This window comes from Bos indicus x Bos taurus, chromosome 13 (genome assembly GCF_003369695.1).
Source record: "Bos indicus x Bos taurus breed Angus x Brahman F1 hybrid chromosome 13, Bos_hybrid_MaternalHap_v2.0, whole genome shotgun sequence".
In the NCBI taxonomy this organism is placed as follows: Eukaryota; Metazoa; Chordata; class Mammalia; order Artiodactyla; family Bovidae; genus Bos; species Bos indicus x Bos taurus.
In genome coordinates this window covers 7,559,161-8,089,256 of record NC_040088.1, presented here as the reverse complement: position 1 = coordinate 8,089,256, position 530,096 = coordinate 7,559,161, and the positions used below count along the sequence as shown (strand labels likewise).

The following is a 530,096-nucleotide window of genomic DNA, read 5'->3' as shown; positions in this document are numbered from 1 at the left end:
TGGGCAGTTTTCACACTTGCACTCTGAAGTCTAGCCAGCAGGTGGCAAAGGGTAGCAGCCATTCTCTGCAGATGTGGCTTTTAACCCACAGTTGGCTGCGGAGCCACCTAGCATTTCATCCCTGGTATAGTTTTATGGTAACAACCTTAAAGGAAGGAAGGTGGGCAGGGACGAAGGGAAGGAAGGAGACAAAATTTTAACAGTTGTTATCTCACGGATGTGGGGCCTGGGAGTGTTGGAAAGATCAGCTACTCTCTGATTTGAGCCTTTTAAGCTCCATGTCTTCAATATATTCATGTAAGTTCAGGTACGCATGTCTTGTTTCAATAATAAAGGGACTGCTGCTGCTGCTGCTGCTAAGTCACTTCAGTTGTGTCCGACTCTGTGTGACCCCATAAATGGCAGCCCACCAGGCTCCCCCGTCCCTGGGATTCTCCAGTCAAGAATTCTGGAGTGGGTTGCCATTTCCTTCTGCAATGCATGAAAATGAAAAGTGAAAATGAAGTCGCTCAGTCGTGTCCGACTCTTTGCGACCCCATGGACTGCAGCCCACCAGGCTCCTCTGTCCGTGGGATTTTTCCAGGCAAGAGTACTGGAGTGGGGTGCCATTGCCTCCTCCAATGAAGGGACTAGTTAGGTTTAAAAAAAAATCATTGAAAAATAAATTTTTACATTAGGAAAATCTCAAAGCACTGAAAAATCTAAAGTTCAAAAATAAAACTGCCCAGGCCCTGCCAGTTACTAACCACATGTTGGTGTATGGTCACTGAACCTGTTACTTATGACGATAGCTAGTTTAAAATGGAGACAGACAACACTCTGATAGACACCTCCACATCACTTAGACTGTACTCTATCTAAAACAAGCTGGCATATACCTTTGTAGACCATCGGGCATTGACATGAGGCTGAGTTCATGTACGTATTGCCTTCACCGGTGTTAAAAACTGTATCAGCAGTTTCACTGTCTGGCTTTTCCTTTACATCGGAACGTATAGAAAATCAAATTATGTGCATACCAAGTCAGCATTCCAGTTTTCCTGGCAAAGACTGATTTCTGCCAGTGGAAACAGAGTGTTCTCATTTTTCTTCTTCCCCCCACCATCCTCTGCTTTTCTGGTTTCTCTGTGAGCATATTTTCCCCCTGGATCTGGCACTGTGAAGTTGCTAAGTTCTTCCAGATTTGGGATCCGACGCCATCCTACATCTCCAGGTTTGACAGGCGAGGTCGGTGGTCACTGAGATACGATCCAGAAAGCTCGCTCTGAGGTCATCGCTCAATCAGATGTCAACTCCCGAGGTGGGGGGAATTGGGCAGCCGTCCTGCCTTTGGGCGCCAGCTTTCCCTGCCTTCTCCCTGAAATACATCTGGCACAACGCTGGGCACAAAATAAGTGCTCACTACATCCTTGACACTTGGAACCAGTTCAGGTAGCTCTTGGCAGGAGGTAGAATTTTTGCTCCAAATCAACTCTTCACTGCCCTCCTTACCAATATCTCCAGATCTGAACAGCATTTAAAGCACCAGTGTGCATGCTCAGTCGTGTCCAATTCTTTGCGACCCTATGGACTGTAGCCCGCCAGCCTCCTCTGTCCATGGAATTTCCCAGGCAAGAGTACTGGAGTGGGCTGCTGTTGCCTTCTCCAGGGGATCTTCCCCATCCAGGAGTCAAACCTACATCTCCAGCTTTGGCAGGCAGGCGGATTCATTACCACTGACCGCCTGGGAAGCCCATAAAAGTACCAACGGCCATTCTAAATTCTCGAATGCCATTGTGGCTCCATTTCTGAAGATATTTACAATGTGACCCCCATGTTAGCACCTGCGACTTCCAGCCTTCCAGAGTCACCCTCTCTCACACCTGATCTGAAGCTCCATTCCATATAGTGATCCTGCCTGCCATCACTGTCTCTTTGAACTTGCTCCTGGGGCAGACACGTTCTCGTACATTGAAAGCGAGGAAGCCAGCAGGTGCAATCACCAACCCTATTTCCTCTCCCGCCAGGCACTCAAACACAATGAGTGGGAAGGTTCTTTACCTGGCCTCGCGTGATCTATCCCACAGACTCCACAGCTTTTCCGCTCACCCTTAGATAATGATAAATAACAATATAAGAACAATAAAACACCTTCCAGTTATTTCCAAGTGTAATGGTCTGTGTGTGCTCAGTCATTCAGTCATGTCCGACTCTTTGCCACCTCATGGACCGTAGCCTGCCAGGCTCCTCTACCCATGGAATTTTCCAGGCAAGAATACTGAAGTGGGTTCCCATTTCCTACTCCAGGGGACCTTTCTGACCCAGGAATCAGACCCGCGTCTCTTGTGTCTCTCTCCTGCATTAGCAGGCGGATTCCTAACCACTCTAGTGCCACCTGGGATGCTAAGTGACAGTGTAAAATCAGTAATTAACATGTCATGTCAAAATTCCCAATTTCATTCATGTTACATCTTCCCCTTCCCCACCTCCACCAGACACCCAAGATGCGAGAGGCAAAAAAGGCCTTACCTGGCTGGCACTCTTAGGACACGGTGTTGTGCCTTCTGGACTCAGCGGGTGTTGGCAGTGGTTTGCAGTGGGGTGTGCGTGTGTGCGTGCGTGGGGTTTCTTGGCCATTCCCCCGCCTGTGAATGCACTTCCTTGGAGGCAGATCCTTGGCGTTCCGTGGTCCAGTCCCTGCCCTTGGATCTCTCACCTTTCCAGGTGGTCCTGCCACTGAGAACCCAAGTGATCTCAGGCTTCTGTGGGGTTCAGAACCAGTCCTCGGGAAAATCCACACCTTTGACCCACTTGAGCCACTTCCTGCTGTTGCTCGCAGTAATCCATTTCTATGAAGGCTGAGCAGCCACTATCTGAAATTTGTAAACTGTTGGAGGCCTGGGTGTGTCCAGGAGACTCAGGGCAAACTTCCAGGTGGTTCCCCCACATCGCTCTGACTTTTCTGTAGGTAAGGAGCCGCCAGCAAGGAGAGCCTGGTTGAGGATGAGGCCAAGACGTAACGTGGCAGGGTGACGATAAGGAGAGAAATAGATTTCTAATGACATTGTTTGAGCATCTCACATCCAAATTCAGACCCACTCATGAATCTCCTTTTGTTCTTTTAAACCCGTTCACCTTATTTTTTTTTCTTCCCTTGCAATCAAGAGACCTGACTGATACAGAAGGAGGAGCAACTGTCTCCCAGGAGGGGAAAGGATTAAGCATTTAATCTGAGACATGCCCAATCTTAAATGTCTCCTTAGCATAACTCACAGCAAGAATTTCATCAATTCATTCATTCAGCGAGTATTTCTGGGCTTCCCTGGTGGCTCAAGTGGTAAAGAATTCACCTGCCAATGCAGGAGACATGGTTCGATCCCTGGTTAGGAAGATCCCACATGCCATGGAGCAACTGAGCCCGTGTGCCACAACTACTGAACCTGTGTTCCAGAACCCGGGAGCCGCTACTACTGAGCCTGTGGCCAGAACTGTTGAAGTCCATGCACCCCACAGCCAATGCTCTGCAACGAGAAGCCACCACAATGAGAAGCCCACACAGGTAAAAATAGATAAATAAAATTATTTTTTTTTAAAAAACAAGTATTTCTGAAGCACGTGGATTTCCCTGACAACCGCCCCCCTACCCTGAACCAAGTTAAGTATTATTATCCATATTTTATCAGTAAGGAAATGCAAGTGTCAGCAAGGACATGAAGCTTGCCTGATGTTGCACACTGGGATGTCAGAGCTGGGTCTGGACCCCATGAACTTTCCCATAAGGTTTCACTGACTGCTCTGTGAGGCTGCTTATTGGATCACATTTCAGGAGGGAGCTTCTGGAGGTGCAGGGCACAGGTTGTGCCATCCCCAGGCAGTTGACCAAGGCCATTGATCGAGGCGGGTTAGGCAGCAGGCTCTCTGCCCTGGGAGAGCCTTCAGATTATGTCCATGTGACTCAGTGAGTCCGAGTCAGCCTGGAGTTTTTCACGGGACTTAATACAAAGCCATTGGAGAAGGCCATGGCACCCCACTCCAGTACTCTTGCCTGGAAAATCCCATGGAAGGAGGAGCCTGGGAGGCTGTAGTCCATGGGGTTGCGAAGAGTCAGACACGACTGAGCGACTTCCCTTTCACGTTTCACTCTCATGCATTGGAGAAGGAAATGGCAACCCACTTCAGTGTTCTTGCCTGGAGAATCCCAGGGGCGGGGGAGCCTGGTGGGCTGCTGTCTGTGGCGTTGCACAGAGTTGGACATGACTGAAGTGACTTAGCAGCAGCAGCAACACAAAGCCATACATCCAGTAGGTGCTCAGGAGTAGTTTGTCAAGTGAAGGAAATAATAGGGAAAATGCCTGTCTCCGCACCTGGTGCCAGTGCCAATTCAAAGCGGTGCAAATCGCCCCGGGAAGGACCACGAGTGTGTCTGCGTGCTAGGTTGCTTCAGTCGTGTCCGACTCTTTGTGACCCCATGGACTGTAGCCTACCAGGCTCCTCTGTTCATGGGATTCTCCAGGCAAGAACACTGGAGTGGTTTGCCATGCCCTCCTGCAGGGGATCTTCCAGACCCAGGGATCAAAGCTGCGTATCCTGCAGCTCCTGCATCGCAGGTGGATTCTTTACTCTTGAGCCATCAGGGAAGCCCGAGAAGGACCACATACACACGCAATTGTATGTCTAAGAATTTTCCCACAGGTACATTTGCACATCAGGGCTCCAGTGCAAGGCTGGGCAGACTGCACTGTCACACAACATGAGGGGAGCACTTTTTTACATCATGGAGGATGGGAGTGAGAGGCAGATAACTTTTCACTGTCTACCTTTTTGTATCGAACAAATTTTTTTCCTTTTACCATAGTCATGTAAAACTTATGGTGCATTTAAATCACTGGTACACTGCTCGGCACAGCAGTCATTATAACTATTGTTGCAATTTTTAAAGATGTACTGTTTGAACCTCCTACAGTGTTATTACACCATAGAGACACACGAGGGCGCGCCAAGCACCTAATAAAGAAGAGTTTTCATAGCTGTGACCCTTGGAGGCTCTAACTTTAAGAACACAGTGGTTGGGGGGAAAACACCCTAGGGGTCTCCTGTAAGTGAGGAGGGCGATTCTTGGCACCATCTTGGTCCTGTCGGCCAACCCTGTCAGGGTGAGGGTCCACTCCCTGAGAGGGTGGGGAGGAGAGCTGGTCTAGAAGCCAGACTGAGCAAGGGAGTCTTTGTGCTCTTGGGTCTCAGTGTTCTCATCTATGTGATGGGGACGGTAAATCCCACCTTGCAGGGCTGTTGCGAGGATCAAGCAGGGACTCCTAGAGATCAAAAGAAGCCTGAACTAGTTCTCTCTGTAGTGAAAAGTTGTAAAGAAAAAAAGAGAGAGAGAAAGAAAAGATAAAGCCCCAAATGGAGTTACCAAAATCGAAGTCACTTTTACGAGGTTAGATTTTAAAACACACACACACACACACACACGCAGGGCAACCTAACAGGACTAGGCAGAGACAGAGATGGTGGGATGCATTTTAAATAAGTAATTCACGTGGTCTGATAGTGGGACCCAAGTTTAATGATTTTCTATGGTCTCTTCTGCCTTCAGGTCTGGTGGTATCGCTCTGTGACTTGGGTACAATTTTATTTGAAGATCACATGTAAAAGCTGATGCTAGGACCTGCAACAGAGAGACTGCTGTCCTCCCTTCCTCCTGACTGAGCGAACTCCCACTTTGTTCCAGCACAGAGCAGATGGCAGTGAGCTCAAGGGAGAGATGCTCCGTCCCCAGTCCCAGGAGGACAACTGTTATTGATGTAAATCATTCCCCTTTGCCAGTGATTGGTTTCCAGGTGGACTGATGCCCTGACTCCGGCCAATGAGAAGTAAGTGCATGTCTCCTGGAGGCTTCTGGGAGAGATTTTCCTGTTTAATAAGAGACAGACAGACCCTTGAGAAACTTCTCCTTCTGCCTCTCCTCCCACCTTTGAACATAGTCAGAATGTCTAGACTTGCAGCAGCCATCTTGCAACCACAAAGCAAAGCCCAGGGGGATGCAGGGATCCCCACCCTTCTGTTTGACATAATTGAGGCTGAGTGAACCAAACTTGGAACCATTTAATTCGATGCACTTTCTAGAAAATACAGTTCAAACCTCTTCTAGATGATCGGTTACTTGCAGCCAAAAGCACATCTGATGATACAGGGCTTATGTGAACTCCGTGAGGCACCTGCCAAATGCTTCTTTGGCAGAACCTGAGAACTGCGTATCTAACAAGCTCAGAGTGGATTGCCGTGCTCTCTTCCAAGGGATCTTCCCAACCAGGGATTGAACCTGCTTCTCTTATGTCTCCTGAATTGGCAGGCGGGTTCTTTACCACTAGCACCACCTGGGGAGCCCCAAATGGAGGATAATCGCTTTGCACTGTTGTGGGTTTCTGCCATACAACTACGCGACTCAGCCATAAGTGTATAATGTATATCCCCTCCCTCTTGAGCCTTCCTCACATCCCCCTTCCCACCCTCCATATCTGTTTTCTTCTCACTGTTGTATCTCTGCTTCCAAGCATGGAACCTGGCACACAGTAGGTGCCCAACAAATACTGATATTTGCTGAATAGAATAAATGGATGACTAGCGGCTTATTGATATTTGCTGAGTACAATAAATGGATGACTAGCAGCAGTTACACACACTGCATAGTTGTCAGGATTTAATGGGATAACTTTGTAAGGCATTTGGCACAGTGCGTGGCCCTTAAATGTTAGTTGCTTAGCGGTGTCTGACTGTTTGTGACCCCATGGACTGGGGCTTGCCCGGCTCTTCTGTCCCTGGGATTCTCCAGGCAAGAATACTGGAGCGGGTTGCCATTTCCTTCTCCAGGAGATCTTCCTGACCCAGGGATCGAAACCGGTTTCCTGCATTGCAGGCAGACTCTTTATCATGTGAGCCATCAGGGAAGCTGGCCCAGCCCTTAATCCGCACTCAACATGAGAAGGTCACTAATCGAGACCACCCTCCCCGGGGGCAGGGTGGAGCGGAGCAGGCAGTGAGAACCTTCCTCTACTCTAATTTCTGATTTTCTGAGGTTCAGGCTTTGGGGATAGGAAGAGCTTCTCTCCCCAGGAAGTGAGGAGGTAAAGAATCCCCCGCCTTGACCCCTAACTGGACTCCCCAACCTTTGAGCACTTTCTGAGCCAATCTTGTGGCTCTCTCTGCTCCAGCCCGGGAGGAACCCAGGGACACTTGGATCCCACTGTATTTTTCTTGCCCCCACACTGGAGAATGGGAGGCCCACGGGCCAGGGAACAGAGCGAGTTTTTGTTTTGCTAGCTGTCCCCGGCCCCTGTAGGGGGGGGACACGGACGCCTCCACACCTCTGGGGATTCTCCCAGCTCAGCCAGCCTCTTTGGCCTCCCTCATTCACCCACACCCACTGGGGACCTGTTTGCCAGATTCTTTTCACCACTTTTCTTTCTCCACAATAACTCTGACCCTTTCTGCTATTGTTTTTCTAGGTTAATTGGATATGTGCTCTTTGCCGTGGAGGCCTGCAGACCACGCCAAGCACAACAGGCCCAGCACGAAGTGGGCCTGGGAGGCCCGGCCCACCTCGGCAGCCTGGGGCCCGCTCAGGCAGGGGCAGGGGATGTCTCTAGGGGACCAGGGATGTGAGCTCACCTCTCATGGGCAGCAGCCAACTGGGGTGGGAGGCAGGAGGGAGGAGGGCGTCTTATCTGCTTTTCAACTTCTTTTTCTTAACAGAGCAGATAATCCCCAAATTGTTCTTTTTTAAACAATTAATAAAAAAATCTTTTGGCTGCACCATACAGCATGTGGGGGTCTTGTTCCCTGACCAGGGATCGAACCCACGCCCCCAGCACTGGCAGCATGGAGCCTTAACCACTGGACCACCAGGGTTTTTGTTCTTGTTGTTTAGTTGCTCAGTCATGTCCAGCTCTTTATGATCCCATGGACTGTAGCCTGCCAGGCTCCTCTGTCCACGCAAGTCCTCCCCGGTTATTCTTTAGGAACTCATGTTGATATTTTCTGAGCCCCTTTCAACAGAAGAAAACTGTAGCAAGGTGTTGGGGGTAATAATAGAAACCAAGAGTGCAGTGGTTCTCAACTGGGGGGCATCCATGCCCCCAGGAGGCATTGGTCACTGTCCAGAAACCTTTGGGTTGCTGTGATCTTTGGGTGGAGTGTTGCTGGCATCTACTGAGTAGAAGCCAGGGATGCTGCTAAACTTCTTACAGTGCACAGGACAGCTCTCTCAGAGAGAATTACCCAGCCCAGAATGTCAACAGGGCTGAGACCAAACAACCCAGATTTCTCACTATCCCATCGTATGGATGAGCTGGCTGAGGTCCAGAGCAGTTATGTAATATGTTCAGTGACACACAGGAAGGAAGGGTCGGGACAAGGTTTCGGCCAGAAAGCCTGCCCTGCTACCCTCCTGTCCCTCCCACTATTAGATCACATGATGCTTGCTCCTTGGAAGAAAAGCTATGACCAACCTAGACAGTATATTGAAAAGCAGAGACATTACTTTGCCAACAAAGGTCCATCTAGTCAAAGCTATGGTTTTTCTAGTAGTCATGTATGGTTGTGAAAGCTGGACCATAAAGAAAGCTGAGTGCCAAAAAATTGATGCTTTTAAACTGTGGTGTTGGAGAAGACTCTTGAGAGTCCCTTGGACTGCAAGGAGATCCAACCAGTTCATCCTAAAGGAAATCAGTCCTGAATATTCATTGGAAGGACTGATGCTGAAGCTGAAACTCTAATACTTTGGCCACCTGATGTGAAGAACAGACTCATTGGAAAAGACCCTGATGCTGGGAAAGATTGAAGGTGGGAGGAGAAGGGGACGACAGTGGATGAGATGGTTGGATGGCATCACTAACTCAATGGACATGACTTTGAGTAAACTCTGGGAGTTGGTGATGGACAGGGAGGCCTGGTGTGCTGCAGTTCCTGGGGTGGCAACGAGTCAGACACGACTGAGCAACTGAACTGAACTGAACTGGGGTGATGGCATGTGAAGGAGCTTGGAGGAGGGGCTCATTCCAGTCGAGGTGGGAGGTGGGAGAGGGGTGAGAAGTGGAGGGTGGAGTCCAGGGACCTAGCACAGACGGGGGAGGCACTGGGAAATTTGGAAGGATTCTCAGAGGATGGCCAAGTCTGTCATGATCCCTCTTCTCATTCACTTTTACCTGCTTCCAAACTTCCATGGGGCACCTCCAAACGCGCCACTTGGGGCAGATCTTGGGAGCTGCGCTGAAGTATCCAATAGTGAGCAGCAGAGGGCGCAAGAGGTCCTTTGCTGCCTTTCCCGCTTAAAAAGCTTTTTCATTATAAAGGAATAGGTGTGCCTTAAAGAGAACGCGGCCAAAACAAAAAAAAAGTAGAACAAAGAAATTTAAACTGCCCCTAGTCCCACCTCCAGGGGCAGCTAAAATTTAAATCCTAGTTTCTTCTTTTTCTTAAGCCAAGTTGTTTATGATTTCTCTTTCGTTAGTTTTTCAACACAGGTGTGATCACCCCCAGAGGCTTGATTCTGTGGCCTGGATTTTCACCCAAGGTCACATCTGAGGTTTTTTCCCAACTGTCTAACAATCTCTCCGTGCCATGTGTAGTCTCTGAGTGGCGGCATTGGAGGGGGAGGGGTGTAGGCGTCCACCCGATAATTGGGTTTTAAGTGCCAACTGCGTGCCAGGCTGTGTTTGTGCCCAGTGAGGGGTGGAGGCCAAGGTCTATGGAGACAGGAGATACCCGGGATCCCTTCATATCTGGAGCAGTGCAGGGGGGTGGGGTAGGAGGGGACCCCCATGGTGATGTGATGGGGACTCTAGGGTGGTGGTCCAGGAACTGCCACTCCGAGGATGGGACCTTCAAGCCGGGACCTGGAAGATGACAAGCAGTCAGCTGGCAAGGAAGGAGGGATGAGACAAGTGCTTCCGCCAGGAGCATGCCGGGCACATTCGGAGACCAGGCTGGGAAGGGGGCGACCGGCTGGGGGCTGGGCGGAGAGAGGAGAGCGGGCAGCCGCCAGACCAGGGGAGTCCCCCGGAGGAGCACGGAGGGGAGGTCCAGCAGGATGTCTCGGGGGTTTCTGCACAGTGGGTGACAGGCTCTTTACACTTTTTTTCCTTGGAGATGGGGGAGCAGCAGGAGGAGAGGAGCCAGGAGGCTACCGCAGACACCCAGCAAGAAAGGAGCTTGGTCGGGAGAGTGGACAGAGAGCAGCTTCATCCAGAGCAGGACTTTCCTTTCCCAGTGGCGCTAGTGCTGAAGAATCCGCCTGCCAATGCAGGAGATCCAAGGACATGCGCCATCCCTGGGTCAGGAAGAGCCCCTGGAGGAGGGAATGGTTAACCAGTAAGCTTGCCTGGAAAATTCCATGGACAGAGGAGACTTGCCGGCTATAGTCCGTAGGATCGCACGATTGAATGCACACACACACAAACATTTTCTTAAAAATCTAAACGAAAGTAGAGAAAATGGTAAGATCGACCCCAAGACCACCCCTCTGACTCCCAACTCCCGGTCCATCTGCCCTCATTGATGGACCCACCCCACCCCACCGCACTGGGTGATTTTGAAGCAAACCACAGATGCCGCGTCATTTTACCTGTGGACATTTCGTAAATATCACCAGAATGAGAATTTTAAAAAATGTCACCTTGAGACCATTAACATGACTTCAAAAATTACCCATGATTCCATGCTGCTGTTGCTAAGTCGCTTCAGTCGTGTCCGACTCTGTGCGACCCCGTGGACAGCAGCCACCAGGCTCCTCTGTCCACAGGATTCTCCAGGCAAGAACACTGGAGTGGGTTGCCATTTCCTTCTCCACCATGATTCCACAGTGTCAGCCTAAATCTAGTGTTCAAATATTCCTGATAGTCTAAATTAGCTTTACAGTTTATTTGTTCAAACAAGCATCCAAAGAAGGTACAGATACTGTGAATGGCTAATCTGCCATGGGCTTCCCAGGTGGTGTAGTGGTAAAGAATCTGTCCGCCGATGCAGAAGACTCAAGAGACACAGGTTCAATTCTTGGATCAGGAAGATCCCCCAGAGTAGGAAATGGCAACCTGTTCCAGTATTCTTGCCTGGAACATTCCATGGACAGAGAAGCCTGGTGGCCGGTCCATGGAGTTGCAAAGAGTCAGACATGACTGAGCACACGCATGTACAACCTGCCCCTTAAATCTTTTAATCTACAGGTTCCGCCTTTTTCTTTGTGTGGTTTTTTGGGGGTCGGGGGAAAGCTGGCATTCAAAGACTCAGAAGGAGCTGGACGTGGGAAGAATCAGGTTTAACTCTTTTACTTAAAACCGCAGTCATTCCCCTTTCCATGCTTGCTTCCTTTCTCACCTTCTAACGTAGATTTTGATTTCTGAAATTAAATTGTTCACTTGTGTCTGACTCTTTGCAGCCCCATGGACTGCAGGCTGCCAGGCTCCTCTGTCCGTGGAATTTTCCAGGCAAGAATACTGGAGTGGATTGCCATTTCCTTCTCCAGGGGATCTTCCCGACCCAGGGATCGAACCCATGTCTCTTGTGTCTCCTGCATTGGCAGGCAGAATTCTTTACCACGGCGCCACCTGGGAAGGGCATTAATTGGATTTATTGCTTATGTCTTTTCATTGGAATGCCAGCTCCGTGAGGACTGTTCTGTTTGCCAGGGATCCCTCAATGCTTAAAACAGGGTCTGGCACACAATAGGGGCCTAATAAATTTTTCTTGAGTGAATGAACGTTGCACTCAGAGGCAGCTTCAGATTTCTTGTCAACAGTGAGTTCCCAGCAACCACGAGGAATCAATCAGAACAGGCAAAGGAGATAAACCCAAAGCTACGGGGATTCAGCAAGAGGAGACTAGGGATTTGTCAAAGAGGTTCCAGCTGAAAACCCCTTCAGTGGACTTCTAAATCGGACCGAATTGGCTTCAACCCCAGGTCCACCACTATATAAACTGTATGATCTTGGGCAAATCCAACGTCGTCTCTGAGCCTCAGTTTCTACATCTGAAAAATAGGGAAAAACAATAGACGCCTCCCAGGGTCACTGAAAGAATTAACAAGATAACATATGCTAAGAGTTTCAAGGGCCACGGGAAGGAGAGGGATCGGGGCCATTACATTTCATCTTTAAATTGACTTACCATGGGTCTCGTCTACACTGGAAGGTGCATGAGGTCATCACAAAGCTACTGGGAAATCGGGGAGCCAGGTAGGAGGAGTAGGGGTCACTTTGGGGCCCGGGCACTCTCTGTCCCCTCTCCCTGCCGCACTGTCCCCCTCCCCTGACTCTTTCTGGTCATTCGAGTTTCAGGTCCAACATCAGCTCCCTAAATGGGTCTTCCCTGGTCACTGTGTTAGAAGCAGCCTCTCTTCCCCTCTCCTCGCCTCCGCCCGTCACCCTCGCCTCCATCACGGAGTTGATTTCTATCATAGTGCCCATCACCACCCGTAAGTCATCATTGCTTCGCTGTCTTCTTTGTCTTGCCCTCCACCAGCCATGCCTCCCCACCAAACGTGACCATAAATTCCTTTTTTGTGGGGAGGGGCAGGGCTGTGCTGGGTCTTCACTGTGGCGTGCAGCTTTCTCTAGTCGCAGCTCGTGAGCTTCCCTAGTTGCGGCACACGGGCTTAGTTGCCTTGCAGCACGTGGGATCTGAGACCCCGGACCAGGGATCGAACCCTCATCCCCTGCATTGGAAGGTGGATTCTTAACCACCGGACCACCAGGGAAGTCCCTCGATCACAAACTCCTTGAGAATGGGCTCTCACCGGTTTTTTCTTCACCACCTGAATCCCCAGCACCTAAAATGGTGTTCGTCCCATAGCAGCACTCAAGACACAGGTGCTGAACGGCCGAATCAATGAGGGAGTGACTTAGGACGATGGGAAGAACTCATGGAGGGAAAGCAGGGGAGGAAGGGAGGCTGAGAGGCTGTCCCCCCAGGAGAGGGATTTTGGAGTTTCAGACCACGGTGGGTGGAAGTGTAGAAACAGATCCCCAGGAAATACCAAGCCTCCTGCAATATTACTGGTTTTTAAACATGGCCTTAATGTGATTTTGGCATATTGGGAGTAATAAAAGTGTAGGCGATGTCTGCTCAGAACACACTCCCCGATTCAATTTCCACTCTGCTCGTGAGCATGTTGCTAAATTGTCTGGTCCCCTGGGTTAAGAACTCAGATTCCTAGTCTGCTAGAATCGAAAGGCCCTGGGAAGTGATCTAGTGCAGAGCTTTCCACTTCCTTCAACGGCAGCCCATGATAAAGAGCTACATGGTAACCCAGTACCTGCTCCAGCTCACAGGAACCTGAAAGTCAGAGGAAACTCACTCACCCTTCCTCATGCTCAGCTATTCACATTCTGCTATTTTCTATTTTTGAAATAATGGTCCCAACCCCCAACTTGATTGTGTGACTCATTTAATAGGTTTCAGCTCACAGTTTGAAAATCAGCAGACCTAATGCCTTCAACTTACAGATAGGAAACTGAGGGATCGGTGGATCAGTGACCTTCCTAAAACAACGGGAAGTTAGTGGTAGAGCTCAGGGCTTCCCAGGTGGCACTGGTGGTAAGTAACCTGCCTGCCAACGCACGAGATGTAAGAGACATAGGTTCGATCCCTGGGTCTGGAAGATCCCCTGGAGGAGGGCATGGCAACCCACTCCAGTGTTCTTGCCTAGAGAATCCCGTACACGGAGGATTACACGGAGGCAGGTTACTGTCCATGGGGTCGCACAGAGTTGGACACGACTGAAATAACTTAGCACACATGCATTTCAGGGTAAAGGAACTTCCACTTTCCTTCCAGAGTGGATGTCTGGGAGCCTGGGAGTCCAGGGGAGAGCAGAGAGCCTGGAAACGGAGGAAATCCAGCGTGGAGAAGAGCAATTTTGCTGTGATGCTCTATGTGCCCCACTAAATACCCTCTCCACACCTGCCCTGCCAAGCCAGCGTGTACAGCATCACGCTGTCGGATTGTCCTCAAGATGTTATTGCCAGCCAGCAAGATGGTGTTCATTTGTAGGTTTCCTTGTTGTCTATTCCACCCCACACAGTACCCAAAATATAATCCGCACGAGAGGAAGGACTTAACTGTGATTCTCTGCTGTGCCTCCAGCACCCAGAAAGGTGTCTGGCACATAGTAGGTGTTCAATAAATCTTTATCAACTGACTATGAGAATAAATGGAACAGCTGACAGTGGGCATCCTGGTTTTGATGAAAGCAAATCTCAGACCACATCCATTTTACACAAATTGTTACTTATCAACAGGCAGCAGAAAATAGCCTCACAGGCCGACCTGGAAGCTTAATGGACTGCTGGATCCTTGTCCTCTCTGAGGCTCAGAAAACACTTTGCACAAAAGGTTCACAGTGGGGCAAAGGCAGCAATATTCCAGCAGCAGGATTTGTCTGACATCCACAGGGGTCAGAACCAAAGTCACTCAGGGATCTGACCTACGATAGCCAAGGGTACCACTCCCTAGATCAGCTCTGTCCAATAGCACTTACAACAAATGAATCGGTTCTGTCCAGGACATCAGCCCCCAGGCACATGGCTATTGAGCACTTGAAATTCAAGCTGATGTGACTGAATTGAACTGAATTTTCGATTTTATTTAAACTTGGGTTAGTTTACAATGAAGTTGAAATTGTAGCTATTGTATCAGACAGCACAGCCCTAGATCATTAAACCCTGTTCGTGCAAGTGCAGGGAGCTGCTGTAAAATATTTTCTGCCACCTCCTTCCCTTGAGTAGCACTGAAGTCACTGAAGAGAACACATTCTAACATCCACTTTGTTAATCATCAGCCACGACTTTCACCACTGCCATTTATGTCTAACGTTCATTGTATCAATTAGTGAAGTCTCTGGTATTGACCAAACATCAAAGTCATTGCCTCTGGAGTGTGGTCTCTCTGATGCCTTGCTAGGGGATCACCCACAGAGAGTGAATTATTGATTAGAACAACTGACCACCATGAAAACGGTGGTTGAAATGAACACTGTCAGCCCTCCATATCCCACGGGTTCCGCGTCTGCAAGTTCAGCCAAACGCAGGGAGCAAACCTAATCTACCGTCCAAAGGTGGTTGAACCCGTGGATGCGGAACTGTGGATATGGAGAACTGACTCTGGGACTTAAGCATCTGGGGATTTTGGTATCCACAGCGAGTCCTGGAACCAGTCCCCCAAGGATACCCAAGGATGACCGCCCATCTATGTGCCCCATCTCTGCAGAAGAAAAAGAAACACTAAATGCATTTTAATGTAATTATCTTTGATGACAAGTTATGAAGGACCTGAGAGGGGGGATAATGGGAGAAGGCTGTGGTTAAGCCCAGCTTCCCAAGCAGGTGATTTTTGAAGTTCAGGACTGAGAAGGAGAAAGCCAGAGGAGGACAATGGGAGAAAGCCTTGCAGAGGCAACTGTAAGCCCTCAGGACCGGGGGCTGTCCTCGGTCAGTTTGAGGAACAGAACAAAGACCAGTGTGGAAAACTAGTGAGCAGCCAGAACTTAACAATAACAAGGATTCCGGATTTTGTTTTCTCATCCTTCACTTGAGACACTAACAGATACTGGGTTAAGCAAAGCTCAGAAGAAGCCGGAGACTTCCAGTTGAAATGAAATCCTCTGTATAGACTTTCTGCTATGGGATCCAATTCAGTATCGATATTCTCATTTAAAAAATACTAATTTCCATTAGATTGAGGCCAGAATGCCCCGGGAAGCCTAGTGTGGTTTGCCAATTGATTCACAGAATGAAATCTTATCTAAAATCTTTTTATTTTATGCTATTAAGGACACAGGAGGGAGCCACGAGTAAAAAATTTCCCCGCCAGGTTAATGCATGGGGTCAACTGAAAGTGGCCCCAGGGCTGTCTTAAAAAGATTGTCATTTGTGATTTCTCACTATTTTGTTTCCCGCTACCAGTAATTGAAAAAAATTTTTCTTCCCTTTGGGGGAGGTTAATGCATTGACACCTCCTTATCAGCACCTCAGATCTTTATTGGCAATTTCTTCCCGGGGCTGGCATCACTCCCAGGTGCCCTTGGGGGGAGTGAGGCGGTCAGCGTGGTTTGCTCACACTGGTCTCTGCTTCTCCTCCTGCCGATGGGAAGCGGGGCAGAGGGCATTGAGGGAAGGAGGGGGTGCTTCCCACAGTTCTTAGACCACAGGCATCTTCGGTGCTGGCCACGTGATAACCCAGGGAAGGACAGACTTGAAGGGATGCTCAGGTCTCACGGGAAGTCATCCACTGCGCCGATGCAGAACTGATCAGGAGGAGAAAACCATCAGCTTTCCAGGGCCAGAAAAGAGGAGATGGCTTCCCTCCTTCTCTTTTGCTCTTCCTTTAATGATAATAAAGGGTTTTTATTTCCATGATGAGACTTCCCTGGTGGCTTAGCAATAAAGAATCCACCTGCAATGCAGGAAACATGGGTTCAATCCTTGGGTCTAGAAAATTGACCCAGTCCAGTATTCTTGCCTGGAAAGTCCCACGGACAGAGGAGCCTGGTGGGCTATAGTCCATGGGGTCACAAAAGTTGGACATGATTTAGTAACTAAACCACCACCATTTCCATCATACAAGTTCTGTGCTCTCATTAGAAAGAACACAGAAAGCACAGCAAACATCCACCCCTTTTTCTCTCTGCTCCAGCCTCACTAACCCCCAAGTTTTTATGCACTTGCTGTTCCCTCCACTTGGAACCTTCTTCCTCCAAACATCCTCAGTCCCTCCTCTCCTCCCCATCTTTGTTCAGCTGTCACCTTTTCTCACTGAGGCTTTCCATCACCCTGCTTGAACTCAAAACCCCCATCCCCAACCTAGCACTTCTCGTCCCCCTGTCCAGTTCTGTTCGGTTCTCCCAGGTACGTGCCAAGCCCCAGCCTGCTCTGTATTTTACTTACTCAGGTGTTTACTGTCTGTCTCTATCCATTAAGAATTTTTGCAACTTGTTAAGCACTGTTTTCTTTTTCAGTGCGTGTAATAGTATCTGGCACCTAGTAGATGCTCAATAAACATTTGTCAATGAATGAAGCAGAGAGGTTGGAAAAAAATCACCCACACTTCTCTTTCATAGTCAACCACTGGCAGTATTTTGGTGCATTTGCTTCCTAATTTTGTGGCATATATTGGCTTTTGTTTTCATCTCTACAGTGGAGTCATTGTGTACACCAGGGTTAGAGTATCAAGAAAAACGCCTCTGGAGAGAAACCAGAAATGCTCATGAAAGCTGCTGCTAAGCCGCATCAGTCGTGTCCAACTCTGTGCAATCCCATAGATGGCAGCCCACCAGGCTCCCCCATCCCTGGGATTCTCCAGGCAAGAACACTGGAGTGGGTTGCCATTTCCTTCTCCAATGCATGAAAGTGAAAAGTGAAAGTGAAGTCGCTCAGTCGTGTCCAACTCTTCGCGACCCCATGGACTGCGGCCCACCAGGCTCCTCTGTCCATGGGATTTTCCAGGCAAGAGTACTGGAGTGGATTGCCATTGCCTTCTCCTATGAAAGCTGCTAATTGCTCCCAAATGATTTTGTCTACACACGAAGTAGCTGGTTTGCTTTTGAAAGGTTTGTTGCATGGAAATTACACATCCTGAGTTGCCAGAGAGTGACGCTAAGGGGGAGATGCTCTCAGGGGTATTGGACCCAGAGTCTCTGTCCCCCCAGCATCTCACCCCCCATTTCACACTCAATACACGGCAAATTGTCCTTAAATTAGAGGAACTGCCTGTACTGTGTAAATAAATTTTTCTTACCTATTTATTTATTGCAGTACAGTTGACTTACAATATCATGTTAGTACAACATAATATATGTATGTTCTTTTTCACATTCTTTACAAGTCACTAGAGAATATTGAGTCAGTTCCCTGTGCGTACAGAGGTCCTCGCTGGTCATCTGCTTTGTATAGTGCGTATATGTGCATCTCAACCTCCTCGCGCCCTCCCCCTTTTCCCTTGGTGACCGTAAGTTTGTTTTCTGTGTCTGTGAGTCTCTTTCTGTTACGTGCACCCCAACATTCACAGCAGCACTATTTACACTAGCTAAGACGTGGAAGCACCCGAAATGCCTGTCGACAGATGAACGGATAAACCTATGGCATGTTTATACAACGGAATACTACTCAGCCATAAAAAGGAATGAAATAATGTCATTTGCAGTAACATGGAAGGCATACTAAGTGAAATAACATACTAAGTGAAACAACACAGACAAAGACATGCAAAGTGAAATAACTTAGCCAAATATCACGTTATTATATGTGGAATCTAAAAAAAACACAAGATACTAACGAGCTTATTTGCAAACCAGAAAAGTCTCTTTCCTTTTTAAATGTTTTCGAACAAGAAACTATACAGGTGACTTTACTTGCAATTGATGGACATGCATGCAGCTCCCCTATGTACAACTCTAATTTCAAATTGTGCTTTTTCACTTCATTATACTGTATTCGTTTCCTATGTTCTTGCAAACTTGTCATGCCTATCATCTGTAAAGGCTACGTAATCTTCCATCAGGATATGCCCTCATCTATGTCTTGTTCAGCCCATCCTGTATTCTTGCACATTTTTTCCCTGTACCCTGCCCAGCTTTGTAAATAGAAACCTCCCTTCAAAGGGCCCTCTTTAATTCTGTCCCCATTTCTTCCTCAGACCCCGGCTGATACGGATCTCTGTTAGTCTACATACCCTCAGCGTCACAAGCCAAGACTGCAAACTAGTGGCCCTCGAGGGCTGAACTGGGTGTCATTCTTGCTCAACTGATCTTTGCCACCGTTAGTCATCGGGAGAGCTCGCGTAACTGGATGTCCACATGGAAGTTCAGATCTGGCCACACACGGCTGCCCCTCACAACATCTCTCAGCCATCAGGGAGGAGCTGTGACATCTGCTGCCTTTTTAGAAGCTTGACCCCAAGTTCTCCACGAACTACCCTCCCATCTAAACCCACCTTTCCTATTGACATTACCTGCCTGGCTCCGCTAGCCATTGAGTTTATGATCTCTCAAGTCTTCCAGACTTCACCTGCCTTTAACCACGGGCCTGCTTGCGAGAGAAACCAGAACTAGGATCCCACTTTCGGGTTTGGGGGAAGAGCTCAGATGGCAGTCGATGTTGGAGGAAATGGACCACAGTGATGGCCCAGGAGCTCTGCGGCTGCGGTGGGTGTGGGTGTGGAGGCAGCAGGCAGGCTACGTATAGATCGGCCCAAGCTGGAGAGACTGTGCTCCAGCGAAGCTAGTTAGATTTGGGAACAGCGGCCTTGGTAATTAGCCAGTGGTAAGAGCTGAGAGGCAACGTGAGAGCTTCTCACTGAAAAGTCTCTCTCTGCGATATGAGTTCAGTTGGAACCAAAGAATTAGAAGGCTCTGCACGAGGCCACCTTTGCCTTCCTCTCTGGGGTTTCTGATGGAGCTCTGGGACCCAGTAAGAGCGAGATCAAGGCCCTTGACCTTCTAATGAGATGATGCTGTAAATTTCCCTCCAATTTGCTTATCAAGTTTACCAGCTCACACTTAACCAAATGCAAGGTTAGGCCTGGAGAGAGCTCCCTTCATGATCAATGAGCTGAGAAAGCTCTCTGGAAGATTCCCAACACACACACACACACACACACACACACACACACACACGAAGATCCCAAAACCCAGCATAAGAAAGAGCGTATAGAGAGCAGGGAGAGTTAAGGCAAAGAATCCCAATTCAGAGGCTTCCCAGGTGGCAGCAGTGGTAAAGAACCTGCCTGCCTGCCAATGCAGGAGATGCAAGACATGTGGGTTCGATCCCTGGGTCGGGAAGATCCTCTGGAGGAGGGCATGGCAACCCACTCCAGTGTTCTTACCTGAAGAATCCCATAGACAGAGGAGCCTGGCAGGCTACAGTCCATAGGGTCACACAGGGTCAGACACAACTGAAGCGAACTTAGCCTGCACACAAGCACCCCAGCTCAGTCTGGAGGTTACACCACCTAACAGGTCTCACTGTGCTGGTTCCGAGTTGGCACCCATGATATTCTCACTTGGACAGTTTGGGAAAGTTCAGTTTTGCAAGCACCTGAGGGACAATTTTCAGACTTGGGGTCTGCAATATGATCGGGTGATCCATTAACATCTGGGAGTTGGACAGACTTCAAATCCAGCCCATCTTGAAGCTTGGTGCCTTTAGCAATGAGAGTAACCTCTCTGCGCTGGCTTTACTCATCTGGAACATAGATACCGGCCGTCGCCGATGAGTTCTTGCTGCACAAAGCAGAGGGCCAGCAGCACAGCATCACCTGGGAGCTCGTAGAAATGCAGGACCTGGGACCCCACCCCAGGTGGGGGTTTCCACCCCAGAAACTGTTTTCACAAGATCTCCAAGTGATTCGTGTGCATCATACATCTTGAGAGGTACTGACTGAGCTTTTATGAGAAGGACATGTAATTAATTCATTGATTCGACACATTTCTTCAGCACTTAGTCTGAGCCAGGCTCTATGGCAAACACTGGGAATACACCAGGGAATGTGATCCACAAATCCTGACTCTTCTGGAATTTAATTGCTATGATAAATATGTAAATATGTAAAGTGAAGCGGTGCTCCTGGATGGGGCTTGGTGAGAAAGATTATGATGGTGGAGAGAATGACAAGGTGGCAGCTGAGCATCAGCCTGATGGAGGTGAGGAAAGGGGCGTATCACAGCTGACCTGAAAAAGGACCTGCAGAGACGCCTCAGCAGAAGCCATGCTTCCTGCGTTTGAAAGAGCAGAGTGGCTGAAAAGAAGAGAAGGTGCCAGAAGATGAGTTGGGAGAGACGAGAGGACAGAGGTAGGTAATGGGTGACTTTAGGAGTCGCCAAAGACGGTGGCTTCTCCTTCAGCAAGCAGGGAACCCCCACCACTGGCAGGTGGAGAAAGAAGGGGTAGCAGATGGTAAGTAGGCAACCAGGGGTGCCATTGTTGGAACTGTCCCCGTTATGCGGACAGTGTGGAAGCAAGCTGGAGGTTTCAGCTTGGACATCCCTTCTCTAGAATTCCTTCTTGGACTGCCCACGCTGGAGGGGAGGGATTGTAGCCGTCTGAGCACCCACAGGCTTCTGAAAGCTCTTGGGTGTGGCTGGGGTGGGGAGTTGGCCAGTCTTATTCACGATCATATCTCAGAGCTGAGCACAGTGCTTGGCACCTACGAGATGCTTAACAAATGCTTTGCCAGCTAAAGGAATGAGTGTACACAAAAACCCAGGGGTGTGGACAGGCAGGTGTGCTCAGAAAGGGTGAGAAAGTGGCTGGGGAGGAGTGGTGGGGTGTTGTTAGATGGGAACACCTGAGCTTTGTCCCTTCAAGGCGCCCTGGAGCCTGACACCCAGGAACAAGGCAAGGGCCCAGGCCGGCTTTGGTCACACAGCTGGGACATGTGACCCAGCGGCCGCAGGGACTCGGGGCTGAGAAATCACGGCTTTTTGTGCTGAACTTGGTGAGGCTTCTGTCCTCTGGCCACCTTACGCTTGGGCCCAGGCTCCTCCACGCGGTTTTTTTCCCAGCAGCCGTGCTTGGCCCTGGGAGCTGGAGCAGAGCCCCTTGGAGAGCCACGTGGCAGCACTCCAAGAAAGTAACAGTGCGCATGCTCTCAGACAGGGCATCCTGCCCCATGGCAAAAGCCCGGAGCAGGGATTCTCAACCAGGACAACCCTGCGCCCGGGGGACACCTTGGCAACGCCTGGAGACATTATTTAAAGTCTTCACTTATTTATGCGGCTGTGTCAGGCAGTTAGATTGCAGCGGTACGCGGGATCCTTTCCCTGCAGGCACAGACTCTCTAGTTGTGCCACGTGGGCTCCAGATCATGTGGGCTTCAGTGGTGGCCAGAGGAGGGCTTAGTTGCTCTGAGGCATGTGGAATCTTGGTTCCCCCACCGGGGATCGAACCCCTGTCCCCTGCATTAGAAGGCGGGTGCTTAACCATTGGACCACCAGGGAAGTCCCTGGAGACATATTTGATTACCACACCTAGGGGTGTGCTACTGGCATCCTACGGGTAGAGGACAAGGAGGCTGCTAAGCGCCCTACGCTGCACAGGACAGTCGTCCGCATCAGAGAATTATCTGGTCCAAATGTCAATAGTTATTATCGTTTCCTAAGGAGCTTTTGAGGAGGGCATGGCAACCCACTCCAGTATTCGTGCCTGGAGAATCTCCATGGACAGAGGAGCCTGGTGGGCTACAGTCCATGGGGTCGCAAAGAGTCAGACATGACTGAACGACTAAGCACAGCACAGCACAAAGGAGCCTTTAGGGACATTTTTCCTAAATGCCCACCCCCAGGAAATTTTAATACCACGGGGACACTGTGAGTACTGTATGTGTTTATGTGCTGTAGGTGTAGCTGTGCTTTATACATAAGCAGAGTTAAGGGTTTTAAGTGTCCATCGACAGATTAACAGATAAACAAAATGTGGTCTAGACCTACGATGGAATACTGCTCAGCCTTAAAGAGGAAGGGAATTTGGACACAGGTTACAACATGGATGAACCTGGAAGATGTTATGCGAAATGAAAGAAGCCAGTCACAAAAAGACAAACGCTTTATGATTCCACTTATAGGAAGTGCCTGTGTGCATGCGTGCTAAGTGGTCAGTCGTGTCTGACTCTTTGTGATCCTACGGATTGTAGCTTGCCAGGCTCCTCTGTCCATGGGATTCTCCAGGCAAGAATACTGGAGTGGGTTGACGTGCCCTCCTCCTGGGGATCTTCCCCACCCAGGGATCGAACCTGTGTCTCCTGCAACTGCTGCATTGCAGGTGGATTCTCTATTTCTGAGCCACCAAGGAAGCCCATAGGAGGTACCTAGAGCTGTCAGATTCATAGAGACAGAAAGTAGAAGGGTGCTTGGTAGGGGCTGAGGGGAGGGCGAATGGGGAGTTACTGTTTAATGGGTATAGAGTTTCAGTTTCACCAGATGAAAAGGGTTCTGGGAGATGGATGGTGATGGTGGTAGCACAATAATGTGATGGACTTAATACTACTGAACCATATGCTGCAAAATGGTTGAAATGGTAAATTGATGCCATGTGTATTTTAGCACAAACTTTTAAGAGTTCTGTATTGCCAGCCCCACAGCAATCGATTCTTATCCCCTGGGACAGTAGGACACCTGTTAAGAATGTATAGTCGAGCAAGTCCCTGCATAGGACACGCATGTGCATGCGCATGGGAGCGCAGCTCACCCAGGACACACGTATCTGCATGTGCATGGCAGCACAGCTCGCCCAGGACACACGTGTCTGCATGTGCATGGCAGCGCAGCTCACCCAGGACACACATGTTTGCATGCACATGGCAGCGCAGCTCACACAGGACACACATGTCTGCATGTGCATGGCAGCACAGCTCACACAGGACACACGCGTTTGCATGTGCTTGGCAGCACAGCTGGAGAAGATGGGACCTGGGTGTTCCTCCCTGGTGACTGGGGGAGGATGGTGACTGCCCGGCCATGGAAGGCGGAGGTGCTCTGATGGAAAGATGCTTGTGTTCAGAGACCGCCTGTCACAGGTGCTCCACAATCATCCTCTCCAGGTTTTCAGAAAATCCATTTACAGCCAAAATGTCTCTTTGCTCTCTCAAGTTGACGACTCAATGACCATTTCAAGCCAACTGTTTCCCTGGATGCTAGAACTTTCAGAGGAAGGATTAAAGGAGAAGAGGTCACAAACCAAGTGAGTTCTGCCGGCTGCCTGGGAATTAGCCAGGTGAATGAGGCAGGGAGAGCACGGGGCACATGGAACAGGAACCATCAGGGATCTTTCAGAAATTCTCGGTGACTGAGTGGGAGGCCAAAACAACGAGCCATAAGATGAGAGCAGAGACGTAGGCAGGGGCCAGACCACGAAGGACCCTGGTCACCCTGGCAAGTGAGGAGGTCGGTGGGTTTATGGGATGGATCGTATAATTTCTGGCATACCGTTGTAAGGACTAAAATTTTCCCGGAAGGAGATGGAAGCCACTGCTGGGTTTGAGCAGAGGTAGCACATAGTCTGGGCTCTCCAGGTGGCACTAGTGGTAAAGAATCTGCCTGCCAGTGCAGGAGACATAAGAGACGTGGGTTTGATCCCTGGGTTGGGAAGATCCCCTGGAGGAGGACGTGGCAAGCCACTCCAGTATTCTTGCCTGGAGAATCCCATGGACAGAGGAGCCTGGTGGGCTATGGTCCATAGGGTTGCAAACAGTTGGACACGACTGAAGCGACTTAGCACGCACGCACAGCACGTCGTCTGACTTCGGTTTTAACGGAAAGGAGGTGCCACTGATACTTGCCCCTGAAACTCAGCCAGACCATACAACAGATTGAGGTCTGTTACTTCTTCTCCGGAGTAGTTTCTAAGATGAGGATTCAGCCTGTCACCCCCAAATACAGCAGGCCATTAGCCCCCCATCTTAATCAGATCTCGCCTATCTTATTAAGCAATTTGGGGCCGTTTCTAGAGAAGATTTTGTTATTTCCCTAAATCTCTGGCTGCTTCATTTAGACCTGGTGTTTAGGTGGAATGCAATTAACACGTTCCAAACCTGGTTTCCCCTGAAATCCAATCAATTGTAACTCGTTTTTAAATCACGCCGCTTTCTCTAATTGGGAGCTGCAGCCTCCACAGAATAGCGATTTAAGTCAATTATTGCATCGCCTGCATGAAAATTGCGCGATTTATGTTGGCAGCTCCCCCACATTACTGATGAGCTTCCTCCAGCTAATGGAATAATGAAAACACAAAACAGATTTACTGTTCTTAATAAGAGAGAGAGATAATGAAGGCAAATTAAAATGGAAGCTCAGATCTGCGTGGAGAACAGGTAATGCAGTTTCTTCTTTTAAATTAACATTTGAATTCTCAAATGCTGATGGCAGGCGGTGGAGAGGAACTCAAAATTCTATTAGACACAAGTGTGCCCCTTGGGTTTGGTTTGGGAGATGGTGGTCTTCTTTTGCACTTCCTGGACTTCAGTTACAGGATGCTGTTAGGAGATGAGCCCCCGGTGCCCTGTTCCCCCATCCTCACCCCACAGCCCCATTTATTAGAGAAAACTCACTACCGCCAACCACCCGGCTTTCTTGTTACATGCATTCAGTCATCTGCTGCTGCTGCTGCTGCCAAGTCGCTGCAGTCGTGTCCCACTCCGTGCGACCCCAGAGACGGCAGCCCACCAGGCTCCCCCGTCCCTGGGACTCTCCAGGCAAGAACACTGGAGTGGGTTGCCATTTCCTTCTCCAATGCATCCCCCTCAAAATTCTACAAGCTTGGTGGTGTTATTATCACCATTTTACATTAGAGAAACAGGGAGTTAAATCATGGATCTACGTTTAAAGCTGCACGTGAATCCATATCAGAGTTTCTCAGCTTTGGGGCCCAAATTGTCATCTGGGGCCAGATAACTCTTTGTAGGGGGTGGATGATTGTTCTGCACATTGTAGGACGTTCTGTGCATTGTAGCATTCCTGGTCTGCACCCACTAGATGCCAGTGGTACCCCTGTCCCCCCGTTGTGACAACCAGAACGTCTCCAGACATAGCCAGATGTTCTCTGGAGGGTGATACCATCCCCGGCTGAGACTCACCGGTCTAGAATCTGGGTATTCACCCACCACCCAGGCAGCCTCTCTTGCCAGGAAGGGGAAGGAACACGGGGTTAGAATTTGGGAGACTGATCCTGCTTCACAGTGGGATCCACAAGAAATCATGACCCCCTCACTGGCCTGGTTCCCTGACTTGTCAAATGGGGGTAACAACACCAGGACCTGGAATCTGGCTTGGCTGAAGAGGTTTGGCCAAGGTCTTAGACGGTCTGGTCAAATGAGAAGCAGCAAGCCAAGGGGAGGATAGAGAGAAAAGGACCAGATAGATGCCAGGGGCAAGGAAAGCTAGTTGGAGGGTCCAGACTGGCAGGAGGTAAGGCCAGGGACTTCCCTGGTGGTCCTGTGGCTAAGACTCCGAGCTTCCAATGCAGGGCACCTGGGTGGGTTCCACCTCTGATCAGGGACCTAGATCTCCCAGGCTGCAACAAAGATCGTGCCACAACTGCAACCCAGTGTGGCCAAATAAATAAATAAATGTTTTTTAAAAAGAGGTAAGGCCAGAAGGGGGTGGCCAGCAGCCAGCACAGGCAGGGCCCAACTCTGGAAGGCCAGGAGAGTTGGAGCCTCCGCCATCCTTCTTCCCTGCCGCCCACCCCACCCTGCCTCCCTCTTGCACCTCCTCTGTACCAGGCACTCAGCGTCATAGACTCAGTTGTTGTCGTTTAGTCGCTAAGTTGTGTCTGATTCTTTTGCGACCCCAAGAACTGTAGCCCGCCAGGCTCCTCTGTCCATGAAATTTCCCAGGCAAGAATACTGGATTGGGTTGCCATTTCCTTCTCCAGGGCATCTCCTCAACCCAGAGATCAAACCCGCATCTCCTGCACTGGCAGGTAGATTCTTTACCACTGAGCCACCAGGGAAGCCCATAGACTCAGTTACTCCTGGACTTTCATTGTGTGCTTTCTCATCTCCTAGGGCAGGTGGGTCTGAGTGACAGCCCAGAGGTTATCAGAATCACAACAGTGATCCCAGTAAGTATGAAAATGGTAGCAATGTGCGTGAAGCGCCATGCTAAACCCTTCACGTGCATCATGCCAATGTCACAAGGTTCTCCCAATGGCTCTTGTTTTTTTTCAAAGTTCACTCATTCCTTTTTTCTTTCTTTTTTCCTTTTCTGGCTGTGCTGCATGGCATATAGGATCTTGGTTCCCTGACCAGGAATTGAACCCTCGCTCTCTGCCGTGGAAGCTCCGAGTCTTAGCCACTAGACTGCCAGAAAAGTCCCTGGATCTGTATTCTTATCACTACTAGCCCAGTGGGATGGCCTACTGCTAAGTGTCCCGGAAGATAAGGAGAGGCAAGAGGGTCCTTTGAGGCCAAAGAAAAAGAAAAGAGAAGGGGTGGGGGACGTTTGCTGGTACCAGCTGTCATTTACTGAGTGCATCCTCTACACCAGGCCTTATCCTAAGGCCTTAAATGGTTTCACCTGTTTACTCCTCACCATAACTTTTTATCTCCATTCCATAGCTAGAGCTTAAGCCAGTTGCCAAGTTTGCACAGCTAGTAAGTGGCGGAGCTACGATCTGAACCCACGTGGCCTGGCTCCAGATTCTGTGCCCCAACATCTGCCCATTAGAGCTGTTGGCTGCAAAGTGCACCTGGGAAGTTCGGGCTAATCTTACCAAAGGTCTTGTGTCCTGATCATGGCATGAGTGACCAGGGCTTCCTGCCTGGGTGGGAATTGGATGTCTCATCAAAAGGGGACTGTGGACCAGTAAGAACCGCCTCCCATGACTTGAGCCATCCACGGCCACCGGACATTGGTACAAGACTTGGATGGGGGCACCCAAAAGGACTAAATCTGGTTTTCCCTACAGTTCACTGACATGCATGTGGCTAGGAGACCAAAAGGAAGTGCTTAGCAAAACGCAGCAAAAATTTACCTGAGTTTGTGGACCAAGAATAATCCAAGGACAATATTCAGTCAGTAAGAAAGAGGCCCAGCATGGGGGGTGGCAAGGAGCAGATACTTAGTAATCATTAGCTTCTTCCCAGGTCCTTACTGCCCCACCCACACTCAGCTTGGCTGACCCTGTGGCTGGGGTTAGTTTTGGGGTAGCTTTGCAGACTTCTGACTGCCCCCACCCCTCACTTGCTGCAGACCACTCTCCCTTAGTGACTTCTCTTTCTTTTCAGAGGCCCGTGCTTAGCTGTGTGAACTTGGGCAGGTTGCTTGGCCTCTCTGAGCCTCCACTTCCTGGGGGGTTGGTCAGGATCTGTGGACTCCCCCTCTAAAGCTCTAGGAATCTGCACTCTGCTCCCCTGGCCACGCTCTCCTCTCCTCTTTTCCTCCCCACTCCTCCTCCTACGCTGTTTTCCTTGCACCTCTGCACACAACTCTGAGACTCTGTCTAGATCACGATTTCCCAGGGATGAGGGGCAGAGTAGCATAGAGAAGACCCCCTGTTTTTCTAAGAGGTTCAGGCTAGATACGGGGGCGCTCAGTTTGCCTTTTCCAGAACTTACTAGCACAGGTAGAGCTCAGCTGACATCTGGTCGACAAGCTAAATATTTACGGAGCTCCTAAGATTTCCCGCCATGTTAAGCCCATTGCTTTATCTCCCGTCTGCACAGAGCCCTTCTCTGTTCACCTTGGGTCAGGCATTTCCCAGAATCCTCTGGGTTTCAGGCAGCATCTCTCAGGAGGGTGATGAAACCACGTCCGCCTCTAATCACTTCCAGTAATAATAATAGTTCCCGACATTGTATAAGATTTCTCAAAGCCCCTTTGCACACGTTATCTCACTTGCTTCTCACAATAACCCTGAGACTTGGACATTCTTTTGAGTCCTATTTTAGAGAGCACTGTTAAGCCACCTGCCTCCGAGCTCCCGGCCAGCGTGGTGCAGAGCCATCTCAGCCCCTCGTGGGCCATCCGCAGTGGCCAAAGGCCGCTCATCCAGGTTCAGCTCATCTGTTGGACCTGGAACAAAAGTATAAATGGAGGCCCAGGGACTTCCCTGGCAGTCCAGTGGTCAAGACCCGGCATTTCCAATGCCAGGGACACAGGTTCAATCCCTGGCCAGGGAACTAAGATCCTACGTGCCACTTGTCACAGCCGAAAAATAAACAATACAGTAAAGTTAAAAGTTTTAAAAAATGACTGGAGACCCTAAGCTTCATGTGCAAAAGGTATGAATAAAGCTAAGAATGTGTTTTTGTTTTGTTTTTTTTCTCCTCCTACCTTGACAAACATATCTGGAAGGCCAGGTTTGAATTTAGCAATCTCATACTCTTTGGCGTTTCACACTGGAATGTGCTAGAAGCTATAGTATACATGGCCTTTTCAGTTGCATGAGCCAATAATTTTTCTTTATGCTTAAGCCACTTACATTTTTGTCACTTATGACTAGAAGACCCGCTAATACATCACTGTGGAAGACAGACTGGGAGGCAGGAAGGTGGCTCAGTTGTACCCTTTCAATTGTGAAGGTCAGAGGCCCACAGTAATTTATAACCAGACCTTTTAGATAAAGAAATAGTGATAGCTGAATCGAAGAATTTATACCAGAAGATGCATAAATCTCTGAATAACACACATATACACTACACCCTTTTTTAAAAAAAAATCTTTTTAGGTTTTATATTTAGGTCTATGATCCATTTTGAGTTAACCTGCTGTATATGGTGCAAAGTATGACCAGTTGCTATTTTTTTGCACAGAAGTATTCAAATTTTCTAGAGTTATTTTTCATTCCGCACCTCTCAGCATGTAGGATCCTCGTTCTCCAACCAGGGATCAAACCTGTGCCGCCTGCATTGGAAGGTGAAGTCTTAAGCACTGGATGGCCAGGCTACTCCCATCACGCCTTTTTAAGATAAGCAAATCATTCAGAAATAGTGTGGGCACCTTGAAATTCTCAGCCACCACTTACTCTCACAATCACAGCTCATCTGATTCAATCCCTTTATTATACAAATGAGGAAATGAAGGCTCAGAGAGAGGAAGTGATTTGCTCAAATTCTCACAGCTCCTGAACTGCAAGAATCACTCATCAAATCAGCAAATATTTATTGATCACATACCACATCCAAGATCTTATGGGAAGCATTGGGATACCACAGGGCAGAGGTGACAGAAGATACCACTGTGGCCCACCGTCTGTTTTTGCAAATAAAGCTTTATTGACACACAACACTGTTCATTGGTTATGTATTGTCTGTTGCTGTTTGTGTTTTGCAGGGGGGCTGTTCAATAGCTACAACAGAGACTGCGTATCATGAGAGGGTTGGGCTTACCTTGGGTTCTGACCACCTACAAGTTGATACCCCATGCTCGAAGCTTCCACCATCCTTATTGGAAGACAAAGACCCTTGGGTCAGCAGGGCAGGCATTCTGGCTCCTCTCTCCCCTTAGAAGAGGCCAGGGCAGCAATCTTGACTTCAGAATCTTTATTGGAAAATAAACACCGTTAATGTACAAGAAATCCATCCAAGGGTCCAGTCAAAACATCCCCGTGTGGGATTGATGCCATTCTAATGGACTCCAGATGTCCTCTGGCCCCGGTGTCCCGGTGACCTGAAGGAGGGAGGAAGGCCCTGGGAAGGAGACATGTAGCAGGTTCGGAACCCAAAGAGGCATCTTTATCACCCCAATTTCTTCCTAGTGGGGAAGTTTGGGGGGACTCCCTCACCCCGCTCTGCTCACCAGACCCGGTTGATCTCTGCTCTCGGTGGTCTCGACAGCCCCCTTCTCTTGCGTTTATTCACCTGACCAAAGGAGATACCCAGGGTTAGGATTCTACTTGGAATGGGAGCTGGGGATGCTTTCCCAAGCTAGAATCTCTGCCAAAGCCAGCCAGTGCAGGAGAGAGAATTGTGGAAGGAGCCCGCTGTAAGGGGTGGGGAGTGAGTTATGGATGGAGGAGGCCAGAGATATGTATCAGAGCCCAGAAAGGAAGACACTGAGTTGGGGGTGGGGGCAGGGGCTGCGGTGGAAAGGCAACCGCAGAAATGGCTCAATGTATTATGATTTTAAAGATAACCATTCAAAATCATCACTTAAATACCTCTTCACTCACTTTTCCATTTAAATACCTGAGCTGGCCCCAACTCTCTCCCTCTCAGGCCTCACTTCCTGCTACCCCGCCCATCAGTCATAGGGCTCCAGCCGCACTTAGTCTGCTTACTATTCCTCCAATAAGACCAGGATCATCCTGACTCCAGGCCTTTGCAGCTCCAGGCCTTAACTGTATTTGAGGATGGCTTGCTTTATTCAGATGTCCTTCTCCAGCAATGCTTTCCCTGTCCTACTAAAACACTTGCCTCCTTCCCATCTGATTCTTCTATCTCTTAAATTGTTTCACTTTTTTTCCAAAGCACTTCTCTAGCTGCTATCAGATTCAGATGGTGTATTTCATTTTCTGTTTATTCATTTATTTTTCCACATCTCTCTCTGCTAGTTTCTATGTGCCACCTGGGGACTGTGTCTCACTCATTGCCTTGTCTCCAGCGCTTAGATCAGGGCCTGCACTCTCAAGGCGCTCAGTCAATATTTCTTGAACAGGACTTCCTGGGGGTCCAGTCGTTAAGAATCTGCCTGCCAGCAATGGAGAAACAGACATAGAGAACAGACTTATGGACACGGGGAGAGGGGAGGAGAGGGTGAGAGGTATGGAGAGAATAACATGGAAGCTTACATTACCATATGTAAACTAGATAGCCAATGGGAATTTGCTGTATGTCCCAGGGAACTCAAACAGGGGCTCTGTATCAACCTAGAGGGGTGGGATGGGGAGACAGACAGGAGGGAAGTTCAAGAAGGAGAGGACATAGGTATACCTACTGCTGATTTGTATTGATGTTCGGCAGAAAACAACAAGATTCTGTAAAGCAGTTATCCTTCAATTAAATAATAATAAGAATAAGAATCTACCCGCCAAGGCAGGAGATACAGGTTCGATCCCTGGTCCAGGAAGATCCCATGTGGTGCGGGGCAACTAAGCCCCCATGGCCACAACTACTGAAGCCCGTGCACCTAGAGCCCAGGCTCTGCAGCAAGAGAAGCCCCTGAGTGAGAAGCCCGTGGACTACAACTGGAGGGGAAGCCTGGCTCGCTGCAACTCGAGAAAGCTCGCGTGCAGCAACAAAGACCAAGCACAGCCAAAAATAAAAAATACATAAAACGATAAAAATTATTTCTTGAGCAACTACTGTGCTCATAACATCCTTTTTGTGTAAAAAAAAAAAAAAAAGATTTTTTTTTTTGGGTGTGTGTGGACCATTTTTTAAGTCTTTATTGAGTGTGTGACAATACTGCTTCCATTTCATGTTTTAGTTTTTTGGTCCTGAGGCATGTGGGATCTCAGCTCCTTGACCAGGGATTGAACCCTTACCCCCTGCACTGGAATTGTGGAGTCTCAACCACAGGATGTCCCTGTGCTAATGCATTAATGATGTAAAAATAGTTAAATAACCCACCAGATGAGACTTGTGCCCTTGGGAGAGTTGAGCCACCCCCAACCTGGCTCCTGGACTGCCGCAGTGCCCCACGCCCCTGGAGTCAGGAGCAGACAGCCACGCCTCTCTGTGATGCAGTCATGTCTGATCCCAAGGGCTGAGAGCTGGGAGCCTGTCTCATGCACTCTGGTTGGCCTTCCTCTCACCCCTTGGCTGCCAGAGGATGACCACTGGAGAGGGCTGAATAGCAACCAAGGCAGTAACAGTAATTCAGGCTGATAGCTCAGAGACCTCGTTAAGCCTCACAATAACCCTGGACAGGAGGTTGCAACCATCACTACCCCGTTAGCAGAAGAGAAAACAGAGGCCCAGAGAAGTTAAATGCTTGCCCAGGGTCCTGTGCCCAGCAAGCAGAGGAGCTGAAGGTGGAAAACCATAGTCATCCTGGTTAGGAATTTGGTCTAGGTCTGCTTGGGGCCAAAGCTGGCATCCTTGTCTTTACAACAAGGAGCTCTAGTGTGCTCTGGAGTCCAGGAGAGTTAAGTAGTTTTCATCATCAGTGTGGTTCTGAAGGGGAAAGAAGCCGGAGAGGAGAATTACCTTTGGGCATAGGAGAGGATCCCGCTAATGGGATGACCCAGTATCCAGGGTCCTGCTCCACCAGTCGCCTCTTAGGGTGGCCTTCCATCCTCCCCTCCCATTATTGCCAAGATACTGGAATCAAGGTTTGTGGGGGCTGCAAGAAAGAGCCCTGTGCACTCTCACCAGGCCTCCCTCCCTGAGAGAACACAAACTTAACAAATGCCCAGTGATTGGTGTGAATTTCTCATGATGTACACAATCCAGGATTGGCTCTATCAGCCAGAGGGAAGCAGAGACTTTTAGAAATCTAGCACTAAAAGGGAAGTTAAAAACCATCTATCCATTCTCCCTTTCTTTCACTCTGTCCCACCCTCACTGCTGTTCTTGGAGCACACAGGGCTCCCTCCTTCCCCAGGGCCTTTGCATTTGCTGGGCCTTCTGTATGGAACAACAGTCTATCTCTTTCCTATCAGAAAAACAAGTCGGCATCTCAGTAAGGCCTTTCTTTAGTGTTTGTTCTTCTTCTTCTTTTTTTTTTAATGTGGACCACTTTCAAAGTCTACATTGAATTTGTTACAGTACTGTCTCTGTTCCGAGTCTTGGCTTCTTGGCTGCTGGGCATAAAGGATTCTAACTCCCTGACCAGGGATTGAACTCGAACCCCCTGCCCTGGAAGGCGAAGTCTCAACCACTGGACCATCAGTGGAGTCCCACCAGTAACACCGTCTTTACCATTACAAACTCACACCTCCCACTGGTCCTTCTACTCCTCTTCCTCACTTAATGTTTTCTCAGAGGACTTTCACATCCTCTGTGTGTGTGTGTGTGTGTGTGTGTGTGAAGTCACTTCAATTGTGTCCAACTCTTTGCAACCCTATGGACTGTAGCCTGCCAGGCTTGTCTATCCATGGGATTCTCCAGGCAAGAACACTGGAGTGGGTTGCCGTGCCCTCCTCCAGGGGATCTTTCCGACCCAGGGATCGAACCTGAGTCTCTTATATCTCCTGCATTGGCAGGTGGGTTCTTTACCATTAGCGCCACCTGGGAAGCCCATTCACATCCTGATATACATGCTATTTACTTATTTTCGTGTGTATTACCTTCCTCCTATTCTCTGGGATGTCAGCTTCATGGGAGTAGTGGTTCCTGTCTGTTTATCCAATGCCAGGTACATAAGAGGTGCCCAATATACATTCATCGAATAAATCTATGTTCAAGAGCATCCCATTTTACAGGTGAGGAAGTTGAGGACCAGCAGAGTGACAGACTTGATCAAGCCATGAGATAAAGTCTATGTAGGTGTCCTCAGGTTGTTGGAAAAAATTACCACAAACTTGGTGGCATAAAACAAAGCCATTTATTGTCACAGTTCTGGAGGCCAGAAATATGAAGTTGAGGTGTTGGTAGGGGCTGTGCTCCCTCTGAAGGCTCTCAGTGGAGGGTCCTTCTTGTCACTTCAGCTTCTGGGGGCCTCAGCATCCTTGGCTCGTAGCTGCCTACCCCGCTCCAGTCTCTGCCTCTGTCTTCTCACAGCTCTCTGTCCTGGGTCTCTGGGTCCATCTCTTCCTTCTTGTAAGGACACCAGTCATTGGATTTAGGGTTCCCCCCACCAGCTCTGGGATGAGCTCACCTCGAGACCCTTAACAATTACAAATCTGCAAAGAGCCTATTCCAAATAGGGTCACATTCTGAAGTTGCGGGTGGACGTGAATTTGGGAGGATGCTGTTCAACGACTACACTGGTAGAGCTGACAAGGACCCGGGTCTCCCCCCAACCATGTTCCTTAGGGGCTTCACCAGCGGCTCGGCTAAGAGAGGCTGGGTTGGCAGCCGGCGGCTGTGGCTGTCAGTCTCCCGTGAACTTGTCAAGACGGAGAGGGAAAAAATAAACTCTGGGGTTAATGAAAGCAGCGAGATGATCTAGGCTGATCCCCGTAATCCCCTGCTCTGAGCTCAGCTTTCCATCATCAGTCGAGGGTTCTTTTTTTTCCCCCCTTCTTTTTCAGAGTTTCCCCAGAGAAGCAAACCTTCCAAATTTAATAAACTTCCTCTGCCCCCAGCCTTCCCTGAAATAATGTAATAGCAGGATGATTTTCAAATGTCTGTCCTGACCCCATGATTGATGAATCCCAACGAGCAAAAAATGAAGGGAAGGGGGACATGGTGATGAGGGGATGAGAATGCACCAGTGTGGTTTTTTTAAAAAAATAATTTTAGTTACTTATTTGGCTGTGCTGGGTCTTTGCTGCCGTGTGCAGGCTTTCTCTAGGTGCGGGGAGTGGGGGCTGCTCTCCAGTTGCGGTGCGCAGGCTTCTCACTGCGACGGCTTCTCTGGTTGCAGAGCACAGGCTCTAGGGTGTGCAGTCAGTCAGTTCAGTCGCTCAGTCGTGTCTGACGCTTTGTAATCCCATGGGCTGCTGCACATCAGGCTTCCCTGTCCATCACCAACTCCTGGAGCCTACTCAAACTCATATCCATCACATCAGTGATGCCATCCAACAATCTCATCCTCTGTCATCCCCTTCTCCTTCTGCCTTTAGTCTTTCCCAGCATCAGGGTCTTTTCCAATGAGACAGCTCTTTGCATCAGGTGGCCAAAGTATTGGAGTTTCAGCTTCAGCATCAGTCCTTCCAATGAATATTCAGGACTAATTTCCTTTAGGATGGACTAGTCAGATTTCCTTGCAGTCCAAGGGACTCTCAAGAGTCTTCTCCAACTCCACAGTTCAAAAGCATCAATTCATCGGCACTCAGCTTTTTTTATAGTGCAACTCTCACATCCATACACGACTACTGGAAAAATCATAGCTTCAACTAGACAGATCTTTGTTGGCAAAGTAAGTTCAGTTCAGTTCAAGTAATGTCTCTGCTTTTTAATATGCTGTCTAGGTTGGTCGTAGCTTTTCTTCCAAGGAGTAAACGTCTTTTAATTTCATGGCTGCAGTCACCATCTGCAGTGATCTTATTTCCCAAAATAAAGTCAAACACTGTTTCCACTGTTTCCCCATCTATTTGCCATGAAGTGATGGGACCAGATGCCATGATCTTCGTTTTCTGAATGTTGAGCTTTAAGCCAACTTGTTCACTCTCCTCTTTCACTTTCATCAAGAGGCTCTTTAGTTCTTCTTTGCTTTCTTCCATAAGGGTGGTATCATCTGCATATCTGAGGTTATTGATATTTCTCCCGGCAATCTTGATTCCAGCTTGTGCTTCATCCAGCCCAGCGTTTCTCATGATGTACTCTGTATATAAGTTAAATAAGCAGGGTGACAATATACAGCCTTGACGTACTCCTTTCCCTATTTGGAACCAGTCTGTGGTTCCATGTCCAGTTCTAACTGTTGCTTCTTGACCTGCATAATTTCTTAGGAGGTAAGTCAGGTAGTCTGGTACAGTCAAAGGCTTTGGCATAGTCGATAAAGAAAAAGTAGATGTTTTTTTGGAACTCTCTTGCTTTTTCAGCGATCCAACGGATGTTGGCAATTTGATCTCTGGTTCCTCTGCCTTTTCTAAATCCAGCTTGAACATCTGGAATTTTACAGTTCACACACTGTTGAAGCCTGGCTTGGAGAATTTTGAGCATTTCTTTGCTAGCATGTGAGATGAATGCAATTGTGCAGTAGTTTGAACATTCTTTGGCATTGCCGTTCTTTGGGAGTGGAATGAAAACTGACCTTTTCCAGTCCTGTGGCCACTGCTGAGTTTTCCAAATTTCTAGGGTGTGCAGGCTTCAGTAAATGCGGCTCCCAGGCTCTAGAGCACAGGCTCAGTAATTGTCACACACAGGCTTAGTTGCTTCATGGCACGTGGGATCTTCCCAGATCAGGGATTGAATCCGTGTCTCTGACACTGGCAGGCAGATTCTTTAGCCACCAGGGAAGCCCTGTTTGTGTGTTTGCGTCTCTGCACGACTGCTGTGAGTGACAGTGGGTGCGGTCAGCAGAGAGGTGTGTGTGTACGAGAGTGTCAGGTGGCGTGAGGGGGGTCAAGGCTGAGTGTGAGTGAGCCATGTGTGGGCAGATGATGCAGGTAAGCCTGTAGATGTAACTGAGTAGAAATGAGCACACGTGAGTGCACATGCATGCTTGTGATTGTGTGTGCATGCTTGTGTGCGTGAGTGCATGTCGGAGAGAATGTGGGCAAGTATGTCAGTATGTGTGTCCAGGCAAAGGATGTACATGTGCATGCGTGAGTGTGTGTGCTTACGTGTCCATAGGCTAACATAAGTGCGGGTCTGAAGGGTGTATGTGGGCCTGTGGGACTGTGGGTGTGAGTGTGTGATGGAGAAGGTGTGAAAGGCTGACAATATAGTGACCATGGTCAACACCACCATATTGCATCCTTGAGAGCTGCTAGGAGAGTAACGCTTGAATGTTCTCACCATAAAAACAACAACAACAAATTGGAATTGTAGGATGAGAGCTATGTTAATTAACCTTATTGTGGTAAGCATGTCACAGTGCATGTGTGATGAAATCATCACACAGTGCGTTCTAAATGTACACAGTGTCATATACAAATTATATCCCAACAAAGCTACAAAAAATGTGTGGGACCAAAAAAAGGATTTATGTACCCTGAACATCATGCTAATATTAAAAAATAACACCCAGCTCCCCATACAGTCTGCCCCCTCCCACATTTCCTCTCTGAACTTGCCCCGTACCACTCCACTCCCCCATTCCCTCTCCTCCAGCCACACCAAGCTCCTTGAACACAGCAGGCTCATGTTTGCCTCAGGATCTTTGCACTTGCTGTTTTTCCTGCCTGGAATACTCACGTTCCAGAAACCTACATGACTTCCTCCCTCACCTTTTCCTGGCTCTGCTCTAATGTCATCTGATCAGAGTCTCCAGCTGTGACCACCATTGGCATCCGCCAGCCATCCCAACCCCCAGTCCCTGGGGTGGAGCAGAAGGACAGAAGGACAGACTGGGAGGAGGGAGTGAAAGGGCGGCCAGAGGTGAGCGATGAGTTGGTAACTATTAGAAAAACTTCGCTGGCTTGACAAGCAATCCCAGGTCGCATAAAATTCTTTGTTGTCAAATCTTGGAAGGGAAGTTTTTTAGACTGGCTGGAGAGGAATTTAGAAACCATCTAGCTTCATGCTTCTTAAATGATTTGTGGTTGTGAACTAGTATTAAGCCTCTCTGGATAAAGAGTGACAAAAATATAAAACTTCAAACCGGCTTAAACCAAAAAGCAAATCTGTTGGCTCATGTAACTATAACATCCAGAAGTAAAATTGGCTTTCAGCTTGGCTGGATCCGGGGACTTACTTGTGTAGTCAGGAATGGTCCCCCTCCATCCCTCAGCTCTGCTTTCCTTTGTGTTGGATTCAGACCCAGGGGGCTGTCTTGGCCTGGGTGTCTTGAGTGATTTTGGGCTTTCATTTAGCTTAGCAACCCGAGTTCATATCCTTGCAGAAACAATTCTAGGATGACACCCACTGCCCTGACTTGAACCCTCCGCTCAGGCCAGAAAGATGGCTTGACACACAGGATGTAGAAAGCACTTATTATTTTTGCTGACCAGCACGTGCTATGCTGTGCTGTTCTTAGTTGCTCAGTCGTATCCGATTCTTTCTGACCCTGTGGGGTGTAGTCCACCAGGCTCCTCTGTCCATAGAATTCTCTAGGCAAGGATACAGGAGTGGGTTGCCATTACTTCTTTAGGGGATCTTCCCCATGCAAGGATTGAACCTGTGTTTCCTGAATCTCCTGCATCGGCAGGTGGATTCTTTACCACTGAGTCACTTGGCAAGGCCAGATACTGTGCAGTGTTGCGTGTACTCTACACAATGGTAGGTTTTATTTTCTTGGACTCCAAAATCACTGCAAACAGTGACTGCAGCCATGAAATTAAGAGATGTTTGCTCCTTGGAAGGAAAGCTATAACAAACCTTGACAGTATATTAAAGAGCAGAGCCGTCACTTTTCTGACAAAGGTCTGTCTAGTCAACGCTATGGTTTCTCTAGCAGTCGTGTATAGATGTGAGAGTAGGATTAAGTGCTGAGGACCTCATGCTTTTGAATTATGGTGGAGAAGCTCTTGAGAGTCCCTTGGATCGCATGGAGATCAAACCAATAAATCCTAAAGGAAATCAACCCTGAGTATTCATTGGAAGGACTGATGCTGAAGCTGAAGTTCCAATACTTTGGCCACTTGATGCAGAGAGCCAACTCACTGGAAAAGACACTAATGCTGGGAAAGATTGAAGGCAAAAGGAGAAGGGGGCAGCAGAGGATGAGGTGGTTGGATGGCATCACTGACTCAATGCACATGAATTTGAGCAAACTCGGGGAGATAGTGAAGGACAGGGGAGCCTGGTGCGCTGTAATCCATGGGGTCACAAAGAGTTGGACAGAACTTAGCGGCTGAAAGACAACAACCACAATAAAACAAAATACCTCCAAATGCCGATGCATTCCTTATTTGTTTACATTCTTAAAACTACAGCTTCATGGTACCGCTAGTTATCTGCCTTTGACGTATATCTGTCCTGTGTCCCCTCCCCTCATGGGCTCCACTGGCACCTGACCAAGCATCTGGATGAAGGTTTTAGCAGGTGCCAACGAGCTTAGCACTTCTGGATGTCACGGTGTGAGTTCACCCGGGCTCTTGGTAGAGAGTTCAAGTCCAAAGGCAGGCTCCAGGGGTGGAACAACCTGAGAGTGAGCTGGCTTCCCCACAAATCCATAATAGCTTCATTCAACAAGCAGCACTTCTTGAGGTCCACCTCCTGCCCCTGGGAGTGGCGAGCCCAGGCACACTGGACTGCAGAAGCCCCCGGGGGGCCCCATTCCAGGGGAGTGGCCCCACCTCCCCTACAAGGAAGCAGACTGCGGCAGGCCAGACAGACATCCCACTCACCCCTCTGCTCGGCCCTAAATGCTTCCCCACCCGGATTTTTATCCCTGGGGGTAATTACATGTGATTTCCTGGTGACAGATGCTGTCAGATTCTGAGACCCTGGTGGGACAGGCCGTTGGGCCTCCCCACTCCCTCCCTCCTCACCTTGTCTGGCTCCCTTCCTTCACCTCTCGACCTCCAAGTGGTTATTAAAGTAATAAGCGGCATTTCTGATCCAGCTGCAACATTTCTGACGGTTCTTGTCGCCATCCTAGACAGGGGACTTCCCCTCTCCCTCCAGGAGCTGGAGAGATCTACCCCAGATGGCCTCCTCTCCGATTTCTCTAGGTCGTCTGCTCGGTGGTTCATGCAGTCGTGCATTCATTCTGGCCGCTGCAATCTCGCTGGCCTCATTTCCTATCTCTTTTACTTGATGGTGGGCCCCATCACACTCACTCCTTTCTGCTCCTCTGACGTGCCCATCTTTCCGCTCCTTCCCCTTCCCATGCCAGCCCCTCAGCCCTTGAGTTGGCCTTGCTCTCTGCCCGGAACTTTTTTCCTTCAGAGCTTCCCGCGGCTGCCTTGTCTTCATCCTCCAGATCTACCTTATCTCAGAGAAACCTTGCTGGACCACCCTGACTAAGACAGTCTTCGCCCACCAGACACTTTCTGAATCATGGTACTGTTTAACTCTTTGGGGCATCAGCATTTTCTGTTGATTTTCTTGGTGATCTACTGATGGGCTTGTTTCTGGTCTGTGATCCATTCCAATCAGAGGAAATAAGGGTCAGAGGAAGCCTGGTTAGTTTGTTCCTGGAGACCAAAGTCACTTCTGGCCCCAAGCGGCTCCTCAAAATCTTTGAGTGTCTGATTTGGTCTCCGCAGGAACAGACACCGTGACAGGAATTCAAGTGCAAGAAGTGTATTTGGGAAGAATGGGAAACAGCACTAACTGAGTGGGGAAGTGACGTGGGAAGGAAGACGGCGCCCACAGCAGGTGGCATCAGGCAAGTTTCCACCTAGGGCAACTGGAGCCTGATCCCACTGGGATGCTCGGGGTAACCATGGAGAACACGCACCTCAGTTACCCTCCCCTGGGGAGTGAGCAAGCTGGAGTAATCTCCAAACTCTAATCAGTCATTAGCTGAGGGTTGCTCTTGGGAGGGGAGGGAGTGTTAATTCCTTGGTACCTCCTACCTGCCACATGCAGGGCAGAACTCATCACAATGGCTCATGGAAGCCCTCAGGCAAAGAAATACAGATGTTGGCACCTGCAAAGTCAGTCTGGGGTATACTGAATAAAGACCAAATGGACCCAGGCAGAGGGTGGGGGGCCGATGGTGTCTGCTTGGTGAATAAGTGAATGAATAGAAAAATACCATCATTCATTAATTTCATAAGCCTGAATACTTACAGAATATACAAAGCCCTGGCAACACAGTGATGATTTAAACAGACACAGTTCTTGACCTGATGGAGCTGGTGTCTGGGAAAGGAAATGAGATAGACTAGCAAAAAGCAGATCATCACAGACTTCACTGTTCAATTTCAACTATGACACAGGCACTAAGGAGACAGGGAAGGGAGAGTGGGGCTCTGAATGTTTGTAAAGTGGAGACCTGGGGAGGGGGCTGTGGCATGATGGAGGGATCTTCCTGAGCAGATCATATTGAACTGGAAATATTAACTTGAAGGAACAGCATTTGCACAGAGGGAACAGCATTATGAATGCTCTGAGACAAAAGGGTGATTTGTTTGAGAATTACATCATTCTGCAAATTCTATCTTCAGTGGCCTGTCTTGAATCTCTACTAGATATTAGCAGCTAATGAACATCTCAGATTAATGTGTTCCCCTAAAAAATGTTTTTCGGATCCCAAACTTGCTTCTCCCAAAAAAGTTTTCCCATCCTTGTCAATGGTTCTTGCACTCTCCTCAGTTACTCAAATGTCACCTTGACACAGAAGAGCCCTTTGATCACTAATGTGAACATGAAGCAGTATTCCACCCCATTTGGTGTCTTCATCACTGGTATCACCACTTGACTATTGTTTGTGCCTTGTTTATCGTCTGCCTCACTGAAATGTCAGATTCTCTAGAGGACAAATGTTTCTCTGTTTCCTGAAATATCTCTGCCCCTAGAATAGTACATGGCTCAGCTAATATCTGTTTAAATAAATGAATATCTGAACAAAAAATGAGTGAATGATTCTGTCTCCACTACCAGACTATGTGCTACATGAAAACTAGGACTGTGTCTGACTTTTAGCTTAGGCTGCAAGAACCAAAATTCCCAGCCAGCAGTGGCTTAAGTACTCAAGACATGAAATTGTATCATTTAATAAGATTTCAGGAGAAGTCATGCTCAACCAGGGGTGATTTTGCCCATCATGGGACATTTGATAATATCTATAGAGATTTTTCTTTTTTTTTTATTGTCACGACTGGGATGTGAAATCTACTGAATGGAGACCAGGAATGCTGCTAAACATTCTGTAGTACACAGGACAGCTCCCCACAATAAAGAATTATCTGCTCCATGTGAGGTTGAGAAACTGACCTAAATGAAAATTTCAGGGTCTAAATGGTTTCAGAATTTGTTCAATAGTTCAGCAATGGCAGGACTTTGTGTTTCTGTGATTTTCTAGAGTTTTCCCTCCTGGTTATAATATGGTTGCCATTGCTCTGAGCATCACACTCATCATCCCAATCATTCCAAAGAGAAACAAATATCTCTCTTGCTCTCTCTCCCTCTCCATCTCTTTCTGAAAAATCTTTCATTATATGTCCAGTGACACACCTTGGGTCACATGTCCACTCCTAGTCCAACTGTCCAATGAAGACTGAGTTACTGTGATTGGCTTGGATCAATTGACTCATCCTCTGGGACAGGACCCTGTGCCTGGGATCAAAATCAGGGTTATATGAGTAATAAAGAAGGGGAATGGCTGTTGGATAGTCAAGTCAAAGGGAAATGTCCATCACTGAAAATAATTTCATTTTTTACTTTTTATTGCTGCTGCTGCTGCTAAGTCATGTCAGTCACGTCCGATTCTTTGCAACCCCATGGACTGCAGCCCACCAGACTCCTCTGTCCATGGGATTCTCCAGGCAAGAATACTGGAGTGGGTTGCCATTTCCTCTTCCATTCTGATTGCTCCTACCACCCAAACCAAAACCAACAAACAAGTAGAACATGCCTTGCTCTTCCAGTTACTGCCCACCCAGAGTTCTACTTTTGCCAACCTAACCCCACTTCCTCAGTTTGCTAGAGAAAAGAAGGCAACTCTTTCCACTGTTCCCCACAAGATCATGATGGGTCCTAGTTTGCCTTTGAACCCAGATCAATCTGACACCCCTTCCAATATCCCCTCAGGGAAATGCCCCTTCTTCTTCCTGCCAGAAGTCTCTTGCTGGCTGGACAGATCTAAGCTGCTGGTAGCAGTGGAACAAACATCCAAGTTCACCAAAGAGGCCTGACCTCAGGAAGGCAGGTGGGTGTTAAGCAGCCTGAGCCCATCCGTCCGCAAATGCCAGACAGCTGTGCACATCTTTGGGGTGGAGATGAAAAACAGATACTTAATGTATCTGGTTAGAAATGAGGATTTTCTGGTTTGGTTATGCCTGTCATTTCGAATGTGTCTCTTCTATTATTTACAGCATTTGTGCACCTGACCTTGTCAATTTCATCCCCAGAAGCAATTTGGCAAACCATCTTCACAATCCAACCAGAGGTGTGGGGGAGCTCTCCACCCAGACTCAACCTCTCAAGCCTTTGTTGGGAGACAAGTCTGGGTAAAGATGCGCCTGTAGGAAAAGATTTGGGAAGCTGTAGACAACGCTCCTGAACTAGGGGCAGAGCCAAAGCAAACTGGTTTCTTGATTTCATCCTCCTTTACCTTCACCTCCAAATCTGTGGATGGCCCCAACACCCAACCCATTCCAAGTCCCTCAGTCTCAAGGTTATCCTTTCCTTCTCTCATACTGTACATTCTTCCCATCCGTAAATCCTATTGGTTCTTAATAAAGTTGATTCCCCAAACTCATCTACTTGCCGGTACTTCCCTAGCCATCACTCTGGTCCAAACCACCATCATCTCTAAAGTACTGCAATTGCCATCTCATTGGTGTTCTTGTTTCTATTCTTGCCCTTCTTTAAAGTCAGTCTCTATAGAGCAGCCAGAAAGATCTTTCAAAAAAGAAATCAAGTCAGGGGACTTCCCTGGTGGTCCAGTGGTTAAGGCTTTGCTTTCTAAAGCAGGGATTCTGGGTTCAATCCCAGGTCAGGGAGCTAAAATCCCACATTCCTGGGGCTGAAAAACCAAAACGTAAAACAGAAGCAATATTTTAACAGATTCGATAAAGCTTTTTAAAATGGTTCACATCAAAAAGAAAAAAATCTTTAAAAAAAAAAGAAGAAATCACATCAGGTCCCTACCTTGCCTGAAATCCACCAATGACTAATTATTACACTTAGAATAAAATCAAATTCCTGGCAATGACTTCTAAGCCCTGCGTGGTTGGCTCCCCAGAGACCTCTGTTCCAGCCATGTGAGCTCCTTTCTGCTCCCTGATCACTGCAAACTGAGTCCCACCTCCCAGCCACAGAGGATGCCTTCCTCACACAGGAAAGACACAGTTCTCAGACCAATCCTCAGACTTCTCTTGCCATGGCTCACTCCTTGTCATTCACATCTTCACTTCAATGCCATATCCTGAAAGCCTTCCTGAGCATCTAGTCTATGCGGCCAACTCACTTCATCAGTCACCATGACACCATCCCATTCTGTTTGTTGATTACTTGGTGAGTACTTTCCTCCCTTCATTAGACTGTCACCTCTGTGAGAACAGGAGCCGTTTCTAACTCTTTTGACACTATTTTCTGAGTCTAGAATGGTACCTGGAACATAGTAGAGGCCCAGTAAATTGTTGTTGCTGTTCGGTCACTCCATCATGTCCGACTCTTTGCAGCCCCATGAACGGCAGCGTCCCAGGCTTGATTACTAGTGGCCTTTTTGCCAGAGAGTTATCCTGATATACTGGGCCCCCAGGACCCCTGCCCTCTCTGAGTCTCCCCGAGCCTTGGCTGTCTAGGAACCTTCAGAAGGGAAGCAAACACCCTGGGAATGCCCTACTCTCAACTAGACTCTGAGCTCATCGGGACAAAGCCTGGACTAGATCTAGCTCTGTCTACCCCCGGATAAGTGCTGGATACATGGTGGATGGAGAATTCCGTCTCTACCTCAGAACAGTACTGAGTACCAAGAAAAGCTTGATTCTTTATTCTTGGCAAACTCAAAACAGCATAGCATCTGCCCCAGAGTGCAACCTCTCTGACGTGGCACTTCCACTGCTAGGACACAGGTGTGAGGCACACACAGGTGAGGCAAACCGCATTGGGAGGGTGTTTCCTGCGGCAAGGGCAGTCCTGGGGGAGACCTGGAACTTAACCCAAAAGCTCCTTTTTACAGGAATGGCTGCATGTACCATAGTTCTGCCAGTATTAGGAAATACTCTAAGTTGACTTCTTTTTTTAAGATTTTTTATTTTGATGTGGGCCATTTTTAAAGTCTTTACTGAGATAGTTACAATACTACTTCTGTTTTAGATTTTGATTTTTTGGCTGCAAGGCATGTGGGATCGCAGCTCCTTGACCAGGGATCGAACCTGCATCCTCTACACTGGAAGATGAAGTCTTAACCATCAGACCATGAGAGAAATGCCTCTGAGCTGATTTAAAAGACACAAAAGTGCTTGGATGCTGTGTTCTTTCTTGAGCACCTAGCACATGCCAGATACTGTGCTAAATATATGGGGAGCAATGAGGACAGAAATCTGTGCTCAAGTTGAAGAAGACAAGCAGAAAAACTAAGTCAAAGGAAGAATAGGGCAGATGGGAAAAGGGCGATGGAGGAAAATTAAAAATTAAACAGGCCAGGGTTAGGGGATTGCCTAGCTGTCTCTGAAGTCTCGTGGAGATAAGGGTCCTGGGAAAAGAGGGTGATGAGGGTCTGGGCTTCTTGGGGTGTCTGATGGAGCCAAGGGGTCAAAGACAGATTAGTTCTGATGGTTTTGAGGCAGATAAAGGTGAACAGTGGGTGTGGAGGGGAGGTGAGGAAGGGGTCATGCTGAGAAAGTGCGCGCCTCCAGCACCCCCGCCAGGCAAGCTGACAGAAGGAGGTCCGGGGCGGCAGGTCACGTGGGCCTCCTTCGCTGCCCCTCCAAGTCCATCCTGAAGGATAAGCCAGGGGGCAAATCTGAGCTCTCCCCTCCCCCAGTTTCCTGTGGGTTCAACCAGTGAGAAGCCCCAGCAGGAGATGGATGCATAGAAGCAGAGTGAGCGCAGGGTCTCTATCCCCCTGCTCCCTGCCGGGCACAGTCTCTCTCCATGCATCTCTCTCTGGGTTCAGGGGCTCCTCCCTTCCTGAATCCCTTCTAGCCTGGAGAGGTGAAGGCTCCCACGGCTGGTACCCCAAGTGCAGAGCACCGTCTGCAGGGTTCTCCCTGCCTCCCCCCACGCTTTCGTAAATATTTCATTCACTGAACTCTCCTCTATGACCTAGACTGACTGCTCCATCTGTTTCCCACAGGATCCTGATGGACACACGGTGGAGTCTCTTAGTTATAAGAGGTAAAATTACCCGTAGGCAGGCACAGAGACTTCCAGACTGGAAACAAAGCCTCACCAGGCCCAATGGACCCCCGGGAGCCTGGACACAGCCCGCACTCTCCAGACTGGCAGAGCTGATCAAGGTCCCTCTTGGAGAATCCGAGCAAACTTCAGGGATGGTCTGACTTGAGACAGGCCCAGGACGCATTGAAACACCAAGTTCTAGAACCTTCTTGGGAAAGGAGCACGTGAGAAGCGTCCTCCTCTGCCAGGCTGCCTGTCCTTCCCAACACCTGGTGCACCATTGGAAGCAGACAAGATGGGGGAAACCAGCCATGCACCAAAAGCTTCAGAGCTCTCTTTTTCCCAATTTTCCGATAACCTCTGTGCAAGAAAGCTAGCATTTCATAAAATCACAGCTATTTGCCATTCATTTTCTAAAATTCCATATGTCCATTTTTCTGATTAAAGTTCATTCACCTTTGTACAGTCGGCAACCATTCTAGTGTGTTCAAGATGTATTTTGGGGGAATTCCCTGGGGGGTTCCAGTGGTTAAGAATCTGCCTTGCAATGCAGGGGATGTGGGTTCAATCCCTGGTCAGGGGACTAAGATCCCACATGCTGCAGGGCAATTAAGCCTGTGGGCCACAACTAGAGTCCATGTGCTACAAGGAGAGATTCCGCATGATGAAGGAAAATCCCTTGTTCCAAAAGTAAGACCTTATCCACCCCCCCAAAAAAAAGATGCATTTTGGGTTTGCATGTGCCCATATGGACATGGAACAACAGACTAGTTCCAAATAGGAAAAGGAGTTCGTCAAGGCTGTATATTGTCACTCTGTTTATTTAACTTATATGCAGAGTACATCATGAGAAACGCTGGACTGGAAGAAACACAAACTGGAATCAAGATGCCGGGAGAAACATCAATAACCTCAGATATGCAGATGACACCACCCTTATGACAGAAAGTGAAGAGGAACTCAAAAGCCTCTTGATGATGAAAGTGAAAGTGGAGAGTGAAAAAGTTGGCTTAAAGCTCAACATTCAGAAAACGAAGATCATGGCATCTGGTCCCACCACTTCATGGGAAATAGATGGGGAAACAGTGGAAACAGTGGCAGACTTTATTTTTCTGGGCTCCAAAATCACTACAGATGGTGACTGCAGCCATGAAATTAAAAGACACTTACTCCTTGGAAGGAAAGTTATGACCAACCTAGATAGCATATTCAAAAGCAGAGACATTACTTTGCCAACAAAGGTCCATCTAGTCAAGGCTATGGTTTTTCCTGTGGTCATGTATGGATGTGAGAGTTGGACTGTGAAGAAGGCTGAGCGCCGAAGAATTGATGCTTTTGAACTGTGGTGTTGGAGAAGACTCTTGAGAGTCCCTTGGACTGCAAGGAGATCCAACCAGTCCATTCTGAAGGAGATCAGCCCTGGGATTTCTTTGGAAGGAATGATGCTAAAGCTGAAACTCCAGTACTTTGGCCACCTCATGCGAAGGGTTGACTCATTGGAAAAGACTCTGATGCTGGGAGGGATTGGGTCAGGAGGAGAAGGGGACGACATAGGATGAGATGGCTGGATGGCATCACTGACTCGATGGACGTGAGTCTGGGTGAACTCCGGGAGTTGGTGATGGACAGGGAGGCCTGGCGTGCTGCGATTCATGGGGTCGCAAAGAGTCGGACACGACTGAGCGACTGATCTGATCTGATATACAAATTGTAGTATTTGGGGATACATATATGCTTTTACCTTCTGTAAATGGTAAAGAGCTGTCTACTAGGACTAGGTTCTCAGGATGCATTCATGTTGTAGTGTGTATGCCTCATCCATTGCTCAGAACTGCAAGAGAGCCTCCATATTTTATCCATCTACTCCCTCAGTAATGAACGCCCTGGTAAACTCTTCTTGCCACCTCCACTGATGCTGGAATGATGTCCTTTGGGAGGTCCTTTTATGATCTTCATGAGAGTTTGTCTTGAATTAATACCTGGGAGAGGATTACCTCTACTAATTCAGCAGTGCCTGCCTGTCTGCTCTTTAGAAAGACTGCATCAGATTACCCTCCTGCAGAATATTTTTGCTTTACCCAGTTTTTATTACTTTTTACATTTTGAGTTTCCACAGTTAGGTATACCCATGTCCAAGGTCCTTTTTGGTGGCTTTTTCCTTCTTGTTCACACACAATTTCCCTCTTTGTCCTTTTCAAAGCTCTTCATCTCAAATTCTGTTTTGTTGGGTCCCAGGACCTTAGTGCTTTCTAATTTTACATGCTGCCTTTCTGACTCAAAACTTGTGCCTGCTAATCCCACTGATCAGATTTATGTCAATGCCCATGGCTCATGCATGTCCATTGTCAAGATGGGATAATTCCTGTTGATGGATTCTTCAAAACAACAGCCTTTTCAGCAGAGAAAAAAAACAACTAACTGTCTAAGAAATGTAATTAAACTTGGTTGTTTATGCCTGCTCAGAATCCATTCCTTTTTCTGGCCTTAGAAGCCCAGTTTTCATCTGGGAAATCCATCCCTCTCCTATTCCTAGTCTGTGAGGATCCATCTCTCCCCGGATCCAAGTCCTGGCCAATCAGAGTATCCCACACTCCTGGCCACTGTGATTGGTTGAGCAAGGGCAACTGACCCACACCATTTCACAACATTTAAACCCAAGATATTACATGGAACTTTTTAGGAAAAGGTACTCTATTCCTGCAGAATGAAACATGGGACCACTGGAAGCCACCTTAGCCATAATATGTAGAAAGCCTGCTCGAAAAGGGAAACAGCTGACAGAGAGAGAGAGAGACAGACACGAAGAATTGAAAATTCATCATGACATCATCGTCTTCTGAGCTACTAGATTCAGCCACGCCTGAAGCCTGCATGCCTCTGTTGTTTTATTTTTTCCAGATACATGATCTAATAAAGTCCCGTTTCGAAGAAGATAACTTGAGTTGGATTTCTATCACGTACAGCTGAAAAGTGCCTAATACGGTGAGTGACAGGCAGTTTACCCCAGCACCTATTGGAAAAAAACCAAACTACCCATCAATTATCTATTAGCCTTAGCCCCTGCCCACCTCCTGAAGCTCGTGGTTTACCTGGCTTTCTCACACACACTCTGCCTCCTGGCTCTTCCCGGAGCACCGCAGCTGGTCCTCCGTCAGACCTTTGCGTTTTCTGTTCTCTCTGACGCGCGTGCTCCACTGCCCGAGTGTCACCTCCCCATTTCCTTGTCAGGCTTCAGGACTCAGCTAGGATGGGGACTCCTCAAGAGGGACCTCCTTGACAAGCCCATCAAGATGCTCTCCCATCACCCTGCTTTTCAGCCCGGCGCAGCCGTCCCACATATGTGATGCCTTCCTGTGTACTGAGTCCTTTACTTTGTTCCTACTTGTTTCCCTTGATACCATGATTCTGTTTTTTCATCACCACAACCTGGTGTTTAGAACAATGGTTCCTGGAAGATGCTCCATAAACTAATAAAAGAAGGGAATTTGGCAGGGAAGGAGGAGGTAGGAAAAAAAAGGAAGGAAGGAAGAGAGGAAGAAAAAAGAAAGGAAGAGAGGAAATGAGGGTGGTGGAGGATGGATTCAAACAAATGTTCTAGGTCTAAGAAAGAGCCATTCCTTTCTTCTTCACACACTCAGACTTGGTCCAGAACCAAACTCAGAAAATATCAGAGCCTTTGAAATCCCATCTCGGAATGTCCCTCTGGCCCGTCACTTAATTAAATGACCCCATAATGAAATTTCTCCCCATTGAGTCTATATTTAATAATTAATTGACCTCTTCAGCCCAGCCATGCTTGGAGTCTCATCAATTATGCATCTTTCCCTCCTGCACTCAACATTCACCTCCTGGGAAAGTAGGGCCCAGACAGGAGAGGCTCGGAGTGGCTGGAGCCTGAAAGGGCCCCTCTGAGGCCTGGAGGTCCCCAAAATGCTGATCTGCTGGAGAGATACGGGGTGGAGGTTTGGGGGCAAAGACAGTCTTGGGCCTGAAACTTATTCTGAGGGGCCCTCTTTATTAAGAAGAAGACAAAATTACTGATACAAAATCTCATACAAACTCAATATTTAGAAAAAAATAAAAAACAATTACTTTTTAAAAAGCTGGCATAAGCCACAAAATTCAGAAATAAAAAGCAATATCATTAATTAACTTCCTGGTATGCTTTGAGAGGGCTTGCCAGGTGGCTCAGTGGTAAAGAATCCACCTGCCAAGCAGGAGACATGGGTTCAATCCCAGGGTCGGGAAGATCCCCTGGAGAAGGAAATGACAACCCACTCCAGTACTCTTGCCTGGGGAATCCCATGGACAGAGGCGCCTGGCAGGCTACAGTCATGGGGTCGCAAGAGTTCAGACACAACTTGGCAACTAAACCACCACTGCCACCACAAAAGAGAAAAGGAAGGTAACTCAACCTTTCCTCTAGAAAATTTGATCAGGAAAAAAAAAAAAAAACCAACTGACAGTTTTTAGAAAAGTTTCTCTTGGCCTGGTAATCCATAATCGGTAATGTCATACCCAGTGTTAGTTTGCTACAGCTGTCATAACGATGTACCACAGACTAGGTGATTTAAACAATAGAAATTCATGTTCTCGCAGTTCTAGAGGGTGGAAGTCTGAGATCAAGGTGTCAACAGGGGTGGCTTCTACCGAGGTCTCTCTCCTTGGCTCAGAGATGGCTGTCTCCTCCCTGGGTCTTCTCTTTGTGTCCGCGTCCTCATCTCCACCCCGTCTAAGGACATCAGTCATATTGGATTAGAACCCGCCCTGAGGACCTCATTTTGACTTAATGACCTTTTAAAGACCTATCTCCAAATACAGACACATTCTGAGGTCCTGGGGGCTAGGACTTCAACACAGGAACTTTGGCAAGGATGCAATTCAGCCATGACGCATACCTTTGCAGGACGGTTGTCAGATTTGGGGAAACCACTCTCAAGTTTCTTTCCTATGATCTAAAACATTTCAAGGCATTTCAAGTTTTCTAAGCCCAGTGTCTCAGCTCCAATACCTTCTAACTGTTGACTCTCATCAACCAGTCTGTCAATGCCATCCATCCTCGTGTTGTGATGACGTCCCTGGGGCCACCGTGAGCAAGAGGAATTTTCTGGGAAGCCATTCTCACATCTGGAGGTCAAGCAATGACTTAACTATGCAGAGATGTCTGTGAGCCACACAAAACATCTCATGGGGCCAACTGAATGCGATCCCAACAAAACTTCCCTTTGGCCAGCCCCCTAGGGCTGTCCCAACACAGTGGTCTTGAGAAATAGTAGTTAAAATAGCACACTTTTGCAGATTTCACAAACATATGGTTCCATGGACATGGTGTTAGGGCTCTTCCCAGAGTTTTAGAAGATGCCCGGGTGAGTGACTCGGGCCCTGAAATTTAAGCTTCATTAACTTCACAGGAAATCTGCCTCGGAGCGGTGGGGCGGTCTGTGTTCTGAGCATCCCCTCTCCAGCCCCTCAGAGTCCTGGCCAGGCCAGAGTTCCAAAGAGAAAAGCAAATGGGGCTTTTGTGTGTGTGATGAGGCGTGTATTTGTTTCCTAACATCACTGTAACAAATTACCACAAAGTCGGTGACTTAAACAATATGAACTTATTCAGCCAGTTTTGAAAACAAGAAATCTGCAATCAAGGTGTTGGCAGGTCCGCACTTGCTCTGAAGATTCCAGGTGAGAAGCTGCCGTGTCTCTTCCAGCCTCCAGTGGCCCCTGGCAGGCTCCGGCTCGGGCTAGCGTCACCCCAGTCCCTGCCTCCGTCTTTGCCTGCCCTTCTTGATGTCTTTTCTGTCTCTTATAAGGATATCTGTCATTGGATTGGGCCAACTCAAACCCAGGAAGACCTTATCTTGAGATCTTTACTGTAATTACATCTGCAAAGACCTTTATTTCAAATAAGGACACATTCATAGCGTCAGGATTTGGACATATCATTTGAGGAGGGGAACACTATTCAATCCACTACAGGGGGTCACCAACGCCCTCACCAGGCATGGCCTTTAAGGAACAGGCCTAGGCTCCAGGGATTTCATTGGAAAGACCACCTACACAAGACTGAAATCCCACTATAATCACTCTACTTCAGGCTCAGCTTGATTTCAGCACATCCATCCATCACCCACAGGTGAAGCCTCTGAAAGCAAATGCTTGGGAGACAGGTTTCTCTCCAACACAGCAGAGTTGCCCAAACTTCAATCATTTTCTCAACTTCTGGGATGAATTTCATGTCCACAAACCACTTAATGTTCTACTATTCATTTAATGTTTTTTCCTCAAATGGATCTATTTTAAAAAATTCACACCCATGAAGGGGTTTGACATGCTTCTTCTGGTTTTGTCTCACATCATATACATTCACATCATTAGAACTCACAGGTAGGGATCTCTAGCTTTGTGCCAGGGGGTCTCCAAGCCCTGGTTAATTAATCCTCACAGCAACTCTGAAGGGAAGGAATTTTTTAAATTATCATCCCATTTTACAGTTGAGAAACTGAGGTATAGAAAGGGTAGGTAACTTGAACCAGGTAATACATGAAAAAATGGGGTGCAGCTTTTTTTCATTCACCGCTGTTTCCCAAGAGCCTTGAGCAGTGCCTGACACAGTAGGCACACAGTAGGCATTTTATTGTGGAATGCTGTCCCAGTGTAGCAGGATCAGTACATATAGGGAAACAGAGAAAGAAATGAGGGCAGAAAAGTGTCCTGGAGCAAGACCGGTGGGGGCCACAGACCTTGGTAGGGATCAGAATTGTGTTCTTGTGCAATAGGAAATTAATGGAGGACTCTGGGTCACAAGAAACAAGTTCTGGGTTTTGTTTTTTTTTTTTCTATTTTGATTGACTATGATTTCTTAAAAAATTTTTTTTAAGTAGAGGGTAATTACAATATTCCGGAGAAGGCAATGGCACCCCACTCCAGTACTTTTGCCTGGAAAATCCCATGGACAGAGGAGCCTGGTAGGCTGCAGTCCATGGGGTCGCGAAGAGCCGGACACAACTGAAATGACTTAGCAGCAGCAGCAGCAATTACAATATTCAGTTCAGTCGCTCAGTTGTGTCTGACTTTTTGTGACCCCATGAACCGCAGCACGCCAGGCCTCCCTGTCCATCGCCATATTATTAGAGGATAATTACAATCTTCCCTCATAGCTCAGTCAGTAAAGAATCTGCCTGCTATGCAGGAGACCCTGGTTCGATTCCTGGGTTGGGAAGATCCCCTGGAGAAGGAAATGGCAATCCACTCCAGTGTTCTTGATTGGAGAATCCCATGGACAGAGGAGCCCGGCAGGCTATACCATGGGGTCGCAGGAGTCGGACATGACTTAGTGACTAAACCACCACCACACTATTATGATGGTTTCTGCCATAGGTATACATGTGTCCCCTCCCTCTTGAATCCCCCCCCCACCTCCCTCCTCATTCCACCCCTCTAGGTTGTCACAGAGCACCTGTGTTGGGTTCCCTGATTCACACACCATCTCCCACTGGCTATCTATTTTACTTACGTAATGTACAAGCTCTGATTTTGAAAAGATCGCTCTGGCTGCCGCAGAGTGATGCTGCTGCAGGTGAAAATTTGGCAAAGTATCTGACACTGAGAATGTGTGTTCTAATCAACTGGCCTGAGAGCAGCTGAGTGAGGAGGTATTTGGAGAGGCGGGGATGGGACCAAGAGGTCCTCCTTATCCACCAGGCCAGTGGCCCTGCTGAGGAGGGCCTGGCACTAGGCCTTCCGAAATTACATCTAAGTGAGCTCTCCACTTAGTCCCAGGGCTTCCTTGATAGCTCAGTTGGTAAAGAATCCGCCTGCCTTGCAGGAGAACCCAGTTTGATTCCTGGGTCGGGAAGATCCCCAGGAGAAGGAAAAGGCTACCCACTCCAGTATTCTGGCCTGGAGAATTTAGTCTATGGACTATACAGTCCATGGGTTCACAAAGAGTCAGATATGACTGAATGACTTTTACTTCACTTCACTTCGTCCCATGGACGGAGGAGCAAGTGGCTGATAGGAAGCAGAGGTTCACCTCCTACAGAGAAGCCCCTCATCATCCAACCAGACCCTTGACCGCATTACTGGCCACCCTGTCTGCAGGGCTCTAAGGAACTATCATTGTACAGCTCAGTCCTATAAGCGTCTTTAGGAAAAGCACAATTTGATTGCACTTTTGATTGGTAATGGGCTGGGGGGCGGGGTCAGGTACGGGTGGTATTGGGGTGTGGGGTTTGGGTGTGAAGAGGTTCAAAAGCGTTGATGCAGTCAATGTCTATTTAAAACGGGATAGAATTTCAAAACCCTGCTTCCGCATTTCGTGTGCATACCTGGTGTAGCAATAAAAATGAAGCGGAGGGGGTCACTCAACGTCACTGAGGGTCCCCTGGGGACAGTCCTGGACTCGGAGTCCCTGGGGAGCTCCGACTTGCTGGGCGTCCTTGGCTGCGAGGTTGGTCTCACCTGGCTTCAGTCTCCTGCACTAAGCGAGGTCACAGAACTAAGGAGGAGGCCCTGGGTGCGACAGAGGGGTTGCGGCTCCCCGCCCCGCCCCCAGCGCACGCCTTTTACCCCTGCGCGCGCTCTCTCCATCCCCCCTCTCCCCCAGGCTGGAACACCCCTAAGAGACGGCTGCGGTAATGACCCGCGACAGCTGCGCTCCCACTAAGCAGCCGCCCCTCCCCGGGCCCCCGCCCTCCACCCTGCCGCCTCCGGAGACAGGTTCGCACCTGCTCGGGGCCATTTCTCATCAATTAGGCCTTGGCAGCGCTTGAATGGGGCCCGGCGAGGGCGCGTCCCGGCGGCCCCTCCGCGCGCCGCCCCCGGCCGCCCCTGGCGGCCCGGCGCACACAGATGGCAGCCCGGGCGCAGCTGCCCGCCGGGCTCGCGGGGGCCACAATCGGCCCAGTGTTCGCTGCCCCCAGGTTGGGCAGGGGGCCGGGCACACCTGCGCGGCGCAGATGGTGCCGCCCGCGGCAGCAGGCACCGAGGACCCTCCAGGGAGCAGGAGGCGGGACGAAAGCTGGACGGGGGCGTGGGAGGAGGAGAGGAGGTATTGGGGGGGGGGGGCGGTGGTCCTTCCCTCCCTCCCCGCCCGGTGATTCCTTTCAAAGTCTGGAATCTGGAGAAGGGGCAACTGAGAAAATGGCACTGGGCTGTGGGACCAAGCCAAGCCCCCGTCCGTCCCTTCCCCATACCATTCCCTGCGCCCCTGGCCCGGTGGACTCCCGAGCCCCCCTCGCTGCAAAAAAGAGTGAGTCCCTTTTGGTAACCTAAATACTCAACAATAGGGGAAAGACTAAAAAATGTGCTGTGGTTTCTGCAAAGCCCTGACATGCAGCCGTGAAAAAAACATACTACAGAAGGGACGCAGGTCTTGAAGCAGTATGTTCAGTGTACTGGATCCAAGATTGGATTCTGGCTTGCTTCATTGCTTTGGAGCTCTGCAAAACTACTGAGATCACCTCTTCCAACATCAGTTTTCTCATCTGTAGAATGGAATAGTAATAGGACTGTTGCAAGAGTTAAATGAGACTGTGGGTTCAAAGTGCCCAGCGTAAGACACAGTTAAGTACTTAGTATTTTTTATTTCTTATAAAAATAACACATACTCATTGTTAGGAATTCACACTCTATCAACCTATGTAAGATTCCAAGTTAAAGTATCATCCTTTCACCTCTACCTGAAATATCCATTAGTAATGGTTTACTGTTTGGCTCCAGGATTTTTTCTGGCATTATATCTACATTATATGTATAATATACATATGTGCTGTGTGCTCAGTCATGTCTGACTCTTTGCAACTCCATGGACTGTAGCCCACCAGGCTCCTCTGTCCATGGAATTTTCCAGGCAAGAACAGTAGTTTGCCATTCTCTTCCCCAGGGGATCGTCCAATCTGAGTCTCCTGCATTGGCAGGCAGATTCTTTATCACCAGCGCCACCTGGGAAGCCCCCTATATATGTACATAGACTCCCAAATCAAAAGAGAAGCAGTTTGCTGCTGCTGCTGCTAAGTCGCTTCAGTTGTGTCTGACTCTGTGCGACCCCATAGACGGCAGCCCACCAGGCTCTGCTGTCCCTGGGATTCTCCAGGCAAGAACACTGGAGTGGGTTGCCATTTCCTTCTTCAATGCATGAAAGTGAAAAGTGAAAGTGAAGTCGCTCAGTTGCAACCCCATGGACTGCAGCCCACCAGGCTCCTCTATCCACGGGATTTTCCAGGCAAGCAATCGAATTCTTTAAACAGCTGTAGAATATGCCATCCTATGATGGACCATCACGGACTTAAGCGGTCCTCTTTGTGGCTAGCTGGTAAAAAATCTGCCTGCAATGCAGGAGACTCTGGTTCAATTCCTGGGTCAGGAAGACCCACTGGAGAAGGGAAAGGCTACCCACTCCAGTATTCTGGCTTGGAGAATTTCATGGACTACAGTCCATGGGGTCACAAAGAGTCGGACACGACTGAGCAACTTTCACTTTCACTGGAAGGGACTTGGGGTTTGGTTCCCTAGTGTTGGAGCAAACACCACTGAATGCACATCTTCATGCCCTGCAGTGAGATTTTCTGTAGTTTCAGGTCCTAAAGGTGGTTTTGCAGAGTTAGACTCTCCCGGGCTGGGACTAGGGAGAGGCAATCAAGCCACTCCACTCAGGCACAAAATTTAAGAGGACACCAAAAAGAACCGTAACCAAGATACATCAGATGTTAATGCAACAGTTCTTTAAAAATGAATGCTAAAAACACGTCACAATGAACAAAATATCACAGTTTTACAGATAGGATCTGGCAGTGCCATACTGAACTACACTGAAGGCTGTGGCCAAAGAAAATGCATGCCTCTATGTACAGAATTTTGTATATTCTTTAATGGTAATTTTTTCCAGAATATTTTTAAAATTTATTTTATTGAGGTATAGTTGATATACAGTGCTATGTTAATTTATACTGTACAACAATGTGATTCAGTTATACATATAAATGCATTCTTTTTTCATATTCTTTGCCATTATGGTTTATCCCAAGATATTGCATATAGTTCCCTGTGCTACACATCCACTCTATATAAAATAGTTTGCATCTGCTCATCCCAGACTTCAAATCCATCCCGCCTTTACCCCTCTCCCCGCTTGGCCACCTAAAGTCTGTTCTCTGAGTCCATTTTCTGTTTCATTGGTAAGTTCGTTTTTGTAATATTTTAGATTCCACACATAGGTCATATCATATGATGTTTATCTTTCTGACTTCGTGTGATAATCTCTGGGTCCATATGTATTGCTACAAATGGCATTATTTCATTCTTTGTAGCTGAGTAGTGTTTATTGTATATGTGTACCACATCTTTATCCATTCATCTGTTGATGGACATTCAAGTTGATTTCATGTCTTGGCTATTGAGGATAGTGCTGTTATGAACACAGAGGTGTATGTATCTTTTCTAATTAGAGTTTTTTTTCCCCAGATATATGCCCAGGAGTGGGCTTGCTTTTTTTCCAGAATACTAAAGTAGTTGGAAAAAAATATTGTAAAGTTGAAAAGTAGGCATATTAAACAAAGCAGCATTATTTTATGTTTAAATATTTTACTCATATCAGACAGAATTTGTATCAGTTTTACTTTCCTGGCTTTAACGGAAGTAAACTCATCACTAGTGTTTTCAAAATCTACTTCTACAAAGAAATTAACCATGAAAAAATTACATAAAAATGTGTTTATCAGGGATGTACATTTTTTCTCTTGCCTCAGGCTCTAAAATGACTCAAGAAGGTTCTAGATGCTTTAAATTTGTCATCCCAAAGGGTTATAACAATTATCATTCCCACTGACAAGGGACTTCGTTTTTCAGGCATCTTTGGGCATTAAGCTGCTTCCAGCAGACAGTCATTATCTCCACATTAGGCCCTTGTCTGAGAGGACCCCGGAGCTGGCTTGCCTACCGGGGCTGGCTTTCTTTCCTCATTCACTGCCGAGGAAAACCCAGACAGCCCTACCAGTGCCTGGGCGGGCTCAGGTTACGTCAGGCTCCGAGAGCGGCCTTATCACAGATCTGCAAAGGCCCCGCGCGGCACTGCGCTCTCAGGAAGACCTTTCAACTCCGGGGCAAACTCTAAAAACCCTGCAGCTGCCTCGGGGGCAATGAATGCAGCTCCGAATTGACTAGATCTGGGACCCTCGCTGAAATAATCTCATGAATGTTCCCTCACCTGTGGCCAGCAACAGGGGCTCTGCTCCTTTGCCTCTTCACTCCCTCTACGGACACCCCGGGCCTCTCTGCTCTCGGTGGCCCTGAGTCAAGCCCTAGGACCAGGGCGAGTTAGTCACGGTCTCTGGAGCGCAGAGGGGCAGACGCAGGGGTGAACAAAGAGTTTCTAAAACATTTTCATGTCTGTTATTATCTCACCGTTTTGTTCTGGGAGAGCTGGGAGCACTTGGGTCAGATGTAACTGGATGTCAGCGGGCATCTCAATCTTATGTCCAAAGCAGTAACAGTAGTAGTTGTAATAGTAATAATGATGATGGTGATGATGATGACAGAGTATTTACCGCAACCAGGACTGTTCCAAGTGCTTTATACACATTAACTCATTTAGTCCTCATCACAATCCAATACTTTCCTGTACTGTCCAGTTCCATTTTACAGATGAAGAAACTGAGGCATAGTGGGGCTTAGTCACTTGCCTGAGTTTCTGAAGATGCTAAGTGGCAAAGCTGCAAAATGAACCCACGGGTCTGGCCCCAGAGTCTGCTACACTGTGATCTTCTATTCCTCTTTTTTCTCCCTTAGTTTTCCACATCTTGGAAAAACAGCAGCACTCAAAAGAAGAAAAAAAGAGAGAAAGAAAAGAAGGAAGGAGGGGAGGGAGGGAGAGACAGAAAGAGGAAGGAAAGAGATTCAGCCACCACTTTTATTCCACTCTTTGCCAATCTTTTTCAAAACCGACTTCTCATCACTCAGGTATCAGAGACACCTGACATCTGAGTTTCCCCAGAAGTGTCACAGGCATGTAGTTTATTTGAGAAGCGTGAGGCAAAGGGAAGCAGGGAAGGAGACAGGGGTGTGAGCAGCCAATACCGTATCCCTTATTAAACCAGCGGCCACATGGGTGACCACGGTTTCATTCCTCAGACAAACCCTGGGAAATGGTGCAGATTACATGCCCCACAGTTATTCTGCCCAAGGTGAGGGAGCTAGAGTGTTTATACATTAATTCCTGAGTCACTGGTTGAGAATTGTCACAGTGTTAGATCCTGGGTACTTCTTCCCATTGGCAGCAAAGCTTTCTAGTTTCAGGGAAAGAAGCTCCCAGGCCCAGATGTCCATACTGGCAGTTACAAGTTATTAGAGCCTCCAGGGACCATTTTCCTTGTCTATCCCCTACTCCTCCTTCTCCTTTCTCTCCATACAATGTTATGGACTGAATGTTTGCAACCCCCACCCAAACTAATATGCTGAAATATAACACCCAATGTGATGATATTTGGAGGTGGAACATTTGGGAGGTGATTAGATCATGAGGCTGGAGCCCTCATGAATGGGATTAGTGCCCTTATAAAAGGGGACCCAGAGAACTTGAATAGAATTTGCATGCTGCTGTTGTATGAACATAGTATAAATCTTGATTATGTTGAATTGGTTCACAGTGCTCTTCTGGTCTTCTGTATCCTTCTACTTCTTTGTATATTCATCCTATTAATTTGCGAGAGTTGGATATTGAAACTCCAACTAAAAATCTTATTTATCTACTAAAAAATAATTGTAATATATAGTGGAGCTATATGTAACTTTGTTCTATATTTTTTAAGTCTCCTGTAAATGTGTTATCATACTTTCATAATTTAAAAAAAGAAAATTACTGACCAAAAAAATAAGTAAATAAAAGGGGACCCAGAGAGCTCTCTTGCTTGCTGTCTCTGACAAGTGAGGATCCAACAAGAAGTTGGCAATGTGCCACTTGGCTTCCCAGAGTCTGGTCATGCTGATCCCCTGATCTCAGGCTTCCAGCCTCCAGGACTGTGAGAAATCAATTTTTAAAAAATAGTTTCTGTTTATTTTTTTGCTCGCACTGGGTCTTTGTTGCTGCATGGTGGCTTTCTCTAGTTGCAGCAAGCGGGGGAGGGAAGCTGCATCTCATTGCAGTACACAGGCTTCTCGTTGAAGTAGGTTCTCTTGTCGTAGTTCACGACCTCTAGAACGTGGGCTCAGAAGTTGGGGGACATGGGTTTAGTTGCTCTGCAGCATATGGAATCTTCCCGGACCAGGGACCAAACTCATGACCCCTGCATTGGCAGATGGATTCTTCACCACTGCACCACCGGAAAAGTCCAGAAATCAATTTCTGTTGTTTTTAAGCCACCCAGTCTGTGGAACTTTCAGACTGAGACAGAAGACAGAGAAGAGAAGGAAGCCAATATAGAGTGTGTAACCAAGGAGGTGATCACGGCAGGCAGCCAGAGTTTCATCTCACTGGGGCTGTCCAGATGTGGCGGGTGGGGGGCAGCACAGAACAGGTGCCTCCTGCCGGGAGAGGGAGCACAGATATTTATCCTCCAGTCCCCACCTGTCATTGGGCGAGGGCTGCTTCTTCGAGCATTAACTCCTCCGTCCTCTGGCTTGCCCTGAACGCAGGCCAAGCATGCTCCTGGGGCCAGAAAAAGAGCCTCGGGCTGGAGGTTGGCAGGTGTTTGCAGTGAGCATTCTCTGGTGAAAGGAGGGCAGTTCGAGAGGATGTAGATGAGGCACCGCTGTGGCTGCTCCAAGTCACTAACTTAGAGGGAGAAGCGGGTGGTGGCCCTGCTATTTGCCTAGCATCATGCTGAGTGCTTTCCTTGTACAATTTCACTGCAAAACATTCTCGTGTAGCCTCATAGGTGGATGAGAAAGGCAAACTTTAGGGAATGTAGGGCTTTGCCTAAAACCACATACCCAGTTAAACATGGCAGATTCATGACTCAAACCAGGTCTGTTTGATTTACCAGACCCAATATTTCCCCCCTCAGTCCATTTCTCTGGCTTTCTCTGCATCTCTGAGATTCGTGAGCCTCAGCATTCAGGCCCATCAGGGTAATATGTACCAAAGCTCTTATGAGTGCCGAAGTGAATAAAATGCTAATCCTCATCAATAGATTAAACTGAGAAATGCTTAAACCAGAGATCTGTCTGCAATAAAAGCAATTGGGTTGTTTCTTTGTAATTTGACTGCTCACATGAGCCCAGGAACCTGCCTTATAGCTTTACAAATCTGTGATAATTTCCTTCAACTTTTCCATTTTATTGCTGCCATTAAAATCCCGTTGTGTTCTTAAAACAGGAAAAAAAATGATTAAAACAGATGTGGCTCTTAAAGTTACAATATGAATTTTACAACCCAGGGTTTTATGGTACTGAGAGAAATTTCAGCCACCAGGGTCAGAGGCAAGAAAAATGGGACCGGATTTCTGAAATGGGTTTGGGGAGGGGGAAAGAGTAAGGGCACGGGGGTTCAGAATGACAAAGACAGCCAACAGAGCTAATTTCCTGACGTTTACTTCTCTCTCCAAACTCTTGGGACCAACTACAGGATGTCACATTTGCAGCTTGCACCCCAAGTTTAGTCTCTGCAGCTACCAAGGTTTGATTAAACCACTTTCCCTCACTCCAGCCTTCCTGCCAAGCATCTCTCTTCAAATCATACTTTCCACGTAAATAGTCTGCACGGATCTTTGTTTTGTTTATGGAGGCAGCATTTTGTCATAAAAAGAGCATTGAGACACAAGTTCTAGACCCAAATCTTCAACAAATTCACTGTGTGACTTGGGCAAATCACTGAATTCTTGTGCTTCAGTTTCTTTGTCCACAAAACCAAGGACTGTACGAGGTCTCCAGTTTCTCTCCCAACTCCGCAATTTCCTGACCTCGTCCACAGGATCATGGTTTCCAACACAAAGAACACTCTGAATATTTGTTGCCTGGAGAAATAAGTGAATTCCTAATTCTTCTTTGTTTCTCTTTTTAGAAAAATGAAGGGGTTATTGACTTCTACTAACAATCAAAAAGAGAATTAAAACCACCATGAGATTGATTTTCCTTTTTTTAAAAAAATAAGTTATCAGCCTGGCAAAGAAAGACAGAGAAATGGGGATTCTTCTATACAGCTGAGTCAGATTGTATAATGGTATGTGTGTGCTTAGTCGCTCAGTCATTCTGATGCTTTGTGACCTTATGGACTGTAGCTCACTAGGCTCCTCTGTCCATGCGGATTCTCCAGGCAAGAATACTGGAGTGGGTTGCTATACCCTCCTCCAGGGGATCTTACTGACCCAGGGATTGAACCCAGGTCTCCCACATTGAAATTAAAAGATGCTTACTCCTTGGAAGGAAAGTTATGATCAACCTAGACAGCATATTAAAAAGCAGAGACATTACTTTGTCAACAAACATCTGTCTAGTCAAGGCTATGGTTTTTCCAGTGGTCATGTATGGATGTGAGAGTTGGACTATAAAGAAAGCTGAGCACCGAAGAACTGATGCTTTTGAACTATGGTGTTGGAGAAGACTCTTGAGAGTCCCTTGGACTGCAAGGACATCCAACCAGTCCATCCTTAAGGAGATCTGTCCCAGGTGTTCGTTGGAAGGACTGATGCTAAAGCTGAAACTCCAATACTTTGGCCACCTGATGCAAAGAGCTGACTCATTTGAAAAGACCCTGATGCTGGGAAAGATTGAGGGCAGGAGGAGAAGGGGATGACAGAGGATGAGATGGTTGGATGGCATCACTGACACAATGGACATGGGTTTGGGCAGACGCCGGGAGTTGGTGATGGACAGGGAGGCCTGGCGTGCTGCAGTTCATGGAGTTGCAAAGAGTCAGACACAACTGAGTGACTGAACTGAACTAAACTGAACTCCCGCATTGTAGGCAGATTCTTTACCATCTGAGCCACTAGGGAAGCCAAAAGTGGTATAATGCTTATTATCAAAATGTTAAATGGGCATATCCTTTGATCAGCAATTTCATTCTCAGGAGTTTATCCTAAGGAAATGATCAGAAAAATATAGCATGAAGAAATGCCCACAGTAACAAGTCTAGGTAAAGAGAAAAAAAGAATATAAACAACTTATGTGCTGTAAAAACCTGAAAAGATTTCTGTACTGGAAAAATAATCTGAATTCTTTTCAGATTATATATATATATAATACATACATGTATATATATACATGTATACATACAGGGGCTTCCCAGGTGACACTAGTGGTAAAGAGTCCACCTGCCAATACAAGAGATGCAAGAAACATGAATTTGATCCCTGGGTCAGGATGATCCCCTGGAGAAGGGAATGGCAGCCCACGCCAATATTCTTGCTTGGAAAATCCCATTGACAGAGGAGCCTGGCAGGCTACAGCCCATGGGGTCACAAAGAGTCAGATATGACTGAGCATTCATTTCCTAGTATTTATATATACATCTGATATATACATGTATATATGTATAGATGTACATATATATATATATATCAGACTCACCTTGCTGTACACTTGAAACATTGTAAATCAACTATATATCAACAGATTATTTTATAAAACCTTGTATTTCACATGTGTTTAATTACATATTCAAGTTTCATTCAAGTTGCCCCACAACCTGAGTGTCAAGTCCATGAAGGCTATTTCCTTAGTACCTAAACCAAGCCTGGTGTATAGAAGGTGCAGAAAACATGAATGGTGACTTGAGTGGATGAATAAAATATGCAGATATGTATATACAAGAGTAATCTGTCGCAGTGTGGTTTATAATAGTGAAAGTTTGTTTAGAGGTAATGCAGTATATTTTTATGTATATTTGTCATTCTGTAAATACTCCATTTTGCTATTGAAATGTTTTACCTTTTTCTTGTCAATTTCTAGGAGCTCTTTGTAGGTTAGGACTATTGTATCTTTGCCTGTCATTTTGTTGTAAATGTCTCCTCGTGCTCTCCTGAGTGTATATAAACATTCTCTCAAGTGTTATCCAAATGTCATGTTATTTTCTTACATTTAGATACTTGATCTACCTAGAATTGATTTGTGTATAGTATAAAGTAGGGTCTAACCTACCTCCTTATAAATAGATAGCAGTAAGCCTATCTGAAACCTTACAGCAGTACTACTGTAAAATAAAACATCCTGTTTCTACTGAATTGAAATGCCACCAAAATATTTTTTTCCATATATACTTTTTAGATTCTCTTCTGGAATTTACAATTTCCTACAAATCTTTTTGTTTATTCTTAACATTTTTCTTTCACTAATTTTCTCATAATATAGCAGCCAGGGTCTCAAGAGGAAATAAATGTCCCACTCAAGCAAGAGGACACAGAAGGGTTTAATACACAACTTGCCAAGGGAGGGACAGGGTCTATGGAAGCCAACAAGGGATAAAGCAGTACAGGGCTACTCAGGGAGCTGCCACGATCTCGAGACCTTAAAGGAGGCAGAGAAATGCTGGAACTGGCTTGCACTGGCTAGCAGGAACCAGTTGTCAGCATCTCTTTTGGGCTACGCATGACTTCACGTGGGTAACTTGAAATCAGCCACGGTGGGAATATTTTACACCAAGGAAATTGGCAAATGCTATAAATCAGAGCTCCTCATCCCCAGAGTCGACTGTTCAATGCTTAGCAGCACACCTCCGGGAGAAGTATTGCCTGGAACTGGGAGAGTAGACTTGTCTGGAGCAGCCTGTCTGTGAGGAACTTTGATCTCCACTAGGACACAGCCCAGTCACCACAGCCCAGCAGGGAAGGAGGTGGGGAAAGTATGCTGACCTCCACCTTCCATCCCTTCATACCTCTCTACCCTTGCAGCGCCTCCCGCTCCGGAAACCCCAGCAGATGTCAGGGGACACGGGAGCTGGAGACACAGTCCGAGAGATCAACTTCCAGGGGCATGGAGCAAAGGGTGGAAATGGAAATATCCAGATGGAAATGTCCTCCCAAGACAATCTGGTAGGACAGCTTGTCTAATCCACCCACACCCTGATCCTCATTTTCAAAAACATCTTGGAGATTCTTATCCATGTCCCTAAAGACCTTGTTGAGATAAGGATTGGAATTTTATACAACTTAATGATTAATTTGGGAAGGATTGAAGCTTTGTGAAATTAAATCTTCTCATGCAGGGACATGGAATGTCTTTCTTTGGATGCCATTTATTTAGGATTTTATTTCTTATTTTTTAATTAAATCTTAAAGTCCTTTCGATATGGGTCTTGTATTGTATTTTTATTGCTAAATTTCATCATATTTTATAGTTTTGATCACTGATATGAGTGAAATCATTTACCTTCCTTGTTCACTAAATTCATACTTAATGAAAAGAAAAGCTATGGATTTACTCATCTTTAAAACATATCAGAGCAATTTATAAATTACCATTTACAAATACCAAATACTCAAGTGAATACTATTTTTTAAAATAACCTCTTTTGAATTTTCTACACTTACAATGATATGATCTGCCCCCTAAAAGAGACAATTTTGCCTCCTTATTTTGAATATTTACACTACTTATTCCATTTTTATATAATTACATTAGCTAATTATATAACTAGCTAAAACTCTTAAATAACAGTAGAGACAATGACCTTCCTGCCATATGTCTCATTTTACTGGGCCTGATTCATGTTTCATGGTATCTTAATAAGTCACTGTTAGGTTATCATAATTATTTTTATTCTATTTATGTAGCTTCTTTTTATCCTTGGTTTTACTTAGAGTTTTTCCTAGGAACAGCTGTGGAATTTTATCAAATGCCAATCCAGCATTTTTTTAAATATAAAAATGGTTTTCCTCGCTTAATTTGCTAATGTAATGATGTAATAAATTATATTGTCAGCTCTTCTAATGAGCTATTCCTGCTTCTGAAAAGGATGTTATTTTCCCATGATATATTATTCTTTTTAATATGCCACTAAATTCTATTTGCTGACATTGTATTCAGATTTTTAGTATCTCTATTCACAAGTGAATACGATCTAGGGTTTTCCTAATTATACTAAGAATGAGAAATCTTGGCATTAAGGTTGTTCTTTGCTTTGATAAATGACTTAGGATCTTTGCATCAATTTCTACTGAAACGCTTTGAATAACATTTTGGTAAATTTTTAACAACTTCATTTTTTCCTATGGTTTGCCTTTTAACATTTCTGACCTCTTCTTGAGTCAGTTTTGGTCATTTATATTTTGATTTAAAAAATCACTTATTTCCTCTAGATTTTCCATGTTTTTGCCCATGGTGTTTCCAAGCCATTTTCTTAAAATAATTTTACTTTCTTCTTTATCTGTAATTACATTCCTCTCTCATACTCGATGCATATTATTTTCTTTATTTTTCTTCCAGAAGGCTCACAAAGGCTTTATCTAGTTCTCCCCTTCCTCTTGACCCTCTCTTTCTCTAAAGAACTTTGTTTGGCTTTGTGTTCTGACTGTAATGGCCTGTGGGGCGATGGGAAGGGTTTTGGGGGCCAATACGCATTCCGCCACTTGCAGGTGGGGGACTTCGACAAATCATTTCACTTTTGTGAGCCTCAGGCTCCTTATGTTCCCATGTCCCAGCCTTGCTCCCTATAGTTATCCATTGTATGAACTGATACATTTTGATTGAGTTTCTGTCACTTGCAACTCAGAGACCTGAGTAACTCTAAGGGGTACCCTATGAATTAAATTGCAGTTGATTTTTTTGACCCAAAGGACCCCCTCTGTCTGCTTGCACAGCCTCCAATCCCTCTACCCTTGTGTCCCTAATCCCAGGATATGGTAATTGCCTCTCCTCTTGTCTGTCTCTCCCCAAAGACTGCAGCTACTAGAGACCAGAAAACTTTTTCATTTCTGTGTTCTCCTCGTCCAGCCTAGAGTCCAGAACCAATCTCTCTGACGTAAGCCCATCCCTAACAGTAGAGTCCAGAACCAATCTCTCTGATGTAAGCCCATCCCTAACAGTAATGTGCAGGTTCCTTACTCATTGCGCAGGTAGCTGACCACATCCACCTCTATGGGGAACTCCTCGTGCCCTTCATACTTCAGAGTCCCCATTTTACCTGCCCTTAATGCTCTGTATGTTTCCTTAACACCATCCAACACACCTGTTAATCACACACCTGTCTAGTGTCACATGGGAGCAAGGACACCGTCCTGATGGTTCTCGGCTGTGTCCCCACCCCTGGAACAGGACCCGATCCACCCTGTATGCGTACTCAGTCACTGAGTCATGTTCAACTCTTCGAGACTCCCTGGACTATAGCATATCAGGCTCTTCTGTCCGTGGAATTGAACCAGCAAGAATACTGGAGTGGGTTGCCATTTCCTTCTCCAGGGGGGTCTCCCTGACCCAGGGATCGAAGACATGTCTCCTGTGTCTCCTACATTGCAGGCTGATTCTTTACCACTGAACCACCAGGGAAGCCCCACTAGGAAATCCATAAATATTTACTGACTGGATGAATGAATGAGATCAACCAATTTGTGCTCAAATCTGGAGGATTCTGGTGGGTTAATGATCAATTCCCCTCAGATTGCAAACTTATTTATATGTCATCAAAGTGTTAGTTGCTCAGTCATGTCTGACTCTTTTGAGCCCACAAAGCTCCTCTGCCCATGGGATTCTCCAGGCAAGAATACTGGAGTGGGTAACCATTCCCTTCTCCAGAGGATCTTCCCAACCTAGGGATCAAACCCGTGTCTCCTGCATTGCAGGCAGATTTTTTACTGTCTGAGTCACCAGGGAAGCTCCAGACACCTCCCAAACCTTCACCTGGAGCTGGAATACTGAGCACGAGAGCGGGGTGACCTCTCACCTGGTCTGGATTAACATGAGGACACTTCCACACCCATCCCACTCTGGGCTGCCTGCCCTCCTAAAGCTGAGGTTATGTTTCCTATTTGTATAAAAATCTCTCTCTAGCCTCTGCTCTTAACTCCCCTGAAAAATGTCACCCCCATCTGCCTTTAAAGGAGTAATAAGTGAAGTTGCTCAGTGGTGTCCGACTCTTTGTGATCCCATAGACAGTAGCAGGCTCCGCCGTCCATGGGATTTTCCAGGCAAGAATATTGGAGTGGGCTGTCATTTCCTTCTCCAAAAGGAGTAATAAAGATAATATAAACAAGAATGATAGGAATTCTCTGGTGATCAAGTCCCTACTTGGGGAACTAAGATCCCACAAGCCACATGGCATGGCCAAAATAATTAAAAAAAGGATGATAATAACAAGTGTTTATCATGTGCCAAGCACTTAGCACACTTCAGATCATCTAATCTTCTCCCACAAATCCTATAAGGTGGAGGTACAATTATTGCCCCCATTTCAAAGACAAGGAAACTGAGGCCCAGATGGATTAAATCAGTTATTCACGGTCACACAGCTGGTAAGTGATGGAGCCAGACAGTCTGACCCCAGAAAAAACTCACGTAACCACTAAACTATATAATAATGACTTCCCTACATTTTTTACGATGACTCACAGCAAAAAATACTCTTTCTCTCATGACCCAGTTCACACATATGCATTCACCCACAAGAAAGACTGAGACAGAAGTTTCGCAAAGCAATACTTCCTTTCATTATGTGTCATGCATTCTCTCTCCTAAAGAGAACAGATGATGGGAATGATCTGGGGCAGCTAACAGGCGGTACATATTCAGTAGGTTAAAAACTAGGTAGATGTCACGTTTGAATGAGCAACACTGCTTTTTGTTGTTGTTTTACATCAGAATTCGACAGCCCCATTTTAGCCAATAAGACCTGTGTCAGACTTCCAACCTACAGAACTAAAACGATAATAAATCCATGTTGTTTCTAGTCACTAAGTGTGTGACAATTTGTTACAGAAGCAACAGGACACTAACACAACTAATAAGAAACCTTCCGTTCTTAGTTGCCTCTGGGAATGATCAGTTGAAGGACAGGAATGAAAAAGTATACATTGTTTGAATTTTGAACTATGTGAATGTATGGTTTTAGCATAAACAAAATGTTTTGACTATTTGGGAATTCCTTTTAAGTCTCCCCTAAACCCAGACTAGAAAGCCATTGATCCATTCCAGTCCCCCTGGTAAACATCAGGTAATGTTACCTTCATATAGCATGAATCCCCTTTACTGCAGCTCTTTCAGTCTGATTTTGCTCTGAGAAAAACTTTCCCACTCTTGGGCTTCCCTCATAGCTCAATTGGTAAAGAATCCACCTGCAATGCGGAGAGCAGGAGACCCTGGGTTGATTTCTGGGTTGGGAAGACCTGCTGGAGAAGGGATAGGCTACCCACTCCAGTATTCTTGGGCTTCCCTTTTGGCTCAGCTGGTAAAGAATCTGCCCACAATGCAGGAGACCAGGGTTCAATCCCTGGGTTGGGAAGATCCCCTGGAGAAGGGAATGGCAGCCCACTCCAGTGTTCTGGCCTGGAGAATTCCATGGGGTTGCAAAGAGTTGGACACAACTGAGTGACTTTCACTTCCCACTTACTCTCTGTCTACGTGATTTTTGTAGGTCCAGTCCCTAGTGTTGGGCTTCCCTGGTGGCTCAGATGGTAAAGAATCCACCTGCAATGCAGGAGACCTGGGTTTGATCCTGGGTTGGGAAGATCCCCTGGAGAAGGAAATGGCAATCCACTCCAGTATTCTTGCTTGGAGAATCCCCATGGAGAGGAGCCTAGTGGGCTACAGTCCATGGGATCGCAAAGAGTCAGACATGATTGAGTGACTAAGCACAGCACACCACAATCCCTAGTGCTGGGGTGAGCACGTGACTCAGGCTGAGCCCATCCAGCCTTGTTCATCCGGGCACAGTGACTGTTCGGGCGTGGGAGGTGGCTCCAGAGCTATTACTCTTCCCCACGACACTATACCTTGCTAGGTGGTGTGCTGTGCTTAGTTGCCCAGTCATGCCCATGGACTGTAGCCTGCCAGGCTCTTTGTGACCCCATGGTGGCAAATGTCTCCCTCATTGCAGGTGTATTCCTTCTGAGCCACCAGGGAAGCTAGGTGGTAGTGAGAATTAAATGAGAGAAAACTTGCCAGGTGCTTGGTACAGGGCATGGCACAATAAATTCCAAGCTCCATAAATGATGCTTTTCTGACTTTACACACTCTCTTCTGCCGCCTCTATGTCCATGCCTTACTTTACCTGTGACACACCCAGCTACATGCTTCTGGAGGCCTGGCATCCACTGATCTAACTCTGGAGAAAGACTGAAGTCAGTCTATTCCTCACAACAGCTCTGGAGGAGAAATTCCCACAGGTCTCACCCAGAGGTGGCTAAACCATGTCTCTGAAAACCTTGGCAGGGCCAGAAAACTGTGCCCTAGTCCCAGGCAGACAACCCAGAGAACTCAAGTTCAGAGTTGAAGAGTTCAGATCCCGGGCAGTTCATGAATGTTCCTGGACCCCAAAGAGTAATCTGAGAAATTGTTTGTATCAGCAAAGAATGACTTAACTCTTGGCAAATTCTAGAAGACAGCCTCTTTTTCGATTTCTAGAGGCCTTCCAAAGAAAAGAAACAGTTTAGGTTTTGCTCTGCTCTGTGGTTGACTGGAGACTCCCACCCTCTGTGGTGTAGGGGACCCGTGGGTGAGGTCTCAGCTCCCAGGAACAGCGGGAGGGAACATTCATGGAGTGCAAGCCAGACAGTTTGGTTTCTCTGGCCACGGGGGCCTCTGAGTCGACTTCAGAGACCACCAAAGGGTGGAAGGGTCTTCAACACTGATCCCAGGATCTCGACTCTGAACTGCACCTACCAGTCGACAAGGCTGGTCTCCTCACCACTCCAATCCAACCTGCTCCCTCTCCCACCATCTTGCCTTCCCACACATGGAGCCAGCTGCCTGGGATGCCCAACCTGCCATGACTAAACAAATCTATTTCAGTTTTCAATACCCAGGTAAAGTGCTACATCCATCCCGTGGAGACTGCCCTGAACACCACAGTTTAACACAAACTTAAAAAGAAATTTTTTTTAAGATTTATTTGTTTGGCTATGGTGGGTCTTCTCTAGTTGCATGTGGGCTTCCTCTAGTTGCAGAGAATGGGAGCTACTTTTTGTTCCCACGTGTAGGCTTCTCACTGCGGCGCTTTCCCTTGCTGCAGGCACAGGCTCTAGGTGACCAGCGTCCGAGGCTGCCGCACGCGGGCTCAGTAGCTGTGGCGCATGGGCTTGGTTGCTCCGCAGCAGGTGGGATCTTCCCAGACGAGGGATCGAACTGGTGTCCTTCGCGCTGCAAGGCTGATTCTTAACCACTGGACTGCCAGGGAAGCCCCCAACACAAACTTTTATTTCTTTCCCTCAGCCCGCTATACTACTTCTTCATTCATTAATCCAGCAAATCATTTTAAAGCAAGCAGTTCTCAAGGCTGCTGGTCTCATGAACCCTGTAGACTCGAGAATGAGAGAGGACTCCAAAGAACACATTGATTTTTACTGTATTAGAAATCAAAATCAGGAAATGTTTAGAATACACATTAATGTATGTGCAAAGAACAATAACAAGCCCAGTCTATGTTAATATCAGGCAATGACATCATCATACATCATGTGACCTCTGAAAAACTCCACTCGACACTTGTGAGACAATGAGAGGGAAAAAGGCAAATAGCATCTTATTATCATTATATCAAAACAAAAATAAGTTTTGATCTTATGGAATTGCTGAAGGTTCTGGGGGAGCCCAGGGCCCCGGAAGCACAGTTTAAGCATTAGAACACTTAGAGGCACTGAGATCTCCCTCTCCTTCCGGAAGCCTTCTTATCTTTTATCTATCATTGCCTTTTTGGTGTAACTTTAGTATTTATATTACGGGTTCTGGTTAGCATTTTTAAAAAATCAAATAGGATCAGATCAGATCAGATCAGATCAGTCACTCAGTCGTGTCCAACTCTTTGCGACCCCATGAATCGCAGCACACAAAGCCTCCCTGTCCATCACCAACTCCCGGAGTTCACCCAGACTCATGTCCATCGAGTCAGTGATGCCATCCAGCCATCTCATCCTCTGTCATCCCCTTCTCCTCCTGCCCCCAATCCCTCTAAGCATCAGAGTCTTTTCCAATGAGTCAACTCTTCGCATGAGGTAGCCAAAGTACTGGAGTTTCAGCTTTAGCATCATTCCTTCCAAAGAAATCCCAGGGCTGATCTCCTTCAGAATGGACTGGTTGCATCTCCTTGCAGTCCAAGGGACTCTCAAGAGTCTTCTCCAACACCACAGTTCAAAAGCATCAGTTCTTCAGCGCTCAGCTTTCTTCACAGTCCAACTCTCACATCCATACATGACCACAGGAAAAACCATAGCCTTGACTAGACAAACCTTTGTTGGCAAAGTAATGTCTCTGCTTTTGAATATGCTATCTAGGTTGGTCCTAACTTTCCTTCCAAGGAGTAAGTGTCTTTTAATTTCATGGCTGCAGTCACCATCTGTAGTGATTTTGGAGCCCCCCAAAATAAAGTCTGCCACTGTTTCCACTGTTTCCCCATCTATTTCCCATAAAGTGGTGGGACCGGATGCCATGATCTTTGTTTTCTGAATGTTGAGCTTTAAGCCAGCTTTTTCACTCTCCACTTTCACTTTCATCAAGAGGCTTTTTAGTTCCTCTTCACTTTCTGCCATAAGGGTGGTGTCATCTGCATATCTGAGGTTATTGATATTTCTCCTGGCAATCTTGATTCCAGCTTGTGTTTCTTCCAGTCCAGCGTTTCTCATGAGGTACTCTGCATATAAGTTAAATAAACAGGGTGACAATATAGGATAGGAAAGGGGAAAAAAGGGACAGGAAGGAAATATTAGCATGTAAAAATGGATAAAAGTGACAGTTTTCATTACTTCCCATGAGGCTGTGTATCTGAAATGAACAAGAACCATAAAATCAACCAAGAGTAGGATACATGTGTGTATATTCTAGGTACTTTGTTATGCATTGTTCTAGATACAGCCAAGACTGCATTCAGATATCGATATATCTATACAGATTGAGATATGAACGGGAATACAGATATGGTGATGAATGTGGGTTTATACTTGTTACCATCAGTGGGTGATTGTAAAACCTTGAAAACTAGTCTACAACAAGACCTCTTGTTCCTCAGTGTAAGGCAGTGTTTAGCAAAGTGTGGGGGCCTTTAACCGTGGTGGTGTGGGAAATGATGTTTTGGTTGCAAACTGCATGTGAGTATGCCATGGAACACTTTATCACATAGTGGGATTTGCCGGGCAAGAGTGCTGGAGTGGGTTGCCATTGCCTTCTCCGAGTGATAGTGTTAATAATCCCTGTCCAATTATCTTTCAACTATTCTATTACATTCAGGAGAAAGTCTCACTTGAAGGTGAGGATACATCTAACACAGATGCTCTCGTGCATGTATGTTCAGTTGGGTCCAAGTATAATCCTACGGAGAGAGGAGCCTGATGGGCTACAGTCCATGGGGTCACAAAGAGTTGGACAAGACTGACCACATCCACACCTATTTTCAGGTAAGGACTTCGGCTTTACTCTGCATAGGATGGGAAGCGATTGAAGGGTTCTGTGCAGAGAAACAGGATGTTCTGTTTTAGGTTTCAATAGGACCACTCAGGAAATCGTAATGATACTAGGTCTTGGGAGGACTAGCTGAGGATTCTATACAATAAGCCGCGCAAGGGATGATGTTGGCCTGGGTGTGACCAGGAGTTTGTTGCGGCCACGAAGTTTGAAATGCCCACTACACATACAATAGCAGATGTTGATGAGACAGCAGGGGACTGAGTCTAGAATGCAAGGGAAAGGCTGGGCTGGAGGTAAAACAGAGGGAGCTGTCACCACGAAGACTCTGTTTGAAGCCCAAAAGTGTTTACCTAATGACTGAAGGCTGTCGAGGAAAGAAGTTTCCATTGAAAAGGAAATTTGAGTGCTAAAAAGCTAGAGCATCCCAAGAAATTGGGGAGTGTTCTCTGCCCAGACAGAGAAAGTAGAACCCACAAAATATCACCCAGCTGGGACCCCAGCCTGAGGGTAGAGCCTGCACAGAGGCATGGCTATGGACTGAGTGCTTCTGTCCCCCCAAAATTCTTAGGTTGACATCCTAGTCCCCGTGGTGATGGTATTAGGATGTGGGCCTTTGAGGGTGGGTTGGGATTAGTGCCCTCATAAACAAGGCCCCACAAAGCTCCCTTGCCCCTTCTGCCACGTGAGGTCACGTCAAAAGGGCACCGGCTGTGAACCAGGAAGCCGGTCATCACCAGACATGGCATCTGCTGGCCTCCTCCAGGACTGCCCACCTCCAGGACTGTGAGAAATAAATTTCTGTTGTTTATAAGCTGCTGGGTTCCTGGTATTTTGTTAGAGCCGCCCGAACAGACTAACACAGATACCCAAGCCAGGGCAAACCACGAGGCCTGGTTACAAAATGACAGCAGACGTGTTGTAACTGAATCACAGGCCACTGTCTCTCCTCTGAAGTATTTTCCCTGAGACTCTGCCTGCTTCTGGCTTTCCCATCCCTCTCGTGGTTCATTGTTAAATAGCTACAGATTCCTCCATTCCGGTTCGCACAGCCCTTGACAATGTGACTGCTGCTTCTCCCATCGTGTCCGGCTCTTGCGACCCCATGGACTATAGCCCTCCAGGCTCCTCTGTCCAGGGGATTTTCCAGCAAGAATACTGGAGTGGGTCATCATTTCCTTCTCCAGGGACTCTGGACCAGGGATCAAACCCCAGAATCCTGCCTTGCAGGTGGTCTCCTGTACTGCAGGTGGATTCCTTACCAAATGAGCCACCAGGGAGGTGAGGTCTATTTCTCCACCCCTTTGAATCTGAGCTTGACTTTGTGACTTGGTTTAACCAACATGATGTGGGGTTCCAGAACATGTTCTTAAGAGACCTTGACGCTTCTGCCTTCACCTTCTTGGAACCTTGAGACCACCACGTAAGGTGGTGTGTCTAAACCTCCTGGGGGATGAGACCCTCTGTGGAAGAGGAGCAAGGTGTCCCAGACAACAGCCAGCAAGACAGAGGAGGGCGTCTATTTACAGCCCTTTCGGCCTCAACCTATCTCCCAGCTCTGCAGACACATTGGTGAGCCCTGGCCAATCAGGAGAGAGACTGCTCATCCAAGCAGAACCACAAGATGTCACATCCAGAGTCACCCAGCCTATCAGCAGCAAAATCTGTGTTCCCAATGACTTTGCCTGCGTTTTCTCCTTCTATGAGTACACACAGCCCCGAGCTACAGTGAAACAGGCTAAGAAGAACGTATCTGAAAAATGCTTTTTAAGCGGCCTCACCATCCCCGTCTCTCTTCCTGACTCGCGGCCCTGCTCCCAGATTATCCTTGGAAAACTCAAAATGTCTAAGACGATAAAAGTTTCCAAACTTCCCCAGCCGACAGGACTTTGATCTCAGTGTTTCCCACATTTTGCAATGATTTGCCTTTTGAGACGCCCCGAATTCTCTCGCCTGACCCGTTAGCAAGAGCCAGACCATCTCTCAGGAGGGCTGATGTTAGCCCGAGAAAAGAAAACATCACTGTGTATTTCGCAAATACCATTCAAATTCAAATGTCCCAATTTTTGTTTCAGTTATTTAAATAATGCAATCAATTAACTTCTTAATTTGAATTTTTAATTTATTACTAGAGCAAATTTAAGCCTCTCCACCCCTCAGAGAGAGAAAAAAAAAAAAAAACCCACATCTTTAATCCATTTGCTTCCATCACCCATGTATTGCATTTGTAGGGGAACAATATAGTTACAGTTCCACGATTCCCTTTTTTTGTTATTGTTTAGTTGCTAAGGGACCCAGGGAAGCCCGGTTTCCTTTTTTTACACTTGATAGAATATTGTATGGGCTTTCCTGGTTGCTCAGACAGTAAAGAATCTGCCTGCAATGGAGGAGACCTGGGTTCAATCCCTGGGTTGGGAAGATCCCCTGGAGAAGGGAATACCCGCTCCAGTATTCTTGCCTGGAGAATTTCATGGACCGAGGAGCTTGGTGGGCTACAGTCCCTGGAGTTGCAAAGAGCTGGACACAACTGAGTGACTAAGACTCACTTCCCAGGGATCAGCAAACTTTCCTCTGTAAAGGGCCTAATAAATCTTTTAGGCTTCGCAGACCAGATGGTCTCTGTTGCAATGACTTGAGTCTGCCACTGTGATCACAAAAACAGTCACAAGCAATCCATCAGGGAATGGGTGTGGCCGTGTTCCAATGAAAACGATTCGCAAAAACAGGTGGCCCGCGGGCCACAGTGTGCAGACTTCCTGTATATGCTTTTAAGTATGTGATGCAGCGGCATGGTAAGGAGCTGAGGCTGAGAGTTTAGTACCAAACCTGTGTTTCAGTTTGATCTGTTCCAATACAAGTTATAGAAATCTGATTGCACAAATCATATAACCGCTCTCTGCCCCAATTTCTTCATCTGTATAATGGGAGCAGTATGACTAGATCCCATGTCAACAGTATTAAATGGGCTAAAGTGTGTCGCTAGCTCAGGCCCTTCACTGGACGTGGCAGCACCAGCAGAAACAGTAGCTGCCATGACGACTTGTTACCTTGAGCCAGGCTTTTTGTTTGTCTTCCATCCGTCTGCACGTTAGTCCATTGAGTAAATATACTCTAATCTTTTTCATTATTTCTCCCAGACTGTCTACTTTAAAAATCATTCAACGCCTTTGAAGAGTGAAGGATGAAGGGGAGAAACTGATTTGAATTTGGGACCACATGTCTGAGTAACTCTGTGTGTTTGACGGGTGGTGGTGTTTAAAGACATCATCAACAGTGAAACATTAGTGCCCAGGAAGACTTTTCTTCCCCTCCCCCTATCAAGGACATGTCTACTAAAAAACGTGACTGCATTACAGAATTCATTGAGTGTGAGTTGGGTTAGATAGGCTCTTCATTGAAAGTAAGAGAAACTTAAATTCCTGATGGTCCAGGGAAGTCCGTCAGTGGGGTGCTTCTAAACCAAACAAAGGAATTTGTTATAAGGAATCAGGGATGTTCTATGGATTCCAAAGCCCAAACATGCAGGCCACATCAGCAATCCAAGATGAGAATGGAAAGATATTGGGGCCAAGATAAGGGCATCTCTTCCTCTGGGGCAATATGGTATCTCCTCCCTGCAATGACTGCCGAAAAAGGTACACCTGGATAGTGTCCTTTAAATCTCGTTCTGTGTGCAGCCTCCTTCACTGGATCCAAGACTACAGAGTTATTATTATCAGGTGGGGGCAAGGAATGACAGCGAGAATAAGAGAAAAGAAGGTGTCTGTGTCTTAACTTCCCACCATGGTTTTGGGCCAGGAGACCTACATCAAACAGGTTAGGGGGAGCCTGAGATAAGAGGGGCTCCTGCCTCAATTTTTCATGTAAGACTGAAAATGGATCCTCTCTCTGGCTTCCTCTGGCTGACTTGTCTACACCCAGGGATGTCACATTGGAAGTGAACTTGGAGCAGCAAGTTGGTGAGGCCAAGGACAACCTTGGCTTTCTGCTTTGCCCTGTTATTCTTGGTTCCCAACATAAGTAAGGGTGAGACCTGGCGTTCCCTGTGGCTTAGAAGTTGGGACTCAGAAGGCAGCTAAGTCAAAATTTAGCACATGGATCACGGTACCTAGGGTGGTGAAGGCAGCATGGCTCGCTGCAGAGGCTGGGATGGAAGGTGGACTGCCTGGGCATGATAAAATTATGGGGGCGCAGTTCACGGTGGGAGATGGGGGTAAAGGGAGGCACTGCGGCCATGTGCAGGGGGAGAGCATTGGCTCAAAGAATCCCAAAGTGAAGGAGAAAACAAGTTAATAGTGAGGTTCTGGCCGAGTTGAGGAAGAACAGATATCCTGTTCCATCAGCCATCAGCTTTCACTGTGGAGGCCCCAGGACCTCCAGGGAGTCACAACAGCAGGCTGTGGATGCAAGGACATCTCCCTTTGGACCACCCACACTCACACTGCCTCTGAGCACCTGGAGATCATCTCAGCAGGATAGACACAGAAATAGGGGACCTGGGACTAAAATAGTACAATTTAAATACATGTAATAGGAAAACAAAATTTGTTAATGCCCCTCACACCTCAACAGTAGAGGTCTTCCTCTATTTGAAGATCAGTTTTCAGGGACTTGGAAGAGCCAAATGGTTGATGGGAACATAAAGATTTACCTAGCATGTCCATGTTTGTATTGAACGTTGATAGAACTGGGTGGAGGCAGACGGAGGTGGGAGTGAGGATTGGGTGTGAGCAGAAAGGGGAGTCCGTTGCACTGTTGACAGAAATATGGAAATTCATAAGAATCGTTCATTGTACAAATTACAAGGTGTATCCCATCCATGATGCGTGCTGAGCTTAGTCTCTTAGTCATGTCTGACTCTTTGAGGCCCCATGGACTGTAGCCCGCCAGGCTGCTCTGTCCTTGGGGATTCTCCAGGCAAGAATGCTGGAGTGGGTTGCCATGACTTCCTCCAGGGGATCTTCCCCACCCAGGGATAGAACCCAGGTCTCCCATATTGCAGGTGGATTCTTGACTGTCTGAGCCATCACGGAAGCCCATCCTTGATAGTAGTTCTTATTACAAGCATAATGTTCTTGTTACTAAGTCATGTCCAACTCTCTCGGAACCCCATGAACTGTAGCCTACCAGGCTCCTCTGTGTATGGGATTTCCCAGGCAAGAATACTGGAGTGGGTTGTCACTTCCTTCTCCAGGTAATCTTCCCGACCCAGGGATGGAACCCATGTCTCCTGCATTGCAGGCAGGTTCTTTACCACTGAGCCACCAGGGAAGCCCCATCTCAAGCATACGACTAGGTAATAAAGAAAACAAAATATAAAAAAAAGAAAAAAGGGACCTGAGTAGCTCAACAGCTGAGCATTACCTAGATAAAGTATTTGAATCACTAGATTAGACTCTTTTTTATAGGATAGCTTCTAAAAATTTTTTTCTTTAATGTAATATTTAAGAGGTCAGCAAAGTTTTTCTACAAAGGGCTAGAGTATAAATATTTCATTTTCCAAGTTATACAGTCTCCACCATGAATACTCTATTCTGCTGTTGTACTCAGCAAACAGCCTTAGGCAGTTGTAAACAAATGGACATGGCCACATTCCAACAAGACTTTATGGACACTGAAATTTAAATTTCATATAATTTTCAAGGGTCATGAAATAGTCTTTTCATTTTTTTTAACCATTTCAAAACCACAAAAACCATACCTAGCTTGAAAGTCTTACAGAAACCACAAAAAGTTATATATAAAATATGTTATAAAATACAAGAATAAATGAAAAACCTGTGAACTCGGCATCCAACTCAACTCTCAAAATATTACTCACACCATCGACTCTCTACTCCCTTCTCCCATCACCCTGCCTCCCTCTACCCTGCCCCAAGGGGACCACATTCTCAGTTTTGTGCTTACCTTCCAGTTTTTTCTTTCACAGTTTTATCAAATATGTATGTTTCCCTAAGCAACATGTGTAAAAACTTCGCTTGGGGGGAGCTTTCTAAAAATAGTATTATATTGTCTATAATTTAAAGGGACTGGCTTTTCAGATGTGACATTTTATTGCTAAGATTTATCCATGTTGTTCCATGCAGCTGTGGTTCCCTCATTCTCACTACACCAGGGGTCCCCAACCTCTGCGCTCCATTGCCTGATGACCTGAGGTGGAGTTGATGTAATAATAATAGAAATCAAGTGCACACTAAATGGAATGCGCTTGAATCATCCTAAAAACATCTCGTCCGCGGAAAAATTGTCTTCCACAAAAGCGGTCCCTGGTGCCAAAAAGATTGGGGACCACTGCACTAAATAACATTTTAACCAAATAGAGATGAGAGTAAGTTTCTTTCCATGCAAGAGGGCTCATGAGAAACCAATCAGAAAATAAAATCGCCCTGTATATCCACCACCTAGACGTGTCAGCGTTGTTTCCTCCTTCACTCACTGCTATTTTTTTCTTTCCAGCAGGCATATGAGCAAACATGGCCACCTCCAAACCTTCAGCTCCTATATCCTCACTCCTGACCTTCGTGGAGGAGGCTGCCCTGTACGTTGAGGGATGTTTAGCAGCATCCCTGGCCTCCACCCGCTAGATGGCAGTAGCACCCCCAAGTTGTGGCAACCAAAAAATGCGTCCAGGCAATACCATAGAGGACAGTGTCAACCCAGGTGAGACCTGCTGCACAGCGCACGCACAAGGACTTGTTTTAAACTTGAGTAATAGCAGAGACCCACTCAGGGTTTGAGTGTCACATGTTCTAACTCTCCGGAGGACAAATCTGACTGTTCAGCCTGAAACTGGAGAGGCAACAGTGGCCAAAGATGGCACGGGGGTTGGGGGAAGTCACGTGGTAAACACTTGGCCTGGGGGACTTGGCCACAGGTCACTGGGGGCTGTTCTCCATGAATAGGATCGTGGGCTAGGTTAGATAACCTCTAAGGTGTGGATTACACCAGTTCATTTTATCAGTAAGTATTCAATCTCGTATTTCGCCGACGGAATTTAATGCAGGGAATTGATTATGAAGGTGTTGGAAGGGCTGGAGGAATGAGATGGAGGATGTGAGGTTACTGGAGTCCACAGGCGTGGTGCCGCTGAGTCTGCTGTTGATGGGAACGAGCTGCCTGGGTAGGGTCAGAAGCTGCGTGTCACTCTGCCGCCTCTGTCACCGGTCAAAGGAATCACCAGGAGCAGGGGAAATGGCCTCTTCCCTCTCCCACCTTCCATTAACTCCACGGTGCCGCCAGAACCACAGGAAGCCAGCTAACGAGGTGGGAAGTGTAGTTTGCAGCTTTCTAGTCCCTGCAGTGGAGGAGAAAGGGGAGTGTGGGCACATGGAGCTGGGAGTCAACCTACTTTGCCTGCTCACACTGCCCAGCCTGCGGCATGCTAGTTCCCCAACTGGGGATCAAACCCACGCCTCCTGCACTGGAAGTGTGGAGTCTTAACCGCTGGACCTCCAGGGAGGTCCCGAATTCCTAGGAATTCTTGAAGCTGTTGTTTATTTCATTTTTAGGAATTACTGCAAATCTTTGATGTGCTCAGTTCAGTTCAGTTCAGTCGCTCAGTCGTGTCCAACTCTTTGCGACCCCATGATGTGCTCACGTGCTCATAAATGCTGCAAAATAGAAGTCTCTTGGGCTCCCCGGTGGCTCAGTGGTGAAAAATCCGCCTGCAATGCAGGAGCCACAGGAGATGTGGATTCTATTCCTGGGTCAGGGATAGAACCCCTGGAGGAGGGCATGGCAACCCATGGTTCTATCCCTGGGTCAGGGATAGATCCCCTGGAGGATGGCATGGAAACCCATTCCAGTATTCTTGCTTGGAGAATCTCATGGACAGAGGAGCCTGGAGGAGCCTGGAGTCCATGGGGTCGCAACAAGTCAGACATGACTGAAATGACTTAGCAGGCACACGGGAAGCTCTTGGGGTTCCATATATATATATATATATATATATATATATATGTATATGTATATATCTGGCCAGGCACAGGTGCTGTTCCATCTTCATAGTGTGATCACATCTACCCTAATTAAGTGGACAGATTTGGAGATGAGTGGATAGGTTCCCAAGGAGGCTGAAATGCTATTACCAGAAGAGGGAATTATGCTGGGTCAGCCAAAAAATAAAAAAATAAATTACATTCTGAGGGAAGGAGGAAGCAAAGGAGAGTTCCAGGCAGAGGCTGTGAAGATCAAAGAAAACCTGTGATGCTTCAGAGGACCCCAAGGAATGCTCAGGACTCAAGGTCCTACATCAGAGCTGGCAACGTGAGAGATGAGTCTGGGAGGCCAGGCCACAGGGCGTCTCAGCCACCTGAGGGTTTCGCCTTGATCCCAGAGGCAGTGAGAAGCCACTGCACGACTGAAGAAGGAGACTGAAGATTCTGAATTGCCTTCACATTTGATGAGTTAACAGTTTTGCAGAGAGCGGGGTGAGAGGGAAGAAGCACTGCTCTCAATATCAGATCTTGAAAACAACCCTATTAAAGCAATTGGGCAATCACGTTTTCCAGCGGAACCCATGTGGGTGACATGTGTTCCTCCAATGGGTATGACAACCCGGAGATGCTTTTGAAGGGCACGATGGCCCTCTGACCCTCATGCTGTTTGCTGTGATTCACTCAAGTGATTTCATTCCTCAGCTGAAAGAAGAGGGTGCTTGTACAGGGGCTACAGCACGCACTGCCCTGCAACTTTTAAAAAGGTGCTTCTTGTATCAAACAGCACAGGCGCTTCCAGAAAATGGTTAGAGTTAACCCTTCAGAAGCCTCAGTCATCGCCCTGCAGGTGGGCCATGACCATCCTCCACGGGAGGACAAATCCCACCTTTGAAACAACCATATGGGGCAAGTTCCGCTCCTAAGACAGTGTCTGCATGTCTGTTTCTACGCGTAGTTAAATTGCATGGAAAGTACAACTGGGTTTGTCCCCGGTTTTCCCATTAGGGATAATATAAAGTGGAGGCGGAAGTTAATTGAGTTCCGAGTTGACTGTGTAATGTCGGGGAATTGGGACTCTGGCAAGCTGGTCGTGTGTAACATGTGTTCTTGGGGGTAGCATGTTCACACGACCTCCCTAGGGGAGGAGAAGTTTTCTTTCACCAGGAGTGCAACCTTCAGAAAACAGGCTTCTGGAGTTCCAAAGGGGCTTTCACCTACATTACAGGATAAAGGTCTCATTTTGCTTAGAGAGACTTTCTTGCAATGGGGCATGTTCATGATATTCAAGAAAAGGTAATAAAAACCCCCTGCCTTTCAACAAGAGCCATAAAGTCCAAGTGGTTAAGAGCTGGGACCCTGGAGCCAGACTGCCAGAACACTCACAAGTTGAGAGACGTGGCACTGATCACTTAACCTTTGGGGCCTCGATTTTCTTATCTGTAAAATGGAGTAGTCAATTGCACCTCCCCTATAAAACCACAATGAGGATTAAACAAGTTAATCTCTGTTAAGTGCTTAGAGCATTGGCTGGCTATTTAATTGTTTGCTGTTAGTAATGAGCACTTCTGTGCTAGGACATGGCACTGAGTTCTTTTAAGTGTCTTGTTTCATTATAAAAAAGAGAGAGAGAGAAAGTCTTCATGAAAGCAAAAGTGGGTTTGCGTGCAAGTTAGGTTGCTTCAGTCATGTCCGACTCTTTGTGACCCAGTGAACTGTAGCCCACCAGGCTCCTCTGTCCGTGGAATTCTCCAGTCAAGAACACTGGCGTAGGTTGCTGTGCCCTCCTCCAGGGGATCTTAAGAACCTAGGGACTGAATCCCGTGTCTCTTGCATCTCCTGAATGGCAGGTGGGTTCCTTACCACTAGTGCCACCTGGGAAGCCCCGAAATGGGTTTACCTTGAGGCTATTAAAGTTAAAAGAAGACCTCTGGGAAAGCTCATAACAGCATGTATGGTAACACTGGCAAAAGTCAGACCTGCTTATGCCCTTAAGTTATATAATCTTCAGGCTCCAGAACACCACTTCCTTCCCTGGAGGTAGGGAGTCTTATTCCCATTTCACAGAGGAGAAAACAGGTTCAGAGAAGTAAGATGACTTGTCCAAAGTCGCCAGAGAGGAGTGGAGCTGAGATGCCAGCCCAAGTCTGTCCGGTGTCTACGGGACCCCACTGCCTGCTCTGGGAGCGGACAGACAATTGCAGGTTCCCGCCAGCCAGAACCTACTTCTCATCTCTCCTACCTGAGTCCTGCCCAAGTGGCCATCTAGAGCTTAGCCCCCATAAGCACAATTTAAACAAAAACATTTTCTGGATGAATGAATGAGTGATTTTCTAACCTCCCCTCCCAGATCCAGTCCAAGGACCATGACTTCTCTTCCCCCACTGCGTATGTCTTAGGGGCCCCAGCACTGTTGTTAATCAGGTGGGACCCTATCCCTGGCCTAGGACAGGACACAGGAGTAACCCAAGCTAGGGCAACAGGGGGCTTCCTCTCTGGAATGTGAGCTCAGAGTGACTAAAAGACACAGAGGAATTAACTCCTGCCTCCTACAGCGTCCTTGGTCCTGTCCGTTCCTTTCCCCTCTTCTGAAGCCTTTCCAAAAATTCCATGACCTCCTGATAGCCTCACCGTAAAGTCTCTTTTACTCAAGGTTGCTGACAGCAGGGTGCCAAGATTCACAATCAAGAGCTGCAGTCAAAATTAATTAATTAATTATGAATTTAGGGGAGGGGGAACAAAATTTGCCCTGTAACAATTGGTTTTATAATTTAATTTTTGTATTAAGTTTTAGCTATACATCTTCGCATTATTTTTTAAATTGCTTTACAGGGTATATTCTCAACTTTTTATAGTCCACCTACAATTACCTTATATCACTTCATGTAAAAGGTAGAAATACTATAACTTCATAGATCCACATTCTCCCATCTTTTATATTATAGTTGTTATCTGTATTAAGTCAACATACATTATAAACCCGAGATAGTGCTATAGTATTTGTTTAAACATAGGTATGTATTATAAAGAAATTAGAATGGAAAAAGCGAAAACATAGAATTTGGTATTCATCCAACTATTTAACATTTGTAATGGTCTTCATTCTTTTCTGAAGCATGAGATTTCCATTTGGTAGCATTTCCCTTCCACCTGAAGAAATTCCATTAACACTTCTTGCAGGCAGAACCACTGGCAAAGCAAATTCGTTTAGTTTTCTTTCATCTGATAATATCCTTCATTCTTTTTTTTTTTTTTTTGGTAAAAGAATTTTATTATGTGGCTTAGGTAGGTCTTTGCATTCTACTAACAGAAAAGCATTTTTCCACATCTTAGTCAACCTAACGATATATTTGTGGTTTTATCTACATGGCTGCAGTATTACCCTATCGAAGAAACCTTCCTTTCATTTGTACTTTGGTGCAATTATACAGTAGATACCTCTTTCTCCAGAAAATAAAAATATTCTTGATCTAAGCTTGAAATGGAAAAAGACAATAACACCAAGTTTCTCACGCCACTTCGTAAAAGATTGTAATAGAAATCCAAACAGTGTACTGCTTAACATACAAAGATGATACGTGTGCCACTGTTGTAGGCACTCAAAACTCTGTAGGAATGCTTCGGCACGTGGGTTTATTTTTCTGGGGTTTTCACATGTAATAGGTGGAATTGTACCATAATGAAGAATAGTCACCTTTTGCTCAAGAGACTCAAATATTAGACTCTAGCACGGGAAATATCTCTTGCGGTCATAGTAATGTACGAATGGATAGGGAAAAAAATTGCCTTAGCAAAAATTTCACCACTGACCAAACACCTGAAATGTTTTTATCACAGCTTTCATATGTTAAAAAAAAGTTTCCTGCAGAGATGAAGCATATTCATGAAATGAAGCCTAGTCGCTATCATCTGAACCACGTTCTGAGCCCCTATCCGAGGCCTCGTTGTTGGATCCCTCGGGTTCAGATTCATTTCCGGAACCTGGGCCGGAGCCCTCATTCTTGATGAATGTAGAATATTCATACTGGATACAGAATTCTGGGTTGACAATTTTTTTTCTTTCTTTCATCATTTTAATCATATGGCTTCACCCTTCTATGCTCTGTGTTTTCCCACGGAGTGTCAAACATAAATCAAATCTTTGCCCATATTTGTAATATGTTGTTTTTCTCTTGCTGTTTTCATGACTTGCTCTTCAGGTTGACTTCAGCATTCCCTTTCTCATCTCTGTTCTTCTTGGTGTTCATTGAGCATCTTGAATGGGTGAGTTTATGTCTCTCATCAAACTTGTGACATTTTCAGCATTGTATGCTTAGGTGTCCGACTCTTTGTGACCCCAAGGACTGCAGCCCACCAGGCTCCTCTGTCCATGGGATTCTCCAGGCATGGATACTGGAGTGGGTTGCCATGTCCTCCCCCGGGGGATCTTCCCAACCCAGGGATCAAACCCGGGTTTCTCACATTGCAGGCAGATTTTTTACTGTCTGAGCCACCAGCGAAGCCCATTTTCAGCATTATTTCTTCAGTATTTTTTCTTATCTCATTCTTGTTCTTCTCTCCTTTTCTCTGTCTCTCCTACTCAATCAGTTTCAAAGTGGGGTCTGAATCGCCTGCAGGATGAGAGGTGGGGAAGGCTTGTACAAAATGCAGATTGTTGGTTCCTACCCCAGGCCTATTGAATCAGTCTCTGAGACTGAGACCCAGAGAAATAAGGATAAATGCCCCAGATGATATTTATTTATGCACAAAGTCTAAGAATGGCTGCACAGCATTTTCTAGGCTTCAAGGGCTGGACCATGTCTCATTCATCTTTAAGATGTTCCTTACTTGTCCTGCTGTGCTTAATTCCATGCCTTGTACCTCGAAGGTACTCAGTATACAGGTTGACTTACATGTGATATTTGTAGAGATATGTGTGATGGCTTATTCTTCAAAATTCAAAAGACATTTCTTATGCCACTGTTTACCTCATCTTAAAGTTGAGGTGGTCGTAGTTCTACTGAGTTGATCAGAACTCTTCTGGTTTCCAGTTATAGAAACACAACCCTAACTGACTTAAACAGAACAAAGGAATTTGTTAGCCCAGGCAACTGAAAGTCCAGTGGTTGCATCAGCATCAGTCATGGCTGAACCCAGGGCACTAACAACACATCATTAGTCCCTTTTCTCTCCTTTAGGTTGGTTTGTTTATAGGCAGGTCTTTTCCCACTTTAAGACAAACACTGTTGTCAAGTTCTGGGCTCCTATGATCCTCACTTGTGAAAGTAAATGGAGCAACATTTCCCAGATATCTCCAAACAAAGGACTAGGTCTGTGGCCTGACTCAAGTCAGGTACCCATTCTTGAACCAATCACAGTAGCCAGGAGATGGATGACTCTAATTGGCGCTTCTGAGTCACATGGTCAGCCCTAAAGTAGGAGAGGCAGGGCCATGAAATTGATGGCTCTCGGATGGGAAGAAGGAAAGGATGATGAGCACACAAAGGAACAGATGTCCCCTACGACTGCTGCCGCTGCTGCTGCTACTAAGTCACTTCAGTCGTGTCTGACTCTGTGTGACCCCATAGACAGCAGCCCACCAGGCTCCTCCGTCCCTGGGATTTTCCAGGCAAGAGTACTGGAGTGGGGTGTCATTGCACAGTCTCCAAATAATGGATGTGAATTCCTGTCAGTGCCTTTCACCTGAGAAACTTTAGAATCACATTTGTGAAATGGGCCCCTTCTTATTCCAGGGAGGTTACAGCAAATTCCATAAACCAGTCATTCCCAAACTTGGCTGTAAATCAACATCCCCTTGGTATGCTTCCTAAAAATACAAATGCTTAGACCCCTCTCCAAACCTAAAGAAGCAGAATCCCAGGGGGTGTGACCAGGGAGGGCATATAGTAATTGACATATAGAGGGGTAATGTTTTTTCCCAGCCAGCATATATTCCCCTTTCCTCTAGAAACTCCAGGTCTCCTTCTGAAACCACATTCTCCGAGTTTCAATCTATGCAGCTGTTGGAGGGGATGACACAAACCCAGTACTGAGAGTGACCATAAACCTGGACCTGGTCAACCAGAGAACTTGCTCCCTCTGTCCACAGAGATTGGTTCAAGGGTAGGCACTGAATGCAACCTGAGCTTGTGAACCCCAGTCCCAGAATTCTATTGGAAATCTTGTAAAACAGAAGTCCTCTCTTTCCATTGGGAGCACTAATGTGAGGGTGATGGAAACCTGCAGGGGTCAGGGTCTACCACCTGGTGAAGACCCACTGGAGAGTGAAGATTTCAGTAGGCAAAATGGAGCTGGAAAGGGAAAAAGAGGCGTCTATAGATTCTTTTCTTAAATATTTATTTAATTTATTAGGCTGTGACAAGTCTTAGTTGCAGCATGCAACTCTTTAGTTGGGGCATGCCAACTCTTAGTTGCAGCATGGGAGATCTAGTTCCCTACCCAGGGATTGAACCCAGGCCCCCTGCATTGGGAGTGCAGAGTTGTAGCCACTGGACACCAGGGAAGTCCTGATTCTAGAGGTTCTTAAGGGAACAGCCCAAGAATGAACCCATATGCAGAAGACCCAGAGGGCTGAGAAAATCAAAGAGAAATGAGGCCATAGTCCTGAAGCATGCTTCTGTAGCCTGCCCTATCCCTGATTTGCAGTTAGGAGAACCTCTGACCTCCCTTTAGAGCAAAGACAGTTCGAGTTGTGGTTTTTTGTTACCTGGTGGTTCAGAGCGTAAAGTGTCTCCCTGTAATGCAGGAGACCCAGGTTTGATCCCTGGATCAGGAAGATCCCCTGGAGAAGGAAATGGCAACCCACTCCAGTATTCTTGCCTGGAGAATCCCATGGACAGAGTAGCCTGGTAGGCTACAGTTCACTGGGTCGCAAAGAGTCGGACACGACTGAGCGACCTCACTCACTCAAACGGAATATGCACTAAGTCCTTCATTCATGTTCCAAAGCTTGATCATTCATTCAACAGTCATTCATTGAGTGTCTACTGTGTGCTTAGCACTAACGTAGATGCTGGGGACACAGCAGTAATCCAGTCACACAAACTCGCTGGCCTCATGGAGATTCCAGCTAGGAGGGTTGACAGGCCATCGATAACACCTATTTGCACATATACATAAAGTATCACTAAAAATAGCAAATAAGAGGGAGAGAAAGAAAGCAGGGAAGGAGGATAAACCATGGCAGGTTTCTGAGCAGAGGAGGGTCATGGGTTTTGTGGCCTTAGGCAAGTGGTTTCAGCTCTGTGAGCTTCATTTGCTTACGGTATAAAATCAGAGTGAATCCCATTAGGTAAACATCATAGTAATAATTGTTTCAGGCAAGATCCACCCACAAATGCTAAAATCAGTGGGCAAAAGTTTACAGAGAGACAGGATTCTCACAGAGCATGAAAGTATCACCTCCAGGATATTTATTAATTACCAAAGGAAATCTTAGAACTTTACAGCAGAGAAACTCAACAGGCACAACCCTGACCAAGTGATCAAGGTTAGTTAGCATCAATAAGACATAGGGAAATCCTGTAACCCCCGATAAGATGCCATGAGAATGCAACAACACTTTTGCACTGTTCTTGCCAAAGATTCATAAGCTCAACCTAATCCGAGAAAACACCAGACTAACCCAAATGAAAAGACATAACTCACCACTACTCATCAATCAGAGGCCGTGAAAAATCAAAGAAGGTGGAGAAATTGTCACAGACCGGAGGAGACTAAGAGACAATACATCTAAATGCTATGTGGGTTCTTAGAGTGGATTTGGGAACAGAAAAAGGATGTGAGTGGGAAAAACTGGTGAAACTTGAATAAGGTCTGCAATTGAGTTAACAGAATTGCTCCAGTGTGAATTTCCTGGGGTTGGAGATTGATACTTGTGCAACAGTAGGTAACTTGCTAACAGTGGGGGCAGCCAGATGAAGGGTATACGGGAACTCTCTGTACTATTTCTGCAGTTTTTCTGAAAGTCCCAAATTACTGCGAAACTGAAAATTAGGGCGAGTAATAGTTCTTATCATAGAGATGCGATGTGGATTGAACACACATAAAGCCCGTAGTGCAGCCCTGGATAAGCACCCTATAAGTGATGGTGGCTGTGACTGCTAGCCCCTTTCCATCTGTTATCCAACCCTTGCTCACATAGCACCAGCGTGCTCATCGCTGCTTGGTGGCTTTTGCTGTCTCTTGCCCTCAGCAGTGACTTCTCTGTTTGGGATTGAGTAAACAGGACTCCTCAGATCAGTCCTAAAAACCAAGAGTTTAACCAAAAGCAAACTGTGACTCTGGCTGCCTGTATCACTCCAATTATGAAATAGAAACCAGAAGCTCCCGAGTGCTGGATGCAATACATTAACAAACAGTCCCGGCCCTGCCTCCCCCAGAAGCAGATGGTATAATTTATTTGCACAGGTCTACGAGGAGTAAGAAGAAAGCATCCACTCTCAGACAGACCTGCCAAAGTCTCCAAGGCAAAGGAGCCACTTGCGGCTTCACCCTGGATCACATTCTACCCTAAACCAGTGTTTTCCAAACTTCTGATCAGGCAAACCATTTTGAAACATCTCCCCCAGTATTGATATATTTACTCACAAATCATATACATATTCTACTCTATTAGCATATTCTCTGAATGGTGAAGCAGATGCAAGAAAAAGGGTAAGAAGAAGTGATAAATAAAGAATATTTTGGAAACAATGATTCAATGACATTAGAAAATCGTTTTACTCTCATTAAACCATTATTACTGTTTGAATATTGAAAACAATGTGATTCAATAGCCTTTGTTCTTTTTAAATTCTTGGCTTATAATCATATGGTAGATTTTCTAATCAATTATTGATTTTAATGGCTGTCATAAATGGAAAAATAACTTCATAAAGATATGTCTTCCAACTGGAAGAAGGATTTCACTTGCTGTAGTTGCTTTCTAAAATGCTTTCCAGCCTTTTCATCCCATACACCAGTTTTGCAAAAGTTTTGGTTGAAATCTGTCTGCTTCCTTCTATCTTCCCTGAGGTTAAACTATTGTTCTTGAAAATGGATTCAAGAGCGTTGAATGTTTATGCTTTTAACCCATGAGTTTAAAATCCCCTGACATGTTAGGTTGAGATGATTTTTTTCACAATTTATTCAACATTTATTTATTTATTTATGGCTGTGCTGGATCTTCATTGCTGCATGCAGGCTTCCTCGAGTTGTGGCAAGTGGAGGCTACTCCCGAGTTGTGGTGCATGGGCTTCTCATTGCAATGGCTCTCTTGTGGAGTATGGGCTCCAGGCATGAGGGCTTTGGTAAATGTAGCACACAGGCTCAGCTGTTGCAGCTCAGGGGCTTAGTAGTTGCAGCTGGAGGGTTCTAGAGCAAGGGCTGGGTAGTTGTGGCATGCGGGCCCACGGGATCCTCCCAGACCAGGGATCAAACCTGAGACCCCTGCCCTGGCAGGTGGACTCCCAACCACTGCACCACCAGAGAAGCCCTAGGTTGTTTTGCTTCATTATACACAATGGGATGATTTTAAGTTATATTAGAAAATGCCATTTCCAAGTTTTTACATTGTGTACAGTTTTGAGCATTTATATAGGTAATTTACATAATGTTGAACCATGTGAAAATATCAACAGTAATCCCTGAACAAGAATCTTTCCAAGCATTTGTTTTCAAAATAATCTCTCTGTAGTCCAGTTTTCTTTTGAAAAGCAATCCTTTTGTCTCTCATTTTTAAGTGCCACCATCACCCTGAAGGCCCTGAATAAGTGTGTGGCTGACCCAGTGCCTGGAGTAGGAGGAACATGAACTCTGCCCTCTTCCTCTGCTTGCGTGAGTCTCGCCATCTTCTCCCCAAGGCATCTCTTCAGCCACTTGGTGGCTGCATGCCTTTTGGGAAAGGTTGGTTCAGGTACAACTAGAGTGGCCACAGAGCCCCCATCTGGTCCTCCTCCAGCTGTGTCCTCTCCCTGGGGGAGGAGTCAGTGAGGTGAAGGGGATGCGCCCACCCAGAATCCACACACCATCTCCCAGACCACCCACTCTGGACCCTAGAATTTTCTTCCAGGGCTGTTTGAGCTTCCTCCCCAGGGCAATCCTCCCACGAGCAGATGGCATCAGCAAGGTCCACATGTTGCAGCCCCAGAGAAAGCCAAGCACAGGGGTCAGGTCAGAGCTGGCACATAGGCACTGGCATGTGCCAACGTGTGCCTGGAGCTCCTCATAGTAGAAGGAGTTAGAGGTAGAAGGAAAAGGGAGGTGGCTATAGGCTGGGTGAAATTCCAGCCAGAACATGGAGAAGTCCAAGAATTCTAAATCTGAACCTGGCAATCCAAGTCATCATGGCAGTGTATTTGTAAAAGTAGGAGACTTGATAAAGCTTTATTTAACATTTGAATATTTAGACATACGGTAAGTGGGCCTCCATTTGTACAATTGCCCTGGGTCCCACAGATTGATAAGGGCAGTTGATCAGGGCAGATTGGTATCATTCAGCTGCCTCTTCCACAGGGGCAGCCACTTCAGAAGGCCATTCAGTGAGATTCTTCATCAAATGCCACCCATTATCGGGTGCTCTCTCTTGAGCTCTTATTGCCAGAGGGCCCTAGAAGGCTGCCAGCCTGCAATAGGACAGTGCATCAGGTTGCTCTCCCAGCTTGAGACCACAGTGTCCACCATTAATGGCAGACTGGCATGAATCTGAAAGTCCGAACCTACCAATAGGAGAGGATTCACCGTGGGGGACTGGGAAAGAGAAAAGTTTTCAGTTCCACCCCAGACCTAAAAACCCATTTCAAGGGCTGCTGTAATCAACTCCACTGTCAACGTGAAAGATATTCCAAAAAATATAGAGTGAAAAGAACAGTTGTCCAAGAATGGAGAGAGCACACAAATAATTTCCAAGTAGCGTTTATTATATTTCTAAGTGAAAGTGAAAGTTGCTGAGTCCTGTCTGACTCTTTGCAACCCCATGGACTGTATATATAGCCCATGGAATTTTCCGGGCCAGAATACTGGAGTGGGTAGCCTTTCCCTTCTCCAGGGGATCTTCCCAACCCTGGGATCGAACCCAGGTTTCTCTGCATACCAGCTGAGCCACAAGGGAAGCCCCTAATGTCTAAGTAGTGTTAGTTAATCGACTTACCTTCAACACATGACAGAGGTAAGTGAATGAATGAAAGTGTGTTGCTTCCAGCCTCTCAACTTCAGAAAACTCCAGTTCTTCCCTCTGCAGTTCTCAAATCCCTAAGGGACCCAAGACTATCTAACCTACAGTCTGAGAGGGCATCACTGCCAACTGGAATGTTCAGTATTAGTAGAGCTGAATGCCTTTCTTATTATTTTAGATAAAAATTATACTTAGAAATAGTTCCTCTGTTGTCCTCTTCAATTCCAATGGTTAATCTGACCTACTTCACATTGGAGACCCTGCCATAGATGATGAATTCCAATTAGAGGAGTTAAAAGCCTTAGAGCAGGTTATCTGCTGAAACAGATGCCAAGCAACCAAGGCTTCTCCAAATTAAAAGGAGAAAATTCAGTTAGACATTTTAGTTACCTCATTGGAGAGAAAGTTCAAGAATTTCACCTCCTGCTAATGAATATGGAGAAAGGGAACAGGGCCACAGCAGAAAGAGGAATTACTGAGAAGTCAGAAGACCAGCACCTAGTTCAGCCTCTACCCAACCATGTGATTGCCTCAGTTTCCCCATTTGTAAAATCAGAGGGTCAGCCTTGATGCTTGCAAGTTGAAAAGCTTAGATATGCATCAAATTAAGGGCTGCAAGTTCAAATGATTGTAGGGGCCAAGGAGAAAAGATACATGAATGAAGAAGCCCAGGAGAGACAGCACAGGGCGTGGTGGAAACCATGGTGAACGGAAGAGAAAAACCACTAGTCAGCTCCATCAGCTGCCACCGTTTAGGCAGGAATAGAAGCCGATTATTGACAGATGTTCCAATTATTTGGGGAGGAACAGAAATCCAGATGTTAGAGAAGTTTTTCGTCTCATTCATGATGCCATCCAATTTTTAAAAACAATTTTTGGTAACACTGGGCAAACAAAATCCACCCTGTTTTAGACACGGTCACACGGAACTACAATTCAACTTCACTGGCAGCATTGACTGGAAAGGCTTTATGTTGCCCTGTCCTCATGGCCTTAATGTTTACTTCTGCAAAACATGTTTATTCGCCTGGGAAGTGGCTCCCTAACAGAAACATTTGTTTTAACTGTTGTGGCAAATCATCCATTTGCTAGGAGACCAAGAGGAACAGCCAAACTTTTTTCCCCTACAAGAGAGGCCAGCTTATAAAAGCATTTGCAGATTTGTTTGTTTGTCTCTGTAAGAGAGGCCAAAGTTGCCTTGGCATACAGTGATGCCCTCTTGTACAGTTGGGATGCAAGTTTATAACCCGGCACTGCAAATTCAGCACCTGATAAGGGAGACCTTGATAATCTTGGTAGAATTTACACTCAGTCTTACACACAACTGTCCATGTGAAGACCCATTCTTCTTCCTTCCTCATTCACTTGTCCATTCATTTATCTGAGCTTGCTTTGTGGCTGATATTGACCTATTTTTTATAATAAATATCAAGTTAATTTCTATCCTTGCTTCACACCATTTCATGCAAATGATCCCTGCCTAAATGCACATTTCAAAGGGGACTCGTTTTATTTGATCCTTCAATCTTAACTTTGCCCTCTAAGCATGCCAGAGATACCTAGAGCCTCAATTTTTAATATAACTGTACAAAAAATTATGGGAAAATAGAATCCAAATGATGGACTAGATTTTTTTATATAATCAGGCAGGAATTAATTTTTCAAAATAATTGTCTAGAGGTGATTCAGTTTCACATCCTCTTTAAATATGTATTTTTCAGTGTTCTATGGCTTGAAGGAACGATTTTAAATTAGTGTATAGAGTAGGCTCTGAATCATAAAATAAAAATGCTAGCAGTGAAGCTCTGTCATCTTGGTTGCAAAACTATTTTGTCTAAATGATATTCTGCCTTCCTGTTAAATCCACTTTCTTCCGCTCTCTTTCACTGTCTAAATAATTTTATCAGTGGAAAGACAGAGGATTGGGACTTCCCTGGTGGTCCAATGGTTAAGACTCTGCACTTCCACTGCAGGGGGCGTGGGTTCAATCCCTGGTTGGGGAACTAGGATCTCGCATGCTGTGCGGCTTGGGGGAAAAAAGAAAGATAAGAGGATTGTTTGAATAATTGCCACTTAGAGATGTCCTGGCTGGAGAAATTCTAAGATGGCTCCCATGATCTCTGCCCTGGTGTTAATGCCCTGTAGAATTCCATCCCCTGCAGGGGCGGGGGCCCTGTGACTTCCTCCGAGCCAGTAGAATTTGGCAAAGGTGATGGAACGTCTCTCCCTTAATTAGGTTACATTAAATGGCAAAGGTGAAGGGAGTTACTCCTATGATTTTATATATACACATATAATTTATATAAATGTAAATAGTATATTTTATATACATATATAAAACTTCACAGGAATTTTTATATAAAATATGTATATAAAGGTTTTACATGTGTGTGTGAGAGAGAACCCTGTTGCTAGCATGATCTAGAGGAGGGAGAGATTCTGGCCTTGAAGCAAACAGCTCTACCTCTGTGAGCTCTCCATGGTGAGTATGAACTCCCCAGAGTGAGTGCAAATGGTACTGACACAGGTCCTTGCACTCTTTCCTCTATAGAAACTGTTAAGAGGCTGGGGCTTCCCTGGTGGCTCAGACGGTAAAGAATCTGCCTGCAGTGCAGGAGACCCGGGTTCGATCCCTGGGTGGGGAAGATTCCCTGGAGAAGGGAATGGATACCCACTCCCTTGCCTGGAGAATTCCATGGACAGAGAAGCCTGCTGGGCTCCAGCCCACGGGGTCGCAAAGAGTCAGACACAACTGAAGCGACTTAGCATGTGCAAGAGGCCAGATGAGAAATTCAGGAAGGCCTTATGCTGTAGCATGAGACAGGGAGAACTAGTAACAGGTACCCCTGCTGGGCCTGGCAGAAGGCTGGCTGGTCCCTTAAATAGGGTTAAGAGGGTGGAGCAGGTCAGTGGGTGGGGCCAGAGGCGTGGCTTAGGTGGCCCGCCCCTTGCTGGCAGTGTGTGCAGGCACGGGTAGAACCCTGCTTTTGCTTCTGCCATCTCAGGAGTGGGGGTTCGTTGGTGGCCTTTTTTATCTTGTACATAATTTGCCCCAGTGGACAGAGGTATGGTTATTTTTAGCCCCTTTCAGTTCAGTTCAGTTCAGTTGCTCAGTCGTGTCCAACTCTTTGCGACCCCATGAATCGCAGCACGCCAGGCCTCCCTGTCCATCACCATCTCCCGAGTTCACTCAAACTCATGTCCATCGAGTCGGTGATGCCATCCAGCCATCTCATCCTCTGTCATCCCCCTTCTCCTCCTGCCCCCAATCCCTCCCAGTATCAGAGTCTTTTCCAATGAGTCAACTCTTCACATGAGGTGGCCAAAGTACTGGAGTTTCAGCTTTAGCATCGTTCCTTCCAAAGAACACCCAGGACTGATCTCCTTTAGAATGGACTGGTTGGATCTCCTTGCAGTCCAAGGGACTCTCAAGAGTCTTCTCCAACACCACAGTTCAAAAGCATCAATTTTTCAGTGCTCAGCTTTCTTCACAGTCCAACTCTCACATCCATACATGACTACTGGAAAAACCATAGCCTTGACTAGACGGACTTTTGTTGGCAAAGTAATGTCTCTGCTTTTCAATATGCTATCTAGGTTGGTCATAACTTTCCTTCCAAGGAGTAAGCGCCTTTTAATTTCATGGCTGCGGTCACCATCTGTGGTGATTTTGGAGCCCCAAAAATAAAGTCTGTCACTATTTCCACTGTTTCTCATCTATTTGCCATGAAGTGATGGGACCAGATGCCCTGATCTTAGTTTTCTGAATGTTGAGCTTTAAGCCAACATTTTCACTCTCCTCTTTCACTTTCATCAAGAGGCTTTTTAGTTCCTCTTCACTTTCTGCCATAAGGGTGGTGTCATCTGCATATCTGAGGTTATTGATATTTCTCCCTGCAATCTTGATTCCAGCTTGTGCTTCTTCCAGCCCAGTGTTTCTCATGATGTACTCTGCATATAAGTTAAATAAGCAGGGTGACAATATACAGCCTTGATGTATTCCTTTTCCTATTTGGAACCAGTCTGTTGTTCCATGTCCAGTTCTAACTGTTGCTTCCTGACCTGCAGATAGGTTTCTCAAGAGGCAGGTCAGGTGGTCTGGTATTCCCATCTGTTTCAGAATTTCCCACAGTTTATTGTGATCCACACAGTCAAAGGCTTTGGCATAGTCAATAAAGCAGAAATCGATGTTTTTCTGGAACTCTCTTGCTTTTTCAATGACCCAGCAGATGTTGGCAATTTGATCTCTGGTTCCTCTGCCTTTTCTAAAACCAGCTTGAACATCTGGAAGTTCACGGTTCACGTATTGCTGAAGCCTGGCTTGGAGAATTTTGAGCATTACTTTACTAGCGTGTGAAATGAATGCAATTGTGCGGTAGTTTGAGCATTCTTTGGCATTGCTTTTCTTTGGGATTGGAATGAAAACTGACCTTTTCCAGTCCTATGGCCACTGCTGAGTTTTCCAAATTTGCTGGCATATTGAGTTCAGCACTTTCACAGCATCATCTTTCAGGATTTGAAAGAGCTCAACTGGAATTCCATCACCTCCACTAGCTTTGTTCGTAGTGATGCTTTCTAAGGCCCACTTGACTTCACATTCCAGGATGTCTGGCTCTAGGTCAGTGATCACAGCATCGTGATTATCTGGGTGGTGAAGATCTTTTTTGTACAGTTCTTCTGTGTATTCTTGCCACCTCTTCTTAATATCTTCTGCTTCTGTTAGGTCCATACCATTTCTGTCCTTTATCGAGCCCATCTTTGCATGAAATGTTCCCTTGGTATCTCTAATTTTCTTGAAGAGATCGCTAGTCTTTTCCATTCTGTTGTTTTCCTCTATTTCTTTGCATTGATCGCTGAGGAAGGCTTTCTTATCTCTTCTTGCTAGTCTTTGGAACTCTGCATTCAGATGCTTATATCTTTCCTTTTCTCCTTTGCTTTTCGCTTCTCTTCTTTTCACAGCTATTTGTAAGGCCTCCCCAGACAGCCGTTTTGCTTTTTGCATTTCTTTTCCATGGGGATGGTCTTGATCCCTGTCTCCTGAACAATGGACAAACCTCCGTCCATAGTTCATCAGGCACTCTATCTATCAGATCTAGGCCCTTAAATCTATTTCTCACTTCCACTGTATAATCATAAGGGATTGATTTAGCCCCTTTAGTTTCTTTGTATTCTGTTGCTAGAGGAGAGGTTTGTCCAGGTGCTAGCACTGCAGCAAAGAGTCCCAGGTCCTTGGTCTCAGCCTGTCTCATGAACTCTGTAGGATGGATGTGATCTCTCCATGGTGAACTGAACCCCTTATGATGAGGACAATGTGGCAGGGAACTGCAGGTGGCCTCTGGGATCTGATAGTGGCCTCCAGTTGGTGGCCTTTAAAGAGCTGGGGCCTCAGTCATGCAACCACAGGGAAATGAATTGTGCCACAAACCTGAAGGAGGTTGGGAGTAAGTCCTTTCCCCAGTTGTTAAGCCTGTGGGTGAAAACGCTGCCTGGCTAGACCCTGACTGTGGCCCAGTGAGATGTGTAGAGGACTCAGTGAAACTGAGCCCGGACTCCTGACCCACAGAAACGGAGCTAGTAAGTGTGTGTTGTTTTAAGCCACGTAGTTTGTGATAACTGGGGCTGTACAGCAATAGAAAACTAATAGAATTGATTTGCGAGCACTTTTGCAAATATTTCAAGTCAAAAAAACTTTAATGCTGAGAAAGACTAGTCCAACCCCTTCATTTTAGAGGAGCCCTGGAAATCAGAAATGGGGGCAGACACACAGCACGCAGTGATAAAACCAGGAATCCTACCTCCTGGGAAGTGGATTTTATCCGAAAATCTCATACCTAAAAATAGAACAAGGATAGCTAGCACTGTGTTATGTACCAAGTCTGTGCTATGTGATTTACATAGATCATTTTACCCTAAAATAATTCCTTTTTTTAAAATGACCATTTTACAATTTGTTTTTAATTAATTGCTGGATCATATGGTAGTTCTATTTTTTTTTAAATTTTTTAAGGACCCAACATACTGTTTTCCATAGTGCTTGCACCAATTTACATCATTTCCACTAAGAGTGCACAAGTGCACAATTTACTCACATCCTCGCCAACACTTGTTATTGCTTGTCTTTTTGATAATAGCCTTTCTGAAAAGTGTGAGGTGACAGCCCATTTGGTTTTGATTTGCGTCTCCCCGATGATGAGTGATGTTGAGCATTCTTTCGTGTGCCTTCTGGCCATCTGATATCTTCTTTGGAAAAATGTCTATTCCAATCTTCTGCCCATTTTTTAACCAAATTGTTTGATTTTTTGCTGTTGAGTTGTATGTATATGTGTGTTCTTTATATATTTTGGTTATTAGCACCTTATCGGACACATGATTTACAATCATGTTTCTTGCATCCGGTATGTTGCCATTTCAGTAGGGGTTCCAGTTTCATTCTTTTACATGTGGCTCTCCAGTTTTCCCAACACTATTTTATTAAAGAGAATAGCCTTTCCCCATTGTATATTCTTGGCTTCTTTGTTGTAAATCAATTGATCATATACCCATGGATTTATTTCTGGGCTTTCTATCTGTTCTATTGATCTATGCCTAATTGCTTTGGCTATGACTCCAATGGGCTTCTCTGATGGCTCTGTGGTAAAGAATCTGCCAGCTAACAGGAGACGCAGGTTTGATCCTTGGGTGGGGAAAAACTCCTGGAGAAGGAAATGGCAAGCCACTCCAGTATTCTTACCTGGGAAATTCCATGGATTAGAGGACCCTGGCAGGCTGCAGTCCATGAGGTCATAAAATTGTCAGACATGATTTAGTGATTCAACAACAACAGCAATGACTTCTAGTACTGTTGGATAAAACTGGCAATAGTGGGCATCCTTGTCTTGTTCCTGATTTTAGAGAGATAGCTTTCACCTTTCACCATTGAGTTTGATGCTAGCTGTGAGCTTATCATATATAGCCTTTATCATATCATATCATTACATTTCCTCTATATCCACATTGTTGAGAGTTTTCTTTTGACCATAAATGGATGTTGAATTTTGAAAATGCTTTTTCTGCATCTACTGAGTGATCATATGATTTTTATCCTTGATTTTGTTAATGTGGTGTATCACATTGATTTGTGGATGTTAAACCATCTTTGGATCCTTGGAGTAAATCCCACTTGATCATGGTGTATGATGCTTTTAATTTATTGTTGAATTCAATTTGCCAATATTTTGTTAAAGATTTTGCAACTAAGTTTATCAGGAATATTGGCCTGTAATTTTCTTTTTCTTTTTTTGTACCATCCTTGTCTGGTTTTGTTATCAGGGTAATTCTGGACTCTTAAAATGTATTTAGGGGAGTTCTCTCCTCTTCTGTTTTTGGAAGAGTTTGAAAAGGATTGGTATTAATTCTTCTTTGACTGTTTAGTAGAATTCACCATCTGGTCCTCGACTTTTGTTTGTTCAGAGGTTTTTGATTACTGATCCAGTCTCCTTGCTAGTAATCAGTCTGTTCAGATTTTCCATTTCATCATGATTAAGTCTTGGTAGGTTGTATGTTTCTAGGAATTTATCCATTTCTTTTAGGTTGTCCAATGCGTTGGCATGTAATTGTTCATAGTCGTCTCCTATGATCTTTTGTGTTTCTGTGGTATCAGTTGTAACATTTTTCATTACTGATTTTATTTATTTGAGCCTTTTCTACCCATTCCAGTATTCTTGCCTGGAGAATTCCATGCACAGAGGAGGCTGGTGCTCTTTCTTGGTAATTCTACCTAAAGCTTTGTCAGTTTATCTTTTGTTTATTCTTTTTATCATACATAAATACTGTCACTCATATTATTTGTGACATCCCATAAATTACATTTCTCATACATATAGATTTACCTTCTTCTTAAATGCTGTCAAATATGGATACACCAGGGCACTTAGCCATTTCTCTTCAGTTGCCTTTTGCTTCCTTCTGCTTATTCTTATAAACAAGGTTTGATTAAATTTTTTTTGTACATGCTCACTGTAGACTACCTTAACCTGGGTCTCTAGTGAGGAGACAGATTATAGAATTCTTGGGTTATTCTTTACATTTTAATTAATATCTCCAAATTTTTCTCTTAAGTGGTCACACCAATTTGAACTTACAAGGGATATTACACAAGAGAAATCATGCACACGAAACTCAATAACCTATAGTCAAGCGTTGAATGTGGCAGAGACTGCTGTCACTCAGTATGTCTTCCTACCTTAGTAATAGAATACAACTGATCCTTGAACAACATGGGTTTGAACTGCAATGGGTCCCCTTATACACGGATTTTTTCCAATAAATAGCATATTACAGTACCATGCAATCCGGTTGGTTGAATCTACAGATACGGACAACCCACTGTAAAGTTATACTTGGATTTTTGACTAGGTCAGCATGCCTAACCCTCACATTATTCAAAGGCCAACTGTATTTAGTTCGGCACTATCTATCTGCCTAAATAAAAATAAAATCCACATTTTCCAAACTCCCATGGAGCTAGACATAGTAATATCATTAAATTCTGGTCAATAGAATGTGAAGGAGGTGATGTGTTCAACTTCTGCGCAGATCCTTTAGGAGAAAAGAATGAGCCCTACGGCGCTTTCCCCTCTTCCTGCTGACTGGAATGCAGATGTGATTACTGGCACTAGAGCAGCCATCTTGGACTGTAAAATGGAAGCCACCTGTCAATGGCAGAGCAGAAAAAACAGAAGGACCCTGGGTCCCATGACGGTGGAGCTATCAAACCAGCCATCCACTGCCTACCCAGACTTTTAAGCAAGAGAAAGAGAAGCGTATTGAATAAAAGCCACTTTGGGGGAATGTCTTTCTGTCACAACAGCCAAAACAATGCAATTATTAAATTCTAAAAGAAAATTATCTGGTAAAAGAAGATTCCAACTGGGGGGATTATAAAAATATTATTTTACTTGATCTTCCCAGTAATTCTACAAGGAGGAAATTTTGTATATGGGTATTTAATTGCCATTACTGTTGTAGATTGTTAAGAACGTTTATAGTACAACTATTTTATTCCCCTTGAGACTTTTCTACACTGTTGGAGAGGGAAGGCCAAGAGATTCAGCTCCGTTGAAGGAACCAGGAAGAAATGTTGTCCAAACCAACTGGGGTTTTGGCAATGAATCTGCATTTGTTCACCAGTATAGCTTTTGTTTAGATTCCACTGTTTTGAAAAATTAAGTGGTTGAGTATTTTAAATTTTTTCCTAATCCGAGTGTAACGAATGACCTTTCCTCTCCTTAGGTCACTAAAAAGAATTTTCTTGTGTTTGTGGCTAATTCCTTCATGGCAGAGGCCCAAATAAGGGGACAGGGGGACACTTAGGTCAAAACTAAACATGAGATGAGAGCAGGATCCTGGATTTCCTGCGGCTCATTCCATTTTCAGTCATCCATACTGCTATACATGTGTTTGAGTGGTTTTTTGTGTACTGAATAAGCTGTACACAAATTCTAGGAAATAATTTTGAATTACTAAAGTTACAACTTACCAAACCTAGTTTCTCCCCCTTGGGTTTTTAAGTTTCCTTTTTCAAATCTATTGCTCTAAGAACAAAATAACAAAATTCAGCCAGTGTTTTTAAGGAAGTCATGGATTAATATTTGGTCCCACTTAAAACGTAACTAATTAAATGCCTTAAAACACTTGAAATTGCATTTCTAAATTTGATATCCTGGATTTTCTTTGCAAGTACTTTAACTGTTCAATATTTCTACTTCTCAGTCCATTCTTTTTTTTTTTTTTTTCTTTAAAGAGAGAGTGACTCTATTTTATTCTTTATTTATTTATGGCCATGCCTGGTCTTCGTTGCTGTACGCAGGTTTTCCCTAGTTTCGGGGAGCAGGGGCTATTCTTCACTGCTGTGTGCAGACTTCTCATTGCAGTGGCTTCTCTTGTTGCAGAGCAAGGGCTCTCGAGCCCGGGCTCAGCAGCTGTGGCACACGGGCTTTGTTGTACCGTGGCATGTGGGATCGTCCCAGATCAGAGATCAAACCTCCCCAGCACTGGCAGGCAGATTCTTAAACACTGGACCACCAGAGAAGTTCTCAATCAGTTTTTATAAATCTAATAGATAACACTTATATAGAAAACCTTAAATTCTCTTATGTGTTCTAAATGATTACAGATAAACTTAGTGCAACTTTGACTTACAAATTTCACATTTAAGCAGTGCTTCAATAACATTAAACATGATAATTAACAAGTCTGACCAACATCCTACTCTGATGGGTCCAAGTCACTTAAACATGAGTCTCTTAAAGTATGTAAACTGTTAAATATGAACAATTTCCTTCTTAACAAAAAATATTAATATGATGATTTTGACTTTGTTGAGTATTTCCACATTTATTTATGAACCTTAGTTAAAATATGCTTCCTGATAAAACTGCTTTCCCGTTTCAGCTATTTCTATAATTCACTCTAAATGTTCCTGGAGTTTGAAGATGAAGAACTAAAGAGCCTCTTGATGAAAGTGAAACAGGAGAATGACAAAGTTGGCTTAAAGCTCAACATTCAAAAAACTAAGATCATGGCATCTGGTCCCATCGGTTCATGGCAAATAGATGGGGAAACAATGGAAATAGTGACAGACTTTACTTTGGGGGTTCCAAAATCACTGCAGATGGTGACTGCAGCCATGAAATTAAAAGACGCTTATTCCTTGGAATAAAGTTATGACCAACCTAGACAGCATATTAAAAAGCAGAGACATCACTTTGCCAACAAAGGTCCATCTAGTCAAAGCTATGGTAGTAGTCATGTATGGATGTGAGAGTTGGACTATAAAGAAAGCTGAGCACTGAAGAATCGATGCTTTTGAACTGTGGTGTTGGAGAAGACTCTTGAGAGTCACTTGGACAGCAAGGAGAACCAACCAGTCCATTCTAAAGGAAATCAGTCCTGAATATTCATTGGAAGGTCTGATGCTGAAGCCGAAACTCCAATACTTTGGCCACCTGATGTGAAGAACTGACTCATTTGAAAAGACCCTGATGCTGGGAAAGATTGAGGACAGGAGGAGAAGGGGATGACAGAAGATGAGATGGCAGGATGGCATCACCGACTCAATGGACATGAGTCTGAGTAAACTCTGGGAGCTGGTGATGGACACGGAGGCCTGGCGTGCTGCAGTCCATGGGGTCACCAAAAGTCAGACATGACTGAGCAACTGAACTGAACTGAACTGTTCTGGAGTTTAAAGATGCTTACCTTCTAGGGCAATTATTCCCCTCAAGTAGCTGAGATTGTTTCCAACTAGACTTCTTAACTTGGGGTGCATGGCAGAATTCAGGGGGGTCTGTAAACTTGGATGTTAAAAAAGTATCTTTATATTCACCAACCTCTAACTGAAAATTAACACTCCCTTCAAATGTGAATGTGGCAACAAACCATAACAGATGAACAGGACCTCAACTCTGTTACCAGCAGGAAGTATGGGCATTTTCATATCATATTATGGTTGTTAACAAACATCTTGAAATATCTTCTATATTCAGCATTACTTCAAAATTATGAAAATTAAAGGCCTTCTCCTTTATTAATGTATTAGTAAAGGAACTCACATGACTATGTCACAATATTTTAATATTTTTATGGAGGTATGTGCTCAGTGGCTCAGTACTGTCCAACTCTTTGTGACCCCATGGGACTGTAGCCCGCCAGGCTCCTCTGTTCATGGAATTTTCCAGGCAAGAATACTGGAGTGGGTTGCCATTTCCTCCAGACCCAGGGATTGAACCCAAGTCTCATGCATCTCCTGCATGGGCAGATGGATACTTTACCGCTTTACCATGTCACCTCTTTGGGAACATTTTAAGGGTTTAATTGTATCATTTTTGATGTATAGATATATAGATAGAGATATACAGTGAAGTCATCAATACAATCCACAAACTGGACTTTTCTTTTATTGTTTGTTTGCCACATGGCATGCAGGGTCTTAGATCCCTGACTAGGGATTGATCTCATCCCCCTGCATTGCGAGTGCAGAATCTTAACCACTGGGCTGCCAAGGAACTCCCCCCACACTGGACTTTCTCATCATATCCTCGACAGTTTCTTTGAGCTCTTGTGTAATCCATCCTTCCTGCCACACCCATCCACAGGTGACCATTGCTTTGCTTTTTGTCACTGTATATTAGTTTGCCTTTTTGAGAATTTTATATAATTGGAATCATGCATTGAGTCCTTATGGAGTGAATGAGGGTCTGGCAGTTTCCTTCAGCATAATGATATTGATATTCATCTATGTTCTGTGTGTACATTTCTTTTATTGCTGAGTAGTAGTCCACTCGGAGAAGGCAATGGCACCCCACTCCAGTACTCTTGCCTGGAAAATCCCACGGATGGAGGAGCCTGGTGGGCTGCAGTCCATGGGGTCGCTAAGAGTCGGACACGACTGAGCGACTTCACTTTCACTTTTCACTTTCATGCATTGGAGAAGGAAATGGCAACCCGCTCCAGTGTTCTTGCCTGGAGAATCCCAGGGACGGGGGAGCCTGGTGGGCTGCCATCTATGGGGTCGCACAGAGTCGGACACGACTGAAGCGACTTAGCAGCAGCAGCAGCAGCAGTCCACTGCATGGATATACCACAATCTGTTTATTCATTTACCTGCTAATGAATAGTTTCACTGTTTCCAATTCTTAGCAATTACAAATAAACTTGCTATCAACATTCACATACAAATCTTTGTGTGGATTTGTGTTTTCCTTTCCCTTGGGTGTTAGATGGCTGGGTCACATGACTGGGAGATGTTTTACATTTTGAGAAACTGCAAAACAGTTTTCCAGAGTGGTTGTACCATTTTACATTCCTACTAGCCATGGATAAGAGTTTAGCTGCTCCATATCCTTGTCAGCACTTGGTATAGTCAGTCTTTTCAATTTTAGCCAACCTAATGACTACATAGTGGTATTTCATTATATTTTTTATGTTTCCATGATGATTGATGATGTTGAGCATCTATTTTTGTGCCTATTGGCTATTCATGTATCTTCTCTGAAGTGTTTGTTCAGAAGTTGTACCCATTTTTTAAATTGTTTTGGAAAAGTTATTGAGTTGTTCAAGTTCTTCATATATTGTTATATTTCCCTTATATTTTTATGTCTGTCTGATAGAAGTATTATATTTTTTCCATTCTGTAGCTTGCTCTTCATTTTCTCAGTTTTGTCTTTTGAAGAACAAAAGGTTTTATACTTTGATGTAGCTCAGTTTACTGATGTTCATGGTTGGTACTTTCAGTGCTCTAAGAAATGTTAGCCGACCTCAGAGTTGCAATGATTTTCTCCCTGTGTTGTCTTCTGGAAGATTTACGGTTCTAAGCTTTCCTTTTAGGGCTCTAATCCACTTTGGGTTACTTTTTTTTTTCCATTTTGGGTTAATTTTTGTGAACAATGTGAGGTAATCTTTTTCTTATCAGTAAGAAATAAGAAATTGTTTCTTATCATTATTCAGTTTTCTAGCACCCCATGTGCATTATATGCATTTCTGTATATATACAAGCATTTTTCTGAGTAAATGTCCTTGGACTTCAGCAGACTGCCAAAGAGGTCCCTGGCAGATATTCTAGAGATTCCAGCAGAGTGAGAGATAAGGAACTGCAGACTTTCAGGGAAAATACTCTTGATGTGCTTGTAGGAATCCATCAAGTCAGCCCACCCAGTACGGGACACCCTTTTTCAGCACAGTGATATTGCATAATAACCATAGATCTGACCCAGAGTGCTGACTGGGGTCTTGTCAGAGATGTGGATGGAATGCCCCAACCCACATCAGGAAGTGTTAGGTTGATGATTTTGTAATTTCAAGGAGGATTGCTCACAGCCCCTGGTCTACTCATGGAAGCTGTCACCGCCTCTTGTGTGATCACTTGACGGAGCTTCACGTCTTTGTCCTCAGGACATATCCAAGTCGTTCTGTTTAGGCAGGGTGGCCATCTGTCCCAGTCTGCCTGGAGCAGTCCTGGTTTATGCTATAGTTGATTTGATTTTTAAAAATCTTTTGGCCATGCTGCACAGTATGGGGGATCTTAGTTCTCCAGCCAGGGATCAAACCTGTGCCCCCTACATTGGCAGGTTGGAGTCTTAACCACTGGACCTACCAGGGAAGTCCTGATGTTTGCTTCTGTTTTTTTTTAATTGAAACATAGTTGATTTACAATGTTGTGCTAGCTTCTGGTGTACAGCAGAGTGATTCAGTTATATATATTCTTTTTCATATTCTTTTCCACTGTGGTTTATTACAGGACATTGAATGTAGCTCCTCGTGCTACACAGTAGGACCTTGTCTATCCATCTTGCATATACTAGTTTGCATGTGCTAATCCCAAACATGCTTTATTACAAATAGTGCCCATTCCACTCTCTCCTGTCCCAGTATCAGAAAGCATTCTGATTTGTTCAAGTAGTTCTGTTAGTTTCTGTCTTACAGGCTCTGAGGATCATGAACCCAGCGAAGCACTTTGAAATCCATGGCTTCCGATCTTGACTCTGCAGAGCTCTGGATGCTTCTTCAAGACCCTTTACAAGTACCCACAGGAGAAAGGTGCAAGGCAGGCGGCTGGGATTTTTCAACTCTGATTTCCATATGGAGATTCTATGTACGCTTGTGTGGCTTGTGGGAACCTAGATCCCCAATCAGGGACTGAACCCCGGGCCCTCAGCAGCAAAAGCAAGGAGTCCTAACCACCGATTGCCATGCTTGCTTTTTTTTTTTCTTTTAAATTCATGTTAAAAACATGAAATGCTTCAAAGATTTGCACATCATCTTTGTCCAGGGGCCATGCTAATCTCTGTATCATTCCAATTTTAGAATACGTGCTACCAAAGCAAGCACAATATGCTTACTTTTGAGTTCAATAAAGTTTGAAAGCCACTCATATAATCGATTGCATTTTCCCCTTTGCATTGACTGCCAGGAAGCTCAGCATCTAATTCTCAGTCCGCCAACAAGAAGTGCTCAGAACCTCCTACCCTACATATTTATGCAAATCTCACCCTTGAGTGCCTTTTCTTTCCCTCTCCATGTTTCCCCTTCACCTGCTTTTCTTGTTTTCTCATTCTGCTGCCACATATATGTTTTTGCATGCAACCTCAAGTCCTTTTTGGAAAAAGTCAAGGTTTAAACGAATGCATTAAAACAAAAAAACGATGCTTTTTCTGTAGAGGAGATTTTTACAGATGGGAAAGGAATGTGATTAGAATAAGGCATGATTTGGCATGGTGAGTGCGTATGTGTTTGTAGGATATGTATATACACGTTGAAAGCCTTGTGAAGTTTTTGTTTTCAAAGTTAAGCTGGTCTTCTGGCTTCAGAGGACATTTATACTTGGAAGATTTTAGGGGAAAAAATACTTTACTCCAGGTTAGGCATGCCTGTGGTCTACACTCCAAAGAATCTGTGTTATGGTTAGCATTTTCAGATTTTGTCTGGGATTATTTTTCTGGTCATTATAAAATGAGGACAAATAGTTATCAAGAAGAAATCAAGGGAAAGAGGGACAGGAAAGAAGTGCTCCTGCATAGGAAGGGGGCTGGATTTTAAGTGATCTTGAGTAAGAAATGGGTGCCTTAAATCTTATCTGAGTTTCCATCTCATCTGCTGTGAATCTGTGATCAAGTCCTTTTTCTCCCAAACATGGGGATTCTCACCCTCCGCTGCACACTAGAATCACTGGGAACCTTAAAAAAATATGCTGATGCCTCAGTCCCTCCTCCAGAGAATCTGGTTTAATTGGTCTGGGGTGAGGCCTCAACATGGGGATTTCTAAAAGCTCCCCTGGAGATTCTAATGTGCAAGCCAGGGTTGAGAACCACTGCCCTAAGAGAAGGAAAAAAATAAAATTAATAAGCACCTGCCTCCTGTTTCTGTCTCTGGGGGCCATAGGGTGTGGCTTCGATTTATGAGATAATGGGCCAGATTCTAGTGAAAGAGGTGAGAAGGCGAAGGCGGGTAGGAATAGATTAACCCTTTGTATTCCATTGAGTACTCTTGGTTAATAAGTGTTCATCACCATTTTGCCCACCATTTGCAAGAAGGAACACATTTCACATTCTGACCCAGTATACACACACACACACACACACACAGTCTTACTCTGCATGCAGTTCACTTGATATTTTCTATTCCAGTCTACTCCATTCTTTTACTTTAGAAAAAAAAAAAGGCTGCTTACTGCCACTATTTAAACAACATTCTAGGACTTCCCTGGCGGTCCAGTGATCAAGATTCTGCCTTGCAATGCAGGGGACGTGGGTCTGATCCCGGGTCAGGAACTAAGATCCCACGTGCAACTACAGAGCCCAAGCACCACAACTAGAGAATCCACAAAGAAAGCTCCCACATAATGCAACTAAGACCCAATGCAGCCAAATAAATAAATATCTTTTAAAAATAAATTAAACAACATTCTATGAAGGCTTGTGGACCCAGATAAATTAAACACCTCTGGAGAGCATTAAGATGCTCAGTCTATAATGACTTAGAACTTTTTGCAAAGATGCTATGGGAAGCAAAGTTTGTACAGTAATATCAATATATATAGAACAATGCTCGTGCCCAACTACAGTCACAGGTTCAGGAACATGATCTCAGTGAATCATCCCAATAATAATGTAAGATGGGTACTGTTTTCTCCAGGGCTTCCCTGATGGCTAATTTGGTAAAGAATCTACCTGCAATGTAGGAGACCCAGGTTTGATCTCTGGGTGGGGAAGATCCCCTGGAGAAGGAAATGGCAACCCACTCCAGTATTCTTGCCTGAAAAATCCCCTGGACAGAGCAGCCTGATGGGCTACAGTCCATGGCATCGCAAAGAGTAGGACACATGTAAGTCACCATCTCCATTTTAGACATGAGAAAGTCAAGGCCAAATACACATATACATCCTGCAGCTAGAAAGCAGGAGAGTTAACTTCATCCAGAAACAGGAAATCTAACCTCAGCCATGTCACTGGAGGAGAATAACCGTGTTCACTGAATATTAATAGATTCGCATGCCTGAATTTTGGGGAGCAGAAAAGGGATGGAGTAAGTTTTGACCAGAGGTGGCTCCTGGTAGAGCAGGGCCCGCTGCTTATACAACTTGAGGGCCTTTTACTTAAGAAAAAGAATACGAAATTATGAGTCTGAAATTAGGTACGAAATTTCTTTGAATTAAGAAATCACAACAGGGGCTTCCCTGGTGACTCAGTGGTAAAGAATCCACCTGCAAATGAAGGAGACATGGGTTCGATCCCGGATCTGGAAGGATCCCACATGCTGCAGAGGAACTAAACCTGTGTGTCACAACTATTGAGCCTGTGCTCTAGAGCCTGGGAGCCACAACCACGGAAGTCTGCATGGCCTAAAGCTCGTGGTCTGCAACAGGAGAAGCCACCGCAATGAGAAGCCTGCACACCTCAGCTAGAGAGTAACCCCTGCTCGCCACAACTAGAGAAAAGTCTGTGCAGCAGCAAAGGCCCAGCAGAGCCAAAAATAAAATAAATAAAATTATTAAAAAAAAAAAAGAAATCACGACAGGCATATTTTAAGAAGCTGAAGAATTCCACCAACACCACAAATTCCCAACTCCTCTTCCCTTCCGCTGGATCTCTGAGATGCCAGTGGCCACTCCCATACACCCTACTCAAGGTCAAGTGCTCCAGGGGGAATCAGAGTGGAGAGAGATGGTGGGCTCTGCCGCTTGCCACTAACAAAAGCAAACAACTTTCGTAAATTTCACAGGAACAGGTGACCCATGAATAGATTTCTAGGTCCCTGTCAGGGCCTTACAAAGAGGCATAGCAAGTAAGGGACCCAAGGGTTAAGTTTCACTGTCTTCCCAGTAACCCCACAGGTGGAGTTACAGGCTTTATATCTTGAGAGCAAGCGCTTTGAAGTCAGCTTGATCTGAACTTCAACCCTGACTCAGACATTTTCTGCCTTCTCTTTGAGCTTAGATGATCATTTGTAAAACAGGCATGCTAGGGGCTTCCTTGGTGGGTTCAGTGGTTAAGTCTCCAAGTTCCCAATGCAGGGGGCCGCAGTACCATCCCTGATCAGGGAACTAGATCCCACATGCTGCAACGAAGATTGAAGATCCTTTGTGCCACAACTAAGACCCAGGGAAGCCAAATTAAAAATTTTTTTTAAAAATTAAAGAATAGGCATGCTAGCAGCATCTACCTTCTGGTCTCTTTGGGGGAATCAGAGGAGACAAGGAAATGTCCTGCAAACTGGATGGATGTAGGGAGGCCAGATATAGCAAATAAAAATATGGACATCCAGTTAAATTGAAATTTCAGAGAAAAGTGAATACATTTTTAGTAAAAGTATGTGTCACCTATTGCAGAGGACATACTTATACTAAAAGTTAGTTCTGTTTTTCTATAATTCACATTTATCTGGGCATCCTGATCCCAGAAAAATATGATTGCTTGAGCTTAACAAATGGCAGTGGTTGACATTGCTTTCAGATTGAAGCAGCCTGGGTGCTTATAAAGGGCTTCCTGAACATTAGAAAGTGGGTGAGAGGAAAAAAAAAATGCTGTACAGGCTCTGTTCATGACAGTTTATTATGGGGAAGATTGAAAGAGGAGAGGATGAAGTGGGGTGCCTTCATTTAAGGGTATGTGTGGAGGGCATTATACCAGACTTTAGGTAAGCCAGTTAAGTTCTTGGGACCTCGGTTCCTCCTACATGTAAAACAGGTCAAAGGAGATCCTCCAACTCTCCTCCCACAGATACCTTCAGAAATGACACTTTCTCATCATACGGACGTCACCTCCTCAGGGAGGTCTTCCCTGACTACTCCAGCCAAGATTCCTGTTCCCTTGCCCCAACACATACTTCCCCTCCGCCATAATAATTATAATTTTCTGAAATTGACTTGATTCTTTACTTGATTGTTTGTTTACGGTCTCCCAGTTAAGTTCCGGGAAGGAACAAAACTAGTCTGACTTGTTCTAGCTGAATCTCCCAAGAGCTGTACCTGGCACATAGATGGTCCACAGATGTGGAATGAATGAAGAGGTGGCTGAATGAGTGAATGCAGTGTCACCCTTGAGGTCCCTTCCAAGCAGTCTTTCTCTTCTGGGGGGGCCGCGCCTGGGTTGCCGAAGGAGGAGGTGTGGGTGTCGGTGGGTGGGGAGGAGGCTGAGACCTCGCCTCCTCTAGGACCGGCTGGAGCGAGCGCGTCCGGCTGGGCGGCAGGCGCCGAGGGCTGCGCCGAGGCAGCTGCAGGGCCGGAGCCCCGCGCCCCGCGTTCAGCCGCCGGGGGTGTGCGCGCCCGCGGAGCCCGGCGCCGCGCCTCGGCGCCCCCACGCGCCCACGTCGCGGCGCGGGGACCCGGGCGGGGGCAGAGGGAGGGCCCGGCCGAGGGAGGGGAAGGGGCCGGTCCTCCCCGCGCAGGCAGCGGCCGCGGCAGCCCAGGAGGCGGAGGCAGTGGCGGCAGCAGAGGCAGCAACGTGCCCGCCGCAGTCAGCCCGGCCGCGTCCGACCCGCGCCCGCCTGGTCGCCTGCACCGCGCCGCGCCCGGGCGCCCTCTCCACTGCGCGCGGTGAGTACCGCCCGCGGCGCCCAGCCCGGGCCTGCCTGCGGGGATTCGCTGGTGTTGACCCGGACCCCCTGGCCTGGAGCCTCTCTCTCGCACTCGGCCAGCCGGGGCCTCCGCAGCTGTCGGGGCCCTCGAGGGCGCACCGGCAGGGTCGCGGCGTCCGGGGCTCCCAGGGTGTCTCAGGCACAAGGGCAGCGGGGAGAGCGCGCAGATCTAGGGAAAGCCGGTCCCGGGGCCTCAGTTTCCCCTTTCGCCCGGAAGGCCACGACCCTGAAGTGTGCGCTCCAGCGCGGGACAAGTGCATGACGCTCAGACTCGCCCGGGTCCTCCGCGTTTGGTTCGTTTTATGGCCCGGGTGGTTAGCGATGAGCGGCGATCCGCTTATCGGACCCAGAGACGCCTGGAGCCAGGAGCCAAGCTCACGCCCTCGGGCGCTGGTAATGGGGTAACGGAGCAAACGGCTGGAATCCCAGGGATGGGGCTGGAATGGCCCCCTGAACCTTTTTCTAGCTGTATCTCTTAAAAAAAAAAAAAAAAAAAATCCATCTGCGCTCGGCCAGCTATGGTCCAGCTCTCCGGGCTTTGTACCGGAACGGGCGTCCGGGCGCTAGCTGAAGTTGGAGCTGAAACTTAGAAAACTTTACATCAGAAGGATGTTTAGAAGGAAGCGAGAGTTTGCTGTAATGGGACAAAGCGGAGAATGGAATGGGGTTGTTGCTTTTTTTTTTTTTTTTAAGGAGAGCAGCCTGGGGTTTAAACGGCCGTGATGGCTCTTAAATCTATCTCCTGTCCCCAAACAAATAGGTTATACAATTAAGAAATGTTAGGAAAGCTTGACCGGGAAAAACTTTCGCATCCCCAAATCCTCAATACGCGAAATTCTCAGCTGCGTGAAAGGGAAGCGCTTTGACGGTTTAAGGTTCCTACTTTCCTTTAGCGAAGCTTCGAAGCTTCACTGGGGCTAAGAGTTGACAGCATGCACGCTTGCTCTTTAAAAAGCAAGACTGATGCTGCGACTTTATGGATAACTTTTTTCTTTTCTTCCCCCGAAATGCAACGTAATCTTTCGAATTACTTTTTTAAAAATAACCTTGAGGTATATATAAATCACCCCTGGTGGAGGTACCTTTTAATTACGGGGCGCAGTGGAATGAGTGAGCATCGGAGCTGGGTGTTGTGGGCAAGGCAGAGGCAAGGTAGAATGATTTACAAACATCAAGTGAGAATCTGAGTGCTGAATTAGGTTTGAGTTAGGGCGCTCCCTTCCAAAGGAAATTATAACCAGCCGACAATTGTATTTCAAGCCGAATCTGTTCATTTCGCGAGCCCTTTCCTGCTTGAGTGAAATTTCTACTTCTAGTCTGAGCTGGTAGCCGCCTTACCAGCCTATGGTCCTTTGGGGGGCGGCGGGGTGGAGGAGGGGAGTTGGAGGCGGAGAGGAGAACCTCCTTTTTAAAATAATGATTGTGAAAAAATCTTCAGCAAGATTTTTTTTTTTTTTTTTTGCCCAAGAAAGTTTCATTTTTTTCCCCCACCTTTCTCTCCCCATCACTTTAAGCCCCTTAAACTTTATACTTCCTTGCATTTAGACATACTCAGACTAGGAAAACTTAATTCGTAATTTATGTAACAAATGCCGACAGTATGAATCTTACTTTAGACTAAGCATAAACTCCTGTTTGTATCCCAAATCTCCTTGCCTTTTGAGGAAATTCTAAATTTTGCAGTTTCGACCTATGTGGCTAGATCTGAAGGGACCTGACCTTTTAAAAAAGCACTTCATGTGTCCCATACCTAGTTAGTCGCTCCAGTCTTGTACCTGTAGGTTCACAATATGATAAACTATTTTACCTTAAAGGTCTCAGCATTTTTCCTGTCTTGAAAATAGCTCATCTATTGAGTATAGTGACTGTATGTATGAGAATATTCTATAAACACATACATCTTTCCTAATATGAAATAGCTAAAGACAATACAACAAAATGTTATTATCCCAATACTTTGAGATTTAGAAAAACAGATGTTTTCAGCCCTGGTGTTTTAGAATCTTCTTTTCATGCCTTTTGTGTTGTATTAAACACATCATAAAGAAATATGATTTGTTGACTTGTTATAGGATTACCATTTGGCAAAAACACCCAAGACACGCTGTTTCAAATACGCGGTATTACTTCTGCTTTAAATTGCATGTAAAAGATCGCAAGCCTTGTTCCAGACGGATAAATTGATAAAACGCTAGCTGCTGTTGGGAGAGCAAAAGAGTCCTCCACACACACACTCACACAAAAGACCAAAAACAAAATAAATGCTTTGTGGTGCAGCTGAGTACATTTTGAATTAGGTTGAGCGAGCTACTGAGATCCTGGGCAGCTTGGGGAAAAGTATCCACAATTCAGGCACGTCCACTTTAAGACGTTTTTGGTTCCCCCAGGACAAGATGACTCCTTTCCCACAAAGAAGAAACCGTTTCCTTATTTTTTCAGTTACTTTTCCAAAGATAACTTGTGTCAGGCGCAGGAGACCAGAGTTATGCAGAAAGCCAACCGTAACCAGCTCCAAAAAACGAGGACTCATTCTTACTCCTTCCACCAGATGTTTTTTAGGTGTCCTCAGCTGGAATGCCCAGTTTGAAACTAATTAGGCCAGCAATAAACTCCTTGTATAATAAAATCTCAGGCCGTTATGCTGCATAAGTGGGGTTCCCGGCAGCTCATGACAGATGCCTCTCTCTGCAGAAAGAGCCCATGGCTGTCAAGAAAAAATGAAGGAAGTGGGAATATCTTGTTTGGATTTTTTTTTTTTTGCCTGGCCCTCAATATCCAAGCACACCACACACGGTGCCTTCTTTTCTCCAAGGAGGTGGGTTGTATCAGGGGTTGAGTTTTGTCTTTGAGGACAGGCCTCCTTAGCATAAAAATGCTCAGGGAAGAAGGAAAACCATAAGTATTAGGCAGTGGCCACAGGTCTGAGGTGTAGTGATGAGTGTTGGAGTGTGTGTGTGTGTGTGTGTGTGTGTGTGTGTGTGTACGTGCATGCGCATGGAGACTGGGTCAGAAGGCTTTCTCTCCACTAGGCACAGATAAAATGCAGGGTTCTTTGGCCTGACGTCAATTCCTTCCAGGAGAGGATAACTTTTTCCCCTTAAAGATTTTTTTACCTCTTTCTCCTGATGTAGTTTCTCCTTATCTGCAGGGTGGGGTTGTGGCGGGGGAGAGTTGGTTTGCGGAGATGAAGTGGCTGGTTATTCAGTTACCTCCGAAGGCTGAACCTTCTGCCTCTTGCCAAGATTGAGTTTTGTTGGTGGAAGGAAACTTTTTTTCCAAGCTAGCTGCTCTGAAAAAGGAGTCGGTGGACTCGGCTCAAAAGGAATCCCTTTACAGAGAATTAACCCCAGAGCTGAGAAGACACGGCCTGTTGACAGAAAACACACATATCCACTCACTCCCCGCCCCACAACGCCTCCCTCACTCCCCACCTTCCTCTCTGACCCCCAACCCCCTATATCATAACAGCTTTCCGAAGGGCCCACTTTTTGTCCCCCTGCCGTTTGTGGCTGTTCAAAAGTCCCAAACATACAAAACAAAAAGAAGGCTCTGGTAGGGAAGCAATTAGCGAGAATTCGCCAGAGACAATGCTTCATTTTCCTATTTGAAGATCGTAACTGGCCTAATGGTGTTTAACTAACACCTCTTCTAATCCGAGGATAAACCCCCTCAGTCAGGTGACAAATACTTGAAATGACTGTCTTAGTTAGACCCACTGTCTTGCTGGAAATGAATCAGAGGGGCCAGAACTAGTTCTTTGTTGCGTGTGATTTAGAATCAATTCCAAGATACGAGAGTGCCGGCCAGGTGGATGGAGGGGAAAAGGACGAAGAAAGCCATAGGCTTTACATTTTATTTTTTTGGCTGCTTTTTTCTTTCTTTTGCTCACTTGGTATCGATCGCTTTGTCATTTCTCTCTGCTTAATTTCTGTCCTTGTATTAATAGTGATGATGAAAATAACCGAGCGTTTGTATGCCAGGCCTGAAGTCAACTCTTGACATGTATTTTTCAGGATGGCTCTGACAACATTTTGAGTTAGGTATGGTTACTATTATTAATTTTCCCAACTTCGTTAACAAAGAAACGGAGTCACAAGTCAAATGTCTGACAAAGCTGAAGGGCGCGTAGGCCAGAATCTAGGCCTTTAGCCTTCTACTGACGGGGCTGTGAAAACCTTGCCTCCGAGAATATTTCTGCTCTCGTTTCCCTTTGAAAAGAGATGCTGAATTTGGATCATTTTAAATGCCCTGAGCACAATGATTTTCTGATTGTACCCTGATGTTTTTTTGCCACTGTCCTAAATGATAGAAAAAGCCACTAAGTGTTTGGAAAACACAAATCTGGGCCTTGGTGAACCATGATATTTAGCAGGTTGTATATGGTCTATAAAGGAAAAAAAAAGTTTATTTACAAGGACTAATTTGATTTGTTCCTTCAATACTATAACGCTATGCATTTCAGTTCCTAAAAAGAGTCAATAAATTTACCGGCAGTGGCAAGGCCCGAAAACATTACGGTAGGCTGTCCAAATCCAGTTTACTGGAAGGTGCTGGATCGCTATGGGTGGGTTGTTGTTTGGAGGTTGAAATACAAACATTTGGAGTTCGAAGAATAATTTGGAACAGGTGGTCCCAAGAGTCAGGTAACCAGAGCGATTTATCTTTGCCACTTTGAAGGTTAAGGGAGGCTTGGCGGTTGCCTGAATCTGGGACAGGCAGCCTGAGGGTCAGGCAAGGGCTGAGAGGGCCCCCACTTTGGGATGGAGCCTGGAGGGATGGATGAAGGGGTCTCTGCACATAGACCCAGGTCTGTAGAAAGCAGGACTTTGTCTTGCCCATCTGGTGATACTAGTTAGGGTGCAGCAGTGACTGCTTATATGTTTTTGCAAAGGCTGCCTCTGCTCTCAGATATACATACACAGAAATTTACAACAGGAGCTCAGAGGAACAGGCAGTCAAGGAAGCAGGTTTACTTCTCACCAGTTTTGAGAATGTGCACATGCCAATTGTCTTTGCCTAATAATGCCTATTTAAACTTGAACCAAAGATTTGAAAGAGGCTAGAAATTATTTTCTCTCTTAGTATCCGTAGTATTGTGTCAATAACATGAAAACAGATGTGGTTTCAATGGTTTGGGTTTTTCCCCTTTAGTTTCCTTTTGAAGATCTAGTAAAGTTAGATTTTTAGATCCATGCATTCCCAGCTTTAACATATCTGCACCCATGTACTTATAATCATTTGGAGGAAAATTGTCGGCTCTCTGTGAATTTAACTAAAGGAAAAAATGTTAAAATCGACATTTTTTTTCTCCGAAAGAATGAGGAACTGGAGGGTTAGACTACTGTTTTACTTTTGTCTCGCATCAGCTGAATCTGTCAATTCCCCTTTCTTTTCTGTTCATCTCCCAAGAATGGTCTTTCATAACTGAAATGTACAGTATATTAGCCAAAAGACGTTTTAATTTTGTTAAGAAAAATCATGCCAGAGACGGCCGAGTCTGTTTCAACCATTATTGTTTCTGTAGCGTGCATACTTTGGGTTTCATGGTTAAGATGTGGATTTGCCAAGAAAGAAAATTACAGCAAGAAACTATGCTGAAAACATATACACTTCTGTTTGAGAAATGGGAAAAACACAGAAAAATTCCACACGGTAATTGCTTTAACGTGAGTTTTAAATGTCATTGTTTGACTTATGTCAAAAAGTCCCTCTTAGCTAATTCTCACAGATGCTGTTACCAAATACCTCACCTTAAAAATGGCAAATGTGGGTCTTACTCTGATGATCTTGAGGCTTTCAGAGATATCTGCAGTCCCGGTGGAAACATTCCAAATTTTTAGATTGTGCAGGCTGAGTTTTTTTTTTTTTTAAGGTTACTTAGATATCGATTTTATTTTCTTGACCCAAAATAAGAAAACACGGGGAATTCTCAAAAGCTTTTTACAGGCTGCTATTATGAGAAAAGAAGCCAAACCAACATGTATTAGGTCATGAGCTTGAAGTGCATAAATAAGCCCTTGAAGGTCACCAAAACAGGGCGAAAACCACCAGTTCTCTTCACCTCGGCCAAGTCTAAATTCCTGCCTGTTAGACGTGTTTGGTTCAAGTGGACACAGAGTGGGGGGTTCTGAGTCTACGGTTGAAAGATCTTCATTTGGATTCTGAAGACGTTCTTGCAGGGAGAAGCTAGAGCGGAGAGCTGGAATTCCCATCTCCTTTGGATCTCTCCCTCCCACGGCTCCACCAAAAAAGCAGGTTCCGGGGCCACCCCTTCCTTCAAAGCTGAGGTTTCATTCCTGGTGTTTGGCGATGTGGAAGCCAGAGGTCGAAAATGGCTTGTGTTCCTTCTGGTCAACTGCTTCGCCTCCCATCCCCTTCCTGTAGTAACTTTGCGGTTAAGGTATTAGTAGTTTCCAAAACAATTTTTTGTTGTTGTTGTTGTTCTAAGAACACGTATGTGTTTTTTGGCCGGTGGGGTACAAGATGTAAGTACAGACCTTTCGGTCTTCGTTGATGGGCAGCTCCTGAAAATTCAGAGAGGTGGAGAGGATTCTGCCGCATCCCTGAATTTGGTACCAACACTGGGGCTGATGGAAATTCCACGCAGGGAGAAAATCTCTTCACAGGAGACACAGAAAGGGTTTCGCTGCAAAGAAGATTGTTTTCTTTTGTGGGTGTGTATTATTTGCAAGGATGGGAACTTTAGTTTCACAGCGTTCTGGAAACACTTGTCTCCCAGCAAAGGTCTGAATGCCCTTCCTAGTTGGGAAGGGGGAGGAGGAGAGAAGCCGAGCGGGCAGATTCCTGCCTCTCTGGCCTTTTGTGTGGCTAGTACAGTAGAGGGAAGCGGTGGCTCACTGCTTAGAGGGTGTCATGTGGCATAACAAGTTGTGACTTGCCGCTTGTGTTGTAAACAAAGTTTTGTCCCCATCCAGCCGTGGAAAAGAATGGAGCTGAGATTATTCACCTCCGGGTCTGTGATGGGGCTTTCTGGCGGTCTCCCCTTGCTAAAGAGCCCGGGCTCCCTGGAGACTTTAATTTTGGAGTGTGGAGTGAAGGGGGGAGGGTGGGAGGGGAGAAAGAATGTCTTAAACTCAGCAAATGTCTGAAACGCTCCGAATTTCTCCAGCATTGCTGTGACACCCACGAGAAAGACAATGATAAGAGGACACAGAAGCTGGCTTTTGGGCGGATGGGGCTAAGCAGGGAGATTGGGGGCTTGCTAGTTTGATGTAGAGGAGAGAGTTTTCGGACACCTTGGGACCCCTAGAATGCCTTGCTAAGTGTCTGTGGGAAACTAATTTGGAAATGTCTTCCCTGCAGTTTTGCTGTCCTTTCTTCATGCTTGTTTTTAGAGAATTAGGTTTTAGTTTTGTTTTTAAAAAAGACACAAGATTTGTTTGGGAATAACAAGTGGCTCATGGTTACTGAATACTTACTATGTGCCAGCGTGCTAAGCAAACACTTATATTTCTGACTCCAAATAGCCTTAGATGGAAGGGTCTATTATTATTACCCCTATGTTACAGATGCGAAATTGAATCTCGTGGAGAAGTAATTCATCCACGGTTACATGGCTCATATCAGAGCCAGAATTGTTGATTCCTAACCACTAGTATACCCAGCTCTCCCACCTCCAACCCCCCGACCCTGGTGTAATGAGAGCTACATTTCCTGTACATGTCTGCCTTGGAGAGCTAGATTTCAAAGTCAGTCTCCAGTTGTTTTGCCTGGAGGATATTATTCAGTGATGATCAGGTATAAAAGTTGGGTTCAGAAATAAGCGACATTACCTGATTCTCACAGAATCTTGAGCCTGTTCTTATAGAATAACTAAAGTTTAGAATTGAAATCTGTTGAAATGGTGGCTGCATCACTGCAGTTAGCTGGTCTAAGCTATTGCCTATGGCCACTTCTGTGCTAGCAGAGTTGAGTAATTACTGTAGAGACTGCATGGCCTTTTGTAGAATGTTTGCTGACCCCTGAGCTATTGCAATATGACAAGACAAATTTTGTTGACAAAGAATAACATTTACTTGGGACATGACATATACCATTTTGCTGATTTTATTAACACTATTTACTGAGTCCTACATGCCTTGTGTGTTGCATGGTGATGGGGAAAGTTACAAATGCATTCATTCACTCATTTATTCAGCTTTATTTATTGAGCTGTGTTCTAGGCATTGGGCTAATTAATGGTGACCCAAAGGTAAGAAGGACCCGCCCAACCTGGCACCTCTGATAGCAGGATTGGTATTCACATGGATCTCTAAGATGCATAAGCCAGGAGCCAGGCTGCTTGGGTTCAGATCCTTGCTCAGCATTAACCAACTACGTAATGTTGGGCAAGTTACCTAACATTTACATGCCTTGGTTTCTTCACCTATGGTTTAGGGTGGTTATCATGGAAATATGGGCTTCCAGTGTGGCACAGTGGTACAGAATCCACCTGCCAGTGCAGGAGATGCAAGAGACACAGGTTCGATCCCTGGATCAGGAAGATCCCCTGGAGTTTGAAATGGCAACCCACTCCAGTATTCTTACCTGGGAAATTCCATGGACAGAGGAGCCTGGCGGGTCCTTGGGGTCACAAAGATTTGGACATGACTGAGCATACGCACACACATCATGGAGTTCAAGCTAATAAATATAAAGTGCTTGCAGTAGTACATGGCAACTAGAGTGAGCTATATCAAAGTCAGCTACTGTATTATTGTCATTATTATTAACATTATTTCAGCTTAAATGCATTATTTACATACTTGCATGACCCTAATCTCAGTCTCCCCTCTGTAAAATGGAGATGATGATAATAATGATAATAGTAAGTGCTTCAAAAGGCCATTGTGAGAATTTAAATGAGGCAGTACATGTAAAACACTTTGCTTTGCTACAGTGCCTGCCTACATTGAATGCTCAATAAGCCAGCTATTATGCTCAAGCCAGCTGTCATTACGCTTGAGGTTATAGGGAATTACATACCGGGCCAGTGATGTGCCTCTAAGCTATTGGTCAATGGAGTCCTTTTTCAGTATCAAGCGAGTGTAGGGCAGTGGTTAACAACACAGACCCTGAACTCAGACAGATCTGACTTGAATCTTAAGTCCACCACTCACTAACTATGCCAGCTCAGGTTGGGGGATGACCCCCTCAACTTCCCAAACAGCGGAGGCAAGGGTCGCTGTGCATTAGGAGGTCCTGAGGGTTAAAAGGGGTAGCAGGGTGTTTGGCACATAGTAAGCACTCAATAAATGCAAGCTTGCATTATTATCACCCCGACTCCTTGCCCTACTCCCACCCCCCAGAAAGCACTGAACATTAGTAAATTTTAATTTGAAAATAAAAGAACACATTTTAAAACTGCCAAACAGATTTAAAATAATATTCATTAAACAAAATTAAAATATTCTATTAAAGCCAGACTTTGGGCTCAGACCAAATTTTTATAACCCAAGCTTAAAGGCCAAGGAGTCCCTCAGCCACAATGGGGACATTGTGATTGAACTTGAGACTTCAACGCTGCTATTGAGCGGTCTTTGAAATGCACGCACATTTCCCGTTAAAATGAAAGGGAAGTCATAGGAAGAAAAAAAAAGTGAGGTTCTTGCTCACCCCAACAAACCTTAATGAATTGAAAAAGAAAAACAAAAGATTTCTCATTTTTCTCCTGCTGCCTTATCCTGCCAAAGAAGCCTGGCCCCCTTCTAACCCCAGCTTTGAATGGTACCCGAGACCATTTCAGATCTGATATGCTCCACCAGCTAAGCTAGTATCAATTCTGGTCTTTGTCAGGTTTTATAGGTGGTGGTCGTGTATCAGTGGGAGCTGGGACCTGAGAGCCCAGCTGCTAGGGTCCCATCCCAGCGCTGCCTCACCGAACTCTGCCTCACTCGCCATAACCAAAGATAACCTCCTCTTACCTTTCGATAGCATCCTTCATCCTCACTGAGCCTTTCACAACACATGGGAAAAGTAACAGCAGTGGACTGTGACATCTTTCTCTAGGTGGGGTTTCTTGCCAACCAGTGGGTGGCATGACCTCCTTCTCAGACCTTGGCTGTGATGTGGGGCCATGAGATTAGGGGGAGGGAGGCTGGGCAGCCGTTGGGGAGGGCATGGGGTGGACTCCCAGATCCACCCCCGACCTGCTGTGTGATATTGGGCAGAGGACTTGGGCTCTCTGAGCCCCTCACCCATTCATGGGTCATTTGCCATCTCCTCAGCTACCCACTCCAGTGTTCTTGCCTGGAGAATTCCATGGACTGTAGTCCATGGGGTCGCAAAGAGTCAGACATGACTGAGCGACTTTCACTCACTCCTCCATGCTGGGTTTGTTAAACAGCTTCAATACAGTGATGGATGGGAACATGGTCTGCAGGTTCAGAGAGTGGTGGTTCTTACGGTGGACCCCTAGAAGTACTAAGAAAAGACAGAAAGTGACCACTACTTGCCTAGGGAATATTCCTTCTTATTCTTCAAGTAGCTTCAGTCTTGGGATTTCAACATTCTGGAAGAATCTACTGGTCTCTGAAGAGCAATCTTCTTCTTAATGGGGGGTGGGTGGGTAGGGAGGGTATACCGTTTCCACGTTAAAACATGGATGAATATTTTTTTTAGAGTTCTGTCTTTATGTTATTATACATTTGAAAAATAGCAGGCACTTCAGAAAAATGGTTTTGTATGTTTTTAACCGTGCAAGACAAAAGTATTTTAAAAATCAAGTCCACCAGGTAATTCTAGCAAAAGTGGCATCCAGGTATTTACAGCAAATAAGTCAAATAACAGAATTTTCTACTAACCAGAATTGGAATTTTGCACTCAGTTTTCAGGGGAATACAGTGAAACAAACGAGTTTTCTCATTTGTAAAGTCATCTCAGAGCACGTGTCTGGACATATTCAGTTTGTATCTTGTATCTTCAGAAGAAGAATGGCTGTCCTTTGGATGAATATGATGCTAATTAAAATCACCTCAGTTCCAGGATCTGTTCTGATCGACTATAAGGATCAACTCACTTATTCCTCACAACAATTCTATGACGGAAGTCTATTACTATTCACATTTTAGAGGAGGACAGTAGGCACAGAGAGGTTAAGTGGCTTGTTCACGGTCACACAGCAAGTAAGGAGTAGAGCCAGGCTTTGTCTGCAGATGGTTCTAGAGACAATCTTCATATCCCCTGCACTCCCTGCCTCTTTAACCACCATAGAAAAAATTAAATTTTCCTTCTCTTTGACCTTCACGTTACTGGACACTTAATTAGTTAGGGACAGGCATGTGAGGGAAACAAAGGGACTGTCAGTCCTGACTGTAGTTTTTCAGTATTTTACAAGGATGTGTTGGTGTATTAGCCTCCGCTGCAGCATAATGCAGGGGTCAAGAGCCAGCCTGTCCAAGTCTACGACTTACTAATACTATCTTTGTGACCTTGGGTTTACTTCTTCCAGCGACAGTTTCCTCACTTAGGAAGTGAGGATCATGAATCTACAACATCAGAGTTAGCAAATATTAATCTACATCGTCAGCGTTAACAACTGTGCTCTGAGTAGCAGAGGGCATCTGATACACAGTGACTGGTTGTCTGGTGCTGTTTATTACCTGTTGGGGAGAAAGTAACTGTAGAAATTGTCTCTCCCAGTGAGGCACAGTTGCAGTGGGGTACAGTCTGGAGTGAAGGAGAAGGGAAAGAGCCTGGGATGCGGGGCTCGAGCTGGAAAACAGCCCAGGATTTTCCATATGAGATCAGAGACACTGGCTTTCCTCGTCCCCACGTGAGAAGTTGCAGAGACGACTCCTCAGCAGGCAGCCTGGAACTCTTGAGCCCGCCGGGATTAGAATCTGCGCTTGAGGACCCCATGCCCCCTCCTCCTGGGATGGGGGCGGGGGGGCGAGGCTTGACTGTCACGTGACCAGTACCTGGCAGCGGGGAGACACTCCTCACCACCCCAGGAAGAGCTGGACTTTGGGCGTGAGCTCAACTCAGAGGCAGAGAAGAACTCTTCCAAAAACCCTTCCCCGCTTGCCTGTGCAAACTCAAACACAACTGTAGGCTGTGATTCCATTTTTCTTCTTCTTCCCTTTCTTCTGTCTTGGAAAACGTCCTTCTCTCCAGAAGCCTCGGCCGAGTTTCCAGTGACCAGGTGTGCAGACCGTCTGGGTTTGCTGCTTTCCGCCTTCCTCCTCTGCTTCAGCTCCCCTCCATTTCCTCTTGAATATAGAAAATGGAATTTCATTCATTCATTCAAAAATATGTATTGAGCACCAGCTGTGTACCAGGACCTACCCTGGACATGGAATACAGTAGAGAACAGAAACAACCAAAGTCTACTCCCTCGTGGAGCTACACTTAAGAGGGGGAAAGACCACAGATAAAAACCTGTATGTGTGCAGTACACTGGATGTCAGACGCTCATGCCTCTGTGGGGAAAATAAACAAGAGAAGGTTGATGGAAACTGTAGGGGGGCGAGGTGGGAATGAGAGGGCTCCCTGCGCAGACAGCCTCTGAGCACACCACCGCTGGAGTGAGGGAGCCCTGCCCATATCTGGGGAAGAGTATTCTAGAGAGAAGAAACCAGCAAAGGCAAAAATCTTGAGATGGCCATGACCTGGAGCCCAGTGGGCTAGGCCCACTGAATAGGGGGAAGGAGGAGGTGAAATTGTGAAGGAGGGGCCCCATCCGGGAGGGCCATTCTGTATCAGTTAGATGTGTCTGAAGTCAACAGTATTATAATTTTTAAATGACTTTTTAGAAGTACATAGGACCTAAATCTGAGGTCAGTCATCGCAAGTTCAGATAGCCAGAGTGGCCAGCCAGGTAAGAAGTGAATGAAATGAGCAGGGTAATTAACCAGGAGAAATGAGGACTCCATATTGCCATGTGTTCTGATTTTTCAAAAGACACCGAAACCTGGACCTTTGTGAGAAATGTTCTGATTTTTAAATCAGCGTGAGGAACCACGGGCATGCAATTGCATGCTCACAGTTTGAGCCCACTCTTCCAAACATCCCTGTCGACCTTGGGAGTCTGACTTCAGTGAAAAGGCATCAAGCTTTTCTCAAACACTCTCTTTTCTTTTTTACCAATTCCCGACCAGAAGGATGCCAAGAGATGCTAAAAATTGTTTCCAGGAAAAAGTAGGACTTGAATCTCCTGGGGATGGGGGCTGAGATATCTTCCAAGGAGCAATCAGTTTGCTTCATTTTTTATGTCTTTCTCAGGACTTTTTCCTGATCACCCCTCATCATGGGTAATGGCAAACATGGTCCAAATCTGTCCTCCTTCGGGTTTCCATTAGTTTCATGATGATTATTATTTTGTCATCTGGGGTTGATTTATGAGCGGTGAAATGTTTGCAGGTTTCGTAAATGGTTGTCAGCCACTGTTTAGAATGGCAAGGAACTTCTTGTGTTTTTCACATTGTAAGGACTGTTGTGATAGTTTCCAGTGGCTACAGACATGAAATGGGATAAAAGGAGGGGGCCTTGAAGGATTCCACATAGAGTGATTGGAAAATTGAGTAATTAGTTGGAGGTGGGGGGCTCTGAGGGTGGGAGGTGGGGGCTCAGAGCCCTAAAGATCTGGGATGCTGAGACTGACAACACCGACTTTATAGTCTGCCTTCTCAGCCCCAAAGCTGGAGTTAAGCAAAACCCCAGCCAAGGGTCCACATAGCTATCAAGATTCTTCCGGATGAAAGTAACAGAGAACTTACTTCCAAGCTGGTTTAAATAAAAAGGAAATGTATTGACTTGGGAAAATGTAAAATTCTGGGGTGTGCTGGCTTCAGGTGTGGCTGGTTCCAGAGCTCAGATATAGGTGATGCACCCATCTTTTAATTCATCCCTGTTCAGGAGGATTCCGTCCTTTGTCACATGCCACTTCTGGAACTCAGGATGGAGTGGGTGAGAAGTAGATTCCCAAACTGAACGCAGCAACATTTTCTGGAAGTGAGGAGTGGACTGGTTCCCTGTGGACCCCCAAATTGCAGTGTCATGCTGCTCTAGATTTGCCTTGACTGCCCCTCTTCTGCTGAGCTACAGTGCCATTTGTGAAATGTGATTTCACTCTTTCTGTACATCATCTCCTCAAATATTCCTGTGAGGATGGCACTTTTAAGGTGTGCTACTATTCTGCCTCCCACGTGTTCTTTCCCACATACCTAGAGGATGATCTTTTATTTCAAGTAAAGGTGTTTCCGGGGCTTCCCTGGTGGCTCAGCGGTAAAGAATCCGCCTGCATTGCAAGAAACGCAGGAGACTCGGGTTCAATCCCTGGGTCAGAAAGGTCCCAGGGGGAAGGGCATAGCAACACACTCCAATATTCTTGCCTGGAGAATCCCATGGACAGAGGAGCCTGGTGGGCTGCAGCCCATAGGGTCGCAAAGAGTCGGACACGACTGAAGCGACTTAGCGTGTGCATGCACAAGGGTGTTTCAGAGAGGGTCATCTCTTTTCATGGTGTCTTGTACAAAATTAATGCTCAATCTTGGGGTGCTCCAGCCAAGCATGGGAGCTGCAGAAGACTTCTGAGGAAAAAATGAAATGTCTCAGCGTCACCTGGAGTGGCTGGAGCGACCTTGGGGAGGCTGTGCTTATGTTGCTGGGCTTCTGACGATCAACCTGTGTTTCTTATCCTCCTCTGAGCCTTGCCCTTCACTGTTGCCTCCACTCCATTATTGCCTTTTTCCTGTTGCCTTTAGTGACCCTACAGTAATATCTGATGCAACACAGAGGTTGCAAGCCAGCAGCCAAAAGGCATTTTGTTTTGTCTGCAGAACATTTAAAGTAGAAAATGGAGCCAACATTTGAAAATCTGGACATAGTACACAACAATGCAGATTTCTGGCTTCCATTTAAAAATCAGAAGATCTGTTGACACTTTGCCCACATCTTCACATGACCTCAATTGACTGGAACTGGGACATGATTGCCTCTTTTAGGTGGATGAGTTCTCAGTTCCCCACGGTCCCCACCTTTCTCTGTTGTCTCCCCAAAGCAGGGGTCCAGGGTTAATTACCGTTGGCCATTGGGATGGTGCTGTTGGTTGTCCTCCTGTCCTACAGTAGGTTTCAAAGGGAAGAGAAGTCGTTCCTATATCCAGGTCTTCATCAAAAGTATGAAAATGAAGTGTAAATCGAGTTGGTCGTTAGTATTAAGAAAAATAAGGAAAAGATGTTTCTCAACGTTGGCCCCGTGAAGATTTGAGGTTGGACAGTTCTGTTTGTGGAGATGGGTCCTTGCATTATAGGATGGCATTTAATATGTCCACATATGGACCATACTCCTTTCGGAAATAAATAGTTCCCTGTGCTCCAGGCATCCACCACCAGTTTGGTAAGAAGAGTTACCGTAAGAAAAAAAAGAACAAAACTGTTTTTGCCCTGAATTGCTCACTGGCAGGCCCTGCATTGGCAGTAGAGGTTCTGAGTTGGCTGATTTGGGTTTAATCATAGGTGAACTTGCCAACTATTGAGGCCACTTATGACAGCCTGTCTAAGATGTTATAGAAGGGATTCAGCATTGGAAGAGAGGTTGAAGCATCTTAGAGTCTTTGGAGAATTTCTTGACTTTCAGCTGTGAAAGGACATCGTGGCCACTACTTGCAAAAGGCTTGCAAACAGTCGGTTCTGCCACTGAGAGCGGACCGGCATCGAGGCTTGCTGCAGAGCAGATAGAGGGACCAGATGGTCTCCAGGTGTCTCTTCCAGCTCTGATTCTGTGAGCTGCTCCTCAAAGAGTGAATTTCCCCAAGACTGGTTTGGTTTGTTGCCTCCTGCATCACAGCAGCTCCTAACAGTGGTCTGTGATGGAAACCCAGAGGAACATGGTTGTCCAGGGAGGGAAATGAGGCTTCCCTAGGCCAGTACTGTGTACTGCTGGCTTGGTTTTTTTGTTTATTTGTTTTGGCCTTTGACCCATGCTCCAAATCTGGTCAAGTGTCTGAAATAGTGTCCATGTTTCAATTTCACATAATGACAATAATGGGTGCCAATCATCTATTCAACACATGTTAATTGAACACCTGCTATGAGGCAGCCGCTGTTCCAGGCACTTGGCAGGAAGCTGAGAGCAAAACTGACCAAATTGGCCCAGTAGCTAAGACTCTGCACTCCCAATGCAGGGGGCCTGGGTTCAGTCCCTGGTCAGGGAACTAGATCCCACATGCCGCAGCTAAGAGTTCACAGGCTGTAACCAAAAGATCCCGTGTGCTGCAAGGAAGATCAAAGACCCTGCATGCCACAACTAAGACCCAGTGCAGCCAAAGAAATGGAAAAAACAAACAAAAACAAGTGACCAAGTCCTTGCTCTCATGGAGCTGTGTTGTTGGTGGAAGAGAGATGGGCAATATCAGGAAGACAAGGAAAAATACATGTAGTATTTAGTGTTATACTATATGTACATATACATATAGTGTTAACTGCTATGGAGAAAAATTAAGTGGGAGGGGGGAAGCAAGGAGGGTTGTAATGCAGCAAGGAAAGGTGGTATTTTTAATTTAGTTTTAATTTAAAATAAAGTGCTCAGTGCAGTGGTGTTCTAGTAAGTTGGCTGTCTGGAAATTAAGATCCTTATTTGTAGCATTTGCCACTTCCCATGGTGTAAATATTCCCACCATGCTGATTCAAGCTCCTGATGGTGTAAAAACCAGTTCACAATATTCACAGCAATTTACCAGTAATTTCTTGCAGGTTGGTGCTGGCTGGCTCTAGCACACCACCAGTGGGGAGGGCCTCACCATAAACTATCTGGCCGATGAGCACGTGCAGAAGCCCTGAGTGAGATTGTGCTTGATGTATTCAGGCATAGCCCAGAGTCCATTGTGGCTGAAACAGAGAGAGGGGAGAGGGACAAGAGATGTGGTCAGAGAGCCAGAGGCAGATGACCTAAGCATTTTAAGCCACGGTTGGATTTTTGGCTTCTCCTGCGACTGAGGTGGGAGCCCCTGGAGGGACCAAGCAGAAGAGAAACAGGATCCGATTTACATTGAGCAGAACCCCTCTGATTGCCCTGAGAGCAGGCAGCAAAGACAGAGCAGGTAATTCTGTTGTGAGACTGCTAATGGCAAGAGATAATGACTTGGAGTCAATACTGTGGCCCCTGATGCAAAGAACTGACTCAATGGTAAAGACCCTGATGCTGGGAAAGATTGAAGGCAGGAGGAGAAGGGGACAACAGAGGATGAGATGGTTGGATGGCATCACCAACTCGATGGACACGAGTCTGATCAAGCTCCGGGAGTTGGTGATGGACAGGGAAGCCTGGCATGCTGCAGAGCATGGGGTCACAGAGAGTCAGACACGCCTGAGCAACTGAATTGAATGGAATGACTTGGAGTAGGCGAGTAGCAGCAAGGGTGGGGAGAAGTAGTTAGATTCTGGATGTATAAGCGGAACCAATGGAACTTGCCAACAGAATGGGTCTGGGAAGTGCTATGGAGAGTCCAAGGTGACTCCAAGGTTTTTGGTCTGAGTATCTGGGAAGATGGAGCTGACATTTCCTAACATAGGGAGGCAAGTTGAGGAGCAGGTTGAGAAGGAAGGTTAGGCGTTCTTCCTATGAGCCTGTGAGTGCTTACGTGCAGCCTCTTCTCCTTCCATGCTCATGAGGAGGTTCTTTTATTACCCCATTTTCTAGAGGCTGTGACAGGGACTCAACGTGGTTAAACAGCAAGCCCCAAATGGCCCCGCTAGGACTGGACCAGGCCAGAATTGCCCCCTTCCACCGCTCAGCTGTCTTGCCATGTTTCCTTGGCTCTCCAGCCACATTCCTCCTTTTTATTTTGAGGAAATGGAGGCAGAAAATTTCTGCGATGGAACCAACCAAGGAACAAAAAGCAAAGGAGCTCTGCAGGGCTCACCACTGCAGGCACGGGTGGGTCCGCTCAGCCGGTCCACTGCAAAGGAGCTCTGCAGGGCTCACCACTGCAGGCACGGGTGGGTCCGCTCAGCCGGTCCACTGCAAAGAAGCTCTGCAGGGGTCACCACTGCAGGCACAGGTGGGTCCGCTCAGTCGGTCCACTGCATGCCTCTTTCTGTGACAAGCATGTTGGATTGACTCAAGAAGATGAATATTTCACAGGAGAACTCACACTTGGCAGAATCTGCCCGCCAATGCATGAGATGAGGGTTCGATTCTTGGGTCAGGAAAGATCCCCTGGAGAAGGAAATGGCAACCCACTCCAGTACTCTTGCCCAGGAAATCCCATGGACAGAGGAGCCTGGCGGGCTACAGTCCATGCAGTGCAGAGTCGGACACGACTGAGCACACCGGCCCCTGCACGCCCCTGATGCTCTTGCTAGCGGCTTAGGGATCTTAGGGAACTCATACTTACAAAACATTAGTCAACAGCCTAGAAGGCTTTGGTTTTGGATGGACGTAGGTTTAAATCCAGATCCCACCGCTCAGTAACTTTACCTGCCTGAACCTCAGTTTATCCATCTGTGCCGTGGACACACTAAGAGTTCCACTCGAATTAAATGAGATAATTCATAAGGTGTTTGGCACTGTGCGTAGCCCAGAGGCCACACAGGGCAAATGCAGAGTCCCAGGACCGTTATGGTTTGAGTGAAGGAATGAGAAGCTTGGGTTTAATCGTAGACAAAGGCTGACTGGCCTTCTGAAGCTGGGGTGGGGACAAGGAGTTGTGAAGTGTGTCCTGCCTGAGAGCTTTGTAGTTTGGCCATTTTTTTTTTCTTTTTGTCCAATCCTGGAGGTTGGCGGCCTCTATCTGCGTCTCTGCTGTGCTCACAGGCAGCCAGTCCTTGGCCATTAACTGCTGTCGGAGCCCCCAGAGGGGCCGACCTCGGCCCCACGGAGAAGGCTGCCTTGAGATGTCATTTGCCAAAGGCAGAACAGCCTGTTCTCTCAACAAGCAAATCCCCAGATGGGAGCCCATTCAGGGCTGCCACGTTTTTCCTGATGAAATTCCTGACTTGGTGTGTTGTGTTTTTTTAAAAACACGCCCACTGCCTCCCAAAACCTCAGCCGAAGAGAAACATTTCTCGTTGAATTACTGGGTTTTGAAAGGGTGTCAAGTTATGCCCCACTTTCATGGCCTACATACGCCACTCTTTCCACTCACTGCTTTGGAAGAGAGTCCCAGATGGCAGAGCCTGGCTGTTATCTCAGCCGCCCTTGCGTTTCGCGGATGGGAAAACTGAGGCTCGGAGAGGCCAAGGAGGAGAGCCACACGCTGAGTTGGTCTCCGGGCCTCGGCCAGACCCAGATCTCTGGATTTCAGGCCCATTATTCTTCCTCCTTCATCAGAGGTCACCAACGGGCAGCCTGTGGCCACCTCTACCCCACAGATGTGCTTTCTTTGGCCCAGGAGTGTTTTAATTTGCATCAGTTGCCAGCATTTAGAAATCAGGAGATTCCATATAAAAACCCACATTTCTGGCTGCTCTTAGACCATTGGGAGATCTGCCAAGTGAGGTCTGCATTCCTGCCTGGTGACCATTGAGGATCTCAGTAATGTCCACTCCCTTTAGCCAGAGCATGTCTTCATTTTGCCGCAGTCCCCAACCTGCCCTCTAGTCTCCCTGGATGCTTGGGGCTGAATGTCAGTTACCATCATAGAACTTCTCCCTTCCTGGTTCTCTGATGGCGATGTGTGTGTGTGTGTGCTCGCACACACTTAGTCCGTCAGTCGTGTCTGACTGTTTGTGACCTCATGGACTGTAGCCCACCAGGCTCCTCTGTCCAGGGGATTCTCCAGGCAAGAATACTGGAGTGGGTAGCCATTCCGTCCTCCGGGGGATCTTCCTGACCCAGGGGTCACACCTGGGTCTCCTGCATCGCATGCCGATTCTTTACCGTATGAGCCACCAGGGAAGCCTGATGGTGTAGTTAAGAGGAAAGTAAACGATATCTTGAAGCTGCGTCTTTATATCAAAAGCAAAGAAACAAAAGATGAACTGAAATGGCTGCTTATTTTAAAACGAATGGTACAGAATATTATTTCTTTGTAGCAGGGAAGGAATTTTCTGTGAATTTAATGTGCAAGCAGAATACATCGGTGTCAGAACAGCCAGCCGTCTTCACTCCCTGATATTCCCTCTGCCTCCCCTTTTCCGCCAGCATCCCATTTGTGACCCCCTCCATGCCAGGGCTGAGGTTTCCACTTACTTTTTTTAAGACAGAATTAAACTTCCTTGACCGAAGTCTGCCCCACTTCTCTGAAACTTGAAATGCTATTAAATGAAATTAAGAAGTTAAAAAAAAAGTCTAAATAATCTTTTCATTACTCAAGAAAGACCGTGTGTGTGCATCTGAGTGAGTCTGCGTGTGTGTCCACGTGCGTGCATGCTGTGTGACTTTGTGATGTGTTCTTGATTTATGGGATTTCCCCTGAATAGAACTGGATGAAAGTGTTTTTTCCCTGGCTCTGGGACTGGCACTTCTGGACTTTGGTGTAAATTTAAGCCAGGGTGCAAAGCCAAGTGGTTTTAACTCTCTTTTAATGGTATAGCAGGGAGCTGGGTTAAGGTTGGGTTAAGAGTGACGTTTCTTCTTTCTGGGCCATATTGGGAGGGCTCGTCGAGAGAAGAGTTGTGGATTCCAAGTTTTTAAAATGATCATCACGCTCCTTCCAGGAGAGCTGACCAAGAGAAAAGAGACTCACGTTTTCAGAATACCTGCTGTGTGTCAGAACTCAGTGTAAAGATTCTCTCAGTCTGCTTTCCGAAGTGAGCTATGGAAGTTTCTTTGAATACTGACCTGTTCTTGTTCATCTGTATTAGGAAAAAATAGAGAAAGATAGCTGTAAAGCACATAATGAGTAGTATTTCCTAGAACGAGGTGCAATTTGTTTAAGGGAGAAGAGTGCATTTAGAGGAAAAATATGTAAATAGCACAGGTGGCTTTGTGGATGTGACAAGATCATGAGTGATGGGTTTGGTTTTGCCCTCACAATACTCAGGAGTGGTCAGGTGGTCAGCCTGCCCCTAAGCTTGGAAACCCTTCTAACATCGTGTACTTCCTCAAAGCACTTAAACTTGTCATTAAATACTTAGTTGTGTAACCTTCTGCATAGTTCTAGCCAACTTCTTTGAACCAAGGCTCTGTAGTCATTTCATTGTTGCTGTGTTCCTAGCCTCCGGGAGAGTGCCAGGTATGTGGTAGGTGCTCAGGGAATGGCAACACAGGACGGCATGGACACCCTGCGAGGCGGGAATTGTCCCCATTTTACAGACGGGGAAACAGAGATTCAGAGGGGCTAAGTGACTTGCTTTAAGGTGTCACAGCTAGGATAGGGCAGAGCCATGGTTCAAACCATTATGTCCTCTGATCATAGGAACACTCCCTTTCATTTATTTTTGCAAAGTTTTTTGAATGCTTTCCTGAACTTCAAAAAAATTATTTATGTATTTATTTTTGGTTGCGCTGAGTCTTTGTTGCTGCACAAGGGCTTTCTCTAGTTGCGACAACGGGGGGCACTCTGCTAAGGTGGCTTCTCTTACTGCGGAGCCCAGCATCTGGAGTGCACAGGCTTCAGTCAGTAGCTGGGCTTCGTTGTTCCGAGGCGTGTGCTATCTTCTCTGACCGGGGGTTGAACCTCTGTTCCCTGCGTTGGCAGGCAGATTCTTATCCACTGTACCACCAGGGAAGTCCTCCCTTTCATTTATAAAGCCCTCTTGAAAGCTTTTTCATAGCGATTGGACTCACTTCTACAAAATGACATTGGCCTATTTTTGTTGATGACTGATCTAAGGCACAGAAGGGGAAGGAAGCAAGTTAACTTTCCCACCCCTCTGCCTTTAGACCATCCTCACCAACTTTCAGTTTGGATAATAAAAGCAATTTTTAATACCCAGGACACCTCCACCTCAGGGGAGGGGAATGCAAAGTGATTTGATGAACTGCCAGAGTAAGCAAGGTCAGGGAAGACCCTAAACTGTATCATGGAGTCACAGTAAGGGTAAAACTAATAGTAAGTTGAGATGCCTAGAAAAATTCTAGCACGTGGGATAGGAAATAGTTAACTGCAGTTAACTATGGGATGTAGAATGGGGAGAGAAGAGATTTTTGTTTTTCACTTTATATACTCTCTGCACGTTCTGAAAACTTTTACTAAGGACATGGATTGTTTTATATTCAAATAAACAGTGAATTTTGAAATGTAACAGTAGCTGACTTTCACCTGGGACACTTAAGAGTATCAAATAGTGAATTACAAACCTTTGAAAAAATAGGGATCCAGGAGTTTAAGCCAATAATAAATAGATAAGTAAATAAACAGCGGAGAGGGAGGTTTCTTGTTTACAGTAGAATGACAAGGGCTGACGGGAAGTGTGGAGGGAGGGCTGGATTGGAGACATACCATGTTGTAACCATTATGGTAAAAGATTTGGTGCCATCAGGAATCATTCATGAATACCAAGTCTGGGGTAGGGATGTTGATGAGAGCCAGGAACTTTGTGTGATGTTTAAGGATCTCCCCATGGATGGCTTGTTAATTTCAAGGGGGAAAAAGTGGTCACTGTGCAGTGGAGAAATCAGATGACACGTTGCCTGGGTGATCAGTATTAACATCATCAGTGAGAGGAGGGTGGGTACAGGGTACCCTTAGAAGGACACACCATCAGCCGTGCAGTGGGCTGGCCAAGAATGCAGAACCTGAGTCTAATCATGAAGAAACAGCAGAGGAACCCAGAATGTGGAACACTCTGTTTTTTAAAAAACCCCACCTTATTCTTTAAAAACGCCAGTGTTGTGAAAGACAGAGAAAGGCCAGATTCAAGAAGTCTAAAGAGATATGACAACTAACTTCAGAGACTATATCTAGATTGGGTCCTATGTAGGAGGGGAAATGCTATGCGGGACAGGGTTAGTCAGTTGACAAATCGTAATATGGAGAGTGGATTAGGTAAAATAGGATATTGGCATTCAATGAACTGATGGTAACTGTCCTGAGATTATGTACGAGAATATTCTCAGGAAATACACCCCGAATGAATGAATTCTTTAACAGTAAAGGGCCATGTATCTGTAACTTAGTGTTAAATGGTTCAGAAAAAAATTAGATGAGTGTGTGTGTGTGTGTATTGTGTGTGTGTGCACGCATGCACATGTGTATGGAGAGAAAGAACAGTTTGTAAATCAAATGGGATAAGACGCTTTCAGCAAGTGCATCTGGATAAAAGGTACACGTGTGTTCTTTGTACTAGTAAGTCTGAACACTCCAGTATTCATGGGCTTCCCTGGTGGCTCATATGGTAAAGAATCTGTCTGCAGTGCAGGAGACCTGGATTGGATCCCCTGGAGGAGGACATGGCAACCCACTTCAGTATTCTTGCCTAGAGAATCCCCAGGGACAGAGGAGCCTGGCAGGTCCATGGGGTCGCGAAGAGTTGGACACAACTGAGCAACTAAGAACAGCACAGCACAGCCCTGTTATATCCTTTACTCCTCAGAAAGACCCCTGACATCAGGCATGGTTATGCTTATTTTCACAGATGAAAAAACTGAAGGTCACGGAGGTAAAGTTGCGTCAAGACCCAGAGCGAGTCAGTGCTAGAGCAGTACCCCCACATTTCTGCCCAGAACCCACACTCTTATCTATTAAACTGGTAATGAAATGCCTCTTCCAGTGATGGTTTTTCAGTGTTATGCCAGCGGAGCCCTGCATAACATTAAGTCACTGAGTCATTTTTTTTTAATCTCATTTCCATTCACTTTCAATTCTTTTAAGTTCAGAAAAAGAAGTCTCAAGTTGGTGTGAGAAGGTTAACAGCCTATATCTGATGATTCTTACTGAATAAGAGAGCATCACTGGGCAGGTGACTGTTGCAGGTCCTCCACATATATTTGCTCTAAACTGTATCTCTATGAAGATAGTTTTATTATCCTCACTTTACAGATAAGGAAACTGAGGCATAGAGGTTAAGGATCTGGACAAGGGAGGAGGTGGCTTTTGAAATCTGGGAGTTTGGCTCAGACACTGTGCTTACTTGGGTTCACCATTCTGTTCAACAAGCTCAGGGGTGTGCATTTGAATGAATGAGAAAATAAAAACCCCCAAACCTTCAGTCAAAGTCCCCTCTAGGCATCAGTCTCTGATCTTTCAAGTGCTGCCTGGACCATTCTTAGTTCCATGAATTTCCTTTTTGTTATATATGTATAAATGGGGATGTGGACAGTAATAAGATCTGCTGTTTACTGAGCACCTCCTAAGTGCCAGGTGCTGGGACAAGTACCTACACATCTTGTTTTTGTCTCACTTGAATCCTATGCAGTAAGTACTATTGTCCCCATTTTACAGATGAGAAGACTGAGGTTCAGAGTGTCTCAAAATCTTCAGTTCAGTTGTTCAGTCGTGTCCAACCCTTTGTGACCCCATGGACTCAAAATCTTAGGCAACCCATAAGTGGCAGAGATGGAGTTTGAAGCCACATTTCTCAGATTCCAGAGTCTGGATCCATCACCACCCTGCTTGGCCTGGGCCCTTGGGGAGCTGGCTTGAGGATTCAAGCTGTTTTCTGTGCTCTCTGGCACAGGGCACTGGACAGGTAAAACCACCAAGGCCTGGAGTGGTGGTGTTACATCTGCTCGTGGAAAACTGACCTCAGCTGTCGTTGGGGTCTCCCTTTCCTCCTCTGGTGGGTCAGGGTGCAGATGGCGGTGCGGGGAGGGGAGGTCGGGAGGCAGCTTTCAGGGACTGCTTTATGGAAAGGCTTCTAGAAGGTTGTGTGGCCCGGAAGCGGCACCGCGCTGATGTCGGGGGCCTCTACCTCGGAACTACAAGCAAATTCTTCCCTCCAACAAGAGCACATTGTGTTCTGGCCCTGCTCTCCCACCCAAGCTACTTAAAATGCGGATCCTGCTGCCAACAGCTACTTTTAGCAAGGGCAGACTATCCTAAGGAGAGAAACTTGTGAGAAAATAGCAAAATGGAAGCATTGTTCCTGAGGGCTTGGAGCAGGCTCCGGGAACTGTGGGGTGGGAGAGGCCTGCAGACGTGCTTTGCCATCACAAATAAGTTGTACAATAATAATAATAATAAAGTCCCAAAGCTTTTTCTGAAAACTGAAAGGAAGAGAGGGCTGGAGAAATGAGTTCTCAAAAGGTCAGAGTCCTGTGGTCCTGTGGAACCTCAGCTGGAGGAGCTGGGGGATGTTTGGAAGAAGAGAATCATATCTAGAGGCTGGAAGGAACCGTGAAATTGATGGAGTGATCGTTTGTGAAGAATGTGGGGCATGAGGGTAAGCTTGTGGGTCAAGAGGGTAATGGAGAAAAGGCCCCTTTTTTTGAGGAGTTAGAGTTCCTAGGGACAAACAGGTATCATGGGATGAAAGGTTGCAAGGGCAGTTCCAACTCCACACCAGTTAGACCTTCTGATGCTGCCAGGAGGCTGCCTCATGCAGTAGTGAGTAGACCGTCCCCAGAAGCATTTAAGCAGAGCCTGTGTGATAATACAGGGATTTCATCTTTGAGCTAGGACACAAGACTTGAGCAGAGGCTCACAACACTGGTGTGTTTCAGGACCAAGAGGATTGAGTAGTGACATTTTAATCCGAAAGATGAAATTAATGTTTTTTTAAAAGACTGCCCTTTGAGACTATGACTGAGTGGGTGTTACTCACTCAGTTGTGTTTGACTCTTTGCGACACCATGGACTGTAACCCTCCAGGCTCCTCTGTCCACAGGATTCTCCAGGCAAGAATACTGGAGTGGGTTACCCTTTCCTTCTCCAGGGGATCTTCCCCACCCAGGGATCAAACCTGGATCTCCTGCTTTGCATGCAGACTCTTTACCGTCAGAGCCACCAGGAAGCCCCTTTGAGGCTATGCCCTTCCTGTGTTTGGGTGTTTCAGTGTCCTTTATAAAATTACCAGTTTGTGGAATGTAGAAGCCTGGAAATATCAGGATTAGATAATGTCCCAGTCTGTTCCATTGCTAAGATTCTGTGATTTTAGGAAAATATGCTTCTGATTTGGATGAAACAGGATAGGGGGAATGCATGTAAAATCAAGCCTAAAACTGACACATCGAGAAATGGTCGTGTCAGCATATTATTTAGAAATGTGGAGTTAATTACCAGAAGGAACAGCTAAAAAAGTTGACAGTGGTTGCCCCCTGAGAACTGGGCTGGAGGTGCGTTTTCCTCTAGTATCTATTCTGTGTTATATGAATTTTGAATTTACATGTAGCTATATGAACTTTGATTAAAAATTTCAAAAACTTTAAGAAATAAAACACGATAGTAGCTGCCATTTTTTGGATTCTGTGCTAAGAGCTTTTCAGATATTGTCATATTTAATTAGTTGTATCTTAGAAATGAGGAAATGTGCTCAGGGAGGTGAAGTGATTTGTTTTGCTCTACAAAGAGGGCTCCCTGGTGGCTCAGTGCTAAAGAATCTGCCTGCCAATGCAGGAGTTTCAGGTCTGATCCTTGGGTGGGGAAGATCCCCTGGAGAGGGTAATGGCAACCCACTCCAGTATTCTTGCCTGGAAAATCCTATGGACAGAGGAGGCTGGTGGGCTACAGTCCATGGGGTGGCAAAGAGTCAGGCACAATTTAGCAACTGAGTGCACACGCACAAAGAGGGAACTGCCAAGGCTTTTTTTGACTTGAGAACCCAAGTCAAACTCATATACACAATTCTCTGTTGTCCTCTGCCCAAGGTGAGACTTCTGTGAGGTTTGAGAAGAGGGAGAGGATGAGGAGGTGGATGGTGCTGCAGAATGGACCAGAAGATAACTGGAAGAGAAGTGATGACAAAAAGAGGAGGTTGTGGTTTGGTTTCTAGATTGTGCGTTCTGAGAAATTCTGCAGAGAAGGCACAGATGCACATTAAAAGAGAAATTAATGAACAGTTTCTTGTTTCATTTTGGCCTTGATGGGAGGGAGGCAGAGAGGGAGAAAGCAAGCTGTTTTTGAAGACTCCACTCTGTGCCAGGCACTGTGCTAGGAACCTTATGTAAATGTCAGCCAGTTTAGTGCTCACCATGACCCTGAGGAATAATCATAGTCACTATAGAGGTCACTTTGGAATGCCTACTGCAGGGTTTCTCAGCTCACAGTTGGGGGCTGGATGGTTCTGTTGCGGAGGTGCTGAGCACCGTAGAATTTAGCCGCACCCCTGGCCTGTATCCTGTAGATGCCAGGAGCATCCCCCACCCTCTCAAGCTGTGACAATCAAAAATGTTTCCAAGAAATAGAGACACAAACATAGACAACAAATATATCGACGCCAAGTGGGGAAAGCGGAGCGAGGGATAAGTTGGGACTGACACACACATATATTTACTGTGCTGTGCTGTGCTTAGTTGCTCAGTTGTGTCCGACTCTTTATGACCCCATGGACTGTCCATGGGGATTCTCCAGGCAAGAATACTGCAGTGGGTTGCCATGCCCTCCTCCAGGGGATCTTCCCAACCCAAGGATTGAACCCACATCTCCCACATTTCAGGTGGATTCTTTACCCTCTGAGCCACCAGGGAAGCCCATGAACACTGGAATGGGTAGCCTATCCCTTCTCCAGGGGATCTTCCCAAAGGAATTGAACCAGGGTCTCCTGCATTGCAGGTGGATTCTTTACCGGCTGAGCTACCAGGGAAGCCCCATATATGTACTACTATGTATAAAATAGGTAACTAATGAGAATCTACTGTGTCGCTCAGGGAACTCTACTCAAGTGCTCTGTGGTGACCTAAAATGGGGAGTCTGAAAGGGGAGGGATACAGGTATTCATCTGACTGATTCACTTTGCTGTATGGTAGAAGCTAACACGACATTGTGAAGCAACTATATTCCAAGAAAAAATAATTTAAAGATAAATAAATTTAAAAATGTTTACAGACATTACCAAATGCCTCCTGGGAGGCAAGACCACCCCAAGTTGAGGATCACCAGTCTCCTGTGACTGGGCATGCCATATGGATTGTCTTCAGTCACCTCTATAGCTACTGGTTGGGATGTCCACCTTATAGATGAGAAAACTGAGGCTGAGAACAGGGGAGGGATTCACCTGGGGACATGTAGTTAGTAGTAGTAGAGCCGAAAATCAAAGTATTTCAATAAAGACCTGGATCTGGGCTTGACCTCGATTTTCCCCAGGCTAGCATTAAAATGCAGAATTGAATCATACTAGTATTTCATTAATGTTTTAAAAGCAGGCGGGACAGCACCGAATGCTGGCAAGGGTGTGGAGCAACACAGCCTCACATTCATTGCCAGTGCGAATGCAAAATGGTACAGCCACTTGGAAGAGAGTTCGGCAGTTTCTTATGAAACTAAATATACTCTTACTACTATCCAGCAGTCATTCTCCCTGGTATCTACCCAAAGGAGCTGAAAACTTATGTCCACACAAAAACGTGCACATGAATGTTTATAGCAGCTTTATTCATAACTGCCAAAACCGAGAAGCAACCAAGATGTCTTTGAGCAGCTGAATGAATAAACCGGCTGTGGAAAACTATTTAGCACTGAAGAGAAATGAGCAATCAAGCCATGAAAAGATATGGAGGAAACGTAAATGCACATTACTAAGGGAAAGAAGCCAATTATATGCTGTGTGGTTCCAACATCTTATAAAAGGCAAAACTAAGGAGACAGTTGAAAGATCTGTAGTTGCCAGGGGTTAGGAGGAAGGAGGGGTGAATAGGTCGAGCACATGGGATCTTCAGGGCACTGAACTCCTACATGTGGTACTTTAATGGTGGATATATGTCGTCACACATTTGTCCAAACATAGGTTGTATACCACCAAGATGAACCCTGATGTAAAGTATGGACTTTGGGTGATAATATTGCATCAGTGCATGTTCTTTGATGGTGGTAACAATGTACCACTCCTGTAGGAGATGTTTTTCTTTTGGCCATGTAGGATCTTAGTTCCTGACCAGGAATTGAACCCATGCCCCCTGCATTGGAAGTGCAGACTCTTAACCACTAGACCAATGGTAGGGGAGGTTGATAGGTTTAGGGTATGTTGATAGCACTATGCATGCTTAGGGGCAGAGTATATTTAAGAAATCCTGTACCTTCTGCTCAGTTTTGCTGTGAACCTAAAACTGTTCTTTAAAAAAGTCTTAAAAAAAAAAAAGGCTGGTAGCATTGTAGCCAAGAGAACAGGCTCTGGAGCCAGAAGCCTTTATTCACTCTACTTACCCATTTGGAAACCCTGTCATGTTATTTAACATCTTTGGGCCTTAGTTTTCTTCTCTGTAAAATGGAGTTAATGATAATACCTCTTCACAGAGTTATTCTGAGGATTAAATGACACAGAGTAAAACAGTGCTTGGCAGATCAATATTCAGCATTGATGAATATGAGCTGTTATTCTTATTTGCGAGCTTTTAAATCCATTTCACGTACTCAGGCCTGGAACTCAGACCCCAGTGACGTACATCAGAACCTCATTGCCTAAGTGGCTGACTCTGCTTCTCTGCAGTCAAGTCCTGGAGTTGCAATTTGGGTCGATTTTTCACTGACCACTGAGCAATCATTTCCGGGCTGCAGAAGTAGCCAGATTTGGCTTGAATGTCCCAAGAAGAAGCCATCCAAGCTGATCAAGCATTCGCCTTCCCCACCAACGGGAGTCTCAGGAGAACTATGGAAATATCTCTGCACATGGAAGAGATTAATTCATGCGGCCACAAATAGCTCGAACACTGTGTCCTCAGCGCTGTGATCTCCTATCCCCTGAAATTTACTCAGGGTGCCAGCTCGGCAGCCGAAAAAGCCACAGGGCTGCCTTAGCTACCCAGCCTGTTTAGCTGGGGGACCTCTCAGGAACTGAAGGGGACAGAATGAGATTAAGTAGTTTGTTTTTAATTTCACCCTCCCACTACCATCCCCATCATAGCTTACTTCTGCCCTCCCACACATCAGCCAAATGAACTTGTTGTATGGCCAGAGTTCCCACCTCCCAGGCCTTTGCCTCCCTCATTCCCCTACCTAAAAAACCCTCTTTTGTCCCCATGACCACCTTTCCTACAAGGCTAAACACTAACATCTTTCAAGTTTAGTGCCACCACCACCACATCCTTCTAGCAGTTCACAGATGTGCGACCTGGAATGGGGTTTAAAACCTCAGCTCTGCTAAGAAGGGGCAAAGGGCTTACTCTCTCTGAGCCTCAGTTACTGGCCCTGTAGAATGGGAAGACTGATTGGTGTCTTCCTCAAAGGATCATATCAGATTTAAAAGAGAGAAGTGTGCTAGGAGCTTGACACTGATGAGCATGTGATAATGACTCAGTTAGGTTAGCTCTGGGTGGGTGAGGCAGAGAGACCCCTTTGTATAGCTGGGGACGGCAGGAGAACATGCAGAGAGGCAAAAGGGAACGCCGAGTGGTCAGAGTCCTTAAGCAACAGATGATGGCAGCTGCCATTTGACTGGCCACACCTCCATTAATATGGCAGATAAGGAGACAAGGCATCCTTACGGACTTAGGCAGCAACATCAGTAAGAAGAGCTTGGCATCAGCTTCCGCATCCCCATAGTCCCAGAGGGCTCTAACCAAAATCTCTACTGGAGCCACAGGATTGACTCTCACTGTCCAAGTTGGGTCCCATATCCATTCCTGAACCAATCACGATGGCCAGCAATGAGTCAAAGCTCTGATTGGCCAGGCTTGGAACATGTGTCCATCCCTCAACCAATCACATTGGTCGAGGACAGGCCAAAGCTCTGATTGGCTAGGCTTGGGACCTATGCCCATCCCTTTGAAAGACAATGTGAGACTGTCAATTTGTATAGACTGAGAGTGAAGGAGGAGTGTTTCTCTAGAGGAAAGTCGAGATGCTGTTAGAGAAGGCGAGGTAAACACTGGGCAGTTAGGGATAACAGGTATCAGTTTGACCCTTGAAGAAGATGGTTGCATGGTTAGAATGAGAGTTCAAAATGTGGGACAGGAGATCTGGACTGAAGGAAAGGGAACCTCAGAGAGAGGAAACAGCATGAGCAAAGGCCCCAAAGCGTTAAATGACATGTTTAGGAAGCAGATACCAAGCTCACATGCGTGGATCATAGGGAATTGGATGGGAGTAGGTGGACAAAGTTGGAGAATTGAGAAGGGGCCAGGTGACCAGGGGTCTTGAATGTCAGATGGTTCAAAGAGGAAAGGGCTATGGTCCACCTCGTGTTTTAGAATTTATTCCTTCATCCAACACAAATTTGCTGAGCACCTACTATGTGAAGACGCAAACTCCTTGGTTATATTTTCACGATACCCAAGGACACGATAGGGGACGCTGCGTCCGAGGCAGGGTGGCCAGTGGGGAGGCCAGTGCACCGGTGCAGACAAAAGAGGATCAGACTTAGTGGGGATGTGGAGCATATTTCCCCCGAATCACAGCTCTGCTCAAAGCTAAACCCGGACTATGTAGAGAATGCTTGAGGCAGATTGCCAGGCTCTCATTTGATGCCGCTTCAGGGCAGCCTGCTGGGAACAATTTTGTAGCATCTGCTTGCATAGACTGCCACCCACCGAATTAGCCTAGATTTGAATCCTTGCTGCTGCATACACTACTGGCTCTATGACCTGCCCCGCCTCTCTGGGCCTCGGTCTCCTTCTCTAAATGGCTTAGTGATAGTACCTGTCTCCTGGGCTGATCGTGAGGATTAAATGGAACTGTGCCAGCCAAGCGCTTGGCACATAAGAAATGCTCAGTAAATGGCAATGTTACTAATTACTCTTATTACCATTTTCAAGGCACGTCACCTCTGGTACTCATCTGACTCTCTTGGAAAATGAGTTTTGATCCCATGTATCTTGGTGGAGAGGTAAAGCACTTAGCAGCTCTGTGACCTTGGGCAAATGATGTCACCTCTCTGTGCCTCAGATTCCTCGTCTAAAAAATAAAAAAACAGAGCTAATCTTAGTACCTGCTTACAGGGCTGCTGTGCGAATTAAGTGAATTATGTTAGGTGCTTGGAAGAGTTCCTGGTACGTAATATGCTCTTGATATACATCAGATAAATAAATATCAGTAGTCATATGCTTTTAATGAGTAGGAGTAATAGTGATAATTAAGTGAGGTTATGACATAATAAGAGCTTATTAAATAGTGGCTATTACTCTTATCATCATCTTCCCATCAAACACTTTGAGGGGAAATGACAGCATTTGGTTTTGCGGACAAAAGGGACACCATTTCCTCCACAAAGGCAGATGCCTTTCTTCCCAGATCACACGGATATTAAATATTGCTCCTTGGGTGGGGTGAAAAGACATCCATTGAGGAAAATTTGCCCCCAGCCCTCCTCAAACAGGACAGGAAAAGAAGGCTGGTGCCTCTCCCTGACTCACTTCTCCCAGGATAACAGGAGGGGTGCCCCCAGCTCCTGTGACAGTCCTGTCATTCCCAGGATTTGACTGTAGCTAGCGTTTTGGTGCTCTGACTTGGAGATTTTTTTCCCCTTTCTTGTGCCTGGAATAATTTGTGGCTCCATTTACAAGAGTAAAGTTCTTGTGATCAACCCCACTCAGGTCCCGGAAGGAGTAATGCCTGGAAAGTGGTTTGGAAAGGTCAGTTGAGGGCAAAGTCCAAAGTGATTTTAAGTGGCCCAGCTAAGTGCCAGGCCGAATGGGGAGCCCTTTTAATTTATGACAGCCTTGCCCTGAGAAGAAAGAAAGACAACACTGCTCTGGAGCCGTTTGACTGCAAAGTAATAAATCCCTCTGTGTATGTACAAAGTACACACAAATCTAGCTCACGTTTCAGGAGAAAAAATCTCAGTTGGGGGGGATTAGAGTTGAATTCATGGACATGAACCTACAGGAGGAACTTCATGGAGAATAAGGGTTTTATAATCATCGTACTTTTGTATTTATATGGATTTGATCTGAGATTGTTTGAAATCACAACTGAGATCCAAAGTTGTGTGACTTTGAGCAAGTTACTTCACCTCACTGTGCCTCATCTGTCCAATGGAAAGGATAATAGTACTAGTTTCTAGTTGTAAGGATTGAAGGGATTATTAGGCATAAGGAAAAACAGTGCCTGGGATACTGAAGACACTTGGTACAAGGCTTACTTAGTATTACCTTATACAGACTTTCTCTTTGGAGGTTGGTGGTAATTTTCTGCCTGGCACACAGGAAAGTCAGTCTAGAGAATGGCCTTGTTGTTTGCAAGAGAAACCTGTAATTGTCTATTTCTCCTTGGTTTTCTAGCTTGGAGTCCAATGCAGGCATTTCATCATGTCTTGATTTTTTTTCTTTTTTAATCCAACCTTTCAGGATATGCCTCCTAGCAAGGCATTTTAGAATTCTTGAATCCCAGAGAGATTTTTCTGGCCACATTAACTCACAGGGGAGTTCTTCAAAACCAAGAGGAGACTGCAAACCACTGGGTAGAAAACTGACTCATTCATTCATTCTACAAATATTTCTTGTGGGCTTACTATTCACCAGATTTCTGCACCAGGCTCAGGGTACTGCATGACACAGTACAACTGACTCTTTGGGGGAACCAGACCCTGATTTTAGAGCTGTACCTCCACCAGTACACTTACTCATCACCACAGTCCTACGATAGATGCCATTTGCAAGTACAACAGATGTGAAAACTGAGGCCCAGAGAGTTAAGTAACCCAAAGGGCTACTTAAGTAGAGTCCAGATTCAAACAGAAGCAGCCCACCTCCAAAGTCTATTCTCTTCTCTTTTTCTCCCCAGTTTCTTAATTTGGAAACTATCAAACCCACAAAATTTACCAGTGTGGTCCAGTGAATATCAGATCCTTATCACATGGCACCAGTTGTTAAAAGTTTGCCACGTTCACTTTATTACTCTCTTTCTCTATAAATTTTTGCTCGACCATTTGAGAGTTTCTTGCAGACATCCTAATTCTTCATCCTTAAATACTTCAGTGTGTATAGTAGTTATCTATTGCTGTGTTACAAATTACCCACCCCCAGAACATCATGACTTGATAAAACAAATACTTATTATATCACAGTGTGGAGGGCAGGAATCTGGATGAAGCTTGTTAGCTGGGTCCTCTGCTTCAGGATCCATCACTAAACTGGAATCAAGGCCAAAGCTGGGGCTGTATTTATGTGAGGTATCATTATACTAGGGCTTCCCTGGTGGCTCAGATGGTAAAGAGTCCACCTGCAATGCAGGAGATGGGGGTTTGATCCCTGAGTTGGGAAGATCCCCTGGAGAAGGGAATGGCTACCCACTCCAGCTGCCTGGAGAATTCCATGGACAGAGGAGTCAGGCGGGCTACAGTCCATGGGGTTGCATAGAGTCAGGCAGGACTCAGCAACTAGCACACGTCACGTGGCTGTTGGCAGGAGGCCGAAGCTCCTCTTCACATGGACCTCTTTATAGGGCTGCTCGTGGTGTGTTGGTTGGCTTCTCACAAAGTAAGCAGTGAGAGAGCAAAGAGAGAGATGGAGAGAAATGGAGAGAAGGAGAGAGAGAAAAGGAGAAAGGGGAGGGTGAGCTGCCAAGAAGCCAAGATGAAAGCCACAAAGGAGGGACCGAGGGGCAGTCAGAGGCTGTGGGTCATCCCAGAAAGACATGAAGGTGAATCCTGAACTGGTCTTGGGATGGAGAGGATGGCTGGGAGAGCAGTTGGGAAGATAGAGTCTCCTTCTGATGGTGGAGGTGAAGCGGAGTTAGGGAAAGGGAGGTGGTCAGATTTAGGGATGAGAGAGCTCTGCAAAGTCAGCATGTCTTTAAGAAGTGGGGGTTGTCTGGAATTTGGTGCATCAGCTTGTGATGCTTAAGGCAATACTGAGGATGGGAAGTTCTCCTTGGTAGCCAAGTTGAATCACATGATTCAGAATCTGCCTCTTTTAGGAGGGGCAGTCAGCCTTGCGATTAAGACTCCGACTGCTGGGGACTTCCCTGGTGGTCCAGCCGTTAAGAATCCACCTTCTAGTGCAGGGGATGACGGTTTGATCCCTGGTCAGGAGACTAGGATCCCACCTATCTCGGGGCAGCTAAAGCTTCACCCTTCAACTAGAGAGAAGCCTGAAAACCACAACTAAGACCCAACACAGCCAAAAAATAAATAAATATTTTTTTAAAAAAAGACTCAGCCTGTTGCCTGGGTTTCGGTTCCAGTGCTACTCAGCTGGGCAAGTGGTTTAAATGCCCTATTTCCCTATCTTTAGAATGGAAATTCTACCAGTATCTACTTCATAGGGTTGTTGTGAAAAGAAACCAGTTAACTGGTATTTTCCAGACCTGCCATTCCAGACCCAGAGAGACCTCTGAGTTTTGGGGCTAGCTAACATTCCTTCCTCTTCTTTGGGTAACTTGCCTTGATTTTCCTTGAGGAGTCCCTCACCCACTCTCAGGTTGCAGAGATTTCCCTCTGCTCTAGTTCTGTGCTGTGGCGTTTCACTGTTTTATCTATTACCCCAAAGTTTCATGATGAACTTACGTGTCTCTCTCTCTCTCGGCTACTGGACTGGGAGTTGCCAGTCCAGATCCGTTCCACTTTCTTGATGTAAAATCATCTTGATTGTCCTTTTGGGAAGCACTCCTTCCCCACTCTCAGTTCAGGAGGGTCTGACTCCCCTTCCCACATGCCTGGTGAGCATATGACACAGGTTTGACCAATGAGTACTATATAGCATCACCTTGGTGATGGTGATTGGTTCAGGGATGGGCACATGGTCCAAACTTGGCCAATCAGAATAATTCCTGAGTGTTAGCTGGTACTATTAAGAAAAAATATAACCTTATTATAGGGATTGAAGAGCTGGCAGGGGATCAAGCTGGACACACCAAGGACTATCTTTGCCAACAACTTGGGGGAAAGAATGCTGAGAATGAAGCCAACATGGAGGAGAGTGAAACAGAGCAAGAGGGATGGTAATGACTTTACTGTTTCTAAATCCCTTGATCAAGCTATATCTGAAGTTAGCTAATCCTAAGGTTTCTAGTTATGTGAGTCAATAAATTCCCCTTCTTACTTAAACCAATTTGAGCTAAATTTCCTGTCATTTGCACTGAAAATGGTCCCAATATGCACATCTTCCAGGGAAAGAGGATGATTTACTGTAAATCCTTACCACAGAAGCTAATTTGTTTGCAGCAGAACTTTGCTGTAAGAGAGCAGGGCTGATATTCTTAGAAATCAGAGCTCTTGGCTTTCTGCCCTCTATTTGTAAAAGATGGTGCAGCAAACCCTCTAACCTTCCTGCCTTATGTAATGGGTTTGCCCATCCCCCAGGAAGTTCATCAAGGTCTAGTTGTTCCCGATATTACTGCTAGGATCTTGAGTAAGTCACTTACCCTCTCTAAGCCTCAACTTCCTTATCTGTAAAATGGATATATTAATAGTACCTAAAGTTTTAGGAAAGAGTAAAATAATATATGTTAAGTATTAGGACAGAGCTGGGTATATAGTAAGTACCCAATAAAACTATAGCCATTTATAATTATTGTTAGATGAATGATCTTCTGTGGGCCCATTATTATTCAAAGATCTGTGAGAAGATATACCCGGAGTATGATATGCCTGCCTGATATCTCAGGAATCTTCATGGAGGAAAATGGCTTGATCTGGCCTTTCAAGGATTCACCCCAATTTAAAAATATAAATAAATAGATGGGCTTCTTAGACAGAGTGGACAGAAACACAAACCAATGAACTATTATTATATAAACAAGAATGCAGAAGCATGAAGAGGTTAATCATTGGCCCAAGACCACTTTGGTCCTAAGTGGGGACACAGGATTGGTGTGTCTGTATCCAGAGCCCACATTCCTAATCACTCTGCGAGTAACCCAAGTGTTACTTGCTAAATCATGTCCGCCTCTTTGTGACCCCAAGGACGTGTAGCCCACCAGGCTCCTCTGTCCATGAGATTCTCCAGGCAAGAATAGTGGAGTGGGTTGCCATTCCCTTTTCCAGGGGATCTTCCTGACCCAGGGATCAATCGTGGGTCTCCTGCATAGCAGGCAGTTTACCATCTGAGCCACCAGGGAAGCCTAACCACTCTGCAAATACTATTACTGATTTTAAAAACAAACGAGAAGAACAACAGCAGTTATTGAGGTCACATGGCTGAAAACTCAAATGATGACAAAGATGTAAAAGAAAAGGCATGGAGATCACCCATGTAGCCAGGGCTAGAGCCCAGCTCTCTGGGCTCTGGTCCTCAAGGAGTTAAACCCTTTGTTCTGTGATCGTGGTCAGGCCCAGGCAAGGGAATCTGGGAGAGGAAGGCGACAGGCCAGCTGAGGGAGGGGTAGACAGCTCCAGGCAGCTGGTGCCACTGGGGGCTGTGGCCAGCTGTCTCCCACTGACCAGGCCAGGCACCCCCAGGCCTCTCACAGGCAAGGCCCAACAGCTGTGGGAGGGGAAGGGTGCCTGTCGCTTCAGTGGACCCGCAGAGCTGGCCAGTGACCCCGAGGTGAAAGCTTTGCCCGCCGGCTCCTCAGCCTCCTGACTCGCCATCTGTCTCGTGGCCTGGAAGTGCCATTTCAGATCGTTCCCTTCGGTGTAAATGGGGAAACAACTCTGAAATAGACAGTGGGCACTGTGCAAGACACAGCATCTTTCAAAAGCCCTGGTCCCACAGGCTGCCAAAGGGTATTTGGTGGAGAAGGCTGGTTGGGGGTATCATCAAAGAGATGGTGCGGTGAGAAGACTGTGCCTTGGGACCCCAGGGGCCCGGGTTTGAATCCTGAGTCTGGGCAAGCCCCCTCACTGGATCACATGTCATGTATGTCTTTCTTGAAGTGGCACTGGAAGGATTTAGTGAGATGATGTTGATTACACACAATGTCTAAAACCAAACTCCTAGGTTCATATCCTTAGCTGTGGCTTTGGCAGGCGTCAGTAATGCCTAACACGGCTCCCGAGCCGTGTTAGGCACTACTGACAGGCAGGCTCTGTAATCTTTCTGGGGCTTAGTTTCTAAAATTTCTAGAATAGGGTGACAATTTTGTTGCTGTTTAGTAATTAAGTTGTGCCTGACTTCTTTGCAACCCCAAGGACTGTAGCCCTGCCAGGCTCCTCTGTCCATGGGATTTCATCTATCAGGCTAAGAAAATAAAGACACTTCCCCTAGGGTAAGGAAATAGATGCACTCTTTTTAAAAAAGATTTTTTATTTGGCTGCACCAAGCTCTTAGTTGTGGCATGGGAGGTCTTAGTTGTAGCATGTGAATCTAGTTCCCTGACCACGGGTCAAACCCGGGCCCCCTTCATTGGGAATGCAGAGTCTTAGCCACTGGACCACCAGGGAAGCCCCAGTGCACTCTGTGTAGAACTTTAGTAAGCACTGTTAAGAGAGGCCGTTTGTCCTGGTGAGTAATTCCACTACCTGCCAGCTGTGACCCGAAGCAAGTGACTTCTCCTCTGTGCCTCTGTTTTCCTCATTTGTAATGTGGAGCTCCTCATAGCCCCTTCCTCAAAGGCTTGTTGTAAGGACTAGAGGAAATATGGTAAAAGCCCCTGGAGAATAGTGGTGAGCACACTGTAGACGTCAGCCCTTAATGTTATGAAAGTGCTTGTCGATCGTGAAGTTGATTGTGACTAGAGTTCTTGTGTTACTGACATTCTTTCTAGAAAATTCCTCACCAAAGAGGGCACAATAGACAAGCCAAGGAAAGGCACCATGTTATAACAGAAAGACCTCCTTAAAAGATGAGGAGTAGGGCAAGGGGCCCACTGATTTCAGGGGACATTTTCTGTGTCCTTGAGAGAACCTAAGAGTTGAGTTCATGCAGCTCCAGAATGGAACCTCTTGAAGGCCTCCAACAACCAGCTGTGCAGCCTTGAAGATGTACTTAAAGCCGAATTAAGTGTGCGCAGGTCTCTGGGGAGAGAGACCTGCTAGGCTGAGGCCCCTCTCTGTTGCTAGCTCTGTGACCTTGGGCAGGAGCAGATGATTTAACCTCCCTCTCATCTGTGAGAGGAAGACCCCAGCAGACTTGCCTCACAGAGAGGATTCTGTGAGTGAGTCCTCGTGGGGCGGTGGTTCCTAACCAGGGGTGACTTTTTCCCCCTACCTGCAGTCGACATTTAATAGTGTCTGCAGGCATCTTCGTCAAGCTGAGAAGAGTTTAGAGTGAGTATATGCTATAGAGTGAGTATATGTTATAGAGGTTCCAGTGAGTAAAGGCCAGGGATGCTGCTAAACATCCTACAGTACCCAGGACAGCCCCCAGCAGAGAATTATCCAGCCCCAAATGTCAAAAGAAATCCTGACCGAGTGTACGGTTTCAGCACAGTGCTGTTAAATGGTAAAGGCTCATATTTGTTGAAGGACTTAAAAAAACTTGCTCTCTCCATCTCAGCTTTATTCTAGCGTGGAGAGGATGTATATGTGTGTGTGTGTGTGTGTGTGTGTGTGTATACACCTCACAGATTTGTCATGAAATTTAAGGGAAAAAAAATCTATGGAAGTTCCCAGCCCAAGGCATGACCCCTTCTGGACCGGGTCACAGTTGTCAGCTGTTGAATGAACGTGGCAATCAGGGGGCACAGAGTCCCAGATCTGAAATTGGGGAGTCAGCATGAATTTCTCCCAGTTCAAACTGTTTTCTCCCTGAAGGATTTCAAGGGTGACATGTACCCAGAGAAAGAAGGCTGGCAGCAGAGTGAACAGAAGGAATCTAGGATCAATTTGACCTCTGGGGTTCCCCCGCTTCCCAGATTTCTAAAGCTGTAAGAATTTTAAGGGGAGCTTAATCCACGTGTTGTTGCCTGTTTGTGATTCCTCAAGTCACCTCTCTGTTAATAGAACCTCTGAGGATCAAAGCCATTTTTTTTTTCTTTTACTTTTCTCTCTCTCTCTCTCCTCTTTTCTTTGTCTTTAAAAGGATGTCTTTCCTCTCAAGTACAGGAAGTTGGCTCGGGCCAAAAACAAAACAGGGTGGTTGCTGAAAGCTCTCAGGGTCAGCGTGGAGCCTCCCAATGCTCCCTGAGCAGGTTTCTAACCAGAAACCCCCTCCCTGTTCTGTCTTCTTCTCTGGCTGGGTCCCAGTAGTAGTAGTAGTAGTAGTAGTAGTAGTAGTAGTAGTTTAGTCGCTCAGTCGTGTCCAGCTCTTTGCGACCTCATGAATTGCAGCACGCCAGGCCTCCCTGTCTATCACCAACTCCCGGAGTTCACTCAAACTCACATCTGTCGAGTCGGTGATGCCATCCAGCCATCTCATCCTCTGTCATCCCCTTCTCCTCCTGCCCCCAATCCCTCCCAGCATCAGGGTCTAATGAGTCAGCTCTTCGCATGAGGTAGCCAAAGTATTGGAGTTTCAGCTTTAGCATCATTCCTTCCAATGAACACTCAGGACTGATCTCCTTTAGGATGGACTGGTTGGATCCCCTTGCAGTCCAAGGGACTCTCAAGAGTCTTCTCCAACACCACAGCTTAAAAGCATCAATTCTTCAGCTTTCTTCACAGTCCAACTCTCACATCCATACATGACCACAGGAAAAACCATAGCCTTGACTAGACAGACCTTTGTTGGCAAAGTAATGTCTCTGCTTTTGAATATGCTATCTAGGTTGGTCATAACTTTCCTTCCAAGGGTCCCAGTAGGACCTGTCAAATAATTAGTGCTCAGAAAAGTTTGTTATGTCGGTGACTTGTATTAGTCTGTTTGGGCGGCTGTCACAAGTTACCATAGGCTGGGTGGCTTAAACAATAAATGTTTACTTCTCCCAGTTCTAGGGGCTAGAAGTCCAAGGTCAAGGCAGATTTGAAGTCAAGTAAGAGTTCGTTTCTTGAGTGACCATTTTCTCATTGTGTTCCCACCTGTCAGAAGGGGCCTGGGAGCTCTCTTGGATTTCTCTTAAAGGGGAGCCAGTCCCATTTAGCAGGGCTTCACCCTCATGACCTAATCACCTTCCAAAGGCCCCACCTCTGGATATGACCACACTGGGGGTCATGTTTCAACATATGGATTTTGGGAGAGGCAGAAACTTTCATATTATAGCATGTCTCAGATCTTACCTAATTGATGCCAACTGTGCACTGAGAAGAGGCATCAGGTAGGAAGGGAGGGGAGCATGAAGGGTAATGATGCAGGCTTTACCATCTCTTAGCAATTCTTTTGAAAAAAATATAGTTCTTTGAAAATGTATGCCCCTGCGATAGCCATGGGAAAATTCCTCCTTTATCTAGATGGCCTTCACTTCCCTGGGCCTCAGTTTCCTCATCTGTAAAATCGAGCCAATTATAGAATTTGCATAATATTGTGGATTCAGTGAGATCGCCTATGTAAAGTGCCTACAATAATGTCTGCTGTTTCCTAAATGCCGTGTAAGAATTGGCCAGGGTGGCCGGACTCTGAGTGCCGATCTGGGGGATTTTTAGAAAGCTCAATCTTCTTGTTTTGTTCTGTTTTTTAACCAACCCCAAGGCATCTCAGAGAGTTCAGCAGCCTGTCTTACACCTCAGCGCTTGATGATTTTGAACAGGGTCTGCCTTTCACCCCTGCGGCTGGCTGGGCCCCACTGGGCGTGTTCCCGGAAGGGTGCCTCATCGTTCCTATCTGCCTGGTCACTGGTTGTCGCAAGCTCTTGATGTAATGATTGGGTGTTTTGCTTTAGATTTCCAGACCTTAGGCAGGCTCCACTGCGGAGGGTGGAGGCGCTGGGACCGTCAGATCAAACCAGCAGCTGTTGAGTCTCACAGCATGGAAGATGCTAAGCTGCCCTTCTCTGGGCTGAGGTCCGGCACGCAGGCTCTTGTGTACCTGCAGTGAGGGCTGACTTGGAACCCAGGTGGTCGGGGCACAGAACACCCTGAGCGCTGAGGACCTCAAGAATAAGTGTTGACCTTCGGATCTGGGTACCTTTCCCCAGTGCAAGTTAGAGTCTTATGGTCAGGGTTGGCTTTTCTCCAGTGCCTGCTTATGTTTGAACTTGTTCCTCCCCTGGACTCACCCATTGGTTCCCTGTAAGACCATCCGACCCTCTACCAAGACGGGCCATTGGTGAAGAAAACTCCTCTCTCCTTACTTCTAAGCTCAGAACCCTGGGTGTTCTTGCCTGTGGAGATGGGGTGCGTGGCTCTGTGTTTTATTACTATTTATTGTTCTTGTTATTTTAACATTTACGGAGCACGTCTTAGCTGTGAACTCATTTCTTGGGCGTCACTGCGGTCGAAATCTCTCCAGGGTGCAGGGCCAGAGGTTACTTTGATTCGTTTTTGGCTTTTGCCCTATTTAATTTATTAAAAATATTGTTCTGCTTGGGGCTCCCTTTGTTCTAAGGACTTTTCTGGAGATGGCTCTGAGTCCACCCTAAGCCTCCAAACACCATTGTTTGAACGTAAGCCTGGGCATACTTGCAGCCAAGAATCGGCAAACATTTTTTGTAAAGAGCCAGATGATAAATGTTTTGGGCTTTGCGGTCCAATGGTCTCTTTTGCAACTATTCAGTTTTAACTGCCATCACATGACAGCAACCATAGACAACACCTAAACTAACAAAATTTTATGAAAACAGAAGGCAGCTAGAATTTGGCCCAGGGGTAGGAGCTTACTGAATCCTAATGTAGATGATGCAGTTCTTGTTCTTCTAATAGAAACTCATCTTTAGTTCTTCTGTGGATCTCAAATATAAGTCCTTCCATTTCAACCTGTTTCTACTTCTTTGTTTGATCCCCTGGAGCAGGGGCCAGAAAACTGCAGCCCATAGGCCAAATCTGGCCAGATAACTATTTTGTCAATAAAGTTTTACTGGAACATACAGTCATGCCCATTCACTTCTGTATGGTCTGTGACTGCCTTCGCCCTATTCAACAGGCAGTGTTGAATAGTTGTGACAGAGACCTCTGGGCCTCCAAAGCCTGAAATATTTAATATCTAGCCCTTCACAGAAAATGTTTGCTGACCCCTGCTCTAGAAAGATGGAGAAGAGCTGGAAAACACCATTTCTTTTCATGGGGCTTCCCCAGTGGTCCAGCGGTTAAGACTCTACCTTCTAATGCAGAGGGTGTGACTTCAGTCTTTGGTCAGGGAATTAAGGTCCCATGACTCAGGTCCCACATGAGGGTATGGTCAAAATATTTTAAAATAAATAAACTTAACTTCTTAGACCTTTCCCTCCAAGTTCTCCTTTTTAGTCCTCCAAATTGTTTCAGTTCAGTTCAATCCAGTTCAGTCACTCAGTCGTGTCCAACTCTTTGCGACCCTATGGTAAATCCATAGTTAGTATTAATTTTATTCCCTCCCTTCCTTTCTTCCTTCCATCATAGTAAGTTCAGTTCCGTTCAGTTCAGTCGCTCAGTTGTATCTGACTCTTTGCATCCCCATGAATCGCAGCATGCCAGGCCTCCCTGTCCATCACCAACTCCTGGAGTTCACTCAGACTCACGTCCATCAAGTCAGTGATGCCATCCAGCCATCTCATCTTTTAGATGTTCTTTTTTGGACCTGAAGTTTTTTCCAAAGTTCCATAGTATTGGCTCTAAAAACTTTTGACCATGATTCTCAGTAAGAAATGTATGTATTATGATCTTGTAATGACATAAGAAAGAAAAACCACATGTGTACAGAGAAGACACAGCTCCCACCAGTACCACCACCACACAGAATTTTGTTCAGTCACTTAAGTCATGTCCGACTTTTTGTGACCCCATGGACTGCAGCATGCCAGGCTTCCCTGTCCTCCACTGTCTCCCAGAGCTTGCTCAAACTCTTGTCCATTGAGTTGATGATGCCATCCAACCATCTCATCCTCTGTCGTCCCCTTCTCCTCCTGCCTTCAATCTTTCCCAGCATCAGGGTCTTTTCAAATGAGTCAGATCTTTGCATCAGGTGGCCAAAGTGTTGGAGCTTCAGCTTCAGCATGAATACACAAGGTACATATATAAATAAAAGTCTCAGTAAGCAATACTGACTCTTACTGCATGCAGTACATGCTCGTATTTTCTATTAATATCAGTCAAGATAGGCTTGACTCTGCTGTAGTAATAAATAGCCCCAAATCTGAGTGACTATAAGTCAACAGATACTTGTTTGCTGTTTTTGTTCTGCATCCCTCCTGGGTTTCTGGTGACTCTGAAGCTATAGAACATCATACACTGGTTCTCTAAGCCTCTGTCCAGAAGGGTCCATCGTCATTTCCTTTAACATTTCTTTGGCCAAAGTAACTCATGTTTCTATAACTTTAAACAGGATAAAGAGGCATGGTACTAGCCAAAAGACAAACCTGACCTATTTGATGAATAGCACATTACCTTATTAGTTATCTCAAAGACAGGGTTTTAAATTGCAGTTGGCATTTGAGACTCTGTTTTTAAGGGGTTAAGGGACAGGGAGGCCTGGTGTGCTGCAATTCATGGGGTCGCAAAGAGTCGGACACGACTGACTGGCTGAACTGAACTGAAGCGTTTAGTGTGGAAATGTACCATAATGTACTCCACAAGGCATTACCAAAAACATAGATGGCCAATTTCTTTTTATGGAAAGATCTGAAATAAAGAAAGAAACTAGAGGAGTAGGATGGGTTTAATGCTTTAGAAACTGTCCCAAATATAAGTGGGACTAAACCTACTCTCATAGTCAAGACAAGTTACATGTGACAGAAAACCCAATTAAGACTGACTTAGCGAGTAAAGGGACTTCATAGGCTCAAGGAACTGAGAGTTCAGATTTAGATCTACATTCAGGTATAGCTGGTTCAGGGTTCAGGTGAGCCAATCAGGATTCCAGGTGCTTTCTGCCTCTTGATTTTATTTTCCATTTTGGGGGCTTAATCTTCAGACTGCATGTAGAGCTAGATGGTAGAGGTATCTCCATCCCCACATCTTCTCAGGCACATAGTAGCTGCTCAGTAAATATTTACTTATTTTTGTCCGTGCTGGGTCTTCATTGCTGCATGGGCTCTTCACTAGTTTCGGTGAGTGAAAACTACTCTCTGGCTGTGGTTCATGGGCTTCTCGTTGCAGTGGCTTCTCTTGCCGTGGAGCACAGGATCTGCCGGGGTCCAGCCCCGGTGGATCCAGGGGTTTCGAAGGGGAGACGGCTTCGGGGATCAGGAAACAACAGCTTATTTAAATGTTTATTAAAGATATAAAGAGTGGTTAAATAAGGATAGCTCAGTGAAGAAATTCAGTGGAGAAAAGAGGCTGAATAATTCAGCCAGAAGGTGAGAGAAAGAACGACATGGGGAGACCAAGCTTCGGTGAACAAGGCCCGCACTTTATTTTTCAAAGTAGTTTTTATACCTTAAGTTATGCATAGAGGATAATGGGGGAAGGGGTAGAGTCATGCAGTAAGCCAGGCTTTCTTCCTGCAAACTTATCATATGCAAAAGTTTAGGTGATTTGCATCATCTTCTGGCCCGGAGGACTGTTAACATTTTAAGACTCTTTCTTCAGAAAACTTATTTTTCTCTAAAGGTGATTAGTCAGGCGCCAGCCTCCAAAAGCATTAGATAAAGTTGCATTCCTATAGGGCAAAGGTGTGGTGGGCTATAACAAGAAAAAGAATTAACTCAAGGGTCCCAGGTTACAAACATTAAAGCTACTACTTACACCAATCATATTAATCAATACACTGCCAGGGACACAGCAGGTAAGGGATATGGAGACTTAGCAGCAAACATTGGCCCAACAAGTGAAAAACCCTTCACCAATACAATTTCTAATCAATCTTTTAACTGCTCAAAGGAATCCGTATTTAGACAGTTTAGAACATCTCATGCCTCTCACAGTTGGGAGGCTCTGAGCAAATCACATGTGGCCGGAAAAACCTATTCAGGCAGGCTAGAGGACTTCCAAAGGAGTTTGTAGGTTGAAACACAATCACACCCAGGAACTTTATTAACTGGAGCTGTAAGTTAACTCTTTTTTTCAGAGAGAGGTAGTGGGGAACAACCTCCCGTAAAGTCAGAGGTGTAGGTGAAAGCACAAAGCAGAAAGTAGGCAGACTCTGGTTTTGGGGGTAGATGCTTGAGAATTTCCAGGGGGACTCCTGAGGCTCAATCCCACCTTTGCGTGTGCCGAGCCTCCTTCCTCATGACCTTTGCCACGAGTGGAGCTCCTCACCGCCGGCTCCTGGCAAGGACCTAGGATGCTGGTTCCAGTCGTTGTATCTCCCTGCCGTAGAGCACAGGAGTTGGGGCACACGGGCTTAGTTGCTCCACAGCATGCGGGATCTTCCTGGATCAAGGATCAAAGCCGTGTCTCCTGCATCGGCAGGAGGATTCTTATCCCCTGAGCCACCAGGGAAGCCTGTAAATATTTACTGAATGAACAGACTACTAAGATTGGTTCGAACGGTTGGTACTTTTGTTCAAGTGTTAAGCTGATACCTATTTTAAGACTTGTGTGCATTGGTCAGTGGATGGCACAGAGGGAAATGGTGAGACAAGTTGCTCTGTTTTTGGATGCACTGGGTCTTCCTTGCAGTGCGTGGGCTTCTCTAGTTGTGACGCTTGGGCTCCAGAGCACGTGGGCTCAGTAGTTGTGGTGTGCTGGCGTAGTTGCCCCACAGCAGGTGGAATCTTAGTTCCCTGACCAGGGATTGAACCCGTGTCCCCTGCTTTGGAAGACAGATTATTCATCACTGGACCACCAGGGAAGTCCCAAAGCAAATTGCTTTGATTGCAGTCTTGACTGCATCACTTATTCACCATGTGGCTTTGGGCAAGGGTCTCAGCCTCTGCGCCCCTTAGTTCTACATCTGCAGAATGGAAGCTAAGAGTTGCCCAGAAGTTCAAATGAGGTCGTAGTAATATTTACTACTTCCTGACAGCTCCCCAAGGGTCACACACTGTCCTCGGGTGTTTACACGAATTACTGAACCTTTACAACATTCCCTATGAAGTAGCTACTACAGTAACATGCATACACCACACAGGGAAAGCATAACACAGAGAAGCTGAGTGGCCTGTGCTCAGTGAGTGCTGGATCGGGTGTGCACCCAGTAGTCTGGTCCCAGAGCACGTGTTTTTATCAACTCTGAGTGCGTCGTGCCTGGTACAAAGCAAGCACTCAATAATTGAGATGACTATCAATGCTTGCTTGTTTGAAGGTGATGGTGGATCATGGAGAGGCTGTGCACCAAGAAAAAGCGAAGCCCAGCCTCCACTACAGCTGCCGCCTGCCCCAAGCTGCTCCCTGGAGCTCATCTTCCACACAGTGTGTGACTGAGTCCTGCCAGTCCAGCCTGCTTATCCCTTGGGGCCCGTGGTATCCGCACTCACTGTCTAAGACCCTCACTCCAGGTCAGCCCCACTGGCATAGAAGCAGGGAATCCTAAGATATATATAGAAGTTACACCCCTAGTTAGTTTAAGATGCAGAGCCCAAGGCGTTTCCCCAGAGGAGTGAGGGTAAAGGAGTCACGCTGTATCTAAACACACAGAAAATGGAACTTCATCTGTATTTCCATTTTGTTCTATTTCAGTTTTGTACAACTCATGTAACTCATGTAACTCGATTTTCAGGTATCATCCTACTCTGTGAGACCTGATGTTTGAAGTTACGGAACTCTATTTTTTGAAACGTTTTCACATTAAATAAAGTTTTACCATTATTTCTAATATTACAACTTGGGGGAACTTTTCTGGCGGTCCAGTGGTTGAGATGCCATGCTCCAAGGCAGGGGACATGGGTTTGATCCCTGGTCAGGGAACTAACATCCCACGTGCCACATGGTGTGGCCAAAAAGTAAAAATTAAAACAAAACAAAACAAAAGCTTGGCAGATGTGAAAGAGAGATAGTTGAGTAATCTTAATAGCTTAATGTTTCTCTGTGACTTAGTAATGTGCCACTGTTTGATGCTTTACATATACTAATTCACTTCATCTTCGTGATGATCCTCTGGGACAGGTTTCACGTTAAGCTCATGTTACAGATGGAAAAACTGAGGTCCCAGGGCTCAGTAACTCCCCAAGCTCACCTAGCGGGTAGGAGAGCCCACAGGCCGTGTCCATAACCTCCACACTAGGTTAACCCAGTTATGACATCCGACCCTAAGGAATTTGGTACGGTCACAGGTAGTGTTTGTGAAAAAAAGATCTTGGGGAACAGTTTTGTTTTCATGGTTGATAGAAAGAGCAGCAGCATAGAAGGAGCTCAACTATATTAAAAATAAATGAATATGTGAACAAGTGGACTTGGGAGCAGGGGAAATGTCCCAAAACATTGACTTGGAACAGGACTTTTCAGCCTTGGACGTAGGGACACGTGATTGTGGTGGGGATGGCCCCATGCCTTGTAGGATGTTTTTTAGCATCCCTGGCCTCTATCCGCTAGTGCAGCCAGCACAACCACCTCCCAGTTGTAACAACCGAAAGTGGCTCTAGTTGTTGCCAAGTCTCCCATGGGATGTGCCATCATCCTGGTTGAGAACCATGTGGTTATAGATGCTAAGATCTCAAGTGGCATCACAGTGCCATTTCTCCTTCTTTTTTCTTTTCTATGGCTTCCAAAGTTACTTAGAGAGGTAAGCTTGGATTACATAAATAAGTTGGAATAAAGAATCTCCTATTAGGAAAGATCATGTCTTGCTTGTTTAGAACCTTCCAGTGAATTCTGAGTATACTCAGCCTCACCAAGACTGACAAGACCCTGGTGTGGTCTGGCCTCTGGCTGCTTCTTGGCTGTGTTCTGTCCCCATTACTCTCACTCACCACATTCCAGCTGCTCTGTTATTCTTTCTGTTTTTCAGACACACCTGGCTCATTTCCACCTCAGGACCTTTGCATATGCTGCTCTGCCCAGTTGCTCATCCCTATCTCCTCTCCGCATCGCTTGTTAAGCCACATCAGGTGTCTGTTCAAATGTCACCTCCTCCGAGAAGCCTCCCCTGGTCACCCTGTCTGGAACAGTCATGTATCCTCCCTTGACTGTCTGTCTCTCCCACTAGAATGTCAAGTCCTGGAGGGCTGGGACTGTGTTTCATTTACTGTTCCATCTCCAATCCCTGGAACAATGCTTGGCACATAGTCGAAGTTCAATAAATATTTGTGGAAGGAGGGAAGGAGAGAGATGGCAGGAAGGAGACTTGGAGGAGAAAGGAAGGAACAAAGGGAGGGAGGAAGGAGAATAATTAAGAAAAATAAAATCAGTAAACTCAGGAGCTTATGGTAAAAGCACAACCTCACAACCCACACAGCTGTGTTTCTCTCTAAATTCCAACTCATTTTGAACTTGTGGTTTATGGACAAAAGATTTGCATAGCAAACAGGCTCCAGGCAGCTAGCTCCCTTGGAGAGAACACATTAATATGATTTTTATGCTGCCTCTTTCCAGAAATACCATGCTGATGAGTGACCTGTGTTAAAGCAGCAATAACATAAGTAGAGGCTCCTTCCTTGAGCTGGTGAGTGACGGAAGGACTCTTAAAATGTGTTGTCCCTCAAACACCAGGAAGCACCCAGAGCCACCGAGTCCTCCTCAAGGTCTCCTGCTCAGCCTTGAGCAGAGCTGCAGTTCACATCGCTCTTGACCTTGACCCAAAGGGAAACAAGCTCTGATGACAGTTCCTACAATGAGGCGTGTGTGATGCTGAACTGGTGTGATCTGCAGGCCGAACATTTTTAATAGACCGCTTATTCTGGGGTTTTTGTTTACTTGTTTGCCTTGCTTTTGGGTGGGGGGGAGGAAGCAATGCCATACCTTCGGTTATTCCAAAGGTCAGAATGAGACGTCAGCATGTCCTAGTCCTGGGTTGATTCCCAGGCTCTGCTGAGTGAGCAGAAGGAGGTGGGGTTTTCTCTTCTCTTTTCATCCTTTTGTTATATTGCTCACTTTCTCCAACGCTTGGCTCATGCTGTCAGTATACATGGTTTTGTTTGTTTTGTTTTGGCCAAGCCACGAGGGGTGTGGGATCTAGTGCCCTGACCAGGGAGCAAGCCTGCCCCCCTGCATTGGAAACACAGAGTCTTAACTACAGGACCTTCAGGAAAGTCCTGAGTAAGCATACTTTTAATGAGCATCTACAGTGAGAGATGGTTGGATAGCATCACCGACTCAATGGACATGAATTTGAGCAAACCCCAGGAGATAGTGACGGACAGGGGAGCCTGGTGTGCTGCGGTCCGTGGGATCTCAAAGAGTCAGACACGACTTAGCAACTGAACAACAGCTGTGTTGCTAGCCAGCCCCAGCCTGGCATTTAGAGAGTCTGAGGAGGTTTAAGAACTGTCCTCCACAATTTCTGCTTCACCAACAACCTTTATGCTCTTTGAGGCTCAAGTTTCTTGTGATTTTTTTCTTGTATTGGTTTTGTTTTGAATCACAGAAGTAATTAACAGGCTCATCATCAATTCCCAGGTTTCCTCGTAACAGGGCCACTTCTAATTGTTGGGTGTGTACACTTGCAGATGTGTTTTAATGTGTATGCAAACCATCATATGAAGTCATATAGTTTTCTTTTTTACAAAAATGAGATTGGACTTTGCACACCACAACTTCCTGCCTTCGACTTTTATATGGTGGACAAGTTTTCCATGTCAGACACTATCAGCTGGTTCACTGGCAGATACAGCATAATCTTTTTCCTTCCTCTGTTGGCTAACCAGTACAAGGATCAGCAAACTTTCTGTATATCCAGATAGTAAATATTTACACAGTCTTCACTGCAGCCGTTCAACCCTGTCAGCAACGTAGCATGAAAACAACCACGCTGCTGCTGCTGCTGCTAAGTCGCTTCAGTCGTGTCCGACTCTGTGCGACCCCATAGACGGCAGCCCACCAGGCTCCCGCGTCCCTGGGATTCTCCAGGCAAGAACACTGGAGTGGGTTGCCATTTGCTTCCCCAGTGCATGAAAGTGAAAAGTCAAAGTGAAGTCGCTCAGTCGTGTCCGACTCTTTGCAACCCCATGGACTGCAGCCCACCAGGCTCCTCCATCCATGGGATTCTCCAGGCAAGAGGACTGGAGTGGGGTGCCACTGCCTTCTCCGGAAAACAACCGTAGAGAGGTGTAAGTCAAGGGGCATGGTTGTGTTGCAGTAAGACTGTTTGCACACCAGGTAGTGGTGATCAGATTTGGCCTCCAGACCACAGTTTGCCAATCCCTGACTTTGTAGTCTTCTACATTTTTCTTCATACTCTTGTGTTCCTCAACACATGGATTTAGCTTTGGGTTTACTTGGGTTTTTAATTTTTTTCAATTTTGAGGGTTGAGAAGAAACAGGAGGAATTGCTGATTATGTTTAAATAATGTATTACATATGTTTAGCATCTTATTTTTTTTTTTGGTCAGTGATATTCATGGGATTGCCTTTAAGGCAGTTGATATCACTCTTATTTTCAATGGCTGTATAAAATTTCATGTAGTAGATAGACTGTCTGTATTGGTCTAGGTAATGCTAGCTGCTGTAACAAATAAATCATGTAGTCTGTGGCCTTAACACAATCACCATGCATTTCTGGCTCACTTAAAGACCAGTAACAGTAGTGGTGACCAGATTTGGTGGTAGACCATTTCCTGGTAGACTGGTATTCTGCCTGTGGTCTACTAGAGACCCAGGCTCCTTCTGTTGTGTAGCTCTGCCTCCTTTAGTGCCTCAGAGGCTAGTCCAATCAGCAGACGGATAAAGAAGGAGAGGGAATGATCGAGTGTTAAAGACTTCACCAGCCAGGCCTATACATCACACACAACGTTTCTGCTCATGGTTTATCGGCCAGAGCTCAGTCGTTGGCTGCATGTAATGGCAGGGGCTTCCGTGGTGGCTCAGCAGGAAAGAACCCACCTGCCAATGCAGGTGGATATAGGTTTGATGTCTGGGTCAGGAAGATTCTCTGGAGAAGGAAATGGCAACCCGCTCTAGTATTCTTTCCTGGAAAACCCCATGGACCCTCCTGGTGGACTAGAGTCCACGGGGTCACAGAGAGGTGGACAAGATCTAGCGACTAAACAACAACCACCACAGTAACTGCACGGGAGGCTTGGAAATAGTCCAGATCTGTTTAGAAGGAAGAAAAGCTGGACTTCGGTAACCATGTAAGTATCTCTGCCTTAAGAACTCAGTGACTTGATTAAGCAGTTACAGTCTGGCTCAGTATAGAGCAAGCACTCAGCAGGTGCTACCTTGATGACTGTAAACGTGTGGCTTGGTACTGGTCTGACAGTCTAATGCTCTCAAGACTTAGTACATGAAAGTAATACACTGAGAAGTTTTCTAAGGATCTTTTAGGAATAAAGTGCATAAGTACCTCAGTTTGTAGCGTGTTCCAAACCAAAGCCCCTGCTCTCTCCTACCAGATTTCCTCCTATTGGCTGTGAACTCCACTGTCCACTCATGGTTCATGCTGAAGACTCCAAATTCTCACTGGCCTTCTTCCAGTCCCTCCCTTCTTGTATCCAGTTTCATCCATCGCTAAACATTTGTCCAAGTGGCTCAGAAATAGCTCTGGATCCACCCTAACATTTTATTCTCATCATCACACCCTTAGTTGTAACTTTGGTGTCTTTTGCCTAAGCTAGAACTTCTGTTAACAAAACCAGTCTACCTGTCCCTACCTGTCCCTACACCTCCCTCCACGCCACCCATCAAGATGCTGCCTGGGTAAGGTTTTCCAAAATTGTTTCTTTGCCCAACATTCTCCATGGGCTCTCCTGTCCCCAGAAGAGAAAGATTCAAGTGTGCAGCCAAGTCAACTGCATTTCTAGCCAATTTCCAATCATTGTTTAGGAGATGAGTTAGGCTGGGAGCCAAAACATGCCTGGTTGCAATAAAACTTCATGATATTTGGTGAATCTAAGCCCATGTTTTCTATAAGTATGAGAAAACCATGAACATACAGTTTTCCACTGACAGTTAATGTGAAGGTAGTAGCATTATGGGAATAAAAGATAATATTCCTATGCTTGGTCAATCACTCAGTCTTGTCTGACTCTTTGTGACATGGACTGTAGCATACCAGGCTTCCCTGTCCTTCACTCTCTCCCAGAGTTTGCCCAAACTCTTGTCCACTGAGTCAATGATGCCGTCCAACCATCTCATCCTCTGTCACCCACTGTTCCTCCTGCCCTCAATCTTACCCAGCATCAGGGTCTTTTCCAGTGAATTGGCACCTTGCATCAGGTGGCCTTGATCAGAGCTTCAGCTTCAGCCTCAGTCCTTCCAATTAATATTCACAGTGATTTCCATTAGGATTGACTGGTTTGATCTCCTTGCAGTCCAAGGAACTCTTAAGAGTCTGCTCCAGTACCACAGTTCAAAAGCATCAATTCTTCGGTGCTCAGCCTTCTTTATGGTCCAACTCTCACATCCATACATGACTACTGGAAAAACCATAGCTTTGACTAGACAGACCTTTGTTGGCAAAGTAATGTATCTCCTTTTTAATATGCTGTCTAGGTTTGCCATAGCTTTTCTTCCAAGGAGCTAGCATCTTTTAATTTCATGGCTGCAGTCACCATCCACAGTGATTTTGAAGCCCAAGAAAATAAAGTCTGTCACTGTTTCCATTTGTTGCCTGTCTGTTTGCCATGAAGTGATGGGACCAGATGCCATGATCTTAGTTTTCTAAATGTTGAGTTTTAAACCAGCTTTTTAACTCTCCTCTTTTACCTTCTTCAAGAGGCCTTTTAATTCCTCCGTGCTTTCTGCCGTTAGAGTGGTGTCATCTACATATCTGAGATTTTTGTTATTTCTCCCAGCAATTTTGATTCCAGTTTGTAATTCTTCCAGTATGGCATTTCAAGTGATGTATTCTGCGTATCAGTTAAATAAGCAGGGTGACAATATACAGCCTTGACGTACTCCTTTCCTAATTTTGAGCCATTCTGTTGTTCCATGTGTGGTTCTATTTTTGATTCTTGACCTGCATACAACAGTTGGAGAGTTCTGAAAAAACATGGTCCACTGGAGAAGGGAATGGCAAACCACTTCGTCATTCTTGCCTTCAACTCCATGAACAGTATGAAAAGGGGAAAAAAAGGCATTCCCACGAGGTGACCCATTTATTCCTTGACATCCAACACGTAGTAGATGCTTAGGAAATAAGTGTTGAATGAGCACATACGTGAAAATGGATCCAGCTGAGTCACAAAGACCTTTTTTTAAATGGACTATAGTTGATTTACAGGTCTTCCCTGGTGACTCAGTGGTTAAGAATCGCCTGCCAATGCAGAAGACTTGGGTTCAATCCCTGGGTCAGGAAGATCCCCTGGAGGAGGAAATGACAACCCACTCCAGTGTTCTTGCCTGGGAGATACCATGGAAAGAGGAGCCTGGCGGGCTACAGTCCATGGGGTCACAAAAGAATAGGACACGACTTAGTGACTAAACAACAGCGTTGATTTACAATGCTATGTTAATTTCTACTCTACAGCCAAGTGACTCAGTTATATATGTATGTGTACATTCTTTTTTATATTCTTTTCCATTATGGTTTATCCCAGGATATTGGATATTGTTGCCTGTGCTATACAGTCAAACACAACTGAGCGACTGAACAGCAGTAGAGTGGGGTTATGTTGTTGATCCACTCTACAGTAGTTTGCATCTACCACCCCCAAATCCCCAGCCCATCCGTCCCCCACGTCCTCCCCCTTGGCAACCACAAGCCTGTTCTCTGTGCCCGCGAGTCCATTTCTGTTTCATAGATAGGTTTGTGCTATATTTTAGGTTCTAAAGACCTTTCTAATTGCATTTGCATCCATCACTGTAGACAGTAAAATCCTCTTCCTCAGCTCAGAGTTTCTCGACCTTGGCGTTATCCACATTTTGAGCCAGATAATTCGTTGTTGTGGAGAACTGTCCTGTGCATTGTAGGATGTTTAGTAGCATCCCTGGCTGCTACCCACCGAATGCCAATAGCACTTCTTCCCCAGTTGTGACGGCCAAAAATGTCCAGACATTGCCCAAGTTCTCCTGGAGGCAAAACAGCCCCCGCCGCTGCTTAGCTGGTCCTGGGGAGGCCCTGTAGCTCTGGAGAACTTCACTGCCTCCCCCGACAGAGCGTCTCCCTCCTGCAGCACTCTGCTGCGTGTACGCCCAAGACACGCATGTGTGTGCACACGTATACACATCTCCCTTCAGCTGCCCCCACTTTGGCATATAGACCTGTCAGAGAATGAAGACTGTCTTACCCTCCCTCTCTGACTGTCCACTTACTGAATCCAGAACCCGGCTGCCATCAGGGGTGCCTCCTTTCTGAAAGGCTCCAAGCACCCCATCCCATTGAAGTCAGCAGGAGCTCCGGCAGAGGGATGGTGCCGGAGAATGTGGGAACTGCCTGCCCTGTGTTCTTCTGTGCCTTTGAAACCTCAGGAAGGAGTTGTGCGGAAAGGGTTGCAAGAAAACATTTAAAGGGGCCCCTCTGGCCACACTTACCAGATACAGGCCAGGTCAGCAGCCTGCACTCATAGCCAAGGTTGTAATGTGCCCAAAGTTTGCTCTGATTTGTTAAATGTTTCTGTGCGTATCATTCTGGGAAGTGCTACTATTGACTTTGGCTGTTGAGCACTTACTATGCACTCGGCAAAGTACCAGGCATGTATACGCTCATTTCATATCACAGCAACCCTGGAGATGGACACTATTATTACCCCATTTTACAGCTGAGAAAATGAAGGTTGAGAGTCTCCGTGGCCCCAGGGACAAACCTTGTAAGAGAAGTCGCTGGGATTTAATCTCAGGACCTTCCTCTTCCAGATAATAGCTAGGATTTACTGATGTGTTTACCAAGTACTGCCCGGAGCACTTCCTGTGCCTTCATTTATTTAATGCTCCCAACCACCCTATGAACTCGATTCCTTTATGATTCCCATAGAGAACTGAGGCATGTAGAGGTCAAATGACTTGTCCAAGGTCCCGCAGCTGGGCTCCAGTGGTCTAGCTCTTAAGCCCTATGCTCTGGTGCAGAGGTGGCAAACAGTGTCTCAAAGACCAGATCTGACTCACAGCCTGTTTTTGTAAATAAAGTTTTATTGAGACACAGCCATGCCCATTCATTGACATGGAGCTGCTTTCCGATTACAGTGGTAGAGTGGACCAGTTGTAGCAAAGATGATGTGACCCACACAGCCTAAAAGGTTTACTGTCTGGCCCTTTAGAGAAACATTTGCTAACCCTTGCTCTCAGGCCTTCTCTGATCACCATCCAAACATCTGAGCTGTGGGACCCCCACAGCCTGCTAGATTTGGGGCATGTGTTGTAGTTTTAAACAAGTTGATCTTTTTGGCAGCTACTGGAAAGAAAACCCACATCCTAGAAGGTGTTGTGGAGGTGCCCTCAGAGCTGAGTTCTCATCTCCATCACATTTCTTACTTTAAGATTAGGCCAGCAGCACGGTGTGCAGGCACCTCCTCGGCCCCCAGGGAAGGGAGAGGTATGTGAAGAAATCTGAGACTCTTTTCCCTTGCTTCATTTAATCCCAGACAAGCAAATAAATAAGCAAATACATAAGCTACTAGTTCAGGTCATCCCAAGTCCTCTGGAGGAAATAAAACAAGGTGACTTCTACACCCAGGCCTTCTCCATACTCACTGGGGAATTTTTTTAAATCCTGATATTCAGGCTTTACCCCGCAGAAATGCCTGACTCAGTTGATGTGAAGTCAGGACTGCTGCTGCTAAGTCACTTCAGTCGTGTCCGACTCCATGCGACCCCATAGACGACAGCCCACCAGGCTCTGCTGTCCATGGGATTCTCCAGACAAGAACACTGGAGTGGGTTGCCATTTCCTTCTCCAATGCATGAAAGTGAAAAGTGAAAGTGAAGTCGCTCAGTCATTTCCGACTCTTTGCGACCCCATGGACTGCAGCCTACCAGGCTCCTCCGTCCATGGGATTTTCCAGGCAAGAGTACTGGAGTGGGGTGCCATCGCTTTCTCCTGAAGTCAGGACTAGGCATTCATTAAAAAAACAAAAAGCACTCAAGGTGGTTCTGAGGTTCAGGAGAGTCTGCAGGTGGGTCACAGGCAATGGTGAGACAACATTCATGGGGTGGGCAGGCAGCTTCCCTAAGGAGGTGGCCTTTGGCTAAGCCAGATGAACAATCAGAAAGAGGGAACAGCATGTTCGAAGGCCCGGTGGGGAGAGGGCGTATGATGCAGGGGGTTCAGCCTGACCAGAGCTCGGGCTGCCAGGAGAGGGTGGGGAGGGATGAGTCTGAAGGGCTGCCAGGGCCTGGGCCTGAGAGTTCTGAAACCAGCATTGTTCAGACTGCAAGTCTGAATGCCTCAGTGGGTCATGAAATCAGTTTAGTGGGTCACAGCTGGCACTGGGCTGGGGGAGGCAAAGAATAGAATAGAAAATATTCATGTGTGTTGCCCATGAGGTCAGTGTGGTTTCTCGAGACTTTTATTTCAAGTTTTATAAAGGTGTACCCTGCACGGCATTGAAAAATGTGTTTCTTACTGTGCGTCTCAAAGATTTTGAAAGCTGCTGTTTTTCATCCCTGTGAAAGTCTGGAACTGAGCCCAAGGGCAGTGGGGAGTCATTAAAGAGGTTTTAGTAGGAGCACGACAAGGTCAGATTTATGTTAAAATCTTACCTGAGGAGCATGGAGAAGGGATTCAGGGAGGTGGGTCATGGAGGCTGGGAGGTGCCCCCAGGGGCTGCTGGGCTGGGCCATCAAGAAGCGAAAATGAAACCCGAGGGGTGTTCAGGGCGTGGAGGGCCTGCAGGTAGTTGTCGAAGAGCTGCATGTACCCCCAAGAAGTGCCAGGGGAGTGGAGGGGCGGGAGAGTTGGAAGGTTGAGTTTGAGATTCTGCCTCCCAGCCTTCCCTCGGGAGCCTTGGCCCCATCTTGTCACCTTTCCTATGGCCCAGGTATCACTTGCATGACGGACACCTCTTTGCCAGACACTCTGCTAAATACTTTCAAGTATTAGCTCATTTATTACCCTCACAACAACCCATTGGTAGGTACTATTATTATTCATTCCCATTTTATAAATGAAGAAACTGAGGCCCCGAGAGGATAAGGTCACAGCTATGATCAAGTTGCATAGCTGGGATTCCAGCCAGGCAGTGCGACGCCAGCATCAGCAGAGGGTCCATGGGAGCCGACATGCCTGAGTTTGAGTAATAGCTAAGGGCTGTCGTGAGGATTCAATCAGCGATACATTCAGTGAGTAATACCCGTAGAGCAGTGACTGCTAGAGTTTGGTGAGTGATCGCTAAATAGCTGTTGTGCTATTGCAAAGTGGTAGAGCAAATCAACAGTAGAGCCAGGGTTCAAACCCACATAACTAGTGAACAGAATGGCAGCTCCAACTGCCAGGGCTCGGATCCCACCTCTGCGGCTGACCCTCTGGGTTGCTGACACGTGGGACCAGCGTTAGCTCTCATTTGGGCCCTCATTGCTGAGGACTTAGAACTGAGTCTGGCCTGTAGCGGTGACCCCTTTCCAAGTATGAGCTGTCAGTGCTACTATTCAAACAGGAATACAAGCATCAAGGCCAGGGTCAGGGTTCAAGCTCATTGCAGCCAGCTTGCTCCGAAGTGCATAAAACCCAGTTTAAAAGAAGTCAAGACACCAAGGCTTATTTCTCTTCTGCTCCCTCAAACCCTTAATCCCTTCTCTCCACCCAACAGTGGACCTAAATTAGAGCGTCAGGCCCAGGAGGGACTCGGGAAGGAGCAGCTTCAGACAGCGCTACAGACTCACAGCCCCCAGGGGCCACGTGGTCTGGGCTGCTCCCAAGTCTGACCTGGTCAGCTGCCTCCTTCCTGTCTCATCTCAAAGAACTGTTTTCCTTGGTGTAGGACGGAGACAGGTGACCCCACCTGGCTGGTTCAGGCCCAGGCTTGTTCAGCCTCTCAGACACTTGGTCATGGCCTCTTGGCTTCCCCGCAGTTGGCACAGCCTTGCCCGCCTTGGCTCCTGTCCACCGTGCCGTCCCCTGCAAGTTCAAGTGGCCCTTTCTAGAATGTGTTTGTCCGGTCAAGGTTGACAGACTCCCCAAGCCACCATCTCTTGGCTTTTGTGGGAGACTGTGGCTGCCAGGCTGCCATGGATGTTTCACTCAAGCCTTGTCTTTTCTTGGGCTGTGAAGTCGGCTAAAGAAGCAGGGGAACCGGCTGAAAGCTGATGCCCGTGTTATCCAAGACTAGGCAAGTGAACGAACTGTAATTTTGTGTATATAGCACCTGGTAAACATTTGGAGAACTTTAAAATGCAATATACAAGCTCTTCTTGACAACCAGGATATGAACCTGGCAACCTCCTATAGGCTCTTAAATTTGTTCACTCATTCATTCACTCATTTGTTTATTCAGCAGATATTTATTCAGCACATATTCCGTGCCAGCTGTCCTAAGCACTTGGGATAAGTAAGAAACAATCTAGTTACAGTATCTATTCTCATGGAACTTATTAGGTCTCAAGCCACACCATCCAATAGAAATGTAAGTTAAGTGAAAAACACAAACCACATGTGTAATTTGAAGTTCCCTAGTAGCCACATTAAAAGATAAGAAATAAGTGAAATTAATAGTATATTTTTATTTTACCTAATGTATCAAAACCCAATCAAACCAGTCAATCCCAAAGGAAATCAACCCTCAATATTCTTTAGGAGGACTGACACTGAAGCTGAAGCTCCAATACCTTGGCCACCGGATGCAAAGAGCCGACTTGTTGGAAAAGACTTTGATGCTTGGAAAGATTGAGGGCAGGAGGAGAAGGGGGGGAACTACAGAGGATGAGGTGGTTGGATGGCATCATCAACTCAATGGACAGGAGTTTGGGCAAGCTCCAGGAGATGGTGAAAGACAAGGGAGCCTGGTATACTGCAGTCCATGGGGTTGCAAAGAGTTGAACGTGAGTGAGCGACTGAACAACAACTATATATAAAAACTAGTATCATTTCAATATATAAGCAATACTTCTACAATTATTGATGCATTTTTACATTTTTTTGGTATTAAGTCTTGGAGATCAGCGTGTGTTTGACATAGCCACATTTCAAGTGCCGAAGAGTCACACGTGGCTCATGGCTGCTATGTAGGACATAACAGGAAAGGGAAGCATCATACAATTAAATTTTCAGCTAACTGTTTGTTACAATGATAATAAACTCCATGATCAAAAAGTGCACGGTTCAGTGAAAACTAATCCAGTAAGGATGGGTGGTGGTGGTCAGGGAAGGCTTCCTGGAGGCAGTGACATTGTGACATTCATGCAAAATCCTAAAGGTGGGGGTGGGTGGGGCCAGCATCCAGGGCAGAGGTAATAGCTGCCCATAGAACCCGAGGTAGCAAGGAACTTGCTGCTTTTAAGGGGCAACGGGTGAAATACCAGTGTTGCTAGAGGATAGAGTGGTGAGGGACGTGATGGGAGAGAGTGACAGGGTCCCCTGAAGCGGCCAGCATTTGTCTGGTGCAGGGTGAGGCTGCACTACTAAATGGCAACAGGTGCTTGGAGGGGCAGCCACATCTTCTAGTTATACCACGTGCCTAAAAGTTTGGTTTGGCTGGTGTATTGGATTCCTCCAGGACAGCCTGTGTGGATGGCTCAGCAGTAGCCATTGCTCCTCTTCTGGACCAACAGACCCCCAGTCTTGTTGGCCTGTGCTTGGGCCAAAGGGATGAAGGATGACTAGACTAAGCCCCTTTACCATGAGCCAGTTCTGACTGATGAGACATGGCGCCATGTATGCTGGACAATGCTGCTATAGATGGTCCTCCGAGATAAAATGAAGGGCTGAATGCCCCTTTCCCATGCTTCCTCCTCTGGAGAGGCCACCCTAAGTTGTGTTGCTGGGACCTGTGGCTTGTGGCATCTTCTGCCCATGGGAGAAGCCAAGAGAATGCCCTGACCTAGTGTGCGTGTCTCAGTCCTTGATATTCTTGACCCTTCTGGGCCCCATTGACAGACATCGCATGAATTGTGATAACAAATTCATATGTAGTTTCCTGTGAGGTGCCCTGTGTGGAGTGAGCAAACATTTACCTGCCACTTACTACATGCCAGGCATTCTTCACAGCACTTTATCTCACTTCATCTTCTCAGCATCTCTCTTATCCAGGGCGTACAGGTAAAGCCAGAATTCACACTCAGGTTTTGGGGCTGTTTAAACCACCATTCTCTACTGCCTCTCCGTTTTTCTAATGTGTTCATTTGCAAAGTTTATTTTTCCCCACAGAACAGCATCGTTCTAAAACAGGGTTTCTCGTTGGCACTTGGGACATTTGATTCTTTGTTGTGGGGGTGTCCTGTGCCTTGTAGATATTTAACAGCCTCCCTGACCTCTACCACTAGATCCCAGTAGTATCCTCCCACAGTTGTAACAACCAAGAATGTGTCCAGACATTGCCGAGTGGCCCCTGCAGGACAAAATTACCCCCTCCCCACTGAGAACCTCTCCTCTAAAAAATGTTTCACTGGACTTCCTTGGTGGGTCAGTGGTTAAAACTCCACCTTCCCAATGCAAGAGGTATGGGTTCGATCCTCGGTTGGAAAACTAAGATCCCGCATGTCACTGGGCATGGCCAGGGGGAAAAAAAGAAAGAATAAAAGATGTTTTAGTGCCAGTCACCTAGGTGGCTCTTTGTGCAGGCTGTTTAATCTTTCTGGTCCTCAGTTTCCTCTTCTGCAAAACGATGGCCGGGGCGGGGGCAGGGGGGTACAATATTGATCTTATTTACTTTGAGGATTAAATGAGCCAGTATATGGGAAGCAACTAACGTAGCACATGGTGTACAATGAGCTCTTTCTCAGTGTGAAGATTTGGCTTAGATGTCCCTCTGTCCTGTCTATCTTTAGCTAACAGGAACTGCTAGCTGGATTTTACTAGTAAGAGTGAACTCCATGGTCCAGAGTGAAATCTACCAGGATGTTGATTCTGGGAGTCAGGGCTGCCGTCTGTCTTGCCCCTGCCCCCAGTAGACTCCTGGTGCTTCGATCTGTGCCATAGCAGGTGCTCACAGCATTTATTGAATGAATAAGTGACTTAAACCCTTGTGAATATCTACAAAACTGTTCTTTTAAATGCCCCTTAAGGCTTCTCTTGTCTTTCTATTTGTTTTTCCTTTGTTTTTTTTTTAAACTTCTTTTTTTTTTTTTAATTTTAGTTTGTTTTTGCTATGGTCATTCAGTCCCTAAGTTGTGGTCAGCTCTCTGCGACCCGATGGACTGCAGCACGCCAGGCTTCCCTGTCCATCACCATCTCCCGGAGCTTGCTCAAACTCATGTCCATAAGTCATTGATGCCATCCAACCATCTCTTCCTCTCTCTCCCCCTTCTCCTCCTGCCCTCAATCTTTCCCAGCTATCAGGGTCTTTTCCAGTGATTTGGGTCTTCGCATAAGGAAGCCAAAGTATTAAAGCTTCAGCTTCTTATTGGAGTTTCAGCATCAGTCCTTCCAGTGAATATGTAGGATTGGTTTCCTTTAGGACTGTTTTTGCTATAGCTGTTTTAACCATCCTAGGAATTATAGATCCTGAGGATTCTTTGGTACTGCTATGAGCTGAAGAATCACCAGCTGGACCAGCCTAACTCCAGAGCCTCGAACCTGCTTTAGTTACTTCCTTGGCTTATTTTGGGCTTCCCTGGTAGGTCAGCTGGTAAAGAATCCACCTGCAAAACAGGCGACCCCAGTTCGATTCCTGGGTTGGGAAGATCCACTGGAGAAGGGATAGGCTACAGACTCCAGTACTCTTGTGCTTCCCTGGTAGCTCAACTGGTACTGCCTGCAATTTGGGAGACCTGGGTTCCATCCCTGAGGTGGGAAGATCCCCTGGAGAAGGGAAAGGCTACCCACTCCAGTATTCTGGCCTGGAGAATTCCATGGACTGTATAGTCCATGGGATTGCAAAGAGTAGGACACGACTGAGCGACTTTCACTCACTATTTCAGCCCCACGAGGCACCCTTTGGCCCTTTGATTTTTCCCCAGCAGCTTGTGGCTGCATATTAAATCTTGCCAGGGGCAAATCTCGGCAGAGGGGGTGTGCTTCAAGCTGTTGGGTTTAGGATCTGTGTAGAATTAGGAAGTCCTTTCCTCTTTTATGTACAAACACCACTATAATACAACTCCTTATTACATGTAAGGAAAAAAAGGATGCAGAGGGTCACACCTGTCCCTGAAACCTAATCCAACCACTGGAAGAAAACAGGACTGTGAGTTAGGGTGGCGTTCCCATCCCTACATCCTTTTTATAAAATGTATCTCGTGTTCTTCCATTGGATCCTGACGGTAGTAAGTACAATCCAGCGTGAGTATGAACTGATATTTTTCTCAAGTGGCCACCATTTTGCAAACTCCTGTTTCCATTTCTCCGCTGGCCTCCACTGTGGAAATGAAGGCTGTCTACTTGCTTAAGTGTATATGTAAATGTTTAGAGTCATGGTTTGTGACCAGGGCCCCAGGGGACCTTTGGCAGTGCCTGGAGGCAGCTCTGGTTGGTACGACTTGGAGAGGGAAGTGCTGCTATTATCAAGTAAGGATGAGGACCAGGGATGCTGTGAAAGAGCCTACAATCCACAGGTCAACTCCACACAGAAAAGAGTCATCCAGCCCCAAATCTTAAAAGTGCCCAAGCTGAGAAATCCGAGATCAGTAAAGGTCCATTGCTTCATTGATTAAAATGGCAAAAAAAAAAAAAAGATAACATGAGAGTCCATAGATTGGGGAATGACTAAATAAACTTCTTTACATCATTTCTATGGAATACTGGGCATTCCATATTAAGAATTAGGTGGTTCTGTGTGCATGTATATGCTGCGTGTAGTGATGTTGAAAATTGCCCACGGTATATTTTTTAAATAGTATTTTTGGTTAAAATAAATTAAAATCTGCTTTAGTAATATTAAGGAATTTTCTAGGCATAATGGTATTATGTCTGTGTTTTCGAAAAAAGATTTTGGGTTTTTTCAGGGATTCACTTACAGATAATATTTATAGATGAAATTTTCCCAGATCAAAGTATATTTTGGCTGGGATTTGCTTCCAGGTACTATGAAAGAGGAAGGAGATGGATGAAAACAAAGCTAGATTGGCCATGAGTTGGTTGTTGAGGCTGGGTGCTGGGCAGAGGGAGGCTCATTAGCTGAGTCTGGGTATTTTTGTGTATGTTGGGATTCCACATAATAAAAATGCTACGCATAAACACACACACATGCACACATAAATGCATTGAAAGAAATCTGGTAGGAGATACATAATAAATAGGTGTAGACAGGCTTCCCAGGTGGCGCTAGTGGTAAAGAATCTGCCAGTTCAGGAGACACCAGAGACACAGGTTCAATCCCTGGGTCGGGAAGAGCCTTTCCTGAAGGAAATAGCAACCCGCTCCAGTATTCTTGCCTGGGAAATTCCATGGGCAGAGGAGCGTGCAGTCCATGGGATCACAAAGAGTTGGACATGACTTAGCACAGCACACAACACAGACAGACAGGACAGACATAGATTTGGTTCTGTGTAACAGAGAACTGAAATCATGGTGGCATAAATATCGTAGAAGTTTATCTGTCTTTTATGTAAAACTCTGAGCTGATATATATATATATATATATATATATATATATATACACACACATATACATATACATATATTTATATAAGATAAATATATTGTTTTTCAATAAGGTCATCAGAGGCCCAGACTCCTTTCATCTTTTTATGTCATCCTTAACATGCTGCCCTTTTCCTTGTGGCCCGAGATGACTCTATCACATTGAAACCTAGCAAGGAAGAATGGCATAAAAGGGGAGCTTCACCCCACTTTTTAAAGGACCTTTAAAGTGTTGCATGCATCACTTTTGATTCCATCCCGACCATAGTTTAGTCTCAACCACAGCCTCACCACAAGGAAAGCTGTGATATTCATTCTGGTGCCTGTATGCCGTGCCTGGAATCACAGATTCCTTGATTGTAAACGAAAGGGAGAGAGGAAGAATTCTGGGGATCACCTAACAAACTCTACCGTGGCTTACCTCAAACTGTGAAGGATGATCAGTACAGACCAGTGAAACTATAGAGGACCTCATCTTTTTCCATTATATGTTGCTTTAGTCAACTCTTTTATCATACACAATTTGTTTTTATTTTGTAAAAAAGCTATTGATAAATGGTGCATACCTGATTCTTGCGCATAACGCTGTGAGGCTGTAGGGTGAACAGATATTTTGGCTGGGATTTGCTTCCAAGTACCATGAAAGGGGTAGGAGATGGATGAAAACAAAGCTAGATTGGCCATGAGCTGGGTGGTGGGGTTGGAAGATGGGCAGAGGGAGGTATTCAATATTCAACGCCCACTGACTGTGTAGTGCCAATTTCAGTGACTTATTCTAGATGCTAGGGCTTCCCCGATGACTCAGTGGTAAGAAATTCGCCTGCAATGCAGGAGTTGCGAGTTTGATCCCTGGGTCAGGAAGATCCCCTGGAGGAGGAAACGGCAACCCACTCCGGTATTCTGGCCTGGAAAATCCCAAGAACAGAGGAGCTTGGCAGGCTACAGTCCTTGGGTTCGCAAAGTCAGATACAACTCAGCGACCGAACACGCATGCACACTAGATGGTAAGGATGCCACAGTGAACAAGACAAAGCACCTCGGACAGTGAACCAATGAATACGCAACGTGTGTTAAGATCCTGATCAGACTTGGAAAGACAGCAGGGCCCGGGGATAGAAAGTGGGGAGTGGTTGGCGTGAGGGGAAATGGGTTTGATACTCTGATCAGGGAAGGCATCTCTGAGGTGGTGACATTTGAGACAGCACCTGAAGTCGGGGAAAGCTCTGGGAAAGAGAATGTGTGGCGGAAGGAACCAGTGCAAGGCCATGAGATGGTTTGAGTGAAGCAAAACAGTGTCCCTGCATTTGAGGAAGGACAGACCTTCTGTTACTGATCCAGGTTCTCAGACTCTTCAATCAATAGGAGTTGTTAAGAGGCCAGACGAGAAACTCAGGCAGGGCTTTCCTGGGGCTCGTGCGGCACGAGGGAGGGGAGACAAGTACCAGTGGGCGCACTTGCTCGCTCCCCGGGGAGCTGGTCCCTTAAATGGGGGGAAGGTGGGGTGGGTCCAGGGATCGGGCCACAGGTGTGGCTTGGATGGCCTGCCCACCCGCTGGTGGTGCACCTGCTCCTACTCCTGGCACCTAAGAAGTGGCAGTTGGGTGTTTGGTGTGTTTGTATCTTGTTGTTCATAATTTGCCCCAACTGCGCACGCAGTTACTTGCAGTTACTTTTCCTCCCTTTAGTTTCTTTGTATTCTGTTGCTCAGAGGAAGCGTTTGTCCAGGTGCAAGCACTGCAGTCAAAGGTCCCAGGCCCGCCTGTCTCACTCCTAGGAGACGAGATTGGAGGGTGCTTAGCACCCACATCATGTGGGACCTTGGATCTGGTGTTATATTAAGCCATTTAGGTATTACTCTTAAGTCATTATGGACAAAGATGGTTTTTCCTAATTATTTGCAGTTATTTTCAAAATGTGGAAGAACATTCCACTGACACAGTATCATGCAGTAGAAGGAGGTCCTGTTCAGCACCCCGTCAGCTCTGGGACCTGAGGACATGTATTCGGCTTATTGGCCTCTAGATTTCTTTACCTGAAAGGGTGGAAAAAAGAGGAGTTTGTGTCCTTTTCCGTCCTACGAGCTGTGCAAGCAGTAAGTCAGCTCACACTAGCCCAGGTACTGCCATTTATCCCCATTTGACAGGTGAAGAAGTTGAGGCTGAGACGTCAAGCAAGATCCCATACCCCTGGTAAGTGGCAGAGCTGGGATTTGAACCCAGACTCCCAGGCCCCCGAGGGGGTCCTGCTCAAGTCAACCCACTGTTCTGGGCTCCTGTTGGCTTGGCCCAGTTCACAGGCTGGTTGGGAGGAGCAGTGAAGAAAGATTTGTGGCAACAGTTTGGCAGCTTGTAGATGCTGCACGGATGTATTCATACGATTGCAATTCTCTCAGATAACTCTCCTCATTCAAAATACATTTTTGAAAACTTCCAAACCCCTAATGAAATAATTGATTCAGACCATGAGCATGAGTGGATGAAAACGTTAGATGAAAGGTATAGGGGGAGCTTCATACTGGAGGAGGCAGGGTGTTGCCACCTGGTCTCGCTGTCACTGGAAGGGCAGGGGGGACATGTGGACATCATGCCCCTCCTGATGCGAGGCGATGGGAAGAACTCAGCACTGCTCCGAAGCTTTGCTCCCCCACCAGATTAATCCAAACCTAATCTCATTTTAAAGTGAAATCGTGGGAAATGAAGTAGAAAGAGAAATTAACAACACCATGAGGAAGCCAACGGATAAGTCCAGAACATGAGATGGTCTACAAGACAACTAACCTACTTTGCCAACATGTCAATAGTCTGTTTAAAAAAAAAAAAAAAAAAAAGGAAGGGGGAGGCTATGCTAGTTTAAATAAATGTAAGAGATACAATAGGCAAATGTGGTGTGTGGTCTTTGTTTAGACCTTATAAACAGGTATCTTATAAACCTGTTGAGGGCATGTGGAGACAAGGTTTGAAGATGAACAGTGTTCAGGATGGCACCAGGACGCACTGTGACTTTTGTTACGCGTGATGATAGAAAGTGTTCAGATTTTTATTATACAAATGAATTTACAAAACAGAAACAGACTCAGACTGAGAGAAGGAACTTAATTGTTGCTCGGTAAAAGGATGGGAGGAAGGGAGTTTGGGATGGACATGTACAAATTGTTATGTTTTAAATGGATAACGGACAAGGTCCTACTGTATATATAGCACAGGGACCTCTGCCCAATGTTACGCGGCAGCCTGGATGGGAAGGGGGTCTGGGGGAGAATGGATACATGTATAAGTAGGGCTGAGTCCCCTTGCTGTTCCTCTGAAACTATTGCAACATTGTTAATCCGCTATACCCCATTACAAAACAAAAATTTTTTTTAAAGTGTTCAGATTTTTAAATGATGTTCAGTGGAGAGAGGAGACTTCAAGAATTTTTTAAAAACACTTTACCAAAGAGAGAAAAAAAAATAAGAGACACATGTGGTAAGATCTTGAAAACGGCTGAATCTGAATGGTACACAGCAATTCATTTTACCATTGTGTCTGCTGTTGCGTATGATTCAGATTTTTCATTAAAAAAAAAAAACTTATAGCCCTCACTGCAAAATCATCTTACCGAAAAAGGAGGGGAAAAAAACCCCTCAGTCTATGAAATTGCATAAAATTGAGCTAACCTCAACACAAGAAGAAAAACATTTTAACAAACTCATGAATCACGGCATGGCCCATTCAGTTTGAGCGTAACGATGTAACTAAAAGAGATCCATCATTAGGGAAGATAAATTTTAAGACATCTGCTGCCAACGTGGCAGATGGCAGGAGAGTAGAGCTTTCAGCATCAGACATCCTGGCTTTAAATCCACCTCTGCTACTTGTAGTTGATTCTAGACAAGCAACTTCTACTTCTGTCCTTGCCTTCCTTATCTGTAAAATGGGATCTAAGTTCTGCCAATCTCATGGAGGCTATTGGGAAGATAGAAAGAAAGAAGAAAGTGAAGTCACTCAGTCGTGTCCGACTCTTTGTGACTGTGACCCCGTGGACTACAGTCCGCCAGGCTCCTTCCTCCATGCGATTCTCCAGGCAAGAATACTGGAGTGGGTTGCCATTTCCTTCTCCAGTAGAACATCCCAACCCAGGGATCGAACCAGGGTCTCCCACATTGCAGGCAGACTCGTTACCCTCTGAGCCACCAGGGAATCCCATTTGGGAAGATAACATGAGTTCGAATCTGAAAAAGCCCTTCAAACAGGGTCTGGTTCCTGGACAGCGTTCACTGCCTGAGAATTACTGTTTTTCAGTTTCACAGTGGTCGGTGCTTCACGGAGACCCAACTAAGGATTTGATAGGATGAAGATATTCTAATATTTATTTTTAGAAGTATTTTTTTGGCTGTATCGGGTCTTAGTTGCAGCTCTCGGGCTGTTCCTTGCGGCGTGTGGCCTTCTCTAGTTGCGGCTCTGTAGTTGCAGTGCTTGGACTTAGTTGCTCTGTGAGAGCTTAGTTCCCCGACCAGGGAAGGAACCCACGCCCCCTGCACTGGAGGGCAGGTTCTTATCCACTGGACCACCAGGGAAGTCCCTCTAATATTTTGTGTTTAGTACAGTTTCTTTTTGCATTTCTCCACTATCTTTCTCCCACCCCTCCCTCTTCATTCACATTAAAGCGTTCTGGCTCTGTGACCTCAGAAGCAGTTTCTCCGTGGTTTAAAATGGGTCCAGGCCATTGCGGTGGACTGTGGTTGGGTGAGTAAGAGGGAGAGGGGCAGTGATGGGCAGCAGGGCTGGTGTGGTGTCTACCGAATGCAGGGACTGGACTCAGCAAAAGGTCTTTGCCATCCAAGGAACGCTGCCTGCCGCCGGCTGCTGCTTGCCTGCCTGCTGGGGAGGTCCCCGGGCTCCTGGTGGCCTCCGAGTCCTTGATGTTCCCCAGCCACCACTGGTGCGGGCAAGCCTTCCCTTACAGTAAAAGTCCGTGGTGTTTTGCTTTGTACCTTGTTTTGTTGGTTGTGGGTTGGAATCTTTTTTTTAATGGCTCTGCATGAGAAATATTCTATAAAGTTCTGCATTTTGCTCCAGGGCTGTGCTGAACCCAACCTGAAATCAGCGGAGTGTGTGTGGTCCCACCTCGGTCGTCACCACACGTTGGGCACTTTTGTGAAGTTTGTCTCTTGTGGGTCTACTGAATATGGGAAAGCGCACTGTAAAATGCAGGCATCTGACCTTGAGTCATTTTTTAAGCCAATCTCCAGTGGTCATGTACTGTATGATTCTATTTATGTAATATTCTGAAAGTGACATTTTAGAGATGAAGAAAGGATTAGTGATTGCCAAGGGTTAAGGGTGTTGGGAATGAGGATGGCTGTGTTTCTGAATGGGGTAGCACAAGGGGGATCTTTGTGGTGATGGGATAGTTGTCTGTCTTTTTTTAGGAGGGTTCTTTTTTAAAATATTTATTTATTTGACTACACCGGGTCTTAGTTGCGCATGCAGGATCTTCGATATTCGTTGTGGAATGTGGGATGCTTTTTAGTTGCAGCAGGCAGCATCTTTAGTTGGGGTGTATGGGATCTAGTTCCCTGACCAGGGATCGAACCTAGGCCCCCTGCACTGAGAGCATGGAGTCTCAGCCTCTGGACCACCAGGGGAGTCCTGAAATCACCACTCTTGATTGCAGTGGTGGTTACATAAATTTGCAGATGAGATAAGATGACACAGAGATACAAACATACTGTCCCAATGTCAGTGTTCTGGTTTTGATCTTGTACTATGATTATGGAAGTTATAATTGTGGGGGAGGAGGGAGGGATTTGAATCAAGGGTACCCAGGACCTCTTTGTACTTTCTTTTTTTACGACTTCTTGTGACTCTGCAATATTCTCAAAATAAAAAACAAAACTGGATTCTCCTAAACAATGGGCCCTTGTTTTACATGGTATCAGGGCTGAGAGAAGCGTAGTAAAATTCTTCCATTGATGTTTTTATTCTGCACCAAGTTCACAAAGAAGAGAATTTATCAGACCTGAATGAGAGAGCTCAGTCTGGGGCTAAGATTCAAGACTCAGGCTGGTTTTCCTTTCTGACATAATTCACAAGATTTTCCTTTCGAAGAATTTCATCTGCTTGGCTGAAGGATGGTATGAGGAGTAGACTGCTGCTATGGGGCAGATGCAGATAATTGCTGCGTCTTCCTAGGAGAGTTTTGGATAAAGGCTTTCCGATCAGGGAATGGAAACAATGCAAGGTGTGAAGACAGGACATGGCCACTGGGAATATAAATTTCGATCAGCCACTCCGAGGCAATTTGCCAACGTCCCTTACAATTTTAAAGGCAGACCCAGCCTTTGCTCTCTTGGGGTATCACCCCTAGAGAACTGCATGCTTGTGCTCCCAAGAGGACCCATCCCAGGCAATGTGGCATTAAGTTATATCAGCCAGCCTTGGAAGATCTGAGGGCTGGCCCAAAGCTCTGGGAATCCTATGCAACAGTTAAAAAGAATAAGCTAGATCTCTGTGTCATGACATGGAATGAACATCAAGGCATTTTCTTATTAGAGCCAAAAATGTCATAGAATAGGATATTCAGGGAAATGACATTGATAAAAATGTATTCATGAAATACATTTATAAAACAATACTGTGTGTATTTAAGGATATATGTGGGTGTTTTGTGTGTTTATGACTAGAAAAAGGTCTGCAAAGCTCTTCATTTTATTAATCATTGTGGATATAGCTAATAGGAGATAGTGACCAGAAGTGTCCTTGCATGCGTGCTAAGTCACTTCAGTCGTGTCCGACTCTGCAACCCCATAGACTGTAGCCTGCCAGGCTCCTCTGTCCATGGGATTCTTCAGGCAAGAATACTGGAGTGTGTTGCCATGCCCTCCTCCAGGGGATCTTCCCAACTCAGAGATCAAACCCACATCTAAGATGGCCTTAAAAAAGTGAAGTCGCTCAGTCGTATCCGACTCTTTGCAACCCCGTGGACTGTAGCCTACCAGGCTTCTCCATCCATGGGATTCTCCAGGCAAAAATACTGGAGTGGGTTACCATTTCCTTCTCCAGGGGATCTTCCCAACCCAGGAATCAAACCCAGGTCTCCCGCATTGGAGGCAGACGCTTTAACCTCTGAGCCACCAGCCTTAATTTTATCTAAAATTCTAAAATTTATTGAAAAGTTTTGAGATATTAGCTGGGTCATTAAAACTGTATCATAAAAAAGTAGAGTAATACAGATAATAGAGCTGTGATAATAGATAATAGAGATAATAGAGCAGGAGGAGATCCATCTGTATGGCTGGAAGATCTAACCCAGCTATCTGGGGTCACCGACTGATGAATGCCACCTAAGACTGAAGAGCAACTCAATCTAGAATGTCAACTCTGTGAGAGCAGGGAACTTGTCTGACCAATTTGACACTGTATCCCCAGTGCCTAGAACAGTCCTTGGTCTTCCTAAAAAAAAAGGGTGGGTGGGAGTAAATTAGTAAATGAGGAACAGTTTTGATTTTTGGTGTATGATATGAATAGAGTCATTCAAAAAACTAAGATCACAGTATCTGGTCCCATCACTTCATGGCAAATACGCTATGCTATGCTAGGTCACTTCAGTCGTGTCCAACTCTGTGTGACCCCATAGACGGCAGCCCACCAGGCTCCCCCATCCCTGGGATTCTCCAGGCAAGAACACTGGAGTGGGTTGCCATTTCCTTCTCCAGTGCATGAAAGGGAAAAGTGAAAGGGAAGTCGCTCAGTCGTGTCCGACTCCAGCGTCCCCATGGACTGCAGCCCACCAGGCTCCTCCATCCATGGGATTCTCCAGGCAAGAGTACTGGAGTGGGGTGCCATTGCCTTCTCTCCAACATGGCAAATAGATGGGAAAAAGTGGAAGCAGTGACAGACTATTTTCTTGGGCTCCAAAGTCACTGCAAAAGCTGACTGCAGCCATAAAATGAAAAGATGCTTGCTCCTTGGAAGGAAAGCTATGACAAACCTAGACAGTGTATTAAAAAGCAAAGATCACTTTGTCAACAAAGGTCTGAATAGTCAAGGCTGCGGTTTTTCCAGTAGTCATGTATGGGTGTGAGAGTTGGACCATAAAGAAGGATGAGCACCGAACAATTGATGCTTTTGAACTGTGATGCTGGAGAAGACTTTTGAGAATCCCTTGAACTGCAAGGAGATCAAACCAGTCAATCCTAAAGGAAATCAAAGCTGAATAGTCACTGAAAGGGCTCATTCTGAAGCTGAAGCTCCAATCCTTTGGCCACCTGATGTGAAGAGCCGACTCACTGGAAAAGACTCTGATGCTAGGAAAGATTGAAGGCAAAAGTAGAAGAAGACAGCAGAGGATAAGATGATTAGATGACATCATTGACTCAATGGACATGAGTTTGAGCAAACTCCAGGAGAGAGTGAAGGACAGGGAAGCCTGGCATGCTGCAGTTCATGGGGTCACAAAGAGTCAGGCACAACTTAGCAACTGAACAACAGCAACATGAATAGAGTCAGCGATTCTAAATGATTGACAGCTTGACTCAGTGAATGAATCAGTGAATGAATTTAGTGTCAACTGGTTCCTACTTTACCAGCCTTCTTCCTAGCATTTGGAGAGGAGACAGAAAGTACCTCATGCATCTGGGGTGTTGGTTCCCTTTGTATCCCAGCCCTGTCTCAACTTCTGTTAAGTGACATCTTCCCCACTGAAAAGGGGGAGACAGGGTGGAGATGGAGATGTGGACAGGAGGAGGGGCTTGTGGCCGTACCAGTCAGCAGGTGGCATCCTTCCCCCTAGATGTGGAAGTCGTTTGTGGTGACAGCAACCCCTGAATTTCACTGTATTTACAGTTTATTCCTACACTGAACACCAAAGATGTGACATGCATGTATCAGAATGGGAGTCACAGTCTTCTAAGACTGTGCCACTCAAAGGTAGTCTGTGGACTTGCACTGCCAGTGAAATAGATACCTTCCAAGGTTTGTGTTCTGTGGGAGAAATATCTTCTACATCGGGTAACCCCAGACCTCTCATTGGCCTCCACTGACTCATGTGACCATCACCCTTGAGCCAATCACTAGACAGAGGGATGAAGGATGCAAATGGCCAATCTCCAGGCCTGTCAGACAACCCCACTCAAGCCACATGCACAGAAAGTGGGGGGAAAGCAGTTCCCCTGAAGAAAAGAAAGATGCTATTGCCGCAAGAACCACCAGGACCAAGTGCCAGGCACGCGCTGCTCCCACCATGTTCTTTAAGTGATAACTTTCTCCTCCATGCTGTTACACTGGACATTTCTGCTTTCTAAGCTCCAAGTGGGACTACCAGAATCCCTGTGCAATATATACATGTATCAAATCATCTCATCATATGCCTTAAACTTATGTAATATGTCAGTTATATCTCAATAAGCTGGAAAAAATAAAACAAATGGGATGGGGGAGCAGGAACACCAAGGACATGACAGCCAGGCAGAACTTAATAGTGTGATAACCATAATTAACAAACACCTGTATCATTTGACCAGGAGCTATTGGACTACTTCTCTCTTCTGGGATGGCCTGGGGACAGTAGCATCCAACATCTATGTACTTTTAAATTTTTATTTATTTTTGGCTGTGCTGGGCCTTTGCTGCTGCATGTGGGCTTTCTCTAGTTGGGGCGGTCGGGGACTACTCCTGAGCTTCTCATTGTGGTGCGCAGGCTCTAGGCTCGTGGGCTCAGTAATTGTGGCACACAGGCTTCATTGATCCACAGCCAATATCCACGTACTTCTGATCATGTCTACACACAGTACCAACCCTGGCAGAACAGTAAACCAGGGGCCTCAAAATCCTTTCCTAGAAGGGCCAGGCAGCAAATGTAAATAAGCGTCCTGTGCAGAGCAGTGACAATGACAGTGACCAGCACAGTGTTTGGAACATATAACAGGCGGTTAATATTGATTGAATAAGTAACGTTTATTCATACAGCACATTCATCCATCTTACAACAAATATTTATTAAGTAGTCATCAAGAACCAGGCCCTGCAGGAGATCTGGGGACTGTAGTGGTGGACAAAATAAAATCCCTCAGGTAGGTTGTAATCTGGTTGGGAAGACAGATGGAAATTAAATAGCCTAAAAATTGTTAGAGTGACTGGCATATGAAAGAGAGGGGCATGGGTCCCAGGAATGCGCCGGGGGAAGGGTCTGTACTCAGGGAGGGGTTAGTACCCCAGATCCCTGGGGAAATACTGCTCAAGTTGAGACCCCCCAAAGGGCAAGCGGAGGGGAGTCGTGTTCCAGGCAGACGGAACAGCATGTGCAAAGGCCCCGTGACAGAGAGCGTGGGGTGAGAGGAAGGCCAGCACCCTGGAATGAGACAGCGAGCGAAGGGAAGCTGGATCAAGGCTGCTCTCAGAAGTTTTTGCTTTGTTCTAAGAACAATCAGAGGTTTTAAGCAAGGATGACGTGAAGGCGGCAGGTTCGGATTTATGCTGTCAGAAGTCCCTCCGGCTGGCGCACAGAGAACAAGCAGGAGGGAGGCCAGAGTGGCCCCAGGGAGGTGGTTCGGAGGGCAGTGGTAGTTGTCCAGGGCAGAGAGGGTGGCGGCTTGGCCCTAGGCGATGGGAGTGGGGGCCGGTGGGGAGAAGTTCACAGGTTCTGTGGATGTTAGCAGATACACTTGACAACCCCGAGTGATGGATTGGATGTGAGAGCTGAAGGGAGAGGGAAGCGGGGGGAAGATCCTGGGCTTTTAGTGTAAGCAGTGCCGTCCCCACCCTGCCTAGGCCCGGGGAGACGGAGGTGGAGGGGCAGAGACATTTCACAATAAGCAGATGTATTTTGAATGAAATCAAATGGGGTGGAGGCAGCCAGGAAGGTCCAGGTTTGAGCCACAGCTGTTGCCCCTCCAGAAGCCGGTGATCGCTGTCGGCAGATTTGGATTTCTAAGCCCCTGAAGGCTTCTAGGAGTTGGCCCTCTCTAAGGGCCCTTTGGCTGACTGGCCATCTGTCCTCTGCATCCAGCAGGCAGGGCCCCTGTTCTCAGCCAAGGTAGCAGTGCGCTCGGCGGGGGGTGCAGAAAGGTGAGCTGCCCGCCCGCCTGGGACCCTCCATCTGCTTTTGATGCTTCCCAGCCTTTGAAGTCACCCCCGCCCCCACCCTCCAGCTGTCATCTCTTGGGCTCCTCCACACTCCCCCAGAGCTTCTCTGTCCCCAGGGACACTGGTGGTGACAAGGATAACAAATGATGGCAAGCCGCTGGCAGCCGCAGGAGGAGGAGAGGGCAGAGGGCGGGGACTTAGGCCTCTTTCTCCTTTCTCGTTCCTCCTGTCCCGGTTCTGAAGCTGCTGGTGTATCGGGGTTTTGCAACAGTGCAACGCAGGACAAAATTTTATTTGGTAAATGAATCCCGCGCTTTCACTTCCTTTCCCTGCCTTCATGAAAAGGAAGCTGAGTCTTTCTCCTCCCCTCAGACTCTGTTATGACAAGCCTGACTTCTCTCTAAGCTTCCCTGCAAAGAGAATAAACCAGTCTCCTCTTTCAGGTAATTGTAAGGGGTGGGGGAGAAAGTGAAGGAAGTGTCCCCCAAAACTGTGAGAGAACTAACTCTGCCTGTCAGACCATGATAGGAACCAGTGGTTTCCAGACAGTCCTCAAGGCGGTTCCCAGCGTCAACCACTTCGTGTTTCAAGCTTTTGTCTGTGTGAATGCCAATAATGTCAGTAATTACTCTTAATTGAATATCCACTCGCTCATGCCTTCTCGGACATAATGCAGAACAGCCTCCCTGAGAGGGTATTATTATTTTCTCCATTCTGTTGGATGAGGCTCAGAGAAGTTAAATAACCCGCCCAAGGTAACAAGGCTCATAAGACCCAAAGCTAGGATTTGAACCGTAGCAGGTGACAGAGCCGGCTCATTGGGTGTTGGAGCTGGATGGACCCTGGGTTTACATTCTGACCCAGTTTCAGTCGCAAGCTGTGGTTAAGAGCACGCTTCCCAGATGGCTCAGTGGGAAATACAAGAGACGTGGGTTCGATCCCTGGGTTGGGAAGATCCCCTGGAGAAGGAGATGGCAATATTCTTGCCTGGGAAATCCCATGGACAGAAGAGCCTTGATGGGCTACAGTCCATGGAGTCACAAAAGAGTCAGACGTGAATTAGTAACTAAACAACAAGTACGTGATTGAGAGTACAGACCCTGGAGCCAGACCACCTGGTTGCGAGTCCTGGCTCCCCAACTCACTAGCAGGTCACTCTCTTAGTCTCCTCATCTCTACCCACATCACTGCATTAAGATGAGCTGATACATACAAAGAGCTCCTAGCCCCAGAGTCAATGCTGTCTAAGTGTTAGCTGTTTTTATTTCGGTTGTCTATAAAATGAGCACTCTAATGGGGCCAGGTTAGGACCTTCAGAGCCCTCAAAACACCAGAGAGATTAGTGCCACTTCCTCTGATGCCTCAGGTAATTCAATAATAAAACAATATGACCCATAAAACATGAACACAACATTCACCCTGTGCTGAAATTCACAAAGCTTTTTTTTTTTTTTAAAGGTCCTCAGGGCAGAATAGGAAATGTTCACCAAACACGAATGATTCTCATTTCCTTGGTCCTCGTGCTATGCTTAGCCCTAAATCTGTGTTTAGTCATCCTGTTGGGAAATATTGCGTGAGCCAAAAAATTCGTTCCCTGAATGAACTTTTTTGGTCAACCCAATAGACGTGGATAATCCTATTTCCCCAGGCGGTTGAGAGAATTAAAGGAGATAATTAAGGTAAAAATTATTGAGAGGAAAGTGCCTGGCACATAATAGGTGCTTGGGACATAGGAGCTGTGGTTAGAAATTTTGGAAGGATTTTTCTCACTTTGTGTTGCCTTGAACTATTCATGTTGCTATAGTTTGTGGTTAATGGTTTGCTTCTATGAGATAGCAGTGCCCATAAGCTCTAGGTGGCAGCAGGAAAGAACAATAATTGGGTTCTTAATTTAGGGTCCTGTTTAGTGTGTGAGGACTAACATTTTTTTAATATATTGTATTTATTTTAAGGACTACTTTTTTTTTTGGCCATGCTGGGCAACCTGTGGGATCTTAGTTCCCTAACCAGGAATTGAACCCAGATCCTCAGCACTGAGAGCTCAGAATCCTAACCCCTGGTGTGCCAGGGGAGTCCTGGGACTAACATTTCTATTGCTTTGACTTCGTTCGTGATATTTATTTATTTGCCTCCGAAGGATGGTGTGTTTGTACTGCTCTAGGCATGTTTGAATTTCAGATCTTGCATTACCTAACAAAGACCCTAGTGCAGTACATTGAATGTGCTGCTGCTGCTGCGTCGCTTCAGTCGTGTCCAACTCTGTGCGAGCCCATAGACGGCAGCCCACCAGGCTCCCCCGTCCCTGGGATTCTCTAGGCAAGAACACTGGAGTGGGTTGCCATTTCCTTCTCCAATGCATGAAAATGAAAAGTGAAAGTGAAGTCGCTCAGTCATGTCCGACCCTCAGCGACCCCATGGACTGCAGCCTAGCAGGCTCCTCCATCCATGGGATTTTCCAGGCAAGAGTACTGGAGTGGGTTGCCATTTCCTTCTCCAATGCATGAAAGTGAAAAGTGAAAGTGAAGTCGCTCAGTCGTGTCCAACCCTCAGCGACCCCATGGACTACAGCCTACCAGGCTCCTCCGTCCATGGGATTTTCTAGGCAAAAGTACTGGAGTGAGGTGCCATTGCCTTCTCCGAGATTAAATGTAGTTATTGATAAATTGAAGTTTAAATCTATCATTTTTTTCTACGTGTTCCATCTCTTCTTTGTTTCTTTTCTTTCTTGCTTTCTTTGGATTAATCAAGTATTTTTATTATTCCACTTTCTCCTGGACTAGCTTGTTGGCATACATTTATTATTTTTATTCTCTAAGCAGTTACCCTAAAGATTATAGAATGCACCCATGATAAATCTTTACCAGTTTACTATAAATTAGTACTTGTCAGAGAAGGCAATGGCACCCCACTCCAGTACTCTTGCCTGGAAAATCCCATGGGCGGAGGAGCCTGGTGGGCTGCAGTCCATGGGGTCGCTAAGAGTCGGACACAACTGAGCGACTTCACTTTCACTTTTCACTTTCATGCATTGAAGAAGGAAATGGTAATCCACTCCAGTGTTCTTGCCTGGAGAATCCCAGGGACGGTGAAGCCTGGTGGGCTGTCGTCTATGGGGTCGCACAGAGTCGGACACGACTGAAGTGACTTAGCAGCAGTACTTGTACTACTTCAAGGAGGATGCACAGTCCTTAGAATGTGTTTAGTTTATTTGTTCCTCTCTGCTCTTGAATTTACCCTTTTATGTTGCTCTTTCAGTTCAGTTCAGTTCAGTTGCTCAGTCGTGTCTGACTCTTTGCGACCCCATGAATGGCAGCACACGAGGCCTCCCTGTCCATCACAAACTCCCGGAGTTCACTCAGACTCACATCCATCGAGTCAGTGATGCCATCCAGCCATCTCATCCTCTGTCGTCCCCTTCTCCTCCTGCCCCCAATCCCTCCCAGCATCAGAGTCTTTTCCAATGAGTCAACTCTTCGCATGAGGTGGCCAAAGTACTGGAGTTTCAGCTTCAGCATCATTCCCTCCAAAGAAATCCCAGGGCTGATCCCCTTCAGAATGGACTGGTTGGATCTCCTTGCAGTCCAAGGGACTCTCAAGAGTCTTCTCCAACACCACAGTTCAAAAGCATCAGTTCTTCAGCACTCAGCCTTCTTCACAGTCCAACTCTCACATCCATACATGACCACAGGAAAAACCATAGCCTTGACTAGATGAACCTTTGTTGGCAAAGTAATGTCTCTGCTTTTGAATATGCTATCTAGGTTGGTCCTAACTTTCCTTCCAAGGAGTAAGCGTCTTTTAATTTCATGGCTGCAGTCACCATCTTCAGTGATTTTGGAGCCCCCAAAAAATAAAGTCTGACACTGTTTCCACTGTTTCCCCATGTATTTCCCATGAAGTGATGGGACCGGATGCCATGATCTTCATTTTCTGATTTTCATCCTCCTTGAATTTTTATGCTTCCAGAGTATTATTTTGTACTGCAAGTCTATTTGCTATAGTAATCTAAATTTTGTAGCAAAATTAAGTGGCAAGTGATCTTAATTTGTTTCATTTTGTCTTCATATTAGAAGGATTTTTGTTGGCATAGTATTCACATTGGCAGATAAAATTCCATTGTTTTCTGGTTTCCATCATTTCTGTTGAGAAGTCTTATTAGACCTTCTTTAAAAATAATTTGCCTTATTCCCCCTCTGACTGCTTTTGAAATTAGTATATTCTTACATGTGTGTAGTTTGACTGTGATATGCCCTGGAGTATTTTTCTCTGTGTTTATCCTGCTTCTGATTCACAGAGCTTCTTCATTGCTTTGGCTTGATGTCATTCATCAATCTTGAAGGGTTTTCAGTGAGTTTATCACTAAATATTGTTTCTAAGTTGTTCTCTCTCTCCTCTCCTCTGTGGTCCTATTACATGTATGTTAGACTTTACTTGATGTCCGATGTTTACTTTATGCTTTTTTAAAAACTTGTTTTCCAACCTTCTTTCTGAAATTTGTCTAGTGACTTACATCTCAGTTCATTCTTTTCTTCTGTTATATCCAATCTGTGCTTCAAAGGCTCTGCTGAGTTCTGAATTTCAGTTATAGTACTTTTCGGGTTTAGAATTTCCATTTGATTTTTTTTTTTTAAGGAATTCTAGTTCTCTAGTAGCATTTTCCATTGTAAATCTCTTTTCTTGATCACATTATCAAGGTTGTTGAGAAGTCCTTGCTTAGTTACTCTGATATCCGAATCTTATATATGAGTTTGGTTTTTTTGTCTTGGTTTTTGACTATTTGGTTTTGTCTCTTGCATGCCTGTGTTTTTGTGACATGCTAAGCATTGTGCAGGAAAAATTTTTGGAAACTTTGGAAGATGACATCTTCCCCAAAAGAAAAGTTGCTCTTTGGCAAGTGGTGACAGTTGAGGCAAATCACTTTGATCTAATAAGAGATTTAAATGATTCAAAACAGGATCTATTTGGTTGGTCGTTACTCCAAGGGAGTGACTTTTCAGAGGTCTCATGAAAAGGCCGATTTGTTTACCAAGGAGTCTCATCTTGATGGACCGTGAACTCCAATTTTGTCTCCCTGGTACTGGGAGATTGCCAAATCTCTGCTTCATTCCTTGCCTTCTTAGCCACCACCTTTCTGCTTTGCTTCTCTGACTCTTACCCCACCCAGGTTAGGTTTCAGCAAACGTCTCAAAGGTAATGACTGTCAACGACATCAGGCTGACTTCTCTGTGGTTCTCACATCTCTAAGATCTTAGCTCCTTGGGTCCTAGCTGCCTTAGTAACCTGAACTCCAGTTTTTGTCTCCCCAGCTCATTGAGACTGGAAAACTCTAAGCTGCTTCTTTTTTCTTCTGTGCTTATAAATTGGCAAATGTCGTAACGGGAACAGTAGTTGAGGCCAGACTTAGCTCAGTCCACGTCTCACCTCTGGGACCCTGGGCCTTTGAGTCCTGCCTTAGTTGCCCTGCAATGTCTTCTTCTTGTTGTTCAGTCGCTCAGTCATGTCTGACTCTTTGCAGCCCCATGGACTGCAGCACGCCAGGCTTCCCTGCCCTTCACCAGCTCCCGGAGTTTGCCCAGGCTCTTGTCCATCGAGTCGGTGATGCCATCCAACCATCTCATCCTCTGTCACCCCTTCTCCTCCTACCTTCAATCTTTCCCAGCATCAGGGTCTTTTCAAATGAGTCAGCTCTTCGCATCAGGTGGCCAAAGTATTGGAGTTTCAGCTTCAACATCAGTCCTTCCAATGAACACCCAGGACTGATCTCCTTTAGGATGGACTGGCTGGATCTCCTTGCAGTCCAAGGGACTCTCAAGAGTCTTCTCCAACACTACAGTTCAAAAGCATCAATTTCTCTGTGCTCAGCTTTCTTTACAGTCCAACTCTCACATCCATACATGACTACTGGAAAAACCATAGCCTTGACTAGACAGACCTTTGTTGACAAAGTAATGTCTCTGCTTTTTAATATGCTATCTAGGTCGGTCATAACTTTCCTTCCAAGGAGTAAGCGTCTTTTAATTTCATGGCTGCAGTCACCATCTGCAGTGATTTTGGAGCCCAGAAAATAAAGTCAGCCACTGTTTCTACTGTTTCCCCGTCTCTTTGCATGAAGTGATGGGACTGGATGCCATGATCTTAGTTTTCTGAATGTTGCGCTTTAAGCCAACTTTTTCATTCTCCTCTTTCACTTTCATCAAGAGGCTTTTGAGTTCCTCTTCACTTTCTGCCATAAGGGTAGTGTCATCTGCATATCTGACAGTAATACTCAGTAAAAAAAAAAAAAAAACCATAAGCTATGGGACTGAGGCCAAAAGTGTCACATTGCTGTCTCTTTCCTCATCAGGCTTGTCTGATGGCACATAATCCATGGAGCTCAAACACAAAAGCCTGTAAGACCACGGGGAAATACAAGGAGATGGAAAAAGAAAGGTCAAATATAAGACACTAGGGAGTGGTGGGGACTGTGGCAAACGAGCTCATATGCCTTGGCCAAAGTGGGCAGCCAACTGATAGTTGCAATACAGAAACGGTCAGTATTCCTCTAATTCTTCAAGAGAAGCTGAAACTCTAGATTCTTATGTGAAATCACCTCATTTTTAAATATTGGCAACTACTTCAATATTTTTAAACCCTAAGAAGATGTAAAACAGTTCCTTACGTTTTTCACTGGGTTTGGTCATTTAGCTAACAATTTGCTGCTTTCCATACCCACACTCAGAGCATTTGTATGTCTAGAGACCAATGCAGTTTTTTACAACATTGTCTATTTTTTAACCTTCAATTATTTGCATATATCAAAAAGAATGAAGGGAATGAGTTTGGATAAAATGCAAATTTCTGACACCTACAGTCAGACAATAAGTTCACTGTCTGCTATTTGCCACTCTCCACGCAATATGTTTTGATATATTAAAGAGATACAGAGGCCTCTTTCTGGAATGCCTTGTGGCATTTGAGGAACAAGAAAACCGGATCTCAGGACCCATGTATACATGGGAACACTTAGGACCCAAATGTTTATCAGCTAACAGAGAGACATAAACACTAGGAGCTAGTTTGTGTGGAATTTTCTCTTTTTATATGTGGTAGCACATATAAAGTACTTCCTATATGCAAGTCCTGGGATAAGTGATTTCTTTCTTTGTTATAAATTATTAAGTATTTTGGGCATGCAGAGATGTAGAGTAACCCTATGAGAGCTTCCCTGGTGGCTCAGTCAGTAAAGAATCCACCTGCAATTTGTGGGGAAGATCCCCTGGGAAATCCCATGGATGGAGGAGCCTGACAGGCCATAGTCCATGGGGTCACAAGAGTCGGACATAACACAGCGACTAAGCCACCACTTGTTGCTCAGTCGCTAAGTCATGTCTGACTCTTTTCGACCCTGTGCACTGCAGCATGCCAGGCTTCCCTGTCCTGCACTGTCTCCCGGAGCTTGCTCAAACTCATGTCCATTGAGTCGGTGATGCCATTCACACCTCATCCTCTGTCACCCCCTTCTCCTGCCCTCCACCACTTGCTTGTTAGAGGAAGCAACAAGCTTCCTTGTTTTTAGGGGGGTGGCAAACTTTTACTGCCAGATATGAAATATTTTCAGCTTTGTGGGTCTCTATGGCAACTACTCTATACAGAAATTGCAGCATAAAAGTAGCCGTGAAGGATACAGTAACCTGCCAAGCAGGGCTATGCTCCAAGAAAACTTTACTAATGGACACTGAAATTTGAATTTCACATCATTCTCACAGGTCATGAAATGCTATCCTTCTTAGGATTATTTTCAACCATTTAAAAATATGAAAGACATTCTTAGTTCATGGGTCACATAAAAACAGATAAGCTGGATTTGGATGGGTCAGAGTTTGTGTCAACCTCTGAACTACATTGTTGCAAACACAGTTGAAGCCCCAGGGTACCTCTTTCTAAATTTCATCCCCTGATGACCCCTAGCTAACCATTCTCCTGAAACAGGTGTCTATCCTTCCTATACATACGATTATCTTTTTTATTGATTGTACCTCTCCCTGAACAGTGTGTCATATTGATTTGTATACTTTTGAACTTCATAAGAATGGTATCGTATGTTGGGTACCCTCTGTCTCATTGCCCATGGCTTTGTCTGGCAAACTGTTCATCGTGCTGAGTGGGGCTCCAGGGCAATCTTCTTCATTGCTGTATTGTATTCCACTGTGAGACCTTTCTACCTGTATTCTTCATTCCTGTGGTAGAGAATGGGCATTTAGGTTGCTGCCTGGTAGGTCCTTTATTTGTGTCTCATCTCTTTGCATCTTCACCATGACCTTGTAATGGAGATACTGATAACCCCCATTGTTCAAATGAGAACACCTTTGACTTAGAGCCCTTTGGTTAACTCGTTCAAGGTACTGAGTAGTGAAGTGGAATTTGAATCCACAGTCTTTTCAGGATGGAATGTGAGTTCATAACCATGTTGCCATTGGTACACTGTGTTCTATTAACACAGTAACGATGGATCCTGCCAAGGATGACCTTGGATACTAATGTGCAGTGACTACCATAGCCTTTCTCTGAGGACGACTTGAATCAGTGTCACGTGTTATTGGTTGTAGTTCAGTCCTTTGAAAATTGCTGTGTTTGACGTTGTATACATTAATAAAAAACCTTACTCCCCGTATACATGATATCGTATGGTATTTGTCTTTCTCTTTCTGCCTTAGCTCACTTAGTATGATAATCTCTAGATCCATCCATGTTGTTGCAAATGACACATTTTTTATGGTTGAGCAGTATTCCATTGTGTGTGTGTGTGAACCACATCTTCTTCATCTGTTCATCTGTCGATGGACAGTTAGGTTGTCTCCGTGTCTTGGCTGCTGTAAACAGTGCTGCCGTGAACACAGACGATGCATGTATCTTTGAGAAGCAGACTCAGAGACAGGACAGACTTGTGGTTGTGGAAGGAGAATTGGGGGAGGGCTGGTTTGGGCGTTTAGGATTAGCAGATGTAAACTATTATGCATAGAATGGATAAACAATAAGTTCCTACTGTATACACAGGGAAACTATCTTCAATATCCTGTGATAACCATTATGGAAAATAATATGCCAAAGGATGTATATACGCCATACATATATATGTATATATATATATATAACTGAATCACTTTGCTGTACAGCAGAAATTGACACAAATTGTAAATCAACACAGAGAGCCCAGGCTGGTGCTCTGTGATGACCTAGAGGGGTGGGATAGGCAGGGGTGGGGAGCAGAGGGAGGTGCAAGAGGGAAGGGGTGTGTATATAATTATAACTGATTCCCATTGATGCATGGCAGAGACCACCACCACATTATAAAGCAATTATCCTGCAATAGAAAAAGTCAACCATACTTCAGTAAAATAAATTTTTTAAAAAAGAAACCGAATGAGGTTTGGGTTAGGGAATGACCTAACCAAAGTGGGGCTAGAAATTTAAGAATAAGTACTGACCTAGTGCAAGAGTTGGAGAAGGCAATGGCACCCCACTCCAGCACTCTTGCCTGGAACATCCCATGGACGGAGGAGCCTGGCGGGCTGCAGCCCATGGGGTCGAGAAGAGTCGGACATGACTGAGCGACTTCACTTTCACTTTTCACTTTCCTGCATTGGAGAAGGAAATGGCAACCCACGCCAGTGTTCTTGCCTGGAGAATCCCAGGGACGGGGGAGCCTGGTGGGCTGCCGTCTATGGGGTCACACAGAGTCGGACACGCCTGAAGCGACTTAGCAGCAGCAGCAGCAGTGCAAGAGTTATAAAATTTTTCATTAAAAAATGAGAATGACCCCGAGAGATTTGTCCCTTTTCTTTGCTGCCCTCTCCAACCCTCCCTGCGTAGCGTTTATCAAAATCCTGGGTAATTCAGGAGCTAGTGTATTCTTTCTTGATGGGGACTACAGTGCTGGGCTGAGTGCTCTGCTGCCAGAGGGACGTTTACATATCCATGACATCTTTTGAGCCTTCCTCCGTTTGCATAAGTGACATGTAACACCACATTCAGTCTCTCTTAACTGCAGTCAACGCCACTTTCTCTCCATGCCTCTGGCTTGTAGGAATCCAAATTCAATCCTACCTCGCCACCTGTTTCTCTCTGCCTCTACTGGAAAGTCTCCCTGGCTCACTCCAGCTTAGTTAGATGACATTTAAAAGGCCCAAATATAATTTTTCTAATGGCAAAATACAGGAGGAAGGAGGGGAAAGTTTTAATCAAGTGGGTGTATTCTCTGGAGGGGAGCAAGTACTTCATTTCAATTCCTCATTTCCCTCTGATGAAAAGTTCAGTGAATTTTTATGATGTAGAATTTATAAGATGGCTGAGTTTAGGTAATCAGCTTTAATATTTATACTCTTAGGGAAAGAAATGGGAATCATTAGTAGGCATGCATAATTAATGAATAAATTATATTTCCCTTTGTTTTCTTGCAGGTACAAGGAAATGCTAGAACTACTGGTCTCAGCCAGCCTTACTGTAAACAGTGATCGTCCGGGTAAACTGAAGCCTAGCCGTGCTGATGCTGATGTCTGGACTCTGAGTGACAGAGAAGGTAGGCCTCCTGCTGTGTGCTTTAGCGGCCCTGGTGGTGGTTCCGTTCAGCCCACGGAACACGGTAAGGGACTGACGGCCTTAGACACGCATCCTCTCCCAAGTACCGTCATTACGACAGTTTCTCTTCCCATCCAATTAGATTATTGACTCTGGACCAAAACTTTGTACTTTGCTAACAATTTTGTCTAGTCATTAAAGGTAAAAGTATGCTGGTTCGTGTTCTGAACTTCCTGTCTTGGTCTCCAGTTCCAAGAAATGCTGACACCTCCACAGGCACTAGTCAGTTTCAGGTTCCAGGCCCGGCCCCGGGTGTGTCCTGCAGGCTCTGGGGCTGGACCTCTCCTACCACCGCCCCATCCAAGCAGGCATCCTGTTTACGGGGGGGTTGACGTTGGGACAACAAGTCATCTGGCTTTTGCTTTCAGGTCGGGTTGGAGTCAAGGAAGCAGAGGAGAGTTAAGCTGTTTAAAAAATTATTGGCAAATGATGCAGTCGGACGAGTTTTCACTAGAACAATTCCAGCTATTGTTTGCACTGTTTGGGATCTGTCAGCCTTCCTGGTAAAGCTCAGAGTTACTTAGCAAAAGGCATTAAGCTATTATGTTTAACCATTGAGCTTAACCCTTTGTTTGAGCAGCTTTGAGATTTGCTGCTGGTTTTCCAAGACCCCTGGCTGTCTCTCCTTCATTGTTTGTGTTTGAGGCCAGTTCGTGGGGACACAGTGCTATGTAATTGTCATGGAAAACCAAAGAGACAGGGTTCTAGTTGAATATAACATCAGAAGGAATTTGCTTTTAAGCAACTCCAGGCTTTGGGGAGTGATTACTGCTGTCACCAAGACAGCAGTCAGTAATGTCTTACATGCTGGTTGTGAAGCTGAAACAGCCTTGCTGAAAGTACCATCAAGAGAGTCTGGGCTCCTGTGCCAAAGCTACATAGTAGACCAACACAGCCTCATTCCTCCCAGGCCTGTGGAGCATCTGGATAAGCCACCCTGAGCTCTTTGAGAGTTTGAGATAATTTCCGGAACCCTGTTCAAAGACCGTCTTCCTTTTCCTTCAGCCTGAAGGCACCAGTCAACTAAAGACTCTTCATTTCAGAGCCAGTAGCAACAGAAAAGGACATAGACTGCTGAGAGGGGAGGATCCCAGACTGACTCCCAGCCAAGTGACCTTGGGCAAATGGCTCAACCTTCCTGGGCCTCAGCTGTCTCACCTGTCAAATGGAGAGCTGGGAAACATGACCACTTCATAGGGTGCTTACTGCAGGGATCAAATGAGGTGATGTTGTGTAAAAGGTTAGTCCTTCAGTCGTGTCTGACTCTTTGCTAGCCCATAGACTTTAGCCCGCTGGGCTCCTCAGTCCATGGGATTCTCCAGGCATGGATACTGGAGTGGGTAGCCATTCCCTTCTCCAGGGGATCTCGCCAACCCAGAGGTCAAACCTCAGTCTCATGTATTACAAGCAGATTCTTTACCGTCTGAGCCACCCGATTGGAAGTGTGATAAATAAACTTACGTCCATTGAATTAAATAGCCACAACGGGGACTTCCCCGGAAGTCCAGTGGGTTAAGACTCTGCACTTCCAATGCAGAGGACTCGGGTTTGATCCCTGGTCAGGGAACTATCACGTCCCACATACCACACAACATGGCCAAAGAGAAAAGAACAGATAGTCACAGTGGACTCAAACCCGTGCTTGCAAACTTGGCAGCTCACAGCCAAGCCTGGCCCTCAGGTACGTCTTTGTCTGATTTATACTGTGTTTTAAATAAAGGTAACTTGTAAAAATTGAGAGAGTGTGCATAAAAATCTAGATTTCTAGTTTCTCTGGAGATGCCGAATGCTCTAGAAGTGCTGGGCCTCTGTCCCCACCAGGGAACCTGGCTGCCACCACTGGGGACTGAGGGGCAGCTGTGGCGAATGTGACTGCCACCCCCTCTTGCCCTTTGTTTTTGTGAGCATCTATTCCGTCTCAGGCCCTGTTCAAAACAATAGAAATCTAAATGAATCCTCCTTCTCCTCCATCACTGTCAGAGCAAACCCTTGGCACCTGCTATGTGTCAGGCATTAATGTGTATTAACACTTTAGTGTCTGTAACTCTAAGAAGTGGACACTTGTTTTACAGGTGAGACACAGGTTGCTGCTGCTAAGTCGCTTCAGTCGTGTCCGACTCTGTGCAACCCCATAGACGGCAGCCCACCAGGCCCCCGTCCCTGGGATTCTCCAGGCAAGAACACTGGAGTGGGGTGCCATGTCCTTCTCCACAGGTTAAGTGGCTTGATTGAGATGACAGTTTAGTGATTGCCAAATTTGAACCTACGTAAACAGAATGGGCGGAGAAGGCAATGGCACCCCACTCCAGTACTCTTGCCTGGAAAATCCCATGGACGGAGGAGCCTGGTAGGCTGCAGTCCATGGGGTCACTAAGAGTCGGACACGACTGAGTGACTTCACTTTCACTTTTCACTTTCCTGCATTGGAAGGAAATGGAACCCACTCCAGTGTTCTTGCCTGGAGAATCCCAGGGACGGGGGAGCCTGGTGGGCTTCCGTCTATGGGGTCGCACAGAGTCGGACACAACTGAAGTGACTCAGCAGCAGCAGCAGCAAACAGAATGGGAAAGACTAGAGATCTCTTCAAGAAAATTAGAGATACCAAGGGAACATTTCATGCAAAGATGGGCTCGATAAAGGACAGAAATGGTATCGACCTAACAGAAGCAGAAGATATCAAGAAGAAGTAGCAAGAATACACAGAAGAACTGTACAAAAAAGATCTTCATGACCCAGATAATCACGATGCTGTGATCACTGACCTAGAGCCAGACATCCTGGAGTGTGAGGTCAAGTGGGCCTTAGAAAGCATCACTACAAACAAAGCTAGTGGAGGTGATGGAATTCCAGTTGAGCTATTTCAAGTCCTGAAAGATGATGCTGTGAAAGTGCTGCACTCAATATGCCAGCAAATTTGGAAAACTCAGCAGTGGCCATAGGACTGGAAAAGGTCAGTTTTCATTCCAATCCCAAAGAAAGGCAATGCCAAATAATGCTCAAACTACTGCACAGTCTCACTCATCTCACACGCTAGTAAAGTAATGCTCAAAATTCTCCAAGCCAGGCTTCAGCAATATGTGGACCATGAACTTCCTGATGTTCAAGCTGGTTTTAGAAAAGGCAGAGGAACCAGCGATCAAATTGCCAACATCGGCTGGATCATGGAAAAAGCAAGAGAGTTCCCGAAGAACATCTATTTCTGCTTTATTGACTATGCCAAAGCCTTTGACTGTGTGGATCACAATAAACTGTGGAAAATTCTGAAAGAGATGGGAATACCAGACCACCTGATCTGCCTCTTGATAAATCTGTTTGCAGGTCAGGAAGCAACAGTTAGAACTGGACATGGAACAACAGACTGGTTCCAAATAGGAAAAGGAGTATGTCAAGGCTGTATCTTGTTACCCTGCTTATTTAACTTATATGCAGAGTACCTCATGAGAAACGCTGGACTGGAAGAAACACAAGCTGGAATCAAGATTGCAGGGAGAAATATCAATAACCTCAGATATGCAGGTGACAACACCCTTATGGCAGAAAGTGAAGAGGAACTAAAAAGCCTCTTGATGAAAGTGAAAGTGGAGAGTGAAAAAGTTTATTTAAAGCTCAACAGTCAGAAAACGAAGATTATAGCATCCGGTCCCATCACTTCATGGGAAATAGATGGGGAAACAGTGGAAACAGTGTCAGACTTTATTTTTCTGGGCTCCAAAATCACTGCAGATGGTGACTGCAGCCATGAAATTAAAAGACGCGTACTCCTTGGAAGGAAAGTTATGACCAACCTAGATAGCACATTGAAAAGCAGAGACATTACTTTGCCAACAAAGGTTCATCTAGTCAAGGCTATGGTTTTTCCTGTGGTCATGTATGGATGTGAGAGTTGGACTGTGAAGAAGGCTGAGTGCTGAAGAATTGATGCTTTTGAATGTGGTGTTGGAGAAGACTCTTGAGAGTTCCTTGGACTGCAAGGACATCCAACCAGTCCATTCTGAAGAAGATCAGCCCTGGGATTTCTTTGGAGGGAATGATGCTGAAGCTGAAACTCCAGTACTTTGGCCACCTCATGCGAAGAGTTGACTCATTGGAAAAGACTCTGATGCTGGGAGGGATTGGGGGCAGAAGGAGAAGGGGACGACAGAGGATGAGATGGCTGGATGGCATCACTGACTCGTTGGACATGAGTCTGGGTGAACTCTGGGAGTTGGTGATGGACAGGAAGGCCTTGCGTGCTGCCATTCATGGGGTCGCAAAGAGTCGGACACGACTGAGTGACTGAACTGAACTGAACTGAATCAGACTCCAGGGCGTCCCGGATGGCAGAGTGGTAAAGAATATGCCTGCCAGTGCAGGAGACACAGGTTCAACCCCTGGGTCAGGAGGATCCCCTGGAGAAGGAAATGGCCGCGCACGGCAGTATTCTTGGTTATGAACCCGTTTTAGAGATGTGGAACTTGAGGCTTGGGGAGTTGAGTAACTGGCTTAAAGTCACACAGCTCGTGGTAGGGCCAGGAATTAAACCCAGTCCCCTGGCTCCAGTCTCTGCTTCTAAACTCAAGATCTTAAGGGTCTTCAGACCCCAGATGTTCACCCCTCACCCCCAGTGGTAGTACCCACAAACACCTCGTCTCTCTCCTTTTTTGGGACTTGGAGCTGTCTGCACCCTTTCCAATGCCGGGGGGAGCGGGCGGGGTAGGGTCAGCGGGGGCCAAGAGAAAGACTTTGGGAGTCAGCAAAGGGGCAGAGAGAGGTTGCTTCCAAATTCAGACCAGGCAGGGCTGGCAGGGTCAGTTTACACACACACACACCCACACACACACACCCACACACACACACACACACGCACACAGACAATGTACACATGTTTCTTTCTCTTGATTATTGGCGTGGGCAGCGAGCTCTGGGACTCAGCAGGGGACATTCCACTCTAGCTATGGCCTCAAGTGTCAGACTCAGCTACTCTTCCTGCCCGACCTCTGGTCTCCCTCCTCCTGGGCCCACCCCTTCTGTTACAGAGTGACCACAAAGATCCGCCCCAAAGGAGGACCCCAGGAGACATGGGCCACAAGGCCTACACTCCAGGAGGTCTGGAGGGGAAACTCGAACCCAAGAAACCCCCCAAGGCTCCCATTGTGTTTCCTACTTTTAAGTCCTACCTTTTTAAAGTCCCTGGTCTAGTGGCCTAATCTCTTGGGGACTCATTTGCCTCTTCTGTTAAGTAGAATAATTAGTCCACCAAGCTCATGGTTGATGTGAGGTTGAAATGACTTAAAACATGGAGAGGGCTTGGTGTTTTTAAAAAGTATAGAATCAGATCTAAATTCCTTACTCTTGGCCGGGGGCTCTGCTTTGTGACCCTGGCAGCCTCTCAGGCTGGACTCCACCCCATTGCCCCTGCCATGGCGCCCAGCCCCTGGCCTTGTTTCTTTTGCTGTAACTGACAAGTCTGATTCTGCCCTCAGGGCCTTCACATGTGCTGTTCCTCTGCTTGGACCAGGTTTCCTCCCATCCCAGGACCATCACTTCATCCTTCAGTTCTTAGCAGAGAGGTCTTTCCTTTCAGAAGTAATCATTTGTTTATTCATTCATTTATTCATTCAAGAAGTGTTTTCCTCAAGCACATGCCCAGCATTGTGTAAGTTCTAGGAAGGAAATACAAAATCTTTGCCTCCTGGAGCCTAACCCGGGGTGCTGGTAGGGCGAGGGTCTGATGGTAACAGTAGATAAGAAAGATATATAGCATGTGGATGGTGCCACACACTGTGCTGGGGGGGCAGAAAGCAAGGTGGGATAAGAAATGCAGGGACATGGGATTGCAGTTCTTGTTAGGGGCACTAGAAATAATGTCACTGGGAAGGGAACACTTGAAGAAGGACCTGGAAGAGCAAGTTCCCTGGCCATCCAGCGGTTAAGAATCCTCCTTGTAACACAGGGGACTTGGGTTTGATCCTGGTCAAAGAAGTGAGATTCCACATGTCTTGGAGCAACTAAGCCTGTGCACTGCAATGAAAGGTCCCACATGATGCGATGAAGATCCCGTGTGCCATAACTAAGGCCCAACACAGCCAAATAAATAGATTAATTTAAGGACGAAAAAAAAAAAAAGACCTGAAGGAGGTGTGCGAGAGCACTTCATGGTGACAGAGAGGAAGAGCCTTAGGAGCAGAGGAAATAGCATGTGCAAAGGTCCTGAGGCAGCAACTGTCCCAGAGCACGTGAGGAGCAATAAGGAGGTTGGTGTGGCTGGAGCCCAGTGAGCAAGGGACCGGTGGCAGGGAGACGAGGTCAGAGAGGCACCCAGGATCAGACTCCGTGAACCCTTGGAAGGACTTGGCTTCTACCCTGAGTGAGATGGGAGCTATGGGAGGGCTGAGAGCAGATGAGAGATGATCTAGTCTACGTTGACAGGATCCTTCAGGCTGCATGTGAGACAGGACCGGGGATGCACACAATGGGAGTCCAGGAGCTAAAGAAGAAACGTTACAGCAACCCAAGTGAGAGGCCACGGTGGCTTCGATGCGGTGGTGGTGGTGGAGGGGAGAACAGGTCAGGTTCTGCAGCAGGTTGAGGGGGAAGTCAGCAGAACATCCGGCCATGCTGTTCTGTTTATTTTGTTTGTATTCCTGCTCCCTGCCTGGCGTGTTGTGTTTGCTCCCTTGCTTTTTGTTTGCCCTTCCACCAGAATGTAAGTTCTCTGAAGGCAGATCTTACCTACTTATTTGCTTACATATCTGCTGAGAACAAGGTATGATGCATAGTAAGTGCTTTAAAAATACTTGTCAATAGAAAACAAACTTACAGTTACCAAAGCGGGGCAGGGCAGGGATAAATTAGGAGTTTGGGATTAATACATACTACTATACATAAATTACTCCTTGGAAGGAAAGTTATGACCAACCTAGATAGCATATTGAAAAGCAGAGACAATACTTTGCCAACAAAGGTCCATCTAGTCAAGGCTATGGTTTTGCCAGTGGTCATGTATGGATGTGAGTTGGACTGTGAAGAAAGCTGAGCGCCAAAGAATTGATGCTTTTGAACTGTGGTGTTGGAGAAGACTCTTGAGAGTCCCTTGGACTGCAAGGAGATGCAACCAGTCCATTCTAAAGGAGATCAGTCTTGGGTGTTCTTTGGAAGGAATGATGCTAAAGCTGAAACTCCAGTACTTTGGCCACCTCACGTGAAGAGTTGACTCATTGGAAAAGACTCTGATGCTGGGAGGGATTGGGGGCAGGAGGAAAAGGGGATGACGGAGGATGAGATGGCTGGATGGCATCACCAACTTGATGGACGTGAGTCTGAGTGAACTCCGGGAGTTGGTGATGGACAGGGAGGCCTGGAGCGCTGCAATTCATGGGGTCACAAAGAGTCGGACACAACTGAGCGACTGAACTGAACTGAACTATATATAAAGCAGATAAATAACAAGCACCTACTGTATAGCACAGAGAACTATACTCAATATCTTGGGTTTTTAAATTAATTAATTAATTTCAATGCTCCATGTCTTAGTTGCAACACATAGGATCTAGTTCCCTGACCAGGGATCAAACCTCGAACTCCTGCATTGGGCGTGTGGAGTCTTAACCACTGGACCACCAGGGAAGTCCCAGTAGGCTTTTTTTTTTTGGCTGTGCTGCATGGCCTGCGGGATCTTAGTTCCCTGACTAGGGATCGAACCCACATATGCTGCAGTGAAAGAGCAGTCTTAACCTCTGGACCACCAGGGAAGTCCCAGTAGGCTTTTTTTTTTTTGGCTGTGCTGCATGGCCTGCGGGATCTTAGTTCCCTGACTAGGGATCGAACCCACATATGCTGCGGTAAAGAGCAGTCTTAACCTCTGGACCACCAGGGAAGTGCCTATAGCCAATATCTTGCAATAACCTATAACGAAAGAAAATCTGGATCACTTTGCTGTACACTTGAAACATTGCAAACCAACTATACCTCAGTTCTTTAAAATGATACTCACCATGTTTAAAAAGAAGAAGAAATAGTTGTAAAAGGAATCAAGACAGGAGACACAGCATTCTGCAAGACTATAGGATGTGGGGATTAAATGAGCTCCACCCTCCATGATCTCACAGCCTTAGCACAAGCTGTGTCGCCTGTCTGCAGCGCCCTCCCTTGCTGCTGCTGCTTTTTTTTTTAAAGACAATTCAGTTTCTGATCACCAGGTAACACAGTCCTTATAAAAAAACTTGAATGCTAGGCCAAATTCCCCTTTGCTGCATTTACCCAATCTTAGTGGTTTCCTCCCCTCCCCAGAAGTAACTACTGTTATCAGTGTTTTGTGTTCCTGTTATTGAAGATTTCTTCTATGTCTAACATGTGCATAAATGTATATTTCTGTAATTTAAGGAGATACGTTTATGTTCTCACATTCTCCAGTGCATCTAAGTCACCTTGGAAGTTCTGTTGGCACACCGGTTGCAGGGCCCCATTCCCACATTTCTGCTTCTGTCATGGTTTGGGGCTGGGGCCCAAGAATTTGCATTTCTAGCAATTCCCAGACAATGCTGATGTTACCAGTCAAAGGACCATGCTTTGGGAACCAGGCTCCAGGACATTGGGGCCTGGTTGCGCATTGGACTCTCCTGGGAAGTCTTTTGGTAAAAATTTAATGCAAATGTCCAGATCTTACCCCCAAGGAGTCTGATTTAGTTGTTCAGAAATGTGACCCAGGTGGTGAGGTTGTTTTTTTTTTTTTTGGCTGCCCCACGAGGCATGTGGGATCTAAGTTCTCCTGACCAAGGATCGAACCCCACCCGCTGCATTAGAAGCATAATAGTGTCTTAATCACTGGACTGCCAGAGAAGTCCTGAGATGTTTTTAAAGCTCTCCAAATGCAGCCAGTTTTATGCACCCAAGGTTAATAACCCCTGCTCTAGATGTCTACTTCAGGACAAAGACAATTTTTTATTCCTACATATGTATTTAAATTTCTGTTCCTAATTAGCACACAGCTCAGTGCCTGACTTATGGTAGATCCTTAAAAATTACTTATGGTTGGGTGAGTGAGTGAGTGAATGGAGGTGAAGTGGATGCTTGGTTAGGTGGATGGGTGGGTGGTGGATAAATAGAGTAGCCTACGGGCTTCCCAGGTGAGGCTAGTGGTAAAGAACCTGCCTGTCAATTCAGGAGACATAAGAGATGCAAGTTTGACCCCTGGGTGGGGAAGATTCCCTGGAGGAGGGCATGGCAGTCCACTCTACTGTTTCTTGCGGAATATCCCGTGGACAGAGGAGCCTGGCAGCCTTCAGTCCGTGGGGTCACACAGAGTTAGACAGGACTGAAGTGACTTAGCACGAGGAACCATGGATAACTTCAGGTTGATATTGGTTTTGAGAATAAGATGTTCTGGGGAATAAAAGAGATAAGGCCCATGCAGTCCTTAGCAGCATGCCTGGCTTGTAGGAACCACTTGAGAAATAGAAGCTATCGTTCGTTACAATTTAAGGCAAAATTGGATTTGAATTTTATCCCGTCTTCTGGAAGGAGGAGGGAAAAAGTTATGGAACTAAGGAAGCAAAGCTGAATCAAGAAAAAAGAAAAAACTTTTTTTCTTCTAAAATGCAGACACATTTTGCAAAAGCTGAGACTATAATCTCATTAAGTGTTTCCTTGGAGAGGTGAAGTCACCGCCCTGTGAAACAAGCAGCTGTCAGATGCACTCAGGCCGCCTGCGCCGCCTCTGCCCCGGGGTGATGTGGTTTCATTTCCAGTTTCAGTCACCGGTTCTAGCCAGGGGCTGGCAGGTTTTCCTTCATTTCCCCCAAGCCAGGTTGAGCTGCCCAGAGCTTTGCCTGGGTCTGGCCGGGGGAGGCACAGATCAACCTGACCTTTGGCATTTTGAAGCCTTTTTCAGCGGGCTTCCTGGGGGGGCCTGTGCCCCCAGAACGACCTCCTCTACCTGCGTGGTGCACACGCTGGCCTCCTCATACAGTGCTCCCTCCTGCTGTCTCTGCCCCTGGTCTCAGTGCCGCTTAAAGCACCCACAGGAGGGAGATGAGCTGATGAAATTTACAGGCACGCACCTTCGGCAGCACAGACCGGCCTCAAGACATCTCGCATTATCTCATCTCATGGGGATCAGTTGGAAGTGGCCCCTGGGGCCCAATTAGGCAACATAATAGTGGTGGCTGCCTTCAGAATCATTAGTTTCTTAATCCTCCCAGTGAAAGGAGAGGTAAAAAAAAAAAATGTGGGGACACTCAAATTGGGCTTACAATGGAAGTCGATTAAGCGAGAGCCTCAGGAGAATAGAAAGCTAATAATAGCTCCTCTGTGTTGATCAGTTACCATTTGGTAGGTACCTGCTTTGCAGCAGCCCTACAGGGATGAGATGGTGCCCCATTTTGTGGATGTGGAAACTGAGGTTTAGGGAAAGGAAGCGATGGACCCAGGGCCATACAGTTACAGTGCAGCAGAGTCAGGATTTGAATTTGACCCCTTAGCCCATGTACTTTCTTTGGAAGGAACAATAAGACAACAAATTATGAGACTTGAGTTGTAAATCTGGTCCACAGTGGGTGCATGGTAAGCACTGTTGAATGAATGAACCCACCGGTCTGTCCGTGGGTAAGTTACATCACACAGTCACACACACACAGTCACACACTACCTGTGTGTCCACACACACAGACTCCAGCTCTAGTTTCCTCATATTCCATTAGATCATTTCTATTCCCTTCTTGGCCCCGGTATGCATTTGCTTTGTGACTTCTGGAATGAAGATTTATTTTTATGAAGCCAGAGCTGGGACTTCCTAGTAATTTGCAATTCCTTATGAGCCTGTGGTCTAAACTCTCACTACTCGGAGTGGGGTTTCCGGGCCTGCCGTGTCAGCGTCACCTGGGAGCTTCCTTGACCTACAGACTCGCAATCTGCATTTTAATAAGATCCCCGGGCGAATCCTATGCATAGTCACGGTCCAGGTGATCTTCTCTGTATCCGTGCCTTCTTCTGCACCTTGGTACAATTATAATTAAGTTCTTTACCTGTGTATTTGTTTACCATCAGTCTCCCCTGCTAAGTGGAGGGTGGCTCAGACAGTAAAGTATCCACCTGCAATGCAGGAGACCCAAGTTCAGTCCCTGGGTTGGGAAGATCCCCTGGAGAAGGGAATGGCTACCCGCTCCAGTATCCTTGCTTGGAGAATCCCGTGGACAGAGGAGCCTGGTGGGCTGCAGTCCATGGAGTCACAAAAAGTCGGACACGACTGAGTGACAGACACTTCCACTCTCACTCCCCTGCTAAACTGGAGTGTCCATGAGTACAGGAACCCTGACTGGTTTTGTTGATTCTTGTAACCCATTACCTACCACATGCCTGGCATGTGGAAGGTGGTGAATGAATGAATGAGATCACCCTGAGGCTCTGGCTATCTGTTTAGCTAATCCTTCTCCCTTCACCCGTAGGAAGAAGGGACTTAGAGCTTTCAATTCACAAATGAAGGAGGCTCTCCACCCCTCCCTTGAGAGCCAGCTGCCCCAGTTTCTGTGTTAACCACATCCCTCGGAGACACGTCATGAAGCTTGGCGTAAATAGATTTGGCTACGGTGAGTCAGGTCACCAGGGCTGTTTTTACCACTGGCAGCCTGGATTTAGTGCTAGTGCTAAGTCACGTCCCACTCTTTGCAACACTATGGACCATAACCTGCCAGGCTCCTCTGTCCCTGGGATTCTCCAGGCAAGAGTACTGGAGTGGGTTGCCATTTCCTCCTCTAGGGGATCTCCTCAACCCAGGGATCGGACCCACATCTCAGGCGTCTCCTGCATTGGCAGGCAACTTCTTTACCACTAGTGCCACCTGGGAATACCCAACGTGGATATAAGTCACCATCAACATGGATATAAGTTGCCATCAGTGATTCTGCCATTGCCCCCAGTCTTGTCCACCATGCCATGTTCAGCGGCATGGCCAAGTCTGAGAGCAGAACACTGTAGTCAGTAGGAAGGGCATCTCCACCTTCCAGACTCTGGATCCCACCAGCATCAAAGGGCTGATGCTGCGACAGCCTGTGAGGTCTTCACCACCCTTGGGTCTCACTTGAGAACAAGAGTTAACACATCTTCTGCCCCTGTGCTAAGGGTCCCATGTTTGTGATGGGGCAACCAGGAGCAGTATGACCACTCCCCCTCGATTGCCAGCATGCCCTCTGGGCCTGGGACACTGGCCTCATGGAGAGACTCGTGACCGAAGTCCACATTCTCTATCCCTCTGGCAAGCTTGGGTGCAATGGGCGTGCTGCTGTCCAGAGGGTCATGCCTGCACCCAGGGGCATTGCCAAGTCTGTGGGCCAGACCATTCCTAAGCTGCATGGAATGCCGTCTGGCATGGTCTCCACCCCATGTAAGTCTAGCTCTGACTTACCATTTGGAGAAAGTTGTCACATACAACAGGAGCCAGAGAGTGGTGACTCGGGGGGTCCCTGAAAGGTGTCCAGGGCTACCCCGAGAACCAGGCTGTTCCTACGACATGAACAATAATGCCTCTTCCACCTTTCATGCTGGGGTTGGCGTTGCCCCACGACCACTCCATCAGGCCCTTTCCTGATACACAGAGGATGTATGGCTCCAACTGCAGCTGGGCCTCCTGGTCCACAGGACTAATATCCCTGGACCCCAGCAGAGGAAGAGAGAGGCTCTCTGCTTTCGGGGATTCCCTACCCCACCTCTGCACCCAAAGAGTTGAGCATGGCCATCCTTGACACAGTCCCACTCCAGGGCCCACAGGAAGGGAAGGAACTTGAGGACCCAGTGTCGTCACATCCCGTCAGGATTCTCGAGGAGGTCCGTGCCAGCCTTACCAGGGAAAAAAGGAAGAAGAAAGGGAAAGAGATTATTCTCTATAGAATACATTCATTTTCCAGGTTCTCAATTCTCCCAGGCATCTTGGATTCAAAAAAGTTAAATGTGATACCAGTTTAAAAAAAAAAAAAATAGGAGAAAGCTTATGCTTTTCAAAAAGCACATCATCTGCAGAAGGAAAATCTCATAGCACTGACTGAAGGCCTGTTCCTGGCTTGTGCAGTCTTCCTGGGGGTTGTTGGGGCGGAAGAGGGAGAGGATAGGAGGTTTGCACGGCCGGAGAAGGAGACGGGCCCGCGTGGGGAGGGCAGAGCATGCAGCGGTTCAGAGGAAAGGAGGAGGCGATTGGTGCCGCGTGAACCCGCAAACCAGGGCGCAGAGGTTGCAGGCATGGGAAGATGCTTTCTTCACATTCCTAGAATGCCGAGTTCATCTGAGCCCACGGGACTATTTCCATAGATTGCGATTTTTATGAATATTTACATGTTTATTAAAACGCACCACAAAATGTTTAATTCAGTATCTTATGTAGTATTATTACTAAACATAAATCACACGCTTCTTACCAGTAATGAAACTGAGGCTGTTTCAGAAGGAGACGGTCCTCGGGGAAGCGGAGGAAGGGGGATATGGGAGGCTCCACCTGGGGCAAAAACCCAGAGCAGGGACATTAGCGGTGAGGAAGCGGAGCCAGGGCCTTTCCGCGGCTTTGGACCCCTGTTGGCCCGACTTTGTATAAAGACAGCACATAGGAAGATACGTTATATTACACAGTCCTCCAGCACACACACACACACACACACACACACACCACATTCTCACATGTATAGCTAGAATAAAAGTTTTCCACGATTCCTTCTCGTGTGCTATGTGGCCAGTATATGCTGATGCTGTCCGTCCTATTTTATTTTTAAATTCCAGCTATAGCTTTCTAAGTGGACTTCAGGACTTGCCTCCTCACCCTAGTAGCTTGGGACTCAAACAGAATTTGACTCAACCAAGGAGATGATTAAGGAAATGGGCTTGGGACTCCCCTGGCAGTCTAGCGGTTAAGACTCCACACTTCCAATGCAGGGGCACGAGTTCCATCCTGATCAGGGAACTAAGATCCCACAGGCCACAAGGCACAAACCCCCCCCCCCGACCCCGCCACACACACACACACACAAAAAGCAAATAGACTTGGGACTAAACAGCCTTAGGTTCGAGTCCCAGTTTCCACGTCCACAGGCTTGAGCAAGGCACCTCATTAGCCTTTGGAGCCTTGGTTTCGGCATGACTGCAATGAGGATGTCCTTGTTGCATTGGGAGTGAAGTGAGTTCAGGCAGTTAACGCAGAGCCTGGCACGTGTGAGCTTGTTGGTGGGGGCTGGTTGTTGTTAATGATGATGACTGCACTCGTGGGCTGCTGTGCCCTGTTTGGGAAGCCAAATTCCGGAGCCAGACCACCTGAGCTCAGACCACGGATCTGCCCCTTAGGACCCGTGCGTTCTTGAGTGTGTGATGTCAACTGCATCTCCCTTCATCTGTAACACAGGGACGGGAACAGAACCTTCCTCAAGGTGGGAGGGGGGAGGATTATGAGGATTAAAATAATGAATCCAGATAACGGGTTTAGAAGAGTTTGGCTCGTAGCCGGCACAGGGTAAATGATGGATAGAATCATCACTGTTACCATCATCATAATCTCATTTCATCCTCACGCACCGCTGTGAGACAAATGTTTTCCCCCATTTCACAGGAGGGTGCCCTGAGCCCTGGAGACTATAGGCAATCTGCCCAAAGTCTCAGTGCTGACTCAGAGGTACAGTTGGGATTGCAGGTTGGTTTACAGAGCGGCCCAGAGCTCTGGAGGGCGTGGAGTATTTCTCGGGAGGCACAGGGACACCCCTGCCCCTGCCCTGCAAACCAGGGAGTGTGAATTGGCAGGTTGGTACAATCAGTCGACACGTCATCTAGAACTTGCCGGGGCTCCACACTGCGGGCATTGCATTGTCTTTGTTCAAGATGACACAGCACAAAATCCTCCCCAGTGAACTGATGGTGTTTGAAATGATCCTCTTGGCAAAATCTCTCCCAGCAAAATTGTATCACCTCTTCATCATCTCCTGATCATTGCCTTCCAACCATGGTTGGAGGCTGAGTGCCCAGGGACACAGTCCTTGTACCAGGACTTCAGGCGTCTCCCATCTCCCTCCCCACACTCTAGTTGGAGCCTTGGAGACAATCCAAGATGTGTCTCCCCTAAGTGCTGGAGCCAGCCCCACCTGAACCCCACGGACTGAAACTGGGAAGGGAGAGGAGGAATATTAATGTGATGTCCTCAGAAGGAAGGAAAATGGGTGTCGGATAGCCAGAGCCAACCAGTATCTGCCTTTCTGGGTTTCTGGGGTTGCCTTTAAAGCAAAGAAAAGAGTGGGTCTCCATCCAGCAGTAGAAATGGTGCCAGCTGACATCTAGTCATGGGCCTAGCTCAAGCACATTCTTTCTGTCTCTTTAGTCTCCATTTCTCCATCTGTACAATGGGTGGGGGGATGGATTCCACCCTGATGTTTCAAGATGCTATAGATTGTATATACATAGTCCTTCACTTAGTACCTGGAGACAAAGCACACCCAGAGAAGGCTTTTCAAGAAGGAAAAAGTGCTACATTGATGTGGCTTGGATAAGCTTGTGTGCTTGAGAAAGTCCCTGACAGCAACTCCATGAGTTTCTTCCCCCTCAGCCTGGCATCTGAAGTCACAGCTTCTGGGGACCATCTCGCTGACAGCTCAAGTCCTTGAAATCTTTTTTTCCTCTCCAGGCATCACCACATCGGCTCGGAGTGTGTCCCAGCTCTTTGCAAGGTGAGTACCCTTACCTTAGCTTCCTCTCACTCTCTCTCCCTTTTCTCCTTGGAGGCAGAGGCTCTGGAGCCAGATTCCCTGGAGAGGAATCCCAGTGATGCTCTTAACTGGTTGAGCGACCTTGAACAAATGACCCCCACTTCCCCAGGCCTCAGTCTCCCCATCTGGAAAAAGGGAACAATCCTGATGTCTATTTCACATAAAAGACACTTAGAATGGGGTCTGGAATAGACTGTTCCGGGAGTGTTGGCTATTGTTTTCTTCTCCTTTTTTCAATCCTTTCTTTCATTCCTTCCTGTCCTTTCCTAACATAGATTTTCTCCGTTCCTGTCTCCCTCTTGCTTGTCTATCTCTCCCTCTCTGTTTTTCCTTCCTTCCTTTCCTTTCTCTTATCTCTCTCTCCTCCTTCTTCCCTTCTTCCTACTCCACTATTCACCCAACACTGCTCAATAACCAAATCTCCTAGGAGCTCTGGAGACTTGCAGGATCAATGAGACACAGCCCCTACCCTCAGAGAGCTTCCAGTCTAGTGGGAAATGGACCAGTAGATCAGAGAGCTCAATATGGTGAACCGTACAGATGCTCCACTAGAGCTGCGTCCAGGGGTCGGTGGGAGCCTGGTGATGGACAGGGTTACCCAAGGCAACCGGGGAGCTGCCTTGTCTGCACCCCGCAGTGTGAGAAGCCCCAGCCTTGGCAGGATGGTCAGCATGGCCCTCCTCTGAATACTCACCTCCTCCATAGCTGGATATTCTCTTCCCCAGACGACCCCGGAGAAGCTGTTTGTAAGGAACACACTTTCTCAGCACTCCTTTCCCTCCAGAAGATATTTTGGGGGTTGTCAGTAGCAACTGAGGTCTATTAAATCTACCTAACTTGTTTTGTGGCCTTGGGGTTAGAGAGCTTCCTTGTCCTCTCTCTGGCTTTTCATTTGAGCCCCAGTTTATTCCATGAAATTCACATCAGTTTTGATGGGAAGCAGGAATTGATCATCTCGGATTTCCACCTTCTACTTCCAGACAGGTGTAAATTGGGAACATTTTCAAATAAAATTCTCTGCTCAGTGCTAAGTCCCATGCTCTGGATGTGTTTCCAGGCACCTCATAGGGTGGGAGTCTTGACTGATGAAACACCTTCCAATACTGGATCTGGTGTCTCCAGTTCAAGCGACTTTCTTATGCATCTTCGAACAAATTCCCTGACCCTTTGGCACAGAAGTTGTCAAAAGGAAAGGGGGCCTGAGAACATCTTTTATAATTCTGTGAATTTTTACATCTGTCTCATACATGCCATTAGGCTTCATATGTAGGAGAAACTCTGGAAATGAGAAGGTTTTACTGTATTAATGTGATCAAAATGGAATCAGATACTGGTTTGGGAATCTCATTACCATCTACTGATAAACTCTGGTCAGAATGATTAGATACAGTTTGTCAAGTTGCACAGAACTTTAGAGTCTGGGTTTTTGACCTAAAGGGTCTGGGTGTCCTAGTGGAGTGGTTAAGGACGTGGCCTCTGGAACCAGGGTTCAAATTGTGGATCAGCTGTGTGCATTCTCTCTGCCTCAGTTTTCTTATCTGTAAAATGGGGATGGGAATAGTAAGTGCCTCCAAGGGTTGTCACAGTTGCTATGAGATTTAAATGAGCCAGTCCACATACAGTAACCAGGACAGTGCCTGGCGCATCATAGACCCAAGAATTGTCAGTGTTTTTTATCACAGGAAGGACTGCTGAGGACAATGTGAGAGTCAGAAGAAATTCTCAAATCCAGCTGAATACAGTGTCCAGGAGAGCAGACGCAGGCTTTCCAAAGCATCTGTTGTGCAAGAGAAGGGGAAAATAAGGAGTGTGTATGTTCATGTGTGAATCTCTCCTGGTTTTAAAATATTGGCGACTCCAAATTAAGAAAAAGACTGCACTGGCCAAAGAAATTGCATCTGTAGATTCACCGTTTTGTCCCCATCCGGTTAGAATGAGCTAACCTTGACTTTATTTATTGCTGCCTGCAGGACTGAGTCAGTCCCAGGCCTGTCCCTGAGCAGCAGCAAAGCTCCATGGTTACAAGTGTGGGCTCAGGAGTCACACTTCCAAGTTCAGATTCTGGATTTCCCGCTTTCTAGCCGTGACTTCTGGTCTCTGAGCTTCAGTTTTCTCTTCTCTAAAATGGGAGTTAGCAGAGCCTCTACCCCAGGAAGTTGATATCAGTATTGATGTGATGTAGACCACATCAGGCCTGTGAGACACGATGCCTAGCCTGTGGTCAGAGCTCAGGGGTTACTAGCAGTCATTGTGTTACGGACGTCGTAGGTCAGCAGCCCTTTATTTACTTTTCTAGGATTTTTTCCTAGTATTATTTATTTTTGGTTATACTGGGTCTTCATCGCCACTCACAGCCGTTCTCTGGTTGGGGCAAGCAGGGGCTAATCTCTAGTTGCGGTGTGTGGGCTTCTCTTTGCAGGGAACGTGGGCTCAGTAGTTGTGGCACGCAGGCTTTGTTGCCCCATGGCGTGTGGGATCGTCCCAGACCAGAGATCAAACCCATGTCTCCCACATTTGCAGGCAGATTCTTAACCACTAGACTGCCAGGGAAGTCCCTCAGTGGCCCTTAAGTCCTAGCCCTTATGGAACCGATTATTCATCTTGGAGTAAGGAATTCATTTGTGTTCTTTGGTTGCAAGTAAGACAAATAGACCCCAGCTGTGTTCAGATGCTCAGTTGTGTCCAACTCTTTGTGACCCAAAGGACCTAGTCTCCTCTGTCCATAGGTATTTCCAGGCAATAATACTGGGGCGGATTGCCATTTCCTCCTCCAGGGCATCTTCCCAACCCAGGGATTGAACCCGCATCTCTTACGTCCCCTGCATCAGCAGGCAGATTCTTTCCGCTAGCACCATCTGGGAAGCCCAGACACCAGCTGATATAAGCCCGAAAGGAGCTGTTTTTTTTTTTTTTTCTTCTCTTTTTTTTTTTTTTGAAGCATCTGGAGTAGCTCACAGTGAAATTGAAACTGGAATGATCAGGTCTTGAGAAAGACCCAGAATAGGACCACTTCTGGGATCCAAGCAATAGGAAAGGAATAAAAACAGTCTTTTCAGAATGTGGTTGTTGGAATGAATTATTCAGCTCAGGATTTCAGTTCCCAGAATAGAATCTGATTGGATAATCTTGCACCCTATGCCCACCCTGTAGCCTAGAGCAGGGCATCTTGACTGGCAACCCTGTCAAAGCTGTATCAGTTGGGAATGTGTCTAAATAAGGGTAGAAAGTCACAGCGGAATGGGCTCTACTGTAGTAATCAATAAACCCTGGTCCCAGTGGATTAACACAACAACGGTCTCTTTCTTACATAAAGCCCAGGAATCGCATGGATCTCTCCAAGGCAGCGCTCCTCCACAGGCTGACTCGGGGTTCCAGGGTGCAACCCTGTTGGCTCCGCCCTCTCAACTGGCACCCTCCACATTTGCTGCTGAAAGAGGAGAGAGGGCAGCAGGTCTCCAGGAGACGGTTTTATTGGCTAAACTGCTGTGTTGAGCAGAATCCAGTCACGTGGTTGAATCTGACTACAAGGGACCCAGGAAGTGTCATTTTCCTGGTGCCCAGGAAAGGAAACTGAAATAGGACCTGATGAACATGTAGGTTGTCTCTTTCCTGGAAAGAGTACATGGTGGTCCAGGGACTAGGACTAGTACTTTCATTGCTGGGACTGGAGTTCCTGATCAGGGAGGAAAGATCCCAAAAGTCGCAAGGCCAAAAAAATAAAAAATACCCTAAGGGAAATAGTGGTAGTGGTGATACCAGGAGGGAGGGATGTGCTAGGTTGGGCTTGGAGATTTAATCTTCTTTCTTCCACGCAGACCTTGCCCGCGTGTCCCACCTGGTCAGCCTCCCTCGGCCATGGCAGCCTACAGCCAGACACAGTACAGTGCAGGGATCCAGCAAGCTACCCCCTACACGGCTTACCCGCCTCCAGCACAAGCCTATGGAATCCCTTCTTACAGTGAGTACCTGACCAAGCCCTTGCTTTCCCCAGGATCCCTAACATCATGGTCTTCATTCTGCCCAGACGCTTCAGTTAAATGCAGAAAGAGGCATGCAGCCAGCCTGATTTTGGATTAGAGATAGAGAAGAAGGACAGACACTTTCAATACAGTTCAAGTTCTAGAGACTATGTCAAGGCCTCTTTTGATTGCAAGGGTAAGAAACTTAACCCAAGCTGGCTTAGAGAAAATGGAAATTTAATGATTCACATACTGGTAAGCTTGGGGACATCGCTGATATCAGGTATGGCTGGATCCAGGTGCTCAGAAGATATCAGGAGGAAAATGTCTCTCCATTTTCCGATGTTTTCCTCTGAGTTATCTTTACTTCTACCTGGGTTCTGCCAAGATAATCTAGAACTGAGATAAGGTGGCCCTTGGATATTTTTTAACCTATAATATATACTTGACATTTGCAAAATTAATTGCCAGTTTTTAAATCGAAAGTGTTTACATAGAAATTCGTATTTCTAATGTCTTTGAAAAAAAAAACAAACAACAGATGACTGGGCAGCACTGGGCCCACATTTTTGCATCAAAAGTAGGTAACTGTGTAGGGCTGACCCTGTTAGCCTTTGTTGGCCACAGTCCTCTCCTAGCCCTCATTACTCACTTAAATTAGCTGCCTGAAGACGTTTAAGCTTACAACCCCTGGCCTAGAGGGAGAAAAAACAAATGAACTTTTAAAAATCGTAGCTTAAAGCATAAATTCAAATTATGATTCATGGGATGAAGGAAGACAAGATCGTGAAATGGAACAGAACAAGGAAGATTTAACTTGGGTTCCAGCTCCAAGAAAGGTCTTTTACACAAGGAGCTGTCATCTGAGAACTGAGAGATGACCGTTAGTGAGCACGGGAAGAGAGGCATCCAGGCAGAGGATGCCTGGGAATCCTGGGGAGATGGGTTTGGCAAACCCTAGAAGCCCCGTGGCTGGAACACAGGACCTAGATGAGACAGGCGAGATGGGCAGTCTTAGCACCTGGGGAGGACTTTATTCCAGTGAAACAGGAACTTAAACATAGGTCTATAAACAGGTCTATAAACATAGGGCTATCTGATGCAATCTGGGGTTTTTAAAGATCACTTTGGGGCTTCCCTGGTGGTCCAGTGATTAAGAATCCACCTTGCAATCAAGGGACACTGGTTCAATCCCTGATCCGGCAAGATCCCTCATGCCTCAGAGCAACTAAGCCCGTGCGCCACAACTACTAAGCCAGCGCTCTAGAGCCCACTCGCTGCAACCGCCAAAGCCCGCCTGCCTAGAGCCTGTGCTCTGCAACAAGAGAAGCCACTGCAGCGAGAAGCCCCACACGACAATGAAGAGTAGCCCCTGCTTTCTGTCATTTGAGAAAGCCTGCGTGCAGCAACAGAGACCCACCACAGCCAAAAAGTAAATAAATGTATCTTTAAAAAAAAAAAAGATCACTTTGGCTGCTGTGGGGAGATTGGATTGGAGAGAAGCAAGAGGAGAAACAGGAAGGCAGGTTGAGAGACTGATGAAGCCTGGAGTGGAGTGATGGTAGAAGCCTGCTGGGGGCAGTAGACAGACAGAGATAGACATATTCAAGAACAGTTGTGGCGTTAGGAGTGACAAGTTGTGGGACACTGGGTCGCGCATCCATCAGAGACGCCATCACTGAGATGCTGTGTCTTTGAGATGCTGTATCACTGAGATGCTGCCACCCACAGTCCTCAGGGCTCTGTATCCACTCATTCTTTTAAGGCCCCACTCAACTCTTGAAGGAAGGACCAATCATTATCCTCTTTGAAGAGATAAATAAATAGAGGCTCAGAGAGGATAAATAACTCGCCCAGGGTCCCCCAGTTGGTCAGTGGTAGAGGTGGAATTACACTCAGCAGCCTGGGCTCTGGAGTCCAAGCCCCTCACCGCTGAGCTCTGCTGCCTGAGCACACATTTCAGAAATCCTGGGGGATTACCTGTGATGGACCTTGGCCAACTGGTGTGGGCATCTTTTCTAACTTCTGTCCCTCCTGTGCCAGAAGACAGGTGATAAAATCACAGGTGAGTCACCTGCCTGGCTGACAGTCAAGACACATGAAACCAGATTATTTTTCAGCATAAAAGAGAACCCTAGCCCTGCTTCCAGACAAAACATGGCATCCGGTGGAAACTAATTTGGTCAAAAGTCATTTTTCAGTCCCAGTTACTTTCAGAGGCTCTCTGCCCTCAGAATACAACATAAGGGGCAAGGCCACATATCCTGGGTTCACACCCCACCTCTGCCCCTTAGCTGGTCCTAAGACCCAGGGCGAGTCACCTCCTTCATACAATGGGAGTGATACTAAGTCTGGCTTCCTAACCATTGTTGTTGCTGTAAATGGGATCATCTACATCCAGTATCAGCTACTTTTTTCTTTAAGGGGCCAGTTCCTAAGTATTTTCAGCTTTCTGGGCCATGCAGTCTCTATCACAGCCACTCAGCACTGCCGTTGGAGCATGAAACCAGCCAGACAATATGTGAACTAATGAATGTGTCTGTGTTCTAATAAAGCTTTATTTACACAAAAAAACAGTGGGCCACAGTGGGTCCACGGACCACAATGTGTCAGCCTTTGATCTATATTAAGGGCTTAGCTCACGGGGCCTGGCCCAAGGGAAACGTTCAGTCAGTACAGTAGCAGCCAGGCTGCCATACACCTGGTATGTCCACATCACTGAGTAATGACAGGTGGGCTGAAAAGCCCTTTCCTTTCACACATGCCTGTGCCAGAGCAGGCGGTGTTTGCTCACCGTCTGGACAAACCTTGTTGAATCTTGTTAGGAAACTTTTCTCCTTGCTCCTTGGCAAATTGTGTTATTACCTTTGTTTAAATAGCTGCAGGGAAATAATAACACAGTTGAGCAAACCAGAGGCAAGGAGGTCAGGAGTGTGGAGTACTTTTTTCTCAATTTGTTATGCAAACACAATGTTATGCAACTTTTAAGACATATGTAAAAGAGTAGCACTATAAATAACCGTGAGCTGACCATCCAACATGAAAAATAAAGGGAGGTTATCTCCCTTTCTTGTCAAATACCCACATCCCTGGATTTGCTGGTTACTGCCCCTTTCCCTTTATTAATATCATTGCTCTGCCTTTCTTTGGACTGCTATGTGTGCTCGGGCGTGTCCAGCTCTTTGCGACCCCATGGACTGTAGCCCTCCAGGCTCCTCTATCCATGGGATTTTCCAAACAAGAGTACTGGAGCCGGTTGCTGTTTCCTTCTCCAGGGGACCTTCCCGACCCAGGGGTCAAAACTGTGTCTCCTGCATTGGCAGGTGAATTCTTTACCAGTGTGCCACCTGGGAAGGCCTTATGTAGGGTAGAGCTTGGCAAACTTTTTCTGTAAAGAGCCTGATAATAAGTATTTTGCGCTTTGTAGGCCATACAGTGTCTATCAAAGCTACTCAAGTCTACCCTGTATTTTGATAACAGCCATAGATAATACAGAATTGAATGGGTGTACAGGCATGCCTTGTTTTACAGCATTTTGCTCTCTTATGATTCACAGATACTGTGGGGTTTCTTTTTTTGTTTTGTTTTGTTTTTTAACAAATTGAAGGGCCGTGCTTTGAGCTAGTCTGTCATGGCCGTTTTTACATTTGCTCACTTCATCTCTCTGTGTTACATATTGGCAATATTTTGGACTTTTGCATCATTTCTATATTTGTTATGGTAATCTGTCATCAGCGACCTTTGGCGTTACTGTTGGATTGTTTGGGGGCTCCATGAAATGGGCCACATACGATGGCACATTCAATCAACCAGAGTTGCGTTCTGACTGCCCACCAGCTGGCCGTTCCCTCATTTCTTTCCCTCTCCTCAGACTTCCCTGTTCCCTGACACACAACAATATGGAATTAGGTCAACTAATAACCCTTCGGTGGCCTCAAAGTGTTCAAGTGAAAAAAAAAAGTCACACATCTCTCACTTTAAATTGTAAAAATGCTAAATTTTTTTTTAAATTAAACAGGAAACCAGAGGCAAGGAGGTCAGGAGTGTGGAGTACTTTTTTCAACAGGAAGTCCTGTTGAAAGCCTAGACAGAGGACAGCGAGGCTCCGGCACCAAGTTAGCCAAGTTGCTGTCATAAGTGTCGGTGAAGTCGTGTACCATCTAGTGCATAAAACCCCTTCACACCCATTACTGAGAGGCACCAAGAGAAAGCAAAGAAAACCCAGACTTCAGAGTTACCTGCTAATCGCAAGACTCTGATTAAGTGGCCTGGTTTTCTGAACCTCAGTTTCCACATCTTTAAAATGGGGAGAAACTTCCCTGATGGTTCAGTGGTTAAGATACCATGCTTGCACTGCAGGTGGTGCAGGTTCGATACCTGGTCCGGGAACTAAGCTCCCATATGCCTGCCTCTCAGTTTGGCAAAAAAAAAAAAAACCATAAAATAAAATGGGGAAAGTCATATTGCCTAGTTCATGGGATTGTTGTGAGTACCTCATTCACAGCTTTAGATATTCATTCATTCCCTTTCTTTTCATCTCCCAGCAATCCTGCCAGTGGGAATCAGCATCTTATTTCATAAGGGAGGGGGTTGGAGGAGAAACTGTCCAGGTCACCAAGTAATGAAGCAAACCGTCAGTCCTGGGCTCCTGCCCAGACCACTTGAGTCAGAATCCATTGTTTTTTACCACATTAAGCATTCTCTTTATTTATGGGGGTGAATGGGTGAGAAGGAGGGAAATCATAACTACAAAACCATCCCCAGAACTAGCAGTGTCCTTTTAAAAAAAATGCAAATTTAAATAGTACTGAAATACTGTTTTACACCTATAAGATAAAGATAAGCAATGTAAGAGTAAATAAGCAAATAAGAATGTAGAGTCAGGCAGGAAGCTGACCACATGTGCAAAAGATGAGATCCACTTAGCCTGCCTTTCCCTTTATCACTCTTGAACACGTCCTAGGATGTAAAAACAAACAAAAACACCCAAAAAAACTGTGGTGAAAAATAGCACCTTAAAAACCAACCTCCATGTCTCAGAGACAGTTATGGGAACCATGGTGACCTGGAAACTCACAAATTGGGGAGCTTCTGGAGACAGTGTATTGTCATGTGGGAACATGGTCATGAGGTTTCTAGATCATCCTGTTGCTCAAGAGAGGCCATAAGTCTAGATTTTGGGGGTGAAATCTCCTGATTTTTAAACAAAAGCAACCAATTTCAGGTTTTCCTTTAACATACACAGGCCAAGAAGGACATGTGGGACTGAGATAGAGCTGAAATCATGCTGTCTTGATTCCGCAGCTCTTCTGCGGGTGACAAGGAAGCATCCTAATTGTGTGTGCCTGGTGCTTCTCTTTCCCCTTCCAAGGCATCAAGACAGAAGACAGCTTGAACCATTCCCCCGGCCAGAGTGGCTTCCTCAGCTATGGCTCCAGCTTCAGCACCCCAGCCTCTGGACAGAGCCCGTACACCTACCAGATGCATGGTGAGTGCAGTCCTGCGCCCCTCCCTGCCGTCTCGAAGGTACTGCCTGAGTCGGGTGTCCAGTCGTTCGTTCATTTATTCAACAGCTTTATTGAGTACCTACTATGTGCCAGGACCTATCTCAAGTAGCGGAGTTGCAGTGGTGGGCAGAGGAGATAACGACTTCTGCCCTCAGGGCAATTACAAGGGCAGGAGGGAGAGACTCACAATTAAACAAGGCAGCAAATAGCAAATGGCTAATTTCAGAAGGGGTTGAATGCAATGAAGCCAATAAACGGACAGAGAGTGATGAATAGTTGAGGGGTCCGGAGAGGTGGGAGAGGTAACTTGAATAGTCATCAAGAAGGCTCTTGGAAGATGTGACATAGGACAGAGGCCTAAGTATGAGGCAGAACCAGCCCTGCGCAGACCAGGGGGAAGAACATGCCTGGCAGAAGGAACAGCCTGTGCCAAAGCTCTGTGGGGGGGGTGGCGCGGGAGTGTCTTAATGTGTTTAGGGCACAAAATAGGGGCCAGTGGGGCTGGAGCAGGATTAGGAGGATATAAGAGGAGAGAGTCTGGGGGAGAGCAGGGCTAAAGCATGCAAGGCCTTGAGGGCAGAGGGGAGGTGTTGGCTTTGATTTGAAGTGTGATGGGACAGGCAAGTCCATTGTAGACTCAGAGAAGTGACAGGTGTTGGGAATACTGGACAGCAGGTAAAAGCGTTGTTATTCCAGGCAGGAGGTTCCAGGCTCCGCATCCCCATTGGGCAGCCTTAGAAAGGGAAGAAACTCCAGTGTGACTCCCACCAACCCCACATACCCTAAGGAACTGGCCTGCTGCATTCTCCTGTTCCCACCTGTCACCATCCAAAGGCCCCTTCCCTTCTCCGGTGCCCCGTGGGGAGTGTGTTGGAGCTGATACATGGAGTAGAAGGCTGATGGCAGTAATTCGGGGCATCCTCACCCTGGTATTCTTTTTTTTCCTTCTTGAACGCTGGTACGAATGACCACCAAGAGTCTGAAAAGTAATGTGCAAAATTAAAAGAGTAATGACAAGGTGGTGGGCTAATGCATGATGCTACATTTCTCTGAAAAAAAAAATCTTTGCAAGTTTTGCTGCTTTGTCTTTTTAATTAAGGAAACAATTTAAATTGATGTTAAGGGCATCCTTTCAGGAAAAGGCATTATGAAGAGACAGCAAATGATCTTGGGGGTATGTAAGAGAAAGGAGGTGATGAGCATTAATGCCCAGACGTTGGAAGACCATCCATGTAAAGATTTGCAATAGAGTTTGTTGATGACACCATCAGCTAACGTTAACCTAGCATTCACCACATGCCACACAAACTGGCTTATGATCTCATACAACCTTCATGACACTCCACAAAGTGTTGGTTCTAGTATTATTTGCAGGAGACAGAACTGAGTCATAGAGGGATTGCCTGACCCACCCAGCATCACTGCAAGGAGCTTAGATTTTACTGCAAGTGCAGTGAGAAACAGGCTGCAAGAAGTGTCTTGGGGGCCTGGTGGATTCCCAGCCCCAAACCAGACTCAAAGCCTGCTCTTCGCTGTGGTACCTCCTGCCTCCTTTGCTTCTGTTGGCACCTCTGTCTCCCTGGGGGTCTTTTCTGAGTCCCACTGAAGGGGATAAGGTGCTGGGACCCATCTTCAGGTAGGGAGTAAACAGTAGCACAATCCTGATCATAAAGGCTTGTGAAGACCCTGAACTTTAACTTATCTTTGGATTGATCTTAACCGTGGTGTTGGAGAAGACTCCTGAGAGTCCCTTGGACTGCAAGGAGATCCAACCAGTCCATTCTAAAGGAGATCAGCCCTGGGTGTTCTTTGGAAGGAATGATGCTAAAGCTGAAACTCCAGTACTTTGGCCACCTCATGCGAAGAGTTAACTCATTGGAAAAGACTCTGATGCTGGGAGGGATTAGGGGCAGGAGGAAAAGGGGATGACAGAGGATGAGATGGCTGGATGGCATCACTGACTCAATGGACATGAGTCTGAGTGAACTCCGGGAGTTGGTGATGGACAGGGAGGCCTGGCGTGCTGCGATTCATGGGGTCGCAGAGTCGGACACGATTGAGCGACTGAACTGAACTGAACTGAACTAACCATCTTAACCAGTTCTTTTTTCAGCTTTTCCAATAGAAATGTATGTGACTGTCTCAGGGCTTCTAAGGAGACAGACAGTGAACAATTAAATAAGTCGATCATAACAGATTGTGCTAAATCGCGTGAAGAACCAAACAGGGCGCTGTGATGGGCCTTGATGAAGGGAGTGGTGATGGACGTTGCCCAGATGGTCAGGAGACCTGAGTGGTGGAAAGGAACCAGCCTGTGAATAGCTGGAGACTGGACAGCCCAGGCAGAGGGACCGGCGGGAGCAAAGGTCTGGAGGCAGGAAAAGGCTTGCAGTGCTGAAAGACTCCAATGGAGACTTGAATCTGGGGGTAGTGAGAAAGGGATATGAGACTGGAAAGTGAAGCAGGAGGCACCCCTGGACTGGGACGTAGAGAATATGTTATTTCTTCTCTGGTCCGTATTACAGAAGTTACAGGAGGTGGGCTCCATCAACGCTGCTTCAAACACAGTGAACATGAGGAAGTGGCTTGCCCAAGGGCCAGGAAGTGATGAGAGCTGGGATTCAGAGTAGAGTTCCTGAGCCTGTGCTGTTCCCTTGCAAGTGCTGTTTCCCAGACTCCTTCAGACTCCAGACGCTGCCCTTGTTCTGCAATTACACATTCCCCTTGATCTTCCCAGCAGCTCTGTGACCTAGGTTCTGTTGTATCCCCATCTTACAGGTGGAAAAACTGAGGCACACCGTGGTAAAGTGGCTTGCCTAAGGTCACCTGGCTGTGGCAGTGGGATTTCAAACCAGGCAGTTCCCATCCAGAGCCCAGGCACATAACCCCAACACTAGTCCACTTCCACACTCTCATAGATCCTTCTAGAAGACCAACCTCCATGGATGAGCCCTGGCCCAGACCCCACCCCCATCAGCCCTCACAAATAGAAAAACATCTCCTGATCCACTCCCACTGGACCATGGGAATAGTCCAGGTTATTTTCTTATCGTCTTCATGGCCCAGATGCCAGCTGGACTTTGTCCCAATTAACTGCCTTCAGTCTAATGCTAATGGCCATAAACTGCTCTTGAGACAGCCCAGGCATTTTGCAAGCCTGACATATTCCTCCTTAAGTATTTTTTTTTTCAAATGCAAACACACAGAAGGCTCACACACCATGCCCATGTGCTTCCTATTAACTTTTTTTTCAAGTTGTTCCAGAGGAGAAATAAACTCTCCAACTACTCTGTGTGCCTTTCAGAATGGAAGATGTGGGTTAAGCATAGGGTTTTTGAAAGAAGAAGGGAATCAAGAGAGACTGAGATTGAGTTTGGGGCCTGAAAGCACCAATTTGGAGTCAGATTGGTCCATATTCAGAAGCTGAGCTGAGTCCTTTTCTTTAAGAATTTAAAATCATCATTTTACAGAAGTAAAAATAAGTCCCTGAGTGGGGACCACGCCATCATTTACAGATGGGTAAACTGAGGCACAACAGCAGCAGCGTGACTTGTGTAGGGTAAGGACTGGAAAGCATTAAAAATGCCTCCTGCTGGGTCTTCTACCCGATCTCAGTAACTTCCAGAAACTTCAGCAGAGCCATTTCCCCTGCCCCCCACAGCCCTGGTTGGAGATCTGTATCTGCTAATATAGCATTGCCCCACTGCCAAATGTACAGTAAATGTAGAAAAGAAAAGTTCACAGCCCCTGTGGCCTTTTCATGGCTGTTTATTTTCTTTTTTAAGTTCACCCAGGGGTTTTCGTAGCTGAAATGTATTTCTTATGAGTTTGATTTTTTTGTTGTTGTTCCATTTCGGCTTTTCCTGCTAAAACACTGCTGTTCATGGAAACGGCCACAAAGATTAAAAAGAGAAGAAAAAAACAAACAAACAAAAAGTCTTGAGAGTGTGTTGTAAGAACTTACCGGTGCCCCCGAGGGGTTAAGAGCCCTGGACCCGGCTGCAGTCAGCACTGTGTCCTGCGGCAGGACCTGGGTGAGGTGCTTGGCTTCTCCAGGCATCCCTTTCCTCACCTGTGGGACCAGCATCATAGCAAGAGCGGTGAGCCCATGGGGCTATTGGGGGACTGCACAGAATGGCCATGAGCAATCAGATGAAGTCCTTCAAGACCGGGTGTACTTTTTTATTATTTCTCTCGTTGCTTCTGAACATGAGAGTTAAAGGCAGTAACCCTGAAGTCAGGCTGAGCTAACTTCCCAGCTGTTCCCTATGTGCCAGCGTGGGACTTTGAGCCTTGTGACTTCTTGGTACCTCAGTTTCTTTCCCTGTAAAATGGGGATACGAACTGTACCCACGCGTGGGGTGCTGCAATAATTAAATGAGTTAATGTGTGTGAAATATTCAGAACAGCACCGGCACAAACTAAGTGCACTACAAATGTTAAATATTATTTTCATCCTAATGTCTGATTTGATGGTATTATGTTTTCCCCAAATTCATTTCTCTTTCCTGAACTCTCCTTTTTAGGAAGTAGTTTTGGTAAGAGAAAAGAGAAATACCAATTTGACATTGTTGAGCCACCCACATTAGCATCAGATTCCCTGCTGGTGAAATATGGTGAATGGGGCGGGGGTGTGCAGGGGCGGGCCTTACAAACAGTGGGAGAGCCTTCTTCTGGGGGAATTCCTCTTTACTATTATTTACCAAAGTCAGGGATTGTTTGGCTGCCCTGGTGGCTCAGTGGGAAAGAATCCACCTGCAAATGCAGGAGATGTGGGTTCAGTCCCTGGGTGGGGAAGATCCCCTGGAGGAGGAAATGGCAACGCACTGTGCTTGCCTGGGAAATCCCATGGACAGAGGAGCCTCGGTGGGCTGCAGTCCATGAGATTACAGGAGTCGGACACGACTTAGTGACTAAACAACATCAATAACAGGGATTGTTAACAGTGAGCTCCGAACCCAACATAAGCCTTTCGAGAGCAACATGGATATGTGTGATTTGAGGATGCATAGGGAAATTAAAAGTCCAGAGGAAGAGTCTGAGCCAATGATTTCACCCAGAGACCTCTGAGGTTGGTTTGTGCTGGATTCATGAAACCTAGCACCTTCTCTGGCTCCAGCCAGATGTGTGACTTTGGACGAGTCACTGAACTCTAATGATCTGTGTTTCACAGCTCTGGCACTCACAAATACTCACTGAAAAATAAAGAAGTTGGGAAAGGTCATTGTCAAATACATCAAATACACTTGGTAAATAGTGTGCAGTGTGAACCTAGATGTCTTCACTGCAGCACTTTTTGCTCAGTCATGTCCAACTCTTTGGAGTTCTCCAGGCCAGAATACTGGAGTGGGTAGCCGTTCCCTTCTCCGGGGATCTTCCCAGCCCAGGAATTGAACCCAGGTCTCCTGCGTTGCAGATTCTGTACCAGCTGAGCCAGCTTGCCAGGTGCCGCTAGTAGTAAAGAACCCTCCAGCCAATGCAGGTAGACTTAGGAGACTCGAGTTTGATCCCAGGGTGGGGTAGATCCCCTGGAGAAGGGAATGGCAACCGACTCCAGTATTCCTGCCTGGAGAATCCCACTGACAGAGAAGCCTGGAAGTTTAGTTCAGTTCAGTCGCTCAGTCATGTCCAACTACTTGTGATCGACCCCATGGACTGCGGCACACCAGGCCTCCCTGTCCATCACCAACTCCCAGAGCTTACTCAAATTCATGTTCATCGCGTCAGTGATGCCATCCAACCATCTCATCCTCTGTCTTCCCCTTCTCCTCCCTCCTTCAGTCTTTCCTAGCATCAGGCTTTTTTCCCATGAGTTGGTTCTTCACCTCAGGTGGCCAAAGTATTGGAGTTTCAGCTTCAGCATCAGTCCTTCCAATGAATATTCAGGACTGATCTCCTTTAGGATGGACTGGTTGGATCTCCTTGCAGTCCAAGGGACTCTCAGGAGTCTTCTCCAACACCACAGTTCAAAAGCATCAATTCTTCGGCGCTCAGCTTTCTTTATAGTCCAACTCTCACATCCATACATGACCACTGGAAAAACCATAGCTTTGACTAGATGGACCTTTGTTGGTAAAGTAATATATCTGCTTTTGAATATGCTGTCCAGGTTGGTCATAACTTTTCTTCCAAGGAGCAAGCAGTCCATGGGGTCGTACAGAGTCGGACATGACTGAAACACACACACACACACGCATAGGCCTTTTCAGAGCCTTTGCAGACTAATGTGCCTTGTGACTCTCCAGGAGTGAAATTCAGTAGTCAGTTTTCCCAGGTAGTTTTGAACAGGGACCCTCTCCCTAAACTAATGTTCTCTGCTCACTGGGAAGCCCTGGTTGTAACGACTCTTAGTCCCCATGCTCAGCTGTTTCAGTCGTGTCTGGCTCTTTGCAACCCTATGGGCTGTAGCCCACCAGGTTCCTCTGTCCATAGGATTCTCCAGGCAAGAATACTGGAGTGAGTTGCCATGCCCTCCTCCAGGGGATCTTCCCCACCCAGGGATCGAACCCCAGTCTCCTATATCTCCTGCACTGGCAGGGTTGTTCTTTACCACTAACACCACCTGGGAAGCTGTTAGGCCCCTTCCTGTGTTAAAATTCTTTCTCTAAATTTTTTTCATGATGATCACGCATGTGTTCCTTTTTTCCTGTATTTTCATTTATTTTTTGATGAGATTAATTAATATACCATAAAATTCACCATTTTTAAAGTGTAGATTCAGTGATTTTACTGTATTCACAGAGTTGTGCAACCATCACCCTATCTAATCCCACAATATTTTCATCATTGCAAAAGAAACTCCACACCCGTTAGCCATCATTCCTTAATTCCCCTCCTGCCAATTTATTTCCTTTTTTTAAATTTTAATTTAATTTATTTTTGACTGCACTGGGCTTCCCTGGTGGCTCAGCTGGTAAAGAATCCACCTGCAATGCAGGAGACCTGGGTTGGGGAGATACCCCGGCAAAGGGAACAGCTACCCACTCCAGTATTCTGGCCTGGAGAATTCCATGGACTATATGGTCCATGGGGTCGCAAAGAGTCAGACACGGCTTCGAGACTTTCACTTCACTTTTCATTTTTGACTGCACCGAATCTTCATTGCTGCGCTCAGACTTTCTCTAGTTGCAGCAAGCAGGGTCCACTCTAGATTGCAGTACACAGGCTTCCCATTGCAGTGGCTTCTCTTGTTGCAGAGCACAGGCTCTAGGGCATGTGGGCTTCGGTAGTTGTGACATACGGGTTTAACTGCCCTGAGGCAGGTAGGATCTTCCTGGACCAGGAATCAAACCCGTGTTCCCTGCGCTGGCAGGTGGACTCCCCCACTCTGGACCACCGGGAAAGTTCCCAGTGTATTTCCTTTTATAATAACAAAAAAAGATATATTTAAAGTTACTCCTTTATATTAATTTTTTAAGCAGGTTATGCATTTATCTACTTTAAACATCTACAGAAATCTCTATCCCACCCTCATCCAACATCCACTCAGCTTCTAAATCCCCGGTACTTAGCCCCTGTTCTTGTGAACCCAACCGGAATTTCCTCTTGCAAATATAAGCAAACATGAGCGCAGTCTATTCCCTTGCATATTTCTATGCCAGGAATCAACTCATTTGTGATTCATAAACAAGGAAATGATGTCAGGGAACGCCAAAGGTGTATTGGTTCATTTAAGATTTTCTCCTTATCATTGGTTTGAAGCAATTTAATTTTGATGGGCCTTGATGTAGTACTTTGTGTTCATTGAGCTTCTTAGATCTGTGAGTTTATAGTTTTCATCAAATTTGGAAAATTTGGGGGTATTATTCAAATATCCTCCCCATGTCTTCAAGTCAATTAATCTTTTCTTCTGCAGTATCTGATTTGCTTGTTAATTACTCTCCAGTGATTTCTTTTTCATCTTGTACATATTTTTCATTTCTAAAAGTTTTATATGGGTCTTTTTTTTTTTTCTTCCATGTCCCTATTTAACACGCCCAAGCTTTCCTCTGGCCCCTTGAACAGACAGTACTGTTTTAATGTGCTTATCTACTAATTCTGTCACCTGTGTCATTTTGACATTTTCATTGATTTCTCTCATTTTGTTATATTTTCCTGCTTCTTTGCATGCTTGGTAAGTTCTTTTAATGTTTATTTTTATTTATTTGGCTGTGCTGGGTCTTCAGTGCGGCACGAGAGATCTTCTAGTTTGAAGCATGCAGGATCTTTGGTTGTGTCTTGCAAACGCTTAGTTGCAGCACGTGCGATCTAGTTTGAACCCATCCCCCCTGCACTGAGGGCGCAGAGTCCTATCCATTGAACCACCAGGGACACTTGCTTGATAAGTTTTGATTGGATATCAGGGACTGTGAGTTTTGCCTGGTTAACTGCTGGATATTTTTCTATTTGTGTGAATATTCTTGAGCTTTGCTCTAGGATGCTGTTGTTGCATGGAAATAGATTGAGTCTTTCGAGTCTTGCCTCAAGCTTTGTTGAGGGGGACAGGACAGCATCTGGTCTAGGGCTCTCTCTACCTAACAGGCTTTCCCAGGACTGAGGCAAGCCTCTCTTGAGTATTCCTCTCAGTGCCCCAGAAATAAGAGGTTTTCCAGTCATGTTGGTGGGAACAGGAACTATTCTCAATTCTATTATGAGCTCTGAGGATTGTTCCTTTTGATCATTTCAAGTGGTTCTCTCCTGGCCTTGAGTAATTTCTTCACAAGCATATGCTAGTCATTACTCAAGGGAGCTCTCACGGGGAGCTCGGCAAGTCTCCAGCTCACTTTCTCCGTGCAGCCCTCTTTTCTGGTACCCTGCCCTGTGAAGTCTAACCACCTTGGCCTCCCTGGACTTGCAGCTCCATCTCCTCAATTCAGAGAGAACGCTGGGGGCCGCCTGGGTCCCCCTCCCTGGACGATCCCCACACGGGAGAGAATCTTACAGATCACCACCTGTTTCCTCTCTTTCAAGCATTATGGTCTTTCTTTCCTTGGGTTTTTGGTTGTTTTTTTTTACCTTTCTAATCACTGACCTATTTATTTATTTTTTGAACTCTTTATTGTTGGAGTATAGCCAATTAACAATGTTGTGAAAGTATCAGGTGGACGGCAAAGGGACTCAACCATACATATACATGTAGCCATTCTCCCCCAGACTCCCCTCCCATCCAGGCTGGCACATAACATTGAGCAGAGTTCCCTACTACAGTAGGAGGTCCTTGTTGGTTATCCATTTTAAATAGAGCAGTGTGTATTAGTCGAAGGCATCATTGTCTTTCATTATCTCATGCCCAATGTCTTGGCAATCTAGTTTTTAAACCGTTTCCTGTGAGAGGGAGACCAGGCCCTGGGTCTCAGTCTTGACCAGAACTGGAGGTACTGCTGCCCTGATTCGTCGGCACTTTTTCCCATCACACGTAACAGCAGCTGAACGCGAAATACTTAACCCGGGTAAAGACAACAAACCTTGTAGGAATAATTCTGCCTCTGCTGCTGCTGCTAAGTCGCTTCAGTCGTGTGCAACTCTGTGCGACCCCATGGACGGCAGCCCACCAGGCTCCCCCGTCCCTGGGATTCTCCAGGCAAGAACACTGGAGTGGGTTGGCATTTCCTTCTCCAAGGCATGAAAGTGAAAAGTGAAAGTGAAGTCACTCAGTCGTGTCCGACTCTTAGCGACCCCATGGACTGCAGCCTACCAGGCTGCTCCATCCATGGGATTTTCCAGGCAAGAGTACTGGAGTGGGGTGCCATTGCCTTCTCCAAATTCTGCCTCTAGTGACCCGTATTCTTCTTCTGACCTCAATTTGGCCATGTGCTCTGTTTTTGAAGAATCTTTGTTGCAGCTTCCCCCAATCTTTGTGTATTTTGCCCTTGTTTCCATGATTCGACACCTCTGTTATCCTTCACCACGCACCCCCTCATCAAGATACCTTTATCTCCTTTTTAAGGGGAAGTCCTGTATTTAACATGGCACCTCTCTGTGGAGTACTTATTTATTTTTTCACTGTGCTATTATTTTTATTGGGATTATTATTGCTTTCATTAATGCTGCGGTTACTAAGTTGCATGGCTTTTTAGCAATCTGCTTGAATCCTGCTTTTTCCCATAAGCCCCATTATTTTAGCGCACAATTTTACACAACTCCAGGCCTCTCAGATTATAGCAAAACCTTTGTGTATATTGTTTTCCTAGGAAACATAGTGTGCATACTCTCTGTACTTTGCTTTCTTAACTTAGCTGTATACATTGGGGAACTTTCTCAGTCAGTCTGTAGAAAGTGCTTCCTCATTCTTTCTACAGATGCCTATTATTCCACTGAATGATATTCTGTAAATGATTTAACCAGTTCCTTATGGGGGGTTCCCAGTCTTTTGCAATTACCACCAATAGGCTATAAATATACTCCTATATGTATATCATTTTGTTTTTCTGCAAGTATATCTGATAGACAAATTCCCAGAAGGGTCAAGGGGAAAGTCCGTATTTAAATTTTCTAGATATCTCTACCTTACTCTCCATAGGGAGCCTATCCTATACTCCTACCAGCAGTGTATGAGAGTGCCTGTTCTGCCAACCCAGTATAATCTTACTATTGGAGTTTTTGCATGAAAAAATAGTATCTCAGTGTGCTACTAATTTCTAATTGTGTCTTACAGGGGTAAGCATCCTTTCAGATCTTTGATCAATTTATGTTTTCTTATCTGTGAACTAGGAGACTAGACTTGAAAAACTGTACCAGAGAAGAGTGCTAAGGTACTAGGCATACCAGTATTGAAACATAAAGCTGGAGGGACTTCCCTGGGGGTCCAGTGGTTAAGACTCTGTGCTCCCATTGCAAGGAGTGCGGGTTCAATCCTGGTTGGGGAATTAAGATCCCACATGCTGCATGATGCAGCCCCCAAAAAATTAACAATAATAAAAAAAAAGAAATATAAAGCTTTACTAATCAAAATAGTGTGATTCTAATATTGGAAGAGACTGATTGACTAGTAGAGGAGACCGTATAGTCCACAATGAGACTAAACATGTCAGGAAATTTAACCCATGGGGTGAATGGCATCTTAAGCCAATGGGAGAAGAGAGAATATTCAGAGAATGGTGTTGGAACAACTGGTTAGCCATCTCGGGGTGGAGGGTGGAGATCCATTCCTATTACTGTATACCAGAAAAAAATCCAAATGGATCAAAAATTTAAGTGTCAAAAGTAAAACTATAAGGTTATAGAACAAGGGACTTTCCTGGTGGCCCAGGGGCTAAGACTGTGCTATGCCAGTGTAGGGGGCCCGGGCTCAGTCCCTGCTCGGTGGTGTAGATGCCTCCCTGAGAAGCAGCAAAATAAATAAAGTTTTAAATGCTTACCATTTAAAAAACTGGTAAGGCTGGATGGCGTCATTGACAGAATGGACATGAGTTTGAGCAAACTTCGGGAGATGGTGAAGGACAGGGAAGCCTGGTGGGCTGCAGTTCCTGGGGTCACAAAGAGTCAGACATGACTGAACAGCAACTTAGAGCAGCAACAACAAAGTTTTTTAAGGTTCTAGAGCAAGAATGAATCAAACTTTCCATACCCTTGACGTCAGTGGACGTCATGACTAAGAAATCCAGAGGCCATCCATGGAAAGACACAAATCTGACAGTCTTTGAGTGGTTTTGTTGCTGTCTTTGTCTTGGTTCTGGTGTGGCAAAGAGCCCCGGAAGTAATGTTGGAACAACAAAAACAAAACAAAAACAAGCGGTGCACTGGAGGAAAGGTTCACATGTCACATCGGAAACACACGCTCTTTTTCAAGTGATTCTACAGTTCTATGAATTAAGCTGCTCTAGGATATGATTCTTCTAATTAAAAGAGACATGAGCCAGGTGTACAGTTATAGGGAGTGGTAGGGTCCGTGGCAGTTGGAGAGCACAGACCCATCAGAGTTAAGGGGTGGGTGTTACTCAGCTTCAGCTCCTTGCTGCTGCACTAGAATGGGACCCTGGAGAGGCCAGATCTTTCGTTTTTCAAGAAAATTCTCAAAACTATATATTTTTAATAATTTTTACGTTGATATATTGTATTTTCATTTTTATTCAGTTCACAAAGTTTTGGGGTTTTTTTTGTTGGCTGAGTGACGTGTTAGTTCCCTAACCAAGGATCAGACCCGCAGCCTACAGGGGAAGCGTGGCGTCTTCCCCACTGGACTGCCAGGGAATTCCCTCAAAACTGTGCAGTTGTCTTTTAGTCGCTGAGTCGTGTCTGACTCTTTTGCGACCCCGTGGACTGTAGCCCACCAGGCTCCTCTGTCCCCGGGATTTCCCAGGCAAGAATACTGGAGTGGGTTTCCATTTCCTCCTTCTCTCATTCTTTTTTAGTATTGGCAATGGATTTAAACACTCTTTAAAATACCTGTGAAGCAGACACACATGTATAAAGCTGCTGTTTATGCCTCTGTCTTGCAATCTGGTTCTGTATTTTCATAATTGAACCACAGATTACGAGACCAGGAATGGAAGGAGAAAATTCCAAGCCAAGTGATGACCTGGGGAGCCAGAAATATCACCTCCTTTGGCCCCCATCTCTGATTTATTTCACCACCAAGGCACGTCCCAAAAGACTGGAGTTGTGGGTATGGGTATAGCTGAGTTGGAGCCCAGTGGCCTCCTGGTGAAATCAAGTATTTCCCTATTTCTGCTTGGCAGCAGCAACTTTCAAGCCATCCTGGCTCAGCTAGTTTTGAGCAGTCTGAGTCTGCCTGGTCTCACTGTGTCGGTCAAGACAGGAGCCAGGCTTGGCATTCCTCGGGTTCCTGGCTGGTGGTCAGGTTTCCTGGAGTGAATCAGCAACTCTCTGCGCACGATGAAGTGGGTGAAGTTTTCCGATACCTGTCAGCACTCTTATGCCACGCAGCGCCTCCACCCTGGTGGCTGCTTTCTAGAGACCTTCATGTGTGTTGGCAGGCTTGCTGCCTCCTGCTTGAGCTGAAGTCTTCTGGATTTAGGACATATCAAGATTAAATGGATGGTCTTTTCCTCTGGTTGTGTAGCAAGTTTGATTTGGTCACCCCCAGCTCCAGAAGCTGCTGGAGGTCACAGATAAAAAAAGTTGGAGAGATTGAGAGTTAGTTTGGGGACCAGCAGGGATTTTGATAAACGACAGTGCACTAAAGCCAGCATTGGCCTGTAGACCTTTTGGTGATGATGATGGAAACGTTCTTTATCTGTGCTGTCCAACATGGTGGCTACTAAGTCCGTGGGGTCACAAAGAGTTGGATTCAACTGAGCGACTGAACTGAACTGAACCACGTGTGGTTGTTGAGCATTGAAATGTGGCTGACGTCCATGGCCATACCACTCTGGACACGCCTGGTCTCGTCTGAAATGTGGCCAAGGCAAATGAGGAGCTGAAATTTCTATTTTGTTTTATTTTAATTAATTATATCAAACATAAATGTGGCTAGTGGCTGCCATATTAGGTAGTGCAACTCTTAAGAGATGATTAAAACCCATCTCTAAACCTGGTTACTTCTGGAGTTTAATGAGGATGACTAGTAGGCATTATGGACTGAATGCTTTTGTCCCCCTGAAATCCATGTGTTGAAGTCTTAACCCCCAGCATGATGGTATTTGGAGATAGGGCCTTTCGGAGGTGATTAGGGTTAGGTTAGGTCTTGAGGGTGGGGCCCTCTTGATGGGATTGGCGTCCTTACAAGAAGAGGAAGAGAGAGATCTCTTTCTCTCTCATCTTACACCCTGAGGAAAGGCCGCATGAGGACACAGCGAGACCATGGCCATCTGAAGCCAGGAAGAGAGCTCTCATCCGGAACCAGATCAGGCAGCGCCCTGATCTCAGACTTCCAGCTTCCAGAACTGTGAAAAATAAATTTCTGCTGTTTAAACCACTCTGTGGTATTTTGTTGTGACAGCCCCATCTAACTAAGCTGTAGATTTTTCTGAGACATTTAAAAGCAAAGGAACAGGACTTCCCTGGTAGTCTAGTGGTTAAGAATCCACCTGCCAATACATGGGACATGGGTTCAATGCCTGGTCCAGAAAGATCCCACGTGCCACAGAGAAACTGAGCCCATGAGCCATCACTACTGAAGCCCTCGCACCCTGGAGCCCATGCTCTGCAGCAAGAGAAACCGCCACAATGAGAGGCCCACGTGCTGCAACTGGAGAAAACCCACAGGTAACAACAGAGACCCAGCGCAGCCAGAAATACATAAATAAATAATTTTTTTTTTTAAGCAGAGGAACGTTTTTTAAAATTTCATCTTTGCAGATGCTTCATCTCCTTCTGTTCTTGCCTCCTACTATGAGAGATATTTTCAAGGCAAAGGTCCATTCAGTCAGTTCAGTTCAGTCGCTCAGTTGTGTCCGACTCTTTGTGACCCCATGAACCACAGCGCACCAGGCCTCCCTGTCCATCACCAACTCCCAGAGTCTACCCAAACCCATGTCCAAAGGTCCATTACTGAGGGCTTAATAAGTGTAAGTTCCCTGAATGTGGAACTGAGAAGGAGGGGCAAGGCTGCCACCTTCTTACGACCATTATTGCAGCAAATATTAATAGAGCATCTTCTCTGTGCCAGGTGCTAAGAGCACAAAGGTGAGCAAGACAGAGAAGGTCGCTACCTGCATGGAGCTCACAGCCCAGAGTAGGGAGGCAAACAATAATCAAATGATGGCAAAACACATGTAAAATTGCATCAGTAAAGCACCGGGAAGTAGAGCCAAGGTGGACTCTGCGGATGTCCGTTCCACGCCTGATCTCTTCATCTGGTCCAAGACACACCCACCAGCCCAAGCGATGCCGGCAATAAATGGAGGAGCCCCAACCCTACATAAGCGGGCAGCTCCTTTTGTTGTATGCATGGGTCAGTTATCTCAAATTTTCAAAACGAAAAACAGAGATCTGGAATTTTCTCAGATATTTCCCAATTTGAAAAACAAAACAAAACTTAAATTGGTGGCAGCAAATTAAAAGAACTACTGTGCAGGTCAAAACAAAGCACAGCTACAGACTGGATTCTGCACCCCCCAGGCCACCATTTTGCTAACGCTGTTCTCCATGGTGACCATGGAAAGGACTGACATCTGGACAAGAGACTCCGTGCTTATTTTAGAGGCCTCACCCTCAAAGAGCTGACACCCAGCACCAGCAAACAGCTCCCCGTTACTTTGTCTCTGAGCCTGACTCCAAGGCACTGGTGGAACATGTTCCGCTATTCATTCAACAAACATGTAGAGATGAAAACAGACAAAAAGCCTGCTGTCCTCAAGCTGAGGTTCTGTGGCAGGAGACAGATACTAAATACGAAAGACAAAGCGTATAGGATGTGAGATGGCAAGAATAAGAACTAAGGTAAAAACTATAGAAGGAAGCACTGGAGGTTGCATATTTTTCTTTAGAGTGGGAAGACTCCACGGAGGAAGAGTTGAGCAAAGGCCTTCAGCGGAGGGATCCACGTGGTAGGTGAGCAGTCCAGGTGTCTTGTGCCTGAGGAGAGTCAGGATGACCCATGCAGCTGGAATAGAGTGAGCAGGTTGAGAGGGACAGTGGAGATGAGGGCTTCGCGCCATGGAGAGAACTCCAGCTTCTGCTTTAGGGTGGGAGACTTGGAGGAGTGGAGGGCTTTGAGCAGGGGAGTGATGTGATACAGCTTAGTTTTAACAAGCTCCCTCTGGCCACCATGTAGAGAACAGACTGCAGGGACAAGAATGAAACAGGACACCAGTGCAGAAGTGACTGAGTAGGTCAGGCAAGAGACAGTGGGGGCTGGACTCGCAGGGGAGGTGGAGGTGGGAGAAGCGGCCAGATTCTGGGTGCGTTTTAAATGCGGAATTGCTGATTGTAGGGTGCGGATGAGATGTATTTGGACCATGAGAAGGGGAAAGCTTCTTGATCTGTGGGTCTCTAGGGTCCAGAAAAGGAGGTGCATCTTCAAGCTCGGTTTCCCTAGGAAGACACTTGGGAGCCTGTGACGTGGACAGCAGCCTGGACACCAGGGCTGTTTATATCCCAGTTTCTAACCCTGTCGGGCTTCCCAGGTGATAAAGAATCCTCCTGCCAACGCAAGAGACGAGGGTTTGATCCCTGGCTCGGGTAGGTAGATCTCCTGGAGGAAGAAATGGCAACCCACTAGAGCATTGTTGCCTGGGAAATCCCACGGACAGAGGAGCCTGGCGGGCTACAGTGCATGGAGTCACTAAGAGTCAGACATGACTTAGCGACTAAACAACAAACCCCATCAGACCCAGTGCCCCCTGCTTTTTTTTTTTATTACAAATGTCCTAGAAAACCCCTTCACGCTCCTGAAATTTAATTCATATATAATTTAACCTACTTGCATGTATCTTTTAAAGTCAAGCAGAATGCCCTTGCTATAAAATAATTTATAAACTATGTTTTTGAACAAATAAACTGCCCAGGCATGACCCCACCAGATAACCTAATGAAACAGTCAGACTCACCCGTGGGAAGACTCATGCGATCGCGGCTGATGAGCTGGGCTGTGTGGCCAACCAGACATCACCAGCACGTGGCTGTCAGTGGCATGTACTTCCATAATGGCAGGCCAGTCTTGGTAAAATCCAACCAAAGCAAAGGACAGCCGTCCTTCTACTGACAGTGGTGGCATCCTTGGGAAATTGTCCTGAAGCAGTGACAACCTCCAGGGAGGCTGTTCTCCGAGAGGTCGCAGGTATAAGGCTCACAGAACAAATTAAGATGTCCAGATAACATGGTTTATTAAATCGACTTAAACTGAGGAATCCGGGGAGAGAGATGGAGTTGGTACCTTTAGGACAGGGTACAAGGAGGTGGAAGAGCCATACGGCCTGGGGCCTGGGTTCTGTGTGTGTCCTGTCTTTCTCTCTCTCTCTCTCAATCCCATCAGCCTTCTTGGTCAGTCGGACTGGAGTTCAAGCTGAATAAGGGGCTCAGCAGGTAAAAGGTACCTGGCCTTAGAAAGCTGGCTCACCTCTGCTGTGCGGGAGACGCACGGGAGCAACACCACCTGCTTCCACGGTGGCCCTCCACTTGCCCTGCTGGGCAGCCATGATTTTAGCCATGTTTCTAGGGCACTTGGGGCCAGAATGCCACAGACTGGTTGTCCCTATCAGATCGGATCAGATCGGATCAGTCTCTCAGTCGTGTCCGACTCTTTGCGACCCCATGAATCACAGCACTCCAGGCCTCCCTGTCCATCACCAACTCCCGTCCATCGAGACTCACGTCCATTGAGTCGGTGATGCCATCCAGCCATCTCATCCTCTGTCGTCCCCTTCTCCTCCTGCCCCCAATCCCTCCCAGCATCAAAGTCTTTTCCAATGAGTCAACTCTTCGCATGAGGTGGCCAAAGTACTGGAGTTTCAGCTTCAGCATCATTCCCTCCAAAGAAATCCCAGGGCTGATCTCCTTCAGAATGGACTGGTTGGATCTCCTTGCAGTCCAAGGGACTCTCAAGAGTCTTCTCCAACACCACAGTTCAAAAGCATCAATTCTTCGGTGCTCAGCCTTCTTCACAGTCCAACTCTCACATCTATACATGACCACAGGAAAAACCATAGCCTTGACTAGACGAACCTTTGTTGGCAAAGTAATGTCTCTGCTTTTGAATATGCTATCTAGGTTGGTCATAACTTTCCTTCCAAGGAGTATGGAATTAATTTCATGGCTGCAATCACCATCTGTAGTGATTTTGGAGCCCAGAAAAATAAAGTCTGACACTGTTTCCACTTCCATGAAGTGATGGGACCGGATGCCATGATCTTCTTTTTCTGAATGTTGAGCTTTAAGCCAACTTTTTCACTCTCCACTTTCACTTTCATCAGGAGGCTTTTGAGTTCCTCTTCACTTTCTGCCATAAGGGTGGTGTCATCTGCATATCTGAGGTTATTGATATTTCTCCCGGCAATCTTGATTCCAGCTTGTGTTTCTTCCAGTCCAGCGTTTCTCATGATGTACTCTGCATATAAGTTAAATAAGCAGGGTGACAATATACAGCCTTGACGAACTCCTTTTCCTATTTGGAACCAGTCTGTTGTTCCATGTGGATGGCCAATTTGGGGTTGATATCAACATCAGTAGAGAGCCTAAATGGGGAAATTAAGTGTCTGTGGGTCATGAGTGTTCCGGACAGACAGGAAGCCCAGTGGCTGGAGGAGGGTAGACGGGGGAAGATAAGGTTGGAAGGTGGTGAAGCCAGACCTTGAATAGCCTAGTGGCCACGTGGAGGTGTTTAGATTTCATCTTGAGAGGATCGAGCAGCCATCAGAGGTTTTCAAACAGGGAGGGTTAGTCTGGTTTGCATCTTCAAAAAAAAACCAGGTAGCCGCCGTGGGGTGAGTGGACTGTAGGGAGGTTACGGAAGATACAACCAGGAGGAAGGTCTTTCTGACCACCAGCCCATCCCTGGACCTCCCTTCCATCCAGGGCTTTAAGGCAGGCACAGTTGAAGCCCATATTCACGAAACTTGGCTTGTAACAATACCCACCAGGTCCCAGAGGCTCAATTCAGAACATTCTAGATTCATCCCAGTTTATCCTTTCATTCTTGAAGGAGCAAAGACCCAAAGAAGGGCTTTGACGTTGCCCCTCTTGTGTATTTGTTTTCATTTTTAGTTCTAATGTGTCAATGAAACAGGAACTGATCCCACAGCAAGGTCTGTGTCCGCAAAATGTGTTGAAAACCTGGAAGAATAAATCTGATAAGTACGGTCAGAGAGTAGGAGGTGATGGGGAGTGAGGAAAGGAAAACAAAAAGGAACCAAATAACAAAACAAACAAACAAACAAAAACCTACAGACACACAGAAACGAAAGGGCTTATACAAGTTCCTGCGAGGCAACTCCTCACAGATAAAAGGAGGGCGCCGTCTGCTCCCAACCCCGGGGCCGGCTGCCTTCTGCTAAGGACTGAAATGGATAATGAAGGGTGGACAGCGAGGGGAGGGAGGAAACACAGCCTCAGGCAGGGAACCATTGATTAGCCTAGAGACACAGACAGACAGACACTGCAGATCCATCTTCACTCAGAGAGAAGTCGAGGTCAGGACGGAACCAGGCTAGGGACACAGAATTTGTACCTTAGAACAAATCAGACTTTTCTGCTCCTAAAAGTTGTTAGGAAAGGGGGACCAGGGCCCAGATCCCACCCTGGAGACCTCTTGCCCTGATCCAAGGGAACTCGTAGCGTTTTTCTGATGTCTCAACGTTTCTCTCTGTTGTCTCTGAGTTCTCTCTCTCAGTGTCATTTCACGTTCAGCAGTGTCCGCGTGCCCCAGGCAGGCAGCATCATCCTTCAGACCCTAATCCACTTGCCTTTTTATAGTTAGTTTTAGTTTTTCATGTATTTGTTTTAAATCACATAATAATATTAGTGTTGTATCTTTCTGGAACATCTCTCCGTGTGTGTGTGTGTGTGTAAGTGTGTGTATGTGTATTTCTCCTCCCACAACTGAAAAATTCCTTAAAAAAATAAAATACCTTGCTGTTCATCTTGTTTTATAAACTGCCTTTTATATTTGTCACTAAATGGCGTGTTTTGTAGATCTCTTAAAGTTAGTCCAGATACACCCAGATTATTCTCTGGTTTCTGGCCTCCTTCTGCGCCCTCGGAAAAACCAACCACCTGGGTTTGAGTCCCAGCATCACCACTTACTGGCTGTGTGACTTCACACAAATAACCTCTCTGGGACCTGATTTTCCCATCTGTGAAATGGGGTCTCTAGGAGTAGCTGATCTGTTGTGGATCTGGATGCTAAATAGTACATGCACAGGGCCTAGGGCAGTACTTGAAACAGTCAAGGCACTTTGTTAGTGTCGGCTATTATTATTCTTAGGGTTTCCCTGGTGGCTCAGACGGTAAAGAATCTGCCTGCAATGCAGGAGATACGGGTTCAATCCCTGGGTCAGAAAGATCCCCACTTTCTGTAGGGAATGCCTACCCACTCCAGTATTCTTTCCTGGGAAATGCCATGGACAGAGGAGCCTGGTGGACTACAGTCCATGAGGTTGCAAAGAGTCGGACACGACTGAGCAACTAACACAGCAGTAACAATTATTCTTACAGGTAAATCGTGGCATTTAGCCATTCCTCTTTAGAGGGGCAGTTAGATGGTTCCCAACATCTCACTGTATTTGCCTTCTGTGTAGCCCATAATCTCTGTATCTCTTCTGCCCCCAGAATATGGGTTGCTCTCTGGAGTGTTAGTTGTTGGGCTGGAACCTTGATTGTTGGGCCATCTGCTGCCCTTTACTTCGTCCTGGGATCCCCATCTCTGTGTGTGTTTGTCCCTCTTTGGGGCAACCAGGGCACCTTCTGATGTGTTCGGCAACCTCTCCGGGTCTCACCAGACCTTGAGTCTCTTCTGCGCCAGCCCTAGATCGTGGTCTCCAAGACCTGGCTGCTCAAAAGATTGGGCAAACCTCCAAGCCACAGCCTGGAGCCGTCACAGCTGCTGCTGCATTTGGGCCCCAGTCAGCTGCCTGACCTTTACATTCTCCAGGCTTCTCTGAATGACCTCCTTAGAGACCCCTGGGACCAAAGTAGGGATGTGGCCAAAAGGGTGAACAGGAGGACCCCACCATGGGGAGGGAGTGGGACCTGTGACCTCGGAGGCCCAGATTCTTAGCATCTGCTCCTGCTGGGGCTTTAACCTTTCTCATGGCGTGTCACCTGCCATAGGGTCGTTCACCACGTGGCCATCCGATATTGCGCCTTGGGATGGTGGGCCGATTGCCCTGGCCTGGAAGGGTGGGGCAGGTTATTAAAAGGGACAGGTGGACTCAACTTCCAGTGTTTGCCCAGAGTGGGAGTGTCAGGGATAACATAGCCTTCTCTCTGGAACTCACTTTTCCCACCTGTAAAATGAGAGAGTTGAACGAGATATCACTGGCTTTCAACCTTGGCTGATCACAGTCCACACTAAAAAAGACCTTCTACGTCACAGCCCAGTACACGCTAAATGTACAGATATTTGCTTTTTGCACGACCAAGTTTCTGCAAACACTTAAACAACCACTCTTACCTGTGTTTCACCCTGTGATCTTTTCAAGGTCTAGATTCAGCTCCCGCCCCTTTGAAGCTGTGTGACCTTGGCTGGATTACTTAACCTTTCTGTGCCTCAGCTTCTTCAGCCCAAAGTACAACAGTCGCCCTATTCATTTGCTGTTGTTGTTCAGTAGCTAAGTCGTCTCCGACTCTGCAACCCCATGAAATGTAGCCCCTCCATGCTGCTCTGTCCATGGCATTTTCCAGGCAAGAATACTGGAGTGGTTTGCCATTTCCCGGGGATCGAACCTGCATCTCCTACATTGGCAGGTGGATTCTCTACCCCTGAGCCACCTAGGAAGCCCATGGCTTACTTATAGGATTGTTGTAAAGATGAAGGGAGGTAGTATTTATGAACTACACAGAAGAGCACCTAGAACACAGTATGTAGTTGATAAATATAAGTCATTGTGCTTTACAGATATTGTGATTTTTTTTGGAGGAGTTATCTATGATGTTGGTTGAGGACTGAAGTCCATGGAGTATTTATGGTTGCTCAAGGACACAGGAATAGAGACGAGCCTGGCTTTAAGGCCTTTGGCAGGCAATTGTATTTAGCTACAACTAAAACCATTTGTTTTCTGTGTATTTTCTATTTTTACATTTTCATTACAGATGGCAAGTGGTATTGATTTTCTCATATGGTAGTGATGTAAAGTCTTTTTCTCAGACAAATTTATTTAAGAAAAACAATGGATGATTTTGTAGACATTATGACTTAGGACAAAGCAAAGTTTTCTAAACGTGAGTCAATCTGAAGTTGACTTAATAGAAATAGTAAGTAAAATATGTAAGAGTGGCTTGGAGACGTGGTGAAAAGCATAAAGAGGTAGGGAGGTCAAGTCTGGATACATGGATCTAGCTTGAGATCTTTCTTGTACCAACGTGGAAATGGAGGCTCTGACTGGTGACATGCTTGATCTGGGGGACCTGCTCCTCAGTGATAAGGCCCAGAGGCGTCCCTGGATTTTGCAGTTCGGAGGCCAGGCTGTCCTTGTGCCCACAGCCCTGTCCCTGCAAAAGGGGGAATGAAAAATAATGAAGGCCAGCAAGGAAACAAAATCAGCTGGACTAGTTCCCTAAGGCTGCCATAACGAGGTTCCAGAAACTGGTGATGCCTTTAAGAATAAAAATTTCTTGCGGCACAGTTCTGGAGGCTAGAGTTTGAAATCAAAGTGTTATTCACTAGGTCAGTTCCTTCTGGAGGAGGCACCAAGGGACCGTGTGTTCCATGCCTGTGTCCTAGCTTCCGACGGCTGCTGGCTCCCTCCGCGTCCGCTCTTTGCCTTACTCTTCCCAGCACGTTCTCCCTGGGTGTCTGTGTCCAAATGTCCCTCTTCTTGCAGTGACGCCAAGTCATTGGATTGGGTGCTACCCTAATCCAAGATGACCTCATCTTAACCTGCATTACATCTGCGGACACCCTATCTCCACCTAAGGTCACAGTCACAAGGACCGGGGGTTAGGAGTTGAACAGGTCTTGTCCGGGGACACAGTTCAACCCACAGCATTGCCCACCCGGGGTCCCTGCCTGAGCAGCAAGAGGCAGCTGGGGCAGGGGCGGGGGGGCGCATGGCAGGACCGAGAGCTTGCTCTGCCCCTGAGATGTCTGGGCTGTGCAAAAAAATTGAAACCACCCAAGAGAGAGGGGTCGGTCAAGGCCCCTGCTGCTCAGCTGGCTTGCATTAGTCTCAGTCGAACTCTGTGGCGGCAGAGGCGGTCCAGGCCCCAGCACGTTCGACAAGGACCGGCCGCCGCCAGCAAAGGTCAGGGCCCCCTCTTTACAGTATAAATATCACCCGCTTCCCGGCCACCCCCCTCCCGCAGCCACACAATATCTCTTTCAAAGATCTCAAAACACCAAAGCAGACCGTACCAAATTGACTTTATTATTTTAAAACCGGCCCCTTCTGTCCACCACCACCCGCCACCGCCTTCCCAGGGGGAAAAAAATTCATAATAGATGTCTCTCCAGCGTGTGCCTCTGTTCTCTGCTCTCTGATGGTTCTCGGAACCCTGGGGCAGTAACTCTTATAGTGTGTCCTAATATCCAGCCTTTTATTTGACAAATATTTAGGGACCGCCAACCTCACCATGGCCACCAGGAGTCAGCGGCCTGTGTAGTGACAGGTGCTGAATCCTGGTGAAAATAGCTTACCCTGGGCAGCAGTGTGGTGGGGTCGGAAGGGCTTCTGGGGGCCGGGGGGTGGGGGCCAGGCTGAAGGCTTCAGCTGCGTTCACTCCCTTGGTCCTCACTTGAGCGCTTGTGGCAAGTTCGTTACCGTTTGACAGATGAGAAAACGGAGGCTCCAAGGAAGGAAGTCACAAAGCCAGGACATGCCATAACCAGGCTTCAGTTCAGTTCAGTTGCTCAGTCGTGTCTGACTCTTTGCGACCCCATGGACTGCAGCATGCCAGGCTTCCCTGTCCATCACCAACTCCCAGAGCTTGCTCAAACTCATGTCCATCGAGTCGGTGATGCCATCCAACCATCTCAGCCCCTGTCATCCCCTTCTCCCTCTTTCAATCTTTCCCAGCATCAGGGTCTTTTCAAATGAGTCAGGTCTTCGCATCAGGTGGCCAAAGTATTGGAGTTTCAGCTTCAGCATCAGTCCTTGGGGCTGAGACTAAAGTAAAGTAAAAAAAAAAGGCATTCTCCCGGGTGCAGAATTTAAGAGGATGTCCAAAACTCAGTAATCATGATCAATGTTTTAATACAGTATTTAAAAGAGTCAGAGTCAATGCCAAAAAACCCTGATGCGGAAAGTGTCAAAAAACTTTTATGCCTCTTTTTTATTTTTTTAATCTTTTCTGGCCACACTGAATGGCATATGAGATCTTGGTCCCCTGACCAGGGACCCCTGCATTGGCAGCGAGGATGTCTTAACCAATGGACCTCCAGGCAAGTCCCTTGTATTTTTAAATAAAGACAGACTGCTGACGTTTCTCTGTTTTTCAGCCTTGCCTTATTGGGCAAGGGGCTTCGTAGGTGGCTCGGTGGTAAAGAATCTGCCTGCCCATACAGGAGATGCAGGAGACACCCCTGGAGGAGGAAATGGTAACACACTCCAGTTTTCTTGCCTGGGAAATCCCATGGACAGAGGAGCTTAGTGGGCTACAGTTCATGGGGTCACAAAGAGTTGGACATGACTGAGCACACACTCACTTACTGTGCAAGGGGAACAGTTGTTTCCAATTGTCCCGTGATTTGGGCACCCACAGTCATGGGGTCCTGCCAGGCTGGTCTATGAGGGTGTGCAAACAGATTCAGCAACTTTATATATAGTTTTGCTTTTTGAACGTAGAGTGTTTAATAACTTTTTCCGCTCGGTTCAGAACGTGAGAGGATATTTTGGTAAAGACACAGAGAACTGGGTGTTTTTCCTTTCCCGTAGGCTCGGCACCAGCCAGGATGGTCTTCCAGGCAGCCTGGATGAAAAGTCCTTGTCTTGTATTACTCCCTTCTGGTGGGTCTTAACAGTGTCGTCATACACACGCCCTCACGTAATCTTCATAACCAAGTGTGGGGTGCAGACCGTGGCCTCTGCATCCAGACCCTGACTTCCTATTCCAGCTCGACCACCTAGCAGCCGTGTGACAGGCAAGCAGCTTCGCTTTTCTGGACCTCCGTTTCCACATTTGTAAGATTCAGATCACAGACATCTCCGTTGTGTTGCTAAGATTGTTGTAAGGGTTAAATGAGTCAGTGTAAAACCCTGAGAATAGAGCATGACACAGAAGAAACACCACACATTCAGGAGTAGTACTATTATTTTATTTTCATTTTAAAACTTTTTGGCTGCGCTGGGCCTTCATTGCTGCGCGAGGTCTTTCTCTAGTTGCAGAGATCAGGGGCTCCTCTCTAGTTCCAGTTTCTCACTAACGTTGGCTCCTCTGGTGGCAGAGCACAGGCTGTAGGTGCACGGGCTTCAGTAGCTGTGACCCAAGGGCTCTAGGGCGCCAGCTCAGTATTAAGGTACACGGGCTTAGTTGCTCCACGGCATGTGGCATCTTCCCGGCCCAGGGATCAAACCCGTGTGCCCTGCATTGTCAGGCGGATTCTTCTCCACTGCACCACCAGGGAAGTTCTATGAGTAGTAGTATTATTATTTATGAGTATTATTATATTGTTTTCTATTGTTGCTGTAACAAATGACTGCAAAATTGGCGGCTTAAAACAGCACACATTTGTTATCTTACAGTTCTGGAGTTCAAAAGTCTGAGGTCAGAAGGTCTCGCTGAGCTAAAATCAAGGTGTCAGCAGGACTGCTTTCCTTATGGAAGCTCCAGGGGAGAATCCATTTCCTTGCCTTTTGCACCTTCTGGAGGCTGCCCACATTCCTCGGCTTGTGGCCCCTCTCCCATCTTCAGAGTCAGCAGCGGTGGGTCAGGTCCTGTTCACATAGCATCGCTCTGATCTTCCGTGGTTACATCTCTCTCCTGCCTCCCTCTTCCACTTTCAAGGACTATGTGGTAACACTGCATTCACCTGGGTAATCCAGGCTCCTCTTCCCATTTTACAGTCAGCTGATTAGCAACCTTTATTCCATCTACAGCTTTAATCCCCTTTTGCCATGTAACCTCATACAGTCCCAGACTCCAGGGATTATGATGGATAATGGGCCAGGGAGGCATTATTCTGCTCAGTCACTCACTCATTCACTCATCAGTAACAAACAAATATTTATTCAGGAGTGTGCTGTGCTTAGTCACTCAGTCATGTCCAACTCTTTGCGACTCCTAGCCCACCAGGCTCCTCTGTCCATGGGATTTCCCAGGCAGGAATACTAGAGTGTGTTGCCATTTCCTCCTCCAGGGGATCTTCCCGACCCAGGGATCAAACCTGAGTCTCTTGGTCCCCTGTGTCTCCTGCCTTGGCAGGTGGATTCTTTGCCCACTGAGCCATTGGGGAAGCCCCCTGTTTATTCACAGAATGCACCGTGTAGCAGGTTTGAGGTCCCAGCTGTGACAATACAGACAGAAATTCCACACTCAGCCCCAGCTGTCCTCACTGTGAAGCCGAGCAGCCTCTCCTCCTTTGTGACACTCCCTCCTGGGCTTTGCAAGGTGCCAGCAAAGAAAAAAACTGAACCGCGCCTGCCCCTTCAGATGCGCCTCGTGTAGGAACCCCTTCAATGTCAGAGCAGCTGGCAGTGTCTGAAGAAGTGGAAATGCTGTCCTGGCTCATGTGGCATCAATGCTTGGATCCTGTCAACCCATCGAAGCCAGTGCAAGTCGACCCTGGGACACGTCCAATGGTCACTGGCCAGTGTAAGATGCCCAACCCCGACTGCCTGAATGACAGCCACTGCCTGAACGGCTCGAGGGCTCCAGGGGCCGTGTGTCACTAGAAGTGGGGGCAGAGAGAGGGAAGGAAATCCAGAAGATTATCACTGAATAGCACATGTTTGGTTAACCCTTGGAGTGCTGAACTATGTCCTCAGAGATACAGGTGATTCAGAAGCACCCTGGGGCTCCTGCAGGTAAGCAGCTTAGGCCTGGGCGGAGGCACACGCCACCACCACCACCAGCACCACCGCAGCAGCGAAGTTAGATAACCAGCCAGTGGGCATCGCGCACTGGGCCAGGAGCTCAGCTGTCCCCTCTACCACTGGAAGTTAAACTACAGACAAACCTGCTTTTGCTTCTCCAGGGTTTAAAGGACTCCGCTCTTCAAGACATGCAGAAACTTTGTCAGCTCTAACCCACCAGAAAATCCCCCCCGTGCTCTTTCCTTTCATGATATGTTACTTAGGTTGTGCATATAGTTACTACACACACAGAGTGCGGAGGGAGCAGGTCCGTCTCTCTCACAGCCCCCCGTGACTCCTCCCCAGAAGCAGCTCCTGGCCCCAGTTCTCGAGTGTCCTTCCAGAGATAGTGCGTGTCACATCTGACACTTTCTATACAAATGATAAAAACCCGACCCGAAACGTACCAGGACTTACAACCTTTCTGCTGCTGCCTGTGGCTCACTCTGGTGTGTTCTTAGCAGCAGCAGCTTGCAGTGGCAGGTTCTGGATTTTGTCAGAAGGGGAGAAATCAAGGAAGCCCTTGGTGAATTTCACTGAATAAACGTCTGAGGCCTGTGGGGCCTCAGTGGAAAAGCGTGTGGGGATCAGTTAGTGATGTCTGCCTTGATCGTGGTAGGGGAGGTTACAGGGTAGATGCTGCAGTTTTCTCTCTTGGTCCAGAAAGTGTTTCCCAAACGTCAGGCACTCCAGTTCTTGCTCATGATTTTTGTCACATATAAGTCCAACCTGTGACACGACTGTGCAGCTGAGCACACACACAAGTACTACTTGTATTGTTATTTGATTTTTTTTTTTAATTTATAGACTTCTTTGGGCTTAAAATAAATTCATTTTAAAAGGGAAATTTGCGGCATTACCTTAAGTGGAAAGCCAGCATTATTTGCTATAAATGGAGAGAAGTGTGTAAAAATAAGTTCACTGAAAATAAAATAGTATTATTAAATTCTGGCCAAGGCTCCAAATCTCTTAGCTAAAAAAGAGATTAGTAAGTATCAGTAAGTATTTTCTCTTGAACCTATTAATAATGAATATTTATTTAAAATTATGTTCCAAGTGGTACCTCATTAACTACTCACAACTACTATATAAAATAGAAATTGTTATCATTTCTGTTCTATAGAAGAGGAGGAGGAAACGAGGCACAGAAAAAGTCGATAACATGTTCAGAGTCACTCAGCTAATGAATAGTGAAGCCAGGATTTGAACCCAGGCAGTCTAGTTCGAGTCCAAGCTCTTAACCTCTGAGCTAGGCTGCCTATGAGACAGATTAAAAGAGAATTAAAAAGGGATTCATCTAAAATTATCTTCTGTACACCCATCAGGGATTTCTGCTACACTCTGAGACCCATAGACTAGTAGAAGCGGCAAAGCTGGTCTTAGGACATAAGTCCAGGTTCTAATCCCATTTCTGTTAATAATTCATCTGTGACCCTGGTCAGTCTCTATCTTCTAATTCCCCACTGTAAAGTACAGGAGTTGGTCTGTATTTGAGCTTCTAGATGGCAGGAACCTTCCCTTAATCTCACAGGACCCATGGCATCTGGCACACATTTTCAGTTAGGGTTCATCCAGCCAGAAACCACAGAAAACCCAATATCCCAGCTTTCCTTGGTGTACCTCCCTTATTGTCCTTAACCTCTAGCTTTCACCCTCATTCTTGTCGCCTAATAGTCACCAAATGGCTGCTTCACCTCCAGCCCTCACCTCCACATTTCAGGCAAGCAGAAGAAGAATCAAGAAGGAGCAAAGCCATAATCACGAAAGCTAACGTTTTCAAGTCTTGTCTTGTCTGGATTTGTATCATATGGCCACCCTTGGCTGCAGGCCAGGCTAGAGAAAGGATTATTTTTACCTGGATGCATTGCTACTCTGGGTGGCTTCTCTTAACAAGAATGAGGAGGAAATGGACATTGTGGTAGGCAACCATTAGGTGACTGTAAACGCTCAAAGAAGGAAAGGAAGGAGGGGAGGGTTAATTCCTTAGACCCCCGCTTCCAGCTCTACAGGGCTGTGATAAAAGAATGTTCATCCTGCTCCCTCTTAAGGCGCTCAGTGCCCAGCAGCATAAACACTATATTTTTCCATAAATGGGCTTTTCTGTGAACTTCTACATGTTGAGGCCACTTCTGTTTTTACTGGCAAACTTACTCCAGGGGAATGAAAGTTCACCATGGTGCAGATGTATATTTAAGTACGACAGGAGGCATAGGCAGGGGACCCATGGAAAGAGAATGTTTTAAAAGAGGGAGGCAAACATTCAGCCTGGGAAGGTCAGGTAGAAGTCTCCGGAAGAATGTGTCAGGTGCCTCCCTGCGACGGCGGGGACAGGAAGTGGCCTTGGAGCCAGGCTTGCTCTTTCCAGATGCCCGTGGTCATGAGCGTGGACCACATTTTTCACGTGACCTGCCAGCACCCTTTCCACAGTGCTGCACTCATAAGGCAGTTTCTCTGTTACTTTACGACCTGGCCCACCTTAGCATTTCCCCATCCACTTTCTAGCTGGGTGGCCTCGCAAAAGTTTCTTAACCTCTCTGTTCCACAGTATGCTCACCTGAAAAATGGGCTGTTGATGATATCACTTCATAGAATTATTATGAGAGTTAAGTGAGTTGATACATACAATGCTCACAGTGACTTTCCTGGCACATTATAAGCTCCATATTAAGGTTATTGTATCGGCATCATCGTCCCACATGAGAGGGTCCACAGAGGTTGATCCATTCCCAAACAATGTTTGGGCAGCTTTGGCATATTCATCTCATTTTCACAATGGTCAAGAGGGAGAGTTCAACAATGCTGTGAGATTCTAGATCCCAGTGACATTGTCCAGAGACAGAAGATCCTTTTCGCCACAAACCTATTAATAAATCCATATTCTTGGAGAGAAGGCTTTGAGAAAGTGTTCATGAGCTTGGTTGATGTTGAATAGAGCGGGGCACTGTTTGCCAGCATTCCCCTTCCCATCAGGTACATGACCCTAGGCAGTACCCTTCACATTCGAGTCATCACAGACGTACATCGTTGTCAGGACTGCTTTGAATGTGCGGGGCCTCCTTCTAATGGGTCTGCTTTCCACATGTTTGTGTCCACACGTCCCCAGAAGTCATGGATGCCCATGAACACTTCTTACATTTATTCATTCATTCATAAAATGTTTGTTGACACCTACTGTGTACTGGGCATGGTTCCAGGCACTTGAGATGCTTCGGGGAACAAAACAGCTAAAAATTCTATTTTTGTGGTGGGAAAGACAGGTAAAAACCAACATAGGAGATAGAACAAATAAGTCAGTTGTATTGTAGGGCGATAAATACTGTGAATGAAGAACAGAGTTGGGGAACTTCCTGGGCAGTCCAGTGGTTAAGACTCTGCACTTCCATTGCAGGGGGCCTGGGTTCGATCCCTGGTTGGGGAACTAAGATCCCACATGCCACCCGGTGCAGCCAAAAAGAAAAGAAAAGAACAGAGTGGCAGGAGGATTGGGGTGTGGCAGTGGGGACAAGCTGTATCTTTCCATCAGGTGAGGTCTCACCAAGAAAGTGACATTGAGTAGTTGGTTCGTTCAGACAACGAGTATTTGTAGAACTGTTGTGTGTGCGCTTAGTCGCTCAGTTGGGTCTGACTATTTGTGACCTCATGGACGTAGCCCACCAGGCTCTTCTGTCCATGGAATCCTCCAGGTAAGAACACTCGAGTGGGTTACCATTTCCTCCTCCAGGGGATCTTCCCAACCCAAGGATCAAACCTGGGTCTCCTACACTGCAGGTGGATTCTTCACCATCTGAGCCACCAGGGTAGCCCTTGTAGAACTGTTACATCAACTGTTTCATTGCTTCACTCGATAAATATTAATCAAGAGCATGCTGTATACCAGATCCCATGCTGGAAGTTTAACAAACACCCTCTCATTTCATCTCACAAAAATCTCATTAAATAAGTACTAATATTTCTTAAATGAGCAAATTGAGTCCCAGAGAGGCAAAGTGAGCTCCCCAAGGTCACACAGTCAGAGAGCAACAGAACATAATTCTGAATTCGGGTCTGAGACCCTCTTGAGTACACGCTTCCTACCTCTTAAATATACTTAACAAATAGTCACACTAATCAAACGATGGTGACATGATTGGTGCTGTGAAAGAAGAGTACACAGGGCTTTGAGGAGCTGTAACTGCACCTGAGCAGATACAGAGAAAAGCCAGACGGCTCCTGTGTGTGGACTGGCCACTGCTGTGCAACAAACCACCCCCAAGCTTAGTGGCTTGAAACAGCAACAGTGTGTTACTCCTCACGATTTCTGGGGTTGATTGGGCTCAGCTAGGGGGTTTTTCTGCTCTTTCTGGTGATGCCTGGGGTCACCATGCTGCCACATTCAGCAGAGATGCCCAGGAGGGCCGTACTCACTCGTCTGGCAGCGGGTGCTACTCTAGGCTGGGCGCTTTGATTCTCCTGCACGTGGGCCTCTCTTCCTCCAGCTGTCTGGTCAGCTTCCTGACAGCATGGCGGCTGGGTTCCAAGAAGGCAAAGGCCAGAACTGCCAGCTCTGGAAGTTCCAGAGCATCAGTCTGCTGCGTGTTATTATTGGTCAAAGCAATCACAAGGCCAGCCAAGATTCAAGGGGGAGGGAAAGAGGGCCCAGCACCAGATAGAGGAATCAGCACCTACATACAGTATTCAAGGGATTCTTATGAGCCATATTCAAAGGCAACCTACCACATTCTGTCTTAAAAATTTCTCACGAGTTTCTGGAGTAGCTAGAATGCAGTGTTCCCATGGCTTTGTTATCAGAAGGAACTTTTGTCTGGGGCTGCCCCTGTCCTTTTCCTCAACTTTTCTCTTGGACATCTACATAAGTAATGGAATTGCTTTTGGGCCAAGACAATTTCTATCAGAAAACTGCCAGGACCCCTGTCTTGGAGAGTTTCGTTTGGCATCAGTGGTGTATGAGGGTTTGGGAGTAGCGTTGGAGTGTATGCAGCTCAGCTGCTGTAACAAGTGAAAGTCGCTCAGTCGTGTCCAACTCTTTGGGACCCTGGGACTATACATTCCATGGATTTCTCCAGGCTAGAAAACTGGACTGGGTAGCCTTCCCCTTCTCCAGCAGCTCTTCCCAACCCAGGAATCAAACCAGGGTCTCCTGCATTGCAGGTGGATTCTTTACCAACTGAGCTGTGAGGGAAGCCTTCATAGCTGTAACAAAGACCAGAATTTAAAACGGTTCCACCACTTCTATGGTGGTCCAGGGGATAAGACTGTGCACTTCCAATGCTGGGGGCCTGGGTTTGAACTGTGGTTGGGGAACTAGAACCCATATGCTGCAACTAAGAGTTCACAGACCTCAACTAAAGACCCCACATGCCACAGCTAAAACCCGGTACAGTCAAATACATGAATTAAATATGTTTTAAAAGCTATTTTTTTAAAAAAGCAGTTCAGCAGGATAGCAGTGTGTTTCTCTCTGATGTAACAGTCTGGGTGGAAGCCGCTCTGCAGAGTTGAACGCTCAGACCCCTTCCCTCGCGCTGCTCCTCGGTCCCCAGTTGCCGCCCTCCACCTCATGACCCAGGGTGGGTCACACCAAGCTTAGCCCAGCCAGAGGGAAGGCGGTGGGGAGAGGAGCAATGGGGCCACGCCTTCCTTTTAAGAGCACAACCTCGGGATTGCACATCACACATACACTCATGTGACACTGGTCAACTCCTAGGCAGTTGGCCGAACCTAGCTGCAAGGGATGTTGGGAGATGTCAGGGTGGCCATGGCCCCAGCTCAGACTTGCAGAGAGAAGGAAGGGACAAACATCTGGGGGCTGTTATCAGGCTCTGAGTGATAGTAGAAATAGTGACAGATTTTCTTTTCTTGGCCTCCAAAATCGCTATGCATGGTGACTGCAGCCATGAAATTCGAGGATGCGTATTTCTTGGAAGAAAAGCTATGACAAACCTAGACAGCGTATTAAAAAGCAAAGACATCACTTTGCTGACAAAGGTCTGTATAGTCAAAGCTGTGGTTTTTCCAAAAGTCATGTACAGATGTGAGAGTTGGACCATAAAGAAGGCTAAGCACTGAAGAATTGATGCTTTCGAACTGTGGTGTTGGAGAAGACTCTTGAGAGTCTGTTGGACTGCAAGGAGATCAAACCAGTCAATCCTAAAGGAAATCAGTCCTGAATATTCATTGGAAGGACTGATGCTAAGAGCTGACTCATTGGACAAGACCCTGATCTTGGGAAAGATTGAAGACAAAAGGAGAAGGGGGTGACAGAGGATGAGATTGTTAGACAGCATCACTGACTCAGTGGACGTGAACTTAAGCAAACTCTGGGAATTAGTGGAGGACAGGGAAGCCTGGCGTGGGACATGACTTAGCAACTGAACAGCAATGAGGCTCTGACACCCGTGGCTGATTAGGGGGAGAAATATGTGGGTATGCCCAAGGATGACAGTGACCAAGTTATCTCTGCACAGAGCAGTTGACTCCAGCTACCTACTGGCATTCACAACCCTCTTTTTTTTTTTTTTTTTCTACTTTAAGAATTTATTTATTTTGGCTGGGCTAGGTCTTCATTGCTGCATGGCCTTTTCTCTAGATAAGAGAGCAGAGGCTAGTCTCTAGTTGCAGTACATGGGCTTCTCATTGCAGTGGCTTTTCATGTTGCAAAGCCCGGGCTCTAAGGACCACAGACTTCAGTAGTTGCAGTTCCTGGGCCCTAGTACACAGGCTCAATAACGGTGGTGCACGGGGTTAGTAGTTCCCCAGCCTGTGGGATCCTCCTGGACCAGGGATGGAGCCCACATCCCTGGCATCTCCTGCATTGGCAGGCAGATTCTTTGCCTCTGAGCCACCAGGGAAGCCCTCAGCCCCCTCGTGGTGTAAACATCCAGAGTAGGAGCTTTGACGGCAGGCTGGTGTTTCGAGTGGCTAGGAGCCAAATCCTCCCAGCCAAGTGTGGAGTTAGTGCTGATCTGCTTTTTCTGGATCAGTCGTTTCATCTGCTCTGAATGTGTCACCAAGTGGCTGCAACCACAAACAGCCCAGTCCAGGGCCAGCTCCGGGCCAGGTTAATCACCGTAACATGTGCCACTGCTTAAGAGCAGGCCGGTAAGATTTGAGTTCAAGAGTTCAACAGCTTGGTGTGCTCCTCGGGGGAAGCTCTGACAGATTTGAGCACCTCTTGGAAACATAGAACAAAGACAGGCTCCTCTTGGAGATAGCTAGCCACTTACCAGCTGTGCAACTTTCAATCTGTTACTTAACTTCCCTGAGCTTCACTTTCCTTCCTTTTGAGATGGTCACCATGGGTATGATATCTGTTTCCTCCGGGTTATTGTGAGGACAGAACTTAGATGACATTGAGGCAACTTGTCCGATTTTCTAAAATTTTGTGTATTTTCATACTTTTTTTTTTTTTGGCTGTGAGCAGTCTTCGTTGCAGCCCCTGAGATCTTCAGTCTTCGTTTCAGTATGCAAACTCTTAGTTGTGGCCTGTGGGATCTAGTTCCCTGACCAGGGATCAAACCCAGGGCCCCTGCATTGAGAGCATAGAGCCTTAGCCCACTGGAACAACAGGGAAGTCCTTTGTTGTTTTTTTTTTTTTCTTTTTTGCACATTTCTCATACGATTTTTCGCTTTTTGAAGCTTAAATGTTGTGTTTAATCCCCTCAAATATTCACTTAGACTGTAAGATTCTTAAGGGCCGAGTCTGTGTCTTATTCTCCATTGTGTCTTCAGTGAATAATTACAAGACGTGCATGCACGCTTGCATGAATGAATGAATAAGGCTCCCGGGTCCCGGGGCAGCAAACACGAATGGCCACAGGAACAGGGCGGGTCACACGAGTGAGTAAAGTGGACAGAGCCTAAGAGAAATTGGCCTCTGCCGCATTTTTCGCTCTTATTTTTGTTGGAGACAGGAGTACTATTAGTGTTCTATTGGTGCTACAAAAAATTGCCCAAATTTAGTGTCTTAAAATGGAGAAGGCGATGGCACCCCACTCCAGTACTTTTGCCTGGAAAATCCCATGGATAGAGAAGCCTGGTAGCCTGCAGTCCATGGGGTCTCGAAGAGTCGGACACAACTGAGCACCTTCACTTTCACTTTTCACTTTCATGCATTGGAGAAGGAAATGGCAACCCACTCCAGTGTTCTTGCCTGCAGAATCCCAGGGACTGGGGAGCCTGGTGGGCTGCCGTCTATGGGATTGCACAGAGCCGGACTGAAGCGACTTAGCAGCAGTAGCAGCAGTGTCTTAAAATAACACAATCGTTCTCTTGGGACTTCCCTGCCGGTCCAGTGGTTAAGACTCTGTGCTTCCAATGCAGGAGGCGTGGGTTTGATCCTTGGTCAGGGAAATAAGAGCCTGCATACTGTGTGACACGGCCAAAAATATATATTTTTTAATTCGTTATCTTTTTGTCTTCAAGGTCAGAATTCTGAAAGCAAAGGTGTCAGCAGGGCTCCATTCCTTCTGGAGGCTCCAGGGGAGAATCCATCCTGTCGGCCTTTCTAGCCTCTAGAGGCTGCCCGCATTCATTTCTTGCAGCCCCTTCCTCCACCTTCACATTGCATCATTCCAACATTGGTTTCCATTGTTTTATCTCCTCTCTTAGCAGACCTTCTTGCCTCCCTCTTATTAGACCCTTGTGATTACATTGGGCTCGCTTGGCTAATTAAGAATAATCTGTCCATCTTAAGATCCGACATCACATCAGAAAAGTCCGTTTTGCCATTTAAAGTAACATATTCACAGGTTCTGGGGGTTAGGACATTGGTATTTTTGGTATTGTTTACTCAGCCAACCACAGATACACACAAAAAAAAACATTTTAACTGTAGAAAAGTTATCAAGTCAAGGATGGTAGGATTTATCCTTAGTGGTGGGAAGGCAATAGGGAGGGGAGGGGAGTGTGGGCACATGGAGAGCACATTCTCATCTAAAAGCAGCAGACGCTCCTCATTTGGAATGTGTGATGGCATGGCAGAAAGTGAGCCCAATTTTCCAGAGCTCCCATCCCTTTTTTGAAAAAAAAAAAAAAGCAAAATCTGGGTTATATGAAATTAATAACTTCTGTCAGTTTTATTTTTTAATTTTTTGGCTGTGCCATGCAGCATATGGGATTTTAGTTCCCCAACCAGGGGTTGAACCCGCTTCCCCTGCATTGGAGGAAGCATGGAGTCTTAACTACTGGATCTCCAGGAAAGTCCTGTGTGCGTTTTTAAATCCTCATGCCACAGTTACGTGGCAGATACTATGAAATGTCCAGGTTGATAAGCTGACAGAGAACACTGAATTGCTATATTTGTTTCACCCCATTCTCTCCCAACAAAAGAGAAATAGCAGAAATGAGAGTGATGAGATTAATGATACTAACAGCAGATGACAATGGTTACGGCATTTCAGAACCAGATCCCATTTGCAACACAGTACGCATGTTTATTCATTTAATTTTTACAGTAACCTTGTCAGGTGGCTACTATCTCAATACCCATTTTACAGATGGAGAAGTTGAGGCACAGAGGGGTTACTTAATTTGCACTGGGTCACCTAGCCAGTAAGTATCCAATTCAAACTCAATCAGAATTTGTCCTTTTTCTTTTTTTAACTTTTTATTTCAAAGTGAGTTAAGACTTCTAGGAGGAGAGTTGCACAGGTGGGACAGAGTGTCCCTATGCACCCTTCACTCAGCTGCCCCCAGTGTGAGTTTTCTGGAACCGTAGTACAGTGATTGAAACCAGGAAATTAACTGGGGCACGGTGCTTCCAGCTGCACTACAGACCTAACACGAAATTTACCAGTTTCCCCACAAATTTCCATTTTCTGTTCCAGTATCCCAGGTCACATTTAGTTATTTGGTCCTTCCTGGTCCCCTATCTCTGACAAACCTTCAGCCTTTCAAGGCCTGACACTTTGATGAATACTCGTCAAGCATTTTTGTCAGAAGTCCCTCAGTTGGGTTTGTCTCATGTTTTCTCAAGGTTAGATTGAGGTTGTGCATTTGGGACAAGGAGACCACACACGTGATGCTGTGCCCTCCTTGCCTCTTATCAGGGCTACATGATATCAGTCTTATTACCCGTGATGTTAACCTTGATCAGCAGAGTCCATGCCCTATAACCCCTTGGTTTAAATGCTTTCCTTCTGCAGAGAGAAGGGAAAATACAAAATAAACAGAAAATATGCAGAGCAACTCGTCAGTAGACCTCATCCAGCCTGCACACTGACCTAGTACGTAGGATTTGCTTTGTGTGTGTGAACGCCCCTCTGAGTTTTAAGACAGACTTAAAAACACCCACGAGTGATGGCAGGAGTGGGGAAGGACGACACCCAAGTTCTGGGACTTTGGAAACCATTGAAGGTACAGAGATTGGAAGAGCTGACCAGAGAAGGGGAAATAAATCCAGCAGAGATGAAAGCCAAGGTCTGCAGCTGCTTGGACCATCAGATCTTTAAAAGCCACGTGAGGTTTTAGGGCAGGGAGTGAATTATGGCTCTTAGGACCCAGGACAGTCGGCTTTGATCTAGAAGTGGGAGACATCTTAAGGGAAACTGTGGCCTTTACGTAAGGTATTGCCACATCCTCCTGGGGTGCATTAGATGGACCCACTTGGAATTTACAGGTCTGCGGAAGCAACCTTAGTCCTAATGGTAAACACTTGAAAGAGGCAGCTTTGTAAGCAGAGGAACGACGCATTCAGGGAGACCCAGCCCCATACTCCAATAAAGGGTACCTGAGAGGGATGCACCGTTTTACGAGGCTCTCTGCACCCCCTCAAGTTGGACAGATGTAGGATTTGTGAGCTTATGAGGCATTCGAGGATGGCTGTGGGCGGTCATTTTGGTGAGCACTTGACCTCTCTATTTGAAAAAGTATCAATTTGGAGAAGGTTGTCTTTACTGCCAAGAAACTTTAGACCGGAGGCTGTTCTTTGGTTTTTGGATGGCCACCCTGTCACGAACCAGATGTTGGCCTCTGTCTGCCCCAGGGTGAGCCCCTGGCCCCTCCAGTAGAATTTCCCCTGGTTGCTGAGCGCTGGCTGCCGGGAGATTATAAAAACACGTTCTGCAGGGCTTCCCCACGGCAGACTGGCCTTGGGGCCTGTGGCTGGCATCGCAGAGCATGATCAAAACAGCTCTGCAGGCAGCTGTGTACTGTTGGGGCATCAGAACCCCATGGAACAGATCCAGCAGCTAGGGGCACCCTAGAAGGAAGAAATTTTCACTAGGTTCAATCAGTCATACACTGAAACTATTAATGAACCTTCCAGGGTCGGGGGTGGAAATTCCAGCAGCTTGGAGGTTGTTGAGATGGAGAACAGCAGGGCCCAGAGTCGGGCAGTCCTGGGTTCCAATCCCTAGCCCTGCCACTTATAATCTCTGAGTTATAAATGGCAAGTGGTGTAACCCCTGTGGGTGTGTCTCTCTCACCTTCTGCGAGGCTTTACTAAAATGCAGAGCCTTCCCTGACCACCCACCCTGTATCCCAGTGTTCCCTAGCTCCCGTCCTCGCTTTGGCTGGCTCCAGCACCTGTCACCATCTAACACGTTATTTGACATGTTTATTCACTTCCGGCCCCTCCCCACTAGGAGGTCAGCGCCACGGAGACAGCGGTTTCTTTCCGTTATCTTATTCACTGCTGGGTCCTTTGTGCTTAGGACAGACTGGCACACAGTGGGTGCTCAGTAAACACGGGTGGAATGATTGAAAAGAGATCACCCCGAGCCCCCTTTGTTCCGTTCTCCTTGTCCGAGGTGGGATAAACTAGGAAAATTAAAATGAGGGACTTAATGTAGTTCCTGGTACATAGTACTAATATGTGCTCAATAATAAGTTATCCCAGTCAATTCCTTCATTTTTTTAATTCATTCAACAAATAGCTGTTGAATGTAATGTGCCGCATATGGTGCTAGGAGCTGAAAATGGTGCCCAAAACAAAGCCTACCTTCTTTTGTTTTTTTTTTCCAAAAATTATTTCCAGAGAGCCCATCATGTACCACCTACTCTTCTAGAAACCAAGCATAATACAGTGAATAAAAGACCAAGTACCCGCACTCAGGGAGCCTACATCCAAGTGAGAATGAGATAGACAATACGTGTGTATCCAAAGATGTAAAGATGATTTCAGAGGCTGCAAGTGCTACCAAAAGAAAAAATCGAAACCAGGGTAGTGTGCGAGGAGTGGCTGGAGTGGCTGGGGCAGTGGGGACTGCTTTAGCCGGCAGGGTCAGAATGTCCCATCGAAGTTGGGGCTGACGAAGGAGGCAGCCCCATGGAGAGGGGGCAGGACCTCCGGGCGGGACCGCCAGGCCTGCAGCCCCAGCATCACCTGGGAGAGGGTTAGAAACCTCAGGGCTCACCCAGAACCTACAGAGTCTACTTTTTCACAGGATCTCTGGATGATTCGTGTGCACACTAACATTTGGGCTATAAGCAGGTATTCCAGGCGGAGGGAGGGGCAAACATAGACGTCTCAAAATGATGTTCTAAACAGCGAGGAAACTGGAAGGAGGCCAAGCGGAGGTGTCCTGGTTTGCTAGGACTGCAGTAACCAAGTCCTACAATTCTGGAGGCCAGAAGTCCAATATCAAGGTGTGTGCAGGGTTGGATCCGTCTGCAGCTTCTGAGAGAGAATCTGTCTCTTGCCCCGCCCCCAGCTTCTGGTGGTCGCCGGCCATCCTTGGCCTTCCTGGGCTTGGAAACACAGCACTCCGGTCTCTGCCTCTGTCCTCATAGGGCCTTCTTCCCTCTGCCTGCCTGTGTCGAGTCCTCTCTTCTCGTGAGGACACGAGTCACTGGATCATGTGTTGTGTACGCAGTCTCTCAGCCCTACTGGATGCTTTGCAGCTCCGTGGACTGTAGTCCACCAGGCTCCTCTGTCCATGGAATTTCCGGGGCAAGAGTACTGGAGCGGGTTGCCATTTGCTTCTCCAGGAGATCTTCTTGATCCAGGGATCGAACCCACGTCTCCTGCATTGGCAGGCAGATTCTTTACCACTGCACCACGTAGGGAGCCCGTCATTGGATCAGGGCCCGCCTAATCCAGAATGACCTCATCTTAACTTGATTATATCTGCCAAGACCCTATTTCCAGATAAGGTCATGTTCATAGGTCCTGGAGCTAGGACTTGAATAGATCTTTTCAGGGGGCACAGTTCATCCCACAGCAGGGCAGAAAGGTGGAGCTCCGTGAGGTTAGAGAAGACGCAGGTCACAGCAGGCCTGTGGACGTAGTGAAGGGTTGTAAATACAACGGGAACCCAGGGAGGCCGTACTGATCTGGAGCAGAGTGGGCCTTGAGGATAAGGAACTGAACCAGGACCTGGGTGGGTATAGGAAAATCCATGAAGAGACTATGCATTCTTGGGCAAAGAGATGATAGAGGTGTGGAGGTGGTGGTGGTGGAGATGAAGAAAAATGGATAGACTTGCAGGGTATTTAAGAGGCCGTATTCATAGAAATCAGTGATGGCATTTAAATCTATGAGGTGGGGAGAGCATCAAAGATGATGATTCAATCATTTCATCTGATCTTCCAGCAGACTTTTTGCATATCTACTCAGTGAAAAATGGGTATGTTATTTCTTTTTGGAGGAGGGCAGTCATGTAAATGCCAAGGGCCCTCATGGTCACCAAGTGGCTGCACCAGCTCAGCTGGTTTACGATCTAATACCTTGAGATTCCCTGTCATTTGGACCTGCGTGGTTCAGAGGCACATCCCTAAAGCAGTCATTGTGCTTGGGGGAATGTGATACAGTAATCGATCCAGGCTGGCTCACACACTCCATTCTTGTCAAATTTCCACCAGGGCAATATAAGGCCTGTCTAACCTTAATGCCCTCCCTAGGCACTTGACATCAGCATACATTTCTCTGATCTTGGGACTACCCTGGGGGTCCAGTGGCTAAGACTTCTGCACTCCCAGTGCCGGGGGCCGAGGTTCAGTCCCTGGTGGCGGAACTACATCCCACATGCCACAACTAAAGATCCCATGTGCCGTGACTAAGACCAAACACATACATACATAAATAAGTATTTAAAAAAAAAAAAAAAAGAATCTCTGGTCTTTATAGGTTCCCATTCTCAAGAGTCTCTCTCGAGGAGCTGCTTGGCAGGAAGAATTGCGTGTTTGGCCTTGGCATCCATTATTACCTCCTGATGTCTTTCTACCACACTGAGCAGAGAAGTCACACAGTCAGTCCTTTCCCGAGTTGTATCAGATCATGCCATTCCCCTGCGTGAAAGCCCTGCTGGGGTTTCCTGTTGCAATCAGAAATAAATGCCGGTGCCTAGCCATAGCTGCCCCCGGCCAAGCCTGGCCTGGGTCGGCGCCTGAAGAGCCTTTCAGACCACATCATGCATACGGCCCCCTAAGCCCTTCTTCCATTTCAGCTCACACTGGCTTCCCTTTTGTTCTTCCCATCTCAGGGCCTTTACATTGTGCTGATACCCCCAACCTGGAATGACCTTTCGCCAGCCCTTCACTGGTTGGGCTGGTTCTGTCTCATCCATTGAGCTTCTGCACACCTACCATCTCCTCTAAGACGCCCACCCAGTTTATCAATCTTTCTACGTAACTGAAAGGAACAGATTTCCATGTTTCGCCGGCGTGTTTGCTCGGGGCAGCCTCACCATCCTGCCTCTTGCCTTTCTCACCGAGCGCCTTGGACGTCTTCCCGCAGCAGCACGTGTGGCCCTGCCTGTGATCGCTGGCTCCCCGACAGTATCCTCGCCCCTCTTGGCGCCCCCACCTCCCCCGCCTCTGCCCCAGCTTTATTCCGACTCGTGTGGCAGAGACGCAGTGACAGGGCAGCCGATCTGAAAAGGCATTCTCAGGAATGCGGATTGTTTTATTACCAGTTAAATATGCTTTATGCTACCTGTGAATGAGGCCATTGTGACATTTAGCAACTGATTTGATTAAACGCAGATGTGGGCTGGACTCCACGTGGAGCAAAGATGCGAGAGGACAAGCTCCGGGGGTGTGTTTGGATTTGTTTTAAGATGGCAAAATGGGCTTGACGACTCGGTATCAGCAAGACAGACTTGGGCGCCTCCCTTCCTGTCTACGGACCACGAGTGGGTCTCAGAGCCGAGAGCTCAGTGCAGGCCCACCCCAGAATCCTCTGTTTTCATTTGGGATCTGTGTTTGGCCCTATCCAAGTTGTTTTCTTTTTTTTTTTTTTTTTCTTTTTCCAAACTTCCTGGATGTTTTTACTTCCATGAAAATTTTTAAAATGGTAGATCAATGAAATACTCTCTTTGTTGACACCTCCAGCAGTAATTATGAACCCAGAGAGGATCATAAGCTCACTCCTAGTTACTGAACACTTACTCTGTGCTGGGCTCTGCCTCTCATAAGCCTTATCTCACAGAATCCTCATAATAAATCATAGAAGTAAACTGTGCTCAGTTCCACTGTTCAGGTGGTAAAACTGAGGCTTAGGAAAACTGAGACTTGTGCACAGTCACGAGGGCAAAGTACTCAGTTACATCTGAATTCACTGTTGTCATCCACCCCTTCCAGGCTCTCAGATCCAAGAAGACAGGACCCAGCTCTCTCTCAAGATAGAAATCTTGGCACATAGGAGGCACTGAGCAAATATTTATTGAATAAATGAGTGAATGTCTGGGTGAGTGGACACAGTAGGAAAAGGGCTGGGCCAGGGCTTACCAGGTCTTTGCGGTCACTGGATCCTGGGTAAAGAAAAGAAGCAGAAAATCGCCCTGAAAAAGAGCTGTGTGATTTGAACCTGGGCCATGGATGGGATGCTTGAGTGGCTGGGTTTCTATAACAGGCTCACCTCTCTCTACCTGTGGTTTTTCTCTGTGGTACATTATCTGCTGATGACTTTGTATATCACCCCCGCCCCCCACAACTACATATCCAGAGTTTTCTCGCTTGCAGTCCTGGTATGGTTTCATCAATCTTATTCTAGTACTGGCAGCAGTCAGACTTAATGAATGAATGAGCACCTGTTGGGGGTGGAGGGATGGGGTTTTTTTAAAGCATCTTTTAAAATAGTTAGTTGCAGCAAGTGCAATCTTTAGTTGTGGCAAGTGGGAATCTAGTTTTTGAGTGTCATTGTGGACCCAGTAGAGTAAGTTCCTTTGTTACAGGGAAGGAAATTGTAAGATAGATTCCAGAGCAAGTAACATTGATGAGAGGGTGCTTGTGCATTGGGACTCTCCGTGAGATTTCCTTTGCCTGGGATGGCAGGTCAGACATGCGGGTGACAGTGAAATCAGGAGGGCCTAAAGAACCTGTGGCCTTCCCACAGCTGCTTGGAAGGCTGAGCTGCACACAGGCTGGGGCTGGAGCTCTGGAGTCAGGCTGACCTGGGCTTGAACCCTGCCCTGTCACCTACGGATAGAACCTCCCTCCTCTGGTGCGTAGTGGAGACACAACAAGATAATGTGTGTAAAACGACCAGCCCTGGGGAAGGTAATAAGTGTTCAATAAACGGAGACCATTACCCGTAGTAGTACAACAGCTAATGCTGGTAACTGAGGCTTCTCAGGGCTTAGATTAAGTTAAAGCCGAGCTTGAGAGGGAGGAGAGGTTTTCATTGACAACTGTCACCATCTCCTTAAAAAGTGGGAATCCAGGGACTTCCCTGCTGGCCTGGTCGTTAAGACTTCACCTTCCAAAGCAGGGGGTGTGGGTTCCATCCCTGGTTGGGGAGCTAAGTTCCTACATGCCTGGCAGCCAAAAAACCAAAACATGAAATGGAAATAATATTGCGACAAATTCAATAAAAATTTCAGAAGGGTCCACATCAAAAAAATCTTAAAAAAAAAAAAAAGGAAATCCAGAAGGCAACAAGCCCAAGAAGGGATGTGCAGAGTCACCCAGTCATCAGAGAAATGCGAATTCAGGACAATAAATGAGATGTCCTAATTGGATAGCAGAGATTAGCAAGTGGGGTTATGCCAACCGCTGGTGGGGACTCGAGGACAGGGGACCCACCAGCACTGCCAGTAGCTGTGCCAAGAGCGCTCACTCAGTCCTTAGGGAAACTCAGTCTGTTCGGCCTTGGGACCTAGCAGCCCAGCTTGCAGGAGTACATCCCAAGGAAATTCACACACAGACCACGAGGGAGAGGTCCAACGATGTTCACAGCAGCCTTGTTGGTGATGGAGACATCCCACGTCCCCTCCCGGATGGAGGAGGGAACAAAAGAGATAGGAAGAAAGCGCGCAGGGAGGGCTGGGCAGCTGCTGGGGCGGCAGGCGGGATATACCCGCAGTAGCATCGATGGGTCTTAAGAACCTAATGCTGACACTCTGTGCCGGTAACTAAGAGGTTAACACCATAAAAGGCAAACACAGACACAGAGGCATCCCACTCCGAAAAGATGTCATACACTTTCCAACTTGTGCTTTTTGTCTCACATCTTATAAGCAACACAGGTTAGTTTCAACTTCAGTTTTGCTTTCTGATACAGACGCGTGTACCTCGTTCTAGACAGCGGTTGACTTTTATGTTTTGATTAGTCTGCATTTGTATATGTGACTTTTGTCTTGAAAGCAGTAAAACCATAGACATGTGCAAAACAAATAACAAATGTATGAATATTAAGTACGTAATGTAGAAATCAGCTGTGTACTTAAAAGTATTTTGGCCAGGTCTGGAACTTTCAGGGGATTCATGCAAGAAATATGGAACGTAGATTTTTAATGAGCGATGTGAAAAGATACCAGTAAAGGTACTTCAGGGAAAAAAAAGAACCTAATGCTGGATGAAAAAAGCTAAGAAACCATAAGAAATGTAATGCACAAAATTTACCGGAACTACATATAAATGAATGGTGGTGTTAGTCGCTCAGTCGTGTCTGACTCTTTGACACCCCAGGGACTGTAGCCTGCCAGGCTTCTCTGTCCATGGGATTCTCCAGGCAAGAATACTGGAGTGGGTAGCCATTCCCTTCTGCAGGGGATCTTCCTGACCCATGGATTGAACCCGAGACTCCTGCGTTGCAGGTATATTCTTTACATCTCAGCTACCAGGGAATTATATATTTGCCCGCAAAACGCTAGTGCACCATTTGTAAGAACACAGAAACAAAGGATACACACAGACACACTGGAATGGAAAATGTGCAAAGAACGTGAATTAACTCCTCAGCACTTAACGTTTTGCATGATGACAAAGGCGGGGGATGGGGGGCAGTGAGATGCTAGCCGCACAGGTTCCCTGACATTGATGTAAGTACAGTTCCAGGGACATGACGAATTCCTCAGTCCCTCGTCTAGGTATAAATCTCAATCTGTGCGCTCAAGGGGGTACAAAATAGAACTGATTTTATTTTCAGTATTTCAATGTGATTTCTCTTTGGAGCCACCATTTCCCTGAACCGATGGGAAAGTTTTGTCTGGGGCTTTCCCAAACTCTCCAAAATGTTGGCTGTAGTTCTGGCATCTTACCCAGTGTGTTGTGGGGTTGGGGGCTCATCCTGTCTTCCCTTACTGGGGCCCAGGCTGCTGCCAAATCATTCATTTCTTGGCCCATGTAGCCTTTTTGGGTCTGGGGCTCTTCATTGCTGTGTCTGTGCTACATTGTGGACACAGGAATCTTCTATTGTTCTGTCTTCCTAGACCACAGGTCACAAACTGGAAACCCATTGGCCACATCCACCATGTGACCATGTTTTTAATTTTTTTTGTTTTTTGTTTGTTTTGTCTGACTACTTTGTATTTATTGTGTACACTTTAAAATTGGAACATTTTATACAAATCCAGATTTCTGACTTGTTTGGAAAAATCAGACGCCCTGGCTACTTTAGACTCACATTTCTAGGTGACACAGGTAAGCTGGAGCTGAGTAGTATTGTATCAGTTAAGAATGCTTTGGTCTGCAAGGAACAAAAAGCTCAATTAACATCAGCTTACACCATAATGGTATTTATTGGGTATTTAGCCAGAAGTCTGGACCCCCAAGGTTGTTTGTCAGCTCAATTTTTTATCTTCGAGGACCAAGTTCTTTTCATCTTTTTACTCCTTCTGCCTCAGCCAGTGGACCTTTTGTTTTTATGGTTGTGACCTCATGTCCCAAGATGGCTGCTGTAACTCCAGACATTACATCCTTACATAATCCAAGGGAGGATCCAGCAGAGGAACAAAAGTCTCTCCCAGAAGCCCCCTTGACCAGAGCTAGATTACATGGCCATCTTGAAGCTGCTGGGGGGAAAGGAATTGGGAGTTCCTCCTGGAGAGCCAAATAGTGTCTGCTCCAAGCTGCTGCCCCCTTAGATAGAAACTATACATTCTAGTTTGACACAATCCCCACCACCCTCATCATTCCCTGACCCTGAAACTGCATGTCAGTCACCATTTATCACTGTCTGCACCAGCTCCTTCCCTCTCCTCCCTGTAAGGTTCTGAGGGCTTCCTGTCTTAGCCGCAGCACACACGGCCACTTCTGACTTGAGGGTCTTTTATTTATTTTTTTTAATTAATTTATTTATTTTAATTGGAAGCTAATTACTTTACAATACTGCAGTGGGTTTTGCCATACGATGACATGAATCAGCCCTGGGTGTACATGTGTTCCCCATGACCTGAGCGTCTTGCTGCTTTCTCAGCAGCTACATGCGGGTGCAGAGAATGGAATCCCTCTGCCCCGCGACTCCTGCTCGTCCTCACTCGCCTCCTCTCACTCTTTTCCCTCCCTCTTGCTCTGTCCCACTTCTCTAGCCAGGAGAATTGCATCCCCCACTTGAGAAAAGCCTTCTTTCTTCCTATTTCTTACTAAGCCGTTTTACCTACTTCACCCTCATTCTTAGTTGGCCTGCCAAGTGGGATCAGCCCACGAGCCTGCTGGCCAGCATTAACAAACACATACGAAACTGGAGTGAGAAACTTTCACAGCAGCTCCATCGTGCCCCCAAATCCATGCCCGTGATCAGAGACTCGTCTCCTTGAGCAGGGTGTGGACCAGTTCAGGACTTGTCAGATCCCACCATGAATCGCCGCATCTTCTTCCCCAAAGCGTTAGCATTTAAAAGCCAGCGTTCACACATCACTGTGTTTTGGTCTGTCTGGAGTTATCTCAACTCCTTGCGTATCTCTTCACTCAGTGGTCTTCTGTCTGTCCTCTCTGAATATCAGCGTCAACCCTTGCCCATTGTATGATACTAGAAAAGTCGTAGACCCAGTAGTATTTGGTACATCACTGGGAAACGATTATTCAATAAATGAATGACCATTCACTTAAAAACTGTTTTACTGAGCCAGGCAGTAAGAATCAACTTTTACTTAAAATCCAAGAAAACCAACCAGTCAAAAAAATAAAGCAGTTCTCCGATATGACACGCAGAATAGCAATGTCTTCAGCAAGAAAGAAGGGCATTTCTTTCTCTCCTCAAAGTCCAAACTGATGTGGCGGTTCTGGTCTGCGCATATGGCGGGGGTCCAAGCTCCTATGTCTGGTTCCTCAGTTTTGTGATCCAACATAGCTCCATTCCAGGCAAGGAAGAACCCACCTCTGCCCTTTGAGGGCACGACTAGGAAGCTGCACACAGTAACTTAGCCCTCTTCCCTTCCCTGGAGCTCATCACATGACCACACCAGTCACAGGGGAAGCTGGGCCACGGGGCTTACTCTAATCGGCCATGCGCGCAGCTTGAAAGCAGAGATTCTCTTAATATGAGAGAGAAGGAATAAAGGGATAGTGGAGGGGACCCCAAAGCAGGATCCGCCACCATCGTCCCCTTAAGAGAAGATGTTTTTCCTCTTCTCATCCTTGCCCTCCCCAGGCCTTCCACCAGCCAAATGGAGGCGAGAGGTCAGTGTTTAACATTCCAGCTCCAGGTGGGTCCATTTGCAGACCACATATGTGACATGAGGCATCTGGGGCTGTGTGCCCCCTTCCTCCTGCGTCCTCTCTGGCATGGGAGGGCTCTCTCACTGCGGGGACTCGGGGACTGCCCTCGGCATGCTACGGTTTGTTCAGCTGCCCATTCTTCTCATGCCCCTGGGTCATAAAATATAAACAAACAAGAAGCTGTTTGGGAGAAAGAATACCAAGGGATGAGATTGTGGGCCGGTTTATTTCTAAACCCGCCCAATTCATCATTCAGAAGGTTGCCACTAAAGAAAAGAGAAATCAGGAGAGAAAGCACCGCATCCAGAAGTGACTTCCCAAGGCAGGCATGTTTCTGTGATTTAGCAGGGAGGGGTTGCCATGGTAACCAGGACCCCCAAAATGACCTTGAATGAAATCAACTGGCCTAGACTTTCTGCCAGATGTGTCCTGACAGGCCGTGGAGGAGAGAATGGGATTCCAGCATATCATGCCGTATTAGTGTGGACACATTCTCTGGTTTCTGGGTCTCAGATAAGCCTCCGTGGAACGAAGATCTGAAGCAGATGCCCACGTGTGCTGGTGTTCCTGGTTCGTGCTCTCTTCATGCAGCTCACTCCTACTCATCCTTCAGAGACTAGTTTAGTTGTCATTTCCTCCAGGAAGCCCTCCCTGACTCCACACCTCCCAGTTGGCATTTCAGAACCCTTCCCTGTGCCCCACAAGCTCCTAGTGAAATTTCTGGCAGTTTACTTCTCCCCCACCTTACCAGTGCTTGGGACACATTCCCCTCACCTCTGGATAAGAGTGTTGTTCAGTTGCTAAGTCCTGTCCAACTCTTTTGTGACCCCATGGACTGTACCCCACCAGGCCCTCTGTCCATGGGATTTCCCAGGCAATAATACTGGGGTGGGTTATCATTTCCTACTACTCCAGGGGATCTTTCTGGATCAGGGATCAAACCCACATCTCCTGCATTGGCAGGAGGATTCTTTACCACTGAGCCACCTGGGAAAGCCCTGGATAAGGATATGGTTAGTTTATTTTGTCGATCTGACTTTGGAACCATTTCAGTGTTTTATATAGTTATAAAACAAGTTTAACAGCAAACTGTTATGAATCTAATGGTATATTGAGTTAGTGTTATAACCTCTTGGAAAAGAGATTTTACTTGCCCATATTTTTACTCTTTTTCTTTCTTCCTGCCTGATGTTTCAGGGTTCCTTTTCTCCCCTACCTCTCCCCCCCGCCCAGTTTTTAAAATTTCTTGTCTCTTTTAAGAACTTTCTGTAGCCCTTATTTCAGGGGAGATCTATTGTGACAAGTTCTCTTGGTTCTCCCTCATTTTGAGAATGTGTTGATTTCCCCCATTTCTGAAGGATGTTTCCTCTGGATATAGATTTCTGAGTTGATACTCTTGAATAATGTCGTGCCGCTTTGTTCTCGCCAATAGAAATTGTCAAGCTTATTCTAAAATTGATATGTAAATGTCAAGGTTATACTGAGAAGGCGAAACAATCTTGGAAAAGAAAAACCAAGTTGGAGAATTTACACTAGCTGGTTTCAAAACTTCATATAAAGCTACAGTAATCAAGACTGGATGGAATTTGTGCAGAATGGATAGGTCAGTGGAAGAGAATAGAGAGCCCATATATAAACTCTCACGTTGTCAATTTTTGACAAAGGTGCCAAGTGATTTAATGAGGGAAAGATAGACTTTTTATACTTGTGTTGGAACAACTGGGTAGCCATGTGCAGAAAGATTAATTTAGGCCCTTATCTCACACAGTACACAAAAACTCACTTACATTAGATCATAGACCTAAATGTAAGGCCTTCAACTCTAGAATTTCTAAAAGAAAATATTAGAAAGAGTCTTTATGACCTTGAGTTAGGCAGCAAAAACAAGATTTATAAAAAATATTAGTAACTTTAAAACTTTTGCTTTGCTTTTCAAGCAACACCATTAGAAAAATTAAGAGACAGGACTGGGGGATAATATTTGCAAATCATATGTCTGATAAAGAACCTGTGTCCAGAGTATATAAAGAACTTTTACAAATCAGTGTTAAGAGGACACCCTAACTTTTTTTTAGTGGGAAAAAAATTTGAATGAATCTTCATCAAAAAAGATACCTGAATGACTAATAAGTACATAAAAAGGTGCCCAACTTGATTAGTCATTAGAGAAATGCTACTTAAAGCCAAAATGAGAGACCACTACACATCTACTGCTCAGCTGCTCAATCGTTTCTGACTCTTTGCAACCCCATGGACTGAAGCCCACCAGACTCCTCTGGCCATGGAGTTTTCCAGGCGAGAATACTGGAGTGGGCTGCCATTTCCCACTCCAGGGACACATCTACTAGAATGGCTATAATCAAAAAGAGCTGCCTGAGGCTGAGGATGGGAGAAGAGGTTGACTGCAAACAGGCATGAGGGTTCTTTGAAGGCAATGGAAATATTCTAAAACTTCATCGTGGTGACAGCTGTACAGTAAAGCAATTTACTTTAAAAATCACTGAGCCAACATTGACAGTGGAGGGATTTTATAAAGTGTGCCCCAATAACAGTTCTAAAAAGAAGCAGCTTTGGCAGTACAGTGTGTGTGCTCAGTCACTCAGTCGTGTCTGACTCTTTGTGACCCCATGGACTGTAGCCCGCCTGGCTCCTCTGTCCATGGAATTCTCCAGGCAAGAATGCTGGAGTGGGTTGCCATTCCTTCTCCAGGGGATCTTCCTGACTCAGGGATCAAATCTAGGTCTCTTGCATTGCAGGCCGATTCTTTACTGTCTGAGCCACCAGGGAAGCCCTGGCAGTATAGAGCCATGTTGGAAAAGCAGACTTGAGCCAGACTGCCTGGATTCCAGCGCCTGAGGCTGTCACTCACTATTCAGGCTGCCTTGAGCACGAGACTTAATTTTCCTCTGCTCACTTCCCCCATGAGAAGCCCTGACACACACGAGTTGACTGCTGTTGGTGGTAACCCCCGTCTTCTTTCTCTGGGCTCCCGCTCCATTGACCCCTTTTTCTTTCTCTGTAACCTGTCAAGCTAATCCCTACCGGAGAGTCTCACCCTCAGTGTTCGTGAAGTCTCTTCCCTCAAGGCATTTCCATCACTGGTTTCCTCTTACCATTCATGACTCAGCTCAAATGTCATCTCGGAGGTCTCCCCTGACCACCAGCTTACCTGGTCAGGGGAGACCAGGTAATGACACCACACTCATTCATTGACTAAGTAGCATTTTCTAGTAGTAGTAGTATCATTTTTATTCCCATTTTACAGGTGGGACAACTGAAGTTCAAAAAGGAGAAGTCATTTTATTCATTCAATTCAAAGCATAATCATTGCTACCTTACATCCTTTAGAATGGCTGCAATATTTTTTAAAAATCAGAAAATAAGTATTGGTGAGGATGTGGAGAAATTGGAACCGAATCACTTTGCTGTACGTCCGAAACTAACACAACATTTTAAATTAGCTATACGTCAGTTTTAAAAAGTAAAAACAAAATGGTTAAAATGGCCAGTGTTGTTATGTACATTTACCACAATTTTTAAAAAACTAAATTATTTTTAAAACATAGTTATGGAGTACCAGAAGCTATGTTGTGTGCACTCTCATTTATCTCTCACCAGAATCCTTTGAAGGTGTTATTTGTATTTTATTCATTAACTGAGAGAACCGAGGTTCAGAGAGATCGTCCGAGTCATAAGTTCCATCCCAAACTGTCGAACCTCAAAGACTCCAGCCTTCCACTGCGCCTTTCTCCTCCACGTCCCTCCCTGACTGTAAGAACCTCATCTGTCGCTCCTTCCCACAGGCACGGCCGGGATCTATCAAGGAGCAAATGGACTGACCAACGCGGCCGGATTCGGAACTGTGCACCAGGTAGACTAGCTCCCTACCAGTGGCTTTCTGGGCTCTTTCCGTAAGCAGTCCCCTTAAATCAGGGCAGCCAGAGAGGCGACCTGCACCAGGCCTCTTATTCCCTGGGTTTGGAGGCCACAGGGGCCAGGCTACACCAACAGCCATCGGAAAGAGACAGCGTAGAGGCAGAGAAATCGGAATTGTTGGCAGATTTCCAAGATGAAGGGGCTCTGTTCTGTGTTCCATCTTGATCCCCGTTGAAGACACCCATTGACTGTTGAGTCTGGAATGTATGAAAGCAAAAACGTGTGGCTTTCACCAGACCCCGAGCTCTTCAAGGGTGAAAGGACATCATCTTTATCTCTGCATCTCACTGTAAAGTGCCCAACTTTACATTATAAATACTTGTGAAACAGAGCTTAGTCAACACTATAAAGATGGATGGATGTTGGCCAATAATGTGAGTCTCTTGGTTTCACTTAGAGAGTGAGTTAAGAATTAACCTGCTCACGGTGGACGGGAACTCTGTGCACTGCCTGTGTACCTTTCCTATTAAGAACCTTCCATGAGTTCTTTGCAAGATTGAGAAGCTCTACTTTCCAGGGGGGCTAAATATATGAAACAGTGACTATGGTGGGAGAGTTGGACTATCTGGTTGGTTGAAACAGACCAAGATCCTCTTTGATAAAGAGGATTGGTATTCTTTGATTTCATCTCTAAGACTCCCTCCTAGAAGGTTCTGGATCCTTAATGCTGTGTAGGCGTACTAGATTTGAGCCACCACCACCACCTAAAATGAACCTAGACTCCTGCACAAGTGTACGTGGTCTTCATTCCTCACTCAGTTGTTCTTTAATTTTTCCAGCATTTATTGAGTGCCCACGTGTGCCCAGCACTCTTCCAAGCACTGGGGATACAATAGTGCCTGAGATGGATGCTGTCAGAACCATACCCACGTCCCTTAGGGTGCACCTGTTGGCTTCCAGCTGCCAATCTCTGCATCTCTGGGCACACAGGTGTTTTCTGGAACCAATGTATAGGGCAGTAGGAAGTGCCAGGGAATTGAAACCCTCTGGGAGCAGCTCTCAAGCAAAGACTGGCTGGAGTTGGTGTATAAATACCCCAGCTCCTTTGCCCCCTGGGAGAGATCTTTCTGAGGTGTGTTTTTTGCCATCCCAGCATCTCCTGGGTAGAATTCAGCTCCAGTCCCCACTGGAGAAGCCCCCGTGCTGACTGCTTGCCCTTCTTCCCTTTGCTACCTCACTTCCCCATTCCCCAGCTGGTCTTGCCTTCATCCCCCAAATCCTCTACTTGAATCCTTGTCTTGGGGGAAAATCTGCTTTTAGCCGAAACTCCAGCCCTCATAGAACTTTTATTGTAACGGTGGGGGAACAGGGATCAATTCAGAAGACCCAGCCCAGGAGGCCCCTCGCCCCCGTCAGCCTGACAGTCTTCCCCACTCACAGCCTTGTGGGTTTCCCTTTCCAGGACTATCCTTCCTACCCCGGCTTCCCGCAGAGCCAGTACTCCCAGTATTACAGCTCGTCCTACAACCCTCCTTACGTCCCAGCCAGCAGCATCTGCCCTTCTCCTCTCTCCACGTCCACCTACGTCCTCCAAGAGGCATCTCACAACATCCCCAGCCAGAGTTCCGAGTCGCTTGGCGGTAAGTACCATCACTGCCCTGTGGTCATTCATGGCTGTGGTCTGAGCTCTTGTATGAAAGATGAACTGAGTGGAGGTCCCAGTTTTAATGAACTGGTCACCCATGAGTTAGCATCAGCCCTCAGATATGTTTTGTTGGCTTTTCTTTGTGTGTGGATGTGGGGGTGTGGTGTACGTGTGTTTTTAATTGCATCCATGTTTTAGAAAGTCATAAATTTTTACCTAAAAATTCTAATGCCTGCCTTCTCTTAAAAGACGATCCGGTCACCCTAGGCCCACATTGTTAAGTGACAGGGCTTGGCTGGAGCTGAGTAATGTTTGCTCCATTTAGACAGAGCACACCCGATTCCACATCTAGGCCCTTTGGTGATGTTTGCATCCCTGTGTAAACTAGCTCACCAGCTTGTGCGTTCATTTATTGATTTCGTAAATCTGCTGTGCACGTGTCTACTCTTTATGAGACAATTTAGACTCATCACCATTAAATACCATGACAGCCATAAATTAGACCGTCCAATAATAGGAAATATTGCATTTTCTTCTTTTCTGAAGCCTCCTGTTTCTGGGGCTTTGTAGAAGGCAAGCTAGCATGATGTGTATGGACATTCATTCAGTAAATATTCATTGGTGGATGGCTAGAAAAAGACAGTAGTGAAGACTCACCACTTTCGTTCCTGCAGCTCTTGGTGCAGCTGTTGCTTGCGTTTTCCACCAGTTGGGGTGGGTTAAATCGCACTGGCTTGGTGACAAATGGGAGACAACACAGCCAAGCATTTTTTAGTCAACTTGGAAGGCAGTTTAAGGTTTGGGCGTTGACTTTGGTCACTGTGACCTCATCAAAGAGTATAGAATAAATGCATAATACCCACCTTCCAATTTCCAAAGTTTGCTTCCTTGGAAGAGTATGAAATGTAACAAACTTGCCGAATTATCTTTGCCCATCCTGCTTTTCAGCATGTGGCCTCTTCAAACTGGTTTCAGAAATGAAATATAAGCAGGAAATCTTCCACTTGATGCTACTATCTATAATTTGCTGGTGAACTGGATTCTAGAGACTTGACTTCTCAAGAATTTGGGTTATGTGAGATGGTCATTTTTGTTCCCCATCCGGAGCGAACATAAAGGCTCTTTGTGTCTCTTTGAAATTTTCCCTTATTGTTTCCCCCTGTTCTTTATTTATCCCCTGGCCCTAAGGTTCAACAATAAGTGGTTGAGATGGTTTTTACTGCGTGTCTAACAAGCTCACATAAAATCTAATGACATAAATAATAGTCAGCTGTAACCAAGGTCTCTTGCCTCGTCTCCCCCGTGTCTGTTATAAAGGAACGGCATGTAAGCTTACTTGTGCACACACGCACACACGCACACGCTCATGCACTCTCTTAAAATTCCGCATAAAAACTCCACTTCTGAAATTATCCAGGATCTCCTTGAGTGGTTGGTTCTAAATTCCAGAGGCTCAAAAGGTTTATATATTACTGACAGATCATGCTCACCCTTTGCGTTGTCCGGATACGCTGTCCTCAGGCTCTGCTCCTCCGCAGCCCGCAGCCCCATCAGCGCACTGTTGGCATCAACACGCATTCACAGTTATGTGAAGCCCCAACAATTCGCGGACGTTTGCAGAGCAATTCACTGATGGCGGGAAGATCCCCTGGAGAAGGGATAGGCCACCCACTCCAGTGTTCTTGGGCTTCCCTTGTGGCTCAGCTGGTGAAGAATCCACCTGGAATGAGGGAGACCTGGGTTCGATCCCTGGGATGGGAAGATCCCCTGGGGAAGAGAATTGGCTACCACTCCAGTATTCTGGCCTGGAGAATTCCATGGGATCACCAAGAGTCAGACACGACTGAGCAACTTTCACTTTCACTTTTGCTGATGGCAAAGGCAAAATCTGAACCTCTCTTGTTACTCAAGAGAAAAGACAAATCAGTAGTGGTTGCTTTAATTCAATTATTCTACTTCCACAAACTTACACTAAAAATAAAGTTTCACATAGGTACAAAGACTTAAGTTAAAAGAATTCTTTTTGCAGCAGAGCAAAAGCCTGGAAGTAACCTAAATATCCATGAATAGGAGTCAGGTTAAATAAACGGTAGTATACCTACCCTTGGCACACTATACATCTGTTGAAAAGAATCCACTAATACGGATCTCTCTGAGCTGTTGTGATAGGTGAGGAAACAAGAACTACGTGCATGACACGGTCCTGGAGGGTTTTAAATATGAGTATAGTTAAATGCCCATATTCGCATAGAAAGTTTCCGGAAGGATGCAAAAACAACCGTTAACTCATTTTCTCTGGGGAGGGAACTAGAGGGAAAAGATGTAACAGACAATCTGTAGGCTCCTCCACGGAACAGCAAAATTCACATTTGTTTCAAATGCGCATGAAACATTTACCAAAAATAGAACTTCCGGGCCATAAATCGTGAAGTCCCATTACATTTAAAAGGTTTCAAGGAATAAAAAGTACATACTCTGAAGTAACACACTTCTAAATAACCCATGTGTGATAGTTAATTTTCAAGGAATAAAAAGTACATACTCTGAAAATAGGGGAAGTAAAAGGAAGATTTTTGGAAAATTCGCAAATATCCAAAAGCGAAATAACACACTTGTAAATAACCCATGTGTGAGAGTTAATTTTATGTGTCAGGAAGAGAGAGAGTTCTCCCTTCCTCTGCCTTCTTCTACCCGAATCCTCAATGGATTGGCTGATGCCTACCCACATTGGTTAGGGCATATCTTCTCTACTCACTAATCTCTTTGGAGATACCTTCACAGCCACACCCAGAAATAATGTCTTACTAGCTCTCTGGGCCTCCCTTGGCTCAGTCAAGTTGATGCATAAAATAAACCATCCAGAATATGTTTTTTTTTTAAACTTTCAAAACCAATAATAAGAAAACAACCCGATAAAGAAATTGGCAAAGTACTTTAACAGACACTTCAACAAAGAATATACCAGCACAGCCGGAAAAAAAAGAAAAGCACCTGACTGGAACTTCCCTGGGTGGGTAAGAATCTGCTTTCCAAAGCCGGAGGCACAGGTTCAATCCTGGTGTCTAAGATCCCGCACGCCGCAGGGCAACTGAGCCCATGCACCACGTCTAGAGAGAAGCCCTCACCCCACCACGAAGAGCCCTAGTGCTGCAGCTGAGACCCATCAGAGCCAAAAATAAAATAAAGAACTATTTTGTAAAAAGCACATGACTAGAGTGCTGCGTTAGTCAGAGAAATGGAAATTAAATCCTCAAACACACACCCCTTAGAATGGCTGTAATTACAAAGACTGGCCACACCAATGAATGGCAAGGATGCAGAGCAGCTAGAATCCCCTTAACCTTGCTGGTGAGAGTGTGAAATGCTACAACCACTTTGGAAAAAAAGTTTGCAGTTGCTTATGAACCAGTAACCACAGTCTCTCATAACGAGAAAGGTCATGTCTATGCAGACTGATGAGTACTGATGAGTGAATGATCATAAAAGCTTTAGTCCAGCCAAAAACTAGAATCAACCCAAATGTCCATCTCCAGGTGAACAGATAGGGATACATCCACCCAATAGAGTGGTACTCAGCAACACAGAGAAATAAACTAGCGATAAACATAGCAACATGGATTGAATCTCGGAACAGTTCTGCTGGTTGAAAGAAGCCAGAAAAGTGTGTTTGTATGTGTGTGGACACCACATACTAAGTGATGCCATTTGTTTAAAACTCTAAAAAATACAAACTAATTTATGGTGAAAGAAAGCAGACCTATGGTTGGCTAGGGAGTGGGTAGCAGGAGGAAGAGACTACAAGGGAATTACAGAGAAACCCTTGGTGCTGGATTTGTTCATTATCTTCATTGTGGTGGTGGGTTCATAGATGTGACCGTGTGTTCAAAACTTATCAAACTGTGCTCTAAGTATGTATGGTTATTTTGTATGTCAGTTATACCTCAACAGTTGTTAAAATAAGTAAAAACATTGAAAGGGGAGAAAGAAAAAGAGTGAAATGACTCCAGGAAAGATTACTATAATTTGCTGTATAGCATGTGCACCTCTGACTTTGTCCTTGAACTTTGACCCTTCATTCTAAGAATGTATAAGGTTGGGGAAAGCTGCTTTTTTTGGCACCCCTAATAAATTGACTTCACCTAACACCTTATTGGGACATTTCTTAGGTAGCTGGTGTTTCCTCCTCTTTTTAATAATATTTGCCTGAATTTTAATGGGGCCAACCGGTGTTTTCTAAGCCTCCACAGTCTTAGAACTACCAAGTGAATCAGGATAAACTTTATTTATGACTCTTAAGCATCTGTGAATTTATTTACTGCCTTTTCCTCATCCTCCAGAAGAAAGTCTTTGCTAGTTTGATGTTTTGGAAGTCTCTAATGCTGTGTCCCAGAAATTTGGGGGAGCTGGAGACAGCCCAGCCGTTCTACAACTCAAAATCACATCTTTTTTTATTATGTCCTTAGTCTGCTAAGTTTTATAAATATTAAATAAATAAAATTCAATCCCTTGGGTTTGGGAGGGAAATAGTCCTTCCAGGGTAGGAAAAAATTAGTGGCTTGCCAAGTATTTTTAGACAAAAGCGTTTCTCCCCGCCACCCCAATGATCCAAGAACTGGCAATTATGGAAGGAAAGATGGAGTCCACAGGGTACATTTGGGAGCTAAAACAAGCAGATGTAAGATGAGAAAGTGGGATGGGAGGTCCTCTAAGGTTCCACACTGGTTTACAGTTCTGTCACTCTAGCGACACAGGCAGACCCAAATTTTAGTTCTGGCTTTATCGCTCATTTGCAGGGTTACAGGCTTACATCATCTCCATAAGCCTCAGTTCCCTCATTAGTTAAATAAAGATAATAAAGTCTAGTAAAATGCATTTAAAACTTCTGTGCTTAAAAACCAACACAACTTGGATGCTGCCTCTGGGACTTAAGTCCTGCGGGGTGCTGACCACTTGTTCACTGTGGATCATTAGACAATTGCCCAAGGGCAGGAGCCTGGCAGCCTCTCGGCACACTGTGTCCAGAAACGCCACTTCAACGAGAATCCGAAGGTGCCCACCCTCATCCCTGCACCTTCTCACTGGTCCTTCATGTATGTAGGTCTAGTCAAGCCAGAACTCAGTTTAAGCCCTTTGCTGATATCTCCTAATTGCCAGCCCTGTGCTGGATGCTCTTGCCTTACAATCTCAAATTGACAGATTTCTTAACAAGAAAAGCTTAAAGGACTTGCTTTTAAGATACATACAGAAAATGCAGCAAGCTGCCTAGTGACAGGAATGTAGAGAATTCTCCCCACACACCCCCACTCACCCCAAGGGAGGGAGTTTGATAGCCAGCTACGGAGTGAAAAGTGAAAGTTGGTTGCCCAGATGTGTCCGACTCTTTGTGACCCCGTGGCTCCTCTGTCCATGGAATTCTTCACTCAAGAATACTGGAGTGGATTGCCATTTCCTTTTCCAGGGGATCTTCCCAACCCAGGGATTGAACCCTGCATTGCAGGCAGATTCTTTACCATCAGAGCCACCAGAGGAGCCCAGCCAAACACACATGTATATGTTATTTTCCTCCTCCTGTTAGTTTAGGGATTCTCAGACCTTAGGGTATATAGACAGTTGTAAGCACAAAACTCTGTTCACTGAAGTTGTAGCTGCCCACCCTTGCCTCTCTCAGATCCCTGCTCAGCTGTCACCTTATCCACGAGGTGTCCCCTATAAATTAGTGACCCCCCAGCACTCTCCCTGCTCTTATCCGATTTGTTAGTTCTCTGTCACACATGTCCCCACCTGGCATGTTACATGTTTACTTCTCTCTCTGATGTCTCTCTCCTCCCTCTAGTCTGGGTGCTGTGGGAACCAGTGCCTGGAACTATACCTAGTCAGTAAATCTTTGCTGGGTGAATGAATGATTATGAATGAGCAGTTTAAGGAACTTTTGAGAGTTAATTTTGATCCTACATGATCTTTACCTTCACTGCTGCCTTTGAGACCTCCCATTTTGGAGTTAGATGGTTCTGGTATAATCGTTCACAGGAGGAGACACTCAGCCAGCTCTCTGATCTGTCTGCCCTTTCCTTTCCTACGCCAGGTGAATATAACACACACAATGGACCTTCCACACCGGCAAAGGAGGGAGACACAGACAGGCCACCCCGGGCCTCCGACGGGAAGCTCCGAGGCCGGTCTAAGCGGAGCAGCGACCCCTCCCCAGCAGGGGACAATGAGATCGAGGTAACTCCAGATGCTTCCACCCTGTTGAGTGAATGTCACATCCACGTGTAGCTGGAACAGGAGGTGGGGACCAGAGTTCTCTCCAAGTCCCTGGGAGGAAGATGGCCCTTTGTGTTCACAGAGTGTAGTAACAGAAAAGTGCCCTTGATGAGAAGGAGGGAAGAATTTGACTGGCCACACGGAAGCACTGTTGACTGCAAGGCTAGGAAAAGTGACCCTAGACATGGTAACAACCGGTGAGCCAAGACAGCATCACCTGGGGGCCTGGGAAAACCCAGACTGTGCCAACCGCCAGGGATTCCAAGTCAGTAGATCTGGGGCAGGGCCTGAGAAGCTGCATTTCCAGCAGATTCCTAGACAATGTTGATGTGGTGGGAGACCACACTTTGAAAACCTCCAGTAAAAAGAGACACAGATGTATAGAACAGTCTTCTGGACTCCGTGGGAGAGGGAGAGGGTGGGATGATTTGGGAGAATGGCATTGAAACATGTATAATATCATATAAGAAACGAATCGCCAGTCCAGGTTCGATGCAGGATACAGGAAGCTTGGGGCTGGTGCACTGGGATGACCCAGAGGGATGGTATGGGGAGGGAGGTGGGAGGGGGGTTCAGGATGGGGAGCATGTGTACACCCGTGAAAGATTCATGTTGATGTATGGCAAAACCAATACAATATTGTAAAGTAATTAATCTCCAATTAAAATAAATAAATTTAATTAAAAAAGAAAGAAAGAAAACCTTCAGTAAAGATGACATTGGACAGTGGACCTTCCCCATTGGATTGGAGTGATTCTTAACCTCAGCTACTGGTTAGAATCACCCGGGGTGCTTTTGAAAATTCAGATACCCAGACCTCCTCCCAGACTAATTAACTGGACATTGCAGGGAGTTCTAAAAGTTCCCCTAGTGACCCTACTGGGTGTGTGTCGCTCAGTCGTGCCTGACTCTTTGCAGCCCCCTGGACTACAGCCTGGCAGTCTCCTCTGTCCATGGGATTCTCCAGGCAAGAATACTGGAGTGGGCTGCCATTTCCTCCTCCAGGAGGAGGAGGGACAACTTAGGGACTGAACCCACGTCTCCTGCATCTCCTGCATTGACAAATGGACTCTTCTACCACTGAGCCACCTGGGAAGCAATAGTGACCCTCCTACAGCTTAGATATTTATCTATCTGGAGATAGGGGACTGGCTGAAATGAATTTGCATTGTTTCTGTGATTCTGAGTTTTTCAGACAGTGGCTCTCAGTCTGGGCTGCATATAAGAATCTCCTGGGGACTTTCCTCATGGTCCACTGGTTAAGACTGCCCTCCCAATGCAGGGGGTGCCCAGGTTCAATCCCTGGTCAGGGAACTAGATCCCACATATCGCAACTAAGACCCAGTGCTGCCAAATAAATAAGTTTAAAAAAAAGAAGAATCTCTGGGAAGCTTTGAGAAACCTTCATTCTCAAGCTGCAGATCAATGACGATCCAGATCAATGAAGTCAGAGTCCTTGGGAAGAGACCCAGGTGTCAGTATGTTTACGCTCCCTCCATGATTCCAGTGCAGCCCAGGCTCAGAACTACTATCGAAGAGCCGCAGCAGTCCTGATTATAATGAAGCAAGTGTGGGGTTATTGGTCAGGTGCTGACATTTTCCCAAGCAAACAAAAAAGAACAGTGTGCATGAGAGATTGAGGAGACAAGTAAAGGAGACAAATGCCCCCCAAGTCACTCAGTCATGTCCACCTCTTTGTGACCCCATGGGCTGTAGCCCACCAGGCTCCTCCATCCATAGGATTTTTCCAAGCAAGACACTGGAGTGGGTTGCCGTTTCCTTCTCCCAGGGATCTTTCCTGGCCCAGGGATTGAACCCGGGTTTCCCACATTGCAGGTAGACTCTTTACCGTCTGAGCCACCGGGGAAGCTCATGTTATCTATCTAGCTCATGTTATCTGTCTAACTGTTATCTAAGAGAAAAAATGGGCACATGCACAAGTTTCTACTTGTTTGCAGAAGGCAGTCATTTGTCAGCTTGAGTGTGCCATGGGTATACACGGGTAGTGTTGGCAAAGCCTGGGTCACTGTCTTGGTACCCAAATGCAGCATCATCACACCCCTGTTCACAATCCTGTACAAATCTGGCAGCTACAAAGCTCAGCCGGCAAACTCAGATATGCTAAGAAATACCATTTTCATCGTTTCCTTAAAACCAGTGTCATTTTGACTCTGAGTCCCCATCCATCCAGGTGGTGGGGAATTCCATTTCATTACTGGGGCCCTTCCCCCTGCCGGGATTATGTGAGAATCTCAAGGTTCATGTGGTCTCAGAAAACAGAATAATAGGGACTTCCCTGGCAGGCCATTGGTTAAGATTCTATGCTTCCAATGCAGAGGGTGTGGGTTTGATCCCTGGCGGGGGAACTAAGATCCCACATACTGCACAATGCGGCCAATAAATAAATAAGTATGCCCCTGGTTAAAAAATAATAATTTTTAATTTTTAAAAAAAGACAAAATAATAGCCTCTGTTGTCCAGTGTGGCTTGGTGGCTGCTGCCTTTCTCATTTTCAGGATCTGCAGTGGTCATTGGAAGTCCAGCCATTCTCTGGGGTCTCCTGCCATATGTTGGGCATAGAGATCCTTGTTGACAATAAGGACTTTGAGGTATTAGGTACAGTCATTTGGTTGCAAACAACAAAAACCAATTCTGGTTACTTAAGCAAAAAGGAATTTACTGGGAGTAAACGGCATGAAGAGGAAGTGATACAACCAAAGTTATGAAGAATATTATCAAAGGCCATGCTGGGAAATCCAGGGTGCCAGCCCCAACTGCAGAGCAAAACATTTAAAATTCTAACACTATGTCACTCGACGTTTGATTCCAAAGAGGCGGCATCCCATTGGCCTGGTCTAGGTCCTCACTCGTGCCCAGATGGACAGTCCCACCAAGACAGCGCGCAATGGGAAAAGAAAACGGGATGCTCTTCTAAGCCAGTAGGGGCTTCCCTGATGGCTCAGTGGTAAAGAATCCATCTGCCAGTGCAGGAGACAGGGGTTCAATCCCTGGTCCGGGAAGATCCCACATGGCATCGAACAGCTAAGCCCCGATGCCACAACTACTGAGCCTGTGCTCTGGAGCCTGGGAGCCGCAACTACTGAAGCCCATGTGCCCTAGATCCTGTGCTCCGCAACTAGAGAGTGGCTCCTGTTTGCTGCAGCTAGAGAAAAAGCCTACGCAGCAACAAAGACCCAGCACAGCCAAAAATAAATAAATAAAAATTATTTTTTGGAAAGGGGGTGGATGCTGGAGACCCAACAACAACAAATGGCCAATATTAGGACATTTGATATTTAGCCAGTGTTCTCTGGTAGGACGTACTAGTTAACCAGTGTTTACTAGTAGGGCTACGCCATATTCACTAAGAGAGCAGTGGCAGTTGTTTATGGCTGGTGTCTGTTCCGATCATCCCAGAAGTTATTAAGTATTTTGAACATCACTCCCCTCCCCTAAGGCTTCCCAGGTGGCTCAGTGGTAAACAGCCTGCCTGCCAATGCAGGAGGTGTGGGTTCGATCCCTGAGTCAGGAAGATCCCCTGGAGAAGGGAATGGCAGCCCACTCCGGTATTCTTGTCTGGGAAATCCCACGGACAGAGGAGCCTGGCAGGCTGCAGCCCGTGGGGTTTCAAAAGAGTTGGACACGACTGAGCGACTAAACAACGACTCTTCCCTGTGCTTGGTCAGCCTCTGGAGGTACACCCAGCCATCTCCTCCGAGAGCTGGACTGCCCTAGGAACCTGCCACAGAGCATGTGTTGCCACTGCTCATGGCACCATTCTCAGTCCAGAGGATTCTGTCCTTGCTTTTCCTCTAATTCTTAAAGCCACCACCTTCCAAAACCAAAGAGACTTTGCACAAACCCTTCAGGAGATTAAGCCTTTGCGAAAAGTTAGAAGAAAATGTACTGGCTCCAGGTTACCCTTGCTTTCTGCCCTCCCAGATGCCTGAGGATTTTCTACCAGCTGGAAGTTGCAGAGCTATAGAAAATCCCGGAGAGCAACTCACACTTTACTATTTTTAAAAAATGTATTAAGTCACTAACGTGGTTTCTGCTCTAGGTAGGGGATAGTGGGGGCAGAGAGACATTTTTCCATTAAGCTGAGAAAGGGGTGGGGTGGCATGGAAGTGGGGGATTATGGGGTGATATTTTTCTAGAAACATCTGCTGCTTGATTCCAGAGTAAGTACCACTGGGCAGGAACAGTTGAAAAGGCGTGAGCTGTGTTTCACTGCCGTGCTTAATTTCAGCATGGAGGGTTTGCGCGAGTCGCACCTCCTAAGTCTTTGGTACTGTTACTAATGACCGTAGCCCACGAGAGAGAAATTAGGTAGAGAAGTGGAAAGAAGGAAAATTCGGAGTCTGTATTAGTTAAAATCCCTTGACTGCAGGTGCCAGAAACCAACTGGAGCTGGCTAAAGTGAAAAAGCAGAATTTATTTTAAGGATACGGGGATTCTCTTAGAACTCATGAGCCAAGGGGACAGCCAGTGTCGGCAAGATACTGTAACCAGAAGGTGGGAGAGGCCAGGAAACGCATTTACACCTTCTCGCCCCACGTTCCACAGTGTAGGTGCTAGAATCCCCAGGCAGGAATGTCCCTTCAGTGTACAGGTTACTGGGCACGGCTCTCCTCCAGGCCCCTCACTCTGTGCTCACAATCAGTCACTCAGTCGTGTCCGACTCTTTGCGACCCTATGGACTGCAGCCCACCAGGCTCCTCTGTCCATGGAATTTCCCAGGCAGGAATACTGGAGCAGGTTGCCATTTCCTCCTCCAGAGGATCTTCCCGACCCAGGGATCGAACCCACGTCTCCTGCATTGGCAGGCACATTCTTTACCACTGAGCCAGCTGGGAAGTCCTCACTAAAGCCAGCTGAGAAGCCCTTGCTTCTCAGTAAAACCAAGTCCTACAAAAGTCTTGGATCGTGTTTCCCTCTCTCCAACCTCTGTTCCTCTTCCTCCGCAGAGTGGCCTGGCCTGGCCTCCAGATCATGTTGCCAGCAACAGCCACCCAAAGACGATGAATTTCTTTCCAGGCTCCAGTTTTGAGTTCCCGAGGAAAGGCTTCTGACCCAGTGGGGTTAGGGGCCCAGCCCTGGCCCAAACCCTGGTGGGCTAAAAAGTTAGGGTCATCAGCAGAATGGCCACCGCAAACAATATACCCACTAAAAATCTAGGGCAGGGAGATAGAATGGTGGCCTAGTGAGGAAGAGGGACAGTCCCTCTTCAGAGGAAATATAGTCAATAAATTAAGGGACTCTGCATTAAATTTGAAAAATATTCGTTGATTTTCTTAAAAATCCTCTTACCAAAGTATCTAAGTTTAACTGATCCAACCCAGTTGGATAAATTAGGACTTAGCATATTTAACCCCCCACAGTGATTTTCAAACACTTTTTGCCTTGACCTATAATAGGAACAATACTTATTATCATGACCCAGAATATATATACACATAATTGTAAGCAGAGCAAAAATTTCACAAAGTAATATTCAAGTCTACTAATTGTTTTGAAAACCTCTGTATTCATTGATCTTTTTCCTTTGAGATATTACCTTTCTCTTCACTTTTAAAGGCATTACAGATGTGTAAATACAACCCCTGACCCCCCAGAGGGTTTTCCAAGGTGGCCCACTCAAGTTGGTAGACTAAGTAGGTACCTTTGCTGCCCCCAACACCAGCGACATAAATGATCAGTCAGCCCTTTTGTTCTTAAAAATAATGATCACCAGAAAAATTAAGAAAACCTACAGTATGAAAAATTATGGCCAAGATAAATGAATAGGATAAATGACAAGAGAGGTAATTTAAGAAACAAAAGAGATCATAGAAAAATTCTCTTTGGTTTTCTGCCGGGGTCCAGCCCCGATGGGTCCAGGGAATTCGAAGCGGGGACGGCATCGGCAAGGATCAGGAAACAACTGCTTAATTAAACGTTAATTAAGGATATAAAGAGTAATAGAATAAGGATAGCTCAGTGAGGAAATTCAGTGGAGAAAAGAGGCTGAATAATTCAGCCAGAAGGTGAGAGCAAGAACGACATGGGGAGACCAAGTTTTGGTGAACAAGGCCCGCACTTTATTTTCCAAAGTAGTTTTTATACCTTAAGTTATGCATAGAGGATAATGGGGGAAGGGGTAGAGTCATGCAGTAAGCCAGGCTTTCTTCCTGCAGACTTATCATATGCAAAAGTTTAGGTGATTTGCATCATCTTCTGGCCCGGAGGCCTGTTAACATTTTAAGACCCTTTCTTCAGAAAACTTATTTTTCTCTAAAGGTGATTAGTCAAGCGCCACCCTCAAAAGCGTTAGATAAAGTTGCATTCCTACAGAGCAAAGGTGTGGTGAGCTATAACAAGAAAAAGAATTAACTCAAGGGTCCCAGGTTGCAAACATTAAAGCTACTATTTACACCAATTATATTAATCAATACACTGCCAGGGACACAGCAGGTAAGGGATATGGAGACTTAGCAGCAAACATTGGCCCAACAAGTGAAAATCCCTTCACCAATACAATTTCTAATCAATCTTTTAACTGCACAAAGGACTCTGTATTTAGACAGTTTAGAACATCTCATGCCTCTCACGGTTGGGAGGCTCTGAGCAATCACATGTGGCCGGAAAAACCTATTCAGGCAGGCTAGAGGACTTCCAAAGGAGTTTGTAGGTTGAAACACTGTCACACCCAGGAATTATTAACTGGAGCTGTAAGTTAACTCTTTTTTTCAGAGAGAGGTAGTGGGGGACAGCCCCCCATAAAGTCAGAGGTGTAGGTGAAAGCACAAAGCAGAAAGTAGGCAGACTCTGGTTTGGGGAGTAGATGCTCGAGAATTTCCAGGGGGACTCCTGAGGCTCGATCCCGCCTTTGCGTATGCCAAGCCTCCTTCCTCATGACCTTTGCCACGGGCGGAGCTCGCTCCCAGCAGTTTTCTTATCTTGTATCCACAGAATAAGAAGTGCGGGCTAATGGAAAAGAAACACGCAGAGACAAAGAAAAAGCTACTGTAGATTTTTAAATGATAGACTCAAAAGTTTCATAGAAAGGTTAGAAGAGAAAGTTAAAGACATCTCTGAGAACATTTATTAAAAAAAATTATAGAAAAAATATTTTTAAAGGATAAGTAATATCAATCCAAAAGGTCTAATTTGACTGTTGGAAATTCCAGAAAGAGAGAACAGTGGGAGAGATGAGAGGACATTATTTAAAGAAATAAGATTGAAATTATTTGAATGCTGAACAGTATGAGTGAAAAAAGACTACACCTAGATATATCCTCATGGGATTTGAGGATACCAAATATAAAGAAAAGAGCCTAAAAAATCCAGAGAGGAAAAAAGTAAAACCTACAAAGAACTGAAGATCAGTGAAACATCAGACTTCTCATTAATCATGCTGGATACTACAAGATAGAGGGATTCTTTCAAAGCTCTAGACGGCATTATTTTCCCATTGGAATTCTGCGCTTAGAGGAACTTTATAGCGAATTAAAGGTATGATTAGATTTGTAAAAATGCAGCAAGATTACTTTCTATGCACCCTCTTAGAAAAAGCAACCTAAGGATATACTCAAGCAAAACAAGGAAGAAACCCAATAAAGAGATTTAGGATCCAGAAAACAGTGAATCTGACCCAGAAATGCAGTGAAGGGGAGTCTCAGGATCCTAGCTATGTGGCAACCCTAAAGATGATCCAGTCCACATTGGAACATTCTGTCACAGAGGAAGAACATCTTTGATATAGAGGGTGTGGCTAAATTTGAGATTCTAATAAAGAGACCATATTGGAAACAAAAGAATTAAATCAGTTAATAAACTCCAGCAAAAATAAAAGTTATTCCAGACAGGCATGATTCCTATGTGAAAAAAACTGAGCTATGACATGATTTTAATCAAGATGGAGTACAAGAAAGGAGAATACATATGACCTTAGTGGCAGAAACGGTTTCCTTAAAGTCATTCTGGAGGGGACTTCATGGTGGTCCAGTGGCTAAGACTCCACACCCCCAGTGCATGGGGCCAGTGAACTAGATCTGGTCAGGGAACTAGATCCCACCTGCCACATCTAAGAGTTCACCAAAGATGGAAGATCCCACATGCCGCAACGAACACTTGATGGAGCTAAATAACTACGTTGTTTTTTTTTTTTTTTTAATAAAATTAAAATAAATGGGCTCCAGAGTTATGACACTGGCTACAGAGAAAAGGAAGTAAAATCCTAGCTCATTACTTGGCTCTTCAGTGAACAGTAATCACAAGATGTAAATAAATGCCCTTTACTGGCTACCAACTTTTAACATCAACATGAAGACAGAGCACTTAAGGTAGTTATAAAACCCAATGCACGAACCAGTTTATCCACACTGACAAGGCAAAAGTAAGGCTGAAGCTCAAATACTGGAGAGGGGAGGAGCTAGTGGAAAGGGTGAAAGTGAAGTCGCTCAGTCGTGTCCGACTCTTTGTGACCCCATGGACTGTAGCCTACCAGGCTCCTCCCTCCATGGGATTCTCCAGGCAAGAGTACTGGAGTGGGTTGCCATTTCCTTCTCCAGGGGATGTTCCCCACTCAGGGATCGAACCTGGGTCTCCGGCATTCCAGGCAGACGCTTTAACCTCTGAGCCACCAGGGAAGCCCTGGTGGAAAGGGTAGGGACACCAATATCCATATTTTCCATATTGAGCTTGCTGTTTTAGCCAAGAGAAAATATCCAGAGCATATGGGAATTGGAAATAGAGCAGTTCACATATGTGAAAAACATAAAATTCTGGAGAAACGGGGGAGATTACCATGAGCTAAACCTTCGTCTTTCACAATGCCCAGTCTAAAGTGGGCAAATCAGGGATTTACCTGGGGGTCCAGTGGTTAAGACTCCACCTTCCAATGCAGGGGGCACAGGTTCAATCCTTGGTCAGGGAACTAAGTTCGTACATGCTTCGAGGTGCAGCCAAAAATCAAAAAAGTAAAAATAGAAACACACAAAAAATGAGTAAAGTTGGCAAACCAATAAGTGAAAGTATGTAATTTAGAGTTATAAAGGTAATCACCAGAACTGCTAAAAACAAACTCTCAGAAGTAGCTAGGCTTATGGTGAGCAGTCAACGTAAAATGGTAGTATTTCATTTTGTCAAATGAGTTCTATGATTTTTATTGTTGGTTTTGGACTGAATTCCTCCTTTTTTGAGCTTTTATGTGAAAGGCAAGAACAGGCATCTCAGTTCTGGCATCTTTGGGTTGACAGGGACCCCCAGGATCAGCCATCAGAATATATTTTACACAGTTGAGGTTGAATGGAGACTCAAGGACCCATCCATGAGTCACATGTTTTAGAAATTAGAGATAATGTTTTTCAAGACATCTTTCTCCTCCCAGGGAGTTAATTTCTGCAGACATCAAGTCAGATGCAAGCAAATGTATTTATCTCCTTTCTCTCCCTCTCTTTCATCCCAGCGTGTGTTCGTGTGGGACCTGGATGAGACGATAATTATTTTCCACTCCTTACTCACGGGGACTTTCGCCTCCAGATACGGGAAGGTAAGAATCATGTTGTCTCTCTGTTTCTCTTTTTTTTTTCAGCATAACAGTCTGTCCAGCTGGTTTATCCTGGGAATTGTGGGGGCAGCTGGTGAGGCAGCTTCTCCAACAAATGCTGCCCCTTTGTATCACCCCAGGTTTGAGAAGTCCTATAGAATTTTCCCTTGACATGTGAAAATTCAATCAGCTTCCCCCATTGTCTGCCTTGCCTTTTCTTCCAACACATGAAACAGTCAACATCCACTTGATCGGATGTAAGCTTGTAGTCTTCGCCTGTCTCCCTCCTCCTAAGAGGGCTAGGAGATGCTTCAGCCAAACCCAGGAATCCTAGCTGGAAAGTGAGGTAAAGTACTTTTCTTCCTCCCTATTGTTTATCTTAGTATCTCTGGCAGATGAATTTAACTTTCCTCCCATTTTTCTGAGACAAGGGGGAGGCATTTTGTCAGCTCCAACAGCTTTGCAAATGTATCATCGACAAATTATGTCGAGGAACCATCCAGTTAGAATTTCAGGCAGATGCTGTTGGTGGACTGGTGGTCCATGCAAGAACCACCAAAAACCCCTTAAAAATGCAAAAATGAGGGTTTCCCCAGTGGCTCAGTGGTAGAGAATCCGCCTGCAATGCAGGAGATGCAGGTTCGACCCCTGGGTCTGGAAGATCCCTGGAGAAGGGCATGGCTACCCACTCCAGTATTCTTGCCTGGAGAATACCATGGATGGAGGAACCTGTCGGGCTACAGTCCACGGGGTCTCCAAGAGTCAGGCCAAGCAACAGAGCATGCATACAATGCAAAAATGAACCCAACTGCTAAAACCCAAACCCTGCTGATTCTTTGCATCCATCCTGAGGGCTTGGTATCAACCGCCCTGTGGATGCTCCAGATGTCTGCCATCTCTTCAGGGAGACAGGTAGAGGTGGAGGGGTGGGGCTTTGGGGGACAGACACAGAATCAGCTTTTCTGAGTTAAGCGACCTGTCAGCAGCTGCTTCCACGCATGAGTGGGAACCAGGAGACTCACCAGCGCCTGGAAAATATTTCTGTTTCTGTTTAGAGCCCAGGAATATGATTTGACATCACCTCATGGCTTTTCCAGCTGCTCGTGTTTTTTATGAGGGTTGTAACAAGCTGGATGTGTAATTAGCAAGATAGATTTATCGTCTGCCGTTACGTTGTAAAGAATGTTAAAATGGTGTTGGTGGTGCAGAAACCTCTCGGCGAGGAGGAATGCCGTTAATACGTCTAGCAGTGCCTGCGGGAAATCCGGCATGCGTTTTTGGAGCGTGCACAGCTTAGGGAAAGGATGGCAGAGTCCAGAGCTGCTGAAAGCAGACTTGGCAGCTATTGCAAAAAAAAAAAAAAAAGAAAGAAAGAAAATGGGCTTTCCCAAAGGGGCTGCAGTAGCGAAATGCCCACCCGGGCTGGGTATTCTGTGGTTCTTAACCACCCAGATAAAACCATCTCCCCTAAGAACCATTCCTTCACTCTTCTTGCCCTTCAAGAAGTTCCACTACTTCACGCAACAATTTGGTTTCCATGGAGGGCTTTGTAATCTTGCGTATGATTTTTGTGTCTGTGTCTCACCACCACTTTTTAAACCAAATTATGCTCCTACTGCTGCTGAAAATTTGAGGGTATGGAAAGCTGGAGAGGGAAAGTTTAAGAGATGACAAGCATTTGTTTTCTGCGTCTATGTCTCTATTTCTGCTTTGCAAATAGGTTCATCTGTACCATTTTTTCCTAAGGAGGATGGGATGAATTGGGAGATTGGGATTGACATATGTACACTACATATAAAATGGGCTTCCCTGGTGGCTCGGTGGTAAAGAATCCGCCTGCCAGTGCAGGATGAGAGTTCGATTCTCGGGTCAGGAAGATCCCCTGGAGAAGGAAATGGCAACCCACTCCAGTATTCTTGCCTGGGAAATCCCATGGACAGAGGAGACTGGCGGGCCACAGTCAGTCCATGGGGTCACAAAAGAGTCTGACATGACTTAGCGACTAAACAAAAATACTGTGTATAAAATGATAACTCATGAGAATGATATGGCACAGGGAACTCTCCTCAGAGCTCTGTGGTGAACTAAATGGGAACGATACCCAAAAAAGGAGGGATATATGTATACGTATAGGTGATTCAACCCACTCCATTTTTGCCTAGAAAATCCTGTGGACAGAGTAGCCTGGTGGGTTACAGTCCATGGGGCTGCAAAGAATCAGACACAACTGAACGGCTTTCATTTTCATAGGCGATTCACTTTGCTATACAACAGAAACCAACACAACGTTTTAAAGCAACTCCAATAAAAAATACATTCAGTAAAAATTAAAACAAATTACAGGCTCACTTAAGGCAGGGACAAAGCTCAGAGCTCTCTTCTGGGCCCCATGGCACCTGGTGCATGTCAGTCCTCATCACTAGCCAGCTCTCTGCAGCCCGCTCACCTGTTCACCACCACCTTTCCCTGCAGCTCTCTGGTCTCCAGTCTTGCCCTTTCCAGCCACCTACAGAGAGATCATCCTAAAATGTAAGCCTGGTCTCTCCTCTACTGAAAAATTGTCAGTGGCTTCCCTGTAGAGAAACCCTAACCCCAGCCTCCACGGCACTTCACGAGCTGGCTCCTTCCCGTCTCTCCCGCCCTGTTTCCTGCAACTTATCCAGAGTTGCTTTCTGTCCTCGTAACCTTCCACATTCTCCCCATCTATCCTAGGTTTCTCTCAGCATCAGAGCCTGAGGCCAGGAGGGAGTGAGTGCTGGTAGTTTAGCCGGGGGGTGATCCCAGGGAGCACTGGGCACAGAGTGGGGAAGTGAGGTGGGGAGGGGAAGGCAGCCTCTACAGGGTACGTGAATATTGGGTTGGCCAAAATGTTCATTTGGGTTTTTCCATAACATATTAGCTATTAACAAGAAGTAGCTATGGCTGCAGGTAACTGGGGCTCAGAGCTATTGGGGACCTCTGGGAGACTCACCTCAGAGGTTATAGCCCAAGGAGCAAGGATGATGAGATATTTATCTACAAATTCCCTTCCATCATGGGTTGAGGGATTCTTCTAGGGGTGTTAGCTCCCTGAATTGGCCTGCCCCGTGGAAACTCTAGGGCAGGAAATCACAGGTTCTAACAGGAGAGAGCCTCTGCTTGCTGAGAGGACCTGGAAGAGGGGCATACTGGAGGTTTCTGCTATAATCTAGAATGTTCTAGAAAGTTGGTGTACTTAGGTTAGCTCACACTTATCTTTCAGTTTCCATTTTCAGTGTAACTGCCTCCAAGAGGACTTTCCTAACCACTCCCATCTACATTGCATCTCTTCCCATAATTCTTATTTTTCACTTGCAATTACGGAATTCCCTGGTGGTCCAGTGGTTAGGGGGCTTTCCCAGTGGTAAAGAATCCGCCTGCCGATGCAGAAGATGAGGGTTCGATCCTGGGGTCAGGAAGATCCTCTGGAGAAGGAAATAGCAACCCACTCCAGTATTCTTGCCTAGGTAAGCCCATGTACCCAGGAGCCTGGCGAGGAACAGTCCATGGGGTGGAGTCAGACACAACACCACTGGCCGACTGACGCGCTCACCAGAGGTTAGGACTCCATGCGCCCATTGCTGAGGGCTCAGGTTCCATTCCTGGCCAGGGGACTGAAAATCCCACGAGCCATGTGACGTGGCCAAAAAATTAAAAATAAATAGAATTATGTACTCATTCTCTGTCTCCCTGCTAAGTTGTATGTGCCCTGAGCACAGTGACCATGAACATTTTTTTATCAACCCACCTAAGCACAGTGCACAGACCAGATTGCTCAATGGGTATTTGTTGGGAGAATGAATCGGGGTGGTCCTCTAGAATGAAAGCAGCATGACGACAGGCGCTTTTTTTCCCATTTTGTTCATTGCTTCGTCCCCAGAGCAAAGAACAGTGCCCCCTACTTAGCAGGCATCAAATAAATATTTGGTGAATGAAGGGAGGAAGGAAAGAAAATAGTATCAAAACAAAAAATTCCTAACTGGGGGCCACCCGCCAAATTCTGCCTGCAGACATTTGTGTTTTGCCCCTAGAGTGTTAGAAAAAATGTGAATTTGTCGCCAACATTTCAAAAACCAGGAGGTTGCACAGACCAAAATAATCGCGATGTCCAAGTCTTCTTGAAAAATTAGAAAATCTGGCAATCCTGCACTCCCAGGTGGCAGCAATCAGCAGGAGCTGAGTAGCCGCTGCCCAGTTAGTGGGGGTGGACGCTCTCCAGCCCATCCACGGCCCCACCTGGCCTGTTTAACCCATTTAGGGGACCTTCCTGACCCCACTGGCACCTGAGTTTCAACATCTGTCTTAAAATTTCAGAACCACAGAAGTTAGAGCTGGAAGGACCTGGGAGATCATCACATCCAGTGAGTCTCCATGGGACAGTAGGAGAAACCAAGGCCCAGAGAGAGTGAGGTCACCCAGGGGATAACAAGAGGCACGCCTCAGGCTCATGTGCCTCCCTGGATACTCTCACAAGGTCCAGGGAAAACTAAGGTGAGATGCTCTTGGAGACCCCAGGTCTCCTGTGCCATCATCATCCCTCTTCTAGACTCTTCCATGAAATTAGAAGATGCTTGCTCCTTGGAAGAAAACTATGACAACCCCAGACAACATATTAAAAAGCAGAGACATCACTTTGCCGACAAAAGTCCATATAGTCAAGGCTTTGGTTTTTCCAGTAGTCATGTACAGAGGTGAGAATTGGACCATAAAGAAGTCTGAGCACCAAAGAATTGATGCTTTTGAACTGTTGTCCTGGAGAAGACTCTTGAGAGTCCCTTGGACTTTAAGGAAATCAAACCAGTCAATCCTAAAGAAAATCAACCCTGAATATTCATTGGAAAGACTGATGCTGAAGCTGAAGCTCCAATACTTTGGCCACCTGATGTGAAGAGCCCACTCATTGGAAAAGACCCTGATGCTGGGAATATTGAGGGCAGGGGGAGAGGGGGGTGACAGAGGATAAGATGGTTGGATGGCATCACTGACCCAATAGACATGAGTTTGAGCAAACTCCAGGAGATAGTGATGGACAGGGAAGCCTGGTGTGCTGCAGTCCATGGGGTCACAAAGAGTTGGACACGACTGAGTAGCTGAGTCAGCCTGACCCCTCTCCCCACTCCCCAAGCCAGAAATGGCTCTTCGGGAACCAGACACTGGCTGAGATTGGAAGTCACATCACTTGAGCCGGCATTGATGGACTCTGAATCCTTTCTTGACTCCCCAGCCTTCCACCCCAACCCCTGATTTATGAGCAGCCCATAACTTTTTAGGATGTGATTGTATGTGTCAAAAAGAGATGAGTGGGAAGGCCCAATCTGGTAACCAACTTCAGGGCCTCTCTAGATCCATGAATGTTACCAAATGCAATGCTTCCAAAAGTAATTTTTTAGGAAAAGCTCAAACAATGAAAAAAACAACTCTTATCTGTACACTAGCTTGTTCTCGTGGGGATCAAAAGTCAGCTGCTTCTGGTGGCAGTCTCCTTCACCCCGATCATGGGGGTCTCAGGTAGAACGCCACGGTCAGTCCTTCAAGACTTTGGACAATGACCTCCAGCTCTCCTAGGTGAGTATGGTTGGTTGGTTGGTTTTGCTAAATCTAGCCACTCTAAGAGAGACCCAAAGTAACCATGGCTCAAACAAGATAGACGTTTACTCCCCTCACCTTGCAGTCCAGGCATAAGCAGTTCAAGCTGATAAGGCTGCTGCCCAACACCAGGGACAACGGCCCCTTCCATCTTGTTCTCCTCCATCCCTGGAGCATTGCCCTCATTGCCAAGGTGAAACGGCTCACCCCTGCGTCTGCATCTATCCAGTGAGAAGGGAAGCAGGAAAAGGAATCCACTCCTCTCTTTTTCAGTTTTATTTTTTTCCCCTCCCTTTGAAGGGCTACAACCAGAAGTTGCACAGATCGTTTTTGCTCACATACCATTGACTGCGACTTGATCGCATGGCTACCTCTAGTTGCAAAGGAGTCTGGGAAGTGTAGTCTAGACACATGCTGTATTAAAATTCAGGGATTCTAGGATTCTGAGAGGGGGAAAAAGGAAGAAGGTATATTAGAGGACAGCTAGCGTTTTCTGGCACAAAGTCACCATGCAGTAAGAGGAAGAACCATGAAAGAGAAAATTGTTGAGGAAGAGTAAAATTTGCCCTGTTCAAGAGACCTAGAGGGCAATTGTATTTGTGTGTCTGAAGCTCTGAAGGGAGGTCTGGGCTATAAACTTGGACGACAGTGGAGGGGATACAGAGGAGCAGGGGGAGTGTGAGCCCCATTCTGCAGATGGAGTAACTGAGATACAGACAGGTTATATAGTCAGGGTATTCACAATGGAACTAAAATACATGGCCTTGACTTTTGGCCCCCAGTTCCTTCTCTTTGTGCTCTTCTTATAGCTGCAGCTACACAAAGCATGTTATTAATAGCTTATATCAAGCAGGACACTCAGCTTCAGCACTCTGAATTGTTTAAACTACAAAGGGAATTTATTAGATCACAATAATTGAAAAGCCCAGAGGTAATGGGATTCAGGTTGGGCTGGATCCAGAAGCTCAGTATCTTAGGACTTGGGTCTTTCTGCATCCCTCGGCTGACTTTTTCCATGTGGCAACTCCTTCCTAGAAATCCCAGCTGAAAAAGAAGACCTCCTTTCCAAATTCCAGCACAACTCCCAGGCTTGAATCTCATTGGCCCAAACTAGGTCAAATGGCCACCCATGTATCAAAGTCTGTGGCCCTCTGTAGCCAGCCTAGGTCAGGAGCCTGGCATTGAGGGAACAGAGGAGCAGGTCAGCTCTACCCCAACCACATGGGAGTGAGAGGTGTGTCCTGAGTGGGCTCTGCAGGTCACGACCCTCTGTACATCCACACCAAGGGCCAGGATGGGGCTGTTGTGTTGAGCACCGTCCAGGAAGCAGAAGTCGTATCAGTTGTGGTCCCAGCCGAAGGGGCGACTCACTGTTTACTTAGGGAAATAAAGAGCTACAGAGCTAAAATGATTAAGGAATGATTCAAAACAGAGTGATTGAATTTAAAACAGAAACTGGGCTGTCTTCCTGTTCCCAATCAGGGCATGTGCTGCTCGAGGCTGTCATCTCTCCACTTCCTTTCCATCTCTTCCCACCCAGTGCTCACAGCCAGAGCATCCCTTTGGTGGCTGCACCTCCTCGCATCTTGTGGATCCATTAGAGGTTCCCTGGAGAGCCAGAGCTGCCAGTGATCGCCGCCTCTTTCCTAACCTCTCCTCCGGCCCCACCTCCCCTCCGGCCCTAAACTCTTATTTTTCCAGCCGGGACTAGACAAATGCAAGGTGGTCAGGAGCCTTTGCCTGTGGCCAGGAAGGGATCCTAGGGAGGACTGGTGAGCAGTCTTTCTGGGTTCACAGTGGGTCAACCCCGATTCCCCCTTTTGTGCCCTGCCTTCCAGGCTGCTCAGTACCGATTGGAAGCTCAGCTCTAGGCCCAGTTGTGGGTATGTGTGTTTTAATAACAGCTTATTGAGATATAATCCACATACCATAAATCTACCATTTCACTGTGTACAATTTTATTAGTTTTTAGTATATTCACAGAGTTGCGCAACCATCACCAGCATCTAATTTTAGATCATTTTCATCACCCCCAAAAGACAGCCCAAACCCTTTAGTAATCACTCCCCATTTCCTCCGGCCCACCCCCACCCCCAGCCCCCGGTAACCACTAATCTACTTTCTGTCTCTATAGATTTGCCTCTTCTGGACACTTCTTATAAATGGAATCGCACAATATGTGGTCTTTTGTAACTAGCTTCTTTCACTTAGCATAATGTTTTTTCAATTATCCGTGTTGTACCATATATCAATACCTCACTTTTACTGTCACATAATTTTAGTGTATGCATAGACTTCGTTTTGTCCATCCATTCATCACTTGATGGACAGTTGGGTTTTGGCTATGATGAATAATGCTTCTGTGAACGTTTGTGTACTAGTTTTTGTGTAGACATATGTGTTCAATTCACTTGGGTATATACCTAGGATTGGAATTGCTGGGTAGTATGGCAACTATATGTTTAAACTTTTGAGAAACTGCAGACTCTTTTCCAGAGTAGTTGCCCCACGTTGCATTCCCAAAAGCAAAGGATAAGGGTTCTACTTTCCCCACATCCTCTCTAGGGCTTGTCACCATCTGACTTTTTGGTTACCGTCCTCTTAGTGCATGTGAAGTGGCATCTCGTGGTTTGGGTTTGCATTCCCCTGATGACAAACTGTGTTGACTAATGACTGATGTTTTCACGTGCTTATTTGGCTAATACCTTCTTTAGGGCGGCCTAGGTGGCCCTAAGAATTCTTCAGTAGTAAAGAATTTGCCTGCCAAGCAGGAAATGCCAGGTTCGACCCTTGGGTCGAGAAGATCCCCTGGAGAAGGAAATGGCAACCCACTCCATTATTCTTGCCTGGGAAATCCCACGGACAGAGGAGCCCGGTGGACGACAGTCCGTGGGGTCACCAAAGAGTCAGACACGACTTAGCGACTAAACAACAATAACTATCTGCTTTGATACCTATTAAATCCTTTCCAGTTTTTTATTGAAATATAGGTGATTTACAAGATTGTATTAGTTTCTGGTATATAGCAAAGTGATTCAGTTACACATATATATTCTTTTTATATTCTTTTCCATCACTTTATTTCAAGATATTGAATATATTAATAATTCCCTGTGCTATAGAGTCATTGTTTAGTTGCTAAGTCATGCTTGACTTTTTTGCAACTCCATGGACTGTAGCCCGCCAGGCTCCTCTGTCCTTGGATTTCTCAACAAGAATGCTGAAATGGATTGCTGTTTCCTTCCTAATCCCTTCCTGAGGGATTGAACTGTTTTTCAAGACATATTCAATATCTTGAAATAAACTAATGGAAAAGAGTATGAAAAGAATATATATGTATAACTGAATCACTTTGCTATATACCAGAAACTTGTACAATATTGTAAATCAGCTCTATTTCAGTAAAAAAAAAAACAGCAAAGGATTTAATAGGTGTTTCTTTAAAGCAGATACTTGTTGTTGTTTAGTCACTAAGCTGTGTCTGACTCTCTTGTGACCTCATGGACTGGCGTCCACCAGGCTCCTCTGTCCAGGGGATTTCCCACCTTGGCAGGCAGAAAGTCTCCTGCCTTGGCAGGTGGATTCTTTACCACTGATCCTCCTGGGAAGCCTTGGGCTATACAGTAGGCCTTTGTTATTTATCTGTTTATATATAGTAGTTTGTACTTGCTAATCCCAAACTCCTAATTCATCCCTCCCCTTTGGTAACCATGAGTCTGTCTTCTGTGTCTGAGTCTGTTTCCGTTTTATAAATAAGTTACTTTGTATGTTTTAGATTCCACATATAACGGATACCATACAGTATTTGTCTTTCTCCGTCGACTTACTTCACTTAGTGTGGTAATTTCCAGGTCCATCCATATTGCCGCAAATGTCTTTATTTCATTTTTTTATGGTTGACTAGTATTTTGACCCACACACATATCTTCTTTTATCTTTTCACCTGTCAGTGGATCCTTTGCCCATTTGTGAGTAGTTCATTTGTCTTTTGTCATTGAGTTGTAAGAGTTCTTTATACATTCTGGATAACACACCATTATCAGATACGTGATTTGCAAATGTTTTCTCCCTTTCTGTGGGTTGTCTTTTCACCTTATTGATGATGTCCTTTGAAGGATATGAAATATTGCAGGGGGAAGGGGTTTAAATTAAAACTTTTTAAAAGTGGCCCAGGAAGGCGCCCTCATGGAGAGGCTGAATTTTGAAAAAAAGACTTAAAAGGAGGTGGAGGAACAGATATCTGCTGTAAGAGCAAGAGGAAACAGCAAGTACAAAGGCCCTGAGGCAGAAGTCTGCCTGATGGACTTGAGGGACAAAAAAAAGCTAACATGTTTGGAACACAACAAGTCAGGGGAAAAATAGTAACTCAACTCGCTTTTCCCCTGAAGAGGGAGCCGTGAGGTTTGAAACAGAGAAAGGACAGACAGGGTCTGAGTTATACTTCTAAAGAGTCTCTCTTGCTGCTCCCCCAGAAAAAGGGGGGTGTCCTGGCTGGAAGCAGAGAGACCAGTGAGGGGACTGCTGGAGCAGTCCCGCTGAAACACGATGGTTGTTTGGACCAGAGTGGGTGAGATGCTGGAAGACGAGCAGTGCAGCATTCTGGACATATTGTGATGGCAGAACCAACCACACATAGAGTGCAAAGCGAGTCCTTATTCTCACCCCCTGGGCTTCAGAGATGTCTTACTCACTGTCCATGGTCTCCCTCTAAAGGGACCTGATCTCTTCTCCCTCTATTGCCAACTAGCACATTCCTCTTGGAAAAAATCTCCCCTTTTTTTTGGAGGGGGGGGGCACATTCACTGTATACCAAGTACTCTGCTGCTGTGAACATGTGTTTTTTGGGTTTTGGTGGGTTTTTGTTGTTAGTTTTGTTTTTTTGAGTTGAACCTAAGTGCCAACATGGAGTTATTCACACTTTGCCCACACAGGCCTCTTCCTTATATCACGTGGGCACATGTATGTTTCCTTGGAGGCCCGTTTGGACTCTCCCTGCTCCCCTCCTTGTAGTTCATCGTGTACCATGCTGTGTACTTCCCTGTAAAGTATGTATTACCTTCTTGTGTGCGTTTATTCCTTCTGCCTGTAGGTGGCGCTGTTTGAGTAGCCCTTTTTCTTCCCTTTCTCCCTCGGCACGGTGGTCCCAGGTCCTTCCACGTGGCCGTATGCCTGCTCCATTGCTCTAACTCAGTGGTCTTCAGCTGGAGGTGACTTTGCCCCCAAAGTGACATTTGGCAGTGTCAACCGCTTTTGGCTGTGGCGACTTGGGGTTTCTTACTAGCACCTAGTGGGGAGAGGCCAGGTATACCGCTAAACATCCTACAAGGCTAGCGGTTTTTTGGCGCCAGGGATGGGTTTCATGGAAGACAGTTTTTCCACAGACCAGGGTAAAGAGGATGGTTTCAGGCACATTACACTTATTGTGCACTTTATTTCTATTATTATTACATCAGCTCCACCCCCGATCATCAGGCATTAGATCCCAGGGGTTGGGAACCCCTGCTGTAACGCACTGGACAGTCCCCCACAACAGAGGATTATCTAGCACCAAACGTCCGTAGTGCTGGGGTTGCGAAACATCACATCCATCTGCTGCTCTGAGTTCCAGGGTTCCTCGTCTTCCTTATCCCCTCTCCCTGCAGGGAGGACACCCAGGGTCCACCAGCTGCCCACCAGCACAGAGAATGCTGTGACAAGCACCCTTTATGAGCTGCCTCTGAGCTTTATACCACTAACCTATAAGGCAAGACTGTTCTATTACACCCATTTCTGGGAAGACTGAGGCTCCGCAGGGCAGCATGATTCAGCCCAGGTCATCCACCTTGAAAGACATGAGACCCAGAAGGCAGCCCACCGCTCTTAGTCAGCATCTAAACTGCATCCCCAGTGATCCATGTGAACGTCCTCAGGGTGCAAATTAAAAGCCACTGGAGGGACTTCCTTGGTGGCCCGGTGATTAAGAATCCGCCTTCCAATGCGGGTTCAATTCCTGGTCAGGGAACTAAGATCCCACAAGCTTCGAGGCAACTAAGCCCACACCGCAACTAGAAGGAAGCCCATGCACTGCAATGAAGAGCCCATGTGACACAGCTAAGACCCAACGCAGCCAAATAGTTTTTAAAAAGAAGAACTTCCTTTAAAAAAAAAAAAACAAAAAAACAGCGTTATGAACTCTTCTGCTTGACTGGGCTCCAGGAGCACACAGACTGGATCTGATGTCTTCATAGCTTCATCCCCTGGCAGCCGACAGTGCCTGGCACATCCAGTTGATAAATATTTGTGGAATAAACAAATAAATAAACAGCTCATGGGTAGGGAGATTTCGGTGTATGTGGTTGCACGCACTGCAGAAATGAGATTCCAGGGTGTCTGCCCTGCAGGAAACAAACACCCAGATGCTTGACAAGATAGGGGGCTGTCAGCATCGATCCGAGGCCAAGATGCCAGGTGCCAACCTGGCCTGACCTCACCCAGCTGTGGAGCTGGGCCCACAGCAGGAGCTCAGCAAAGGCTATGGAAAGTTGAGTAAGTGGCCCCTCCAGGCAGGCCTGGGGCCAGGGACTCTTTGGCAGGTGGAGGACCTGGGATGCAGCCAGGTGAGCCTTGGTGCCTGAGCAGACTCCAATCAAGGGCTCCTCTCCACATCACCCCTTTAAAAGAGCCAGCCCCTGCTCAATCTGAAGAAATTAGAGGTTTCACACTGGCAATGTAGGGGGCCAGATCTGGCTTGAAGACAAGTTGGCCCTCTGGCATTTCCTTAAGTTCTCAATTCATTGCCAGTATTTTAAAATCTGGATGTCTCCCTTCTCTTGGAAAACAAGAAGATCTGGCAACACCAGGCCTGAGTTTTCAGAGTGGAGACCCTTTGGCAGGATGTGTGCCCTGGGATTGACCCCTGCCCCTTTCACTCCCTGGACTCACTTACCCTCCCTGGGCTGTGGGTTGTGGCTCCATGGTGCCTCATTTGCACCCCCAGAGGCATTTACATTTGTGCCCTGCCAGTGCCAGGTTGCACCCAGCCTAGGTGGGATATATAGGGCAGAGGTTACTGGTCCCTGTGCCCTCCGGGTCCTCTGCATGGACTCTAAGACATGTGGGTCCCTGGTTCCCTCCAACCAGATTCCAAGCTTTGTCAGGTGGTTCAAAAATGATGCCTTTAGGACTGCCCACCCCACAAAATGCAGGCTGTTACTTCCTAAGGATCATCTGTTTCAGGAATCCATTATCATGACTGCGAATTCTGTTCACTCAGTTCAGTTCAGTCGCTCAGTCGTGTCCGACTCTTTGCGACCCCATGAATCGCAGCACGCCAGGCCTCCCTGTCCATCACCAACTCCCAGAGTTCACTCAGACTCAAGTCCATCGAGTCAGTGATGCCATCCAGCCATCTCATCCTCTGTCATCCCCTTCTCCTCCTGCCCTCAATCCCTCCCAGCATCAGTCTTTCCCAATGAGTCAGCTCTTTGCATGAGGTGGCCAAACTACTGGAGTTTCAGCTTCAGCATCATTCCCTCCAAAGAAATCCCAGGGCTGATCTCCTTCAGAATGGACTGGTTGGATCTCCTTGCAGTCCAAGGGACTCTCAAGAGTCTTCTCCAACACCACAGTTCAAAAGCATCAATTCTTCAGCACTCAGCCTTCTTCAAAGTCCAACTCTCACATCCATACATGACCACAGGAAAAACCATAGCCTTGACTAGACGGACCTTTGTTGGCAAAGTAATGTCTCTGCTTTTGAATATGCTATCTAGGTTGGTCATAACTTTCCTTCCAAGGAGTAAGCATCTTTTAATTTCATGGCTGCAGTCACCATCTGCAGTCATTTTGGAGCCCAGAAAGATAAAGTCTGACACTGTTTCCCCATCTATTTCCCATGAAGTGATGGGACCGGATGCCATGATCTTCGTTTTCTGAATGTTGAGCTTTAAGCCAACTTTTTCACTCTCCACTTTCACTTTCATCAAGAGGCTTTTTAGTTCCTCTTCACTTTCTGCCATAAGGGTGGTGTCATCTGCATATCTGAGGTTATTGATATTTCTCCCGACAATCTTGATTCCAGCTTGCGTTTGTTCCAGTCCAGCGTTTCTCATGATGTACTCTGTATAGAAGTTAAATAACCAGGGTGACAAGATACAGCCTTGACATACTCCTTTTCCTATTTGGAACCAGTCTGTTGTTCCATGTCCAGTTCTAACTGTTGTTTCCTGACCTGCGTACAGATTTCTCAAGAGGCAGATCAGGTGATCTGGTATTCCCATCTCTTTCAGAATTTTCCACAGTTTATTGTGATCCACACAGTCAAAGGCTTTGGCATAGTCAATAAAGCAGAAATAGATGTTTTTCTGGAACTCTCTTGCTTTTTCCATGATCCAGTGGATGTTGGCAATTTGATCTCTGGTTCCTCTGCCTTTTCTAAAACCAGCTTGAACATCAGGAGGTTCACGGTTCATGTATTGCTGAAGCCTGGCTTGGATAATTTTGAGCATTACTTTACTAGCGTGTGAGATGAGTGCAATTGTGCGGTAGTTTGAGCATTCTTTGGCCTTGCCTTTCTTTGGGATTGGAATGAAAACTGACCTTTTCCAGTCCTGTGGCCACCGCTGAGTTTTCCAAATTTGCTGGCATATTGAGTGCAGCACTTTCACAGCATCATCTTTCAGGATTTGAAATAGCTCAACTGGAATTCCATCACCTCCACTAGCTTTGTTCGTAGTGATGCTTTCTAAGGCCCACTGGACTTCACATTCCAGGATGTCTGGCTCTAGGTCAGTGATCACACCATTGTGATTATCTGGGTCGTGAAGATCTTTTTTGTACAGTTCTTCTGTGTATTCTTGCCATCTCTTCTTAATATCTTCTGCTTCTGTTAGGTCCATACCATTTCTGTCCTTTATCGAGCCCATCTTTGCATGAAAGGTCACCTTGGTATCTCTAATTTTCTTGAAGAGATCTCTAGTCTTTCCCATTCTGTTGTTTTCCTCTATTTCTTTGCATAGATCACTGAGGAAGGCTTTCCTACCTCTTCTTGCCATTCTTTGGAACTCTGCATTCAGATGCTTATATTTTTCCTTTTCTCCTTTGCTTTTCGCTTCTCTTCTTTTCACAGATATTTGTCAGGCCTCCCCAGACAGCCATTTTGCTTTTCTGCCTTTCTTTTCCATGGGGATGGTCTTGATCCCTGTCTCCTGTGCAATGTCACGAACTTATTCCGTAGTTCATCAGGCACTCTATCTATCAGATCTAGTCCCTTAAATCTATTTCTCACTTCCACTGTATAATCATAAAAGATTTGATTTAGGTCATGCCTGAATGGTCTAGTGATTTTCCCTACTTTCTTCAATTTAAGTCTGAATTTGGTAATAAGGAGTTCACGATCTGAGCCACAGTCAGCTCCCAGTCTTGTTTTTGTTGACTGTATAGAGCTTCTCCATCTTTGGCTGCAAAGAACATAATCAATCTGATTTTGGTGTTGACCATCTGGTGATGTCCATGTGTAGAGTCTTCTCTTGTGTTGTTGGAAGAGGGTGTTTGCTATGACCAGTGCATTTTCTTGGCAAAACTCTTATTAGTCTTTGCCCTGCTTCATTCCGTATTCCAAGGCCAAATTTGCCTGTTACTACAGGTGTTTCTTGACTTCCTACTTTTGCATTCCAGTCCCCTATAATGAAAAGGACATCTTTCTTGGGTGTTAATTCTAAAAGGTCTTGTAGGTCTTCATAGAACCGTTCAACTTCAGCTTCTTCAGTGTTACTGGTTGGGGCATGAACTTGGATTACTGTGATATTGAATGGTTTGCCTTGGAAACGAACAGAGATCATTCTGTCGTTTTTGAGATTGCATCCATTTCAGACTCTGTTGATCATGATGGCTACTCCATTTCTTCTGAGGGATTCCTGCCTGCAGTAGTAGATATAATGGTCATCTGAGTTAAATTCACCCATTCCAGTCCATTTGAGTTCACTGATTCCTAGAAAGTCAACATTCACTCTTGCCATCTCCTGTTTGACCACTTCCAATTTGCCTTGATTCATGGACCTGACATTCCAGGTTCCTATGCAATATTGCTCTTTACAGCATCGGACCTTGCTTCTATCACCAGTCACATCCACAGCTGGGTATTCTTTTTGCTTTGGCTCCATCCCTTCATTCTTTCTGGAGTTATTTCTCCACTGATCTCCAGTAGCATATTGGGCACCTACTGACCTGGGGAGTTCCTCTTTCAGTATCCTATCATTTTGCCTTTTCATACTGTTCATGGGGTTCTCAAGGCAAAAATACTGAAGTGGTTTGCCATTCCCTTCTCCAGTGGACCACATTCTGTCAGATCTCTCCACCATGACCCACCTGTCTTGGGTTGCCCCACGGGCATGGCTTAGTTTCATTGAGTTAGACAAGGCTGTGGTCCTAGTGTGATTAGATTGATTAGTTTTCTGTGAGTATGGTTTCAGTGTGTCTGCCCTCTTGCAACACCTACCATCTTACTTGGGTTTCTCTTACCTTGGACATGGGGTATTTCTTCACAGCTGCTCCAGCAAAGCGCAGCTGCTGCTCCTTACCTTGGATGAGGGGTATCTCCTCACTGCTACCCTTCCTGACCTTCAATGTGGGATAACGCCTTTAGGCCCTCCTGCGCCCGTGCAGCCACCACTCTTTGGACGTGGGGTTGGTCCTCCCATTGCCGCCCCTGGCCTGGGGTGTGGGGTAGCTCCTCCCGGCCAGCCCCCCTGACCTCGGACGCAGGGTAGCTCCTCTCGGCCACCACCCCTGACCTCGGACTTGGGTAGCTCTTCTCTGCCGTTCCTGCGCCGTTGCAGCCTAGCACTCTTGGCCGCTGCCCTTGACCTCGGACGTGGGGTAACTCCTCTTGGCCGCCACCCTTCGGTCATGGGGTCCTCCCGGCTTCTGCCCGCTCTCGGCCGCGCTTAGTGCGCCGGTCACAGCCGCCGTCTGTTCACTCAGTGTGGTTTAAATGCTACCCTCTCCTCTCCTAAAATAAAGAAAAGAGAAGCAGTGCTATTATCCAGGGTCCCTTTCTTAGGCAAGTCTGCCTGGCCTTCCCAACTGGTTAGAAACGCCCTCTTGAGATGACAGCAGGCTTCCCATAGCACGTTTCTTGGTGTGATTATTTGATGATAGAATAACATCACTATTATTCTATGATCGTTCAATGGCAGGGACTGAATTTCCATTGAAGTAGATGCTATTAATGCCTCATATCTCTCACCACAGCCCTCCCCATCCCCACAGGCATGATGGGTTCCCTCCGTAAGAACCTGTGACACTCTGGGGTGCAGTCTGCCACGCGTCCCCAGAAGGGCAGAACCCACAGCAGCACCCTGCTCATGGACCTGCCCTTGCTGTTCCTCTGCCCCGCCACCTCCATACTTGGTCACCAGGGCTTCCTGGGGTCCCCTCCCAGATAAACTACTTGACCTGAATCTTAGGCTCAGCATCTGCCTCGGGGGGAGACCCAAACTAAGGCATTAAGGATGCCTGGATGTTCAGACATCTTCATGATGCATTACTTATAGGAACTGAAACTCCACATCGCAGGATCCCTGTTGTAACATAAGCCCTCCTGGCCCCTCAAAGCGTGGTCCAGGGACTGGCCTCATGAGGGAGCTGTTAGAAATGCAGTCTCAGTTCTCAATACCAGAATGGACGTGTTGACTGGACATCTCCACACCTTAGTCCGTGAAGCAGGATGATAGCCATGCATTCCCTGGTGACGGCGTTTCTCGTGGGTCCTGCCAGCCCGCCAACCTCTTTGTGTATCTAGAAGAGGCTGGGCAGACAGAGCCCGGCCAGGTCTTGGCTCTACACATCTCTGCCGGGGGCTCCCCTGCCCTCTCTGATCAGCCAGTCCTCCTCCCCCATCTCTCAACCGGTGTAATTACGTGATTCCGGCTCGGATTCCGGAATCCAATACCCAGCACGGTGCCATCAGGATTCAATCAGATCCAGTTGGCGAGACACGGCTTGGCCTGTCCGTTACTGCTTTACAAACTGAGAAGAAAAAAGAAAAAAAAAACCCTGCTTTTATGACCCAGCAGTTAAAAACTATTTGTAGAAGTTGCTAAGGTTCAAATCAAAAGTGCCCTCCCTGGAGGGCGATTAGTTAATTTCAGAGGCGCACAGCTTCTTTTCTTTTCTTTCTTTTCTACCCTTCTACCTGGAGATGGGGGTCTAATTCATTTCTGCCCTTCAGACATCGAGAGCGCTCCATCCTTGGACAAACACAAGCCAAAGTGCTTAAGGACATCTGTTTATTTTATTTCTTTAATGAGAAAGCCTTCCAATTTCTCCGGGCTCAGCTGTGTTTATTTACATTGTGTTAACCATGTGAGGCCAGCACCTTGGATGTTTAAAGGCCTGGCTGGGGCCCTTGCGGCGGTCTCCAGCTCTGAAATGGAGTCAGCCCAGCCCAAGGAAAACAGAGTCCTTGGAACTCTATAAAATAGATTTTCAAAATAAATACTGCCTAATTCACTCAGTAGATGTGGATTAAGTCAAGATGAATACAATTTGGAAAGGATTTTCTGAGGAAGTCGGAGATTTCTTTCCCCCACTGGGGGTTAAACCTTGTATTTGAGTCTCCGCGCCCACCCCCACCTCCCGCTCCGTCTTCCCCCACTTCCCCCACCACCACCCCCACACCCCGCAAGCTCTCTTTTCAGTTAGGTAAAAGGTATTTAGTCTTTGTGGCTAATAAAGAAATGATGATTTTGATTGGGCTCCTCAAGCCATGATTCCTTTCTTTGCAGGACTAGGAAGAGTGACTTAACTAATCGCTGTCTTCTATCTGGGAGGGGCAGGACGCGAACATCTGCCCTTGTCATTCCGGTGGGGGTGGAGGAGGAAGAGGTGGGAAACGCTTTCAAAGATGTCCTCGAGGTGAATGACAGTTGGAGGGGCCGTGGGCAGGGGGGTGGGACCCTTTGTAGCTTTAATCCCCTGTAATAGTTCTTCCCTGAGCCACTGGGCCTCCATGCCAAGTGCCTCTGCTTATGTATTTTAGAGCATTAAAGGATTATTTTCAACATAAAATATATTTCAGAGATGGTTCGGGGTTGTCAGAAAGGTGCTCATTAGCAGAGACTTTCTTTGAAGCCCCAGGCTCGCTCTGCTGGGAGACAGACCATTTCTACTTTGGCGGAGGGTTTCTGAGCTAGTTAAGACTCCTGAGTATGCCTCGTTTTCCGCCCCCAAATTGAACAAATGCGACTGCTTTCCCAGACTTTGGCCAGTTCTTTTTTTTTTTTCTGTCTAGCCTCACCTTTCACTGAATGCTGCAGGGCACCTGGAAAAAAAAATAATAATAATGCTAATCATAATAAGAGGGAGTTAAATCTCCTGTGTAAAACCTACAAATTGTTGGTCGGGTTAGAATGAGAAGCTCTTTTGTCTGCTATAAATATAGGGGTGCTGCTCACAACGATAAGTAGTGGGAAAAAAATCCCGGGCACCCTGCGAACCTGAATAATGGGAACAATTTTCCTTTACACTTAACTAGCAGGTTGAGAGGCCGTCTCCCCCAGTGTCCCCCCACCCTGTACTTTTTTTTACGGTATTTATTTCCGGACAAAAGGGCTCCTGAGCTGTCCAAAGATCCCAACCCTTTCCACGGCCTTGGGTGATGAGGGTGTCTGTCCATGAGTGGCAGGAAGGTGTCAAGGCAGTTGTATGGGAAGTTAACTTTGACAGGGAGAGAGGTTCCCCCCGCCAGGCCTGCTCCCCACACTTCTGTGAATTCACGAACTTGTGGGCCCTTCCGATGGCAGAGAGGGGAAGGTACTAGTGCAAATTCCCCGATGGGGCCTAATTCAGAGGAGAAATATGCAGTGTAAGAATCTCTTTGGAAATGTCCATCAGCAGTTGAATGGATAAACACATCCTCGGATAGTCATACAATGGAGTATTTTCAGCCATAAAAAGGAATGGAGAACTTAATACGCACTCGATGTGGACAGACCCCAAAAACATTATGCTAAAGGGAAAGAAGCCAGGCACAAAAGGTCACACGCTGTGTGTTTCCATTTATATGAACTATCCAGAGTAGGTAAGTCCACAGAGGCAGAATACAGATTGGTCGTTACCAGGGACCGGAGGGGAGGACGGATGGAGAGCAGCTTCTCCATGGGTGTGGGGTTTCCTTTGGGGGTGATGAAAATATTTTGGAACTAAATAGAGGTTTGCTCATCTGTAAAACTGGAATAACAGTTCCTGCCCCACTGACCTCAAAAGACCAGTCCGGGAATCATCTGCTGTTTCCCTAAAAGCACTGTGGGTGCCGTTAAAGGAATGCAACATTGCCTGAGCTGGTAAAAGATGAACATTTTTTAACTTGAAAAATGAAGGTATGTGTTTGTTTTTTTTTAAATACTCTCCTTACCTGGTTTTGGTGTCCAGGTGATACTGGCCTCAAAAAAAAAAAAAAATGAGTTGGGAAATATTGCCACCTCTTCTATTTTCTGGAAGAGCTCGTGGTGAATTGGTGCTATTCTTCTTGAAATGCTTGGTAGAATTCTCCAGTGAAACCATCTGGACCTGGAGATTTCGTTTTTCAGGAGGTTTTTAACTTTGATTTCAGTGTCTTGAATAGTTACAGCTATTTCACCCTGAGTGAGTTTTGGTAGTTTGTGGTTTTTGAGGAATTTGTCCATTTAATTCATTGTTGAATTTAAGTGTCTGGAGTTAAAAAAAAAAAAAAAAAAAGTATACTTTTACAGTGACTTTCAGTTTCTAGCATATTATAACCCACACCCAGAAGCCTTCAATTACAGGGATAAAAAATGTAAATCTCTCCCTGCATGCGTGGCAGTGGGCTATGAGTCATCTCCTTGGTCCTTAAGATAAACCTACAAGGTATATGTGATCCTCATTCTATCCAGGACACACCTGGATTTTCGACTACCAGTTTCTTAAGCGGCAGAGAAAGGATCAAACCCCAAACTCCAAAGGCCATTGAAAGCCCCTCTGCCACTGAGCAGAGCACAGCCCATCAGAAGACCTCCAAGTTCCATGCACAGCTTTCAGACCTTCAGTGCAACTCCAGGTCCTTCCAATGCCTTATTTCCCCCAGTGGGCAAGAGGAGAGCTGTGGACTACACCTGACTCTCAAACATAGTTTTGGGTTACATTGTTTAAGTCAGCTGCCACCATTCAAACTGGAGATTTTTTTTTAAAGCTTTATTTTATTGAAGTGTAGTTGATTAGTTGTATTCAGTGTCTTGTATTCAGTGTTGTATTAGTTCCTCTATGCAGCTAAGTGATTCCGTTTTATATATATATATTCTTTTCCATTATGGTTCATTACACGACATTGAACGCAGCTCCCTGTGCTATGCAATCAGACCTTGTTGTTCATACATAAGAGCCTGCCTCTGCTGATCCAGGACTCCCACTCTGTCCCTCCCCCAACCTGCCACTCCCCCTTGGCAACTACCAGTCTGTTCTCTATATCTGTGAGTCAGTTTCTGTCTCATAGATAAATCCATTTATGTCATATTTTAGGTTTCACGTAGTAAAAGCGATACCGTATGGCATTTGTCTTTCTCTGTCTGACTTCACTGCGTGTGATCATCTCTGGGTGCATCCGTGTTGCTGCAAATGGCATTATTTTGTTCTTTTTAGGGCTATTCCATTGCACATGTGTACCATATCTTCTTTATCCACTCATCTGTGGAAATTTGGTTGTTGCCATGTCTTGGCTATTGTGAAGAGTGCTGCTATGAGCACAGGACTGCATGTATCTTTTTGAATTACAGTTTTTCTGGATATATACCCAGGAGTGGGATTGCTGGATCATATGGTAACTCTATGTTCAGTTTTTTGAAGAACCCCCTTGCCGCTTTCCACAGTGGCGGCGCCCGTTTGCATTCCCACCAGCAGTGTTGGAGGGCTCCCTTTTCTCCATACCCGCTCCAGCATTTGCTATTTTTAGACTTTTTAATGATGGCCATTCTACATGGTGTGAGGTGGTACTTCATCATACTTTTGACTTGAAGTTATCTAATTATTAATGATGATGAGCATCTTTTTATGTGCCTATTGGCCATCAGTATATTTTCTTTGGAGAAATGTCTGGGTAGGTCTTCTGCCCAGCCTTTGATTGGGTTGTTTGTCTTTCTGTTATCGAGTTGGATGAGTTGTTTGTAGGTCACATCACTTGCAAATATTTTCTCCCAGTTCCTGGGTTGTCTTTTCATTTTGTTTATGGTTTCCTTTGCTGTGCAAAAACTTACAAGGTCCCGTCAGATGATGAGTTTTCTTTCTTTCTTTGTTTGGCTGTGCCTGGTCTTACTTGTGGCACCTGGGAGCTTCGATTTTCATTGTGGCATGCAGGGTCTTTTAGCTGTGGCACGTGGGATCTTTAGTTGAGGCCTGCAAACTCTTAGCTGCAGCGTGTGAAATCTTGTTCCCTGACCCGGGATCAAACCTGGGTCCCCTGCATTGGGAGCATGGGGTCTTAGCCACTGGAGCACCAAGGAAGTCCCAAATGCGGAGATTTTAGATAAACAGCAAGGATATATTGTATAGCACAGAGAATTATAGCCGTTATCATGTAATAATCTTTAATGGAGAATAATCTGTAAAAGTACTGAATCTACGTACTATGCTATACACCTGAAACTAATATAATATCATCAATCAACTAGACTTTAAATGAAGCATTTTTTAACTGTGAGATTTTCACAGAAATTAAGGCTCTGGGTTCTCTTAAAAAATCAGAAGATCTGTCCATGCTGCATCCACACTCCCAAAGGTCACCACTTGGCTGGAGCTGCATAGCAACTGGTTCCTTTCAGTGGGGTAGGTGGCTTCCAGTTGGCCACAATCCCCACCACTCCCTGTTGCCTCCCTGACATGAAGGCCACGTGTCAGCTGTCATTCCTATCTCTCTTGCACTATTGTCTTTCTCTAAGAAGAGTTAAGGGGAAAGTTAAATATTTCTTGTACCAAGAGGTGGAAATTGACAGATCAGCAAGGCACGTGTTTCACTCCTTGAAGTGAGCTACTTAGTCTCTGTAAATCTTGTTGGCTTTTGTGCCTCATTCACAGAATAAAGTCCAGACCCTCTGGGCTGGCTTGCAGACCTTCCATGACCTTGGTCTTCCTTCCATTCTGTCCTGCCTCACCTCCCAGACTCTCATCTTTCTGTTTTCAGCTACAGCCTACGGTTGCACCAGCAGACTCCCCCAGCTTTATCCATGCTGTTCCCTTTGCCAGGAATGCTTTTCTCACTTGCCATTCATTTGCCCAGCTAATGCTCACTCAGCATTCAGGTCTTATGTTAGACATCTCTGCCTCCAGGAAGCTATCCTTGACTATACTGAGTTAGGTGTCCTTCCGGTGTGTTCCCTTAGAACCCTCTTCTATTTTTCACTAATTATTTTATCACCTACTGATTTGTGTCTTTCCCTCACTGGACTTCAGAGCTCAAATGCAGGGACTGTGACCATGTCTTACTTCCTTCCACATCTCTGCTTTCTAGCACAGCACAGTCTATATGCCCCGTAATTAGTGGTCAGGTTAATTTTCTCTCCATTATAACTCAGCACAAGCTGATTTAAACAGAAAAGTGAATTTATTGGCATTTATAACCAAAAAGTTCAGGGGCATGGTTGAATCCAGAGGTTCAAACGGTGTCAACAGAAGTCAGCCTCTTTGCATCCCTTGGCTCTGTTTTCTTCAGGTTGGCTTTGTTCTTTTCACGTGTGATGGCAGAAATGCCCCCAAGCAACACAGGACTGCCAGCCTGATAACTGTTGTAAAAAGAGAGTAACTCTTTCCCAGGAGTTCCAACCAAGTGCCAGACAAAGCTCTCCTTGGCCTGGCTAGAGCCAGTCACTCAAAGGTGGATGTAGGTTGAGACAGCCCCCTTGGGACTACACAGACGGGGAGTGATGGAATCCCCGGCCTCACAAACACTCAGGATACTGTTACCAGAAGGTAACAGCATGGATGCTGGGAAGACAAGAACACCAGCCCTTAGCTTCCATGTGTATGTTTTAAGCCATATGAGAGCCAAGAACACGCATGTTCTTACCCAGCTCATAGAAGGTGCTCAGTAAGCGCTTGAAGACAAATCTGGCCCAGTTACCAGGGGCCACGCCCTTAGATGTGGCTCTGAAGGGTCTGGCCCATTACCTCCATGCCCTCATCTCCTAGGACTCCTCCTCTTCCTCTCTCTACTCCAGCCACACTGGTACTCAGCCCTGCCAGCCGCGCCCTGCCAGCCACCCCCGACCTCAGGGCCTTGGAACACTTGCTCCCCTCCATCTGAACCATTCCTCCTCCCACATGGCTTCCTCCCTCTCCTCCTGAAGATGTGTTCAGATGCACAGATTCACACAAGGACCTCCCTGACCATCCTATGAGATGCAATGCCTCCCGCACAGCCCACACAACACAAATCCTTTGCTGTATTTTTTCCATAGTCTTTATCACTCCATGTATAGAATGCACTTTGCCCAGTTCTTGGAAGCACACTTTGGTGGTCTGTAATAAATATAACCGTAAGTAATAATGAGTGAATGAATGTCTTTTAAAGAGCTGCATCTTTATTTATTTATTTATCTATCATATATTTATTTGGCTGTGCTGGGTCTTATTTGTGGCACACAGGATCTTTAGCTGTAGAATCTAGAATCTTTAGCTGTGTGGAATCTAGTTCCCTGACCAGGGATCGAACCCTAGGCCCCTGCATTGGGAGCTCCGAGTCTTAGCCAGTGGACCACCAGGGAAGTCCCAAGAACTACATCTTTAGAAGCATGTTGCTGGTTGTGTAAGAATATCCTCTCTCGTCCGACTCTGTGCGACCCCATAGACAAGCCCAACAGGCTCCCCTGTCCCTGGGATTCTCCAGGCAAGAACACTGGAGTGGGTTGCCATTTCCTTCTCCAATGCAGGAAAGTGAAGAGTGAAAGGGAAGTTGTTCAGTCGTGTCCGACTCTTAGCGACCCCATGGACTGTAGCCTACCAGGCTCCTCCGTCCATGGGATTTTCCAGGCAAGAGTACTGGAGTGGGGTGCCATTGCCTTCTCTGAATGTATCACTACCACTACAAATAATAGTAATAAAAATAATAATGAAAAGCACAAGACTCAAGAGTGTTGATGAGGACGTGCCCATTCCTGGACAGAAGCAGGAGCCACTTTGCTGGGTGTCAAGCCCTGGTCTAAGCTTTTGGTGTGAACTTCCAGAAATGCACTGGTCTCAAATGCCCCTTGGTCATGAATGGTGACTCGAGTTAGGGTGGTCATCTCATCTGGGTCATCTGGAACTTTCCCCGTTTTCACATTCAAGGTGGCAAGTCCCAGGAACCTCCTCAGTTAGGCACATCCAGATAGTCGGTCCCCCTAATCCACTTTCACAGCTCCATTTATCTATTTAATATTTTGCATTTAAATTTACATCCTAGGGAAATGCTTTTAAAGCTGCCAGACACCTCCAGCTGAAAGAACATTTTTCAAAGGATAAAAAAAAATCTTAAGAGGCTGAGTAGTTGCGTAAAACTTCAAAAGAAGAACCAGTTTAGACATCTTTGTTTGTTCTCTTCAATTTAACTATGATTTTATCATTTGTAGTCAGTTTGATTCTTTTGTGATTCAGTGATGACGGGCATTTATCCTTCTGGTTTTTTTGGTAAAGTTCTTGTGAATACAAATAGACCCATTTGCTGAGCTAAGAAGATCGTTTCTATTTTCTGTGTTCTCCTATGAAACTGCCAAAGAAGCCAAGTTTTTTTTTTGGTTTTTTTTTTTTTCAGCTTTACTGTTTAAACATGTGAATCAACCTTTTTTTTTTTTTTTTTTCTTTACCACCATCATTTACTTGTCTTTCTCTTTCAAACAAGCTGATCTGTTTTCCAGGAGTTTCCAAGTAATTAAACCCAATTAAAACCATTAAATTCTTTCTTTTAATGACAACTTTATTATTAAAAGCTAACCACAAGGAGGAGATTTAACTGGCAAAGCCCTCCATTGTGTGTTAATCCGTCCCTAACCTCTGGCTGACACTTCCAAGAGATAAACCCCACAGAATAGCGAGGCTGGTTTAATGAATAGCTTTAATTAATACTTTTCTTCCTTGTGGCAGAGTAATTATTTGTTCAGCTTGTAAACAGCTACTTGGCAGTGTTTTTTTTAAGGCCCAGTTGGCTTGTATGGCGTGATGGCTCTGGTTGATTTTGTGTGTTTGTGCGTTTGGTTTTCTTTTTTCTTTAAAAGGGAGAGGGAGAGCACTGTGTTCCAGAATCGGTGCAAAAGCACGTTGACCCCAAGTTGGGGGCGTCAGGGTAATCTACACAAGAGAAAAGCCAGGCGAACACACGTGGCAGGCTGCCTGAATTTGTGAACTGTCTCCAAGGTAGGCAAGGCTGCCCTTTGCAGAAGTCTGCAAGCCCAGACAGGGTGCCCGCCAAGACACAAGCTTGGCCTGTGGCGGTCTGGGTGCTGGGATGAGAAGGAAAAGGCCAAGATCACAAAGCGCCAAACCAAGCTTCTTCTCCATGTCTCCCCTGATGGCCCCTTCAGGTGGCACCCGAGAAAGGGACGGCCCAGTGCAAGCGTTGGGTGTGGCCAGTGAGGCCCCGGAGAAGGTAACTCTGTGAATAAGGATGACAGACCCTCTGCGCTTGCTCCCAACTCAGTATCCACTAAAGAGCTTTACATACATCAGCTCGTTTACTCTCATCCTTTAGGAGTAGATGCTCTGGTTACCCACATGTGCAGGCCAGGAGATGGGCACAGCGACTTCTGGCAGTCACTGACCTCCTAGTAAGAAGGACAGAGCCCGAGTCTGCAGACTGGGGCCTGGCTGCAGTGGTGACGCCGAACAACTGGGCCACGTGGCCTTTTGAAACGGGAGAACGGCACTTACACTCAGCTGGTTGGGAGATCGAAGAATTTTTTAACTTGTCACTTATTTAGAAAGCTAGTTTCATTGATAAGGTTGTCCACTCTAGAATTACAGAGTTAATTGACTAAGAGCCAAGCCTTTCATTAATTTTAAAGGAATTAGAGCAGCGGTTCCCCACTTGAGGGTACTTTGGCCTCCCGGGCGCTTGACTGGAGACATTTTTGGTTTTCACAACTGGATGAGGGGGATACTCCTGGCACCTAGTGGATAGAGGCCAGCGATGTTGCTGAACAGCCTACCATGGACAGTACAGCCCCAGCAAAGAATGATCTGGCTCCAAGGGTCAACAGTGCCGAGGCTGATTTATCAAGAGCTCCCTGATTTATCAAGAGCTCCAGTTTTTCACTCCAGAGATATTCTGTAAACACACAAAAGCAGGTTCATGCACCCACCTATCGGTCTCCTAAAGAACTAGCCCAAACTTCTTCTTTTAAAGTAATTAAGAGTTCCCTGGTGGTCTAGTGGTTAGGATACAGCACTTTCACTGCCATGGCCTGAGTTCAGTGCCTGATTGAAGAACTGAGATCCTACAAGACAGGGGTCCCCCACCTCCAGCGTCTAATGCCTGACGATCTGAGGCGGAGCTGATGTCATAATAAGTGTAATGTGCTTGAATCATCCTGAAACCATCCCCCCACCACCCCAGTCCATGAAAAAATTGTCTTCCACAAAACGATCCCTGGTGCCCAAAAGGTTGGGGAACACTGCCGCGAGACACGAAGTGTGACCCAAAAAAATAAGAATAAAGTAGTTGACTAAGGAAGTCTCTTAGTGAATTTGACTGTTAACCATGCCGCTAGCTTTCAGAAACACATCTAAGGAGCTGAGTTCTCACAGGAATATTAGCCGTGAGCTTGCTAATTAACAAGTAATTAGCAAGATCACATCCCGAACTCACAAACATCTACTTCTGCTGGTTATACACGTTTCCTTAAGAAAATGCCTTGTGAGGAGCTTGAAGTAGGGTTAACTAACTCCATCACCTAAGAAGCTTCCGGGTAAGAGAAGAGTTTGGAAATCTCCGGATGCCTCTTTAGACCTGCTTCCCGCTGGGAGCACTCAGAGATGCCTTTGGAGTGGGAAGTCCAGGAAGGCTTACACCTGGGGCTGGGTCCACTTAGAGACCGGAAGTGGTTTAACCTGTAGGATGTCGGCATAGGAGCATCTTGGAGGAAAGACCGTGGGCTGCCCCCTCTTCATGTTGAAGGACTGACTGGCGTTTCACCTGAGACCCCTGTGATGAGGGTGAAAGAGACTGCCCCTGGAAGCTGCCGTCCTTTGATCCCCGTGAGAACAAGATAACGTGCATACGGGAGTTGTGTTTTTCATTGTTTGGTTGGTTTTTTTCTGAAAATTACTTTTGGAAGCATTGCATTTGGTAACATTCACGGATCTAGAGAGGCCCTGAATTGGTTACCAGGATGGGCCTTCCCCCGGCTCATCTCTCTTTGACACATACAATGACATCCTAAAAAGTTATGGGCTGCTCATAAATCAGGGGTTGGGGCGGAAGGCTGGGGAGCCAAGAGAGGATTCAGAGTCCTTCAAGGCCGGCTCAAGAGATGTGACTTCCAATCTCAGCCAAAGCGTCTGGTTCCTGAAGAGCCATTCCTGGCTTGGGGAGTGGGGAGCGGGGGACAGCTAAGAAGTGAGGGATTTACTGGGTAACTTTTTTTTTCCACATCACATCTGGGAAATGAGAGGCACAAATGCTCAGGGGCAATGAAGGGAGATCCTTCCCCAGCACGTGGTCTCTCCTTTTATCTACTCTGAAGCCCAGCAGTTATTAAAAAGGAAAGCTAGCCTGAGACTGAGAAAAGGATCAGGCTGATTTTTGCATGGCAACCACCTGTCATTTCTCTTAACTTTGGAAGTGTAATTTAATTAAATGGGTCCCTTGTTCATTAATGGAGAAGGAAATGGCAACCCACTCCAGTATGCTTGCCTGGAAAATTCCATGGACTGAGGCGGCTGGTAGGCTACCAGGTAGCCAGGGTCCATGGGGTCGCAAAGAGTTGGACACGACTGAGCGACTTCACTTCACTTGTTCATTAAAAGTAGACCTCAACAGTTTTAAATCAGACATTTACCAAAAAAAAAAAAAAATTCTGGTGGTAATATGACTGTAGCTTCTTTTTCTTAATAAAGCACTTGTTAATAGTTCCTGTGAAGACATACTCCGTGAGTAAAATGGATAAGATTTTGGTTTCTTCGGTAATCCTGTTACCGAAAGTGTGTGGGGTCCGGCTGCTTGCCAATCCAAAAACAGGCCACGTTGATGGAAAGGAAAGTTAGCTTTATTTCAGATACCGGCAGCTTAGAGGGAGGGTGGCGGACGTCTGTCCAAAGGCCAACTCCCCACCACCACCACTGGCAACCAATGGGCAAGAGCTTTTATAGAAGTCTTGGGGGCGGGGGGGCTACATGCAGAAACAGCACAGTCATCTCTGACAGTCATCTTCAGATGGGTCATCGGTGGTCTGACCAGTGTCATCTTGATTGTTTTAGGTCCAGTTAATCCTCAATTCCAGGGTCCATTTGTTTCCATTTGTTTGTGGCCAGTTTTCAGAATCGCGGTAGCTCATGTCCTGGGTACAGTCTGGTCATCATGTAGCTAACTTCTCCACCTGCTATTTTAGTATCTATAAGACAACTCACAGGATTTGGCTCAGCATACTATCTACAGCCCTTGAGAAAGAACTAAAGGTCCTTGACTATGCTTAACGACTACATTATTATTATTATTCAGGCTCCTTTGACTGTGTTCCTGTTTGCACACTTCCCACTTCTTGGACTCAACTTATTCTTTAAAGTTTTCCGCCGACCAAAGGCAGGCAGAGGCCTGATAGTGGGGGGAGGTGGGCAGAAGGCACAAGGACCAGAGGGATCTGCTCCGCTTCAGTCCTGGGTTTGAATCCCAGCTCTGTCGCTTTGAATCTCCTCCTCGCTTTGAATCTCATTTAATCTGTAAACTAGGGACAAGATATTTTGAGGAGGAAGTGTGCTAATATACAAAAGACTTACACACACTTAAATATTTATTTTTAAAAATACTTAACCGAGCATCTGCCTCGTACCCGGTCCAGGTTCGAGTTACATAGCAGTAGCTCTCAGAGAGCTTGTGTTCTGGTTGAGAGAGAAGCATCAGAAATCATAAGATCTTTCCAGATAATGATAAATGCTGTTAAAAACTGAAACAGCGTAATGAGATGCCACATGAGTGGAGGGTCAGCACCCAGGTTACTTCAGGCGGGATGATCAGAGAAGGTCTTTCTGGTATTGAAAGTGGGAACTGAATGTTACAAAGGGGCCGGCCAGGAAAGCATCTGGGGAAAGGAAATTCCAGGCAGTGAGAACAGCCAGTGCAAAGGCCCTGAGGCAGTATCGAGTTGGCAAGCTCACAGAGCAGACCAGTGGGTTAGAGTGGAAAAGTGAAGGATGCTGGCATTATTCAGAGGGCCAGAGGATGCTGATGGGTTTTAAAAGAGGAGGGACAGTTCTGGTTTTTGTTTTAAAAAGACCGATCTTGCTGCTGTGTGGACAACAGCTTTGGAGGTGAGTGGAAGCTAGCTAGCCGTATATAGCCCAGTATACAAATGTGCTTGCTTTCAGCCTCCCTCACCGTCTCCCTCTCTCAGTGATGATCTAAAGGCCCCTTGGGAATAAAGTAAAAACATGAGTTACAGGCTAGGCTCAGATAATTAGAAACAGGTTTTTTTATAACAAGAGTGTCCAGCAATGAAATGGGAAAGTTACGTGGGATGTGTGACAATTTTTCATTACAAATGACTGTCCTGTGTCCCTGGCACCCTCTAATGTGTATTTCCCAACATCACCAAGCAGTTAATTCAGTTCTGACTCTGTCTTCCTGAAGACAGCGTCCGGGTTAATCCCACTCGCTAAGGGCTCAGTCCCACAAGACCGCCCCCACTTCATGCCAGTTGCACATCTACATTGTTACCTGTGCTTCTGACCAACTGGCTATAAATTAGAGGTTCCATGACCCCCTCCTTGGGTTCAACTAATGTGCTGGAGCTCACAGCACTGAAAGAAACACTTACATACAGGGACTAGTTTATGACAAAGGATATCATGAAGGATACGGATGAACAGCCATGTGGCGTACATAAGGAGGGTCCAGAAGGGTCCCCAGCACAGGAGCACCCACATGCAACTGGGGTGTGCCACCTTCCCGACACGTGGATACGTTCATCACCCCAGGGAAAGTTGCTCAGTCATGTCTGACTCTTTGTGACCCCATGGACTGTAGCCCGCCAGGCTCCTCTGTTGGTGGGATTCTCCAGGCAAGAATACTGGAGTGGGTTGCCATTTCCTTCTCCCAGTATTATATTAGTTTCAGGTATGAAACATAACAAGTCTGTATTTTTATAGATTTCATAGCATAAAAAGGTTTTATAGTATGGTTGACTGTGTTCTCTGTGCTGTCCATCACATCCCCGTGACTTACGTGTTTTACAGCTGGTAGCGTGTACCTCTCAATCCTCTTCAGCTGTTCTGCCCACCCCTCTCTCCTCAGGCAACCACTTGTTTGTTCTCTGTATCTATGAGTCTGTTTTCATTTTATGTTGGTTTGTTTTGGTGTTTTGATTCCACATACAAGTGAAAACAAACAGTATTTGTCTTTCTCAGTCCAGCTTATTTCACTGAGCAAAATATCCTCCAGCTCCATCCGTGTTGTCAGAATGGCAAGATTTCCTTCTTTTTCACGGCCGGGTAACATTCCGTTGTATGTACACACCATATCGTCTTTATCCACTCAACTGCTGATGGGCACTTAGGCTGCTTCCATATCTCGGCTATTAAAAATTCCAAGGGCTTTAGGAGTTCTGTGCCAGAAACAGGGACAAAACCCAAATATATATATTTCGTACTATAAATCACAATATCAACCCTCCCCAAATGCCACTTCCCCCCAGTTATGACAAGGAGGAGTGTTGCCCAAACTTGCAAACTGCTCTCTAGGGGGAGATGCCACCTTTGCTGAGAACCTCTGCCTTAAAACAGGCTTCTCTGGTGGCTCAGCAGTGAAGAATCCGCCTGCAATGCAGGAGCCATAGGAGACACGGGTTCGATCCCAGGGTCAGGAAGATCCTCTGGAGGAGGAAATAGCAACCCACTCCAGTATTCTTGCCTGAAAAGTCCCATAGACAAAGGAGCCTTGTGGGCTGCAGTCCATGGGGTCACGAAGAGTCAGACATGACTTAGTGACTAAACAACTGCCTTAAAACATGGTATATGAGATCACACACCCAAAAGAGCAGCATTTTGTCTTTTTTTTTTCATTGCATGCTGTGTGGTAGGCAGACAAATGGGCCCCCAAAAGGTGTTCAGGTCCCAGTCTCCAGAATCTGTGAATGTTACCTTGTATGGCCAAAGAGACTTAACAGGTGTGATTAATGTAATCACAGAGTCCTCAGAAGAGGGAGGCAGGAGGTGAGAGTCGATAGCAGGAACTGGCTGCGGCGAAGGAGCCGATGCCAAGGAATGCACTGGCCTCTGGAAGCTGAAAAAGGCAAGGAAACTGATTCGCCTTTGAAAGCTCCCGAAGGAACACCTTGACTTAATTTTTTTATTTATGTTATTTATTTCTGGCCGCACTGGATCTTCGGTGCTGCACGGGCTTTTCTCTAATCGCAGAGAGCGGGGGCTACTCTTTGGTTGTGACGCATGGGTGTCATTGTTGCAGAGCACAGGCTCTAAGCTTCAGTAGCAGCAGCACAGGGGCTCAGCAGTTGTGGCACACAGGCTTAGTTGCTCCATGGTACGTGAAATCTTCCCGGACCAGGGATCGAACCCCTGTCCACTGCTTTGGCAGGCAGATTCCTATCCACTGGGCCACCAGGGAAGTCTGAAACACCTTGATTTTAGATTTCTAATGTCTAGAACTCTGTAAGAGGACAAACTTTTGTTGTTTCAAGCCACTGAATTTGTGGTGATCTGTTACAGCATCCACAAGAAACTAACATACATGCTCATCTTTGTGTTTAACTTTCTGCGATGGTGAGTGGAACAGGTTTGCCATCTGCAGTTGTGAGGACAAGTTTCTTTCTGAACTGTGTTTGTTTAAAAAAAAAATGTGCAGGAAGGGTAGCTCAATTAAAGGAAAATCCTAAGTTAACACAGCTGCTCTGCAGTGTGTGAAACTTGCAAAGGTGTTACAAGAATGGCTGTGGTTTAGCAAATACCAGGTCAAACTACTGCACGGGAATTTCTAAGTGGGGAAAGCGTTCTGATGGAAGGTTGTGGACTCTGATGCCTTTTTGCTAATTTGCCTGTGCTAATAATATACCCAAGCACCAGGAGGAAATCATATCGCACTCATTATCCTACGGGAGCCCTAGAAAGGAGTCACTTGCTTATATTCATGTGAGGAAACTGAGACCCAGGGAGGGTGAACATCTGATCCAAGGTCATGTCCCTGGGGAATGGCAGTCCTGGGATTTGAAGCCAGGTCCTGCTGACTCCGCAGTTAATGTTCTCGGTCGCTTTGCTTCAGGAAGCTTCTTGCCTGTGGCCACTTTCACGCATACCTGGTGAATGGTGGAGGCGATCTGTGGTGCTCATTGGAGGAAAGCACTTGCTCCATTAGGCAATGCTTGTATAAAAAAGAGACTGTGGCCCTAAGACCAGAAAATAAAACAGGCCCTTCCGTGCACTTGCCTTCACAACACTTTAGGGTTGAGGGAGTAAGAGGTGCCATCAGTCTTCTGAAGTGCTGCCTGGAAAGGCTCAGTTATTCCTAAGATGTGCAGAAGCACTTGAACTTGCCTGTGGTCATTGCCACTCTGACTGAAATATACCTGTTTGGGTGCAGACACAGGGAAGCTGTGAGCAGAGTCAAGAATCTTTCAACTGCATGCAACAGAAACAGCACACATTAGTTTAAGACAAAATGGAAAATGTATTCGTGTAACCAGAATATCCAGTAGATTTTAGAAACAGTGGGATCTGATCCCCCAATATTTTCGTATGAATTTGCATATGATGATGTACTTTGATGTTTCGTCATCTATTCTACTGCTGCTGCTAAGTCGCTTCAGTTGTGTCCGACTCTGTGCAACCCCACAGACGGCAGCCCACCAGGCTCCCCCGTCCCTGGGATTCACCAGGCAAGAACACTGGAGTGTCATCTATTCTAGAGATTGGTAAATTTTTCCCTGGTGGCATAATAAATATTTTAGGCTTTAGGCTAGGCTCTGCAGGAGCGATCAACACTGCCATTATAGCCCGAAAGCAGCCACAAACGATGAGCAAAGAAGTGGGCGTGGCTGTGTTCCAGTAAAACTTTATAAAAATTGACAGCCGTAGTTTAGTAACCCCTAGATTCTCTTATCGGAGAAGGCAATGGCTACCCACTCCAGTACTCTTGCCTGGAAAATCCCATGGACAGAGGGGCCTGGTGGGCTGCAGTCCATGGGGTCGCTAGGAGTCGGACACGCCTGAGTGACTTCATTTTTTTTTTTCACTTTCACGCATTGGAGAAGGAAATGACAACCCACTCCAGTGTTCTTGCCTGGAGAATCCCAGGGACGGGGGAGCCTGATGGACTGCCGTCTATGGGGTCGCACAGAGTCGGACACGACTGAAGCGACTTAGCAGCAGCAGATTCTCTTATATTTCTTTCATTCTTTTTTTGTCTTTTTTAAGCTGGTCATTTTTAAAGTAAACATTCACTAAAAGGATGACGACCTGCTGCTGCTGCAGCCCACCAGGCTCCCCCGTCCCTAGGATTCTCCAGGCAAGAATACTGGAGTGGGTTGCCATTTCCTTGTCCAATGCATGAAAGTGAAAAGTCAAAGTGAAGTCGCTCAGTCGTGTCCGACTCAGCAACCTCATAGACTGCAGCCTACCAGGCTCCTCCGTCCATGGGATTTTCCAGACAAGAGTACTGGAGTGGGGTACCATTGCCTTCTCCCGGATGACAACCTACTCTTTGAAAAACTCGTTTAATCTTTGTATTAATAACAATTTTATGAGTTGATTAACCCCATTTTACAGATGAAAAACTGAGGCACACAGAGGTTAAGTAACTTGTACAAAGTCATCTAGTGGTAAGAGGTGGAACTAGCCTTGAACATAATAAGCAGTCTGGCTCAGAACCCACACTCTTAACCTACTACAAAACACTCAGTAATGACTGGCTATTATTATTATCCAGCCAGCTGTAAAAAAAAAAAAAAAAAGACCACACTCTTATAAGTTAATTTCAAGATGAATTTGGGGGTGTGCCTTTCTTTTCTTCAAAGCGTTGTGATGCTGAATAGTGTGGCTCTTACCTCTTTAAATTATAAACGGAATTAAATGATGAATTAAACCATCTACTACAAAAGCGTTATGTGCTTAAAATAGAAAACTTGGAAAATTCAATAAAGGAAATTCTCTTTTGGACGAACAGAGCTGTGATTCATTACATACGACTTTTTGGTTCAAAACTTGGACTCCTTCAGAAATGAAAATGGTTTCCTCCTAATCCACAGGGATTGGGCAGAAGACCTCTTAGAATACGGCTTAAATCGGAGAGCTTAGATATTTGGGAGTGATGAAGGCACTTGACAGAAAACAATTGCCGTCATCTAAATTAACATCTAAATTAACCCCGAAGAATTTTTTGCATTCAGATTTTGAAACCTCCAGGAATCCACATGCCATTTTCCTCCTTCAAGTTTGTTTGATATTCGATTAATTTCGTTTTAGGAAAAGACTTTCTGTTTTAAGGCTCTTACCCTCTCCGCCCGCATCCAGGAAATACAGCCATACGTCACAAGATAACTTACTGATCCACAAGGCAGATCTTTGAGGGGCCCATATGGTGAACACCCCCACCATCTTCCTCTAATTAAGAGAACCTCACCAAGAATGCGTGATAATTAGGTTACAGCTGCATCCAGACCCACAGCGTCTGCCTCGAGGGGGGTTGTTGTGCTTGGAGCGTCCTCATCAGCCTCCTAAATGAAAGCGTGCGAAGCCCACCTCGCCGTCATCAAAGCCGAACCCTGACAAATCTGTAGAACATGAGAGCACATTGAAAAAATCTGCAATCTGATTTGTACCTTCGTGGGGAGAGAACCACCCACAGATTCTTGAGTCAAAGACGACATTCCATCCGCCCGACCCCAACGGCCCCCAGCGCAGTCCTTTCCACAGACAAGTTACAAATCGAAGCCTGTTTTGGAAAAACTCCCTTTTCTCAGTTCTCCATTCTGGTTTAAATTGATTGTTTCTTAAGCACAATCTGTTTCTTGCTGTTACTTAAGAAATTAACCACCGATTTTTTTTTTTTAATCCAAAGAGTATGTAATGATTAAGAAAATGGTTTTCATGTGAGATGGTATTTTCATAAAGCACATCTTTCGTAGGGTACCATCTGATTCGGGATATTCCTGCTGGGTTTACAGAAACGCGAGGAAGCGCACTGGGATGTTTTGACAATAACCAGCGCTCGTAGAGTGCCTGATATCCTGGACCCTGGGCTGGGGGTTACACGTGTGCTGTTTCATTTAGTCCTTTTATTAGTTGGAAAAACATGGTGCAAAGACTCCATATTTTAGGCTTTCTTTGGGAGGAGTGCTAGTTCAGGTGGGCTTCCTCCCTCTCCAAGCTACACGGGGTGAATTAAGCTAACAAACCAGGATGGTGTGTTTATAAAGCATGTCAGGGATGCATTCAGAGGGCAGCATGAGATGAAACCCCTGTCACCCTGTCCTCACATTAATTCATGCTCAGCCTCCACCAATTTTTGTTTCTTCATTTCTCAGTCTTTACAACCCTGAAAAAAACATTTTCTACTTAGATACAGTGGTCTGGCCCGGAGTAACACTGTGTGTCACTTAACTACAGGGACAGTTGCGCTTTTCTTGGGCTGTTCTAGACTTTTCCACCTCAGCAGAACTAGTTTTTATCAAGTATCTTGAAAAGAGGTTCCCACTACACAGTTTAAAATCATCTAATAGCATGCAAGCAGATTTTAGAAAAAACTGAAATAAGAGAATGCTTAGGGAGTAGTTAGGTATTCTAAAAGTTCTCCTCAGAAACCTTTGGGTGTCTTGAAGTTTTTGTTTCAGTTTTTAATAATCCCAGAAATGTTTGAATCTCTTCTCTTTAAAAAAAATTGAGAATATTCTAGATAAGGCTAAAGTTCACTTTGATCATCACTTCTAATTCCTCTCTCCCCTCCACTCTGCTTTCCAAAGGTAATTACTGTTCTGATTATGGATATATAGCTTTGCAGATATTTACAGATATATAAGGGCCCATGGAAAATATGTAGTAACATTTTATATGTCTCCAATAAATGGTAATAACATGCAGTATATAACTCTCTGATATGTACTTTCAGTCAATATTTTTTTGATGTGTCCATGTTAACAACTGGAGATCTGGTTCATTTGTTTCCATTGAATTTAGTTTCCCATTGCACGAATATTCTACATTTTATTTCTCTAATCTCTTTAGTGGACAGCTAAATAGTTTTCAGTCATTTGCAGTTTACAAACAACTCTGTAATGAGCATCTTTTTACACATCCCTTGTTCACATATATGGATTTTTCTCTAGGGTAGTATTTACTCTGGTCTTCCCTGGGGGCTCGGACGGTAAAGAACCCGCCTGCAATAAGGGAGACCTGGGTTCGATCCCTGGGTTGGGAAGATCCCCTGGAGAAGGAAATGGCAACTGCCCATACTCCAGAACTCTTGCCTGGAAAACCCCCATGGACAGAGGAACCTGGCGGGCTGGAGTCCATGGGGTCACAAAGAGTCGGACACGACTGAGTGACTAAGCGCGCAGTGTACACTGGAGGGTAACGTTGCTTGCCGAGGTTTCCCTTTCTGGCGGCACTGGGCCTTCACTGCTGCACGGGCTCTCTCCAGTTGCGGCGCTCGGGCTTCTCACTGCGGTGGCGTCTCTCGTTGTCGAGCTTGGGCTCTGGTGCCCGCGGGCTCAGTGGCTGTCACGCACAGGCTTAGCTGCCCCATAGCATAGGGAGTCTTCCTGGACCAGGGATCAGACCCATGTCCTCTGCTTTGCCAGCTGGATTCTTAACCACTGGACTACCAGGAAAGCCCCTCCTTTTGTTTTTAGTTTTCTTTGAATCCAAGAAATATATGCGTAGAGTTTAAAACTCATGTCTTCTCCAAAGGAAGGGATTATGAAACGCAGCGAGCAGTCCCCAGTGATTTCCCCCCAACCCCACCCTGTTTTTTCACCCAGAGGCAACAACTCTCAACTCTTCTTGATTCTTTGGGTATTTACCTTCAAATTTCGAAGTAACCTGCTTCTTTACCCACTGCATGATTTTTTTGTTTTCGGCAGGATCTCTGGCTTCCCAAACTACAATGTAAGGCTTTAGCTCTCTCTTCTCACCCACCCTTGCCTCTCACACACATGTAGACTTTGTTTCCACACCCTCCCAATATCAGTAAGTCATCATTTCAGCTTTATTGATGTAGAGGATTCGGCTTCTTATAACCATGCAAACACTTGTCACAGGTAAGCCATTTTTGTCTACAGTAATTGCTTTTCCTGTTTTGTGTGCTGGCCTGAGAGTTGACATTTTTCTGAATAAATCCTTTCAATGGATGAATCTAGGTGGCTGCTGCTTCTTGCTTCCCACTTAGCACATGGAGGGCTGGGCATAGGTGGTTAGGCGTACAGCCTCACTAGGAAAGAATGTGTGCACTCCTGCGGAGGTGAAATGGTTTGGTTTCGAGCAGTATGTGGAAACACCCCCCAAACCTTTCCCCAGGTCACACAGTGATTCCTTACTTGGCTCCATGGAGTTTGTTTTCCCCATTTCCTCTTCGTTTTTCATGGACCACTCTACCCTGCGACTTCCAGCCAGGGCCTGGCGTGCTAAGCTTTGGCTATGGAAGCCCTAATGAGGTGTTTCACCTAATGGCTGTGTTCCTGGGCTTGATTCTTCACAGTTGTGTGTGTGAAGCTGAGATCACCAGCTGCGATTTTCTATTTTTTTAAGGGTCAAGACGGGTTTATGTCATTCATTATTTGTTTTTATAATAGAGGTAATACAGCCTCCTGGTGAAAAATTCAACTGGGAAAAGAGGTGTATGGAGGTCAAGGCCACCTTTCCTCCTCTCCCAATCCTGGCCGCTCCGAGGCCTCCTCTGAAGCCGAGCTGCCCTGAACCAGATTACCGGCTTCAGATCCCGGCACTCGCTAGCTGTGGCACCTTGAGCAGGGTGCTCTGTGAGCCTCAGTGTTCTCACCTCTGAAATGGGAAGATATTAAGTGCTCACCTCAGAGAGCATTGTGGGGATTAAATGAGTCAATAAATACTTAGAGAGTGGCACAGAGAAAGCACCTAACAGATATTAACGAGGACTGTTACTAAGTGTTGTCTCTCCTTATAGATCAGTGGTCCTTAAGCTTGACTGCACATTGAAATCAGGTGGGGAGCTTAAACTTTTCTCGTGCCTGGATCCCACCCGCAGCCATTGTGATTTTATTGATTTTTAAATGCTCCTCACGCCAACAAAGTGTGCGGCCAGGGCTGAGAACCATTATGACTATATTTCCCACGTGTATGCTCTATATTTTCCACGTGTATCAGTTGGAATCAGTGAGGTTATGCTGCAGCGACAGACATGCCCCGAATCTCACCTGCTTCTTATTTATGGTACATGCCCGTTGTGGTCTGTTGTAGCTCTGACACTCATCAGCTTTATTCTGGAACCCAAGCTGACGAGTCACTTGTAGCTGGAACATTTAGCCTTGTGAAGTGGGAAGAGAGCATGGCAAACCATATACTAGCTCTTAAAGCTTCCAACCAGAAGTGGAAAAAAAAAGGGAGGGGGGAGAGTTAGTCGCTCAGTTGTGTCTGACTCTTTGAAATCCCATGGACTGGGATCCCACAAGGCTCCTCTGTCCATGGAATTCTCCAGGCAAGAATACTGGAGTGGTTATCCATTCCCTTCTCTAGGGGATCTTCCTGACCCAGGGATCGAACTTGGGTCTCCTGCACTGCAGGCAGATTCTTTACCGTCCCAGCCACCGGAGAAGGCCCTTCCAACCAGAAGTGAAACATATCTTCTGCTGACATTTCGTTGGCCAAAGCAAGTCACGTGGTCACCGTTGAGTTCCACAGGGAACCTCTAAATCAGGGGTCAGCAGCCTTTGTCTTCAGGGGGCCAGATAGTCAGCACTTTAGGATCGGGAAGGATCTGTCACAACTACTCACCTCAGCCTTCAAAGCCCAAAAGCAACCATATACAACACACTCGCCAAAAATGTAAAAATCGCTCAACTTGTGAGCCATTCAGAACAGACAGCAGGCCAGATCTGACCTGCGGGCTGTAGTTTGCCAGCGCCTGGCGTGTATCCTCTCCCTACAGGGAGAAGCTTTTCAGGAAGGGACCCCAAATATGGATGAAGTGTAATGCAGTCTACACATTATGTGTGTAGGAACGAGAGGGCGAGAGAATGGACCCTTTTATTGTTCACTGTGTTTTACACAGTAATTGCATGCGTGCTAAGTTGCTTCAGTCGTGTCTGACTGTTTGTGACCCTAAGGACCGTAGACCGCCAGGCTCCTCTGTCCATGGGATTCTCCAGGCAAGAATACTGGGGTGGTTTGCCATGCCTGCCTCCAGGGAATCTTCCCAACCTAGGGACCCAACCAGCGTCTCTTATGTCTCCTGCATTGGCAGGCGGGTTCTTTACCACCTGGGATGCCCTTTACACGGTGTACTGTGATACAATTTGCTCTTGTTCCTTAATACTGTGTTTCTGGATGATTCTTTCATGTCAGGAGTTCTAGCATGACTCCCTTTTTTAATGGCTGCCTAGTTTTCCCTGGTATGGATGTACTACATTGGGTTTTGTTTGTGTTTTTATAGTTAATCCTCTCTTGTTAGATAACAGTGGTTTTTTTTAAACATCTGGAGCAGGAAGGCAGCGTCATAGACTGATCAGTATAGAGAACCAAGATCCCAAGTCTGCCAGTAGTTTATACATGGTTTATACTGCTCTCCCTGAAATGTCTTGTTTTCCAAGAGGTTCTCTTTTCCTCCAGCCATTTGTGGTTCTTGCAACACTGAACACACGTGCCATTCCAGAGGCATTTGGGGGGCAGATTTAAACACTGATGAGGATAAATAGAAATGATGAAAAGGTAGACGTGAAATCCCAGAAGCTGTGCAACATTATCACCCTGAGCCCACCTGGACACACATTTTAGGCCGTGTGGGAGCCACAGAGATGAAGACAGACCACAAGCACCGTTCACAGGTGGGACCGGAGGAGGGCAGGCTGAGATGGCACCAACTCCACTTGCACGCTCTTCTCCTCTTCTTCCTAACAGGACACCACGGCGTCCGTGCGCATCGGCCTCATGATGGAGGAAATGATCTTCAACCTCGCAGACACACATCTGTTCTTCAATGACCTGGAGGTTTGGAATTGTTTGATTACTTGTTTCATTCCATAGTTGCTTTATTTAATCACCTGCATCTGGTTTGGGGGCGGAGACACTGCCTTTTCGTTTTCCCTTTTTTCTTTTTCATTTGGAGGCTAGAAACTTTTGCTTGCAACCCCCAAGAAGGCATAGGACTGTGGCCAGCCACAGCTTATTGGAAACACACTCGACCCGGATTCCCTCTGCGGTTAATGGGCTTTTCTCTCTGCTCTAGCGGTGATGTCCACTGGCAGTTTTACTAATCCAATCAAAGCTGTGTAGTTTCTTCCTCCTGAAATTTACTATTTAATAAAGTTTATTAAGGCAAATTAGTATGGATCCTCCTGGGTCAGGAATAATTAGCAGCGGGCCAGGATGGAAGCTTTTAAAAACAATTTACATTCCCCTGAAAACATGTTTTACAAAGAGAAAGGGGAGGGGGAGCATGCTGATTTAAAGTATCAGCTCCTGTGCCCTTAAGCAAGGAGCAAGGGAGATGGGAGAAGGGGGAGAGCAGCTTCAGGAATAAATTTAATTCATTTGTTTATACACTGCCTGTGTCCGAAAGATTGGGGAAAAATCTCAAATAGAAAACATATTTAAGATAGAGCTACTAAAGCAAACACAAAGGAACAGAAAGCCACGTAATGAATAAGGCTGAAGCATTGTACAAAAATAAAAATCTGGCTTGGGTTAATGACAGCAATTCAGAGTCTGTCTGTGAGCTTCCTGGTAGCAAAAGCAAGAAAGGAAATAAAATGCACTACCTTCCCCTAATGAAAAAGCAAACGGCTTTCTCCAAGGTAAGGAAAGGTTGTCTGATAAGAGAATTAACATAGGAATCTTCTAGATTTGTAAATTATATTCTCATTATTGGCTTAACAGATAGAAAAATAAAGGCAACCTAAAATATAACTGCTTATGAAAGAACAATTCTATTTATCCTGGTAGGAATATTTTTTCCTAGAATCTGAAAAATCCCTGGGGACTCCACTGCGAAATAGAAACATCAAGGCTATAAATTTCAAATCTGTCCTGGCCAGCCTGGAGCATTGCCAGTATTTATCATCAGGAAAGGATACAGGGTTTCCTTTCTGTTCTGCTGTCCTAGAGTTCCAGAGGGAAAATGCTTGGTGAAATGATGGGTCTTGTGTTCTGTCCAGTCTCGACAAGCCATTTGGGCCTCAGTCCTCACGTCTGTGAAATGGGATTGATGCCCTCTGTCCAGCCTCTTTTTTAAGAGAGGATTGAGATAGAAACTTGCTGAGGAAGAAAGAGAGCTTTGGAGTAGTGGAAAATGCCAGTAGCATCAAAGCCCAAAACTATCTCTTTCACCAAAAGCAACATGCAAGCTCTCTTTACTAAGGCCTCTCATATCTTGGAGGGGGAAAAAAGAGAGAGAAAGAGCTTAAATCTTTAAATTGAAAAAAAAAAAAACATGGCAATTGAATTCGGCAAGTATTATGGAGCCTAATGTAGTAAAGACTCCACTGATCACACATAGCAAAACCCAAGTCGCTTTAGCAAAAAATGAAAACTATTGGCCCTTGTAGTTGAAAAGTCCAGGGTAGATTTAGTTTTTCCCTATATCCTGCTTAGAATATTACTTATATGAGAGCAGAGACCATGTCTGTCTGATTCACCTTAAATCCCTGGAGACCAGGCAATAAACAGCCAAACAAATATGTAAACAAAAAGGATGTGAAGAAAATAAAACAGTCAGGTGTGATAGTGAGGGAACAGGTTGGAGTAACAGCATTCTCGTTCTCGAGGGAGTCAGGGAAGGTGTCTCAAGGACATGGCATTTGAGCCAAGGCCTGAATGATGGCAGGGGTCAGCCAGGTAGAGATGAAAGGAGATGGGGTCAGCAGATGAAAAGGCCCTGAGGTGAGAACTAGTGTGATGTCTTCTAGGCTCTGCGAGAAGGCCACGTGACTGCAGTAAGTGAGTGAGAGCAGAGAGAGATGAGTCTAGAGAGGCAGGCGTGAGCCAGACACAAGCCATAAACATCAGGGTTTATTCTGAGTGCTGTGGACAGCCATGGGGCGGGGGAGCATGAAACAGGAAGAGCCACGTGACCTGGCTTATGTGTCACAATGACCACTCTGGCTGCTGCATGGAGAACAGGCAATAGGAGGGGGAGGGGAGAGACTGGGGGACTAACATAGAGGTACCTCCAAGCAAAAGAAGAAAAACGGGTTGGATTGAGATGGGAAGAAGATGTGCACTTAGGGATGGTGGTAAAGCTAAGAGGCCTTGCTCACAGGTTGGACAAGGGGGATGAGGGAGAGTGAGGAGGCAAGAGAGACTCCTGGGCTCAGCCTGACCTGGGTGATGGTGCTGTTCTCTCTGTGATGGGCAACACAGGGGAGGTGAAGAATCCATCCCTCTGTCGAGTGCACCTGGGGTCTGAGATGTCTGGGACACTCCAGCGATGACACCAAGTGTGTGTTAGTCGCTCAGTCGTGTCCCACTCTTTGTGACCCCCATGGACTGCAGCCCTCCAGGGTCCTCTGTCCATGGGGATTCTCCAGGCAAGAACACTGGAGTGGGTAGCCATTCCCTTTGCCAGGGGATCCTCCCAACCCAGGGATCGAACCTGGTCTCCCACACTGCAGGCAGATTCTTTACCATCTGAGCCACCAGGGAAGCCCGATGATACCAAACTGTGAGGCAAATACATAAGCGTTTGAAGCTCTTATGCAATAGAAAGGCAGATACACAGTAGGGGCTTTGTCCACCTTGGTTGAAACTGAGACTCAGAGCCAGGTATTTTGAGGGGACCGTTGTATGTGAGTTCAAGCCCGTATCTTCAGACCCTTGCCCCCTCTGCTATTCCTCACTGGCCCCAAAGTCAAAGTCGCACCTCTTAGAAAACCATCTTAATTACCAGCTGGAGCTACTCAGGGAAGACAGTTTGTTTTTATTCTCTACACTTTTTTTTTTTTTCCAAAATGTCCCCAATGCCAGAAGCCCCAAGGGCACCTCGGCAGAATTGAAACCACGTTCCTCGATGGAGAAGTTAAGACTCACACAAGTGAAAACATACTGCTTGCTGGTGCCGGGGAGCCCCTGTCAAAATCTGAAGAGCAGCCTCGTGGAGCTCTGCAGGGAGGCTGTTCCGGGCTGGGCAGAGGCATGCTGTCTGCGGAGCCCAGTGCAAGGCCTGGCTCCTGGGCCAATGGTTAGATGATGGCATTTAAGGAGCAAAGTCTGATCCCTTTTTCTGAGCCTGCAGTGCTGTCTGTAAATTAGGTGGTCGGCTTCCACAAGCAGCAGTGATTTATGGAGAATTTAGCGTTCGCCAGGCCCTACTCTTAAGTGCTGTGAATTCAGTGGCCAAAAAAAAAAAAAAAAAAGCACAGCAAGATCCCCCACCCTGGACGCACTGACCTTCCAGTTGGGGAAATAGACCATAAATAACTGAATATAAAATGTCAGATGAAATGCTCCAAAGAGAGCCTAGCAAAGTCAAAGGAGATGGACCCAGGGGGTATTTTACTTGGTATAACCAGATAAGACTTCTCTGACATTGGAGCAGAGACCTGAAGGAGGTGAAAGAGAGAATCATGTGGGTATCTAAGCAAAGAGTGTGCCAGACAGAGAAAACAGCAGTGCAAAGGCCCTGGGGCATGGGCAAAGTTGGCAAGTTCCAGGAGCAGGGAGGAGAGGCCAGAGCAGGAAGGATTTGGGGGAGGGGAAGACAGATCATATGGCCCATGGTAAAGTTCCAGATCACATTCTGAGTGTGACCAGAAGCCACTGGACGATTTTGAGCGGGGGAGCAAAATGACCTGACTCGTGGTTCAGAGGCGCCCCCTGGCTGCTGGGTGGAGAAGACCAAAGAGGGAAATGGTGGAAGCAAGTGTTTTGCATTAAATCTGATTCTGGGCCTCAAGGGTGAAAGGGCTCCTGGGGCGGGGGAGGGGAGGGTGGAATCCACGGAGGAAGAACTGGTCAGAGACAAAGTAGGTGCCAAGTTCAGCTTTCCCTCTGGACATTTGGGATGCGCATCCTGAGTTCAGGGCAAGCACCTGCTCATCAGCTCAGTCTGCCTTTGACTCCTGGCCCCACCATCTCCTGGGCTGTGTGACCTGAGTGAGTCACTGCATCTCTCTGAATCTCAGTTTTCTCATCTGTTAAAGGGGTAGCTGAAAAGTCCCTACCTTCCAGGGTTATCGTGATGATGGGAGATGTATGGAAGCAGTCAGCACAGAGCCTGCTCCCGTGTACATGTCCAGCAGATGGGGCTCCCCACCAGTGGCCACATGTGTCACTGGGATGACACGAGAATGGGGTAACTTGGTACAGGGGCAAACTGATTAATAATTGTTAGATGCATTGTGTGATGAGCTAGAAAATACAACTAGCTTACCCAATCCCTGATTTTACCATAATTCGGTAACAATACTTATAATACAGAGATATGGCAAAGAAAAGACAGTGGTGGCTGACCTGGACCTCCGTTGACAGCCAGTTGCTGGAATCTGGGCAAAAGTCTTGACAATTACCTGGCCAGTTTGCCTTTGTGCGAGAACTGCTTCTTTTGAAGGAAAATCCAGGGCAGAGGACCCTCACCTGAAATGCCAGCGGGGCTGCGGGGCGAGGGTGGAGGCTCGATTGAATTCACACGCCGACAGCTCCAGAGCGGTCAAGCCTCCGGGGCTCACGGAACTGCGCGTGCGCTCCCGCCACGCCGGGGCGGGACCCAGTCCTGCGTCCCAGTGACTGCAGGCGCTGGGGGGCAAGCCCTCTGGGCTTTGATTTCAGGGCTCAGTGCACCGCAGGGGTGGCGATGCCGATCACCCGCGTGGCCCCGAGGTGAGTGGGGCAGGGCAGATTCAGGCAAGAGGCAGCCGGCCCTCGCTTTTCCCACCTTCCCTGCTCTCAGGTGTCAAGTGGAGGAGAGTGAGTGTCGAAATGGGAGGGAAGAGTGGGTTATCACACGAAAGGGAAGAATTTTTGACTTCTAGCAGGCGGAGCCAGAGAGGCCACATAACCCAGTACTTCGGACGGCCTTGTGCAATGAGGAACCATTCCACCCAAAATGCCAGGGGCACCCCGTTGAGAAGTGCTATGCGGAGCCCTTGTATTTGCATATCACCTAGTCAACTCTACCGTATTTACGAATTACCTAGCATTCAGCACGACCCAGGCTTCATGTAACTTACTTGAAAAAAAATATTTTTTGTTGTTAAACTTACTTTTTTTTCTTACTAATTTTTTGGGGGAGGGTGGGTATGACTAGCACATTATGCCAGTGATATCATTGGTGATATTGCTTAGAATGAAACTAAGGTTTTATTTATTGTTTGTTTGTTTTATTGAAGTATAGTTGATTTGCAATGTTATGTTAGTTTCTGGTGTACAGCAAAGTGATCCAGTTATATACCTATATTATTTCATATTCTTTTCTAAGTGCTTTGTTACAGGATATTGAATATAGTTCCCTGTGCTAAATATAAATCCTTATTGTTTATTTTATATATGGTGTTGTATATCTGGTCATCCCAAACTCCCTTTCCGCTTTGGTGACCATAAGTTTGTTTCTTTGTCTGTTTCTGTTTTGTAAATAAGTTCATTTGTATCATAGTTTAGATTCCACATGTAAGTGATATCATATGTTATTTGTCTTTCTCTGACTTCACTATATGATAATCTCTAGGTTCACTCGTGTTACTGCAGATGACGTTAGTAAATTCTTTTTCGTGGCTGAGTAATATTCCATTGTGTGTATGTACCTCATCTTCTTTATCCATTCCTCTGTTGATGAACACTGGGTTGCTTCCGTGTCTTGGCTATTGTAAATAGTGCTGCAATGAACATGGGGTGTATGTGTCTTTTTGAATTAGGAGTTTTTTCCCAACACCTGCCTAGGAGTGGAATTGCTGGATCATATGGTAACTCCATTGTTCATTTTTTAAAGGACCTCCATCTGGTTCTTCATACTGGCTACACCAATTTATGTTCTCACCACCAGTGTAGGAGGTTTTCTCCAAACCCTCTCCTGCATTTGTTATTTGTGGACTTTTTAATGGCAGCCCACTCCAGTACTCTTGCCTGGAAAATCCCATGGGCAGAAGAGCCTGGTGGGCTGCAGTCCATGGGGTCGCTAAGAGTCGGACACGACTGAGCGGCTTCACTTTCACTTTTCACTTTCATGCATTGGAGAAGGAAATGGCAACCCACTCCAGTGTTCTTGCCTGCAGAATCCCAGGGACGGGGGAGCCTGGTGGGCTGCCGTCTGTGGGGTCGCACAGAGTCGGACACGACTGAAGTGACTTAGCCGTAGCCGTAACGATGGCCATTCTGACTGGTGTAAGGTGATACCTCCTTACAGTTGAGGTTTGCATTTCTCTGGTAATTAGAAGCCAATTTTTTAAACATTTAAACAGGAGAGTTGACTGAAAGAGGTGGGATAAGAGTGCACCACAAGTCGTCGTAGTGAATACTGTTTGAGAAATTGTTTCAGTGACATCAGTTCTGTTTCAGTAATTTAAATCTCTCTGTGATAGAAAACGTGTCTCTTATGGAAGGTCACAGTCAAAACACTTGAAAGCCAGTATTCTAGAGCAGGGCTGTCCAGTAGAATTTTCTGAGCAGTCAGTGTTCTGTTCTGCGCTGTCCAGCACAGTAGCCACTGGCTACCTGAGGTTGCTGAGCACTTGAAATGTGGCTAGTGTGACTGAGGCCCTGGATTTTTCATTGTATTTAAGTAATTTTAATGTAATAAGCCACGTGTAGCTGATGGTCATATTGGACAGGACAGAACATTTACCTCACTGTACTCATTGTTAGGCTTCCATGGTGGCTCAGTGTTTAAGAATCTGCCTGCCAAGCAGGAGATGAAGGTTTGATCCCGGGGAAGGGAAGAGCCCCTGGAGTAGGAAATGGCAACCCACTCTAGTAGTCTTGCCTGGAAAATCCTATGAACAGAGGGGCCTATCGGGCTATAGTCCATGGGGTTGCAAAGAGTTAGGCGCGACTTAGTGACTTAAATAACAACTCATCGTAGGAAGTTCTATGAGACAGTGCAGCTCTGGAGCCCTAAATTTGTAAGTCATGACCTACATTTTCAGTTAGGATGGTGATGATAATAGTAATAACAAGAACAGTAATCACAGTTGGCAGTTTCTGAGCACTTACCAGGTACCAGGCACTGTTCTAAGTAGTTTATAGGTATTAACTTGTTTAATCCTGGTTATTATTATCCCCACTGTCTCAGTCTGCCCTAGTTGCCATAACAAAACACCACAGACTATATGGCTTACACAACAGAAATAAATTAGGGACTTCCCTGGTGGCTCAGATGGTAAAGAATTTGCCTGCAATGCAGGAGACCCAAGTTCACCCCCTGGGTCAGGAAGATCCCCTGGAGAAGGGAATGGCAACCCACTCTAGTGTTCTTGCCTGGAGAATCCCATGGACGGAGGAGCCTGGCAGGCTACAGTCCTGGGGTCACACAGAGTCAGACACGACTGAGCAACTAACAGTTCTAGAGGCCAGAAGTCCCAGATTAAGAGGCTGGCAAATGTGGTCTCCAGTGAAAGTTCTTTTCCTGGCTTGTAGAGATCACCTTCTCGCTGTCTCCATGTGACCTTTCCTCGATGTGTGTACAGGAGAGAGAGAGGAAAAAAAAAAGAGTGTGTGTGTGTGTGTGTGTGCTAGCCAGTTTTGAGTCTCTTCTTGACTATTATGAGCACATGTGCTCAGTTGCTAAGTCATGTCTGACTCTTTGCAACCCCACGGACTATAGCACGCCAGGCTTCTCTGTCCATGGAATTTCCCAGGCAAGAATACTGGCATGGGTTGCCATTTCATTCTCCAGGGGATCTTCTTGACCCAGGGATCGAACCTGTGTCTCCTGCCTTGGCAGGTGGATTCTTTACCCTTGAGCCACCAGGGAAGCCCAAATGAACACACTAATCCTATCAGATCAGAGTCCCACCCTTACAACCTAACATTAATGACTTCCTTAGATGCCCCCTCTCCAAACAGAGCCACACTGAGGGTTCACACTTCCACACATGAATTCGGGGAGGACACAAACATTCAGTCCATAACATCTATTTTACAAATGAAGAGACTGAGGTACAGAAGGGTTAAGCGAACAATCCAAAGTCACACAGTTGGCAGAGGCCGTCTTCAGACCCAGGCAGCTGGCTCTGGAGCCCTTCCATGCATCGGCTGTGCTGTGCAGTCTCTCCCAGGAGAGATTGCCATCTGGCTAAGAGCAGAGATTCCCAGTGGGAAATCTCGACTTGCACAGGGCTGTAGACAGCAGGTTCTGAGGGAAAGGGGGAGCAGGGAGGATAGATGTGCCAGGAAGCCTGGAGAAGGACTGACAGCAAGAAAATAAATTCCTGGTGCACGTGAAGAAAGTGAAGATGAGAAACTCCTCTGTGAATTAGCACGGCATCTTCACATTGTATATATAAAGGTCACACAGATAACAGCAGCCTAAACCACACTACAGTACTAGAGCACCCTCCCTCCCCGCGACCCCCGCAACAGGAACAAAGCAATAAACAGAGAATCTAAATGCATTTCTATAAAGCAGGACATGGACAGAGGCTGGAGCTGAGTAGGAGGCACTGGTGGGAATAATAAATGCAATCACAGTGACAGCTGACATGTCCTGAGGGCTCACCTGTATGCCTTCATTTAACCTTTACAGCAGCCACAGAGGTAGATTCTGTTATGTATCCCCATTTTAGAGACGGGAAGACTGAGGCACAGAGAGGTTAACGTACTCAGGGCTGACTTGTATTGAGCTCTAACACTGTGCCCAGCATCACACATGCATTTTCTCACTGAAATCTTAAGTGCCATGCAAAGGAGTTGTTTCTTTTTTAAGACTATTTTATGGATGAAGAATGAAACCCAGAGAGGTCACTTTTCGAGGGTCACAGAGCTAGTAAGAACAGAGTGGAGGTCTGATCCCGGGCTAAGCTGACTTCTAGGCTAGGATATTTATCTTTCAAAGAAGATACAATTTTGAGATGAATGGAGACTTGGAGAAGGAGAACAGGTCCACAGAGTGGGTGGAAGAAAAGAGTCCTTCATAAGAAACGAGATCAACGGAAAGGTTTTGGCAAAAGGTATCCCCGGCCCAACTCAGGCCTGGCCAGGCAGGCAGGTGGGCCAGAGGGAGGACATTTCTAGATGCTGCTGGAGCTCTGGGAAGGCTCATGCTGGAGGCACTCAGAAGTAGCTGGAGTCTGGGCAGGCCGTGGCTGCCTGCCTGACACACAGGCCTGATTGCTAAGCATCTGATTTATGGTTCTGCAGGAGCTATCAGGGAGAGTAATATTTCACCGTGTCAGCGCTGAGCTGCTCTCCAGAACGTCCTGCCCAACTGACCATTAATGCAACATGGACCACAGCCTCTTTAATGCTCTTCAGAGAACTTAAACATGCAGACAACACGAGGAAGATGGCCCGGGTTTCCCTCCCAGGAAGCAGGCCCCTCGCCGGCTAATCTAGAGGCAGGATTAAGCAACCTCGCTCTTAAAATATACCTGCCTTGGAGGAGGAGTGGGCAGGGAGTCCATCTGCGCTCTGAGTCATTTTTCTAAAGCAAATTTGTCAACAATTTCCTTTCTGCGTTCGTGTCTCCAAGCAGCCAAGGACAAAAAGTAATGGGATTGGACCACAGCAGAGCAGGTCGGGAAAAGCCCAGCTGTCACCAGCTTAATCAGAATGGATTTTGATGGGTATTTGCCACCAGGCTTACTGTTCATAAATGAGCAAGGATACAAAGTAGCGAAACCTGTGGGATGCAGGCAGAGTCTAATCCAGATAACCTTGAATTACATTTATTAGAAAAACCAGGAAAATTAATAAGAACTGGTCATTGAAAAGACCATTAAGTAGATAAGTCCTTGGTAAACACAAACAAGGGGAAAAAAAAGAGAGAGAAAAAGAGATCAGTAACCAACATCCAGAATGAAAGAGTGGACATTATTGTAGGTTCAGAGAAGATTCTCTTTTTTTAAGTATTTATCTATTGTATTTATTTGGCTGCACCGGGCCTTAGTTGCAGCACAAGGAATCTTTAGCTGTGGCATTCGACTCTTGGTTGTGGCATATGGGATCTAGTTCCCTGACCAGGGATCAAACCAGGGCCCCCTGCGTTGGGAGTGTGGAGTCTTAGCCACTGGACCACCAGCCCAGCCACTGGGCACCTTTGCCCAGGCCCTGTGACTCTGTATGTAAGTTCCACTGACCCGGTCTGAACTTCAGTTTGCATGCTGGTGGAAGGAGGGGTCTGGACTATCATTGGAATCCTTTATCAGGCCAGCCGTATGCCTCATCACACACCGACGAGTGGATGCAGTAACCATATTTCATGGTTTTAAAACCCTGGAGACCTTGAAGGCCCAGAAGCAGTGACACTCCTGCAGCAACTAGGGTACATGGCACCCAGATCTTGGCTTCTAAACACCATTTTCCAGTGAAAGGAACCAGGGCTCCTTGGATATGAGACTGATTCTAGGGCAGGACAGGAAAGACATGGTAACATGGAGCATCTTACAGTGCCCCAAACTAAGGACATACTCACAAAGCCCCATGATGATGGGGTATGTCATAGGGATACAAGAGCTGACCAGAAAGAGTCAGAGCTGGAACAATTTGAGTACTAAAACAAATAACATAGCATCTAACCCTAAGTATGGGCTTCCAGGTGGCACAGTGGTAAAGAATCTGCCTGCCAATACAGGAGGTACAAGAGATACGGGTTCAATCCCTCAGGAAGATCCCCTGGAGTAGGAAATGGCAACCCACTCCAGTGTTCTTGCCTGGAAAGTTCCACGGACAGAGGAGCCCGGCAGGCCACAGTCCATGGGATCACGAAGAGTCGGACGTGACTGAGCAACTGAGCACGCACACAACCCTAAGTACAAAGTAAGCGCCCGTGAGTCCGTACTGACGCAGATAAAGGATTGAATAAACAGACAAGTGGGGGAGAAGAGACAGCTTTACAGTGGAGAGACCTGAGGAACACTGCCCGAGCCAGGCGATCAAGGTCAGCATCACCAGTGTTACGTCATGCTGGTACAGCATACCCTTGATGTGATGTGCTGGGAGTGGCACTTTCACCTCTGCGATCTCCCTCACCAAAAGCCCTAGCCCCAGTCTAACCACGAGCAAAACATCAGATAAATCCCAGTTGAGAGACATTCTGCAAAATACCTGACCAGCATTCCTTTAAACTGTCACCAAAACCAGGGAAAGTCTGAGAAACTATCACAGTCCAGAAGAACCTAAAGAGACAAGATGAAAAAATATATCATGGTATCCCAGATGGGATCCTGGAAGGGAAAAAGGATGGTAGTGGAAAACGGAATTAAAAATAGACAGTAGCTAATAATAATATAGTGATATTTATTAGTTGTGACAAGCCATTTGAATATAAGATGTTAACAGCAAGGGAAACTGGGCATGTGCTGTATGGGAACGCCCTATACTATAGTCACAATTTTTCTGTGAATCTAAAAGTATTCTAAAATTTAAAGTTTATTTAAAACAAACAAACAAACAAACTGGAGACTCATCCAGTAACTTGCCCAAGATCACACACCTAGGAAATGGCAGGGCTGGTACTGGAGCCCAGGGATGGGCTTTTGAAGGCCAACTATAAAGTCAAGGCCATGTGAAACTTAATGTGTCTACCCCTGTTCTCTTCTGCCCTGTTCCCTGAGATGTATTAATGTGTAGCTTCCTGACGTGTCCATGGGATTAGGACTGAAGACTACAGTGTTCTGCTTTGCTTCTAAATTGTTTCATCAGCAGAACTGACCATCCATGAACCTCTTGCAGTGGTGAACTCAATTCAGTTTGAGGCTATGGAATCCACAGTAGTAATACTAGCAATAATCAAGACAAACGTGTATGTGGTATTTTCTACAGTCAAGGGACTTTTCAAAGTGCTCTATCTGTATTGACTCATTCAGTCCTTACAAAACCCTAAGTGGGAAGTACCATTCTGCAGCTCAATCACAAACAAAGAGGCTGAGAGTCAAAAAGATTCAATACCTTGTCCAAGTTCATTCTGTTAATAAGTAGCAGAGTCAGAATTTGACCCAGATCCCAGAGTCTGTGCTGTACTCTCTGACCTTGCAAAAACCAGTTAAAAAAAAAAAATGGACACTACTTTACGATTTCCCAGTTTAGTAGATGAAACAAATTAGCCAGTGTATCGGGCCTAGATTCATCCTACAGGCCCCACAAACTGCAGAAACAGAGAAACATTTGTCCTGAAATGGGGTAGAATTGGGGCAGTTTTTACAAAGGCAGTGACATCAACAAACCTTGGCAGGCTTTAGATAGTTGGAAAGAGAGCGGGGGAAAGCATTCAGAACAGAAGGAACAGCAAGTGCAAAGGCCCTGGGGCCAGAGGTTGAGGGTTGTTGAAGGACTGCTGCTGCTGCTGCTGCTGCTGCTAAGTCGCTTCATTCGTGTCCGACTCTGTGTGACCCCATAGACGGCATAGAACCCACCAGGCTCCCCCGTCCCTGGGATTCTCCAGGCAAGAACACTGGAGTGGGTTGCCATTTCCTTCTCCAATGCATGAAAGTGAAAAGTGAAAGGGAAGTCGCTCAGTCCTGTCTGCCCTTAGTGACCCCATGGACTGTAGCCTTCCAGGCTCCTCCGTCCATGGGATTTTCCAGGCAAGAGTACTGGAGTAGGGTGCCATTGCCTTCTCCACTAGCAGAGGCTATGTCTGCAGTGCATTGGGAAATGGGGAGTGGAAGGTGATGAGTAGCAGGGTGTGCAGACAAGTGGGGCCTGAGTCATGGTGAGGACTTGGAGGGAGGTGGGAGCCATTGTGGGGTTTTGAGCAGGGGAGGGCCAGGATCTGACTTAGGGTTTAGCAGGATCCCTCTGGCTGCTGGATGAAAACTAGGCTGGAAAGATGGAGGGTAGAAATGAAGAGGTGATGGTAATAGCTGAGTCAGAGGTCCGCAAACTTCTGTCAGGAGCCAGAGAGTAAATATTTTAAGTTTTTCAGGGTCAGACTGTCTCTGTCTCAACTACTCACTTCTCCTGTTGCAGGACAAAATCAGCCACAGACTGGAAGTAAATGAATGAACATGGCAGTGTTCCAATAAAACTTTATTTATATAACAGGTGGCAGGCCAGATTTGGCTCCCAGGTCATAGTTTTCTGCCCCCTGGTGTAAGTGGGAGGTAATCATAGCTTAGACCATGGTGGGAGCAGCAAGGGAGACTCTTTCCCGAGACTCTTTCCCTTTGACATGTTAAGTTCCTGTTTCCAACCAGATTTATGATCTTCCGGATCTTTCCATTTTCATTTATGTGTATGGATACATTCGTATATAGTATCTCATTTTGTTTTTCAGTTCCGTTCGGTCACTCAGTCATGTCTGACTCTTTGCAACCCCATAGTTTTTAATCTGTGTAGACCCCAGTGATACTGGCCATCTCCTTCTCTAGTCTGCTGCTTTTTGCCCCGCAGGACGTCTTTGTGCTAGCCTAACAATCTCTGTCTTCCTTCTGAGCGGCCGGGTGGGAGTGTCCTGAATGGATATACCACAGTTCATTCCGCCATGACCCAGTTGAGGGAACTGCAGGTGATTCCAGCTTCTCACTGGGGTGAATGGCCTCCTTGTGCAGGACTCTGTGTGTGTTTCTCTGGGTCAGAAAGTGTCAGTTCCTCAGCACCACTGCGCCTCACCAATGTTGAGGCCACAGGAACCCCCGACTCTGTCTTGGAAGGGCATTCCTGCTCAGATCCACCCCCCCAAAATTATAGTCACACTTTGAGTCCAGAGAGGCCAAAGGCACCCTGGGCAGTGAGAAGCTGGCATCCTCAGCGTGAGGATGCCTGTCCCCCACGCAGCCCAGTTGAGGAGCCGGGGGTCCTTGCCCCAGGACCCAGCCCAGTTGAGGAGCCGGGGGTCCTCGCCCCTGGGACCCAGCCCATCCTCACATCCTCCGGCCTGTCCTGCTCCCCTCGGTGCCGGCTCGGCAGGTAACTCGATCCAGGTCAGCTGGCGGAGTATGAGGTAGCGTCTAGCTGAGCGTCATGGTATTTTATTAAGCCCGAAATGTGATCGCTACTGTTGTCACACTTTAGCGCCCCCAACAATCCCCTGGCAGATGAGAAAACCAGAGCCTTCCCGCATGCCTTTCCCCTGACGTCAGGGAAAGTGCAGGGAACCCTGCCCGGGGGCCCGAGAGCCTGGGTGACCCCCCGGAGCAGCTTTCAAGCCTGAGGGAAGGACCGGGGGCCACTGGGCAGTGTTTTTCCAATTTCAGGCAAAGCAATGGACTGGGGGAAATCTGCTATTAATTTCTCCTCGGTGCCTGGGTCTCGGAAGTCAGCACTGGCTTTTCAATACAGTCTTCGTTAACCTATTAGGATGGCAGGCCCTAGGATCCTTCCGTCTTGATGACATTGCTCTGGATCGGGGGTCTCAAACAAGGATGCTCACGGGGGACCCAAGTGAGGTAAAGTGAGGAAAACCCAGCAGAGGCTGTGGGGGGTGGAGATGGAGCTTGAGGCTGTGGATGGTCAGGACAGAGGCATGCAAGCCCTGCCTTGCCAGAGCATGTAAATTCTCAAAGTAGCAGAAAATCTGGAGAGACGGAGAAAGAGGGAGAAGAAGGGAGAGAGAAGGGAGGAAGGGGAAGTGAGGGAGAGAGGCAGGGAGAGAGAGAGCTGTTTTTCCAAAAAATGTTTTATTGTTTTAAGACAGTTTGGGCTAGATGAGATACATCTCCTGGCCAGCTCTCAAGCTCTTCCCTAACTGAACCTGTCAACACAGCAGTGAAATTGTCCACCCTGTTCCTTTGTCCCTCCAGAGCTGTGCTGTCCAGCGGAATTTTCTGCAGTGATGGAAACGTGCGCCATCCAGTATGGTAGCCACTGGCTCCATTTGGCTATGGAGCCCATGAAATAGACCTAAGGAACTGAATTTTCTATTGAACTTTTTAATTTATTTATTTATCTTGGACTGCACTGGGTCTCCACTGCTGCACATGAGGCTTCTCTAGTTGCAGCACGTGGGCTTCTCACTGCAGTGGCTTCTCTTGTTGCAAAGCCTGGGCTCCAGAGTACGTGGGCTCAGTAGTTGTGGCACACGGGCTTAGTTGCCCTGTGGCACGTGGGATCTTCCTGGAGCAGGGATCGAACCCTTGACCCCTGCATTGGCAGGCAGATGCTAAACCACTGGACCACCAGGGAAGTCCTCTATTTAATTCTAACTAACTATAAAGAACCATGTGTGGGGACTTCCCTGGTGGTCCAGTGGCTAAGTTTCTGTGCCTGCAATGCAGGGGCCCTGGGTTTGATCCCTGGTCAGGGAACTAGATCCCACATGCCACAATTAAAGACCCTGCATGCTGCAGTGAAGATCAAAGATCCTGCATGCCCCAACTAAGACCCTGAGCAGCCAAATAAATAAAGTTAATATTTAACAACAACAAAAAAAAGAACCACGTGTGGCTGATTGCTACTGTATTAGATAACGTGATTATAGGACCTTTTCAGTCAGAGGTATGCCATCACAACTCTTTAGGAAAGAACACGCCGTCTCAGGGACAGGGATCAATTATCCCACCAAGAGATTAGAATCCTGGGTGCATGGAAAGAAAGGCGATGTGGAATCATACATAGAAACGGTTTAGGTGTCAGCCAGATATCTGCTAACTTGAAGAGTGGTCATTCATTGCCTCCCAGGTTTTTTTTTCCCACTACTACCCAAAGAGTCTCTCAGTCGGAGTCACCGCTGAGCGGCCGCCATGTCATTTGCCCTCTGGTCTGGCTGCCCTCTGCCCAGGGCTGACCCTAAGGAAGCCCCTGGGCGGACCTCCCTGCTGTTGCTGCCATCCAGGCGTGTCAGAGCGCACCACCCACCCCCAGGGACCTCAGACACACCAGGTCCCATGCCACAGGACCCCAAGTCCTGCTTCGCCACTGCCACAGAACTGTGGGCAAAGCAGGCCAGGGACTCTGGGCATAAACCTCTTCCCAAGCCAGAGGCTTCAGCAAACCCCCTCCAGTCCACAGCCCCGTGAGGAGGTTTGGAGGGGTCAGCGCCACACCACCCCTTCTTCTAGGTTCCGACCTTCATCCCCACAAAGCCGCCCAGGCTTCCCCAGGTACGACTGTCTCCACCCTGCCCCCTGTATCTCCATGACAACCAGGGTCCCTCTGTATATCTTTCACAAGTGATGGGAAGGTGGTTCCATTATCCCCCAGCAAAGCTCCTGTCCTCAAAGATGAATTCCAGCCTCCTCCTTGTGTAAAAAGAAATCTGCTCAAGATGTTGATAGCACCATTTTTTTCCCCAGCGTGTCTCCTCCTGTGAGGAGTCCAGGGATGTAACAACCAGTTTTTTTCTCAGAGGTCAAGCTCAGAGTTCCACGTGTGTCTTCTCTCTCTAACAGTCTTTACTAGGAGGTCTCTACGCCCTGAAATTGTCTTGCAAAAACCAAAACGTGGATGTTTACAAATCTTAACACAGTAATCAAAGCTAACATTTATGTAGCACCAGGCTTTTCTTCTCTCGTTAACCACGTAAGCAGGTTCTGTTGTTATCTCCATTTGCCAGTCTGACCTCTGAGGTTCAGGATGGCTGTGTCATGTGCTCAAGGTCACACAGCTAGGCAGTGGTTAGGTCCAGGATCCAAACCCAGGCGATCAGATTGCAGAGCCTGACACTATAATCAGTACCATGGTGGCACGCACAGCACACTCATGATTTTTGCCTTATGGATCTTTCACCTGAATGTACTTTATGATGGAGGTGGAGCTCTTCACAGGATTGGTGGGATTTGCATGTGGCCTCCTTGGGGGCACTGGCATCACCCTTGCCTCTTGGTTGCCAACTGCAGAAAACCCCTCTCCACTCCCTTAAACAGAAAAGTCCATGTATTCCTTTCCTGTGACTGCTGTACAAATTACCACACACTTAGTGGCTTAAAACAACACCGCTCTAGAGGTCAAACGTCCAAAATCAATTTCACTGGGCCGAAGATGTCGGCAGAGCTGGTTTCTTCTGGAGACTTTAAGGGAAGAAACTGTTTCTTTGCCTTTTTCGACTCCTGGCAGCTACCTGTATTTCTTGGCTTGTGGCCTCTTTCTCCACCTTCAATGCACCTCACTCCAGTTCTCTTCTCTGTCATCAAATAATACCCCTCTGCCTCTTACTTGCAAGGACCCTTGTAATTACATTCAGGATCCAACCAGCGTACTCTCCCCATGTCGAGATGGTTAACTTAATCACATCTACAGAGTTCCTTTTGCCCTGTGAGGTTCCTGGGATTAGGACATAACACATCTTGGGGGGGCTGCGGTTCAGCCTACTATAGTGGTCAGGGTGGCCTCCTCTCAGTTGCGGCGGGATAGAGCGAGTCATGTGATCGGACCTCATCCCTCTCTCCGGCTCCCAGACCTGCTTTCCTCTAACAGCCCCAGGCTTAACCCCACCATCCAGCAGCCCCAGAGAAAGGAGAGCTCCTCTTTCTCAAAAGTCCCAGGGCTGGTTCTCATTGGTCCATCTGAGACCACACCCTCATCTCTGAAGCAATCACTGTGGCCAGAGGACCCTGGGTCTCTCTGATTGGCTGAACCTGGGTCACGTGCCCACCAATGTCATCCCCTTCTCTCTGTCTTAACTGCCACGTGTTAAGGTATTTCTGCAGAGAACATGAGTGATGGCCGCAGCTTGTTACTGGAATCCATTGAATGGCCAGCACTTGAAAGGGTAACCTGGCACATAGCAGACGTGAAGCTGCTCAGTCGTGTGCGACTCTTTGCGACCCCATGGACAGTAGCCTACCAGGCTCCTCAGTCCGTGGAATTTTCCAGGCAAGAGTGCTGGAATGGGCTGTCATTCCTTCTCCAGGGGATCTTCCCCACCCGGGGATCAAACCCAGGTCTCCTGCATTGCAGACAGACAGACGCTTTACCCTCTGAGCCACCAGGGAAGCCCAAACTATATGCCTGGCACATAGTAAGTGCTCAATAAATGATGGTCACAGGTGGTGGGACACAGAGGGGAACTTGGGCAGGGGGTACCTCCTGAAGCTAATGCTTGAAGAATACAAGGTTCACTAAGCAGATGAAAGCAGAGAGCCCTCCACACAGAGGAAGCACCTTGAACAAAGCAAAGGCTTCCACGGTATGGCCATGGTGACCGTAGGTCCTAGTGTAACCTGAGGACAGAGGGAGATTGGATTGGTCCTATTTTGTTCCTGTCCTCCCAGTGTATTACTAATAGCAGCCCCCTTTACACTGCAAAACTGTCAGGGAGTGCATGATAAATTATACAGTCATTACCACCCCTTATAGCCAAACAGCTCCTTCATAAGGAAACCAAAGGCAGAAGAGGATGAGACTTACCCAAGGTCACCCAACATTTAGTAGCAAAGTCTGGACTGGAATTCAAGACTCCTGACTCCCAGTCCAGTGCTCCTTCACCCTCCAGCTTATGAAATCAGCTCTCAAAGCCTGCATCAGCTTCATCAGTCACATATCTCCCTTTTTCTCTTCTTGCCAAATTCTCCATAGGATTGTGACCAGATCCACGTGGACGATGTCTCATCTGATGACAATGGGCAAGATTTAAGGTAGGAATTCAGGGAATCAAAAATGCCCCTTCTGATTGCGAATCAAGCTCACCTATCACTGGGACGCAGAGAGGAAGCTGGTTATCAGCGAAGGGTGTGCCTGCCTCCACCATAACTGGGACTTGTTTCTCTGAACTCAAAAAGCACGGTCATGCCCCCGACCCTACAGCTTCTTCCACATCATCTCAAATCACTGGAGCTGAGCTTCCCATAAATCCCCTGTAACTCTGCTTCTGCTGATCTCTTTGTGGGTCTTTTTTTGCCCTGCTAACTAAAGTAATCCATGCATGGGGGCACGGGTTCAGTCTGTGGTCAGGGAACTAAGATCCCGCAAGAATAAACTAATGCATGCATATTGTAAAAACTGTCATACACCACTCCTAATCTTGCCTCCCAGAATCACTACCATCAAGAGTTTAGTACACCTTTTTCCAAGGATTGACTGCACTCATTAACATATATATATATATATATATATATAATCTGATATAAGATCAACACAGTCAACACTCAAAAATATTTCTTGAATGAATAAATGGTATGTAGGTTTTCTAGGAAAATCACTCCAAGGACATGAATTCCAGAAATAAGGTCCCCAACTGCTCAAAATGAGACAGCTTTCTGAAGAATGTGGCTGAGGAATGTTCCAAGCCTGCCCACTATAAAAACAAAACCCTTGTTAATCTGTGCTTATCAAAATGATCACTATTCAGCACCTCTCGGCCCATCAAAAGTATTGTGAGACCAAAACGATGTTTTGCTTGTGGGCCGTTTGTGGTAATTTTGCTTAGCGTTGGCTTCTGAGGTGTGTCTTCCAACTTACTCCAAAAAAAAGAAATCAAAGTGTCTGTTACTGAGCCCTGCAAGTCTTTTCAAAGCCCAGCTCAATTAGAAGTGATTGGTAGGCATCGCCTGCTTCGCTTTAATTAGCCATTCAGAAAATCCTCTGCAGTCAGGCCTGGCCAGGACCAGGCTCCAGGGCCCGCCAGGACTGCTCAATTTATGGAGTAAATAAATCCCAGATCAAGGCTAATTGTGTCCTTTCCATGAAGTCATCCCTGGGAACCACTCTCCCTTTGAAAGCAATAAGCAACCAGCGTTCCATTTTTATCCTCTCTGCTGTAGTGGCTGGCTTGCATCGAAAGCAGTGCCCCTCTGAACCCTGACTCGAGCTAAGCTGTTGGGTACCAACTCACTTCAAGAATCCACAATCCAAGGGTGTTTTTTGCCCCTAGGAGCCAAATTCCCCATGTGTTCATTCAGGAAATATCTGTTAAGGACCTACTGTGTGCTAGGCATCAAACGCCTCCCCCCCTTTTTTTTCCCTCAGTTAATAGTAAAAACTGAGACTGCCCTGGTGGACTAATAGTTAAGACTCTCTGCTTCCAAGGCAGGGGTCACAGGTTTGATCCCTGGCTGGGGAGCTAAGATCCCACGTGCCACAAAGGTGGCCAAAAAATAATTAATTAAAAAAAAACAAACAAACAGTGAAAAGAAACAGCGGCACCGTCCTTATCTTGCACCGTGCCCTGCTCCAGATGCTTCACATGGCTCACCTCATTGCGCCTTCACAGCAGTTAGGGGAAAGTGGCTCTTACCACCCTCGTTTTACACGGGAACAGGAGGTGCAGAGAGGTCAAGTAACTTGCCCAACCTGACACAGCTGGTAAGTGCGGGAGGCAGGATTCATGGACACCCTGCCCTGCCCTCCACCTCTTGGCAGCACATCCAGCCATCTCCCCAGGGTGTCCGCTGAGTTTTAAGTCAGCGTTTTTCAATAAATCCTCTAGCCTTTCTGCACTACCCAGGGAGGGGCTACTGGTGGCTACCCATCCCAGAGCTGACACCTGCCTCTCCCGGAGGCTCTCGGGTTAACCCGCCACCGCTGCTCTGTGTAGCACAGACTCTCCTCTGAGCGGTCCCTGCGATACCAAGGGAGCTTCCCCAGCGGGTCTGAGGCGGTGGATACTGGTCCGGGAAGTCGCACATGCGCGGTACCATCTCCCGTGAGTACCCAGGAGGTCGTGCCTGAGCTCCACTTCTCCAGGGATCCAGAAGAGTTTGAAAAAGGAGAAGAAGCCACTTTTGAAAAGGAGGAACGTTAGGGTGAATGGGTGCTCCAGCACCCAAGTTCACCGCCACTCAACCAAGGCCACAGATGGCTCTACAGTCACACAGACGCCCTCTGTGCCTGCCCAGCGGCTCCTCGTTGGAGGCTGCGGTGCTCAGACCACTGGATGGGAAGTGGTCTGAAGCTGTTCTTCCATAGACTCTTAAAAAAAAAAAAAAATGGAAAAGAAGTTGATAGAAATTAAGTGAAAAAACAAAATTCTCTAGCAAGATGAGAACCTTGACAGTACAGAGGAAGGAGTATGTGGCAATTTAAAGTGTGGGTTCTTGGGGCATATGATTCTCCTTAGTAACATTTGTATTTCAAACCTTATGAACATTCCCTCTTATAATTTCTCTTCCTAGGGACATGGTCTTTGTATTGTAATTTATCAAAATCCACTGACTTTCATAAAAAATACGTATTTTCCCAACATATGTAAAAAAAAAAAAACTATAGTTGAATATCACTCATCAGGCTATTCATATCAATGGTTTTAAATACTACTCCAAAATGTGAAACTTAAATTTCAGGAAAAAATGTCTTAATATTTTTTATAAAATATTGTGAAATATCCAAAATATTTTCCCTTACTGCGTCAATTGAAAAGAACTCTTATAAAATTTCCTTTACTTGATAAAACTAATGAGTTAAAAATGTTTTAAAATCCAGAGAAAGAGACCTTATATACAGCAAGCTATGTAATGATTTCCATTTAACATTAGACATAGTGGTGGTCACTCAGATAAGAAGTAACCTTGTATTTATCCAAACACCCAATAAAGCAAAATTCTCAGGTAGAAAAACAAAAAGTGTCAGTTCTAGAAAAGAGGAGCCCTGATGGGATAAAGTCACATAGCCCCTTTCTCATCAGGTTAAGAATGTGCTCGAAAAGTGCCCAGCACAGTGAATAATCCTTACTAAATGGCTCTCTGTCCCTTTGATTAGATGTTGTCTGCTCCCTTTTACTAGTTGGGCGTATTTTATTTCTCTTTAGCCCCTGATCACCGCCACCCAAGGGAGGGGCTGAGAAAAAAGTGACAGCAACACCTCTGTGTGACAAACCCACCGGCATCTTTGGTGGGAAAGAGGAAGGATTCCATAATTTCACTTTCCAGTCCTCAGGAGAGATGGTCCCAGCTTGTGCAGGACTTCTGGGGCCAGAATCCATTGCGCCAGACCCGCTGGGGAGGCTCCCTTGCGGTTCAGGAACGGTGGGGAGGAGTCTGTGCTACACAGAGCAGCGGTGGGCGGGTTAACCCGAGAGCCTCTGGGAGATGCAGGTGTCAGCTCTGGGACCAGAGTCATGCAAACAAGTTGTTAGAACAGCCACATTTTATCTCCAGGCAGAAGACATTTTTTAGTAATGTTCTCAAGATCTCAGAAGTTACGATGTTAAATACCATGTTATCAAGCTAGTGGTCGAACAAGCTAATTACACACAATCTGTATTTTTCTTTTTTCTTTTTTTTTGGTCATGCTACACAGCTTAGGAGATCTTAGTTCGCTGACCAGGGATTGAACCCACACCCTCAACGGTGAAAGCATGGAATCCTAACCACTGAACCACCAGGGAATTCCTCATCTATTTAAATCTGAGTAATTCAGTAAAAAGCAGAGCAGAGACTGTGATTACCCCTATTCAAATCTACCATCTCCAACTCACCACTTGCTGATATTATGACTTACTTGCTTCTAATCTTGTACACACTCACAAATGTCTGTGAAAAATGACCCAGGTGAATGTGTGTGTGTTTATGGCCATATGGGCAAGAATTTGTCTGAAGAACAGCTTGTGTCAGCCCACTGGTATCTCTGGGATTGTCCATCCAGCCTCCTCTGGAGAGAATCCCTGCATCTGCAGCTGAGCCCTTTCACATTAAGGCACCCTGCTCAGTGTCCTCCTGGGCCGCCTGCCCCAGTGGTGAAATCTGATTTCAAATTTGAGGCATCACGTAAGGCATCTCTGTGGATCCTGCAAGGGTTTTGTTGTCACCAGTTTGATATTCAGGCTGAGCCCCATGCACAGGAGAGAATGACCCAGGACTTCCTACTTCCAAATTCCCTTTTCTCTGTCGCAGCACTTGTGTTGAACTGGGGATACCTAGGGTACAATTCCCCAGTGTTGTTTCATTCCTAGTGCATCACATCTCCACCCTTAACCCATCACAGATAATCCAGAAACAACAAAATAATAGGAAGAGAAAAATGTCAGCCAGCTGCCCCCGCCGCCATTGAGAGGCCCTGGTACCACGCTGAACTGCTCCCCACACCACACCCAGGCTTTTTCTCTCTGAAGAGACCTGCACTTTGGAAGTTTTTGGTCCACACATTGCCTTGTGACGTCCCATGATTTTGCAGACCTGTACCAGGCTTCCGGTGGAGGGAAAGAAAATGGTGTTCCATGAGACCTGGGGTTTTCCTTCTCGCGCTCTAGCTGCTGTAGGTGACAAATCGCCCACAGTTCCCCCTTCTGGTTCCCAGCTGGCACTCCTGTCATTAACTTCCTGTGATGCTCTGACATGTCCCCAGGGCATGCTTCATGCTGACGGAGGGTTCTATCTACAAAGTACCAGCAATCAACTCTGCCTGATTTTTTCTTTTTTTGGCTTCAGCGCTGTGCACAGGCTTTCTCCACTTGGGGCAAGCAGGGGCTACTCCTTGCAGAGCGCAGGCTTCTCACTGCGGTGGCTTCTCTTGTTGCGGAGCACAGGCTCTAGACTGCGGGCTCAGTAGTTGTGGCCTGGGGGGCTTAGCTGCTCTATAGCACATGGGATCTTCTGGGACCAGAGATTGAACCTGTGTCCCCCACACTGGCAAGTGGATTCCCAACCACTGGACCACCAGAGAACTGTGACTCTGCCTAGTTTAAAAGATAAAATTAGCGTGGGGAATGCCTATGGAAAGACACAGAGATGCTCACAGCAGAGGAAGAAAGGGTTAGCCGCCAGGCCTTTCGAGGTATGTGAGGCAGGGCAGATTTGGGGATCAAAGTATCAAGAGCTCACTGGTATTTTCTTCTGGACTCTTCTCTCGGGGTGAACCGAGGCCAACCACTTTTTTGGAATTGCCTTTCCAGCTTCAGATTCCAAAGTGGGGGGGAGAGAGGCTTTCCTTGGCTTGCACTGCATGCAGGGAACAGATGACTGCCCCTCAAAAAAAGAAAAAAGAAAACAGAGATGTTCTTTGATACCAGAAGGAAAGAGAATGGATGCTGACTGGGCACGAGCACAGGATGCCACTGTTGTTTGGGAAGTTAAGGAAAGCTCTGATCCTGCTTCTCCCAGAACGCAGATACTCAGAGCATCCTCGCACGTTCGGGGACACAGGCAAACATAAGCCCACCCACGAGTCTCCTGGTGAGAAGCTCCCACCTCCCCACAATAACGCTGTCTCTTCTCCCTCTGCCGTCTCCCCAGCACCTACAACTTCTCCGCCGATGGCTTCCACAGTTCGGCCCCGGGAGCCAACCTGTGCCTGGGCTCCGGCGTGCACGGCGGCGTGGACTGGATGAGGAAGCTGGCCTTCCGCTACCGGCGGGTGAAGGAGATGTACAACACCTACAAGAACAACGTCGGCGGTGAGTGGGCCGGGGAGAGGGCGCTCGGAGGGTCTGCCTGCCTGGGCCCCGGGCGCACCCCCGGACCGAAGGGAATTCATCAAGAGTGGATGCTGTCACTCACATCCCACCTGCGTGGCGCCAGGCTCCGAGAGGCCCGCAGACCCTAGCTCACCCGGGGTGGCCCTCATGACGCCCTCTGGGAGAGGGCACTATGATCTCGTCACCCCCACTTTGGGTCTGGGGAAGCTGAGGAAGTGATGACATGTCCTGCCCATGCATGATCACGCCTCCGGCCCTGCCGTGGTTCTCCACCTCTGGTCCTCGGACCAGCAGCATCAGGGTCACCGGGAGGCTCATTGGAAATGCAGATTCTCTGGCACCCACCTCAAACCTGTCAGATCGGCAGCTCTGGGGTGGGCCTGGCCCTCTGTATCTTGACTGGCCCTCCAGGTGATTCTGATGCTTGTTGAAAGCTTGAGGGCCACAGGCTTCAGCCCTTACTACTCAGATTGTGGCCCCTGGAGCAGCCACATGAGCATCACCTGGGAGCTGGTGAGAAATGTAGATGCCCAGGCCCCTCCCAAGGCAACTGAGTCAGATCTGTGTCTTTAATAAGATTCCCAGGTGATTCGTGAAAACACTGGTTCGCAAGCTTGGCTCATATTGGAACCCCCCGAGGAATTTCCCCTTCTGCTTTCCTTGGCCTGGCTGCCGCTTGGCTTTGGGACTTACTGAGTTCCCTGCGCAATTCTACTGTGCGGCCAAGTCGTGAAAGCCACCAGCTTCAGTGGCAGGAGAGCGTTGGTTTATCATACTGAACAAGAAACCTGGAAGGGGCTGGAGGCAGGGTGGGTTCACCAATGACCAGGCCCTTGATCAATATTTCTGGAATTCTCTAGGCCTTTGACTCTTAACAGGTGAGGCTGCTTCTTCCCCGGGAGGTACATGGGGATGTTTTTGATTATCACGATGTCTCTAACCAGCTACTGGCCGGTAAAGGGAATTAGATTTGAGTAGGCGGATAATAGAATCTGCCGTCTACACCTTGACCCCATTCCCAGAAAGAGTCGAGTCCCGGGAAGAATTCAGGGTCTCCAACTGGACAGAATCCACTTCTAGTCCCAGCGCGGCCACTTTCTAACTCCCTGAGCCTTAGTTTCTTAAGTCTGTGAAATGGGGATAAAAATAATTCTGCTTCCCTGGTGACTGAAAGGTTTGTTGTTAATGCATACAAAAGGCAGGACTGTGCCTGGAATGCAGCAGGCACTCAGTAAACAGTAGCATTTATCACTGGTTCCTTTCAGTTTCGCTGTCTTTTAGATTCTTCTCTGTTTGCTTTTTGCGGATAGAGCATCAGTTCTTCAGGACAGATTTTCTGCCTTGTCTGAGGCTGCAGTCCTGGCAACAGCGAATGTTTATTGAGCATTTCCTCCATGCGAGGCTGTTATGAAGGCTTTTTTGTCTAATAGGTTTTTTGCTCTTCACAACACCTCTGTAACAACTTTCTTTTAAATAATGTTTCTATTATTTCTTTTGGCCTGTGCTGGGTCTTCGTTGCTGCACGGGCTTTCTCTCTAGTTGCAGAGAGCAGGGGGCAGCTCTCGCGTTGTGATGCAGGGGCTTCTCACGGCAGTGGCTTCTGTTGCAGAGCACCGGCTCTAGGGCGTGTGGGCTTCAGTAGCTGCGGCTCCCAGCCTCTCGAGCACAGGCTCAGTAGTTGTGGCGCACGGGCTTAGTTGCCTCGTGGCATGTGGAATCTTCCCAAATCAGGGATCGAACCTGTGTCTCCCACACTGGTAGGCGGATTCTTCACCACTGAGCCACCAGGGAAGCCAGGTATCAGTTTTTATCACGCATGTTGTACCAAGGTGGAAACTGCGGTCAGAGAGTCTCACAGCCCAAGCGGCGGAGCCAGTCCTGGGCCGGTGACTTCTCCACCTCTGCCCACACTTCACGGCCTCTCACACCCAAGCCTGTCAGCTGCAGGAAGGAAGCAGAGAGCTTCGTGGTCGGCCCTGCCTGCTCACCCATCTTTGCACACAGATGGAGGGAAGCAGGTGTGCTTGGAGTAGGGGTGACAGGGACCGAGTCAGCCAACAGAGGCCCTCGGGTCCTCATCCAAGTTAAGCCCCAGGAAATGCTCAGGGCTTCTGTCGGGCTGTTCTGCTTTCCAGTCAGCTCAGGGGAAATTATCTGATGTATCAACAGGCAAGGAGCTGGCAGCTGGCAGAACACGGGTGCGCAGCCCCTTCCTGCTGCCCCGCCCTCAGCTATTTCTGCATCACAGAACCAGCCCAGTGAGGGCTGCAGCCGCCAGCCCAGGAGTCACTGTAGACAGCAGCATCCTAAGGGTTTCAGTAAGTGTGTCTGGAAAAGAGCAAGATACAGGATGTAAAGAGAAAATGCTTAATAAGTCAGCATCTGGGAGGCAGTGAATGATCAATCCATCCATCCATTGAGCCTATCAGTCAATCTCAAAATAAAATTTAGGTCACTGGACTGAAGTTGTCCTTGGGTGTCACCTGACTTGAAACCTCAAAGTACAGTAGCTAGACTCCCTTTCTGTCACCCTACTTCCCCAGATCTCTAAAATGATAACTGTATGTTTTTTTGCTTTGTCCACAGGCTTGATAGGAGCTCCCAAAAGAGAGACCTGGCTACAGCTCAGAGCCGAGCTGGAAGCTCTGACTGACCTCTGGCTGACCCACTCTCTGAAGGCACTAAACCTCATCAATTCCCGGTAGGTGGGAGCCCCCATTTCTCTTTGTGCCGCTGAACTTTCTCCCATTCAAGGCTGGTGGCCCCTTCACATCCACACTGGGACAATCGAACTCTCCAAATTCTCCCTGGCACACTTTCCAGACATTTGATAAAGCTGGGATGTACCAGGCACCATGGACACCTTGTCCCATAGATGAGCAGATAGCTGCAGAGACTCAGTCAGGGGCCAGCAGAGCTAAAGACTTTGGTCCGTAGGTCTGTCTTCTCCCGTCCACTCTTGCCCACAACACCGTGCAGCCACAACATCGCCCGGTGAAAACCATTTTATAGAATGCCCCAGTTTATCTGGTGGGCCCTTAGTGAGGTCAGGGGAGTCCAGTTTCATTCTAGGCCTCCTAATAAATTGCCTCTTACTCTTAAAAAAAAAAAATCACCTGCAGCAGAGAACAAATTACTCTGTACCAACATCAGAATTCTTGTGACCCAATACATGAATGGTTACAAAATGGCAGCCCGTGAGCTGAATCCACCCTACTGATGCATTTTGTCTGATACACACTTGGCCCCAAAGACAGGGAAGGTTAATCCAGAACCAAAAGGTTTTGAGGATGTCAGGTGTCAGAACTCGCACGTGCTTTCCAGTCCTTACACCAGGCCTCACGTCTCCCTGCTCTCCCACACTTGTTCTGTACCGCTCAGGTACGTTTCCAGCAGGTCCCTGCAGCTATTTTAGTGACCCTTGCAATTAACATTTGCTTTGTAAATAGAAGTATTATACTTGTATTCAATTGTAATGCATCAGGAGGCTTAAAAGAGAGGAATGGCGGGAGGATCCTGGAGCTCCATCCACCCTCACCTGAAGATGACTTGGCCAGAGCCTCCAAACTGCACCAGAATTCCCACCAACTCCAGGCTCAGCTACTAAAGTCCTTGTGCTATCCTGGAGTTCTGACCCACAGTCTTCTTTGTCCTCAGGCCCAATTGTGTCAACGTGCTGGTCACCACCACTCAACTAATTCCTGCCCTGGCCAAAGTCCTGCTGTACGGATTGGGTTCTGTGTTTCCTATTGAGAACATCTACAGTGCAACCAAGACAGGTAGGGGAACCTGCACCTACAGGGGGAGGGTAAGGTCGACTTTGCCTGCCGGGATGAGAGGTTTAACGACACCAGGGAAGTTAAAGAATTTGTCCGAGGCATGACCAAATTCCCCAAACCACTCTCATAACCTCTGCTTCTAGATAAATTGCTTAGTTTTGCAGTTTTCCAAAGTGTATTAGTAAGATATGCACAAAGCTGCTATTAACAAATACCCGCAAATACAAGGGTTTAATTACATTAGTGGGTGTGTGTGTGCTAAGTCGCTTCAGTCATGTCTGACTCTTTGCAACCCTGTGGACCACAGCCGACCAGGCTCTTCTGTCCATGGGATTCTCCAGGCAAGAATACTGGAATGGGTTGCCATGCCCTCCTCTAGGGGATCTTCCTGACCCAGGGATCGAACCCTCATCTCTTTTGTCTCCTGCATTGGCAGGCAGGTTCTTTACCTCTAGCCCCACCTTTGGGAAGACCCTAATTACATTAGGGCCAAAGCTAAGTTCTCTCAGAGGTCAAACAGACCAAAGGCGAGTGATCCAGGCTGATGGGGTGATTCTGTTCATACTCATCCAGGAAGCAAGGTTCTTCCCATTTTTCCCATCATCATCCCTTCTAATTTTATTCTCATGTATATGGTCAAATCAGAATCTGCCATATTGTTATTCTAGCTTATGGGAAGGGAGAAAAGAGGAAGGGGTGATACACCGCCAGTATTCTAAAAATAACACCGGGGGCGGGGTTTACTTCTACTCACCTATTGGCCTAGCTTAGTCACGTGGCCACAACTAGTTGCCAGGGAATCTGGGAAATGTAGTCCATAGCTAAATGACCATAGCTAAGTCCATGGGGTCGCTAAGAGTCGGACATGACTGACCGACTTCACTTTCACTTTTCACTTTCATGCATTGGAAAAGGAAAGGGCAACCCCCTCCAGTATTCTTGCCTAGAGAATCCCAGGGACGGGGAAGCCTGTTGGGCTGCCGTCTATGGGGTCGCACAGAGTCGGACACCACTGAAGCGACTTAGCAGCAGTAGCAGCAGCAGGCCCGGGTAAAACTCGGGAAATTCTATTACTAAGGAAGAATAGGAAAACATTTCCCACCCCAGGATGGTACATGAGGTGGTTTTATTTTAGGTAGTACATTGAATAACCTAACTTTGAACCACACAGAAGACTGTTGATTTTTTAATGCTCTTTCAAGAAGTGTCTCAATTTAGTGTTATCCTGTTTCAACAACTCTTTCATATTTGCTGATCTCCCTTATTAACAGATAAAACACCTTAGGCTCAGAGCTTTCATCAAATAAGAGAATTCAGTAACTAAAAATGAACAGCAGCATTTGTCATCAGGACAAGTAATATTGGTTTTTCTGCGGTAGGGGTAGAGGGACACTGTGTCTCGATTAGTGTGTGTGTGTGTATCACCTAAAAATGTATAATAATACAAAATCTAGTTAAGATGTTTTTGATGAGATATTTTTACCTGTGTTTTGTTTTGGAGAAAAAATCAATTTATAATATATACTTTGGAAGCATTTCCTTAGAGCAGAGCCTTTACTAAAGTTCTAGACCAGAGATGGCACTGGATATCCTTCAGTGCTCAGGGTGGCAAAGAAATTAGCCAGCCCAAAACGTCAGGAGCACCGAGGCTGAGAAATGCTGATATAGGTGAAGCGCTCAGCAGGCGCCAGCATAGAGTCACAGCTGTCACGATTAGAACGCTTCTCGTTATGATGGTAGTTCCTAAACTTGCCAACGAGGTCAGGTCGAGCTAAGATCTGAATTCAGTGTGCCAGGATTGATGCTGCTGCCTGGCCACCTGGGACGAAGGAAAACATGAAAAGATGATCATCTACACGAAGCAAGAGAAAAACAAACCAGGGAATCACATGAGGGCCACCCTGGCGCCAGGCTGCCCATCTTCGGACACGTGAAGCCCGACACTTCTGCTTCCTAACCCTGGGACCCTGGGCAGATCACCTCACCTCTCGGGGCTTCACGTCTAATCTGTAAAACGGGTCCATTGCTCTTACACTGGACAGCTGCACAGACACCAGAGCGTGTTTCAAACCCCTGTTCTGCCTTTCTGCTGGGTCCCCGTGGACCAGCCTCTTAACCACTCTGGGCCTCTGTCTTGTCGTCCTGTTGCCTGGGGACAGGGACACCGCCAGGTTTGCTCAAGGATGAAATGATTCATCCCAGGTCCTTAGGAAGACGGCTGCACAAAGTAAGCTCTTATTAGTGGTGATTATTCACCGCAGCCCCGGGTCCTCACCGAGCATCTCCCTTTCCTTCCGTGCATGCAGGGAAGGAGAGCTGCTTCGAGAGGATAATGCAGAGGTTTGGCAGAAAGGCCGTCTACATCGTGATCGGCGATGGAGTGGAAGAGGAGCAGGGAGCCAAAAAGGTACTTCCTCCACGCAGCTCTCAGGCTGCTTCCCCCTCCTCTGTTGAGCCTGTCTCCTTTCCAGGCTCTTTGGTCACTGGTCCACTCCCACTCAGAAATCGCAGAAGCATCCTGAGTCATTTCCTTCTGCAAATCCCCCCTCCGTGCCTTTGGCTGCCACCCCTGGTAGCCTTGCATTGTTTCTGGGACAACTGCTCAGGAGCCCAGAGACCCTCCGTCAGGGCAGGCTGGTGGGGGAGCTGGTGCACGTGTGTGTTTTATTTAATACTCACTGATCATATGTTCCAGGAACCCTTCCCAGTTAATAAAGACAGCATTAAGCTAATGAAAAAGAAAATCCTGCTTTTGTGATCTCAGGCCCATGAGGAGACAGGCAGGGGGGTTCTGGTGGCCGTAGCTCTGTTCTTGGAAAAGAAACAGCTGCTAAAGTCTGGGGTCTGGACCTGTCGACAGCATCCCAGAGAGCCTGCCGCCCCCCCCCCCCCACCCACCCAGAGGCCTGGGAAGTGGATTGTTAATGTCACAGAGCTTAATTTGGGGGACCTGAATTCCCCCTTCCTGTCTCAGAAACAGATTCTAAGGAAATGCAAAAATGTTTAGGGTCTCAGCGGATGAAACCCACAAGAAGATGGAAGGTCCTGAGACGGGCTTGGGAGAGGGGAAGCTTAGGAGGCTTTGCATGTACTGGGCCAGCCTCCTGGAAGGCTCCTCCCTTTCCCTTCCTTGCTCCTCCCCTTACTCTTCCTGATTCATCCTTTTCCAGCCTCAGCCTCCCTCCAGAGGAGGATTTCCCTCCCAGCTCCCACTCCGACCTTCCAGCTCAGTGAAGCCTGCCTGCACTTCCCTCCCCCAGCTCTCCATATTCCTCCTCCAAGGACGTATCCCCTCTTGTCATGAAAGAGTTACCTTTGTGACTCGTGGCTGCATCACCGACCCTCCACCTGGAGTGCAAGCTCCGTTAGCTGAGCACCTACTGTGTGTGGCCTCTCTTGCAGGCGCTGTGCCTGGGCAGTGAGCAGAACACACGGACCGTCTCACCCCTCACTCAGCTCACAGCATGGGGACAAGCAGTCAGCACCTAAGTGTAACAAGCGTGTCAGATGACCACCAGAGCTTGGGAGAAAAGCAAAGTGGGGAGTGGAAAACAAAGGCGGCGCTAGGGGGGGGGCAGGCTAGGAGTGTATGTGGTGATCAAGGCCGGCCTGGCTGCGAGGTGACAGCCGAGCAGAGGTGGGAGGAGAGGAAGTAAGCCAAGTGAACATCCATTAGTTCAGTCGCTCACTTGTGTCCGACTCTTTGCAACCCCATGGACTGCAGCATGCCAGGCTTCCCTGTCCATCACCAGCTCCCGGAGTTCACTCAAACTCATGTCCATTGAGTCAGTGACACCATCCAACCACCTCTTCCTCTGTCATCCCCTTCTCCTCCTCCTCCAATCTTTCCCAGCATCAGGGTCTTTTCTAATGAGTCCATTCTTTGCATCAGGTGACCAAAGTGTTGGAGTTTCAGCTTCAGCATCAGTCCTTCCAATAAATATTCAGGACTGATTTCCTTTAGGATGGACTGGTTGGATCTCCTTGCAGTCCGAGGGACTCTCAAGAGTCTTCTCCAACACCACAGTTCAAAAGTAACTTTTCCCTCTGATGAAGTGAGCATCAGAGGGAGGGAATTTTGGGAGAGGAACCAAGGAGTTCAAAGGTCCGAAGGCTGGAGCTTCCTGCAGAGAGCCGGGGTGGGCTCAGGGATGCACCAAGCAAAGGGCACGGAGGGTCAGGGAGGTGCAGTCATGGAGGTGCCTTGGGCCTTCAGAGGGACTTCAGCTTTTACTCTGAGTACTTCTTTTTAAAGCAGATTTCTTTAACTTTAAAAATGAACTGATTTTAAGGGACTTCTTTACCTGGCTGTCCTTACCACTGGCCCTCCAGTGGCTAAGACTCCACACTCCCAATGCAGGGACATAGGTCTGATCCCTGGTCAGGGAAGTGAGATCCCACACACCACACGGCATGGCTTACATTCAATTTAGAGGAGAAGATATTAATCATAGCTATCGGGGTGACCATGAAAAAAGCTGAGCACCGAAGAATTGATGCTTTTGAAATGTGGTGTTGGAGAAGACTCTTGAGAGTCCCTTGGGCTGCAAGAAGAACCAGTCAGTCCATCCTAAAGGAGATCAGTCCTGAATATTCATTGGGAGGACTGATGTTGAAGCTGAAACTCCAATACTTTGGCCACCTGATGTGAAGAGCTGACTCATTTGAAAAGACCCTGGGAAAGATTGAAGGCAGGAGGAGAAGGGGAGGACAGAGGATGAGATGGTTGGATGGCATCACCGACTTAATGTATATGTGTTGAAGCAAGTTCCAGGAGTTGGTGATGGACAGGGAAGCCTGGCATGCTGCAGTCCATAGGGTCACAAAGAGTCGGACACAACTGAGCAAGTGAGCTGACTGATATGGATGATACACCAGGATATGACCAAAACAGTGGTGTGAACCTCATGAATTATCACATGAATCCAGGACCGGTGTGCCAGGTCAAGAGCTGGTCTCTGGTGAACCTACCTGAAGCCCACTTCTGGGGTGGGAGGGGGAGTCTAGAGCCCCTTTTCCAAGTTCAGATCTAACTGAGAACTTCTGCCCAAGCATGTGACAGCGATCAAAATAAACTTTAACTCTGATAGAAGCAGATTGAGAACCTGCTTAGGCCTCTGGCTGTGGGCACCTCCCTACCCGCCCTCTGGTTCTCACCTGGAGAATGACAAGGAAGTCCATGGAGCAGTCACTGCTGTTTACTTGCCTTCTCACGTCAAAGGGCGTTTCTTAGGACAGTGTAGCATATGTTTTCAAACGTCTTCAAATGAGTCAGCTCTTCGCATCAAGTGGCCAAAGTATTGGAGTTTCGGCTTCAGCGTCAGTCCTTCCAATGAATATTCAGGACTGATCCCGATGGACTGGTTGGATCTCCTTGCAGTTCAAGGGACTCTCAAGAGTCTTCTCTAACACTGCAGTTGCATCAATTCTTCGGCGCACAGGTTTCCTTATAGTCCAACTCTCACATCTATACATGACTACTGGGAAAACCATAGCCTTGACTAGATGGACCTTTGTTGGCAAAGTAATGTCTCTGCCTTTTAATATGCTGTCTAGTTTGGTCATAATTTTCCTTCGAAGGAGTAAGCATCTCATTTGAAGAGACCCTGATGTTGGAAAAGATTGAAGGCGGAAGGAGGGGATGACAGAGGATGAGATGGTTGGATGGCATCACCGACTCAATGGACATGAGTTTGAGTAGATTCCGGGAGTTGGTGATTGACAGGGAGGCCTGGTGTGCTGCAGTCCATGGGGTCACAAAGAGTCAGACTGAGCGACTGAACTGACTGAGCAAATGTTTTGAAATGATTATTTACTATCCTGAAATGAAATACTAATGGATAATAAAACCCCCTTAAAACCATAATGGCCTGCCCCAGGAAAATTTTAAAAGAAAAAAAAACCATAGCGTCCTGGAGATCAACATCCAGTGATAGAGAGAGAGATAAGGGCGGGGCCTCCCTGGTGGTCCGGGGGTTAAGACTTCGCCTTCCAGTGCTGGGGGCGCAGATTCTATCCACAGGGGGCTAAGATCCCACATGTCTCAAGACCAAAACATAAAGCAGCAGCATCTGGTAACAGATTCAATAAAGAGTTTAAAAATGGTCTACATCAAAAAAAATTTTTTTAATGAAATAAGGGAAAGTCATTTGTACTCAAGGGTTCCTCAGGTGGCGATAGTGGTAAAGAATCCACCTGCTAATGCAGAAGACATGAGAGACACAAGGTCGATCCCTGGGTCAGGAAGGTCCCCTGGAGGAGGGCATGGCAACCCACTCCAGTATTCTTGCCTGGAGAATCCCATGCACAGAGGAGCCTGGCGGGCTACGGTCTATAGGGTCGCAAAGAGTTGGACACGACTGAGCACACACACGTATTTATACTCACAATAACATGTGCTGCAGTAGGTAAATGTTTGAGCACAGAGCCTTGCACCCAGAAGTGCTGTCACTGAGGATGCAGCCCAGCAAATGCAGGAGGACACACATGTGCAGTCTCGGCCACTCACAAAGCCATCGAGCTGCTGCGGCCGTCACGTGATTGCTCCAAACTGCAGAGCAACCCGTGGTTAGGCTCGGAGTAAAACAAAATATAGGCTTCCCCAGTTCACACAGTAATTGCAGCCCTGGAAAACGTTTATTAAAAGCATGTGAAAGATACTCTATTTATGTGGCAAAGTGGAGTTAAGGGTCTCCACTCAGGTTATTATGAATGGGTTTATACTTAAATATCTGGCAGAACATTTGAAAATCATTCAAGTCTAAGGTGTGTGGGATGAAGCAGGCACCTGCCCCATGTGTTGTGCCCCCCAATCATGACAACAGTCAAAACTCACACAGTCACTCCTAGGGGGCAGGCTGCTGCTTTGAGAACTGTTAGTCCAGGGTCGCCCTCCCTTAGAGAGCCAGGAGGAGGGGGAGCTGAGAGATGCCTCTTGATAAACTAAAGGAGTCCTTTTTTTTTTTTTTGAGATCTTAGTTCTCCAAGCAGGGATTGAACCCATGCCCCGTGCAGTGGAAGCACAGAGTCTTAACCACTGGACCTCCAGGGAAGTCCTGGAGGTGCCTCTTTCAACTCTGTGTCCCTGGCGCCTCCCTCGCTTCACCCTACAGCCACCTGGCTCTCACAGAAACAGGTGGCCAGGGGAGCGTATTTTGCCCTAAATCCCAGCTCTGCCATTGTTGGCTGTGTGGCCTTCAGCCAGTAGCAACCCTCTCTGAGCTGCCTTTTTAATCTATCACACCTGCAGAGAACAGACACCAGGGGGACCAGCAGAGGAACCGTGCAGAGTTAGCCCTCAGTAGCCCAAAGCTACTACTCAATAGCCCAAAGTTACTACTCCCTGGGGCTGCAGGAGAAAGCTAAATCCATCTTCAGAAATTCAGAGGAGGGTCTCTCTCCAGGGGAGCCAGCAGAGAAAGAAAACAGGAGTCCGAATTTGCACATAACAAAGAGGGAAGATGAATTGAGCAAAGAATCTAATTAAAAATAAGCAAAGAAGAGGGGGTTTCCCTGGTGGCTCAGTGGTAAAGAATCCACCTGCCAATGCAGGAGATACAGGTTTGATCCCTGGTCCGGGAGGATCCCACGTGCCACGGAGCAACTGAGCCCATGCATCAAAACTGCTGAGCCTGTGTTCTAGCGCAGGAGCCTTACCTACTGAGTCCGCTTGCCCTGAGACCGTGGTCGACAACAATAGAAGCCACTGCAATGAGAAGCCTGAACACCACGCCTGAAGAGTAGCCCCTGCCCCTTCAGCTAGAGAAAAGCCCTCATGGCAATGAAGACCCAACGCAGCCAAAGATAAATAAGGCAAAGAAGTTTATCAAAGAAAACCGGGGAAGTCTGATAAAAAAAAAAAAAGTAAACTGATATCAAAAAAGCCAAATGTCATCACAATAAATGGGAATGAAGCACAATTTCAAAGTCAGTGATTTTCTGACAGTTTTTTTTTTTTTAAGCTGGCTGAATGTGAAAGATTCCTAATATAGAGAACAGTTGAAAAATACAGAAAAAGTGTTCATATGTATACTAACAATGAAAGCCAGTATAGCTGTATTAATATCAAAGAAATGGATTTTAAGGTGAACGTCATTACTAAAAAATTAGAAATATAAAAGTATTCATTTGAGCTAAACTTCAGTTCAGTTCAGTTCAATTCAGTCGCTCAGTTGTGTCTGACTCTTTGCGACCCCATGAACCACAGCACGCAAGGCCTCCCTGTCCATCACCAACTCCCGGAGTTCACCCAGACTCACGTCCATCGAGTCGGTGATGCCATCCAGCCATCTCATCCTCTGTCGTCCCCTTCTCCTCCTGCCCTCAATGCCTCCCAGCATCAGAGTCTTTTCCAATGAGTCAGCTCTTCGCATGAGGAGGCCAAAGTATTGGAGTTTCAGCTTTAGCGTCAGTCCTTCCAATGAACACCCAGGACTGATCTCCTTTAGGATGGACTGGTTGGACCTCCTTGCAGTCCAAGGGACTCTCAAGAGTCTTCTCCAACACCACAGTTCAAAAGCATCAATTCTTCGGCCCTCAGCCTTCTTCACAGTCCAACTCTCACATCCATACAACTTGCAGGTATCTAATAAAATAGCTTGGGCTTCCCTGGTGGCTCAGAGGGTAAAGCGTCCGCCTGCAATGTGGGAGACCAAGGTTCAAATCCCGGAAGGAAATGGCAAGCCACTCCAGTACTCTTGCCTGGAAAATTCCATGGACAGAGGAGCCTGCTAAGCTAACGTCCATGGGACTGCACAGAGTCACACACGACTGAGCAACTTCACAATACAATAGCTTAAATAAGAAAAAAAACAAAGTCAGCCCACATAACAAAAACTCACCCCAGTATCTTGTTTGGGCAAAGTCCACAGGAGCAAGTGTCACTGAATCCAGGCTGAGGGAGTGGGTAAGGTAGTCCTCAGCAGGGCCAGGTTTTGTTCAGCGGAGTTTGCGACGCCAGAGATGCCGGCTGGCAGCTTCAAGAGCGGAAAGCCGACTCTTTCTCCTGTTAGCTGCCCAAAGGGCGGGGCCAGCACCAGGGGCCCAGGCCCCTTCCGTCTCGTTGCTCTGCCAGTCCTAGTACTGCTCTTACCACACAGACCGCTTCTCTCCCCTCCACGTCTGCATTGCCCCCACCAGGAAAATCAAGGCGAGGGCGGAGGGGAGGACTTCCCGGCCCTTTAAGAGCACAGAAGATACAGGTCGACATCACGGCTGCTCAAATCCTATTGGACGGATTTTTGAGTCAGAAAGTCACACCTTGCCACAAAGCGAGCTGGAAGATGTAGCCTTGATTCTCAGCCACTCCTGCCTAGCAAGGAAAGAAACGAAGAAAAGGAAGAAAACAAGGAAGGAACATTTTCTGAGAGAGAAGGGGAGAATGAATGTAGGGAGCCAGCCAGCAGTCTCCATCACAGACGGCAGGCGGCGGGGCTGTAACTCATCCCAGCCTTCAGTTCAGTTCAGTTGCTCAGTCGTGTCTGACTCTTTGCCACCCCATGGACTGCAGCACACCAGGCCTCCCTGTCCATCACCAACTCCTGGAGTTTACTCAAACTCATGTCCATTGAGTCGGTGATGCCATCCAACCATCTCATCCTCTGTCATCCCCTTCCCCTCCTGCCTTCAATCTTTCCCAGCCTCAGGCAAAGAGTCGGTTCTTTCCAATGAGTCAGTTCTTCGTATCAGTTGGACAAAGCACTGGAGTTTCAGCTTCAGCATCAGTCCTTCCAATGAATATTCAGACTGATCTCCTTTAGGATGGACTGGTTAGATCTTCTTGCAGTCCAAGGGACTCTCAAGAGTCTTCTCCAACACCACAGTTCAAAACCATCAATTCTTCAGTGCTCAGCTTTCTTTATAGTCCAACTCTCACATCCATACATGACCACTGGAAAAACCATAGCTTTGACTAGACAGACCTTTGTTGGTAATGTCTCTGCTTTTTAATATGCTGTCCAGGTTGGTTACCCACTACTCTTTATTACTGATGTCATCATGTTATTTAATCCTCCAAGCCCCTCCCCCCACCCCACTTCATTTTATAGAGGACCTGTTTGAGACTCAGAGAGGTTAATTAACTTACTTAAGGTCACACAGCTGGTCATGTAAACTGCTACGTGTTTTGTGCCAAACTCCTGGTAGGAAGGAGGCGGACTTAGGAGTTTCAAACACTGTCGTTCCGCACCCCCGAGCTGGTCAGAAGAGAGTGGAGTCCACCAAAGAAGACTAGGGCACACCACCCCCATACGCCAACCTCCCCTGAAAATGCCCACCAGTGTCTGAAGCAGCAGCCCCAGCACGTTAATGAGCAGCTCTGTGCGCCAGCAGCTCTCCTGGCCTGATGGATGGGCCTCATTAGCCCAGGCCGCCGGACACCTGAGCAGCGTGAAATACGGCGACAGGACGGGGGCTTCGGCTGTCTCAGCTGACAGTGTTGTTAATATCTCCATTTTAGCGGGTCATTTGTCTCCACCTCTCCACAAGTGATAAATCCACCCGGGCTCTGCAGCCACCAGGCCTGGGAGGGAGGCTGCTGAGACAATCTCTTCCCCTTTGCTCATTTCCTCCCAGAAAAATAAATTACATTGTTTAAGGAGGGACTGGATTGGTCAGGCAGCCACCAACATCCATCTTCGCAGAGAATGAAAGGCTCAGCCAGGCTGAGAGGAGGGGCGGGGGGCTGAAAGGCATTAAAGAGATGGCATCTGTTGCCCACGATGGATCATTTTTTGCTTCCTTTGGGCAAAAGAGAAAAAGATGTGTCCATTGAGAACTTAGCTTTGAAAAACTCTTCTTCCCTCTTCTTCTTCCTCCCTTCCTTTTTTCTTTCATTCCACGAATATTAAGTGCCCACTGTGGGCCAAGAGGCATGCTAGGCAGCAGTGAACGTGACCTTCCAAGCTCAGACCCTCCTCGGGGCCTTTGCACTTGCTGTGTCTTCAGCCTTGACTACCTCCCCCGACATTTGCATGGCCCCTGCCTTCCCATTCTCTGGAGCCTACTTAAATGTCACCCCTCTGGAGACACCTGCTCTGACCCAGCTATCAAAAGTGCAGACCCCCCAGAGGCAGGAAAGGGTTTATTGTGCTCCTGGAACCAAAAGGACACTTGTATAGTTTCTACTCTGTGGGCAAAAAACCTCACAGGGCAGCACACCCACCACGGAACTGGGGCATTCACATATGTTCATCAGGCATCCCCTGTTCATTCAGTAAATAACTGAAGGTCAGTGACCATCTTGAGGAGGCTCAGTATCTTTTAGCTGTAATGAAGACTTAAACACTTGCTCACCTAACAAGATTAGAAGTAGGTGTACCCTAGGTTGTTGCAGTGGGTCCAAAAACTCACCAAGTATCCCTTTCCATCATTTTGCTCTACCTTTCTAATCATCTTTGGCTTTTTCATTTCTGCTATGTTGCCTCATGATCTCAAAACAGCTGCCACAGCTCCCGACATCACATACTAACATGCCAGCATTCAAATGAAAAGGGAATGTAAGGAGAAAAGAGTTCTCAGGTAGTTATCTCTAACCCTGAGGAAAATCTTTCCCAGATGCCCCCAGCCAACTTCCTCATTGGCTTCAGTGGCTCACAAGTCAAGTGGGATACAGGACAGATCCCTGACAAACAGGGTTGGGGTTGTCATAGCTGACTTATATAATCATAATTCACCCCTTACTTACGTCTCTGGCACAGTGCTGCCAAATTCAGGGTTCTGGAAGTAGAAAGGAGGAGCACGGCTGTTGGACAGGCATCAGCTTTAGTTCATCTAGTGATGAACACGCAGTCAAGTTTTTTCTCTGGAGTCAGACAGAATCTCTGTGTGCCCCAGTCTCCTCATTTGTAAAACAAGATAGACATGGTATACAGCAAGTATTATCCCCATTTTTCAGACAAGCAGCGGAGTAAATCACTTAAGGTCACCCAGCTAATGACGGCAGAACAGAGCTCTGACAAGGACAGTCTTAAACATTTAACCTTCACACTATGGAAGTGTTTCATAGATTTCTCCTTTCACATGAGTGATTTCTTTCCGTAGTCAACATAGCACTTCTTTTACACCAATTACTTCTACTGTATCTGCATGCTGCCTGTCCTGTTACCTACTTCACGTTTCCCTTTCAGTCAGCGCGCTTATGTTTAAAATGAAAAACCTCATTGCGTGACAGTAACAGAGAGCAAGCATCGCCTGCTGTAAAGAAAAGATAAAAACAGTCTCTGGGACCAGCCCTGTCTGTTCACACGGAAATTAGTGAGTGTCAGGGAGGGGTTGAAGACACTGTAGCATCTGGCCAAGACTTTCTGTCTGGAATATCATGATTGAGAACACATTTTTAAGACAGAATCGCTTTCCTGCTGTGTGATTGATGCCATGTCTGTGCACCGCTTCCCTGGTGGCTCAGACGGTAAAGAATCCGCCTGCAGTATAGGAAACTCAGGTTTGATCCCTGGGTCGTGAAGATCCCCTGGAAAAGGGAACGGCAACCCACTCCAGTATTCTTACCTGGAGAATTCCATGGACAGAGGAGCCTGACAGGCTATAGTTCGTGAAGTCACAGAGTCAGACACAACTGAGCGACCATCACTTTCAGCACATCAAGACCACAGTGGTCCCAATGGAGGGGACAGGAGCCAGTCAGTCCACATGTCAGACAGTACAGGATAAGGCATCAGAACAGGCGCAGAAGGGGACTCCCCTGGTAGTCCAGGGATTAAAACGCCACACTCCCAGTACAGGGGACACGGGTTCGATCGCTGTTGGGGAACAAAGATTTCCCCAGGACACTGGGCAAAGCCAAAAAATAACTAAATAACAGGCTCCAAAGAAATAGAAAGGATGACCAGACCGGTGGGTACTGATCACATCAGTGGGTGGTGGGGTCCACCATGATGTGTTGACTTGGTGACTTCTGAGGCTCTCGCCACAGGCATGGGATCCAGCGGGGCTGCAGGAGGTGCCAGCAGAGCCGTAACCATGAGTCTGCGGTTCTGTGTTCCAGCACAACATGCCTTTCTGGAGGATATCCTGCCACGCAGACCTGGAGGCGCTGAGGCACGCCCTGGAGCTGGAGTATTTATAGCAGCACCCGCGGCCTCGCCACCTGCCGTCAGAGATGCAGCCCACCAGCCCAGGCCCCTGGCTTTCCCTGCCACCCCCGCCAGATGCTGGACACCGGGCAGGGTCCCTGCAAGCCAAGAGGTGTCCAGTGACCATCTCAGAAGCTGTCCTTTCAGTCCCATCGCGGGTCCTGAGAAACAGAGCACCCAGCAGTGGCTTTGGAATATTTAACTTTGGGGAAGAGGGCTGGCTCAGAGTCCAGACTTTTCTGCAAGACTCACAGAACAAAAGCAAGGAATTGCTGATTCGGGGGAGGGCTGGTGATGAGAAGGGAACAGGCTTTTTTTTTTTTTTTCCCACTTTAATTTATGGACTAATCTCATTACTCCGCTATTATGCTCTTGTACCTGTGTTGATGGTTTTCTTAGCTGTTGGTTTTTTTGTTTTCTCAGCTGGCAATGTTTGGTGGTGCACAGTTCTAATCGAAGCCTCTCTGCTCCGAGTTGTGCTTTGGGGGGACTAGTGAAGGAGACGATTCGGGGCTGTGGGGAAGACTGGCTTATTTTGTGTTTAAGAACCTAACCTGACATCATGCGGACAGTGCGCGTGCCTTACGCTGCCATCTTGTTTTCTGGGAAGAGGGGACCCTGGGGAGGAGGTGGTATTTTGCGACGGAAAGAGGCATTAAATAAAACCACGTTTACATTTTGAAGTGGGGTAGGGTGTCACTACTTGATGACCACCTTTGCGGCTTCTGAATATGTTGGTCTTTTCCTCTTTCACTGCAGAAGTATAAAATCCAACTCAAATCAGCTTAAGCCAAAAAACAAAGCATCTCCAGGAACTTTAGTCCATATATGTCTTCAGGCATAGCTGGATCCTATAGTGGAGATGGGGAAACGACCTGATGATGGAGTCTCAGAGCTAGAATCTGATACATAGAAAGCCATCACCGACAGTGAGATAGGCGCGGAGCTCCCTGGGGGCAGGTGCCATTTGTTTCACGTTTCCCCCCAAACCAAGCATGGGTCCTGGTGGTCGAGTGACTTTCTCCTGGGTGGTTTTACTTCTCAGGCAGGCTCTTCCCTGTTGTGGCAAAAATGGCTCCAAGAATCTTTCAGCAAAACCACACCAGTAGAAAGAGCTGCTTCTGCCTTGAGGTTCCAACAAGAGCCCCAGGATTGTGTCTCATTGGCCAAACCTGAGTCATGAGCTACCCATGGAGCTGGATTTAGGGTTCAATCTCTCATGAGCAGAAAGTTGGAGAGAGTTGGTTCCCCAGAGGAGGAATCAGTGAGCTACTGCTAAAAGAATTTGGGGGGTGCTATGGAGAAGGCAATGGCAACCCACTCCAGTACTCTTGCCTGGAAAGTCCCATAGACGGAGGAGCCTGGTAGGCTGCAGTCCATGGGGTCTCGAGCAGTCAGACATGACTGAGCGACCTCACTTTCACTTTTCATTCACTTTCACTTTTCACTTTCATGCATTGGAGAAGGAAGTGGCAACCCACTCCAGTGTTCTTGCCTGGAGAATCCCAGGGACAGGGGAGCCTGGTGAGCTGCCATCTTATGGGGTCGCACAGAGTCAGACACGACTGAAGCGACTTAACAGCAGCAGCAGCATGGAAGTAGAACTAATCTCCATGCCAATGGTAGGAGTTTGTTTTCCAGGGGATGAACCGAGGATTTGGTGTAGGAAACAGGAAGGGACATCAGAGGAGTTCCAAGGACATCTTGAGCTCTGATGCTGCCCACAGAGTTCCCAGCAGAGCCTGGATCCATTTGATTGGATGCAAGCCTAAGTATAAGCTCCTCCTTCTATTCATGTTGGTGAAATCCAGGGTCTTCAATTGACTGGCATCCATGTCAGCGGAGATGGGAAAACGACCTGATGATTGGAGTCGCAGAGCTAGAATCTGATACATAGGAAGCCATTACCAACAGTGAGTAGACTCCTCGCTAGGCGCTGAGCTCCCTGGGGGCAGGTGCTGTTTGTTTCATCTCTGTTTCCCCCAAAATCAAGCATGGAATGATATTCTTGGAATCAATCCACAGAATGGATGCTAACACAAATTGGAATCCCATTATAGATGAGGTTCCTATGAAAAACCGACACAGCATATTAAAAAGCAGAGACATTACTTTGCCACCAAAGGTCCACCTAATCAAAGCTGTGGTTTTCCCAGTGGTCATGTATGGATGTGAGAGTTGGACCATAAAGAAAGCTGAGCACCAAAGAATTGATGCCTTTGAACTGTGATGTTGGAGAAGACTCTTGAGAGTCCCATGGACTGCAACTAGTCCATCCTAAAGGTATCAGTCCTGAGTGTTCACTGGAAGGACTGATGGTGAAGCTGAAACTCTAATACTTTGGCCACCTGATGCAAAGAACTGACTCATTGGAAAAGAGCCTGATGCTGGGAAAGATAGAAGGTAGGAGGAGACGGGGATGACAGAGATGAGATGGTTGGATGGCATCACTGACTCAATGGACATGAGTTTGAGCAAGCTTCAGGAGTTGGTGATGGACAGGGAAGCCTGGCATGCTGCAGTCCATGGGGTTGCAAAGAGTCGGATACAACTGAGCGACTGAACTGAACTATAGACGAGGTAGAAAGAAGGATGGAAGTATAATTGAAATCATAGTAAGGTAATTGGCTGGGTGAATGGAATATTTGTAAAAATGGATGAAAGATGTTTAAATAGTTGGGTGGGTAGGTGGCTGGTTATGTGATTGGAGAATGGATGAACAAATGGGTGGATAACACTTGGGATGACTAGATAGATGGTTATATAGACTATGAGTGGTTGGATGATTGGATAGATACCTGAATTGATGACCAAATGGTGAGATGGTGAGGTGGATGGGTGGATGCTTGTCTGGATGAATGAACGGTTGCACGGTGAGATGGAAAGATGGATGGAGGGTTAAGTAGGTGAATGAGTGGCTAAATGGATGGATGGGTATTTGAATGAGTAATTGGATAGAATGACTAATGGTTGATGGGTGACTGATAGTAATACTGTGATAGTTGGATACGTGATTGCAAGAATGGTATAATGGTTAGATGGACAGGTGGTTAAATGGAGGTAGAGAATCCCCAGAGTTAGCTGCTGAAAATATGGGTCAACCTCACTGTAATCTGCCAACGTAGGTTTCTTTCAATGAGTGGAGGAGTTGTACTGGATGAATTGACTTCTGGCTGGAGAAGAGAGAGAGACTGGAGCAGAGCCACCCAGGGAACCAGTGATGTGAACACTCCTGAATCCGCCCTGTTTTCCCCTTGACACCCTGGCTGCTTAGATACCCACTTGTAATCACATGCTATCCACCCTTCCCTTGCAGCCACCGTCACAACCTGCTGTCAGATAGAGAACAGAGTTGTGGTTGCCAAGGGTGGAGGGGAGAGGGGCGGGCTGGGAATCTGGGGTTGGTAGATGCAAACTACTACAGTTAGAGTGGATAAACAACAAGATCCTAATGTACAGCACAGGGGACAATATTCAGTATCCTGCGATAAACCATAATGGAAACGAATGTGTATATGTGTATAACTGAGGCACTTTGCTGATTTGCAGAGATTGGCACAGCACTGTAAATCAACTATACTTCAGTATTTGAAAAAAATAAAGTAGTCCTACCTCCAAATACTAAAAGAAGAAAAAAACTGCTGTCAAGAAAAATTCTGTTTAGAGTTTAACAACGAGTAAATTTACTTATAAAAAATAAATTTTATTTTAAAAGACTTCCGTTAGCGGCACGAATAGTAGACTCTCAGCTGTCCACACAGAAAGAGGTTTGGGGTGAAACAGACCTGTCCCTTAATCCTGAAATTAAGGGACACTGCCTAGGTGGTCAACTACTTCTCTGTTGTGATGACTGACTGCCGAAGGCTGGTGCTGACGGGCCACAGTCGGAAAGTGTTTCCTTCTGAATTCTAGATGACTCGGAGCTCTCAGTGGGTAAAGACAGTATCTCTCTCATTCTGTAAGAGATGGCAATTAATGAATGCTGGATGATGGATGGATGGATGGATGGTGGATGATAGGCAGATGGATGGACGATGGACGGATGGATGGATGGTGGGCAGATGGATGGATAAATGGATGGACGGATGGTGGATGATAGGCAGATAGATGGATAAATGGATGGACGGATGGATGGGTAGCTAAGATTCAGTAGTCCCAGGCTGCTTGCCTTCACTGTTTATCCAAAAGTATCTTGCAGCCCTCTGGGACACTCTTAGAAGTAGAGTAACTGGACTGTGCAGTACTCCCAAACAAAAGCCCTTGGCCTGGAAGTCTGAGCATAACACCAGCACTTCCTGGCCAGCTCAGCAGAAGGACAGAGAATCAAAGAAGTCTTCAGGTCAGCCTCGAGGGCTGAAGGTATTTGTTTCACAAGGGATTTAGAAATTAGAGAGCTAACATGGGGATTTTTCAGTTGCAAATGCATAAATACCATCAAAGTGGCTTTTTTAAAAAAAGATGTCTTTGGCCTGCTTGACTGAAAAGTTCAGGAATGTGTGATCTCAGACCCCATCACCACCCCAAATGCAGAATTCAACAAGTGTCTTTAAATTCTTTTAAATTCAGTCTCTTTGTCTCTACCCCTGGACTCTTGTTTCCTCTAACTTGGCTTCATTTGTGGACAATAATTCACATGCTTGGGGTAAAAGATGCGGCAGGAGTGATTCAACAAAGATTTCTATTGATTGAGCATTGGTTAATTCTTAGAAGGATAATTGCTTAGGAAAGATAGGTTAAATTTATTATGTGAGATTAAAGTGTCCTGATGGTTGAAATATTTCGAGTTCGTTCTTCCTTAGTTATTTGCAGCCAAAAGCATCTCAACATATACAGCACGTAATAAATAGTAGTAGTAGCAGTATTATATCACATGGGCTCAGATGTCTACTCAGAAAATCAGTCATTCGAGTGGAGTGGACATTTTTCCATCAGATATTAATCGAGTATCTACAATGCATTGGCAGTGTCCCAGGTACAACAGACACATATTTGAATAAGACATTGTGCTTGCAAAAACAAATTGAGAAATTTGACCACCTTAAAAAACTTACTGAAAAACTGGCTTCCCTGGTGGCTCAGTGGTAAAGAATCTGCCTGCCAATGTAGGAAATGCTGGTTCGATCCCTGGTCTGGGAAGTTTCTACATGCCGAGGGGCAACTAGACCCGTGCACTACAGCTTACTGAGCCTGTGCTCTAGAGCCCGGGAGCCCCAAATACTGAAGCCCACTTGCCCTACAGCCTGTTCTCCACAACAAGAAAAGCCACGGCAGTGAGAAGCCTGTGCACCACAGCCAAAGAGCAGCCCCCGCTCTCCCCAGCGAGAGAAAGGCCCTCGCAGGAAGAAGACCCAGCACAGCCACAAATATACTATAAAAATAAAAACACGAGACAAAAGTCAAATTGAAATTCAAATCGCAGACAACAGCAAGTGTTAATCCCCCTTAATACATAAAAAGCTCCTAGAAATAAACAGTAGGCCAACAACCCAAGTAAAAAATGGTCAGAGGCCATGAACAGACATTTTTGTATTTTTTTTAAGTACAACTGGTTCTTAAACTTATACAAAGATGCTCAAGTTCACTCATAATAAGAGAAATGCAGATATTTTGAGATACCATTTTTCACATCAGATTGACAGAAATTCAAAAGTTTTATGACTCACAGAGCTGGTGGAGCTGTGGGGCTTCGTGCATTGCTTATGGAAGCTGAAATTGGTACACCTAAGGAGGGAAAGTTGGCCATATTTATCCAATTTGTAAGTTTGACTCAGTAATTCCACTTCTGAGACTCTATCTACAGATATATTTACGTAAGCATGCATATTCTGTACAGAGTTATTTTCTACAATACCATCTGTAATAGCAAAGAATGAAAACCAACCGAATATCCATCAGCAGTGGACTGATACATATTGGCTGTGGGACTTTTTATTTCGTTGGAGTTTGGATCTTACTCCAAATCCAGTGAGAAGACGCCAGAAAGTTTAAAGCAGGAGAGGGGCATGATCTGACTTCTATTTTTAAAAAAATATCCTGATCTGGGGGATGGGTACCCAAGTATAACCATGTGTAAGAAAATGTCACGATGCACACTTGAGCTTGGTGCAGTAAGCTGGGTGTAGGTTACAAAGGGAGAAAATACCCTCAAGGTCAAGAGAAAGTCCACGACCAGCTGTTTTTGCCCAGACACCCTGCCTCCATCCTTCCCGCTGGAAACCATGGTCCCCGACGCAGATGAGGAGGGACGACGTCTCCAGGTCCCCTAAAGGGCCCCTCGTGGTCCTTCCCAGCCTCTCCCCGGCCTTCCACCTCTCTCCTGATTTCTGTCACCCCAGATCTCCAAGCTCCTATAAATGGACCCATACAGAATGCAGCCTTGTTTCTTTACTCACATGTCGTCCGGATGCATAGACAGTCTATTCTGGATAAGGGAAAATCTGGGTTGAGCGCGCTCTGCGGTTCTCCCCCAGCGCCCGCAGCCCCAGCGATGCTGCCGGCTCAGCACCCGCTACGCTGTGCTCGCCAGTGACCACCAGAGGGCAGTGCGAGCCCGCCATTGGCCCCAACTGCCCGCAGGTGCCACCCAAAGTTAGGCCTGGAAATAGCACTGCAAGGATTCCAGAAGCACTTTCTTAGGCTGCGCCCTTGCTTCGGGGAGTGCTTCCCTGAAACTGCAGCACCTTCAAGGATGTGTTCAGGCCCAAGAGTTAAGGATTAATTGACCTGCTGTGGTCACAATGGGGATTCTAGCAGAGAGCAGCATGGTGGCCTCGAGCCATCAGTAACCACTGCCCTGGAAGCACTTCTTCCTACACTCAGCCCGGTTTTAAAAGTTAACTGCCCTAATGCTTAATAATACCATCGTCATGATAGTTTAAATTGTTTACCAAAATGTTGGGGTTTTTTTTTTATCCATAAATTCAATATAGCAAAATATGCAGAAGTTCATTCAAGGATGATGGATACGCCAGCTCCAGCCAAATACTGATTTTAAAATTCAACCATCAAGTATTTGGCCAAAAATGAGTATTTGGGGAACTCAGGCTGCAGGGGAGAGGGTGTCTCTTTGCCCCTGTAGCTCCGTCCCCACCGCACGGGTACTGGGACCACAGAAGCCCAGCCCTCCTGTCTCCTGTAGCCCTTGGGTCCCTGCACACCACCTGGCGTTTCTGAATGAGGCGCTGCACACAAGCCTGGCTTCTGCGTTTATTAAACACCTGCTCTGCCCCAGGCACCCGGCTAAGCCCTTGACCTGCACTAGCTCCTTTCATTGCAGTCACACAGGTGATGTCTGGAGAGGACAGATTGCACGTGGTTAAGATGTGGCCTGGGGTCAAATCCCAGCTCTTCCTTTTCCTGTTTGTGGAAACGTCACTCTCTGAACCTCAGCTTTCTCACCTGTAAAATGGGGTTGATGAGAAAACCCACCTCACAGAAATGTTGCCAGCACTGAATACATTCAGACATGAACATTTTTTATTTGAAAGCCTCCTTTTCGGTCACTGCACATGAGAAATGCATGTTATATACATCAAGAGCCAGTCTAACGTAGATATATGTGTGTGCATATTGTGTGTCTAAAACTAAAATATGTTCCACAAAGCAATGCTGACCTATAATACTATGATCCATCCTGTTATTTTCCATCCTGTCCTGGTTTCTATTTAAAAGATGCAGGCCACAATCCACTAAATCGACTCCATGACCCACCGTTTAGAAAATACTGGTTCAGTAAAAGGCTCGGCAGACCATGTTGTTCTCAGGAGTCCCATTTTACAGAAGGGGAAACTGAGGCCCAGAGAGTGTCGTGGCTTGCCTGTGACCCCACCCACTGGAAGGTTACAGAGCCCAGACTCCAACCCAGTATCTCTGACGCCTAAATTAAGGCTCTTCCACACAAGATGCACACTGGCCAGATCTGACCCGTCTTCCCAAACAGAGAAGTTTGACTGATTTTCACAATGTTTGCAAAATTTGGTACAACTATAGATAACTTGGAAGACATAACTCAAAATATGAATCTTCAACTTCCCACTAAAAAAAGTGGGCAGTCTGGCAACACGGGGACCTACGTATGCACGGGATCAGCAGGAGCCACACCAGAGCCGCCACTTTGAGCTGCTCTCCAGGTTCACTGGTTTACCCCAGTCCCCGCCGTGCCATGGAGAGAGGAGCCTGGTGGGTTACAGTCCATGGGGCCTCAGAGAGTCAGACATGACTTAGCAACTAAACAACAGCAATCACTGCCGTTTTGTGTCCCCGACACTGAGACAAACCATCAATTGCTGGAGTCTATGTTTTTTTCAGAATGGAGAAATATTTTTCTATCACAAAAGGAAAATCAGGACTTCCCTCGTGGTCCAGTGGTTAAGAATCTGTCTGCCAATGTAGGGGACACAGGTTCGACCACTGGTCTGGGAAGATCCCACATGCCGTGGGACAAGTAAGCCCATGAAAACCATTGACCCCACATTCTAGAGCCCATGTTCTGGAAAAAGGGAAGCCACCAAAGAGAGGCCCACGCACCGCAACTAGAGAAAGCTCTCTCACAGGAATGAAGACCCAGCACAGTCCAAAATAAATAAATTTTTTCAAAAAAGAAAAAACAAAAACTAAACCAAGGGACCTACGTTTCAAAAAAAAAGCACAAATCTTTTCTCACATGTTTAAATACAAAGAAAACACATCAATATCAACTTAACCCCAAATCTCTTTCACCTGTCTCTATTCCCTGACTCGTTGAGAATTTGCAACCCCCATCCTAACACTACCTTTATCTACCTTCGCCTGGTTTGCCCACCACTGTGTCCCCAGCACCCAAAACTGCTCAGCCAAGAAAAAGTGCCTAATTAAGAATGAATGGCTTTTATGCAAAAGCTTCTCCTAACAAATACGCAGTAACGGTGAGAGCAGGCACTCTTTGGTCAACAGGACGGCTTGAGTCTGGCTTCTGCCGTAACTAGCTGTGTGACCTCAGGCAGTTTCCTCCGTCTCTCTGGGCCCCGTTGTGTCATCAGCTGCAAAAGGCACCGTGTACATAAGTGACCGGGAATGTGAAAAACGCAGGATAAATGAAGTTCCCTTCTCCTCCTTCATTTCGTCAAGGTGAGCCGAGGTCAGTACTCAATCATGTTAACAAGCCATCTGGTGACCAGTTAGCCTGGCCTTGGATTATCTGCAGGCCAGGGAGGTGATGGTTTCCCATTAACATCATGGCCTGAAAAGAAAGCCCTGGGCCAGAAGGCAACAGCAGAGAGTCAATCCCCAGGCACACCTCTGGGTGAGAACTGGCTTTCTCAACGTCCGAGCGTGCTTCTCGCTGCTTACCTTCCTGAACTGAAGAGGCTAGAGAGCAGAAAATTTCATCTCCCAGACTCCCTTGCAGCCAGGGATCTGAAGCCTCTAAGGGCTCACCCATCAGCCGTGTCCACAAGACACCTGTGCGTGTGCTGAGAAAGGGAAAATGGCTGAGCACAGGAGACTGGCCTGCAGGTGAGCAGGGCCTCCTGATCCTGGGGCCTGGCTCCCTCAGCCCTTCTGAGATTCTGTAAATACTCATGATGTTATCAGTCATACCCTAGGAAATTTGAGCAAACTCAGGGAGACAGCGGAGGACAGAGGACTGACATGCTGCAGTCCACTGGATTGCAAAGAATTGGCAAGACTTAGCGACTGAACAACAGCCACACCCCATCAGGGAAGCAGCTAGATCCAGCCCATGTGGCTGGGGTATAAAGAACCTGCCTGCCGATGCAGGAGATGCAAAAGATGCGAGTTCGAGCCTGGAGTGGAGAAGATCCCCTGCAGGAGGGCATGGCAACCCACTCCAGTATTCTTGCCTGGAGAATCCTATGGACAAAGGAAGCATGACGGGGTACAGTCCACCGGGTCACACGGAGTCAGACACGACTGAAGCAACTTAGCATGCACACATGCACGTACAATTTATTATGAGAATTATTAATAAGCCTTATATGTCAGCATGTGGGAGGAGGTTGAGAAGTGAGGTCTGAACAGGGACTTGTGGAGCCACCAACCAGGCAAACTGAGAGGCCATGGGGTCCATCTAGTCACCAAGTGAGGCTGCCGAGGGCCAACAGTAGAGAAATGGATCGGGAACCATTGCCTCTGCAGCCAAGCGGCTGGTGACAGCCAGGTGCTGATGCCCAGGAGTCAGGAGGAAGACATGGACACAGCCCAGAGGACAGCAAGGACATGCCAGAGCCTGCAGGCAGGTCTGCGGCTATTTGTCACCACATCAAACTGCAGCGACCTTGTAAGAGGACAGACTGCTGCTCCCCGTCCACCTTCAAACTCTCTCCCAAGTTACTTTTGGTCAATTTCTACCTGGGAACCAAAGAAAGGGATTCTGGGAAATACAGTCCCAGCCTAGCCAGATAAACACAGCGGAGCACAGACCAGTGGCTCAGTAAACCCTTCTGCTTCAATTAGTAGGGTGACTTCTGCTGAGGTAAACTGACCTGACTGATAGAGAGACTTTGGACAAGTCTGCAGTGGGTAGACATTTTTGGTCAATGCTTTAATTTCCCATCTTACAAATCTGCACTAGAAATAGCCTGAATCTCACTTTCCCAGCCTCCCCTGCAGTCAGAATGTAAGCATGTGACGTAGGCTCAACCAATCAGATACACCCAGATGGTACCCAGGCTCAGCCAATCAAATACATGCAGATGGTACTTGGGCCTCAGTTAGCTACAGCCATGTGGAACGTAGGCTTAGCCAATGGATACACCTACAGGTGAAAGCAACGCAGGCGGATTCTGCTGCGTAGAGTTCCATCTAGAGGAAGTGGAAGAGACCTGACTAGTGTTTCTAGTGACAGCTGCTGTGAGTGGACCAGTGGGCGTGACAGGAAGCTCCTGCAATATAATCTGTATGTTGCTCATGGCTGTCTCTCCAGTCCTCCCTCCCAGAGATCTGAGTCACTTAATATCCTTTGTAAGTTCCTTTCCTGCTCAGACTTAACCTATAATGGATTCTACTGTTTTCAAGTAAAAACCTGACGCTCCTCTAACTTCATTTAACTGCCAAGTCTGTTTCCCAGCCTAGACAGAGGGAAACGATGACCACTCCCGGGGGCAGTGGAGTCAGAGGCATTTTTGTACACTTACACAGTGCCACAGACTCTGGCCCCGTGTCATCGGAGGCGGTCACAGACCTGGGTCGTGAGTCAGGCAGACTGATTTGAATCCCGGCTCTGGCGCTGACTGACCTGTTTTGTGACCTTGAGCAGACCACTTTCCTCATCTGGAGAACGGACTGGGATTAGTGCCGGCCTCAGGGGGTTATCATGGAGACCAAAAGATTCCCGTACGGAGCAATCTCTCAGCACACAGCTCAGGGTGCGGGACGCACCCGCACCAGTGATGCTGGAGGGAATGTGAGTGGCCTTTGTTTTGCTGGATTAAAGAAAATAAGTAATCATAAAGGCGCTGTCCTGAGGGAGTCCAAGATGAAGATGGTCTGTGAACGCTGAAGTTTAGAAAACATTTACATGTTTAAAACCCAACCTTGACTAATGTCACTGAATCATACACTTTAAAAAAATGGTTAAGAGGACAAATTTTGTTACATCTCTTTTACCCCATTAAAATAATAATAAAGTGAAATACCCATTAGCAGTTATACACTTTAAATGCTATGTCAGTAAAGCTTTTTAAAATACCAACCACCCTGGCTTCCCACTTCCTTCTGATCCTAATTCAACCCCGCGCCCGCCGACCTCTCTTCTTTCTCTGACCTCATCAACCTCCAGCGCTGAATCCCTCATTCTGGCCTCACTCGCCTTCCTCCTCTTCTTAGAAGATCCAGACGCCCCCTCGGGTCTTTTTCATTTGCTCTCCCTTCTGCCTGGGATGTTCTTCCAACCAGGCTACAGGCTCTGAGATCGAGCTGCCCATCAGGATCACCTGAAGAGCTTTATGGAGGCCCAAGCCCCACCTCGGAAAGTCAGATGTCATTACCTTGGGAAGGAGGGCGGCACCTGGACATTTATTGGTGTGTTGTTCTAACAGGTGCGTCTAACGTTCAGCAGCATTAAGAAGTCACCGCTCTACACATCACACTCAGTCCCCACCATCTTCAGGTTTCAGTTCAGAGGCCAGCTCTCCAAAAGGCCGTCCCCAGTCACACCATTTACCTCCCTTCCGTATCCTGCTTATTTCGTGTCCCCCCTAGGATTGTCATATACGTATCTGACTGCTTCCCAGTGAGAATGTCAGATGGATGAAGGCAGAGGCTGGGTCCTCAGTGCTTGGCTCACACAGGTGCTCAGCACACAGCTGTTGCCCGAGTGAACCTCCACCGGTCCCGCCTGGGTCAAGCGCCAGCTCTAGGGGCTGCAGTTCTCCAGGGAGGCCACGAGGTGGCGATAGTACCTGGCTGCATTAAAGGGCACTTTGTCAACAAAGATCAGTCTAGTCAAGGCTATGGTTTTTCCAGTAGTCATGTATGGATGTGAGAGTTGGACTATAAAGCAAGCTGAGTGCCGAAGAATCGATGCTTTTAAACTGTGGTTTTGGAGATGATTCTTGAGAGTTCCTTGGACTGCAAGGAGATTCAACCAGTCCATCCTAAAGGAGATCAGTCCTGGGTGTTCATGAAACCCCAATACTTTGGCCACCTGATGCGAAGAACTGACTCACTGGGAAAGACCCTGATGCTAGGAAAGATTGAAGGCAGGAGGAGAAGGGGACAACAGAGGGTGAGATGGTTGGATGGCATCACCGACTCGACGGACATGAGTTTGGGTAAACTCCGGGAGTTGGTGATGAACGGGGAGGCCTGGCATGCTGCAGTCCATGGGGTCGCAAAGAGTCGGACACGACTGAGCGACTGAACTGAACGAGACCCACCAGGCCAGCTGGGCAGGGTGGGGTGGGGAGGGGGACCCATCCTGCCCTGCGCCCGGTCATCGCTCAGAGACGGGCAAGAACCACGGCAGACAGCATGGGGTTCTTCCTCTCCTCATTCCTAGACTCACAGCAACTGAGCCCTGAGAACACTCCACTCAGACTGAAGTCAGAGGGAGAAGGCCCCACTGCCCTGTCTGGAGCCTCCAAGTCCTCCCCCTCTTCCCTGGCCCCTCACTGAGCCCTGGATGTAAGCTGGGATGACTCCCACAGGCCCCTCAGCTGGCTCATGACCTGCACACGAGGCAGGTATGCCAGCCACGCCTGAATATCCGTCAACTGGGGCTGTGACACACACTGTCACCTTCCACGTGACAGGCTCCCACACCCACGAAGAAGAACAAAGACGCTCTTGTACGGTCCTCTCTAAACCAGTACCATTCGGTTCCTTTCACAGCACCGGCCAGGGATGGCCTGAGGGGCCAAACCATGCCCTGCTCTTGTCCAGCCATGAGCTGAGGCGTGTTCACATGTTTAAGTGACTGAAAAAAACAAAACCAAAATAATTACATGATGCATGAAGACGAAATGACCAGGGTGTGCCTGGGCAGTCAAGGTCACACGTTGCCCACAGAGCTGCTTATAGCGGAGGCTGCCATCCCGGCCACAGAAACACAACTTCACTCCCTCCCAGTGTTCTTCCAAGACTGACCCAGGATTTCCCTTCTGTCTCCATCTCTGTCAGTAAATCCCCAAGAACTGGACTTCCCAGGAAAGCTCCCAGTGGGGGCCGTGATTTATAATGTGGAGAGAGGGGCTCCTGACCTTGTGTGGCCCTGTCTCTGTGTTTGGTCCAAACCTGACATGGCCATCCCAACCAAAGGGAAAACCGCAAATTCGAGGACGACCAAGGCATTTTTCCAAAACAGTTTAATTAAAAAAAGGGTGAAGAATCTGAAAAACTTAAGGGGTGGGGGGAACCCAAGAGAGCATACCGCGTGAGTCCATTGGCTCAGTCACAAAGAAACACCATCATCAAAAAAGATATTTAAGTTTAATACAAATTTTATACAAAGAAAATGTGAAAAAATACTTCCATATGCTAAAAGCAATTATGCTTCACAAATAAGGCCAGCTAGGCTAGGTTTTTTTTTGTTGTTTTTTTTTTTGACAACTGCAATCGACAAATGTTCTTTCCTGTTTTCTTCTAGGACTCTCTTTTTTATTTCTTTTCTAATATGGGTAACTAGCTGGAAACTGTACAGTTCGCATCCTCTTATCAACAATGAAGAGAAAGGAAACGAGACTAAGATGTACAACAGAATGTACTGGAATGATATCGTACAATTAATTTTTCTCATATACATACATCGCCTTTTTGCTTTGTTCAATGCTTCTTGTTTTACACGACATACAAAATGGTTCTACAGCATACGTAGTGTAACCGACAGCACGGCGGCCTCCTGCTTCCCCTCAAACTGCCTTTGTTTCATGCTGACGTAAAAACGTAAAATGCCATCGCATAAATATTACATACATGCTTCATCTCAGACGCAAATGTCCTCTCCGCGTGCGTCTCGCCTTTGACCTCTCACTTCCGTGAAGCACAGCCATCTCTTACCGAGCGGGTGTGAGTGTCTTTAAAGGAAACACAAAGCAAAGAAAAACTCTCTGTTTCGGAGCTTCTGACTCGAACGCTTTCTACGGTCCTCTCTTCTGCAAACTGAGCTGAGCGGGGCTTGTTTCTAGTTAATCTTCTGTAAACAAGGATGTGGGTGTGGTTTTTTTTTGTCTTTTTTCCCTTTTATAGGAGTAGAGTCATCGTGGAAATCACATACAATTAACGAGCTCCTCCGTGCGTCCTTCTGGTCCAGAGAGCTTGCCTTTTGTAACATGACAACGTAGTATTTGAAAGGGGCCAATGGGTGCATGGGATGTGTCCGCAGCAGCACCGAATTCTGTGCTGGAAATTCCTGATCCCAATGTGCCGCGCACTGACATACGAATGCAAACAGCTCACGGGGCATCAGAGGAGGAGGAGCTGTGCGCCCCAAAGCGAGCCCCGCGCCCTCTCCGCACCCTGTGACAGACGGGCTGGATGACCATCCTTTCTCCAGCATCCAAACCTTCTTTTTGTTGTTGGGTGTGTTTTCTGTTTTTTATTGGTTTTTTCTCCTCTCTCTTTTTATAAGTTAAAGTCAATACAAATATAAAAAGGGGAAGGTACTCTAGGCTCGATGACATCCACAAATTGTACATTATTTACATCTAAAGCAAAGGTTTCACGTGGGTGGAACAGTCCTTAGTCAAGGCTATCGCCGGACGTGACGTAGTGTGGGCGGCCCTCTGTGCCGGGTGCAGAGGCCGAGTCTGAATGGCTGGCATCCTCCAGGCTGAGGGTGGCGGTCTTCCGGTCTCACGTTTCTTTGCGGTTTCCGGTTTCCCTGGCATCTGGGTTGTTTCCCTCCATGGGGCGGGCGGCCTGTGTCCCAGCGTGTCCCTAGTCCCAGAAGGTGTCCAGGCGGGACTCTTTCGGGATGAGGCTCTTCGAACTGGTACCGGCGTTGTGCTCGGAGCGGGCCGATCCTCGCTTCTCCTCGCTGCCGCTCCAGCAACTGGATTTACTGCTCCGGGAATGGTCTGGGGAGGGGGGAAGCCAAGGGGAAACGGAGCTTTAGCATCCCTGCCCACCCCTGGCCAAGGGCAACCATCCCCTTCTACGTGATCTGCACCTGGTCCCCCAGGAAGCCACCTTCCCCTCCCGACTCCCCACAACACACAGGGGCAAAATCCTGCCACCATTTACTGCCCTGCATTTGGTGGGGGTCTGTAAGGATTTAACAAGAGCTGGTTGGAAAAACAGGAGGGCATCATGCTCAGAGAAAATAAAGACAAGTGGGGAAAAGGTACTAAATTATCGAGGAAGATGTTTGTTGTGTGCCACTTGGGACCAGGCACCCTTGCTGCATGAGCAGACACCAAGTACCCATGTCCTCGCTGCGTCGGACCTTGGCCACTAAAAAAGGCACTGAAATTTGGCGTTCAGTCTACTCACTTCTGTTAATGGGGTTTCTTTAATCATTGTACAGGCAACTTGAAAAAACAGACTTACACCTAAACCAGCCAAAGGAAAAGGAGTGAGGACCAGAATGGTTAAGCCCACCTGGGCTTAATAGTTAAGCCCACCTGGCTCCCAGTAAGGACAAGCTTAAGGGTCAACTGAAGGATGCAAGAACCAGAGTGAGACCTAAGGGAGCTTCAAGGACATGTGCGTTGTAAGGAGCTACATCGAGGATGAGTAAGACGTGAGGACTCTGAAGGAAGAGCCAAAGGAGGTGTCTGTCCAGCTGGGAGACAGTCCAGCCTGCAGGCTCAGCGGGATGGTCGACTCTGAGAGACCCACCAGCACATCACTGAGATCCCATCATATCCTAGATCATTTACCAAGTTCAGACAGGTTGGGACAACACTTTTTTTAACTTCTTGAGGTGGGATGAAAATATTTGATCGAAAGAAGTCGGCTGTCAAGCTTAAAGACAGAATCGGAGTGAGGGAGCAAGGGACCGGATCACCGCCTAGAAGGGTGACCGCTCGTATCACCGCCGGGTGATAGAGGCATGTGTGCGGTCCTGAGCTCTGGTTCTGGAAGAGAAGCAGCAAAGACAGTGATATGGATCTCCCAAGCCCTGGATTCACTCAGGAGGGAATGCTTCCTCGTCACTTGCATCTGTGACCCAAAGGGGGCACTACTGTGGTGGGCAGAGCTGGGGTCGGGGTCCAGCTCTCTTACGGTCCTTGAATCCACCTCTTCTTACACGTTCTTCCCTAGTCGTGACACCTACACTGTTGTTCCTCTGGAAGGTCAGTGATGCAGCTGGTCATCACGACACGGGAACTCTGACTACAAGGCAGTCAAGTCACACTGGAGTCTCCCCAGCTCTGCTGAAGGCCGAGTCCAGCTGGGCAGCCGGGCTTAGCTTTCTTAGCACAGAAGCCGCATCCCAGAGCCAGGCTGGCCACCTGAGGAACTGCAGAGCTGACAGGACAGGGAGTGCTGGCTGGTTCAGCTGGTCACTGCAGAGCCTGTGACTCTAGAACTCATCATGAAAAGACCAAGGATGGAGCCCCTTCAAGAAGCCAGATGGGGAATTCCCTGGCAGTTCAGTGGTTAGGACTTGGTGCTTTCACTGCCAAGGGTAACAGGTTCAATCCCTGCTTGGGGAACTAAGATCCCATGAGCTGCACAGCATGGTCAAAAAAAAAAAAAAAAGAAGCCAGACCATCTGTCCTGGCTCTCTCGTTTCCTACTGCAGTTTCCAATGGCCATCAGAGGCACAACGAGGAAGAAACCAGGCAAAGCCAAGACCCATCACTCAGGAGAACAGGAGAAGACACGCCCACAGAGAAAACACACACGGACACACACAAGACGAGCCCTCCGCCTGCTGGGAAAAGCTCCCCGCTGGCTGCCGTGAGGCGGGTTCATACTTACACTTCTGGGCTGGGTAGTTGGGGTGCGGCTGGTGGTCTGTGGAGGTTGGGGCAGAGGCAGGTTGCTTGTCGCACCTGTTGCTAACTGGAGAGATAGCACAGGCCCCCTCAGAGTCTGGCAGAGAGCTGAGTCCGCCAACCCCACGGGCTCGCTCTCCTGCTCATCAACAGGCTACTGGTCTTAGCATGGGGGACTGCTGGGTCGATGTCACCATTTTCCAACTCAAGGCATTCACAGGAGACTAAGGCTTTTAAAAATGCATATTAAAACCATGAACAGGATCACTGGACACAGCACGAGAATACAGGTGGAAATACGGCATACAAGGACAGAAAAGCAACCACATGAAGCCATCAACTCCCAGAATTCTGACAGCAAATTTTTCTCGGAACCACTAGCTCTACCAAGAGCTTAATTCAGCCAGGGAAACGGAAGGTGCCGGCCCCACCACACTTAGGTGGGATGGCTCCACCCAAGGAACCCAGATTATTTACGGCAAGTATAATCACAAATCTACTGCCAAGGCTGATGACAGATCAGAAAAGAGAGGGCGATGGAGGTGTGTGTGGTGAAAAGGACTGAGGGAGGAGCCACAGGTGAGATTCAGCGGGCCACTCTGAATCTCAGGACACCAACACGTAACTGTCTGAGATGGAAGAGCCCGAAATGTGCGACAGGAAAAGTGTCTCAATAAAACAACTGTCATGGCGAAGAACCTGGCAGGGAAATCGCTGAAGATACGATACAGGGGGGAGGAAAAAACCTCCAGGGAAAAGCGGCTATACAGAGATGGGAATGTATTCACAGTGTACTATTTGACTCTGCAACGAACAGCACGACCATAATGATGGAAACAGATGATCACCTGTCAACCTTAAGAGAGCCAACAGCCGGAACTGAGAAGGACCAACTGCAGTTAAAGAGAATGCACACATTCTCCACCTTGATGATGGGGAAGTCAGAGCAGGAAGATGGGAAAGGCTGAATGTGACAGTGGAGGAGAGGTGAGGGAGGCGATGAGCACCAAGAGAGGGGTTCAGGGACACTGCTTCCTCCAGCTGGAGAACAAGGACGAAGGAGTAAGTGCCGAATTGGACCAAGGGAACCCACAGAGCACGTCAAACAGGGACAGAGTGGTCTGGGAGACAGGGGAGAAGAGAGGTGATTAGTGACCCCGATTCTCATCTTCTAAAGCCACAAGTCAACAAGCAATGTCTAGATAAAGTCGAGAAACAGACATATGGGGAAACAAGTTATTTACAAATAAGTACCAGATGCAAAAAGATAGCCATGAAAACTGGGACAAGGAATTTTTTTCCCCGTACGATTTTCTCTGACTAGTCATCCCTTGGTATCAGGGATGGTACAGCAGATCCATTCCAGGACCCACCATGGATACCAGATTCCATGGATACTTAAGTCTCATGGTCAGCCCTCCATATCCACATCCACAGATTCAACCAGCTACAGACTGTGTAGAACTGTATTCATTATGGGGGAAAAAAATCCACACAAGACATGGGCCTGCATGGTTCAAACCTATGTTGTTTTAAGAGTCAACTTGATAGGCAGACGTCGCTTTAAAATCTTAAAATGAAGAGACAAGTGAACAGGAGAGGCCCACGCCCACCCCCAGGAAGCTCCTGTCTCCTATTCAACCTTTCTCCCTCCCGACTAGACCCTCATCTTAAACAGCCAGGTTCCAGAAGCCAATAAAGAGCACAGGAACCTCCATGTTTTTGCAAAGCCCACTTTTCTCCAGATTCTTTCTACACTGTCAGCGAGCAGCAAGCACTAACAGAAGCCCGGAGACGTATGAGGAATCAGAAAATGAGCTGGTCTGTCTGCTTTGAGGACAACCCATCAGCCAGACAGCTGTGGAGCGCGAACAGGGGGCAATGAGGAGCCGTGAGCTACCAGTCCTGATCCAGCCTCCAGGGACCTCTGGTTCAGCTCCTTCTGCCCCTGCTCTAGAGTAACACTGCAGCACTCCCTAAAAAATGCTGACAATTCGGGACCTTTCCCTCCCTCCCCCTCTAGTTATCAGACTCCCCGGGACGGTCTTCTCTCTACTCCACCCTCCGCACCAACTCCCCAGCAACTTGAGCCTCCCTTTCTACTCCCTCGCACACCAGGGCGCTTCAGGCCGGGGGTCAGCTAGTGACGCCCACAGGCCCAATCCAGCCCAACGCCGGCTTCCAAGCACGAGCTCACTGCAGCGCAGGCCCATCTGTTTACATGCCGTCTGAGGCTGCTTCCATCCGACGACGGCAGTTCTGATAAAGACGGGGTGGCCCTCGAAGCTTCACCTCTTTTACTCTCTGGTTCTTTACAGCAAGCCTATCAACCCCTGGGCCAGGGAACACCTCATCCACCTCACAACTGGGAGATGCTGCGTCTCCCAACCGCCTTCCTGCATGAAGCCTCTCGTCCCACCGGACTCCATACCCCACAGCATCGCTGATCTTCCTAAGGTCCGTTAACCTTCCCACGTGGATGCTGCCACTTGGCTGCTCCGAGACCTCAACAGCGCCCCCTGCCCGCAGCAGTGTTTTCCCCACAACTTGAACCCTTCCCCACGCCAACCACCTCTGCAGCTCTGACACATCCAAAATCCTCCTACTTACGGCTCAGCTGATGTTTCTAAACTCACTCTCCACTTAAGTTGAACAGAAACTCTTTTATCACTGCCAAAAGCAGGAACGCATAATACCTGCCATACACAGCAGGCAACTCTACAAATCAACATAATGAAACCCAAACTGTAGCAGGAAGCTCTAGGCGGGTGCCATGCTGCTGAGGTCTCGAGTCCGCTCTGCCTTGGTTAAAAAGAGAAGCTAGAAGAAGGGATGAGGAAGACACCTCAGCTCCAAACTCAACGTGTCCTCAAAATGCAATCACAAGACCTGAGAGTGAGAAGGGAGTGACAGGTGGCTCAATCATAATTCCATGCCCAGTTCATATTGCCCCTGAAGTCAGCTCATGCCACCCCCACTTCATGTCCCCTGAACCTAAACCCCATTTCCAGCGCCACTGGGAAACCTCCAGCCACCCTAACAAGGGACATGACTTCTTCCTCTAGGTACTCAATACGCAGAAACGAAAAAAAAAAAGTGGTTTTCAACAGAAGAGAATGATCTAGAAGAGAAAAAGACCCTGGCTGGAGCTGAAGGACCCTGAAAGCAGCAGAACGGTTCTCACCGAGGATGAACTCTTTTGGAAGGCCCTAAAACTGGTTTGAGAGGGGGTAGGGGAAACACCCACTGGGCTAGAAAACAGCGCAAACTCCACAGAAGAGGAGAACCAGAAAAGTTAGCGCCAGCCTGCCAGGTTATCCCTCAAAAGGAAAGATTGCTCAAGAAGAATCATCTACTAGAAATGGTTTTTTTCCTCTGAAGGCTCAAGTACCCTCCTCCACGGAATGTGGGTGCTGGGACCTCAGGGACAGTTTCACTCAATTTCATTCCGCTTGGAGAAATGCCTCAACGCCGCCTGCCCAGCCGCTCCCTCATCCCTGCTGACCGGCCCAGGGCGCCCCCGAGAATCCCTAAGGAAACCCAGTTTGCAAACCACCGCCCTGAACCCTTCAGGCTCTCCCTGAGGACATGGCTCCCCTCTGCCCATGTGGAACATGAGAGCATTTACCCACCAGGGGGCAACATACCAGAGCCTTGGTTGGAGCCTAAGAGAATGGAGGAGGGCGTCTCCCTGGAGCCAGAGAGGTCGAGGGTCTAGAAACACAAAGAGAGAGAGATGGAGGCAAGGCACTGGGGTCAACGGAGCCCTCCCAGGGAGCCCCGGGATCCATGGGCTGCTCGTCACGGCCCCGCCAGCACCTGCATGGCCCCTGCCTGGCGTGCTCGGGGGGCGGCCAGGTCAGCTGGGCTGGCCCTACCCTGTGCCCTTTTCTGCCCTGTCTCCCTGGACACAGGCCTAGGGGGGCCCCTTACTCCACTCTAGAGCCTCAGCGTCAAGAACACTGTTCCTCAACTGCCCTCTCTCTGACCTACTCCCCTCTCCGGATTTCTGCCCTATCCCAAAAAGGAAGTACAGCCGTCCCCCAGGACCCAAGGTGGAATGGTTCCAGGAGCCCTCAAGGATACTAAAACCCAAGGATGCACAATTTCCTTATATAAAATGGCCCAGAAGGATGAATATAACCACGCCTTTGTATCCGAGGGTTCACATTCACGGATTCAACCAAACACAGAATGGCATTTTGGCTGGTTGCATCTGCAGATGAGAAATCCACGGATACTGAGGGCCGACTACATATTACACTGTATTATATTGATTCACTTTTATTTCACAATAACCTCTTCCTAGGCAATACTATCAATGAAATCAAAGAGGTTTGACTTCTGGGATGACTTGATGTTTTCCCTAATACACATGAAGTAAACCCATAATGACTACAAATGTAAAAAATGGCCAACGTGTCATCTACAATAATGTCTGCATACAATCCATATACCACGCCCTGGGAAAATAAGAGGTGCAACCTCTGTGTCCAATACGGCAGCCACCAGCCAGCCATGGCGATTGCATTTAAATTAGTTGTTATTAAATTAATTTACTAACATCTGAAATCCAGGTTCTTGGTCAAACTGGCCACAGTTCAAATGCTCAACAGCCACCTGAGGCTGGTGGCTCCCACAAGGGGCAGAGGAGATACAGAACACTGCCGTCATCACAGAAGGTTCTACCGGACAATGCTTGCCCCCAACACATACCTGGAGAGGAGGAGCCCTGCAGAGACCCTCTCACCCCCACCTACAGCCTGAAGACAGACAAGCTCCTACAGCACGGGACTCGCCATGCCGGTGGGAGCGGGGCAGGTTTGAGATTCTGCTTGGCCCCGAGGCGTGTGGGATGGATACTCACTGAGCCACCGTCCTTGCTTTTCTCAGCTGGCGTCTCCTTCTCTTTCGAGGCGCTGCTTTCCGCGGGGGCTGCCTGAGTACTGGAGGAGGCGCCCTGGGATGACTTAGTTAGTGTTTCTGTGTTCACCTCAGGGTCTGCTTCCGGCTGAGGAGCGGTAGCTGAGGGCAAAGGGTGACAGAAGCCATGTATAAGCCAAGCGTAGTAGCGCCCAGGCCCTCAGGGAACCCTGCTCCGTGCAAACCACCACGTGTTAAGAGATGCCAGCCAACCCCGCCCAGGGCACAGCGCCGGCCCAGAATAGCTGGACCAGAGCCTTCCCAGATGCAAGAATTCCAAACTGTGCATGATATGTTCATTTTTCAGAGTCTGTGATTTAAGTTTTATTAAATCATTCTGGAGACAAAAGCATGTTCGTGAAGCAAACAGCCTGGTACAGCTGTTCCAATTACTCATAATTTCTGATTTTAGACCAGTGTTCACCTCATGCACTCGCTTTCACCCTGTAACAGCACAGTTGAGAGGTTTTGACAGACCCCATGGGCCACAAATCCTAAAACATTTATTCTCTGGACCTTCATAAAAAAAGCTCACCAACCCCTGCCTAGAGCTTCTCAAACTTGGGTCATTCATCTACCACCTTTGAAAACTTTGCCAGTCCACTGACACAGTCCCTTGTCATATTATTTATGTTATTTGCATTTAAATAAATTCTTTGAAGTGGAGACTTCTACTTCTAAACACAGAAATCTAATATTGGCCATAAATAAGTGCTAACTGTAAAATATTACTAATAAATATTATTAATAAGTTCTAACTAGACGGTGTTTCCTGCTAGAGTCTCCTGGCCTGGGATCTGCTTGCTCTGCATTAGAAAGAGATTTCAAAGACAGATTAGTTCCAAACCAACACTTTGCCATTCACATAAGAACCGGTGATTGTTTAAAGCCTTCAGTCCAGGATGGGCTCCATGGTGGGGGGCTGTCCTGTGCATTGGAGAATGGGGTAGAAGATGCATTTGATTTGTGCGTGTGTCTGCTTAGTCACTCAGTCATGTCCTACTCTTTGTGACCCCATGAACTGAAGCCTGCCAGGCTCCTCTGTGGGATTCTCCAGGCAAGCAAACTAGAGTGAGTTGCCATTTCATTCTCCAGGGGATCTTCTCAATCCAGGGATCGAACCCAGGTCTCCTGCATTGCAGGCAGATTCTTTACCATCTGAGCCACCAGGGACGCCCACATTTGGTTTGGGCAGAGACAGATATTGCCCCCAGTGGAGAACCACAGCAAGCCACAGGAAACTGAAGTCATCTGGGCTGTCATTATAAGCTCCATTCACACAAGAGAACGCTGCCAAGGAAACCAGAGGGTGGAGGCAACGGAGCCTGGAGACTTGGCTATGTGTCTGCCTGCTCTCTTGTGTGCAGGAGTCACCTGTAGTGAGTGAGCGTGGCAAGTGTCCTGTGGTCCACAGGGGGCCAAGGGCCCGTCCGCCACAGCCTGGGCAAGGGGGTGCTCCTAAGGCCTACCTGACTGGGTGCAAGACTTCATGTGCTCGGGCCAGTGGGCCTGCTGGCAGGGGTAGTCACAGTAGCTGGTGTTCCAGCAGCAGTAGAAGATGGCCTCCTTCTTGCAGTTGGCGCACCACTGCTTCTTCTTGGTCTCGTCCACGGCCTGCTGCTTCTCCAGCTCCAGTTGCTTCTTCACCTCGGCAATGAGCCGGTCCCGCTCCTGCTCTAGGCTCTGCCGCATCTCCGCCATGGTCAGCTCTGCCAGGAGAGAGAAGGGGAGAGGACGCCAACTTCATTCCCCGATCCCGAGCCGTGGGCTCATTCACAGCAGGTCAGAGGGTGGATCCTAACAGCTACAAATCCCTGGCTCGGGGATGTTCTGGTCATGTGAGCCAGTGCAGAGAGTCACCCTGCCTCCCTGAGCTCCAACGTCCTCATCTGTAAAATAGGCATCCACCGAGCCGACCTGAGGAACTATTTGTGATCAGGAATGTCAGGTCCTGAGGATACTGATAACGGGGCCCCATGGTGACTCTGCAGGAAGTGCTCACGTAAATCCTCAGAACAATTTTCACTCAATTCCTTCTGAAATTTATCATTCATATAAGCTTTTTTTCTATCAAATACTTATACAGAACCTATGATCTGTAGGCACTGCTGTAAACACTTTATAAATATGAACTCTTTTAATCCTTACTATTATGGAGGTGACTACCTCTATAATACCCATTTCACAGATGAGGAGACTAAGGCACACAGCTGCTAAGATGGGCAGAGCTGGGGCTACAACTTGGATATACTTCCTTCTTGATGTGTTTAGTGGCAGTGGATCTAATCTGCCAGACAGGACATCAGGACTGATCATTAGGCTGACAGGACAATTATCAAACTGCTCAGGCTACTGAGATGTCTCTCAATTTTACAGCAGGTCAGAGCTCCCAAGCAGGAGCAGCTACCACAGCTGTTAGGATAAATTGGTTGCTGATGTCAGTATCTGGAAGTGAGGAAAGGGGGTTCCCGCCAGCTCCTGCTTCATACCTGGTTTCTCCAGGTTAGACTCCCCAGGATGCTGTGTTCTCCCCAGGAGTGGTACGTCCCCCTGGCCTACTTTTGACCCAGTTCACATCTGGGCCCGACTCTAGACACGGCAAGAAGTTCCTATCCAGAACATTCGTCAGTGCAGACCAGGTCAGCAGCACTTACCCAAGTTGTGTTTCATTTCCGAGAGCTCCTGCTGGTGCAGCCACTGGAGTTTCTCTATCTCAATCCTCAGCCTGCGGATCTGTAAGGGGACAGAAAGACTGAGAAAGCGCATCTGGGTGCCCACTGCCAACAGGGCTCAGAAGCTCCAGCTCTCACTACGGGTTAACGTCACGTGCAGAGTCAGAGGGCGGGCAGCCTAGTCTCTGCTGGCCTCCCCCAGATGGGTGCCAGTGAGTTAATCCAAATTCATGAGAAATTCTGCTTCAAAACACCAAATACAAGTGATTCATCTTTTCTAAGAGATACTCCGGGAAAAGCCATTTAAAGAGAAAAAGACGACCAGATTTTCAAAATAAATAGTACAGTGAGTCTCCTACATACGAACAAGTTCCATTCCTAGAGCCCGTGCAGAAGCCCAATTTGTTCGTAAGTCCAACAAAGTTAGCCTAAGCAGCCAACTGCACAATGGCTATATAGTACAGTACCAGCTCCATCCCGCCGCTTTTACGCTGGCTTCTGGACATCCGGGCTTGAGATAAAGGTACTGTCATACTGCACTCCACAGAGTAAAGCACACAAAGCACAACCGCTTGCAGAGGGCGTATGCACGTGACAACGTGCGCCAGACACGTGGGCTAACTTAGGTGGCTGGACACGCAAACGTTCACGTCTTTCAAAGTTCCCAATTTGAAGGTTCACGCCTAAGAGACTTACTATACGTAAAAGCTTTGAGCAGGACTTTGGCCTAAAAAAATTAAACTAAAACATCCTAAAAACAGCTTTATTTTATCTCTGACCTAAAGTTTTGGGTGGGGGCCATAATCATTCACCTGAAATCCCAAAGCTTAACCATTCTGGAAACCATGGGCTATTTGGGGTGGAGGGGAGGAGGAGTATATTTGGGGCCAAATTCATCTGGAGAGAAGAAAATACAAACCAAAACTGAATTGACACAAGGCTGCTGACAGTGTTTAATCATCGCCATGGCTCTTAACTGAGATGACTTTTGCCCCTCTCCTCTGTCTATGATGCTGCAGTGCCTGGAGACACTCTGGGTTGTTTCTGGCATCCAGAGTGTAGAGACCGGGAATTCTGCTCAACATCCCGGACGGACAGGACGGCCCCCACCGGAGCGAAACATCTGGCACCGACGTCAGGAGCTTCAAGGCTGAGAAATTCTGATTCCTCCAACACAGTGGAAACAATCATACTGTATCACTGCAGAAATGCTGCCTCTAATTGTGGAAGGGGGCTGTATATTACCTCATTAAAATCTGGAATAATCTGACATCTATAGACACCCAAGGTTTCAGGTAACCTGACATCAATTAAACGAACAAAAAGGAATGAAGTATGACGACAGGTCAGGGTGAGGGAGAGGAGGTTTTTCTAAAAACAGCATTTGGCCTTGTTGTTTGACACCCCAGCATAATCATAAAGACGGTCATATAGCAAAAATACCTAAAGAGATTCACTGATTTTTCTTGGGACCTCCCTGAAATCTTTACATTCACACAGCTCTCTTGAAACTTCCCTGGCAGTCCAGTGGTTAAGACTCCACGCTCCCAACGCAGAGGTCACAGGTTCAATCCCTGGTCAGGGAACTAGGATCCTATAAGCGGCTCAGTGTGGCACAAAAAAAAACAAAAAAAGCTGAAGCACACAGGTCTCTGTTTAAGGCCCATCAGAGCATCTTCCTGGAGATGTTCCCCTCTTTTTCCAGGTGCCGGCCTCACTCTGCCTGCCCTCTCACATCAGTGGCTCCATGTGAGGCTCCCGTCACTTTCCATCATGACTTTCAATGACCTCAACAAGTCCTGCCACCTGTCATTTCCCCAAGGGACCCGTTTGCAGCCGGCTTGCGCTGACATTATCCTAGGAAGAAAATTCAGGGAGGCTTTAAAAAAAAAAAAAAATAAGTAAGTGGTCACTTCAGAAGTGGACATTTCCATGTTTTAACCACTCCATTCTCTAAGTAATCACCTAAAGTGAGGAAGTTTGGGATACTACCTCTTGAACACCAAGATCACTTGAATAAAAAAGTCCAAACTTCAGGAGATGACAAAGGAGCCAATTTTATATGGGGCCAAAACAACCGGTTTCTGGTTTCGCCAGTGGGTCAATAACTCGGGCTCTGGTTTCAGCTGTTTGGTTAGAAGTGAGGTGATCGCAGAGAGCAAGGTGTGTCTCCACGGCACCAGCTTCCCAGCCAAGTGAAGAAATACCCTCAATACCACCATTAAGGCAGAGCAAGCCTGGGGACCGGGGCCAGACCTGAGAGGGGTTTCCAGAGAACTTCTTCAGTTCAGTTCAGTCGCTCAGTCGTGTCCGACTCTTTGCGACCCCATAAATCGCAGCACGCCAGGCCTCCCTGTCCATCACCAACTCCCGGAGTTCACCCAGACTTATGTCCATCGAGTCGGTGATGCCATCCAGCCATCTCATCCTCTGTCGTCCCCTTCTCCTCCTGCCCCCAATCCTTCCCAGCATCAGAGTCTTTTCCAATGAGTCAACTCTTCGCATGAGGAGGCCAAAGTACTGGAGTTTTAGCTTTAGCATCAGTCCTTCCAAAGAACACCCAGGACTGATCTCCTTTAGGATGGACTGGATCTCCTTGCAGTCCAAGGGACTCTCAAGAGTCTTCTCCAACACCACAGTTCAAAACCATCAATTCTTCGGCGCTCAGCTTTCTTCACAGTCAAACTCTCACATCTATACGTGACCACTGGAAAAACCATAGCCTTGACTAGACGGACCTTTGTTGGCAAACTTCTTCAGGACGCCCCCGTATCAGCCCAGAGAAAATACCCTCAGCAAAAAGGGAGTAAAGAATGGGAGGGAGGCTCAAGGGAGAGGAGACGCATGTATACAGACAGCTGGTTCACACTGTTGTACAGCAGAAACTAACAACACTGTAAAGGAATTTTACTCCAATTTTTAAAAACTTTTAAAAAAACAAGAATGACATGTGTCACCTCTGACCTCAGCTATTGTGCTTCCAGTAGTGTTCTTCGAAAGATCGTTATATATTTCCGTCATCGTGCCTTTTATTGCATCCATCATCTGAAAAGATAAAAAGAGAAACAATCTGGGTGATCAACTTCCCTGAGACTTTTTCTAGATGACATATATCCAAAATCTACCTGTAGGCAGCAAAGGAAAGCATAAACAAAACAAAAAGACAACCTTCATAATCGGAGAAAACATTTGCAAATAAAGCAAGGAATTAATCTCCAAAAAGGAATTACTCTCCAAAATATACAAACAGCTCATGCAGCTCATAAAAAACCCCAAGTAACCCAATCATAAAATGGGGGGGAAAGATCTGAATAGACATTTCTCCAGAGAAGATACACAGATGGCCAAAAACACACGAAAAGATGCTCAACACCACTAATGATTAGAGAAATGCCAATCAAAACTACCATGAGGTGTCCACCTCACACCAGTCAGAATGCCCATCATCAAAAAATCTCAAACCATAAATGCTGGAAAGAGGGTGCAGAAAAGGGAGCCCTTCTCCACTGCTGGTGGGAATGTGAACTGGTGCAGACACTAAGGAGAACTACATGGAGGTTCCTTAAAAAACTAAAAACAGAGAGAGCTACCGGGTGAGCCAGCAATCCTCCTCCTGGGCATGTATCTGGAGAAAACTGTAATTCAAAGGGAGGCACGCACCCCAGTGTCCACTGTAGCACTGTCGAAAATAGCCGGGACTCGGACAAAGCCTAAAGTGTCCATCACAGAGGAACGGATACGGAATATGTACTTATGTACGACGGAGTACTACTCAGCCATAAAAAAGGCACGAAATAGTGCCATTTGCAGAGATGTGCGCGAACCTAGAGACTGTCATACAGAGTGAAGTAAGACAGAAAAATACTGTCCAATATCACTTCTCTGTGGAATCCAAAAAAATGGCAGAGATGAACTTACTGGCAAAGCAGAAACAGAGTCACAGATAAAACAAACAAACTTTCGGCGACCAAAGGAGGGGATGGGGGAGCAGGGAGATTCAGACTGGGACTGACATATACACAGTACTATGTACACAGCAGACAACTCATGAGAGCCTACTGCTCGGCACAGGGAGCCCTCCTCAAGGCTCTGTGGTGACCTAAACGGGCACACACCCGCTGAGCCCCCCCACATCACTGGAGGGGCAGGAGGAGACAGGAGGCCAAATCAGGTCTTGGATCTGGCCCGGCCACCGCCAAGATGCCCCGGCGCCATGCCGTTTGCTCCAATTCAGCAAGAAAAGAGGACGAAGAGCACCCTTGGATCTGATGCCCGAGATTTGTTCCTGCCATTCTATCTTGCCATCCACAACTCTCTCTGGGCCCCAGGCACAAAACAAGGATAACAACAGTGCCCCTTGTAGGGTGTGTACAAGGATTAAATGAGGAGAAGAGGCGACTGTGGTTCCGTACCTGCTGAGGAGTTCATAAAGAGATACCTGTTTTCTTATTTTCAAAGAAGAATTCATTCTCAAGAACATGTGATCGCAAAACTGCTGCCAACCCCCAAAAGAGTAACCCCCAATTCACCCCCAAAATAGGCGGAAAATGAATAAAGTATCTGTTGAAATATTAGTTCTCCCCCTTGTTGCAGGGACCACAGGAGGACGTTGCCAGCAAAAACACTTTGTGCTTTATGGTCAGTCATTCTGCACGGGCCTCCCTGCTCAGGTCCATTTAAAATATTCAAACGAAATTGCTTTACGAGAAAACTTTAGAGACTGGATGAAATCCAATACGTTACTAATGCCATAGTTACATTCCATTTTAAAGAAATCATGAATTTGTGGGCTGCTTCGTTCTCACTTCCAAATATAGCAAAGAACTCAAGATTAATAAAAAAGAGCCCTTCTGCCAAAACACACAAATCTGGGTCTTCAACTCTGGGTCACCTCAGACACAAGCAAGTTCACCAGCTCCAAAACTACGTCGCTGAGTGTATTTTCTTAACTGCAAAGAAAATGCCTATCAAAAAGTTTATTCCTCAATTTTGCTCCATGAGTAAGGGGGAGAACTTTAGGAGATGGAATAAGGGCTGCAGGAGCGGAGAACACTGGGCTTGGTGTGAACACCAGCCTGAGCTGCGTGGCAAACTCAGTTTTCTCATTTGTAAATGGACAACTTGGACCAAATCAACGGAAGGCGATACAAGAAGTCCAATCAATGGCAAGCAAACCAGAAGCCATTTGGGGGGACTTCCCTGGTGGCCCAGCGGCTAAGCTTCTGCACCTCCAATGCAGGGCGCCTGGGTTTGATTCCTGGTCAGAGAACTAGATCCCACATGCGAACTAAGAATCTGCACACCACAACTAAAGACCTAGAACAGCCAAACAGATAAATAATTAAAAAAAAAAAAAAAGCCATTTAGGCAATACCAGACATCTTAAGTCAGTAGTTTTAAAAAGTAGTCTCTGCTTTCTGCCCGTGGACGCCGCCGAGAAAGCATCGTTGAAGTCTTCCCCGCCTCCACTGCCATCATGTCTAAATCAGAGTCTCCCAAAGAGCCCGAACAGCTGCGGAAGCTCTTCATCGGAGGATTGAGCTTTGAAACAACCGATGAGAGTCTGAGGAGCCATTTTGAGCAATGGGGAACGCTCACAGACTGTGTGCTAATGAGGGATCCAAACACCAAGCGCTCCAGAGACTTCGGGTTTGTCACATACGCCACGGTGGAGGAGGTGGATGCAGCCATGAATGCAAGGCCACACAAGGTGGACGGAAGAGTTGTGGAACCAAAGAGGGCCGTCTCAAGAGAAGATTCTCAAAGACCTGGTGACCACTTAACTGTGAAAAAGATTTTTGTTGGTGGCATTAAAGAAGACACTGAAGAACATCACCTGAGAGATTATTTTGAACAGTACAGGAAAATTGAAGTAATTGAAATCACGACTGACTGAGGCAGTGGCAAAAAGAGAGGCTTTGCTTTTGTAACCTTTGTTGACCATGACTCTGTAGACAAGATTGTCGTTCAGAAATACCACACTGTGAATGGCCACAACTGTGAAGTGAGAAAAGCCCTGTCTAAGCAAGAGATGGCTAGTGCTTCATCCAGCCAGAGAGGTCGAAGTGGTTCTGGAAACTTTGGTGGCGGTCGTGGAGGAGGTTTTGGTGGGAATGACAACTTCGGTCGTGGAGGAAACTTCAGTGGTCGAGGTGGCTTTGGTGGCAGCCGTGGTGGTGGCAGATATGGTGGCAGTGGGATGGATATAACGGATTTGGTAATGACGGAAGCAATTTTGGAGGTGGCGGAAGCTACAATGATTTTGGCAATTACAACAATCAATCTTCAAATTTTGGACCCATGAAAGGAGGAAACTTTGGAGGCAGAAGTTCTGGCCCCTATGCTGGTGGAAGTCAGTACTTTGCCAAACCACGAAACCAAGGTGGCTATGGTGCCTCCAGCAGCAGCAGTAGCTATGGCAGTGGCAGAAGGTTTTAATTACTGCCAGGAAACAAAGCTTAGCAGGAGAGGAGAGCCAGAGAAGTGACAGGGAAGCTACAGGTTACCACCGATTTGTGAACTCAGCCAAGCACAGTGGTGGCAGGGCCTAGCTGCTATAAAGAAGACATGTTTTAGACAATACTCATGTGTATGGGCAAAAAACTCGAGGACTGTACTTGTGACTAATTGTATAACAGGTTATTTTAGTTTCTGTTCTGTGGAAAGTGTAAAGCATTCCAACAAAGGGTTTTAATGCAGATTTTTTTTTTGCACCCATGCTGTTGATTGCTAAATGTAATAGTCTGATCATGACGCTGAATAAATGTCTTTTTTTTTTTTTAATGTGCTGTGTAAAGTTAGTCTACTCTGAAGCCATTTTGGTAAACTACCCCAACAGTGTGAAGTTAGAATTCCTTCAGGGTGATGCCAGGTTCCATTTGAAATTTATTTACAACCTGCTTGGTGGAGAAGCTGTTGTCTTCAGAACCTTGGTGTAGTTGAACTGACAGTTACTGTGTTGTGACCTGGAGTTCACCATTAAAAGGGTCACCCATGCAAAGTCATGGAGTTTTTATTTTTTTTGGTTATTAATGATTGTTGGCACATCCTATGCAATATATCTAAATTGAATTATGGTACGAGATAAAGTTATAGATGGGAATGAAGCTTGTGTATCATCCATTATCGTGTGTAATCAATAAAAGATTTAATACCCTCTTGAAAAAAAAAAAAAAAAGTAGTCTCTTTCAGTTCTCTTATAATTCTACAACAGATCTTGTTAGGAAGAAAGTCTCCACGTGGTACCACTAATTCTTTTTTTTAATATAATTTTATTTATGCATTTATTTCTGGCTGTGCTGGGTCTTTGTTGCTTCACAAGCTTCCATCTAGTGGCAGCAAACCGGGGCTACTCTCCAGGTGCAGTGCACAGGCTTCTCACTGCGGTGGCTTCCCATGCTGGACGGAGAGCACGGGCTCTAGGCACGGGCTCGGTGGTGGCGGTTCCCAGGCTCTGGAGCACGGGCTCAGTGGTTGCAGTGCATGGGCTTAGTTGCTCTAGGGTGTGTGGGATATTCCGACATCAGGAATGGAACCCACGTCTCCTGCATTAGCAGGCGGATTCTTTACCAACAAGCCATCAGGGAAGTTTGCATCAATTCTTTAACACTTTCATGCGAATCACTCTTTTTAACAGAAGAAAGATGGGCTTAGGCTTCAAGCCTTGAAGAACAGGATCTGGTGAGTTTAGACTTAATTTTACTTCTATTAAGTCACTATAAGTAAAAATATGCAGTCAGTCCTAGTTCAAGGTGATGAACAGGTAAGACGAAAACCCTGAGGATGTAACCATACCTAATAGTTGAACCCTTCCTGTTCCGAAACTCAGGGACTCAATAAGAATTCTTGTGTTTTATTCAAAAGGGGGGAACAGAAATACTAAATAAAGAGATGTTACACCAAGACTTGGGTTTTCTCTCTTTAGCAACACTGACTCAAGCGTGGCTGCTTTAAAAAGCCACATGTAAGAACAATAGGTTTGTGGACACTGGACAGCTGTGGTCAGCAGGCCCGGTGCGAATTCACAAGTCAGCTCAAAGCTGGGTTAAACGGATACTCTAGATCCTGGCTGCTACCATTCAAATGCCAGTTAGACATTCACAGATTATGTGACCCTGGACAAGTTGTGTGGCCTGGCTAGCTCCCAGCATGCTCATCTATAAAATGGGTGTGAGGACGTCCCTAGCAGTCCAGTGGTTGAGACTCTGCCTTCCACTGTGGGGGGTATGGGTTTGATTCCCTAGTCAGGGAGCTAATATCCCACATGCCTTGCAGTCAAAAAACCAAAACATTTTAAAAGAAGGAAAATACAGCAATATTGCAACAAATTCAATAAAGACTTAAAAAACTGTACGCATTAAAAAAAAAAAGGTGCTGATAAGAAGCCCAATGAGAAGTTAGGCAGCAACCTACTTTCATTGTACAACTATGCATCAAGCACTGTTCTAGGCCCCAGCAGAGAGCAGAATGGACTCCCCAGGGAGCTGCAACTCTGGTGGTAATTTTCACTCCCTGGGTTCCACAGACATGAACCTGAACATCACTCCAGAGCACTTTCATTTGACAGCGAGGAGAGCTGCAAGCTTCACTTGCCCGAATTCAACAGTGAGCATAGAAGCACTTGGCAAATTAAGAGAGAAGTGGAGAGGAGGTCTGGGGTCGGGGATGGGATGCATCGGGAGTCTGGGATTAGCAGATGCAAACTATTATACATAAACAAGAAGGTCCTCCTGTATAGCACAGGGAGCTACAACCATTGTCCTGTGATAAACCAGAAAGGAAAGGAATATGAGAAAGTACATGTGTATATAACTGAATCATTTTGCTATACAGTAGAAATGTACATCACCTATACTTCAAGAGAATAAATTTTAAAAGAGAGACAACAGAACCTGCATTGAGAGGGTGCCCACAAGTGAACACAGAGCAGGCGAGCCTGCCCACCACACGCCTCCACAAGGAACACGCCAAGAGGACAGGTGAGTTGGGAAGGAACTCCACCACCTCCTGGTCCCCTTCAATTCCGGGAAAGACCCAAGGCTGGTCCTCCCCAATCCCACCGCAGGCACTCACCTTGCTAGTGTACTTGGCGATGTCTGCAGCGACATCAGCTGAGGCAGTGGCGATGGGCAGGTCTGCGCTGACCGAAGATGCGAGGGTGCTCGTGGTCCCTGAGCTGGTGACCAGGGGCGACGACTGGGTGCTGGTCACCAGGGTGATGGTGGAGGTGGATGGGCTCTGTGTGATCTCTTTCTGCTGGACAGCTGGGAAAGCAAAGGTTCTTGGTCACCCCACTGCCTCAGGAAGGCCGCCCCAGCTTGAAGCTGTGGTGGGAGCAGGGCCCAATCCACACCATTCGAGTTTCTCTGCTTTCAAGGGACAAAAATTCTCTCGTCGGCCAAACTCAAGCGAGGTTCCTCCGAGCCCTTTCTCAGCGAGACCTCCATCTGGGTCTATAAGAGCAATACGGTTTCCAACAGCTCAAGGCTGCATCCCTAGGATGACCCCCACCCCCACCTACGAAAACTCAAGGCTGCCAATAGAATTGCCTATTTGCTCCAGTCACCACCTAACGACAGGGCCCAGTGTCCAGTCTCTGTGGGAGGGCAGAAGCCTACCTTCAAGACGTACCAGAGTCAGCAAACCCAGACACTTCACATGGACCAACACCCCCGTCCCACTTGGTGTAAAACTGTCCCTTTCTGACTCTACTGAGCCCCCACGATTCCCCCTCCCTATTCCCAAATTCTCCCTTTAAAACCCCAGTCCCCTGTGTACACGTTCAAATTGACTTCAGTTCATGTCGGACGTTTTGCCCTACTGCAACAGTATATAGCAGATTAAAATCCATCTTAACTACTTCAACTAGTGGCCAGCTTTGTTTATCTTTAACAGGACAATCTGGGAATTAGGAGCCATACCATCAATGAGCTCCTTCTCGCCAGCTCCCAAGTTCCCCGGGATGGCTCATTATACTTAAGGGCTATGAACTCAGGAGACTGGAACTGACCATCCCAACCTGCAAGATCCCAGACTCGGTTCTGCCCCAGCAACTCTTCAGACAGCAGGATCACTCCGGCTGTACTCCAACACCGTGTGTCCAACCGCTCAGTTTCCTTCCACCCCAATCTTGGAAGGGTTTCACTGGGGGCCCGGTTCAAGATCTGGCTACTCTTTCATTTCACAACCCGCTGCACCTCTCAAGAGTTCTGCTCACAATAGTGCACTCAGTACATGAGTTTCGATCAAGGAGCCCAACCACGAAGGATCTCGATGCGGGTCTCCCCAGGAAACAAGCCCTGTGTCAGTCCTCACGAGAGCTGGACAAACTAGTACCCATCAGATCACCGCTTTGTACGGCTTTACGTCAGCCCAGATGGAGCCTCCTGCTGGGAGCTGTCATTCCACGCTTCAGCAACGGTTCCTGAGGCTGCATCTTCTTGCGTTGAGGGGCTAATCCCTACTTATTAAGGTATCCTTTACTATCCACTTCTCATACTGTACTCTTTCAAAAATAATGCCCAGGGGTACACGGGCATGCACAAGGAAACTTATACAAAGGTATTCATTGCAGCACTGTTTACAACAGGGAAAAACTGGAAGCAACCTAAATGTCTATCCATAGGGGAATACTTTATTAAATAAACTGGAATACTACGCAGCAGTCCAAAAGAATCAGGGAGAGCTCTATGTACTGCATGGATGGACCTCCAAAACATGCTGATGGGTGGGGGGAAAAAAAAGGCAAGGATGGTACCATTTTTATGTTTCCAAAAAGAAAAAAAAAAAAAGTAATACTTTTATGAAGTCATATATATATATACATAAATATATATGCATACATGCATTACAAAAAGATCTTATGGTTAACAATAACCTCAGAGAAAGGGTGGAGAATGAAATAGAAAGTCAATCAAGACAACAGATTTTTGTGTGTCTAGGCATCTATTTCACCCCTTTCTAAGAAGACGTGCATGTACCGTTTATAAAATGAAAAAGGAAAAAGAAAAGTACAAAAAGCAAGCTGCAAAACAACTTTAAAAAATAATGCCAAATGGAATGTGTCAGGCCTCCCGGATACGGTGGCCAGGCAACCAAGGGGAACTGAAAAAATAAAACGAGGACGATTTTTCTCCTGTCCATGTGGCGAAAAGGGAGCGGGCGCCACGGAGAGCAGAGGGGGAGGCTCGGTACCTTTCACAGCCTGTCTGGTCTGATATCTCGTCCCCTGGGAAGACTGAGGCTGCTGCTGCTGCTGGCTTTGCTGCTGCTGCTGCTGCTGCTGGCGCTGCATCTTCTGCATGTGCCACTTTTGGGAGGACGTTTGAAACTTACTTGAGGAGTTCCACACGACCCGCTGCACGGCCGGGGCAGTCTCCTTCGGTAAAAGCGGCCTCTGCTTTTTCACCGGGCTTCCCGTGGTGGTGGCGGCGGCGGCGGCGGCGGCAGCGGCGGCCGGGGCCGTGACCGTGGACGTGGTGCTGGCCGTGACCCCAGCCGTGGGAGTTTGGGAGGATGAGCGGGTGAGGACCGGCGTTTCGGGGGGAGACTGGCTGCCCGCTGTCGTGGATGGTGGAGCTTTACCTACGACTGAAGCCAAGGCATGAAAAAACAAAACAGAAAGTAGACGGGACTCCGGCTGACCTGCAGGGTCTCCAGGCCAGTGAGTTCCAGGTGACCATCCCAGGCTAGCATGCCAAGGACCTCCCCGTGAATGGGTACATTGTCACTTTACATGCTTAGGCCACTTCTGCAGCAGGTTCTAGCGTAAAACATCAGCCTCCTTGGGTTACGTGCTGGCTCACATTTGAGATACTTGTCAAGGCCTCCGGGGGACTGAGGCCAACATGACCCAGCCCCTGGTCTGGAGTTGCCCACCGGCTAGTCGATGACCCAGTGGATGAACAGAATCACTGCAAGTACCTTGTTTTACAAAGTTAAGAGTTCAGTAAGCACTTTGAGAGAGACTTAGCCAAAGTCCATCTGGAGATTAACAGGAATCCTTTCCTTGGCCAGGAAACCTACAGAGCATGTCCCCCAAGGAACCAGACAGCCTCCCAATGGCCAATAACAATGAATCACCCAGAAAGAAGAGTATTGTCTTTCATCTCTTCTAATTCCTTCCAGAATAGTCTCAGTGTGGTCCTGGCAGCCTTGACACCTAACACGCAAGGGAACTCCACCCCAAGGCCAGAACCTTCCCCAGCACAATGGTATTTATGGAGAATTTAGAAGCCTTGCTTTTATTTTGACTGCAATTATTCCTGTTACGTCTTTTATGCAGAGCACAAAATACTGTTTCACCTACTGTGTGGTAGTCAAGTTTAAGTTCAAAATTGAGTTCAATTAAAAAAAAAAAAAAAGAGCTGCTGCTTCAAATAAAAATATATTAAGTCAATAATTGTACGAGCAGGTCTTGGGTATGGCAAAAAGAATGAATGCGAGTGACTCAAGTTTGAAAAAAGCTGCCTTTTGGAGTGTATCTTCTGGGAGGAGCTGGGCTATAAGGGAGGAGGGCAGGATGTCAACAGGCAGCAGGGAGAATTTGGAGGGGAACAGCTTTAGCCAAGACATGCCCAGGAATCGGCAGCATATTGGTAAGTGAGGGCAGGCAGTGAGAAGGGCTGGTCAGAAGGCAGGTTAGAGCCAGAAGCACTGAGCGGCGGAGAGGAGATGACCACACGAGTGCTCGTCTGTAAGGGGGAGGGGGTCAGTTACTACTGCAGGGGCCCCAGGCCCTGCAGAGATGAACCTGCGTCCCCAGAGAGGACTCCCCGGGATTCACACAAAAAACACAGGTGCAAGTCAGCATCCTTGATCTCAGACGATGTGCCTGGACATCAAACACTTTTTCATAAGGACTGAAAGTGAAGTTGCTCAGTCGTGTTCGACTCTTTTGCAATCTCATGGACTAGCCTGCCAGGCTCCTCTGTCCGTGGGATTTCCCAGGCAAGAATACTGGAGTGGGTTGCCTTTTCCTTCCTTCCCCAGGGGATCTTCTCCACCCAGGGAAAGAATCTGGGCCTCCTGCATTGCAGGTGGATTCTTTACTAGCTGAGCCCCAAGGAAGCCCTTAATAAGGACTACACCTTTTTTAGGGGCTCAGCACACTTTCGACGTGTGACTCCATGCCTATCATTTTTAGATTTCTATCACCCAGAAAAGACATGAGCTCTTGATCATTCTAGGGGAAATTTTCAGTTAATGGTGGGTCTGGAAAAACCAAGGAGTATGAAAGGAAAGGAGTGTTGACAGGCTGACTTAACTGCCTGGGGGTGGGGGTGTCTCGGTGGTTATCACAACTGACTGGCCCTCTTGGCTCCTCTGGGGAAAAATTCAGCCAAGTCCTGGGCAAGAACACAGGGCGGGGCTGGGAGAAGATCCCTACCTACAGTGAGGAGCCCCCATCCCTGCCCAGGACAACCTTCCAGATATCGGATGCAGCCTCTGCCCCTTCCCCTTCCGGGGCAAAGTGGCTTTGAGCTTAGCCCTTCTAAAAAAGCAGAGATCCCACAGGCAGGGCTTCTAACCTGCAAAAGCATCTTTAGTGCCTCTCTTTTCTGCCATGTGATTAAAAAATACACTGCCCTTGTTGATTAGCTAGCCTGAACCCTCCTTGGGCAAAGGGCAACCACAAAAAGGTCTTTTTCTCTCTCTCATCTTGCAAAAGCAAACAGCTGGCTTTGTAGATGGGTAACTGCTCTGCAAGAGTCCCTTTGGAGCTCTTTTCCAAATTAAAAAAAAAAAAAAAAAATTCCAGGTTTGACGCACTCTTGGTGGGGGGGTGGGTGTTTCATTTAGACACTAAAACATTTTAATTTCTAGAGGATGCTGATGGTTTATTGGGGGTGGGGGTAGGGAGAGGAAGGGCCATGGAAAATTCCATTTGTCCTAAAAATTTGGGAGCGTATAATCACCTGTAGTCTCAAAAAGAAGTGAATTTCTTAAAGGTCAACACTCCAAAAACGACCCCACCCAACTAACCTACTTCTATCAGACTCAGGTTGCTGTCCTGTACATTAAAAAAGGACTTTTTAAGAGAAGGCTAGAAATGACTGATGTGACCCGGGTAAGCATAGTCAAGGTCCTGAAGCAAGCTCCCTTAGCCTCTGCTCTGGGATCTCTAGCTAGAACAGCCGTCTTTCTATCTGAGGATTCAGATTCTGTGTATAAGCTGCACTCCAAACTGAAGATCAGCTGGAGGTCACCAAGCACTCTCCAACACACCCTTCACTTAATAAACTTATAAGTGAAAGCACATTGTTGAAAAGATGCTCAACTGCAGAGTTGGACACGAAGTTGAATCTTCAAAACGCAAATCATCCTCAGGTGACTCTGGATTTCAACCCCTGCGAAGTTCCTCTAACTGAATTATGTTTCAGAATCATCCTTTGCTTGAAAGTCCCACCATACACTCAGGGGCTCCTAGAGAAATTTGCTCCAGATACCAGTGAGAGGAACAGTTCAGCTTCATTTTATCAACTGGAGTGCTTTCTATTTAGGTGGAGATCTTTTAGGGCACTACTCAAATGTGTTTCCCTTTTCACTTTGACTGCCAGGAAGCTCGGAGCCAAAATGGAAGCCTGGCTTTGCTAATTCTGAAGGCGGAAAGAATTATTTCTGTATACAAACTTTCCCCAGATTTCTCACTGTTCTATTTTCATCTTTCTCACTGATGTCTTGATTTCCATTTTATCAGTATGTCACAAATCCTTTCTGGAAGGAGCAAAAAAATCCCACAACCAAACAAAAGATCTATTCCAGAAAAAGAGGAATAGTATAAATGTATCATTCATAGGAACACTGCCATCTGGGACCCAACAATTCCACAAACTTCATGGAATAATTGCTACTCCTGTTGCTTTCTGCAGCATCAGAAGTGGTACCTCAAACCCCAATCCACACAGAAATGGAGTTTCAGATGCCATTCATAATTCTAAGGGATGGGGCAGTAATCCATCCTTCCTGACCCACTCAACTGCCTCTCTCTCTTCCTGCCTTATATCACTGAGAGATATTCCATCCTCTTTCAATGAACTGCAGGAACTGAGGTTCCAGAACAGTTCATGTTGATACAAACACAGAAGGAAGATGCTCAAAGCCCATCCCCCTCCTGTTTAAGCAGCCAGACTAAGAAATCCCAAGGGGATACATAACTGAGAAGTTACCTCCTGTCAGAAGCTGTGTGTTGTCTGTTTAGTCACTAAGTCATGTCCAACTCTTTTGTGACCCCATGGACTACAGCCCACCAGGCTCCTCTGTCCATGGAATTCTCCAGGCAAGAATACTGGAGTGCATTGCCATTTTCTTCTCCAGGAGATCTTCCCGACCCAGGGATCGAACCTACATCTCCTGCATTGGCAGGAGGACTCTTTACCACTGAGCCACAGAATTAAACCTGGCTATCCCCTTATGTAACCCACAAAGTACAAGAGGTTTTATGGCTACAACCTCCAGTTTGTCTTTTGGCCCTGTCTCTCCTGGGCCCTTAATTAATTCTTAATTATCTTTCTTGGGTATATTGGAATCCCCTCACCACCCACTTGCCAAGCCAGCTGAGAAATTTGCTGACTGCTTCACCCATGGGCCAAACATGTTTCAAATCATTCCCATGTTCCACTGGGGGGTCTGCCAACATGCCTGGGATGCAGCGGGTTTGAGAGCAGCCACAGCTAGTTCGGTCCCTCACAGCAGCGAAGGGAGAACTTAGGTAGTAGTGCAGAACTAGGGGAGATTTTGTTTTGTCAAGACTCTTTTGAAGGCCACCACTGGGTAGACGCTACTGACATCCAGGGATACTGCTAAACATCCTCCAATACACAGGACAAAGAATTATCTAGCATAAAAAGTCAATTAGTGCCAAGGCTGAGAAACCTCGGGCCCATGTCAGTTAAACGCAAATATGGCAGAACACGGGCTCAGGTGGGAATCATACATTAATCCCCCCTTGGATTTCTAGAGGCCTTAAGAAGAACTCAGCAGTCTGGTGCCACCGACCCAAAACGTCTTACACTCTAGTAAGAAAATGTGTTTTGAGAAGCCTGGGCAGCGTGAGGGGAGGTAAAGAATAAACTCATCAAGGTCTTTGAACCGAACACTTTTAACAATTTTAGCCCTGTTCAATGTCTTAACTTTGACAAACACTTTAGGCATATAAGTGAACACACTGGAAAAGAAACTGCTTAAGTTCAAAACGACTTGACTGTTAGAAGCAACTACTACTTTCTAAGAGACTTCTTTTCCTGTGCTCAAAATCAACCACATCGGGTACTGAGAAGGTACAAGGTGGGCAGGCCCAGGTTAAGGCCTGGTCCCGCTCAGTAACTAGCTAGGTGACCAGGAGCCAATCCAAGCTTTGCTGTGCCACCTTCACGATGTCAGAGCGCGACATGACACGTGATACTACAAACGGCAAGGTGGCATTCTCACACCAAACCAAGAAACCGGAAACGGGCGCAAGCACTTACCCTCCTGCTTGGGAGACGGTTCTTTGGGTTCCTTCTTATTTTTTCGACCCTCCCGCCCAGAGTGGTCTTCTCCTAAATCTATGACAAGTTCGCTCTCTGAATCGGAGTCCAGGCCCAAATGCACCGTTGGGGAATCCGTCTCATCTTTTCCCTTCAGCTTATCCTTTGTGGGATGAGGCGAGGGTTTTGCTTTGTCTGAAAAGTCCTTCTCAGGCTGGGGGCTCGTCTTCTCCTTGACCGAGCTTGGGTCCGCTTTCTCGCTGGCTGGTGACGTGCTGCCTTTCAGCTCCTCTTTCGTCTCCACTGGGTTCGGCAATTTGGGCTTTTTTTTGACAGCAGATGGCTCTTTGTCCATCCGAGTCCCCTCTTTGTCTTCGGCATCTTCTGGCTCGTTCTTGGACCTCTGTTCCTCATCACTGATAGAGTCACTACCGCTACTATCTGACTTCTCAGAATCCTCCGAATCGCTGTGCTCGACAGCCGTATAAACATCTTCCGAGATTTCATTTATGCCTAAATTCAAAAAGAAAACCCAGCATGTGGCGTAGTCACAGAATAAAGAGCAGGACCAAAAAAACGCAAACATTTTCCACGCCCAACGCTGGAATGAAAAAAAGAAAATTTCACATTGCATCACATTGCATCACATTGGCCTGGTGGGGTAGCAGCAGACTCAAGTTGCAGCTGACTACAGCTGACAAATGGGACTTGTCTGCTGAGGGTTTCGGTTACTGACATTCCAAGATGACATGGGACCAAACGACGTGAATTTCTAATTTATCCAGAGCTCAATCTTGGCGGCATGGGTAACTCACTGGGACACAGAACGGGAGGGATGAAAGGGAATGCTACAAAGGAGTGGTTAAAACTGATCCATTTTACAGATGACAAAAAAAGAGGCCCTGAGAAATCACTTGTCCTGGGACACAAAAGAAAATCAAGAGAGGCGAGGCCAGAGACATGGGCTCGAGTCAGCACTAGGGCTCTTCCAACAAACTCCCAAAGCTTTAAGTCTTTTACCCTTTGCGTACAGGACTCAAAGAAATAAGCCAAGGCTTAAAGCAGGGGATGCAAACTCACAGCCCACGAGCCACATGAGCAGACATGTTACTTAGGAAGCAATGGTTTGACCCAATGCTCTCCAACATTGTGTTATTTGTTGTTTTTATTTTTAACTTAGAACATGCTGGCCAATTCATAAATCGGGAAGTTTCACACAAAAATTAAGATGCTAGGCTTGTGCTGCAAGAGCAGAAGCCCTGGCCACTCTGGGTCACAGGCCTGCGAGGCTGGCCGGGGCTGAGAACCACTGGCCCCTTTCGGCTGGGAAGCAGTCTCCAGGTGGCCCAGCTGCCCAGCCCCCAGCGGGCTCCCCACCCTGAAGCAGAGTCAACACCACTGCGTTTCTACTGTTTCTCTACTTGTAACCGAGTCCAGAGGAAAGTCACCCATTTCCACGCCTCAAGCACAAGGAGAAACGATAGAACAGCAGGAGTTTCCTATACACACAAGCCCAAATGGGCAAAAGCCTATTTCTAACAATAGTTTCATTTAACCTATTCATGTTTCCTGCTCTCGGGAGTGAGCGTCATCCACCTGGAGGTAAGTAATCCGATACCCTACAATTTTGAAAACAGGAAATCCCCATCAACTCTGTATTGTCTTCATTCTAGAGCAATGGTTACCGTGAGTGGGGTCACGTTAAGAGAAGCTTGTAAAAGGCTAAGAGCCACAAACAGCCCAGCAGGATCAGGAGTGAATTATATCCACCTCCTCCAGGGCTCAAATTGAAAGAATCTAAAAACCAAATCTGGTTTAATTTCTGGATCTCAGGGCTTGGGCAACTGGTAACTAAAGGCTGGACACCAGACTGACAAGCATGACCACACATGCTTGGATACTGGAGCCCAAAGGATATGAATTCAGATCCTGCTCCCCCGCTTCTATTAGTTGTGTGGCCCTGAACAGGTGAACTTCCTCTCTGAACCTCCATTTCTTCACCTGTACAATGGGTTTGTTAACAGTATCAAACCTCCAGGACAATCTATGCACAGTGCAGGAGGCATGGGAAGTCCTCCATAAATCCTTATTAACAATAACAAACTGAGGAGCTAGACCAGCTGCTTGGAAGAACCCAAGAGGGATATACCTTGCAAAATTTCATCCATGTCACTCAGTGTCCTAACCAAATGGGCAACTCAGCAAGGAATGCTTTCCTCGGACAGCCTGAGTGACTCCCAACTAGCTCCTTTCTCAGCCAAAGGTCCAGAGCACCCAGTGACATGGAAATCTCATCTTGGACTGGCTTTCTCTACTGAGACCCAGCCACCCCCTATTTCCTTATAAATACCTTCTGACTTCATTTACCTCTTCAACAAACATTCTAGAGCATCACTATGTGTATAAGACCAAGTACCTTGGAGAAGGCTAGTCTTTATAACATCTTTATTAAGACAAACCTCTCTGCCCTCAAGGAGCTTCCAGTCTAGACTGGGAGGAATACCCCCACACAAAAGGACCACTGATGCTTTGGAGCCATAAAGTACCAAAGGAGGTGGGCAGATGGGGAGGGCAGTCAAGGAAGACTTCCTGAAGGAGGTGACGCCCAAGCTCAGCCTTAGGGATAGGATTCAGGTAGGCAGTGTAAAAAGGCAGGCAGGACGAGGAAAGGGGAAAATAGATACAGAATCAGGATGTATGTGCCGGGGGCGGGGACAGGGGGGTGTGGCCCAGCCTGGAGGGGAAGGGTTTGTGCTGGGGACACTTGTGGGATACACGTGATGCTGAAGTGGAGACGCCGACACGTGCAGAGAAGCACAACGGCAAACTCAAGAGGCTCTTCCTGCTTCCAAACTTTCTTACAAGCGGCACCTCAGATCAGCAGGCTGTCACAAAGAATGCACTCTGACAAACTCAAAATACCCCACTGAACAATTAACTAGCAAATGTGAAATATTCTGCCCTGAGAAATAATTTTTTGTTGAACAAACACACCAAAGTTAAACCTGCTGCGCAAACAGCAGCCAGGATCAGGCTTTCATTTCATCCAGGTGGTCCCCCTAAAGTAATGATGGTGATAACGATATAAGCAAACCGAGACACATACCTAATTGTGCTTTGCAACTCTCTATCGTCTTGTCGAGATTTAGCTGGAATCTGCTGCGAATCTGTCGCTTGGGAGAGATGAGAGGAACAGGAGCAGACTGCTGCTGGACAGACTCACTCAGCTCCTTCAGGTCCATCTCGGCCTTGCTTCGATCTGGAAGACACCACCACACCCTCATAAGATCAAGCACTGGAGGGAACTAGTGAATTACGCTCATCACTCGGCTTCTTCTCGAAAACACGCTTTTGAGCCCAGGAGGAAAAAACCTAAAATGTGTCTGTTTATCCCAACAATATTATCTACTCGATGGCCAGGGCTGACTTGGCGATAAGAGCCTGAGAGAACATTTGGCCGGTTTCTACTGAACTATCGCCTGGGTTGCTTTCAATACAGAAAATGCACAATCCCAGCCAGATCGTTGGTTTCTAGGAAGCTCAGCATCACTATGGATCCTCCAAAGCCAAAGGTTACGCTATGTTCAACCTCAACAACAGCAGATAAAGTGACACTGAGTCTGGCCAGTTTGCTTTGAATTTCAGGCCCAGATCAGAGAGGGCTTGTAACCTAGAGAGGCGCTGAGCCTTGCGGAGAACATGTTGATAAAGACGGGGAGCCCAGCTCCTCCTTTACCACAGAGACTTCGATCTTCGCCGACCTAGTCTGGAGCTCAAATTAGAAAGAAAGGGTAAACAGGAACCTCCCTGGGGTACAGAGGTTAAGACTCTGTACTCCCAATGCAGCAGGCCCAGGTTCGATCTCTAGTCGGGGAACCAGATCCCACATACAGCAACTAAGAGTTCACATGCCGCCAAGGAAGGCCAAAGACCCCGAGTCTCACAAATAAGACCCAGCCTAGCCAAATAAACAAATAAATACTTAAGGAAAGGGGAAATACAAGACGGGCAGACGCTCCAGCTGGTGTGCTGTACCTCCCTTTGGCTCCTGGCATCTGTCTGAGGAATGGGGACCGCTTAGTTTTGGACATGAACCTATGTCTTCTTGCTCAGGTAAGATGTCAACGCCTCCTCACCCTGACTGCAGGCAAAGGCCCCTGCTTAATGACTCAGGTCCAGAGGTTCTGCCCACCCCCACCCCCACACCACAGTTGCTGTGGGTCTTTGTACGACCAAGCTGGCCCAGATTCCAAAGGATCCATGAGCTTGTACGTCTTGAACTCCTTCCCTACCTCCTCTGCTGCCTCCTCTAGCTACTCCCCAAAACATAAAAAGGGGACAAAATGGTGGAAGTAGCAAAGGCCGGGAAACATTTGAGAGACTCTGCAGGAAGGAAGCATGGTCTTTCACCCTGACGTTGCCTCTAAGACCCCAAGCAGAGAATGCACTTGGGGTCTGATAAGGGGGTGGGGGGTGCCCAGCTCCTCTTCTCAATCCCTGAAAGCGGGTCAGGGTCAGAAAGGATGTGGGATCCCTCAAGGATCCATCAAGAACAAAGATGAGCCACCTGTGAGCTAGTTCCACTGGCTACGCACTCACTACCTGACTTCGCCCATCTCTTTGTTACCCCACCCAGAAGGCCACCTCTAGCCACCAACCTGGTGCAAAGACCAAGATACAGGCTGAGTGCTGGACTGCAGGCTCCTCCAAAGCCTTCATTCCTCCCCTTAACGTGACCCTAGCATTCCGCCCTGTACCCAAGACAGGGGCATGCTCCTAACACCACACACCAGAGATTTACCCACTTAAAGGGCCACAGGTAGTCTCCCCAAAGTCCTACACAACCCACTCATAGATGACTGGAGCCACAAATTGCTCCAACTTCATTTATCACCATAACGAGGTAAGATCAGGAAGAGCCCTGTCCCAAAGACACACTTCAGGTTGGCCACCAGTGAGATTCCAAAAGTGAGCTTTCAAAGCAAACAGGAACAGCATCCTTGTCATTAAAGCAACGGCTCTAAAAAAAACAGACCTGTGTGTGCACGCATGTGTTTGTCTGGTGTGTGTGCACACGCTGATCAGGGGACCTTCAGAGAGTCTCTGGGGGCCAGGACTGAAGATGCTTGCAAGGAGAATGGCTGAATGCACAACTACTTCAGAGGGGGAAGAATATTCATTCAATTTTACTGGAGAGGCATCTTACAAAGTAAACAGAGAGAGTGAAAGAGATAAAAGAGAAAAAAAAAAAAGAGGACAACTGGGGAACAGAGAAAAGAAGAAGATCTGATTAAACAACAGTGTAATCAGGACTTAAGGACTTCAACTGCTGAGCCAAGAACACGACAGTAAAAGGGGGAAGATGCGAGGCCCGTCTCGTCATTTCTGCTCTCAGAAATGAAGAAGCACTGCGTTCCAGAGGGAAACTGCAGGCAGCCTTTTCAAGCATAAAGTTGGAAAAGAAGTATCTCACAAAAATACTTTTCATGAAGTGGAGAAGCAGGAGACGGCGGTGTTGCCTACGTTACAGGAGGACACCCTGTCCTCTACAACATTCCTATGTGGTTAACAGATTCCACACAGCCGTTACCGAAAAACACAACTGACCATATCAGGCAAGGGTCAACCAAATTTTTTCCATAAAGGGCCACAGAATAAATGAAGCTCTGCAGGTGTATAGGCTCTGCTGAGTGCCATAAAATAATGTGTTAAATGAATGTGGCTGCATTCCAATAAAACTTTATTTACAAAAACAAGTTGGGGGCCAGATTTGGTCCACAGGCTGGAAACTGTGGACCCCTGACTGCTAACCTTGGCCGCACATTGAAATTGCTCACTGTCCAGTCCAGAGCTTTAAAAAAAAACCAAAACCCTGACTACTTGGCCCCATCCCCAGAGACTGAATTCACCAGCATGGGGGGAGGCCTAAGCACTGGCCATATAAAGCTTCCCCAGGTGTTCACAACTGGAAGGCAAGGCTGTAAGCCCCTGTATTTGGACCAACGTTGTCTGTGAGGAAAGAAAATGCCTCACGATTAGCCTTAACCCTTATGCACCTTGTATGAAACCTTGGGGTTCATACAAACAGATCTACACATCACCAAAATAATCCAGTATGAGCACGTGTGTGCACCTGTGTGTGTCTACACTGCGTGGTTTTGTTTTGTTTTTGCACGTGCGCTCAGTCATGTCTGAGTCTTTGCAACCCTATGGACTGCAGCGCACCAGGCTCCTCTGTCCACGAGATTTCCCAGGCAGGAATACTGGAATGGACGGCCACTTCCTTCTCCAGGGGATCTCCCTGACCCAGGAACCCGCACTGACGGGCGGATTCTTCACCACAGAGCCACCCGGGAAGCCTTATGGGCATGCTGCCTCCTTTGTGTGCCTACGTAAGGGCAATCCCTTACCTTTAGCCTAAGACTGAACATTCATAATCAAGAAGAATGAAAAGATAAAGCACTTCTCCATTGTGATGTTTATTCTAACGAGACACCACCAAAAGCCAGGGAGGGGGCTGCTCCAGGGTCCCTGAGAGCGGACCTTCAGGAGTTAAGCCAGATGTAATTATCTTTCTCAAACTTTCAGCTGTGTGTGGACTCAACTGTCCTCCGCAGGGAGAAAAGATGAGCTTCTCTTTCTTATTTAGCTCCTAGTGGCTTATCAGGACTCCTTCCACCTCTGCCCTTCTATATCGGGAATATCTGCAGAATCCACCCTGGCTGTCAACATTTTGAACTTCTCAGCTGATAGGAAGACAGCTTAGGCTATAAATGGAAACCAGGGATTAAAAAAAAAAACAAAACACCCACGCTAGAGAAACAAGGCACGATCCTCACATTGCTGGAGGGAGCATAAATCAGAACCACCCTTCAGAGGGCAATCTGGCAATATCTTTCCAAATGTCAGCAGCTCGAGGCCTCTGACCTGCAGCTCCACTTCTAGGAACATATCCTGTTTTTAGATCTGTTCACTACCACCTGGGCAGAAGGGTCTTCCTCACAGCTGTTTCCAACAGCAAAAATGGAGATCTACTCAATAAGTAAAGTGCCTGGATGAATAAGTTACTGGTCACCTTTAAAGGGAATAAAATACAGCCGCTAAAATAACAGCAGCATAGCTCTCTGTGTGGTGATATGGAAAGCCCATCTGTTTAATGAAAAGGAAAATAGTCAGTCAAGGACATGAGCGCTGGTGCGAGGCAGAAAAGGAGGAAAGGAAATGCAAATACTAATATATGTGTTCTCGGGCTTCTTGGTGTGGGCATTTGGGCCTAGCAGGGTGGGGGTAGGGGGCCAGGAGGGGTTCTGGCACTGCAGAATGTTTGACAGCAACCCTGACCTCCACCCACTAGACGGGAGCACTCACGGCCCAGCTGGGACAATAAAAAGGGGTCCAGGGGATTCCCTGGAGGTCCAGTGGTTAGGACTCCACCTTCCAGCAGGGAGCACAGGTTTGATCCCCAGTCGGGGTACTAAGATCCCACATGAGATACACAGTGCAGCGTCCCGACCTGGATTCCCTGCTTCAAAAGTGTGTAGACGTTGCTAACTGGGGACCAGATCACCCAGACTGATGTCTAAAAGAGCTCTCCAAGGAGACTAAATAGAGCCAACAGGGGCAGAGGGTGGACCAAACAAAGGAGCCAACACTGGTCACTCTCTTTTTCGCAGGCAGCAGGGGGAGGATGAAGAGAGGAACAGGTGATCAGAGGTGACAGGTGTGGACTGCTTTTTCATTCATCGTCCTTCTATACTCTGACTTGGAGAAGGGAATGCCAATCCACTCCACCATCCTTGCCTGAAGAATCTCCATGGACAGAAGAGCCTGGCAGGCTACAGACCATGGGATCGTACTTTGACTATTTGTTCCCGGTGTGCATTCATTACTTATAAAAACAATTTTTTTTCTTCAATTGTGTGATTCGGCAAAAGTCAAAACACACTAACAAACAGCCAAGCCATCCCTGTGGTGTCCTGAGAGAAGACAAGCCAGCTTAGACGTATGACAGACTAAAATCCCACGGCCTAAGGCTCCAGCCACAAGAGAAACAGCCATCACAACAAAATGTTTTAAGGGCGCTTCCTTGGCAGTCAGTGGTTAAGACAAAGTTTTCACTGCAGGGGGCACAGGTTCCATCTCCGATCCGGGAACTAAGATCCTGCATGCCATGAATCATGCACCTCCCCCTGCCACAGAAAGTTTTAAAACAAAAATATAAGCACTTCTTTTTAAACTAAAAAAAAAAAAAGAACTCCTTTATTCAAAAGACACAGGCAGACTATAAAGAATGGTCTTTCAGGAGGCACAAGATAACGGTTCCTTCAAAGGAATATCTTTAGACAAGACACCCGGGCAGACGCTCTTATCAATCAGTATAGCAGAGATCTTCCTCACCTCATTCACTCTTAAAAAAAATCAAGACAACATCTGGACAACCGGGGTACCCAGCCCCGCATCCACATCCTCAAAGAAGGCCTGGCCTCCACAGTCTTGCCCCCTGCTGGTGACAGCAACAGTGGAAGAATAAACCAGAGGCAAGTTTTCGGGTCTGAGGACGTTCCATCGTCGGCATCTCTGACGGGGCATCGAGGCACATTTTGTCACTAACAGTATGACTAACTGCTGAGTCTGTTGAGCCCAAAGCAAACACCGTGCATGAGACAGGAGGAGAGAAGGTTCCCAGAAAAAGCAAAAAGGAGTCGAGGTGAAGGAAAGAAACACACACCCCACCCCACCTCCATCCCACCACGTGCCACAAGCATATTCTTATTCAGGACTCATCTTATTAACTGCCAGAAGGGCACAGAAGGAGCCAGAACCATCTGCCTAACTTGGCTCCTTATTTTAGAGCAGAAGAAGGGGCCCAAGACAGCAAGTGAGGCCCAGTGTATCAGCAAGCAGGGCCTTCCCCTCCGTCATGCTGTAAAATAAACCGTAACAGTATCCAACTGGTATCTAACCAGTGGGCTGGCTATATTTTTGGTTCTACTTGTTTCTTTGGTCTAAAAGGTGATGGGTGGCTTGGTTTATTTACTTACTTCCTTGTTTATCTATTTTAATTTGCTGCCGGGATTTTAGTTCCCTGAAGTGAAGTCGCTCAGCCATGTCCGACTCGTAGTGACCCCATGGACTGCAGCCTACCAAGCTCCTCCGTCCATGGGATTTTCCAGGCAAGAGTACTGGAGTGGGTTGCCATTTCCTTCTCCAGGGGATCTTCCCGACCCAGGGATCGAACCCGGGTCTCCCGCATTGTAGACAGACGCTTTACCATCTGAGCCACCAGGGAAGTTCCCTGAGCAGGGATCAAACTCGCCCTTGGTAGTGAAAGCACAGTCCTAGACACTGAACCTCCAGGAAATCCCCAAACAGAGGTTTTTAATGAAACTGATGGTCAACTTTTAAAACCTAGAAGAGTTCATACTAAAAACCTGGATTTCTGTTTTCTTGAAAATTCAGGGTTGGACAGCACAAGTTCGATGGGTGGGAGCAGCTTCCTTGAAAAACGCACTCTGTGCTTCATTCCACTGCCATCCAAATCCTCACCTGATCCTTGACCCCTACAGCTGGGCCAACTAACCCTACAGCACTAAGCGGTAAGAGCCCACGAGAGTGAAAATATGCCCTGTCCTGCAGCACTGCAGTTCACGTGTCTTGATTAAAAACACAAGCTGCACACGGCAGACAGACCCAAATCTAAAGGCCAAACTCAACCACAAACCATGTGTGATCCTGGGAGGTAACTTTATTTCTCTGTGCGATGGTGCTATTACCTTACCTTGAAGGTCACTGTATATTTTTTAATAGTTTTCAAACACAGAGAGTAAAATTCACTTTTTGGAGAATACATCAATTTTAACACCTGCGCAGATGCAAGTACCCACCAGGACAAACAGGATGCAGAACAATTCCCTCTACCAAAGAGTTCCTTTGTGATGTATAGTCAAACCCTCCCCAACTCCAGGCAATAACTGATCTTTTTTCCATCTGCATAATTTTGCCTTTTCTAGTTTTTGGTTTTGTTTTGCTTTTTAATGAAACACTATTTTGTTAGACAGAATAATGTCATTATTATCCCTGGCACTCTCACTTCTCTCTGCTCAAAATAGTTACGGGGATGCCAGACATCAAGTGCCATGAGAATTATTATTTCCCTCCACTTTCTGATTTTTCTACCCATTCACAGCACTTTTCACCAGTCCCTATCTGATCCTCTTGGCATCGGGTAACTGAAATGCCAGCCCATAAACTGCCAACATTGCCAACGCTTTTGTCTCTACTGACATGAAGCCTATGTCCCAGGAATGGAAGGAGCTGGCAGGGAGCTTCTGCAAAGAGAGCCTGGGACTCCACTGTGCCCACCACCGATACACACGCCAGGAGAAAACCTTTCTCTCCCACCGCATGACTCAAGTCAAACAGAAAGACCCAGAGCACGGCACAGATGCCCAAGGACAGCCTCGTTTAGGGAAGGAGCTAGTCCTGCCACGCATGACTGGCAATTAGGAAGGGTGACTGTGAGAACGCCTCCATACAGCTTTCTTTTTGACGCTGTGGAGGAGAGTGTGAGAAAGCACACCACACTGCTGAGAACGGGAGTGATCCCCAGGGGCGCAGATGGGTCCTCGTGTGTTCAAATAAGGAGTTCCCACCAGCCAACCTGAGCGGGAGCCCCTCAAGCCACTGCCCAGCCTGTCCCGTCACTTCTGGGCCGGACAATCAGGTGATGGGGGTGAACACGGCCTCGACCTCTGTGGGGACAGAGACGCGCCCCAGCCCCGCCACCTCTGCCTCTGCAATCCCAGTCCCTTAGGGCCTCCTCTCCAGGCCTCAGCTCCTCCATCTGAAAATGGCATCTCAGGACAAGATGAGCCCAGAGGGCACTGACCACCAGAGGCTGTGAATTCAGGCTGGAGCATCACTCCACACAGGTGGCTTCCCCTCCCTCCCTGCTGCTGTTGCTAAGTCGCTTCAGTCATGTCTGACTCTGTGCGACCCCATAGACGGCAGCCCACCAGGCTCCCCCGTCCCTGGGATTCTCCAGGCAAGAATACTGGAGTGGATTGCCATTTCCTTCTATAATGCACGAAAGTGAAAAGTGAAAATGAAGTCGCTCAATCTTGTCCGACTCTTCGCAACCCCATGGACTGCACCCCATCAGGCTCCTCCGTCCATGGAATTTTCCAGGCAAGAGAACTGGAGTGGGGTGCCATTGCCCTCCCTCCCTAAAACCTGGTGTATTCAAAGGGCTCTGGATCATACACCCTGAGCGTTGCTTTCTGCTTGTCTCCTGCTCCTTTCTCAGTCTCCTCCGCTCACTTTTCCTAAGGTCTACATGGCAAGTGGGCTACCCTGATGGCAAAGAACCCGGCTGCCAATGCAGGAGACTCAGGTTCTATCCCTGGGTCAGGAAGATCCCCTGGAGAAGGAAACGGCAACCCACTCCAGTGTTCTTGCCTGGAAAATCCCATGGACAGAGGAGCCTGGGGGGCTACAGTCCGTGGGGTTGCAAAGAGTCAGACACGACTGACCGACTAAACACCAACATGGGCAGGTGGCTCCAGCCTCTCACTCTCTTTATGCTCTGGGCCAGGGTCTCTGAGCCTCAGCAGTGCCCCCATCGAGGCTGGACAATTCTCTGTCGTGGGGACTGTTTTGTGCACTGCAGAAAGTCTAGCAGCGTCCCTCCTTCCCCTAAGTTATGAGACCTACTGCTTTGAATCCAATCCCATGAAGAAATCAATATTCTCAGAATTACATGTTCTGCCCTGACCTGGCCTGATCCAGGCCTCCACCTGCCCTCATGCCCTCTCCACCTAGGAATCTAGCAGGCATCTCAAACTTACGAAATCGAAAACTGAACCCTTGGCTCCTATTTCTCCTGCTGTAACCAAATCTGTCAACCCAGGCACGATCCAGCAGATCTCCTTTGCGGGGCTCGCTCTGGATGCTGGTAGCAACAGCCTCCCCGCGAGCTATGACAACTGAAAAATGTGTCCAGACGTTGCCAAGTGTCCCCTGGGACGAGGTGGGGGGGGGGGGGGGGGGCTGTCCCTGGTGAAGAATGGCTGACACAGGCTAATTCCCAACACAGCACTCAGAGAGGTCCTTCTAAAATGCCCGGTCACATCACTCCTCTGCCCAGATGGCCCCACCTCAAAGTCCACAAGGTCACTGTGTTCTCTGACCTCAACACCTCACCTCGGCCCCTTCACCCACTGGGACGTGTCACTGGGCTTCCTTACCATTGCTACAACACACCAAGTTCAGACTGATCCTAAGGCCTTGACATTCCTCTTCCTTCTAGAATGTTCTTCCTCCTAATACTGGAATGGTTATCTTTCCTTGTCAGACAAACCCTTGATGGGATATCACCTCCCCAGAGGCTTCCCCTAACCACTGCCTCTTGCTCCCCGCCGCCATCCTGCCCAGCTCTCCCCTTGTCGAAGGAACGCCTTTTACCTTCCATGACGACATGACCTGTCTTGGTTTTTTTTCAGTTTGATTATTATTTCTCCCTCTGTAGAACCTAGCTCCACAAGACAGCAAGGCCCACACTCACCGCTCTCTGCCCCAGGCCGAACACAGTGCACAGCACATAACAGATGCTCAATCAAAATCCGGGCTCATGATGCAATGAATTAATAAAATAACTTCACAGTTGAGTGTTTAGCACTCCTGGTGCCAAGTTTAGTTAAAGACTTTGACCTGAGATAATGCTTTCGGAAGAATCTACTGAGACTCAGTAAGTTTTTTTAAAAAGAAAGTAAATACTGATTCATAAAACAATAGATACTACATGTATACAGATAACTTGAAATATACATTTTACACACGGAAGAACTGGGCTGCTGTGGTCAAGGGCAAGTAAGGTGGTAAACACTGGCCTCAAGTGTTTCACAGTAAAACAGCCTTGCATTTCAACAAGTCCTGAGCAATGCTCTGCCAGTTCCTTCTACTCATCTCTTCTCATCTCCATCCACTGTATCTTTTCAATATTCCGCACAGAGAAAAGAGTGGTTCAAGAACCACACACGAGGATTCCCCTGGTGGTGCAGTGGTTAAGACTCCATGCTTCTAATGCAGGGGGCACGGGTTCAACCCCTGGTCAGAGAACTAGGATCCCACATGGCCAAACACAAAGAAAATAAAATAAAAATACCAACCTTAAAAAAAAAGAACCACACACAAAAGAGGACATTTTAACTTGCAGAAACATGCACAGCTGCCACAGAAAGAAGCTTCCCAAAATTTCAACTGACCCAGGTTAAGATTCAGGATGCTTCCTGTGGTGGATGTCTTGTCCGTTTTTGTGGTGACTGGCGTTGATACTTGAGGAGAGAAAGGTTTTGGGCTGCCGGATAAACTCCCCGCTTGTCCTGTCTTGGTGGAGGCTGGTGAAGCTGAAAAAGCAGGTTACTTGTTAAAAGACAGATTTACAAATAAAGGAACATATCAAGCTTGTAGGTGTGGGGCAGAGAACAGAGTACAGAAACTGTATTTGATTTCAACGAGACCCCCAAAGCACCATGGAGGGGATGAAGCGGGAAGGGCTGGCCATTTATTTCGAGCAAAGAGCTTTAACCCAATGTTAAACCCTTAAAGCCACGAAGGAAAAAGGCCACCCCAGTCATTCTATTAAACACAAAGCTCTAAGACAAATCGGCTAAGCTGCCACTGAAATTGGTTTGGCCCATTCACGGGTGTAAATCTCAAAATAAAGAGCGATTAAACCGGCCCCCACCACAGTCCAGATGCAGAGGCCAGAGCCAGGCTTACAAATGGCATGTCATCCGTTTGTGGGAGACACAGGGGCCGTGCGCTCAGCCACTGCACCTGCCCCGGGGGCCAGCTTGACCCGCTGGGGGCTCGTGGGCTTCCCATTTCAAAGGTCCTGCGACGCTGAACGAAGCCAAACTCCATGCCAGATGGAGTGAGGGAGTGTCTGGTCAATTATCTGCCTCCTCACTGGGTTTCAAACTCTTATAGGACAGAGTCATACCTATGCCCGAGTCTTTTAAAAAGAAGTTGGGGGGGGCGGGGAATAAAAAAATAAAAAGAAGTTAAAATTCCCTACTTACTGCTCCCCTGAGCCCTGTCCACTGGGTAGCGGGAGGCAGGACAGAAACCAAACCATTTAACAAAACAAAGAGTTCGAATGGGCCAACCGGAACCTGCCAAGAATCTCTGAGATACCGCCCCTTTGCTGCAATGGCTCTATACTACTGGGCTGTCCTGTTACTATAAACATGGGACAGGGACTTTCCTGGTGGTCCAGTGGCTAAGACTCTGCGCTCTCAGTGCAGAGGGCCCAGGTTCTACCCCTGGTCAGGGCACTCGATCCCATGTGTCGCAACTAAAGATCCTGAATGCCACAACTAAGACTCAGAGCAGCTGAAATAAACAAACATTAAAAAAAAAAAACAAACAACGTGTGACAGGCAACCAAATGATTGTCCATCCCCTCAGACGCACAGGAAACCTCAAGAAAGCTGTGGATGGTGAGGGGTTTAGAACTGAGACATCCCGGGGACTTCACATGTGCTTAGACACGCTGGTGGTGGGTTCTTGCCTTGGTTTCTTTATCTGCCAAACAGGGATCCTCAGAGTGAGGATTTAATGGATTTAACTCTACACCAGGTTCAGCCGGTCAACCTACATGAGGCAGCCCCAGCTCCAGGGCCAAGACCTGCCAATGCTATTTTTAACACAACACAGTGGGAAAGACTCTAGACGTAGGGAGCAACGGATCCAAGCACAGATCAGGAGCCAGAAGGCGAGGTTCAAATCCCAACTCTGTGGCTGACGTACAATGTGACTTTGGGCAAGTAACTTAATGTCTTCAAATCTCCTTTCCTGATGGCTACAAGGAGGGACACTGATAATATAATACAATAGGATCAATAAAAGTACCCAACTTGGGGACTTCCCTGGTGGTCCAGTGGCTAAGACTCCATGTCCCAAGGCGGGGGGCCTGGGTTCAATCCCTGGTCAGGGAACTAGATCCCACATTCCACAACTAGGAGTTCCCGTGCTGTAACTAAAGATCCCACATGCCCCAATTAGAAGATCCTGAGTGCTGCAACTAGGAGCTGGCGCAGCCAAAGAAGTAAAGTTTTCTAAAGTCACTAAAAAAACAACCAAAAAAGCACCTAACTCATCAACTATAAGGAACAAATAAATTCATCAATTATCTAAACAGTGCCTGATCTCTATTAAGTACTATATTACCCTCTGCTATTAGTATCATATTATTTCCCCATTATTTCCCCATTAACCTCCAGGGTTTTGGTTTCAATCATCTAACCTGTGATTCTTAGCCAGGAGTGACTCTGCCCTCCAAGGAGCAGTGGACAGTGTCTATAAACATTTTTGTTTGTCACAGCTGGGGAGGGAGGTGCTCTGGAATCTAGTAGGTAGAGACCAGGGATGCTGCTAAACATCCTATGATGCATAACACAGCACCCCGCCTCAGAACAAATAATTATCTTTGGCCTCAAATGTTAACAGTGCTAAGGTTGATAAATCCATACAGGGATGAAGGAGGTGTGTCTCCAGGAAACCTTCACCTTATTTGCAAATAAGGTGAGGAGGCCAGAATGAGATAAGCAAATACATGCCAACTGGTGCTTAGCAAGTGCTCAATAAACATTTGACATTATCTTGAGAATTTAAATTGTTTAAAAATATAATCAGTTTTACTGGAAGGATTAAATGCCTGCCCCAGCACCTGGCAGACAACATCCTCTCAAATCATGACCCTGATTCCCACTTGTTCTCTAACTGCAGGCACTCCAACAAGCAGAAATGCTTGTCGCACAAAGAAGTAAGAATAAAGAAAGATAAAGGCATTTCAAAAGATGTAAGTAGTAAAAACAAAATCTTCAACATTAGGACTTTAAAATTATGATTATTCATTCACGTACGTTGTTTCCAAAAGAGATGAGCAGTGGCTGAAAACAGCAGGGTAGTGTGCTCCCTCCGCAAGGACTAAAGTCAAGGCCTTTTTAGTTGCATTCCCTTAATTAAAAGCACACAGCGCGGGCGGCTGCGACCGGCGCACACAGCGCGGCCGAGAGGAGCTACCCCACGTCCGAGGTCAGGGGCAGAAGCCGGGAGGACCCCCATGCCCGAGAGGCGGCAGCCAAGAAGAGTTACCCTACGTCCGAGGTCAGGGGCAGTGGCCGAGAGTACCAGGCTGCGACGGCGCAGGAACGGCCGAGAGGAGCTACCCCACGTCCGAGATCAGGGGCGGCAGCCGGGAGGAGCTACCCCCCCGTCCAAGGTCAGGGGCGGCAGCCGAGGAGCTACCCTGCGTCCGAAGTCAGGGGCGGCAGCCCAGAGTGCCAGGCTGCAACAGCGAGGAGCAGCCGAGAGGACCTACCCCACGTCCGAGGCCAGGGGCGGCGGCGGAGAGGAGCTACCCCGCGTCTGAAGTCAGGGGCGGCGGTGGAGAGTGCCAGGCTGCAATAGCGCAGGAGCAGCCGAGAGGACCTACCCCACGTCCGACGCCAGGGGCGGCGGCGGGGAGGAGCTACCCCAGGTCGAGCGGTGGCTGCGCCGGCGCAGGAGGGCCTAGAGGAGCTATTCCACGTTCCAGGTCAGGAGGGGCGGCGGTGAGGAGATACCCCTCCTCCAAGGTAAGGAACAGCGGCTGCACTTTGCTGGAGCAGCCCTGAAGAGATACCCCACGTCCAAGGTAGGAGAAACCCAAGTAAGACGGTAGGTGTTGCAAGAGGGCATCAGAGGGCAGAAACCATACTCACAGAAAACTAGTCAATCTAATCACACTAGGACCACAGCCTTATCTAACTCAAAGAAACTAAGCCACGCCCGTGGGGCCACCCAAGACAGGCGGGTCATGGTGGAGAGGTCTGACAGAATGTGGTCCACTGGACAAGGGATTGCCTTGAGAACCCCATGAACAGTATGAAAAGGCAAAATGATAGGATACTGAAAGAGGAATTCCCCAGGTCAGCAGGTGCTCAATATGCTACTGGAGATCAGTGGAGAAATAACTCCAGAAAGAATGAAGGGATGGAGCCAAAGCAAAAACAATACCCAGCTGTGGATGTGACTGGTGATAGAAGCAAGGTCCGATGCTGTAAAAAGCAATATTGCATAGGAACCTGGGATGTCAGGTCCATGAATCAAGGCAAATTGGAAGTGGTCAAACGAGATGGCAAGAGTGAATGTCAACATTCTACGAATCAGCGAACTGAAATGGACTGGAATGGGTGAATTTAACTCAGATGACCATTATATCTACTACTGTGGGCAGGAATCCCTCAGAAGAAATGGAGTAGCCATCATGATCAACAAAAGAGTCCAAAATGCAGTACTTGGATGCAATCTCAAAAACGACAGAATGCTCTCTGTTCGTTTCCAAGGCAAACCATTCAGTATCACAGTAATCCAAGTCTATGCCCCAACCAGTAACGCTGAAGAAGCTGAAGTTGAACGGTTCTATGAAGACCTTTTATAACTAACACCCAAAAAAGACATCCTTTTCATTATAGGGGACTGGAATGCAAAAGTGGGAAGTCAAGAAACACCTGTAGTAACAGGCAAATTTGGCCTTGGAATACGCAATGAAGCAGGGCAAAGACTAATAGAGTTTTGCCAAGAAAATGCACTGGTCATAGCAAACACCCTCTTCCAACAACACAAGAGAAGACTCTACACATGGACATCACCAGATAGTCAACACCGAAATCAGATTGATTATATTCTTTGCAGCCAAAGATGGAGAAGCTCTATACAGTCAACAAAAACAAGACCAGGAGCTGACTGTGGCTCAGATCATGAACTCCTTATTGCCAAATTCAGACTGAAATTGAAGAAAGTAGGGAAAACCAGTAGACCATTCAGGTATGACTTAAATCAAATCCCTTATGATTATACAGTGGAAGTGAGAAATAGATTTAAGGGACTAGATCTGATAGACAGAGTGCCTGATGAACTATGGACGGAGGTTCGTGACACTGTACAGGAAACAGGGATCAAGACCATTCCATCAAGATCATGGAAAAGAAATGCAAAAAAGCAAAATGGCTGTCTGAGGAGGCCTTACAAATAGCTGTGAAAAGAAGAGAAGTGAAAAGCAAAGGAGAAAAGGAAAGATATAAGCATCTGAATGCAGAGTTCCAAAGAATAGCAAGAAGAGATAAGAAAGCCTTCCTCAGTGATCAATGCAAAACAACAGAATGGGAAAGACTAGAGATCTCTTCAAGAAAATTAAGAGATACCAAGGGAACATTTCATGCAAAGATGGGCTCGATAAAGGACAGGAATGGTATGGACCTAACAGAAGCAGAAGATATTAAGAAGAGGTGGCAAGAATACAAAGAGGAACTGTACAAAAAAGATCTTTACGACCAAGATGATCACGGTGGTGTGATCACTCACTTAGAGCCAGACATCCTGGAATGTGAAGTCAAGTGGGCCTTAGAAAGCATCACTACGAACAAAGCTAGTGGAGGTGATGGAATTCCAGTGGAGCTATTTCAGATCCTGAAAGATGATGCTGTAAACGTGCTGCACTCAATATGCCAGCAAATTTGGAAAACTCAGCAGTGGCCACAGGACTAGAAAAGGTCAGTTTGCATTCCAATCCCAAAGAAAGGCAATGCCAAAGAATGCTCAAGCTACCGCACAGTTGCACTCATTTCACACGCTAGTAAAGTAATGCTCAAAATTCTCCAAGCCAGGCTTCAGCAATACGTGAACCGTGAACTTCCAGATGTTCAAGCTGGTTTTAGAAAAGGCAGAGGAACCAGAGATCAAAGTGCCAACATCCGCTGGATCATGGAAAAAGCAAGAGAGTTCCAGAAAAACATTTATTTCTGCTTTATTGACTATGCCAATGCCTTTGACTGTGTGGATCACAATAAACTGTGGAAAATTCTGAAAGAGATGGGAATACCAGACCACCTGACCTGCCTCTTGAGAAACCTATATGCAGGTCAGGAAGCAACAGTTCAAACTGGACATGGAACAACAGACTGGTTCCAAATAGGAAAAGGAGTACATTAGGGCTGTATATTGTCACCCTGCTTATTTAACTTCTATGAAGAGTACATCATGGGAAACACTGGGCTGGAAGAAGCACAAGCTGGAACCAAGATTGCCTGGAGAAATATCAATAACCTCAGATATGCAGATGACACCACCATTATGGCACAAAGTGAAGAGGAACTAAAAAGCCTCTTGATGAAAATGAAAGTAGAGAGTGAATAAGTTGGCTTAAAGCTCAACATTCAGAAAACGAAGATCATGGCATCTGGTCCCATCACTTCATGGGAAATAGAAGGGGAAACAGTGGAAACAGTGTCAGACTTTATTTTTCTGGGCTCCAAAATCACTGCAGATGGTGACTGCAGCCATGAAATTAAAAGACACTTTCTCCTTGAAAGGAAAGTTATGACCAACCTAGATAGCATATTCAAAAGCAGAGACATTACTTTGCCAACAAAAGTCCATCTAGTCAAGGCTATGGTTTTTCCAGTGGTCATGTATGGATGTGAGAGTTGGACTGTGAAGAAAGCTGAGCGCCGAAGAATTGATGCTTTTGAACTGTGGTGTTGGAGAAGACTCTTGAGAGTCCCTTGGACTGCAAGGAGATCCAACCAGTCCATTCTGAAGGAGATCAGCCCTGGGATTTCTTTGGAGGGAATGATGCTAAAGCTGAAACTCCAGTACTTTGGCCACCTCATGCGAAGGGTTGACTCATTGGAAAAGACTCTGATGCTGGGAGGAATTAGGGGTAGGAGAAGAAGGGGACGACAGAGGATGAGATGGCTGGATGGCATCACTGACTCGACGGACCTGAGTCTGAGTGAACTCCGGGAGTTGGTGATGGACAGGGAGGCCTGGCGTGCTGCGATTCATGGGGTGGCGAAGAGTCGGACACGACTGAGCGACTGAACTGAACTTAACTGAAGTAAACGAGGGAGCCATGAGGTCTCAAGAGAGGGTCTTAACACACTCCAGAAGTTCTGCTTCTGGCTGCAGGCAACTCTGACGAGGAACTCTAACCCCAGAGGGTAGTAGGAACCAAAAGCCTGCAAAAGTGTGGGGTCACACAGAGAACTCAAGCAAGTAGAGTCCATATTTCCTTTCTTAACAGATCAAGTTACAAAAGTAAGAAGCAGCAGCCGGCAGGCAATCTAGCAGAGCCCTCCCCGACTGAGAGCCTGCTGCAGGGAATTTGCCAGAAACACAGGAGTCATTAGTTTTATAATTGTGTGTGTGTGTGTGTATATATATACGTGTGTGTGTGTCTGTGTATATATTCACAGAGTTAAAAAAATAATTATTGGAAAAATGAGCCTTTAATTTCAGAAAGTTTCCTTTGTTAATACAACTTAAGTATTGAAGGTTTAAGAAACATGTCTAAACCATGCCTCACCCAACCTTCAGCGAGGCCTCTGCACACCACTTCGAAAATATAGCCAAATCTCCCCACTTATCTCCACCCCCATCTCCAGGGCTATCACCTTAGTCCGTGAATTCTGAACAGGGGTAATGTGGGCCCCCAAAATAGATCTTAGGGCCTGAAAAAAATCTTACTCTTTATATATATAAAGCCCATTCACAGTATGTAATGGGACATATAATACTTTCAAATTTCATGAGGGTCCACTCCTAGATATAGAGCCCAAAGAACTGAAAACTTGCACTCAAACAACGCCTCAAGGCAGCCCTATTCAGCCCAAAGATGGAAACAACCCAAACACCCATCAACAGAAAAGCCATCGTGCAAAAGAATGAAGTTCGGATGCGCGCTGCAATGTGGGTGAAAACATCGTATGACATCAGAGGACCCAGACACAAAGGCCCCGTTTTACAGGATTTCACTAAAATGAAATATCCGGAATGGGCACATTCAAATAGAATGCAGCCTGGTGGCTGGCGGGGCTAGGCTCAGAGGATGGGGTTGGGGAGGCGGAGGGATGAGGAGGGGCGGCTTGGTAGACACAGGATTTGATTCTGCAGTGACAGAAAAGTTTTGGATGAGGTAACAGCGGTGAATGCACAGTATCACACAATGTGGTGACTGCACTAAATACCGTTGAATTGTTGGCTTTTAAATGATCGATCTTCTGTTATGTGATTCTCACCTCCACTTAAAAAATTCACAGGAGAACGATTAGGAAGAAAGTGTCAAAAAAGGCTCCTTAGGGGGTGATAATCAATGGAAAAAAAAAAAAAAGGTTGGGAAACACTGCCCTTACCTACCATTTCCACAGAGACCCTGTAAAAGCTTCGCACTGGTCCCCCAACTGCCTGCCACAGCACCCCTCTCCCGGGGCACCTCCACCTAGCAGCTGTGAGCCACCTAAAACAAGGAAAGGGAGCACTCAGGGGCGTCCTGCCGGCCAGCATAAAATCCAAGGACCTTTCCTCGTCTCTTTCTGCAATCTCCAGCCACGTGGCCTTTTGTGCTTAGCCCTTCCAAGATCAAGTCTGCTCCTACCTCAAACCTTTACACTTGGAATTTCCCAGGAAAGACACCCTCCCCACTACCCACCACTCCCACTCAGATCCTCCGGCTGGCAGTCCTCTACATCTGGGTCCAACACCATCCCTTTGAAGCCCTCCCTGCTGGCCCCACCTAAGGTGGCCCCAGTGCCCCTCCTGCCTTGAGAATGCCAGCTCCACAAGCACAGCCTCCTTGCCGGCCTCTGACACTGCCAGGCACCGGAGATGACAGAATGAGTCGATATGCGAGATGATTAATTGAAGAATCAGGTCTCCATTTCTCTTCTCATGACTGTGGTCACAATAAGTAATAAAGAAATGATAATGACGATCAAAATGAAACCTCTCTCATACGCAGGTGCCAATGTACACCATCTCCTTGACATTCTGCAGCGTTGTGAGTGATTAAGCGGCCAAGGAAGAAACATGGATAAGCAGCCCACAGAAAAAAATACAAAAGCTCAAGAAGCACATTTAGAGAGAAACTTGAGTTGGATATAAATAAAGGTAAACTCAGCTAACAGGCACAGAGATAAATAGATACAGTCTGTCTATTTATAGGCTCTATCCTACAGCCTCTTCATCTGCATGGTACGCTTGGTACAAAAAATAACAACTTGGGCCTTCCCTGGTGTGGAGTCCAGGGACTCTCTGTTCCCAGTGAGGGGGCCTGGGTTTGACCCCTGGTCAGCCTACTAGATCCCACATGCCTCAACTAAGAGTTCGCATATGGCAATTAAAAAAAACCCCGCATGCCACAACAAAGACTGAAGGTCTAGCGTGCTGCAACTAAACCCTGACACAGTCAAATAAATAAATATTTTTAAAAATAAAAATGAAACATACAGGGCATACAGGGAATTCCCTGGCAGCCCAGTGGTGCAGACTCTGCATTTTCATTGCCAAGGGCCTGGGTTGGACCACAAGTCACACAGTACAGCCAAAAAATAACAAGTGTGGAAAAAAGAGAGAGGTAAAATCAAGTGTACAGAAATGCCCCCATATGTGTAAATACTTTCCAAAAGCAGTCCCACATCCTTAAATGAATGCATACTTTTTTTTTCCTATCAGCACATTCTATAGCCATACAAACTTTGGAGAAAAACTGGAGCCCAGAATTCAAAGATTAACAAAAAAAAAAAACCTTTACCTTTTCTTATATACCTTTCTGACCTGCTCTAATATTGCCTGGGTTTCATTTTGTTTTAATTCTAACCATGTGCGTTTAGTCGTTTCATCATTTTTTTAAAATAAAGTCAACTAGAGGCATTTAGATTATGGACCATTTTGCTCTTTTTAAAATGCTTTTACTATGGTTTTCTTGTGGGGGAGAAGCATTAAAACGGGTGCAAAAATATATTTATTAATATAAAAAATGTAAGGAAGTGAGAGGAATTCTGTATGATTCCAGTAACATTCAATAGATATGTTCTTGAAGACTTTTATTCATGACCATCTAGAGAAACATGTAAAATACTAAGCTGGCCAACACACCTTCAGCACTGGGGGTTAGAAAGTGAGCAAGGACTCTCTCCCTCTCTCTATATATATATATTTATATACAGTTGACATTAAGAAAACAAGTTGATGTATCTGTTTAAAACATCTGCATTCGTATGATTTCATAAAACATGAGAAATGCTGTTGATGTTTAGCCACTAAGTTGTGTCCAACTCTTTTCAACCCCATGGACTGCAGCCCTCCAGAGTCCTCTGTCCATGGGATTTCCCAGGCAAAGGATACTGGAGTGGGTTGCCATTTCCTTCTCCAGGGCATCTTCCTGACCCAGGGATAAAATCTGTGTCTCCTGCATTGGCAGGCAGATTCTTTACCACTGATCCACCAGAGAAGCCCAATAATAAGTGCATGCAAATAAAATGATGTTAAAGACACAATGCCAAATTGAAAGAAGCAAAAAGTTCAGTATGATCCCATTCTATCACGCACACAAAAATAATTTTTATTACTGTCATCATCAACATGATAAAAATCTGAAGGACCACCCAATTCTTAGTAGCTGTCACCTCTCAGGATGGAATAATGGACTATTTATTCTACAATGTTAAAATTTCAAAGGAATATTTTATATTCAGGGGGAAATGATGAAATATAAATATTGAAGAGATTCAAACCTGAAGGCTGAGCAAAGTTTTATTGGTGCTGAAAATCAAAAGCATGGTACCTACATCTATGATTCCCGATGAGGACTGGAGAGATGACCATGTGTGACAATGTCTGGAGAGGTTCTGACCACGGCAGGGGTGCAGACTGGCATCAAATGGGTGGAGGGATGCTGCAGGGCACAGGACAGCCCCACCCAAATCCCAAAATGTCAGTAGTGCTGGGGTTGAGAAACCCTGTTTTAAATCACTCTAGACATTTTCAAAAGCAGAAAGACATTTGGAAATGCTCGTTTCAATTATGGCTTCAAATGGATGCCAATCCTTTTATAAAGCCATAAATCTTGCCCAAAGGAAGACCTAATTGCCTTTGAAGTCACAAATAATTTAATCAGATAATCTACTTTGATGTACAATTCACGAGTGCCGGCTAAAACACATCATTTATTATCTACATTTACAAAACCCCCAGCCTGTGCTAAGTGCCCTTCTGACTACATGAAATATAAGTTGCAGAATTAAATTAGAAAAAAGGGGCCCTTTCCTCCCACGCACCCCAGCACTCTGGGTGGGGTAGCCTGTGGAGGAGTCATGATTCATTGGAAGCAACCTATACATTCAAAGGGCTGCTGGCATCTTGCACCACTCTTGGTGGCTTGTACAAAGGACCTATATAGCACAGAATCACTGGATGATCAGTACAGGACAGAAATGCTGCTCTAAATGGTTATTTAGTAACATGGAAAAGCAGTCAGAACACAGTTTTATTTTTCTCAGATCAGCTTTAGTCGCTCTGTCGTGTCCCACTCTTTGGGGCCCCATGGGCTGTGGCTCGCCAGGCCCCTCTGTCCATTGAATTTTCCAGGCAAGAATACCAGAGTGGGCAGCCATTCCCTTCTCCAGGGGATCTTTCCAACCCAGGGATCGAACTAGGGTATCCCACATTGCAGGCAGATTCTTCACCACCTGAGCCAGCAGGGGAGCCCATTCAGAATACAAGGCTAAGTTAAATAGGTCTACACGAAAGAGGTGGTCCACGAAGCAAACAGTTCATGGACGCATTTGATGCAGCCTGTAGTTTTTTTCACTTATCTTGGTTTGTAAGATCCCACAGCATGTGCGATCTTAGTACCTCAACAAGGATTGAACCATGCCCCCTGTATTGGGAGAGCAGAGTCTTAGATCATTAGACCACCAGGGAAGTCCTTCTGAGCTATTTTTAAAAATGGGAGATAACATGTAAAAGCTGGGGTAGTCTGTATTTTAAAAAATATTTGGGATTTCTCTTGAACAGCACAGAAATGTGGCAACACTGAGCCAACCTTCCCACTTGGCTAGAACCAGCAAGGGGAGAGGGCCGCCAGTGACTTTAAAAAAGCACAGGTCTCTAGCTCAGCGCACACATACAGAAGAGTCAGTACTGCTTTGAGAAGCGTTACAGACACAGGCACCCATGAGTGGTTAAATGGTCGTGAAGACAAGCAGATTTCTGCTTCAGTTCAGTCCCTGTCACTTCCAATCCTCGCTTATTTCTGTATCTGCCTGATCCCCCAAAGTGCTTGAGTTTTCAACTTGGCATATGATTGTGTCAACCAACATAGAAAAAAAGCTCAGGATGGGGAATTCCCTGGAAGTCCAGTGCTTAGGACTCCTCATATTCACTGCCAAGGTTCGATCCCTGGTCGAGGAACTAGGATCCAGCATGCCGTGTGCCAAAAAAGAAAAAGTTCAGGGAACAATCTCTAAGGGCTGACTGTGGAAGGTGGGATTATCACTGACTTTAGTTTTTGTAACTAACCATTGGTTTATGACAAATACGTATTGATTTCACAGGGCAAAGTGTATACGAAACCATCTTCCTTTTTCCCTGGAGTAACCCATGTGGAGCTGCGAGACCAAAGAACTACCATTAGCCCAGAGGCTGGTGAAAGCCAGGCCCTAGGATTCTTACCCTAATACATATTAATTGTAATTTTATATGTATAATTTCAATATGCATATAAAATGCAACAGGATCCTGCAAGCAAAATACTGGCAAGGCATCAATTCTGGCCAGGAGGTCTAGATAGAGGAAGCAGACAAAGCATGGAGAATATAAACTACTCTGACCCGTAACATGACAAGATTCCAGGAGTGAACAGCTTCTGGCTGACCGAAGTGCTCCTCGAAGACTAAAACCAGCCCTGAGGATTACAGACACAAGATTCTGAGCTCCTCAATGCCCTAAACAAAAGGAGGGTTTCTAAACTCTCATGGAATTTTTATCTAATAACTTATTTCAATGTGTACGTTTATGCTGCAGACTGTCAATTTTTCCCTGCTGAAACAAAGAAGGTTTTGCAATCCTATGACAAGCTACTATTTTAATACAATGTTAGATAAAACACAGTCTTGTCTCACTTATATTCTCAATGATTGTGTGGGGGCATTTCAACAAATATCCCATGTCTTCTTCCACTAAATGCTATTATCACTGCCAACAGCAGAGGGCAGTGGCATGCAGGGCAAAGAAAGCCAGTCTCAGAATCTGGCTGTGGAACTCCCTCATTCTTCTGAGACCTCAACCTGCCTTCTGTAAAAGGAGGAGAGTGACTCAGAGTCTCTCTTCTCTTAGTTGGCACCACATATTGGCAAACCAACCCATGTTGCCTGCAAGCTAAGAAGGGTGCTGTTCTTGTTTCGTCACCAAGTCGTGTCCAACTCTTTTTGACCCCATGGACTGTAGCTCGCCAGGCTCCTCTGTCCATGGGATTTCCCAGGCAAGAATACTGGAGTGGGTAGCCATTTCCTTCTCCTGGGGATCTTCCCGACCCAGGGATCGAACCTGTGTGTCCTGCATTGGCGGGCAGATTCATTACTGCTGAGTCACTTGGGAAGCCAAGAGGGGTATTTACCACTTTTAAGTGGTTTAGGGGAGAAAAAAAGGATTCATAGCTCCTGAAAACATAACAATCATATGGAATTCAAATTTCAGTATCCCAGTCACATACTTACTGCCTATGGCTATTTTAGTAACACAAACAAGGTGTTGAATAATTGCAGAGTTGTGACAAGAGACCTACAAAGCCTAAAATATTTACCATTTGGCTCCAGAAAGGGGACAGTTTCTAAAACTAAAAAGATTTTTAATAAATACCTTCTCTTCCTACACTACTCACTGGCTGCCTAACTAATGATCAGCAAAATAACTCAGACACATACTAGCAAACAGATTATGTTTCGTGAAACAGATTTTAAATTCTACTGAAATGGGGCATCTGCTAACTCACCATCTCAAAAGTCACTCAGATAATGAGAAACTTTGTCAGGAATTCTGGCATCATTTCAACCTCTGCCCCTCTCGAGGGATGAGAGAAGTTTAAGTAAACCCACAATATGTGTTCCTCATACTCCTCTCAACTGTGTTTCCTGAAATATGGTGTAAAAACATCCACAGTGGTTCACGGACCAACATGTTTTACTTTACAAGCTATGTGCTAATTTCATGTACATTAGGGGGGGGAAAAAAAACAAGCAATTTAAACACATGAGCTTGTGTATTTTATTTAGCTTTACATGAAGCTAAATTGTGGATCTAATATGTAAGAATGTAATAAAACAGGTGGTATGCACACTATAAACAAAAAAATCATGGGTGATAAAAAGTTCAGTTCAGTTCAGTTGCTCAGTCGTGTCCGACTCTTTGCGACCCCATGAATCGCAGCACACCAGGCCTCCCTGTCCATCACCAACTCCTGGAGTTCACCCAAACTCATGTGCATCGAGTCAGTGATGCCATCCACCCATCTCATCCTCTGTCGTCCCCTGCTCCTCCTGTCCCCAATCCCTCCCAGCATCAGGGTCTTTTTCAATGAGTCAACTCTGTGCATGAAGTGGCCAAAGTATTGGAGTTTCAGCCTCAGTATCAGTCCTTCCAACGAACACCCAGGACTGGTCTCCTTAAGGATGGACTGGTTGGATCTCCTTGCAGTCCAAGGGACTCTCAAGAGTCTTCTCCAACACCACAGTTCAAAAGCATCAAGATGGACGGACGGATGTGACATTGTACAGGACACGGGGATCAAGACCATCCCCATGGAAAAGAAATGCAAAAAAGCAAAATGGCTGTCTGAGGAGGCCTTACAAATAGCTGTGAAAAGAAGAGAAACGAAAAGCAAAGGAGAAAAGGAAAGATGTTCCCATTTGAATGCAGAGCTCCAAAGAATAGCAAGGAGAGATAAGAAAGCCTTCCTCAGTGATCAATGCAAAGAAATAGACGAAAACAATAGAATGGAAAAGACTAGAGATCTCTTCAAGAAAATTAGAGATACAAAGGGAACATTTCATGCAAAGATGGACTCTATAAAGGACAGAAATGGTATGGACCTAACAGAAGCAGAAGATGTTAAGAAAAGATGGCAAGAATACACAGAAGAACTGTACAAAAAAGAGCTTCATGACCCAGATAATCACGATGGTGTGATCACTCACCTAGAGCCAGACATCCTGGAATGTGAAGTCAAGTGGGCCTTACAAGCATCACTACGAACAAAGCTAGTGGAGGTGATGGAATTCCAGTTGAGCTATTCCAAATCCTGAAAGATGATGCTGTGAACGTGCTGCACTCAATATGCCAGCAAATTTGGAAAACTCAGCAGTCACCACAGGACTGGAAAAGGTCAGTTTTCATTCCAATCCCAAAGAAAGGCAATGCCAAAGAATGCTCAAACAACCGCACAATTGCACTCATCTCACATGCTAGTAAAATAATGCTCAAAATTCTCCAAGCCAGGCTTCAGCAATACATGAACCATGAACTTCCAGATGTTCAAGCTGGTTTTAGAAAAGGCAGAGGAACCAGAGATCAAAGTGCCAACATCCTCTGGATCATGGAAAAAGCAAGAGAGTTCCAGAAAAACATCTATTTCTGCTTTATGACTATGCCAAAGCCTTTGACTGTGTGGATCACAATAAACTGTGGAAAATTCTGAAAGAGATGAGAATACCAGACCACCTGACCTGCCTCTTGAGAAACCTGTATTCAGGTCAGGAAGCAACATTTAGAACTGGACATGGAACAACAGACTGGTTCCAAATAGGAAAAGGAGTACATCAGGGCTGTATATTGTCACCCTGCTTATTTAACTTATATGTAGAGCACATCATGAGAAATGTTGGGCTGGAAGAAGCACAAGCCGGAATCAAGATTGCCCGGAGAAATATCAATAACTTCAGATATGAAAAGTTCAGGCAACAGTGATTCATGGGATTGCTGCCCATTAAAACAGTTTCTCAAGCAGTAGGATTTCAATAGGAACTCAGAGGCTGAGGAGCTTGTGTGGTTATACACCATATGTTGTTAACTTGGCTTAAATGAAATCATGTCATAGAATAAAAGTAAGCCTTTAAGGACTCTGGTCAGAAACAAGGGGGCAAAGGGCAAGCTTTTCTCTGAAGCTATGTCAACAGAAGTTATGTCATCCCAGAACAAAGCTCTTAACTCAACCTTGAATCCGTCAACCACGTGGCTGGATCAGAACCTACTGCAGCCTTTACTCTGAAGAATCAAAAGCTGCTGGTGATGAACTCTGCTCCACCTAGAGCCATTCAGAGCAGCTACAAGCAGTACTTGAAAATAAGCAGCTACCCAGAAAGAAGCCACAGCGTGAACCAAAATGAGTGGAAATCTTCTGAGTTCACCATTGACTAAGGCTTCATCATTTATCTTCTGGGGATATTGATGTTCTCTTAACCGATGCCTGCTCCTCTTTTTTGGGGGGCGGGAGGGGGCGCCATGCAGCTTGTGGGATCTTAGTTCCCCAACAAGGGATCGAACCCAGGCCCCAGCAGGAAGACCTTGCAGCCCTAACCACTGGACCACCAGGAAATTCCTGATGCCTGCTCCCTAAAGAGTTCTCCGTGAAGGAAAGAAGGGAAAGAGGAAAGGAGGGAGGTAGGAAGAGGGGCTGATCTGAAAGGCTATCCAAGGGTAATACTCTGGCCAGAAGTCTAAATACTGGTGGTTCAACCTGTGGATGTGCTTTATTCATTCTGGCAAATATCTTAAGACAGTTTGAGCTGAACTTTCATAACTGGAGAGTCTACATAAAAACGCAGATTCCCCATTTCTCTGTAAGAATGTTAAAACGTGAAAACCCTAAGTCCACACTTCTGGGCAGCAACCATGGGCTGAAACCCTTGAGAATGGGGCATGTGCCTGAGGTTCACCAACAGTCTCCTCAGCCCAGAGCCTGCAGGCTGCCTGCGTCCATCATCACGTTCAGTGTAAAGCTTTGTTTTTTTACCTATGCCTCTCAGAGAACAAGAAAGAGCAAACAGTAAAGGCCCCGTTTCAAGAAAAATGACAGTAAACCCATTTCCTTGAGGAAACCATAAAGTTCTCACAGGGTTTTTTTTTTTTTAATATTTATTTATTTCGCTGCACCAGGTCTCAGTTGCGGCATGTGGGATCTAGTTCCCTGACCAGGGATCAAACCTGGGTCCCCTGCATTGGGAGCTCAGAGTCCCAGCCAGTGGACCACCTGGGAAGCCCCCTCATAGGTTTTTAACATGCAACTGAATTATGTCTGGATAGAAAAGAATTCAATTTAAGTCATCCTGGCTTTTGTTACTCAGCCAGCACCCCTCCTTTGCAACACCTCTCCGGATCCGTATCAGCACGGAATGAGTGACTACCAGAATAAATAATAGAGCAGCCAACATTTTTGTAGCACTTATTATCTTAGGTACTACTCTAAACCCCTTATGTATATCGGCTCATTAATCCTCACAAGAAACACTGAGGCAGGGCCTATCATTATGGCTGTGTTACAGGAGAGGAAACCAAGGCATGGGAGGGTGAGGCGCCTTGCCTAAAGCCACAGAGCTAGTAAATGACAGAGCTGGGACCTGATCCGAGACCAGCATCCTCCTCCTTCACCTCTGCTACAGCAGCCAGGCTGCAAGATGCAACATGACTGTTAACCCGAGTGGGGCGCGGGGAGGAGTGGACTGGGACCATTCAAGGAGTGGGAGTCCTCTGCTCTCTCTGGGGAGAGAATATTCTTGTTTCCCTTACATGTTACTCTAATATTTGAGCCTTCAGTAATGCGAGTATCTGGTTTTGATAGAAAAATACTGTTTCCATTAAAATAAAATTCTTGAGAAAGAAAAAAACGATTGCAGGAAGTTGTGATTCATCTCCGAGGCATTTGAACCGAACTCTGAAGGATTTTTGGCCACCTCTGCCCACTTCTAGGAATGACCTCCAGCTGGCCTTTGGGGAACGCTTTTCTCATTTGTGGGGCCGTGCTGCAGTCCACGGGGTCACAAAGGGGCAGACACGACGTAGCGACTGAACGACGACAGCAAGAATCCCAGTGGGTTTACGCACTTAAAATTTAAAATCAGCTCCACTGGGATGAGATCCCCCTACCCAGCTCCCTCTGACTCCGTGATGCTCACCAGGTAGTCAGGGCCAGACAGGTGTCCCCCAGATGAGAACCCCTGTGTCGCAGGGACCCCCTGCACCCTCTCTCCCCGGGGCTGACCTGTGCTCTTGTCCAGGAAGTCCATGGACTCTTCACTGGCACTGAAGTGGCTGGATGTGGCCTTCTTCTCAGCATCCTGCTCCACATCGGAGCCCGTGTGCACGGAGGAGTTTGTACTCATGGGGGAGCGCGGCATGTCGGACAAGGAGATCCTGCGGCCTGCGCCCCCGCTCAGCATCGGCTTGCTCATCAGGATCTTGGGCGACGCCGTCATGTCAAAGCTGAGCTTGACCTTCTCCTGCTTGTCCATCTTGGCGGCACCAGCACCGGGGTTAGAGGGGTCGAGCAGCATTTGGTACTGGCTGTTGGGCGTGTAGGGTGTCCTGAATGGAGAGTAATTAAAAACCCCAAACTTCCGGCGGATATTCTCCACGTAAACCTCCATCTCTTGCATTGCACTGTTGAAGATGCTTTTAGTCTTTTTCACAGAAAAAGGAATTTCTTTAGACATGAGGTAGCAATTATTTATTGGAACCCAGGCCCTGGGAGCACAAAAGAGAAAGGGAGTTTAAATCAGCCTTGGTCATTCCCAAGATTTTTAAGTTTTTTTTTTTTTTTTTTTTTTTTACAAATTTGATTGTGCAAGAACGCTTAAGTTGAGATCTGCCCTCTTGACAAATGTACTCTCCTAACAAGTGTATCATACATTACTGCTGTGTCAACGGAAAAACAGCACAGCCTAAAAGCTGAGAATTATGTTTTATTTGGCGGACAAAACTGAGGACTTTAGCCCAGGACGCAGCCTCTCAGATCACACTGAGAGACTGCTCCAAAGAGGCAAGGGAGGAGTCAGCATATACAGGAGATTTTTTGTAACAAAGACCAGGTAGCCAGAACTTCAAAAGCTTCCTATTAAAGAAAAACCAGATATCTCGTGTTAAGGAATTCAGCATTTTTCTCAGTCTGGGAAGATGCAAGAGTCTGGGTTCACTGAAATCTTTCCTCTGACATGCAGCTTAGCTATCTGGGGCTTTCTCAGCCTGAGTCCCCTCAGGGTGCACCACTGGGGGTCGGCTGCAGTGGCTGAGCGCTTGGCAGCTGGGTACCCATTTGTCTCCATCCTAAGCTCCCTCAGGGTTCATCATCTGGGAGTCTGTACTGGCTTGATGGCAGTACCATCCTTTGCCTACTGATAGAGCAGGCAACATTTTTTCAACAGTTAGCTGTAGGTACATGCTGGTACTGCAGCTCTCTAAAGCTTATTCAGGTTGTTTAATTGAAACTTTGTATCTGTTAATCAGTAGTCTCCCTTTTTCCCCAGTCCCCAGCCCCTGAACCTGACTATCTCAGATACCTCCTACAAAGGGAATCATGCAGTATTCGTGGAACTGGCTTATTCCACTTTGCTCAAAGTCCTTCTGGTACAGCCGTGATGCTTCATCTTTCTTAAGGCAGAACAGTATCCACTGTGTGCAGAGACCACATTTACTCCATCCATTCATCGCTCGATGGCCACCTGGGTTGTTTCCAGAATGGTGTTTTTTCTTTTTTTCCTTAATGCAAACCAAATTATCCTGGTGGAATTACCAAGATTCTTAAACACGTATTCCATTTTTTAAAAATGACTTGGTTTGAATGGTTAATTAACAATCCACTTAACAGACATGTTCTGTCACAAGGACAGAATGTGAACAAGACACTCAGCTACATTAAAAGGCTCAATAGCTTAGTCAGTTTAATCCATTAAAAAAATAATAAATCCCCTTTGCCTCTGGGTTGGTAGAGAGTAAGAAAACAGTCTGGATCCCAGACCACACCTCCGAGAAGATAATTATTCCCCAAATCTCACTCTCATGCACTCAGACATAAAGACATTTCTTTTCTCTTTTAAAACTGTGATTCTCCATGGGACTAGAAGGAAAGGTTAGAAAACCACAGCCCTAAAAGGGGTGCATGGTTCTGAACGTGAGATAATTCACATGAAAAAAATGGGAAAACAGCCTATTACCCTTGGGGTATGAGCCCTTCAACTCTTGATTCAGGCTAGTTCTGTCTTCCTACCATCAACCTTCACATCCTAGTGTGCTCTGCAGAAATCCACTAGAACGTGAGCTGCTTTTCTGGAATCAGCCACCCAAGTGAAGGCAGGCAGGAGACAGAAACAAAACCACCATGCTCTGGGGAAGGCAAAAGTGGATATACGAGCGTTCAGGCGGGGTGTGCCTTTGCGATACCTGATGCCCCTAGCCTCAACCCAGCGGATAGATGGGAATCTGGTAGGAATAAGCGTTTCCAAGGAGACCTCAGGGATTTCATAGACCATAAACTCAAGTCAGGTACAAAGCCACGGGGAGCAACGTGGACTTAGTGGGGAGAGCAGGTGGGAAACTCACACCCAGTCTAATGCAAGGACCCCCTACTCAGGTGCTATCAAAGTGCCTTGGGAATTTGGACCCAACACCAAGTCTTCCAAAATTTTAAAGTAGAAAATAGAAACTTTTTATCTTCTCTTTTACCCAAATGTTAAGAGCATCTCCTTCCTATTTTTTAAGAGAAAACCACCAAGGAGAAACAAAGCCTGGCCATGGGGCAGAGTCCAGGGCACAGGCTGGCAGGGCACAGGCTGGCTGGGCACAGGCTGGCTGCCCACAGCTCACAGCTCTTGGTGATGCTAGGCCACGATGCATATGAACATGGAACCCCTCAAAATACCCACCCGCACCCTCCGAGTGCTGGAAACCACCCGCTTCTCATCCGCTCCCACTCATGCTGTCATTCTGCAGAGGCCCGCGGAAACAAAGGTACAGCCAGGCAGAAAGGGGGCTGGGCAGGAGCCAGATGCCCCAGGGCCAGCGTCTGCGGGGCCTCCGGGGCTTTCAGCCAAGTGGGCAGGAGTCCGGACCAAAATGGGGCTCTGAGGAGCAGCGGGGAGCTCCAGGCGGCCCCGACAGCTGACGCCCCTTCGCTGGGCCAGCCTCCACTCTGTCGGTGGGGTGGAAGATGAGCCCCTACCTGGAGGGATGCTGGGGAGATGCATCTGACCGGTACCCTGCACCCCCAGGAGCTGACCAGCCACAGTCACCGGGGCTGTACCCTCTCCCATTTTTGTCCGGCATTGGTGTCCTAAGTTCCATGAAGTTATTTTACAAATGATTTCAGAAAAGGGTTTCTTTTTCTTAAAGGAGACCCAGGAAATATTGAAAGGGATATCCTATTTGCTTAGTGACAGGAAGCCTCTAGGAGGCTATGTCTTGAGAGGCAACACGGCACACAGCTGAGCTACTTTCTAATTCTGGACCTTGGTTTTCCTATCAGTGAAATGGGGATAAAAGCAGCTTCTATTTAAAAAAGCACTTAATGTCAGCTGCCACAGGAGCATGCACTCGGCCTGGCACACAGCACACACTGAAAACATGTTTCTTTGAATGAATGAACGAATAAAGGAATTTCAGAAAGCTTCCCAACAAAAAATGGTCAAGATCAAAATATAATACTTGCTATCAAACCCAGAACCATCTCCACTAATTTCCATCTTGTTTCCTATCAATGCACTGCTTGGATTCCTGGTAAGTGACTTTGCAGATTACTTTGAAATTCGTTTTTTTTTCCCCCAAGATGACAAGCAAAATTTTACAAGGAGCAATTATTTCAGAGTCTGCTTGTTGTTTCAAATGATAAACTGTATTTTCTGTATGTTCTGTGGGTGGGTATAATTTTCAAAATATGTCTTTTAAATATACACACACACAAACACTTTCCCAGCCTGCCTGCTAGGGCTCTGGGGGTGAGGGGGGGCGCGGTTTGCCTCATTTAATCACAACATAACTTGCTGAAAGAGAGCTGGAGATATTAACCGCTGCTCATCTCCGTCTACCTGTTGTTTTGAAGCAGGTGGGGGGGCTGCGCTCTGCAGAGAGCTGCTATTAGCTAGAGTAATTCACATCTAGCTAGAATAATTCACATCGCTAGGAGGGGGAGGGCAGGAAGGCTAGGAAGGAGGGCTCCTACCTGTCAAAACAGCAACCCCTTCTAGTTTCCCATTTTAGCTCCACAGAAAAAGGAACAGGAGGGGACCACCCCACGTGACGATGGGAGATTCATTTACCAGCGATCTGGGGAAATGTTTCTGATCCCTGAAAGCATTATTTTGAAAAGCAATTTGTGCGGTGATTTAATTTACTGCAGGGGGGAGAAAAAAAAAAGAGAACAGCAGAGCTTAAAACAGCCGTGGAACCTATGCCCATGCTGGCTACATCCACAAAATCACGAAAGCAAGATCCTTTCCAACCTACCTGATAAAAACGGAAGCCGGTGCACAATCAGGCTTAACACAGCCCAGGCCAGTATTTTTAAAGTACAAGATCATCGGTGGGTATCATGACAATCAAATAATAGTCGTGCCCCCCGCCCCTTCTCACATTCACTGGCAGGATCAAAGGCTCCCTCGGAGCTACGCATTTGAAGCCCGTGTTTAACTCCCACCTGTCGTGTTGTCCAAAGAAACGGGCATCCACCTGCCCATCTTTATCCCTCAGAGCTTTCGCAGGCCAGAATGGAAACCCCTTCAGTTTTGCCCAAACCAAAGGATGTGGATTGCTCTAGGAAAAGAAAAACAAAATCCCGAGTTTGTACGTATTCGACAGCAAGAACCATATATAAAGCTCAGTAGGTGAGGTTCAGGCAAGGGAGCGGTGAGACAGGCCACAAAGTGAAAGAGGACAGTTTCAAACAGGGTCTGTCTCCCCAAGCAGCAGTCCCCAGATGCGTGGCCAGTAAGCCTGGGCAAGGCTGGCAGTTAAACGGGGAAACTGAGAAGAAGTCAGCGCTGACAAATCCAGGCTTGAATCCTGGCTGTGCCACTACCATCTGGATGGCAGTGAGCAGGAGACCGACCCTTTCTGGGCAACACGGGGACAATAATACCTACAACTCTCCGTTAAGTTGGAGGGTTAAATGCACATGACACCGAGCACAGAGTAACAGGCAGCACTACATACCTTTATTCTTCATCAAGTGCTACTCAGAGCCTAACTATTCAGATATTCATCTCCAAAGGCAGGAAAAGCTCTCAACTATGCTTTGATTCTCAACTCTAATGACAAGTCTTGCTGCCCAATTCCCTCTACCCCCACCCCCATACTCCCAGCCCACCCCAAAACACACCTCTCTCTACAAAGCACCAGTTTGGAAAATGTAGATCCCTGGGGACAACGAGGGTGACTGACGTTCTCTCCCTACCCCCATCCCATCCTCAAGAACCATGGTTTCATATGTAAAATAGACAGCTAGTGGATTTTACATATGGAACACAGGGGAGCTCAACCTGGTGTTCTGTGACAACCTAGAGGGGTGGAATGGGGTGTGAGGTGGGAGGGGGGTTCAAGAGCGAGGAGACTAAGTATGCCTATGATTGACTCATGTTGGTGTATGGCAGAAACCAACACAACAATGTAAAGCAATTATCTTCCAATTAAAAACAGATTTAAAAAAAAAGGGGGGGGGGGGAATCCAGACCACCCTGTATTTTCCTGCTCTTCCCTGAGCTCTGACTATGTCAGTGTTGATTAAATCGTTGATCAAATCTTAAAGAAAGGGGAAAAAAAAAGAACCATGGTTTGGCGAGATCATGGAGTTAATCCTAGAAGGGATTTCCAAACCTCTTAAAATAGACCCGGGTGATTCGTAAGTAACATACTCATTCACCACTACTGGCTCACTGTCTGCATGACGTTGGTGTGTCTTCCCTCTGATGAGTTTTTCTTTCACTCTGCATCCTGCTGTTTTCAAGGACCAACAGACCCCGTCAATGATGATGCTTTGAACTTTTAGCCAAAGAGGTTTATCCCACCTGAATTACTCCCTTTCTGACTATAACTATATCAGCAAGAAAATTATCTAAAAACATCATCCACAGTTCCATCCAGTAAGCCACCTGATGAAAGCTGTCCTGGGTCATCCAAGGCAGAGAGTTCAGAGAACAAAGATAGAAAAGGAAACCCAACTTACACAAGGCTCACAAAACCAGTTATCTCGTTTTTGGCAGGCAGCTAGATAACATTCTGGACAAACTTCAATTTCATTCATCTGTAAAGCAAAAAGGTGTTAGAATGCGTCACTCCCAGGGGCCTTATATCTGCAAGTCCTCAAGAAATACATGACGATACTGGCAGGTAAGGTTAGCTAAACTAAATGCCACAGTGGGGAACACCCTGGACATTAATTGGACTATTTCTCACCAACCTTGATGCATTCCCCTAGCCCAAGCCATCATCATCTCTTTCTGAACCTCAGCGTCCTAACTTGGTCCATTCCCCACACACATGGAACAGCCCGAGCCCAGCCCAGGAGGTTCATTTCATCCACACCATCAAAACTAGGGGGCATTTTTCCAGGACACCTAGGCCATTCTTGGAGAAATTCAGGACATTTCCTGCAAATAACGTCAATGCAAACACCTGCCACAAGAAGTCTGAAAGGGAATAAGGGGTCGGCCTTTGAGCAACAGCAACGCAAGATGGCAGCCACCACGGGCTTGGACAATTTATGAAAACCGAATATACAGCCTTAAAATAGAATGGGGACCTAAATACCCAGAAGCACCCCCCTTTGTAAGATTTGTAACAAAAACTAACATGAATGGAGCTAATAGTTCTAATGGAGTGGTGGACCCAAGAGCCGTTATCAGTGCTAGCAAAATGGCAGAATTCGTATAGCATCAAAGTTGTCCTGCAAGAGCTTCGGCGCCTAATGATGTCTAAAGAAAATATGAAACTCCCTCAGCCGCCTGAAGGACAGCATTACAGCAATTAATCAAAAAGAAAAACCACAGGCCTCCCCTGCCCCCATCGATTTAAGCAGTCTTCATTTTCCACAGTAGTAAATTTTCTAGATTCGTCTTGTAGACCTCAAAGTACTGGAAAGAAAGCTCCCATTCAAAGGCAGTTCATCTTAAGATACTGTAAATGATACTAATTTTTTTGTCCATTTGAAATATATAAATTGTGCTATAACCAAAAAAAAAAAAAGACGACTAAAAAGGACCCAGGGAAATGCCACAGACTGTGGGGCAAAGAATCATAAACTCTACGCTACATGCAGTGCTTGACCACCAGTCAAGGCTGAAAAAATCCTCTCTCTTAGATCACAGATAAGGTAAGGGTGTTATTTCATCACATACTAGGGTCCGCTCTGTTGCTTTTACTTTCCTCAAAGACAAAAGACGCTGTCTAAGCGTCAACAAATTCTCAAATCTCCACAACTACCCTCAGACAATTCCACCAATGGGAACATCAATCACCCAACCCATCATTCCAGTTACACTTAAAAGGGGACAGTGAGAAACACATACCTCATGCTCACAGATTTTGATGACTACTTTTGCAATTTGTGTCAATTTGTGATTTCCTAAGGGAATAAGACAATAGGATTAATTCAAATGGAAACACAGAAACACCTTAGGATTTATACCTCTATTAACAACCTTTTCACTTGCTTTCCCTTGGGAGTAACCCTTTAAAGGTTAAAAACAAGACATGTCTGGCTTCTAACATCAGTGTAGATGACTCTTCCCAGGAACCAGCCTTTCGTGCTGAGATACTCCCTGAAAGATGACAATTTGTGGTGGTTTCCCAACAGTCCACAAGTTAATATTTGAAAGATGCTTTTATAGTTTCAAGGCCCAAATTAGTGGAAAGGAGCCTTCTGACTTCCCCAGCAGTCCAGTGATAAAGAGTCCGCGTGCCAATGCAGGGGACGCAGGTTTGATCCCCGCTCCAGGAAAATTACACGAGTAACTGAGCCCGTGCGCCACAACCACTGAGCCCGAGCACCTTAGAGCCCATGCTCTGCACCAAGAGAAGTCGCCACGAGAAGCCCACGCGTCTCAACCAGAGAGCAGCCCCTGCTCTGTGCAACCAGAGAAAAGCCCTCGCAGCAACAAAGACCCAGCACAGCCGAAAATAAATAAATATATAAAGGAGCCTTCTTCTGCCCATTGTCCCAGACTCCAACCCAAGAAGTGAAAAAGTGAAGTCGCTCAGTTGTGTCCGACTCTTTGTGATCCTGTGGACTGTAGTCTACCAGGCTTCTCTGTCCATGGGATTTTCCAGGCAAGAGTACTGGAGTGGGTTGCCATTTCCTTCTCCAGGGGATCTTCCTGACCCAGGCATCGAACCCAGGTCTCCTACATTGCAGGCAGATGCTTTACCCTCTGAGCCACCAGGGAATACTACGAAGAAGAGTCCAGGGAAAAGAAAACATTTAGTTGACTAACTCCAGTGTGCCTGGTGCAATGAAATTAACTCCTTAAAAAAGCCTTATTAGGAAGCAAGCATGAATGGTCTCGTTTCACCTAAGAGTAAACCGAGGTTCAGGAATCATCACATATATGAGATCACTGAGCTAATGAACTGAGATTATGGCTCCTGGTCTAACTCTTAAACCCCTCACCTTTGCACTAAACCAGAGAACAAGAAGGTCAAAAAGCCATGTTGTATTGAACAGTATGTTTTCAGAAATTGTAGATTTGGTGGCAAAAGATTTCATACACACAAATACCTAGATTTCTGACATGTTTGAAAACTCACATCAGAAAACTCTGTATCCAATAAACCACTGGAGTGTCCAATGGCGACCTCTCCAGAGTGGCCAGGAGTTCCCTGTTGTCTGCAGTCTCCAGCTCCCCGCACTGGTCATCCTGGCTTATTCTACTGTTTTTCTGCTACCTGGCTTCATTTACTTGTTTATATGATCTTACTGGCCTTTCTCTGTATTTGATTTTATAACCTTTACACAAATTCCCAATGCCTAGATACATACCTTTCTCTCATCCCTGCGTCCCCAGCCCTGCAAACACATTAGTAATACAAAATATGTACTTTAAGCAGATAGTCATCCACTCATATTTCCTTCTTCAAACATCAGCTAACAACAGTCTATGCTATAGGAAACAAGATAGGCCCTTAAAGACCTTATGCCCTGGTGAGCAACTCAGAATTTAAAAAGCACCATCAAGAAAGTGCGATAAATACTGTCATGCGGAAGGACAGGTACTGAGAGCCCTTAACAAAAGTATGTAATACGGTCTGGGTCACAAAGGAAAGCTCACAAAGGTCACTGAAGGACAAGGAAAAATCATCAAGGCAAAGAGAGAGCAGTGTTTCAGCAGGGGACTAGAGGAGCAGGATGAGGCAGGACACGCTTAAAGATCTACCCGGCAAGAAGGCAGACAGAGAGGATTATGGGAGAAGATAGGGCAATGGGAAAGGTGCCCACGGGAGAGATTCTTAATGGGAAGTCTCCTCCAATCTGTCCAGAAGGCTTAATCCACAAAAACGTAACTAACAAAACTTTACACAAAATCTAAAGAAAACTCCTAAAACTTAATAACAAAAAAAAATTCAATTTTTGAAATGAACAAAACATCTGAATAGACGTTTTACCAACAAAAGATGCATAACGACTAATAAACACAAAAGGTACTCAATACCTAGTCATTAGAGACCAATAAAACAGCCACTGCATAACACTTCATGCCTTCAAGAACGGCTACACAGTATCAAATGTTGGCAATGATACAGCACAACAAAACTCTCACATACACTGCTGGAAGGAGTGTAAAATAATACAACCAACTGACGAAACAATTTGGTAAAATTTCTTATAATTTAAATACAAACCTACTCAATGATCTAGCAACACCACTCTTGGGTATTTATCCAAGAGAAATGAGAGTCTATGTCCACACAAAGACTTCTGTAACAATGTTCACGAGGGGGGCTTTATTCATAATAGCCGAAAACTGAAAACAATACAAATATCCATCAACATCAACAAAGGAAATGGATAAATTGTATATTGACACAATACTGACATCACCCCTCAGTAAGAAACAAAGCAATAATACATACAACAGAAGGGAATCCCCAAAATAGTATACTCTGTCCACACAGTCAAGACTCCACTGATATCAAATTCTAGAATATGGAGAATTAATTCTCAGTAATTCCTTTTGAGGAGTGTGGATTTAGTGGAGAGCGGCAACTGGGATATAATAGGGTGATAGAATTGTTTCAGGGTCTTATTTGCAGTTGGAGTTATGGAGGTGGAACACGTTTGTCAGATTCATGGAATGTACCTGTAAAACCTGTGCTTTCTATTTTATATAATTATTCCTCCATTAAGAAGGACAGGGAGGCCTTCCCTGATGATATAGTGGTTAAGAATCTGCGTGCCCGTGCAGGGGACACGGGTTCAATCCCAGATTCCACATGCCATGGACCACCTAAGCCCACGCACCATGACTGAAGCCTGAGCACTTAGAGCCTGTTCTCTGCAACAAGAGAAGCCACCGAGATGAGAGTCCCATGCACGGCAACGAAGAGTAGCCTCCAACTAGAGAAAGCCCACACGCAGCAGCAAAGACCCAGCGCAACCAACGATAAATAAGTATTTTTTTTTAATTAAGAGGACAGGTAAAAGCATCACATAGTCACAAGCAACAGTGGACATCAGCTCATACCCTAAAATGCATGTAGTCACCGTGCCCTATTCACACATATTAGCAATCTACACGTAAGTTTCTTCAGCTCTGGGTTGACGCATGAGAAAAGATCCTCATTTTTTTTTTTAATGAAAGGCGGGAGAACAGGCAACACACGCAGCATACTCTCTTTTCTAAGAGTCGTCTAAGCCACTCACCCCCATTATAAATGATGCAGTTGTGCAAAATCCATTTTGCATCAGCCAGGAAGGCTTCTGTGCAGCCATACATTTTCTTTTTAGCATTCTGGGGAGAAAAGCCACAGAAAATAATCACCAGTGAGTCTCTATAAGCCACAGCATGTAACACCTGCGTCCCCACATAATTTTCTTAGCAGTCATTTGCCAAATTAATTAATGCTTTTACTCATTTCCCAAGATGCTATTACAGTTGAGATCTATAACTCTATAAAAATGCATTCACTGAATTCATCACACTAACCTGAATCTTCTCATCTTATAGCACTGTCATTTATCAAGCAGCTTCTTCCAATGAACCAGGGTATTTTATATATTTACACATTTATTATTAATTGTACAGTCTCCCATAAGCCTCATAATTGAAAACTCAATGAAGCCATTCTTATCCCCATTTTACAGACAGAGAAACTGAGGTATAGTATTGTTAAAGAACTAATCCGAGTTCCAAAGCTATTAATTTGTGAAATTAGGATTCTAATCTCATCTTTTTGGAACGTCTTTTTTTTTTTTTTTTTTTAACACCATAAGGGTGTAAGCAATTTTCGAAAGCAGGGTGAATTTACTGTTTGGAGGTTGGGGGAATGGGTCCATCAATACACACAATATAAAGTAATGTTTTCTCCTCATTCATGCTTTTCTTTAAGAATATTTTGGTGCCAAAAATTTGAAAATCAGCACCAAGATGACAGACACAGTCTAAAATGCTACCAGTGTAATTTTCAGCATGGAATTTCAGTTCAAACCTTTGAAAACCAGGGTTAGGCACTACAGAAATACCCTTCTCGGTGAAGTAAGTCAAGATCTAAGAAGCCACATGTTTACTGCTAACATGAAGGTTTTCCCAGATACTTAATTTTCTCTGATTCCTTCCTGCTGCTCTCATTAACACCTCCAAAAGAAAGAGAAGGGTAAACCCCAAATCAATCAAATCACTAATGCTTAGAAGCTGTAACTTTCTCGGATAAAAGGCTAGAATCACCAGCAGAAATACTATTTGGCGCTAAGCAGTGGGTTTCAACGCCCACTGCAATCCTTGGGAAAATGTTACAAAGACGTTAGGGGAATGAGCGTTCTTCCATCCAAATGAAAGTGGCGCAGGGGAGACACAGAAGAGCCATCTAACTTGAGACAGGGCTGGCAAGTGAGGGCGACTCTCGAGTCATCTCGACAGCTGTGGGCTCTCTGATGGAAGCCCACCTTTTCCAATGTACAAAGGTCCATGGGGTGGAAGATGTATTCTGCATAGTCAGGATGTTGCTCCAAGGGGACAGGCTTCTGAAATGCATCTGTCTGTAAAAGAAAGGACGCGTACACACAAACACAAACCCGTCACTGCCACGGAAGACCGCAAGCATTAACGCCTACACAGTACTTCCACAACGGAGACATCTTTCCAGAAAATACAGTTCTAAAACTTTCTACAAAACAGGCCCTTGAAAAGCTCCAAAGTGGTTTACCTTCTAATTCTGCCTGGTTATCAATAATCATGGGCCAAGCCGTGTTCCAGTTTTGTCATCTGTTCTGTTTTCAGTGTAAACTCAAAAACAGGTCCAGGCCTCTTCAGTTAAGATCGACAAGAACAATGGGCTATCAGTTACTTTAGACCTCAACTCTGAAGGAGGCTCATCTGTAGTACATCGCAAATGCCCATAATTAAAATTGACTGGCGGTGAAATTTGGCTACACCTAGGGATGACATTGGAGAAGGCAATGGCACCCCACTCCAGTACTCTTGCCTGGAAAATCCCATGGACGAAGGAGCCTGGAAGGCTGCAGTCCGTGGGGTCACTGAGGGTCGGACACGACTGAACGACTTCACCTTCACTTTTCACCTTCGTGCATTGGAGAAGGAAATGGCAACCCACTCCAGTGTTCTTGCCTGGAGAATCCCAGGGACGGGGGAGCCTGGTGGGCTGCCGTCTATGGGGTCGCACAGAGTCAGACACGACTGAAGCGACTTAGCAGCAGTAGCAGAGATGACATGCCAAAAAGTTCCTCTAAGTGCCAACAGATATTTTACACATGGGTGGAAATCTTAGTGAGATTTTGCTCCTCCTCTTAGGAGCCAAATTACTTCCAACACAGGGACTACGTAAAGCGGTCCCCAGCCTTTTAGGCACCAGAGACGTGTTTTGTAGAAGACCATTTCTCCATGGACGGGCGTGAGGTGATGGTTTGGGGATGATTCAAGCGTATTACAATTATTGCGCACTTTATTTCCAATCTAATGCCACTGCTGATCTGACAGGCGTGCCAGTCCGCGGCCTGGAGGTTGGGGCCCTGGAGTAAAGGTTTTGTATCTTAGTCCACTTTTTTAAGCCCTATTTGAATCAGTTCAAAATGTGAGGCCTGGTTTGTCAATGGGCACTATTTACTTATTAATAAAAAAATATATAGGGAATTCCCAGCGGTTAGGATTCAGCGCTCTCAACGCGAGGAGCCCAGGTTTGATCCCTTGTCAAGTAACTATGACCAGGAACACACAGATACAATTTTTACGGACACACACACACTTACAGATAAGATTTAATTAACGACCAAATTGTGCTCAAGCAAGGCATGTGAATGGGTTACCATTTGCAGTTACCCGAGCTCTTTCTCATCCAGAATAAGTTTGGCTTTGTCAGTTTAAAAGATGTTTCCATAAAATCAGCAACTTTCTGCCCTGATTTTGTAACAAACAATTTAGGTAAGAAATTAACACCTTCTTTGATTTTTCTTTTTGGTTTATAATTCTACAGAGTTGACAAATCTAAATAAATCAATTCTTCCTGTCAAAGTTTGGTGTTTTCTTTTTAATGAGGCTATATACTTTTGCTTCCGTTGATGGAGTTTTTGTGAAAGGGGTTCCCAATTTAGCAACACCCAACGGGCATGCTCTGAACTTTTTCCATCATGATATCAATTTCAGAATAGAATCTCAAAAGTAAAGTTTCTACATTTTTAAAGAAATTAAACCACAATGGCTACTAAAAGCATTCAGATTCTGTATTTCCATGTATTCCTTTGACTTAGAAAGCAAAGTCTCAAGAGTTTCATAAAGGGTCACCACTAGCCCATCTGGTGCCTTCATGTAAATCTACCAAAGAACTCTACAAAAGAACCCAACTTTCTGTAGGAAAAATGTCCTAACGTTGATAATCTTGTCATAAAGTATTATTTTTAAAAACAAGGTATGTTACTGCCATCTTTCTGACAACTGTTGCAAAAAACTACAAAATGACAGCTATGATAACTGGGACTCTTTGAGAGAAACCATTTTAAAGTACACAGCTTGCCAGTTGAGCATGGCAGGCCTGCCTTCACATCGATTTTCCTAAGGGCAAAGGCTGCCCATCAAATCCCAATTCAAACTTAAAGAAACTAAGCAAATCCTCACCCTTTACAGGAATCTCACTGGTTGAGTTTTACTTGAAGGCTCCCCATCATTAGACCCTGATTACAAATAAACTGGGTTGCACTCAGCTCTCTCACTGAAATGGAATTTTTACAACTCCCCCTTATCTAGTGTGGTCTGAGGTTTCACTTTGCAACCACTAAGAATTTTAAATCCCCACCAGCTTCCTAACATATGTCATTTTCTGACTAAACTCCTAAGGGACACAAAGTGTTCACTTTAGAGAATTCACTGAATGCCTCTGTCCAGTTAAATTTTCAGGGATTTGCATCTGGGCACACAAGACCCAAAGAGTAAGAAGCACACGTGTCTGAAAAGCCAAGGTAACTACAAGGAACAAAAATGTTAACAGAACAAAAACCACCATTCTCATTAACACGTGTATCAAGGGGAAGTGTCTTTTTTTTTTTTTTTTCGGGGAAGTGTCTTCTTACCCCTGGCTGTTTCATTTTCTGAATGGCGAACTTGAGCAGGTATGATAACTGTTCGATGGTGAGCATCGTCATGGCTTTACTCTGAGTCTCAATGCATTCTGCTACTGTGATCTTCTGCAAGTCAAAATCACACAAATACCCAGTTAGGAAAGAATATTACGATCCCATGTATTCATTTCCCTTTCCTAATTTTCCAGTAACTTCATACATAAAAAACGATCCCCATCTAAATGAGACCAGTTGTTTCGCTTGATGAGGACTCCAGTCTACTTGACCTGGGGGCTGGATCTGTGGATAAAAATGAAGCAGCACACCAATCCACTGATGACCTGATTAAGAAGTGTTGTTAGCTCATGGAGGCGATGTAATCTGAAAAGAGGGAAGGTGGGCAAGGACCCGAAAAATCGTCATTCTTATAACCTTGGGTTTCAAAAATAGGACGTGAAAGGCCACTGGAGGTTTCAGAGCACTCTCCTCACACAATGAATGAACCACTTTCCTTGAGCCTCTAGAGGTTCTGGGCTATCTTTCAGGAAACTGACAAGGCATTGATGCAATGACATCATGGATGGGGCAGGACAGTCTTCCCTACAGAAAAAGTCTAATGCGTGAAAGCGAACGAATAAGTATGATTTCATTCTCCGTCACCACTGACGTGAACCCACTCAGGACACTCCAGCAAACTATCCAAGGAGCAATCTTACATGTCTACCTCCATGGGCAAGAAAAGAGAAATTCCTATCAAAGACATGTCTGAAACCAGATTCTGCTATATAAACTGGTACCAGATCTCAGAGCTGTGGAATCCTTAGGTAACAGCAAGAACAAAAACAGCCAACTCGGATGATGTCACTCTTGAATCACCTGTGTAGGGAGAGCAAAGCAAGGTTTCTCCAACTACTCTGGATTTTGTTTCCATTCTTCAGATCTCTGGATCCTCCAAAAGGAACTTTCATGGTTGGTTGTTGAGAAAAAAGGGCAACACAAGAGGTGCTCGGAAGGGGAGATGATGCATGGATCTAACTGTTCAGCTACCAGAACTGGAAACAGCTAGTCTTCTAGTTGACCGCCTCGCCCATTCACTCCTGGAAGAAATCCAGGACTCAAAAGTCTTAGACATAGATCACACATCTGTTTGAACTCCAGTTCGTTTCCAGGTAACTATCCATGGTGAACACCTGAGTTGCTCACTCAACTGTAGACCTCTTCTCTCCCAGCCCCAGCCCAGTCCTCCTGGCTGGCAATGCCTGGGTCCTACAATATAGACTGAAAAGGGGCCAGACAGACATTTGCAAGCCTTTCCTGCCTGGGGACTGGTGAGCCAATCCTGACCAAGGAGCCCAAGGACATGTCTTTTGCTTGATAAAAAGGGACGTGAGGAGACACACTTCTCCCAGGAGGACTACTGTCTAGCCACACGTGATAAAACCTCCAGCCACCATCTTATGGCCAGGGACACATCACCTCAACAACAAAATGTGAAGATTCTGGCTCTGAACAAACTCTGTCCTGGTCCTGCCTCTGGCTTCTTTCTACACACGATAATAAATCCCTATGGTTTCAGCTGCCTTTCATCAAGCTCTATTCTCTATAGCAAAAGTATCCTGTCTGAGCCACTATCTTCGCTGAGAAATTATTAAACAATTGGGAAGGAATGGTCAAGACAAAGGAAACAGATGAAGGCTCCAGTTTCCACAATTAAATGCAGAGAATGAGGTTGGACTCTGAACAGGAGGCCACTGCAGAACAATGTCTCTGTCTAAAGTAACCCAGAGAGAATCAGGGATCATCTTTTGCAATTCTAGGGGCATAACACCATTAAAATGTCATCATATTGATCTGACACCTAATTTCTTCGCATAGATTTTCCCTTTACTGTACACAAAAGCGATACTACAGACACCGTCCTAAAGCTTGCCTTTTTCCCCCCATGATCAACATCTGAGAACTTTCCATTTCCTACATAGAAAGCATCCTCATTTGAGACCTAATACCAATGTACCTTTGAATTCAGGTGACATTCCATATTAAATAACTTTGTAGATGACATTCTTTTTGTTTGCTGCTGCTGTCGTTTCACTTCATTTTTGTTTTCTAGATAAAATTCTTATTTTCAGCATTTGGAAAAAGCATCTCAGATGGATGTTCCCAAGACTAGAAGACACTTCAGAAGAGTGGAAATCATAATTGTTTTCATGAAGAGTGTTCAGGCTTTGCTACAAATGAAATATACACGTTCCCTTCACTGTGCCAGCGTGCTTCTGACTCGGTTCCGTACCCACTGCCTTTTCCCATGGCTCCATGGCTCCTTCCCTTCTTTAAGTCTTTCTCACATCGTAAGAGGACTTCCTGGACCTCTTCATTTAAGAGGCATGCAAAAGAGCATCAGATGGCCCCCACGTAGGACACACAAACACTGGCCTTCCAGCTTGGCTACTACCGAGGATTCAGTGATGCAGCAGGAAACAACATCCAAGAAGTAAGAAAAGAGCTCGGGATCTTCTCGAAACATATGAACTGGTAGAAGTTTGTAACTTCTGGAATGCGCACTCCAGAAGAATCAGAGAAGGCTGAAGATCTCAGAGCGATCCAAAAACCCACAAAGAATCAAAATCAATATTCAGTGCCATTGTCTTTCCAAGAGCTGGAGTGCTAAGGCCACTGCCAGTGTCGGTCCCCAAAAAGGGGGACGATCAGGACCGAGCAGAGGGAAGGCAAAGAACTTCTCTTCTCCTTGTGTTTGGATTATTTGAAAAATTTGATATCAAAGGAAGAAACAGAAAGGAGAGTAAACGAGGCAGACAATGCATTCATTCATCAGGAACTAACCTCACATTCAGGACAAAACCAGTCCCCCTCTGGTTCCGATGTCAGTCTCAGACACTTAGCGTGATAAACCCGGGGACAGAGCTCACAGCAAAGGACTTGGCCTTCCCGGTGACAAACCCAGCAGTAGAAATCATTTCGTCCGTCCTGCGGTACAACATCAACAGGGTCTGTGGTGAGTGGCTGCTTCATATAGTAAAACGGACCATGTCTTAGTTCTGACTGAAATGTAGGCAAGAAAGACAGGTTTGGTTTCAAAACAAATGTGCATTCTCAAAAGGAATTTGAACAAATACAACAATAACAACAAAAGAAAATCAGAGCATTACCCACATTCATTAAAAAGCTATCTGGGGTTACTCTACTCTATATTAAAATAGAATTTGCAAGTCATTAGGTATTAAGATTTATTTATTCGATCTTGTATTTGAAGAGGCCATGACTTGAAAAGCTGGTGTCTGAGAGTTAACAGGCAGCCTAGCAGGAGAGCTCAATGGCTAAAACCAAGGCATGCCTGGGTTCAAATTTAGCTCTACCAGCTGCAGGACCAGGGCAAGTCTCTTAACCCCCCCAGCTTCAATTTTCTCATCTGTAAAATGGGGTTGATAACATCTAACTCCATGGGATTGTGGTTGGAATTAAAAGGAATCATACAACGTATGCAATTAACACAGCGCCACCATGACAAATATTGCTAATACACTTTTAAGTCCAACATATGGAAGTCTAAATGTAAAAAGCCAAGCAAGTATGGCAATTTGCCCTGGGAGTCTTTCAACAATGGGCCATGGGAGAATGGATCTGTTTGGAAATAAGTCATCAAAAATGATCATTCATTTTTTTGAAGGCCACCCCTAATGCACAAAGAATTATAGCCAACAAGAGGCTTTCCTAAAACCATGCTTCTCAAACACAGGAGGCCCTGGTATTTGCAGAGAAGCCACGTTTCTTACTGAAGACAAACAAGGGTAGAAAGATAAGAGCTGGAAGTGCCAATTCATGAGAGCTAGACCCCTCCCTACGCCAAAATAGCAAGAGAAATGCTTCCCTAACGATGCATAGGAAAAGACCCTGATGCTGGGAGAGAAGGAGGGCAGGAGGAGAAGGGGATGACAGAGGACGAGATGGTTGGATGCCATTACCAACTCAATGGACACGAGTTTGAGCAAGCTCTGGGAGTTGGTGATGGACAGGGAAGCCTAGCATGCTGCAGTCCATGGGGTCAAAAAGAGTCAGACACAACTGAGCGACTGAACTGAATGAACTAAATGATACATTACAAAATCTGGCAAAGCTACTCTCTGAAAACAATCCCTCAGAAGAAACTGAAAACAATCCCTCAGAAGAAAGTCATTCAGAAAATGCCTATTGGAGACCAGTAAGAAATCTTGTTTAGGAAGCATGAGAAAGTCTAGGGGTATGTGTTCAAAATGACCTGGTAACTTCCCATTTGACCTTGGGAAAGCTACTCAACCCACTTTAGCCTTGATTCCATGGACAACAGGGCAGCCACAGCCACAATGCCTACCTCGGAAAAAACCTCCTTGTTAACAAGCTTTTCCCTGTCCTTCAGAAAAACTTTATAGTTCTTTCCATAAAGATTTCAAGCATTGGTTAGGGACTGCATAATTTTTGTTGCTGTGTGAATGGGTCATTTTCCCATTACAGTCTCTAAATAGTTATTGTTGGTACATAGAAGCGCTATTAGATTTTTTAATACTACTTATATATACACAGTTCTAATAGTTTACTGATTAAAAACTTTTATCATCTCTAAGTAACCTTAGTTTTGTCGGCCCATGTCTAATACTCGTGTATCATTTTAGTTTTCTCCTTATTTTACCAGCTAGGACCCCCCAGGATAATGGGAGAGAGTGACCACAATTGCAGGCATCCATCTTGCTCCTGGTTTTTATTATGAGGTTTTAATGTCTCCCAAATGCCTGGTACTTCCACCTTCCTTGATAAAGAGTTTCAGAGATGCTTGCTTAGCAGATCTTTATGAATCAATCCTTCTAAGCCTCCCAACTCACTTCTACTAAGAAAAGAGCTAAGACTCATAAGGGCGGTTGTGTAATTTTTGAGTCCTGTTTCAGTTCAACATTTAGAGTGCTCTACTTGGTTTCCAGCGGATAATATCATCATTAGGCTATTCTGTCCGTGTCACGTTTTTCAGCACACTGTCACACACACCATCTTCACTCTGTCCTCACCATCCCCCAGAGAGGCACTCAGGGCAGACACCACTAGTCCTAGTGGACAGATGAGAAAAAGAAGCTTAAAAGACTCATCTGACCCCTCGAGTCCAGAAGCAAGGACTCCCACCCGGGGGTCCTAGCACTTTCTCTCACCGCTATGCCCCACAGAAGATGAAGCTGAATGCAAAAGAGATTCTGATGATTCAGTGACCCCCTCAGAGAACATTCTCTGTAATTCAAAATAACTTCTGCCAAACAAACTTATGATTACCAGGGGGTAAAGGGAGCAGGGGATGAATTGGAAGATTATGATTGACATATACACATTACTATATATAAAATAGATGGGTCTCCCCAGCGGCTCAGTGATAAAGAAACCACCTTCAATGCAGGAGACTCAGGTTTGGATCTTCCTGGTTCAGGAAGTGGTTGAGGAAATGGCAACCCACTCCAGTATTCTTGCCTGCGAAATTCCATGGACAGAGGAGCCTGGTGGGCTACAGGAAACGGGGTCGCAAAAGGGTTGGACATGACTGAGTGACTACCCAACAATACATAAAACAGAATACTAACAAGGACCTACTGTATAGCACATGGAACTCTACTTAATACTCTGTAATGAACTACACGGGAAAAGAACCTAAAAAACACTGGATATACGTTATGTGCCTGTTTCTCTTTGCTGTGTGCCTGAAACTAACACATTATAAACCAACAATACACCAGTAAAAATTAAAAAAAAAAAAAAAACTTCTGCTAATGCAAAAAAGTAGAGCAGAAAAAAAATCTAAAATTTAGGAAGACTACTAGAAACATAATAGAGGGGACAGGAAAAGATAACAGCATCTAGAGTAAGGGCTTCTCAACTCAGATGACATCTTGGGTTAGACAATCTTGGTTGTGGGGACCTGCTCCTGTGCACTGGAGGATTTGTGGCATCATTCGGGGGCACCTCCACCCGCCACGCACCAAACTGGGACAACCCAAAGTGTCTCCAAGCACTGCCCAAGGTCCCCGGGTGGGGCGCAAAACTGCCCTCAGTTGAGAGTCACCCAGGCAGAGGCCTGCTCTCTGCCTAGGAAAAATGGTTGCTTGAATTTCTATGGGGGAGGGTGTGAAAGTGGAGGGGCTGGGGGAGGGGAAGACGGAGGAACCCCCAGAGAGATAAACTGGACCTATCAAGCGAGCAGAACTATTTCTAACCTGAGTGGGGTCCTCCAGGATGCACTGCGGCTTTCTGCAAGATAGCAGGAAGGCGTATTTAAGGGCCCAACTTCCTTTCAGTAAGTTAATAATAGAACAGGAAGAGGCATGAAAACCTCAATGAAACTAGAAGAATCAGAATGTGACAGCTCATCATCCCTTGAGCAGGCAACCCAAGTCCTTTCCATCTAACAGAAGCCAGGCTATTGCCCCTTGAGAAGTTAAACTCCCCTCCTCCATGTCCCTGCCCCTACCCCAACCTGGCCAGGGGTGGGCGTTCCCGGGAGGACCAAGAGGCGGGTGGACCAGGCTGCCCTTTTTTTTAGGAGGGTTCATCCTTGATGAGAACTAGCTGGCTGGGAATCACCTTGCCAATCAGATACGGGCCTTATCGGCTGCTTGTAAGTGTTTTCTGGGCCATAAAAACAATCTGATAAATATGCAACATTTAATAAAAGGAAAGGGAAATCACTTCAGGTAGAATGAGTCATGATTTTTTTGTCCCCCACATGCACAAGGTGTGTTCTCAGAGCCAGGCAAGCAGGTTGAACACGCGTTGCTCTGGGACTAACTGCAGGCTCCGAGCGCACACGTTCTTATGTCCCTGCTCCTTCCACAGGTCAGCTTAATGAGAAACAGACAGGCTTGTTCATCGGCTTCTGGGACACCCCATGGAACACCCCAGCCTATACCAGCAGCCAGCAAGCCTTCTCTACAAAAGGGCTCTATAAAGATAGGAGGTGAACAGCTGAGGCTTCGCAGGTCGTGTGGTCTCTACTGCAACCCTCTTGTCACAGGAGAGCAGAAGTGACTACAAACGAGGTGTCACTAAGTGGACGTGGCTTTGTGCCTGTAAACTTCATTTACAGAAAGAGGCGCTGGGCCACACCTGGTCTGTGAAAACCGGAGAACATGTCTGGGGAGGACCACAGACTCAAATGCCTTCTGGGCCCACACAGGAAACACAGAGAAGGAAAACTGTCCTCATTCCAGCCTGTGTTTTCCTGCATTTGATAAAAATACACAAGGGCTGCAAAATAAAGAAAAACTGCTCGGCCCTGGAGCATGAGGATGGTGCTGGAGAGAAACAGCAGGAGGGCAGAGCATCCTCAAGGCCCTCGGCTCCAGTGATCGGCACTCCTACTGACTGTCCCCTGATCCATCTTGGCTGTTAACATACTGCTCCCACCCAACAAGGAACCTGTTTTTAAGACAATGCCTGTGCTGTGTGCTGTGGGTAGTCGTGTCCCAGTCTTCGTGACCCCATGGACCGCAGGCTCCTCTGTCCATGGGGATTCTCCAGGCAAGAACGCTGGAGTGGGTTGCCATGCTCTCTTCCAGAGCATGTTCCCAACCCAGGGATCGAACCCAGGTCTCCCACACTGCAGGCGAATTCTTTACAGTCTGAGCCACCAGGGAAGCCCAAGACAATGCATGGGCCCAACAAAATAAGTCCCAGCTCGCCTCCTTATGAATATGTATAGCCCTGAACTCAGAGGAGGCAACAGGGGCCCTGTCATTTCTCTGCCATATTTGATCAAAGGTACACCTAAGGCCATTATGCACAAATCTGTTAGCAGATTATTGCTCAATACTTGAATAAGAAAGAAAAGAAGTAAGGAGAGGAGGGAGAGAGAACCTCCCAAAGGATTCAAACTCAAAAATGTCCTAAGAACTGCAGATAGACTGGTATTTCTCAACAACGGTCCAATGTCACTTGAGAAAAGGTATTTCTCGCCCCATCTACCAGAGGTCATTCAGCAACCTGCCCTCCTCCACACAACACCAGAAGCATCCTTCCAAGCTCTGGGGTGTCCCCCATTCCCAGTTCCAAGAAAAACGCGTTTACATACTTTCTCACCTTTGTTAGAAGGTGAAACAAGATGATGGTGGTCCATTCCAGGTGGCAAAATCTTGGTGGTCCAGTGGTTAAGAATCCCCACCTCTCAATGCATCTGATCCCTGGTCCAGGAAGACCCCACATGCCTCGGAGCAACTAAGCCTGCAGGCCGAAACTACTGAGGCCCTCAAGCCTAGAGCCTGGGCCCCGCAACGAGAGGCCACTGCAATGAGAAGCACTCATACCACAAAGAGCAGCCCCTGTTCCCCACAACCAGAGAAGGCCCCGCGTGCAGGAATGAAGACTCACCACCGCCAAAAAATAAAATCCGTAAGTCTTTGTTTAAAAAAGGTATTTTAAACAAGTAAAATCAGTAGACAAAAAGGTTGAAAAAAATTAAATACAAACCTTAGAACCCTTCCCCTAAAAGTAAAGTGTGTTCTAAAGTTCTTAAAACTCTTAGAACTCCCCTAAAAGTACTCCCGCATTCCAGGCAGAGGCTTTAACCTAAAGTAATGAGCCTCCAATACATGAAAAATGGGTGGAAATTTAAAACCCGTAACTCTACTTCATAATAACCCATCTCTACCAAAAATGGGAAAATATGAGGGCGGTGGGGGGAGTTATTATGCTAGAATGGTTTTCTTTTTAGAACAATGGAACACAGAGAAATTTCAGCGTGAAGAAAAACAAGAAAGGGGTGAAGAATTTTGATATATACCAAAAATCAAGAGTATGAACGCCTAGAGAGCACTAAAGGCAGAAGGAATGAGCAAAGCTGGCAGGGGACACCACTATAGGGAGGGATGGGGAGTGCAGAAAGATAGAGCACACAGATTCAGTGTCCAGCTATTGTTGGATTTCTCTGAGTTTTTGTAGGAACTATAAGTTGATATTTGACATCTCATGATCATCAAATGTTGATGACTAACAGAAATTACATTGGTAAAACCTAGCATATGGAGACATACATTTTGCATTTAATTCCATAACTTTTTTCAATTCTGTAATCTTAAAAGAAGAAAAAAAGGGAAAGAGAAGATAAAAAAAAGAGTCCAGAAGAATTTTTTTTTTAAGGATTTAAGTTACCCTTAGGAAAACAGACTGTGCTCAAGGGAAGCTGCCTCGAGGGAAGGTTTGCATAGTTTATGCAAACACTATAAACTAGAGTGAATTATGGGGTCAAGGGTCAGGAATTTCTTTTCTTTACAGTCAGGCTATTTCTCTGTTGCCAACTCCTGGCAGTTCAGCCCCAGGGAGTTTTAGATGTGAAAAACAAAAACCTACAATCAACCTTAGAATGTTCCTTCCCAGTTCAAACCCCCATTTTACCAGGATGGGAAAGCAACGGACAAGGTCACCCAGTGGGTTTCCCAGATGCAGTGGGGCAGGAAGGAGTCTGGACGACACGTCTGGACCCCTTCTCCTCCAGAGACACGGCTCCATAAACTCTCTCATCACTATGGAAGATGACCCATTCTGCAGATGTATAGTCACGCCCTGTGTCTGGCCATCCCTGCTGCTCGGCTCCACATGCACGGTGCCTTCTGTATTCATGAGCTCCCCCTGCGTCAAGCTCTGGGGTGACAGCAGCCACTGGCCACTTTCTGGCCACAGATTTACAAATACACCATTGTGGTCATGAGGTTTAAGTGTTAAGAGGACCCGTGGATGAGGAAGGGGGAAAAGAAAACCTGTGAATTGCCTAAGTTGGTCAGATTCTAGGAAGAGAGATGTGAGCCAATTTTTTTTTGTTTTAATTTTTTTTTTTTAATGTGAGCCAATTCTTAAAGGACAGGAGGAAGTCACTGAGAGCACACACACAGAGAACCACTAGGAGACTCTCTCTCCCCAGAGAGGACAATATCTGCTTCATGACTTTACTGATAACTGGTAAAAGAGGGCTTGCCTTAAATTAAGATTTGAGGATTATTTATAGCCTCTGTGTTTCTTAGTCTTCAAGCCCAACAGCTATGGGATGGCTAATGGTGACAGGGGGCAGGGGACCAGGGCTGGGGTGGGGGCAGCAGCTTCAAGCCAGACAGGCAGACCTAAGCTTCTTCTATCAGGCCTTGGGGAAGTAACTTAACCTCTCTGCCAGTAAAACAGAGACGACTATACCCTTCCTCACAGCATCATTACAAACATTTACACAAAAAAAGGCTTATGAAAGGACAGGCACACTGCAAGTTCTGCTTTTAGTATTAGTCTCACCAACACTATTACTGAGCCACCATAGCTCACTTGGTAAAGAATCCGCCTGCAATGCAGGAGACCCTGGTTCGATTCCTGGGTTGGGAAGGTCCCCTGGAGAAGGGACAGCTACCCACTCCAGTATTCTTGGTCTTCCCTGGTGGCTCAGCTGGTAAAGAATCCACCCACAATGCGGGAGACCTGGGTTCGATCCCTGGCTTGGGAAGATCCCCTAGAGAAGGGAAAGGCTATATCCACTCCAGTATTCTGGCCTGGAGGATTCAGGACTGTACAGTCCATGGGATCACAAAGAGTCGGACATGACTATCACTTTCACTCACTTTTCCAACACTGTTAATGATCTTTCAAATTGCAATTTGAAATGATCTTTTCAAATGCTCTTGATCAAGATCTTGAAATGATCAAGATCACTGAAAAGATCATTGAAATCATCTTTTCAAATTGCAAAAACTTATTTAGAAGCTATCAGTTTCTCCTGTGACGGGAGTTTCAACTCATTAAACCTGGGCTGACCAACATGGCAGCTATAAACCAGAGGTGGCCACGTAAATTTAAATTCAATTAAAAATTCAGTTGCTCAGGCACAGCTGCCACTTTTACAAGTGCTGTGGCCACACGTGGCTTGTGGCTATCACACTGAACAGCACAGGCCTGGAACATTTCCAAAGCTATTTAATTATTTCACAGATAGTCTGTGTGATTATTTCACTTAGTGTAGACTCTCGCTTAACTTTTATTATTTATGTCATTTAGCTCAATTCCTCTTCACAACAGCCCTGCGAGTTTGGTAGCAGTAAGATCATTATTCTCATTTCAGAAAATGGGAAAATGAAGCTCAAAGAGGTTAACCTGCCCACAGCCACAGGGCAGCAGCCGCGCTGGCATTTCACTGTGTAATTTGGAGAGAAAATAGATTCGTGCCCAGAAACGGCCCCTCTCAGAGTCCTGGGCGTTTAACCGTTGCTGGGTTCCTTCCCGTGAAAGCAACAATCTTATTTTATTCGACCTCAAATCCCCAGGGCCCACTTCTACATCCATAATCTGCACAAATGTGTGAATACATCCCAAGGAATCTCCTCTAAAATGGTTATCAGGAAACCGGGCATCCTGCTTGCTCCACGCTAGGAGACTCGACCTCATGGACCACGAAAGCACCTCTCATCTTTTTAAATCAGAAGAGTAGCTAGTTTGCAGCACAGAATTTTAGAGCTAGAAGGTCCCCGAGATAAGATATAAGATGGCGAATCGATGTTTGCATCGAGGATGGGGTCTGCCAGGGACCGGGCACTCTGAGAAGAGATGGGGACCAATTACCCAAGTCGCAGTGGGCAGTGGGTTGGGAGGGCGGCTGTCTCTCACCACAGTCCTAAACCCATTCTTTTACAGATGAGAAAATTGACACCAGAAGGGAGCACAGGCCTCAGCCATACCACCCCCTCCAGGCAGAACTCTACACTGTCCTACCAGCCCAGCCTAGCAGGGTAACACCCTCAGGCCACGAGGGCAAACAGTGCCAACATGAGAAAAAAAGAAATCCAAGGAATATCCCCAAATCCTAGAGCATGGTATCTCTATCTTATCTGGGTCACTGCCCTGTCCCCACAAAGAGATCTGAAAAGCCACTGGGAATTTCTCCCCAGGCCCATTTTGAGCTCCTCTTGCTGTCCCATGCAAATGACAGCCGGAGCAAGGCAGCTTCCTAAATGCCAAGCAGCCGGGCAGTTAGAGAAACAACAGCCTGTGTCCGCAGCCCCGCCCCACCCTCTAGAGTGCGGACGCCATTCCCGGGCCTCTTACCTGCTCCTTATTGTTATTGTTCAGTAAGCCGGGTTTCTTTTTCTTTTTAATGGGACTTGTGGATGTGTCCTGTGGCGAGTGGCCATTGGAGGAATGAGGAGGGCTGGGGAACTTTCTTTTCTGGGCTGTTCTCTCTGTGGAGCCAGGATCTGAAAGAGACACACAGGATCACGTATTTTAACACAGTCAGGACTAGGCCCCGCAGGAAGCGGGGTGTGGAGGACACACTCATTTTGTCCCCAAACTTAATGCTATCTTATTGATCCTCCTAGAATATACTTACCCCACTGTCTTCATTACATGTCTCAAAGAGGTAAGACGGTCTTTCTTTTGCATATATAACATTTCTGTGAAATTTGTAATTTATGGCCAAAATAAAAAAATTGAGAAACTTCACATAATACCCTAGATTTGGGGCTTCTATTAAAAAAAAAAAAAAATCAGAGCCTGCAGGGCCTTATACAACCAGATGGAGCTGAATATTTGCCAGCCAGTTTTTAGAAGGGAATATGCCCTCTATTTTGCCCAAATCCCCACCATTCCCTTTGCTGATAAAGGTCCGTCTAGTCAAAGTTATGGTTTTCCAGTAGTCATGCATGGCTGTGAGAGTTGGACCATAAATAAGGCTGAATGCCAAAGAATTGACGCTTTCGAACTGTAGTGTTGGTGAAGACTCTTGAGAGTTTCTTGGACTGCAAGGAGATCAAACCAGTCAATCCTAAAGGAAATCAAACCTGAACAGTCATTGGAAGGACTGATGCTGAAGCTCCAATACTTTGGCCACCTGATGCAGAGAGCCAACTCATTGGAAAAGACCCTGATGCTGGGAAAGACTGAAGGCGAAAGGAGAAGGGGGCAGCAGAGGATGAGATGGTTGGATGGCATCACTGACCCAATGGACATGAATTTGGGAGACAGTGAAGGACAGGGAAGCTGGATGTGCTGCAGTCCATGGGGTCAAAAACAGTCAGACATGACTTAGCAACTGAACAAGAACCACCACCAGCCTTCCCTACTGTCTCCCTGTTGACCAGGTCATGAACCAGCAGCCATGAGCTGTCACACACCCAAGAAAAGAAAGAAAGTGAAGTCGCTCAGTTGTGCCCGACTCTTTGCAACCCCATGGACTATAGCCTACCAGGCTCCTCTGTCCATGGAATTTTCCAGGCAAGAGTACTGGAGTGGGTTGCCATTTCCTTCTCCAGGGTATCTTCCCGACCCAGGGATCGAACCCAGGTCTCCCGCAGTACAGGCAGACGCTTTACCGTCTGAGCTACCAGAGTCACAAACTCAAGGCTGATGGCAAAAGCAGAAAACCATGAGAGACAGGCCAAGAAAAGAAGGCCACATACTTTTAAGAAAATGAAGGCAAACATAACTTGTGGTAGAAGACAAATATTTATTCACGTTTATCAGATTAACAAAGTATAACTATGTAAAAAAAATATATATATACCCCACCCACCAGAGTTCCCGTGACCCAATCACCAGTAGATAACGTGTTTGTGACTATCCTCCAGAGATCAACAGAGAGCTGCATTCTCACCCGCGTCTCATCTGAAAAATACAAACGCCACCCTCGACAATCCGTTTCTATTTTTATTCTCCCCGTACCTCATTTAAACACAAGCATTCACACAACCATCCTATCTTCACCTGCAAAGATCTGAATCCGTTTCATGCCTGATGGCTCTCCCACTAGCTGACAGAGGCCTGAGCCCCTGCTATGCTTGAGGAATGAAAACTCCAGGGACCAGAGGAGCACAGGACTGTGCCAAGAGCACAGGTGGCAGAATGGGATACAGAGTTCAGAAAGATGACTATCTGCGAAGATGGCCTGATGACGTTCCCCAGTTCCAGGGTTAACTCTCGGGCAAGTCCCAGCATGCGGGCTCTGCTGTGTGTGACCAGCCTGTGTCTGGGATGGTGGCCAGAGCTGCTGGGGCAGATCACCAGGGTCCAAGGGCTGGAGCACCCTCCAGCATGCTTCAGACAATGGACCACTTTTGCAAAATCCAATCCACACCAGGGAGTTCTCTCTGCTCACCAGGCAGGCTGCAGGGAAATCCTGAACAAACGTTTGGAGTGCTGCACTGAGACCAGCCCCGAGAGGAAATTAAATGCTAACCACAGGCACCTTGAGGGAGAAGAGACCTCAGAGTCAAGGGGCCACCCCACAGACATCAAAACAGCGGCCTGGAGAGCCCAAAGGGATGGCTCAGAGGCACACAACAGCTAGTTAGTGGGGAAATGCACTAAAAAGATGTAGCCTAGGACTGGCAAGTTTCCCCGGAGAGAACCTCCTCTCATTCCCACAGGGATCCTCACCCCACATCACCATCATACGTGAAAATGCGCACGTTCTCCAGAGGGTCTCTGACCTAACAATCTCCTCCTAGAAACATTCTACAGGCCTGGTCACAGGGCAGCAAAGCATATACAAGATGATTCAACTGCAGCACTTGGTGTTACAGCTAAGACTAGAAAGCACTTCCGTGTCCACAAACTGGGAGTTGGCCTGAACATACAGTGGGATACAGCCATGAAGAAGAACAAATCACCTTGAGACAAACTGACGTGTGATAATCTCCAAGCTTCTGGGTCAGGTTAAACAGCATGAAAATACCAATGACGCTCTCCACAGAACTAAACAAATTACAATTTTAAAATCTGTATAGGAACACAAAGACCCTGAATAGCCAAAACAATCTTGAGAAAGAAGAACAGAGCTGGAGGAATCACACTCTCTGACTTCAGACTATATTATTTAATACAAAGCTACACTCATCACAACACTTTGGTACTGGCATAAAAACAAGACACGAAGATCAATGCAACAAGACAGAGAGCCCAAAAATAAACCCACACACTTATGGTCGATCTATGACAAAGGAGGCAAGAATATACAATGGAGAAAAGACAGTCTCTTCAATAAGCGGTACTGGGAAAACTGCACAGCTACATGTAGAATAAAATTAGAACATTCTCTAACATCATGTACAAAAAAGCAATGCATGTCTAGCACCAATAATAGACCAAAAGACACAGCCCAAAAAAGATGGGTTGGTTTGGGTTAGCTTGGTTTTTTTCGGGGTTTTTTTTTTTCTTCTCCTCCATTTTGTTTGGGTTTTTTGTTTCTTTTTGAAAAAGATGTTTTCATATATATTCATATTTACATAAGCCTAAAATACTCCTAGTTGAACACAGAAGCGTAAGTTCTTAATGGGGACCGGAGGTTGCCTCAGGGGAGGAGAATCTGCAAGGAGTGGACGCAGGACTTCTTTCTTCTTTCCGCTGTGTATCCTGCTGTACTTGACCATGTTCCTGAACTACTTTAACAAAATAAGGAAAAATAAAAAGGAAGTATTTAGAAGGTACAGTGTCATATTTAAAAAAAAAAAAAAAAAACAGTAGGTGCAAACCAAAGCCAGTAATGAGCAAATGACAGAGGCCTGACTCAGGATAAAAAATATGACCAGATGTACAAGCTTAGGGTTGATCCGTGCGGGCCTACAGACCCCAGGAAGGAGCTTGAAATTTGTTCTGTGTGCATCTAATAAATCCAAATAACCCCATTTATGTATCAGAGGACAGGTGTTTAACAAAACCATTTTGGGGGCTCAAAGGAGATGTGTCCCAGGAGAAACGGTACCCAGGCCAGGCAAAACTGAAAGCCACTGGGCCAAGGTGCTGCTTCTGTACGTATTGTTCCCTTAGTGCACAAAGTTTGAAGGAGGAGAGCACTGGAGCAAAGTCAGGCCAGTGGAAAGCTAGGACAATGTTTGGGGAAAAAACAAATAACCACTGACTCCTGAACAACAGGGGTTGAGCCCGCAGCCACCACCACAGCTGAAAATCCACATACTGCTATCTCTGCCTCAAAAACAAAGGAATGGGTAAAGGACTCACCAAAAAGCAGGAAGCTGAAGCAATCTGGATAGAATCAGGACTCAAGCCCTGGTTTTTTGTGATTCCACATACTGTGATCTGTAATTGAACACAAACTTTTCCCCTCACTTAAAAATTGGTAAAATGAAAATGCGTGCGTGCTCACTCAGTTGCGTCCGACTCTTTGTGACCCCCATGGACTGCAGCCTGCCAGGCTCCTCTGTCCATGGGATTTCCCAGGCAAGAAAATTGGAGTGCGTCGCCATTTCCTACTCCGGGGGATCTTCCTGACCCAGGGATTCAACCTGTGTGGCCTGCATTGGCAGGCTGATTCTTTATCACTGAGCCACCCGGGAAGCCCAAAATGAAAAGACAAGTATTCTATGTATTGAAAAAAAATCCACGTGTAAGTGGATCAGAGTAGATTCAACACGTGTTCTTCCAGAGTCAAGTTTAGTGTATCGATGTTTCTCAATGGAGTACTAGTGGATTTTGGAAAGGATGGCCCCTCCTCATTGCAAGGACAACCCCAGCCCCCTCATACCCACTGCCATTGATGGTTCCAAACACTGTGACAAACAAAAGCACCCCAAATACTTCCTGAACCCTCCCAGGAGTGGTACCAGCCTCCTGGAGCACCTCAGAGCTAGAGTATGGGGCACAATGAATGGAACCCACAGCCCAGCCCACGCCTGGTCAACCTCTGGGGCCAGAAATGGCTCCAGCTCCTCCCTGGGCCATCTAAATCATCCGCCTGTGGCTGAGATCTCCTAGGACAATGGTTCCCCATCCAAGTGTTGTCCCCACACTAGCCGCAGCATCACCTATGAATTTGCCGGAAATGCATGTTCTCAGGCTCCATGTCAGATCTACAGAATCAGAAACTGGAGCAAGGCCCAGCAATCTGGGGTATAAGCAGGCTTCTGGAGGATTACGGAGAAGGCTAATTTGAGATGCTCTCGCCTGTGTGTTTAGGAGACAGAGTCTGAGTTCTCCAGTCTCAGGAATTGCCTTGCCTTCCTCATCACCATCTAGAGGGTTGGTTCAGGACCCCAGGAAACAGAAGCCAGGAATGAGGCAAGGAGAAAGAATTGAAACAGCTGAACAACTCTGCCTCCTTCTCAGGGCCTCGGGGACACATCTGTAAAATGGGAGGAAAGGTAAGGAAAGGGACCAGACCAGTTCTTACCCGGAGTCCATGAAAGTGCCTCAAGGCCCCATGAGCTGCCTGCCACAGTTCTATACGTGGATGCAACTTCCTGAGAAAGGGGGCCTGAGCCTATTTCACCTTTTTAAAGGTGAATCGACTCTAAAGATCAAAAAGCTACAGGACCAGAGGATCCTAAAGTCTTTTAACTTTGAAATTCTTTAATGATACATGAAAGAGCAGGATGGGGAGGGAGTCACTAGAAATGAATATACTCATAAGCCATTGAGAGTGGAGGAAACAGTTTTCCCCAAGGCCACCGGGAAATAAAAGGGCAGGAGGGTCTAACTCAGTGAGAGGAGGGGGTCTGACCCAAGGCTGCCCACACCCAAGAGGATCCTCAACCTTCTAGTCTGAGCAAAACAGAAGAAAATCCCCAATTCTGTTCCCGGTTACACATACAGCAACTTGCTCCGGAGTTAAGGTGAGTATCTGTACAGTGGCTGTATCCAAGAGGATACAAGAAATTTAATAGAATCCAAACAACAGACACATCTGTCAACAGCAGAGGCTCTCACTGAAGCCTCTTAGGGAGAAAAACTGAAAAATGCCTGTTGGATTCAGGGTCCTTCTGAGATACGAGACAGCAGGCTGGCAGCATTCTGACTACCAGCCTATCCACTCCAGTGGAGGCCAGGCCTCTGCTGGTGATAGAATGGTGGGTGGGAACCTTGCTGTAGTCATGGTAACAAAGCTGCCTTGAAGACCATTTCCAGAAAGCTGAGTCAAAGGTTTTTTTTTTTTTTTCCCTTTATGATGATTTAATTCTGACAGGGACATATTTCTAAATGCATTTCATGTATAAATTTGGAACGATGATGACACACACCCACTGTGCACCGAATCACCAGGGAAATGGTTCACCCTTGATCTGAGAGACCTTCCTGGCCAAGTGGCAGGACCTGGGATGCTCTGGGCCTGGCCCACACCCACTCCCCCAAAGTCAGTCTGGTTCTGAAGGAGTTAACATGGGCAAGAGAGCAGAGCAGAGAAGAAAAGGCCAGGAGCTGTGACTCAGGAAAACAGCTTGGCATGGAGCAGGAAGCAGAATTTCCCCTCCTGTGACATTTCGCTGAAATCTTAATAATATGGCAAGTCTCCTGGGTATTAGGAGCCAGGCTTGTGATGCCATCCTCCCCGAACCCGTGTCTTGTGAAAGGCCAGAAATAATCCCACTCAGCCCTTCCTAGATGTCCCTTGACACAAGGGACGCCCTCCTCCCAGATAACGCACCCACAGGTAGCAACAGCTAAGATGCGCTTGTATTGCACACAATGCACCAAGCCCTGTTCAAAATGCCTCCCGTGTCCTTCCCTCTAAGTCACCGGCCCAAGAGCACACAAGCGGCCAGGCTGGGATTCAAGCCCAGGCAGCAGAACTCCAAGGCCCACGGGTTGGGCCTCACCCCAGGGAGAGAGGCTTGCCTCAGGTCTGTTGCCCGAAAACGTCCTAATTCAGGGTCTTTGCGTTCAACAGCACACACTCCTTTTGCTCTGATCACACAGAATGTGGGGGTTGCGGTGCTCCAGGAACCAGAAGGAAGATGGAAAATTGTGACCGTGTCACTTGCAACGATGCACAATACTGAAGCACATCCCACCTCCCAACCCTCACAGGTGGCACCACAGCCTGGCTGGCATCACAAAACAGGCCAGTGGGGAGTGGCGCTCCACAGCCATCTCCCTTCCCCCAACACTCCTCCCCAGTGTCCATCCATCCATCCATCCAGGCACCCCTGCCCCCACCCACATCCGGCACCTGAGTCACAGCTCCCCCGCCCTTCTCCAGAGTCCAGGAAATGACACACCAATTACAGGGAATTGTCTCCTCCAGAGAGGGAAGGGGCCCCAGCCGAAGGCCAGGCGCTTCCTGGGGAGGACCAGCCCAGTAGTGTGTTTTTATGGGTGTTAAATTTCCCTGATGCTGTCAATGGCGGGGCGGCCGGCGGGGGCTGAATGAAACAGGCCTGGACCAGCACCGAAGGCCACAGAGGTGGGGTGACCCACCATCAGCTGGCTGGAGATGGACAGTCTCAGGCAAACCCGTACAAGCTGGTCACCCTACACTGAAGTCAGGCTGGGCGGCACAGGATACAGGGCGGTCAGGACACGTGAGAGTGCAGCGTGGCTCTAAGCAAGTTCCTTAACCTCTCTGTGCCTCCACGCTTCCTTCCGGCAGATGGAGATGGCGGTACCCCACGGAGTAATCCACAGATTAAACAGAGTTAATTCATGAGATACTCTTGGTAAGACAGAGAGGAAGCACTGGATAAACAGTAGCTAGTTCTTTTAAAAAGCAACACACATCCCCCTTCTTTCTCATCTTCCTCCTCTTCCATCCTTCTCCAAAAACAGAGTCGATTTCTCCGAGAAAGCATGCTAAATCAAGGCCACAAATTCTGTTACGGAAATACCAGCCTATATAGAAGGAGCCCAGGACGTGATGTCTCCACGTCCATCAGATCGTACAGAGTCCAGGTTTCCCCCTGCCACAGCGAAGGCAGGGGCAGGGGCAGACCGGAGGCCTGCGGAGGTTCAACCACGAAAGCAGGCGCCATGGCTGCCAGCCTTCATCGTGGCCTCCTTCCAGCATGACCACAGGCCGCTTTTTACCAGGAGCAGCAGAGCCCAGCGCGGCTCATCCTTTCCAAGCCTTTCCCAAAGACGCAGAGCAGGTACCCTGACAGACCTCCCTCCCCAGGAATCCTTCAGGCCCTCTCCAGCCAGTCATTACATCATAATGAAACAAAAGCCCGGAATTTCCTCCAGGCCCGGAGCAGAAAAGGAGAGGAATCTAGAGCAAAACGTGGGGGCAGGGAGGGGACAACGGTTCTCTTGCCACGGACCAGGTCCCAGCCACGAGGAACGAGTGAGTGACCGAAACGCTCAGGTGAACAGTCTGCGGACCAGGGACCCACAAAATCTGGAAGACACGGCCGCGACCTGGGCCTCCCAGGGAAAGGCCACCCTGGCCTAAGCCGGGCTCCTTTAAAGGTCTCCCGCATGTGACTGAACTTCCAGATCAGGGAAAGAAGGGCTGGAATGCAGATGAGGAAACGGGTCGTTCTCAACTTGGGGGACACGTCACTGGACCAGAATCTGGGTACCTCGGAGATCCAAGCGAGCGAGGGGCAGATAACCCTGCGAACGGGGCGCTTACCTGCCATTGAGAAAGCTCTGCCGTTCGGAGGGCCTAGCCTCTCTTTAAAAGAGAACAGAGGCTCACACACGGCACACATTCCTGCTTCCGGATGCTCAGCGGCCTCTCCCAGGGGGAGGAGGAAGCGGCAGGGCCGGCAGGCTAAGAGTCACTGCTTCCCAGGCCGGCCGGCGGGGCCGGGACAGCCTCGCCTCCCTGCAATCAGACAGCCCGAGGCCCACGACAGGCCTCTGTGTCCCCCAAGCTTGCAGGCTCTCATTTATCACCCTCAGCAGACAGCGGCTCGGCTGAGCTGAAAATCTTCAGTGCCAGCACCAGAGAGCCATTTATTTCGCTGATGTGAATAAACACAACAAATTGCATGGTTCTACTTGGCCCGACTGAGAATATCAGAAGGGAGGTGGGGGTGGGGGAAATGAAAGTTGGGGTGGCTTGCATTTTGAAGGTGGGTTTTTTTTTTTTCAATAATTGTTTCCAATTTAGTTCTGATGCGCCTCTCCCAGAAATGAGAAAACCATCTTCCCACTGTACAGACTCAGTCTCCCTCTCCCCCACCCTCCTCCCTTTCCACCTCCCTCTTTCTCCTCTCTCTCCCCCACCCAATAATGCAGAAGTGGTGATTAATGGGCACATTCATATGTAAAAGATGAACTTCCAAACTCTCACGGCCAGACAGAGAGAAGGCTTCCAACAAGGGAAGGAGAAGAGGCTGATTTACAAATGAATTCCCTGTTTAGCCTTCAATATCTAGAGGCAATGGAAACCAAGTAGCCCTTTCTCCTTCCCCCACCCCGCCTCCCCCAATCCCAGCTGGGATGAAGCCTCTGGAAAAAACGACAACATCTCAACAGGAATTTCCTGGTTCCCGAATGCCAAGCTCTTTCAGGCTTTACAGAGCGAAGGCAGGGCCCAACTCCCTAAGAAAAAAAACCGCTGTGCCCCACCCACCCCCCTCAGCAGGTCTAGGCCCAGAAGGCTGGCAATCCAACGCGTGTACACAGACGAGGCCTTTAAAGACCCGCCAGACTGCCACAGAGAAAATGTGGAGGAACCAGTCGCCCCCAGCCTTTACAGCGCAGCTGGCCGAGGAGCAAGGTCACAGGAGTTGGTCCCGGTGCCCCAAGCCCGTGTGCATTATTTATCCGGGCGGCAGGGACTCGGCTCAGGTTCTGGAAAGCTCAGGTGCTGGTGGGTGGCTTTCAAACTGCAATGGGGAATTGCAGCATCAGAAGGCCAGTTCGGAAACAAAAAGACTGCCAGCCGCCAGCTGAAGTAGCAAAGTGGGCTGGAAACGAAAGGGGCCACAGGGAAGGGGGTGGGCAGATGAAGGAAGAGGTGCTGCCCCCGGTGGTAACCAGGCAACGTTCCCCACCCACCCTGGGCGGGGTCTGGCCTCTCTATAAGTCGCCTTAATGAAGACAAAGAAAATTCTCTAGAAGACACCAGAGAAGAAGGGACAGGCCCTCTAGTCACCTCATTGCCTCTTTTCTTTTTTTTTTGGAGGAAGCAAAGATGTTAGGCCCAGAATGTCACTCAAATTACCCCGGTCAAAAGGACGCCCTAACATCACCCGGATATGGAGGCCCCCAGGCTTAAGTGTGTACAGAAGCATGGATTAGCACAGCCCCTGCAACACGCCGTAAGAGGAAAGTCAAAGATGGGCAGTAACTCCAATGTCATCCATAGGGGACTGACGCGCCGTCATGAAATAGGGAAGGAAGCACGTCTTTGTGTACTGGCGTGGGGCAAAATCCAAATGCAAAAAGGCCAGAAATAGAACCTGGCTGAAAGAAATAGGAGCTGCATGGGCTCCGGGTTTGCAAAGGCCTGGAGGAACACCCAGGAACATCAGCCAGCACGGAACTCCTCTTTGAATGCTTTCTGATCCCAGTCACGTATTTAACTATTTAAGGTATTTTTAAATGGCCATGGGGAGAAATGGATGAGAACAAGATTTATGGGGCTCCCAGTACATGCCAGGGACCACGTCTGCACCCCACCCCCCGCACGCAGGAGGAATTCAGAACATCTCCCACACCCCACCACCCTCTCCCTACCCTGGCATTAATGAGGAGCTGCTCTTAAGGGGCTCAGGTGTCTGAAACAGTGAAAAACTGGTTCTCAACCCGTTCCCCTCAGGGGACACTTGGCAATGTCTGGAGACACTTCTGGCTGTCACAACCAGGCAAAGAGGGGGTTGCTACCTGGACTCTGCGTCCAGGGGTGCTGCTCAACAGCCCACCGTGCTCAGCTCAACTCCCATCCCAGTGAATGATGGGGAACAGGACATGTCAATAGCCCCCGATGTTGAGAAAATCCCTGGCAGTAAAGAAACTTCCAGGGAGTTGCCAGGCAGGTCTAACTCTGTGTCAATACACCACCCACGAAGGTTTCTGCAGCCATGAAGAAGGAAAATGATGCCTTATGTTTCACCTGGCGGCCCTGACTTCAGATTTCAAAGAGAAGAAAACAATGGGATCAGTCAGTCAACAGAGAGTCACTGAGAAACTCCTAGACATCTGGGCTCCCTGAGAAACCACCCAGGGAAGGGCCCTGCCCCACTGGGAGGACAGCCAGAGACAAACCGTACTAACAGCTCCCGACACAAGTGTGAACCGACTGACTCCCCACTGCAGCTCTAGGAGGCAGTGGGGCCAGAGACTCCCCCGTTTTACTGATGAGGAAACTGTGGCCCAGAGAAAAGCAAGCCCGTGAGGAAGTGACTAATAAATAATGGATACAGAATATATTCCACCTAGAAATACTGAATGAGAAACTGATTGCAGATGGACAAAAAGCTGAGCAGGACAAATACTGGGAATTTGTGAATAACACACTGGGGAGAGAGTATAACCAGGACAGGATCTCTGCGCTTTCTTTCTCAAACTTGGCTTGTGTGAGTCACAGCTGATATTTATTAAGAAGCTACTTTACAAATCCTCCCCCAGATCCCATGAGGTAAGGATGGTTTTTGTTTGGACTTTCTGCTTTGGTTCTTGGCCGTACCACATGGCGTTTGGAACTTCCCCGACCAGGGATCAAACCTGTGCCCTGCAGTTAAAGCACAGAATCTTAAACCAACGGAGTACGAGCAAAGTTCAACGATGATGGTTTTGTACCCATTTCATCGATGAGAGGTGAAATCACCTGTGCCTTAAGGCACGCAGGTCAAAGCAGCAGACTGGGGCTCCATCATAGCTGGGTCCCACTCCAAAGACAACACCCCCTCCCCCAAATCAGTCAGCTGACTTTCCTGAAGTCCAGGGTGCCACCTTGTAATTCTCTATCACTACGGGCATGTTTACCAGGGGGGATTCCCTGCTAGCTCAGCTAGTAAAAAAAAATCCGCCTGCAATGCAGGTGACCCCGGTTCGATTTCTGGGTCAGAAAGATCCCCTAGAGAAGGGAATGGTTTCCCACTCCAGTATTTTGGCCTGGAAAATTCCATGGGCTATCACAAAGAGTCAGACACAACTGAGCGACTTTCACACACAAGGGCATGTTTGGTGCCAGCCAACGTCAACACAACAGTTGTTCAGCACGTGGACTTTGGAGCCACACCCCACCAGGTCTAAATCCGAGCCCTTTCACCAAGTCCTTCGGCAAGTGACTTAACCTCTGTGCCTAGTCAACCCAGCTGTTAACTGTTAAAGACTCTTCCTTCAAGGACTGTTAGGAATAAAAGAGGTCTTGTGAGCACAGTGAACAGCTCAAAACACCACCAGTTATTACTGGTAGGTAACCTCGGTGCCAGAGCAAAGACATAAACCCAGAAATTTCAAACCAGTTTCCCCCAATCATTTTGCCTCTTCACCTTGATTTGCCCCCCAATGAGGCCTTCCCAGCCTGTTCCTAAAAAGGGTTCACTGATGGGAAATACCAGACTTTCATAGTAAGTCCTCCCAGGCTGGCACAAGTTCAACCAAGCCAGCTTCAAATCTCCTCAGGGCTCAGGATTTCCTCCCAGATCAAAGAAGAAGCACCAGGTTGGTGGCCCACAGACCCAGCCCGGCCGTGACCTTCCACCCTAGGATGCCTCCTAACGCCCTCTCCTCCCTACTCAAGTGAGACTCAGGAAGCCTGGGAGAGCGCTGGCCTCAGAATCCTAGTAATCCTCAACATGCGTGAAGAATGCCAGACCTGGCAGGGTTAGGATGGAGGCATGGAAGTGCCTACGTGGTGTCTGGCACACAGCAAGTGCTCTGCAGAGAGCTGTTCCTCCCCTGCCCACCCTCCTCCTGCCGGTTCCCGTTTGGCCCGCCCTTCACAGTGGCCACCATCTTGATCCCAGCCCTGGGACTATTCACTTGCCCTTGCCAGCAGCCTTCTTCAAACCTAAAGGAAATAAGCCGTCCCCTACTTAAAACCCACTGCCAAGGGGCTTCCTGCAGACGCCCAGCATCTTATCAGGACTCACCACGCCCGCAGGGATCGGCCATGCCCATCTTTTACCCACCTTTCTTTTACTCAATGATAACCACAAACAGCTTATTTTATGGCTCAGCTGGTAAAGAATCTGCCTGCAATGCGGGAGACCTGGGTTCGATCCCTGGGTTGGGAAGATCCCCTGGAGGAGGGAAAGGCTACCCCACTCCAGAATTCTGGCCTGGAGGGTCGCAAAGAGGCGGACACAACTGAGCAACTTTCACTTTTAACCACAAACAGCCCCGAAGGAGCCATCTCATTTGTCCTGGCTGATTCTTCCACCTGGCACGTTCTATGCCCAATCTTCCCATAGTTGGCAACTTCTACTTTTGACCTCAATAGTCACCTCCCCAGAGAAGCCTTCCCTTACCAACCCAGTCTCCGTGGCTTCTTCTATCATCTTAAAATAGTTTCCGCCCCCACAGCCCGCCCCTTCACTGAAGTCATCTCTAGCTGGAAATTATCAAAACATTCTCTTTTTTACTGATTCGCTAGCTTATTGTGTCTCCTCCAGAATGAGAACTCAATCTCAGTTTTTCTGTGTTTCTTTGCTGTAGCTCAATGACTGACACCCAATGTGGCTCAGAGGCAGTCCCCAAACACACTGGACCAGCTAAATGAAGTGTGATCACAGCAAACTCCAGTTTTTCTTCCCAGGTCTAAGCATTTGTCCCGGGAAACCAAGATGGCCAGAGGGTCTTGGTGAAGCGGGCAGGGAGGATTACACAAAAGGGAGCCTGGCCATTCCAGGGTCTGAAAGAAACTGAAGGAGGAAATTCCCTTTTCAACAGGTACTCCGCTATTCTCACTTCTGGCCTAAAGAGCCCATTTTCCCCAAAGGAGGAGATTAAGTGAGGATTTATATCTTGAACGTGATGGGGCCTAGCAGCTAAATGCAATTACAGAGAAACCAAAGGCGGAAAACTCAGAAGGGTTTTCTCTGGCCACTCATTTCCTAACTCCCTCCATTCTTCTTGGGGAGAGCTATTGTTTCAGAAAGATTTAGTGTTAGAAAAGAATGACTTTCTCCAGGGAAAACACACTCCCAACTGGGAGACTCCCCACTGTGATGATTGTTTACCACACCTCTTAACCCAGATTCTTCTCCCTTTTTCTTATCAGACCTTTTTAAGGCCACCGAGGTTCTCTTTTCCATGCCTCCCTGAAGGCTTGCCTGGACTGTCCAGCATGGGCCTGCAAGACGAAAAAAGGGGCCCATCGCATGGGCACTCATCCATGGGAAGCCAGCAAGATGGGCTCGGCCTCAAAAAGGGGAGAGTAAAAGATGACTTCTCAAGTTCATCTTCCCTCCATCCCACTCAACAGGCATGCGACAAGAGAAATTAACTCTGCTCTCTTCTGTCTCCATCTTTGTTTCCCTGGGCTTCTCAGATAAAAGCATTTTCACCCGGCTTGAGGGGAGTCTCAATTTGAAAGATATTTGTCAAGTAACTCTCAGCAACTACTAATATGTCTGGTCTCAACCCAAGAAAGAGCAGCCTGGTTTAAAAGATGGTCCCCATGTTCCTGTGTGGGTATGGGCGGTTACTAGAGGCTGGTTAAGAAGGTGAAGGGCAAAACCAGGTCAGTCTTACTAGGAAGAGGGCCCAAGTGACAGCTGATGAGATGAGCCAGTGATCTAGAAGAGAAGCAATGGCCAGGAAATCATCTAAGCAAACTGACAGCCCTGGCCTGGGTGGGAGATGGCCCCACGGAAGGATTCCAGACTGCATTCAGCCCACCCCTCACAACTGTGTGATTCTTTAGTTGCTGATATTTAGAAATTGGGAAAAACTGATCTAGAAATCCAGATTACTAGCTCCTCTTTAAAAAAAGAAAATTAAGATCCAGCCACAAAAAGTCCCCATTTCCACATGGTACGATCCTCCAGGCTGCTTCCCCTACCCTTAGGATGGAACATGAAATTCCCCATTTGCCAAGGTTTCCATCATTCTTAACTGTCAAGATAATTAATCGTAACCTTGAAAATCCCTTCAAGGCAGAGCAGAGAAGGGCAAAGCAGGTAAATAGTAGGATAAGAGATAAAGGATGCTTTGCTAAAATGGCTAAGATCGAGACAATGCAAACCCAACGTGGTATACCTTTGTTTGTATTTTTCTAAGAGGAAGACAAAGGACAGATGAAAACATATCAAACCGTCAACTAGGTTACCTGGCAGAGGATTTCTGAGCTTTTTCTTTGTATACTTCAGCTTGTTGCCAGGAGATGAACTGACTTTATCATTTGAAAAAAATTCAGGGACTTGCCTGGAAGTGCAGTGGTTAAGACTCAGGTCTCCACTACAGTGGGTGCGGGTTCATCCCTGATCTAGGAATTAACATCCCACGTGCTGCAAGGTGTGCTCAAAAAAAAAGATTAAAAAAAAGAGAAGAAAATCCAGGGCTTCCCTGGTAGTTCAGTGGTAAAGAATCCGCCTGCCAATGTGGGAGACACAGGTTCAATCCCTGCTCTGGGAGAATCCCACAAGCCACGGAGCAGCTAAGCCCATGCACAGCTATGAAGTCTGTGCTGTACAGCCTGGGACCTGCAGCTACTGAAGTCTGTGCATCTTAGAGCCCATGCTTCGCAACAAGAGAAGCCAACGCTCCACAGCGAGAAAGTAGCCCCTGCTCTCTGCAACCAGAGAGCAGCCTGCGCAGCAACAAAGACCCAGCTCAGCCAAAAGTAAATAAATAAAAATTTCTTTTTTAAAAAAAGCAAAGAAAATCCAATCAACCACTTTATTCCCTTAGTTTCTATTTCTTGCAAGAGAGTCTTCATTCAAAAAGCATTTATTGAGCAGCTACTACAAATCACTGGTTTAGTCACTAAGTCATGTCCAACTCTTGTGACCCCATGCACTGTAGCCCGCCAGGCTCGTCTGTCCGTGGGATTCTCCAGGCAAGAATACTGGAGTGGGTTGCCATTTCCTTCTCCAGGGGATCTTCCCCACCGAGGAATTGAACCCAGGTCTCCCGCATTGCAGGCAGATTCTTTACTGACTGAGCCACGAGGGAAGCCAGGACTAGAAATCGCTAGCCCACATTAAAGAGGTAAGAAGACCTGGTCCCTGTTATCAGTTCAGGAGGAGACACAACGGGAAAAGAATGCAACAACAGAGGCTGAAGGCTGGGGAGACGGGGGCCCAGCACATCCTGGATTCTTTTTCCCCCAGCCAGTGCACCAAGATGCCAAAGAGCCTGGCAGAAAGGCAGTTCAGAGGGGCCTGGATAGCAAATACCAGTTGAGAAGATGGGAAGATAGCTGTGTTCTTTTCTTTGCGGATCTTTTCAAAAAACAGCAAGCCCAGGAGAATCTAATCAAGGGAAATTTAAGACACTGATAAAATTATTTTTTTAGCATGTTCTGTGCTGAGCCAATCCGTAGCTAGATGTTTCCACCTACTACATCCAGCACGACATGTTAATGTATGGAGAGTTGTAATGCAGTGCCATCCAACAGAACTTTCTACGGTGATGGCAACATTCCGTATCTGGGCTATCTACATATCTGGACAGCCTCTAGCCACGTGTGGTTACTGGGCACTTGCAATGTGCCTAGTCCAACTGAAAAAGGAATTTTTATTTCAATTAATATAAACTGAAACAGCCTCAGAGTAGCTACCTAATCAGACAAGCCTCACTTTAGAAGCTCAAGCTGGTTTTAGAAAAGGCAGAGGAACCAGAGATCAAATTGCCAACATCCGCTGGATCATGGAAAAAGCAAGAGAGTTCCAGAAAAACATCTATTTCTGCTTTATTGACTATGCCAAAGCCTTTGACTGTGTGGATCACAATAAACTGTGGAAAATTCTGAAAGAGATGGGAATACCAGACCACCTGATCTGCCTCTTGAGAAATTTGTATGCAGGTTAGGAAGCAACAGTTAGAACTGGACATGGAACAACAGACTGGTTCCAAATAGGAAAAGGAGTTCATCAAGGCTATATATTGTCACCCTGTTTATTTAACTTATATGCAGAGTACATCATGAGAAACGCTGGACTGGAAGAAACACAAGCTGGAATCAAGATTGCCGGGAGAAATATCAATAACCTCAGATGTGCAGATGACACCACCCTTATGGCAGAAAGTGAAGAGGAACTCAAAAGCCTCTTGATGAAGGTGAAAGTGGAGAGTGAAAAAGTTGGCTTAAAGCTCAACATTCAGAAAACGAAGATCATGGCATCCGGTCCCATCACTTCATGGGAAATAGATGGGGAAACAGTGGAAACAGTGGCTGACTTTATTTTTCTGGGCTCCAAAATCACTGCAGATGGTGACTGCAGCCATGAAATTAAAAGACACTTTCTCCTTGAAAGGAAAGTTATGACCAACCTAGATAGCATATTCAAAAGCAGAGACATTACTTTGCCAACAAAGGTTCGTCTAGTCAAGGCTATGGTTTTTCCTATGGTCATGTATGGATGTGAGAGTTGGACTGTGAAGAAAGCTGAGCACCGAAGAATTGATGCTTTTGAACTGTGGTGTTGGAGACTCTTGAGAGTCCCTTGGACTGCAAGGAGATCCAACCAGTCCATTCTGAAGGAGATCAGTCCTGGGATTTCTTTGGAAGGAATGATGCTAAAGCTGAAACTCCAGTACTCTGGCCACCTCATGCGAAGAATTGACTCATTGGAAAAGACTCTGATGCTGGGAGGGATTGGGGGCAGGCGGAAAAGGGGACGACAGAGGATGAGATGGCTGGATGGCATCACCGACTCGATGGACGTGAGTTTGAGTGAACTCCGGGAGTTGGTGATGGACAGGGAGGCCTGGTGTGCTGCGATTCATGGGGTCGCAGAGAGTCGGACACGACTGATGTGATCTGATCTGATCTGATACAACAGACAAGGGAGGAAGTTCAGCAGGCAAGCGGGATCCTTCAGAATCCTCCACCCATGCTTAAGGGAAGAATCTGGTAGTAGCCTTCAAAGCAAAATGATTTGGGGGCTAGAAGTGTTTGTGGACTTGCCACCTTCAGCCTAGGTTGGAAATTTCTCAAACCTTCAGGATGTGTGAGAAAGTCTGATCTGAGCAGATTACCATCCTGTCCTTTTCCTGGCCAATTTAGGGTACTTTCCAGGGTGATTTCTTTTTTCTTCACCACGCTTGCAGCTTGCAGGATCTTAGTTCCCTGACCTTGGATCGAACTTGTACCCTCGGGTAGTGAAACCATGAAATCCAAACCACTCGACAGACTGCTAGGGAATTTCCCCCGGGAAGGTTCCACAAGAGGGGAGCCTGGGTCCCCGAGGACGTGGAGAAGACAGGTCCCCAGGGAGAGCAGCCTGGAAGGATGAACAAAGGTACGACCCGGTGAGGAGTAGGAGGGAGCCGGCAGGCACTCAGGTTGGACAGGCTGAATAGGAGGGGCAAGTTCTGCAGGGACACTGACCAGAGTCCCAGAAAACACAGATGGAGCAGGGCCTTGAATCTCGACTCAGGACTGGGGTCATCTTCTGGAGCCACCAGCAGCCCAAATCAGGCAAGCAAGACAATCGCACTTGTGTTTGGAAAAGGGCCCATTACAAGTGGGCTTAATACCTGGGGAAGGAAAGAAATCAGAGGGAAGGGGGCCATTTCAAAGAGCCCCATATCCCTGGGGGGAAAGACAGATAAGCCACCGATCATTTCAGAGAGAGAAGAAATTTGAGCTTAGGTAATTATTTCCAGGCGCGGAAGATGCTGGAAACAAAGCCATCCACTCTAGCTGAAAGGCTGCTTTTACTTCCTTCTCCAGGAGTTCTATCCACCTGGTAGACAAAGTCAAGTCATTCACTCATTCATTCAAGAGATATATTTATTGTGCTCCATCTGGAACAAGTGGTGGTAAAACGGGCACCAGGGAAAATAAGATGCACAAAAACAAGAGGCAGGACCCACCCCCACCTGGAGCCGGAGCACCCAGGGCAGGTAGGATGTTGGGAGAAAAAAGAGCGGGGAGGACCTTCCTTCGGAGGATCTGAAAAGATCAGTGTGGCTGGAGTAGAGAGAAAGGGGCACACAGAGGCAGGAGGCTGGAAAGGCAGGCAAGGCTCACACACAAGGATATCAGGATTTTGCTCTTCATCCTAATACCAAGAAGCGAGCCCTTAAGACTTCAAAGCAGGAGGTGGTAGCTGAAAGAGAGGTTCCTTTTAGAAAGATCAGGAGGGTAGGGCAGATGAGAGATGGGAGCCCAATTAAAAGACTACTGCGGGGACTTTTCTGATGGTCCAGTGGCCAAGACACCCCACTTCCAATGCATGAGGTGCAAGCTTGGGGGAACTAAGAGCCCACATGCTGCTGGGTGAAGCCAAAAAAAAAAAAGACTAGTACAGTTCACTGGTGATAACCTGAAGAAGAGTGGTATGTACAATGTATTATTGTAAGAAAGCAACAAAAAAAAGGCAAAAGGATAGAAGAATCAAGGCTCAGTCCCATATCCTGGCCTAGCCAACTGGCAGAGTCCTGGCTTATTCACCATGGGAGAGAAGCAGGTGTTTTCTTGGGGGAGCAGGAGGGAAGGTAGACAGTGAAATCAGTTTGGGACATGTTGAGTTCGAGACGCCCATGAGCAACAGGTCGGGCAGTCAGGTAGGCAGCTAGCCCTCTGCATCGTAACTCAAGAAACATCTAGGCTGGAAGTAAGATATTCATGAGTCATAAAGCCACAGATGTGGGCGAGATCACCCAGGGAAAGAACGTGCTGGGTAAGATGAGGAACCAAGCTTTCAGCGACGCCGTGGTCGGGAGAAGAGGAGGAGCCAGGGAAATCAGAGGAAAAGCACAAGAAGAGGCAGGTTCCAGGAGAAGAATGATCAGCAGTGTCCACTGCCTCTGCTAGGTCAGGGCACGAAGTGCTGACACCACCCCCTGGAGTCTACAGGAAGCCCGGCGGGAACTGCTAACATGCAGCGTCTCGGTGGATGCCACCACGGAGCTGGCAGAACAAAGCAGGAAGTAAGGAAACCAAGACCTAAGTACTGACATTCCTTTTACCAAATTTGGCTATGGAGAGGCCAGAAAAAGGAGAAACACTAATAGGAAGGATGCAGGGTCAAGAAAGGGAATGTGGGAAAGACCTGCGCGTGTTCAAAACTCTGTACATTACTCAAAAGGCTAAACACAGAGCTACCCTATGACCCCGTAACCACACTCCGAGGTCTGCATCCAAGAGAAATGAAAACATACACCCACATAAAAACTCACCCACTAACGTTCACGGCTCCGTTCTTCATGACAGCCAAAAAAAAGAAACAACTCAAGTCCATCGACAGATAAACGGATAAACAGAATGTGACAACGGAATACTGTGGTGGAACATTATAAAGTCATAAAAAGGAGTCAAGGAGTGGGGTGAGGGGACTCCCTGGTGGTCCAGTGGCTGAGACTCTACGCGCCCAGCACAAGGGGCCGGGGTACAATCCCTGGGCCAGGGAACTAGATCCCACATGCTGCACCTAAGAAGTGCACATGCCACAAAGCTGCTTGCCACGACTAAGACTCAGCACAGCCTTAATATAAGCAAATAATTTTTTTAAGTGGTATGTGCTACAGCATGAATAAGCATAAGAACATTAATCTACAAGTAAGAAGTCAGACATGAACGTTCACACCCTAAATGATTCCATCTATACGAAATGATCCAGGTAAGCAAATCCAGAGAGGAAGAAAGCAGGTTAGTGGTTACCAGGAGCTGGGATAAATGGGCAACGAATGGGGAGTTACTGCTAACGGGTCAGGGAGTGTTTACTAGGGTGATGAAAATGTTCCAAAATAAGACTGTGGTGATTCACTGAACGAAGCTTCCCTGGTAGCTCAGCGGTAAAAGAATCCACCTGCCAATGCAGGAAATAAGGGTCTGATCCCTGGGTCGGGAAGGTCCCCTGGAGAAGGAAATGGCAACACACTCCAGTATTCCTGCCTGGGAAATCCCATGGACAGAGGAGCCTGGCGGGCCACAGTCCATGGGGTTGCAAAGAGTTGGACACGACTGAACAACTAAACAACAAGATGATCACTGAACAATTCTGTGACTGGATTAAAAAACATGTTGCTGGGAATTCCCTGGTGATCCAGTGGTTAGGACACTGTGTTTTCAGCACCAAAGGCACTGGTTCGATCCCTGGTTGGAGAACTAAAATCCCACATGCTGAGCAAATCAGCCAAACATAATACTAATACTTTAAAAATAAAAACCATGGTTCTGTTCCCTTTGAAACGCTGGCTCTCTGGGTTCCAGGAAAGCTGAAGGCAGGACAGAATTGCGCGGGGGAGCACCCCCACTCACCCCAACTCTGAGATGTGGGCTTGCCAAGCTTGCTCCCCTCAAGTTAATCATCAAAGGGCCTCCACCAATGGAGCAAAGTGAAATAACTACTCTTTGAAACTTTCAAGCAAAAAGAAAAAAAGTGCCAGGATCTCTAAAAGGCCTCAGACCTAGAATGTTAACTCCAGAGGCACTGGGAGGAGGAAAAAGGAGAGATGGTTCTTTTGAAACTAAGGTTGAAAATGGATCATTGTAGATCACAGTCTTCTGGAACAACAGCAGTCACATAAACACGTTAACGTAGGTCAGGCTTCAAAACTGGGGCAAACGCAAGGTTTTCCACGAGTGAACCACGGAGATAAACTGCACAGAAGGTGCTGACAGGATTCCATGAGCAGACTGCACCGAGGCTCTGCAGGCCAAGAGAAGGCAGGTTTCTCATTCAGAAAGCCGTATCCAACATTCTCAAGAGTTGCAGGATATTTTAGACCTTGTTGGGAGAGGAACAATCTGGTAGTTATCTAACTCGCAAATCAGCTCCTTCCACTGCACAGTACAAGGACGGTACTTCTCGGGCTGGAGGAAATGTGAAAGAGCCAAAACTGAGTTAAAAATACTGATGCTCATTTTTGAAAAGAAATATTCTCAGCACTTCAGCCTCGCACTGTGATTTAATGGGTGTTTACGGTTGTATTTTCTTAAAGTTTCCTTGGGGAGAAAAAAAAAGAATGGTACAAGGTCTCTGTCTGAGAGCCATCCTCATAAACAGTCCCTTTGTGAAACAAGCTTAATTTACATACAACAGTGAGAACGAGGATCCTGTACTAATTAAGGTCGGGCTGGTTAGCAAATTGCTGTAATTGTATATTCTCCAGCTTCCTGTCTTGGAAAACAGACTCATACCGAGGCAAATCTCAGCAAGAATGATACTGTTCAAGATTTTAATATCTTGGGCTTCCGTTGCATCTGTGCATGGTTTCCAAGTGACTCGTTCCCTTGCGCGGGTGACATTACACAGACATTTTTAAAAAATGGTTTCAGCTTCGGCAGCCTGGCATCCACACACCACAATCATACTGCAAAATGCACACAGAGCAGGATCAAGACGCAGGCAGCCCAAACGGCAGCCTTTGTACGGGGCCGTGAGCGCCCAGCGTCCATCACTTTCCAGACTTTAAGTCCCTGTCCTTGGAGGAGCCACACTCCTACGTCGTGTGGCTAAAATCCCGTACTGAACTGTGCTGTGTCCAGTCTCCTGCAGAGAATGCAAACCCACAACTCTCCCACCACTTGTGACCCTGAGATGTGTCCTGCTGGGTTCGTGCATGGTCTTTCAGAAACTGGGCTACACAGATCACGATTCTAAACCAGGCATTTTTACAGGAGGCGGGCGCGGAGGGGAATAAAATCCCAGCTGGTGACACCAAGTGAGACATATTCCTGTTCCTGCTTTGTTCAGCAATCAGATGGAGGCACCCTACCCCTTTAGGACAGATGGTCTCCCACCCACCAAAGGCCCCCAAACCCTGGATACCAGCTACATTCAGTGGTCCACCTGCTGTCCCCTGAGGACATCTCACCCGGGATCCTGGGGACTCATGACCAAGTACAAAGGTTTAAAATCAAAGATAAAACCTAACCTCTCTTCTCTACTTGGCCACTTCATTAATCCCTCTGAGCTTCAGTTTCCTGAACTATAAAATGGGAATAACAACACACCTGTAACACAGCATTATTAAGAGAATAAAATGAAGTAATCTACATCTAATACTTGATACCTAGGAAGTACTCAGGAAAACAGCAGCTAGGCAAACACACTTGGCACCTCGACGGTAGTTCCGAGTTTTGCTCTAGCATCTTTCAGCAGATCATTACCCCTGGACACAAATGTCAACCTGACATCTTGAAAGTGCGAAAGCTTTGTCTCCTGAGAACTAAAACGCTCCAGTAAATGCCAGGGCTGGCGTTATGGCAATGACTGGCTTGGGAATTATTCAGTTAATAAGTGAGTATGTGTCAGGGGGAAGAGGGTGCACAAATTGAAATTCACTTAGAGAATCTAAAAGGTCGTACAAACTAGACACAGGAACAGAATGAAAGAATTCTGAGCCAATTCCTGTTAGGATTTCTACGTTTCTCCACGACAGTTCAGGGTCTCCTCTCCACCCACAAGGAGGGCATGATGCTGCCAGTTTCCCAAGATGCCTGGTGGTCCTCATCCTCCTTTGAGGAATTATCTCTTCCCCAGTGAGGGCAACCCTGGGGGGTCCAAGTGTCTAGTACCAGCCCTTCCTTGAGCAAAGGGCAAAAAAAAGACACTAGGCAAGGGACTCTCCCTGCGGACTCTGTCCTATTGATCTGCAGAGACTGTACATTTAGCTTCACTGCCCAGAGCAGCCCTGGGCCTCCAGCCACTCCGCTGAGTCCATGAGGCAACTGACCACCTTCCAGTCCATCCCTTCCCTGCTCCAAAGAACCCGACCTGGCTTCTGCTGCTCACAACAAAAGAACCCCAATCGGACGGTATCAGGTAAGGGCTGAAGCATGAATTTCCCAAACCGTAAGAAAAGCAGGCTAGAGGAACAAGTATGTGTTCACGGAGCCCACAGCCTCACAAGGTTGATTTCGAATCATCGGGACTAAGAGAGATAAGCCTTCACTCCCGCCTTTGCAAGGGGGTCACATTCGGACCAGGCTAACTTTAGCTCTCAGAGCCCCAGCAACCCAGTATCATAACTCCAGGCCTTTCTTTGCATATGCAGCATCCTCACCTAACCCCAGAGGTTCTATCAGAAAGGCTCCCTAGACAGAGAAGCAGCCAGTCAGTCACCTGGCCATCCGATGACCCTGGAGGGTGGGAGCTCGGCTCCACACAAGGAAAGCCGTCCAAGGCAGTCCCTGGGGAGAGTGGAAGGTCTCCCTAGAAACCAGGTACCCCTTCCCCTCCGGATTCCCCACCAGAACAGAGGCTCCAAAGGTCCTGAGAAAATCAGTCCAAATGTCTCAGAGGATAGGATGCCTGTCCTGAGCATACCCGCTGGGCTACCCTATACAATTCTCTTTTTTTCAACTGAAGTACAATTTTTTATTGATTTATGTTATATTAAATTCAAGTATATAGCATTTCAATTCAGTGTTTTTACAGATTATACCCCATTATGACAAAGTGACTGGAATTCCCTGTGCTGTGTGTACATCCTTATTGTCTATCTATTTCATAGACAGTGGTCTGTAGCTCTTAATCCCATACCCCTACGCTGCCCGTATATATATTTCACACCTAAGTGACAGCATGCAGTGCCTGTCTTTGACTTATCTTGCTAAGCCAAGTATTGACTAGGTCCATGTGTGTTGCTGCAAAAAGCAGAATTTCATTCTTTTTTATAGCCGAGTAGTATTCATGTGTACATATGCATCTTCTTTATCCCTTCTCTTGATGGACACTTGGGTTCCTTCTGTATCTCAGCTATTGTAAATAGTACCGCTATGACTATCAGGGTGCACGTGTCTTTTCAAATTACTTACATATATACACACACACACACACAACCAGGAGTGGACTGCTGTAACACGGTAGCTCTGTTTTTAGTTTCTTTGAGGAATCACCATACTGTTCTCCATAGGGGCTGCACCAATTTACCATCCCGCCAATAATGCAGCAAGGGTCTCCTTTTCCCCATATCATCGCCAATTCTCATTATTTGTACTCGTTGATGATGGCCATTCTGAAAGGTATGAGGTGATCTCTTATTGTTAAAAGTTTTGATTTGCATCTCTCTGACATTTGCGACGTTGAGCATCTTCCACGTGCCCAAAAGCCATCTGTGTGTTTCCTTTGGGAAAACGTCTATTCAGGTCTTCAGTCCATTTTTTGATTGGGTTGTTTGTTTTCTGATATTGGGCTTTATAAACTGTTTATATATTTTGGATTATACAATTCTTCATTAACGACCTCCATGCCCTCCTCCCGGAGAAGGCAATGGCACCCCACTCCAGTACTCTTGCCTGGAAAATCCCATGGATGGAGGAGCCTGGTAGGCTGCAGTCCATGGGGTCGCTGAGAGTCGGACACGTCTGAGCGACTTCACTTTCACTTTTCACTTTCATGCACTGGAGAAGGAAATGGCAACCCACTCCAGTGTTCTTGCCTGGAGAATCCCAGGGACGGCGGAGCCTGGTGGCTGCCGTCTATGGGGTCACACAGAGTCGGACACGACTGAAGTGACTTAGCATAGCATAGCATAGCATAGCATAGCACGCCCTCCTCCTGGAGACTGGAAGCAGGGAAAGAAGCAGAACTTGCTGAGTAAGGCTTCCACCTGATAGGCTTATCAACACAAGTGTATCCCTCCTCAGCTGATTCTAATCATGGTTAACACTTCCATGCACTAGCCATGTTCCTGGCACTGATCTGGGTGCTCTGCACATGTGAGCAAATTTAATCTCCACCATAACCCTCTGTTCTTATCACCCACCATGCACAAGGGGAAACTGAGCCATGAAGAACGGCCCAGCTAGGCACAGGGCAGCCAGAATGCAAGCTCAGGGAGTCTGACACTAGAGCAGGTTTTCTTAAACCTCCGTGCCATCCTGCCTCTCAAATGGAAGGGAAAGGTTGACAGTGGTGGTGTAGGCCCTGGAGAGAGAAGGGGCCTGCAACATAGCCTAGGAGACCATCAACAAACAAACAAATAGAAGCATAATATCGTGGACAAGGGCTATGAAGACCTTCTGGAATGCCGTGAATGTTCAACCACCTTGATCTGGGCCGTGGTTCCACAAGTGCACACACGTGTTAAAGTGCATCAAGCTGAATGCTGAACGTAAGACTTTAAATGGGGAGTTCCCCCATAGGCCAGTGGCTAGGACTCCACGCTTCCAGTGAAGGGGGCCTGGGTTCAATCCCTGGTCAGAGAACTAGACGCCATACGCTGCAACTAAGAGTTCATGTGCCTGCAACTAAAGACCCTACATGCTGCAACTAAGATCTGGTACAGCCAGATGAACTTTTTTTTTTTTTACGATTTTAAATGTACCAGAAAATGGTAAGGAATGGCAGATGGTAGGAGCCACTTCTCACTGTGAGAGTGGGAGATCAGGGATTACTTTACGGACAGAAAGCTAGAAGGATCCAGGTGGTAATGGATCAGACTCAGAGACACCTGCAGGAGCTCAATTTAACATAGATACAGATAGAAGTACTTATAGACGCGCCTGCATGTAGGTTCCCGTGCACATACGTGTTTCTTCACTCTGTCAGCTCAAAGGACCTAGAAGCAAAGACACCTCAGTAGCAATGAGCACATCCAGCACCCAGATCTTGGTTTCTAAAGCTATTCTCCAATAACAAACAGGGGGCCTCAGGGAAATGGCTAATTCTAGGCAGAAAATACATACAAGATGAGCCTATGTGGTGGTGGTGGTTTAGTCACTAAGTCGTGTGCGACTCTTTGAGACCCCATGGACTGTAGTCCACCAGGCTCCTCTGTCCATGGGATCTCCCAGTCAAGAATACTGGAGTGGGTGGCCAATTCCTTCACCAAGGGATCTTCCCAACCCAGGGATTGAACCTGTGGCTCCTGCGGCTCCTGTCCTGCAGGCAGCGTTCTACTGTACCCTGAGCCACCAGGGAAGACCCAAACGAGCCTAAAGCATCCTAAGAAATGCCCAGAGCACTTCTGCAGTGGAAGAAAGTAAAACAGTATTCAGTCAATCAACCGATCAACCAACAATGACGTCAAAGGGACACAGGAGCCAACTGAAAATGCTCCCAGTGGCCAAAGCTGGAACAATTTGAGCAACAAAATAAGTAAGTAGTACTGAACTATAACCCAAAGTATAAAACAGTTTAGTCCTGCTGATATAAATAAATGGCTGAACAAACATATGAGGAAAACAAGACAAATCTCCCACACAGAAGAATACAAAATACTTTATGTAGATATTCTGGCCTTCGGGAGATGGGACGTGGCTCCCCACTCTGTAAATGTGGGCTGGGCACTGTGACTTCCTTCCAAAAAGGAAAGGGAAAAACCTGACAACCATCCCCTTGGCCAAGTGACCAAGGTCAACATCACCAATGGTGAACTATATTCACAGTACATACCCTTGATATGATGTGATGAAAACGGCACTTTAAAGCCTTCCTCTCAGAAACCTGTAATTCCAGGCTACTCCAGTCCAACCATGAGAAAATTATTATCCCCAAATGATGATCATCCTACAAAATACTGCCAAACTAGCAAAGCCATCAAAAACAAGAAGATTTAACAAACTGTCACAGCCAAGAGGATTCTAAAGCAGACACATCACTTAAATGTCATGTGGGAGCCTGGGTGGGGTCTTGGAACAGAAAAGGGATCTTAGTGGAAAAAACTAAGGAAATCTGAATGAAGCACAACAATTCATTAATTGTGACATATGGACCAGACCAATATATGGTGTTAATAAGAGAGGGGAAACGGTGTGTGTACCTGTGTGTGTGGGGGGCGGGGGCAGGAGGTACTATGGGAACACTCTGCTTATCCAGAAAGCTAAAAACTGCTCTAAAATGAGGCTTATTTTGAAAACCTATCAGAAAACAATGGAAGGGCTCCGTGGACTGGGTGGCCACCGAAGGCCTCCCTGAGGAGATGACGTCTGAGACGGCTGAGATGAGAAAACTAGGCAGCCGGACCCAGGGCGGCATGCTCCCAGCAAAGGGCCCCCAGGAGAAGACGGAGCGGGGGGGAGGAGCAGCGGGGAGCTCAAGTGAGGTCAGGCGCACAGAGCGTCCCAGGTAAACAAAAGAGAAGGAAGCTGAAGGGCTCAGGCTAGGCAGGACGGTCACAGTGACTGCAGACTGGAGCCTGAGGGTGCGGGAAGGGCAGTGGAGGGACTCAGCAAGAGCAGACAGATCCGATGGACGTGTTTTTCCAAGATCACCCTGGCTGCTGTTGGGAGAAGATGGGGAGGTGCAGATAAGAAAGAGGGACAGAGATGATCCCAGAGTGATCACACCTCGGGCAGCCCAGACATAGGGTGAAGGGCCAGGAACGTCCAGGGGGTCTGCAAGAAGATGAGAAGTGGGGTCTCCACACACAGACGGACGGGCCTGAGCAGGCTGATAGTCCCCAGTTTGGACCCTTTTGGAGAACGACTGGGTTCCGGGCCCTTCCAGGCCCTGAGTGTTCAGGAAAGAAGCACCTCCTTGGAATCAGAGCCTCGATGTGGTCCGATCCCATCCTACACTGACCACCTGGGAGACATTAGCACTCAGAGCCTCAGTTTCCTCATCTGTAAAATGGGAACACGACCTCCCACATCCTCCCAGGTTAAGAAAAGGCTCCTGGACCCTCCAAGCACAGCCTGCATAAATGCCGCCAACATGCGTTATCTTCACAAGAGAAGCCCAAGGTGGAAGGACTCTTGGAATCTAACCCAACAGCCCATTTTACAGATAAGAAAACTGAGCAGCAGAGCCAGAAAAGTGTCCAAGTGATGCATAGATCAAGCACAAAGAGCCCACCTCCAGCTCCCATTCTCTCGAGTTTCTTCTCCACAGTCAATTCTGACCACCAAGGGGAGCTGGGACCTGCTTCCCATCGGCAGCTGTCTCCAGACACCTTTTGTTCAGATTCCCCTGCGGCTCTGCTGCTGGTCTAGCCTGAGCTGGGTGGGGGCTGTGGGGAAGGGCAGCAGGCCTCAGACTGGGCCTTGTCTCCCTCCCAACATCCTCTTCCCGCTCCCCAGGCACTGACCACCCACCCGGGCAGCCCAGCCTGCCCACCTCTTTGAACCAGGCCAGACCCTATCAGGCTGGCCAGACCCAACAACAGCCACCACCAGCTGACCCTCCTCATCACCCAGAACGACAGGCTGTCTTATAAAAACCCTCAAAAAGCTCTGTTGTCTCAAACCCCTTTATGGAACCACATTTTGTGAAGCTCGTGAGCTGGAAAGGAGTCTTTCTGGCCGAGTCTATACTCATCCTCTGTCTAGCCCTTCCCGCCGCCCCCAGCACAGGTACCCAGTGACTTGTCGAAGGCATAACAACACCATGGTACAACCACTTAGTTTGGAGAGGAGCATTTTCATCAACCTTCTAAAAGCACCCCTAAGGCAACGTGGATAACTGCTTCCTCGTAGGAAACCTAGTAAAATCTCATACAGACCAAACAAAAAGTTACCAATATCACAATTAGAAGATCTTTGAGGCACTCTAACACAGGATTCTGAACAGAAGCACACACCAGTGTTTACTCTGACTCGCAAAATTCTAACAATAGCCCCAGAATTCCAGGAGGTCCTAACATTTTCCTTTACTCACTAACCAAGACCACCGTTTTCCAGGAAGTGGATCATCTTCGTTCCACCTTCGCAATTCCAAAGAGACCTTTTATTAAAATCGGAAACCAAGAAGCGGCTGGAGATGCCCGTTGCTTCTAGAACATGCTTTATTTAAATTGATTCCCAAAAGTCACCCTGCAGAGAGCTAGCCAGCCATCCTCAGTCATGACACACACCACGTAAGCCTGACTGTCAGGACAATTCCCAACAGGTCAGAACACCTAGCCAGACATGCAAGGGAAAGAAAATCAGGAGGAGATTTCTCTATAAATGCGGGTCATCCATCAAAGGCGCCAACCTCTCAAAATGGGAGGAGTGTCGCAACCTCGGCTCGTAAGCCACACTTGACTGCACTACAAGAACAAGAAAAAGGAATTCCAATTTCCTCCTCTGCTCTGGAATAGATAACACAAGGTTTTTACTTACCTTTGGAGCGGGTGGAAATATCCATGCCCTCTACCACCTCCTGTTCTGTTTTTATTTCCTCTTCAGCCAAGCTGAAACAGAGCAAATTATGTTCACGTTTTAGGTAGACTGAGAACTTGCCCCATGGGGGCATTTATTCAGAAGTTCTAACAACAAAGCCACCTTTTTAAGACAATCCCCCATCCTTAGATGAGGCAGGGGGAAAGAAACCCACATCTGATTTCAAACGAAGTGTTAAGATTCCTATAGGGGTTTTTTAAAATAATAGTTTGTTCTTGAAGTCAAATGACTATTCCAGTTGTCATGCTATTGGGGGATGCAAAAGGCTTTTTTTAAATGAGACACACAGTTACAATCTACCGCCCTGGACCAGTGAAAACCCAGCCTCTGAGGAAGTAAGTTTCCTGTTAACACTGGGTTCAGGCTGGAGATGGTTTTCAGGGTACTTGGAGTTCTGATCTCTTTGAGTTCTGCAAGGCAAAGAGTATCTTTGCAGACCTCCCTGCTAAATCTTAAAATTCCCCAATGAGGCAGTGATGAGGCAGGGACATGAAAATACATACATTAAATCACAAAGTAGAAAAATATGCCTAGGCTAGAAGCAAAAGGCCTGGCTTCAAAACATTCAAACCACCAGCATTTAGCCCAGGAATTAAGATTGGGGTCTCCACACTCCCAGCCCCTGGGATGTTTCTTCTCTACAGCAGGCATGGCTTAGAGAAAGTATTCAGCACTCTTCTGAGCTGTGACTAATTATCCCCCCCCCCCCCCCACCAAAGTGGAATGAGGAAGGATTATTTAAAAGACAGGCTGAGAGTTGGGGGTTGGGACAAGAAGTAGGGAAAACCAGGCCCCTTCACCAGAATCTTCTCTCCCTCTCTTGGCCAGAACTCTCCCCAGCTGAACAAAGTGCAGGCTATTTCCATTTTTCCCATGGATACACATACACTTCTCAGGCCACGCCAGGAAGATCTGCTTTTAAAAGTGCCAACTATTTGAGGTGTTAGAACTTTCCAAACATTCAGCTGACAACAAAGTGATAAGAATTTGAGCAATTATTCTACATGCATTTCCATCGGACTGTGGTTCAACAAGAAGAAATGAGTGCATCTCCAATTGAGATGGCTGAAATTTTCTGGAAGCCTCAAGAGCCAGGACAGGAGGGAGGCTGGGTAAGGCAGGAAGAATCAGAATGTCCCGCCTGTGTTTTGTGGTCTGGGACAGTGATGAGACAAAGTCCCAAATGGCTTGGAACCTCAGGGTCAGGTGGAGATGCATTTAGGAGAGTTCAGTGTTTGGTGAGACTAGATAGAAAAAGGAAGAGATGAGAGCTCAGGACTTAGTTAGAAGAACTTGGAGGCCTCCAACTTCACTGGTCTCAGCAAAGAGAAGAAAGAGAAAGGTAGTTTGCTTTTAAGCCAGAATATTAACACATTTAGGCCTCTGATATTGAACCCTGTTGACAATTTCATTCACACTGCATCTGTAGGGAAAGCTTGGGACACAAACCACCAGAGAAACAACAGACATGTTGTCACAAGCGGTTTTCGTCAGAAGCCAGCGCCTCTGAAATTTAAACATGTCGCTAACATGCAATAATAGAACAGTGATTTGTGGCAGGTGATTTTAGCACGGGTACTTTTTCTTCCAACTTAAGAGGCAAACATTCTCAACTTCGAAACACACCCCCTGCATGTAACACACCCAGTCGAATGGATGCTGTTGATGGTTTCTTGCTTGGGGTGACTGGAAATAAATTTTAACAGAAAGCCCCAGGCGGTCCCTTCAGAGAGGGGGGAAAATGGTCAGCTTCAAAAGCACAAAGAGCAACCTTGATCTTTCTAGCAACTAGAATTCTGTTCCCCTCTCTAGCACGAAGTATGTGAAATACTAAACTTCTTGAAACTGATCCCATATTTTGAGTGATGGAAGAAACGCTAATCTGGTATCCAACCAAAATGTTCAGTGGTGAAAAGAAACAATTATGCATTTACAGAGCCTACCCCTCCTCCCCCAAACCCACTTGAAGGATTTCTGCAGTGATGAAAACATTCAAAGGTGTATTGATCACGGAGGAGGGCTGCATTCAAGAGAACAATTATTTGGCTTGTAACAGCCTAGAGGAGGCTGAATACTTCAGGGAGGAAAGCTGCTGAGAGGCTAAGAAAATGCAAACTAGCAAAGGGGTAGCTATTTGCTGCAGAGTTTAAGATAATCAATGCTGGAGCAGAAAAGGGGAAAAAAAGTTAAGCTGTTTTATCTTTCCAAGTATTACAAAGTGGGCACCATAATCACCTAACTCTAACAACAGCACCACCAGCTTTAGCCAAGGATTTGAAGGACAACAATTTCAGAAAACCATCTTTTTCACAGATCAGCAAGCCATCCTTTCAAAGGGAACTCATACATGCACGCGCGTGCACACACACACACACACACACACACACAATAACTTGTATTTGACTAAAGGAAACTGCAATGTCTATGCATTTAAAGGGCAAAAAAAAAAAAATTCATTTACAAAAGACCAGAATGCAAAATTAGTCATTTTGAATAGCCACATCTAAAGGGACTTCCTTTTTTCTACACCACTGATCTCATTTTTTTTTTTTTTTTGCTTTTTTGGTTTAGTGTTAAGTACTAGTATGTTGTTAGGTGGGGGGAAAATATGAATATTACATCAAAAGTGGTGGTGAGAAAAGATTTGTACCTGTCTGAATGCCCCCACAGATCTCGGTCAATTTAGGTTAAGAACTGTTCAGTCATTTGGAGGAAAACAAAAAAGCAGTCAAATAATAACTATTAAGAAAAAGAGGCTACGTCTGGAGAAAAGACGTTGAACTCTTGTCATTAACACATTAAAGTCTTACAACATACACAGCATTTTTCCTTCCATATCTGCTAGCTTCCAGCAACCCCGATTATTTAAATCCAAAACAATGGAACAAGCAGTCCTTGTTTCAAACTGACATTACTTTTTTTTTTTTTTTTAGGTCGGCTGGGGGCCCGCTAAGGGAAAGAGTAAAATTAGCTGAAAATCAAACAACAGCCTCTCACCCCAACAGGAAAATACCCCACCAACTAGTTGTATATACTGTATGCTCCCACCACCATCCCCTCTTACACTCACAGGTTCGCCTAAGTCACTTGCCCCTGGATTTCACACACTGATACATTTCAGGCAATTAAAGAAGAAATAACCAGCCCCTGCACAACCAAGACCATCCCATCCCGCCCAGAAAGAATAGAAGATTTCTCCCCCAATGCCTGAGCAAGAAAACCTCTGCTTACTTAACCTGCATGCACTGGAAAAGAGCAATTAAAAGTTGCAGATGAACTGCACCTCCAGGATGTTTTAAGCCTTCTGATTATTAATTCTGAAGACTCAAGGCTGGTCCGTAATTCCCAGGAATCCCATCCCCTCCACACTTCCAGTAGAGAGAGAGAAAAGAGAAAAAATAGCTAGTTTGGATAGAAAACTGCCTGGAAACACAATGCCCAGATATTTCTTTTCCCCAAGTGCCCTTACTATTTGACTTTTAACCAAGAATATCTAACCCCTCTTAGAATATATAACCAGCATGCACAAGACTCTGGGTCTACAGCTGAGGACCATCACACAGCAATTCAAGAATCATGCAATCAGTAGAAAGGACTTTTCCTTCAGCTTTTTACTTTCATTCAAAATACCAAACTGGTCCAGGCTGTAAGAAATATTTCATCCCCAAGATACAAACATCTTTCCTCTTCCAGATCACAAAAGAGGGAATATCAAAATCCAAACACCATGCTTCCCTAAATCTGCAATTAATTTCTTTAAAAATGGGGGGGGCGGGGGAGGGAGGGAATGGTTAGCAGCTTTATATAAGCACTCACCTAAAACAGGCAGAGTCATCGGGAGCTAAGCTATTTATGCAGGATTCTTAAAATGGCGTCTGGCAACACTGCCTCATTCCTGTATTGAAGCTAAAATGGTAGCAGTTTGTTCAATAGCTGTAGCTCTGGCTTAAGCAGCCCTGCTAGTTTCAAAGCCACCTTCCTAAATATCAGAACTAGGAAAAAGCTCAACCAAAGGACACCAACAACCAAACGTTTAGAGGCTTAAAAAAAAATCTGCAGTGACAGGGGGAGTTTGTGAAGTCACAGGTTCCTAAGGAAAACCCTTCTCTTTCAGATCCTGAGCCTTCAATGTGAGGCTCTACAGTGAGGCCCCCTTACCCTCGAATTAGGTGGGTGGAAGGTTAAGAATCAGGCAGCCCTGTGGCATAAAGTGCAGACAGACAGGTGTCTGCGCAGACAACAAAAATCTTAAAAGGGCACAGGCTGGGGAGGGGGAAGGAAGCCCATTCCCCCTTGCTGGTAGATTAGAAACCAGCCTTGCATCCCTACCAAAGAGGAGCTGGGGAAAATGAAAAGTGCGTCCAGGGCAGCAGGCATCTGAAGGGCTGTACCCCAGTCTGAGGCCAGAGGAATATAAAAAGGCCATTTAATAAGCCTGGAAACGGCCCCCAACACCCAGCCAGTCCTAAGACAGTTAACATCAAGGAAAAGACAATCCGAGTCTGCAGAGGAGAAACAACAGGAAAACCTCCCCCTTAGCCAAGGCGCAAAGAATACTCACAAATTAATTTTTGTCCACCCCCAACAGAGCCCTCAAAATTAACCATGGGTTTAGCAAAACCTGCTTTCACAGGCCGAGCTAAGAGCCTCATAGTGGATAATGTAATTTACGGTTACAGGTCTGAGCATGGCCTCAGAGTTTTCAAGGTGACTGTTTTGGAGCTTCAGGAGAGAAAGGAGGGCAGAGTGCCCAACGCTGTGCCAGGGCGAGGACGGGCGGCTGGCTCCTGGCCGGCCGGTAGGTAGGTAATCTTGATGAGGAGGGACAGGCTGGCAGCCCAGTTCGCTGCACTGCTGAAATGGCTCCTGCCTGCTTGTTTATCAGTAAGCAGAGTGGGGCGGAGGGGGAAGGGCGGCCATAGCCTTAGCAACCTGAAGCCAAGGGTGAATCCTTACTTGCTTCTGCCTTTGCAAGCAAGGCAAGGGCTGGCTTGCTACACTGACTCTCCCTTCCTCCTCCTCTGCGGTGGGGTGACCAGGGCACTTTTGCAGGTATCCTTCTTTTCAGGGTCAAAGCAGAGGTAAAGCCAGACCTAGGGCTTTCCAGCTGACAAATGTCTGTGGCCTCTGCCCAGGAGACAGAAGGGGAAAAGGAGTCAAGAGAAACAAAGAGATCACACACATGTGAGGTGGCTGGACTTTGCAAAAAAGAAAAACCTACCTTTGCTTTCAGGTTTTGCTGGGTTGCTGTCACCCCGCTTTCTGAAAGAGTGACTCATCGCCACCGGCCCCCCCCCCCGCCCCCATCTCTCCTGTTTAAAACCTGAAGCCATTTCCCCACTGTTCTCCCCGGGTAAGAAAAAGGGGAATGTTTTGTTTAAAATAAAAGGGGTAACAAGAAAGAAAGAAAAAAAAGCTATTGTTTTCATCTCTAATTTATAATCCAGGAGGCCCCATTGTTGCTTTTCTTCCTGACTCAAATCTTTGAGCTGTTAATTATAAAAGTAACTAGACTCAGCTTCAGCAGGCAAATCATGATCCTATGCAGCAATTAGAAAAACTGTAGAAAGTTTACTGAGTGATTATATATAATTAATTCTTAGTTACAGACAGAACATTGACCATTTTCTGGAGCTAATAAAAGCAGTTACTCCCCCTCCCCCACACGAATGCCACTTAATTTCCCAAAGCAGAAAGTGAATCCATCCTAGAGGGTCTTGAAGGGAAAAAAAAAAAGAGAGAAAGAGAGGAATCAAAAGCTCCAGTGTCTGTGTTTGTTCCTTGCAGCTGTGCATCCTCTTTGGGGATTGAGGCAGAAGGAAAAAGGAAAACAGCCCAACAGTTCTGTTCCTCCCTCTGCAATTTACAAATGTGGCAGAGAGAACCCATCTACCTTGATGTAAAAAAGAAAAGGTGGGGGGAGGGAGATGCCCTAGGCATGGAACCTAGGGGATGCTTCAGCTCAGCAGACCTCCTTTTCCTAAAAGGAACAAAGATGGTAGAAATTTCCAGAAGGCCTGATCTGGGTCCGGCCACTGCAACTGTCAATCTGTAACCTTTCCTCCAAGTCTATTGGCTCAAAAGCTGGTAAGAGGAAGCCCATTGGGCTGCACGGTGAGGCAGGTCTGCTGCCTCTTACCTAGTCCTGCTGCAATGCAGACATTTATTTACCCTCACCCCCTACCCCGAGTGAAAGCTGGAAAACAATACTACTTTGAGAGCAATTAACTTTTTACAGACTCATGTCTGCTGCTTGGCCACAGTACCAGAGGCAAGAGGCTGGCTTGGTCCAGGGCTGAGAACTTGCTGGGGCTGCACATCTGAAAACAGATCTTGGCTTTGCAAACCTGTGGGAGCCATTTTAATGCAAGCTTTTGGAGGACAAGTGCCCTGCCCTTAGGTCTCCTTCCAGCCCAACAAATACACTATTATGCAAACACTGACGGCAAGAAACCAGCAGTCTTGTGATTAGATACTGCGCCTATGAACCTCAATATGTAATTTTCATTTACAGCCAGGAGATAAGAACAAAGAAAAGAGCTAAAGTGTCTGAACTTTCTGGTGTGGGGTACAAGCACACAGTTCTAAGTACATTTCATCATTAATGGCCTGTCTCTTTACTCTGAGAAGCTGGCCTGTCTTACACAGACTTTTCTCACGCTTAGAATGAGGTACATTCCTCGTTATTAAATGACCTTTTCCCAATGGGTTATCAAAGGTGGGTTGCTGAACACCACTCTAAAAGAAAGACTACTGACTCCATAAAGTTGGCAAAATACAGCAACTGAATATACTTCCAGCTTTTACAGTCCTGGATTGGTCTCCAGGCTGGAAATGTATGAAGTGGAACGTCTAGGGAAATTCTGAAGCGAACGCTAAGCAAGAAGCTACTTTTTTGACTCTGAAGTTCTAGCTGCAGCCTTGAGAGATCAAGGGGAAATGTAAAAAGTAAGAAATAAATCAGAAGTAAAGGCAGGCGTGCATACAGATGTGTGGGGCAGGCTTGGAAAAAGGCCGGGTCTGGGATGTACTGAATCCTGAATCAGACCAAGTTTGGCGGTGGGTGGGATTTTTACAGACATGTTAAGTATCTTAAAACATAAGTACTGACACCACCCCCCCACACACACACACCACCACCCCAGCTCCTCCCCCCCACCCCACCCTGCTCTGTGACTCTAACACCAAGCAGTTTCCTTACATTTCACAAGCAGATTGCCTCCCCAGAGTTTTCTACTTAATATCCAAACAAACCCAATTCAAGGTCTCCAGTCAAGTCACAATGAACTGAACAATTTCTCCCTGTCTGAGGGTAAACAGGAAGTATAATCTTCAATCCTAGACCCAGGTTATCAGGAAAAACAGTGGATTCAAACAGTCACCTGAAATCAAGACTCTATTTAAAAGCCCTCCTTGGGTTCCTGCTCATTAAAAAAAAAGCCCCCAACGGCTGGAGCCAAGACCCCCCTGTTACAAACAGACCCCAAATGTTCGCCAAACTCTTTATACATGGTCACAGAAATGGATTGCTTTACTTACCCAACAAATGTTCAAGCAACCGTCTCATTTTTCCACAGTTAAGAAGAGAGAACAGGCTGGCAGATTTGGGACTTGATCAAAAAGGAAATTTTTTTAAACAGTTACACGGGATTATTAAAAACACACACACAACAACAACACCACAACCCAACCACTGAATATGGAATGCTGTCATGAGCCACAGATGTGATTTTATTTCCTCTGCACTGTATCACACAGGAGGACAGAGGGTGATACAATGTAAAATGAGGAAAGGAGAATGAAAAAGCAGGGGAAAGGATACATGAGTTCACTGAAAACCATGCACGAGGAGAAAACGAAGGGATTCAAAAGACTCCTCAGATTTATTGCAGGATGTTGTCCAACATCTTTCCCCCCACAACCTCCTACACTCCCCCCCCCACCCCCAATCCCCATCCCTACTCCAAAAACTTCCTCCAAAGCCTAGAAAACACTTTCAGAAACATTTGCTGGCTGTAGGCTGGCTTTGCAGAAGAACACTCTGTATCAACAGAAGTCAGGAAAAAAGGCTGAACAATGTAGTTTCAAGTGAAGAAACCCTGCAGGAAGAGAAAAGACCATAGGGAGACACCACCACCCACCTAGGCCCCAGGACCCAGGATCTGTCCTTAGCGCTGCTCTTCTGCTGAGGCCTTTGGTTCTGTTTCAAACACACGTCCTCTCTGGCCAGCACTGAGTCCGGCCTTCCCAGCACCTCTTTGGAGGTAAACTTGCCTGCTTTGCTGTCTGCCATGAGCTCTCCTTGGAGGGGAGCCTGCTTGCTTACCTTCCATTTTCTTTCCCCAGCAGGCATGTGACACAAGAGAAGACAATAGTACAGGGTTGGGGGGGGAGGGGGGAACTGCTCAGAGAGAGAGAGAGAGAGAAAGAGAGAAGAGGGAGGAAGGAAAAAAAAAAAAGCTTCTTTTTTGGCAATACCAGGATCTAGCTTCACACTCTTCTAGAAACACCATGTCCTGGTGGAAGAAAAGGTGTGCCAGGCCCTTGCCAGTTTGCAAAATCGAGCTCTGGCTAATGGCTACTTAGCCATGTGACCCAAGAAAGCAAAAAAAAAAAAAAAAATTTTTTTTTCTCTCTAAACAGTTCCAAGTTAACCTAAGTGCTGTGGGGGTGAGTGTGGCACGGCCAGCCACAAGAAATCACACGGCTCGCCCACAAATGCGGATGTCTCAGAGGGAGGGGGAGAAAAGATGGTTAAAAAGTCGAGCTTACCTCTGTGGATGCATTGTTAACACTGTGTAATGTCAATACTTATAAAACATGGAGGACAGGCTCCTAGTTCTCACAGAAAAAGGGTTTGGCACTTCGGCTTGATGATCTGGCCGCTTCATGAAAGCGCACCCCCGATTGGCTGCCCCGGCAAATCGGAGTGTAAGGCGGCCCCGGATTGGCTGAGACACTTCCTGAGCGATTATCTTTGTGAGGCTCTGGTGAGCAAGAGAGCCATCCTGTGCATAGAGAAAGACAGGCTAAGCTAGGCCTTTTGCAGCAAGAAAAACTGAGGAAAGGGGCCCCCAGACGCCCTTCTCCCACACCCTGACTAGATTTCCCAGCGCGGGCGAACCAGTGCAGCCAGCCTGACCTGCTCCAGCAGAGCCTGAGGCCCACAGGCCACGAGCAAGAGAGTTTTGGGGGGTGAGCTGGTAGGACTCAACCTCATCTGCCCCCTCAGAAACGGCTCTCTCTCGCTGAGAGGAAGGCTAACCCTTTTCTGGAACAATCCAGCAGAATGTTCTGCCCCCCACCCCACCCGCGGGGGGGAGGATGGGGACTGATGGCTGGAGGGAGGGGAGGCCCAGGAAGAGGCCCAGGGGCAAGAGAAGGAGGCTGGAGGCAGGCCTCTGAGCAAACCAGACAAGCCAGGAGAGCCCCCCGACCCCACCCCGAAATCGCCCCAGAGCAGCCCTGGGCTTCTCAGAGGCCAGAGGACTCAGGCTGCCAGGGGAGGAGGGGAACCAAGTGGTCAAAGTTTGCATCGTCATTGTCCGAATGCCTCCTCTGGACAAAGCAGACCAGGGAGGCCACTTGTCCCCCGGCCCAGAATCTAACCTCTCACCACCCCCACCGCCCCCGCCAGCCAGAACTCGAAAAACCAAAATGGTTTCCAGCCTCCCTGCCAGGATGCCAGGGCCCCCACCCCCACCCCCACCTCCGTCCTTACCCTAAGAAAAGCCAAAGGCGCTCCTAGCAGGCCACATGCCTACATCTACAAACTTCCCTTCCCCTCCCCGGCCCCCTCCCCCACGGCTGAGGCCTGCTAAACCTGTCAGTTAAACAAAAATCTGACTTCCGTATTAGTCTGCGATGGCTTCAGCTTCCTGCCTATTAACCCTCTCTCGGACTCTGGGCCTGGCTGGGAAGAACTAGGCCCTGAGATCGCAGAAAAGGCCTGTGGAAAAATACCAGCGGCAGCTCCCCCGGCAGATGCAGAAAGAGAGAGAGAGAGAGAGTGAGCGAGCCGCTGTCTCTCTCGCCTTGGCTTCCCAAGGAGGCGTGTACCTTCTGAATCCAGGGCACAGGCAGTGCCTCCCGGGCTGAGAAGCCATTTAAATCCAGAGGGAGAAAGAAAGATGTCAAACTCAGCCGGGAACAAGAACCCCCATTATTAGTCAGGCCTACACCCACTGCTTAGACCTTCCTGCCACAATCAGCCTTGTATGGTGGTGCTCGGCAAACTGGGCCCTCGGTGGGCAGACAGATCCCGTGAGCTTTATTAAGACTCTTGCTTAAATTTATTTCTACAGAGAGCGGCTTCTTCAGGTCCCCAAAGGCAGACGGAATGGCTATTTCACACTCAGCCCTACCCTGGCAGTCCCCCACAACCACCACCTCCACCGGATCTGTGGCCCTGCTCCCCAGTAAAATATTAACTAGCATTTCAGAACCACTTATAATTCCACCCATCTCAACAGCATTAGGACGTCTCTGCCTGTTTCCTCTGTCAGGCTGCCTTTGCCGTGGGTCTGTAGCCTGAGGAAGAAAAAGCAGATCCAAAAAAGGATCTTAAAACATTTGGTGCTCGCTTGCTTCTTCTTTTTTTAAGACAAGGTGCTTAATGAACAAGTTTAAAAAAAAAAACAGCAAGCTGGAACAACAGAAACTAAACACCGTTCTTCAGAGGCTGGAGAGATCTTCCAGAGGTGACGCACATATGCCAGGAGGTAAAAACCGTAGCCCAGGCAAGTCTCCCCTTCTCCTAAAATTAGGACTTGCGGGCTTTCTCCTTCCTACCCCGTGCGTTGCCACAAAGAAAACGGTGGAGCTGAGGGCCTGCTCGCCCTGCCCCCGCCCCCGCCCCCACGGACAACAGATGCCCACCGCGTGTACATCAATTCTTCCTGGCCGGGAATCTCCTATCAAGACAGGAACAAGCCAGGAATCCAGCCCAGCACTCTGTACACCGCAGGGGCAGGGCCCAGGCTGTATGAAAAGGGAGGGGATTTTGTGGCTGCTGTCTTGCATTTTAGGCTGAAGAGGCCAAGATGCAGGGAGGGACACCTCCACAAAGGGCTAGCACTCAGGACAGCAGGCTGGGCCTCGCCCGAAGGGAGGGCCCCCTCTTCCTGGGGGTGGAACTGGGTACCCGGAGACCAAAGAGAGGGCGGGGTGGGGGGGACTGGGACAGGAGGCCAGAGCTGATCGGACTGTGCTCTCCCTCCCGGCAATGTGGGCAGGGGCCCCCCACCGCCGGCCCCGAAGGAATACTCTCTGTGTCCATGGGTGCTGCTCTGGGGGAGGGGGTGACAAGTAGGACGACGAGTTTGTGGCGGATCTCCCAAACAGCTCACTTCCCAAGCGGACGAGGAAATAAAATACAGCGCTGGTTGGCGTGGTGGATTTTAACCCCGGATTAAAGCTGGTTGCATAAGCAGCTGCAGCATCCTCCCCCTCCCCCCTCCACCCTGATCACTTGATCACTTGAAATGTTTTCTGGGGCAAAGAGCAGGAAGCTGCCGGCTTATTCTGGCAGCTCCGCTCCGTTTGAGGAATGCTGCTGGCATTCGAGTAGGTCTGAGGTTATCTGGAAAACAGCAATTCGGCTGGGGACAGAGACAAAGGTATGGTGGCAGATGGAATCCTGGGAGGGACGCGGATTGAAAAAGGAAGCCCAGGGCAGGCCTACTAAGGGCCAGTTCCCAGGGTTTGATGGAATGTGGCTGATAAGCAGGGAATAAAGAAAACCAAATGCTGCTGGCTTCAATCGAGAGATTACCCAGTGGGCCCCTCTCAAACCCCCACTGCACAGAGTAATCTCAGCAGCTTCTGCACGCTCGCCCTGGGCCTGGCGCTGGCTAAATCAGCATTTTACACAGACTGACTCCACGAAGTGGGGAGCATTGTTTGAGAGCTGGAACTGAGCCCAGAGAGGTGAAGTGAACTGCCCAAGGTCACACAGCAAGCCAGTGCTAGAGGTCAGATTTCCAACCCAGTGAAGACGTCATATCCCTAAAGCCTGTACTTTTGCCTGCCTCTAAAGAAAAGAAAAAAGCCGAACCAAGCAGAGCAGAGACGAGGCTGAAATCTACCAACAGTGACTGCATGCTCTGCGTTTTCTTTTAGGAGTTTGACTTCTTTGAGAATGTTTTAAGTACTGAATAATGAAATTGGGAGACCTTTAGGTCAGAATCATTCAAAGACTCAGAGAAAGCTCCTCTCTCCCTACAAACCTCCAGCAAGATGTCCAGGGTGACACTTTGCTAACTCTAAAATCAGAAATATAAAAATCCCTGGAAATCAGCTTTTCTCAAAAGGGTGGTTTTGCCCCCCAGGGGTTAGGTAGCAATGTCTGGAGACTTTGGGGCGGTCACAGTGTGGGAAGAGAAGTGCCCTTGGCATCCAGTGGGTAGAGACCTGGGATGTGGCTAAATATCCCACCACGTGCAGGACAGCTCCCAGCAAGGACTTACATGATCTAACCGTCCACTGCACCAAGGTGGGAAACCTTGGCTTAAAGGAAAGGAAGAAAAATCCAACCATTGTGCCTCTGGATAGCAAAGCCAGCACAGGCCTAAACAAGCAGGTTTCGTGGTGATATGAATAAGCCATGAGCTAGTAAGAATAGATGAAACATGTCTCTTTTAATATTTCCAGGAGACAGAGAATCTGGGGATAAAATCTGGCTGAAGGAAGCCAGAGTGTCTCAGTGACAAAGCTGAGGGCCTCCGAGGAGAGCAAAGGGTTGACCTCAGCCCCCTTCCCCGGGCTTCTTACCGGCCCAGGCCTGGCCCCACTGAAATGGCCCACAGCCAGGCCAGCAGCAGGAGCGACCGCCTCTGCAAGCTGCATCCCAAGATAGTCTGTTGGGCTGACTATGAAAATAAGCACCCTTGGAGTTATCTGCCTCCAGCGAGCAGCAGGCCTCCCTGTCCGTTACGTGAAACGGCCAGGACCGAGGGCGGGAAATGTCTGAAATATCTTGTTTTGTTTTGTTCCCTTTTGGCCAATTGAAACCAAGGCCGACTTTGGGCACAGAAACAGAAAAGCTCCCCTTCAGAGCATGAAGCTGACCGAGTCACGTTACAGCTGTAAAGGGGCAATTAGGATTCGGTCCCTACCTCGGAGAAGAGGGGTCCTCTAGAAGGTTTTCTTCGTTTCGTTTTTGTCTTCTTTCTAGGAGGGATTGGCAGGATTACGCTAATGGAGGGAGGAGGGAAGGAAGGGCAGGTGGAGCGGGGGAGGGGATGGTACTTGACCATCAGGCAGATGGCGGCAGTGTGGGTGGGCAGAGATGTAATGGATGCAAGAGAACAAAAAATCAAAACCAGGAAGATTCAGGACCTCCCCTGACCTGCTCTTTTTATTTCCTAGCAATTACCATTATGGAAAGAAGAGCACATATTTATATGCTCTGTTTTCATCTCCCACTAGACCAGTGCCAGTGTCTGGAGACGTTTTAGGTTGTCACACCTGGAGGAAGGGAGGCAATGCTACTGCATCGAGAGGATAAGGATCAGGGATGCTACTAGATGTCCTAGAGTGCCCAGGGCAGGCCCCCACAGCGGAGAGCTAGCCAGCCCCTGAGTCTCCAGGGCTGACGCTGAGAAACCCTACATTAGCCTGAGAGCTTCTACAAGGCAAAGATCTGGCCTGAATCCTTCACCGTTGTCCCTTTAGAGTCTCACACTGTGATCAATATGTATTAGAGCTCAATTAAACATCATCTCCTGCCTGGGCAGTTGCACATGTCTCCTACCTGAGCCCCTGCTTCTGCCCTTGCAAATGCTTGTGCGCACACACACACACACACACACACACACACACATCCTTTAAAAACAAGTCAGATCTCATCCCTCCTCTGCTCAAAATCCATCAATAGCTGCCAACTCACAGTAAAAGCCCAAAGACTAAATATGGCCCACAGGCCTCCCCGGAACATCAGGGCCCTTGGCATCTCTGACTTCACGCATCTCCTTCTCTGTTCCCTTGGCTCACTCTGCTCTAGCCTCTGTCCATCTGTTCTTTCCAGGGCCTGACTCCGAACCTCCCTCCTCTGGGCCTTTGCACTTGATCTTCCCAAGCTCCCAATCAGTGGACCTCCCAACTTCCGCAAAGCACCCAAAGCAGCCATTCCCCTCCTCTGCCTGCATGTGGCTGCCTCTTCCTTCCTGCCTTCTTGTCGGTTTCAGAAAGGAGGTTCCATTCCCACAGCCATCACCGCATCCCCCCCAGCCCTGCTCCTTCTATCAGATGCCTTCTGATCTGAGCTCTGGCTCCACAGCCTTTCTCTTACGTCTTTAACCTTTTTCCTTTCTTTCCCACATCAAGAGGGAGAATGGTGCAGTGGTTGAGTGTGTGGCTGCTGGCATCAGGCTGTCTGAGTGTGAATGCACCTGCCCTACTTGCCAGCTGGGCAGTCTTGCCTGAGCAACAAAATTCTCTGTGCCTTGATTTCCTCATCTGTACAATGGGCACAATTGTAATGCCTACTTGGAGACATTGAAGGGACCCATCCCATCAAGACTTGCAGCAACACAGCACTCACTTGTTTGCTATTCCTTTTTCCCTCTCTACTCACTCTTAAAAGGATATTTCCTGGATGGTTCCCACTCAGTTTTCTTTGTTCTTTCACCATCAAATTTTCCAAAGGAGGAAAATAATAAATTCCGATACGTACCGTGTTCCAATTACTATGTCAGGTACTGTTCTAAGCAATTTACATGAACTAATCCATTTACCTATACAACTTTGTAAGGTAGTGTTAGAATCATCAACCCATTTCCTAGATGATGAAACTGAGGTAGGAACAAGCAATAGTCCTATTCTAAGAAAACTTCTGTGTTTCTTAACTTCCTACTTTTGCATTCCAGTCCCCTGCAATCAAAAGGACATCTTTCTTGGGTGTTAGTTCTTAAAGGTCTTGTAGGTCTTCATAGAACCGTTCAACTTCAGCTTCTTCAGTGTTACTGGTTGGGGCATAGACTTGGATTACAGTGATATTGAATGGTTTGCCTTGGAAACAGAGATCATTCTGTTGTTTTGGAGATTGCATCCAGGTACTGCATTTCAGACACTTTTGTTAACCATGATGGCTACTCCGTTTCTTCTAAGGGATTCCTGCCCACAGTAGTAGATATAATGGTCATCTGAGTTAAATTCACCCATTCCAGTCCATTTTAGTTTGCTGATTCCTAGAATGTCTACCTTTACTCTTGCCATCTCCTGTTTGACCACTTCCAATTTGCCTTGATTCATGGACCTGACATCCCAGGTTCCTATGCAATATTGCTCTTTACAGCAACCTTGCTTCTATCCTTGCTTCGGACCTTGCTTCTATCACCAGTCACATCCACAACTGGGTATTGTTTTTGCTTTGGCACCATCCCTTCATTCTTTCTGGAGTTATTTCTCCACTGATCTCCAGTAGCATATTGGGCACCTACCGACCAATATGGGGAGGAACTGGGGAGTTCCTCTTTCAGTACCCTATCATTTTGCCTTTTCAACCAAAAAAAGATGTCCTTTTCATTATAGGGGACTAGAATGCAAAAGTAGGAAGTCAAGAAATGAAGTAACAGGCAAATTTGGCCTTGGAATATGGAGTGAAGCAGGGCAAAGGCTAATAGAGTTTTGCCAAGAGAATGCACTGGTCATAGCAAACACCCTCTTCCAACAACACAAGAGAAGACGCAACACATGGACATCACCAGATGGTCAACACCGAAATGAGATTGATTATATTCTTTGCAGCCAAAGATGGAGAAGCTCTATACAGTCAGCAAAAACAAGACCGGGAGCTAACTGTGGTTCAGATCATGAACTCCTTATTGCCAAATTCAGACTTAAATTGAAGAAAGTAGGGAAAACCAGTAGACCATTCAGGTATGACTTAAATCCCTTATGATTATACAGTGGAAGTGAGAAATAGATTTAAGGCACTAGATCTAACACATAGAGTGCCTGATGAACTATGGACAGAGGTTCGTGACATTGTACAGGAGACAGGGATCAAGACCATCCCCATGGAAAAGAAATGCAAAAAAGCAAAATGGCTGTCTGGGGAGGCCTTACAAATAGCTGTGAAAAGAAGAGAAGCAAAAAGCAAAGGAGAAAAGGAAAGATATAAGCATCTGAATGCAGAGTTCCAAAGACTAGCAAGAAGAGATAAGAAAGCCTTCCTCAGTGATCAATGCAAAGAAATAGAGGAAAACAACAGAATGAGAAACACTAGAGATCTCTTCAAGAAAATTAGAGATACAAAGGGAACATTTCATGCAAAGATGGACTCGATAAAGGACAGAAATGGTATGGACCTAAACGAAGCAGAAGATATTAAGAAGAGGTGGCAAGAATACACAGAAGAACTGTACAAAATAGACCTTCACGACCAAGATAATCACAATGGTGTGATCACTCACCTAGAGCCATATATCCTGGAATGTGAAGTCAAGTGGGCCTAAGGAAGCATCACTATGAACAAAGCTAGTGGAGGTGATGGAATTCCAGTTGAGCTATTCCAATTCCTGAAAGATGATGCTGTGAAAGTGCTGCACTCAATATGCCAGCAAATTGGAAGACTCAGCAGTGGTCACAGGACTGGAAAAGGTCAGTTTTCATTCCAATCCCAAAGAAAGGCAATGCCAAAGAATGCTCAAACTACCGCACAGTTGCACTCATCTCACACGCTAGTGAAGTAATGTTCAAAATTCTCCAAGCCAGGCTTCAGCAATAAGTGAACTGTGAACTTCCAGATGTTCAAGCTGAATTTAGAGACAGCAGAGGAACCAGAGATCAAATTGCCAACATCCGCTGGATCATGGAAAAAGCAAGAGAGTTCCAGAAAAACATCTATTTCTGTTTTATTGACTATGCCAAAGCCTTTGACTGTGTGGATCACAATAAACTGTGGAAAATTCTGAAAGAGATAGGAATACCAGAGCACCTGACCTACCTCTTGAGAAACCTGTAGTCAGATCAGGAAGCAACAGTTAGATCTGGACCTGGAACAACAGACTGGTTCCAAATAGGAAAAGGAGTAGGTCAAGGCTGTATATTGTCACCCTGTTTATTTAACTTATATGCAGAGTACATCATGAGAAACGCTGGGCTGCAGGAAGCACAAGCTAGAATCAAGATTGCCAGGAGAAATCTCAATAACCTCAGATATGCAGATGACACCACCCTTATGGCAGAAAGTGAAGAGGAACTCAAAAGCCTCTTGATGAAAGTGAAAGAGGAGGGTGAAAAAGTTGGCTTAAAGCTCAACATTCAAAAAACGAAGATCATGGCATCTGGTCCCATCACTTCATGGCAAATAGATGGGGAAACAGTGGAAACAGTGTCAGACTTTATTTTGGGGGGCTCCAAAATCACTGCAGATGGTGACTGCAGCCATGAAATTAAAAGATGCTTACTCCTTGGAAGGAAAGTTATGACCAACCTAGATAGCATATTCAAAAGCAGAGACATTACTTTGCCAACAAAGGTCCATCTAGTCAAGGCTATGGTTTTTCCTGTGGTCATATATGGATGTGAGAGTTGGACTGTGAAGAAGGCTGAGCGCGGAAGAATTGATGCTTTTGAACTGTGGTGCTGGAGAAGACTTGAGAGTCACTTAATTGATGCCTTTGAACTGTGGTGTTGGAGAAGACTCTTGAGAGTCCCTTGGACTGCAAGGAGGTCCAACCAGTCCATCCTAAAGGAGATCAGTCCTGGGTGTTCATTGGAAGGACTGATGCTAAAGCTGAAACTCCAATACTTTGGCCACCTCATGCGAAGAATTGACTCATTGGAAAAGATTCTGATGCTGGGAGGGATTGGGGGCAGGAGGAAAAGGGGACGACAGAGGATGAGATGGGTGGATGGCATCACCAACTCGATGGACCTGAGTTTGAGTGAACTCTGGGAGTTGGTGATGGACAGGGAGGTCTGGCGTGCTCCAATTCATGGGGTCGCAAAGAGTCGGACACGACTGAACTACTGAACTGAACTGAACTGAAGAAAACTTCCAGTTTCTTCTGCCTCACTACTCACCAACTCCTTAATGCCTCTCAATTAGCTATTTACTCAGAAGACACCATGCTATCAATAAGGGAATGGTTAAATAAACATGGTTCTGCCACACAACAGAATACTATGCAGCTGTGAAGAAAGAATCTGGGTCTAAAAAGAAACAGAAACAGACGAATAAATACAGAGAAGAAACTGGTGATTGCCAGAGGGGAGTGGGATGGGAGAGGTTGGACGAAACAGGGGAAGGGGAATAAGAGGTACACACTCAGAATGCTGAAGAATTGATGCTTTTGAACTGTGGTGTTGGAGAAGACTCTTGAGAGTCCCTTGGACTGCAAGGAGATCCAACCAGTCCATCCTAAAGGAAATCAGTCCTGAATATTCATTAGAAGGACTGATGCTGAAGTTGAAACTCCAGTACTTTGGCCACCTGATGCAAAGAACTGACTCATTGGAAAAGACCCTGATTCTGGGAAAGATTGAAGGCAGGAAGAGAAGGGGACGACAGAGGATGAGATGGTTGGATGGCATCACCAACGCAATGGACATGCTTCTGAGTAAACTCTGGGAGTTGGTGATGGACAGGAAGGCCTGGCGGCATGCTACAGTCCATGGGGTCGCAAAGAGTCGGACATGACTGAGCAACTGAACTGAACTGACTCCCACTTATAAATAACAGAGATGTAGTGTACAGCATAGGGAATAGTCAATTTTGCAATAACTTTGTATGGTGACAGTAACTAGACTTATCATGATCAATTCATAATGCATATAAATGTTGTATACCTGAAACTAATAAAATATTGTATCAACTGTACTGCAATAAAAATAATAATGGTGGGTTTTTTTGCAATTTGTGTTTTGGCCACACCATGTGGCTTGCTGGATCTTAGTTCCCCAACAAGGGCTTGAACCCAGGCTGCCACAGTGGAAGTGCCGAGTCCTAACCAGTGGACTATCGACTGTCAGGGAATTCCCAATGTTTTTAATCTTAAAAAAAATAATCTGGGAACCCTTTTATGGAACAAACTCTAAGACATATTGTTGAGTTTAAAAAACACAAGAACAGAACATGGAATATAGTCATTGTTGTTTTTTAATAAGCAAACCTGTGTGAGTGTCTCTTTAACATGTTTGCTTACTATGCATAGAATTTCTTGGAAGCATACTTAGGAAATTGATAGCAATGGTTGCCTCCAAGGGGTCCTGGGTGGCTGGGGGTCAGGAGTAGGGAGGAGACTTTACATTGTATCTTTTTATTTTTTTAATTGAAGTATAGTTGGTTTACAATGTTGTGTTCACCACTATATCTTTTGAATTTCAACCATGTGAATGTATTACTTCTTCAAAAATAAATTAGTAAATATAATATGAGGAAAGTTGTTAAAGACGGAGCAAAAAGAGATTAACGTGTAGCCTGTCTAGCTTCCCCATTGGGTTACCTGTACCTTTCATGGCTTTGGCACTGTTTTACAACTTGCAGAAGAGGAATAGTTATGCAAATGATGCTCGTCCACAGAAATGCAAATGGAATCCCCTGGAATGCAATTGATTATTGCCCGGTGGATACTGAACTGCCAGTTTTTGCATCTATTTGTAAATTCAGCATTCCTTCCTTAACTGTGCAGTACTTGGAATCCTCCTTTGAATTTGGTCTTAACACCTTAGAAGCATCATTATTTAAACGAGTTAGATAAAATCTCTAATGTGTTCGTTTTATATTTATATTATTTTTGAGCAGTGATTTAAAAAAAAAAAAAGGTCATCACTGACCTCCAAGAATCTATTTCAAGAAGCTAGTTAGTATTGGGTCCACGTTTGATACTGGGCATTTCTGAGTCTCCAACCAGTGCTCTGTCCAGAGACTCCAACTCTCCATCTGCACCTTAACTCCAGACTCTGCTCCGTCTTCCTGGCCAACAGTGCTTCTCATCTGGGCTCTGGAGCCAGCTTATGGGGGGAAAGGGGTCCATTCCAAGCTCCCTCTCTTTGTACCTACGGAACTTGAGCAGGTGACTGCCCTTTTTGTGCCGCAGTTTCCAAGTCTGTGAAATGGGGATTATGGTCCTGGCTGCAGAGACATTGTGAGGATTAGTTTAACAACAGGCGCAGAGTGCGGGCTTAAGAAACCTTAGAGGTTTTTTTCTTCCCTCGAAACTTTTCACGTGGTCATTTCGTCCGTTGCCACAGCAGATTCCGAATGTAACTAACCAGGCCCAACCTCTTCCCTGGGCAACAGGCCTTTTCTTGCTGTGGATCCAAGCTGTGTGCAAATATGCAGGGAGCCCTAGCTCTAGCTCTGAGATTTATTGTCTGTTCCTCCTGCCTTCAAGGAACTGACAGCTGGGCAGTGGAGGTAGGGAGCTATTAAACAAATATACTAATAACATAACAAATTGAGACCAGCGCTGTGAAGAAACAGCTGGGTGAGGATATAGACAAGTCACAAGATGGTGGGGGGAGGCCTGCTTTACACAGGTAGGGAATGCGGTGGTGACATAGGAGCTGAAGGATGAAGGAGATGGAGCCTCCCAGGTGGAGTAGGCAGCAGGACAAAGGCCCTGAGGCAGGCCTGGCTTGGTAGCTTGGTGTTCCAGAGGAACAATTAAAGTCCAAGTGTGACTGCTATACTTGAGCATGGAGAAGCGAGAAACAAGCTCACTACTTCCTGCCATCCTTCCGTTACTCAGACTCAAAAATCTTCCAGAATATTCTTTATCCTTCCACATACACACCCCCCACACACACGTAGTCCACACCATCTCCAAGTCTACCCCAAATGAGAGGCCCCTGGGACACGTACAATCAGGGCCTGAGCCGCTTGGAACGAAGTCTACCGGCATCAGGTGACAAAACCCCAACTAATTTCCGTAACGCCCTACACCTGGCTCTCTGCCTACAAACAGTACTTCCAATCTCATGAAGTTGGACTGAAGAGCCAAAGAATTAAAAGGTGTGAAGGGATAAATCAGGAGTTTGGAATTGTCAGATTCAAGCTATTATATATATTAATAGATAAACAAGGTGCTACTGGATAGCATAGGGAACCGTGTGATAACTTATGATGAAAAAGAATATGAAAAATGATAAATGTATAACTGAATTGCTTTGCTGTACACCAGAAACTAACACAACATTGCGAATCAACCATTCTTCAACTTTAAAACCTTGATTAAAACAAATAAAGGGTATGAAAGTACCCGCCATTAAACAAAACATTCACAATGATCTGTCTCATTGCTGTTTTCTGAGCAATTCTTCACTAATTAAATGCAACCCTGACTCCCCCCATCAGCACCCCTTCATCTAACCCCATACCTGACTTTCCCACCCTATCGCCCTGTTTTTCAGTGAAGCTGGGAAGCATGTCCCAAGTCTGTCCCCCTGGGGCTCCTTCTCCTGTTTCCCTTGCTTGCTGGCATAACACCCACTCTTCAAGTCCTGGGTGCCACATCACCTCCAGGAGGTCTTTCCTGATTTCTCACCTGGGAGATTTCTAGGCCCCCGAACTCCTCATGGCCCCTGCCTGTATGAATTCTCAGCGTGGGGGTTCCTGGGACCTCCCACTGAATAAGGCAAACTCAACTTCTAGACTCTCCCAAACCAGCTCCTTCAAAAGTCTCCTCTATCCCAGTCAACAGAATCACACCCTTTGATGGGTTTGTTTCAAAGCCCCACCCTTGACTCCCACTTCCACACATACCCTCCTCCAAACCATCAGCAAGCCTGGGCATCCTTCCCCCCAAGAGTGTTCTGAACCTGGCTCTTGTTTGTCAACTAACACCCTGAATCAGCACCATGGCCTCTGCGCACCCAGGGGACCCCTACAGCCTTCTCCCCAGTGGTTCCCAATCTGCCATCTTCCTGCTGAATCACCTGAGGACTCAGCTCTAGTGGTGTGAGAGGCTTGTTTCACCTCCCAGAGGTTCACCCTGTGCAGTCAAGACTAGGAATCCTGTTCTGACTGATCTCCAGTCTCCCATCCTGCCATTTCTGGGCGCTTCCCCTCACAGCATAGAGAAAGCCTATTAAAAAATATCACCCGCCTGCTCAAAACTTTCCATGGACAGCACTGGTCGCAACAGACAAAAGGTAAAAACAGCTCAACTGTCCACTGACAAATGAATGGATGAACAAATTCAGTGTATGTACACAGTAGATTATTCAGCTACAAAAAGAAATGGAATACTGATGTAGACAACAGGCTTGAACCTTGAAAGCCTTATGCTAAGTCAAAGAAGCCAGATACAAAAAGCCAGAGTTAAATGAAAGATCCAGAAGAGGCAAACCCAGAGACAGAAAGAACACTGATGGCTGCCGGGGGCCAGAGAGGGCTGGGGGGCAATATGGGGAGGGACTGCTTAATGGGTATTGGCGCTGTCCTTTTGGGGTGATGAAAACATTCTGACAGTGGTGGTTGTACAACACTGTGAATGTACTTAATGCCACTGGATTGCACATGCTGAAATGGGTGACGGGACTTCCCTGGTTCTCCAGTGGCTAAGACTCCTTGCTCCCAGTGCCTGGGGACTGGGTTCGATCCCTGGTCAGGGAACTAGATCCTTCATGCCACCACCAAGAGCCAGCACAGCCAAACAGGTAAATAATAAAAGGAAACATTAAATAAAATGGGTGAAGTGGTAAATTGTGCATTATAAATACGACAATTTAAAAACACTTTCCACAACCTTTTATGTCACCTTGGATAAAAATCCCAACTCCTCCACGGCCCTCCCCTCTACTCCCACCGACTTCCCACTGGCTCACTGCACTCCAGCCACCTGTCTGCCACCCTGCTGTTTTTTAAAGCACCCTTTGCTTTTTCCTACCCCTCATGTGGGGCTCAGTGGTAAAGACTCTGCCTGCCAATGCAGGAGACTCGGGTTCAACTCCTGGGTTGGGAAGATCCCCTGCAGAAGGAAATGACAACCCACTGCAGTATTCTTGTGTGGGAAATCCCATGGACGGAGGAGCCTGGGGGGCTACAGTCCATGGGGTCGCAGAAGAGTAGGACACGACTTAGTGACTAAACACGGCCAACAATCTCTCTTTTGACCTTAAAGTTTGTCAGTATTTCTGTCTTGCTCTTGAATCTCTCCTGCTGTTACAAAGTCCACAAGTGTAAAACTGCCGTTTACATCTTGGGTTCCCCTGCAGCGGCACCAGGACTATTGAGGGAAGTCAGAGTTTGTTGAGTGACGAACTGCTTGCTTGATTGGAATGGATTCTTTACATCCACTTTCTGGCATCACACCCTGTCTTCATACCTTCCCCTCTTAAATCACACCTTTTCATTCCCTGGCTCAAAACCCTCCATGGGTTCCCATGAGTTGAGAACAGGAGTCTGCAAAGTACAGCCCACAGACCAAATCCAGCCCACCACCTGTTTTTGTCTGGCCCATGAGCTAAAAAAGTTTTGTTACATTTTTAAATGGTTGGGAAAGAAGTAAAAAACGAAAGCAATTTGGAGAATGCATGAATTATACGAAATTTTGGAGAAGGAAATGCAACCCACTCCAGTATTCTTGCCTAGAGAATCCCACACACAGAGGAGCCGGGCTGGCTGTAATCCATAGGGTTGCACAAAGTCGGACACAACTGAAGCAACTTAGCACAGGAAATTCAAGTTTCAGTGTCTATAAGTAACGTTTTATTGAAACACAGCCTTGGGCACACACTTGTTATCCAGGCCTGCTTTTATGGTACAACAGGGTCTCATATCACTTTCACTTTTCACTTTCCTGCATTGGAGAAGGAAATGGCAACCCACTCCAGTGTTCTTGCCTTGAGAATCCCAGGGACGGGGGAGCCTGGTGGGCTGCCGTCTATGGGGTCGCGCAGAGTTGGACACGACTGAAATGACTTAGCATACCATAGCATAGTTGCAATAGAGATCATACATGGTCCTCAAAGTGAAAGTCACTCATTTGTGTCCGACTCTTTGCGACCCCGTGGCCTATACAGTCTATGGAATTCTCCAGGCCAGAATACTGGAGTGGGTAGCCTTTCCCTCCTCCAGGGGATCTTCCCAACCCAGGGATCGAACCCAGGTCTCCCGCATTGCGGGCAGATTCTTTACCAGCTGAGCCACAAGGGATAGTCCTCCGAGCCTAATATAATTACTACCTGGTCCTTTACAGAAGGGCTTTCCCAGGTGGCTGAGTGGTAAAGAATCTGCCAGTCAATGCAGGAGAGGCCTGTGTGGGGAAGATCCCCTGGAGAAGGAAATAGCAACCTACTCCAGTATTCTTGCCTGGAAAATTCCACAGAGGAGCCTGGTAGTTACAGTCCGTGGGGTTGTAAAGAGTCATACACGACTGTATGACTGAGTATGCATGCACATTTACAAAAAATCTCTGCAAATTCCCTCTCAGCTGAAAATCCTGTACCTGGCCTGCAGAGCCCTCTCAGGCCTGGTCCCTAAATCTCTGAGCTCAAGGTCTTTGCTCAGCACCCATCTGAGCTGACTCCCTTTTTCCTTCCTAGGACACAGCACAACACATAAGCACCTTAATTCTTCCCTTAGTACTTTTTGCTTGTGTACAAAGGAAGGAACTCTGTGAATCTGTTCACTAATATTCCCCAGGCTACCAAAGACCTGGGTACCATAGTAGCTGCTCAATAAATATTTAGCCAATGAATCACACTTTTTTCTTACATAAAGGAGTTTCTCTGCAACATCTTCAGTAGATCAACCATGGCCCTGATTTGGATTTTGCACCTTCTTGCAACGTACAATGTCATAATTTATATACAAATAGAGAAAGTTGACCACCAGTCATTTTATCTATGGCAATATAGAGAAATACAAACAAAACAGCTTTCCCCTTCAACTGTTTATTGACTCCAGTCACCTGACCTACTTTGGGGTCCTGGAAATGTGCTGCTTGCATCTAGTCAAACCGGTTCCCATCCTTTCTGGACCTCTGCACCTGGTCCTTCTGCTTCAGAGCCAGGACCAAAGGTCACCTCCTCCAGGAAGCTCTCTGGGATCACGCCACATCCCAACAGTGCTTTGCCTTCCCAAGGCTTATTCTAAAATTAAGTGTCCTATTTCCTTTTAAGGCAGGAAACGTGTTGTTTTCATATACAGTTACCACCGCAGAGTCCAGAGCAGGTCTAGAATTCAAGACTCTCTCAGTGTTTGTTTGGGTGACTGAAATCCCTTGAGTTTTTATACACATTTTTTAAATAGTTTGTGACTGGATATAAAAAGATGTTTAATCCTTTATTGATGGGGGGGGATTTTTGCAGAAACTAAAGCCTGTGGCTGGTGATTTGTTATGTAAATGATATTGATACGGCTCTGGTCAATAATGTGTTAATATGTACTTGCTAAGTAACTAGAGTGACTTCTAGGAGCTTTCACCTCCTTTTAAAGCCACTCCCACCTCCAGCTCTTGTCAGAAGATATCACTATCGTCTGGCAGTATCATCTTTACCTTAAAGAGCAGATACACCCGGAGTTTCCTACCTCCAGGTGCTGATACAATCTTTATATCATTTAATTGATCCTCCCAATAACTCTATGCATCAGGTTCTATTATTACCTTCGTTTTACAGATGAAGAAACAGAGGCAAAGAGACTAAGTAACGTACTCATCTGAAAAAGGAAGACATTCATAAGAAAAATGAACTCCCAACCTCAAATTTCAAGAAACAAATACTGTGGGAAAGAGAATCAAGGCAGACAGGAAACACTCAAATGCGATCCAAAATCAGTTTCACAGCAACAAAACAGAGGACAGTAAAGCCCCCAAAGAAATCCCAGACTTGGGCAATTTGGTCAAAACTCAATCAATTCTCACATGATCTCAGGCCACCAAAGCTCGTATTTCCCAGCCAGTACTGCAAGTCCCAAACCTGGTCATCACCCTTGACCTCTCCTCTCCCTCTCCTCTCCCACTTTCCATCCGGGAGCCCCGTAGGATTTACCTGCTGAGTGTCTTACACTGTCGACTGCGGCCACGTAACTCCATTCTACAGAGGTGGTGGCCTGCTCCAGATCCACCACTAGCTGTTATCTGGGCAGGAAGGGAACAGCCTCCCACCAGCCCCCAGGTCCCAGTCAGCTCCCATCCCCCACTCTCAGCAGCCAGAGAGATCTATTGAAATTTCAATTTGGATCAGGACACACCCCCATTTCCCGCCCCTTACCTCCAAAAACCTTTCAAAGATTTCCCATTGTTCTCAAGTCAAAGTCTTTCATTCTTAACCAAGCCTTCTGGGGTCTGCAGGATTCCCTTCCCCAACTTCAGCTTAAGTCTCAACTCCAACCAGACCCCAGCCATCTTGGGAGGCTCTGATACCAACAAGGCTTCTGACCTGGTTCAAATTCTGACCCTGCTATTCATTCTCTGTGTGACCTTGTGCAAGTAACTTAACCGCTCTGGGCAAATGCGAATTGTAACGTAGTCCATAGTGTTGACAAGAGTCAATTGGTTCCTTTCAGTTCCACTGGATCATGGAAAAAGCAAGAGAGTTCCAGAAAAGCATCTATTTCTGCTTTATTGACTATGTCAAAGCCTTTGACTGTGTGGATCACAATAAACTGTGGAAAATTCTGAAAGAGATGGGAATACCAGACCATCTGTCTCTTGAGAAATTTGTATGCAGGTCAGGAAGCAACAGTTAGAACTGGACATGGAACAACAGACTGGTTCCAAATAGGAAAAGGACTTCGTAAGGCTGTATATTGTCACCCTGTTTATTTAACTTATATGCAGAGTACATCATGAGAAACGCTGGACTGGAAGAAACACAAGCTGGAATCAAGATTGCTGGGAGAAATATCAATAACCTCAGATATGCAGATGACACCACCCTTGTGGCAGAAAGTGAAGAGGAACTAAAAAGCCTCTTGATGAAAGTGAAAGAGGAGGGTGAACAAGTTGGCTTAAAGCTCAACATTCAGAAAACAAAGATCATGGCATCCGGTCCCATCACTTCATGGGAAATAGATGGGGAAACAGTGGAAACAGTGTCA

At 46.6% G+C, this 530,096-nt stretch overlaps 2 protein-coding genes, 2 long non-coding RNA genes, 2 other non-coding genes and 2 pseudogenes across 28 annotated transcripts; 3 read left to right on the top strand and 5 right to left on the bottom strand.

Annotated features, from left to right (window-relative positions):
• Positions 1-107,386: 107,386 nt before the first annotated feature.
• Positions 107,387-107,490, bottom strand: LOC113903775. The gene has a single exon (XR_003514312.1). It is a non-coding gene; the product is annotated as a U6 spliceosomal RNA (small nuclear RNA).
• A 4,526-nt stretch (positions 107,491-112,016) lies between these two features.
• Positions 112,017-374,880, top strand: EYA2 (EYA transcriptional coactivator and phosphatase 2). Of its 2 annotated transcripts, XM_027558366.1 has the most exons (16): positions 112,017-112,192; positions 198,041-198,159; positions 213,835-213,877; positions 217,732-217,874; positions 223,247-223,363; positions 274,546-274,613; positions 276,081-276,258; positions 282,346-282,488; positions 291,976-292,059; positions 332,920-333,009; positions 351,556-351,614; positions 357,144-357,304; positions 359,912-360,026; positions 360,983-361,104; positions 363,411-363,511; positions 374,105-374,880. In XM_027558366.1, exons 2-16 carry the CDS (start codon positions 198,051-198,053, stop codon positions 374,183-374,185), a joined length of 1,614 nt encoding a protein of 537 aa, XP_027414167.1. In that variant the 5' UTR covers positions 112,017-112,192; positions 198,041-198,050; the 3' UTR covers positions 374,186-374,880. The 2 variants fall into 2 exon arrangements, with proteins under 2 accessions (XP_027414167.1, XP_027414168.1); XM_027558367.1 differs by lacking the exons at positions 112,017-112,192; positions 213,835-213,877 and having other exon boundaries at positions 198,078-198,159.
• On the bottom strand, positions 324,417-332,913 carry LOC113902940. The gene is made up of 3 exons (XR_003513968.1): positions 332,780-332,913; positions 327,455-327,605; positions 324,417-325,403 (listed from the first exon to the last, which is right to left on the bottom strand). It is a non-coding gene; the product is annotated as an uncharacterized LOC113902940 (long non-coding RNA).
• A 2,163-nt stretch (positions 374,881-377,043) lies between the features above and the next one.
• Positions 377,044-381,074, bottom strand: LOC113902938. The gene is made up of 3 exons (XR_003513967.1): positions 380,585-381,074; positions 379,856-379,913; positions 377,044-378,148 (listed from the first exon to the last, which is right to left on the bottom strand). It is a non-coding gene; the product is annotated as an uncharacterized LOC113902938 (long non-coding RNA).
• A 6,903-nt stretch (positions 381,075-387,977) lies between these two features.
• Positions 387,978-513,081, bottom strand: ZMYND8 (zinc finger MYND-type containing 8). Of its 22 annotated transcripts, XM_027558350.1 has the most exons (25): positions 512,823-513,080; positions 511,874-512,109; positions 510,641-510,711; positions 503,042-503,112; positions 473,356-473,504; positions 464,107-464,325; positions 461,278-461,391; positions 458,644-458,736; positions 457,405-457,492; positions 454,055-454,110; positions 452,713-452,790; positions 451,189-451,304; positions 446,767-447,248; positions 428,897-429,037; positions 418,741-418,893; positions 415,635-416,147; positions 410,362-410,757; positions 408,241-408,431; positions 402,133-402,213; positions 399,151-399,229; positions 397,966-398,205; positions 396,441-396,598; positions 395,221-395,287; positions 391,557-391,640; positions 389,565-389,704 (listed from the first exon to the last, which is right to left on the bottom strand). In XM_027558350.1, the coding sequence occupies exons 4-25, from the start codon at positions 503,064-503,066 to the stop codon at positions 389,565-389,567; spliced, it is 3,663 nt and encodes a 1,220-aa protein (XP_027414151.1). In that variant the 5' UTR covers positions 503,067-503,112; positions 510,641-510,711; positions 511,874-512,109; positions 512,823-513,080. The 22 variants fall into 22 exon arrangements, with proteins under 22 accessions (XP_027414165.1, XP_027414143.1, XP_027414144.1 ...); XM_027558346.1 differs by lacking the exon at positions 510,641-510,711 and having other exon boundaries at positions 388,100-389,704; positions 512,823-513,081; XM_027558353.1 differs by lacking the exons at positions 511,874-512,109; positions 512,823-513,080 and adding an exon at positions 511,580-511,597.
• LOC113902937 lies at positions 404,584-405,949 on the top strand (annotated as a pseudogene).
• On the bottom strand, positions 423,548-423,694 carry LOC113903754. Its single transcript, XR_003514293.1, has one exon. It is a non-coding gene; the product is annotated as a small nucleolar RNA SNORA79 (small nucleolar RNA).
• Positions 452,814-453,654, top strand: LOC113902749 (annotated as a pseudogene).
• Positions 513,082-530,096: the final 17,015 nt, after the last annotated feature.

Excerpts from the sequence above, each read along its gene's own strand:
- ZMYND8 (XM_027558342.1), bottom strand. The coding sequence starts at position 511,394 with ATGGCAGACAGCAAAGCAGGCAAGTTTACCTCCAAAGAGGTGCTGGGA. Across the intron at positions 454,111-457,404 it reads CTGCATCATTTATAATGGGG|GAAATCACAAATTGACACAA; the intron begins GTGAGTGGCTTA and ends TTATTCCCTTAG. Across the intron at positions 396,599-397,965 it reads GAAGTCTTGCACCCAGTCAG|CTACCGCTCCTCAGCCGGAA; the intron begins GTAGGCCTTAGG and ends CTTTGCCCTCAG.
- EYA2 (XM_027558366.1), top strand. The coding sequence starts at position 198,051 with ATGCTAGAACTACTGGTCTCAGCCAGCCTTACTGTAAACAGTGATCGT. Across the intron at positions 213,878-217,731 it reads GTGTCCCAGCTCTTTGCAAG|ACCTTGCCCGCGTGTCCCAC; the intron begins GTGAGTACCCTT and ends TCTTCCACGCAG. Across the intron at positions 361,105-363,410 it reads CTACAGTGCAACCAAGACAG|GGAAGGAGAGCTGCTTCGAG; the intron begins GTAGGGGAACCT and ends CCGTGCATGCAG.